General features: G+C 49.3%; 16 protein-coding genes, 1 long non-coding RNA gene and 1 pseudogene across 47 annotated transcripts; 7 read left to right on the forward strand and 11 right to left on the reverse strand.

Moving 5' to 3' along the window:
* The first annotated feature begins 3,821 nt into the window (after positions 1 to 3,821).
* On the forward strand, positions 3,822 to 6,374 carry NUDT16L1 (nudix hydrolase 16 like 1). Of its 3 annotated transcripts, none has more exons than XM_079944196.1 (4): positions 3,822 to 4,001; positions 4,082 to 4,342; positions 5,083 to 5,305; positions 6,238 to 6,374. In XM_079944196.1, exons 1-3 carry the CDS (start codon positions 3,849 to 3,851, stop codon positions 5,302 to 5,304), a joined length of 636 nt encoding a protein of 211 aa, XP_079800322.1. In that variant the 5' UTR covers positions 3,822 to 3,848; the 3' UTR covers position 5,305; positions 6,238 to 6,374. The 3 variants fall into 3 exon arrangements, with proteins under 3 accessions (XP_079800322.1, XP_079800320.1, XP_079800321.1); XM_079944194.1 differs by having other exon boundaries at positions 3,839 to 4,001; positions 6,243 to 6,344; XM_079944195.1 differs by lacking the exon at positions 6,238 to 6,374 and having other exon boundaries at positions 3,839 to 4,001; positions 4,082 to 4,413; positions 5,083 to 5,285.
* Positions 6,375 to 6,855: 481 nt separating this feature from the next.
* ANKS3 (ankyrin repeat and sterile alpha motif domain containing 3) lies at positions 6,856 to 36,824 on the reverse strand. Of its 8 annotated transcripts, XM_079944188.1 has the most exons (16): positions 31,444 to 31,615; positions 29,075 to 29,273; positions 28,759 to 28,880; positions 27,470 to 27,551; positions 18,438 to 18,573; positions 14,688 to 14,846; positions 12,809 to 12,946; positions 12,188 to 12,297; positions 11,745 to 11,912; positions 9,482 to 9,606; positions 8,877 to 9,018; positions 8,337 to 8,509; positions 7,941 to 8,026; positions 7,393 to 7,476; positions 7,197 to 7,287; positions 6,995 to 7,123 (listed from the first exon to the last, which is right to left on the reverse strand). In XM_079944188.1, the coding sequence occupies exons 1-15, from the start codon at positions 31,611 to 31,613 to the stop codon at positions 7,208 to 7,210; spliced, it is 1,974 nt and encodes a 657-aa protein (XP_079800314.1). In that variant the 5' UTR covers positions 31,614 to 31,615; the 3' UTR covers positions 6,995 to 7,123; positions 7,197 to 7,207. The 8 variants fall into 8 exon arrangements, with proteins under 8 accessions (XP_079800313.1, XP_079800309.1, XP_079800314.1 ...); XM_079944183.1 differs by having other exon boundaries at positions 6,976 to 7,103; positions 7,197 to 7,476; positions 31,444 to 31,873; XM_079944182.1 differs by having other exon boundaries at positions 7,197 to 7,476; positions 31,444 to 31,873.
* A 129-nt stretch (positions 36,825 to 36,953) lies between these two features.
* DNAAF8 (dynein axonemal assembly factor 8) lies at positions 36,954 to 47,689 on the forward strand. 3 transcript variants are annotated; one of them, XM_079946003.1, is made up of 9 exons: positions 36,954 to 37,249; positions 38,746 to 38,887; positions 39,364 to 39,492; positions 41,880 to 42,386; positions 43,962 to 44,076; positions 45,477 to 45,618; positions 45,875 to 46,003; positions 46,455 to 46,574; positions 47,385 to 47,689. In XM_079946003.1, exons 2-9 carry the CDS (start codon positions 38,780 to 38,782, stop codon positions 47,665 to 47,667), a joined length of 1,533 nt encoding a protein of 510 aa, XP_079802129.1. In that variant the 5' UTR covers positions 36,954 to 37,249; positions 38,746 to 38,779; the 3' UTR covers positions 47,668 to 47,689. The 3 variants fall into 3 exon arrangements, with proteins under 3 accessions (XP_079802129.1, XP_079802131.1, XP_079802130.1); XM_079946005.1 differs by having other exon boundaries at positions 37,106 to 37,145; XM_079946004.1 differs by lacking the exon at positions 36,954 to 37,249 and adding an exon at positions 37,496 to 37,571.
* A 1,274-nt stretch (positions 47,690 to 48,963) lies between these two features.
* On the reverse strand, positions 48,964 to 58,915 carry ZNF500 (zinc finger protein 500). 4 transcript variants are annotated; one of them, XM_079944782.1, is made up of 7 exons: positions 58,728 to 58,915; positions 57,558 to 58,055; positions 55,768 to 55,885; positions 55,493 to 55,560; positions 54,389 to 54,500; positions 52,384 to 52,500; positions 48,964 to 51,361 (listed from the first exon to the last, which is right to left on the reverse strand). In XM_079944782.1, the coding sequence occupies exons 2-7, from the start codon at positions 57,957 to 57,959 to the stop codon at positions 50,736 to 50,738; spliced, it is 1,443 nt and encodes a 480-aa protein (XP_079800908.1). In that variant the 5' UTR covers positions 57,960 to 58,055; positions 58,728 to 58,915; the 3' UTR covers positions 48,964 to 50,735. The 4 variants fall into 4 exon arrangements, with proteins under 4 accessions (XP_079800908.1, XP_079800906.1, XP_079800907.1 ...); XM_079944780.1 differs by having other exon boundaries at positions 54,389 to 54,497; positions 55,768 to 55,951; XM_079944781.1 differs by having other exon boundaries at positions 52,384 to 52,497; positions 55,768 to 55,951.
* A 3,500-nt stretch (positions 58,916 to 62,415) lies between these two features.
* Positions 62,416 to 67,503, reverse strand: LOC307198488 (dynein light chain Tctex-type 1-like; the record flags this gene model as incomplete). The annotated part of the gene is made up of 3 exons (XM_079945459.1): positions 62,416 to 62,756; positions 62,834 to 63,019; positions 67,384 to 67,503. 3 exons carry the CDS (start codon positions 67,501 to 67,503, stop codon positions 62,685 to 62,687), a joined length of 378 nt encoding a protein of 125 aa, XP_079801585.1. The 3' UTR covers positions 62,416 to 62,684.
* A 3,968-nt stretch (positions 67,504 to 71,471) lies between these two features.
* Positions 71,472 to 81,820, reverse strand: SEPTIN12 (septin 12). 2 transcript variants are annotated; one of them, XM_079946006.1, is made up of 9 exons: positions 81,599 to 81,820; positions 79,044 to 79,169; positions 78,884 to 78,965; positions 77,131 to 77,268; positions 76,877 to 76,994; positions 76,685 to 76,780; positions 72,615 to 72,711; positions 71,926 to 71,977; positions 71,472 to 71,842 (listed from the first exon to the last, which is right to left on the reverse strand). In XM_079946006.1, exons 1-9 carry the CDS (start codon positions 81,759 to 81,761, stop codon positions 71,623 to 71,625), a joined length of 1,092 nt encoding a protein of 363 aa, XP_079802132.1. In that variant the 5' UTR covers positions 81,762 to 81,820; the 3' UTR covers positions 71,472 to 71,622. The 2 variants fall into 2 exon arrangements, with proteins under 2 accessions (XP_079802132.1, XP_079802133.1); XM_079946007.1 differs by lacking the exon at positions 77,131 to 77,268.
* Positions 81,821 to 87,854: 6,034 nt separating this feature from the next.
* SMIM22 (small integral membrane protein 22) lies at positions 87,855 to 88,885 on the forward strand. The gene is made up of 3 exons (XM_079945187.1): positions 87,855 to 87,866; positions 88,076 to 88,237; positions 88,315 to 88,885. The coding sequence occupies exons 2-3, from the start codon at positions 88,102 to 88,104 to the stop codon at positions 88,551 to 88,553; spliced, it is 375 nt and encodes a 124-aa protein (XP_079801313.1). The 5' UTR covers positions 87,855 to 87,866; positions 88,076 to 88,101; the 3' UTR covers positions 88,554 to 88,885.
* A 26-nt stretch (positions 88,886 to 88,911) lies between these two features.
* On the reverse strand, positions 88,912 to 95,162 carry ROGDI (rogdi atypical leucine zipper). 4 transcript variants are annotated; one of them, XM_079945184.1, is made up of 11 exons: positions 94,894 to 95,065; positions 94,751 to 94,822; positions 93,988 to 94,070; positions 93,709 to 93,763; positions 92,905 to 92,985; positions 92,031 to 92,126; positions 90,691 to 90,789; positions 90,201 to 90,314; positions 90,076 to 90,125; positions 89,837 to 89,963; positions 88,912 to 89,527 (listed from the first exon to the last, which is right to left on the reverse strand). In XM_079945184.1, exons 1-11 carry the CDS (start codon positions 94,936 to 94,938, stop codon positions 89,486 to 89,488), a joined length of 864 nt encoding a protein of 287 aa, XP_079801310.1. In that variant the 5' UTR covers positions 94,939 to 95,065; the 3' UTR covers positions 88,912 to 89,485. The 4 variants fall into 4 exon arrangements, with proteins under 4 accessions (XP_079801310.1, XP_079801309.1, XP_079801308.1 ...); XM_079945183.1 differs by lacking the exon at positions 94,894 to 95,065 and adding an exon at positions 95,129 to 95,162 and having other exon boundaries at positions 88,912 to 89,963; XM_079945182.1 differs by having other exon boundaries at positions 88,912 to 89,963; positions 94,894 to 95,067.
* A 325-nt stretch (positions 95,163 to 95,487) lies between these two features.
* Positions 95,488 to 131,904, reverse strand: GLYR1 (glyoxylate reductase 1 homolog). Of its 4 annotated transcripts, none has more exons than XM_079899123.1 (16): positions 131,807 to 131,904; positions 130,731 to 130,767; positions 129,492 to 129,571; positions 119,114 to 119,252; positions 118,326 to 118,568; positions 114,613 to 114,699; positions 113,639 to 113,695; positions 112,641 to 112,691; positions 112,478 to 112,551; positions 109,344 to 109,443; positions 104,221 to 104,333; positions 103,427 to 103,523; positions 102,552 to 102,714; positions 102,054 to 102,233; positions 101,613 to 101,737; positions 95,488 to 97,685 (listed from the first exon to the last, which is right to left on the reverse strand). In XM_079899123.1, exons 1-16 carry the CDS (start codon positions 131,842 to 131,844, stop codon positions 97,611 to 97,613), a joined length of 1,659 nt encoding a protein of 552 aa, XP_079755249.1. In that variant the 5' UTR covers positions 131,845 to 131,904; the 3' UTR covers positions 95,488 to 97,610. The 4 variants fall into 4 exon arrangements, with proteins under 4 accessions (XP_079755249.1, XP_079755251.1, XP_079755250.1 ...); XM_079899125.1 differs by having other exon boundaries at positions 104,221 to 104,315; positions 131,807 to 131,903; XM_079899124.1 differs by having other exon boundaries at positions 103,427 to 103,528; positions 104,223 to 104,315; positions 131,807 to 131,902.
* A 90-nt stretch (positions 131,905 to 131,994) lies between these two features.
* UBN1 (ubinuclein 1) lies at positions 131,995 to 169,186 on the forward strand (the record flags this gene model as incomplete). 2 transcript variants are annotated; one of them, XM_079899121.1, is made up of 18 exons in its annotated part: positions 131,999 to 132,725; positions 136,989 to 137,276; positions 140,785 to 140,871; positions 141,430 to 141,525; positions 141,888 to 142,022; positions 142,744 to 142,847; positions 143,557 to 143,995; positions 150,266 to 150,336; positions 151,720 to 151,849; positions 152,021 to 152,139; positions 152,278 to 152,406; positions 152,591 to 152,734; positions 160,744 to 160,794; positions 160,893 to 160,935; positions 162,052 to 163,275; positions 164,333 to 164,576; positions 164,853 to 164,942; positions 166,900 to 169,186. In XM_079899121.1, exons 2-18 carry the CDS (start codon positions 137,028 to 137,030, stop codon positions 166,947 to 166,949), a joined length of 3,405 nt encoding a protein of 1,134 aa, XP_079755247.1. In that variant the 5' UTR covers positions 131,999 to 132,725; positions 136,989 to 137,027. The 2 variants fall into 2 exon arrangements, with proteins under 2 accessions (XP_079755246.1, XP_079755247.1); XM_079899120.1 differs by lacking the exon at positions 166,900 to 169,186 and having other exon boundaries at positions 131,995 to 132,725; positions 164,853 to 165,028.
* Positions 169,180 to 212,454, reverse strand: PPL (periplakin; the record flags this gene model as incomplete). Of its 2 annotated transcripts, none has more annotated exons than XM_079899119.1 (22): positions 169,180 to 172,704; positions 173,465 to 173,557; positions 174,057 to 174,173; positions 174,871 to 174,954; positions 175,709 to 175,859; positions 177,158 to 177,351; positions 178,104 to 178,242; positions 178,323 to 178,501; positions 179,432 to 179,589; positions 179,757 to 179,854; positions 181,123 to 181,274; positions 181,909 to 182,055; positions 182,150 to 182,272; positions 183,547 to 183,642; positions 184,575 to 184,682; positions 184,779 to 184,940; positions 186,356 to 186,397; positions 186,489 to 186,614; positions 187,227 to 187,347; positions 188,015 to 188,169; positions 192,638 to 192,737; positions 212,387 to 212,454. In XM_079899119.1, 22 exons carry the CDS (start codon positions 212,446 to 212,448, stop codon positions 170,047 to 170,049), a joined length of 5,265 nt encoding a protein of 1,754 aa, XP_079755245.1. In that variant the 3' UTR covers positions 169,180 to 170,046. The 2 variants fall into 2 exon arrangements, with proteins under 2 accessions (XP_079755245.1, XP_079755244.1); XM_079899118.1 differs by having other exon boundaries at positions 169,180 to 172,701; positions 212,387 to 212,448.
* A 15,197-nt stretch (positions 212,455 to 227,651) lies between these two features.
* On the forward strand, positions 227,652 to 266,345 carry SEC14L5 (SEC14 like lipid binding 5). Of its 2 annotated transcripts, none has more exons than XM_079945135.1 (15): positions 227,652 to 228,144; positions 242,679 to 242,828; positions 243,247 to 243,378; positions 245,736 to 245,864; positions 246,440 to 246,632; positions 250,237 to 250,349; positions 252,726 to 252,915; positions 254,479 to 254,567; positions 254,661 to 254,731; positions 256,329 to 256,500; positions 260,117 to 260,251; positions 261,240 to 261,374; positions 261,849 to 262,076; positions 263,675 to 263,853; positions 266,140 to 266,345. In XM_079945135.1, exons 1-15 carry the CDS (start codon positions 227,920 to 227,922, stop codon positions 266,243 to 266,245), a joined length of 2,247 nt encoding a protein of 748 aa, XP_079801261.1. In that variant the 5' UTR covers positions 227,652 to 227,919; the 3' UTR covers positions 266,246 to 266,345. The 2 variants fall into 2 exon arrangements, with proteins under 2 accessions (XP_079801261.1, XP_079801262.1); XM_079945136.1 differs by having other exon boundaries at positions 246,485 to 246,632.
* An 8,470-nt stretch (positions 266,346 to 274,815) lies between these two features.
* NAGPA (N-acetylglucosamine-1-phosphodiester alpha-N-acetylglucosaminidase) lies at positions 274,816 to 284,165 on the reverse strand. Of its 3 annotated transcripts, none has more exons than XM_079945605.1 (11): positions 283,446 to 284,165; positions 282,899 to 283,354; positions 281,760 to 281,899; positions 280,671 to 280,779; positions 279,459 to 279,587; positions 278,771 to 278,976; positions 278,619 to 278,666; positions 277,447 to 277,575; positions 277,155 to 277,286; positions 277,006 to 277,069; positions 274,816 to 275,598 (listed from the first exon to the last, which is right to left on the reverse strand). In XM_079945605.1, the coding sequence occupies exons 1-11, from the start codon at positions 283,529 to 283,531 to the stop codon at positions 275,388 to 275,390; spliced, it is 1,710 nt and encodes a 569-aa protein (XP_079801731.1). In that variant the 5' UTR covers positions 283,532 to 284,165; the 3' UTR covers positions 274,816 to 275,387. The 3 variants fall into 3 exon arrangements, with proteins under 3 accessions (XP_079801731.1, XP_079801730.1, XP_079801732.1); XM_079945604.1 differs by having other exon boundaries at positions 282,899 to 283,357; XM_079945606.1 differs by lacking the exon at positions 278,619 to 278,666 and having other exon boundaries at positions 282,899 to 283,357.
* Positions 284,166 to 284,594: 429 nt separating this feature from the next.
* Positions 284,595 to 292,867, reverse strand: LOC307198490 (UPF0764 protein C16orf89 homolog; the record flags this gene model as incomplete). Its single annotated transcript, XM_079945460.1, is given in 9 exon segments — positions 284,595 to 284,696; positions 284,698 to 284,819; positions 285,807 to 285,893; positions 287,361 to 287,465; positions 288,138 to 288,273; positions 289,635 to 289,752; positions 291,047 to 291,173; positions 291,176 to 291,196; positions 292,780 to 292,867. Coding segments are annotated over 9 exon segments (906 nt in total).
* Positions 292,868 to 297,343: 4,476 nt separating this feature from the next.
* ALG1 (ALG1 chitobiosyldiphosphodolichol beta-mannosyltransferase) lies at positions 297,344 to 309,067 on the forward strand. Its single transcript, XM_079944053.1, has 13 exons — positions 297,344 to 297,803; positions 298,740 to 298,817; positions 298,955 to 299,058; positions 301,111 to 301,259; positions 302,737 to 302,826; positions 303,164 to 303,274; positions 304,024 to 304,145; positions 304,328 to 304,366; positions 304,688 to 304,747; positions 305,492 to 305,602; positions 306,729 to 306,843; positions 307,742 to 307,817; positions 308,929 to 309,067. Exons 1-13 carry the CDS (start codon positions 297,602 to 297,604, stop codon positions 309,058 to 309,060), a joined length of 1,389 nt encoding a protein of 462 aa, XP_079800179.1. The 5' UTR covers positions 297,344 to 297,601; the 3' UTR covers positions 309,061 to 309,067.
* An 806-nt stretch (positions 309,068 to 309,873) lies between these two features.
* Positions 309,874 to 323,065, reverse strand: EEF2KMT (eukaryotic elongation factor 2 lysine methyltransferase). 4 transcript variants are annotated; one of them, XM_079944066.1, is made up of 8 exons: positions 322,926 to 323,065; positions 321,013 to 321,075; positions 319,037 to 319,117; positions 318,107 to 318,208; positions 313,558 to 313,691; positions 313,179 to 313,474; positions 311,722 to 311,871; positions 309,874 to 310,001 (listed from the first exon to the last, which is right to left on the reverse strand). In XM_079944066.1, the coding sequence occupies exons 1-8, from the start codon at positions 323,019 to 323,021 to the stop codon at positions 309,901 to 309,903; spliced, it is 1,023 nt and encodes a 340-aa protein (XP_079800192.1). In that variant the 5' UTR covers positions 323,022 to 323,065; the 3' UTR covers positions 309,874 to 309,900. The 4 variants fall into 4 exon arrangements, with proteins under 4 accessions (XP_079800192.1, XP_079800193.1, XP_079800194.1 ...); XM_079944067.1 differs by lacking the exon at positions 318,107 to 318,208; XM_079944068.1 differs by lacking the exons at positions 321,013 to 321,075; positions 322,926 to 323,065 and adding an exon at positions 319,633 to 320,272.
* Positions 323,066 to 327,760: 4,695 nt separating this feature from the next.
* On the reverse strand, positions 327,761 to 357,876 carry LOC307197759 (ectonucleotide pyrophosphatase/phosphodiesterase family member 7-like; annotated as a pseudogene). The gene is made up of 5 exons: positions 357,540 to 357,876; positions 340,521 to 340,666; positions 331,763 to 332,393; positions 329,081 to 329,313; positions 327,761 to 327,933 (listed from the first exon to the last, which is right to left on the reverse strand). The product of its transcript is annotated as an ectonucleotide pyrophosphatase/phosphodiesterase family member 7-like (transcript).
* Positions 332,453 to 422,780, forward strand: LOC307197761. Its single transcript, XR_013831498.1, has 4 exons — positions 332,453 to 332,743; positions 357,865 to 358,038; positions 358,400 to 358,457; positions 422,519 to 422,780. It is a non-coding gene; the product is annotated as an uncharacterized lncRNA (long non-coding RNA).
* The last annotated feature ends 8,347 nt before the right edge of the window (positions 422,781 to 431,127 follow it).

Below are 431,127 nucleotides of genomic sequence, written 5' to 3' on the forward strand. Positions count from 1 at the left end.
AACAGAGTGCAGTCTTCACAGGAAACGTCACGGGGGCCTTGTGGGAGGAAAGGAAGTGGGGTCCGAGTGTCAGTCAATGAAGGAAACAGTGCCTGTCCCCTCCCCATGTGCGTGTACCCTTCCCCCCTACGCAGCCCTGTGGGACCACCTCCCACAGTTTGCCCCCCGCCCCCCCTCCCCGGGCGGCTAGGCAGTCAGGCCAGGTCTGGGTCTGGCCATTAACAGCGGTTGTGTCCAGGGGCCCTTCTCTGAGCCCCACACCTTCTCGGAGGCAGCCTAGCCCATGTCATCAGACCCTCCGGGTGGGGGGCTCCACTTGGCCGGTGGCGCTGCTGCCCACCCGCCCCGGGAGGGCCTGAGTGGCTTCTCCGCTCCCTCTTCACCATGTAGATGCCACTTAGCGTTTCTCTTTGATTTGTTCTGTCTGGGACTCCTGTGGTGGAACCTGCCAGGGGATGAGGGTCCCATCTGAGGTGACCTCGTCTTTTTTTAAAGATAAACTTTCTGGGTAACAGAAAGGCAGAGGGGACGCTTGGCCTTGGTGCCCCCGGGTGAGAGCTTCCCCAGCAGGATCTTGAGTCCAGTGGGTGGGTCTGCAGCTCCCGGGTGCAGACACTTACTTTCCTTGCAAGCGGGAGAGCGTCCCGCTTCCTGAGGAGCTGCCCTGGGAAGGACGGTTCTGGGGCGGCCGGCTGCACAGCCTGAGGCTCTGTTGAGTGGGGCAGTCGGGTGTGGATGACTCCTTTTCCCTCCGGTTGAGCCTGTGAACAGAGGCCACGCTTGGGGCAGCCTGCCCTGGCCCCTTGGCTCCCTGCCTCCCCTCCCCTCCTACCCACCATGTGTTCATGGGTGCACGCATGCCGATGCACACACACACACACGCACACACACACAGGCAGGGCGGCCGTGTCCCTCTCCTCAGCCCTCTCCTCTCACGGCCAGCACCCCGGCCTCTCGCCATCGATATTGTGCCAGTAACTCTGAAGGACAGGGTGCAGACTGGCCTGTCTTGTACTTGCGTGTGCTACCATTTGATGTACTCTGATTGGCTGGTTTTTGTTCGTTTTTACTGTCTATTTATAGTAATAAAATCATGCAGCAATATCCCACCCGCTCCTTCCTCCGTGCACAGCACCTTAGGACTGAGGCTGTTTCTTGGGAGGCAGGACAGCTGAGTAGCTGGTGGCAGCTCTGACGCCCTCACAGCAGTGCAGGTGCCAACTTGTGGCTGCAGCCTCTGTTCCCTCATGTATAAGATGTCCGCGAACTACAACTTCCAGGAGGGCGTGAGGACTGCTGTTATTACTCTTTTGGTCATATCGTGCTGATTGTTGGGTTGGAGCAAAGGAGGGACCCTTGGGACTTGGCTCTGCCTCCTGAGCAGGTGGCAGAGCCCAAAGCCTCCAAGTGTGCAGGTTGCTTCAGCGAGTTGATTCATCCCACCGCCGTGAACTGAGTGCCTGCTCTGCCAGAAGTCAAAATGGGCAAGGCCCCTGGAGCCTGTGTTCTAGTCAGTGAGACACCACGCAAGTAATCCAAGTTTTCCCAGGTCTGGTTACTGTTAGGAAGAGAGTCAGCGGGTCACGAGATGGAGTTGATTTAACCTGTGGCTGGGGAGGGCTTCTCTGAGGAGATATTTCAGCTGAGCCTTGAATGCTGCCAAGGAGCTCTCCGCAGAAGCGCACCCCAGGCAGGCGGCCCAGCAAGTGCAAAGGCCCAGAGGCAGGAGTGGACCAAGTGTGTCCAGCAAGTGGCTGAAGCATCAGAGTTGGGGGTGTGGGGTGCAGACACCTTGTGGGGTAGTTTTAGCCAGAGGCTTCTAAGCAAGGGAGCAACTTTCTCCAGCTGTCATGTGGGGAATGGATTGGAGGGGCAGGTTTGGCTGCCAGGATGCTGGAGCCCAGCCAGGGCCCTCTGCTTGGTCTGCGCTCCCCTGCCCAGCGAGCAGCCTCCCCGTAGGGAAAGGCTGGGGCTCCAGAACACCCACTGCAGCACTGCCTGAACCACCACCCACCAGCAGGGCCCTGGCTCCTCTGTGGACACAGTTCCAAGTAGCCTCCTCTGGTCCCCTCTGACTCAGGCAGCCTGTCCCTGCCCCAAGGAAGGCTTGCCACCCTCAGTTGTGCCTGGGTCTGGCATGGTCCCAGTGTGGTAGAAGGGCGCTCAGTGTCACATGGGTTCTTGCATGGGCTGCACTGGATCTCCCTCCACACTGCCCCCAAACCAACCCACCTCCTTTCTTAATGTCTGCGGCCTGGAGGTGGGGTCCTCCCTGAATTGGCCCTTCCCCTTGATAATCTCTCCCCTTCAGACACGGTTACCTGCCCTGGAATCTGGCTTCCCCTTGCCAGCTGTGGCTGCCCCACCTGAGCCCTGACCCCTGGCAGAGGGCCATGGTAGGGGAGAGCCTCTCTCTTTGGGTCCTTACTCCCCACGTCTGACAGAACACCACCGAGGACCCAACGTGAATGAGTTTCTGGCGAATCCTGCCAACCCTCGCCTGCCCTCTGCCCCTCTCCTTCTCAGCCCCGGTCAGGGCACAGAACTTGCCCTCGGCTGCATGGCTTTCCTGAGGCTGTGCCATGGCACCCATCCTGTGAGCACAGGCTGTGGTGCCTTCCCTCAGCAAATCCATGTCCACGGTGGGAGAAAAATGGAGCTTGGGCCAGCTGGTGGAGCGAGTGGCACCATAGGATCCAGGGGAGCCCCGCTACTGTCCTTCTGATGGCTGTTTCTGACGCTTCCGAGCCCTAGCAACTTCCTTCTCCAGTACAGACAGCTGGTAAGTAACTCGGGCCCCCTTCTGCTGAAGCTTCACGGTTTTCTGTTGTGTACACTGGGTAGGAGGCAGTGGGAATCTTGGGTGGGATCCTGGCTCTCACAAACTGCTGGGTGCCCTCAGGCAAGTCCCATTCATCTAAGCCCCAGGTTCCTCCTCGGAATAAAGTGGGGGAGACCTTATTTCCTCCAACAGTACCTGGCTATGGTGTCTGACAGGCAGGGTACTTGGTGCGCTGGGCTGGGAAGCTCCCTGCCCCGGGATTTAAATCACTTCTGCCCCAGCAGGCTGGGCTTAGGGAGCCCCAGAACTCCTCACCATGCACCCAGTTCAGTGCTGGGTGTGGACTTGTACTGTGAGGGCAGTTGGAGCTTTGCCAGACTCTGCTTTCCTGCTCTTCTAGTCAGGCAGACCAGCAGTGACCTTGGATTCCAGTGCTTAGCCGGCTGCAGAACGATGGGGCTGGCGTGCGTGCAGGGGAGGGTTGTGTCCTCTGATCCCAGGGCTCAGCTGAGCCCCTTGGGGGAAGCAGGAGGCGCCCTCGCGTCCAGAAGCTGGAGCCGGCCAGACCTGGAGCTGGCGGTGGGAAGCCCGCGGGGCGGTGCTCCCAGGCAGGCGCTGGGGGAGGGCCGAGGGCAAAGAGATCGCTGGGGCTTCTCCTGCCCTCTTCGGGGCGGGTAGTCTGAACCCTGACTCCGCAAGCACCGCCCCCACCCCGCAAGCGCCGCGCGCCCGAGGACCCGAAGTCCACGCCCCACTCCTGCGAGCTCGGCTGTCGCGTTGCATCCTGGGCTCTGTGGTTTTCGAGGGTCGTGGGCGGGGCCCGCTCGGGGTGCGCGGCTATTGGGTGACGGCTGGGGCGCCCGCAGCCATTCCCTTTGTGCCCGCCCCTTCCGCCCCGCAACGGAGCGTCGGAGAGCCGTGACGGGCTCTGCCCTGGTGCGCGTCAGCGATTGGCGGAGGGGCGGGGCCCAGGGGCGCGGCTGTCCGCGGATTGCTCGGGCGCGGCGGGGGCGGGCCCGCGCATGCACGTAAGGGCGGTGCACGGGTCGCGGTGGGTAGTGCCAAGATGTCGGCGGCGGCGGTTCCGGAGCTGAAGCAGATCAGCCGGGTGGAGGCGATGCGTCTGGGGCCGGGCTGGAGCCACTCGTGCCACGCCATGCTGTACGCCGCAAACCCCGGGCAACTCTTCGGCCGCATCCCCATGCGCTTCTCGGTGCTGGTGAGGACGCGGGAGGACGCGGGCGGGCGGGTACGGGACGCCACTCGGACCTGCGCCCGTGACCCGGCGCTCCCTTGCAGATGCAGATGCGCTTCGACGGACTGCTGGGCTTCCCCGGGGGCTTCGTGGACCGGCGCTTCTGGTCGCTGGAGGACGGACTGAATCGGGTGCTGGGCCTGGGCCTGGGCTGCCTGCGCCTCACGGAGGCCGACTACTTGAGCTCGCACCTGACCGAGGGCCCGCACCGCGTCGTGGCGCACCTGTACGCGCGGCAGCTGACGCTGGAGCAGCTGCATGCTGTGGAGATCAGCGCGGTGCACTCGCGGGATCACGGCCTGGAGGTGGGGGCCGCTGCTCGGGCCCCGCCCCCCGCCCCGGGGTTTGGCTCTGGCCCCGCGGAAGGCACCGATGGGTAACACGTCCCCCTGAGGGTCCCCTGGACAGTTTGGGAGGGTGTCGCTGTCTCCAGCTTCGGGGTGGGGAGAGGGACCAGGGGTCGGGTAGGGTGGGAGGGGGGCCGGGGCTGGGGCTCCCTCGGGGCTGTGTTCCATCTGCCTTGCTGCCTGCCATTGCCAATCCTGGGAGTGGGGAGTGGGATCGGTGGGAGGATGGGAAGGGGCGGTGCCTGCTCCGGGAGGTGTGAAACTGCAGAGTAAAAAGGGGATCTTGTAGGTCTGGGTTCATGGGCCGGAATCTCATGGTGTGAGGGATGAAGGCTCTACTTCTGGGTTTTATAGTCTGGAAGACTGGGAGTGGCACTTGGGGTGTTTGGGATGCACCAGGTGAAAGAGGGAGCATGGGGGTGTGGACTGTGGGGCTTCCTGCTAGTGGTTGAGGGCTGGGACTTGAGAGTGGGATGTGCATGGGGATGGCCTTGAAACTTGCTTGGGGAAGAGAGGGGCTGCACCGCACCAAGGGAGCTGGCTGGCTTCTACCTCACCCAACCCTACCTGGGTCTCCCATTATGTCCTTGGCAACCTGGCTGTCCTTCCCGTGGCCTAGCTGCTCACAAGCCCCTCCTGCCAAGGCCATGCCATCCGTGTGGGGGCCTGGTCCCAATCCTGGTCTCCTCTCCATGCAGGTGCTGGGGCTCGTGCGCGTCCCACTGTACACCCAGAAGGACCGAGTCGGTGGCTTTCCCAACTTCCTGAGCAACGCTTTCATCAGCACAGCCAAGTACCAGCTCCTCTTTGCTCTCAAGGTGCTCAACATGATGCCCGAGGAAAAGCTGGCTGAAGCTTTGGCTGCGGCCACAGAAAAGCAGAAGAAGGCCCTAGAGAAGCTGCTCCCATCTTCCTCCTGAGGTTGCTCCTGTGCCTTGTGTCTGTCGCCCTCCCCCTGGCGCTCTGTACCCGTGGGCTGAGGCTGGGTCCTCCAGCCTCATTGTGGGAGTGTGTCTTCTAGCATGTTCTGTGCTTGACCCATTCCGACTGAGTTGGGGAGTGGGCACCTCCTCTTCTCCACTGCCCAGAGCAGTTACTGGGTGGTGGCCTGGGTGCACCCACTCTAAAACGAGCTCTCTGCGTGCGTGTCGTGGGCTGGTGGAGCCCCAGGTGTTTCCTGATGGCTTCAGTGGATAAGTGCACATGCACTTGGACCCTGGAGAAGTTGCTTTGTTCTCGTGGCAGTTTTGTTCTTGTGGAGGCCAACTTTGGGTTGACTCCATCCTGCGTCCTGCCCCGAGCCAGCCCCAGGGTCTGGAGAAACGCCAGCCCAGGATAGGAGATTATGTTGTTAATTTTGGTTGTTAGCTTTATTTGTGGTGAGTTTTCAAAGCAGCTATACCTGCTCTGTCTTGGGCCCTGTCCCTGCGAACAGTCAGGGCTGTGGGGCCCAGGTGTACAGGGAGCTGCTGGAGAAAGGACAGTAAAGTTGTGCCTCTGCTGTTCTGTGTGTTCTTCAGTCCTGGCTACAGGCCTAGGGGTGGATGCACGAGGGTGTCCCCTTCCCCGCCACCCAGGGACCTGAGGGCAGGGGCCGGGCATAAGAGCGGGGCTCTGGGTACCATTCAGGTGGAGCTGATGCAGGCCTCCCCTCCCAGGTGGGGGTGCCAGCCACCTCCCCGTGTTGACTGTGGCACTGCCAGCCATGGACTCTTCTGGGCCATGGGCCTGGTCTGGTGGTTTCTTCACTGAGACTGACAGTGTGATGCCTCTCCCTGATCCTGGTGGCTCTGGTGGCACCTGGGCTGAGCCCACTGCTGCTTCCTTTGAGAGCCTCCCCTCTCTGTTCCCAGCACAGCCTGCAGGCACCTCCAGGAAGCAGTCTGGCAGCACTGGCCAAGCGTGCACAATGACAACAGGAGAGCCACCACAGGACAGGAAGGTCACCACTGGCGGTCTCCTATGGCCCTACGTCTGGAAAGACTCCTCAGTGAAGCTCACAGTTTCCACAGCGCTGGCTTGGTAAGGAAAGCAATGCTCCCGGCCCAGCCTGGGTGTCCCATCTTAGAGCCTCGACGAAGTGGCTGGCACATGTGGGCAAGGACACTCTGCTCTGTAAATAAAACACCTGTACTTGCTCCTCTCTTATTTCTGGGGCCTGCTTCGCTCTCCAGGTAGCTTTGTAGAATCATGGGGGTTCTGATGCAAAGGTGGCCCTAGCTACAGGCAACAGAGGGATGGGGCAGCAGGGATCACCCAGTTGGTCCTGCCCTGAGCATGGTGCTCTGGGCAAGGGCCCTGGCACAGCTTTCCTCTTACTGTGGTTTATCAGCCAGTACCTCAGGCCGTGGGACCAGAACTGAACCCCTCACCAGCCAATCTTAAATTTTATTTTCCAGCAAATGACATATGCTGCCCAGGCACCCCGCCCCAGTCCTCACCTGTCTGGGCGAACCTCAGTGTGGCGCCTGTGGTGTGTGGGGACACGCTCTCCCCAAGGCCCTGCCTGCTCTGGGCCCCACTCCCGGTCTGGATAACAGACCCTCGTCTTGCCTCAGTGCGGGCCTTGCTGCCCTCGCACCGGCCACAGCCCCGTCCTGTCTGCCAGCTGCTCCTGGGGCCCGATCCTCTGGCCCTGGCCACTGCAGCTGCCCGCTCGCTGGCCTCCTGTCCTCTGGGCACACAGCTTCAGGGTGGATCAGTCACCCCACGTCAGATTCTGAGAAGGGAAAGGGAAGACTGAGGGGGGCGCTCGCTCGGCTGCACAGCTGCCCTGCTCTTGGGGCCGAGGTCCTGGACGGACAACACTCACCGTCCCCCTGGCTAAGGCTCCCGCCAGTTCTCCTTCCCGTTCAGCACTTGCAGCTTCTCCAGGCTCTGGGTCACTAAGCACAGCACTCGCCCTGAGAATGGGGGCAGACAGTTACTGCTTCGCAGTCTGGAGGGCTCGAGGACACAGGAATGGATGACCTTGAGGGCTGGTGGGCTGTCCGGCCCCCTGGACTCACCCATCTCCCGGACTCGATCCTCCAGGGCTCCCGACAGCTGAGGGAGGCTCAGGGCCTGCAAGGCGGCCTGCCAGCCTTTGGAGTCTGCAGGGCAGAGAGCTGAGTAGGCCTGGGGTCTGTGCTCACGGGCCCTGCCTTTCCATCCTGAGCCACTGCGACCAAGGGACGCCCCCTCCCCCAACCTTTGGTGCCATACGTCCCCCTCATTATATCAGAGTGTTCTCCTCCCACTTGTGGAGCAAAGCGCTGACGCCGGTCAGGGCTCAGCCCCAGGAATGTGTGTGAGGGCCCCTGCCTACTGGGCTATGCCCTGGGGGGGCCCAGCCAGGGGCTGTAGAAGTCACTTGAGGTCTTGGACAGTGGAGGCAGCCATGGCCCAAAGGCCACCTGGAGGGACAGTGAGGACGTGGGCTTGGACACGTGAGAGGATCTGGGGTGGGGTGGTGTCAGTGTGATAACTGCACTGAGACAAGTGGTAAAACCCAGCCTGGGGAGGTGTCCCTGCCCTCTGTCTACCTGTTCTGGGTCCAGGACACTGCTCTCCTTACCAGCTGTGGGGAGGCCTGGGCCCAGCATGGCCTCGAGCGGGGATTCATCCTGCTGCACTCGGGCGGACAGCTCAGCTTGACAGGCTCTGCCGGACACGAGAACCAATCGCTGGTGAGGGGAGAGGCCAGGCGATCGCAGACACCCTTCTCCCAGAGTGTGAAGCGGGGCTCTGCCCTGTGCGCCCTGCCAGCCTGTGCCTGTGCAGCCCGGGCAGAGAAAAGACCCACACGGGGCCCCTCTGCTGCCTGGTCTGCCCTGCAAGGAGGGACAGCCAGATGAAACTGGGGTGGCGGTGACTCCAGGAGGCCCTGAAAACAACCCATTCTTGGAAGAATCTGGAGGAAACAGTGACTTGGCCTGGCCCTGGCCCGGGGGCAGCTCGGACACCCACTTACTGCAGCTGGTCCAGGACAAGCGCAGCGTCCCGGGCCAGGGCCCAGGTCTCCTGCAACTGTGCATGGACGTCCTTGCGGGCGCCGTCCTGTTCCAGGAGGCAGCTTTCCACCACGGCCCGCAGCTCCTGTTCCTGTGACACCAGGCCCCGCATGGCCTCCACCTCCTCACAGCGCTGCAGCGGGAGAGGCAGCAGGTGCAGCAGGCTGGTTCAGGGGTGGGGAATGACCACTCGGGCAGGGTTCCCCCACCCCAGGTTCCATCTCCGCCGTCAGACTGCCTCCTCCTCTCCTGGCCTGGGGGGACCTGTCTCCACCTTGGAGCCCCCCCGGCCTGGGCCCCTTCCTGCAAGCCCTGTGGTGTGCGCTGCTGACACCCTTTCTCCCTCCTGTGCCCACCTGTGCGCCCCACTGCATCCAAGCCATGATGCTTCCTGGCTTCGCTGTCCTGTCACCCGCCCTGGCTGTTGCTCTCCGCTGATTCTGGGCATCTGTCTCCACTCTGTGTCCTCTGCACGTCCCCTGCCCCAGCTCTCTACTTACTTTGTGCAGCTGGATGGCAAGCTCCTGCATCTCGGCTTCAAGCCGGTCGGCGTAGGCCAGCTCCAAGGCATCACTGGGGGGGCGGGCGCTGCTGTGCCAGCGGGCGATGGCAGAGGTCATCTTTCTCTTGGGCCCAAACAATCTACAGCAGGGAGTGAGAGGACACGGATCAGCACCTGCTCTATGTGGAGGTTCCGTGGGCCGTCCTTCTACCAAGACTGTCTGCTAGAAAGATCCCAGCTTTGAAGGGGGAGAGTAGCCCCCAGGATCCTGGGACAGAAGACAGAAAGCATCGTAAGGAGTCGTGACCTTCCCACCCTGCCTGGCTGCTGCTTTCACTAGACAGGGAGCTGGGGCTGCTGGGGATGCTCTCAAAGGTGGACAGTGGAAAATGTCAGGGTGCCCTGAGCACAGCAGTGTCTGCTGGGCCAGCTCGGGGCCTCGGGACCCAGGCTGCCTGCACCTGAGCTGGGAGCAGCTGCAGAAGTGGACAGCTGACAGCAGGGAGAAAGCTGGCCACTGGACAGGAAGGGTCTCCACCCAAATGCTGGGAGCTGCACCTCAGCTGGTTCCTGGGCATCGTAGCCAGAGGCCTTGGGACTCACGTGATGCCGATTTCCTTCAGGTCGCTCTCAGTGAGGGTCAAAAAGATGCGGAGGTCCACGTCCTGCTCCTCAAACACCTGCAGGTATTTGAGGCAGCCAATCTGCTCCAGCAGTGTGGCGAGGTCCTAGAGGGTGAGGAGCCAGGGCAGGTCAGAAGACAGGCAGGCCACGAAGACGTGGGGGCAGGAAAAGGCCTGTGCTGCACACAGAGCTGCCTTTCTCCTGCTGAGCACCTGGCCTGTCCTGAGCTCTGCTGACTCCCAAGTTCGGCAGAGAGCCTGGGCTGCCCCCTGTGTGTCCTCAGGCAGGGCAGGCAGGGCGTCTCTGGACCAGTGTCTTCACTGCAGCAGCAAGCACACCCTGTGGCAGGTCTGCGGTAGCAGCTCCTCTCGGTCTCTGCTGACCCGGGACTCTTCATTTTTCCTTCACTCTGGGGGACAGTCTTTGCTGGACGCTGCACTGTTGGTTAACATGTCGTCCATGTCTTCTGGTCCCTGTGGTTTCTGATGAGAAATACGCTGTTAATTGTCTGGAGATCCCGTTGTACGTGCTGAGTCACTTGTCTCTTGCTCCCAGATTCTTTGTTTAGTGACACTCTGATTGTGATGTGTCCAGGTGTGGCTCTGAATTTAACAAACTTAGAGCTCATTCAGCTTCTTGGATGTGCAGATTCATTTTTTGATCAAATCTGAGAAGATTTGGCTTTTTTTTTTTTTTCACTGAAAACTTTTTTTTTGGCCTTTTGGATAGAAATGGGAATTTATTTGCCAGGAAGGATGATCCCATGGGACCAGTGCCGGGCCTCCTCTTCGCTAATTCTGTGTTTGGTCACAATGCAGCCTGCCCTGCACTTCTTGCCTGCGATGCTGAAACCTGGCCTCCCCAGCACCACGTAGAGGTCCAGGCTGTAGGTACCAATGCCTGGTAGTTTGATCCCCAGATCGACGTGTTCTTGGATCCCCAAATCAAAATTTCCAGTATCTGAGAGATTATTTTTTCTTAACTTGCATTCTCGCACCTTTAGATGTTTCTCCAGGATTTCTTCTGCCTTGGCCCCACAGACTGTGCAGTGGACAGCAGTCTTTTCATTTCCCCTGATAAGATTTGGCTATTTTAAAACATTTTTTCTACTTTTCCCTCCCTCCTCCCCAGGAACACCATTACGTGCACGCTGTTACACTTGCTGGTGTCTCACAGGTTTCTGTTCATTTTTCCTCATTCTTCTTTATCGGATTGGATAACCTCAAGTGATCTATGTTAAGTCTTCTGGTTCTCTCTTCTGTGTGCTCAAACCTGCTGTTGAGCCCCTCTAGTAAAATTTTCATCTCAGTTATTGTACTTTCAGTTCCAGAATTTCTATTTGGTTCATTTTTATTTCTATCACTTTATTGATATTCTGTATTTAGACATGGTTTCCTTTAGCTCTTGGAACATATTTTATTCTTTCTTTGTTTCTGTTTTACAAACCCTGTGTCAAGGGCTGACTTTCAGGAGATGGCAGTGACGGAGCTGCTCTGCTACGTAGGAAACCCCGACCCAGAAGCAGGTAGCTTCGCCCCACCGGCTCCTCTGCCAAGCACATACACCAAATCTTGGAACATATTTAAAGAAGCTGATTTAAAGGCTCCAATCGGCATGTGTTTAAGGTATGGAGAGGTCAGCTGCTCACCGAGCCTGGGAACACAGGCGCTGGAGAAAGCTCGCCAGAGGGGCTGCGAGGAGAAACCAGCAAAATCACAGGCTTTTAGTGAAGAGCAGAGCTGTGACTTTAATAAATGGCAAATGCTGACCTCTCTTCCACCTCTGTACCACTTATGCCCGCAGAGGGTGGGAGAACACACTAGGCAGTGGCGCTGCTGTTGTACCTGTAATCCTGGACAAACTGCCCAATCAGAGCAGCCACGATGAGAAAGGCAGCAATTCTCATTAAGTCCCGACTAAGTGCCACTTTGCCTCTGCTTCCCATGCAGCTTGTCACTGTCACCTGAAAGCAGTTCTGTGATGCTGGTCCTGTGTTTCTCCTCCCCAGGCTCAGGGAGGCTGAGCTGAGCATGGAAACCAGGGGGAGAGACGGATCCCTCCATGGAAAGGAATGAACAGAAGCCCGGCAACTGGCTCCTCTCACCATTAGGAATCCTCTCAGCCCGAGTAGCTTTCTAGGTCGTGTGGAGAAAACCACCCCACTCTTTTCTCTCAACAGTGCCAGCCCCATGGGAAGTACAAATAACTGCCTCACAAATCACAAGAAGCCCCACGGTCTTACCTGGGGTCCTGAGTAGGGGGACCTGTCAGTCTGGGGGATCAATCTTGGGGCACAGGAAGTCCCGGTGCCAGGAGGCCACTGGCTGTCGCTGCTGCTGTAACGATTCTTGGTCTTCACGTAGCTTTTAGTTTGTTTGCGAACCGAGCTTTTCCGCGCATGATCCGAATCCTGTGGTGAGAGGTGTGTGTTTAAAGCAACTGCGGGGGCTGGCAGCTGACATGCTGCATCCAAGCTCTGCTCCCTGCCCCACCGCCAGTGTATGCGGCTTCCTCTGCACGCTCCCCTCACGGTGGGGAAGGTCTGAAACTTCCCGTAACTCCCCCGCCTGCCAGAGGCCTCCCCGGTGGCGGCCCCCGTGGCACTGCATGGACACGCTCACCTCAAGTGAACTGCTAGGCAGCCCCCACGACGCCGGGGGAGGGGGAGGAGGGGGGGAGGGTCACCTCGTTGCTCTCCAGGGAGGCCTCGCTGCTGAGTTCCGGGGCCCGGGCCAGGCCCTCACTGCTGCTGCTGCTCCGCGCGGCCCCGAGGTGGGCACAGAAGGCGTGCTCTTCTGACAATGGCGAAGACGAGGACGCCTGACCACAGGCCTCGCCCATGGCGACTCCCCAGAGCCCTGTCCCCGAGCGGCTTCAGCCACAGCGCTCCCCGGCCCCTCCAATCGTTCACTGTTTGCTTCTGCTTCACGCCGACTGCCAGGCCAGGCCCTTCCTCTCTAGGCTCGGCAGGGTTTGTCTGCTCTGTTCACCGATAAATGCAAGCATCTAGCCAGTGCTTGGCACACAGGACACTCGGTAAACAGCTGTGGAATGGACGATGCACATAACATACGAAGACATTTCCTAAGGACTTACCAGTCAAGAGACTAAGCCTGTCTGTCTGGACTGACTCCCAGATCCTGCTCAGAGACCCTGGGTGAGAAGTCTCCTCACCTGTCCCCACGCCAGATTATGACTCTCCTCACAACAGCCAGAACCTTCTCTAACCTTCACCCTCTCCTCTGCCGGATGGACCCATCACAGGGCCACGGCCCAGCTGGACTGGTGGCGGGGGGGTGTGCGTACCCCGGCTGCTGCTGCTGCTGCTCTCCACATCCCGCTCATTGATGGGGGAGGTGACGTCCCTGTAGCAGAGGCCCCCCTCTTCCAGGGGGTTCTCATCGCTGCTGTTGAAGGTGACGTAGCCCCGTGGAGGCACCTGTTCTGTGGACAGAATAGGGCATGTAAATCCACACACATGCATAAGGAAGGACGAGTTCTTCCTTCCACACACAACCACCACCTCAGAGGGATCTCGGCGAGGGGAGCCCCAGGACAGCATTCTCTACTCGCCACGGTAACCTGGACAGAGCTGTGCCGTCCGCAAATGAGGAAACAGGCTCCAAGGGGTTAGTGACCGGCTTGTGCCCAGCAGCGGGTGCACGTGGAGCCAGGCCTGGCAGTGGCGGCCTCTCTATCACGCCACGCTGTTGCTTTGCCAAGAGGACAAAGTAGGAGACAGTAAGCTGTATTTACAAATTCCTGAGCCAAAGGAAAACTATACTACAAGGTGTTCCCGCAGCTGGAAACATCTACTCTCATACACACACCGGCCTGCATGGCCCCTGCGACTTTCCAGCACAGGGGCCAGTCAACCCCAGTCAAGAAGATCCAGCTGAACAGGAAGGTAAGAGGCCCTGGCTAAACATTAACGGCAGCGACAGTGAATTATATAACCTCTGAATGTCTGCCTGCGAGAAAACAAGAAGAGGCGGAACACAAACCAGTGTTTAATTCCGCCTTTGCCCCTGCCTCTGCCCCACAGAAAGTACGTGTATTTGCATGAAAGAGCCTGGCTGGTGGGACCACAGGTAACTTATTTTCTTCTTTATACCTTTCTGAAGTTAGAGATTTTTTACATCAGCACATGCTATTTATCATTCAAAAATGTTTTTTAACTTTTGGCAAAGAGCATATATGCACTTACAGAAAATTAAACTTTCACACAGTGTAAGAAGAAAAACAGAATCTCCTGAAAGGCCGGAGCTGAGAGGCTGGTGAACACTCCTTCCTATGCCCCGGCCACAGCTCAGGCAGGACAGGTGGCCTGGGCTTCTCCAAAGGAACAGACTCTGCTACTCATCCCAGAGCCCCGAGCTCCCAGCTGCCAGACCGGACGCCCGTGTCCTCACCTTCAGCACCAGCTCACCAGTCAGCCCCCTGGATGCTGGGAGGAGGCAGGCCTGGTTACCAACCAGTGCCAGGACCCCTTCCAAGGGTCTGAGAAGGGAATCAAGTCCTCACATGGTCTCCTGGCTGGGAGGGGGTTCTGAGGGCTGCTCGCTAGACCAGCGGCCTGGCCACTGATGGGTGAGACCCACACTGGAGTCTGGTCACTCAGGCCAGCACGAGAGACAGCGTCAAGCCCAACTCGCCCCAAGCACTCAGCGCCTGTGCTCCCCAAAAGCACTGCACTCAACACTCAGGAGCTGATGGTCTGACAAAAACTCAGGCCATCTGGAAACTCAGGGTCTAGGGTTCTGGCCTACCAGGTGTCTGGTGGGCAGTTCTCAAATCCACACCCTGAGAAAAGAGTGCGAGGGCAGAGTCCTCCCCAGGGGATGCGGCAGAGACAGGAAGGGGACTCAACGGTCACGTTCTCCCTGCTGGGCTGACCCACCCACGTGAGGAATGGATCCAAGCTCAGTTATCTCTCTCCTACAGGAGAGAATGTTCTATTTGTAGTTTTAACCAACAGAAAGGAAACTCAAAGGACGAACCAAAACCCAAGAGCGAGACACTGACTAATGTGTCTCCATCCCTGTGATGGATTCTGAGTCCTTGAGCTGCTGCTCCCACCCGGCAGCCCAGGCGGCCCCCACGTCAGGAGCCTGAGAGTTGCTCGTTCTCTCAGACAGAATCCTAGACTATGGTGTCAAAGCCACCGGGATCATGGGGCACTAACCATAGCAAGGCTGCTGTATCCTGCCTCCGAGTCCAATAGCTGTGAGCCTGGCCAAGGCTCGCGGCCCCTCGTGGATGCTGAGGCCCTTCTTCCGACAGGGCCTCTGTCTCTGAGGGACAGGGCAGGATTCATCTGAAGAGCTCAGATCTTCGTATTTTTCTGTGGGTCAAACACCAAAATTTAGACAGTATGTTCAGTGATGGACTAATTTACTAATCCTTATAATGAACTGAAATAAAAATCATCGTAATTGCTTTTTTCCTTTTCCTAAATTAAGAAAAGTGTTCCCAGGATGTCACCTGTAAGAAATGCCACAATGGGCGGGTCCACTGCTCAGATGGGCCACAGGGACATGGGGCAGGGGGCGGGGGGGGGGAGGAGTAAAGCTGCTAAGTATGGTGAGCAGATCCAACTCATCCCTCTCGCTGAGTTTCCAGAATTTTTTACAACATGAAAGTATGTTAACAGAAATACATTCTGTTCTAAGCTGAGGTGACAAGTAAGATCCATCTCTTCATAAACATATGGCAGCGGCAGTCACAACTTCTTAAGCCATTTTATATTCTCAACCTGAACAATCTCTTAGGAAACAAGTGCCACATGACAGCTCTGTGTGCTGTTTTACGACCCATCTGAGCTGAAGAGCTCAGTGTGCCCACAGCTGTCAGCATTTTATAGCTTTTCATTGTTTTCCATATTTCATTACACCTAGAAGACAAAATTCAGGGGTTTATTTGTAGAAGGCACCCATTGGGTAAGATCTCACTTTGGAGTTGGTGAACTGGGGTGGAGACATGCAGAGAAGCCCCTCATTACCACTGTATCCCCTGTGTGATGGTGTCTGTTACAAAGCAGTCCTGAGGCCAAGAAGGGAGAGGCTCACTCAGACATGAACTGAAGGCCCAGCCCAGCCACTGCCCAAAAGCAAGAGTCACTGGCCCAGTTTCCAAGCCCAGGCCAGTGACGCCAAGTGGACCCCTCCCTCACACTCCAGGATCCATGCCGCCAGGAGGAGACTGGGGTCTATCCAACCAGAAGCTGAAGGAGTCATAAAAAATAACTGTTCAGGCAGGGGAACCAAGGAAAAGGTGGCTCCACAAATCTGAACCTCCTGACGTGGCCCCTTGATCCCGTACAGTTGGCAGAACAGACAGAACCACACGAACCCCACACCCCAACATGGCCCAGGTGGCAGGGAGCCCCACAGACGCCAGCATCCCTGATGCCCGGGAGGAGGCGAGCACCCGCTCCAGCAGAGACTCAGAACTCACCCCAAGAATCTGCACAGAGACTAGTGGGTCTAGGAAACACACCACACAGAAGAGAGACGTGGGTAAAGACCAGGCGCAGATGGTTTCACAGGGAATCCTTCAAAGACCACATGGGGGGCTTCCCTGGTGGTCCAGTGGTAAAGAATCCGCCTTCCAATGCAGGGGATGCGGGTTCGATCCCTGGTCAGGGAACTAAGATCCCATGTGCTGCTGGGCAGCTAAGCCCATGCGCCTCAACTACTGAACCCGCACTTGCGTGCTGCAAACTACAGAGCCTATACGCCCTGGAGCCCACGCACCCCAACTAGAGAGAAGCCCGTGTGTTGCAATGACAGATCCCACGTGACGCAACTAAGGCCCGACGCACCCCCACCAAAAAAAAAAAAAAAAAAAGACCACATGGGACCAATGCTACATAAATTGTTCTAGAGCACAGAAAAGAAGGGAAACTTTCCAGTTCTTTTTATGAAGTATAATATTGAGACCTATAACTGATAAAGATAGACAAAAGAAAATCACAGACCAACATCACTTATGAATATCCATACAAAATTAATCAACATTAGCAAACAGAATCTAGAACCACATTAAGAAAAGAGTACACCAAGTGGGATTTATGCCAAGAATGTAAAGTTGGTTCATTATTAAGAAATTCATTAACATAATATACTGTGTTAATAGATCTAAGGAGAAAATTCACAATCATCTCCATAGATGTTGAAAACACCTTTGACAAAATTCAGCACTTATCCTATAAAAACATTCAAGAATACAGGAAATGATACTTTCTTAACATGATAACATATATGCAGACTTTACTCTGCAAGCCAGCATCTTACTTTTTTAAAACAAAACATTTATTTTTTATTCTTTATTTTCATTTATATTTTTTATTTTTTGGCCGCACCACATAGCACGCGGATTCTTAGTTCCCCAAACAGGAATCGAACCCGCGCCCCCTGCAGTAGAAGTGTGGAGTCTTAACCACTGGACTGCCAGGGAAGTCCCAAGCCAGCATCATACTTAACGTGGCATTTCTGCTAAGATCAGGGCCAAAGTGAATGCCCATTACCTCACCTCATTCAACAGGGAACTAGAGGGATTAGTGAGTGCGATGAAAGCAAAGAAATCTGAGGTACAAAAATCAGGAAAAAAGTAGTAAATCTGTCTCTATTTGCAGGTTTTATGGCAGTGTACCTGGAAAACCCTAGAGAACAGATAAATAAAACGAATTCAGACAATGAAAGAATTCAATAAGGCAGGAGGCGGTAGAACTGTGGACAGACAGCAGTCGCCTTCCTCTGCACAGACAACAAGCCGTCCAAGGCTATGATGGCAGCATTAAGAGGGATAATGCGTTTACAACAGCAATGACAAAAATCAGACCCTCAGGAATAAACTTCAGGTATATGCAAAATGTATTTGAGGAAAAATTTAAAACCCTCTTGCAAGACACGGAAGTACACTTGAACAAAAGGACGTCCCTTGGTCCTAGGGCGACTCAACAACACAGCAGTTCATTTGTACATTTGCCACAGTCACAAAAATATCAGCACGCTGTTTTTAAGGAGCTAGACAAGTTGATGCTCAAGTTCACACAGAAAAGCAAGTGCCAGGAAACACTGGAGAAGGAAAGCCACGAGGAGGGCCGGCCCCACCAGGTGGCAAAACATGTCAGAGAAAGCCTCTGTCATTTACACAGTGTGGGTCTGTGTGTGCAGAGTCCAGTGGAACAGAACAGGCAGTCCAGAAACAGACCTGAATGCAAACAGAAATTCAGAATATACGGTAAAGATCACTAGGTCAAAAATAGACTTCTAAACACATGATGCTAGGACAACGGGGCAGCTGTTTGGAAAAAACCATCCGTGAAAATACATTGTGAATGGATCAGAGATCTACATGGAGAAATGAAACCATACACATACTAGAGGAAAACATGGGCAATCTGTTGTACAACCAGGGCATAGGGCAAGATTTTCTGTGACTTAGAACCCAGAGGCAATAAACGGATGAATTTGACTACATAAAATTTAAACATCTGGGGCTTCCCTGGTGGTGCAGTGGTTGAGAGTCTGCCTGCCGATGCAGGGGACACGGGTTCGTGCCCCAGTCCGGGAAGATCTCACATGCCGCGGAGCGGCTGGGCCTGTGAGCCATGGTCACTAAGCCTGCGCATCTGGAGCCTGTGCTCCGCAACGGGAGAGGCCACAACAGTGAGAGGCCCGCGTACCGCAAAAAAAAAAAAAAGAATTAAAACATCTGCATGGCAACAAACAGCACAAGCAAAGTCAAGAAACAAAAACCAGAGCGATCCCCTCTGTGAGCTGCCCTCCTCCTCCCTGTCCTTCCCATCCTCAGCCTGGCAGTCCCACCCTACATTCTACACCCTCTCCCCTCAGCCCGGGTCCTGGCCAGGCTCCAGGAGCCAAAGGGGAGGAGGGGACGCCAGCAGAGGCCTGGCCGCAGACGCAGGTACCTGGGCTCCGGTAGAGGCTCTTAGGCAGAGAAGGTGAGTGAGCATCTATCAGCCCCACAATCTTCATGTGTCCATACTGCTTGGCCAGCATCCGGGCTGTGGCTCCACTGTGGTCTCTTGTGTCCAGTTTGACTCCCTGTGAAAGTTTGTGAAAGAAGAGTTAGGAACCTCGCCCACAAAGCAGCCTCGCTTCGGGGCTGCAGACCCTGGAGGAGAGGGAGGGCGCCGGCATCTTCCTGACAAGCCTTCCTGCGAGAAAGTGGGGAAGGCTATCTATCTATCTATCTATCTATCTATGGCTGCGTTGGGTCATCGTTGCTGCACAGGCTTTCTTTTTAGTTGCAGCGAGTGGGGGCTACTCTTTGTTGCGGTGCGCAGGCCTCTCATTAAGGTGGCTTCTCTTGCTGTGGAGCATGGGCCCTAGGTGCACAGGCTTCAGTAGTTGTGGCACATGGGCTCAGTAGTTGTGGCTCATGGGCTCTAGAGCGCCGGCTCAGTAGTTGTGGTGCACGGGGTTAGTTGCTCCGCAGCATGTGGGATCTTCCCAGACCCGGGCTCGAACCCATCTCCCCTGCATTGGTAGGCAGATTCTTAACCACTGCGCCACCAGGGCAGCCCCAGGAAGGCGCTTCTTAGTGACAAGAGTCGGAGGCACCTGGCTGGCTCTGACGCTGCAGACACACACTGAATGGGGAGCATGTGTCCCACTCACTGCACCTCTCTTCACACAGAGAAAACTGGAGACAACAGATTCACTGGAGGGCCAGCCTTTAAAAACCATAATCAGATTGGGAGCACCACCCTTCTGAAACAGAATTCGGTAACTTTTACCCAAAGCCCTAAAAAGTACTTATCGTCTTCAACACAACAGTTCCACTTCCACACCACATATCTGCAATAACAAAAACCCAGAGACAACTTAAGTGCTCAGGGGGGTGGAGAGTCAGCTATGTTACTGCCATAAGTGCTGGTATTTACAAATAACAAAATTATAACCAAGATTTAAAAAGGACCACGATACAAAACTGTATATATACATTACAACTGCGACAAAACAAAAAAGTATACAGAAAGTAATACTGGAAGGAGATATGCCCAAACTGTTAGTATTATTTTTAAGCAGTAAGATAATGGGGATTTTTCACATCTTCCTAATCTTCTATATTTTCTAAATTTACTACTATGAGCACGTTTACTTTTTTTTTTTTTTTTGCGGTAGGCGGGCCTCTCACTGTTGGGGCCTCTCCCGTTGTGGAGCACAGGCTCCGGACATGCAGGCTCAGCGGCCATGGCTCACGGGCCTAGCCGCTCCGTGGCATGTGGGATCTTCCCAGACCGGGGCACGAACCCGTGTCCCCTGCATCGGCAGGCGGACTCTCAACCACTGCGCCACCAGAGAAGCCCAGCACGTTTACTTTTGAAAACTGGAAAAGCCCAATAAGCTTTCCATTTTGAAAGCTTCAACCATGCAGCCTCGTAGTTGATGGTGGGACTAGAAGCCCGTGCTCTGGAGGGCAAATCAGCAAGAGATAGTTGAAACCTGAAAAGTGTGCATGCCCTATGACCCAGAAATTCCACTTCTGGGAATTTAACCTCAGGAAATAATGAAGGATATACACTCACATTTAGGATCTTCCCTGAAGCATTTAGCATAGTGAGAACTGAAAAGAACTAGTTCACTAGGGGATTAGTGAAATAAGTGAGAACACATAAAATGGAACACCACCCACCCACTTACGTGACGGGGCCAAGTGTACGTACAAACCCAGGCAGGTGTGCACAAGACATCGTTAAGAAAAAAAAGCATATTACAAAACATTCTGTATAATGGAATTCCACTTTGACTTAAAATATTTATCCATAAAAAACTAGGATACTTGAGAATTCCCTCGCAGTCCAGTGATTAAGACTTGGGCTTTCAGTGCCGTGGACCTGGGTTCGATCCCTGGTTGAGGAACTAAGATCCCATAAGCTGCACGGTGCGGAAAAAAAAAAACAAAAAAAAAACTAAGACACTCAACAATATGTTAATGTGTGCTATCTCTGGGTGATGGTATTATGAGTGATTTTTGCTTTCGGTTTGCTTAAATATACTTTCTAATTCTTTTATAGCAAGTATATATCGCTTGTATAGTAAATATTTACATATGTACTTTTTTTACCCTATTTTAGAAAACTATGATCAACTGACAGTCTTGATTGAGCCCAGTACAGAAGGTGATTATCACACTTCCCTCTCGTAGGAAAAAAACCACATTTGTACAAGAGCCTAATTGAGCTTTACTTTCTATAATCCCCAACTTTCCAGAGCTCTGGTTAGAAATCAGCAATGAAACCTTCAGCCTTAAAAGATCATTTCAGGGGAGTGGCAGGAGGGAAAATTGGATGAAGGTGGCCAAAAGGCACAACATCCTGGGGGGAGGGGCAAAATAGGGGTAGGGGATTAAGAGGTACAAACTATTACGTAAAAATAAATAAGCTACAAGGATATATTGTACAAACAGGGAATATAACCAATATTTTATAACTATAAATGGATATAACTTTTTAGTTTTTTTTGGCTACACATCGCAGCTTGCGGGATATTAGTTCTCTGACCAGGGATTGAAGCGGGGTCCCCGGCAGTGGAAGGACGGAGTCCTAACTACTGGACTGCCAGGGAAGTCCCTAAATGCAGTATAACCTTAAAAAATTGTGAATCACTATGTTGTATACCTGTAACATATAATATTGTACACCAACTACATCTCAATGAAAAATTTTAAAAAGGCACAAACTTCCAGTTGTAAGTAGAAACTAGGGATGTAATGTACAACATTATGACCACGGTTAACACTGCTATGTGTTATATAGGAAAGTTGTTAAGAGAGTAAATCCAAAGAGTTATCATCACAAGGAGACATATGTATATAGATATTTGTATCTATATGAGATCATGGATATAAACTAAACTTATTGTGGTAAGCATTTCATGATATACAGAGATCAAATAATTATGCTGTACACCTTAAACAGTGATGTATATCAATTATATCTCAATAAAGCTGAAAAAAAGATAATTTCTAGTTTCAGTTTGATAGAAGGACCCAAAGGTTTCAACCAGAAAAACAATACCATCTTTACTGAAGGATTTTTTCTTTTTTGTGGCTACGCCATGGGGCTTGTAGGGTCTTCTTAGTTCCTCGACCAGGGATCGAACCCGCACCCCCTGCATTGGAAGCATGGAGTCTTAACCACTAGACTGCCAGGGAAGTCCCTGAAGGATTTTAACTAATATCTTTTTTTTTTTTTTTTGCAGTACGCGGGCCTCTCACTGTTGTGGCCTCTCCCGTTGCGGAGCACAGGCTCCAGATGCGCAGGCTTAGCGACCATGGCTCACAGGCCCAGCCGCTCCGCGGCATGTGAGATCTTCCCGGACTGGGGCACGAACCCGTGTCCCCTGCATCAGCAGGCGGACTCTCTACCACTGCGCCACCAGGGAAGCCCCACTAATATCTATTTTTAAGCCTGGAAGACTTCAACTTCAGATTATACTAAAGGGAAAAAAGAGTAGTAACACTATTCCTTAGTGAGGAAGAAAACAGAACTGACAACAAGAAGGCTCCAAAGGAGAGGGAAGAAAATATTAGAATTTCCATCAATTTATTTATCCTTTAATTTTTTTTGTTCTTCTATTTTATAATGTACATAATATGTAACTAGAGAAGAACATGATGGAAGTTCATTTTAACTGACAGGAAGGTGGGATCACAAAGGTGAGAGGCCGTGAACCAGTGTGATGGCGGGGGGGCACTCCCCATGTGGAGGCCATGGCACCCTCAGCTCCCTCCTAGGAGAGGCCCAGCCCACCCTACATGGTCCTACCGGAAGGAGGGACATAGGGTACAAGGGAAGTGGCTGCAGCCCCTTCCTCCCCTGGCAAAGAGCATGGGGTGCCCAGCCTCCAAGTGTGGAGCCTGGCTAAGGTCAGGGGACTAGGTGGGCTCACCCATGACTGAGCAGGAGGAAATTTGCAGGGAATGAGGAGCATCCACACAGGGCCAGCCAGACGGCCACCCTAGCAAAGGAATGACCTGGCCCATCAGCCAAAAAGCAACCACCAGAACTGACCAGCCCCTTCCACTCCTGATTAGTGCACTGGGGGAGGCTCACTGTTGACTTCCTGAGTTTGATAACTGTATGTGATAATGAAAGAGAAAATTCTTGTTTTAGGAAAAACATACTAAAGTATTTAGGAGGGGGACTTCCCTGGTGGCAAAGTGGTTAAGAATCCACCTGCCCATGCAGGGGACATGGGTTAGATCCCTGGTCCCAGGAAGATCCCACATGCCGTGGAGCAGCTAAGCCCGTGTGCCACAACTACTGAGTCTGTGCTCTAGAGCATGCGAGCCACAACTACTGAGCCCATGTGCCACAACTACTGAAGCCTGGGCGCCTAGAGCCCATGCTCCGCAACAAGAGACGCCACCACAATGAGAAGCCCCACTTGCCACAACTAGAGAAAATCCGTGTGCAGCAACAAAGACCCAATGCAGCCAAAAAATAAAGAAAAAGAAAAAAAAGAAAATGGTTTAAAAAAAAAAAAAGTATTTAGGAGGAAAAGGGCATTATGTCAGCAACTTACTTTCAAATGGTTCCAAAAAAGATAATAGGTATATAGACTGATAAAGAAAATGAAGTGAAATGCTAACATTTGGGGAATTCAGTGAAGGTACGCAAATTCTCTGTACTATTTTATAACATTTCTTTAAGTCTGAAATTGTTTCAAAGTTTAAAATTTAGAAAATTTTCCAAAATAAATCCAATACAATTTGTTTTCCCTACATACGAGTCGCCGACATACAATCTCAGACCCAGCCGGAGAGTAAAGGCACCAAGTGAGGGTGTAATCTGCACAGCACATAAATGATCAAAAGTCTGATTCTCTAACACGTTTTCCTTTTAAAAAATTATAACAGTAACTGTCCCTTATGGTCTCCACTTCTACCTTATTTAAGATCAGGCTCTAAGCTCAGAGGCAGAAGTTATGCTTTTCACAGCCAGGGCTCCCTGCCCGCATCAATGCCTGTCCCTTTGCTACATCTTAAGGCGGCCTAGTTCGTGGGAGTGGAACTACCTTCAAAGAATAATTATGTTCAGAAAAGGAAGCGCAGATGGCAAATAGATATATGAAAAGATGCTCAACCTCACGAGAAATCAGGGAAAGGCAAAAATCAACAGGAGACCACTCAGCTGATAGCAGGTACCAAGGGTTTTGAGGGGACAGGAGACACAAGCTATGAAACGCTGTCAGAGGTGTGCAAACTGGGACACCTACGGGGGGAAGCAAGGTACACTCTCTAGTGAAGATGCACCCAGCCTACACACCCAAAATTCTGCTTTGAAGAACATATCCTGATCTCCTAAAGAAATCCCTTCACATGTGCGCAAGAGGACAGGTAGAAAATGCTAACTGCAGCACTGATAGGAATAGCAAGGTGGACATGACTTAGGGGTCCACTGACAAGGGAATGGAAAATATACTGTATTCATACATTCAATAAATACAGAGCTGATAAAACGAGTGAACCCCGTCTACATGTACCACACTGTGTTAAATGACACAGTCATTATATAAATATATAACATATAAATAAATATATTATTTATATAAATCTTTAAAATATATAAAATAAGTCTACATGCTGCTTAAGGACACACAGCATGTGATGAGAGTATAAAGTCAGGGACAGGAAAGGTACAGACCAACATCTGGATAGTGGTTACCTCTGGATTCATGTGGATTAGTTGTATTAATATTATCTCTGTACTACTTTGAATGTTTAAACTACTTCATAATTTTTTTTATAAATTTATTATTTTTATTTATTTATTTTTGGTTGTGTTGGTCTTCGTTGCTGCACGTGGGCTTTCTCTAGTTGCGGCGATCAGGGGCTACTCTTCATTGCAGTGCGCGGGCTTCTCATTGCAGTGGCTTCTCTCGTTGTGGAGCAGGGGTTCTAGGCACGTGGGCTTCAGTAGTTGCAGCACGTGGGCTCAGTAGTTGTAGCTCATGGGCTCTAGAGCACAGGCTCAGTAGTTGTGGCGCACGGGCTTAGTTGCTCCGTGGCATGTGGGATCTTCCCGGACCAGGGATTGAACCCTTGTCCGCTGCATTGGCAGGCAGATTCTCAAACACTGCGCCACCAGGGAAACCCCAACTTCATAATTTAAGAGTCATAATGCTTATTGCTGTAGACACCGTTCAAGTTGGTACAACTTGCTCTTTGGATAGCTATTTGGCAACATCCACGTTATGGCTGTACTTAGGCTACATCCAAAACTTCTACCTTTAGTACCGAACTGTAGAGATGTGGTCGCACAAGTGTGTGGAGAAGTATGTGTGCAGATATCCCGCACAGCACTGTGCATGATGGCAAATACAACTTGATTCTATCTGCAGACCACTGTTAGAGAAACTGATTCATCCCTACAAGGGAGTGCTATGCTGCCATACAAGAGAGAAAAGAGCTTTATATCTACTGATATAGAACAATCCAGGATAGACAAGTTTAAAAAAAAAAACCACAGGATTTCCCTGATGGCACAGTGGTTAAGAATCCACCTGCCAATGCAGGGGACGCAGGTTCACTCCCTGGTCAGGGAACTAAGATCCCACATGCCACGGGGCAACTAAGCCCACGTGCCGCAACTACTAGCCTGTGAGCCACAACTACTGAGCCTGTGTGCCACAACTAGAGAGCCCTCACACCACAGCTACTGAGCCCATGAACTCTGGAGCCCATGCGCCACAACTAGAGAGAAGCCCACGTGCCACAACTAAGACCCAACACAGCCATAAATAAATAAATAAATATGACAATTCATAAAAGAAATACAAATGGTCAATAAATATGTTTTAAAATGTTCACTCTCACTAATAAGTACAAACCAAAACAAGATGCCACTTTTCTCCTACCAAACTGGCAAAACTTTACGATGGTAACATCTAGGGCTGGTGAGGATGTGAGAAAATGGGCATCGTCATGTATTACTGGTGGGAAGGACAAGAGAGACATCTGTTTAGTGGGAATTTGTTAGAACTTACTAAATATTTCCCCCGTTGAACTTTTTAAACAACTTTATTAAGATATAATTCTTCTACCACGCAATTCATCCACTTACAGTTTACACTTCAATAGTGGACAACCACCACCACAATTTCAGAACATTTTCATCACCCTGAAAAGAAATCCTGTACCTCCTCCCAGCCCTAGGCAACCACTAATCTACTGGTCTCCACAGATACGCTTATTCTGAACATTTCATACAAAAGGAATAATACAATATTCAGCCTTTGTATCTGGCTTCTCTCACCTAGCATATTTTCAAAGTCTATTCAGGTTGTAGCACGGGGAAGTACTTCACTCCTTCTTATGGCCAATTAATATTCCATTGTATGCATGTAACAATTTTATTTATCCACTTATGGACATTTGGGTTCTTTTCACCATTTGACTATTACAAACAATACTGTTATGGACATTTATGTACAGGATTTTGCCTGGACCTGTTTTCAGTTCTCTTGGGTATATACCTAGGAGTGGTATATATCCAAGTGCTGGGTCATATGGTAACTCTATGCTTAACTGTTTGAGGAACTACCAGAATGTTTTCCAAAGAGGCTGCATCATTTTTCATTTACAGCAGTGTATGAGGGTTCCAATTTCTCCACGTCATTACCATCTCTTGTTATTGTCTTTTTTTTATTATATTATTATTTTCCTGGTTGTTTTGATTTGCCATTTTCCCTGATGACTAATGGTGTCAAGCATTTTTCCATGTGCTTATTGGCCATTTGTGTATCTTCTTTAGAGATGTATCTTTTCAGGTCCTTTGTCCATCTTTTTATTGTCTTTTAATTTAACTGCCCTGTTTTTTTTCTTAAATTAATTAATTTATTTATTTTTGGCTGCTTTGGGTCTTCATTGCCACGTATCGGCTTTCTCTAGTTGCAAAGAGTGGGGGCTACTCTTCGTTGCGGTGCACATGCTTCTCACCGCGGTGGCTTCTCTTGTTGCGGAGCACGGGCTCTAGGCACGTGGGTTTCAGTAGTTGTGGCACGTGCACTCAGTAATTGTGGCTCGCAGGCTCTAGAGCGCAGGCTCAGTAGTTGTGGTGCACGGGTTTAGTTGCTCCATGGCATGTGGGACCTTCCCAGACCAGGGCTCAAACCAGTGTCCCCTGCGTTGGCAGGCAGATTCTTATTAACCACTGCACCATCAGGGAAGCCCTAATTGCCTTTTTATTAGGACCTATTAAGTTCAAAATGTGAGCACCAGCAATCCCTCTTGTAGAAATACAGCATACAGAAATAACTGCATGCGTGCTAAAGCTGTGTGTGCCAAGATATTCCCTGGAGCACTGCTTACAATTGCAAAATGTTAGAAACCTAAATTTCTACTAATAAGGAACTGACTGAACTAACTATGGCATGGATACTGCATGGAATACCATACAAAGGTAAGATGTCTATGGCATATTATTTTTTAGAAGCTGCAGATCAAATACACAGTAGAATCCCACTTTGTTCAAAACAAAAAGCCATGTGTTCGCAGGTGTCTACAGACATACTTTCTCAGCAGAGGAAAATCCTGGGTCTCTTTAACAACCAACTGGGCATCTTGTGGGGGAACAGGGGGCGGGTGGAAAAGGTAGGAAGATCTTTGCCTCCTTATTCTATATAAATTTTTTAAGTGATGGGATGATGAGTGCTATTTACTGTTTTAAAATTTTTTCCATACTTTTCAAATAATACTATTTTTAAAATTATTACAGGAATAGGTGTCTATAGTTGCTTACCACTGTACCCCTAATGCCTAAGCACCACTCAGCACTTGGCATCAACAGATACTCAATGAAAATGTGTTGAATAAACAGATGAAGAGCAGTTATTTCTGTGTAGGAGAAAGTTCTGTTACAGTTTATTCCTCAGTCATACGATGCCTCACTTGCTGTGACTAAATTATAAGCTAATAAACAGGGTCACTTACATGATTCAGAAAATACTGCACGATTATTTCATGGCCAGCAGCAGCCGCTTCCATCAAAGGAGTGAATCCATATACGGGCTCCCTGCAAGATCGAGACTGCAGTCAGATGATGAGCAGAGGAAGCTCTGGGGGGCAGAAGCTTGCCTGCTGCAGACAAAACCTCAGTGACGCAAAGTCACCCATCCCTAAGCCTAGAGGGCTCCCTGAACGGGGAGAGATGAGAAAGTGAGTATCAACACATCAGTCCCGTGGTTTCTACCCCAGGTCTAGTCTTTTGTTCCTAAGACAATCTGTTTCCCATCTTCACTCCTTCTTAGCTGTTTCCCCCCCTGCTATGGCCTGAATCTCTACTTAATCACAGCAAAAAGTAGCTGTCGCCCTTCACTGCTCACAGACAGCTAGCACCTCCTCTCCACCTATCCAGATATCCTACATTTTGAGATCAACATCCTCTAGGAACCCTTCCAGGAGCTCCAGGACTAACCATCTCCTGCCCTCACTACACCTAATGCTTGCTTACGGCTAACTCAGTGCCCTCTTCAGAGTGCCACCCCCACCAAGCCCTCACTGGTTTCACCTGCGCTAGAAGACAGGAAGCAAGCTAACTACTGGTTTTCATCCGTTCGAAGACACACACTTTGCACATTTTAGCATCGCTGAAGTCAGAATGTCAGTAAATGAAATGCATTTTAATTAGGAGCATTTTTTTTCTTTCTTAATGGCCTGTAAACCTACAGTGTGTTACAACGGCTGACACCAGCCAGGGTGTGCAGTGTCAGGTGAATGTTGGGTTGAAAGAGGATTATCATGGTGACATGCTTTAGACAACAACCCTACTTCCAGCTTATATTTAAAACTCATGACTGTTTTCAAAGTATTACCTCACCTGATACATACAGAAGGCAAGAAAGCTAAAGGGATTTAGCATTTAATGCATGTCAATTCAGTGCCACACACTATGTTAGGCACCTGTTATATGACAGAACATGTAATTCTTCTAACAGTTCTATGACATGGGCATTGCCATCCTGTTTTCAGATAAAGGAAATAAGGCACAGAGAACTTAAAATGTTGCACACAATGCCACCTGACAGATGCATGAGAAAGCTAGGACGATCCCCATGCCTCCACGCCTTGGCAGGACTGTTCCCTCCGTCCCTTTGTCTTGAGCCTGTCAAACCAAGGCAGGGGCTCCCTGCACCCCAGCCTCTAGCTGCCTCGCCAGTTGCCCTACTCAGAGTCAGACATGACCACCTCCCTCCTGCGGCCACTTAAGACCTCGTAATCACCTCACATTGGCGTTCGCTCCACTGTCCAAAAGGAACTTGACCATCTGCTGGTGCCCAGCACTGGTGCAATGGAAGAGGGCAGTCCAGCCTTGAATGTCCTTCATTTCTAGCTCAGCACCTTGCTTCAAGAAAACACAGAATGCTCATTAAGGCCGCGTCTCCTCTGCGCAGGGTGGGCGCCCTCCAAGCCATCACGCTGAAAGAATCGAAGTGATTACCCGAGCACACGCACGCTACAGGGGCCTGCAGTGGTTCACGTCTCTGCAGAGCGGCCGGGGGCCCCTCAGGTTTCTGGCCTGAGGCCCTCGTAGCTCACCTGGAGGAGGAAATAGGCGATGCTCTCGTTGCCACAGCTGGAAGCCAGCATCAGCGGAGTCTGCCCTTCCGGGGTCGGCACATTCACACTCACCCCCGCCTCGAGCAGCAGGTGCACGATGGTATCGTGTCCAATGTAGGAGGCATACATCAGCGGGGTCCAGCCACCACCGTTCTTCTTATTCAAATCTAACTCTCTCCTAAACAAACGCAAGACATGCTAGACACGCCAGCCATCTCATAGGTGGGGTTTACCAAAGCCGGTGGCCAGGCCAGGCCAAGAGAAAGAGCAGGAAGTGCTGACAGGAAGCAGAGTCATATGCCACCCTGGACATCACTGGCGGGGAGGGGGGGGAGTGACTACACTTGCCGGACAACTGCCTTTGCAAACTCCCTCAAGTTTGCCTCCCTCCTCTGATTTTTCATTCTCATCTGCACCCTCCTCCTACCCTAAGGCCAGCAATTCTCTTTTTTGCTACCACCAGCTACATAGATGGTTCTCAACCACGGGAGATTTTGCCCCCAGGGGACAGTTGCCAAAGTCTGGAGACATTTTTGGTTGTCACAACTGGAGAGGGAAAAGCTACTGGCATCCAGTGGCCAGGGATGCTGCTCAACATCTTACAGTGCACAGGACGCCCCTCACAACAAAGAATGAGCTGGCCCAGGTTGTCAGTAGTGCCGAGGCCGAGAAACGCTGACCTGGAGCCTTGACTACCTCCCGCCAACAGACCAGTCTGCTAGTCCAGAACTGAGGGGAGAGGAAAGAGGAGGGGACTCAGACAGTGGACAATTTCTCCTTTGTCGTCCCACCCTACAGAAACATTCCTGGAAAAATCTGTGACCAAAGAATCCTGTCTTTCTCACTGATTTTCATTACAATTCTGGAAAAGCGTTTCCCACAGGAAAAACAATGCAGGCTTCCCAACCCAGAGTTTGGGGTCGGGGGATGGAAGTAAGACCCACTTCCAGGAGCATCCTGCCTGTTTCACGCCCCAGTCTTTCCTCCTCCACAATCCTTGCCACCAGTGGAGGTACCAAGTGACAGTCGACCCACGCAGTTCGTGCCTCTCCTAGATACACACACTAAGCTACACCAGACAATTAGTTTCCATTCACCAGCACGTTTTACTGACCCTGGCTTTGGACCCAGGCAGCCATTTCCCAGGTCCTGATCCCAGGAATGCAGGGGTAGCCACTAGCCAGGAGAGCCACCTGGAGACCAGCCCATTCTCACCACACGCCGTCCCACATGGACAGGGAGGCGCCCCCACCACCACCCCTTAGCAGAGCGGCCCTGGGGCTCTGGCAACCCCCTTCAGCCGAATCCTCCCTTCTGACCCCTCCAAATCCCCCTCGGGTCCCCAGTGTGTTTACTGTGCACCAGCCTCCATCTCAGCAGGTGTCACAACCCCAATCAGAACACAAACACTTCCTAGAGCTGTTCTGGACTGTTCATTTTAACAGCACACCCGAAGGCTTAAAGGCTGTGAATGTTAAAGGAGCAGAACTACAGGTGGGGTCGTGGTGACCCTGTCGGGGGATGTGCTGCCTGCACACCTGCCCGGTACAGAAGTACCAACTGGCCAGATGCTCATAAGTGATGGCTACGACCTGGGAGCCAGAAACGGGGCTTCCACGAGGCTCTGCTGTAACTCCCCAAGCTGGAACTGGAAAAGGCCCAGGTAGGTATGGACATAGGTTGTTTCTCTAAGTTATCAATGAGATGATAACAGTGAGCACAAAGTATGGCGGACAAAGTGGGAAGAGATGAGAAGATGGATCCCTTTCTAAAAATTACACTGAGTATCAAACCGTACTTCAAACAAGAAGGCGCTAATAAGCAGTGCTGTTTAGGGGGACCTAATATGCACATAAGATCAGTGAAAACGGCATGTGGGCAGTGAGTAAGGTGCAATCCTCCAGGTGGGGATAACCCCACCTCCTCCTCTATGGCAGAAGCTAAAGGGGAGAGGGCGGCAGGAGGGATTAAAATGAAGCTTCTGGGGAAAGAAGGCCATAGGGCATTGCTTTCAATCTTTATTTTTGTTTTGTTTGAGCATTTCTGCAATTAGTGAAAACCATAAAATTACTCTGGTTAAAGTAAGCCTGAAATGAACAATTTCTAAGCCTATGAAAAAAGTTTAAGCTGCCTTTTTCTTTCTCAGAATCAAAACTGCCTTCCTTATTGGCGTCCAGCATAAATCATCCCTGACAACAGCCCAAGAGAAGCAGCAGTTGATCCACCAAAGGATTAAATGTCTACAGCTGTGGGCAAGGCCCCCGCTAGCTCCCTGATGGCTCCACCTGAGAGCTGAACCATGGAGCTCAAAAATCCAAGAGGAAGGAGCATTTTCCAAGATCTCTTACCGCTGCACACATTCCTTCACCACTTCATACTGGCCAATGGAAGCAGCTGTGTGAAGATCCAAGGGGACGGCTAGCTCCTCCCGGCTGACCTGCGCACCCAGCCCATGCCACATGGACAAGCTGCGGTTCAGCAGCTCCGGCTCACTGGCTTCATCGCTGAGCTCCGACATCGCTATGGAGGGAGGCACTGAGGTCGTTAGGTCCTTCCTTCCTGGTAGCGACACAGAGTGAAACGGCATGGTCACACTCCTGCCCACAGCAGGCGGCTAAGTCACTGCCCTGACAGACTGCTGCCCAATGTACCCAACTCCAGGGACTGACCAAACAACTTCCTTTCAATAAATATCGTATGCGGGAATTCCCTGGTGGTCCAGTGGTTAAGTTTCCACGCTCCCAATGCAGGGGGCCTGGGTTTGATCCCTGGTCAGAGATCTAAGATCCCACAAGCCCTGCAGTGCAGCCAAAAAGAAAAAAAAATTGTATGGTTCGGGCAGCTCCATCATGCTAGTACTGGTGAGCCTGTTACTAGACAGAAAAAGAGGAGCACATATTGTGTCATAAACTGTGGCATATATTTTCCTTTATGACCCCCAGGCCCCACATTCTAGAAAGGGAACTCAAGGAGCCTGACAACCTCTTGGATGGGAAGCAGAGAAATGGTAATTAGGTCAGTGGACCAAATCAACTCTCAGATGTGGTGAAAAAGAACTCTGGGGCTTCCCGGGTGGCGCAGTGGTTGAGAGTCCACCTGCCAATGTGGGGGACACAGGCTCGATCCCTGGTCTGGGAGAATCCCGCATGCCGCGGAGCAACTGAGCCCGTGAACCTGCGCTCTGGAGCCCGTGGGGCACAACTGCTGGGCCTGTGTGCCACAGCTGCTGAGGCCCATGTGCCTGGAGCCCGTGCTCCGCAGCAGGAAGGGGGGGCTCCGCCACGGTGGGAGACCCGTACACTGCGGCAGGGAGTGGGCCCCGCTCACCGCAGCTAGGAGGGGCCCGCATGCAGCGGGGAAGACCCAACGCAGCCAAAAATAAATACATAAAATTAAAAAAAATAAAGAGCCCTGGACTTGGAATTAGATCAAAATTTAGCTCTGCTACTTAGCATCTCCAACTCCTAGTTCCTTACTGTTTAATGGGGACATGATATTTCCAAGGACTGCGGTTAAAAACACATGGCAGAATGGACAAACAGTGGCACGTCCACACAGTGGAACACTACTCAGCCATAAGCAGAAGAAATAAACAGGTGATACACACAACACATGAACGAATCTCAAACGCATTATGCCAAGTGTGAGCCAGACTCAAAACGCTGCCTACTGTATGATTCCATTTACAGGACTTTCTAGAAAAGATAAAACTAAAGGGGGGACTTCCCTGGCGGTCCAGTGGTTAGGACTCCATGCTTCCAATGCAGGGGGCGCAGGTTCGATCCCTGGTAGGGGAACTAAGATCCCACATGCTATGAGGCGTGGTCAAAATAAGTAAATAAATAAACAATACAAGTGCATGAGTTAAAAAAAAATTTTTTAATAAAAAAAGGATAAAACTAAAGGAGGATAGATCAGTGGTAATAAGGGTTAGGAGTGGGGGTCCCACAAAGGGACTGCAAGAGGGAATTTGGGGACGACAGACTTGTTCTGTTTTTTGGGTTTTTTTTTTTTTTTGCAGTACGCGGGCCTCTCACTGTCGTGGCCTCTCCCGTTGTGGAGCACAGGCTCTGGACGCGCAGGCCCAGCGGCCATGGCCCATGGGCCCAGCCGCTCCGCGGCACGTGGGATCTTCCCGGACCGGGGCACGAACCCGTGTCCCCTGCATCGGCAGGCGGACTCTCAACCACTGCGCCACCAGGGAAGCCCCTGTTCTGTATCTTGATTGATGGACATATGACTCTATACATTTATCAAAACTCATAAACCTGAACACCAAAATGAGTAAATTTACTGTATATAAATTTTAAAAACAAATTTTGAAACAAACGGAAAGAAAGCCCCAACACAGAAACCAGGATGTGACCAGTGCTAACTGACTAGGAATCTACCTATGCATCCCTTGAATGTGGGAGAGACTAGGGGGAATGGGATAGACTGGTTAATTTGTTGGGTGACACTTTCCCCAAGATGGGACAACAGCAGGATGAAGAGCCCTTCATTCTAGGAATCCTAACCCATCAAGCCCAAGTCATCAGCTTCCTAGCAGAACCCTTAGTTCTGGAGTGACAATTGTCTCCTGTTCTACTCTGGGGGGAAAGAACAAAGACCAAGGTGTAGAAAAGCAAGAGAAGGAGAAAACAAAGAAAACCACTTCATGTTCAGATGGCCTAAAGGTACCACAGCGGTTCACAGATGCCATTAGCACATCCACCTCTACTAACAAATGCTTCCAAGCATGAGATACAGCCAAGATGGCCAAACAACAAACAAGCCACCAACCTGGGGGACAAAGAATCTGTCGGCCCCTGGCCAGAGTAAGTGTAACAAAGTTCAGGGCAAAGCCCTGCTTCCTGGAACCACCTGTCCACACTGGCAGGGCCTGAGAACAATCAGCTCTCTCAATTTTCAGGTGGGAACCCCCAAGCTGAACAGTCCAGGCCACAGAGCCTGGATAAGAATTCAAATAAGCTGACTGTCAGTTCAGCACTCCTTTCAATACACCCCTCAAGCCTTCTTTGGGTGTGTTTCTTCTACTCCAAATGCCTCTTCCAGGGTGGGACCCATGTTCTCTCTCCTTTTATTGGAGGCTCACCTGTCTGACACCTTCCAGAACGCTGAGCGGCAATCAGAATCAGACCCCCACTCCAGAAGCCCATGGAGGGAGAACTCGGATGCCAAGAGACCATAAAGCTATTGGGTTGGCCAAAATGTTCGTTTGGTTTTTTTCCATAAGATGGCTCTAGTAGCACTTAGTTGTCTTTAACTTCATTTGAAACAATTTTGTTAGACTGTATTGTGACAGCTGCCATATCAGCGTGCATTTAAAAAAAACTTTATCAGGCTTCCCTGGTGGTGCAGTGGTTGAGAGCCCGCCTGCCGATGCAGGGGACACGGGTTCGTGCCCTGGTGCGGGAGGATCCCACATGCCACGGAGCGGCTGGGCCCGTGAGCCATGGCCGCTGAGCCTGTGCGTCCAGAGCCTGTGCTCCGCAATGGAAGAGGCCACAGCAGTGAGAGGCCCGCGTACCGCAAAAAAAAAAAAACACAAAACTTATCAAAATAGGTGAATTTTTGTGTAGCCATTTTAACAATGAAGATGGAAGACAAAAAAGCAACATTTTCAGCATGCTTTATTATTTCAAGAAAGGTAAAAACACAACTGAAACGTTGCAGTGTATGGAAAAGGTGCTGTGACTGATCGAACATGTCAAAAATGGTTTGAGAAGTTCCGTGCTGGAGATTTCTCACTGGATGATGCTCCAAGGTCAGGTAGACCAGTTGAAGTTGATGGTGATCAAATCGAGACATTAACTGAGAATCATCAACATTATACCACGTGGGAGATAGCCGACATACTCAAAATATCCAAATCAAGCACTGAAAATCATTTGCACCAGCTTGGTTATGTTAATTGCTTTGATGTTCCACGTAAGTTAAGCGAATAAAACCTTCTTGACTGTATTTCCACACGTGATTCTCTACTTAAACATAACTAAAACGTTCCATTTTTAAAACAAATTGTGGGGACTTCCCTGGTGGTCCAGTGGTTGAGAATCTGCCTTCCAATGCAGGAGATGCAGGTTCCATCCCTGATCGGGGAACTAAGATCCCACATGCCGCACAGGGCAACGAAGCCCGTGCACCACAACTGAAGAGCCCACATGATGCAACTACAGAGCCCACGTGCCACAGTGAAAGATCCCACACGCCGCAACTAAGACCTGATGCAGCCAAAAATAAATAAACATTTTTACAAAATAAAAAAAATAAAATAAAACAAATTGTGACAGGCGATGAAAACTGGACACTGTACAATAATGTGGAATGGAAGAGATCGTGGGGCAAGCGAAATGAACCACCACCAACCACACCAAAGGCCGATATTCATCCAAAGAAGGTGATGTTGTGTATATGGTGGGATTGGAAGGGAGTCCTCTATTTGAGCTCCTTCTGGAAAACCAAACGATTAATTCCTACAAGCTCTGCTCCCAATTAGACCAACTAAAAGCAGCACTCTATGAAAAGCGTCTAGAATCAGTCAACAGAAAACGCATAATCTTCTATCAGGATACCACATGACCATGTGTTTCTTTGATGACCAGGCAAAAACTGTTACAGCTTGGCTAGGAAGTTCTGATTCATCCACCATATTCACCAGACATCCCATCTTCAGATCTCTATTTATTTCAGTCTTTACAAAATTCTCATACTGGGAAAAAAATTTCAATTCCCTGTAAGACTAAAAGGCATCTGGAACAGTTCTTTGCTCAAAAGATTAAAAGTTTTGGGAAGATGGAATTATGAAGCTACCTGAAAAATGGCAGAAAGTAGTAGAACGAAACACTGAATACGTTGTTTAATAAAGTTCTTGGTGAAAATGAAAAATGTGTCTTTTACTTTTACTTAAAACCCGAAAGAACGTTTTGGCCAACCCAATACTATTACTTCCTTTATCACCCTGCCGCATGCCAGATGCTCTACGATGATGGGGTACTCCTTACGAACAAAATTGTATTCACACATACATCACGTATACTTGTAGAAAATCTTCTGCATATCGCTTCCAGGATTTATTTCCAGGAAGTAGCACTAGGAACGCAACCCTTTGATTTTCCTTTTACCTTTGTGTTCTGTCCATTCTGTAAAATGCTAAGTATTCGTTACTTTTAAAGCAAAACAAAAAACAAACAAAAAAATTAACAACAATAACAAAAAAATGACGTTGCTGCTGACCGTGGCGTCCACAGGGAGGAGGTCTTGTGAAAGCCGGAGGGCACCGCGTCCCGCACCGGGTCGTGGGCCTTCCGCTGGCCCCGGGTATCCCAACCTCATTCTCAGGCCCTTGGGAGGGTAACCTAGGGAACTACCCAAGCACTGACACCTCCTCCCAGTAACCCTACACCGCACGTGGCTTTATCGTCCCCGTTCCCCAGCGGCAAAGCGGATGCTCGGAGTCATAAACTCAAGCGGCGAGCCAGCGGCACTGATCTGACGCCCCGAGAGTGCGCAGCAGGTGAGGACACCAGGCGGGGCAGGGCCGCCGCGGAGCCTACCTGCGCTGGACCTCGGGCCGCGGGCAGCCCTGGGGCTGCCGCTGCCGCTGCCGCCGCCGCCGCCGCCGCCGCAGCCGTCTACCCCTGCCCACTTTCCGCCGCGCTCCCTCAGCTGCGCCCGTCCGGGGTCCCTCCACGCCGGCCGCCGCCACAGCGCGCGGACCCAGCGGCCCCGCTCCCGCCCCGGAAGTGGTTGCGAGAGGCGCGGAGCACGCCGGGACGCTCGCGGGTCCCCCGGGCGCTGTGGAATTCGTCCGTCCCGCACCCGGACCTCCCGGTCAGCCCGCCCAGCTCGCTGTGTGACGTCGGCGGCATCCAATGAGCAGGGGGATTTCGCCCTACCGCGCCCCTCCGCTGGCCAGGGAAACCAATCGAGTTTCAGGAGAGACAGGACGCTCCAAGTCCCGAAAGAAGAGCGGGGGGTGGGAAGGAGTTGGCAGTGCCGTAGTATAATACTCTGCTGAGCGGGGATTCCGAAGACAGCGACAGCCTCAGTAATTACGCCGCGGCCCAAAGGGGAGAACAGGACCGGAGGGACGCGCTGGAGCCTGTTTATATCCCTGTCTGGACCGCGCCAGGCGGGGAGGCTGAGGCCGAGGTGAACGGCCTCGGGCTTGCCGCAGCTGCGGAGATAAATGTGGGGAGTTGGACGGGGTGGGGGCTAGGGAAACGAGTTGGGGATCGGTGGGAGGACGCACGATGGGTTTCCTGTTTCCGACCTTTAGAATTTAAAAGCCTGACCCAGGAGGACTTTGGCGTCTAGTTGTCATAACAACCGGCTGACCGGCGGCAGGAAGGGGTGGGGGTCGGAGCTTTGGGCGGGGCTAACGGGCTGCAGCCAAGAAACGGACGTGGAGGCAGTCAGGATTCGGAGGGAGCTGCTGTTTCGTGCAGCGTTTAGCGTAAACCTCGTCTGCTGGGTGAGCCAAGCTCCTCAACTTGGCGTTCAGGACACTTCACGGTCTTGTCCGTTTGCACCGTATATTCCAGCAACTGAAAACTTCTTCCCACACATGTTGGGCACTTTTCACTCTGAGCTCTTACGTGCTCTTCCCGCAGCCTGTAATGCCTTTTCCTCCCCTATTGCCTTGTCCTCCTGGAGAACTTAGAGTCTCTGGTAGTCCCCTTCACCTGGGTGATTCTGTTGCCCTCTGACCTGACCTGCAGCCGGAGAACATCCCGTGACGTATATACCAGATATGTCCCCACTCTGCTGTTCCCAGGTCAGGTGCACCAAGCTCCTGCCCCACTCCTGTGAGCACAGAAGAAGTAAGAAGCCCCCACTCACCTGCTGCTTTCCTGATGGGAACCAGGGCTGGGGCAGGAGTGTTCTTTTCCCATTTTATGGTTACAGAGGGCTCTCAGGCTGCAAGTACTCTCCAGACACTGGCTCTGAAGTACCATCACCCCACATTTCTAAGCCCCCTTGACCCCTGAGGGACTGGGCCTTCTGTTAGACTCTGGGACGTGTTGCCTAAGTGCCTGGGTATAAGGGGTTAATTTGAGTGTCAACTCCAAAAAAAGTGTCCGCGGGACTCCAAAATGTCTCTAGTCTGTTCCTTTGTAAGGGGGCAGTAAAGAGTAGTGGGGCTTAAAATCCCCTCTGACTTTGATACAAATTCTGTCTTTGTCTTTACTAATGATATAATCTCAGCCTATAAAATGTAGATAATAATAGTGTCTGTTGTATGGGATATACATAGTTTACAAATATCTGTATGTCATATACATGTATCATTCCGTATATCATCCATATACCTACACATCAAGTACATATATCATTATATATCAATACATATATCTATATATTATCATAAAATATCACTATGTACATACATCTGCAGGCTCCATACTGCACTACACACACATACACACTTGCACCCACACACACACACACACACACACAATGCAGGGCACAGTGCCTGGCCCTCAGTAACAGGAACCTGCAGACTAGAAGGAAGAAGGGGTGGGTGGTCTCCCAATCTGTTTTCATCCCCCAAGGCAAGGGATGGTATATGCTTTGAAAAGGCAGCCCCCTGAGCTCTTGACCCTTTGCTCCTGGACCCTCTCACCTCACTCCATGTCCTCCGCAAGGTTCCTTGGATGAGGGCACACCGAGAAGCATCCCATGGCATCCCATGACAAAGATGTGGGGCCCTTACTGCCCAATCCCTGGGACGCCATCCTTGAGGCCGTCAAGGAGCAGCTCCCATCTCTGGACTCAGATTCCTCCTCGGTAAGCAAGCACCTTCTTCCTACATCTTCCTAGGCCCCCAATGCCCTTTCTTCCCGTGACAAACATCATGCCGACCAAGGACCGCTTTGGAGCTTATCAGCTCAATGTCATGTAAGTGAAGCACCAAGGTTCCCTGTTGCAGGGTACGGGGAGGCCCAGACTCTGCTCTTTCAGCTGTCACCTCACTGCTCTGTTCATTTAGTGCCAGGCACTAAGTGAGCAGCTGCTGTACGCAGAGTCTTAGGGGTGGCAGGTACGTGCAGAACTGGGAGCCCTGGATCTCACCTTCACCAGGTGGTGCTGCCAAGCCCATTTCCAAGTCAGCGGCAGGAACCAGCCATGGCGAGTCCCTTCGGAAGAGAACTGGTCTGCCCAGACAGCTGGAGAGCAGCAGGGCAGGGAGGGTGGGTGGAAGCTGAGGTGCACCTGGCCCTGCCTGCTGCCATATAATCCAGAGAACTCTCATTTGTCCACAGTCAAACTGCGAGGAAGAGGAGCTGTTCATCTTCCAGCGAAATCAAACCGCCCTGATTCCAGACTTGTCAGAAGAACTGGCCGAAGACCCTGACGGGGCCTGGGTCACTTCCTCTGGGTCTCCTCCTGAGGTCTGTGGAATGCAGGATCCAGGGATCCATGAAGCCAGGACCCTTTAAGCACAATAGGGTGTGGGTGTGTGTCTGGGTGTCCATGGCCCTCGCTGGACTCTAACAGCAATGTGGGTCTAAAGAGGTTAAAGCCCCTGGTATAGCATCTCTGCACACCCAAGCCTTTCTCCAGGTATAACCCAAGGAGTTCAGACACCAAATATCTAATGGCCTTGTGCACATCATGCTCCCAGGAGCCCAGAACACTTAGAGCTGGGGGTGGGGATGAGATTTTCTATCTGATTTTGCTCCCTGCTCTTCCCTTTGACCCCTCAACACACACACACACACACACATGCACGTGTGCACACATGCACACACACACCTCCCAGCTGTCCTATTTCCACCTGAGCTCTCTGACCATTGTCACAATTTGTTGTCATAAATGCCTCCTTTAACCCAGCTGGCTTCAGCACTATCTGGCTTCTCACAAAATCCTGCCCTCCCTAAACATTTGTTGATTGAATAAGGGCAACAGTGGGGATTCAGAGGTAAGAGGTGCCCCTCGCTGGGAAGGTAAGATGAATACAGAAAACAATTAGCAAATGCCACAGAATGCTCAGAATTAAGTATTGTAGTTGCAGTCATTGCCAAATGTCAGAGGGAATTTTCCATCCTCTTGTCTCCCCATTTCCCAGGGTCCCAGGTAAGACCAAGAACTCTTAAATCTAAAGTTAATGGCTTGATGCTTAGTTAAAGCAGTGGAAGGAGATTTTATTCGGTAACTACTGACAGCAGGGGAAAGAGCTGAGCTCCGTCTGATTTGTGCAGAGGTGACGGGTATTTCAAAGGAAGACTGAGGGAGGGGGTGACGAGGGCTCAGTGGAGTCAGAAAAGTGAAAAGTCACAAAGAGCCAGTCAGTGAAGCTGCAATTAGGCCAGGTGTGTCTGCTGCCTGGCAGGTGTGGGAGGCAGGAGCCTATCCTCCCACAGAGAAGGGAGGCAGAGGCCCTGTCCTTCCTGATGAGTATATTTCAAGGGAACGGCTCTCAGGTCAGTGACAGATGCTTCTGGGTTGTAAGAGACACATATTCACAATTATAAGACCTTTTTAGTAAGTGCTCTAAGAAAGGGAGGTCAGGGGCCTATCATCAGGTGTTGGCTAGAACAAATAATAAATTCTCCTGGCAGCATGGAGCTTTCTCAGGCAGGCATTTTAATGGGGCGCTGGGGTAATCCTAGGGGCACAGGCTTACGCTACCAGAAGCTATGCTGGAGTTTGGTATTTGGACGGAGTGGGTACATGCCAAGACTCTGCAGTTCTGAGTGCAAGCACTGACACAGGGTCATCTTACAGAGCCAGGGCGTGTCCCCTCCCAGCACCATGACAGAAATCACCCACACCCTCAGCCATGCCTAGAAATGTATCTGAAATAACCTCAAACAGGAGAATTGCCAGGGCTGCCAAGTCCCCTGATTAGTTCAATTGGAACCATGTCCATGTCACTTTATTTTGTGTTTTCTTCATTTCTACAATTACCTCGGCAACTCTTCTGGACAATTATTTTTTAACCTGGGATGGGAAAGTCTGTACCAACTCACAGGGGTTGAGGCCGTGGACTCACTCTGGAGACAAAGGGCCTGGGTCTCATCTTGTCCACCTCTAACTGCTGTGTGCCTGTTCGCAATGGCCAAAAGGGGGGAACAACCTGAGTATCCATCAACAGACAGAATGGTTAAACACAATGAGGACCATCCATACAACAGAATATTATTCATCCATGAAAAGGAATGCAGTTCTAACACATGCCGCAACATGGGTGAACCTTGGAAACACTAAGCTAAATGGAAGGACACAAGAGACAAATATTGTGTGATTCCACGCCTATGAAATATCTTGAACAGGCAAACCCATAGAGACAAGAAGTAGATGAGCATTTACCAGGGGCTGGGGGAGGGGAGGTACAAAGTTTCTGTTCAGGGTGATGAAAAAGCTTTGTAAATAGACAGTGGTGATGGCTGCACCACATTATGAATATACTCAATGCCACTGAACTGTACATTTAAAAATGGTTCACATGGGGCTTCCGTGGTGGCGCAGTGGTTGAGAGTCCGCCTACCGATGCAGGGGACACGGGTTCGTGCCCCGGTCCGGGAGGATCCCACATGCCGCGGAGCGTGAGCCATGGCCGCTGAGCCTGCGCGTCCAGGGCCTGTGCTCCGCAACGGGAGAGGCCACGACAGTGAGAGGCCCGCGTACCGCAAAACAAACAAACAAAAAAAACAAAAAAAAAACAAAAAATGGTTCACATGGCAGATTTTATGTTCTATACACATCTTACCGCACACAAAAACTCCCCGAGGTATGTTTTGAGGCTGCTAACCGAGGACGCTTGTTTCCCCTGTAGCCAGCTGTAGTGCCTGTGGAATCCGCCGGGGAACCCAGGGGAGAGTGGAACGCTGGGCCCCAGGCCCAGGAGTCAGTCTCTCTGGAAGGAAGGGCCCCTGGCAGGCCTTTGCAGAGCGGTGATGAGAGCAGCTCTCTTCTCAGGATACCTGTGGAGACCCCCACCTGGCAGGATGACGATGGGGACACAGCCTTCAACACCAGTACATCACAGAGTCCTTGCCAGGGGCCACAGGGAGAGGCCACTCTCTCCTCTCAGGAAGCAGGCCTGCAGACAGAGCCCCCAGGCGCTGCCTCATGGGCCCAGGAGGGCTCAGACTCTGCAAACCGCAGAGGCCTCCGGAGGGAGAGAAGGAAGATGATCGAGAAAGACATACTTCACAAAGCCACCTGGGATGCCCAGGACCCAGCCTGCCAAGACCTGAGTGGAGTGAAGGAGATGCCCTGTGATGCTGCGGAAACGCTGCCAGAGGGGCCCCAGCGGGGACCGCCCTTGCTCTCCCTCCAGGTAGGCGTCCCCCTAGCCCAGCCTTCCCCAGGGCGATGGTCCTCCCCAGGCCAACTCGAGGGCTGGCCCACTATGCCTGTGTTAGTCTCTTTGGGCCGCAGTAACAAAAATCCCATAGACTGGGGGTCTTAAACAACAGAAATTCATTTTTCACAGTCTGGAGGCTGGAAGTCCAAGGTCAAGGCTCCATCACATTTGGTGTCTGGTGAGAGCATGCTTCCTGGTTCATTTGTAAGGGGTGAGGGAGCTCTCTGGGGTCTCCTTTTTAAGGGCACTAATCCCATTCATGAGAGTTCCACCTTCATGACCTAATCACCTCCAAATACCATCACATTGGGGTTAGGATTTCAACACATGAATTTGGAGGGACAAAGAGATTCAGTCTATAGCAACAACCTTAGGCCCATGGCACCAGGCCCATCATCAGGCAGGCAGTCCTACCTATCTGACAGACCATCCTCAGAGTTAAAGTGAACAAGGAAGAGCAAGGAGACGCCAGCCTTCTTTAAACAAAGAGAAAAGAATACTAATCCCAAGCATGATCATGAAGATATATGAGATAGGTAACAGATTTGACAACGTGTAATCTCACATCAGGCCTTTGTTCTCATACAAATGGTGAGCCCCTGTATTTAGCTCATTAACAAGGGAACCAGCAGGATGACAAAGCCGGTTCAAAGAAATTATGAGAAACTGGGATTTTGTACATGGTGGGGTGGGGAGGGGGGAGGGAACGCAGAGATTAAATTGCTACATTAAGTACAATAGGTCAGCACTTACAGGGCAACAGAACTGGTACCTTTGGGGTTAGCTGCTCCAATGGACGGAAAAGAAAACCGTCACACTTCTCAGTTTTACGAAGTTGTCAAACAGGTGAGCCCTGGTCAACTGTGCACACCAGCCCTCCCCTAGAAAGATGGGCTCCTTAGAAGATGCTCCCGCATGACACTAAAACATCACAAAACTCTTTTTTGCCTTATTTGACAAATTTTCTTAACAACTTAGAGAAAACTGGCATCAAGGTGAACATGGAGGTCACTTTCACCAATTCTATCCTATCAATTCCATTCTTTCCTTGAACCCCTTTATCTTCATTCCCCTATGGGGCTACAAGGAGCTGCAAGGCCATACACAAGACACAATAATTCCTGATTAACGTCCTCCCCCCTCATCACACCACCGCCTCCACACCCCTCTTCCAAGCCCTCCAGTCCTAGCACCTGCCTGGAACAATCTGTTTCTTAAAAGAGCAAAACGTTTTAACCTCCCAACATTCTAAACCTGCATGAACCTAAAAAGTTTTAATACGACACTGAGTTTCCTCCAAGTCAGACAACGTCTTTGTGCCAGAAATAAAACTATTGCGTAGGAAGGTAGGTGGCCTCACCAGCCTTCACGGAGGAAGTTCATTCTGCAACCCACACGGGGTGGGTGAGCGAGCTGCCTCATCTCAGCCCTGGTTTCTGCCCAAGACATCCCAGAACTGCCTGTGTGGGTCACGGCAGCTGTGAAATCTGGCGCTCCTGTCCCTGGGACCCCACAGCAGCCTCATAATCACCACTTTACTTATTTCAGCAACTTGAAGAGTGGGATTTGGATCAAGTCCTTCAGAGTCTGACAGGGCGAGAAGAACTGGGAGATGGCGCTTCTGGAGCCGCGTGGTGGGCAGCAGACCGCCTCCAGGGCCAAGGTCTGACCTTGAACGCCGGGGCCCAAGTGCATACCCACAAGTGGCTCCTTCCAGGGCCTCCCAATAAAATAGGGCAATGGGCTGGGCACAGTCAGCCCAGCAGCTCGCCACATCTGCTGCGCCTCTCTGCTGCTCAGCCCTCGCCGTCCTGCACACCCAGGATGCAAGACTTTATCCACCCATCCATTCACTCACTGACACTCATTCATTCATCCATTACATATGTGACTGCCTGCTATGTTCCTGGGGTGGACCAAGCCTTGGGGATACGAGAGGAAGCCCTTCAGACAGGGTCCCTGCCTTTTCTTCCCCCCCACCTCCTCAGGCCTGCGTCTCTTTCTTTCTGGGAGCAAAGTAATCCTGCATTTGGTACCCCTTCAGCCCGCTTCTAAACAGAATCCTGTTTCCACCGCCTCCACGTTTACCAAACAAAGCCAGGGATGATTCCTTCATTGCACTTGTGGCCTCACTCTGGGCAGTTTCGTAAAAAAGTTCCCTGTCCCCTCCTGGCCACTCTGGCCCACAAAGGTGAGTGGAGGCAGGTCTGAGGCAAAGGTGCTGCGGGGGTTCTGGCCTCCCGTTCCAGAGCAAAGGCTCCTTTGTGGCCAAGAGCCCCTGGTGCTATTTTAAAAAGGGCTTTGTTTGGAATTTAACCCCTTAGAGCAGGATATGGAGAAACTCACTCTCCTACAAGTTGGGGCAGGGCTGGGGGGCTGTAGTTGGTGCCCCCTTTTGGCGGGCAATGTGGCAGAATCTGTTCTCCATTTAAAGGCACATAAGCCTTTGATTAAGCTATTCACTCCACTTCTAAAGGCTGTCCTAAACACACCCTCACAGATGTTCATTGCAACATTGTTCATACTTGTGAAAAACTGGAAGCAAACCACATTCAACATTCAGTAGGAGTCTAGCTAATCAGTCAACCAGAGAATTCTCTGCAGCTCAACAAATGGAATCTATCTATCTATCTATCTATCTATTCATTTCTCTCAACACAGAAAAATGTAAAATATATTCAGTTAAAAAAAAATCTATAGAGGATGATCCCATTGCTTCTTAAAAAAAAAAGAAAAGCAAATACGCAGAACTGTTATTGATGGTTCCCTCTGACAAGTGGGACCGGAGTGAGAACGTGGACTACACTGTTAACAGGACGTCACCCCTGCTTCCCGGGCTCACACACAGCTCCCTGCTCAAGAAGGCAGCGCCCCTCGCCCTGCTGAGCTGGAGGGGGCGACACAAAAGCTGTGAGTGGCAGAGGGTGGGCTGGGCCTCCGCCGGCCCCCAGCACTTCTCCGAGCACAAGCCCAGGCATGTCCACACGAGGGGTCCTGAGGCTCAGGCTGCTGTGAGCCAAAGGGGGCTGCATCCCCACTAAGCTGCCTCCCCCCTCCCCACAGACCATGCCAAGCCAAGCACCCAGGACAGGCTCATGGAACAACTCACCCTCCTATGTGCCATGCAGTCCAGAGCCTTTTCCTCTGCCTGGAGGGTGCCTTCTGACATGCCCCAGGACATCAAGCCGCAGGAGGCCGGAAGCAGGTGGGACCACGCATGGCCCCTGTCCTCTCTAGAACTGGCTTCTCTCAGCATTTATTGGGCCTTGATTTATGGGTGGGGCACTTGATGTGTATTTCTCTTTTATCTCAAGAATATGATCAGGTAGGTGCTACCATTACCCCCACTTTACAAACAGGGAAACTGAGGCTCAGAGAGGTTGCCTTGCCCAGGACATAAGTGGCAGAGCACACAGTGGTCACCGGGAAGTGACTCAGCTGCCCGGCTCCTCTCACCCCAGATGCGCTTCCAGGGAGCTGGGCTTCCAGGCGCTGGCCATGGACACGCAGCTAAGGAGCCCAGCAGGGCCTCCCACCGTCTTCATTGACCTGCGGCCGACAAAGCCATCAGACCATGGGCCCTCGGAAAGGTACAGGGAGCAGTGACAGCCCTGCCGCAAACCTGCTCCTTCAGGTTGCCATGTTGGCCTCAGGAGGAAGGGGGACTTGGACAGGCGGGTCCTGGGGGCACTGCTCACTTGAGAAGTGCTTTTGGCCAAGAACTGAGCCTGGCCCACAGTCCCACTGGGTCCCAGCAGCAGGCTCTCCCCGCAGGTTGGGAGGAAGCTGGGGCCAAGGGTTATCTTTTCCTGGCAGAGTCCTAAGCAGACTTAGCCTAGGCTGGGGTACCTGGCCCTGGCTGCTTCCTCCACCACTTGCAGTGGCCCTTTGGTTTCGGCTGGCTGGGCTTTGGCCAGCCTGCCCATCCTCCTGCCCTGGGTCACCAGGGAGACGCGGGTGCTCCAAGTCCCTGGTGGGAACCATGCCTGGCTGGAGTGGTCTGGTTATGTCCAGAGGAACCCACCTTTCCTCTCCCCGCAGCTGCAGCTCCAGCTCCAGCTCCAGCTCCCACTCCAGCTGCAGCTCCAGCTCCTCTGACAGCGAGGAGGGGGAAGAGGAGACAGCAGCTCAGCGAGACCAGCAGGGCCCAGCCAGGCTACGGTAACCACAGGGGGGCTCCCACCGCCTGAGATGCTCACCTTGGCCTCAGCAGCAAGCCCCCGCCCGCATGTTAACATCGGTGCTTTCAGCTGTCTGGCACCCACAGGGCTAGCACAGGAGGGTGTGAGCGGGTCTGGGGGGCGGGTCTGGGAGGCGGGCAGGGTAGCCCAGCAATGTCTGGCCTGGCCTGTTCTCCAGACATCCCCAAGGATGCTTAGCTTGGTCTTGAGAAGGGATTATGTTTTCTTTCTGAAAAATTGCCCCCCCCAACTTGATTTGCTCCCTACTAGTGATGGCAATAAAAGTGAAGAGAAAGTGAAGGGATGGAATAAAGTGATGGCTGTCAGCCAGAAATGAAAGGCTTGAGTCAATTAAGTGAAATGTCAAATTCAGGGAAGGTTCATGTCTCTGACATGTGGAGGCCACCCCCTGGTTGTGGGGTGAATTTGCATTATATGCTCTGGCAGTCTCCATCGTTTTTAGAATTACAGAGCCTGAAGATCCTATCCTTTGGGAACGTCAGAGTCTAACACAGCTTTTCCCCAATGTGGCGTGTAGCTAGGCATTATAGGATTAAAGAGGGAAAACAAACTTGGGTTGAGAAGTGTCCCACAGGTTTCCTCCCAGAAGCCTTTAACATGCTGACACGGCGAGGGCTGGAAGGCCGCAATCCTGACTTTTTAGTGTCTTGAGAACCAGGCACACGCCCCGGAAGCACTCCGGTTTTCCTCTGTATCCTGTTTCGGTGGCAAAGTATTGGGAGGTTAGCTGCACTGGGTGCTGATGGCGGCTGCTTCTCTTGTGTCACAGGGACTGCACGGGGAAGAGTCGGCTCCTCCAACAGCTCCGGGCATTTCGGAAGGCATCGGCTCAGCCCAAGCTGCCAGCTGGCGAGGGTCCCAGAAGCCAGAAGGCTCAGGCCCCTGGAGATACGGCTGGATCCAGCCCCGGGGGGAAGCAACATGTAACACTCTGGGATGAGAGACAGAGTGCCCAGGCCAGACCCCCAGGAGGAAGTCCCAGGGTCCTGGGGGACCCCCTTGGGCCAGGGACAGCCAGGGAGGCCCTGGTGCCTCCTCTGGGCCAATTGTAGATGCCTCCAGTAACGGATCTGAAAAGGTGAATAATCTGAGGTGAATAAATGGATAATCTGACTTTCCATCAACACCCGAGGCCCTGGTGGTCCCTTCGCTCTCCCGTCTCCATCAGAATGTGCCTTTGCAGCACAGGGACCCTCCAACTGAGGATCTGCTGCCAGCCCTCTGCTAGAATTCAGTCAGAACATCTTCATGCACTGAGAGCAAAGATGCCAGTGCAAACTTGTAGGCGTAGCATGACAAATCAAATGGCCCCAAATCCTCTGAAAATGGACCAGAAGGAAACACCGTGAAGACAACGGTTTTGTTCTGATAGTGGGACCACGAGGCTTTTTCACCTTTTTCCATTTCTGCGTTTTTTTCTCTTTAATGTGCATCTATTATTATTTCTTTTTAACTCCAAAACTTAAAACTCCTTTGGAGAATTTCAGGATTGAAAAGGTCTTGAAAAATTTAGCTTCATTTTCTGAGTCCTGGATGTTTGCTCTTTTGTGTTCCTAAATTCACAAACCACCACACACACACGGACCAAATGAACTTTTTGATCCAGAGGGGCAGATTGAAATTTGCTTTTTTTTTCTTCAACCAAGACACAAAGGCATAGTACGTATATGTTTTAGGGTGCTTCCAAAGTAAAGGTGGATGGACTTTTAAATACAGATAGAATGTGAATGTTCTAACACCTGAAACTGTCTCCGTGGACAACCAGCAAGAGCTGTGGGCCGCAGGCGGCTCTGCCGTCTACTTTCCTAATAGTATCCCCCCGACCTCCCAACCCCGGCCCTGATTTTCAGAGTCCTTCCATAACTTGTTCTCAGCCCAGCTGCTCCCAACAGGCTGAAGCCCTGATCTGCAGCACCTCTGTTCTCTCTCCAACTTGTGTCCAAGGTCTCAGAGTCTCAGCGCCCCTCTGCTCTGTCTGCCAATGGGAAGAACAAAGCAATCACCTCAGGTTCCCCAGGCCATGGGATCAGGCAGCCCAGCAGGGTCCTTGGCATTTGGGAACATGTTCCAGCATTTAGCTGGGGTCACCGCCGGCTGCTATGCCCTGAGGATGGGCACGGGCCTCTTCCCATCCAACCCCGCACCAGGTAAGACAGGCCCTGCCCAGCCTCAGCCAGCCACATGCAGCCAGGATCAGGGCCACAGACTACTTGATCTGGCCACAGGGGCCTTACCAGCAGCCCCCATTCCCCACAACAGACATTTGCATTACAGACCAGATGTGAGGCAGTCACGGGAGGCCCAGGGGAGGCCTCTCTCCAGCAGGGACTGTGGCCAGACTACCATCACCTGGGGCCCCCGGATCCTCTCCCCCCGCGCAGGCCGCCCACCCTCCACTCTAGGGTGCACACAGCATGGTCAGGACTCAGCCGCTGGGCAGGCAGTCTGAACATGGCACACAGCCTCCACTGCAGCCACTAGCCCTCAAGAACAAAGGCTATTTTAAAAATTCCATTTCCCCCACTCTCTACCCCTTTTAATGGCAGTAAGTTCACTCAGAATGTTTCCCCAACAGTGACAGAAAATAAACTTAGTTCCAAGTTCAACTCTGCGAATTACTGTCTATCAAGGAAAGCCAGGAGGATGAGGCGTTGGGAGCTCGGACCTGGGTTGAAAGCTGGTCCTGCCACCTGGACAAGGTGCTTCAAGCTCTCGGGTCTCAGTTTCCATCTAGAGCAGTAGAATCATGAAGACCTGTTACAGGACTGTGAGAGAATGTCAGGGAACAGGCATTGGATGGGCCCAGCTCGCAGGTGGCAGAAGGCAGCCACCTCCAGCACCAGCCTGGATGTGAGAAGTGAGCCTGTAAGGGGCAGGCGGGTGGTTGGTGACACTGGCCTGGCTGGATAGTACGTGTCCCACAAGGTTAAAAACCATCCCTAAACTGGGCGGCCCCATTCTCCAGAGAATACACAGGACAGAGCACAGGGGCCAGACGGACTGACGTCGTTTATTAAGGGAACAAAGAGCAGGTCACACACCCCGGAACCTGGGTTGTGTGGAAAGGTAAAAATACGTCTAGCAATTGAATGGAACATTCTGGAACCCAGTGGTTTCAGAGCTGCCCCACAACTTTACTAATGACTAAAGCAAACAAGGCCTCTTACTGCTCCCCTCAGCCACTATGAGACCATGGATGTGAACAGAGAGGCACATCCACCTCAGAAATTCAAAGTGGGGTAACCAAGGCCGGCCTGCATCCTGGGACACGGCCACTTGGGCCGGAACAAAGGCAACCCTGGCACTCTACCCTGGGGACTTCCTGATGGGCTGGGGGAGGCTGAAAGATGGGATCTCGGGGAAGCGTTCCCGCACCAGCCATCCATCCTACAGAACAGCCGTGGCTCTGCGAAGGTGACCCACCACCACTGTGATACTGGAAACCACCCCCCACCCCCCCCCCCGCAACAGGCTACATTTTGAAAGTGCAGCAAGGTTCGGGGGAAAGGCAGGAGACCAAGCCCAGATAAGGCTGGGGTACGTAAAGCTGCAAGAGACCATAGCCATTGAGGCTTCCCCCAAAGTGGGCAGCAAAGTGTCCCCCCAAATTCATATCCAGAATCTCAAAAGGTGACCTTACTTGGAAACAAGGTCTCTGCAGATGTAATCAGTTAAATCCAATGACTGCGTCCTTACAAGAGAAGACAACATATGGAGACACACACAGAAGAGGCTGTGGGGAGGTGGAGGCAGAGTGATGTGGCCCACGTGCGCCAAGGACAGCTGGCAGCACCAGGAGCCAGGAGCGCCCTGGGACAGATCCTCCATCAGAGCTGCAGGAAGGAGGCAGCCCTGCAGACACCTTGATTTTAGACTCTGGCCTTCTGAACTGTGAGAGAATTCCTGCTGCTGTAAGCGGCCCAGCTGTGGTCCTCAGTGTGGCTGCCCCAGACCCTAATACACCGGCAGGGCCCAGCTTCTTCCCTCAGCCTGGGCCCCCCAAATGTCCCACCATGTGTCCTCGTGCTGGGGCCTACAGGAGCAAACGGAGTCTGAAGATGCCTGAAGACCAGAGTTTCTGGCTCAGGGACAGAAACGACTCTGGCAGCTTCCTGAATCATCAGGCTCGGGCCCCTGGGGCGTCCTGGAGCCTCTGGGGTCTGTGAAGTGGCTGCTCCCCGCCATGTGTGCGCTGGTGCTTGCGGAGGTCGGTTCCCCGGCGGAAGCCCCTGCCACAGGCCGGGCAGGTGTGGGGCTTCTCGCCTGTGTGCGTCCTGCGGTGCGCGCTGAAGTGTGAGCTGTTGTTGAAGCGCTTCCCGCACTCGGTGCAGGCGTAGGGCCGCTCCCCGGTGTGTGTCCTGCGGTGGATGACCAGGCTGGAGCTCTGGCTGAAGCACTTCCCGCACTGGGTGCAGGCGTAGGGCTTCTCGCCTGTGTGCACCCGCTGGTGCGTGCTGCAGTTGGAGCGGTCGCCGAAGCGCTTCCCGCATACCTGGCACTGGTAGGGTCGCTCCCCAGTGTGCGTGCGCTGGTGCTTGGTCAAGTGGGACGTCTTACTAAAGGCCTTGCCGCACTCGGGGCACGTGTGCGGCTTCCGGACCCCAAGGGGCCGCCCTCTGTCTGGAGGCCGCTGGGGTCTGGTCAGGCCAGGCCCCTGACCCAGACCCGGGAGCGCTTGGCCCCACCGTGTTCTCACCGACGCGTCCGCCCTGGCATACTCTCCATCCTCAAACTGCCTCCCAAGCTCTGAGACAGAGAAAGCACAGTCGCTGAGGGCTCCACGGGGAGGGGGAGAGGAAGAAGGGGAGGCAGGGTGGGGCGGCCCTTGACGCAGGAAGTGCCTTCAAATTCCTCTTCCACACCCTCCGCAGGATGCCTCATTCAGAGCCTGATTCTGGGAACTAGAAACATGGCCAGACCCACAAGGCCGTGAGGTGGTACTGTGACAGTCCCATTTACACATGAGGACGCTGAGGCCCACTGACCTGACGGGGGAAGGACAGGCCCTCCCAGTGCTGGGAACTGTCCCTGCCGAGATGCTGTCCACCCCACACCCCCATGCAGCCCCCTCCTGCCTCCACACTGGCTTGTCCAGGAAGCCAAGCATGGGCTCGAGATCACATCCACCTCATCTGTACAACTGAGACAGGATGGAACCACCTCCCTGGCCTTCGCCAGGAGTTTTTACAAAGGAATTGATTCTGGCAGTTCCTCCAACGGTCACACAGAGTGACCACGTGACTGAGCAATTCCACCCCAGGTGTAGGCCCAAGAGAGAGTGCCGCTGGCTAGTGACACTCAGGGCGTCCTGAGGACCCCGTGCCCAGCCCCTCGTGTGGCCCTCAGGACCAGCTTCCCTATGGTGTCTGCGTGCAGTGCCATGTCCCAGCTCAAGGTGGTAGGACTCTCTTGCTGCTCGAGCCCCAAACCTTTCTTAAAGCCACCTGTCTCCCCTTGCCTTTCCTTCAGGGTGGGTGAACCTGCCTTTGTAAATGAAGTTTCATGGCCACGCCCATGTCTTTTCATACTGTCTGTGGCTGCTTTTGTGGCTGCTTTTGTGCCAGGAGAGAAGAGCTGAGGCATCACCAGGGAGACCATACAGCCCATAAAACCTGAACTATTTACTATCTGGCCCTTTTCAGAAAAAATCTACCAACCCTTGCTCTAAGCCCTTGAGCTTGAACTCCACAAACACAGTCGCCGAGGTCTAAGCCCAGGAGAGGGGAGAATCTCATCTGGGACATCCGTCTCCTCCCAGACCCCCTCACCTGAGCCAGCACTGCCAGAGACTTCCCTCAGCCCCGAGGCTGCACAAGCTGGGTCCCGCAGGCCTTGCCCTGGCCCATCCTGGGCAGTCAGACAGGGCCCAGGAGCGGGGAGTCCTGCTGATGGGGAAAGAGCAGAGAGGATGTGAGTGTGGCCAGGACAGAACACAAGACTGCAACCTCCTCCTCCTCGTGAGAGCAAAGGGCATCAGGAGAACCTGTGGGAAAAACTCCATGCCTCAACAGAGGTGGGAGGCGCTCTACTTCTGTGCAGACTGCTTCCTCAGAGAGAGAGGAAGTGAGGAAAAACAGGGCCCAAGGCTCTCCCCAGCTCTGGGAGGGAAACCAGATGCCCCGAGGAGTCAGAATTTCATCACAACAGAGATTAAGTAGCCAAGAGTTACAACACACAGCAGGACAGAGCACAGAGCAGTGGGACAGCAACAGTGCACACAGCAAGCCAGTATTCGTGGCAATAGAAAGATTTCATCTTCATTTGTTCTACAGACACTTAGTTTGGAATAAATGAAGATGTAAAAGAAAGTATGTGATCATTAATTTTCTGTGCCAACCTGGTCAGGCTACAGTGTTGTTGTTTAGTTAAATACCAGTCTTTTTTTTTTTTTTTGGCTGCACTGGGTCTTCGTCGCTGTGAGCGGGCTTTCTCTAGTTGCGGAGAGCAGGGGCTACTCTTCGTTGTGGTGCATGGGCTTCTCACTGCGGTGACTTCTCTTGTTGCAGAGCACGGGCTCTAGAACGCAGGCTCAGTAGTTGTGGCACACGGGCTTAACTGCTCCGCGGCATGTGGGATCTTCCCAGACCAGGGCTCAAACCTGTGTCTCCTGCATTGGCAGGCAGGTTCTTAACCACTGCACCACCAGGGAAGCCCTCAATCAATTTTTTACCTTTATTTTTTGACCATGCTGCACGGCTTGTGGGATCTTAGATTCCTGACCAGTGATTGAACCCACACCCTCAGCAGTGAAAGCATACAGTCCTAACCATGGGACCACCAGGAAATTAATTCCCTAAATACCAGTCTAGATGTTGCTGTGGAGGTTATTTTGTAGATGTAATTAACATCTACAATCAGGTGACTGTAAGGAGAGCAGATTACCCTCCACACTGGGGGGTGGACCCCACCAAATCAGTTGAAGGCCTTAAGAGAAAACTTGAGGTTTCCTGAAGAAGGAATTCTGCCTCGAGAAGGCAGCCTAGAAATCCTGCCTGGTTTCCAGCCAACTGGCTTGCTGTATAGATTTCAGACTTGCTAGCCCCCACAATCATGAGAGCCAATTCCTTAAAATAAATATCTCTGTACACACACATCCTAAGGGTTCTTTTCCTCTGGAGAACCCCAACTGATACAAAGCAGGATCTCAACTCCTTTAAAAAACATTTCAGGGAGTGACCACGTGTCAAAAGTGGTAGGACGAGCTGAGAAGGGCCAGTGTGGGGTGGTGAGGAGAGGCATAGATAGGCAGGGCCCTGCCAAAAGCAGCTCTGTCCATGGGGGCCAAGACGGCACAAAGGCTGCACTGACACTGGACAACCGTGTGGGTAAAGGAGCGAAAGAAGGAACTCAGGACAGCTCTGGGCATCTGCCTGGGGCGTGGGCAAGCAGCCACACTGCCCCCGCTGCAGATGGGCCACTGATGGGACACTAGCAACCTTGGCAGTACAGGTCTGCCCAGCACTAGGACTCACCAGGGAATGCCCCCAGCACACTAAAGCAACCCTTGGGCACAAGGCCCACAAGTTCCTATTTTTAATATGTTGCCCGGTGATTCCTCTGGCCACTAAAGTTTGAGACCTGCTGGAGTGGCTCCTGTAGGCGGGGGGAGCCAGGGAAGGTGCTGAGCAGGGAGATGGCCTGGGCCTCGGGTCCTGGAGGCCAGCACATACCACAGCCAGCCTGAGGGAAGCAGCCACCCTCCCTGACACTCACCCACGTCAGAGACACAACCCGGTGTCTGACAGACAACGGCCAGGGTCTCCCTGCACATACCCTCATCCTCCTGCAGCCTGCCGCAGCTGTGGTCCTGCTGAGCCAGGTCCAAGCACCCCCACTCCTCCTGGGACAGGTACACGGCCACGTCCTCCAAGGTCACCGGCACCTGCTGGAACACAGCTCACTCAGAGCCTGGTGGGCTCACCCGTCCCCTCCACTTGTGGGATGAAGGCAGGTCCTGCTTACCTCCCCTACTTCCTCCCCTCCCCAACCTTTCCCTTTCCGTATGTTGTTATCCACTCCTTCCTTCCAAGCTTGGCTCAGACACAGCTGGATCCTGCTCTTTGGGAGGACACCGTCACCACCAAGCTCTGCCCCAACTGCTGCAGGGCCAGAGACTGTGTGGACAGATGTGCTGTGTGGAACAGCTGGATCTGAGATCTCAGCCACTGGGGCCCACGTTCCTTGAGGACATGAGTTAGCATGCCCTGCCTCAGCTCAAGCCAGCCCCAGGAGCCAAATGGGGTGACCTGGAGACTTCAGGATGCCTCTAGGCCAGTGGTTCCCAAATCTAGCACCAGACTGACCTGGGAGCACGATTAACAGCCAAGAAAACAATATCCAGAAAAGGCAAATCCAGAGAGACAGAAAGACTGGTGACTGCCAGGGGGGCTGAGGGAGGAGGAGGGGGGAGTGACTGCTAATGGGTGTGGGGTATTTTGGGGAGGTGATGAAAACGTTCTAAAATTGATTTGATTATGGTGATGACTGCACAACTCTGTAAATATATTAAACACTGTATACTTTAAATGGGAGAATTGTATGGTAAGTGCATTATACCTTAATAAAGCTGCAATTGAAACAAACAAGCAAAGGAGACTCTGCTTCCAGGCCAGGGCTGGGGGAAAAATCTATTTTTACCCAGATGCCAGAAGATTTTAACACACAGCTGGCTTTGAAGTGACTGCCCTAACTCACCATTGAGACTCCAGGATCCTCCAGGACACACCTAATACTCAGGTGGCATCTGAGAACAGGCAGGACTTCCCAGGAGGTGAAGATCCGCCTTGGAAACCCACAGACCTGACCTCACAAGAGAAGTGTCCCCGTAACAAGGGCACGGGACACACGGGGATGCTGCAGATCAGGAATGCCACTCACCTGGGACCAGGCTGAAAGGAAGGATGTGGCCAGTGCCGCCGTCTCCTGACACTGGGAGGCCGCTGGGCCTGGGGAAAGAGCAGAGAGTCACCCACCCGTGCACATGGCAGCGAAGGCTGGACAGGTCCAGCTGCTCCCCATCAACACTCACCCGGCCGGGAGCCTGCCCACCCCACAGGCAAACAGGCCTGACCCCTGCCACACTCCTTTCCTTTCCCTTCCCTTCCCTTCCCCAGTGCAGGGCGTCTCTTTCCTCAAGAGGGACAGCTACTCACCCGTCTTTGGCCAAAGCTGGGGGCCTCTTTTTGGTCTGTGGCTCAGCTGGGCTGGGGGCTGCTGGCTGGAGTGCTGAGGCCCTTCCTCCAGAGACAGCTCTCCTGGCTGGGCCTCCACCTGGCATTTTAAGAACCACTCCCCTGTCCCGTGGGCCAGTGCGTCATCAGGGACTACCTCCGGATCCTGCATACAGATGGAGATCTGCCCACTAGCTCCCAGAAGGTCGGGAGGAAACCCACAGGGTTCCCCATGCCTCCTGTCTCGGGCACCCCGGCCACACTGTTCCCAGGCTCTGTCTTACCACCGGGCCACCTCGTCGTGTCTGATGGCCTCTGCGACCCTCCAAGCACCCACCTCCAGCCAGACCCCAGGGAAAAGGCACGTGACCCAGGAAGAGGTCAGGCTCCCAACCTGGGGAAAGGGAGGCCTGCTCCACTCTTGAGACTCTATGGTCTCTCCCCATCACACTGTGTTGCTGTCACCGTCACACTGTCACCCTTCCTTCCTTAGTGCTCCTGAAAAACCTGGGCCAGAAGGGCCCCAAATCAGGTCTCATTTCGGAAGCCTGAGTTACTGCACTTGCTACATTTTTTGAAATCATCTACAGACCCTCTGGAATTATCTATTTCCTAATTCCAGTGAAGGTGAATCAGATAAACTTAGTCTCAGAGTTTACTGACATCTGTAACAGTACTAAGGACAAGATACATCTCCAGGGAACTGAAACCAGCACCAGGGACCCTGTCTCAGGCTCAAAATTCCACACCTCTGAGAGGAGACAGTCCCTGGAGGTTACAGGGTGCCCAGTGACAGAGCAAAGCCATGACGGGAACCCCAAACGCCAAGGCTGGCAGGGCTGAGAAGGGCTCCTGGGTTCTTGTTGGCCACCACGAAGGCAGGATGTGCTTAATGCACTCAACTCACCTTATGGTCAAGTTTTTTGGGTTTTTGAGATTTTTTTTTTGGGCGGGGGGAGTTGGGGGGGTCTATCCTGCCGGATGCAAAAGAACAGCACTGTGTGGCCAATGACACTGCCACAGGGAGAAAGGTGACCTGCAGAATTTGCCAAATATCTAATCAGGAGGAATTAATCTGACCCAAGCAGGAGAAATCTGTAAGAGGCTTCGCACTCCCCAGATCTGGTTAGAAGGAATTGAGTTGGTCTAGGGTGGCACTCTCTGTAGAATGAATGAAGTGTCCCATATCTGCACTGTCCTTGTCCAGGGAGTAGCCACTGGCCATGTGTGATGACTGAGCCTTTGGAATGTGGTCAGTGTGACTTAAGAACTACATTTTAAATTTTATTTAATTTTAATTAAAACGAACACACATGGCTAGTAGCTACTGTATTGAATGGCGAGCCCCAGAGAGTTTGAGAAACACCTGGGGGCTCTAACCAGGGCACCCACCAGCACCTGGTCTTTCTTCCCAGTGTTCCTCCTTCTTTGGGGATCTCTTCAACTCCCAAGGCCCTGCCTTTGAAGGTCTCCAGCCTCTCTCCCATTAAAACCTGTGTCTGGCCTACGTTGGGATGGCGTTAACAAACCAATCCACATAGCTTAGAAAGGGCTGGTGGGGCTATAATGGTTAATCAAGGGGTAGACACACGTCGGCCAACGTTGAGAAACACTCTGCAGTTGCCTTCTTCAATTCAGTGTCTGGCCAGCACCAGGTACTCCCAATGACCAAGGCTGGCCACGGCTCCAGAGCCCAAGGAAATCTACAAACACAGACCTCAGCAGCAGGGCCCCGTTTTCTCACCTCAGGGCTAAAATGCCCCCCACCTCACCCGCTGCCTTTGTCTCCTGGGCTCCCGCTGCAGCCCTTCCACGAGGACTACGGCCTCCTCACCGCTCTCTGGCTGCTGCTCCCGCACCCGGGCCTGGATCTCCCCTGGAAGCACCGTCAGGAACTGCTCCAGCACCAGCAGCTCCAGGATCTGCTCCTTGGTGCGCAGCTCAGGGCGCAGCCAGCGGCAGCAGAGCTCCCAGAGGCGGCTCAGGGCCTCCCGAGGTCCGGCCACCTCCTGGTAGCAGAAAAGACGGAAGAGCTGGCGGAAGGTCTCAGGGCTAGGGTCTTCAATCTCCAGGGAGGGCTCCTCTTCCCAGCAGCAGTCCTCTTCCACCTTCACGATCAGGATCTCATCCTGCTCCAGGGGTGGCGGGTGCTGGAAGCCGGGAGAGGTCGCCATTGCTCCTGGTGAGCCTTCTTCCTTCTCTGGCCTGGAGCTCACACCTGTCTCTCTCTATACCTCTGGCCAGACACTGGGGAAGATGTTTTCAGGGCTCTGTGGAGAGACAATAAAGTCATGTAGGGTGCAGCACTGGGGCTGGATAAGCGTCTGCAACCCATAAGCCCCTGCCCTGGCCCCAAGGCCAACTTGCCCTCACTGGCAGAAAGAAACGGTTAAAGTAAATCAAACTGTCTTTGCTACTAACTCTCTAATTCCCAGGAGAAGTACTTAATCTCTGGGCCTCAGTTCCTCATGTGAAAGAAAAAATGGTGATACCATCTACACTCAGGTTGCTGAGAGGACAAAACAGGACGTTTGAAAATAGTTTATTTTAGCACAGAGCCTGGAACGCGGTCACAGTTCTACAAACGCTGAGTTTTCAATATTACAGTTGGCCATTTTTGGATGAGGTCCGTTTGGAAATATGATGAGAACCAGAGCCCCCTCTGCCCAGGAGGAGGCAGATTCTGTCCCAATCTGACCCCTGATTTCGGGCTTCGGGAGCCTGAAGCCCATCCGCAGGCCCCACCGAATGGATGGTCACCAAGGCCTCTCCAACTCCAGGGTCTTGGGAGGGTCAGGATTCCCCGGCTGGGCTGCTTTCCCGTCTCGTCCGCTCAGCTGGAGGGAGAGCGGTGACCGAGGCCGGGCACAAACCAGGCTCCGGCGGGCGAGGGCCGCGGACAGAAGCTCGAGCTGGGACCCTGCGCCCGCGCCCGCACTTACCGGCAGCGCTGAGACCCGTGGGGGGGCTCGAGGCAGGCCCGGAGCAGCGGGCTGGGACGGGAGCGGGAGAGCGGGCGTGGAAGGCTCGGCGGGCCAGAAGCGAGGACCAAAACCCTTATCAGGCAGACCCGGGACAGTTGGCGACGACCACTGGCTGAGCCGGCGTCGAGCTGGAGGACGAGGCCTTGTGGGCGTCCAACGGGAAGCATTGTGGGTAATGTAGTCCTCGCACCTTTGGCCGACTATGGAGAGTGAGAATGGGTCTGGGTGGGCGGGTCCACGGGAGCCATTGTGGGTAACTACTCACATTGTGGGTCCTCTTACCACTGGTTGAACCGACTGTCAGGCATAGAAACGAGATACGTAGCGAGTCCGCGAGATGCACTGTGGGTAACGTAGTCATCCCCTGGCTGAGCCGCGGCCTCGGGTAGATGGGTCCTGGGAGGCGTTGCGGGAGGGTGTTCCTCCAACTTCAGTGCGCATGCGCGAGGCTCCGCAGTTTCTGGGCCATTCTCCCTGCTTCTCTTCCATCCACCCTGCCAGGCCTGAGGAGCTCCACAGTGGAGGGGACCCTGGAAATTTACTTTTTTACATACATAGTACTGTGTATATGCCAGGCTCTGTTCTAAGCGATTTGCAATTATTAAATCAGTTCATCTTTGAAACAAAGAAGTACTATTATCCCTATTTTATAGGTGAGGGAACCGAGGTGCAGAGAGGTTCAGTGACCTGCCCAAGGTCACAAACACTCAGTAAGTGCAGAACTGGGGTGAGGTTGGAACCCAGATGTCTGTCTTGGTTCAGCTCCTTAATTTTAGAGACTGGAAAATGAAGACTCACAAAGTTCTTGTTGGGTACATCTTCGTTATCAATTGCTTATTTCTTCATTTGTTAATTTGATCAACAAATATGTATTTATTGGGCTCTGCTTTGTGCCAAGCAGGCACGATGAGCAGGAGGTGAACTGGACAGTCAGTCCTTGGTGTCCCTGTGGAGCCTGGGGGAGGGAGGTGTAGGCAGGTAGGGAGGTCTGAGCAGGAAGAGGATCATGGTGAGAGCTGTGTGCCTAGCAGTGAGAGCTCCATAAACATCATCACTGACTAACAACCAGACAACCCTTGAGTTTTTCAGCTTTGGCATCCTCAGGTCTAGCACCTCAATCAACCCTCCCACCGGCTTCTTTCTTTCCTTCCATTTCTGCTCTCCATTCTCTCTCGCGTTCCACTTTTCCCCCTATATCCAATATCCAGTTTTTCTTGTGAGCACATAGGCAGAACAAGAAACTGGGCTGCTCACCACTGATTTCTGGAGACACACACACACACACACACACACACACACACACACACACACACAGCCCGGTGGAAGGCAGGACCTTTTAAAGGGAAGATGCCAGATTTCAGGACAGCCTTGTGGTGGGGCTTGAGGAAAGGCAGGACCACATATGCCTCATTTTCGCCTTATAATCTTGGGCTGCTGTGCAATGCTGTGAAATCTCTCCTTGGAACCTGTGTTTTGGGTCCATTATTAAATTTTAGACAGACAAGAGGATACATCAGTTAACGGGTCAGGAGAGCCGGGATCTTAGAGGGAACAAAGGTGCAGAGCCATTCAGAGCACTGGCACTCAAGCCAAACACAAGAAGCCTGCCATTCCATCAGCCTCAGGAGGAGGGCGTGGAAAGGGGTAATTTGAAGAAGTCACAGATGGGTGTGTAGTGGGGGAGGAAGAAGACAGATAGACAAAAGTGGAAGAGGGAAAAGGAGGAAAACAGAAGAGACACTCTTGGCTCCGTCTGGAGGGGCAGCATTTTCAAAGCTGCCGCACAACTTCCTGTTTCTGTCTGCCTCCTGGTTAGCGGTGGGGCCCTGGCCTTGCATCTCTTATCATCTCCTCGGGGCCAGATATACACAAGTTAGCAAGTCCATGAAGTGACCTGACTAACCTAGGCCTGACTAACGTAGTCCTGGCCCTCTCCTCTCTGGGCAGTTTTCAGTGAGTAGAGCCAACAGAGATTTAAAGGTTAAACTTCTACTTTGCCCAGGATTTCTTTCTTAATCCTATCTTGAGGGGGACACGCATTCAGTCCATAACCAGCATACACCAGGATGAATTTGGGCCTACCCTGGTGTACACCCAAACCAGTGCTTCAGATCCACCACTTACTAACTGGGTAAGCCTTACCTTTGCCTCGTCTGTAAAATGGGGATTGTCATAGCTCCAACTTCTGAGAGCTGACAGACAGGCTTCGATGACGTTATGTTTGTAAAGGACCTATGATGATGTCTAGCACGCAACAGATGCTCCATAAACATCAGCTCATGACCTGTAACCACACTGGGATGAAGTCTGCAGGCCTCAAGATTTGTGGATCTTGGATGCCTGGGCCCGTGGAGTTCCTGTAAGAGGTCCACAACTCATTCAGGCGCCAAGCATTGTTTACAGTATGAATTAAAAGTATTTACAGTTATATATATATATATATATATATATATAATCACATGCCACTGTTTATTCTTATAAACGTAGCTTGTTTTCATAGCGTTTATGGAGTTTACAAAAGTTTGAGTTAAAATGGCAGCCTTACACTCACAGAAGCTGGCAAACAACTGAGAGGCACACATAGATCCTCCTCTGAAGACAGAGGGGAAGATGATCTCCAGGCTGATGGTACATAATCCATAATCACTACTGGGTGTTGGTTCAGCTCACAGTTACTCTTCTACTTAATTATGGCTGGGAGGAGATGGTCTACCATCAAGCACTTTACAAGTGTGGGTCATCGTTGGTAGCAATTTCCCAAAGTCCAAATGACTGAGAACCAACAATTCAGTACAAGTCAAACAGTTTAGCTAATTCGACTAAATTATCTAGAAGAGTCATCAGTGAGCTACAGTTTTCAAAACCTGATATGTAATGGGTGTTTTTCACACTTTTTCTAAGGCATTTGCGAGCTAACAATAAAAGCTAATGTTTTTTAAGTACTTCCTAAGTCCACGGTGCTTGTGTTTTTACTGTGCTACTTAAATCCTCACAATGACTATTGTGTAGATATCATTATTATGCATGTTTTAGATGAATAAACTGAGGCTCACAGAGGGGCAGAGCCCTGCCCAAGGCCACACACTTAGGAAAGTAGAAGAGCCAAGACAGACTTGGGCAAGTACGCCCCAGAGCCTGCTGCTCAGACCACTCCCCTAAAGGCAAACTTGAATGCCTGCCAGGTAATCAGAGCTCTGTCTTGGAGTAAATATCCAAACTGTATCTCAGAAGACTCTGGTCCTGTCCCAAGATTCTCCTTTGAGGTGACCAACCAGGGCCCCTCTGGTTTTCTCGGCACAATAGGCAGATCTGCTTGGCATATAGTAGATGCTCAGTAAATATTTGCTGAACGACTGAATAAATAGTGGGGTGTAATTTGTTCTTCAGACACTGAACTCTGCTGCTCAACCTTATCACAAACTTGATTCCGACAATAATATAAATGGGGTTTAATAGTACCTATTTCCCAGAGGATACTTACTACAATTAAATGACACAGCACATTAAAATACTTTGCTCTAGGGTGAAACATAGGAGCACTCAGTAAACAGTAGTCGTTTTGTTTTGTTTTGTTTTTTATGGAAAATTAGTGTATTTGAATCATCTCAGAAGAGTAGAGAAAGTTTCACACTAGCAGATTTCGGCTTTTAGCACCTTTGAAAAGAAACATTCAAAGTTAAGACAAGTGGCAGGATAGGCTCCTGACTACCTTCAGTGATGATTCCTCTGACTTAGGGTGTGCAGGTCATAGAACAGTGTGTGGTTATTTGTTTTTTTTCTCTACATTTTGAGAGCGTCACAAAAACACACTTAGAGAGAATGAGACAGGTGATCACTGACTAGATGGCTGGTGGTTAGAAGATGGAAGAGAAATGTTGGGACAAAAGGAGAAAGATCACAGGCTGGACGAGGCGGTCAAATAGAAAGCCCGAAGGTGCTGACAATACAGTACATGGTCTTGTTCTCCCATCGCACAGTGCAGCTCCCATCAGTAGAGCTCTCCAGAAGCAGGAACTTGCCGTGTGCAATCCTGCTCCGTTCTTCTGCATGATTACACAGGTCACAATGTATTTAAATGGTTTCCCCAGCTTGGTGAGTTGGCTTAAGCTTTGCTCCACTACATTTGTGGTCCACTGATTCACTTTGCTATGCTGATAGGCGTTGCCACCAATGGCATTTTCTATGAAGTGAGCAACATTTCCTTTTACAATGTTGCTCACTTCAACAACAAAAGCAGTCTCCTCAGTAGCCTGTTAGTCTTCCATCTTTCCTTCGGCGCCTCGCCTCTGCCTCCCTCTGTTATCATTTTCATCAACAGAAAGGATGAAGGGTAAGAGGGCTTGCTGTGCAATGCTGTGAAATCTCTCCTTGTAGTCTGCCTGTATTTTGGTTCCATTATTAAATTTTAGACAAGAGGATACATCAATTAACAGAGAGGCAGGAGATAGCCATTGTTTACACCTCGAACCACCCAGCATTTGAAACTTTATCTGTCTTTTCCCTGCAGCCAGCAAGTTAAATGAGAAGTAGATGGGTAGGACTTCCCTGGTGGCACAGTGGTTAAGAATCCGCCTGCCAATGCAGGGGACACAGGTTCAATTCCCTGGTCCTGGAAGATCCCATATGTCTCAGAGCAACTAAGCCCTTGTGCCACAACTACTGAGCCCACGTGCTGCAACTACTGAAGCCCATGCACCTAGAGCCCATGCTCCACAACAAGAGAAGCCACCACAATGAGAAGCCTGCTCACCGCAATGAAGAGTAGCCCCTGCTTGCCACAACTAGAGAAAGCCCACGTGCAGCAACGAAGACCCAACGCAGCCAAAAAATAAATCTTTAAAAAAAAAAAAGAAGCAGCTGGGTAAGAACAGGTGTGCCAAACATGATGATTCCTTTGAGGGAGAGTTGCCTGTAGGATGAAGGCATCACAGAGAAAGCCTGGAGTGTGGAGGAAGAAGGGGAATCAAGGCCCACCAGGCATGCTCAGAAATCCTTACCCGTGGGGATGACGTATGCTAAACTCCCCTGCTCGCGGTCGGCCCAGATGTGGCTCAGAATAGGGTGAAGATTCACACCCTTTTCTTGGAAAAAGCACATAGTGTCATAGTCTGCTCAGGCTGCTGTAAAAGAACATCACAAACTGGGCACTTATCCAACAGACATTTATTTCTCATGCTTCTGGAGGCAGGAAGTCCAAGATCAAGGTGCCAGCAGATTCGGTTCCTGGTGAAGACTGTCTTCCTGGCTCATAAATGGTGCCTTCTCTGTCCTCACTTGGTGGAAAGAGACAGTGATGCCTTTCTTCCTTTAATCTTAGTTACCTCCTATAGACCCTGTCTCCAGATATAGTCACGTTGGGGGTTAGGGCTTCAACATGAGTTCTGCGGGGACACAGTTCAGTCCATAGCACACAGCCAGACCCACAAACACCACCAGTCCCTGGAACGGCAAAAGATTCCCCTCAGACCACCACCCACACCTGCTCAAACACCCACAAGGGCCGGGAGGGAAGGCAAAACTGGGCTTTTGACACAGATGTGCATTTGTGCACCAAACATTCTGGAATATTCTTGTTTTCCGCAAAGACATGGGCTCTCTCCCATTTTTCTTAAAACACATGTCCCTCTTGCTCTTTCTTCTCTATTACCATGTGTGAGAGTGATGTAAATGTGGGGAATTTCTCTCTACAAGAGACACAACAGTGCCATCGTGACAGGTGGAGCAGGTGCAAGGCCTCAGTGTCAAGGCCATGGGAAGCAGTGGGGTATGCAGGCCCCACAGTGCCTGCCAATCTGATCACTCCCCAGAAGCCAGATATCTGGATGTTTAAGTGAAAATTCCCAGTTTTGAATGTAGACTCAAACTGGGTTTAAATCTTGTGTGACATAAACCAAACCCACCGACACGTTTCTGGGCTGTGTCTGGCACAAACAAGGATGTACAGGCAGACCTTGTTTTATTGCACTTCACTTTATTGAGCTTTGCAGATATTGCATTTTTTACACATGGAAGGTTTGTGGCCACCCTGCATTGTCAGGTGATAGCATATTTTAGCAATAAAGTTTTTGTTTTTGTTTTTGTTTTGCGGTACACGGGCCCCTCACTGCTGTGGCCTCTCCCGTTGCGGAGCACAGGCTCCGGACGCGCAGGCTCAGCGGCCGTGGCTCACGGGCCCAGCCGCTCCGCGGCATGTGGGATTTTCCCGGACCGGGGCACGAACCCGTGTCCCCTGCATCGGCAGGCGGACTCTCAACCACTGCGCCACCAGGGAAGCCCCAAAGGCTTTCTTAAAAGGGGAGGATGCCAGAGCTAAGAGAAGAGAAATAGAGGTAAAATGTCCAGCTTCCTCCAAGAAATCTGCTGTGGGCTGAAGCCAACCACACAGAGGAGAGCCAGCCTGTGAGAGACAGAGACAGACACACAGAGAGAGGCACAGCTGAGGAATGGGCTTCTTTCACCACTTTTAAAGAAAAAAATTATTCATGGCACTTGTTAGGGACCACTGAGGTTACTGAGTCCAAGTTTGTACTGCTTGTTGAACAACAGGCCAATAAATCAAGAGACGAGTTGTTGGGGCAAGGAACAGCGACTTTATTCAGAAAGCTGGCAGACTGAGAAGATGGTGGACTCGGGTCCCAAAGAACCATCTTGCCTGAGTTAGAATTCAGACTTCTTTTTATATTAAAAGGAGAGGGAGTAAAGTCAAAATTTCCTGGTTCTGGCTAGCCTCCGGAGAGGATGTGTTAATTTCTTTCAGTCATTCACAGGTGGGTCTGGTGAGGAATGTTTCCTGTGAGCTAAACAAAGGTATTTTAGCTTAATGCTAATTACCTGGGAGGCAGGATTCCTAGAGATGGGCCATTATGGATAATTTAAGCTTATAGGCATCATCCCTTTAGTGATTAACCTGTAATAGAATATAAAGGTTCTTGCCTGTTATACTGCAGTGGGATTTTGCAGTGAAGACAGATCAGGTTCAACTCTGAATACAACAAGGAAAGATGGGAACTTATAGCCAAGGTGCAGGGTTCAGGGGAGGCATTGGAAAATTAACAAAAGGAAGCATCAGGGTAAGAGGGGTTTCTTGCTTTAGGAAGGCCAGGGTGATCAGACATCAATCACCTGGGGAATGCGGGAGGATGAGGAACCCAATTGGGGTGGGGGCAGGTGGTTCTGGCTAAACTGGCTACAAGTGAACAATGCAGAGATGAACATGGAAGCCCAAAAGTCAGGGCCTAGTTGAGAAGAGAGTTCAAAGGAGCCTGAATAGAGTCTGGTCGAGAAAAGAATCTTTGCCACCACTTCCAGGGTAAGCCGGCTCCCTATCCCTGACAGAGAAGAGTGCTCTAGAGAAGCAGGAAGTGCCCTTTGGGGGTTCCAAAGGCAGAAGTTGTCCACAATAAGACTGCAAAAGAGAGGCCAAGTGCCTTTGCCTACCCTCTGCCTGGGAGATAAAGGCCTCCCATGTCAAGGCCTAGTCCTCCCTCCTCAAAACCCCGACAACTTCTAACCCCAGTTCCTTGTCCTGCCTTCTTCTTCCTGATCAATAATGGCCATCAATTTCTGATCACCAGACAATACGCATGCGCACTCCGTTTGTTCTTAATTTAGTAAGGCCAGAGGTACTGTATCTTTACAGGCTAAAAAAAAAAAACCCTGAATCTCTGAGAGTTTTAGGTATTGAACCCACGGGGGGTCATATGGCTAGGAAGTGACAGCAATGGGATTGGAACACAATTTTAAAAAAAATAAATTTATTTATTTATTTTTGGCTGCTTTGGGTCTTTGCTGCTGCGCGCGGGCTTTCTCTAGTTACGGCGAGCAGGGGCTACTCTTCGGTGCAGTGCGTGGGCTTCTCATTGCAGTGGCTTCTCTTACTGCGGAGCTCGGGCTCCAGGCACTCGGGCTTCAGTAGTTGTAGCTCGCGGGCTCTAGAGCGCAGGCTCAGTAGTTGTGCCGCACGGGCTTAATCGCTCCGCGGCATGTGCGATCTTCCCGGACCAGGGATCAAACCCGTGTCCCCTGCAATGGCTGGCGGATCCTTAACCACTGCGCCATCAGAGAAGTCCCTGGAACACAAATTCTTGATTCCAGAACTACAGCTCCTTAGTCCCGGGTTAATCCACTCTGGCCAGTAATAATATCGCACACATCCTAAGGCCTTGATTCAGTCGGCTACACTTGACTCCCTCCCTGTCCTTTTGGTTGAACTCGCTCTGTAGTGCGCCGGGTGACGCCACAGCGAAAACACGCCGGGAAGGGGAGGCAGCCCATATTCGAGTCCCGCCTCTGCCCCAAAGACTGCGGCCGCACGCAAGTCACCTCCCTTCCCGGAGTTTCAACCTCCGCGCCCGGGAAGGAGCCCCAGCGCACTGAAATCAGCGCACAACCAAGGACAGCGTCCGCCGCGCAGCGACCGAGACCAAGCACGGACCGACCGCCGCGATCTCGCAAGTCTTTCCCAAAGCCTCACGCGAGGACTGTGCCCGCCGGAAGCGGAAGTCGCGGGCGCCAGAATCGGGGAGCGGCCGGACTACTTTTCCAGCGTGTTGCGCGCCGCGCCTGACTGGCAGATACCCAGGGGACCCCTTGGGGCGGGGCGGGGTCACGTTACCTGAGGGTCTCTCCTGGAGGTGGCCTTCCGAGGGGCTGAGGAGAAGCCTCTGGCCGCGACTTTGTCGTTGCCGAGGCCACGGGCCAGTCCCTTGCGTGCTCTTAGCCTCAGTTTCCACATGTGTGAATGGGGGACGTTAAGTCGTTCAAAATCCTTTCATCCGTTCATACATATATTTTTTAAAGCCACATATGAGCGATCACATCTGCCAGCTCTGCTAGGTGCTGGGGTTTCGGCGGCGGTGGTGAACAAGTGCATTCTTTCATGGAACTTACATTCTGCAAAGAGAGGCATACAAATAATTGCACAAATAATTGTTTAGTCACCTCTTTGGTGAATGCTGCCAAACGGATAGAGAAGAGAGGACCTGTCTCTCTTAGGATGGATGTGACAATTGAGCAGAGGAAGGAAGGTATCTTAGAGTTAGCCTGAGGAATGGGGGAAGAGGGGTCCACACAGAAGGGACCGCAGGTATGAAGGTCCTGAGGCCCAAGAGATCAGGGTGCATTTGCGGGACAGAAAGGAGACCATTGTGGCCCCGGTGCAGGGGGCCAAGCTTGGGAGATGAGGCTGGAGAGGTGAGACCAAGCAGGAGGGCCTGGGCGGCTCCTGTGAGGATTGAGGGTTATATCCTAAGAGCAAGGGGAAACCAATAGAGTTTGGAGTTTTAAGCAGGATAGTGTCCTGACAGGAGAGGAAGCTTTGTGGAGTACAGATCTAGAGAGGAGCAGTGAGAGCAGCTGGAAGCTCCTGGGGCCCGAAGTTGAGGTAATACTAGTGATGGTGGTAGTCATAGAAGCAGGGATCTGACCCAGATTCCTAAAGCAGAAGCCACAGGGCCCTGGGGCTGATTCGGTTGGGGTGAAGGAGGGAGAAGGTAAGAATAACAGTTTAGTAAAATGAGGATAGTAACACCTGGGATAGGCGCTGTTGTGATTTAAATAGGCAATAGAATGCCTGACACATAATAAAGGCTTAATATATGCTAATTTTGTAAATAATAAAGACTTCCTCTCTGTTCAGAGCAGTGTTCTTTGTAATGATAAAACCTAAAAACAATTTCAATGTCGATCAACAGAATGATGGAGGGATAAATCTCACAGAGATTGTTTTTTAATATTTATTTATTTGTGTGTGGTGGGTCTCAGTTGCGGCACACGGGATCCTTGTTGCCGCATGCAAGATCTTCGTTGCAGCATGCGGGATCTTTAGTGTAGGCATGCGGGCTTTTAGTTGCGGCATGCGGGATCTAGTTCCCTGACCAGGGATTGAACCTGGGTCCCCTGAATTGGGAGCATAGAGTCTTAACCACTGGACTATCAGTGAAGTCCCTTAATGTGCTTTTCCCCCCCCTATTTATTTATTTACTTTTGGCTGCATTAAGTCTTCGTTGCTGCGTGCGGGCTTTCTCTAGTTGCGACGACTGGGGGCTACTCTTCGTTGAGGTGCGCGGGCTTCTCATTGTGGTGGCTTCTCTTGCTGTGGAGCATGGGCTCTAGGCGCACGGGCTTCAGTAGTTGTGGCACACGGGCTTAGTTGCTCCGCGGCATGTGGGATCTTCCCGGACCAGGGCTGGAACCCATGTCCCCTGCACTGGCAGGTGGATTCTTCAGCACTGCGCCACCAGGGAAGCCCCTAATGTGCATTTTTAACAGCAGCAGCAACAACAACAAAATAGCCATTATTGGGAATTTGCATTCTTGAAATATTGAAACCTAGCAAATATTCTCATAAATAATTTTAAATAACTGCAGTACTGATTTTTAAGCAGGCATTATTAGTTGTATACTGTTCCTATTTTAATTTTTTAAAATTTCTCTTCACCATCTAAGATTTTTATACTTGCAGTATAACATGGCTACGGTAACGTGCACAAATCTGAAGGGTATGGCTCAAAGAATCTTACAAAGCTGTACACCTGTGTAACCTCGCCCAGATCAAAATATAGGTCATTTTCAATTCTTTGAAGGCTCTCTCATGCCCCTCCCCAGCGGCACTTCCAGCCCTTGCCCCAAAGCACAAATCTTATTTCCATCACCTTTAATTGATTTTTCCTGTTCTTGAACTCTGTAAAAGGGCATCCACAGGGTGCATTCTCTTTGCTTGCTGGCTTCTTTCACTCTCCATTAGGTCTGTGAAACTCACCCATGCTGTTGTGTTTATCAGTAGTAGGTTCATTTTTATTGCCCAGGAGTGGTCCATTGTGTGACTCTGCTATAGCTTATCCACTCTCCTGCCTGTAAGGCCAACTGGCCCGAGGCAGGGGAACACAATCAGATTCACAGGTTGCATCAGAATGAAATTCTCCAGACCACCCAGTTCCAGAAACTGCCCTGGCGACATTCCGGACCACCCAGTTCCAGAAACTGACCTGGGGACTTTGAACCCAGCCCAGCCTTCCCGCCTTTCGAGGGGCGGGACCAACCGTCCCCCAGGATACCCGAAAAGACCACCAAATAAGGAATACCCTGCGCCCTCCCAGATTCACCACACCCCTTTCCCGTCTTCCCCTATAAAATCTTGCCCAACCCTCGCCCGGGTGCGACTTCTCTGGCCCCTTTCTCTCGGGCCAGTGAACCTCGCCCGGGAGCGCTCCCTAATAAAGCTCACTTGAAGCTTTCCTCTGTTTCGCGGTGCCGTTTGTTAAGATCCGACCTTACATTGCCACCCAACATTTGCAGTTTCCGGTTATAGGCTATCATAAATTAAGCTGCTATGAACATTCTCGTCCGTGAAATAGGGGGAATATTTTATTATACCAGGTACATGGGAATTCATTTTGTGATTCCCCATTTAAAAAAATGCCCACTATTGTTAATACGATGACTGTATCATTATGACATGAACCTGATTAGTGCACCACATAAAAGAAACCACCGCCCCTCGCCGTGCCTACAAAACGGAACAAAACAATCAGTAAAATGGCTCCTTATGGGACCTGGGCATCTGTGAACAGGCTTGTCTTCACACACCCTGAAGTAGGAGGTTGGTGATGCTGTCTCTGTTTTCCAAAGGAGGAAGTGGATTCTGGGATGTCAGGTGACTTGTCTAAAGTCCTGCAGTTAAAAAGCGGCAGAGCTGGAGTTGTAATCCGTGCTTGCTGGGCCTGGGGAATCCCAAGACGTGTCAGCTGAGGCCTTCACCCTCACCCAGCTGACCCAGGTCAGGAAATGCAGAAGAAATCTGTGCACGGCCGTTACTGGGTACACAACTGAGTCTGTGCCAAGCATGGGCTGCAGCATCACTGTGGGCATGAAAAGAGCTTCCAAAACTGGAGGTAAAGTCATCAGCAGAGAGCAGGACCAATACCCACCCCCCGAGAAAAAGATTGCCCCAGTGACCAGGAGCGTGCAGGCCAGCAGCTGGGATACCACTGCTGCTCCCCATGGTCACTTACTGAATGCTCACTGCCTGCCTGCGCCCTAGGGGAGCTTGGGTGTACCGTGTGGGCTTCCATGAAGTCCATTTCCTTTCGAGGGTTCCAGAGAGTCCTGGGAAGTGCTCACACCCTGTGGGCACAGCCTCTGCCCTGTACCCGTGGTCTCTGCTGTTCCTGTCATCTCTGAGTGCTGTTTCTCCAGGGGTGGCAGGCACATTCCATGAATCACTCCGTTTTGTCCACACAACAACACTGTGGGACCGATAGTATCAGCCCAGTTTTACAGATGAGGACACTGAGGCCCACAAGAGTAAGTGACTCGCCCAAGGTCACATCGCACAAGGTCAATGGCAGGGCGGGGATTTTCATATCAGCTTCGCCAGACTCCAAAGTTGGAATTGTTTTCTCACCATTCTGGTCTGCCAGGGTGGGGCAAAAGGGAAGGCAGGAGTGAGGGGCACAGGGTTTGGGGAAGATGGCAAAGATGAGTTTTTAAGTGTTTACGACGCCCCGTGCAGGAGGGAGGCTTTGGGACAGACGTCAGAGCCTGATACGGACAGCAGAGCATGATTTGGAACTTGACTCTGGTTCTGGGGCAGAAGGGGCTGGTCATCCAAGGCAGGCCCTCCCAGGTCTTCAAGACTCCTGAGGACCTGAGAGTCTCACACTATTTTAGAAAGAACAATACTTTTATTTGAGGATAGCTCAAAGAAGTCATTTACAAAACACCTTTTGTTTTCAAAGCACAGCTTTTCATAAAAAGCAATGTCCACCCTTTAATACATGCTCTAGTACACAGGTGTGTGTCAGGGGGCTGCCCAGGACTTGGGGAGCCCCGCGGGCCCGGGATGTGCCGGTGCTCAGCATTCCTCATCTGAGTTGTCCTTGGCCCACCCGCCGACCTTTGAGGGGCCGGGGTTGGCCTGGGGGCCAGCGGGGGCAGGGACAGAGGCCGGGGCTGGGGCCAGGTTCACCCAGCCGGGCCCTCGGGGCAGCACGTGGCTTTCATTCAGTCTGAAGATGCGGTAGTTCTCATAGTGGACATTGTGTGTGATGTCCTTCAGGTCTTGGAGGTGGGAGCTGGGAGATAGGTGGTAGGTCAGCAGGACTTCCAGGGCATCCTCCAGGGCCCCCGCAGCCCCTCGGGCTCCCCACATACTCACCGGATGAGCAGGTCTCTCAGGAGGGGGAACTCACAGTGAGCCATGTTCTCCACTACAAGATACGGCACCAAACCCCTGAGTGCAGGCTCTGTTCCACGCCCCGCCCTCGGCCAGCACTGAGTAAGCACCTGCTGTATGCTGCACACCCCCTGCCACTGCCAGCCCTTCCCCACGTCTCCCTGTGTTAGCCCACCTCCCGTTTGTTAGTTCATTCATTCATTCACGGCTGTGTCCCAGCCCCTGGTACAGGTGGCTCCTATAAACAGCTGTTGAATCAGCAGGGCCTTCCTCTGCTCCCTCAGGTACCCCCTCCCATCCCACATTTCCTTCACTGTGCTTTTCCCACCTGTCCTTGTCTGGTCAGCTCTGTGGCACATAGTAGGCCCACAATCAATTCTAGTGAATGAATAGGGTGCCTCCTGGGTGCCAGGTATCACGCAAAGCAGAGGTTCTGCCCCCTCCAACCACCCTATGAGGTTGATGTTACAATGATACCCATTTGACTGTGAGGAAACTGAGGCCCAGGGTGTCGGGAAACTTGCCCAGGGCTTCTGAGCTGCACAAAGGAACTTGATCCCAGGTCTCTCTGTTTCCTGTGCTGGGCTCTGTGGTGGGTGTAAGGATGCCAAAGGCAACAGGGCTTTTCAACATGTTCTCCCCTGAGCCCTCGCCAGGGCCCCTGCACTGACCTTCAATGATGCCCCACTTCGTCTTCCGGCCCAGGACACACCTCCCATTCACAATGTGCTCTTGGTCAGCCCCGACCACAGCGAAGGGGATCCGTTCCTGCAGGGAAGGGACAAGATCGGAGGGTTGGCCCCACCCGGGAAGTGGAGAGAGAAGACACAGAGATAGGAACCTGCAGGATGCTGTCCTTTGTGGGGAGAGAAAGTGATAGAAGGAGCACAGATATCTGAAGTCAGAAGACACAAAGTCTAATCAGTGTGCCTCAGTTTCCTCATCTGTAAAATGGGAGTCATGACAATACTGATGCAGGGCTCTGTGAATGTTTGGGAAGGATAATCTTGGGCTTAGCATAATGAAGGGGTTAGCAGAACAAGTCTTGGAAACCAAGTGTTACTCAGAGCTACATTAGTGATATAATACTGCTCATGCCCAATTTCTTACCACCTTCAACCATTAACATGAGGGTTAAGAGATAATTTTGTACTATAATTTGAAAAGATACATGCACTTCTTAGTTCATAGCAGCACTATTTACAATAGCCAAGACATGGAAATAACCTAAATGTCCATTGACAGCTGAATGGATAAAGAAGATATGGCATATATATATATATATATATATATATATATATATATATATATATACACACACACATACACACAATGGAATATTACACAGCCATAAAAAAGAATGAAATAATGCCTCTTGCAGCAACATGGATGGACCTAGAGATTATCATACTAGTTGAAGTAAATCAGAAAGAGAAAGACAGGGACTTCCCTGGTGGCGCAGTGGTTAAGAATCCGCCTGCCAATGCAGAGGACATGGGTTCAAGCCCTGGTCCAGGAAGAACCCACATGCCACAGAGCAACTAAGCCTGTGCGCCACAACTACTGAGCCTGTGCTCTTAGCCCGTGAGCCACAACTACTGAGCCTGTGTGCCTAGAGCCCGTGCTCCCCAACAAGAGAAGCCACCGCAATGAGAAGCACGTGCACCGCAACCAAGAGTAGCCCCCGCTCGCGGCAAGTAGAGAAAGCCCGCACACAGCAATGGAGACCCAAAGCAGCCAAAAATAAATAAAGTTATTAAAAAATGAAAGAGAAAGACAAATACTATATGATATCACTTATATGTGGGAATCTAAAATATGATACAAATGAACCTATCTACAAAACAGAAACAGATTCACAGACACAGAGAACAGATTTGTGGTTGCCAAGGGGGTGAGGTGGGGGAGGGATGGACTGGGAGTTTGGGATTAGCAGATACAAACTACTATATAGAGATTGGATAAAAAACAAGGTCCTACTGTATAGCACAGGGAGCTGTATTCAAAATCCTGTAATAAACCATAATGGAAAAGAATATGAAAAGGAATACATATATATATTTATAAACATGTATATATAAATATATATATACATATACATTATATATATAAAACTGAATCACTTTGCTGTATACCAGAAACTAAGACAACATTGTAAATCAACTATACTTCAATAAAAGAAATTTAAAGAGAGAGAGAGGACTTCCCTGGCTGTCCAGTGGTTAAGACTCCGCCCTTCCACTACAGGGGACATGGGTTCGATCCCTGGTCGGGGAAGATCCCACAGGCCGCGGGGCGCGGCCAAAAAATTAAAAAGAAAAAAAAAAGAAAGAGAGAATTTTGTAAACCAGGGGCTGGCAACCTATGGTTCCTGGGCCAAACCAGGCAAGTTCGTTGGCATACCGCCCCTGCCATTCATTTACTCTTGTCTATGTTGCTTTCATTCTACTACAGCAGAGTTGAGTAATTGCAACAAAGTCTAAAATACTTACCATAGTCTGGCCCTTCACAAAAAAAGTTTGCTGAGCCCTGTTGTAAATTCTGGTTGTTTACTTATTCGTGGCAGGAAGTGGAGATTAAACAGGCAAGTGCTGCATGTAGGTTTGTTTTTCTAAGAATTAGATTGTGATGGGGAATAAATTGATGCTAATAATAACTGTCTCTTGCACACTTATTATGCATCAGCCCATATTTGACCCTCAATAGATGTTATATATCTGGATGATTTATTGAGAGGTTAATTTGAATACATTCTCCTTTATTTCCCCCAGCACTGTTCCAGCTGTGAGCAGGCTGCTGTCTTTGCTGGCCTCAGGACAGAAAGCAGAAGGTCAAGGCTCTTTGAACCTTTCACAGGAAATACTGTTCATTGCTCCAATGGGGAGCGGAAAGAGGGAATGTGTGGAGAAACTGGATGCCAGACAAGAAGCAGGGCTTCCATGTACAGATGTGCAGTTTGTGCACTGCACAAAGGTAACTTACCATGAGGCTGTGTAGGGCTGAAATCCCATGCAGGCTCCCTTCTGTGAAGGAAGCTACTACCTTTTTCTTTTTCTTTTTTTTTTTTTTTTTTTGCGGTACGCGGGCCTCTCACTGTTGTGGCCTCTCCCATTGCAGAGCACAGGCTCCGGACGCGCAGGCTTAGCAGCCATGGCTCACGGGCCCAGCCGCTTCACGGCATGTGGGATCTTCCCGGACCGGGGCACAAACCCGTGTCCCCTGCATCAGCAGGGGGACTCTCAACCACTGTGCCACCAGGGAAGCCCCTACTGCCTTTTTCTAATTCAAGCTAAAGTGCTGTGTAGGTTAGCAGGGTCCCTGGGGGAGGGAGTGGAGGCCAGGTGTCTATGGATGAAGAATCCCAGGCCTCACCCAGGTGCTTTGCAGGATCCAGACAGACTGACATTGAATGTACCACAAGGACAGGAAGATGGGGGCTTGGAGGTGAAATTCAGTTGATTCAGAGAAAATGAAGATGTGAGCTATTTCCTTTCTTTCTCCCCCTCCCCCTTTCTTTCTTTTTTTCTTTCTCCCTTCCTCCCTCCCTCCCTCCCTCCCTCCCTCCCTTCCTTCCTTCCTCTCTCTCTCTTTCTTCAACTTTACTGAGTATAATTTACATACCACAAAATTTGCCCTTTTAGAGGTACAGTTCAGTAGTTTCCAGTATTCTCACAAGTTGTGCAACCATCACCAAAATCTAACTCCAGAGCACTTTCATCATCCCCAAATGAAAGCCCGTACCCTTTAGCAGTCACTCCCCATTTTCCCCTAAACCTCCCGGCCCCTGGCAACCACAAGTCTATTTTCTATCTCCATAGATTTGCCTATTCTGGACATTTCATGTAATGGAATCATATAATATTTGGCCTTTTGTGTCTGGCTCCTTTCACTTAGCATCACATTTTCAAGGTTTATCCACATTGGGTTAGGGTTAGGGTAGGATCTATCAGAACTTTATTCCTTTTATGGCTAAGTAATATTCCCTTGTATGGATAGACCACATTTGTTTATCCATTCACAAGTTAATGGACATTTGGAATGTTTCCACTTTTTGGCTATTACAAATAATTCTACTATGAACATTTGTGTATGAGTTTTTATGTCAACATAGGTTTTCATTTCTTTGGGGAGTGGAATTGTTGGGTCATATAGTAACAGTGTTCAACCTTGAAGAATTGCCAGACTGTTTTCCAAAATTGCTACACCATTTGATACTTCCACAAGAAGTGTGTGAAAGTTCCAATTTCTCCACATCCTTACTAACACTTGTCATTGTGTGTCATTTTGATACTAACTACCCTAGTGGGTGTGAGGTGGTATCTTATTGTGGTTTTGATTTGCATTTCCCTCATGACTGATGATGTTGAACAATTTCTCATATGCTTAGTGGCCATTGGTATAAATTCTTTGGGGAAATGTCTATTCAAATCCTTTGCCCATTTTTAACTTGGGGTACTTGTCTTTTATTGTTGATTTGTAAGAGTTCTTTATATATTCAGGATACAAGTCCCTTATCAGATATATCATTTGCAAACATTTTCTCCCATTCTGGGGGTTGTTGATATGACCTATTTCTTGCTCACCTTGAGTTTGTGGATGAATGGAGATTCATACCTGCTAGAAATATATGAACTTTCCCCAAGTTGCAGAGAGAGACGAATCTTCAGATGGAAAGGATGAGTGGGAAGCACATCACCCAGCCTTGGTCCCACCAGCCTCCCCACCTCCCATGGCCTCCTACCCGGATCTTGCTATTGAGGATCTTGTCATTGATGTCCTCATCGAAGCACTGCTGTGGATACACCTCTATGCCGTGAGTCTTCAGGTTTTCCTGGATCTGGGGACCACACACAGATGACCTCAGCCCACCTGTGCATTCTCCCCCACTCCACACCCCCACTGACCCCAGACTTGTCCCAGGTGCCCAGATTACCCTGTGCCTGAAGGCCTCTCGCTCCTCAATGGTCAGGCTGTCGGCCCGGGCGATCACAGGCACCACGTTCACAGTCCGGCAGAGCCGCCGCAGGAACTCAATGTCCAGGGGCCGCAGCCTGCTCAGGTGGGGCAGCGATGGCCGTGAGCATACGATGAGTGGGTGCCAGCCCGCAGCCCACCCCGGGGGTTCCTCCTCCTCTTCTTCTCCTCCCCACGCAGGTGGCCCTCTGCCCACCGGCTCAGCCACCTCACCAGTGCCCGGTGGGCGGCACGAAGTACACGCAGCAGTGCACTCGGGTGTCGGGGATGTGTCGCTGCCGGGTAATGAGGATCTCCTCCTGCAGGTAGTGCTCGTACTGCTCATTGATGTAGCCCAGGATGGGGTCCCAGCTGGGGTGGGAGATGGCTCAGCCTCAGAACCTCGCCAGGAGCCCCCCTCAACCTAGGTCCTCTGAGTGCTCTCCCCTTAGGATGACCAATCGCCCCGTTTGCCTGGGACACAGGAATTTCAGTCCCACACAACCTGAGGCCCTTGATCACCCAAGTACCAACCCCCCATACCCCTGCATCTTCAGAGAGACCCCTGCTTCCTCTTCCTCAACTTCCTCTTCCGTAAAATGGGGACAGTAAGAGAGCACCTACTTTGTAGGGGAGGAGTGAGCATGAAAGGAGAGAAATTGCTGCAGCCTGGTTCAAACCACCAGGGACTCTCTCCCAGTTGTTGCCAGGGTCCCTTCCCCCCACAGGGCTATTGTCAACACAGCGGCCAAAAATATCCTTTTTCTGCTCAGCCTCCAGTGATCAAAGAAAAGCCAAAGTCCTTATGTTGCCCTACAAGTCCCTACCCCATCCCACTGCTGAGCTCTGCCTCCCCTCCCACGCCACCCCCACTTCAAGGCTTTTGCACCTGCCGCCCTCTGCCTTGATCACTCTGCTTAAAACTGCACTCCCCCAGCAACTACAGCTCCATCCCCCTTTCACTCCCAGAAAGTGTCCTGTGTCGGTGATAAAGAGTTCAGGTTCATCCTCCACAAAACTGATTAATTTTGTTCACTGTTTGCCTCCCCACACCCATGACAATATACATTTCATGCAGACAAAGATGTTCATCAGTTCTGTTCATTGCTGTATCCCTGTGTCTAGAACAGAGCTTGCACATACTAAGTGCTCGGTGAGGTGCTGTGTGCAGGGCTGGCTTCATGGGAGTGTGGATAGAGCCGGCACCCAGGGCTCTGAACCAAGAAGGGCCCACGCAGGGCTGAATGCTCTGCGGGTGTGGTCTTACAATTCTCAGTAATTTTTTTTTTTTTTTTGCGGTACGCGGGCCTCCCACTGTTGTGGCCTCTCCCATTGCGGAGTACAGGCTCCGGACGCGCAGGCTCAGCAGCCATGGCTCACGGGCCTAGCCGCTCCGCGGCATGTGGGATCTTCCTGGACCAGGGCGCGAACCCGTGTTCCCTGCATTGGCAGGCGGACTCTCAACCACTGCGCCACCAGGGAAGCCCCTTAGTAATTTTTGAATAAAGGCCCCCACAGGTTGTGCAGCCAGTCCCGATTGTGTGTGTGTGTGTGTGTGTGTGTGTGTGTGTGTGTGTTTGTGTTTCATCTCCTTGAGAGCCTAGAACAACTCTGCAAAGGGGATGTCGTCACCCCCAAGTTACGAAGAAGGAAGAGGAGGCTCAGAGAGCTTGCGTGGCCAGGCCCAGGTTATACAGCTGGGAAGTGGTCAAACCCAGGGGTCCTGACTCTGGAGTGTGGGCTTCTATCCCCCTGCCATACCATAGCCTCTATCGAGTGCTTCCAGGCAGCAAGCTAAGACCTTTACATACTTGACTCCTTTGATCTTGGGGGGAGAGTTGCCCACACCTACTGTACAGACAAATAAACTGAGCCTCAAAGATGCCACAGCCAGGTGGCTCCAGGCCTGGATGTTTCCCAGAGACCGGAGGGGCAGGGGCAGGGGCAGCCAGGGCTCTGCCCTTCCCACCTCCCCGCCAGGACCTACCACTTGTCGTTGTTGATCTGGTCCCCGAAGCCGGGTGTGTCAGTCACTGTCAGCTTAAGCTTCACGCCGCTCTCCTCGATGACTGTAGGGGAAGAGCAGAGGGGCTGGGAGTGGGCCTGGGTGGGTGGGGTGGGGGTGGGGTGAAGGGGTGCTCACTCACCGTGGGTCACAGACTGCAGCTGCAGCGTCTGGGGTGTGGGCACCCCCAGGCCCGGCATGGTGGACTTCCACATCTTGGACTTGAAGAGTGTGTTCACCATGGTGGACTTGCCCAGCCCGCTCTGTCCTGTGAGTAATCACACGGCAGCAACAACTGTGGATGCGTTAGGCATGTTTCTGAAATTCTTAAATAAATGGTTTTGGAAAGTAAACTGTTTTCTAAGTATAACAAATACAGAAAAGCACGTATTATCATAAGTCTCCAGTTCAATGCCTTCCCCCATTTTTTACTGAGGCAAAATTCATATAATAAAAAATTAACATTAACCATTGAAAGTGTACAACTCAGTGGCATTGGGTACATGCAGTGTTGTGCAACCACTACCCCTATCTAGCTCCAAAACATTTTCATCACCCCAGCAAGAAACCCTATATCCCTTAGGCACTCAGTCCCCATTCCCCCTCCCCCCAACCCCTGGCAACCACTAATCTGCTTTCTATCTATGGATTTGCCTATTCTGGACATTTCTTTTTTCTTTTTGGCAGCGGCACTTGGCTTATGGGATCTTAGCTCCCCAGCCAGGGAGGGAACCCGGGCCCTAGGCAGTGAAAGTGCCAAGTCCTAACTACTGGACCTCTGGGGAATTCCCTGGACATTTCATATAAATGGAATCTTGCAATAACTGTCCTTTTGTATCTGGCTGCTCCCACTCAGCATAATGCTTTCAAGGGTCAGCCACACTGTTGCATGTGCTAGAACTTCATACTTTTTCATGGCTAAATAATATTCCATCAGATGGATAGACCACACTGTGTTTATCCATTCATCTGTTGATGAGCAGGTCAATGCATTTTTACAAATTAAACCACCCATGTATGCAGCACCAGATAAAGAGACAGAACACACAGCTCCGCCCAAGACCACTCCTGCCTCCTCGCAGTAACTGTTAACACAGCTCCAGGGACAGCCACTCTCCTGACATCATCGGTAGGGAGCAGCGCTGCCCGCCCTCTACTTGGGGAATCACACAGCACGTGCTCTTTCATGTCTGGCTTCTTTTAGTGAGATTCCCCTATGCTGCCTGAGCTTGTAGATGGTCCATTCTCCCTGCTGTGCAGGCTTCTCAAACTCCGCCGACCACGCCCTGCAGTAGTAAACATCCTACATCACAGGGCAGGACACACTTTTGGGTCTAAAACTGAAACTGGGACTTCCCTGGTGGTGCAGTGGTTAAGAATCCGCCTGCCAATGCAGGCAATACGGTTTCGAGCCCTGATCTGGGAAGATCCCACCTGCTGCAGAGCAACTAAGCCAGTGCGCCATAACTACTGAGCCTGCGCTCTAGAGCCCGCGAGCCACAACAACTGAAGCCCATGTGCCTAGAGTCCATGCTCCACAACAAAGAGAAGCCACCGCAATGAGAAGCCTGCGCACCTTAGTGAAGAGTAGCCCCTGCTCACCGCAACCAGAAAGAAAGCCCACATGCAGCAATGAGGACCCAATGTGGCCAAAAATAAATAAATTTTAAAAAATTAAAAAAGAACTGAAATTGTCCTTTGGGCTCTGCTATCCAATATGGGAGCCACACCTGGCTATTGCCACTGGCAGTATGGCCATACACCAATCTGAACTGAGATGTGCTGTTGGTGTAAAAGAATAAACCATATTTTGCAGACTTGTTATGACAAAAACAACGTAAATGATCGCATGAATAATGTTTTATATGGATTACATGTCGAGATGATAGTATTTTTGGAATGTATTGGTTTAAGTAAAAAAGACGATTAAAAGTAAGTTGTCCTGTTTCTCTTTACTTTTCTAAAGGAAGCTACTAGGGAATTTAAAATTATGTATGTGGCTCCTATGACATTTCTTTTCTTTTTTTTTTTGGCCACGCTACGTGGCATGTGGGATCCTAGTTCCCTGACCAGGGATTGAACTCGGGCCTCTAGAAGTGGAAGTGCAGCGTCTTAACCACTGGACTGCCAGGGAAGTCCCCTTCTATGACATTTCTGTTGGGTACCCCCACCTTAGAATAATGCCCTTAGTTGGTGCTACACACTCTGACATTTTATGTTCCATTATATCCAGTTTATTTTGTGAGAAGCGTAGTTTTTGACCTACAACATTAATTTTGCATATATAAAAATGCAATTCCAGATAAAACTGACCCACGGGGAACTTCCTAGACGCCAGGCACTGTGCTAAGCCAGATGAGGAAACTGAGGCAGCGAGGGGTCAAAGGCCCTGTCCCAGGTCACACACTGGGGGTTGTTAAGGCCCGGGACCAGGATGAGTCTGGTGTTCCCTACTTCCTGCCACACATGGCCTTCCTTTTTATTGCTTTGTTTGCGTTTGGTTGGGGCTTCACGGTGATTTTTGTCTTTTCACAATTCAGTGTTTCCCAGATTTCCACCTACAACACTCTTGTGAGGTACGACTATCAGGCCCACTTTACAGATGGGGAGGCTGAGGCTCCGAGAGGCGATAGGTCCAGGCCCACAGGGTGGCGTCCATTGGTCTGTCCTCCTGTGAGCCCGAGGCCCCTCACTCACCAACGACCATGATGTTGAACTCAAACCCCATCTTCATGGCCTTGATCTTCAGTTGGTCCAGCACGGCCTCGATGCCCACGTAACCAAGCATCTCGCTGGGTAGGGTCCTCGGGCTGGAGGCCCGTGACGAGCTGCGGGAGGGGGACTGCCTCAGGGGGTCCATGGGGCTGAGGAACAACGATGCCTGTCATCCGGGTGGGGTGGGGAGAAGGGAGTCGCTGGGGCTCCAGAGGGGGACCACCCGAGTTCTCATTTCTGAACCCTGACTCTTGAGATCTGCTCCCAGGCACTCCCATATTTCATGCCCCCTCACCTATGCATCCCCCAAGTCCCCACTGCCCACAGGGTTTGTCGAGGGGTGCCTGGGGGAGCTGCCTCTCAGGGGAGACTGAACCCGCTTTCTGATATGCACCAGCCCCAGGGATCTGTCTCTCCCCACTCAGACTCTCCTGCAGTAGAGTGTGGCCGGCCTGGCAAAACTCAGGGGCTGGACCCATGGGGGACAGAGAGGGAGAGAAGCAGACTCATGTGGCACCTGGTGGCCTTGGATCCCTGTGGGAGCCTTGGGGGGCTGCCCTGTCCTGGCAGACCCTGGTTATGTGCTGAGGGGGAGGGGAGAGGGTGACAGTTAACTGAAGAACCTGAGCTCCACCCCCTTCTTGTGACCCTACCTGGGGGCTCCTCTGCAACAGGGGGCTGAGAACATGGACAGGTAAGCTACTCCACCAGGCCCTTTCGGGTCACTGCCCTATAACCCTCACAATGACCCCGGCCTAGATCTATAGACAGGAACCCCCTGCCCCCGCCCCGGGGAAGCACCTTTGCCCAAGGTCACTTAGCTGGTTAAGCGGCAGCTCTGGGCAGCAGCCAGTCCCTCTGCTTCCAAGTTCATGCCCCTTAACCACTCTGTTGGGGAAGCAAACCTGTGACCCATGGCCAGAAAGTACAACATCCATGTGTTTTCTTCGGTCTGTCCATTGTTGGCATCGTAGTGTTTTAAACTGCCAATATAGCCAGAGTTTTGTCGTGCAGAAGACTGTTTTAGGAGCCCTAGGATGTTAACTTGTTAATAATCATCAGAGTCCTGTGAAGTAAGTGCAGCTACTACCCCTCAGTTTACAGATCAGAGAGTCCAGTGAGTGAAAGTGGTTCAAGGTCACACAGTGAGGAAGTGGCAGGGCTGGGATCTGTGTCCACATGCTCACCCTCTGCAGCCTCTTTTCTTGTTCACACAAACCTCTAGATTTCTGGTGTATCTCAGAGATTATAAGCCTTGGCAACTCTGGGTCCAGCCTACAGCTGACACAAGCTGCCCTCTTTTCTTTTTCTTAAATTTATTTTTTGGCCACGTCACACAGCTTGCAGGATCTTAGTTTGCTGACCAGGGATTGAACCCCGGGCCCTGGCAGTGAAAGCGCCAAGTCCTAACCACTGGACCACCCGGGAACTCCCTAGCTGCCCCCTTTAGATGGGCTACGTGCTCTCCAGTTTGCCATAGCCCTCACCCCTCCCTAATGTCTCCCTAATAAGATGTTTCCTATACCAAGTTCATCTCAGTTATTTCGTTCTCACCTGTTTCCTGGCACCTGAGTTTGCAAGCCCTAAGCAATCCTCTGTTTCAGATGTTGGCAAATGTTTTCTGTAAAAGGCCAGATAGTATAGATTTTAAGTTTTGCTAATCATAAGATCTCTGTTGCAACTACTCTTCGGTTCTGCCGTTGCACTGGGAAAGCAACCAAAAGTAGATGGACGGGAGTGGCTGCGTATCAGACTATTTACAAAAGCAGGTGGTGGTTTGCCGCCCCCACTCTGCCCACCAGGACTCAGCAACTCTGCCCGATCTGCTCAGCTCAACTGTCCTGAGCCCCAGCAGCCTCTGTCCCTCCCTGCCCATGCCCTTCTGCTCCCCCACTTTCTACACATCTGAAGACAGAGGCTTAAACTTCACTTTCCAGGCTTGGAGGCCAGGAGTGGGGCTGGGCAGGACCCTGGGCAGAGACTGCCCTGAACGTGTGCCATTCCTGCTGGAGAACTCTCTCAAGCTACGCCACAGCTCTTGAGGGACATGGCAAGGCTGGCCTCCTCATCAACGCAGATGAGAACGTTCTGTGCAGATGACCAAACAGCGCTGCTGACACGGAGACCCACCTTGCACAAGAGGAGATTCCGTCTCTGGGAATGTCTCCTGAGGAAATAAGCCTCTATGCCCAGAAAACACTTTCTCCAGGAGAGGTGTCACGTGTGAGTGATGTAGGATCTGGAAACCTGGGGGGAAGATGCCCACAGGGACTGCGGACTGGAGGATCAGGTCTGCAGAAAGCAGGACCATTCAAGGCGCTCTTGGCCATGTGGACTGGGGAAAGCCAAGGGTAAAGTGAGCAGAGTGTGGATGGCAGGTGAACCCAATGTATCCAAAGAATCAAGACTGGAGGGAATCGTACCCACAGGTTGGGTGAGAGTAATACACAACCATTTAGTGCATTCATTGTGCCAAGGGAGTGTTTACATCAATTATTCCATTCAATCCTCAGCAGCCTGAGAAGGGGGAATACTCTCCATACACCCACTTTACAGATGAGGAAACTGAGGCAGAGAGGGGTCAGGGGGTGGGCCTTCGGTCACACACGGGTGGATGTTAAGGGCTGGGAGCAAGATCCAAGTCCGAGGTCTGACTGGCCTGAAATGCATCCTGCCATGGCCTCTATCCCATCATTGCTCTGCTTAGGTCCAAGGGGCTCTATGGGTGCTTTCTGTCTTTTAATGACTTGGAATATCCCAGATTTTCTTTCATGAGAATAAACAAGAAATGAGGCACCTGGGCATCTGGACAGGAAGACTGAGGGTCAGTGGGGAGAGGAGAGGACTGGCTCCTGCCCACTCGGCCAGGCCAAGGGGTGGGCAGGGGCCACAGTTGTTAAACCATCCCCCCTCCCCGCTTTTCATTTTTCAATTGAGGTAAAATTCACAGAACATGAAAATTAACTGCTAGCCATTTTAACGTGAACAGATCAGTGGCATTTAGTATTGATATATTCACAATGTTGCAAATCTGCCACTGCTACCTAGTTCCAAGACATGTTCATCACCCCTAAAGGAAATTCCATTACCACTAAGCACCCTATCCCCATCCCCCTGACCCTGGCAAACACTACTTTCTGTCTCTATCGATTTGACTATTCTGGACATTTCATATAAATGGAGTCACATACTATGTGGCCTTTTGTCCTTCTTTCACTCAGCATCATGTTTTCAAGGTTCATCCACTTTGTAGCATGTGTTAGTGCTTTGTTACTTTTCATGGCTGAATAATATTCCACCACATGGAGAGACCATAATGTGTTTATTCATTCACCAGTTTGTGGATATTTTGGGGTGTTTTCACTTTTTGGCTATTATGAAAACTGCTGCTGTGAACATTTGTGTACAAGTTTCGGCGTGGACATGATTTAATCTCTTGGGTATATGTATCTAGGATTGGAATCGTTGGGTCTTATAATAAGACTATGCGTAACTTTTCAAGGGACCGTTTTCCCCAGTGGCTGCGTCTCTACCCCCTTTTGCAATAGAAGTCATTTCAAAGTTACCCTCCCTGGGCAACAGGAATCTGAGATCTCAGAACAGGAATGGAGGGGATGGAGGGTGTAAGATGGGGATCCCAGCACAGGAGACTGTATTACATGGTGGTCAAGGGCTCTGGGATCTGACGGCTGGGTTCCAGTTCAGACTTCTCTGCTCACTAGGTGTGGTTGGAAGAATCATGGTGCCCAAAGAGTTCCCATCCGAATCCCTGGGAACCTGTGAATATGTTACCTTATGTGGTAAAAGGGACTTTGCAGATGTGATTAAGGATTCTGATGGGGAGATTATCCTGTGGGGCAGTGTAATCACTGGGGTCCTTATAAGAGGGAGGCAGGAAGAGCAGAGCCAGAGAAGGTGTGAGGATGGAAGCAGAAGTGGAAGTGAAGGGGGTGGGGCATGAACGAAGGAATGTGGGTGGGTGGCCTCTAGAAGCTGGAAAAGCGGAGGAACTGGGACTTCCCTGGTGGCACAGTGGTTAAGAATCTGCCTGCCACATACATACAATGGAATATTACTCAGCCATAAAAAGAAATGAAATTGAGTTATTTGTAGTGAGATGGACGGACGGAGAACCTGTCATACAAAATGAAGTAAGTCAGAAAGAGAAAAACAAATACTGTATGCTAACATATATATGGAATCTAAAAAAAAAAAAAGGTTCTGAAGAACCTAGGGGCAGGACAGGAGTAAAGACGCAGACATAGAGTAGACTTAAGGACATGGGGAGGGAGAAGGGTAAGCTGGGACAAAGTGAGAGAGTAGCACTGACATATATACACTACCAAATGTAAAAGAGATAGCTAGTGGGAAGCAGCCACATAGCACAGGGAGATCAGCTCAGTGCTTTGTTACCATCTAGAGGGGTGGGATAGGGAGGGTGGGAGGGAGACCCAAGAGGGAGGGGATATGGGGATGTAAGTATACGTGTGGCTGATTCACTTTGTTGCACAGCAGAGACTAGCACAACAATGTAAAGCAATTATACTCCAATAAAGATGTTAAAAAAAAAAAGAATCTGCCTGCCAATGCAGGGGACACAGGTTCGATCCCTGGTCCGGGAAGATCTCACTTACCGTGGAGCAACTAAGCCCGTGCGCCACAACTACTGAGCCCGTGCTCTAGAGCCCGCAAGCCACGACTGCTAAGCCCGAGTGCCACAACTACTGAAGCCAGCGTGCCTAGAGCCCGTGCTCCGCAACAAGAGAAGCCACCACAATGAGAAGCCCACGTACCGCAACGAAGAGTAGCCCCCGCTTGCTGCAACTGGAGAAAGCCTGCGCGCAGCAGCGAAAACCCAACGCAGCCAAAAATAAATAAATTAAATAAATTAAAAGAAAAAAAAAGAAAGCTGAGGAATTGATTCTCCCCTAGGACTTTCAGGAGGAACACAGCCCTGCCCACTCATTTTAGACTCTGACCTCCAGAACTGTAAGATAATAAACTTGAATTGTTTTAAGCCACTAAGTTTATGGTAGTATGTTATAGCAAGAACAGGAAATGAATACATGTGTGACCTGAGCTAGTTGCTGAACTTCTCAAGGCCTCAGTTTTCACATCTGTAAAATGGGAATAGCAGTAATACCCACTTTAGGATTTCCATGAGGAATACATTAGGTACACGCATCCTTCAGGGATATTGTGGGTCCAGTTCCAGACCACCACAATAAAGCGAATATTGCAAAAAAGCGAGTCACACAGCTTTCCCAGTGCATGTAAAGTTGTTTACACTATATTGTAGTCTGTGAAGTGGGCAATAGCATTGTGTCTAAAAAAGACAACGTACGTACCTTGACTAAAAATTAGTTTGCTAAAAAATGCCAAAATAATTACAATGATAACATCAAAAATCACCCCTCACAGATTGCCGTAACAGATATAATAAAAATGAAAAAGTTTCCAAATGCTGTTGGAAAATGGTACCGACAGACTTGCTCAACTCAAGGTTCCACAAAGCTTAAATTTATCAAAAATGCAACATCTGTGAAGTGCAGTAAAGTGTGCCTGTATAGCGTCAGGCACAGAGCCTAACATTAGCCAACATGTTTTCCCAGCGAGACCGTAAGCCCCACAAGGATAAGAAGGTGTGTCCACCTGATTTACAGCAGGTCCCCAGGGCCTGGGGGTAAGGGGGGAGGCGAGACAGCTCCAGGTGCCGTGTCAGGGGCCCTGGGCTCCAAGTTCTGGGGAGAGAGCTCATTTGAGCGACCATAACCATCGTCTCACAAGCATCACTGTGAGGATTAGAATAGAGAAGGACCCCAAAGGCTGCTGCTGCTGCGCTGCCAGGAACACAGCCGCTGCCCAGGCAAGGGCGGTGGAACAGAAACATCTTCTCCCTCCCCTCCTTTCTTTTTCACCTCCCTTCCTCCTTCCAACCTGCCACCATTTTTTTCTGTCTTTTCTTCATTCATGAAGGCAACAGCGGCTGAGTGTCTGCTGTGTTCCAGGTTGGCTGTCTGGTCTATTGAGAAAAATCTCTGGAATGAAGAGGCCGAGAGGCCTGTGGGCTCCTCCTTCCGTGCTGCACCTGCTGACTCACCTGAGCTCAGTCGGTGCCCCCATGGGCCCTGGGGTACTGGTGGGGGGCGGGGCTGGTTGCCAAGGCCTCAGGTGATGTGGACCCGGAAGCAGGAAGTAGTCTGTATTCCCAGGACCTAGCACCTGCTTGGCTGGGAGATCTCCAAGGCAGGTGGGGGCCCAGGGGTGGGGTTGCTGGGGGGAGTGGGCGGGGAGGAGCTTGCTCAGGCCAGGGCCAGGAGAGAAGTGGAAGAGAGACTGGGGTAGGGTCTGGAGCCAAGAGGGGTGGTGTGGGAGGGCAGGGCCAGGGCTGCAGTGCAGGGGGGCAGGGATGCGGCAGCCCCAGGATTCTGAGGTGGCCCTCTGGGGGGGCTGGAGCAGGCGGTGCCCAGGACCATCCAGCTGAGATGGCCTTGTTAACGGAGGATGTGGAGCAGGAGCTGAGCGCCACAGCCCAGCAAGTGCTGGGGAAACTGTGGAGCCACCAGCTGTTCCAGTCCGAGTGGGACACCGGTGCCTTCATTATCTTCCTCGTCTTCCTCGGTGAGTGTGGCTTGGCCTCTGGCCCCCGGCAGCCTCCCAGGCCGAGGGCCATATCTGGATACCCATCCTGCCCACAGGCGTCGTGGCGCTCCTGCTGCTGGTCGTCTGCATCCATTGCTGCTGCTGTGGCTGCTGCCAAAGCCACTCCTCCAGGTCCCAGAAGGTGAGCCCGGAGCACCAGGGCCAGGCCGAGAAGGTGGCGGTGGGGTGGGGTGGGGTGGGGCGGGCCGGGGGCCGAGGAGTGAAGCCACCAGCCCGTGTGCCTCTCTTGCAGAAACACGCCGGGGGATTTGATAACCTTGCCCTGGAGCCTTAATGCGGAGAGTTCTTGCTCCCCTGCCTTTGTCCTGCTGGGCAGCAATAACAATGCCTTGTTCAGCCAAAGTCTGAGTCTGGAGTGTATTCTGAGCCTCCTGTCACGGTGGGCAGTGTAGGCCCCCACTGCTTCATCCAGATGCCCCCTGTGTCCCTCACAACCTTCAGATGGCATGACTGTCACCAGGAGACCTCGGGTGATGTGCTGCAGCCACCGAGCGGCTGCCCATTCACCATCCCATTCGGCCCCTTGGAGGCCAGGGGTTCAGTCACTGGGTACTCGGCCCAGCTCCTGACTATCAGGGACCTCTGGTCAGGTCCCTACTCAGACAGACAGACAGACAGACAGACAGAAGGGCTCCAGGCAAAGTCGGATGATCTTTATTTCTTGAAGGCCCTGCCAGGGTTGCCAAGCGAACACAGTCAAGGGCACTACAGCTCATGGTGGGCAGCTTCTGTCCTCCTTCCCCAACTCAGAGCTTAGGGCCACCACCCACTCCTCAGGCTCCAGTGGGAGGGGGTGTGTGGCTGCCCCTTGCCATCCTGGAGGACAGGCTGCGAAGAGGGGAGGAAGGAGAGCCCTGGGCCTGGCCCCAGCCTGAGTCCAAAGGTTCCTGCCTTGGGGCGAGGGCAGGGCTTGGACTATAGGCTACCTTGAAGCTCCGCCTTCCTGACCTCCCCCATTCAAAACAAAAAGCACGCCAGTGTCACTTCCTCCCAGTGGGTCCAGTGTTCAGTCCCATCTGTGCAGATGTGACAGGCAGGGCAGGGTGAAGAGGGAAATAAATAGCCCGCAGTGCCGAGCTCTGGTCGGCACTTTGTGTGTGTGGGTGCGTGCGTGTGTGTTTATGTGTGTGTGTGTGTGGGGGGGGGGGAACAGGGACTCCCTGGGCAGGGGCCATTCCCAGGGGGACAGGCTCTTGGGCGCTCTGTTCAGAAAGGCCTGTAGCTCCAGTAGCTGGAGAACACAGAGATCTGGGGAAGGAGGGAGATGGGGGGACATGGTGAGTGGTGGTGCTAGGGGATCTGGCCCCTGCTGCACCCTCTGTGACCCAGGTGAGATTTGAAGGTCATCCAAGGGCCATGTGTCAGGAAGAGGATACTGTTGCCAAGCAACACCATGGCCCACCTGTTTGGGGTGTGCAGAGGGTACGACAGATCTTAAGATTAGGGGGCCCTTTAGAGGTGTGCCGCCCCAAAAAAGAAGGGGCTAAACAACCTGCTGTTTGGCTGGCCTAATCTGCGTGAGGCCCAGCCTGGCCCTGACCGCCCCCATGTCCCTACCTTATCCTTGAGCTGCTGGCAGAGCTGCAGGGAGACGGTGAAGAAGACGAGGGCATCGTTCAGCCATGGGATCACACACTCCACCTTGTGCACGTGGCTCACCTCCAGACGCTGTGCACCCCACTCGCTGCGGGGAGATGGGAGGGTCCCTGAGGGCAGTTCAGCCGGCCAGGACCCCATCCCCCGAGGTGCAGACGGGCGAGGGCGCTCCAGGGACCCCTCCCAGGCAGGGTACTTACAACATGGCCCCGGGGCTGTGAAGCACGGCACCTCCAGCTGGGCGGAAGTTCTAGGCAGAAGAACATCAGACTGGGTCAGGCCTGGGGCCTAGGGCGGGCAGGGATGGGGTGGGTGGGGTGCTCACCTTGGTGGAATTGGGCTGCAGGGCATGCAGCTGGTACACGGTGAGGCAGAGCTTGTTGAGGCTGATGTAGACGTTGACCAGCAGGTCGGAAGGCAGGGCGGGGGCGAACATCCGCTGTGGGGAGGGGGGCCGGGCAGGCAAGGGGGATGAGGGCTGAGCAGGCACATCTCACGCCCGCCCCTCCAACCACCCCGGGGACTCCCAGTCCCCATCCCATGGACTGGGGCTTCCAGTGTCTTCTCAGGTACCACAGATAGCTTCCTGCACCACTGGGCTTGGGACCCACTGATCCAGATCAGGGGGGTACATATCTGGGGGATGCAGAATGGAAGCCAAGGACCCCATCCCAGAAAACTGCACATAGGACTCTGTCGACAATTTGGGGCTTGCAGGACCTCCTGGCACCCCTGTGTCCCTCCCGGGCGCGAGCTGGGCCCCTCTGTGGGGACCGCCTCTCCTGGAGCAGGGGCCGGCCTGAGGCACCACTGACCGTGAGGCCGCTGGCAGCGATCTCAGGCAGAGTGAGGGTAGCTGGAGTGGTGAGCCGGTTTCGGGCTCTGGTCAGCTGCAGCATCACGGCATCCATCAGCTGGGGGAAGGGGGCTGGTCACAGCCGCTGTGAGGGCAGCGGGGCCTGGTCCTGATCCCCTCCCCCTCCCCACCCCTGTGTCAGTAGCAACAAAATTATGGTAGCTCCTAGCTCCTTCCATGGAGGTCACAGTCTCTAGGGCCTGAACCCCTGCAGCACGGGGCTTGTTAAAGATGCAGGTAATTGGGCTCCAGCTGGGGGTCGGGGGCAGGACAGAAGGTTCTACTGCATGGGATCCTGGGTATTGGTCCAATGGGGAATAGAAGATACCAGAAGTTAGTCCCAGGGGCACGAGGGCGTGGTGGATGAGGGTACAGGCAATGAAGGAGCTTAGAAGAAGGGACTCTAATTCAGCTTGGGTACAAGGGGCCACGGAGGGCTTCCTCAAGGAAGAATTGGGATGGCTAAGTTGAGGCCTTATGGTGGACACCAGCCCCATTTTCAAAGGTGAGGAAACTGAGGCTCCAAAGGGTTAAGGTCACACAGCTAGGGAACGGTGGAACCATCTGCACTCATCCCTTCCCTTTGTCAAGGAGCAAAGCTTTGGCTCGAACTCAGAGCCCCAGTTTCCACTGCTTCCAGCCATTCATCCAGCTGTTGCCATGGTGCTGGGGTCACCTGGCTCCAGGGAAAGGCACAATTACTGGGTGGAGGCATGGGGGCTGCACATTACACCCCAGAGAGTGGTCACAGTTCTGAGAAAGACTTTAGTCCATCTGGTTTCAAATTTTCATGAGGTCCAGAGAGGATAGGTGAACCACCTGAGGACACACAGCAAGTCAGGGGCAGAACTAAAGCATGAACTCAGGGCATCTGAGCTCATTTTGTCTCTCCACACCACATGAATTCACTTTGTTAATTACAAAAGTTTTTCTGTTGCTGGTACTAAAACCTGTAGCTACTGTTTACCAAGCGTTTACTAGAGACCACTTTACCTGCATCATCACGATTGGCAGTCACTACAGCTTGTCCCCCTTTTACAGGTGAGGCTACTGAGGCACAGAATAGCTAAGTGAGTGACTTGAGGTTGCACAGCTCATAGTGGGGGCCCTGGGATCAGAGCCCAGGGCTGTTTCTGGAGCCTGGGCTGTGAGCCTTTCAACTGTGGCTGGATGGACATGTATACACTGAGAGGTGAAGGGTCAACCACTGGCTACACCTGAGAATGTGGGGGCAGAGCTCTCCAGGGGCCCAGTCAGAGGTCAGGGAACCTGGCTCTCCCATCCCTACGGGCAGCTCACCTTGAGGACCTCTGCTCCTGTCCTGAACTGGTAGCTCTCCTCCCGGTTGGCAAGGAGGTAAATGGCTTGGCTCACGTGGTTCCTGGCGTCCTGGATCTAAAAACAGCACCCAATGAGCAGTTAGTGGGCTGGGCCTCGGCAGGGAGAGGAGCCAGCTTCACAGCAGCCATGTCCCTGGGGGCCCCAGCCTACGGACCCCCACCCTGAGGGCCTATCCTCCTAGGAGGGGCAGGGTGGGTGCCGCCTTCGGGCCAGGCCCTGGCTGGGTGCTGTGAGTCAGGCTTGGTCCCTGGCCTCATGTGGCTCACTTTCCAAAGGAGGACAGAGGATAATAGAGTAAAGGCACAAGGTAATAGACGGTGCAACTTGCACAAGGAAACAAACAGGGTGATGAGCGCGGTGAGGGAGAGGCTCCAGGGAAGCGACTCTTGAGCTGACACTCGTTTGATGAGAAAAGCTGAGGGAGTGGACTCCGGGCAGAGGGACAAGCCCGAGCAAAGGCCCTGAGGTGGAAACAGCTGGTGGCCAGTGAGAGGAGAGAAGGAGGGGACAGAAACCAGGCCCAATCACATAGGTGCTGTTAGGAAGCATGGACTTGGTCTCCAAAAGCCAGGGGAAGCCCCTGGAAGCTCTGGGCAGGGAGTGACTTGTTCAGGGTATCCCTGTAGTTCCCGCTGGGCTGGGGGCCTACACATAGGACAGGCTAGGAGACCAGGCACTGCCCACCACAGCTGTGCTGCTAGGAAACACCTTCCCAAGCCTGCTGTGGCTGCAGGTCCCCACAGTGGCCAGCCCAGGAGGCCTCAGCGCTGCAAGGGGCTGCCCCTGCCTGCCCTTGTGCCCCTGAGTCGTGGCTGGGGAAGGGCCCGGTTACCTGCTGCAGCTTCCACTGCTTGTCCTCCCTGAAGGCAAAGTGCAGCAGCTGGTTGTTCCTGGGCATCTTCAGGTTCACGTCCTGATGGGCAAGAGCAGGATAAGCTGGGCAGAAGGATGCCCTCCTGCTTTTGGCCACTCTGAGCCCTTGAGCCGGGGGCAGAAATGGGGTGTGTATGGTGGTTCAGGCCACAGCCACTACATGGGGCAGAGGGCCTCTCAACACCCTGGCCATTTGGGGAGTGAACAGGGAGGTCAGGAAACGAACTCAGGCCCAAGAGGAACCACGAGAAGTGAAAGGGAAAAGAGCCAAGAAAGGGGAAGGCGGCTTCGTCTGGGAGGAAGCGTGTAGTTGTGGGCAAACGGAAAACATGTGTACATGCCAAGTGACAGAACGCCCACCCAAGGAGAGGAACCTTCCTCCAGGCCTTGGCACCTGCCACAGGGTCAAGTGCAGCTGGAGCTCAGATGTTGGCTGATTGCACTTTGATCTGGGGCCAGCCTAATCCTGCCAATGCCCACGCTTCCTGGGGCCCAGAATCCAGGTAGGGCCAGGTAGCGCTGTGTGCAAAGCATTCCTCCCCCCTTCCTGCACCTGTCACTGAAGCCACACACCAATCTCATGAGCGGGTTAGGGAGGGTGTCATTTTACAAACGAGAAAACTGAGGCCCAGAGAGGTCAAGGATCCTGCCCAGAGTCACACAGCTGGCTGGCGGCAGAGCTGGGATAAGCAGGAGGCCCCCACGCTCTCCCCCACTGGGTCCTGTGGCAGCATGGGAAGGGGAGAGGGGCCGGGAGACTCACCGCCTGGCTCAGTGCATCCCCTTGCAGAGTCAGCACGCCCTTCACCTGGTCTGTGCTACAACACGTGCGAGTCAGAGCAGCGCCTGCGGCTGCCCCTCCCACCACCCCATCCTCCCAACAGGCCGTCCCTGGCTGTCACAGGATGGTCCAGCCCGTCCCACTGCATATCCTCTGGACGTTGGAGCTGAAATCAGTCTGCAGGGCAGGGCTGTGCCACCTGTCCTAGAGGGTATCCCAACCCCTCCCCAAGAACCCACCCCCAACCCAGCCCAAGCTCACCCACAGCTGCCCAGGATGAAGTTCTCCTGCTTTGTGAACCCCTCCGTGCCTGAGCCCGGCAGAGTAAAGCGGAGAGAGGCCTCCTGCAGAGGGGAGTTGGGGTAGAGCTCACCCACTCCAGCCTAGCCATGTGTCCAGGAGCCCCACTCCCAGGGCCCCTCCCCCATAGCCTGAGTTTCAGGTCCTACCTGAGCCGATACCTGCTCCTTCCACACTCCCTGGGAGCTTACTGTGTGCCCAACCCGGGGGAGAGAACCGAGAGATACCCTCCCGGCTTGGGTAAGGTTTGGAAGTGAGGAGCAAAGTCAGGGGAGACAGTAGTCATGGCAACCTACAATTTTGGCTTTACCAGGCACTGCCTGGACATTTTTTTGTGATTCTATTGGCTTTATTTTATCACAACAGCCCTGAGGCCGGTACTAGTATCTTCTTCTGGCAAAGGGGAGGCCCAGAGAGATCGAGTACTTGGCTGAGGTCAAAATGCTGGGTCCTTCAGATCTGAGGTTAAATGTCAATTCCAAAGGAGGCCTTCCCCGACCCCCGGGGCCGCGCTCACAGGGCTGCTTGTGGAATTGGGTAATTATCTGCTACTGCTTGCCTCCCGGCTAGACTCTTAAGTCCTCTGAGGGCACGGCCTGGTCTGAATACCGCGCGTTGCGTACACAGTCGGCGCTCGGGCGGCAGCCGCGGGAGGCCGGGGAAGGAGCCGCGCTGGGGAGGGTAGGGAGGGTGGGCGCCCGCACAGGCCCTCAAGGCGCGTTACCTTGAGGATGTCCTGCAGCTGCCTCAGCACGGCGTGCACCTCGTCGTGCAATAGCCAGCGAAACTCCTCCTCCTGCGGGGACAGGCCCGTAGTCAGCTGCCCGGGACCGCCGACCCCCGCCCCACCCCGCCCGCGAGCCTCACCAGCACCGCCCGCTCCGCCGCCGTAGCTGCCATCACGGTCGCCATCACCGCCGCTCGCTGCCCAGCGACCGTCACCGGCCCGCCGTCCGCTCGCCGCTCAGTCCTCCGTCGCGCCCGGGCCCACCCCCCGCCGCCGATTGGCTGCGCGGGCGCCCGCCCCGCCTCCAGCTCGCGACGCTGTGAGCGCCCCGGAACCCGCCTGCTCCGGCTCGCCCGGCACACCGCCCGCACCAACCGCGGGCGCTGAGCACTCCGGCGCCGTATCCATCGCTACTGTCGGGCCGGAGCGCCGGGGACGCTCGTCCCGCCCCTTCTCGGCCCTGATAGGGCGCCCTGCTCCGCGCACACTCTCCGATTGGCCGGCCCGATAGCTTGCTCTCGCCGCGCCCGGCGATTGGCCGACGGGGAACCTTGTTTCCGCCCGATCTCGCCTCCGGCCCACTAGTTCCGTCGGTCCGGGAGGGACTAACGCGTGGACCCTACAGTCCCGTCGCCGTGCTGAAGAGGCCGCCGCTCCGCTCCACGCCGGGCCCTACCCCTCCCACCACCGCACGGCGCTCGATGTCTGGGCGCAGACCACCGCCAAGGTCACAGTTGTGTTAACAAGAAACGTTTTTATTTTGCTTGCAGTAGCTTTTTGTTAATTGCACAAAATCATGTTTTATTTTTGCCATTTAAACATTATCACACAATCCTATTCTGAAAGACAAATGTTCATTAAAAACAAAGCAAAAATAAAAATTCACAACCTTAATTACCTAGAAGATTTGTCATTTAAAGGAGGTTTAAAGGAAAAAAAAAAGGGTGGTGGAGGAGGGGCTTTCTTACAAGCTTTTTCACAAGTGTCACATTTTTTCCTTAAAAGGGAAGGATTTCAAAACAAAGGTGAAATAGCTTAAACAAATATTCATAAAAAGGAACTTTACAGAATTGTCAACAATATTAAGACAACATTGACTAACCAGTTTCATTACAGCATCTTCCCCCACCCCCACCCCCTAGTGTCCGGCTAGGACCAGCACAGGCTTTGTGTTCAGACAGAAAAGAATTCAAAATCCCAGTGAAATTAACAACTGTGCCAAAAACCACGGGCATCTCCCCTGCCCTCCACCCATGTCTTCTGAGATCCCCTGACCTGGGTTCTGATCAGTGGAAAAGGGCCAAGGCTGTGAGGGGGAGGGGCCCCACACCAGCGTGGCCACCTCATTGTTTATCATCACATATTCACTATAATTGCTGACCTTCTGCGGGGTGACTTTGGAAAATCCAACCCATGCAGAGGGAGAAAACACTGACATCCTTTAGGTAACTTCTCCTTGTTCTTATGCCACATTCCAAGCCCCTCTGGTCCCCTATCCAAGGAGAAATGCTAGGGTCTCGAGGATGTCTTAGATCTGCCTCTGAGGGTCAGGTAGCTCTGGTTCAGTCAGGCCTAGTTCTCCTCTTCCCTCCCAACAGACCCCAGGACCCTGAAAGCACCGAAGACCAAACTGCTGGCTGAAGTGCAGACACTCATTCCTGTTTCAAGAGCTGAGCCTAAGAAATGGTCATCGTTGGTCAGGTTGGGTCTAGACCAAAGAAGGAAGAGACAGAAAGCAATACTGTCTCCATGAGAAGAAAAGGGGGAGGGGAGGAGAATGGAGAGAGGTGGGCATGCAGGGAACTTGTGCAGGGATGGGCTGGAGAAGGTGGGACTGCTGTGAGGGGATGTGGGTCAGAGTGGCTCTTCAGAACCAGGTGAAGGGTCTGTGGCGTAATGGAAATAGGAAGGAACCCCATACCCCTCCCTCTTCAATCCTCAGTGCTGGCCCTCAGGACCCCCTTCCTAAGGACTGGAATGCAAATCCAAATACTACAACAGCCTGGTGAGGAGTGAGCACCCTTACACCAAAGCAAGGAAGTCTGATCCCAGCCCAGGCTCCACAGTGACGGTGACTTCCGGGCAGGTGCTGAACAGCAGTGAGGAGAGGGCTTCTGTGAAGCTCACCTAGGGGCGGGCTGTTTGCTGCCTTCCCTGGAAAGCCAGAGCCCTGTCTTAGCTTGACCCTGCCAATCCCTTTTCAGCTCACAAAGGCATTTATGGAGAGTTGGTTGCACATTGGTAGCTTAAACATGACAATCCTCATCAGCTGGTCACCTGAGGTTGGAGGGCCCATGGGACCCTCGGTTTACAGTCTGCTGGCTCATCTTGGCCCAGAGCCTCTCTCTGCGTGGGATCCAGTGGACAGAACCACAGCCTCTTCGTTGTGAGGGAAGCAGTGGGAAAGCTTCCACTTCTCACTGCTGATTATAGTTCCTCAGCTGGAAGGGGTTTGAGATAAGACAGCTTGGAAAAAGGGAAAAAAAAAAAAGCCAGGCAGCAGTTTCTGGGCAGCTTCTATCCTGGGGCGAGAGCCAGTATGGTGGGTTGTGTGTGTGTGTGTGTGTGTGTGTGTGTGTGTGTGTGTTTGTGTGTGTGAACACACAGCCACCTAGTCCAAGGCCGGTGCCCAGCTCAAGAGCTTTCCCACAGGCCAATCCTGCTGACACCCCTCCCCTCTCCAGGACCTCTAGGGGAGGAGCAACGCTGTGTGCTGTGCTGATGGCAAGTCTCAAAGTCTGTAAAAAAGAAGATGGAGACAGGTGGACTGGTCCAGAGTTAAGTCCCAGGACCCCAACTCCATGTGAGGAAGAGGGGGTCAGAGGGAAGATGGGGGGGTGGGGGTGGGGTCAAGGGCTTAGTGTATATAGGCTCGGTACACGGCAGACATGTCATTGTCAGACTGGTCCAGTGCCTTGGCTCTTTTGTACACCTGGAAAAAAACGACATGGGCTTAGTCTGGCCACAAAGCTGACTTACAGACACAGATCTGCTTCTTCTGAGAGGCGGTTCTCGATGTGGTTAGGTAAGTAGGTTCTGGAGTCTAGGCTGTCTGGGCGTGACTCCTGGATCACCCACTGACTGGCCTAACCTTGGACAAAGTGCCTCAGTTTCTCTGTGTCTCCACCACTGCTTCTTGACTTTATGGAGAAGGTAACAGGGTTATTGTGAGGATTAATGGAGTGAGGAATATAAAGGGCTCAGAGGCAGGGCTCAGCATTGTTAGTAGTTATAATCATGTTCCTTCCTGCTCCAAGGACTTCCCATGTTATTCTCTGGGCCACTGTCCCTGTCCTTCCCTCAGCATTGGCTGGCTCCTTCCCAATCAGCTCCAAGGCCTTTCCTGACCATCCCATTTGAAGCAGCAGCTGCACCACTTTACCCAGCCACCTCCATCCCTTTACTCTGTTCCACTTTATTCATAATTCTAACCTTCTGCAATTCTTACTTGTTTAAACATTTATGTGCTTACTTTGTGCCTCCTTCCATTAAAATGTAAGCTCCATAAGGAAAAGAAGGGGCTGCACCCTGTGTCCCCAGAGCCTAGCATGGTGCTTGGCAATTAACAGCCACCCTAAAGGTACTAGACGAATATGAAAGAGTGTGAGAAAAATTAAAAAGCCATCATTTAACAAGGGCAGCACAACATCCAGTCATGTTGAAAAAATGCAGCTGGACACAGGTTCCTCCCACACAGTTGGCTGCCTGCATTTTTTTCTTTTTCTAAACATGATGTCCACTACAGCTCAGGTGTAGCTGTCAACTCAGAATGAAGACTAAATAAAGACCTTTTGAGATAAATGAGAACTAATCATTGCCAGCAAACCTGCATTCAGGAAATGCTAAAGCAAGTTCTTCCAGCTGAAAGGAAAACAATACCAGAGAGAAATGCAATTCTTCAGAAAGGAAAGGAAAGTACTGGAAATGGTAAATTAGAGAAATATGAACTTATTTTTTCTCTGAATTTCTTTAAAATACATATGACTACTTAAAGCAAGACATTCTGACAATGGTGGGTTTAAAACAAAGACAAATGTAACACATAGGACATCTGTACTCTAAAGCAGGGGTTCTCAACCCGGGATCATTTTGCTCCCCACCTGGAGTGACATTTGGTAATGTCTGGAGACACCTTCTATGAACTGAGGGGGTGCAACCGGCATCTAGTGGGTAGAGGACAGGAATGCTGCTAAACACCCTGCAGTGCACTGGAGAGCACCCACATCAAAACGTCAATAGTGCCCAGGTTGAAAAACCCTGTCTTAGAAGATGAGGGAGGGAGAGGTAAATGGATCTACATTTTATGTAAAGAGGTCTAATCTAGGATGTGAAATTAAGGAGGTGTATAGCAATCCTTAGAGCAAAGACAAAAATGATGCACTGTTAAAAAGCCAATAGATAAAATGGAATTAAAAAAATATATATTTATTTATTTGGCTGCGCTGGGTCTTAGTTGTGGCACACAGGATCTCGGGATCTTCACTGTGGCATGTGGGATCTAGTTCCCTGACCAGGGATTGAACCCGGGCCTCCTGCATTGGGAGGGCGGAGTCTTAACCACTGGACCGCAAGGGAAGTCCCAATAAAATGGAATTCTAAAATATATTCAAATATCCCAAAAAAGGGATATCCCAAAAGAAAGGAGGAACAGACAAACAAAAGCCAGAGTGGACAAATGGCAATCAAATGATAAAAGAGTAGCTCTAAATCCAACCACATATCAACAGACTTCAAGACAAAGACTAAATGTTAATGGACCAGTTAACCTCAAGATCCTGAACTCCAAACAGTGGCCAGAAAGTGCCGTGCTCCATCAAGAAATTAACCAAAATGTCTGTTTCCAAGCCAACGAATCCTGTAGTCAAGGGAGAGGCAAGTGGAAATCACCTCACAGAGAAGTGCTCCCAACACAAGCCACCATGGAACCCTTCAGAAGTAACCACAGTTACAAACTCATCAACGAAAAATTACATAACACACGAGGAATTCCACTACCAAGAGAGAACCTGAAGGTAAGAAAGGAGGAACCTGAAATTGTACTTCAAACTGGAAGAGTGAAACAAGTACTCTGAGATGTTCAGACACATGAAGGAAAGACAGAGACACAGAATTCAAGGACAGAAGATTATAAACTATGAAAAGGCAGGTCTGAAAAGAACAGTACTGTGTATTTATTTATTTATTTATTTATTTTTGGCTGCGCTGTGCGGCTTGCAGGATCTTAGTGCCCCAACCAGGGATGGAACCTGGGCCTCCAGCAGTGGAAGCAAGGAGTCCTAACCACTGGACAGCCAGGGAATTCCCCAGTACTGTGTATTTTTACTTCTTCTTTGTCTCTATAGAACAAGCTACTTGAAACCTCTATTTAACTTGAATAAAAATGCATATAGTTTATAGCACTTGGAAGACAGAGTCTCTAAAATAAATGAATCTGTGTGATTCATGTATGTACGTGTTTCACAAAATGTAGATTTTTAAAAATTTATTTTATTATTTTATGTTTTGGCTGCGTTGGGTCTTCGTTGCTGTGCGCGGGCTTTTCTCTGGCTGCGGCGAGCGGGGACAACTCTTCGTTGCGGTGCGCGGGCTTCTCATTGCGGTGGCTTCTCTTGTTGCAGAGCACAGGCTCTAGGCTTGCGGGCTTCAGTAGTTGTGGCTTGCAGGCTCTAGAGCACAGGCTCAGTAGTTGTGGCGCACGGGCTTAGAGGCTCCGCGGCATGTGGGATCTTCCCGGACCAGGGCTCGAACCTGTGTCCCCTGCATTGGCAGGCAGATTCTTAACAACTGCACCACCAGGGAAGCCCAAAATGTTGTTTTTATTGTAATTCTATAGTAAAGACAAATATTGCTCAGCTGTTTTTTTTTTTTTAAGCTTATACTTCTATCAGATTGAGATAAGAAAACTGAACTTCTAAAAAACTGTTTCCAAAAAGTGCCTATGTAGGTGCTTAATAGATGTCATTCAAAAAAAATGTTAAGGACTAAACAATCCAATTAATAGGCAGACAGTGTCAGAATGGATAAAAATGCAAGCCCCAATTATAGACTGTCTACAACAGACACAATTTTAAAACAAAGGTTGAAAGTAAATGGATGGAAAAAAATACATCACATGGAAATCGTAAGCATGAGAAGGCTACAGCAGCCATATGAAAATCAGACAACAGACTTCAAGACAAAGATCAAGGTGGACATTTCTTAATAACGAAAGAGCAAATTCATCAGGAAGACATAACAAGCATAAATGGCTAAGAGCCCAATAAAAAAGACATCAAGCAAAATGGACAGAATTAAAGGGAGAAACATGATCCCACAACCACAGCTTGAGATTTTAACATCCCTTTCTTAGCAATTGAAAGAACTAGAGAAAAAGGTCAGTAAAGATAATCTGAAAAAATACTACCAACCATCTCAACCTAATTGATATGTGCAGAACACAGCACCCAACTGCAGAACACGCAGTCTTCTTAAGTGAACATGGCACACCCACCAAGACAGATCATCTGCTGAGCCACAAAACAAGTCTGAATCAATGTAAAGAGTTAAAATCCATATGTAGTATATTTTTTTAGATCACAGAGATACATTAGAAATCAATAACCATTAGGTATCTAGGAAACCCTTCAGGGTTTTTATTTGTATTTGACAAATAATCCACAGGTCAAAGAAGAACTCCCAGGGAAGTAAGCATGGCTCGGAGGAAATATACTTAGAAAAGGAAGGTCTAAAATCAGCAACCTAAGATTCCACCTTGAGAGGTTAGACACAGAGCCAAGCCAAGCCAAAGTAAGCAGAGGGAGGAGTGCAAGGGAAACAAAGGAGGGCTGCTGGGACTAGCACCGCGGCCTCCTGCTGTTACCTCATTGGCTGCAGCTGCCATAGGAGTCGGATGGTTGACGGCATCACCCAGCGCAATGGCTAGACGGAGATCCTTCTGAATGTATTTCAGGTAGAAATCAGGCTTAAAGTTTCCTTGTAGGATATCTGAGGAGGGAAAGTCATTCATCAGAAGATCTGAAAGGATCCTAAATAAGAAACCACCTGGAGTCTTGTCAGAGGTCAATACCTAGCATTTCCTCCCCCTTGGACACCCAAGAGACAAGTTCCCAGCCTGTAGCCCCAAATCCTATCTACCATGTCTCCGGATGCTCTCTGACTGGGGGCCTGGACTGACTGGAGTGGGTGCATCATTCACACACAATGAGCCCCTGAAGAAGACACTGTTCTGTGACATCTGCCTGACCCAGTTCCCAGCTTCAACCAAAACTAAAACGCAAAAGAGAGGCCAAAGGCAACTTACTTTGGCACTTCTGGTCCAGGAAGATGCTGGCCAACTGTCCCTGATTGAGGATGTCCAAGAGTGTCTGCTGGGACTGGCCTGTCACTTGGGCCAGGGTGAGCCCCTCAGCGATGGTGGCCATGAAGCTCCCCTGGACCATGTTCACGATCAGCATCATCTTAGCTGCGTTGCCAACCTCACCTGCCCAGGGCAAAGAATCGTGGTCACATCCCAAGAATCCTGTGGGGAGGGACTTTCTGCCCACCCTCACCCCTGCTTGGACCCACCTCTACACCCAGGGGAGGCCCCATTCACCTGCCCCTGACAGAACTGGCTCTGACCCTTCTGGCTCTTCCTCCTTCCAGGCACTGACTGTGCAAGTCAAAGGAAACCTTCCCACGGGGGCCCCAGGCAGAGAGGCCGTGCGGGACTGACGGTGTCATCAGGGCGGTCTAGAGGGGATGTGGCCCACCCAGCCTCCAGGCCTGAAGTGGCCCGACAGGTGGGCAGGCATGTTACCTAGAAAGAAGGAAGTCTTCCCCATTGCCTGGAAGCAGCTGCTGCAGTCCTCATATAAGCCCCTGTCTCCGGCCGCTAAGATCACCAACATCCCATCATTAGATAGCTGCTGATTCCCTGAGACCGGGGCTTCCAGAAAGCGGCCCCCCCTGGACACAATCACCTGGAAAGGAAAGTCACAGCTTCTGGAGGCCTTGCCTCTCATGAAGGTCTTGGGCAGGAAGCAAGGAGCATACTGGGGCAGGAGCACTTGACCCTCCACGCCGAGGCCCCAAAGCTGATGCCCGTACCAAGGTGCTGGACTGACAATGGGAGGGTCAGCAGACTGTCCTCCACCAGGTGCCTGAATCACATGCAGTAGACAGAGAGAAGCTGGGGTGTCCTCATAGGCTCCCATTTACTCGGAATTTCTCACAAAGACCAAAGACTATAACCAACATGACAATGCCAATGGCGTGGTTGACCACACTTCCTAAAGACACTGTCCTACCTTGATTTTAGCCACCCGTAGAATGCACATGGGCCACAAATCACCACCCCCTCACTTGGGCCCAGTGGCTCAGCGTGGTGGAATACTCTGCTAGTATCTGTAGAAAGCTGCTTAACTCAAAAAGGCCCTGCTGGCAGCCTAGATTGGCTTCTGAGAGGCTGGCAGCTATAGGACCCAATGCCCATCCCAGCCAGGAAACAAGTCTCCTTTCACAGCCACTCAGACTAGCTGTAGATCTGAAGGCAGAGAGTGAAGACAGGCTAGTCCCAAAGTCTCTGGCTTTGGCTCTAGAGTAACTAAGTTGCCCACTCTTCGGCATGGTTAGCCTGGGTCTTGGGCTCCAACTGAAAGGATGCTGGAGGGCCAGCCCGAATGAGGCCGCTACCTGGGCCAGCTCGGTGACTGTGTCAGCATCCACCGTTGACATGTCCACGTAGCACTTCCCGGGGCGGATCCCTTGCAGCACACCACTGGGGCCCAGCACCAGCTGTGGGGACACAAGGGAGAAGCAATAGCCCAGGCTCCCAGCCAGACACCCAGGAGCCCCTTAGACCTAAGGTCAGCGTCCTGCTGATTTTTTGGCTCATTTCCCCAATAGAAGCTAAATATTAAGGCTCAAAAGGGAAGAGCATGTAAATAAGCAAGGGAAAGAGGAGAATTTATGGTATGCTCCCATTTATCTTCAAAAAGAACATGTGTGTTTCTTTTTATTAAAAACCTCCCATTGAAAAGATGGAACCTCACTATTTATTTTTTTTGGCTTCTTTGGATTTACTTGGATTAGTCCAGTCATGAGTTTAACAAGATGACTACTGCACTTGAACTTTTAAAGCATACAAATACAGCGATAGCTAAACATAGGAACTTGTCACATGGACCACAGGCACACCAAAGCTTCCAGCTCAACAGGAATACATTAGCCTGTCAGGAACCATTTCACATTTCAGCACAGACCTCAGGGACCCTCATCAGTTTCATTCTTTGTTCTGAATTAAAGGAAGTCTGTATTCAATCTATGCAAACACCCTTCACAATGGGAGATGGCCCCCAAATGGGAAATCCACCGCCCCACCCCTCCCCCAATGCAAACACTCACTCAGTGCTCAGGGGAGAAGGGGAGGAGGCCAGCCAGTTTTCCCGGCCACAACCTGAGACGCTGAGGGGAGGGAGGGGATCCTTACGTCCTTGGCTGCCTTTGGATCCGACACGCAGGCAAACGTGATGTCACAAGTTGAAACGACTTCAGCGGGGGTTCTTCCTAGGCGGGCCCCCTCCTGGATGAACAAATCACACTGCAAAAGTCACAGATCCTAATGTGAGCTGCAGGCAGTGCACAACACACACACCAGCCAGGCCAGAGATGCAGTGCTCAGTCCTCCGGAGTGGCCTTCCAAGGCAAGAGGCTGAGACTGTGAGCCAGGGACCCCAGCGGGCAGTCTGACTGCTCAGGGAAGTGGACGGAAGCCCCTTAAGCACAGTCTTGTGGTTTTTTTTTTTTGGCCACACTCATGTGAGACCTTAGTTCCCTGACCAGGGATTGAACCCACGCCCCTACAGTGGAAGCGCAGAGTCTTAACCACTGGACTGCCAGGGAAGTCCCCAGTCTTGCCTAGGAGGATGTTCCATGTTCTACTTCACAGGAGGCACAAAACAAACGTCTGCTGAAGGTTTTCTGAATGAAGAACAGGATGTGAATAGTACTTGTCTGCCGCTCTTTGTGGCTGTCGCTGTCTTGGCTGTGGTGAAATCTACCCAGTGCCCTGTGAGCTGGGGAAGCAGGGCTTGGGCTAACAGGTTGCCATTCCGTACTGAATTGTTTCTGGCGGGGGGGTCTACAAGCACTAATTTTTCTTTTCTGAAAATTAAAATCACTAGAACATCTCATCACAAAATACATCATTAACATTTTGCTGTATTTCCTTTTTCTTTCTTTTCTTTTCTTTTTTTTTGCGGTACACGGGCCTCTCACTGTTGTGGCCTCTCCCGTTGCGGAGCACAGGCTCTGGATGCACAGGCTCAGCGGCCATGGCTCACGGGCCCAGCCGCTCTGCGGCATATGAGATCCTCCCGGAGCGGGGCACGAACCCGTGTCCCCTGCGTCGGCAGGCAGACTCTCAACCACTGCGCCACCAGAGAAGCCCTGTATTTCCTTTTTCTAAAGGCATTTCAAAAAAGTATTTAGAATAATTTGGACCTATTATTTTGCATCTAATTTTTAACATTTTATATGATTACATCTATCAATATTATAGACTTTCATAATTACTGTTTATAACGCATGGCTGCAGGATACTCCACTGAGATATATACCTGAGTTTACCTAATGGATCTCCTGCAGTTCAATATCTGGCCTGATTTTAATTATAAATGAGCCCAACAAATATCCATCTCTTCTATTTTTTGAATTTAGATCTCTGTAAGTAGAATATAACAGGCTCCAAAAATGGTTTTAAAAAATGTAGACAAATGGCTTTCGAATAAGGCTGTGTCCATTTATAATGATCTCTGGCAAAGTCTCAAATCACCAACACAGAGCACATTTTTTAAAAACAACAAATAAGTACACATAAATACATTAAAAACTTGTCCTACTAGATGATTTAACAAGCCAAAAATGGCCACTTTCTGCTTGATATATTCTGATTACTCCTGATTACTGAATCTCTTTAATACCTCTGTTTATTAATTGTTTCCTCTTTGTGAGCTATTTAAAAATCTTTAAATCATTACTATACTATTTGTTTAACAAGAAATTCCACTCCTGGTTTTATACCTAAAGAAAACAAAAACACTAATTTGAAAAGATACACACACCCCAAATGTTCATAGCAGCATTACAATAGCCAAAATATGGAAGCAACCTAAGTGTCCATCAACAGATGAATGAATAAAGAAGATGTGGTACACACACAGACACACACACGGAAGAATATTACTCAGTCATAAAAAGAATGAAATTCTGCCATTTGTAACAACATGGATGGACCTAGAGGGTATTATTATGCTTAGTGAAATAAGTCAGACAGAGAAAGACAAATACGCTACACTATCACTTATATATGGAACCTAAAAAACAAACAAATAAATGAATATAAATAAAAGAAACAGACTCATAGAACAAATTAGTGGTTACCAGTGAGGAGAGGGAATCGGAGAGGGGCAAAATAGGAGTAGGGGACAGTACAAACTGCTATATATAAACTAAATAAGCTACAAGGATATATTGTGCAGCATAGAAAAATATAGCCATCATTTTATAATAACTTTAAATGAAATATAACCCATAAAAATACTGAATCACTATGCTGTACACCTGAAACTAATCTACTAATGTAAATCAACTATACTTCAAAAAAACCAAAACCAAACAAACAAAACCCCCAAAACCCCCCACAAAAACTAGGGAAAAATACATAAAAATTGTTAGGGTAGTGGGAAATTTTTAGAAATACAAAATTTTTAAATTCCAAAAAATCAAAAAAAACCGAGTTGGCATACTTTTCAATTTTTTTTCGTTTATTTTTTGTTGTGAGGAGTATTATCAAAAACTATTCATGGGGTGGCTGGGATGAATTGGGAGAATGGGACTAACATATATACACTACTATGTATAAAACAAACAGCTAATGAGAACCTACTGTATAGCACAGGGAACTATACTCAATGCTCTGTGGTGACCTAAATGGGAAAGAAATCCGAAAAGAGAGGATATATGTATAGGTACAGCTGATTCACTTTGCTGTACAGCAGAAACTAATACAACATTGTAAAACAACTATACTCCAATAAAAACTAATTAAAAAAAATATTCATCTTGGGTTTCCCTGGTGGTGCAGTGGTTAAGAATCCACCTGCCAATGTAGGAGACAGCGGTTCAAGCCCTGGTCGGGGAAGATCCCACATGCCACAGAGCAACTAAGCCTGTTCACCACAACTACTGCGCCTATGCTCTAGAGCCTGTGAGCCACAACTACTGAAGCCCGCATGCCTAAAGCCCATGCTCCGCAACAAGAGAAGCCACCGCAATGAGAAGCCCGCGCACCACAACGAAGAGTAGCCCCTGTTCGCCATAACTAGAGAAAGCCTGCATGTAGTAACAAAGACCCACCTCAGCCAAAAATAAATAAATAAATAAATAATAAAAAGAATCTGCCCGCCAATGCAGGGGACATGGGTCTGAGCCCTGGTCTGGGAAGATCCTCCATACCACGGAGCAACTAAGCCCATGCATCACAACTACTGAGCCTGAGCTCTAGAGCACGTGAGCCACAACTACTGAAGCCTGTGCACCTAGAGCCTGTGCTCCGTAACAAGAGAAGCCACTGCAAAGAGAAGTCTGCGCACTGCAATGAAGAGTAGCCCCCGCTCACTGCAACTAAAAGAAAGCCTGTGTGCAGCAATGAAAACCCAACGCAGCCAAAAATAAAAAAAAATAAATTTATTAAAAAAAAATTCACCTTTTTCCTTAAAAAGACAGACTTAAAAAGATCTATGTTAATAATTTTGTTTTCTTCTGGTTTTTCCTTTTGAAAGAAATGAGGGTAAGCAGCAGAGCTGTCTGATTCCAAGCCCAAGTTCATAATTGCTTTGCTCTACTGTCTTCCCATAAATTAATCTGGAAAGAATGGCCACGTTTATAACAATTAAGCTTTCCAATCAAGAAAACAGGATGACCCGAGGCACTTCTATCAAATGGGAACATACTTATAATGCAAACCCTTAGATTCTACCGATGTTCTGCAAGTATGCATGTCTAGATTTCCTGGTTACCCTGGCCTTGAATCAGAAATATCTGCTGAAAGGGCTTCTGAGATCTCACTCCTGACTCAGGGCCCCACAGCACCTACCCAATGCCCAGCACCTGAAGCCCACATCTCTTAGCATGGCTTTCAGTGCCCTTTCTCCCAGGCTCCCTCAACTCTCCAACCAGTTCCTTATTATTCTTGAAAAGGGCGGTTTTAACAAAGTGAACTTCTTACTTTGCCTAGAACATTTTTGTTTATTCAAATCCACCAGCTCTACTACCTCCCTTCATTCCAGCTCTCACCTTGCTACACACATGGGATGCTCACCCCATCATTTCACAAATATATGCTTAGCCACACCTTGTTCCTCAAGAGGCTGGTTCTTTCTTGGTCTCTTCGTTCCTGGCAAATACACTGCTTTAATTTTCTGGTACTTAGACTATGGTTCTTTATTTCTTTAATTTTATTTATTTATTTATTAATTATTTTATTTGGCTGTGTTGGGTCTTCATTGCTGCGCGTGGGCTTTCTCTAGTTGCGTCGAGTGGGGGCTACTCTTCGTTGTGGTGCACGGGCTTCTCATTGTGGTAGCTTCCGTTGTTGCAGAGCACGGGCTCCAGGCACACAGGCTTCGGTAGTTGTGGCTCGTGGGCTCCAGAGCACAGGCTCAGTAGTTGTGGCGCATGGGCTTAGTTGTTCCGCAGCATGTGGGATCTTCCCGGACCAGGGATTGAACCTAGGTCCCTTGTGTTGGCAGGTGGTTTCTTAACCACTGCACCACCAGGTAAGTCCTAGACTATGGTTCTTTACCTTTTCCTGGATGGGAACTTGATGGGAGCCTGGCCTCTCTCCATTACAAAAGACTTGGAATTCCATTTCAGGGCATGCACAGACCCCTTGAATCCATGGACCACCTGAGGTTAAGAACTTCTAAACCTGTCCTGTCCCATATGGTAGCCACTAGCCACAGGAGACTGTTTATTTTTAAGTGAAACAAAATTTAAAATTTTTCAGTCTACCAGCCATGAATCAACTGTTCAAGAGTCACATGTGGCCAGTGGCTACCACACAGGCCAGTGCAGATATAGGACATCTCTTTCACCACACAATGTTCTACGGCACGGTGCTGTTAATACAATCCAAACACAGAACATAGTGCAGCCATTAACAAGGACGAAGCAGATCTGTTGATACACACTCTCCATATCAATGATTACACACACACACACACACACACACACACACACACACACAAACTCTTGCATGTGCATGGAAAAACCTGACAGGTTTTTTTCCTATTACTTATTTCAGGTAATGGCAGAGAGGGAAAATTTCCACTTCATTTTATACCCCTGGGTGTTTTAAATGTTCAGTTTTTATGATAACGTCCTACACTGGTGTATCTACACCCCCACCTGCCTGAACTAAGAGCTTGGCTTCTACTCCATGGCATGCAGAACGATGAAGAGAGACAGGAGGGAGAGTCCTATCCTTAGTTACCCCAAGGGTCAAGGCTCTGTCCCACCCCATCCAACAAGCACCACTATGAATGCTTACTTTCTCTGCAGTCCGGTTCCAGACAGTCACCGTGTGACCCATTTTTAGCAAGTTGGAGACGATGCCACTTCCCATGAGGCCAAGGCCCAAAAATCCTATCCTGAAAAAGAGAGAGACTGATCAGTTCAAGGTGGGGGGTGGGGTGGGGGAGGACAGGGTGAGATCCTGAATGCCACACAGGCTCTGCTTCCTCATAAACCTGGGGAGCCTCACCTCAGACCACCAGGAACGCTGCTCTGTGGTGTGCTGACACCACCACTGCAGAGCCAGCGGTAGTGCAGGCAAAGCGTGCCTTTTCTCATCATGCCACTGTTCAAAAGTGTTCATAAGTTTAAACAGGCATTTTAAAATCCTCAACTGCCACTGTAAGAAGTATGACTCATATGGTTTATGGCAAATCTTCCAAATCATTTCCTTGTTGCTTTGATAGAAGGTCTGAGCTTACAATTCCATTACAGTGAGAAGGCAGACATTTATCTTCAGATCCTGCAACAGTTCCTGATCAGCCACCTCGAGTCATAGGTCTTGAGATGCCAATTTAAAGCACCTTGGGATCCATGACAAGTTAACAGGAGAAGTAAGTACGGAGCCAGCCACCTTCCTCAACTGCAGGAGTCAGCATCCTGGTGCTCACCTCCCCTTCCCAGCTCCACGCCCTGCACCACCTTTGCACTCTTCGTGCCGTCAGCAGGGACAGGCCTTGCCTCGCTTCTTCAAAGCCTCACCTGAGCTTTGGAACCAATCTTTCTTTCCCAGTGCATGGATTCTTCTCCTGAACCTCTTTCCTCCCGTTGCTTCTCTACCCTGGCCTGTCCTTCTCTCCACCACGCCTTCTAACTGCAGGCCCATTATGATCCTTCTGAATCTGAAGTACTCAGGTGGACAGTATGTTTGGCTTACCTTCACTTCCTACAGCTTGCTCCTTCCTACAACCCCTAGAACTTGGGAGCTACAAGCTGCTACATGCTTTTATAGATGATTTTACCTTGCCCAAATGTCTCTTCTTGGTTCTTGCACTTCTGTAACTCTCCTTGCATGAGACATGGCTAAACAATGCCTCTTTCTTCATTTAATTAATTTTTTGGCTGCGTTGGGACTTCGTTGCTGCACGTGGGCTTTCTCTAGTTGCTTTGAGCCAGGGCTACTCTTTGTTGCAGCGCGGGCTTCTCACTGCGGTGGCTTCTCTTGTGGAGCATGGGCTCTAGGTGCGTGGGCTTCAGTAGTTGCAGCACATGGGCTCAGTAGTTGCAGCACGTGGGCCCTAGAGGGCGCAGGCTTCAGTAGTTGTGGCACGTGGGCTCAGTAGTTGTGGCTCGCGGGCTCTAAGGTGCACGGGCTCAGTTGCTCCACGGCATGTAGGATCTCCCCGGACCAGGGCTTGAACCCGTGTCCCCTGCATTGGCAGGCGGATTCTTAACCACTGCGCCACCAGGGAAGTCCTCTTTCTTCATTTATTACCTCATGTTCTTGTTTTCAGCTTGTGTTTCTCTCAGCTCTAAGATCCTCTGCAGCTTCTTCACTTTGACCTGTGTTATCCTTTCAGTATTTTCAGTCTCCTGCAAGTCATATCTGCAGCCACCTTTTCAAACTGGCTCAGAGGTTCCGCTATCATTGCTGGAATATGCACTCTCATACTCTCTGTCCCAGCCTGCTCTAAGTCATTTGAACCAAATGCTGAAAATGGAACCCACCACCACCTTCCTCACCAAATGGCACCCTTGACCATTAAGTTTCAAGCCAAAGCTTAAAAACAAGGAGGTATCTTTTGTCATTCACAGCTATCTGGGTAGTACAAGTTTTCCCTATGATTCTAAATCATGACATACTAATTCTCTTTCCTTTTCTTGGTGTTTCAGGACACCTAGAAGACCTGGGGATAAAGTTTATGCATTTTAAACACAGCAACTGACAGTCCCTCATGGTGTCCCTGAGGCAAGATGGAAAATGTGGACCAGGTGGACTGGGTACGAGGCAGCTGGTCTGCTCTGTAGTTGGCTTTACACTCATGTTAAAAAAGGGTTTGACTGATGGGAGAAAACACTGGACTCTGTCCTTGGCCTAGAGCTGGATTTTTTAAAAAAGCCAACAAAATCCTCATTAATTTAATGGGCAATACCCATTCCTCTTTTTATTAGCATATAACATGCCTCTAGCTCCTTCACTCCACTAAGGAAGTTCACTAAATATAACTGACAGAACAAGTGACTTTAACAGTACAAAAAGTGATGAATAATGTAAAAGACACTGTTTTTAGTCTGAGAAAGAACCCTATAGAAGACTCAGATGGGAGATTCAGACTTAGCTACGTACTTCAAGAGAATGCTCCTTCTTCAAGAACCCTTTCCAACAATACAACTAGCTGTCAGAATTGAGGCAAAGGCAAGTGTGGATGCAAGCTAAGGCCTGGGGACCACAGTCAAGTCCCCCACCTGTCTGGGTGGGGTGGAGAGCAGCAGGCAGGTGCACAGGAAGGACAGGGAGGCGACAGCAGGGAGAGCCAGGGAAGGCAGGACAACGGGCTGCCTTCATCTTTTGCCCCCACCAGGGCCAAGGACAGTGGTTCTTAAAGCATGGTCTCCTGATGAGCACCAGCAGCTATCTGGGAATTTGTCCACCCCAGACCTACTGATCAAGAAACCCTACGGGTGGAGTCAAGCAATCGGTGCTTTACGAGAGGCCTTCCAGGTGATTCTTTTTTTTTTTTAAGTTAGCTGTTTTATTTATTTATTTTTTTGGCCACGCTGCAAGGCTTGTGGGATCTTACTTGCCCGACTAGGGATCAAACCTGGGTCCCTGACAGTGAGAGCTCGGAGTCCTAACCACTGGACCACCAGGGAATTCCCCAAGGTGATTCTGAGACACAGGAAAGTCTAAGAACCACTGATCCAAGTGTTCCCTGCTTGGAGACTCACCGGTGAGCACGAAGCCAAATCCACAGTACATTTATAGGGCAGCTTCTGTCTCCCACAAGTCAAATTACTCCTAGGCAAGTCGTAAGAATTACAACTTTCCCTTTCTCTTTCCATTTAGTCCCAGCAACGGTTGGGACACAACCCTTAACAAGCCACCTTGAGGTCACCCTCTGGCCCCAGCAGAACCAGAGGCACAGGAAGCCTCTTCATCAAAGGTCCTACTTTTTGTCTGTGGGTGTGATGCTGCCATTCACAGCCGTGCTGTCTGCTGCCTGGATGGAGGTGGACCCAGTCTCCTAGGGAAAGGAAGCACAAGTCGTCAGGTCAGCCTGCCCATGTGAGGCCCCAATGAAAATAAAAATGAGGAGGCATGGAACATACATACCTCTTCACATATTTTCAATTTCTTTGTGATTGCCTGGTAACAGACAGCTGGCTAATAAAGAAGAAATGAGAAAACCACTTATTAAACTGAACATTTAACCAGTCTTCATTACGATTTCCCTATTAAGGTTAGGCCCAAAGCGGGAAGTTAACATCAAAAACTTATTTGGTGTCCAACCTTACTGAATTCCAAACCACACATGAAAAGTTAACTTGCGTCACTTCAATCAGCTCTCACGCAGCTCTACAAGATGCTTTTGCTGATCATGACGTTGAAAATCAGAGGTGTTAGGTCATGTGCCCAGAATTACAGACCTGGTCAGTATAACTAGGCTTGGAATACAGATCTGTCCAACTCCAAGGTCACATACCATCAGCAGATCCTATCAGGGCTCAGCCTAACCGACAGCCCTGTAGACACTTGGGGAAACTACCCCCACACTCCCAGGGCTCATGGAGACTGCCTTCATCCAGCAGCACTGGCTACCTTGTGGGTGGTCGACAGCTCCTGAAGTTTCAATTCCATCCTAGACTCTGAAGGCAACTGCAAATATCTCAACCACACAGCCACTAAGTTTTAAAAGCTTTTTTGGGTTCATTTTTAATATTTTTTTTTTTGCGATACACAGGCCTCTCACTGTTGTGGCCTCTCTCGTTGCGGAGCACAGGCTCCGGACGCGCAGGCTCAGCAGCCATGGCTCACGGGCCCAGCCGCTCCGCGGCATGTGGGATCTTCCCGGACTGGGGCACGAACCCGTGTCCCCTGCATCGGCAGGCAGACTCTCAACCACTGCGCCACCAGGGAAGCCCCATTTTTAATCTTAACAGTGCCTGATTCACGAGTGGTCCTCTATGTAACTTTTAAACTTAACTAGTTGCTCTGGGCAGCAGTACAGGTACAGACTAACTTTTCAGACTAGGGTGAGGTTCCAAAGGAGCAGGACTCTCCCCTCAGGCCAGCTCCTGACCAAGGATGAAGAACCTCAAAGAACAACTTACCTTCTCGGTTTGGCTGAGCAGGAAGTGATGGAAATGAGGGTCTGCATCTTTAACAGGCTGAAACCAGAAAATGATTTAATAAAACAAGTTATCTTCCAACACAGGTCACCTCCTTCTACCTGAGAACCAGCTTCTCCTCTGGCTGAAACACCTCTGGGAGCTGGGCTCATTCTCACAACTGCCTGGAAACTCTTCTCCCACTGCTGGTCTAAGCCTTTCATAAACGATGCCCATTCTACCTGGAGGAAAACTGGTTTCAAGTGGAAAAGAATGAACGTTTCTGCCAGGTTGGTGGATAAATTATTCCCAAACACTGGAATAATATTTTAAAAGCATACTATTTTTTAAATCCAGCATTCACCAGTCACTTCGGATGACCCAGCAGACCAAACCAAATTCTCAAACTTTTCTGATCTTAGGATTTTGGCCCACTTGTGCCTGGTGCCAGACCCTTGAGTGTCTTGACTCGCTGAGGATCAGTATTAAAAGAAATGAGGAGGCAACAACTGCAGGACCGTCAAGGCTTTTCCTAAGTAGGCCCAGCAACAGCGGGACGGTGCATCCACCCCAAGGATAAGGTAGTGTGCAGCTACCAAACATCAAAGCTGTATATACAGTGAAAGGGTGTTTATAAAGTACCAAGTGGAAAAAATCTGCAGAATGATCCCACTTTTGTGAAAACCAACACTACTCCCGAAAGTAAAAACTGTAACATGGGTATGTGATTATGTAAATGATGGTTAAGTGGGTGCACCAAAGGGTTTGGAGTGAGTTACATCAAGCTTAACAGTCAGGATGCCCCAGGGTGGAGACCTGTGCTTTTTAACTCATTCACTTCTGTACTGTTTGGCAATTAGAAAAAAAAAAGTCTCATACACAAGAAAAGTGGGGGAAAGGAAGAGCACATCACACAGTCAGGCCAGGAAACCAGCTCTGAGGCCGGGCTTCTCCTGGTCCACGGGAGAGGTTATTACCTCGCTCACGGTTGGTTGCCATTTAAACGCAGCCATGGGTCCGGCCATCATCCCCTTCACAGTACTAGACTCGGGGATGGTGAGGTCCTACAGAGGGAAAGGCAGATCGTCAAAATGCCGTGGCACCTCAGGAGCAGGTGTCTTCCTGCCTAACTCTGGGAGCACCTCTTCACTGTTTTGCTCCCTTTAGTCACACTCCACCCCGAACTAGCCCTGCCAGCTCCGCGGTCTCCCCCCAGGCATGGCTCTGATGACTGTTCATCGGGAGAAACAGGTCAAGTTCCTGTCAACACAGAGGGAGCCTTTCTTCTTCTCTGTTCTAGAAGTAACAAATGTGTTCCTGTGCCAAAATTTCATAAGGATGGAGGTAACGGGAAAGCTCGATTGTGGTCTGTAGTGTGGTCAGCAGGTCACAGAGAAAATTCCTTATGGCAAATAATGAACATTAAGATAACAATACTGGCTTCAGAAGGAATCCACCATATCTCAAAAAAAACTAAGAAAGCCACATGGAGCAGTGAGGAGATCTGCCCAACTTTTTACAGCTGCTAAGTGACAAAGCCAGAATTAGAACCGGGATGTTGAGGAGCCAGGAGCCTGCTCTCTCCCCAGACAGAAGGTAGGAACCATTTGGGTGGGGGAGTCAAGAGTTCAGTGGGGCATGTTGAGATCTCCACTAGACAGCCGAGGGGAAAATGCAAGGAGGGCCACCGAGGCTGGAAGACAGCAAATGGGGAGATGGACATGAGGTCAAATCTGTGGTGGAGGGGCAAGAGCAGATCAGCTGTAGAGCTTTATCCCTTGACACCTGGCCCGCAGTGGAGACGCTCAAAAGAACAAAAAACAAAAAAAAAAAAATAAGAGGCCCAGCGCAGTACTGTCCCAGAGAAGTTTCTGTCATGATGGACATGTTCTGACTCCGCTGTATCTAGTGCAGTAGCCACAAGTCACATGTCACTATGGAGCACCTGCTAGTGTGACTAAGAAACTGGATTTTAATTTGGGTTTAATGTAAATTAATTTAAATGTAAATGGTCACCAGCCTAGTGACTTGTCTAAGGCCACAACAGAAGGGAGTAAGGCGAGAACACAGCTCTCTGTCCAGCACTGACCAAAGGCCTCAACTCCTGACTCCTTGCTCTCTGCACAAGTCTGGATTTTAGGAGAACCACGGACAGTTCTGTCCTGTCCGGATGGTTTGTGCCCGGAGTTGCAGTTCTCAGCTCAGGACTCAGAAATAAGAGCCCCCGAGAGAGGGTGAATGTGCACCCCTCACATGGCTCCCACACAGAGTCTAGACACAAACACAGCCTTTGCCTTCCCACACATAATCGACACCCCTGCCATCAAGGTCAGGCTTTTCAGTTAATCCTCATGGGACAGAGAATTATGGGCCAGAATGGCAATCATCTGGGGCTCTGCCCAGTTATCAGCTAGGCTACTGTGCTGTTTCAGAGAGGAGCTCGCCAGCCAAATAACAATTACTATAGCAACACACACTCTTTTGTGAGGAGTAAGCCTGGCAGCAGCCCCTGGGGTTGCACTAAAACAACCACACTCTCACTGCACAACAGGCTACTGCTAAAAAATAATAAATAAATAGATGTACGATGTTCATCGAATGTATAGTGTCACAGGCGCTAAGTACTTGGCTTCTGTTACTCATTTAATTCTTAAACCTAAGAGGCTTTATTATTTTCAATAAGCAGACAAGGAAACTGAGGCAAAGGCAGTTGGCCAAGGTTGCACAGCTGTAACAAGTCACGGAGTCATGATTCAAACTCTAGGTCCTCCTCCTAACCTCTCCTTTATACCTCCCTTTATCCAAAAAGAAGTTTCTCTCCAGGGCGAGCACAGGAGTTGGTGAGATCCATGGCTTAAGATACCAGACAGCATAAATTTGGAGAACAGTATAAAACCTGACAGCCCAGATTTCTGTGGGTCCCCAGGAAATCAATTTAATTGGATCAAATCAGATCATACCCCCTGAAAAGTTCATGCACTGCTCCTGGCAATTTCTAAACTTTTTCCACCTTTGGCTGGAGGTTCCCTGCACTCATGGTCACTTTGGCTGTCCCCACCGCTACAGCTGCTCTCATCTACTCTCTGTCTTAGGTCATCTAACAGCGAGAAGGACCTTCTCTAATGCAGAGATGGCACAGTGGCAGCTGACAGGCTGAATCTAGTCCAGAGAGATGTTCCTTTGGACCTAAAAGTGTTTTAAAAATTTGAGTTAGCTTCTAACATTTAAAACTGGAACATTTCACTTAAAAAAAAAAAAAATCTGTATTTCCACCTTCTCTTGAGAAAAACCAGACGATTTGGCAAAAGTTGGCTGTAACCCTGAGGGGCGGCCTTGGCCTCCCCAGACAGCAGCCACTGCCACCCCTAATGCTCTCGGCCCAACCTCCTGCTTGAGCACTCTCTCCCTTCCCTGCCTGGTCTCACTGGTGTCTGAACTTGCAAGTTTTGATCTCACGTTCAGCGTTTCATCACGGCCTCATAACCCGTCTGTCTGTGCCAGCCATCTGGCTTCTAACCCCTTGATCCTGCTCTAACAATCTTCCCCTGTGTTTTGACAGACTACCCCCTTCACCTCAAATTCTCCTCCCTTGGCTTCTAAGACTCATACAAATCTTTTTGGGAAGAAGGTGAGAGGTATATTATTTCTGCTTTACTTTACTTTGCCGGCTCTGCCCACTTCTTCCAACCCTGAGCTATGTGCATCCTCTCTGCAAAGCCAATTTCTGCCCTTCACTCTTCTCTCTCCTTGCTTCCCCCTAAGATAATCCCCATCTGGTCTCATGGATCCAATGTCCTCTCTAGATATTCGCTCCTCCACACCTACATTTCCATCCTATGTTATTGGAAGCCTCCCTGGCAGTCTAGACATCACTCCAAATGCATCACACTCAAAACAGAACTGGTCCTCTTGCCCCATAAACCAGCTCCTCTCCTTACTCCTCTGCTCAGAAAAAAGGCATCATCATTTCCCCAAGCACAGACTTGAAATCATCTCCCTTCCCTTTTTTCCATCATCCCCTATATGTAACCAGTTACCAAATCTTATGAACTCTTCCTCTGAAGTGCCTCTCACACAGTTCCTTTCAATATTTGCTATCCCACCCACCGCCCACCCCCGCCAAGGAAAGCTCCTTATGAACGCACACCTGAAGTTACCCTTCTCATTGGCTTTGAGCCTTTCTTCTCTGCCCGCCATGATCCCTAACACACAGCTGGGAGCACACTGCCACCTCCACATCCAGCTCAAACACCGTGTTCACGGCCCCCTACTGACTCCATGACAGTATAACACTGCTTAGACCTCAAGGCTCTCCACAATCGGGTGACAACCTGTCTTTACCTGTCAGGTCTCCTTCCTGTCCTCTACCAGTACTGAGACTCTGCATGCTAACATCGAGCCCACGTGGGCTGCGCCCTTCGTGTATGGAAGGCCTTCCCTTCTTTCCTGCTCAGCCCTTTCCAGTGCCAGCCCTTGCACGCTGGCTCAGGCGGACCCTTCTCCTCCCTCGACCATCTGGTCCACCCGTGCATCCAGGCCGTGACCCTCCCCTGGTCTGCAGAATTCTTTAGGGCAGCACATAGCAGAGGACTCTACGTCCATTCAGGGAGCTGAAGCATACCGTAGAGCTCAGCTCTCCGGTATACAAAAGAAAGTCACTAATCCCAGAAGCTACAGAGATAAAACAAACCTTCTCATCCTTTGGGGGCCGACCCCGCTTCCGGGGACTTTGCTCTTGGGCTCTTTTCAGAGGGGACTTGGAGCCTCTCTCTGAGGAGCCTGAAGACACCCTCTTCTTTCCTTCTCCCATGTTCTTCTTCACCTTCCCTTCAGACAGGCTAAGCTTGCGCTTCTCATCACCTGAGTTTGGCCTACTTCTCTCCTCACTGGAATTACGCCGATTCTTGTCATCAGCAGAACTGTGGGACGATGTCTGAAAGTTTAATAATAATAATGATAACCACCACAACAGCCACCACCATCACTACCATGATTTACAGGAGCCACACCCTGTGATAAGTGCTTTACGTGTTATCCACACAACAACCCTATGAAGTAGGCTCTGCTGTCAACTCCACTTATATCTGGGGAAGTGGATTGAAAAAGAAATTCAAGTCACTTGCCCACAGTCCCCAAACTGGATTTACACCCAGGGAGTGGATATAGCCCAGAGGCCGTGCTCCTAACCTCCATGCTATAAAAGGGAGAAGGCCTGTGCTATACTCAAAAGCTGAGATACTTCTCCTGGGTCCAAGAGACTTTCCTAAGAGCAACAATCTATTCCAGAAAGGTCAGCCACATGCATGGAGTTTCAAGTTGATTAGCAAAACACTGATACCTTAGATTTGAAGTAGCTCTCTCTCCACTGGCATTGCATTAAGAATAGTTTTGGGTTCGGGCGATATTTAATCTGTCAGTTACTATGCAAAAATAACCAGTCTGGAGTCAGCATAAAGTGAGAATCGTGAAGCCTCTCACCTGGTCTTTTCCCTTGGCTCTCCTGAGGAACTCTTCTACGGCATCCACAGCTTGCTGGAATCGTTTTCCCTTGTTAATCTTTATCATTTCCTCCTTATGTGCATGATACGGCTTGAGCTGTTCCACTTTGATCCAGGCACTGGCAGAAAACAGAGAGAAAGGATATGTATGATCCGCATTGCCTATGCCCAAAACTATCAAAGACCTCACCCCAGCAGAATGCAAATACCTGTTTGGTTTAACTGGATTTTGAAACAGGCCTTCCATCTTTTTCCAAAACATGCTATTGACCACCCCAAACTCTTGAGCCTAAAAGTATGTTTTCTTGAAACAAGTCAAACAACCACCACCAAAATCAGCATCCTCCAAATAAAATCACTGCACTGCAGGTTATTTCCACTCTTATTCACCAGCCTTCCACACTGAAACACACATACTCTGCCACTAGCTCAGGGCAGAGGAAACCTATAGATGCGCTCCCATTCTCACTACATAGTACAAATGGCCCCACGTGGATCCCAGGGAATCAGGGCTCTTGGAAGCGTTATCAACCATAGCAGCATCACTGTCCATCAAGAGCCTGAGTCAGAATGATGACCTGTCAATCCACTGAGAATGTGGGATGCTACGAGGGCTAAAGAAAGGCAACACCTTCAAAAATCTGCTGCTTCTACAAATGTCTGCAGCCTTGGAGCCTCTATTTGTTCATAAATGATTGTACCCAGGGCTACTAGACCACACAAAACTTGTGACACATTGGAACAAGGGCAGTAGTCACAAAAGGAGGCTTTTAAAAACAAGATTCTACTTGAGATTAGAGGAAAGGGAACATACTCTTCCGATTTTTAATTCCTACCACCAATGCAAAACACATGAAAATGAAAAAAGCCATCAACTCTGGAATAACTGGCCTACCATACTAACCTGCATAAATCTGCCCCAGCTGGCTTTTGTGGTTTCCCTAAATGACATTCAGTTTCCAGAACACCAGTAATAATGGAGAGAATTTTATAGGCTTCGCAAGGTAAGAGTTGATTTACATATTTTACCATGCAATACTCAGAGGTTTCATAGCATAACCTTCAGAAAAAGTGGGTCAAGTCAAGGATATAGAAACTAGGCTATCGCACTAACTTAGGATTCTTTCCTTTAGAGAAAGCTAGAGAATATTCACTAATAACAGTAAAAGTGCTAACCTCTGCACATAAAAATAGAGCTACCAACCCAGCAACAGCCACCTGTGCTTTGAGTGGTTGTGCTAATGGCTGTGATGATGGGTCTGCACAAACACAATCTCTGGAACATCAGTCTGCAAACTAGGACTAGGCATGTTATCTATGGGTAAACAAGACTAGAGAGAATAAAACAGTGAACGGGCACTCAGACGCTGGTCTTATTGCACAGGGCTCCAATGAGATGAAGTAAGCAGGTACCCTTCTAGTGACCAACTCATCTTGAGGTTTGAAATTGGACACAACAGACCCAATGGGTCTGATCTACAAGGAGGAAAAATGGAATTAAATTTTGACCCTACATTATTTAGCAAGTGCATTTACAGCATTTCTAAGGACAAACCACCAGCACAGTCAGAAGAAAAGCCAGACACACCCTGAAAAGCAAGTCAAACTTTCAGATTAAATAGCAGCTCTAAGGTGACACAAGTATCAGTGATGAAGCTTAAAGACCCACAGTCCTCAGGAGAAGCCTCCTCCCTCTCCGAGCTTCAGGTCAGAAGCTGAGACCTGCCCAAGTTCCTAGCATAAGAAAGACTGGGTGGTTTTCATCGAGCCCCTTGAGATGGGACAAGAGACTCTAAGAATCCCTAACTCCCTCTTCCTCAACCCCCTCACATGAACCTCTGATTCAAGTGGAAAGGTGAGAACATCTGTGGAGGAAGCACTAATAAATCCATGCCCATCTGTTAGTTGAAGCATTTTACGTGCATTACTGACTTCTGCCAGGAGAACAGTACAATCAGTATTCACTCATCCTGGGGCTTCCCTGGTGGCGCAGTGGTTGAGAGTCCGCCTGCCGATGCAGGGGATATGGGTTCAGGGATACGGGTTCGTGCCCCGATCCGGGAAGATCCCACATGCCCCGAAGTGGCTAGGCCTGTGAGCCATGGCCGCTGAGCCGTGCGTCCAGAACCTGTGCTCCGCAACGGGAGAGGCCACAACAATGAGAGGCCCGTGTACCGCATTAAAAAAACAAAACAAAACAAAAAAACACTCATCCTAAATAAAGACTGGCATTTGAGATACTAAAATTTTCCTCTGATGACCATCTTTGAAAAGTGAAAATAATTTGCTAAAAGAACTGACAGTATAAATATGACTTCAACACGATAAATGCAAGAAATGTTAACCTACTTAAGAAATCAACCTCTTGTTGGAGAAACATCCTGTCACGTCAGAAAAACAGTAAATAAAAAGCCAGCCCACTGGAGCCCTAGGAAGATTATCTCTTGAAAGCAAGATGAATTGAAATTCACTTTGGCCATCTCAATAATTTTCTCTCCGAAGGCTATATTGCAAAACTCTGTCTCCTTAAAAAGGGCAAGCTTGAATTTCAGCTGGAGCTTCAATAAGCCCCACTCTCTATCCACTGAGGTCCATCAGGCGGGGCGTGGCATGCAACTGGTGCTCAATAATCACCCAGTAAATGACAACTCCTAGGCACCTTCAGAGGGGCTGGATTGCTGACCTCTGGGTTAAATAATGTATGGTTGTGGAGGCTTTTTGTAGTTTTTGCTGTTGTTTGTATGTTTTTAAAGTGACTGTTCTGTTTCTTTGCTTGATATAAGCTGTAACTTGTGATTTCCCTCTTAACGAGCTCCCAATGCCTAGATGGAGCTGTACCTTTTCCAACCAATTTGCTGTGGGCTGGGAAGTCAAAAAAATCAGGCTTAGTCAAGTTGTGCCTAACAAACCGGCCTTGCTTCTATATACAAGGAAGTTAATTACACATTGTTTGTAGAAGTAAATGCCCGAAAACAAGCTAACTGGCAATCAGTGAGATCATTACAAAGAATGAAATGGAAGGTCCCTTAAGATACTTGGCTAAGTGGAAAACAGCAAGATACAGAACAGTGTGTGTAGTATGCAAGCACTTGTGTAAAGACGAGGAAAAAGGAGCATGTAACTTCATGATGATGTGCAGTGTCTCTGGAGGGACTCGCCATAAGAAACTAGTATAATTGGATGCCTATGGGCCAGAAACTGGGTGGCTGAGGGATGAGGATGAATGAAATTGTTTCAACGGTTTACAGCTTGATTTGCAGGGAAACCATGAATATCTATTATTCCTAAAAAACAACATATCAACGATAAAGGCCTTTGCTCTAGCACATGGGCTACCCTGACTGCCCAGAGGGTTCTCCCCCATGACTTCCTTGTGTAGGTCTGCTCAGGTGGGTAGCTACTGCCTGGCTGACTGTGTAACAGCACCTGTAACATGGCCAAGAGCAGCAAACGTACGCTGGTATTCTGATACACCTCCCACAAATGTCTTCCATTTGAGAATATAAAACTTCCACTAAGCCACCTTCCGATTATACACTCAAAATAAATTTAAAAATTTCACATTTTCAAACACTTCCATAATTCTGGCCTGCTTTCCCCTTAAATTAAAACTAAACTATGATATCATAGTAAAGAAGCCAGTCTATGAACAATCTCAAGCACCCTCGTCTATGTGTCTCAGACTTCACAGCAACAATAACCTGAGCAGGAGAGAGAGAGTACACACACGCAAGCATAGCCCACAGGTGAGAACAAGGATGAGGTCAGAGATGTGTGTTCACCTCTCCATCCGGATTTGGGGAGTACTGTAGTACTTCACAAATAATTTCTATGCTTGCCCCATACTCCCTTAAACCAATGAAAGAGGCTGAGGATTACTGAGGTGTTACAGGTCCAAGTCTAAGCTATTCAGAAATCAAGACACCCAAAAAAATGCAAATCAAAAAACAAAACAACCAAAAAAGCCATAAAACAAATAACTAACAATTTCAGTTAATTTCAAGCAACTGATTATCATACAGACATCAACAAAGACTTGCAGGGACTTCCCTGGTGGTGCAGTGGTTAAGAATCCGCCTGCCAATGCAGGGGACACGGGTTCGATCCCTGGTCCGAGAAGATCCCACATGCCACAGAGCAACTAAGCCCGTGCGCCACAACTACTGAGCCTGCGTGCTGCAACTACTGAAGCCTGTGCGCCTAGAGCCTGTGCTCTGCAACAAGAGAAGCCACAGCAATAAGCCCACTTGCCACAACTAGAGAAAGCCCACATGTAGCAATGAAGACCCAACGCAGCCAAAATAAATTTAAAAAAAGTTTTAAAAAAACCCCCAAAAAACAAAGACTAGCAGAGAAAACAGAATTAGAAGATTTTTGTTTCCAAAACTTGAAAACATTCCCAAATGCTGCATAAGGCTCTCAAGCTGCACTGCCAATACCAACATGGCCAGCCACTTCTTTTCATGCATGACACCTGTTCCTGGGGTCCACTGCCTCAGCCACGAAGGGAGGCACCTATAGGACAGGAGCTGCTGTTGGCGCTGGGAGGGGAGAACCTGCTCAGAGCTCTCTAGGATAACTACTGTCCAGCTCTGGCAGAGGGACACTGCTGGCTCACTCCAAATACTGGAGCAGTGGCTCTCACTATCTGCTTGGCTCAATTCTCCAACCACTGCATGTGTTGGATGCAGGGAAAGTGGGTCAATCAGGTGCCAGGTGAAAAGAAAAGGGGATGCTCAGATGGTTCCAATCTGCTATGCTTCTAATTATGAGCCACAAACTTTTCTAGAAATTACTTCATTTATTATTTGAAAAATTTTTTTGGCCACACCTCAAGGCTTGTGGGATTTTAGGTCCCCGACCAGGGATTGAACCCAGGCCCTCGGCAGTGAGAGCGAGGAGTCCTAACCACTGGACCGCCAGGGCATTCCCTCTAGAAGTTACTTTAGCACTCACTCAGACACCTCACAACCAGGTTGTCCCACCTTATATCTAGCTTGATGTAAAAAGTACCTCAGGCTGGGACCTTGGACATCTTATCACTTAAATCCTTGTTTCCTGACTGCTACAGAAACTCTTGTTTGGGATTTACCCATTGTTTGCCCACGGTATTCTTTGAACTGGTTTGTTTCTGGTGGTTTTTTGAGCACCTGCAAACTAAATGAACTCCCTCTATTCTGCCATTCACGGCCACTGATGAAACTTTTAAACCCTGAGCTCAGTTTCTACCCTGATGAGCAGCCACCTGTTCGAAGTGGGCCATCATGTACCTGAGACTTAATCTTTTGATGTGGTCATGTGGTGGAGTTGGCAAAATTACACTGAAGTTATTTTCCCCTCTGAATTTTTGCGAAATAGAAAAGGACTGTGGGCAATTCCCATGTAGCCACCTAGGCTCAGCTGAATCCAGCTATCTTATATTAAGTCCTTCCCCTCACAGGGGAGGCTGGTTGGGAAGGTCTATTCCTCGCTTCCTTTTTGTGAGGGGGAGCGAAGTCAGGAATGAACTATGTCGCCATCCTGGTGACATCACCCCCGGCCCTCTCTTCCTGGTTCCCTCTTCCAGTGGGAAGTCAACATAATTTGCTAGATGTTTTGGAAGAGGAAGAGAGAAAATCAAGTTTCTAAAAGATTGAAATCACCATTTATCTTAAGGAGCTGCCCTTTTTACTCTTTAATAAAAGTCCCTGCTTAATATAAAAATATCACATCTCTCTATATTTTCATTAAATAGCATGTCAGTTTTGAAACTGAACATCCCTGACTGAATCCTATGTTCCTCAGGAATACAAGAACAGCCTCACTGGGTCAGAACATGTCCACCGAGGTCAGGGCCCAGTGACCAACGGAGACCCTAGAACATGCCAGGAGCACACGCCCCTCTCCCTGGCATCAAGCATTAAATGTGAGGTAGCGTCCAGCCTCTGCTGTAGCCATTTACAGCTTTGCTCGTAAAAAGTCATTCTCATCCCTAAAAGGTCTACTTGCATTTCCTGTCTAAACCACGTCTCACATAGTTCTCCTTATATATGTCCTAAACACAGTCACACAACATTTATTCTACTCACGGTGCCCCTTGTCAAAACACCTGAGGATTTATGAACAAGTCAGTGTTTATCTCTTTAAGGCCGCTCATTATTTCACCAGTTCTGATGGTGTTCTTTTCTTGGTCTTTGCTTTTTCACATTAAAGAGTCCTCTCTTTCACCTGATTCAGTCCCCTTTCCCGATGTTAACTAGTTCCATCAGATCCCATTAGAATGATAGACTAGACAGCACATAGTACTCCTGGTGAGGCACGATACAGTTTTTACATAAAGGAGGAACGATGTAAAAATAAGAAAAAGAGTAACAAGAACAAAACAAAACCAACCAAACAGAAAAAGGTGGAACAATGTACTGTTTTGTGTTCAATGCCTTTATGGTCAAAACAACAGGCCTGGCTGACATCCTTAGGAATCTCCTACTCTCAGATGCCTTTCTTTTCAAACACAGATCCTCCCCACTCTGCCCTACCATGGGCAGGGTCTGTCTCTCTCTCTCTCACATTTTCCTTACTTAAAGCCACCTGCTTCTAATCAGCTTTTTCTTTTGTAACAGATCTATACCCCGACCTGATGTTTGTTGAACACCTGCTCTTGCCAACCAATATTATGAGTAAGTGATGCTACTTCTTCGTAACTACAAGGTAGGGGGTGTTATCCCCACATGTGGACGAGGACAAAGAGTCTTAGAAAAGTGAAGCAGCCCGAATCACAGAGCAGGCAAAAGTGGTATCTGAATATACATTAGGCTGGTAACAAGCCAGAGCTCTTTCCCCAAAGTAATTCACTGCTACCAAACAATCTGGAGATTTTGCCTTCAGTTAATACAAAGATTCTAAATAAAGTCTGCCTAACACTGATCACTAAGAACCCTTCTCCCTTTAGAGACGTACTGTAGATCCTTAACCTTTGTTTCCTTTCATGAAGGCAACCGCTTAGCCACAAAAAGTTAACATGTTCCCTGATAGCTTAATTTTTAAATGGTTTTTTACAAACACTATCAAGGAGGTTTAGAAGACTAAAGATATTATACCTAGCCACAGCTGTGTATCCACTTGCTTATGAATCTCCTCAAAGAACTTTAGTTAGAAATCACATCATTACCACCACCAACACGTTATTTTTGTTCCAGGAAACTCATCCTTTTCACTGGCTTCAAAGGTTTGCCTGGTTGAGTGCTTGAGAGCTGAGATTCCCTCAGGTCCAATTTCCTGTGTCCTATTTGTAGTATTTTGTATACATAGGGACGACAGTTTATTCTTCTAGCCTTCTAGCATTTAAAAAATTATCATAAAAACACAATAGCTTTCAGGTCTCCTGTAAGCTGATTAACTTCCCACTTTCTATGAGGTCCCATTTGTGTTTCAGACTTGCGTACTTCTTCATTTAGCTAACCAAGCTGGGCCAACCACGTTGCCCCTGTTCTCCCCAAGCACAAGTTCTTTACCTCACGCAGGAAGGCTCTCTCTGTCCACACATCCAACTTAACTCCCAGGGGTTTACAGTAGCCCCACTGCCTGGAATGCCTTTACTATTCTTGCCTGTCCAAATTCTAGACATCCTCCAGAGTTTGACCTAAATCCCATCTCTCCAGCAACCTTCTTTGACCTAGCTGTTCTCTGCTGATCTCTTCTTGTTCTAGAACCCTTTAACAATAATTCTACACATCGCTCATTCTGCACTTAATCCCATCTAAAATGTTTACGTCTTGTCACCTGAGTTTATGTCTTGTCCTGAGTCCCTGGAAGACGGGGACCACAGCATTTGCTTTTCTGGAAGTTCCCTTTGGTGTCCAGCAATGTGGAGTGTGGCTCCACTTGTCTGCATCCAGACAATCTTTGCTGTAAATTCAAGGCATTACCAGAACATTCCCTCTTCCAGATTGTCTCTTGCTCTCACAGCTCTGGGTCAGTGACTCCCTTGAAATATTGCCACCAAAAGGCTGCTGAGTTAGCTTGTGACAAGAACTGGGGCTGGGTATGTCTGTATATGTTTTTGGTGAAGGTAGACATGCCATGCAAACTCTAAACCAGGGTAAGCACTCTGACACATAAGCTTGCCAGTGAAAAATACTGTTGTAAGAGATTTTCCTATGGAATATTATATATCGCTTTCTAGAAATGTATATTTTAAATGTTGGTATTAGATATATCAGGAAAGTCACAGACATTTTTCAAACCCAAAGCTACGTTTTCCTGTAAGAATCATAAATAGAAACACTTAAATCAAACTACTTAAATCAAACCATCTAGCTAGACCCAGGCAATCAACTTGATGGAGTGATGAGAAAGCTAAACAAGTCGCTGGAAACTCAAATACACATTCTTTGCTTCACTGTGACTTCTTATATGGCCTATTGAAGAATCTCAAATTAATAGTCCTGATTTCAACTCTAAAACAGATCTGGTTAAAAAGCTTTACTGTTACAAAAGACCCCGAACAGCCAAAGCAATCCTGAGACAGAAAAATGGAGTTGGAGGAATCAGGCTCCCCGACTTCAAACTATACCACAAAGCTACACTAATCAAGACAGTATGGTACTGGCACAAAAACAGAAACATAGATCAATGGCACAGGATAGAAGGCTCAGAGATAAACCCATGCACATATGGTCACCTAATTTATGACAATGGAGGTGAGAACATACAACAGAGAAAAGACAGCCTCTTCAGTAAGTGGTGCTGGGAAAACTGGACAGCTACATGTAAAAGAATGAAATTAGAACACTACCTAACACCATACACAAAAATAAACTCCAAATGGATTAAAGACCTAAATGTAAGACCAGACACTATAAACCTCTTAAGGATTAATCTCCAAAATATACAAACAGCTCATGGAGCTCAATAACCAAAGAACAATCCAGTTAAAAAATGGGCAGAAGACCTAAATAGACATTTCACCAAGGAAGACATACAGATGGCCAAGAGGCACATGAAAAGATGCTCAACATCACTAATTATTAAAGAAATGCAAATCAAAACTACAATGAGGTATCACCTCACGCTGGTGAGAATGGCTGTTATCAAAAAATCTAGAAACAATAAATGCTGGAAAGGGTGTGGTGAAAAGGGCACCCTCCTGCACTGTTGGTGGGAATGTAAACTGATACAGCCACTATGGAGAACAGTATGGAGGTTCCTTAAAAAACTAAAAATAGCACTACCGTATGACCCAGCAATCCCACTACTGGGCATATACCCTGAGAAAGCCATACTTCAAAAAGAGACATGTACCACAAACGTTCACTGCAGCACTATTTACAATAGCCAGGACATGGAACCAACTTAAATGTCCATCAACAGATGAATGGATAAAGAAGATGTGTCACATATATACAATGGAATATTACTCAGCCATAAAAAGAAACGAAATTGAGTTATCTGTAGTGAGGTGGATGGACCTAGAGTCTGTCATGCAGAGTAAAGTAAGTCAGAAAAAGAAAAACAAATACCGTATGCTAACGCATATATATGGAACCAAAAAAAAAAAAAAAAAGGTACTGATGAACCTAGTTGCAGGGCAGGAATAAAGAGGCAGACATAGAGAATGGACTTGAGGACATGGGGTGGAAGGGGAAGCTGGGGCAAAGTGAGAGTAGCATCGACATATATACACTATTGAATGTAAAACAGTTGGCTGGTGGGAACCAGCAGCATAGCACAGGGAGATGGGCTCAGTGCTTTCCCATGACCTAGAGGGGTGTGATAGGGAGGATGAGAGGGAGGCTCAAGAGGGAGGGGATACTGGGACATATGTATGCATATGGCTGATTCACTTTGGTGTACAACAGAAACTAACACGTATTGTGAAGCAATTATACTCCAATGAAGATTAAAAAAAAAAAGGCTTTACCGTTAGAACACTAGATCAAATCATCTAGTTTTACAAGAACAAGACTAAGCAATTACTTTAAGATGAATGAAATTTTAGCTTTCACTGCATACCTCATGCCTGAGCTACGATGATAAACAGCCATTAAAAGAGAACCAAACATGGCCCTGATAAAAGGAACTGCCTGTGGGGTTGGGTAAAGAGACGTGAGAACTGATCTCAACGAGGTTATCATATTTGGAAGGTGGCACCCCACTTCCCACCTGACTGACATTGTCACTGGTCCCAGGACAGCTGCCCAGGACAATTTCTGGGAGATAAGAATAGCACCTTTTACTTAGGTATGAAGCCAGAATGATATGCCATTCTTACAGACTACAATGAGACTGAACTAGGATCCATAGAATATTCACAAAGCAGCTTCAACCCAGGGCAACTCCCAAACGTAGGGAAAGTGAAACTGTTGGTGAGCACTACTCACTGATCTTCTGTTCCAAAAAACTTTACAAAGAAGCATTTCTTCCCACGCGGTTTCTTTAAGTCCTTGGGTGGGTTAACAATCTAGGGGATGAAAGGGAAGAAAAAGGCTTTTTTCCACAGGTATAAGTTGGTAAGAAAAAAAATAAAACAAAAGAAGTACATCTTAAAAAACAAAACCAAACACAGGGCCTAGTTTCTGTCCAAATCTGTCACTTTTCTACTGAGATATGTGGAAATGTGCAAATATGCCAGGAGTTCCCTACATCTACTATGATCTACAGTCTTCAGCAGATACAATATACCTTTCACTAAAATGACCCTGTTTTTTTTGTGTGTGTGTGGGGTACGCAGGCCTCTCACTGTTGTGGCCTCTCCCATTGCGGAGCACAGGCTCCGGACGCACAGGCTCAGCGGCCATGGCTCACGGGCCCAGCCGCTCTGTGGCATGTGGGATGTTCCCGGATCGGGGCACGAACCCGTGTCCCCTACATCGGCAGGCGGACTCTCAACCACTGCGCCACCAGGGAAGCCCGGCCCTGTTTTAAAAGCAGTTAAAACTAAGGCCAACGTCATTACCCCCTGCAATGTGAGCCTGTCATCACTGAAGAAATATAGAGAATACTCTTAAAAATACTTCTGTGCAGGAAGAGTTGAGACAGGTAACAGCGACAATGAAGAACAACTGAGGCACTGAAAATGCCATATTGCAAAGAGACAGTCTAAAGACATTTCCTGGGCTCCTAGCAAGAATATAAAAACAGAACATTTGGAAAGCTATGAGGGATCGCCTCATGCAAAATGTGGAATGCCAACTTCTGCAAAGATGCACTGGAGTAGCACATATGGTAAAATGGAAAAAAGATTTAAACTTAGTTGGGACAAAAATACTTTGACTTTTCACTAACCTACATTTAGATTTTTCTTCCTGGAAAATTTATTTGCTTCTCCTTTTGTTAGATTTAACTGCAAAGCTAAATTCAAGTTAGAATGGATTTTCAGGATTAAAAGACTTTATCACAAACCACCTCTGATTCAAAAAATAATAACTTACTACAGATTAAAGGATCTGGTTTATATTATACTGCCGTTTCTAAATAAACTGATACTAAAGAGAAAAAAATTCCGAGTGTTATTTAAATAAGCCCAGTTTAACTCAATGCTAGAAACTGAGGGGGAATACATCTTACATTCTCCCCTTCCTCAAACCCAACTTTAGACGTCTTAGTAGCAAGACACTCACCTTTCCCGGCCAAGGAGGATACCGGCCAAGTTTCCCCCTAGAGAAAACAAAGAGAGTCAGCATTTGCCCTGGAAAAGCCAGTCCATCTTCAACTCACTCAACATGCAATTTATTTCCCTAAATCTCCACTTCCACCCTCAAGTGCCAGAAGAAAAGCTGGCAACCCGGAGTTCTTAACGTGACTTCCACAGCTGGGCCCAAGAGGCCCAAGTCCCTCAGAAGTGCAATGCAAAATTGTAGACTTATGTGCATAGGTATGGGCATTCTGCTGGTGAGAAGAAACACAAAAAAACAAAACCACCAAGAGTCGTTTGTCTAGAGCCTCTCCGTGACGTGACGGGGGTGGGGGGCAGTTCGCTCTGTAAACACAGACTTCCCCTTACAAAGTCTGGTTTAATTCACCAGCCCGGCTTTGACAAATGCTTATGGAAGCCCTTCCTCTGGGTCGAGAAACGAGCTACGCAGCTCGAGGGAGGCGGCGACAGTCAGTCTCGGTTCGGGCGGTTGTCTGGGACACAGAAGCAGACCACGAGAGGCACCCAAGAAGGTACTGGTCACTGCCAACCCTTCGGTTGTAAAGGAAAAGTCCCCCTTCCATTTCTTCACAGGGCAGCGCCAGCAGTCCGGTTTCGACACCCCCGGCTGAGCCGCCGGCACAGGTCAGTTTCATCGCAACGCAGGTTTCGACGGGCTTGCCCAGACGAGATGGCCCCGCGGGCTCTCCGGCTTTCCTCCTTTCCCGGGAGCCCCAGCCAGACCCCGAGGCGAGGACCGGGCGTCCCCCGGAGCCGCGCGGCGCCGGGCATTCCCCGCCGCCAGCGTCCGGGTCCGGAACGCAGCCCTACCCCGGCAGCCTTGGGGCTCAGAGCCGGGCCCGCTGCGGCCACCCTCAGGCTCAGTCCCCCGGGGCCAGGCTGCCCCTTCCGCCCGGCTTCGTTCCCAGCGCCGGCATCTGTCTCGCCCTCTCTCCACGACCTGGAGCGCATAGAAAAGCAGCCTCGAGGCGGGCCGTGCACCTCACGCCTAGGGAAGCAGCTCCCCGCGAACCTCGCTTGGCCCTGGCAGCCCGGACTCACCACACCAAATCGCCGAGCCGCAGACTCACAGCCGCCATCTTACCACCCAACCACCGCCGACGCACGGGCCGTCGGGAACATCAGGTCGCCCCGGTGCCGCCCATTGGAGTGAGCCCGGTCACATGACGGGGGCCGGCCGTAACCGGCCACGCCGCTGCCTTGACGTTACCGCGCCCGTAGGGGCTTATTGGTCGGTCTAGCAGCACGTGACCCGGGAGCAGCGGTCTCCGCGCGCCGGATCCCGGAGACTCCCGGCTCCTTCCCCCTCCCTCCGGCTTGTGACAACGAAGCGCCGCGGTCTGAGGCGGCGGCGACGGTGCGGCCGGCCAAAAGAGATAGGGAGCCGGCCCTGCGGGCGCCCCGCCCCCGGGCCCTGGCCTCCAGCCCTCTCCCCCTCGGCGCTTCCGTTACGGCCGTTACTCCCTCGCCGGCCCCCGGGCGGCCCGTGTTGCCGCGCCGGCAGCTGCCCTGACGGACTTCAACGCGGCCTGGAAGACAGCCTCCGCCCGCGTCCGGGGCCCCGCACCTGGCGGGCTCTGCGTGGTCGCCCCCGGGCGGCGGAGCGCGCTTTCTAAAGGCCGGCGTCGGGGGAGTCGCTCCCAGCCTGCGTCCGCGCCGCAAGTTCTCCAGGGGCGAAGTGCTGCCCGCCCCGAGGTTCCGAGTTGCCTGGCCGGCGTGGAGCCGGCGTCTCTCCGCTTCCTCTTGGGTCGGCGCGGCGGCACGGCCGGCGAAGCTCCCCCCGGGCGCGCGGGGACCTGACCATGGGCCGCGGCGCAGGGCGGCCGCCCGCCGGGAGGCATGGCTAGGGGGCCGGCCGCTAGCGGCGCCGCAGACCGGGCTCCCGGGCCGGCATGAGGACGGCCGCGGGGGGACGAGTGCGGCCCGTGGGGGTGTAGCCTACGTTGCGCCGGTGACAAAGGTGCGTGTGTTTGTCGGGACCGGGCTCTCACGTAAGCCTTGTTGTAGTTTGACACTTTTAGGGAAGTTGGGAGCAGGCAGTTGTGACAGCAGGAAGGCAGATGCTAGGCGTAGTTTCAGTACGTTAAAACTAAACCATGGGGAATGGGGAACTGTGAACAGCAGTTCAACACAGCGTCTGCCTGAACGTCAACATCCTAGGGAGAAAATAAAAAAAATTTAAAGGTCCCAATCCCAGTTCCAGAACCCAAACAGTTAAGTCAGGTGTTGACTTAACTTAGAACCGGACTTTTCTTGAGTCACCGCCTGCTTGAAAAGGTGGCAGGTCCACACGCCGTTTCCTATGGGCGTTTTGTTATACGGAGACTGGTTGTAAGCGGGTTTTTAGCGAACTGGCTTGTCCGCAGTCTGGTTTCTCTTTGGAGTTCGGTTTCCCTGAAGTACCGTCAGCTGTTTTCAGGAACTGTCATTTACTGTTAACTATTTTGTGTTTTTTTAAAGACGAGTTGATCATTTAAAGCGTATTTAAGTTTCCAGGATATACCTTAATAAAATTCAACACACTCTCTTAGTTTAAAAATTATTAAATTTTGAGGAAGGATACTTGAATGACCTCATAAAATACATGAATCTTAAATCAACTTCACACTGGATCTAGAGACATTTCCGTTAAGAGTCAGGAACATGGTAAAGAATATATTGTCTGATATCCTGGCAGTTCTAGCCAATGCAATAAGACATGAAACAAAAATAAAACATAATTTTTCAGAAAGGAGAAGACAAAATTCTCATTTTTGTGGATGATGGGACGGCCTGTTTTTAAAAACAAAGTTAAGGGAAAACCATTAAAATAAGTAAGAGTTCCTTGAACAGACTAATTACAAAATCAGCATAAAATTCAGTTTTTCTACATTTCACCAATAATCATTTTGAATATATGATTTAAGAGGATATGTAACAACAACAAAAAGTACTATTCCTGGGAATAATCTGAGATGGAAAAGGAGGCTAGTATTTCTTGGATAACATCAGTTGAAGGTTTTTAAGAGGGATGCTTTTGTTTGTAGAATACTGTACTTTTATTTAGAATTAATGGGGACTTCCCTGGTGGTGCAGCGGTTAAGAATCTGCCTGCCAATGCAGGGCACATGGGTTCGAGCCCTGGTCCAGGAAGATCCCACATGCCGCGGAGCAACTAAGCCCGTGTGCCACAACTACTGAGCCTGCACTCTAGAGCCTGTGAGCCACAACTACTGAAGCCTGTACACCGCAATTACTGAAGCCTGCACACCTAGTCCTGTGCTCTGCAACAAAGAGAAGCCACCGTAATGAGAAGCCCGTGCACCGCAATGAAGAGTAGCCCCCACTTGCTGCAACTAGGGAAAGCCTGCACACAGCAACGAAGACCCAACGCAGCCAACAATAAATAAATAAATATTTAGAATTAATGGTCAACTCATTAAAATCGAGTATTTAAATGCTTAGCTTTTTTAAAGCCTTTTAAGCTTTGTCGACAAATCTTTTATTTGTAAATCTAAGAATGTTTACATAAAAATAAATGTTTGATTTTTGACAAAGTTTCAATTAAGGCAACAGTTTAATAGATTAAATTCCCGTAAACAATGAGCTCTTTTTTACGAAATTAAATTCCCTTAAATGTTTTACACAGCATTTAAAGCTTTATATGCTTGTTCTCTCAAATACTTCAAAATTCTAAAACAGTGAACTTGTAAATCTAGAAGTTAAATCTTTCCAAGGACTTAACTCTTTTAAGTCTAATAAACGTGTAAATGTAAGTCAGGTCTTTTAAAAGCACACTTTCAAATTTAGTCTAATAAACGTGTAAATGTAAGTCAGATCTTTTAAAAGCACACTTTCAAATTTAGTTATATTACCTTAAGCATTTCAAATTAAAATTGTAAGTCTAACATCATTCATTAAAATGTCTGATTCTCTTAAATGTTTGAAATGACTTAGTAACAAGCAACAGCGATTATCACGATGACTGTAAAACGTAAATGAAAATCTAAGTGTTAATATGCTGTAGGTTTGATTTACTTTATTTTCTAGTCTTATTTCTGTATTTTCGCAGGCCTGCAAAGTCACTTACACAACCAAGAGATGAATTTTTACCGTCTGGGTTGATTGAAGTTACACTATCTAAAATTTGGGATGAGATAAGGTTACATTTTTAAATTACTGCCTAGTCAAGGGCAGGGACCTAGTTCCCACTTCTAAGATGACCTTTCTGCATCCCATCAGTTAACATGCAGATTCTCTTCTTACAGTGAGAGTTTGCCGGCATTTATGAGTAGGGGACCTTTATGCCTTCACATTCACCTTCACTTTGCCTGCTTTTATGAGTGGGGGGACCTTTATGAAATCCCTTTCAGCTGGGATTTATTTCCACAATTCAGAGAATCACGACTGTTGTGGGGGCCTTGAAAGTTTCTTTTAGGGGAATTTCTTTTGACATCTTAGTGCATGATGGTCTTTTGCATCACCAACCTGTTTTGCTGCCAGTTGCTTTGTTTTCTATTTCAAATTATTTTAACTCTTCATTTTTAGATATTTTACTCCCTTACCTGGTCTTATAGATCACAATTTTATGGTCATGATAGAAGAAGTGAATATTGCATGTATACAGATACACATGATGTATATGGATATGTAAGATATATATAAATTTTCCTGAACTAATTCACATTTATGATTCATTTACATTCAAAATGCAGTGAGCTTTTTGGGGAAACTTATCAAAGTGATTTTTAAATTGATCTGAAATAATTAATAGGCTAGAATAGCCAAGTATTACTTTTAAAAGAATAATAAAAATGAATCTTTAAGTTGTTGAAATATACCATCGAATTTTTCAAATCAGTGCTGTACTGGTTCAGGAATCTAGATACTAGATGGATATAACAGGATGCATTTCAGAAATAGACCTTAAGATATTAAAGACATATGATATATGCCAAATCAGCAGGGAAAAGAGGAATTATTTGGTGATTGATGCTGGGGAGAAACCAGGTTAGGGCCTCACCTCTCACCTTATAGTAAATTCAACTTGGATTAAAGAGTTCAATGTGAAAAATACATCTATAAAACAAGAATGGGTAAATTCTTCTACAAGTATTATTTGGTTGGAGGAGGACATTATAGGCATAAAAGAAATGGAAGAAGCCATAAGGGAAAAGAGCCTAGTTTTAACTGCATAAAAAGCTAAAATTTCTTTCAACATATCTCACTCTATGCAAAGTTAAACAGTAAATAGCAAAGCAGGAGAAAGTATGAGAGCTATGACAGGCATTACGTATTTATTATTTATATATCTATAACAAGTCAAAAGCCCTTACAAATCAATAAAAAAAGCTGCGATTTTTTCAACCATTCCCTTAATGCTGGATACTCAGGTTGCTTCTGTCATTTTTCATATACAAACAAGGCTACAATGAATATTCTTATTTATTGGTGTGGTAGAATGTGGGTTTTAAAAGGTAGGACACAAAATTACACATAAAGCACACACACAATATATAGTGTGATTTACATGTTTATATTCTGTAAATCCTTGGAATTCTGTAGTTCACAATATACTTTGATCATTTCCAAGCAACTTTGAAGGTCTTTGGCCTGTGATAATTTGTCACTTTGCTGAGGCCCAAGTTTGGGTGGTGAGAGGCTGGTGTTCAGAAGTGAGCCTAGCCACACTACTTCTGAGACAGTGGTCTTACTTATCCTGGGGTAGGCAGCACTTCTCTGAACTGATAAAAACTGTCATTGTGAAGAATGGCCCTACATGAAAGAAAACTGCTGGTGATGAAAATAAAGAGGTTTTAAGACAGTGGTTATTCTCAGCCAGAAGTAAAAAAAAATGTATTGGATAAATTAAATGAAAACCAGTTTTGTCTAGGATTCTTTGCAATTCTGAGGATTCTTTAAGGCTCTATCAGCATGGGTTCTCTAGTGTCAAGAATCTAGTGAATATGCATAGAAAAAAAAGACTGGAAGGAAGTATGCTAAACTGATTATCTCTGAATGATAGGATTTGGGGTGCTTTTCATATCTATATGAAATTTTTTATATTTAAAATAAATAGTATTTAAGAAGAAAAAAGCAGCAAATGGTAGTTAAGATAAATTTAACAGTCATTCTTCTTGACAGTGAAATTTTTTTTTTAAACTTAAATCTGTATAACTGAACAAGAAAAATCACCATTTTTATCATCTCGGTTTGACCTGGCTCTTCTTTTCAATGTTAACAGAAGCCATGCAGTGACACCTGTTAAGACTTGTTGGTAGCCATGTCGGAGCCCCACAGGGTCCAGTTCACCTCTCTCCCAGGTTCTTTGAATCCTGCATTTTTGAAGAAATCCCGGAAAGAGGAGGTTGGGGGAGCAGAACAGCATCAGGACTCTGAGCCCGCTGCAGCAGCTGTTCGGATCACACTTACCCTCTTTGAGCCAGATCACAAGCGCTGCCCAGAGTTCTTCTACCCAGAGCTGGTGAAGAACTTACGAGGGAAGGTGAAAGGACCTCAGCCTGCAGACAAGGTATACCCCAGTGACCCCAGCTCACTCTGCAAATCTAATGCTCTGGGCAGCGTGTGTGGATGGGGCTTCCAGAGGGTGGAAGCAGCACTAGAGAGGCTTTGGGCTCCCCCAAAGCAAGCACAAGGTCTGCTGGTTTTTCCTCTGGTAGGAACGGATAGAATTCTTTCTAGAACCATTCTCCTGATTTATGCTAGAGAAAATGTATGGCACATCCAAGGCTAATTTGAATTATGGCTAACTAATATGAATAAATAACCAGATTTTTTCATACCAAGTCTATAAATGTTACATGTAAGTGTGACCAGTCCCTGGCTTTTCCAGTGCTGGAATTTCATGCTAGACATTTCTCTTTTCCAAGGGAATCTCACTGTGCCTAATATTAGGGCAAGCAAAAGACACAGCCTGCTTATCTCTTTTGAAAAGTAATATTCTGAATAGTTTCTTTACCTGGATGGATAGAAACCTATTTTTGTGGGTTTTGTTTTTGTTGGGATTTCTTATCCCCCACTCCCCACTGGAATTGGGCAGCCTTTAGGGCTTTTGAGAATCAGTTTGATTTTTAAATAATTAATTAATTAGTTAATTTATTTATTTATTTTTGGCTGAGCTGGGGCTTTGTTGCTGCGCACGGGCTTTTGCTAGTTGCAGCGAGTGGGGGCTACTCTTCGTTGCGGTGCGCGGGCTTCTCATTGCGGTGGCTTCTTTTGTTGCGGAGCACGGGCTCTAGGCATGCGGACTTCAGTAGCTGAGGCTCTCGGGCTCTAGAGTTCAGGCTCAGTAGTTGTGGCGCACGGGCTTAGTTGCTCCGCAGCATGTGGGATCTTCTTGGACCAGGGCTTGAGCCTGTGTTCCCTGCATTGGCAGACGGATTCCCAACCACTGCGCCACCAGGGAAGTCCCAGTTTGATTTCTTAAATGTTTTTTAAACGATCTGTTTATTTTCTTGGCAGACTTGTTTTACTTTTTTAGTATGGAATGTTTCAAACATGTACAGTGTAGAGAGAATAGTATAATAACCCCCATGTACCCATTACCCAGCTTCAGTTATTACTGATACTTTGGCAATTCGTTAACATTGTAAAAATTTTTTATAAACTTTTTAACTGAATTATGTACATGAGAAAAGTGCATATATGATAAACATACAGTTTGATGGATTTTCACAAACACCCATGTAATCTGCACCTGGATTACAAAATGTAACATTTTCCAGGACACTAGAAACCCTCCTTCTGCCCTCCCAAAATATTGCCTCAGCCCTCAAGGGTAACAACTGTTCTCATTTCTAACAGCTGAGATCAGTTTTGCATGTTTTTGTATTTCATATAAATGGAATCATACAGTTTGAGTAGGAGCTAGGTCAAGAGCATTTATTTATAAGCACCTACTGTATACCTGTGTGCTAGGCTGGCCTCTGAGGGAAAGGTGAGTAGGGTCCTGCATTTGCAGCATTTGGATCTCTAGAGTGGCTCTCAGTGAAATGGGGATTAGGGTAGTACCTGGCTCACAGTGTGTCTGCGGGGTGGGGGTGGTGTGGTGTGTGTGGATGAGATCATGCAGGTGCATGATTTCTAGCAGATTGCCTCAGAGCCAGTGCTCCAGCAGTCTAATCCATGGTTGTGCTGTTTGGGGTGAGTGCCTTTGGTTAGGATTATCCACTTTTCTTTACTCAGATAAAAATGTGTTTCCTTGGTAAAGATCTGATTGGCTGAATGGAAGCCAATTCAGTCTGTGCCAGGGGTCAGCCTGTTGTATGAGGGCCAGTGGTCAGGATGAGAAAAAGTAATTTCAAATCCATTCATGAACTCTTTTCCAAAGTAGGAACAGGATTTTCTTCCTTGAGAGGAATAAAAAGTAGCAGGGATTGGTTAAGGTATTTATTTACGGGCTCAAACCAAATTAGTAGGTCAACTGAAATTAGAACTCCAGTGCTCTGATTTCACCTTTTTGGGGGTTCAGATGCCCTCCTCAATTGCAGAAAAATGCATGGGGCTTACACAGAGAACTTTGGATCCAATTTCAGGGGATTCACTCCTGGCCTTCAGATTCAGAACTCCTGAATTACAGTGTCTACTCTGCAGTGTTTAAAGCACAATGTAATCTGACACATTCATGTATTAACTCACTTAGCATGTATATCTTAGAATGTGAAGGCACTGTGCTGGATGCTGAGGACTATGTAAATGTGGGAAAGTTGCTGTCCCAGCCTCACAGGAACTTTGCGCTCTTGTAGATGTTTTAGGAGAATTACACCAGCACAGGTAGCAGAAGTCACAATGTGGTAATGGTTTAAGTCTGGTACAAATACAGGCCCCGGAGGGCTTAGACAGAGAGGAGCTTACATTCCAGATGCTGTGTTGAGACAGAGCTGGACCTTCATGCATTCAGGAAATAGTGGGTGACTGCTGTTTGCAGGGCATTAAGGAGTATGCGTTAAATCCAGCACTGCTCCAGGTGGGTAGGTTTTCTTAAAAATTATTTGAACCACTTAGGTTACATATGATCAGTGTAGAAAAATTAGAAGATACAGACAAGCGGTTTTAAAGACCACCCATTTATGATACGTACATGTTCTGTAATGTCCCATTGTACGTGTGTGTCCTAAATCGTTTAACTGATCCTTTATGGGTAAGTGGAGTTTCAGTAGGCAGAGATGGGAGGGTGAGATGGGAGAATTTTGTTTTCAAACAAGCATCTGATCTTTAGTGCTTTTGGACTCCAAAGTCTTAAGTGTATTTGGTACAGGAGTTTTTTATTAAAATTAAGATCCTTACCATGGAAGCTTAAGGTCCAACTCTGAAAAATTTTCTCAAGAAAAATGTAAGAGTAAGTTTATGGAATATAAATAAACTTTGGAAAACCGCATGAAAGTATCTGGAGGGAGTATTAAGATTGGGAGGGAAGGGAGATTATTGATCCTTCAAGATAAGCTTCCAAGGAAAGGTAATGCCATGAACTTGGGTTTGACTCTTCGTAGCTCTGAGAGAAGTGCAAGTTCATACCACTCTTCTAACCAATAAGGCTGAATAGCTGTCAAGAGCTTGTCCTATGCTCAGTGGGTTCTTAACCTTTTTGAGCCATTGACTTCTTTGGAAGTCTGGTGAAGCCTATGGACCCCTTCTTAGAATAATGTTTTTAAATGAATAAAATAATTTTTAGGATTACAAAGGAAATCAGTTATATTGGAACACAGTTCTACATGGGTTGAGCATCCCCTGACTAAAGTCCCTTTGCCATATTTGGAGCCCTACAGGACCTAGTGCTGCGTGCAATGGGCGATTGTAGGCATTTAGTCAAGTTCTCTTGAATCTCGTGAATGGAAATTTCACTTTCTTAAACAGCTAAGGTAAACACTTATGGGAAGGTAACATGTATTCTACCTTGTCTTTTCTGAAAAACAGTTGTTTTTATTATGCAGTTTATATGTGTTGAGTCAGTGCAGGCACTAGGAATAGCATTGTGGGAATTTTTTTGTGACTCCTATTTTTGTGGAATGGTCTCTTTACAGAAGAAAGATCTCTCGGATCCTTTCAATGATGAAGAAAAGGAAAGGCATAAAGTGGAGGCCCTTGCCCGGAAATTTGAAGAAAAATATGTAAGATTTCTCTATTGGACAACAAAACAACCTTGTTGGATGGGAGAGGTTTTCAGACATTTCCATATTCCTTTAGTGGTTTATCATCTAATCAACACTGATGTGGAAACAAGTGTAGACCTTGGAGAGAACAGAATGAAGTTATTAAACAAATGCATTAAGATAAGAAAACATACGGCAGGAACTCGTGTGGAGCTAAACGGATGAATAAGAAGGGGCTTTTACCCTTAGAATTTATCCTGAGAATAAACGTTTTGGTGCAAAGCATATGACGCCATTTAGTTCTTTCTTCTGTCTTAGGCCACTCTATGCATTTACAAATCTGTCCTATTTTGTAAGGTCTTCAGGGAATGAGGTTTTGGAGTGTGTGTGTATGAGACTGTTCCAGTGCTTTATAACCTTTAGTCATTAGCTGATGGGGTTCAAGGCAACAATTAATTCTGTGTATTAAAAAAAACCCTGTGACCCTAGACCTAGAAATTTGTTAAAAGGGTAGATCTCATGTTATGTGTTCTTACCACAAGTACAAAAAAGCATGTGATCAATTTTAAATTTTAGGGTGGAAAGAAACGTAGAAAAGACCGAATACAGGACTTGATTGATATGGGTTATGGTTATGATGAATCTGATTCCTTCATCGATAACTCTGAGGCGGTAAGTACTTAATGAAACCTCTGAGACTACCAGAACCACTGCACCCTAGCATCTACCGACGGCGCCTGGAGGCTGGGGGTGGAGTCAGAGTGGATGTACCCTTAGCACGAGGAAAGAGCTGCACTGAAGGGAGAGGAAGTGACACCTTGATCTGGGCCTTGGTTTCCTTTATGAAAATGGTGATCAGAGATGTCCAAAACACCTTCTAACTTGGACATTGGTGATTGACCAGAAACATTTCTTAGCATGCTGTCTGAAATGTGACAGAGAAACATAGTCACATCTGCTCTGTCAAGACGCGTTCTGCACCTTTGGACTGTAGTCCAGAACTTGGAGTTGACCGTTTGTTTTCCCCCCTTCAGTATGATGAGCTTGTTCCTGCTTCTTTGACTACAAAGTATGGAGGATTTTACATTAACTCGGGAACGCTGCAGTTTAGACAAGCATCAGAATCTGAGGATGACTTCATTAAAGAAAAGAAGAAAAAATCTCCAAAGGTTAGAACGTTGCTCGCTTTTGGATTTCAGAAGTGCTTTTTTACATGACCTTATGAGATCAGTAGGTGACTTGCCAGAATACGTGCTGGTTTAGGATGACTCAGGACATTGGCGGAAAGGCACCAGCTGTGCCGAGGTTGGCGGTTCCCTTCTCACATGTGTGCTGTGGCGAGGTGCTGTGAACCTGGAGGTCTCGGTCATTGTATCCATGCCTGTGTCCTTGCAGGCTCGGCAGGGATTCATTCGTCGAGGTGGTCCCAGGGCGGGGACGAGGGCAGTGAAGGGTGTGGAGTGAGGGGAGTTTGCACCAGCTTGCTGTGTCTCTTCTGTGGACATGTAGAGGACTTCAGTTCCCAGGGCTGTCACCCCAACGAGAACAAGTCAGCCCTATGATAAATTTATTTTGAAAGCTATCTACCATTGCCTGTGTGTTTAAAATGCAAGGTAGGCCCACACATAGCTCATTTTAAACCAGAAGCTGTTCAGGCTGCACAATGGCCTCTGTTGCCTCAGGCCCGGGTTTCCCAGAAGCCGCTGTCAGTGGGAATGCTGTCCTGACCTGCGGGTCTGTGGTCCAAGGACTGAGCGGAAAGCTTTTGTTCGTGAAGGAAGTAAGACAGCTCTCAGGATGTACCCTGGGCGGAGCAAGGCCGGTGCTGTGTAGTGCACTTGCTCCCAGAGTTAGGGAGCCGTGTAACTGTGCCTTGTCTTTAATTCTCAGAAGCGGAAGTTGAAGGAAGGTGGTGAGAAGATAAAGAAGAAGAAAAAAGATGACACTTATGACAAGGAGAAGAAATCGAAAAAGTCCAAGTTTTCCAAAGCCGGGTGAGAGGCAGCAGCTTCTTTGCTAGGATGACGTCTGAACTGTTAGGGCAGGACACCTGGGAGCTGACTCGCCCTCCTCCTCACAGCTTCAGAAGAGGCAGCAAGGCCTGGCCTTCGTTCCCCCTCATGCCTCCCACGGTGCCATGTGGGCATAGTCTGTACTCTCACATCTCTGTGTGTCAGACATCAGAGTTCTCTCTGTCCCACTGTCAGTGTTGGCAGCTATTTCTGTCACTGTATGATTGCTGATGTTTCCTGTTCTTTTGGGCACCCCTCCTCTGCCCCAGTTCTCCTGTCTGTGTTCCCCCTTTGTCTTCTCCAGTCCTGCTTCCTTTGCCTCACTTGGTCTCACCCCAGTCGCCCTTCAAGTTGCTGCTGCTCTCTGCTGCTCCTGCTTTCTTCCTTTAAATATCTTTCTTACCCCTCCCTTTTTTGCAACCTTTTATTTCAGCCTGGCAGTGGTTTTTAAAAACCCATCGGATATGTAGCATTTTGTGATACTGTTTTGCTAACCTATATTAAATCTCAAGCTTTGGTCCCAGCAAGAAGGAGCTCCATATGCCAAGAGGAGGGAGGAGGAGTAACAGGGTGGACTTGTGACTGAGGTTCCTGGAGACCATTGCGCTGGGAGCAGGGCTGAAGCCCCTCTGTGAATTTCCCTTTTGAGGTGTACTGCAGCCTTAGTAACTGACTTCCCCCTTGCTTGCAGCTTCACAGCCCTCAATGCCAGTAAGGAGAAGAAGAAAAAGAAGTATTCTGGGGCTTTGAGCGTTAAAGAGATGCTGAAGAAATTTCAGAAGGAGAAAGAGGCTCAGAGAAAGAGGGACGAAGAGCATAAGCCCGTAGCAGTCTCATCGGTGGAAGCTCAGGGCCTGCGGGAATTGGAGGGCGCCTCTGACCCTTTGCTCTCGCTCTTCGGCTCCACTTCTGACAACGACTTGCTGCAGGCAGCCACAGCCATGGACTCGCTGACTGATTTGGACTTGGAGCAGCTGCTCAGTGAGTCTCCAGAAGGAAGCCCCTTCCGCGATATGGATGATGAAAGCGATTCCCTTGGGGTGGGACTGGACCAGGAATTCAGGCAGCCCTCTTCCCTTCCCGAAGGCCTGCCTGCGCCCCTGGAGAAGCGCGTTAAGGAGCTGGCTCAGGTATGGTGACATGGAATGGCCGGGCTCTCCTGGAAGTAGTTTGGGCAGTTGATGCTGGTCCCGAACCACTCAAAGCTCGTGGCCTAGAGCAACCCTTAGTCAGTGGGCAGTCCCAGTGTCAGCTCTTCCAAGCTTTCTTCTCATCCCAAGTGAGGGAACAGTGGACTCTCTGCCTGTCAGGCATCATTTCTCAGCCTTTCATGGTTCCTTCACTCCTGGAGAATTTACTGTCTTCTGGAGAGATTTTCTCTTTTCCTACTTTATGCCTGTCAGAGTATCTTTCCTTTTGTATGATAGACACTAATGTTGGCAGCAGGCAGCTGAGGCAGAGATCCATCTTTTTAGTAATCTTCTGAAGGTTTTGAAAATTCACAGAAGTTTGCCGTCATATGTTAGACATGGGGCAATGCTTAGTTGCCACTGGGTTTAATTGCTCCCTGGACTTGCATGTCACCTGTGTTAGGTAGTGATTACAGGAATTCTAAATTGTGCTAAATAAGAAGGAGCTGAACCATAAATGCTGTCCATGCCCCATGTTAAAAACAATAACAGTCTTCAGAAAATAGCAGACACTGCTCCTGTTTTCCTCCTGGTGATTGGGAATTGATCCCTAGAGCACTAAGGACTGACAATTCGGTGATACATGAATTCTGACTATAAACCAAGCACGGGTTGTTAGTTATGATGACTTTTAGTTAAAATACCGTTTTACCGTAGACATCATGACTTGTGACACAACTCTGGTGGCACTTACATTCTATAGCTTAAGTTTTAAACCAGTGATTCAGCATCTCTGCTGTGTATAATATCCCTTGTGTTTTAGGGCAGGGTGAAATGTTAACCACTGCTACAAATGATTTTCTCACTTCCAAAAAACACTTGAACACAACATGTGAAATAATTCAAACGTCTGATTCAGAGCTCTAGTTCATCCTTGTAGAACATGCACAGTATTCTGTTGGAACATAACCATTTAAATGAATTATGCCATGTCAGGATTCAGAGTATATCTTAACAGGATGTTAAGGTGGAAATAGTTGAGTCTGAACTTGGCATGTTTGAGCATGTCCTGTGCTCTCTATCAGAATTTATGTTAAAAAACATTATTCCTTATTCTTTTCAATCCTCTGGTTTGTAATCAAATTATTTTGTAGTTTCTGAAATTCTTGTTGAGTGAGCTGAGTAAGATCTGTGTGGCAGTAGCCAGTCATTTTTTAGAGAAAAGTAAAAATGGCTCTTGGTTGTGTCCCTATTCCCACCAAAGACTGTGTTCTAGTCTGATAACTTAGACTCATTATTTCATTTTCTTGGGAAAGATAGACAAATCTAGTGGAAACAGTGGTTTAACGTGAAATGGCATTGGGTTGTGATTTGAGAAAACCTCGCTTTCTGGAGTCTCTTGGGGGGACAGTGAGCAAGTTGTCTTCCTTGGTGACTGCCAAGTCTCAGTTGTCTCTTGGGCACGGTGGAGACACAGGGTTCAGAATCCCATAGGTAGGGTAGGCTCGGGTCCTGGTGAGGAGGTGGTGACCAGGAGGCATACTGGCTTGAAAATATGTTCAGATGTGAAATTGATACTTCAGTCATCACCTGCCCCTTCTCCTATAACAGCATTAAGAAATTTGGGAAATGGAGTGGTAAATGGGTATTACCCACCATCCCGCCAATCTGAAAACTATTTTCAATTTACATATCCTTTTCTAGCCTCTGTATATATGTATTTATGCAGTTGTAATTATAGTTGTGAATAATTTCCTGGTTTTTTCACTTAATAAATATTATTTATAAAGATCTCATTACTTTTAATGGTTGCATGAAAAAGAAGGCTTAATTTAGAAAGTTACTTAATGCCACTCTAAAGGATCCCCAGCTGCTCTGTTCCCACCAGGGCCCTGCGCTTGGGGCACTTGGAGCCTCCTGCATGTGTGCACAAGTGCTCTAGACCCAGACCCTGTTGAGAGTCTTCTGGCAGAGATTCCTCCCAGGGAAAAAACGCCTATGTACACAAAAAATGCATATAATTTCAAAAGCCATGCATGGATATTTGGATCCTTAATAAGAGGCCCTGTCATTGCATTTTAAAAATTTAAATTAAACTTGATGTATATAACTATAACATTAGTAGTGTTTATGTGTTTCTCACTTTATTTTTCACTCCCCTTCTTTTTCTTTTTTACCCTCTTCTTTTATTTTTGTAATAGTTTGTTTAGATTTTAAATCTTGGCCCTAGAGGATACATGTATCAGTTTCTACCGCTGTCTAAAAATCTACCCTGCCACCCCCAAACTCGGTGGCTTCAAACAGTGACTCATTTCTCCTGACTGTGGCCAGCGGTTCGTCTTCTGGTCCTGCCTGGACTCGCTCTCGGGGCTGTGTTCATCGGGCAAGATGGTGGCTGGCGCTGGGACAGCCAGGATGGCAGGACCTCTCTCTCCTCCCTTCTTTCATCCTGGGCTTTTTCAGGGCATGACAGTCTCAGGGCAGCATTTCAGGAGGGAGCTGTAAGGTGGAAGCTGTAAGGCCCTCATGATCTAGCCTTAGAAGTGGTATGCACCACATCTCTTCTGCCACAGTGTATTGGTAAAGCAAGTCACCAACTAGGGGCCACCTCTCCGTGGGGGAATGCATGTACTAGGAGGCGAGGAATCTGTGGTCCTGTTTGCAGTCCACCACTGTACTTAAGCAGATTCTATTCTTACATGTATCAGTTTCCCTGGGAAAAGTTTTTGCTGTTGGAAGCAGAAATTAGATTTGACTTCTAACTAGATGTGATACTTAAAACTTTTAAAAAAACATTTGAAAATTTATGTATGTTAAAGAGGTACTCCAAGAGGGCGACCTTGGATACTCCAGAATTGTTACTGTTTTCTTCTCATGTTAGCTCATTTTCCACTTCTTACTTCCTTGTACTGTACATTTTTATGGGCCCCAGGGAACCCAGTGGTTTGATTTGATGTCCTTACTCCTGTCTTCTCTTAATATGTATTGGTTGTGTCTTTTGTCTTGATTGTTGAAAAGTTCAGGTATGTTGCGCCTTCAGTTTACTGTCGTGATGTGGTTTGGCAGCTACTCAGCCTGCTCCATACAGATGACCAGCTCTGTTTTGGTCCTCTTCAATCCAGCATAAAATGGAAATGATACCGATACTAAAAATAGAAAAGAAACAGAGACCCCCATGTCACCCACCATTCTACCTGCTCACTGCTTACCCTCCTATACAGTTAGAACCCTTGCATTGCAAAACCAGGGAGACGTAGATCCAAGGAGAATAAGGTAGAAAAAAAATAACAACCTGTTTGGTCTTTGTAAAAAAGAAAATCATGCCAGATTTCATTCTATTCAGCAAAAACAGGTACAGTATATAAGGTGGTGATCTCAGTGCTGAAAGGCTACAAGTGGCTCTTCTTATAATGAATAAAAGAACTCATTAAAAGGCTATTGGAACTATTGTAAATCAGCATGATCTGGCTGTTTGGTTTAACTTCATTTCCTAGTTAATCTAGGACTGACTGATTCATACAATTCCTTGGGCAAGGGTGTCTGTCTTTAGGGTTGAGGGATGTCACTTCTTTCTGGCAGACTATCAAACATATATCCAACTGCTCTTTTAATTAGATTTATTTTAAATTTTATCTCTGAGGATTTTGTTTTATACTTGACTAATTATCTTCAGTATAAAACCAAATCCTCAGAGATACTGGTCTACAGGATTCAAAAGACATCAGAAAAAAAAAAAAACACATTTCAAAAGGCATCAGGAAAAAAAAACTTTAAAAAATTTTATAGCCAGAAAGCTTCTGAAATGGCTGATATCTAAAGATAAAATTTGATTGGCGGGAATGCCCTGGAGGTCCAGTGGTTAGGACTCTTCGCTTTCACTGCCAAGGGCCTGGGTTCAATCCCTGGTCAGGGAACCAGGATCCCAAAAGCCAAACAGTGTGGCCAAAAAAAAATTGATTGGAAACCTGAGCTGTTGATGGCTCTGACAAACAGGCATTTGAAATACGTGTTAATTAGGCTGAATTAACATGAAGGTGCTTCTGCATCTTATAACTAGCAGTATATAAGCTACAGCAACAGAATGACTCAGTTTTGTTTTCTCTCAAACTGAAGTCATAATCCCAGTACATTAAAGGTGCCACAGTGGATTCCGAATCCTCTGACAGTATAAGAAATGACAAGTGAATGGGTTACAGTGACGCCCTTTCTTTCTTCCCTTTCCACCTGCTATCTCAGACCTCTGTGCTCTCCTCTAGCCATGCTTGAGTTTTGCATATCCTCTGCAAGTTTTGTTTGTTTCTAAGCTTTTCTTCCTCGAGTTTTCATTCTTTCAGTGATAATCTGTTCATTTGTTTGTTCATTCATCCACTCAGCTGACATTTACTAAGTAGCTATTATGTGATAGGCAGCTGTAGGAAATATATTGAGTTAGAGTCAGTTCTCCTTCTCCATGAGCTTGTTATACAGATGGACTGGTAGCCATGTAAACAATGGGCTATGGGACAGAGCAGGATGAAATAAGCTCTGTCATGTTTGGATGGCCAACTAGATGGTCAGGTGAACAGCCAGACTTGAGGAAGTGAAAAAGGAGCTCCTGGGGGTACATAGGAATCGGACTGGAGGCAGCAGTCTTGGCCAGCCTCATGGGAGAGAAGGCCTTACAGTAAGCCAGGGCACAGGGCTGAGGATGGGCAAGTTGTTGGATAATGAAGACTCCTGGTATGTGGTGGGAGGGGCTGGAGTGGATGGCTGGGGCCAGATCCTAAAGGACCCTAAATGCCAGGTGGAGGAGTTTGGGTTTGATTCTAGGCTTGGGAAGGGCTGCCAAAGGGTTCTAAAGAAGAGTGGAAGGATTTAAGAAGGGTGGAGTGCTGTTATTAGAAGTAGGGACACAGGAGGAGGAAGAGCAGAAACTAGTAGGTTAGGTTTTGGACAAGTCAAGTTTGTATACCACAGGGTCGTTCATTCATAGAAGTAATTTAAGATTCTGGTCCAGAGCTTAGAAAAAAGTGTATAGAGTAGGTTTAGATTTGAGAGACCTGTGTGTGTTTATGTTATTTTGAAGCTGAGGGGGAGACATTATCAGGTGAAGAGGGTTCTAGATAGAACCTGGGAGCCCATCTGCAGCTAAGGAGCTAGTGGAGGAGACAGGATGTAGTCAAGAGGTCAGGAGAGGACCCAGAGGATGCAGTGAGAGGAAGGCCAGTGGGGCCAGAGGAAGGTGGGTGTTTCAGAGGGTTGATCAGGATTGATCATTTCATTTAAGACAATCACCTTATTGTCGTTGTTTGCCATCATTGTTATATATCAAGCCGAAATTTTATTTTGCTTAAAGACTTTGGACCAGCAACTCTTGGGTTTAGATCAGTGCTTCTCGACCCTCTGCATGCTAGTCACCAGAGTTACTTTTAAAAAAGTACTGACGCTTAGGCCTCTTTTAAGGAATACATTATTCCCCAGAGATTCTGATGTGATGGGTCTAGGGTGGGGAAAGCTGCCAGGTACTTCCAGTGTGCAGCCAAACAGAGAACCACTGGTTCAGGCTTTTGCAGTTTGCTTTCCTCACTTGTGCATTTGGTGTCCTTGTTGCCCACTGTGGTTGCTTCAGGAGTCTCCAGGCTTGCCATCCAGGGCATTATTAACTGTGTACTCACGGGAAGCAAAACACTGTATAGCAACCAGCTCTATCTTGTGTTAATGGGTAGTCAAGTGTGTTAGTCATTCCAGTGGTCTGAGTAATAGAGTTCATGATATACCCTAATTAGATTATGAATTTTCAAAGAATTATAGCCCTTAAATGCTAAAGCAGCATGTTATTATTGTTGCTATTATTACTATTATTATTATTTTGTTTGCTAAAGACCTTCAAATACTGCAGGTTTGTTAAAGTTCTTGATTGTTTTGTACTGTAGATGTATGGAGATTCCAGCTCACAGTTTAGATGATAGAGTGCTGGGCACAGGAGTTAGCTTGCTGGCTGAATCAGATGCTTCATGATTCCCTTGACTCTGATTTTCTTTTATGTGCCTGTTGTTTCAAGTCCTGGGAAGAAGGGACAGTCCGTAGATGCTTCAGGAGCATGTGAAAAGAGCTGGATGTACCACTTCTGGAGCATACAGAGATCATAGGTGAACTTAATCTGGGATTAGGGCTGAGTAGGGAAGGGCATGGTGAGGATTTTATCATCAGGTGTTCTGTAGGCCTGTGGGTGAGTGTGAGGGCCTTGCAGGGAAAGTGCACTAACGGATGTTACTGTCTACTGTGAACCAGGCTGCCAGAGCTGCTGAGGGAGAGAGCAGACAGAAGTTCTTCACCCAGGATATTAATGGCATCCTTTTAGAGTGAGTATGTTGTTTCTTTGTATCTGCTGTTACCATGCGTGGGTTCAGCAGGCTGGGGGAAATTGGGAGTACAATTCAGCTATGTATGGGATAGGAAAGCACTGATGAGATTTTTAAAAATTGGTTTTTATTTATTGTTATTCTTTTAAAAAAGGTCAGGGGGGAATTCCCTGACAGTCCAGTGATTAGGGCTCTGAGCTTCTACTGCAGAGGGCATGGGTTCGATCCTTGGTTGGGGAACTAAAATCCCGCATGCCGCTAGGCAAGACCAAAAAATACATACATACATACATACATACATAAATACAAAAATAAAAAAGGTCAGGGGCGGGGGACATCAAATGTTTGTCTCTAGGAAATGGTAGACCATACTAATCTTAGGCAGCAGACATTATTAGAACATTGTAATAGTCATGGCGTGCTGGAAGAGGATTTTGTGCTAAGCGTGAGATGAGAGGAGGGAGAAGGCGTTGCTTGCCCATCTCTGGGAAAAGTAAGAGACAGCTTGGTGCAGGCAAGGACCTGACCTCCTGGGGCACTCTTCAGCATACCTGGTCATTCTCCTCTTATTCTCACTCTTGCTCCCAAGGCCATTGCTCATCATCCCGTAGCCCGTCTAACAAACACCCGAACCTCTGAGACATCACACTATATGAATTGGATTAAAAAGCAAAAAAAAAAAAAAAAACCCCCAAAAACGCCACGTGTATAAATCCAAACCAGATTCTTTGTACCTGGCCTGCCAGCTTTGCCACCTTCTCTCCTGGTTGCATCATGTAGCAGAGGAAGCTTATTGCTCAACAGCTGAGGATTTTGCACATGTAAGAACAGTTGTGAAGACTAGGAAATATTCTAGCAAAGGACCTTGCCTGGCCAGGATGGAGACTGGCCACTTGGGTCAGGGAGCACCTGAGAGTCAGCACAGATGAGGGGTTTGTCTCCTGGAGCGTGCCAGATACAGAGAACTCAAGGGATTGAAGACAGACTGTGTTCTGCTCATCTAGATGGGGACGCTGGAGGGTTGAGGATTTCCCTGACCACCCTAGTCAAGGGAAAATCTGCTGGAAAGTATTTCCTGTTGACCCCAAGTAACTCAATTACCTTCCAGTTTGAAAGCATTTATGTTTTCTTTGTTTATGAAACTCAGAAATTCAGACCTTGTTCTTTTGGGCTCTGTTTTCTTGACACCTTTGACTTGGTCTTGTCTTTGACCTGAGAGCCTTGACCCACTCTACCTAGCCAAGTTTATTGGGTCTGGTGACTGCTGGAGGTCTGTTGTGCTGGCTGCTCAGTTACACTGTGACAGGCAAGTTAAGGCTTGGCCCGCTCTTGGCTCCTGCAGACGAAAGGAGCTGTGGTGAGTAACTCTGCTCTGTTCTTCAGCATAGAGGCGCAGACCCGGGAGCTGAGCAGCCAGACCCGTTCTGGGGTATATGCCTACCTTGCTTCCTTCCTGACCTGCAGCAAAGACACCTTGGTCAAGCGCGCACGAAGACTTCACCTCTGTGAACAGGTGGGTGACTTTGCAGTGGAGCCCCTTGGCTTCGGAGCGCAGCGGAGTGGGTGATGGAGTCTTTATAGATGCCACATCTGCTGCTGCGCTGCCTCCGTGCGATTATTCCTATAGTGTGTGCTCAGTGTAAGAAGTGATGCATAAACCAGACTTATGTCCTGCTCTCTGCAGGGGGGGCGTCTGAAGGAGCCTATCCAGAAGCTTAAGGAAGCCATTGACAGGGCAATGGCAGAACAGATGGCCAAGTACCGGGATGAATGCCAGGCACACACGCAAGCCAAGGTCGCTAAGTAAGTGTGTCCCATCACTCCCTTCAGCATTCTGACCTCCTTTTCTTAGAAGTCCTGGGGGGTGGGGGGAGATGGTGGGCAGAAGGAAGCAGTTCTGCAGTGACCTTAGAGTCCCACCTAATTCTTTCTACCTCCTAGGATGCTGGAAGAGGAGAAAGACAAGGAGCAGAGAGAACGGGTTTGTTCTGATGAGGAAGAAGATGAAGAAAAGGGGGGCAGGAGGATAATGGGACCCCGGAAGAAATTCCAGTGGAATGATGAAATCAGGTGTGCCCAAACTGGGACCTTGCCTCAGTGGAGGGTTTGTGGGGCCAGTGTCTGAGCATGTTCCCGTATTTCTAATGAAGGTTAGAATCATTTACTTTAATCAGGGCTGCTGAAAGCACGTGATTGAAACCTTGAAGAAGCATTTGGGGTAGTTTAAAGGTTCTGACTTCTGCCTACTCTTCAGGGAGCTACTCTGTCAGGTGGTGAAGATCAAACTGGAGAGCTATGACCTGGAGAGGAACAAGGCCCAATCCTGGGAGGACTACGTGAAGGCGTTTCTGGATGCTGAGGTCAAACCTCTCTGGCCCAAAGGCTGGATGCAGGCCAGGTGAGGGCCCGCGAGCAGCCAGTGTGGTCAGTGGGATCATAGGGTGGAGCGTTCTTGCGATAAAGAGATGTCTGAGTGATTCTTTTGCACCAGGCTCCAGAGCCCCACCCTCAGAGAGTCACCGGCTAGTGAACTCGACTCTGATTTCACCTGAGTGACTGGGGGCTTCTCTGTCTCCCTTAGAAGAGGGACGTTATCTGTGGGGTTTTGTCTTTGTCATTCTTTATCCCACTTCAGTTCAAAGTTGGCTGTATGCTCATCCCACTTCAATCTGCCCTTTCCTGAGATAATGGCTCCTACTAGAAGAAGTTGAAAGACAGATTCGTGTTGGGAACATTTTAATGTTCTGAACAGAATTCTTATTTGCAACTGGCAGGGGTGACTACTTCTTAGAGTTAAGTGCCAGACTTTCCTCACGGGCTACTTTGTGTTATATAGCTTCCCACGAATGAACTATGTCTGCAATACACAGAGAAAGTTACCTGGAACTAGTGTTCTTTAGAAAAAAAAATTTTTTTTTTTTGGTGGTAAAATACACTTAATGTAAGTTTAGAATCTTTTTTTTTTTTTTTTGCGGTACGCGGGGCCACTATTGTGGCCTCTCCCGTTGCGGAGCACAGGCTCCAGACGCGCAAGCTCAGCGGCCATGGCTCACGGGCCCAGCTGCTCCGCGGCATGTGGGATCTTCCCGGACTGGGGCACGAACCCGTGTCCCCTGCATTTGCAGGCAGACTCTCAACCACTGCGCCACCAGGGAAGCCCAAGTTTAGCATCTTTAAGTGCACAGTTCAGTGGTATTAAATACACTCACATTGGTATGCAACCATCACCACCATCATCTCCATCACTTTTTTCATCTTGTAAAACTGAAACTGTACCCATTAAACACTAACTCCACATTTCCCTCTCCCCACAGACGCTGGCAGCCACCATTCTTCTGTTTTTATGATTTTGACTACTTTAAGTACCTCATATAAGTGGAATTATACAAAGTGTTTGTCTTTGTGTCTGGCTTACTCCACTTAGCATAATGTCCTCAGAGTTCATCCATATTACAGCATGTGTCAGAATGTTCTTCCTTTTTAAAGCTGAATAATGTTCTACTGTATGTATATGCTTTGCTTATCCATTCATCTGTTGATAGTACTTCTGTTGCTTCCACATTTAAGCTATTGTGAATAATGCTGCTATGAACATGGGCATACAAATATCTCTTCGAGACTCTGCTTTCAGTTCTTTTACATATATACCCAGAACTGGAATTACTGGATCATGTGGTGATGTTGTGTTTAATTTTTTGAGGCCTCACCATAATGTTTTTCATAGCAGCTGTTATCTTTTTACATTCCCACCACCAGTGCACAGGGTTCCAATTTCTCCACATCCTCACCAACACTTTTTTCTGTTTTTTTGGTAGTAGCCATCCTAATGGGTATGAGGTGGTGTCTTGTAGTTTTGATTTGCGCTTTGCTAATGATTAGTGATGTTGAGCATCTTTTCATGTACTTACTGGATATTTGTATATCTTCTTTGGAGAAATGTGTATTCAAGTCCTTTGCCCATTTTCTAATTGGTTTGCTTGTTTTTTTGTTGTTCAGTTTTAGGAGTTCACTATATATTCTGGATATTAATCCCTTATCAGATACATAAGTTACCAAATATTTCTCTGTTCTGTGGGTTGCATTTTTACTCTGTGGATAGTGTCTTTAAACCTAGATGAAATGGACAAGTTCCTAGAAACACAAAACTTACCAAGACTAAATCACAAAGAAATAGCAAATCTGAATAGACCTATAACTATGTTTATTGTTTATTCTCTATTTTGCTTATTTCTGCTTTAATCGTTATTATATCCTTCATTCTGCTAGCTTTAGGTTTAGTTCTTCTTTTTCCACTTCCTTAAGTTGTAAGTTAGGTTGTTGATTTGAGACCTTTCTCGTTTCTTTTTTTTTCTTTTTAAAATTAATTAATTTTTGGCTGCATTGGGTCTTCGTTGCTGCACATGGGCTTTTTCTCTAATTGTGGCGAGCAGGGCCTACTCTTCATTGCAGTGCGTGGGCTTCTCATTGCGGTGGCTTCTATTGTTGTGGAGCACAGGCTCTAGGTGTGCGGACTTCAGTAGTTGTGGCATGTGGGCTCAGTAGTTGTGGCACACAGGCTTAGTTGCTCCGTGGCATATGGGATCTTCCTGGACCAGGGCTTGAACCTGTGTCCCCTGCATTGGCAGGCGAATTCTTAACCACTGTGCCACCAGGGAAGTTCCTAAATTTCCCCTTGTCACCACTTTTCACTTTGTCCCATAGGTTTTAGTATGTTGTGTTCTCATTTTCATTTGTCTTTTAAGTATTTTCTAATTTTCCTTGTGATTTCTTTGATCCATTGATTATTTAAAAGTGTGTTCTTAAAAGTTGTTTTTGTCTAGTGTATCTGCCACTTGTTTTTTTCTCACAATTTTGTTAGTTTTCCAGTTTTCCTTTTGTTATTGATTTCTAACTTCATCCCATTGTGTACAGAGAAGATACTTTTTATGATAGCTGTCTTTTATTTATTTTTTTAGCATCTTTATTGGAGTATAATTGCTTTACAATGTTGTGTTAGTGTCTGCTGCATAACAAAGGGAATCAGCTATATGTATACACATATCCCCATGTCCTCTCCCTCTTGTGTCTCCCTCCCACCCTCCCTGTCCCACCCCTCTAGGTGGTCACAAAGCACCAAGCTGATTTCCCTGTGGATAGCTATCTTTTAAAATCTACTGAGAGTTCATTTGTGGCCTCACATATGGTTTATGCTGGGAAATGTCCCATGTGCACTTGAGAATGTGTGTGCTGTTGTTGTTGGGTAGAATGTTCTGTATCTGTTGTTGGGTAGAATGTTCTGTATCTGTATCTGTCCAGCTTTTATTGTAGAACTGTTTATTTCTCCCTTCAGTTCCGTCAGTTTTTGCTTCATATATTGTATTTTAATGGTCTGTCAGGTGCATGAATGTTTATAATTGTTATATCTTCTTGCTGTATTGAACTTTTTATTAATATATAATATTTTTCTTTATCTTTTGTAACCTTTCTTGATTTAAAGTCTACTTTGTCTGATATTAAGATAACCACCTCTGCTCTCTTGGTTATTACTTGCATGGAGTATCTTTTTCCATCCTTTTACTTTTAATCTGTTCTTGTCTTTGGATCTCAGGTCTTTGGCTCTTTTTTTTTTTTTTTTTTTTTTTGGGCTGCGTTGGGTCTTTGTTGCTGCACATAGGCTTTCTCTAGTTGTGGTGAGCAGGGGCTACTCTTGGTTGCAGTGTGCAGGTTTCTCACTGCAGTGGCTTCTCTTGTGAGGTGCGTGGGCTTCAGTAGTTGCAGCATGTGGGCTTAGTGGTTGCGGCTTGCAGGCTTATTAGTTGCGGCACAAGGGCCCTAGATTGTGTGCGCTTCAGTAGTTGTGGCGTGTGGGCTCTAGGGCGCGCAGGCTCAGTAGTTGTGGCTCGCAGGCTCTAGAGTGCAGGCTCAGTAGTTGTGGCACACAGGCTTAGTCACTCCATGGCATGTGGAATCTTCCCGGACTAGGGATCGAACCCATGTTCCCTGCATTGGCAGGTGGATTTTTAACCACTGCGCCACCAGGGAAGTCCCAGGTCTTTGGCTCTTGTAGATAGCATATAGTTAGATCATGCGTTTTATCTTTTCTGCCAGTCCCTGTCTTTTGATTGGAGTGTTGAATCATTTACATTTAAAGTAATCACTGGTAAGAAGGGACTTACTTCTGTAAGTTGATCAACATAACAAAAAACTCTGCCCCCTTAACAGCTCTGCTGCTGTCACAAAAGTACATTTTTATACATTGTGTGCCCCAAAATATAAACTAGTAGTTTTTTAAATGCCTCCTAAGTTTTGTAGAAGACAAGATGTGGAGTTACAAACCAAAGTTACAGTAATAATAGCTTTTAAACTAATTTTTTTTAAAAAATATTTTATTTATTGGCTGCATCGGGTCTTAGTTGCAGCACACTGGATCCTCGTGGCACGCGGGCTGTTTGTTGCAGCACGAGGGCATTTCTCTAGTTGTGGCGTGTGGGCTTCTCTCTAGTTGTGGCACGCAGGCTCCAGAGCACGTGGGCTTTGTAGTTTGTGGCACGTGGGCTGTCTAGTTGAGGCGCACGGGCTCAGTAGTTGCAGCATGCTGGCTTAGTTGCCCTGTGGCATGTGGGATCTTAGTTCCCCCACTAGGGATCGAACCTGTGTCCCCTCCATTGGAAGGTAGATTCTTAACCACTGTACCACCAGGGAAGTCCCTTAAATGAATTTTTTTTCTTGAAATGTATTATTCTCTTAAATGATGTAGAAAACAAAAAGTGTGGTTACAAACTATTGTTGTTATAACACTAGCTTTTCTAATGGTCATGTATTCACCTTTTTGAGATCTTTATTTGTGCATGTCGCTTTGAGGTGCTGTCTGGTGTCCTTTCATTTCACCTTTAGGACCTTTGAGCATTTCTTACAGGGTAAGTTTTTTTTTTTTTTATAAATTTATTTATTTTATTTATTTTTACTTTTGGCTGTGTTGGTCTTTGTTGCTGCACGCAGGCTTTCTCTAGTTGTGGTGAGTGGGGGCTACTCTTCCTTGCGGTGTGCGGGCTCTTGATTGTGGTCGCTTCTCTTGTTGCGGAGCACGGGCTCTAGGCACGCGGGCTTCAATAGATGTGGCACGCGGGCTCAGTAGTTGTGGCTTGCGGGCTCTAGAGCACAGGCTCAGTAGTTGTGGCGCATGGGCATAGTTGCTCCATGGCATGTGGGATCTTCCCGGACCAAGGCTTAAACCCCTGTCCCCTGCATTGGCAGGCAGATTCTTAACCACTGTGCCACCAGGGAAGCCCTACAGGGTAAGTTTTTGATCGTGAACTCCTTCAGCTTTTATCTATCTGGGAATGTCTTAATTTGTCCCCCACTTTTTTTTTAATTGAAGTATAGTTGATTTTATCTCCCCCACTCTTGAAGGTCAGTTTTGTCAGATATAGGATTCTTGGTTGACAGTATTTTTCTTTTAGTACTTTGAATATATCAGCCCACTGTCTTCTGGTCTTCAGAGTTTCTGATGAGAAATCTGCTGATAATCTTGTTGAGGATCCCTGTGTGTGATGATTCAATAATATCTGGGTGCTTTCAATATTCTCTCTTTGCCTCTGGCTTTTGAAAGTTTGATTATCATGTGTTTTGGTGTGGGTCTTTTTGAGTTCATCTTACTTGGAGTTTTTTAAGCTTCTTGGATGTTTATATTCATGTATTTACACTTACATTGTTTGTTTTCACATTTGGAAAGTTTTCAGCCATTATTTCTTCACTATTCTCTGTGCCCCTTTCTCTGTCTTCCTTCTGGGATGTCCATGCTGTGCTGGTGTGTGCTTGTCTGCTTGATGCTGTCCCACAGTTCCCTTGACTCTGTTCACTTCTCTTCAGTCTTTTATTTCTGTTTCTCAAACTCAATAATCTTCATTGTCCTGTTTCACGTTCACTGTTTCTTTTTTCTGCCTGCTCAAAACTGCCTTTGAATCCCTCTACTGAATTTTTTTTGTTAATTAATTAATTTATTTATTTTTGGCTGCGTTGGGTCTTCGTTGCTGTGTGTGGGCTTTCTCTAGTTGTGGTGAGCGGGGGCTACTCTTTTGTTGCGGTGTGCAGGCTTCTCACTGCAGTGGTTCCTTTTGTTGCGGAGCACAGGCTCTAGGCGTGTGGGCTCAGTAGTTGTGGCTCACGGGCTCTGGAGTGCAGGCTCAGTAGTTGTGGTGCATGGGCTTAGTTGCTCTGTGGCATGTGGGATCTTCCCGGACCAGGGCTCGAACCTGTGTCCCTTGCATTGGTAGGCGGATTCTTAACCACTGTGCCACCAGGGAAGCCCTGAATTTTTTTTTTAATATTTATTTGTTTTATTTATTTTATTTTTGGCTGCATTGGGTCTTAGTTGCAGCACGTGGGATGTTCTTTGAGGTACACAAGATCTTTGATGCACCATGGGCTTCTCTCTAGTTGTGGCGAGCAGGCTCAGTAGTTGCAGCACACAGGCTCTCTATTTGTGGCGCACAGGCTCCAGAGCACGTGGGCTCTGTAGTTGTGGCATGCGGGCTCTCTAGTTGCGGCTTGCATGCTCATTAGTTGTGGCACGTGGCCTTAGTTGCCCCGTGGCATGTGGGATCTTAGTTCCCCAATCAGGGATCAGACCTGCATCCCCTGCATTGGAAGGTAGATTCTTTACCACTGGACCACCAGGGAAGTACCCTCTACTGAATTTTTCACTTCAGTTACTATACTTTTCAGCTCCAGAATTTCTTTTTGGTTTCTTTTCAGGTTTCCTGTCTCTTTATGGATATTTCCATTTTGTTCACATGTTATTTTCTTGACTTTCTCCACATCTTTCTTTAGTTCTTTGAGCATCTTTAATACAGTTGTTTTTGTCTAGTGTATCTGCCATTTGGTCTTTTTTTAAAAAATTAATTTTATTTATTTATTTTTGGCTGCATTGGGTCTTCGTTGCTGTGCAAGGGCTTTCTATAGTTGTGGCGAGTGGGGCTACTCTTCATTGTGGTGTGTGGGCTTCTCGTTGCTGGGGCTTCTCTCATTGCAGAGCATGGGCTCTAAGTGCGTGGGCTTCAGTAGTTGCAGCACGCAGGCTCTGTAGTGTGGCTCACGGGCTCTAGAGCGCAGGCTCAGCAGCTGTAGCACACGGGCTTAGTTGCTCCGTGCTGCCATTTGGTCTTTTTCAGGGACAATTTCTGTTGATTTGTTTTTTCTCCTTTGAACAGGCCATATTTCCTGTTTGTTTGTATGCCTTGTGAGTTTTTGTTGAACACCAGACATTTGAATCTAATATTGTGGTAACTCTGGAAATCAGATTCTCCCACTTACATAGGGATTGCTTTTTTTTATATACTGTTTTTGCTTATTGGTGGTGGTTGTTGTTGTAGGCTGTCGCTGTGTTGAGGATCAGCCTGATGTGTGAACTTAATGTGTTACTCTTAGGTCATTTCTGAGCTTTTTGCTGGTACACGCAGTCACTTTCTAATTTTTCCCATGTAGGTAGTTTTTTTTTTTTTTTTTTTTTTAATGTCTGACACCAGAAAGGGGAAAATCAGAAAAAGAAGGAGGTTAAAAGGTGGTGCCAGCCCTTTAAATCCCCTGGCAGTCACTTCAGCCTGAGGTGCAACAACAGCTGTGTGCACCTCCCACCTCTGTGATCAGAAGCAGTGATCAGCCATCAGAGCACAGATCCCTCATCTCTGGAGACCAGGGTCCTTTTTGCCCACGCTTGTTTCCACAAGCTGTGTGCAAGCTGCTCCAGGAATACCTGCACAGGCCGCTGGGTGGGGGATGGGCAGCTGCTACTATGTTGAGACCTGAAATTAACCACAGTTTACTCATCTAAGTCTTCCCCTGGAAGTTGTAAGCTTTGAACAGCCTCTAGAGTTACCGAATAGTTCCGTCAGATGGATTCTGCCAGTGTAATGTTGTCCAGGTGGGCAGACCATTCCTGGTGCTTCCTAATCAGCCGTGTTCCCAGGACCCTCCCCTTGGAGCTAGTGAGTGTTCTTGGTTGGGCAGGCCTTTTCTTGTCTCAGTGTCCCTTTAAATAGAATTGCTCTTGTCACTTACAGATTGGACTCCTGAAGGTACATAGGGGAGGGCATAAAGAAATTTTTGTTGTTTCTCTGGGAAAAGATAATGCCATGGGTCACTTCACATTTTTACTTTTGGAGAGAGATGAGAATAGGCAGTAAGGAAAGTGCTCGTGACTTTAGGGAAAAATCACTGTGAGAGGTTTGGGGGCAGACCCATAGCTTGTTTTGGTGAATTCTAGCTCCTTGGCTTTCAGGTGGCCAGTGCAGCTACTAAGGCCCTCTCACCAGCCCACTGACATTTAATGAGTGACAGCCACTGAGTACCAGGGAGGTGACGAGGCTCTGGAAGCAGAGTCTGCTTTCAGGGGGCTTGTGCAGACTTCCCAGTGTTCTCTGTTTGTTCCAGGACTCTGTTTAAGGAGAGCAGACGAGGCCACGGGCACCTGACATCAATCCTGTGAGTGTCTCAGTGTTTTCACTTGTCAGGACTACTGGCATTTTTATCTCCTTCGTGGATCTCCTCTGAACCTTTCCTGTGTTCATTCCTTTGAACAGGGCCAAGAAGAAAGTAATGGCCTCTTCCAAAATGAAGATGAAGGTGAGTCAGCCTGCCCAGGTCACATGTCATCTTTTCTCATCTCTCTGCAGCCATGCTCCTGGCAGCTCATTGAACTTTGCTGGTCTTGTAGATAGCTCTTTGGGATTAGGTTGTACCAAGAGGCAGCCTGGCCCACAGGAGTGGCCTGGGGTCGACAGGGCAGAGACCCGAGTCGGGCCACTAGTGCCCTTCAGCCCCAGTTCTAGGAAACAGCACCCACCTGGTCAGTTCCTGGGGTCGTTGCAGGGTCATGTGAGGTCCTCCTGACAGCCCTCTGAGGAGTGATGAGCTCTTGCAAATGTGAAAGCGTCACATTGTGAATTGTCCTAACCTCTTATGGAAGAGCACCATCCTAGTGAAGAGCAGGTGAGCCTGGATCTGCACCAGGCAGGGCGGGAGGCTTTGTCCAGTTGACTAGCAGACGCGGAGGGGAGTGTGACGATTGGAAACTAGAGACTGTGAGATGACTCTGATGTGGCAGAGATCTCAATGTAGTAAAAATTGCCATTTCACCAAAATTCTTGCCAGTTCCTGAGGCTTTGTAGTGCACTTCACCATACCTGAACAGTCCGAGGGAACAAGCATGCAGATCAGTTATTCCTAAGAGTCTGTTGAGCTCCTCCAACATCCTTAAGACACACTGCACCAAGTGCTTGGGAGGCGGGAGTGACAGGACAGACGCCGTTCCTGAGCCCACGGAGGAGACAGGTGCCAGGGAAACCAAGGAGGGAAAGAAAACTAAGGCAGTTCCCCTGCCCCATGTCATTCTCTGATTGTGGCTAGGAGCATTGAGGTAGTGTGAGGGCCAATAGGGAGAACATCTCTTTGCTCGAGTCTTGTAGTTTTTCAGAAACAGAGCGAAGAGTTTCCCTGTGGAGGTGTGTGTGCATGCTTGGGTCAGCCCAGCCCCAGCCCCAGGCGTGGGCAGAGGGTGGCGGGGTTGCGGCATTTCCAAGTTCACGCATGCCTGGCACCTGCTCCTTTCTTCCCTGGCTTTGTGATCACACAGGAAAGCCCGCTGCTTTGTCTTGTATTCTCATGCGTATGTCCTGTCAGCAGGGCCAGTGTTGGCATCTTTGGACATTTGTAAACATCGGCCTTTCTGCTTTCCTTTAGGAATCATCGACTAAGCCTGATAAAAAGGTTTCCGTCCCATCAGGCCAGATTGGCAGCCCCCTTGCTTTGCCTTCAGAACACCTGGGAGGAGGCCTGAGCATTGGGGCTGCAAACAGGGAGCTCTCATCCCAGGCATCTGGCAGCCTTGCTAATCCTGCTCCTATCAACGTGGAGGACTCGTTGGATGGAGACTTGATCCGTAATTCGGCCTCCTCATTGGAGGCTGTGTCCAAGGAACTGGCTGCACTGAATAGCAGAGCCAGCGGGAGCTCTGAGTTCACACTGCCTGCACCCTCAAAAGTGCCTGCAGAGAAAGTCACAGGTGTTTTATGTACAGAAGAAAAAAGGAACTTTCCGAAGCCCAACCCTTCTTCTGCCCCACCACCCTCTAGCTCTCTGCAGTCACCCCTCAATTTTCTGGCTGAACAGGCTCTGGCACTGGGGCAGTCCTCTCAGGAGAAAAAACCGGAGAGTTCTGGCTACAAAGAACTGTCCTGTCAGGCTACCCTCAGCAAGGGCCTGCCAGAAGTGCAGCAGTCCAAAGCAAAGCACCATAGTTTGCCACGGACGTCTCACGCACCCCAGGCAGGGGCTCCTGTGTCCAGCCCCCAGGTCAAAGTCTTTCATGCAGGCACTCAACAGCAGAAGAGCTTCACCCCCCCAGCTCCGTTTGTCAGTAAGCTTCAGGGCCCAAAGCCTGCCTCCCCTCAGTGTCACCGTTCCCTCCTCCAGCTCGTCAAGACAGCTACCAAAAGCCAGAGCTTCCATCCTTCCACGCCAGTGTCTTCAGGAGGCACACCAGCCTCCAGCAGCAGCTCTCATAAGACCCCAGCCTCGTCCTCCACTGCCCTGAGCCATCCAGCAAAACAGCACTCAGCCAGCTCTTCAGGGCCATCTTACAAGAACAGTCCCTTTGCCGGCTCTATCTCCAAGCACGGGGTTTCTTCTGGCAGCTCTTCCTCTGGAGGAGCACCAGTCCAGAGCTCTGCTTCTGGGAACTTGCTCCCTGCTGTGCAGCCTCCTTCCACAGGACAGTCCGCCAGCCGACCCATCCCAGGCTCTGCAGTGAAAAAACCACCTATTTCCCAGAAGTTGACCCTGGTGGCCCCTCCAGGTGGTCCAAATGGAGATTCTAGTGGGGGGACCCAGGGAGTGGCCAAGTTACTCACCTCCTCCCTGAAGCCCAGTGCGGTGAGCAGCGTGACATCGTCTACCTCCTTGCCAGTGAGTACCTTGAAGCAGCCCTCCCCTCGTGGGCCTTGTGGGCAGGGCTGCTGGCCTTGCTGTGGTCAGAGAGTGAGATCTGACACTGAAGGTCAGGTAGGAACAGAGCCCGGAAATTGGAAGGAGGACTGGGCTTTCTGTTTCCAGGTTTCTACTTTTCTGGTGGCAGGACTCCCAGGCAGAGCCTGAAACTTCTCCTTGGGAGGACGAATGGAGGGAAAGGACTTTGTCAGCACCATGTTTGCAGGGAGGCTATGGATCTGGATGGCATAGAATGAGCTAGAAAACTTTCTTTTCATAGCCTCCTGCCTGTCCATCTCTCCAAACAAGTAAATGAAATGCATACTGTCTCTCAGATCATTAGTTATGTGGAGATATTCATGCCCTAGGAAGATCAGTACCTTCTAAGAATGATCCTTTGATTGGGTTTGGAAAGACTCTGTAGGTCAGACAAAGGCGATTTGACAGAGTCCAGTGGTTTATGAGGTTTGCCTGTAGGTGATTACAAGAAGTTTGGATGCAGGTCGGGAAAATGAGAGCGAGCTTATTTTTTTCTCCATTTTTCCAATATATAAGACAACCATGTGGTTGCAAAGGACAGAACTATAGAAAGGTGTGTTGAGCAAAGTTTCGCTGACCTGTGCCCTCCTCCTACACACCCCCTGTAACTGTTCCTTAGTTTCCAGGTTTTTCCTGTTTCTTTCTAAAAACAAAGATTAATACTTACAAATGTGTGTGTGTGTATGTTTTATGGATATAAGTATACACGTACACATATTCCTATATACTTATATTTGTGGGTATCCTTCCTTTTCTTTCTTGCACAAGGAAGGCATATTTAACACCTGCATTTTAAAATGAACTCTGTTCTGGGAACCCTTCCATGCCAGTTCACAGAGACTGTCTTCCTCCTCCCTTTGGGGCCGCAGTGGAGGGTGTTCCTTCACAAGGGGTGGCTTACGTGCATGTGTCCCCCCAGGTATGCTAACAGGTTTGGTTTGTGAGTGAGCTCTGTATGGGGCTGGAGTGCTGATCCCTTTGTGTGCTTCCTCCCCAGAAAGGAACGAGTGGGGCTGTGCTGCTGACCAGCTCCTCACCCTTAAATCTACTGTCTTCATCCTACAAGGCAGGCAGCCCAAAGCTGCCTGGGGCCTTGAACTCGAACCCCTTGGGAATTATCTCCCAGCTCCCCCTCCACGTAATCTCCTTTAGCGCTGACTCCTCCGCTAAAGCAGGGGTCTCCAAGGATGCCATCGTCACAGGCCCTGCCCCTGGGACGTTCCACCACGGCCTCGGCCACAGTAAGTGTCTCCTTCCTCCCCACACTGGAGGTAAAGAAGGTGCCCCAGTGCCTCTGTGTGACCCACAGGTTCTGTTGTTATGTGCTGGGTTCCTGTGTTTGTCTGGTGTGTAATCGTGGGCAGCCTTCCCGGGGACCCTGCTGAGCCACCCCCTTGGGGTTTCCATCCAGAACCAGTGCAGTAGGTCGCCTGGGGCTCTGGAGCACCAAGGCTGCTTTCCACTCCTGTCTTCAATGTGTGTGCTTTGTTCTTCTCTCCCTTCCTGTTTCCTCTCAGGTCTCCTGGCTGGCTTGCACTCCAGCCCGCCCCGCGGAGCACCTCTCCCACACGCTGCCGTGTCTACCCACATCCCACAGAGTCTGCCAGGTAATTTCCAGGTGATCAGAGGGCCACACGCACTGTGGGCCATTCCCCTCCCCCATCAGAGGCCTTGTCTGCTGCCAAGGACGTAAGTGTCTGCCTCTCGTTGTCATGTTGTGTGGGTTTGTCCTCTGAGGCTCGGCTCTGTGGGTACTCAGACTGAGGGACACAGGCTCTGTCTACCGCTGTGACATCTCCCGGGTCAGCCTTGCCCTCTGTGATCACAGAGGAAGTCATGATGGCCACAGGCATCATGGCTGAGGAGTTCCCCACCCATAGCTCAGCATTTTCTCTTTAATTAACAAAAACTAGAGGGGTAATGGTGCTGATTTCCCAAGGGCTAGTTGGGGCACTACCGGCCTTTAGGTTCACACTGCTACCCCTTCTAGGGGGTACCAGCTAACAGAAGACTCTAAATTTAGTTTAAGTAAAAGGGAAAGTCCAAGTAGCAGCAGCAGGTGACAGTGGCAAGGCTTCGGGAGGGACCCTTTTCCCTGATGTCAGCATGTGTCCAGGAGAGGAGCAGCTTTCTCTTCAGTCCAGGTGTCAATGCAGAGATTTGGGATCACGACGTGACTGAGGCAGCATTCCCTGGGTCTCCTCTCCATAGAGCAGTGCCTTTCAGAAAGGGACTGGCCTACGGCCCTAGGTTCATAGCTGTGAGAAGACGGCCCTGAGCCAGCACCTGCACAGTGAGTGGTCTGCCTTGCCCTGTCCTGGGACCTTGGCCCTTAGGCACACGTAATGCAGTACTGCTGGGAACCCTCACGGGATCTCTGTTTTGGCCTGCTGCTCTTCTTACTGCTCTAGACCTGTTCCAGAAACGACCTGGGGGCTACATTGCTCAAGGGAGAGCCATTCTTGAGGAAGCCGAGCCTGGGTAGCCCTGGTGGACGGGTCCTGGGTAGATGTAAGGCGGGGAGCTGCCCAGCTGGATGTGCCTGGGACCTGCCGTGCTGAGAGCTTTGGTCCCGTGTCCGCCTCCAGATGTGCCGTGGGTCCCTGGCCCTGTGTCCTGAGGCTGACACGTTCATAGTGACTGCCAGAGGCCAGCTGGGTGCAAGAATGGACTGTAAATCCCCAAGATGGAAATGTTGCTTTCTCAGAGAAAGAAACGGGGGTGCTAAGCCTGTATCAGCAGTTACTCCGTTTTCCTCTGGAGAAGCAGTCAGATGCAGGGACTCATTCCGCAAGCTGGTGGTCACAGAGCCGTCCAGGCGAGAGCTTGTGGCTGCTGAAAGATTGCACTTTCTCTGCTTTCCGGAACACTCTTTCAAACAGAAAATAATTGAAGAGCCATTGAAAACGTGACCATTGATCTGTGGTATTTTCAGCAAAAAAGGGAAAAGCGTTTTCTTGTACCATTTCCTACCTGTTTTTCCGCTGGGTGTTGAAATGCTATCTGAAAAGCATCTATGCTAAAACAGGCTATTTGAATATCTCTCTTTTAGACATTCTTTGCGTTGTAGGATTACACTGAGTGATTGTCAGTGAAAAGCTGTCTGCTTGTTCCAGCTGTGACTTGTATCTGCTTTGCTTTCTTTCCCACGTGGACTCAGAATGCTAGTGCCTTTGAGCTTGTCCTTTTAGGACCTGAGTGTCTTTGATGGTGTGGATGCTCACTGTGCTTTTCAGTCCTCACTATGGAGTCCGGCTCTGCCTGGGGATGACAGCTGTGGCTGAGAACTGGAGTGGCCCGTGTTGCACAGCAGAGCCGCGGTTCTGTGAACACGGTGCTCAGCCAGCAGCTGCCCTCCCAGTGCGCAGCACTCTGCACCGCTGCAAGGAGCAGCACACTCAGATAACCTGCCAGCGTGTCCGGCTCCTTTGAGCCTTAGAACATTCAGTGTTCAGGGGCTTTTGCTATTTAAGAAGTGATCCCCTTGAGGTTTGGTTACTGCTGCCTTAAGGGAATCAGAGATCCTGAAAATCTTAGGCTCTGTTTTTGCTTACTCTTTTTCAGATGCTTCTCAGCTTCATGGGAAAGGGCCCAGTGTGCCACGGAAATTGTGACTTTCAAGGGAAAGGCTGGAAGCTGAACGAGTAGGTCTCGGAAGTCGGATAATAACTATGCTCTTTCTGCCATTGATTTTCTTCTGGAGAAGGCGTGAGTGCTAAGTGGAGCGTCTCTTGGCATGTGTGATGTGCCTTCAGTTAGGCGAGCAGCCCCGTGCTTCTCTGGAGGCCCTGACCAGCCTGGTGCTCCAGGCCTCTCGCTCTGTTGCAGACAATCGTCGGAGGGGCAGCGCTAGGCTGGGGAGTGCGCCGGGTCGTGTTCAGAGCTCTGGTGGCGGGGCAGAGCAGGTGGCGCGGCGCACCTGTGCTTCACATCTGCCCGACCCCCTCACATTTGGTCAGAGTACCTCATGGCACCCTACTGGTCGGGGCTCCTTCTGGCCACAGTGGGCTCCCTGGATGGTCACGGTGTCCGTCCATCCTCAGGCTGTGTGCTCAACAGGACAAACCCAGGTAACATCACAGCTGGGAGATGTACCTTGTTCTTTGAAAAATACACCCAATGTGTGCTCATCGTGGGGGCCCGTCTCTCCACTGAACATGACAATGAAGCTCTTTTAGAGAAAAGACCTTTGTAGATTCAACAATTGTGGTAGGATTTTTAAAGACACTTATTTTTGGCTCAGTTTTCATCCTTACCATTAAATGCATTGGATAGAATGGGACTATTCTTCGCAAGTCATGTTGTTCCTAGGAAAACATAATTCCAGTGCCTTTATGGTGGAGCAGAATTAGACACACATCCATTCAGCCCTCTGAGTGGATCTCAGATGAAGACCTTTTTTAAAGATATGTCTGTATTTAAGACATAGTTTGAGTTTTTTATGGTTGCACATCATAATCTGTGCCGTCCTGACTTGAAGGTCATCTGGGCCCACAAATCCCAGGTCCCAGTTCAGCCAGGGCCCCCACTTTGTTTTTCCAGAGTTCATACAGGTGGACTGCAGAGCCCCAGAGCCCTTCTTCATCTCTTCGAGGGCCAAGGATATGAGGGGTTCTAAGTCGCAGGTAGACATTCCAGTTTATTTAAAAACTATTCTCAGGCAGAGCTGCAGGAACAGGCCTCTGTGAAGCATCTGCCATGTAGAAGCAGGCCTGGAGGTCCTGGCTTTCCAGGCAGCAGGGCTATGCATTGACTTCAGGGTGATATGCTGACGAGCTTGGAGAGCACGCCAGAGACAGATTGGGACAGTTACCCGGAGCTCAAGTCATCCCACTGTTCCCACTCACCCAGTGGCTGCTTCACAAAGATTTTTACGGCACTTGCCTGTCCTGTGAAGTCTGAACTGACTGCTCTAGCTAAGTGATTTCTGATACGTTGAGAGTAAACAGCCTCCTCAGAATGTACGCCTGTGTGGAGACACGGGCAGCTCTCTTGGTTCCTGACTCCCAGGTTACAATGCTTGGTAACTCACGATTCACACAGAGTTTGCTTGGTTTCCAGGGGGAGCAAGACCTCTGCCAGCTAGTCGGCCAGGCCTGTGCTCTTTTTTACATAAAAACCAACATGTGTTTCACATTGGGCTAAGTGGATTCCTTATCCCTTTATTATATCTATTTTTTGCAACTTGGGTTTCCAGTTTACAGAGTAGTCTTAGGTAGTAGCAAAAGAGCCAAAGAAGAGATTTGTATTGCTGAGCTCAGAGCCGCGCAGAGGCCGTCCGTGAACGCTGAGCAGCAGGAGAACACCCTGGTTCCCTTCCCTGCAGTGCTCCCTCCTCCCCGAGCACCACTGAGTGTGCGGCTGGAGCAGGATACCCTCATTCTTAGGAATCTAGTGATGCCTCTTGCCTCAGGGAAACGTTTCTTTGATGGGGAGTTTATGAGGTTTCTTTTCCTTGTTGATGCTTTATTTGTGGTAACGAAAGAGTGAATGACTTAAAGAGCCACGGCAAGGCAGGTCTGTTGGCGGAGCGGGCTCGTGGGCCACGGCGCTGCAGGGCTTTTCTTGCCGGCGTTTCTTGGGTGTGAAAGGGCTGTGGCTTTCATGCAGCGACTATGTTGGTGTTGGGGGTGGTGTGGAAATTGTTAATCTTGTATAAAACCACCCAATAAATTGTTTCAAGGTTTCCAAAACATCATTTCTCATTTATTTCCTTTTACCATATTTGCAAGTAATTCTTTCTCCCATAGGAGCTGGTATGTAGGGAACATTCATTTTGGCTAAAAGCCAAGAGGGTGTTGGGGACTAAGCCTCACATGCAAAAGAGGAAGAAACACACCATGATATTAGAATCAAGCCACCAGGTGTTTATTTTTGCACTATAAATAGAGTTCCCTATTACTTCCCATTTTCTTACATAATACGTGAGATACAGAGGACCCGAAATTTGTTTGGTAGAAAATCAACTGTGGAGTTTACTAATGGCAGTGAGATAATAAGCAGGACTAGGCACCGAATCTAAGGCTAACAGCAACACAGTCCACTAGGAAAGTACTTTAATTTCAAAATGTGAAACATTCCCCGATGGTGCGTTTTCTTGGGACAGTATGGCTTGACAGTTAAACTTCATTCGAGCACCAGGGTCAGATGCTGTTCTGGTTTCTTTGCGCCTTTTCTGGCATAGAGCCCAGATCCGTCTCCCCAGAAGGCCTCTGATGAAGAGTCGGCTGAGCCAGAATCCCGAGGGGTGTGAATGCAGGTTGCAGGCCTGGGGAGCTGTTGCTTTGCTGAAGCAGGGAGGCCTTTCTGCCCTAGAGTTTCCCGTGCTGGGGTGTGGAGGTCAGTGCTGCATGGAGTGGGCTTGTCCACCCCAGTTGTTGGTCGTCGTGTGCTTTCGCAGTTTTCAGTTGCTTCCAGGTATCACACCTGGAAGGAGTCTGTTTATGGGACTGTGTGGGAAAAGGAGAAAGACGAAGGGCACTGCGGGTTTGAATCATCGGGAGATGAAGCAGGTCACTCACCTGGTTGGATGACGGTTCAGCAGGTGCCTGTCCCGCTTGTGGTTGAGCTGTGCTCTGAGCAGCTGGGGGGACACACGGGGTTCTGCACGGATTAGGAGCTGCACGGGGCCAGGGAGAAAAGATACCAAGGAGAGTACTGGGCAGGAGAGAGCCAGCATCTGCTTCCAGGAAGGTGAAGGTGGGGCCGTGCCTACTTCTCCCCGGACACTAGGACGGCCAGCTCCTGGATGGACATATCCTTGTTGATGTAGCGGTCGTACTGGGCAGGGGTCAGTCTTCCGTTCTGTAGGGCCTCTTCAATGGAGAACTTCTTGCCAGACTTCCTGTCATGGATCACAGAGGACTCCCCGTTGGGACCCTTGACGGAGATTTCCTCCCAGTCGCACTCCTGGCTCCTGAGTTTCACAAACATGTTCCAGTCGATGAGGCCAGCCCGGTGGGCTTCCTCTGGGGACAGCTCGCGGCCCGAGTCGGGGTCGATGACCACGATGGAGCGCCGCAGGTGGTTCTCCCTTTGTTCCCGCTTGATGGCCACAGAGCCCAGGCGTCGCTGCAGCTCGTCGATCTCCAGGTCTTTGTCTCTAGAGAGCTGCCTGAGGTCATCCAGCTCCTGCTCCAGGGACCGGAGGCGGCAGTCGAGCTGCGCCCCAGGGTCTGCCGCCACCGGCATGCTCCTTAGGCCCTGCGTCTCCGCCACCGCCATCTCGATTTCGGACTGGAGCCTGCGGGCCTCGAGCTGCAGGCTCTGCCGCTCCAGCTGCAGTTTGTGGTTCTCTTCCCTCAAGAAATCCAGCTCCTTGGATGACTTGGAGTTACAGAACTCCAGCTCCGACAGCTTGGCCTCCAGCTGGCTCACCTCCGCGTCCAGCTCCCTCTTGCTCTGGCTCTCCGCCTCCAGGCTGCTCTTTAGCCTCTGAATCTCCTGCTCGGTGTCACCTCTCTCCACCTGGATGCTCTTGGAGAGGACCACCTTCTCCTTGACCTCCATCTTCTCTAGGTGCTCCAGCTTTTTCTTCAGGGTCTTGAGCTCATGCTCCAGGACCTGCCGCCGGTGCCGCTCTTCCTCCAGCTGCAGCGCGAGCAGGGTGTGCTCCCGGGCCTGCTGGGGGTCCTGCTGCAGCACCACCTTCTGCTTGAGGGTCACCTTTTCCCGGGCCTCCCCCTCCTCCAGCTGGGCCAGCCGCTGCTTCAGGTGCTGTACCTCCAGCTCGGCCTCCCTGCGTGTCTGCCGCTCGCGCTCCAGCTCCTCCAGCTGGCACTCCAGCTCCGCTCGCCTGCGCTGTAGCTGCTGCAGCTCCCCGCGGAGGCCATCGATCTGCTGCAGCTCCGCGTTGATGCTCTCGGTGAAGGCGTTCACCTCGGCCTGCAGGCCCGGCTCCTCCTCGTACCTGACGACCTCCTGCTGGACCATCTTCTCCTTCACCTGGGAAAGCTCCTCCTCCTTCTGTTTGATTTTTTCCTCCTGGGACGCCCTCTCTATTTCCAGATCCACTTGCTTCTTCTGCTCCTGTGACAGCTGGGCCCTCAGAGACTCCACTTCCTCTTTGGTCTGGGGGTCTTCCTGGAACTGCAGGAGCTCCTGGACCACCTCCTTGGTCTGCACCTGGGGTTTGGCCTCTTTCAGGGACTGGATCTCCTGCTTCAGCTGGTAGATCTCCAGGTCACACCTTTCGATGAGTCTGGTCTTGTCGATGATCTCCTCCCTGAGCCTCTGAAGCTCTTTCTCCATCTCGGGGTCAGTCTTGTACTTGATGATCTCCTTCGTCACTTCCTTGACCTCCACCTGGGGGCCCCGCCTCCGGAGCACCTCCAGCTCGCTCTGGTAGCTCTTCAGCTGCTCCTCGGCCCCCCGGTACTTGCACTCCTGCTCGACCAGCTCCAGGCGGAGGTTGGCCACCTCACTCTCTGCCTTGGGGTCTGGCCGGACGATCTCCCGCACTTTTTCCTGCACGACCACTTTGGCATTTTCCTCCTCCAAGGCCCAGATCTTTCGGAGCAGCCCCGTTTTCTCCCTCTTGTTGGCACGAGCCTTGGCGGCCTCGTCCTCATACTGGCGTTTGAGGTCACCCACCTCCCTCTCGGTTGCCACATCCTTTTCCACCTTGAGCACCTCCTTGATGATGATCTTGCTCTCAGCCATGGCCCGCTCCTTCTCCAGCCTCTTCAGCTTGTCCTGGAGGAAGCTCAGCTCCTCCTCCTGCTTCTCCCTGAGCTGATGCTCCCGTTGCTGGTCCTCCTGCAGCTTCCGGAACTCTGCCTCCAGCTGGGGGTCATTCTGCAGTTTCACCACATCCTTCTCGGTGACCTTCTCCCGCACCTGGTTCTTCTCCTGGGCCAGGGCTGCAATGCGCTGCTGCAGGAGGAGCACCTCTGCCTCCCGGGTGCCCTTCTGCCGCCGCAGCTCCTCCAGCTCCTCCCGCAGCCTCAGGACCTCGTTGGCCTGGGTTTGGTCCGGCTCGATGCGCAGAACCTCCTTGACCATGTACTCCTGCCCGCCATCCCTGGCCTCCTGCTCCAGGGCGCACAGCCGCAGCTGCAGCGCCTCCAGCTCCTTCTGCAGCAGCTGGTTCTTGCACTGCTCCTCCACCAGGGTCTGCTGCGTCTGCCGGAAGCTCTCCTCCAGCGTGGGGTCTGGCACCTTCTTGAGCACCTTCCTCACCACTGCTTCCTGTGGGCTCTGGTTCTGCAGGGTCCGGATCTCCTCCTGGGCGCTCCTGACCTCATTCTCCAGCTGCTGCCTCCGCTCCGCCTCCTCGTCCAGCTCCCTCTGAATCTTCCACGTCTCCTCTACTTCGGAGCCCGGCTTGCCCCTGGGCAGGGCCTCATGGCTCATGCCTGCCTCAGCCTGCTGGGAAGGAGAAGATAGCGCAGGGTTAATGCCGGACTTTGCATGGCCCGACCCCACCTGGCCACCCACCAGAGGTCAGACTGCTTGTCCTGTGGTCCCTAGGGGACCCCCTCAGTGCCGGGTTCACTAGAGTCCTAGGCCTCCTTTTGAAAATGGTAAAACAACTAGTTTAAATGCATCTGGGAAAATATTTTAAAACCACAGAAGAGTCTGAAGCAGAGGCTGTCTGTCACCGCTGGTCCTGTTCGTACAGGATACTGTCACCTTTGAGACACGTATATTTTTGCATGTGACACGTATTTATTTTTTCCACACTAACGGTGTTGCCTGTTCTGTTCCCTGCTTGTTGCACTTATGAGAGAATCTGCAGCGGCACAGAGAGTGCTACCTCGTCGTGTGACAGCTTCGTCATTTTCCATTGTGTGGACAGACCCTGGCTCAGTCGCACACCCATTGCTGGTGAATACTGAGTTGCTTCCACTTTCTTAACTATTACAATGTTGTCGTTAACGTTTTGGGCTTTTAAAAATAAGTTACCTTTTTCTGGGTACTCAGCAAATGTTTGAGGGATGGGACATGTAGGTTGGACTCACGTCCACAGGGGCACAGGCGTGGGCTGGCGTCTGCACTGGTGCCACCCAACCCTGTTCGCAGGGGGACATGCCCACTGGTTCACAGACTGTTTCTCTGAGGCACAATGAGTCTTATTTCGCAGCTCTCGGGAGAGTTTTGAGTAGAATGCCTTACTGAGATCCATTACCTGTCTCAGGAGATTCAGAGCAAACTCCAGATTCTGCAGCCTCTGTCTGTTGATGGCATTAACTTCCGTGAACTTGGCAGCAAGAGCCGTTTCCTACAGGAGAGCAGATAGGAGTCAACAGGCTAAGCGAAGGTAAGCTGGATGGTGTTTGCAAAGTCTGGCATTTGGGGAGAGAGGGAACCTTCTTGCCCCTTCCTACCTGGAGTTCTACTACAGTCTCATCTATAGGAGAGAAAACTGGATTTTGAGTCAGAAGCCTAAACCCCCAGCAAGTGACCTTGAGCAGGTCTGTCTCTGAGCCTTAACGTGTTCGTGTATGGAAGGAGCTGATAACATCGGCCCTCTGTGTGTGTGTACTTACTTAGGGGGAGCAGGGGGAGTCCGTGGCTCTGGCTCAGATAAACCCAGCAGGCTGTCTTTCTAGGCATATCCATGTCACCACCCCAGAATAAGTTATCTCCTCTTACTGAACCTGTTGGCACCCAGGAGGGCTCTTGGGCCAGTTTCCCTATTGTGTGTGCGTCTCTGAGGCCTGCATGCCGTGCTCTCTGGAGCGAGGGAACCCCGAGAAGGCCTGGCCTGCAGAGCTCACCTCTTCCCTCACTTTGGTGGCAGGGGACTGGAGCCTGGCCCTCTTGCTCATGTGGCTGCTTCTTCCATTCTCCAAGTCAAGGAGGGACCTGAGTTTCTCTGCTTCCAACTCGTAGTCCTGCGTGAGACAGACGTGGCAGAGGGCAGACAAGAGCAGGTGAGACCAAAATGTTCTTGTGCCCCTTCCAGCTGACTGCAAAGGTCTTCTGCTCAGCCACACCCTGTTCTGCCTGCCAGGAGATTTTGATAACCATAGATCCATCAGTGGTACGTACCTACGTCCCTGAATAACATGTGCGACGAGAAAAAGTAGGCCCACAATCCCCCTCCGTCCCCAGAGCATGCTCCTTCCAGGCCTTCCCTGGCCTAGAGACTACGGCATTCTGCTTTCTTCATTGAACTCTGTACCATTAGAGTTATGGCTTTTCTCATGTTGCCTCCTCCTAATTCTCCTGTGGATCAGTTTGATGACTTTAACATCCATTGTGTGGTCAGGTGATAATTTACTAGCTGTTCCTCTGCTGTTGGACATTTAGGTTATTTCTAGTTTGTCTGTTTTGCTATTGTAAATAATTCTGTTGTACAATGATTTTGTTAATCCCACATTATTATTATTTCCTTTAGGATAAATTCCCCCAGTTCCTGCTTTACAGTAGAAAATCCTTTTCTGGTATTCGATGCCCAGTACCATCTTGTTTCCCAAAGGCCTGTGCCGGTTTGCGTGGCCGCCAGCAGTGCCTGAGGACACACCGCCAGACCAGCTGGTGGGAAGAGGCCCTGCTGCTTTACACTCTGGGCAGGGTGTCACGTCTCACCTTGACAGCTTGCTGGTACTGCTGGGAGTGGGTGTAGACTTTCTGTACTTCCTCTTCCCTTCTTGCTATCTCATCTAGCAGGTTCTGTAAAACAACAGAGACTTTGAAAACCAAAAATTAAAAAAAAAAATCCAAAACCTAGATAGAGTAGCTGGATTCCTTGGAGTCTGGAATTCTTCCATAGCACAAAGTATAAGGAATGGCTTCCCTGTTTACATTTGTTTGTTACAAAAGGCAATTCTAAGGCCCTGTGAAGAAGGGCCAAGAAGATAATCATCTTTGGCAGGAAAGTTGTGTTTACTGAGTGCATCGAAATGTCAGGCACTGTTCTAGTATCTTTCTTAGATTATCTCACTGAATCTCCCAACATCCTGTGAGGTAGGCACCGTCCTCACCTCCTGTTTATGAACGGGGAAACCCAGGCACAGTGCTGCGCAGTGACTGGCCCGTGGGCACATGGCTAATGGGGATGGGAGCAGGATTTGAGACCAGGCTGTTGGGCTTCCTGTTCCTCGTCCTTCACCCCAAGGCCCTGCTGCCTTCTGGGGAGCCAGCACTCTGGGCTTTGGAAATGGGTTTTTCCCCGAGGGCTCCCCCGTGTCCCTGTAGCTATTTGCTTATTTAGCTGGCTTGCACGGAGTGTCCACTCTGGGCCAGGCCCTGTGCTGGGCACTGAGGACGGAGAGGTGAGGGAGACCCCGTCCTTGTTGTCAGAGACTCGGGTGCTGGGAGCCCGCCTGGCCAGGACCGCTGCCAGGCCCCCGTCCATGAAGGGGCTTGCTAACCTCAGACCCGCCTTGTGACCATCTTCCTGTGAACGCGGAAGTGGCCTTCTCACCTTCTGGTTGTTCAGTTTGGTCTCCATCTGGCCGAGGCCGTCTGTCTCCTGGGGCTCGTAGCTGGGGATGTGGGACAGGAACTGCAGCAGGCGGTCGCGGCCACTATAGAAGGCGTCGTGAGCAGCCCGGGTGCTCTGCAGGCTCTGGACCCTGTGGGGCAAAGCCCGTCAGGCCTTTGAGCTCTCAGGTCTCACTGAGAGCTGCCTGCCGTCCCTTTTTAAAGAGGTCATCAAAAGTAATTTAACTGGAAATAACCTAAACGTTCACCAGGAAGGGAGTAGTTAGATAAATTATGGAATATTGTGTTGGAATACTGTGAGGCCTCTGTAAAGCGCAGGAAGGCCCGCCTGTGTGGACTCACAGGGATGCCCACTGTGAATTCTAGGACCTAAATAACTCATGGATCCAAGGGGAAATCACAAGGGAGGTGAGGAAATCTTTTGAACTCACTGAAAATAAAAACATCAAAATTTGTGGGACACAACAAAAGCAGTGCTTAGTGGGAAGTATGTAGTTTTAAATGCTTAGATAAGAAAAAAAAGAAAGCTTTCAAATCAACAATCTAAGCTTCTACCTTAAGAAAGAAAAAGAAGAGCAAATTGGACTTAATGTAAGCAGCAGTAGGAAATAATAATGAGCAGATGTCAGTGAAACAGGAAACAGGAAAACAGGAGAAAGATCACTGCAACCAAAGCTGGTTCATTGAAACCATCAATAACGTGATAAACCTCAAACATAATGATTAGGGGGACAAGAAGAATAAACAGATACAACAGAAGAAAATACAACATCAAGAATGAGAGAGAGGACATTCCCTCAGATCCTGCAGATAGTCAAGGATAAGAGAATATTATGAACAATTTTATGCCAATAAACTCAACAACTTGATGAGATGGACAATGTGTCCTTGAAAGACACAAACTTCTGAAGTTGCTCAAGCATTAGATGACCCAAATGGTCCAATATCTATTAAAGAGGTTGAATTTGTAGTTAAAAAACCCTCTTACACACAAAAAAACAAACTGCAGGCCCAGATGGCTTCAGTGGTGAATTCTTCCAAGCATTTAAGGAATTAATACCCAGTCTACACAAACTCTTCCAGAAAACAGAAGAGGGGGGAACACTTACTGACTCATCAGGCTGGGAAAATATACGACAGGGAAAATAGCAAGACACACTGTATGTGGTGTGTTGTCATTCGTACATTAATTACCTACCCCAGCTCATACAGAATGTTTTTGGAAGGACACACAAGAAACTGGTAGCAGTGCTGATCTTGGGGGAAGGGTTTGGTCATTATAATCCCTTTGTGTATTTTATCTTGTATATATACTGTTTTCAGAAAGAGGAAATTATTTAGAAATCAAACAGCCTTCACTGCTGTCTGCAGAAATCCCACTTTGGTGCCTTAAGGCAGACTAAGCCAAGGGCCCCCGCGGTCCCCTCACCTGAGCTCCACCTGCTGGCAGAGGTTGTCAAAGCGCTGGCGCAGCTTGTGCACCTCAGCCTCCTGGCGCTCCAGGTCCGGGCAGTGCTCCTGGAAGCGGCTGGCCAGCGAGCCAGAGCACTGCTTGGCGGCCTGCAGATTCTGCTCCACCTCGCTGAGGAGGGCCTGCCGGGCCTGCAGCTCGGAGGCCATGGCCTGCCGGGGCAGAGGCAGATGGCAGGTGCTGTGGCCAGAGCTCTAGGGCCCGGGATGGTGCTACCCAGAGCTCTTGCGGCTGCCTGCTTTTAGCGGGTGGCAGGCCTGGACCTGGGCGGGGACCGGTGGTTTGCCTCTTGAGTTTCTCCTCAAACCCGTGGTCATTTCTGCAGTTTCCATTTTGTTACAATGACCAATACTCTGGGAAAACTAGCTTCTAAAACCCTGCGGCACACGGCACGTGCCTGTGACCCCGTGCCTGGGACTGGAGTGGCCTTCGTGAAGGCTCTGGTCTCTGAGCCTGTTTCCTGGGCTCTGAGGTGAGGCCCTCACCACAAGGGCAAGGGTTTTGTGAGGTGGTTTGTGAATAAGGGGCCTCCCACGGGCTCACAGACCCCAATGCTTAGAGCGGGCCCAGCGGCAATGGTGAAGAGGGCAGATGCTGGGCTGGGGCAGAGGCTCCTGTGCTCAGCTGATGCGCCGTGCAGGCATGTGGGTCCAGGTGACCAGATCTGCTTGTCCAGAGACACTGGGAATCTGGGGGGATTATGTGGACATTCGATTTTAAGATACCAGCACCTGATTTCCACAGGCCACAGAAACCCCGTGTGCAGCTGGGACTCCAAACCTGGAGAGAGTTGCTGCCCTGGGCCTCGGGCCCCTCGACTGTCCACAGGTGGGGTGGCAGGGGCGCCTGGAGCCCATGCCCAACTCAGAGAAAGGCTCCTGAAGCCCAGGGTCCCCAGACTCACCGCCAGCTCCTGCCTCTTGCTGTCCAGGGCATGGCCACTCTTGGGCACTGTGTCCTCCTGGGCCAGCTGGTTTTCGTATGAGGCCAGCACCTCCCGGCCCTGCTGCAGGCTCTTCTCCAGGCGGTTGGCGATGTCAACCCTGAGGACATGAGTCAGGAGTTGGGGGGCGGTGCTGGACCTTGACCCCGCCCGGCCTCCCCACTGCCCACCTGCACCCACTTCTCCTGGGCCGCGTCCAGCAGCTGCACCAGGCGCTCGTATCTGCGCTGGGTGTCCTCCACCCGCGTCCTCAGCAGGGCCGCACTGCCACTGTCCGGGAGGGCCTGCATGAATGCCTCGCCCTCGGCCGTGCTGCTCGCCTTCTCGGGCTCGATGCGCAGCAGCTCGTTGGTGATGTTCTGTGGGGACCAGAGCCCCTCACGTTGACCACAGCCGGCAGCCACCCCCACACAGGGATGTCCTCCCCGGGGGGCCTGACTGGGGATCTGGGACGCTGGCCTAGGAGTCCGTGTTTGTAATGAGCATCCCTGGGAATTCTGACACAGTGGATGGTGACTCACGAGTGATGAATATTAATAGGTTCCTGTTCCCACTACTTCACACGGCTTTACTCATCTTTGGGGACAACTCCAATGAGGTGGGTACGACTCCAAGCAGCTTAGGAGGGGACATGGTGGGGCCTAGCCCCAACCCTACCCCTGTATCAGGCGTCCTCTGGCCTTGGCTCGGCCCCAACCAGACCAGCCCTGGTGTGAGCCCCGTCACGGGCCACGGCACTTCTCTGAGCCCCGTTCCTCTCCTGTAAACCGGGAACGGTGACGCCCATCGTGGAGGGCGCCGAGGACCCGGGAAACTGTGTGTGTGTGTAAAAGAGGTGAGGAGTAGATGGTGTTCATGCGGCTCATCTTACCCCATCCTGTCGAGGCCCCCTGAGTGGGGATCAGCCCATTTTACTGAAGACACTGAGGTTTGGGCTTGAATGGTGTCTGTGGTCAAGGCGAGTGAGCTGGCCCTGTTGCCCCAGAGCCCGTGTGCTGCCGGGCACCGCGGCCTCTCACTCAGCTCAGTGCTGATCTGCTCAGATTGCAGTCCTGCTGTTGTCAGCTCTGCCACGAGCCCTTTTTCCTAGGGGTGTGTCTTGGGGGCACCAGGCCTCAGGCACCTCCTCAATCTTTGGCCTAGAGCAGCCCCCCTCCCCACGACTCACGACTTCCTGTTACACGTGGCAAGTGGTCCCTTTTGAGCGCCAAGACACCCCATGGGGATAAGACCTTGAGCAGGGGCCCCGGGGAGCCAGTGGGCCAGCCTCTGCCCCCAACCTGGGGTACCTTGAGGTCCTTGGCCCGCTCAGCACTGTCCTGCACGGCCCGGCCCTGCTCCAGCGGCGGCCGCAGGATCCCTGTGATGGCCTTCTCCTGCCGGTCCAGGTCGCTGGCCACCTTGTCCAAGCCGGCCAGCAGCTGCCGGCCCTGCAGGTCAGAGACATCTGCCGGAGGGAAATCAGAGTCGGGTGGCAGTGGGGATCGTGAGGCCCAGGGAGGGGGCGTAGGAGGGCCAGCCTCCCCACCTCCACTGTCCCATCTGCAGCACAGACCCTGGGCCCAGCCCTGCCTCCCTGTCCCCCCAGAGCCTCAGGCAGCGTCTGGTACCCACCTCCAGAGTTCTCTGCCTTCAGCACCTCATGCCGCTGCTGGAGCGCCCTTCTGCTCCCAGCTGCCTTCTGCCGCAGGCTCTGGTACTGGCTGCCCAGGCTGTGACAGCAAAAATGGGCTGGGGACCTGGGGCAGCCCACTGCCCCTACTGCCCACTGACACAGGACCCTGGACTCTGGCTGGACAGACAGCCTCGAGGAGTCGGAAAGCTCATCAAAATGCTTTGAAAAGTTAACACGACACACGTAGAAAGGATTTGCTGAAACGCTGGTCTTTCTTTGCTCTTGGGTTCAACGGACCCCTTCTTTCCCTCCTTCCTTTCTTTGTCTCTCTTATCTTGGGCTTCCCTGGTGGCACAGTGGTTAAGAATCTGCCTGCCAATGCAGGGGACACGGGTTCGATCCTTTGCCTGGGAAGATCCCACATGCTGCGGAGCAACTAAGCCCGTGCGCCACAACTACTGAGCCTGCACTCTAGAGCCCACGAGCCACAACTATTGAGCCCATGTGCCACAACTCCTGAAGCCCGCGGGTCTAAAGCCCGTGCTCTGCAACAAGAGAAGCCACGACGACAAGAAGCCCACGCACCACAACAAAGAGTAGCCCCCACTCGCCGCAACTAGAGAAAGCCTGCGCACAGCAACAAAGACCTAATACAGCCAAAAATAAAAGCAAATAAATAAATTTATAAAATAATCTTGTTTGCTCATTTGTTTTCCCCACCAAGATGTTACCCCTGAGGAAGCAGTACACAGTAGGTGCTCAATACATATTTGCTGAATGAATAAATTAAGGAATTCCTTGAATCACTCATTCAACAAAGAGTTCTTGGGTACTTGCTTTGTACCAGGTACTGAACAAGGCCCTGAAAATAGTAAGTCTCAAGGAGCCTCTGCCCAATGAGACTGACACAGACACAAAGCACCCTAATGAGAGCAGCACGAGCAGTGGGAGAAGGTGCTTGAGAAAGAGGCGGCAGCCCTTTTCCTGGAGCCAGGGTGGAGGATGAGGGGGCAATCAGGGAAGGCTTCACAGAAGAGGTGACCCCCAGGCTGGGTCTTCAAACCAAGAGGCCTGAGCCAACAGGTGGTGGGTTGGTGTGCAGGTAGAGGGAGCAGTATGTGCAAAGGCCCAGAGGCCCTTGCAGAAAAACCACTCCCTGATGTGTGCCCAGAGCCAGAGGTTCACACACAAGTCAGCTCAGCCAACAGGATCTGCTGCTGTCCCACTTGAGCCACCAAGGGGTGCAGGTGTGGGGATGTTAGTGGCATCCTGAGGTTGAGTTGGGGTGCCCAGGGCTGTGAACGTGGCCTGAGGGGCCCAGGGGGTGCGGCCAGTCCACGCTGGCTCCTTCCTTTACCCCTGTACCTGTCGGCCAGAGCCAGGGCCTCGGGGTCGGTGGGAGGGATCATGAAGCAGACAGCTGGGGCAGTCAGCTCATTCCCTGCGCTGTCCGTGAGGTCCCAGCTCTCCCCGTTGTTCCTCTGCAGGGTGTAGCTGTAGCCCCGAGAGATTAGGCCCTGGTGGGGACAGGCAAGTCAGAACACATGGAGAGACCTGCCCCCCTGGTGGCCAGGAGCCCAGTCACCATCTCAGCCCCACCCCTAACTCTGGGACCTGGGGAGTCTTAGCCTGTTTCTCAGATCCTCCCCAAGAGGTTCCATCATAGAGAGTTGAGAGGGGCCAGCACCAAGAGAACATGTGCTGGGTCTGCCGGCCTAGCACCCACCTGGATTTCCCTTTGGGGAGCCCCTGTGCAGTCCCAGCCCATGTGTTCTCGTCCCTCCATTCCCTGACTTCTGGGGGTGGACATGTGACTCAGGTCCGGCCAATGAGAGAATGGCATCCCTGGCCACAGTGATTGGTTTAGGCTGGACACATGACTCAGAGCAGGCCAATGAGAACCTTCCCTGGGACTTCTGCTGGAATGACTGGGGCCACTAAGCTGGTAGGACAGAAAAGGCCAGGGCAGCAGGTGGGGTGATGCAGGGGCATTGGCAGAGAGGACCCCATGATGGAGATAAACACAGGCTCCTGAAATATTTGAGATCCTGCATCCAGCCATGTCACTCCTAAGGCCTTTCAGTGACATAAGAGGAGGCAGATCTGGGCCCAGCTTGCCTGGGGCACCTGGAGCACCAGGCAGGGGCTCACCTGGTCACTCTCAAAGTCACAGAGTGCCTCCACGGGGATGGGCTTGAATGGTGTCTCCCGGCGGTACCTGAGGGGTACCACCTGCTGCCCTCGCTTCTGCAGGCCCCGCACCTCGTGCTCGTACTTGTCCAGAGCCTTCTCCTGGTCCTAAACATGGGGGGGAGTGCCCAGGTGAGATCACGCAGCCTTCCCTGGTCAGCAGGCAAGGAGCTGGGGAGGGGCCTGCTCAGGCATCACTCACGTCCAGCTCCCGCAGCATCAACTCAATCTGGTATTGGTCTTTGAAGTCGGGACTGTATTTCTGGTTCAGGTCTGAGTCCACCTTGCGCAGCAGCTCCTGGGCATCCTTCACGTCTTTGTGGAACTAGAGGAGACCGGGGGGCCCTGTCACGGACAGGACAGTGCTAGGACACCTGGGGCTAATCCTGGCTGTGACTTTAAGCCCATTCCCAGGTAGGGCTGGGCCTCCCACTCACCCTGAATCCATGGGCTCTGCCACCTGGGGACACCCACAACCCTCCCCAGCCCAGCTTCCTGGGGGGCTTCACAGGGAGAAACCAGGTCCCTTCCCACCAATCCATGCAATGCCACCTCTATGACATATTGTTTTCATGTGTATACACCAGTAAGCTTAGGGTTCTTCTCTATTCCACTCTTCTCTTTGTGCTAGGGACACCCTGACTTATTCTAAGTCTTAGTACATGGAAGATAAGCATCCCCACTTGGTTCTAGGAAACTTTCTTGCCCATTCTTCAGCCCATTAGCTCTGGAATCATTCATTGTCAGCTGTCCCCTGGGCTGCAGCTATGAACATGACTTTGGGATCCCTGTGAAGCTCATAGCCCAGAAGGGCTGACACTGAACCAGGAGTTAGTTACAATAGTATCATCTGAGTTCAAGTGTCCCCAAATCACCTACTCATAAGAATCACCTGCAGCTCTCTTGTTAAAAACACATTCCTGTGGAAACAATGCAGCATCCATCAACAGGTAAATGGATAAACACAACGTGGTCCATGCATACAATGGAATATTATTCAGCCACGAAAAGGAATGAAATTCTGGTTCATGCTACAACATGATGAACCTTGAAAACATTATGTTCAGTGAAAGAGCCAGATACAAAAGGCCACATATCATGTGATTCCACTTCTATGAAATATCGAAAACAGGCAAATCCAAAGAGACAGAAAGTAGATGAGAGGTTACCAGGGGTTGGAATGGGGAGTGATTGTTCATTAGGTACAGAATTCCTATTTGGGGTGATGAAAAAGTTTTGGAAAGACAGTGGCAATGGTTGCACAACATTGTGAATGTAATGAATGCACTGGATTGTACACTTAAAAATGCCTAAAATGGCAAATTTCATATTGTATATTTTTTACCAAAATTAAAACTCCACACACCTACTCCTGTGCCTACACTATCCTGGTGAGTCAGACTCTCCAGTCCCAGCCCCCAGGGAAGGCAGACAAGGGCCCAGCAAGCTTGGGGCACGCCCACGTCATCAGAAGTGTAAGTACTGGGAGGCCTGGGCAGGCAGCCCTGCAAGGCTCCTGGAGGAAGTAGCACTGAGGCCATGAGTGAGCCAAGCAGGCACTGGGTGCTCCCACCAACGGGGTCCTGGGCTGGCAGGTACCTGGTGGTAGTCTTCCATGTACTTCAGATGGCTCTCCTCACAGATGAGCAGGTTCAGGTACTCCTTCCAATCTGCATGCACAGCCTCCATGTGAGCCTGCCAGGAGAAAGGAGGCAGATTGCTGCTGGCCAAGCACCGGGGACACGAAGGGAGGGATGGCAGGATTCCAGACCAGGAAAGGATAGAGGAGGGGGTATCTGGCCTCTGCATGTGTGTGGCTCCCAGCCACCTCCCGCCCAGGGGTGGGAGGAGGAGTGAGGGGAACGTGTTGAGGCGCCAAGCAGGGCTGCTGTGTTATGGGTGCTCAGGTTGTATACTGCACAAGGGACAAGTAGGGGCTGTGTCTGCCCAAAGTGGTGCTTTTAAAAAAATCTCACAAAGGTACTCCCCAGATTCAAGTCCACCAGAGCTCAGAATGTGACTTTATTTGGAAATAGGGTCTTTGCAGATATAATTGGTTAAGGATCTCAAGATGAAATCATCCTGGATTTAAGGTGGGCCTGAAATCCAATGACTGGTGTCCTCATAAGAAGAGGAGATGACACACAGGTGAGAAGGCCATGTGACGACACAGAGGCAGATACAGGAGTGATGCAGCCCCAAACCAAGGAATGCCAAGGGTTGCCAGCAACTACCAGAAGCAAGGAGAGATGAGGAAGGATTCTCCCCTAGAGACCTGGAGGAAACAAGCCTGCCAAAACCCTGATTTCGAATTTCTGGCCTTCAAAACTATGAGAGAATAACTTTCCTTTGTTTAAAGCCACCCAGTTTGTGGTCATTTGTTACAGCAGCAATAGGAAACTAATACGGGCACCACATGGGCTTCAGAAGTCCAGGGACTGAGGGCAGGGCATTGAGATAAGGAGAGGACGCAGGGTCAGACAGAGCAAGAGGAGGCAGCAAAATGGAGAGACAGACAGATGGACACAGGACACCCACCTTGGGGCCTGCCTGAGTGTAGGTGGCCCAGAGCAGAGGCCACCCGGAGGGCAGGCTGGAGGAGGCGTCCCTTCCCGGGGCTCACGTACCTCAATGGATTTCCTTCCGGGGTGCTTGGCGGCAAGCAGCTGGTCACCCTCACTGTGCAGCTTGTTAATTCTCTCCTCTTTGGCCTCCAGGTTCCGGTTGATGAAATTCTGCAGCAGGGGCAGTGGAGGGGCTCATTGACCAGCCAGGCAGTCCCGTGCTCCTTCCCAGCCCCCTGGCCCGCACCCCCAGAGCCTAGTGCCCACCTCATACTGGCGCCGGCGGCTGGGGTAGTCGAGGTTGCAGTCGCTCCAGTCGTACTGCATACGACTCTGGGCCTGCTGGTCCAGCCAGTACAGCTCATTGGTGCAGCGCTGCATGTAGTCCTGCAGCGAGCTCAGGTGCTGCTGCCGTGCCTGAGACGCCGCCTGTGGGTGGGCAAGGACAGGGCTGTGGCCTTGCCGGCAACAGCCTCCCTCCACGCCTCCTGCTCCACTGCACTCCCTTGGATAAGTCACCTGACCGCCTCCCACCCTTCGAAACCCCTTCATTTGTTCAGCAAATGTTTTCTGAGAATCTACTAAGTGCTGGGCACGGCTCCACGCCCTGCGGATACAGCAGTGAGCAAAACAGACAAAACCCTCACAGAATTGACATATTTGTGGAACGTTAGTTTACTCGTCTGCAAAATGGGAATAACGACAGCACTGATCTCATAGGGCACCAACCCTGGCATACAGCTGGTGCTCAAAAAACATCAGCAGCTACACTTCCACTTTTTTCTTTAACATGTCATGGTGCTGGGGGATCGTAGCAAACTACCACAGGGCAAGGAGGAGGGGAAGGAGGACGGATGTCTGCGTTCCACTCTGCAAATGAGAACAGTAGTGAACACGTGTGGGGCCCACCACGTGCCAGGACTGTGCTAAGGACTTCTCCAACATCAACTCATGCAATCCTCAAAGCATCCTATGAGCCAGGGACTGGACGTGATTGTTTTACAGATGAGGAAACTGAGGCTCCCAGAGGCTCAGCAGCTTGTGCTCAAGGTTTCCCCACCAAAAGGGGTGGAGGCAGCCCAGCTCCAGAGCCTCCTACCGGCTATACTATCACCGCCTCTGCATTCTCACGTCTGAGGCGTCTGTAACGTCCATAATGAGTGTCTGTAATGTCCACAACATTTATGTATCACTTGTGCGGTTTTAAAAAGAAGACATTCTTGGGGCTTCCCTGGTGGCGCAGTGGTTGAGAGTCTGCCTGCCAATGCAGGGGACACGGGTTCGAGCCCTGGTATGGGAAGATCCCACATGCCGCGGAGCAGCTGGGCCCGTGAGCCACAACTACTGAGCCTGTGTGTCTGGAGCCTGTGCTCCGCAATGAGAGAGGCAGCGATAGTGAGAGGCCCGCGCACTGCGATGAAGAGTGGCCCCCGCTCGCTGCAAATAGAGAAGGCCCTCACACAGAAACGAAAACCCAACATAGCCAAAAATAAAAATAAATTAATAAATTAATTAAAAATTTAAAAAAGAAGACATTCTTTAAAGGTTTTGAAAAAGGAAATAGAAAAACCTCCGTTTATTAAGCAGGTGGCATTGTATCTGGCACACAGTAGGTGCTCAATAAAGAATTAAGAAGCAAGTAGTAAGATGAACTGTATCCATGGGGTCTCTTGGGGTTTTCCACGAGCACAGGGCAAACAGGGGTGCCTCTCAGGTAGGGGCTCGGGGTACTGCCTCTTCCCACTTCATCCCCCTCCGTCCTGTTTGAAGTGTTTACTGCACACACTTCTGTCCCCATGGCCCGGCTTCCCAGCCCCTCCCATCCCGTTCCCGGGGCGTCTCACCAGCAGTTTCTGGTACTTGGCCTGGAGTTCGCTGTTCTGCTCCTGAGGACGGAGCCGAGGACATGGGTTAGGGCGGGAGTGCAGGTGGGAGCCCCTCCTCCCCGGGGCCCCCCCCCCACCCCTGTGCACATACCTTGCCCCCGTCCTTGGTCAGGTGGGGCCTGATGGCCTTGACTTCATTGTGGAAGATGTTGTGCTGCTCCACCTGGTGGTCCACCAGCGGCAGGTCCGACCCGAAGCTCTGGCTGCTCAGCTTGTCCTGGCCGGGCGGGCGGAGGGACAACATGCATGAGGGTGGGCCAGGGACTCAGGACTCACAGCCCACCCAGTACTCGCAGCCCACCCAGTACCCCATACCCTGGGAGCCTCGGCTCTCCTCCTCACGGTGCCAGCCAAGGAGTGAGTGAAGTGGCCCCGGAGGGATGCAGAGAGAGGCTGTCACATCCTATCTCATTTAATCTCACAGCAAACTCAGAGGCCCTCACGGTTACTGTTTCCATTTCACAGATGGGGAAATAGAGGCTCGGCCGGGGGAGTCACTTGTTTGGGGTCACCCAGTGCCCGGGGTTCTCCATGGTGGAGATGGGCTGATGAGGGCAAAGGAAGGGCAGTGGCCGGCCAGAAATCTGGCCACTGCCCCCAGCCTGCCAGGACTCCAACGAGCCCGGGAGGGTCCCAATCTCCACCACTTCTGCTGTGTGACCCTGAGCTAGGCACTGCACCTCTCTGAGCCTTGCTCATCTCATTGACACAAACATCAGGAAACACCGGGAACACAACTCCCTCCCTGACAAGACTGTGGTGCCCATTCAACGGTAGGGGCCCCCCTGGCCCACACACAGCCCCACCCCAGCTGAACCCCGGGCCATACCAGCTTTTCCTCCACCAGCGCCTCCCAGTTGACCTGCGGGTCCACCTCCTTCACTGCCAGGTTGTAGACCTGCTTGTGTTTCCCGCGGAGGTTGGTCACACGCTCCTTCAGCTGACAGATGCTAAGCGGGGAGAGTGGCCACCCTGGTTAGCGGGGCTGGTTGGTGGGTGCACTGCCCATGCCACGAGGGGGGCGGCCTCCCACCCCAGCCCCTGGCCTCAGCTTTCTGCTCAGTGGCCTGGTAGGACAGGGTGACTGTGGCCTTGGGTCCAGGCAATCACTCCCACCCTGCTCCTGTCCACTTTCCTTCATTCTACCTTCCCCCACCAATGTTTCCTGAGAGCCCTACTGTGCACCCAGACCCACAGGAGGTTCCAGAAGAAACAGGCAGATCTGCTGCTCTCTGGAGCCCACCATCCAGCAGGGCTACAGGGTGGTGGGGGCCATGACAGTGAGAGTGCTTTGTCCACATCTAAGCTGAGGCGAGAGCCAGGCGCTCAGGAAGCCAGCTGGGCATTAGGCAGGAGAGAATGTGTTCGCAAGCTTGGAGGTCAGGGGGCTGTAGTCACACTCTGACCAGGACAGGAGAGAGACACCAGCGCTCCGAGCCTCAGTTTCCCCAACTGCAAAATGGGTTGTCGTGAGGATAACATAAAGTGTTTGGCTCGTGCTGGCATCCAGTTAACCCTCAACAAACCCCAACTCAGGTTCCTGAATGCTGAGTGGCTGCAGCCCCCCTGCCCTGGTCCCGAGCAGGTCCCTCAGGACCCGAAGCGGAGGGGACCTACTCCTCGGCGATCATGTCCGCCTGGGGGTGCTTCATGTGCTTGGCGATGGCCGCGTCCGCCTCCAGCACATACAGCAGCTTCTCTGAGTCTGAAACCTTCTGCAGGGCTGAGTCCCGGTGCTCCGGCTGCCGGCCCTCCTGCAGCCGGGCCAGGTCCTGTGAGAGTCACAAGAAAGGGGCGGGGAGAGAGAGTGGGCAGGGACTCAGTGGGCACAGCTGGGATGGGAGGGACGGGAGGAGAGGGGCGAGCGATGGCTTCCCCCAGCCCTGCCCAGCCTTTGCTCAAGTGCCTGCTGTGGCCGGCTCGGGACACAGCTGTGCACAAAGAGACATGGCCCCCGCCCAGCCCAGGGGAGAGGAAGACCCCCAGAAAGGCAAGTCATAGATAAACCTCACAAAGGTAACTGCAAGTTCCTACAAGTTGGTGTTTACCAAGGAAACACAGCAGAGGTGGAACATGGGTACCTGCTTGAGCTCTGGGGGCCAGTGAGGCCCCTCTGAGGTGGTGACACAGGCTAAGAAGGAAGGAAGAAATGGAATAGTGTTCTAGGCAGAGGGAATAGTCTGTGCAAAGGTCCTGTGGGAGGAAAGGATGGCTGTGATTGAGGCTGGAAGGAGGGACGGGGGAGGAAGTGGGAGACAGGGCCCCACCTATCCTTAAAGGCAATTCCTCCAGGGGCTCTGCAGGGAACAGGGTACAAGCTGGGAGCACAGTCGGGGGTTGTGACAGAGCCTGGGTGAGAGCTGAGGGTGGCCCACGCTGGGGTGTCACCAGTGAAATGGCGAGAATGAACAAAGTCGGTGGGCATCTGGGAGGTACAATGGATAAGTCGCTGATGAGTCCAGGGTCTCTGCTTATTTACGGAAGAACAATGAATGAGCAGCGGGTACAGCAGGTTTCTAAACACAGTCCATTAATCCACTTAGTGGACTTTCAGGGAGCATGGCTGGGCACTGTGCCAGGCCCGGGGGACCCCAGGCCCAGGGGGGATGAGTCAGAGATGGGATTGGGGGTCCAGAGACTGGACGGGGGTCACATGGGGGCACTTGAGAGGCCAGTCCCCTCCCCTCGCTGGGTCTCGGCGTCCCCATCTCTGCAATGGGAGTAAGAGAAACCCCTGCTCCAGAAGAGGTATCCAAGTGACCCAAGGACTCTCCCTTGGCAGCGAGAAGGTGGGAGCACAGATGCGGGCTCGTCAGGGACGAGCCTCAAAACTATGCAAGTGAGAGGAGCCAGACACGGAAGGCCACACTGCACGGGACCGATTTATGGGAACTGCCCTGAGTCGGCTAATTCACAGGCAGAAAGTAGATGAGTGGCTGCCAAGGGCTGGATGGGAGGGGAATCTGCAGTCAATGGACACAGGAGCTCTTATGAAGGGATGAAGAAAAGTTCTGAAACCAATCTACAGAAATGACTGCACCACTTGGTGATGTTACTAGAAACCATTGCACTGTACGTTTAAAGGGGGTGCATTTTTCTGATCTGTAAAACATGCTTCAATAAAGATGTTGAAAAAGAAAAAGGAAGAAATGGCAAAAGGAAAAAGAAGTGAACAGAAGTGATGTGGTGCCTGGTACGGTGTCAAATGACTCAACTTCCTCTCGGAGGAAGAGAAGGTATCCAGCCCGTTCTTCCAGGTCTTTCCTGGGCCGGGAGGGCTGAGCAGCACGTGGGCCCAGCGCCCTGAGGGGCTTGGGGGTGAGGTCCACGTGGCAGAAGTCCAATGGCGCTGGGCCATCACCCCACCATGGGTGGGTCTGGCGAGTTAAAAAGTTGCAACAAAATGTCATGGTTCTTGGCTTGGGTGGAATTTTATCAGCTCCACCATCAGCAGCTGATCTGAAGCTCTGCTGGGCAGTTATAGTGTCAAAGACTAATTTTGCAAAAGGAGGAAGTAAATTAATCATTTCCTATTTCACACAGGTGCAGGTGCTGTGTGGGAACGCAAGCCCTCTCCAGCCGAGACAATAAAGAACACCTAGTGGGGAGATATGCCATGTGGGTGTTCAATAGTCAACAGTTGGACAAGACTGATCAATGGGAACAGAGGTCAGCACAGTGGTTACCTCTGGGGGATACTGATTGGGAAGGTCCCTTGGGACCTTTTGGGAAATTCCTCTATCTTGACCTGAGTAATGGTTTCATGGGTACCTACTGATGCAAAAACTCACAAGGGTGAGCTCTTAAAACTTGGACACTTTCCATAGAGAAGTTTTTTAAAGTAAAAAAAAAAAAATTATAGGGACTGACATATCTTGTAAATGACACACACACTGATGGACAGATGAGGGATACAGCAAATCCAGGAGATGCGGTGAGGATATGGATGTTCTCCAATTCTTCCAACTTTTCTGGCATTTAAAAATTGGGATCGACACAAAAGGTCACATGCTGTATGATTCTGTTTATATGAAATATCCAGAATAAGTATATCCAAAGAGACAGAAAGCAGATTAGCGGTTGTCGGGGGCTGTGGGGAGGGGATGGGGAATGACTGCTGACGGGCGTGGAGTTTCCCTTTGGGGCGATGAAAGTGCCTTGGAACCAGATAGAGGCAGTGGTTGCACAACATCGTAAATGTACAAAATGCCACGGAATTGTACACTTTAAGTGGTTAATTATATCTTATGTGAATCTCACTTCCATAAAAAAATAGGAACGTTCAAGAGAACGTTTGGGTAGTAAGATTAATAATGATGTTTTCTTCCGAAAAAAGGAAGGAAGGAAGGAAGAGAAAAGACAGAAAGATTATCCCATGCAGTCTTCAAAGCGTGGTTTCTTTTCTTAAGTTTGTTCATTTGAATGAAAAGAAAATAGTTCAAAATTATCTCCCTAAAACATCCTTGTTACTTTGAGTCATCACTCTAAGCAAATACAATGAGAGGGCTGGACGCTATTCACACACACAAGCAAAGGTCACAGAGACACCAGAAGATTAACGGATGATCGTTCTCTCTGGTGGTAGAATCATACGCCATCTTAATTTGCTTCGTTATACTTGTTTATCGGTCCTGAAATGTTTGTAACGAACACATATTACTTTTATTAGGAGGAAAAAAGGACACACTCCAAAAAGCTGTTTTCATTTAGGAAAGCACACACCACCATGGCAGTCACAAGAGAGGGGACAAAAAAACTGCCAAAGGGGCTGGGTACCAGGGCAAGGCCATAGCCAGAGGGAAGGATGCTGGCAGGGCCGGCTGAGGCCAGAAAGAAAAGTGGGAGGTGGAGTCAGGAAAGGAATGAGAGAGGGGAGGGGGGACCCTGAGGGAGGGGGGGGCCCTCTTGCCTTTCCTGCCCCACTCTCCCCATGCCCCCACTTCTCACCCCCAGCTGTGCCATCCCCAGCCCACCCTTGTCCCTCAGGTCTCAGGGGGACTGGCCCTCAGGTGGGTGGATCCCTTGGCTCTCAGAGGAGTGGCAGCCACGTCTGGGCCTGGGGACAGCAGTGGGGCCGGCCGGACCTTGACATCTCTCGTGACCTGTCCACCCTCAGCCACCCACTCCTCTGGACCCTCGTCTTAGTCATGCCTGGAATGCAGATGAAATACAGACACCCAGTTAAATTCAAATTTCAGATAAACAATGGATAATTTTATAATATTATTATATCCCAAGTAGTACATGGGATATAATTATACAAAAAAAAATATTTGTGTTCTAAAATTCAAACTTAACTGGATACCCTATATTTTTATTTGCTAAATCTGGCAACCCCACCTGTGGGATGCCTCTGGGGTCAGCTCTGTCACTGACATAGTCCGTCCTGGCCCTCTCTGAACCTCAGTTTCTCCAGCTACAAAAACACATATAAACTCAACCGCACTGGGCTGTGGAGGGTTCAGAGAAGAGGGGGTCATCTTAGCAGCTCACAGGAGTGAGCACGGCTCCAGCGTGGCCCATGGTGCAGGATCCCCAGGAGAACCTTTGGGCTCAGGTCGGTTGTTATCCCCATGTTACAGGAGAGGAAACTGAGGCACAGAGAGGGAAAGTGATCTGCCCAGCCTGCATCTGAGTAGTGGCAATGGTAGGAGAAGTAAGGATGATGATGTTGATAATAATAGTGAACCCTGCACTGCAGCTGCATAATCTCATCGAATCTTTACAGCAGCCCAGCAGGTGGGGACAATCGCTCTTATCCTTTCAGAGGGAATCGCATGAACAGAGAGGTAAGGTGACTTGCTCAAGGTCACACAGTAAGTGGCAAAGCTGGGATCCTAACCAGAGCCTGGATCCTGAGTCTGTGGTTCTCCTCCAGATGGGGCCCATAAGCTGCAGCAACTTTGTACCCGGGGTGGAGGAGCTGGTACTACCAGCAATAAGGAGGTTCCTCTTCAGTGCATCTCCACCTGGGCACTTTGACATTTGCGGCTGGATCATTCCGTGTACGGGGCTGTTCTGTGCACTGTAGGGTGTATAGCAGCATCCCTGGACTCCACCACTAGATACCCGCCCACTGCATTCCCCAAGTTGTGACGGCTAAAAATGTCTCCAGATGTGACCACATGTCCCCTGGGGGCAGAATCACGCCCAGGTGAGAACCACGGGGTCAGACAAGCCCCTGGTCCTGAGCAGGGCTGGTGGCACAGGGGGCACCAGGGTGGGAGATGGGGCACTCACGCTCTGCAGCTTGGCCTCCGTGTCCACGATGTTCCTCTCCACCTGGTCGGCATTCTTCTGCAGCTGCTCAATCAGCTCTGACAGCTCCTTGTTAGAGACGCTGCAGGCGGAAGAAGGGAGGTAGGCCGAGGGCCAGAGGGCAAGGGCCGGGTCCCCACCAGCACCCAGCCTCCCAGGCTGTCCCCAGCCCCAGGCTTGGAGCAGAAGCTGTCCAGTGAGCCTCAGATGGAGCTTGGCTGTCCCCCCAGGGCAACGTCACTAAAGGCACAGAAAGGAGGCAGCACCTGGCAGGGAGTCAGCCCTCGCTCTGGCCATCGCTCTAATGCTTCTGTTTTACCATGCTGGTAGAGCACACTTACCCTTTTTTTTCCACATTTTTTACTGAGATGTAAAATTCACCCTTTTAAAGTGTATAATTCAGTGGTTTTTAGTGTATTCACAAGGTTGTATAACCATCATCACTATGTAATTCCAGAATGTTTTCATCACCCCCAAAAAGAAACCCCGCATCGTTTAGTACTCACTCCTCACCATCCCGCCCTACGGCCCCTGGCGACCACGAATCCACTTTCTGTCTCTATGGATTTGCCTACTCCGGACATTTCATAGAAGTGGAATCCTACAATACGAGCGAGGCCTTTCATGTCTAACTTCTTTCACTTAACAATATTTTTGAGGGTCATCCATGTTATAGCATGTGTCAGTGCTTCACTCCTTTTTATGGCTGCATAATACTCCACAGCTTGACTATCTCACATTTTACATATCCAGTCATCCACTGAGAGACATTTGGGTTGTTTCCACCTATTGGTCATTACGGATCAGGCTGCTATGAACATTCGGGTACAAGTTTTTGTGTAAGCAGCATTATTAAATACCTGACACTTTTAATCTACTCACTCTCTATATTTAAATAAATTTACTAAAAAAAGGAAATTGCTCTTCCCATTGCAAACATAAAACCAGAAGTCCTTGCCATCAATGGAGGTAACCACCAAAATAAATTCCACAGAAATAAAAGGATGGCATTAAGTTCTAGCCTGACACTAGGCCGCCTGCACACGTTGAAACTGAGCCTTGCCCTCACCTGCTTAAAAGCAGAGCTTGGCACATACTGCAGCCAAGTTAGAGCTGTGCTGGCACCAGGCTGAGACCTCCTGGGTGTTCTCAGAGCATGTGAGAGAGACCTGAGATCAGAACGGCTTTCTCACTTGGTGTTTCTGTGTTTCCTCCTGTCACATCTGTCTGCCTCCCCCGAAATCACACCACACACCACTCTGGCAAACACTACTGTGGGAGTGAAGACCTTGGCTTTGGACTCAGATGTGGGTTCTCGCTGTGCGACTTGGCCAAGCTGCTGTCCCTCTCTGTACCTCTGCTTCCCGCTGTCAGATGGACCTTTCCCAGTGGGGTGTTAGGGATGGGAGTGAGGTTATGCAGGCAAAGGGCTGGGCACCCAATAAATCTCACAAAGGTTCAAAGGTTCATGATTATAGTCGTTAAGGAGCCTTACTGATCCACCTCTGACTTTGTTTTCTTTAAACAAAGGAAGGAACAAAGACCAGAGAGGGAAAGCAACTTGGTTAATGTCACACAGCCAGCCAGCCAGCTGGCCAGCAACAGTCAAGATTAGTACTTAGATTAGATTAGTCCTCTAATCTCCATCAGAGACCTTTTATACTGGCTCCACAGTGCGGCCTGAGAAGCTAAGCACCCAGAAGCATCATTCTGCCCACACTCAAGCACTTACTATGTGCCAGGCCCAGTAATGCACACAGGCACAGCCACCCCCAGACTGGGAGGAAATCAGCATTTATAGAAATAGTCACGAGACTGAGGCAGGCATGACCAGGCAAGCCTCCTGACTAGCTTGGTAGGAATGGGGATGGTCAGTGAAGGCTTCCTAGAGGAGGTGGTGGTGGCTGGGTTCTGAAGGATGAAGAGGAGTTGGGGTTTGTGGGCAGAAGGCTCCGATGAAGAGAGGCCATAAAAAAGGCAGGTCCTGGGTGTGTCCCTTGGGGTGGGCCAGGGCAGGGCTCTTGACCGTCAAGCAGAGCGGGCAGCCAGCTCTTCAGAGTGGAATTCCTCAAATCAAGCCCTGGGACCCACCTATTGTGGCACGAAACATTCAGATTCCCAGGCACTAACCCAGAGCCTCTGAATCTGGATCTCCAGAGCTGGACCCAGGAAGCTATATTATTATTGCTACTGTTTTTACAGGTTCCCCAGGGGACCCTGATACCCTCCAGGGTTTGAGGTCCAACACCGCAGGTACTGCTGGCATGGGGGGAAGCTGGAGGGGGGTGGAAACAGGCATACAAACAGGAGCTGTGAGTCTGTCCAGCCACGTCCCAAACCTTGCCTGAGGGCCTGCTCTGTGCCAGGTCTGGACACACAGGAACTAGGGGGAAGAGGGGAGGGTCTTAGGGAATAAGACCCAGGCCACACTCTCTGCAAAGTCAACCGAGGAGGCAGCCTTTCCCAAAGTGGGGCCCCAGGAACCCCAGTCCTGTAAATCACTCCTGGAATGAAGGCTTTGTCAGTCTAGGCAGTTAGGAAAACCCAACTCCTCAATAAGTTCAGGAGCCAGTAAAGGCTCTGAGAAGTCCTGCAGTGGAGAAAGCTGGTATTCAGTGGAGCATCCAGGAAGGCTCAGAAGAGGGGACTGTGGGTGGAGGATCTGGGTAAGGAGGAATAACGCTGCCAGGTCATGGGCTGACCCCCACTGCCCCCCACCCTGGCTGCACTTCTGCCCTCAGCCCTACCCCAGCCACTGACCCCAGCCTGGCCTCAGCACTCAGACGTGTTGAGTCTCAACCCAATATTTAACCCATGACAGTTGGGGCCACCACTGGGAACCTGCAGTGTAGGTTAGGTGGAGGCCTCATCCCTGTCAGGTCCAACACAGCTCCACCTCCGGGCATGGGGCCAGCTCTCAACCAGCCCCTTCACTGGCTTGGGCAGGTTCGAGGAAAGTGCCTCCTGGACCCCACCCTGGCCAGCCCATTACTCCAGCTGAAGCCCAGCACTGGAAGGGGACACAGGGTGGGGGTGGGGGGGACAGCCAGCCCCAGGGACCTGGTGCTCCTGGTGGAGAACAAAGGACAGCTCAGTGGGAGCTGTGGTCAGACAGGCATGGGTTCCAAGTCCTGTTGGACCACTTACTGCTTGGACCATCCCAGGTAAGCACCTTACCCTTGAGGTGCCTCAGTCTCTCCATCTGTTGACTGGGGATGACCACAGAGTCACCATGGTAATTGGACACTTAGTGCACACGCTTCACCAGACATCAGACACGTTCACAGCATCCTCACCCTAAGCCCCTGGGGGAGGTTTGTGTGCCCCTTTACAGGTGAGGAAACCAGCAATTTTACTTGATAGATATCAAGAGAAATGAAAACATAGGTCCACACAAAAACTTGTACACAAATGTTCATAGCAGCACTATTCACAATAGGCAGAAAGTGGAAATAACACAAATGTTCAACTAATGAATAGATAAATGAAATGCAGGATATCCATACAACGGAATACAGCTCAGCCAAAAAAGGAATGAAACGCTAATACAGGCTACGGTATGGAGAAACCTGGAAACCATTAGGCTAAGTGAAAGAAGCCAGAATCAGTCACAAAAGATTCACTTATATGAAATGTCTAGAATAGCTAGATTCCTCGAAGCAGAAAGTAGAGTAGTAGTCGCGAGGGGCTGGGATGGGGAGGAAGGAGAGCAAGTGCTAAAGGGTGTGGGTTTCTTTTTAAGGTGATGAAATGCTCTAAAATTGATTATGGTGATGGTTGTATAATTCTGTGAATATACTCAGAACGGCTGAATTGTACATTTTAAATGAGTGAATTATATGATATGTGAGTTATATCTCAATAAAGCTGTTATCGAAAACATTTGTAAGTGATAGGGGCTTGTTTCTTCTTCCCTCAACACCTCGAGTGGTCCCTGCCTTTTTATCCTGTTTTCCATGGAGGCTGGGCCAGCTCCGGGTTATGCCCAGCTGCCTGGAAGATGCTAGTTAAACACTCACAGAGGGATGACCACGTGCCCGGCTGGTGCTAAGCAAATCACATATAGTTAGCTCATTAATCCTACCACCCGCTGAAGTAGCACTGTTCTGAGTGCACAGAGCCATTAGATAACTTGACCACAGTCTCACTGCCAGAAAGCAGGGTGGAGCTGGGATTCCAATCCAGGCCTCTGGAGAACAGTCTCAGCACTTTTGCCTTTTGGGTTTGGAGTCCTGAATGAGTGGCCCCAAAGGGTCCTGCATTCCTCCTGCCATCTAGCTGGCCATGGGAGCAAACGTGTGTCCTCTTGAGAGCTGCAGAGCCGCACACCAGGAGTAGAGGAATGTGGGCGGGTTGGGAACCCGCAGAGAGGGGGTGCAGATCCCAAGAGGGCTGGGAACTGGCTGGGCCGGTCCAGCTTTTCATCTGGCTAATGAGCCGCACCAGGGTGCTGTCAGCCCGCCCGACTGATGGAGGCCCAGATACAGCCCTTCCCTAGCAACCTCTTCTGGGCCTGGTCCCACCCACGGAGATGAAAATCTCCTGGCTGAGCCAGGAGAGCCGAGGTGCCCCCAGCCACCCAGAGAAGGGACGGGACCAGGGAAGCGGCTCTAAGTGACAGGCTGAGAGAGGGACATGCCCAGCCTCCCTCCACTTACTCAGAAGTTTAACATGGACACAGGGGCTGCGGGCAGTGACCATGGGCACTGGTAGTTGCATCCGAAGTCATCCAGCCCCACCTGCTCATTACATATGTGAGCAAACTGAGGCCCTCAGAAGCGAACGCACCCACCCAAGGTCACACGGTGGGCAGCCAGTGTCCTTAGTCAGACAGGGTTCAAATCCATTTGTGTAACCTTAGAGGAGGTACTTTACATTTCTGGGCCTCGGTTTTACCATCTGTCAAATGGGCAAGATACATCCTATCTAGGTAAGTGAGGTGGGCAGGGAGGGTCAGGGTCACTTCTGGAAACACCAGAATCTCAAGCTTCAAAGACCACTTTGGGGTTCAAGGACTGAGCTGGAGGTTGGGAGCAGCCTCTGGGGGCCCATAAGCAGATTAGACATCATGTAAGCTCAAGAGTGGAGTGTCACCGGTTTTACCAGCGCCTAAAACAGTGCCTGGCACACAGGAGACACTCAACAAATACTTATGCTGTACAGCAGAAACTAACAACATGGTAAATCAACTACACTCCAATAAAAAATAAGAAAACAAAACCAAATATCCATTCTAATCACCTAGCGCAGGGGCCCCATAAATGGTGACAAAGACTATTCATGAAACACCTATTCATTGCACTTTTACTCCCTGCAGGGCTTGCCATTCAAATGAGACTGAGCCCTTACATTGCTCCCTGATCTGTGCATGGGGCTCTGCCTGTGGACCCCCTTTCTCTTCTGGGAACCCCTTCTTGCCAGTGGCGCCTGGTCCTGTAAAATAGGTTCCTTCTAAAAAAACAGTAACTTGGGGGCTTCCCCGGTGGTGCAGTGGTTAAGAATCCACCTGCCAATGCAGGGGACACGGGTTCAATCCCTGGTCTGGGAAGATCCCACATGCCGCGGAGCAACTAAGCCCGTTGTGCCACAACTACTGAGCCTGCGCTCTAGAGCCCGTGTGCCACACCTACTGAAGCCCGTGCACCACAACAAAGAGTAGCCCCTGCTCGCCGCAGCTAGAGAAAGCCTGCAAGCAGCAATGAAGACCCAACACAGCCATAAATAAATAAATAAATAAAATTTTTTTAAATAAATAAAAATTTTAAAATAGAAGTAAATGTTAAAAAAATTCTTATAAAAATAAATAAAAATAAAAATCAGTAACTTCACAGCGCTGGGGACGGCAAGGTGAACAATGCCAGGGAGAAGGTGCGTCTACATGGAGGACACGGCACTCTCTCGGAATCCTCCTCAATAACGCAAAACCTCCATGTCATCGCTGGGAGCCAGCGGACAAACGCAAATTGAGGGACGGTCTACAAAACACCTGACCAGACCTCTTCAAAAGTATCAAGGTCACAAAAGACCAGACTAAGGGTTAGATGACAGACCTGACGACTAAATGCAACCTGGGGTCCTGGAACAGAAAGAGGGCATCGGGGGGAACTGGGGAGGCAGAACAAAGTTCATAGCTCAGTTTTCTACAAAAAGGTTCCTTCTAGATTTCCAGGTTTTCCAGCAAAATCCTATAGGAATGGATGCTTCTGGGTGATGGTGTGTCCAGGATGCCCACCCGGACAAGTAGGGCAGTGGGTGCTGTGGCCTGACACCCCATCTGGTAAAAGCTGACGGGGACCCAAGACTAGGCTGTCCCCAGAAACAGCCCTCTCAGCCCAGCCCAGTCTGCAGTCAGGGGATGCGAGTGGGTTTCAAAAGCCAGGTATGGTCACACCCAGCAGACTGGGTCTGTTTCTCCAGAGAACCTGCCTTTGTTTTCTTTTCCAGGGCTGAGGAAGTTGGAGTCTGGCGAGGGTCCAGGTCCCATCTAAGGCACAACAAGGGGTCCCATTTACTTGGCCTGGTCTGCGTATGAGACTCCTGGTAAGAGGAGGGAAAACGGGGTGCAGGCCACCCGGGGGGCTGCCTCAGAGCCCCGGGGTGGGTCTGAGGACACTCGGGGACAAACAGTTGCTTTCTGGGCCTGAGCCCACAGGCACCAGCCTGGAACAGACGTCTCTTTGTATCTCAGGATGTACTCTGAGTGTTGGAACTGTGGGGAGACGGCCTGGGAGCCTCAAGTGGCATCGGGTATGCTCTCTCCGTCACCGGGAGTTAGAAACTCAATAACCACAGCCCGACCTGCTTTGCAGGTGGCCACTCACAGCCCAAGAGGTCAGCTGCAGAGTGGGGAGCTGGGGCTGGAACCCAGTGCTGTGATGTCCAGGGGGCAGCCCAGGACAGCCTGTGGTCTGGTCAGCGGGCCAGCAGGGATGCCAACTAGAGAAGTGAGGACAGAGGTGGCACTCCAGGTCACCCAGACTCTGCAGATGCTCCATATGGAGCAAAAAGAAAGAGAATACAGGCGTCTCAGAGGACCCTCAGCCCCACCCACCACTAGTCACTTCTTCTTGCTATAGTTTGTGTGGGGAGCCCCTGGCCCTTTCCCACGATATAGCTGTACTGCAGTATAACCTAGTGGTTAAGCACCCAGACCAATGGCAGGCAGCCTAGATTCAGATCCTGACACAGTCCTTGTTAAACTGTCAGTTACTTAGCCTTTCTGAGCCTCAGGTTCCCCATCTGTCACTGGGGGTCATGGCAGTCCACACCCCTCAGGGCTGGGGCAGTTAATTGAGAGAGCAGATAGAGGACTTCCCTAGTGGCAGAGTGGTTAAGAATCCACCTGCCAATGCAGGGGACATGCGTTCGAGCCCTGGTCTGGGAAGATCCCACAGCAACTAAGCCTGTGCTGAGCCTGCGCTCTAGAGCCCATGAGCCACAACTACTGAGCCTGCATGCCACAACTACTGAAGCCCGTGCGCCTAGAGCCCGAGCTCTGCAACAAGAGAAGCCACTGCAATGAGAAGCCCGCGCATCGCGACAAAGAGTAGCCCCAGTTCGCCGTAACTAGAGAAAGCCTGCATGTAGCAACGAAGACCCAACACAGCCAAAAATAAATAAATACATTTATAAAAAAAAAGAGAGAGAAAGAGGGGATACAAAGTGCTGCCTTGGAGGGAGCCCGGGGTTCTCTGCTTCCACCCCGAGTCACCACCCAGGGATTTGGGCTCCTTTTAAGGAGCAGATAAAGGCCAGCAGCTAAGGCTCCATGTGAGAACCCACTGGTACGGAGAGCTAAAAAAAGACCCCGGGCCACCCACACCATCCACACCGATGCTTGTGCAAGCCCAGACGCACTCTGCTTCCACCTTGTGGATGTCACCTCGCCCGGGCGTGGAGAATTCACAAGTAACCTCAATATTTGGAAATGTCTCCTCCGACTCCTGCAGGGAGAGGCCATGCACGTATACGGGTAATGAGGCTGCAAGGAGGATGCGGCTCCCAGGCCCAACCACCTTGAGTTTGGACTAAGGATCAGGTCACTAGGTTTGGGGATTTGAGAGGTTCAGGGTGTTTCTACCATGAGTTTTGCTGCTCTGAGAACTCTCCCCTGTCTGCATCCGGGAAACCACAGGACGGAAGGGTGGGGAGGCCTCATCTACCAGGTCGTTTAAGCAGAACCCCAAGAACCACCCCAGATCCCTGCCTCTCCCTCTCCTGCTTCCACCTAGGAACAGAGCCCTGTGCTCCCATCCTCTCTCGGGCCCTAAGGTCTTCACCTTGATCAAGCGCATCACCTCTCACCTGGACCAATGCCAATAGCCACACCCAACCATCTCCTTGCACCCTGACTCTCGCTGCCCCCAGCCAGCTTCGGCACATTTATCAGAGATCTTTCAACGATGCAACCAGATCTCGCCATTGTCCGGCCTCAAACTTGCCAATGCTCCCAAACACTCTCAGAAGAGAGCTCGCTCTCCTGCCCAGGACCTGCCTCTCCCGCCCCAACCTTTGCTGCCTTTAGCTCTCCCTCTCCTGGTCACCCTGCACCAACTGGCCCATTCCTCTCCATCCTGCCTGCAGGGAGGGAAACTGAGTCAGCCTGGACCAGGGAAAGAACGTAGACTGAGTTTGGGCTCGGGCAGGTTCCTTAGTCTCTCTGTGCCCCGGTTTTCTCATCTGCAAAAGAATCAGCCCCACCCAGAGGGTTGAGACAATTCAAGGAGATGATTCTTGTAAAGCACTCTGGACCTTGGACGTGGCTGTCACACCACAAGGATTCAGGTTTGTTTCACCTGCCTACCCTTAATTTCCTCGTCCGCACAATCAGGTTATTGCATCAACTGACCGGGTAGCAAACAGAAGCGGGTGGGGTCGGCACTATGTTACTTTGCTTTCAAGGCCATCGCTGCCCAATAAAAACAGAATATGAGTATATTTGTAGTTAAGTCTTCCTAGTAGCCACATGAAAAACATAAAAAGAAACAGATGAACTTAACTTTTATACACTATTTTATTTAACCACATATAGCTAAAATGTTATTTTGACAGCTAGTGAATAGAACATTATTAGTGAGATAGTTTACATTCTTTTTTTCATAGTAAGTTCCTCAATGTCTGGCATGTGGTGTACACTTGCAGGACATCTCAGTTTGTTCTAAGCACATCTCATGTGGCTGGTGGTTAACAAATAGGACAGCACAGTTCTGGGTGGTTCTGGGGCCTCTGGACCGCTTTGCTCTAAGCCCATAGTGACTGCAGCCCATCAGTTCTGCCATAATGAAGCTGATAGATGCTCAGAGCATCTGTCCACTTCACTTAGTGCCTGGTACCTAGGGACATGTAATAAAAGGTCCTTTCCTGCCACTCTCCCACCAGACCCACACAGGCTGGCCAGACACCTGCCCAAGGCCAGGTCTCATCTATGGGTCTCTGGCTGCCTGACTTCAAAACAATCCAGGGCTCCCAGCTGTGCCCATCAGAGCATGGTGCCTGGTTGTGCAGTGCCAAGGCACACAGACCACAGCCCCACACCCTTTCCCAGGCCACTGGAGCTGTAGCATCCTTGCCCATGGCCATGGGGCAGAGCCAGGGGCACGTGACCTGCTCCAGCCATCCCTCCCTCCTGCCTGAGAGAACAGCCTCTTTCCTGACCTGCCACTCCAGGGAACAGCTCACACCCCAGACACCACGGAGAGGCCACAGCTCTGCCATAACCCCCACCCCGTCGGTCACAGCCCAACTTGCTTTCTCTTTCCAGGTGTCGAGATGGGAACTGGCAGGTTAAGAGTGTGTCTGATGGGGACGGCCCTTCCTCCCTGGCCAGGGCCACCTCACCTTCCAGGCCTGAGTCAATCCCCATGTTCTGGCCCTTGATCATGTCCATGGTTCCTCCCTTTTGGGGTTAATTCTGTCTCTGTAGGTGCCAGCGGGGAGGATCAGTCTCGGAATGCCTGGAATGCACAGGAGCCCACACCTCTCCCAGGAACCAGCCTCCCCAGCCTCGCCCCTCCTAGAGCCCAGAGAAGGGGTCTGGCCTCCTACTTGCCATGTAGGCAGGCTGCCTCCAGGGCCAGCCAGGCCCTAAGCGGCTCCCAGGCAACTTCCAAGCTCATCTTGGGGGCTAGGTGGCTCCCAGCCTCCACCTCCTTTAAACACTGCCTGGCTGAGAGAGCGAAGGCTATCACTCCAGGACACCTGCCCTGCCCCTGCCACAAAGGCACACACAGTAGGTGCAAGAAATGATCGCTGAATATGAACAACTAAACACTGAGAGGACGCACTAGATGCCCATCACCCACTCAGCCCTTTCCTGCAACATCTGCTGAAATCTCGCAGCCCTGGGAGAAGGGCACCCTTATAGTAATTGGGGCGCTTTTCTTAATTCCGTGTATTACGTTATAAACTTTTGGACGAAAAGGATTTACTCATCTCTTGGGTTGGCCCTTCTGTAGCCTTTAATTCGAGGCCTTGCACAGGCTTGGGGCTCAATAAATAGGTATTGAATTGAGCAGACATTTTATAGCACGTAAACAATTCTTATCTCTCCATTTTCCAGATGAAGATAATTGAGGCTCAAACGGGTTAAGAAAACTGCCCAAGGTCACACAGTTGAAAAGTGATAACGCCAAGATTTGAACAGGTGCCAGAGCCATCTCCTCAGAACATGGGGGATGTCAATACTATTCCACAAAGTGACAGGAGATACTGGGGAGGCGGGACAAAGCAGCAAGGCGTGCACCACCCAGGGGAGCGTGATGATTTACATCTTGTTGGCATCTTTATCAGTATAATTAAACCCAGTGGTTGAGTAACAATCAGTGGTGGTAGCTGAGGGTGAGTCATTCTCCTAAGATGTCACCACAAGGGGCTCCCAGCCTGTCCCTCTGAACGGGCCATTGCGGGGAAGGAAATGGTATGAAGAAACGACACGCAGTCCTGCTTTGATCCTAACAGCCCATCATCAAGGCTGGTACTATTATTGCTTGCAGTACAGATAAAGAAGCTGAGCCTGGGGAGGAAGGGAGAATTCCCTGGAGCCAGAAGGTCAGCGTTTATGCTGGTGACTGCTGCCACCCCCCGCCAGTTTTTCAGATCGTCAATATTTCTAGATATTCAGTAATTGCTGAATAAATTTTCACCCCCACCCCCAAATCCTTGTCCTCTCTCTGCCCCTCTTACAGGCCCTGGGGAATAAGTCCTTCTCCATTACCAAGTCATGCCACAACTACTGAAGCCTGTGCGCCTAGAGCCCATGTTCCGCAACAAGAAAAGTCACTGCAATGAGAAGCCCGCGCACCGTAACGAAGAGTAGACTCCACTCACTGCAACTAGAGAAAAGCCCGCATGTGGCAACAAAGACCCAATGCAGCCAAAAATAAATAAATAAATAAATAAATAAATAAATAAATAAATAAATAAAATGTTTGCTCAATTCAACACCTATTTATTGAGCCCCAAGCCTATGCAAGGCCTGGAATTAAGGGCTATGAAAGAGCCCCCACCAAAAGATAAGTAAGTCCTTATTGTCCAGAAGTTTATGGTCTAATAGGCAGGATTAAGAAAAGCACCCCAATAACTGTAATTCTAAAGATTCAGATTGCCTGGGTCAGGGTATTTTCATCCATTCTGCCCCATTTAGGCCTTGTATCCTAACTTGATTGTGAAAATACAGCTCAGTCCAATAAAATGCAGGGAAAGAGCAAGAAGGAAACAAAGAGAAAGCATGATAATAGGAAATACAAAATAATATGGCAGGAGTAGGTCCAAACACATCATTCATTACAATAAATGTGCATGAGTTAAATTCACCTGCTAAAAGATAAGACTCTCAGGTGAGAACGGGAAGACAAAAAAAAAAAGCCAGCTCTATGCCATTTTATAAGGCATGTACCTAAAACAAAATAACACAGGAAGGTTGAGAATAAAAGAAGAGAGTGCGACAGACTAGGCAACTGCTGCTTTAGCTCTTTTAAAGGAAGAGCAAGGTGCATATAACTCTATGGACAAGTTATATTGCTCATATACTTAAGGCAATCAGTGAAAACATGGGATTTGATGGCTGCACATCAAAAGACTGAAGTCTGGGCCCTGCTTCACTGATTCTGACTTAACTGGTCTGCAACAGGACCTGGGCATCACCTTCAAAGCTCAGATGATTCTAACGTGCAGGCAGGGCTGGGAACAAGGGAATGAACCACAGTCTTGTGTTACAGGGTTAGGGGAGCAGATTGAGGAAGAATCCCCAGGTCTCTGCAGGAAGGAAGTCTTGTAGAAAGCAATACCCAGGAAGCACCCAACAAATACCAGATTGACTGGTCAACTGACTGATAGGCTCCCTACTAGAAACTTCCATGGTAATTAGCTGGGTGTGGAGGAACTTACTGTCTATAAATCCTGGGGAAGTAGGTTCTAAAGTGAGAGGGCTGCTGGTGTAGTAACTCCGGCTCCGTTTCATGGCCCAATCTGTTTCTGCCCAGGGAAGACCTCCCCAAAAGTGTGTGCTTTGGGGCTTTCATTACAGACACACACACAGAAGTTCAAGCCACTTTGGGTAACACCAAGGCGTGTCTTGGAGATTTCTGCAAGGTTTAAATGGGGCTCAAGCCAATCTCAACACTCCCGGTTGTTACGACGTCATTCCGGGTTTGAGACCAGTGGACAAGGAGTACTGGCCTTGGTTTATGAAGCACCTACTATGTGCCTGATGCTTCACACATGTCACGTCCAGTTCTCTCCATTATCCTACACACCTCTGATTTGCAGATTCAAAACAGACCTCCCACCACTGCTTACAGAGCACCTGCTGTGTGCTAGGCATTGTTCCAGGGATGTGGCAGTGACCACACAGCCTGCAAAGCCCCTGCCTTCATGAAGCCCAGAGTGGGGCAGGAATGTGGCCAGCAGCACAGCTGACAAGAGGCACAGCTGGACCTGGAAGTCAGGTCTGCATCTCCCAAACCCAGGCTGTTTCTATTCTACCCACCAAGCCCTCCATCCCTGCCTTTAGCTTCAGCTTCCCTCTCAGTAACATGGGGGTTTTGTTGCCCAGTTTACAGTTGAGAAGAGTCAAGCTCCTTATCCGGAGCAGCAGGACTGCAGCACTCTCTGTTCTTGGTGGCATAAACTCAGAATCCTTCCTCAACCTTCAACTAGAACCAAAAAGTCTCCACGCCCAGGATGGAGAAGTGAAAACCTTAAAAGCCATGAGTCTGAAATCTGAGCCCAGGCTGCTGGCGCAGCAAAGAATTCTGCACGTGACTGTTTTACTGCAGCTGCTCAGCCTTCCAGGGTCAGCAGGCCTTGATGGGGTGGAGCTACTGGCCAGCGAGCAGCCCATTGTGCATTTATCATATAAGACCTGACAAACCCTCTGCCCAGGAAAGGATGGGCTGGCGACCAGCTGGGACACCCTACCAGCCAGCTCGCCTGCTCCCAGCTCATAGCAGCTGAGACTCTGAAACTCTGAGCCTCACCTGGAAAAGACAGATGAGGGTAATATATTCTAAGAAAGACAATACAGTCATAATTTAGGGAGGTTGTTCCAAGCTAGGACTCAACCTCAGAGGCTGTCATGTGTTCACACCTTTCCCAGTTCCCATCCTGTTGTCCCCTCCCCCACTTCTGAGACTCTCCCTTTGTGTCTCTCCATCCAGAAACCTCTGGCTTGTCCTCCATTTTTTAAAAAGATAAATAAATAAATTTATTTATTTATTTAATTTTTGGCTGTGCTGGGTCTTCACTGCTGCACGTGGGCTTTCTCTAGCTGCGGTGAGCAGGGGCCACTCTTTGTTGTGGTTTATGGGCTTCTCATTGCAGTGGCTTCTCTTGTTGCGGAGCACGGGCTCTAGGTGCACGGGCGTCAGTAGTTGTGGCACGCGGGCTCAGTAGTTGTGGCACATGGGCTCTAGAGCGCAGGCTCAGTAGTTGTGGTGCACGGGCTTAGTCGCTCCGCGGCATGTGGGATCTTCCCAGACCAGGGCTCGAACCCGTGTCCCTTGAATTGGCAGGCGGATTCTTAACCACCGTGCCAAGGAAGCCCTTGCAGCCTGTTTATGGAGCACACAGAAGATGGGGGATGGGACAGGGGACTCTCTGCTCAGGCCCTCCCATGCAGGAAAGGGAAGGGCTCCACCTGCCTGGAGGCAGGAAGGGGCACCTGGGGCCTCCCTCCCCAGGCTTAGGAGGATGGAAGACAGAAGACCCATCAAAAGCAGAGAGAACAAAGACCAAGGACCATTTCTGTCTTCGCACTCCTGAGACAGGCTGGGGCAGGCAGGCTGGGGCAGGCAGGCTGGGAGAGTGGCAGGTGGCACTGGCAACGCCCCGCACAGCCCTGCCTAGAGCAGAGAGGAGCTGGGACTCCTGGGTCCTCCTCCCTTGACAAAGAGCCTTGGAAACGCTCCCAAAGGCAGCTTCTCCCCCAGCCCCCAGGGCCCTCCAGAGGTCCCTCACCCTCCTTAGAGTGTTGCCTAAAAGGTATGAATTGAGCTCAGCCTCTCCCCACAAAACTCCCTGCTCCCAGATGAGTGCCCTGACCATGCCTGAAATGCCACCATTAGCAGCCATTGTTCTGTTCTGAATCTAATTTACTAGGTCTCGTTCCTTCTGCCAAGCGAACTGGGCAAGTGAGGGCAAAGCCAGAGAGAGGAGAGGCAGAAAGGGCTGCTGGGCGGAGTCAGGGATACAAAACCCAATGACTCCACCATCTGGCCTGCAGCAGTCCCAGAGACAGCTGCCACCAGCCCCAAGTACAGGTGGGGAGACCTAGTTTCCCTCCCCAGGGGCCCTGAGCCCCCCGCATCAGCCATTTGTGAGCTGTGAGCCCAAGGTGAGTGCCTTTACTATTGGCCTCAGTGTTACCCTCTGTGAAATGGGACACCACCACCAGCCTGGCAGGCTCGGTGTCAGAATGAGATGCTATAACGTCCATGGCCATGCTGGGAGCACAGTAGGTGTTGAGAAATGGCTGCGTGGACCACTCGGTCCTGGTCACCCACATGGTGGGAGGTGGGCTTTGCTGACAGGGCCCTCCCCCAAACTGTTCAAGCTTTCCAGCTTCACTGATCAGTGCATGAGTGTCTCTCCATGTGTCTTCTTTTTTTTTTGGCTGTGCTGCGCGGCATGTGGGAGATTAGTTCCGTGACCAGGGATTGAACCCATGCCCCCTGAATTGGAAGCCCAGAGTCTTAACCATTGGACCGCCAGGGAAGTTTCTCCATGTATCTTCTTTTTTTAAAAAATATTTTATTTATTTATTTGGTTGCATCAGGTCTTAGTTGTGACACAGGGGCTCCTTTATTACGGCTCGCTGGCTCCTTAGTTGTGGCATGCGAACTCTTAGTTGCGGCATGCATGTGGGCTCTAGTTCCCTGACCAGGGATCGAACCCGGGTACCCTGCATTGGGAGCTCAGAGTCTTAACCGCTGTGCCACCAGGGAAGTCCCCCTCCATGTGTCTTCTTAAGTGGGGGTCCATGTGAATGCTGGGGTGATTTGAATGAGAGTCAGCTGACCTCCTGCCCCACTTGGGCTGTAGCCTCCACAGCTGGAAGAAGACCAGCTGCCTGGTCACCTCTGGTCTTAGCACCATTCTCATCTTTAACAGCAGTGTGTGATTACCAGTATTGGCTGCCATGATTTACTGAGCACTCACTGTAAGCCCTGGTCTGGGGCTGGGCCCATCACATGCATTATCTTGCTTGATCCACTAGTGACCTCACCAGCTGGGTGTTCCTGCATCACTCCCATTTCACAGATGAGGAAACTGAGACTCAGAGGTGTTACCTGATCTGCCCAAGGTCACACAGCTTAGGAGAGACAGAGCTGGGGCTTCAACTCAAACCTGGATGGCATCAGACTCTATGCTTTTAACCACCGAGAGGCCCAGGGTACCCCAGCTGGCTTCCAGGAGGACACGCAGCTCTTTCACCAGTCTCCAAAGCCTTGGGCCCTGCCTCCCACATAGGGCACCCCCCCCCCATTAGGACTGGGCCATTCTTGCAGGACTGTGCCCAGGTGAGGTCAGGAAGCGAGCCGAGGCTGTTGGGTGCTTAGTGGGGCCCAGGCCTGTGTGGAGGGGCAAAATTAGCCCCATTTTACAGATAGGGAAGCTGAAGCTCACAGTGAGGCCAAATTTGTTTGCCAAAATCAAACACAGGCAGAATTCAGTCTAACTCCAGAACTGGATCTAACCACTCCATTTCTCCCAATGACAGGGCAGACACCTCCCCAGGAAGTCCTCCCTGATAGCCCAGGTCTCCCCGTAACCCTGACAGCCCTCACTTCAGACCAGTCAGGGAGCACCAGAGCCATCGGGCTGGAGACCTCGTCTGTCCATCTCTACATCCTCCCGCACCAGGCTCCCATCACCACCACGACACAGTCCTGTAACCATACTAGTAATTAAGCAAAATTCCATCAAGTGCAGAGAGACTGTCAATGTCTCTTCCACATCCACCCCCACCGCCTGGGAATGGTACCCCCTGAGTTGTGCAGTGCACTGCCTGTCCATCATGGCATCCAGCCCAATCCCAGACACATAGTAGGTGCCTATTCGAATTTATTCAATAGTTATAATCATCATAGCTGCCGTGGACTGAGGCTTCCTATAATTCTCAACCCTTCCCTGCATTATTTCATTTAATCCTCATGCCAATATCACCAGGCAGGTACTACTTTTATGCCCATTCTACAGGTGAGAAAACAGAGGCTCAGAGAGGCCAAGCAGCTCTCTCTAGGTCGCACAGCCGGGAAGCACGGGCTGGCTGGAGCTGTACTCTCAGCCACAAAGCAGGGCGGTAGGACCAGGGCCCCTGCTGAGCTGGATACTATCCTCAGTGACCTGAACCATCAGGCCTGATCCTGTCATTAGTTCAGGTGTGCACACCAGTTCCCATACCTGTCATTAGGAACCAGGGCAATGAGAGCAGCTGAGTTCACACCCAGTTTCAGCTGCTAAAAGGCTGACAAACAGGGAGGGGTGGTTTTCTCCAAGGGGGCTCTCCATTCACTAATTTCTGTTCACTTGCGCAGTCCAAAGCCCGTGACTGCTGGGTGTGAAGGTCGCAAGTCCTGGTTCCTGGATCCCCTTTGCTGGGGACAGGGATGCTGACCCTCAGGCTGGGTAATTCCTATGTGCTGGGGGCATTCTCTCCATTGTTACATGTGCTCCTCCCAGCAACTCTATGCAGAAGATATTAGCACCATCCCTGCTTTGCAGACAAGGAAACTGAGGCTCAGAGAGGTTTCTGCCCACAGCAGATGTAGCAGAGCTGGGACCAGAGGTGAGGAGCTCCTAGCCTCCTCAATGCTGAATCTCACTGGCAACCCCGCCCGCCTTCCCCCAGACAGAGGAGGAGGGCCCCAGAAAACTCAGGGTGCAAGAATAACTTGGGGGTCAGCACCCTGTGACCAGCAACCACATCTTAGAGTTACAGGTACAGGGCTATGCACTCGGTAACACTCAAGAGATTCTTGTTGACAGAATTGGGCAAGAGGCAACCCCCCACCCCACAATCTGGTCCATGAACTTGTCCCCACCAAGGGGAAGGGGCAGAGGGACATGCTGGGCTTGTACGACCATGGGCACCTGGCTCCTACCCAGGGCTGTGACTGTGTGGGGCCACGGGGGTGTGATGGAAGAGTCTCTCACCCCATCTTGGGGAGAGAATCAGAAAGGCTTCCTGGAGAAAGAGATCTCTAAGCTGAGATCAGTCATTCAGCCAGGGGCAGAGGGTGGCTGCTTTGGGCCAGGAGTATTGAGAGGGGCAGGACCTGTGTCCTTGCCACCCTGAGTCCCTGAAGCTGTAAAGGATGGGAATTCCTTCCTTCCTACCCTCTGCTGGGAAGGTCAAGACCCTCCCAGCTTGTCTGGATTCATTATAACTTTTGTTAGGTCCAAGCCCAGCCCTTGGGGAACTGGATGGATGGAGAGCTGGAGGAAGGGGGAGCTTGAGGGATGGGGGAGGCAGAGGGCAGGGCGAGGCTGGCCCATCTCCTGGTGCGTGGGTGTGTGTGTGTGTGAAGGACTGGAGGGGCCCCAGTCTTGGTGGGGGGAGAACAGAATAGTCCTCCGTGCCTGGCACGGAGCATTTGATTGTGCAACGTCTGAAAGAACATTTCAGGGACTGGACGGGACCCCAGCTGGGTTTGAGAGCCAGCTGGACTCAGCCACAGAGGAACAGCACGCAGGGCCCTGCCCATTCCCTGGGGATGTGAAAGACCAGGGAGGCTTGTGTGTACGTGTATGTGTGTGTGTGTGGGGGGGCGGGAATCTTGGGAGGGGAGGGGAAGAAATGTCTTTGAGCTTGAAACAATGCAAAGGAGAGAGGGGGCAGTGGGGTCACAGGACAGGGGAGTTTCTGAAAGGACTGGAACTCAAAGAAATGGAAGGCTCACACTCCCCATGCCAGTGCCCAGGTCGCCTGCACCTGTCAGACAGGTCTGCCCGGACTGGACCACAGGGGCAGGGTGGGAGCCCAGGCCAGAGTGTCCTCACTTTCATCTGGGGCCTGGGAGGGAGTGAGGGACAGCTTTCGGTGGAGGGGGTGTCTCAGGTGAGGGCACTTTGGCGTGGATACTCCCAGGCAGGTGGGCTATGCAATTGCTGAGTTCCCCACCTGCCTGAAGCCCCTTGTCGAGAGAAGTCTGGTAAAGGCTCCCTCCCAGCTAGGAGGCCCCGCCCCATTTTCCTTAGAGAGAGGACAAGGCAGGGTCTGATTCTGCCCCCACTCTCGATCTTAGCATCTCCAGTTATGAAGTGAATACATTAGGCTTAAAACCGACGTGGGCTGCCGTTTCAAAGCAAACACATTGAGACACGTTATTCCCTTCCCAGGCAGCCCTGAGAACCCGAGGCTTAGAGACGCCACCAGTTTCGGGGCTTTGTGATTTTTCAGGGGGCAGCCACGCCCCTAAGAAATCACGGAGGGAGAAGGCCCCATCGTCTCTCAGCCGATGCGCAGACCCCGGGGCGGGTGGTGGACAAGGGGTGCCTCAGCCCAGGTTCCCCCAACCCGACCCCACACCCACCGGTTCCCCTGCACCAGGTTCTGGAGCGCAGGATGGCAGGTGCTGGGAAGTGCTGCCGCAGGTGGCACAACCCCATCAGGCGCCCCCCCCCATCCCCGCCTGCCTGACGCCAGGAGCACCTGCGCGCTCTCCAAGAAGCACTGGTGAACGCCCGCCACTCAACGCCTCACGCTCCAGCTATATTTCACGGCCCGAGTGCGCCCCTAGACGATGCTTAGGTCCCCTGCGCACCCCACTCCCCGGCCTTGGGTGTAGCATCCTCCAGAGGACACACCACTCTCCACCCTGGCTCTCCTGCTTCCTGGCCCAGGAGGACCCCTGGCGCAAGGGCGACTCCGCAACACCGAGGTCCCCTGTACCTCCAGCTAAGTTCCTCGCCCTCTAAGCACCCAAGCCAGTGCTCTCTGGGCTCCTAGAACTCTCCGGTGCCAAATAGCGGGTTTTCCCTCGGCGCCCCCAGCCCATCCGCATCCCCACCTTGGCGGTGCTTCCCAGCTCAAGGGTGGCCCTCGGGCCCCGCGTTCCCGCGAGTCGCGCACTCCTGGCTGGGTTCCCAGCCCCCTGGGCCTCCCAGGACAGTGCTTCCTGCGCACCCCCCCATCCCCTCAGCCCTCGAGGCTCGACTGTGCCCCCCACGACCTGGGCGGTGCATCCCGGCCCAGCGCGCCGCCAAGCGCGCTGCGCATGGGCGCCTCCTCACCTGCGGGTCCGAACCGTGGGGCTGTATTTGCCTTTGTTTCTCTTCTTGAAGAGCGAGTTCATGGTGGCGCTTGGGGTGGGCGGGTGGGACGTCGGGTCGCGGCGCCGGTCTGGGCACTGGGCTGCGGAGGCCCCGGCGCGCACCAAAGGGCGGGCAGCGAGCACAGGTGAGCGAGCGGCGGCGCTGGAGCCCCGAGTGCTGCGCGGCGGCGGCGCGCGGTCACTACTCGCGGGGGGCGGGGCTCTCGCAGGCCACTGGCTCTCCCAGCCGCTCCCGAGAAGGTGGTGCTTACCTTCCCGGAGGAGGGGCACCAGGCGGGCGGGGCTTCCAGGCTCGTGCGGCGCCGGGCCAGATCGAGTGGGGCGTCCGCTCTGGACTGGGGGTGGGGACACCGGGTCTTGTCAGGACACAGCCCACCGCCCAGCACGGACATTCTAGATGCTGGGCAGGCGGGCGGGGGCTCACTGGCCACTTTCCCGAGCGTGCTCAGTATCCCCCTCACACCCGCGCTCCGGGCCTGGCTCCCCCCTGACTGAGGGCCCCATCTGGCTCTCTGCTGCCCCTCTTGGGCATCAGCTCTCCCTTCTCGTTGGCTGAACCCAGGTGGGTGCCCACCTCCCAGGTGTGGCAGACACTGGATGGGTCTCTATGCCTCGGATAGCTAGCGAATTACATTCAGGTGGTAGCAGTGTCGATGGTAATTGAGAGAAGGGAGCTCTGGAGTGCGCCCGCCTGAGTTCAAATCCTGCCGCTACAGTCAGCTGACTCCTTGGCAAGGCTTCTTGCCGTTCCCAACCTCAGTTTCCTTATTTGTCAAACAGTGATAACAACTGTCCTCCATCCCATAGGAGGTTCCTGTAGTTAATTCACACAAAGCACTTAGCACAGCGCCGGAAGTGCCAAGTTAGACTCTGTGCCAGCACGAGTCCAGGTTAGACCGTGGCCCTGTTGCGCCGTGTGCCAGTAGAGAAGGCTGCAGTTAGCAGACAGTGAACTGAGTCTGGAGGTGAGCCAGAGTGGGGCCCTGGCAGCGGGGAGGGTTCAGCACCACTCTGGAGGGCGCTGGGGGTTCTGAGCTCAGCTGGGAAGGAGGAACACACATTCCCCCGGGAGATGCCAGAAGGCATTGGAGATAAGCTATGGCCAAAGGGCTCAAATGGGGAGCAATGAGGTCTGAGAGGCAGAGAAAAAGGGGCCCCCACTGGGTATCCAGAGTCCTCAGGGCAGTCCCTTCCCCAGCTGTTTTTTATTTTAAAAATAAGGAGGTGGGGCTTCCCTGGTGGCGCAGTGTTTGAGAGTCCGCCTGCCGATGCAGGGGACACGGATTCGTGTCCCGGTCCGGGAAGATCCCACATGCAGCGGAGCGGCTGGGCCCGTGAGCCATGGCCGCTGAGCCTGCGCGTCCGGAGCCTGTGCTCCGCAACGGGAGAGGCCACAACAGTGAGAGGCCCGTGTACCGCCAAAAAAATAAATAAATAAAAAATAAAAATAAAATAAAAATAAGGAGGTTGGTGGGGAAGTTGATGCCTACAGGCTTTTCCTGTCCCAGACCCCAGAGCATCTGAGAATAATGTCCTTTAGGCCACTGGTGTCCCTGCCACCAAAGGACTTCAGTTTTGAAGCGTTACAGAGACTTTAGGAAAACCTTATTCCTAAGGGGGCATCTGCAGATGGGCTTAAGCGGGTCTGTGGATCCTCCTACAGTTGCTTTCAAAATGTGTGTGTCCAAATGTGCATTTTTGGGGGGAGGGTCTATCTCTTTCAACGGGTTCATTCATTGACTCATTCAACAGACATGAACACTCTCCCAGCCTTGGCTGCCTGGTTCTTCTGCGTTGATGAGGAAAGGGAAAAACCAAAAAAACAGCAAAGAGCCTTTCTCTTAAGGGAGGGGGAATGACACATATTAATAATAATAGTAATAATAATAATAAATTGATGACCTCAAATTGTTAACCTTTCAAAAGGAGGGGGAACGACACATATTAATAATGATAGTAATAATAATAATAAATTGATGACCTCAAATTGTTAACTTTTCAAAGGGGTCTGGGGACCTAAAAAGGATAAAGGACCCTGGGGGGTGCCGCAGCTCAGGATCTCCAGGGGAGTTTGTAAAATGCAGATTCCAGGGCCTTGACACACCCCCAGCTCCTGACTGGGGAGCACAGGAAGGGTCCCAGGAATCTGAACTTTTAGCAAGTGCCCCTGGTGGTCCCTGGCCTCTTATGAGAAGTCAGGAGTGAGGGATCCTGCCTGCAGCTCCCCACCTGCTCAGGTGGAGAAACCTGAACAGACCTTCCAGTCAAAACTAACCTTTCTTTCCCCTCTGAACTTGGCTCTGCCTGGCTGCTCTCTCAGACGCCCGTCCTAGGTAGGGAGTTCCTCACAAGGCAGCCGAGGGCTTGAGCAATTCCCTCCATCCTGAAGGGACTTCCCTTCCCAAGTCTGAGGTTAGGACAGGGCTTGGCCGGCACCTAGAGACTGCAAGTCCAGCCAGCCGACATTGGGAGCAGGTGTCAGGGAGGAGCCAAGGCTTCAGCACACAGGCTGGGCAGGCGCAGGGACCCGGGGTCTACAGAAGCCCGAACTGTGGACAAAGCTTGCTCACCCAGGACCCCTTCCTGCACCCCAGGTGAGCCAAAGGGCTCAGGAAGGAACACTGTCCATCACCCTGCTTTGTGGCACAACCCTGCGTGGAAACCCTTTTCCTTCCTTCTCCTGACTACCTTTCCCTTGGAGGCTAAACCTACCTTAGGGAACGTTCATGGCAGTAGTGTTGCCAGGGAGGAGGCCCTGGAAACAACCTGCTGGCCACTGGGATCAGGGTCAGGTGGTTAAATAACCCAGGGCATATCTACACCGGGAAGACCATGCAGCTGGAAAAGAATGAGATGTCATATATGTAGTCAGGCACCAGCAGCAAAGTGTGAGGGAGAAGCAGGGAATGTATGTGCATATACACACAGAAAACTTCTGGAAGGTTCCACAACAAACTGCTAGCCATGAGTCCCCTCAGGAGAGAAATCTGAATTTTCATTATACGCTCTTTTATAGTGTTTGGATTTTATTTTATTTTTTAAAATTTCCTTTGGATATTATTTTTATATGTACTTAGATTGCTTTTCCAATGGCTTTTTTCAGCTACTCTTTAAAAACTCATTTCAAAATGACCCAAGCCTGGCATTCCCTCTTCCCAGAGCCTTCCCTGCCGCCCTCTCCCCTGCCCCCTCCCCACTTTGTGCCCCTCTGTCAGTGCCCACTCAGTACCACACTCTATGGTACTAACCTCCTTCCTTGTAGGACATTCTGACTGGACTGAAAGATACTGGTTGATAAGGATTTTGGAAGATATAACACTTGGGCAAAATAGAACCCATGCTGAGGAAAGAAGCCTCTCTACCTTCAAGTTGCTGATAGTCTAAGGTCAGAGACAAAGATACAACAACTACAAAGCCAGACTTCCCTGGTGGTCCAGTGGTTAAGAATCCGCCTTCCAATGCAGGGGACGTGGGTTCGACCCCTGGTCAGGGAACTAAGATCCCACATGCCGTGGAGCAACTAAGTCCACGCGCCACGACTAGAGAGCCTGTGCACCGCAACGAAGGACCCTGCAGGCTGCAGAGAAGATCCCACATGCCACAACTAAGACCCGATGCAGCCAAATTAATTAATTAATCAATCAATTAATTAAAAACAAATACAAAGCCAACTGGGATGAGTCTGGGGAGAAGAGCGTTATCAGAGCTCTGAAGATGGGGAGGAGGGGGAGCAGCCTGGGGAGTCCTGGGGTGGAGTCCTCGCTCAGTCCTTTTCAGTTATGTGAACAGCTTGTGGGCAGGTCATTTTGTCTCTCTGAGCCTCAGTTTTCCTCATCTGTGGAATGGGCACAACTATAGCATCCACCTCCTAGGGTGAGATCCCATGTGTTAAGCACTTGGTATGCCCCCTGGCACTGAGTGAGGGCTCCACAAATGGGAGGGGATTACCTCTGCAGCTGGAGGCTCGTGCTCATGGGGTTGAGGGTTACAAGCAATTACAGGAACTCCTCCAAAATGTGTCAGAACTCTGGACTTCTCCAAACTTTCATATCTTCCTTCTCCACACCTCCTAGAAAAGTGAAATTTGGCTTCTGAGAGGGAACCTAAGTAGAGACCTCCAGGTTAGCAGGCTTGAAGCTCAGCTGCTGAGTGACACCTGTGACACATGATTTAATGCCATTTCTCGTTTATTGAGGACCAACTCCGTGCCAGGCAACATGGCATGTGGCCAACATGCTTCAGCTGATTGACTCTCCCCAAGGACCCATACCGGTGAAGCCTTCCCAGTCCTCCCCCGCAGGAGGAAGCTCTCTTATCTCATGTTCCAGGGAAGAGTACTGAGAGGCCCCGTGCCCAGCTGGGCTGGTTCCTGGGTTAGCCTGCTCTGGCCCCGCGCCCTCAGACCCCCACCCGCCTCCACCCTCCTGGGCTCGGGCATAGGGGCCAGGCTTCCGCTGACTAGGCTGGGCCCAGCCCAGGTGCTTCAGGGAGAATTAGCAGATTGAGGGAGGAATTTGAGTTGTGCTGCACCATCCCTCCTCCCTCCAGTCTCTAAAATCTGGTTTCTGAGCTGGTGCTGCTGTGTATGTGTGTGTATGTGTGTGCGCGCATGTGTACACGCGTGTGCACGCTGCTCTGTGGGCAGGCCGGACGGGATGGGAGCTGTGACCTGGCCCTGTGAGTTCTCCTCTGGGCAGATGGGATTTGTTTGCTTCCATGGAGCCCTCTTATGCCAAGTGACTCATCTGCTCTGCCTGTGCCGTGGGGTGGGGTCTCAGGGAGAGTGTTTGCTTTCCTGCGGTTTATGTGACGGTTAACCTCACGGAGATAGTACCCGTAGGGCCATCCTGTTCCCTGGCAACCAGGCCCCTGAACTCTGTCCCCTCCCTACAGCTGGGCCAGGCTGCCGGCTCCCAGGAGGACCACCACCTTCTGAAGGGTCACCCACACCCTCCCTATTTGCTGTCAATGTTTCCCCAGCAGCTGGAGAGGTGCTCACTCACTCCCTGGCTGGCTCGGGTGTTTCTGTGAACCAGTTTGAAACAAGAAGGGCAGCATTGCCCCAGTCCTGGAGAGAGGGGTGTGCAGGTTCCTTACCACAGAGCCTTTTCCTCCTAGGGCGGAGGCCCAGCCCATTCTTCTGCAGACAGTCATTCTCCCATCTCCAATGGTATGGCCTCACCCCAATCTGGGGAGCATTTAAAAATACAGATTCCAAGGTCCCTCTTCTGAGATTACAGGTGGGTGGGTCTTGGTACAGCCCAGGAATCTGCATGTTAACAAACACATACTCCCTGGGATGCTGAAGCGTGTGGGTTCCTGGGCCACCCTGAGAAACACAGCTGTGAACAGAAAGAGATGCAGCCCATGCTCAGGCCCTGGTCTATACCTGCCTGGGAAGAACCCACAGGCTGTAGCTTGAGGCCAACCTCTGTTTGAATCCTGGCTCTGCCATACAACCAGCTGTGTGATCTTGGGTATGTGGCTTAACCTCTCTGAACCGGGTTTCCCCATCTGTAAAATGGGGATGAGCCAGCGCTTGGTGATGTGTGCAGAGCACCTGGCATGGAGGTCCCTCTCCTCCCTGCCCTCCAAGGGGACAGGAGGGGGCTGACCCAGCTTCACCCTGAGTTTTGTAACATGTATTTACTTTTCTTGCAAAACAATGCAGGGGATGGAAAATCATGTTGGCCCTCCAGCCCACATGGGCTGACACACTCAGCCCTGGGCTGGGGGCCTAGTGAGCTCCCTACAGCCCCCCTGGGACCAGAGGGGAGGCTGGGCCCTGGCAGCAGGGACAGGAGAAGGTACATGGTGAGTCACCCACTCGGCCTGCCCCTGAGTCATCCCCCAAGAATGTGATTCAGGCCCCCACCGGCCCAGGGCCCCTAGAAGGCTGCCCCATCCTGGCCACCTATTTACTGCCTGCCAGGCAGCCCCACTCTGCTGCTCCCCAAGGGAGCCACTGCTCAGATGACCTTCCTGCTGGCCCTCTCTGGATGCAGGTGTGCACCTGTACACCTATGTCTGCTGTCAAAGTATTCAAACAGCTCCTGACCAGCGGTTGAATAGGGGCTGGAGGTCCTGGCCACCCTGGCCCTTGCCCCAGGACCCAGCCACTGAGGGGTTAACCCTCTGCTCAGCAGGGGAACTCTTGGACCTGGCCTCACCCACAGGCTGGCATCCACTCTGGCCCAGCCAGACTGCCCCATCATCGCATCTTGTAGATCCAGGCTTCATCTTGAACTCTGGGTGGCTTTCCAGCACAACCTACCCCACATCTCTGGACACCTCTTTTCAAGCCCATCCTTGGGCCTCTTAGATCAAGCTGTGAGGGCCACTCAGTGAGGAGGTCACGCTGTCAGGGCAGTGAGTGGAGCTGGGTGGGGCCATGGGGCCAGACAGGCTCTGCCAGGCCTGGGATCCTCGCAGGACAGGTTATCCAACCCAACCCCCAAACTCCCCTCCCCACGACCAAGCTTACTTCCTCCTGCCCTGCCTGCCAGGGCTCATGCTGCCCAGACCGGTGGGGCTACATTTCTGGGGCCAGTGTGTTACAGCCCCTGGGAATGGCCTAGGTCAGGAGGGCAGGACCCCATTCCCTCCTGTGCCTGGGGGCCTGAGTAATGGCCAGGCCAGGCCACAGGGGAGAGAATATGGAATCAAATCAGGTTTTAGCTTGAAGCCAACCTGGATTTGAATCCTGGCTCTGCCATGCGCCCAGCTGTGTGATCTTAGGCAGGGGGCTTAACCTCACTGAACCTCAATTTCTCCATCTGTAAAATGGGGAAGAGCCAGGGAGCTAAGATGTCAAATCCCAGCTCCTTCATTTCCTAGCCATGTGACCCTGGGGAAATGTCTTCAACTCTCCGAACTTGGGTTTCTCCATCTGCAAAATGGGGACTCTCTGGCACCTGCTCCATAGAGTCTTAAAAGGATTCAGTGAAGTAAGACACATAACAATGACACACAATAACAACATCTGTTGAGTGTTTACTATATGCCAGGCCCTGTGCTAAGTGCTTGGCTCAGAGGGTCGGCACTGTGTTTTCTAGCTTCGTTGAGGTGTGATGGGCGTACAACAGAGTGTATATATTTAAAGTGTACCATCTGATGAGTTTTGACACAAGCACACAATGGTGAAACCATCGCCACAACAAAGATGACAAACTGGCCCTCTTCCTCTCCCCATTTTTCAGATGTGGAAACTGAAGCTCCAAGGCATTCAGTGCCTGCTCAGGAAGGTCAGGAGGGGCCTCAGGATTTAAACCCTGCGGTCTGAGCCAGCACCCTTGTCTCCACCTCCACCACCATTCAGCAGGTGCCAGGCACAGAGTAGGTGCCCAGTGTCATGTTGAATGAATGAATGAGTGAGTGAATGAGAGGGTCACTGCACCATGGTCCTGGGGAAGATCCCCAGAGGAGGACCAACCAAGGGCTAGTAGGTCCTGAGTCAGGACAATGGTGGAAGAGAAGGGAGTTATTCGTCCATTCGTCCAATATTTATTGAGCACCTACTATGTAACAAGTCCTGCTCTAGGCACTCAGGATACAAGTGGAATACAATGGACACATGTTCTTGCCTTCAGGGAGTTGGCGGCAGAGGACTGGGGTGGGGACGGTGTAAGTATGAGGTCCCTGGTGGATGATGGCACCTCTCCCATGTCCCCAAGGATGGAGCACCCCAGGCACAGTCACAGACTGGGGGTCCCGGGGATACTGTGAGGAAAGTGTCCAGACCCCAGGCTGAGGCTGGTTGGAGCCTCTCACTGGAGGCAGGCAGGGACCCCAGGTTCCCTCCTCCTTCTCCTCCCTCCTGAGCATCACTGATGTTTCCATGGGAATCAGGTTTCTTTGTCCCGAGGGGAGGATCTTGACCTCTTGCCCACAAAGTGCCTCCCACATGTTCACCCATCCATTGATGGAGCACCTACTGTATACCCTGTCCTGGAGACACAGTAGCTAACAAGATACAGCCTGTATGCCCCGGTCTGGGACGAGGAAGGGATAGAAAAGCAAGCCGACAACCGCATTTAAATAAGTGAAATGACTTAAATGCCCATCCACGGGGCAGTGGCAGATGAACGATGAAAGCATCAGGCTCTGGAAAGGTGGATGGGGGTCAGGAAGGCGGGGGTCCGTAGGCCTTGCAGGAAAGGAAGTCTAGGCTGTAGCAAGTGAACCAGTAGGTGCTGTGTTTTTGCCATTTGTGATTTAAACTAGAGCTGCCCCTATGTCCGCGAGTTTGCCTGTCTACCCCAGTCTGGACCTGCCCGGGCCCTTTGTCCACTCTCTCTGCTGAGGTCAAACATTCCTGCTCTGGACCCAGAAGGCCCAGTCACCACAGGCTGCCCTCCCGGGCCATTCTCTGGTCACTGGCTCAGTCTTAATCCCTCACCCGGGCTCAGGCCTCGGAACCGATGAGTCAACACAAGCCGGCTCTGGACAAACACCCCCTCCTCCTGGCCCTGGGGTCCCTACTCCACACCCACCCAGTTCATCCTCTTCCCAAGAAAGGGTGCAACCTCTGCTGGTCCAGGGATGACTCAGAGCAGCCCTGGCCAAAGGAACTTCCTGCAATGCCGGAAATATTCTGTATTTTAAGGGAAGCACGAGCCACGTGTAGCTATTGAGCGCTTGGAATGTGGCTCGTGCAACTGGATGTTTAATTTTGTTGTTTATATTTTTTATTTACATGAACATATGACATGTTAAATAGCTGCCTTTGGGACTTCCCTGGCAGTCCAGTGGTTAGGAATCTGCACTTGCATTGCAGGGGGCGTGGGTTTGTTCCCTGGCTGGGGAGCTAAGATCCCGCATGCTGTGCAGTGTGGCCAAATAAATAAATAAATAAATAGCTGCCTGTGACTGCTGACTGTCACATCGGGTGGCCCCAGGCAGAGGGGAGAAGTGGATGGCCCGGAACCCTGGCCTCTCCTCAAAGCAGGGGCAGCTTGGGGTAGGGGCTGGTTGGGCAGCTAGGGCCTCAGGGACTGAGCTGTGGGGGTCACTTGGGGTCTGTTGAAGGGGCCAAGTTTAGCTTTCAGAGCCTGAGGCTGTCTGCCCCTAGCCCCTTGGTCTGACCCAGCTTGGTGGGCAGAATCATGACCCGAGCTGACCTCTTGATGTTGGAGTGCCATCTCCAGCACCATGGGCCAGCCTCCTTCATCCCTCCCAGACCTCTGACTCAACGCAATCGCAGCCCTACCTCTTCCTCTGCCCGTCCCTGCTCCCCGGCGCTGATCTGACTTGGATGGGGGGCTGGCGTAACATCTAATCTGCTGAAAGGCAAGAGCGACACTCCTCCTTTCAACCTAGAGGAGTCAGAGGCCACAGCGGTCCTGGCCCAGGTCCCCGTGAACACAGAGCTTGGGTGCAGGGGCTTTGCTTTTGAAAGTGACCCTTGGGCACAGGAGCAGGGACATGGGGGAGAGCACCCCAGGAGAGGCAAATCAACCCAGGGTACAGTCGCAAGCTGGGCCCTGCAGTGGGCTAATGGTGGTCCCCCAAAGACAACAAGTCCAAGTCGTAACCCCCTGCAACATGGAAATGTGAACTTATTTGGAAAAAGGGTCTTTAAAGATGTAATGAAACTAAGGATCTCAAGATGAGATCATCCTGGATTTACCGTGGGCCCTGCATCCAACGACAGGAGTCCTTATAATAGAAAGGCAGAGGGAGACTGGAGACAGAGACACATCAGCAGAGAAGGCCATGGGATGCCCGACTTAGGCAGAGATTAGAGAGATGTGGCTTGAGGAAGGAAGAAGAGGCCACAAGCCAAGGAACACAGGCTACAGAAGCAGGAAAAGGCAAGGAAACGGATTCTCCCCTCAGAGCCTCCAGAAGTACATCCCTGCCGACACCTTGATCGTAGCCCAGCGCGGCTGATTTCAGGTTCTGACCTCTAGAATTGTAAGATAATACATTTGTGTTGTTTTTTAAGCCACTAAAGAGTGTGCTGATCTGTTACAACAGCAGTGGGAAATTCATACATGGGGTCCCTTCTTCCCTTCCCCACAGGGGACTTTATCTGCCACCATCATGGTGACTCTGGGCCAAAGGAAGGTCATGGGTGGAGGTGGAAGAGTAGGGGGTCAGGGAGTGGGTGTCTCCTTCCCCTTCCATCTCAACGCCATGCTCTCAACAGAGTCTCATGGGAGATGGACCCTCTCTCCAAGCTGGCACTATTTACCACTATTTTGTTTCAGACTTTTCCAATGTGATTTTTTTTTATTATTGTGATCAAATATACATAACATAAAATTTACCATTTTAACCATTTTTAAGTGCAAGTTCAGTGGCATTAAATACACTCACACTGCTGTGCAACCATCACCACTATCCATCTCCACAATTTCCTCATCTTGCAAAACTGAAACTCTGCACCCATTAAACATTAACTCCCCACTCCCCCTCTCCGTGCCCTGGCAACCACCCTTCTACTTTCTGTCTCTGTGAACTTGACGACTCTAGGTATCACATATAAATGGGATCATATAATATTTGTCCTTTTGTGTCTGGCTTCTTTCACTGAGCATAATGTCTTCAGGGTTCATCCATGAACCTTTCCTTCCTTTTTCAAGGCTGAATAATTTCCGCATTATCCCCATGTTAAAGGAGGGGACACTGCAGCCACATACACTGCAGGGACACTGGAAGGTAACAGAGCCAGAACTCACACCCAGGCCAACCTGACTCCGGCACCCAGCACTCACCACTGTGCCGCCCAGCCCCCTCCCTAGCTCCCTGCTGACTCTCCTGGGGCATCCTACCTTCCTTTCACTTCCTCCCCTCCTCACTGAGAGCTCCTGGGGCTCAGAGGCTTTACTTGCCTTTGGACCCCAACTCCACATGTAGCGCCTGCTGGAATCCCAAAGCCTGTGTGGAAGTGACTGGACTTGGGGGTGGGCTGGGGGTTGAGGTGGGTGGGGCCTGGCTGTATGGCCCTCTGGGTGAGGCTCCCCTGGACTCAGCCTCCGCTCAGTTAAAGTGGCCCAATGACCAGGACAACCACACAGAGTTGTGCAGGCTACAACCTACATACCTGTACATGGCCACCCTGCCAATGACCCTGATGGCCCTGGAAGGTCCCCAGTCTAGGAGGTCTCTGAGCTCTGCTCTTGGGAGGAGGAAGAAGGAACAGGATTAGGAGCAGCCCAGGACAAATGAGATGCGAGGCAGAAAGCAGACTGAGGGTTGCTGGAGCTGGGGGGAGGGAGGAAGGAGGAGTGACTGCTTGATGGGTATTGGTTTTCTTTTGGGGTGATGAAAATGTTCTGGAACTAGACAGCAGTGATGGATGCAAAGCCTTGTGAATGTACTAAAAGCCACTGAATTGTACACTTGAAAATGGTTAAAATTTGTAATTTTTATGTTATGTATGTTTTATCATAATAAAAAAAATGTCCCACTCTCTCCAGCTTCAGCACCCTCCCAGGGCCTTTATGTATTCTAGGGCCCAGATCAAGGGCCGCTTGTGTCCCCACAAGGGTCTGGACTCTGGACCCTCTCACTCCCCACCAGCTCCCCCGCCCCCTCCCCGCAGTGTCACATTAAGCTTTCCGAGGACATTTCCCTGCAGGATGCCTTCTGGGGGCATCTGTGTTTGGATTGGGCCCAGTGTTTTACTCAAATAAATGCATTACTGATGGCTGAATTTCCTGTGGCAGTGGCCCGACTGTGGGAAGATATTCAAACATGCGAGGTGGTTTCTGGAGTCTTCAAAACCCACCATACCAAAAGGCAGCTGTGGCTCGGTCATTCTCACAGGGCAAGAAGGAAGCGGCAGATAGAGGCTGAACGTCCCGCCCCTGAGACTGACTTCATGCCTCCAAGTGTTCCCATCGAATCAGCCCATTCTTTTGGTACCTCCTCAGTCCCGAACCAGGATGCCTGGATATCTTTGCAGCTCAGGCTGGGAAATCACATCTTCTGGGTACTTCCGCTGCAGCCCTGGGGCAAGAAGTCCTGGGTTTGAGTTCCTTACTAGCTGTGTGACCTAGGGCAAGTTACTCAACCTCCCTGTGCCTTAGTTTCCTTGTCTTTATAACAAGGATCAACAGAGTTTTGGCCTTAAAAGGCTTTTTGCTTTGTTTGTTTTCATTTAGGTATCGTTATATAACATAAAATTAACCATTTTAATGCATACAAGTCAGTGGCAATTTAGTGCATTCGCCGTGTTGTGCAACCACCACCTCTGTGGAGCGCAAAAACATTTTCATCCCTACAGGGGTTATTTTTGAGGATTAAATGTGTGAATGTTTGTAAAGCCTTCGAACTGTGCCTGATACAGCACGTGCCAAGTAAGTGCTCAATAAACTGTAGGAGTGATTGATAGGAATAGGAAGCACGTGGCAGGTGGTGCTATTACTAATTCGCTTCTCTTGGCTGGAGGAGGAGGGAGTGAGACCCTCATTCCCTTCTAGGCCCCATTTTCCACTTTGAGCTCTCTGTACCCACGCAGCGGTCGCACCCCCCACCCCCCGCACCCCCCCCCCCCCCCCCCCCCGCAACCCAGTGGCCTCCTCACCGGTTGCGGGCAGGGGCGGCGCTGATGGTAGCCAGGAGACCTGGAGACTCCCCGCAGTCTCAGGGCCTCTCCTCTGCTCCTCGTGACTTTTCTTGCCCCCAACCCCTTTATCTCCCACGCCAGCTCCTACTCCCCCAAGCTGCCACCTTCTGTGGCCAAGAAGACACGAGTGGGGTGGCCAGGACGATTCAGCCTGGGTGGAAAAGTATAATAGGAGCGTGAGCACGCCCACAACTGGGAGGAGCTCTTGCGAGCGGACCTCCCCCACTTACGAGAGCGCACCGGCTCCCTCCCCAGGGCTGGCATTTACTCCAAGCATCCTGGGATCCCCAGGCGCTAGGAATGACCTCCAAGATCCCCCCACACTCCAAGATCCCCCCCAGGCCTGTCCGCTTAGAAGAACCACTTGGGGAGCTTGTTAAACAAGCACGTTCCCAGGCTCTTCGAGCAGTGCACGGGATTTCAACATGCACCCTGCTGAGGGAAGTCTTAGGAGTTGGAGAGTTTGGGATATATTGCTCCGCCCCACCTTTCCAGGTGTAAACATCCTAATTAGTGGTTACTTTGTGCCAACTCAATGCCTTTCGTGCTGTAACAACGGCCAACAGTGTGAATGCTCACTACGCGTCCTGCACTGACGCCCAGGAGGAGCATGAGTTTCCCTGATGAACCCCGGGTCCAGCGATACACCCCGGACTCCCATCTTCCTCGACAATTCCCCTTGGTGGCGACCCCAGGAGCCATGGACTGTCGTTTGCTGCCACCTTGTGGCAGGGAGGGGAACCGTGTGCTCCATTTCCATTCTTGATAACCTTAACCAAGAAAACGCAGAGTACTTACCCGTGTTCCATGTCCCCAGTAAGATCCTGCGGACGTGGGGCAGATGAATAAGAAGACACGGTCTCTTGCCCTTGCGGAGCTCACAGTCTCCTGGGTCAGACCTACAAATAAATAAAATGAATGAATAAATAAGGTGATTACAGAGTGTGACACACGCTAGGAAGGAAGCAAACGGGCTCTTTATCACAAGCTGCAACCATATATTTGCTAAACAGAGCGCTGTCTGTCTCCCTGTACACACTCTCCCTGCCCAGAACTGTGGGCCACGCAAGGGCAGGCAGCTTGTCTGACTCCCTCTTGCAAATGGGTGAAGTCACACAGTGCTGGCACATAGTAGGTGCTTAGTAAATGTCAAGTGAATGAATACACGGATGACAAGGCTGTCCAGAGCCAGCTTCTTGGCTCCTCCAGGACAAACAGATGGGGAGAAGGAAGGGAGGGCTGTGGGAGGAAGGCTGGGTCCCCGGGATCCTGGGAGGGCCGGGAGGGTTTACTTGTGAGCTAAAGTGAGAAGGATGGGAAATCGTCACCCTCCCGGGGAAGCCCCAGTCCACCCTGTTTTAAATTGTACCCTCACTCCGCTCGCTTCTTGAATCCCTTCCCTGGTTATTTTTTCACCTTGGTATTTCCCCCCATCTCACATAGTACTATACATTTGCCTTATTTATTTGATGTCTGTCTCCCCCACTGAAATGTAAACTCTACGAGGGCAAGGATTTTTTACCTGTTGTGTTCACTGATGACTCTCCAGCGCCTAGAAAGGCCTGACACTTAGCAGGAGCTCTGTAAAAGCAAGCATGTGAATGAAAGATGCACGTTGGCGTCTTAGGGCAGGGCCAGAAGGGCTCTGGGGCGTAGCCAGTGGAGGGAGCAGATTCAGAGCCCAGGAGGAGGGGGTTGACCCGAGTTAGGGAAGGGGCCAAACGTGAACTGTACTAGGGCCAGCGGGGCTGGGTGGGGCAAGGGTTCGCCTGGGAGCAGAGCTAGACTGGGGTTGGAGCCTTGGGGCGGGGTCTTCCTGGGGCTGAGCCACCCCTGAGGCTGCGTGCTTTAGGGGCGGGACCCTATGGAAGCGTGGCCTGCAAGAGGAGTGGCCAGTCTGGAGAAAGGGCCGGGGTGGGGGCGCGGTCAAAGAAGGATGCATAAAAATGAAGGGAGGGGCTAAGGCTGGGGTGGGGCCAGTCTGGGGCGGGGCCTGTCCAGGGGGTAAATCTGGGCGGGGCCGGGGCTGAGCGGAGAGGGAGGGCGGGGGCGGGGCCAGGCCAGGCCGGGACCTCCGCTGTCCTGGGTCCTGGAGCGCTCCCCCCTCCCGCAGGCCCCTCCCTGACCCGCCCGGACGCAGGGTGTGCTGGTCAGGACGCCCCGCGCTCGGCGATCGCCGGCCCGGACTGCAGGGTCCAGCGATCGCGGTTGCGCCCCGCCCCAGGTGCTGCGCTCTGGGCCAGGCGGCCGCGGGGGATCCGGGCGGGCTCAGCTCCGTGCTGCCGCGGGGCTGCGTCTCGGAGACTCCGAGGGCTAGGGTGAGCGGGGCTTCGGGGGACCTGTGCGTGCATGCGTGTGGGCGCATGCATCAGTGTGTGTGCGTGTGTGTGAACCTCTATGCGCATCCTAGAGGGGATGCTGTGTGCGAGCATGGAGTTGAGTAGGTGCGTGCTCCAGGGAGCTGGGCGTGTGTGCAAAGTTGAGTGCGTATGCAAGGGCGGTCTCGTGTGGGAGGGGAGTCGTGCATGTGTGCGCGTGTGTGGCAGAGACAGTGCGTGTGAAATTTGGTGAAGACTGTGTGCGTATGTTAGGGTGTCTTGGAGGAAAATGGGAGGGCAGGTGCAATGATTCTTGGGGGGACTGCAGGGTCGGGACGCCCATGGTAAGCTGTGGGGTGCAGTGGGTGAATGAATTGTGGGAGTGTAAGAATTGCGAATGTGTGTGCTTCCAGGTGGGTGGCTTTATGGGGTTTTCCGGGGGCCCTCAGCATGAGGATGGAGGAACGTTTGGGGGTACTGATTGCTCCTGAGGAGTGAGTGTGGTCTGGGGCATTGAGTAATGGACAGGGCAAGTGTTTGGGGCATGGCCCAAAGTAATTTGGGAATCACATCGGCCCCTTTGCTTTGAGGGCAGGGGAGATGTGTGGATGGGGCCAGAGGGATGGGCCTGCCCCTTGCTGGGGGAGCAGTGGGCAGGGTTCCTGCTTCCCGTGGAGGGAGCTGCTCCCTCACCAGATACCCTCACCCAGGCTCTGTGCCCATTCCTGCCTGGCTGGCTTCCGCTGGTGGTCCTGCGAGAACATGGTGCAGAAGTATCAGTCTCCTGTCTGCGTCTACAAGTACCCATTTGAGTTGGTCATGGCGGTGAGTGACCTCTGACCCTGGGGCCCCTTGTGTAACAGTTGGAGGGAAACAAGAGGTCAGCTATGATGGGAGGGAGACGGAGACCCTTGGATCCCCAGATCAGAAGGAATTAATGAGCTACTCCACTAACCTTGTGGGTCCAGCTTCTAACCAGGCCATCCCACCTTTCCCCACAACTTCTAGAACCCTTGCCCGCTGACCCAAACACAAGGTCTTTCTTTCTTTTCCTTACTGAAGCTTATCTGTTTGCATCTTGATCTCCTTTGTCAGAAAACAAGGATAGCAAGGGCTGAGTTGTTTGCTGGCTGTCGTTTTGTGTACTGATAGTAATAATAATAATAATAATAATGGTACATATTCTAATGAGGATGATGACAGCAGCCATTCACTGAGGGTTTGCTAAGTTTACATACGTTGTTTTGTTTAATTCCCAGAAGCTCTTATTATTCTCATTTTACCTCCATTAAACCAAAGCTCAGACAGGTGAAGGAATGGCCTTAAGTTCTGTGGCCAGGAAGAGGTAGAGCCGGGCTTGGACCTGCACGGGGACAAGGGGGTAATTCCAGGGCCACAACACCCCCCATGTCCTCCCTCTGCTCACACACCCCCTCCCCTCCCCTTCAAGGAAGCTGAGACCAGGGGGAGAGTGGGCACGTGTGGGCAGGAAGGGTCTGAGAGCAGTTGTCTAACTATGCAACATAGAATTGTCTCCCAGGCCCTCCTGGATCAGTGGTCTGTGCACCGTGGGGCAGGTGCTGGGGACAGGCAGACGTGGGTTTCCTTCTTGGTGCCAATCACTCTGCCTCTCAGAGCTTTCCTCCCCAGTAAAACAGAGGCAGTGCTATGGGGTTGTGGTGAGGAGTGAATGAAATAGTGCCCGGTGCCTCTGGCTCAGTGCCTGGCACACAGTAGGTGCTCACTAAATGCAGCTGTCCCTGTTATTACACCATATGGTGTTTTAAGTGATTGTACTGAAAGTGTAAGAAACACCAGAATCCACCCACATTGTCCTCATCCCACCCTTGGTTGCTTAATCCCAGCCTTCTTTCCAAGGACTTTGATATCAGTTGACAGCTCTGTGTGTGTGTCCTCCCCTAACCTATTCTATGACTCTACCTACGTATGTCACATAAAAGATGAAAAAGCATCATTGCAGTAATCCATACATGTCGTGCTGTAATGTGTAGATGGGTCCAGGTCAGGAAAGAAGCAGGAGCAGGCCTGGGCTTGTACTGACAAGCTGGGTGACCTTGGGCAAGTTACTTAACCTCTCTGAGCCTGCACTTTCCGTCTCTAAAATGAGGATTACATGGTTTCCAAATCTGGGGGTCTGTTGTGGATTAATTGAGTCAACACATGTAAAGCTCCCAGTACAAGGTCTGGCACAGACCAAATGCTATTACTGTTATTGTTACTGTTATTGTGTTGTTGTCTGTGTGACTTTCCTTCATTTGTAATGGGGCTGGGACACCCCAGAGACTTAGGGATGTGCAGTCAGAGGTGCTGCGTCCCTGCCGTTGCCTGGCTGTGCTCTGGCTGTGTGTATTTAGAAAGTCACTGAATTTCTCTGAGCCCCCATTTCTTCCTTTGTGAAATAGGCCTGGTTATATGCACCTCATAAGGTTGTAACTAGGATTGAAGGTGATTGTAGCGCATGTGTGGTGGGGGGTGGGGGAGGGGAGGTGGCCAGCACAGGGCCTGGTCTATACTTAGTGGACAATAAATGGCAGCTAAATATAAATAATCATCCTCTGTCTAAGGCTCCAGACAGCTCACATATTCTGACCCTAGGACTCATTCATTCATTCATTCATTCACTCAATAGAAGAGAGACACTGTCCCCACTTTTCTGGGATAACCTATGGCCCAGAAAGCCATGAAGCCAAGAAGCTGAGACAAACGACTATAGAATGGAAAACTAGCAAATTTTTATTATTGCATGGGCTTAATAAATGTAAATTTAATGTAGTATGTTTAGGATTCTCAAAAGAATATTTACAATCATTGCATTTTAAAATAAAAATGCCTGCTAAGACTTAAGACTTAGCACTTAAGATTGTATTAATAGGACTGTTGGAATATGTGAAGTGTATTTTGTCAGCTTTGAGTTCCATAATTGACTCAGTTTACTCCCCTAGCTGTTAACAGTCTCTAGGGGTTGATGGATAAATGCTTGTGGGTACAACAGGAAACAAAAGTTTTCAGATATTTATTATCTGTATTGTACTAATTTGTCATTTGTATTTTTCAAATACTATGTCGCCTTATCTCCATACAGTCCTTGTTGGTGAAAGGGCCCCAAACTGCCCCAACATTGTCGACAAAGCCACTTTGCCGACTGTTTACAAAACATCATTGTCCCCAGAATAGCTGCATAACTCAACATAACTTGCTCGCTGTGCGGGCACAAAAGGGTTTTTCTGCACTTAATGTCGGGCTTTGTTTCTCAGCTAAACACTTGCCCTCAGTTTGGGTCAGATGCCAGGGAAGTTTCGGATGAACTCAGCTATTTTGACCACATCCGAGTGACCAGACAAGCTGGCTTTTGGTTTTTCTGTTTAACAAAACTGACTTGAGAATCAAAGCACCCCTTCACTTCTTCAGAAATCCACCAAACCACTGAAGTTCACAAACCACTGAAACTGGGTTTGTGGAATTGGTTATAAAATAGTACTAAGGCAACCCTTCTAGATCCAGCTTAAAATTAAAAAAAAATGATTTCTCTCTTTCATTTCAAAAATGTAACTAACCCACTGAGTGGGTATCTCTCTCCTTGGGCCAAATTCCTTGACGTGAATTCTGTTTCTGAAGGATGGAATTCTAGGGACCTTTGCTTTCTCCTTTCTTGATAGTATTCTGTATTATTGGGTTCAAAACAATGAGCTTGTATTATCTTGGTAAGCAGAGGAATACAATTAAGACAGTGGAGGCAGCTGCCTATCAGGGTTGGAGAGAATCCCTTGTCCCTTTGAATGTGGGGTCCCCGAAGGTGGGGGGCCTTTGTGGAGATCCCAGTATGTAGAACACAAAGACCATGTTTTGGACTGTGGACTGTGGTTACTTGAGCCCTGAAGGCCACTCTCTGGTCAGCCTACAGCCTGTTGTGAATGATTTCCAGCTCATCTGGGCTCTTCTCCTGAATGGGTGGAGGTTACGAGCCGGATCCTCCAGGCTGGGTCCCTGCTCCAGTTTCTTACCTGTGAAATGGAGATAATAAAGGCCTCTGCTCCTCAGAGAGCTGAAGTGAGGATTAAGTGAAGGGACATGTGTACCCGGACAGAGCCTGGCATGTTGTTTAATGCTCATGAAATATCCCTAAAGTGTATTATTATCATTTATTGTTTTAACAGCTTTTATGAGCTATAACTCACCTACCATACAATTCACCCATTTAAAGCGTCCAAATCAAGCAGCCGCGTAGCACAGGGAGATCAGCTCGGTGCTTTGTGACCGCCTGGAGGGGTGGGATAGGGAGGGTGGGAGGGAGGGAGACGCGGGAGGGAGGAGATATGGGAACATATGTATATATGTGTAACTGATTCATTTTGTTGTAGGGCAGAAACTGACACACCATTGTGAAGCAATTATACTCCAATAGAGATGATTAAAAAAAAAAAGGGTCCAAATCAAGGGTCTTTAGTATATTCATAGAGTTGTGCAACCATCACCACTGTCAGTTTTAGAACATTTTCATCACCCCAGAAAGAAAGCCCATACCCTTTAATCATTATCTGCTAAACTTCCCCGTCGGGCCTGGCCCTTGACAACCACCAATCTACTCTCTGTCTATGGTTTTGCCTATTTTGGACATTTCATATAAATGAAATCATACACTATGTGGCCTTTTGTGACTGACTTCTCTCACTTAGCATAATATTTTCAAGGTTCATCCAGGTTGTAGAATCTATCAGTATTTCAACCCTTTTTGTGGCTGAATAATATTCACGTTATGTGGATAGACCACATTTGTTTATCCATTCACAAGCCTATGGACATTTAGATTGTTTCAAATTTGGGGCTATTATGAATAACGTTGCTGTGAACACGGATGCACAAGTTTTTGTGTGGGCCTATTCCTTCCAAAGAAACCCCTGCTGTGAATGGTGGTTGTTATTTAGAATATTTAGGCAGATTCTATTTTAAATTTTATTTAACAAACATGTACACAGCACCTACTAGTTTTGAGTCCATTCAAATATTAACTCATGTGCTTCTCAGAACTAACCCATGAGCTAGGTTCGTTGGGTAACCCCATTTTACAGTTGAGGAGACTGAGGCACAGAAAGGATGAATGGATTATCCAAGGCCGCACAGCGAACACATGGCAGGTGTGGACTTAACTGCAGGCAGTTTGGCTCCAGAGTTTACATCTCCAACCATGAGCTCTGCTGTTTCTCAGGGCTGAGGATCTGAAGTTATTGGGGTGGCCTCTGGGCCGAGTAAGCCGTCCCATGGGGCAGTTACCATCAGGTTTGTGTCTGGAATGTCCACACCCCATCAGAACCCTGCAAAGGAGAGCAGAGCCAAAACCTACAGTCCCTGGCTTCTTGGAGGGCAGCTGATCACAACAGTCCGGAAAGGTTTAACGAACACCCTGTGTGCCCACCCCCTCCGGCCAGCTCAGAGGCAAGTACTTTAACAGCAGCCTCAGCTGCAGCAGAAGAGGAAACTGAGGCTTAGAGCGGTTAAGGAGACTGTCCCTGTGTCAGTGTATTTGTTTGCTAAGGCCGCGTAACAAAGCATCACAACTGGGTGGCTTAGAACAACGGAAATGTATTGCCTCCCAGTCCTCGAGGCCAGAAGTCCAAGATCCAGGTGTTACCTGGGTCGTGTTCCCTCTGAAGGCACTTGGGAAGGATCTGCTCCAGGCTTCTCTCCTGGCTTCTGGAGCTCCTTGGCTTGTGGTGGCATAACTCCAACTTTCACATGGTATGTTCCCTGTGTGTGTGCACTTCTATGTTCAAATTTCTTCTTTTTTTTTGTTTTTGGCCACGCTGCGCAGCTAGTGGGAGCCTAGTTCCCCGACCAAGGACTGAACCTGGGCCCTGAGCAGTGAGAGTGCAAAGTCCTAACCTCTGGACCGCCAGGGAATTCCCTAAATTTCCCCTTTTTACAAGGACAGCAGTCATCTTGGATTTGTAAGAACATCCTAATGACCTCATTTTAACTTGATTACCTGTATAAAGACCGTATTTCTAAATGAGGCCACATTCTGATGTACCCAGGGTTAGTTATCCAACATAGCTTTTTGGGGGGACACGATTCAGCCCATAACTCTCAGTCAATGGCATCATTACTAAATGGCAGAGATTCAAATTTAGGGAATCTGGCCCCATAGCCTGAGCTCACAGCCAGACATCCTGGATTCTGTCTCTGATGTTCAGTGAACATCTATGTGCCAGTGGCTGACGTGGCTTCAGAAGTAACCCGGCTACCTCTTGTCCGCCCACTGCCCAGGGGTCCCTGTGGGGCTCAAAGCCCTGTGGTTTTGTGGTCATCTCAGATTCTGCAAACCTAAAGAAGGAAGACGGCGTGATAATTTCCTAAGCAATAGGCTGGCTGTTCATCCGGAGGAAAGGTTATAGAGGTGAGGGCTGTTGGTAGCAATTAAGTGTTAAAATATTTAAAGACCTGGACTTTGTATTGATAAACAGCTTGTAAGTTAGCAAATGGGTTATTAATAAGGAGCAGCCTCTGAAGGTAAATCCTTGCAGCCCAGACCAACGGCAGGCAGTTAAAGTTGGAATCGTTGTTATGGATGTAGTTTTAATAAAGCAGCTGGGGCCTTATTTAAATGAGTTTAAATTAGTTCCCTGGAGCCTGTCATCTGATCCCGTTGCTAACAGATTAAGGGAAGCAACATTTTCCACCCTGGATTTCTTACAGGGCCCTGACGGGCTCTGATCTGGGCTGGGAGAACGGAGGTGATCCACTGCCCAGCAAAGTAATCTGATTTCAGGGGGCCCTGAAATCAACTTTAGGCCCTCATTCATTAGTTTATGCATGCGTTAATTCTTGCACGTATGCATTCCATCAATATTTATTGAGTTTCCACTGTGTGCCAAGCACCCTGCCAGGTTGCAGGAGCTACAGACTAGGTGATTCTTAGCACTTCCTGAAATGCATCATTATTCTGTTAATTTGCTTGCCTACTTGTTTATATGGAATTTGCTTGTTTATTTGTTTATATGGGTCTTTTTCATTACATTAAGCTTCAGAAAGGAGGAGACCTGGTCTGTCTTGTTCTCGTTCTGTCTTGACCTGGTTCTGCTGACATGATCCCTTCCTGCCCTCATAGAGCTTGCAGTGTGTGTGTGTGTGTGTGTGTGTGTGTGTGTGTGTGAGAGAGAGAGAGAGAGAGAGAGAGAGAGAGAGAGAGAGAAAGACAGAGAGTGTCCAGGCAATGTCATGTAGCAGGATTTGTAATTGGGGCAGAACTTGTTTCTTTGAAGAAATGAATGTGGCTTACTTAGTTGGGCCCCTGTGATTTAGAAAGTTGTTGGTGGGGTCAGTTCATTTCTTCAAGGACTTTGGGCGCTTGGGAAGGTGTGGAAAGTGGATTGGAGGGGGCATTTCCATCCCAGAGGTAGGGAGAGCTTGGGGAAGCAGAGTTGACCAAGGCTGGGTGCATTTCGGAGACACTTAGAAAACCTAAAATAGCATTTTGGGACTTCCCTCGTGGCGCAGTGGTTAAGAATCTGCCTGCCAATGCAGGGGACATGGGTTCGCGCCCTGGTCTGGGGAGATCCCACATGCCTCGGAGCAACTAAGCCCGTGTGCCACAGCTACTGAGCCTGCGAGCCACAACTACTGAGCCCACGTGCCACAACTACTGACGTCCACGCACCTAGAGCACATGCTCCTGCAATAAGAGAAGCCACCGCAATGAGAAGCCCGTGCACCGCAATGAAGAGTAGCCCCTGCTTGCCGCTTTCTAGACCCAATGCATCCATAAATAAATAAATAAATAAATAAATTTATAAAAAAATAAAAATAAAATAGCATTTCCCTCCCATCATGATCCTGACATAGCACTAAGTGTCAAAATACTCTGGGTTGGCCTCACTGCCGCCCTGCCTCTCCCTGAACCATCAGGGGTACCAGCTGATCCCGGAAGTCCGTGGGTGCAGGGCATGTTCACAGGAGAATTGTTCCCCACTCCACTCCCCACGAGTGGGTAAGAAGCCACAGTAGGCTTTTGTGCAGTGCCCTGGCCCAGCGGAGGGGCTACACATTCCCGCAGGGCCAGAGAGGCCAGACGTTCCCCTGGCATGACCTCACGAGGAGGACACCAGGTCCCAGCCAGGCAAAGGGAGGCTGGCTTCCTTCCTCTTCCTTCCTTCCCTCCTTCAGCAAATATTGGCTGGGTGTCTATGGTGTCCCAGGTGTGCTACGAGGCCGCTGGGGAATCCAGTGGGGAAGGAAACAGACCTAGAGACAGAGGCATTGACTATAAACAAATAAACACAGACATGATACCCTACTCCAAATCACAATCTGGTAGGGCTATAAACCATCCAGAAGATGGCTTACCCTCTTAAAAAACTGTGGTAAAATATACATAACACAAAATTAACCATTTTTAGGGGTACAGTTCAGTGGCATTAAGTGCATTCACATTGTTGTGCAACCGTCACCGCCATCCATCACCACAACTTTTTCATCCTCCCGTACCGAAACTCTGTCCCCATTAAACACTAACTCCCTGTTCTCTCCCTCCCCCAGTCCCTGGCAACCACCATTCTACTTTCTGTCTCGATGAATTTGACGACTCTAGGGACCTCATATAAGTGGAATCATACAGTATTTGTCCTTTTGTGTCTGGCTTCTTTCACTGAGTATTATGCTTTCGAGGTTCAGCCACGTTGTAGCGTGTGTCAGTATGTCATTCCTTTTTATGGCTGCATAATATTCCGCGACATGGCTGGACCATATTTTGTTTTTCCATTCATTTGTCAATGGATATTGGGGTGGTTTCCACTTTTTTGGCTACTGTGAATAATGCTGCTGTGAACATGGGTGTACAAATATCAATTCAAGAACCTGTTGGTTTACCCTTGTCCATTAAAAAAAAGAAATCTGTGTGGTGACTGGCACTGTGCTAAATGCCTCACACACCTTATCTCCCTTTAATCTTTTCAACACCCCTTACAGAGTCGGTATCATTGTCATCATCATCATCCTTTTCTTTCTGAGGAAACTGAGTCTCAGAGAAGCTAAGTTGAGGTCACCCCGCTGGCAGGTGGCAGAGGCAGTGTCTAAACCCCATGCGTTGCCTTGTCTCTGCCATTTCACCATATCCCAGCCTTGCCCCCTGGGTCCTTCTGACTCTTTTGTCTCCTGAGCTGCCTTTGACTAGAATAGCAGCAGGTTTCTCAGCTCCAGGGCCATCTGGGTACAGCTGTTTCTATAGATTGTATACAGCAGTCATTTCAAAATGTTCCAGTGATGTTGCCCTGGTTCACCCACGTCTGCTCGCCTTCATCAGCGGGGATGTAACTACTGCCATCGGGTGTCTGATGGCTCCTTCAGCAACTCTGAGCAACTCTGCCAAGAGCTGGGGGATCCACACAATGAAATATTATTCAGCTGTGAAAAGGAATAAAGCACTGACACGGGCTACAACACGGATGAACCTCAGAAACATAATGCTCCGTGAAAGAAGCCAGACACAAAAGGCCAACTTTTGTGTATTGTATGATTCCATTTGCATGAAACGTCCAGAAAAGGCAAATCCATAGAGACAGAAAGTGGATTAGTGGATGCCTAGGGCTGGGGTGGGGGGAAAGGGCAGTGACTGTGATGGGTGTGGGGTTTCTGTGGGGTGATGAGACGTTTTGGTATTAGAGAGTGGTGATGGTTGCAAAACTTTGTGAATGTTCTAAAATCCACTGAACTGTACATTTTTATTTTTTTTTTTTAATTAATTCATTAATTAATTTTGGCTGCGCCAGGTCTTAGTTGAGGCACGCAGGATCTTTGTTGCGGCATGCGGGATCTTTAGTTGTGGCATGCGGCCTCTTAGGTGCAGGTGCGGCGTGTGGGATCTAGTTCCCTGACCAGGATCGAACCTGGGCCCTCTGCATTGGGAGTGCAGAGTCTTACCCACTGGACCACCAAGGAAGTCCCTGAACTGTACACTTTTTAAGAGTGCATTTTATGGTATGAGAATTATATTGCAATTTAAAAAAACAGTTGGGGGAGCTGAGAGGATTGATACGTCTGTCCTGGGGTCTCCCAGGCTTGTGGGGGAAGCTGGGGGTGGACAAGAAAGTCCCCTGAGGAGTGTGACAGGGAGGGTACACTTTGTGCAATGGTCACGGTTGTCAGTGCCAAATCCAGCCTGCAGCACGGAAAGAGAAGGTGAAGTGTTGGACTAGAATATGTTGGTGTGGTTTGGATATTCTTTTCCCACTTTTGGCGGAAGGTTTGGGGTAAGCAGCATTCCAGCTTCCTTTGAATTTGCATGAGGAAGAGCAGGAAGGAAGGAGGGAGGGGAGGGGAGGAGGGAGCAGCTGTCAAGTGATTAGCAGAAATAGCTTTTCTGTACTTTATAGAATCTCACTCTTTTTTAAAATTTAAATTTATTGAACAAATGCTTATGTAGAACGAACCATGTGCCAGGCACTGTTCTCAGCACTTAACCAAAACAGGTTCCTTTATTCCCCTGATGGCTCAGTACGGGAGCTACTTTTCTTATTCTCCTTTTAACAAATGAAGGAAGGAGGGAACTGAGAGCTTGATGACTTGTTCAAGGCTACAGAGCTGGTAGTAAGCAGAGTAGAGATTCGAACCCAAGCCCCAGAGTCCACAACCTTCATGGCTAAGCTACACTGTCCTTCACTCCTTTATCATGTACTGTCTATTGAGTGTCGACTGCATGCTAGGTATTTTGCTAAGCACTAGGGATTCAGGGCTGATGACTTTTTACTTCAGCAGTTGTGACACGGGAAAGAAGGAAAGAGGCACAACTGAGCACTCATTGGGAGGTTTCATGATTACTTCCCTTTATAGAGTAATCATGTTATAGACTAATCGTGTTCTCGGGGAGAAACAGGAAGTACTGTGCTCAAGGTTACCCAGCCTGGAAATGGGCAAGTCTGGCTAGGAATCTAGGCTCCCCTTTCCACATGGTTAGTGTGTTGATGTGGATTTTTGCAGGATGGGCAGCTCGTAGGAGACCTTCAATAGAAGTTTCCACTGGCCTCTGCCTGCCCCAGCCCTGTCCCTGCCTGGGCAGGTTCTGGGCCTTGGACCAGCTCCCTTTCTGAGCTGGCATGCGTGGGTGTCCCTCTCCAATCACTTGGCGGAAGGGCTGAAACCAAATCCTTCTGCTACCCTGTGTCCCCGAGGAGGCCACAGCATGTGTTTGTCCAGCTGGGAGAAGCTCAGGCCTGATTTGTGGGGATAGCAGTCAGCATCTGAGGCTCTCAGGTAGGGATAAAACTATCTGCGTGAGCTGGTTTCCAACACAGGGAGGGTCCTGTGAACTACCTGATCCTGTAAGACCCTGTCACCTGCCAAAGGCAAAGGGCCCCTGATCTGAGGGTTTTGGGCCAGCAGGATTCAGGATTTCCAAAACACTGACATTTGTGATGTAGCCAATGTCCACTGAGAGGCAGGACTGGGAGGTTCAGGGTTGGGGGCTGGGTCAGATGGGCCTGCGATCCAACCCCACCACTTCCTGGCCCTGTGACGCCAGAGGCAAGTCACTCTGCCTTCTCGAGCCTCAACTTGCTCATCTGTAAAATGGGGAAATACTAGTTTCCATCCCAACGGGATGTCATGAGGACAAAATGGTGCAGTCAGCCCTCTGTAAATGTCACCATAACAACGGTGTCCAACACCAGCCCTCACAACCCCAGGGAATCTCTGGCTGACAGCCTCTGACCCTGGAGAATTAGCACTGGGGTAGACTCTTTATTTTGGGGCCCCCTGCCTTCCAGATGGAGCCTGGGCTCTGGGGTCCCCACAGTGCTTGGGGTGGCACCATTGTTGAAACAGCAGTGCCTTCCCTCACACAGTCAGGGAAAGCTGTGTCCAAGAGCCCGTCTGCTGCTGATCAGCTCCGCCGTTATCTGGGGGTGCCAGACGGGATTCTTCCAACAAGAGGTTTGTAACAACAGGAAGTTGGTGAAGTTTGGTTGGCTGTGTGCACTGCACTAACGGCCTGTCATTTCTCTCCCTGGACCCCTTTCTTGGGGCTTTTTTGGGCCATTGGCAAGTTTGCATTCTTTCTTTCCTTGCCCGTCGGCTTTTCCTTGTTAGCCCTAGTTAGCCCAAGAACTGAGATGGGCACATGTCTGAGTTCAGTGCCGCCAAAAAAACACGTAGCCCAGGCCTTGGGTATGCCATGTGCAAGCACGTATATGGTTAGAAGGTGCCATAAGTGCTGCCAAGAAAATGAACAGGACAGAGAACAGTACAGGAGGCAGCGTTGCAGGGATGAAGGTAGGGGAGGAGGTCCCAGGAAGGGGGGCCGGCACAGATGAGTCCCTGAAGCCAGAACATCTCTTGAGCTTTCAATCCAGGTCTCCTACCCTCTGGAAGCCCCTGTGACTCAAACCTCTCTCCCCCTTGGATGTCAGGTGGATTGATTAGTGTTCCAAGAAGAGGGAGCAGCAAGTGCAAAGGCCCTGTGGCAAGAACAAGCTTGGTGGGTATATTTGTTTCCTGTGGCTGACATAACAAAGTACCACAAACTGGGTGGCTTAAATAGCAGACATTTTTTACCTCATAGTCCTGGAGGCTGGAAGCCTGAGATCAAGGTGTCGGCAGAGCTGGTTCCTATTGAGGGCTGCGAAGGAGAAACTGTTCCATGCCTCTCCCCTAGCTTCTGGTGTGGCTGGAAATCTTTGGTGTTCCTTGGCTTCACCCCAACCTGTGCCTTCATCTTCACATGGCATTCTCTCTGTCTGTGTGTTTGTGTCCAAATTTCCCTGTTTTAAAAGGATGCCAGTCCTATTGGATTAGGGGCCTCCCCGCTACTCCAATACGACTTCATCTTAATTAATTACATCCACAACAAACCTATTTCCAAATAAGGTCACATCTTGAGGTACTGGGGGGGTGGTTAGGATTTCAACCTATGAATTTTGTTAGGGGTGGATGACACACAGTTCAACCTATGACAGCATGTTCCAAAAACAGCAAGGCTGGAGCAGAGAAAAGGAGGCTGCAGTGGGAGGTGGGATGGTGGAACAGAGTAAGGAGTGTAAGAGTAAGAGTGGGATTTGTTCCGGGCATCCAGGCCTGTTCTGAGTATGTCATTCCATCTGGGGAGCAGGAGAGAGACTGCAGAACAGAGGAATTGGAGATGCTCAGGGGCAGTGTGGCCACTGCTTGGCAGGAGTTGAAGGACCGAGGGTAGAGAAATCAAGACCACATGGCCCCGGGGGAAAATGTCTGGGCTGTTTCCAAGCTGCTGAGCAAGGGGTTCCTGAGGGAGCAGGGGCTGGGCCGGCTTGGGATTTAAATCCAGGTTCACCATATTGCACTGTGTGACATTGGGTAAGTTACTTAGTGTCTCTGGGCTCCAGTTTCCTCATTTGTCAAATGAGGGCACCATTCAGAGGATTAAATGGAAGAAGGCACACAGCTGGAGGAGCAGAGTCGAGGCCTCACTGTGTGCCAACTGCTCTGAGACGTGATCTAGTGACATCCTTACCACCAGCCCATTTTATAGATGATGAGACGGAGGCTCAGAGAGGGCAAGCGACTTGCCTAAGGTCATGCAGTGAGAAGGTAGCAGGAACTCAAACTGAGCCTGACCAGTTCTGACACATGCACCCTTTTCCCTCCATAAACTTTCAAAAAAAGGTCAGCATCCCTCTGCCCATCACGGAGGTGGGGCAGAGCCCAGCTCCTCTGGCTCTCCCTCTGCTCAGAAGGGGCTGGGAGGGTGTTGTTTGCAGTTCTGGCAAATGTGCACTGTGCCACCATTTGAGTCCTGTTGCCTGGAGAATAAAAACCCTGGGTGCCTACTATGTTCCAGGCTCTGCCTGAGATACTCAACCTGGTATATACCCATTTTCCAGATGATGAAATGGCTAAGAGAAAAGAAGGGACTTGTTTCTCCTGGAGGTGGAGCTGGGCTTCATGCCAGGCGCCTGACCCCACCCCAAGCTCTGCTTACTTTGCTATGCAGCTCCTTCCTCAGTGGAGAAATGCCTTCCTTTGAAAGAGGGCTCAAGGTGGCCTGAGATGTGTAGGGGAGACACAGTTCTCAGGGGGCCTCCCTTGCCAGCCCTGAGGCTAGACCCCCAGGAGTGCCATTGTGCATTCTCCCCTGAGGAGAGTTAGTCTAACCCTGGGGTGTTTGTACAAAGCAACCAGCCTCTACACATGGAGGCAGCCCTGTCCTCCTGACCCTGGCGGACGATGTGCTGGGCTGGCCTTGTGGGACCTTGAGTGACACCAAGAGCACCAAGCATCTCTTCCTTGTCCCTCCTGCGCCTCTGCCCTTCTGAGCTGGGTGGTCCCGCCTCCCTGCCAGGAGCCAGGAGGGAAGGGAAGGAGGTGTGTGTCCTCAGATGCCGGCACTATTTTTGGAACTCACTTTGATCCTTGATTCTGGGACACGTGGCTGTGACAGGCTCTTGGAGCAAACCCTGCTTGAATACAGTCAGCCACGGTTGCTGGTATGCCCCCCCGGCGGCTCTGACCCTGGCACTTCTGGAATTAAGCTCTCATCCTCCAATCTGGATGCTTTTTCTTTCTTTTACTTGCCTAACTGCCCTGGCTAGAACCTCCAGGACAATGTTGCATGGAAGCAGCCAGAGCAGGCATCCTTGCCTATTTCCTGATCGTAGGGGGAGAGTGTCAGTCTTTCACCATTGAGTATGATGTTAGCTGGGGTTTTTGTAGGTGCCCTTTGTCAGGCTGAGGAAGTTCCCTTCTATTCCGAGTTTGTTGAGTGTTGTTTTTTATTGTTTTAATCATGAAGGGGTGTTGGTTTTGTCGATTGCTTTTTTCTAAAAGATATCTTCTTTTAAAATGCTCCAAGCCATATTTAAAATAGATAACCAACAAGGACCTACGGTATAGCACAGGGAACTCTGCTCAATATTCTGTGATAACCTAAATGGGAAAAGAATTTGAAAAACAATAGATACGTGTATATGTATAACTGAACCACTTTGCTGTACACCTGAAACTAACACAGCTTTGTTAATCAACTATACTCCAATATAAAATAAAAAATAAAAGACAAAAATAAATAAATAAAATGCCCCAAGCTAGCCCACTCTACCTTCCCAGGGCAAAAACCCAAATGTAGAGTCAAAACGTGATTTGCCAAGTCATAGCTCAGGCACTCCTGTGTCACTGCTCTAGAACAGATGTTAAGACGGTGGTCTTGGTAATACAGGCAGTGGTCACTGCTCTTTGCACAGGCCAGGACTCTCTTCTCTTCTCTTCTCTGGGTACCCCCTCTCGGAATTGAGACAATAGCCCAGTGAGGGCTGGAGGGAGAAAGGTTGTGCTCTGGCTGCCCCCAGCCCCCTTGGCGCTCACCCCTGCCCCTCTGTCCCCAGGCCTATGAGAAGCGCTTCCCCACCTGCCCGCAGATCCCGGTCTTCCTGGGCAGCGAGGTCCTACGCGAGTCCCGCAGCGCTGATGGGGCGGTGCACTTGGTGGAGCGGAGCTGCCGGCTGCGGGTGGAAGCCCCGCGGCTGTTGCGGAAGGTGGGCGCGGAGGGGGTCCTGGAGAACCAGGGACCCCGCGGAGGAGGGGACCGGACGGGTGGTAGGGGATGGCGGGCGGGGGACCTGGGACCAGGGGGTGGGTTCAGGCGTTGGAGTGAGTGTGTATTGGTACCCGGAGGGCGTTCTGGGCTGGGGGCCTCCCATGTCCAGGAGAGACGAGGGCCGGGAGGCTGGGCTGAGACTGTAGGAGGACCAGGGACAAGAGGGAGTCCCGGGGTCCGGGAAGTCGGGAGAAGGGGCAAAAGTCGGGGATCCGGGCTCTGGCTGGTGGGCAGGTGCGGGGCAGGGGGCTGGGGGTCCCGGGGTCCGAGGGTGACAGGCGCCAACACTCTGGGTTCGCGCCCCCAGCCGCCACCTCACGTCCAGCACGCACGTCCCTGCTGCCCTGTCCCTGCAGATTGCAGGCGTCGAGCACGTGGTCTTTGTTCAAAGAAACGTCTTGAACTGGAAGGAGAGGACTCTCCTCATCGAAGCGCACAACGAGACCTTCGCCAGCCGCGTGGTGGTCAAGGAGAACTGCAGCTACACGGTGAGCAGCGGGCTGGAAGCCCCGATATATATGTGTTAGTTTAAGCAGTCTCAAAAACTGCTTGGGACATACTTACTAAAATATTATTCGTGTTTATCTGAAATTCAAGTGTGACTGGGCATCTTGTATTTTATTGGCTAAATACAAGACCCTGCCTCCCCACCCCCTTAATGAAACTGTGCCTCAGTTTCTTCACCTGTAAGATGGGGTTAATGATTGTACCTACCACATAGGTTGTGGTGAGGATTAAATGAAGTAAAATATCTGAATCCCTTAGAGCAGTGCCTGGCACATACTAAGTCCTGTATACGTGTTAACTTTTTTTTTTTTCTTTTTTTTTTTTTTTTGCGGTATGCGGGCCTCTCACTGTTGTGGCCTCTCCCGTTGCGGAGCACAGGCTCCGGACGCGCAGGCTCAGCGGCCATGGCTCATGGGCCCAGCCGCTCTGCAGCATGTGGGATCTTCCCGGACCGGGGCACAAACCCGTGTCCCCTGCATCGGCAGGCGGACTCTCAACCACTGCGCCACTAGGGAAGCCCACGTGTTTAACTTTTTATAAAATTTTTTATTGGAGTTGATTTACAATGTTGTGTTAGTTTCAGGTGTACAGCAAAGTGAATCAGTTATACATATATCCACTCTTTTTTTTTTTTAGACTCTTTCCCATATAGGCCATTACAGAGTAATGAGTAGAGTTCATGTTAACTTTTAATGTAATTAATGATAATTATTATTCTCCAGTACATACTGATTGAGCGCCTACTATATGCCAGGCAACCTGACAAGTCCTGGGCACCCAGCAGTGGACCAATCTGCCTGACCGTTGCCTTCACGGGACTTCCATTCCAGTGGGAGACACAGATGAGAAAAAAAAATCAATATATACGTACAACTTTGTCACAGTACTAAGAAGGGATCCAGAGTTACAGAAAATAAGAGGAGGTGACAGTGTCTTAGGTAACAGTGTCCCCCAGGCCTCTCTGAGGACATGCCGCTGAAGCTGAGATCGGAAGGATGAGAGGGCTGGGAAGAGGGTTCTGGAGGAGGAAACAGCACGCGTGAAGACCCTGAGGGGGATGAGGGAGGTCTGAGAATGGGGTCTGCAGGGGCCGAGTACTGCTGGCCTCGGGGCTGCAGTGAGGAGTTTGGAGGCATTTGTTGGGATGAACCCAGCTCTGCCACTTTCTTGCTGAGTGACGCTGGGCAATTGCTTCCCCTCCCCGGGCCACCCTTCCATATCTGTAAAATGGGGACAGCAGCAGAACCCGCCTCACTGGGCACTGGGAGAAGCAAATGAGGTAATGTAGGTAAAGCCCCTTAGCTGATGCTACATCCCAGATGGTTAGCTCAAGGTGGTAACTCCAGGGTAAAAAATGTGGCCCATTACAGGTTTTTTTTCTTTTTTTTAATTGGTTGTGCCGCATGGCTTGCGGGATCTTAGTTCCCTGAACAGGGATCAAACCTGCGCCCCCTGCAGTGGAAGCATGGAGTTCTAACCACTGGACGGCCAGGGAAGTCCCCTGGGTGTTTTTGATGTGTCTTTGCCCAGCCTCCTGTTTGGGAGACCTTGCCTCATTCACCTGTCTGGTCCCTAGACACTTTGTGTGGTGCCTCGTATACAGCAGGCATCCAGTAAATTCTCATCGCTTTTTCCTTCCACATTTTCAGCTCCTCTTGGAGCCTCCTGGAAACTGAGTCCAGGATGTTTACCTCTGGGGAGGTGTTGGTCGTAGTTTTTTATGTCACTTTTAGTGTAGTGTTTCTTAGAGTGAGTTCTGCCAACAGCTGGTGAGCAGTATCACCAAGGCTGCTTGTAAATACAGATTCTAAGGCCCTACCTTGGACCTGTTCAGCCCAGGCATCTGCATATTTAACAGATGCCCTGCTAATGCTTCTGCCCACGGAAGTTTGAGAGGCACTAAGGCTGGGTCTGCACAGTAGCTCTGTCCATGAAATTTGTCTTTGCTTACATATATATGCATATTTATTTATAATAAAGATATGATATATAAATACATATTTTTAAAATATAGTATTTATGTGTAATTTATTTATAATGGTATATTAAATATGTTATTTAAATATATCACTATGTATGTACAATTTTTAAGGGACGGGAACATTGGTCTCACTTTCTTTTGGTCCCTCCTGAGAGGGCTCTCTGTTCTCTAAGGCTTTAGACCTTGCATTGTTCTGGGCAGGGCCCTTTGGTACTGCTGCTGCCCTTGGGTGTTGCCAGGCTGTGACGTGCTGTCCACTGCATGCTCTAGCTGGTCCAGGTCTCCAAGAGAGCCCCCTGGGGAGGGCACGGCGTCTCCCACACTGAGACCATGTCACTGCCCCTGCCTGGCTTTCAGGTCCACCCTGAGAATGAAGACTGGACATGCTTTGAGCAGTCTGCCTCGCTCGACATCCGGTCCTTCTTTGGCTTTGAAAGTGCCTTGGAGAAGATCGCCATGAAGCAGTACACAGCCAACGTCAAGAGGGTAAGAGACGGGTTCCATAGGTCATGCAGAGGAAGGTGCACAGACCTCAGAGCCTGCGGATCCCGATCTGCCACCCCAAGACCCTTAACTTTCCTCAGCCTCAGTCTCCTCATCCGTAGAATGGGTATTCTAATCAAAGTCATATCACATGAGATAATGGATGGAAAGCACCCGGTCCATAATGGGGGCACCATAGTCATTGTCCTAAAGCTCCTAGGCTTGGGCAGTGAACTCTCTGGACAGAGGGACATTGTGCGCTGCTTGGTTTAAAGATCTCAGACCCATCACTGAGTGGAGGCCTGTTAGTGTAGTGAAACAGGTGAACTTCATTTTAATAATATATTTTATCCACGTGTTATCAATATAAAACTTATTTGTGCGCTATTTTACATTCCTCGTTTGGTACTATGTCTTGGAAATCCGGTGTGTATTTAACACTCCCAGCACATGTCCCTTTGGACTGGCTGAATTTCAGCTGCTCAGTAGCCACATGTCAGGCTGGCTGGGGCCGGAGCCAGGAGGGGGCGACTCCCAGGCTGAACTCCGAGGTACTGATGTGTCTCTCTGACCTCCAGGGGAAGGAGGTGATCGAGCATTACCTGAATGAGCTCATCTCCCAGGGCACCTCTCACATTCCCCGATGGACACCTGCCCCAGTCCCAGAGGAGGACACCCACTCCCAGGCTGGGCTGAGGGATCCTGGCTCCCTGGAGGTCTGCGGGCCTGGTAGCGCCCAGGGCCCTGCTCCCGAGATGGTCAGTACTGATGGTAGGTCTCAGCCAGCCAGCCAGTTCTGTTCTGGGGTCTGCAGCGTGTTTGCTCACTCTTGGGGGGAGGAGGTGGGGGTGGGGAGAGTTACCAAGGGTCCCCTTGGTGTTGGGACTCAGCTTCCTCCCTCTCCTGGCTGCTTTGCCTTCTCTGTGCTCCAGCCCAAGAGGCAGAACTGACTTATTTCTAGATCAGGAATTGACTGATCTGGTACCTCAGGGCTGCCGTTTCCTGTTTTATTAATATTCTATATTAAATGAGTAATGCATGATCGTGGTAGAAAAAAATTGAAACTGCTCAGAAGATGTGAAGTAGGAAGTAAGACTCCTTTCCTCTCACTGGAGGCAACCACAGTTTTTCCTGAAATTATCTAGGCATATATACGTACATAATACGCACACACACGTGTATACACTCATACACACATGTGTAACCTACACTGAACAAATGAGAGCATATATACATTCCATTCGATATTTTGCTTTTTTTTCACTTACTAATGTTGCTTGAACAGCTTTTTGTATCAGTGCATGTGTATTGGCACTTTGCAGTATTTTGTGGTGTGGTTGCACCATTATTTATTTATTAATAAAGATTGATTATTTATTATTTTAGGTTTTTTTTTAGCTAGTCTCCTATTGATGGACATGTAGATTGTTTCCATTCTTTTTAAAAATGCAAATAATGTGGTACCTCTTTTACTTAAGGTTTTAAAAAATATTTTCATGAGCACATATATATATAGCATATAATTTTGAGTTGATTTGCTGAGTCAAATGTTATATGCAACTAAAATTTTGGTAGATTTATCAATTAGGCCTGCAAAGAGGTATAGTAGTTAATGTTCCCACCAAAAATGTGTAGCTGCATCTATTCCGGACTTTATCCCAGCTACCTCGAGACTATTAGTAAATGTTTTAAACTTCTGAAGGGCAAAGAGTGACCAATGGTAGATTAGTGGCCATTTATTTCTTTATGAGTGAGGTCGTTTTATTTTTTCATGTTTGGTTTTTTCTTTTCTTTCTTTCTTTCTTTTTTTTTTCTGTGAATTCCTGTTCTTGTCCTATGTCCATTCTCCTGTTTTTCCATCAATTTCTTATTGCCTTGTAAGAGCTCTTTGCATATTAAGGCAATTAGCCCTTTGTCATATTTCAGACTCTCATCGACATGGAAAATGTTCACAATATAGTGTTAAAGGAAAAAACCTAGGACACACAATTGCACATGCCCCATGAATCCAGTTTTAACCATGTGCACTAATGCCCACAATGACTGTTTTCTCTTTGGGACCACTGAAGTGTAAGCGCTTGCCTGACACAGAGATATGCCACAAAAATACATCTGGGGCTGTGTTTAGGGAGAACAAAATTCATTTGTTCAACAAATATTTATTCTTCACCAACTGTGTGCACTAGATGGCTGCTGTTGTGCGTGTGCTTTTAAAATATTAAATTTTTTTTTTTTTTTTTTTTTACTGCACTTCTGCCCTTTTCTGTGCGCACACTCTGTGTGTCGTGCCCTGTGCCCTCCCCATTTTGCACTAGGCCTTCCCTTCCCTTTCTGTCTGTGCTGTCCACCAGCAGAGCCAGTACTCAGGATGGCTGGAGGGAGGCAGGATCATGCCCCTTCCACCCTGCTCTGTGTCACTGAGCCTTTGTGCTCAGAAGGAGAAAGGGGCCTCACATCTGCCTGGAGGCCGGAAGGAAGCTGGCGTCTACTGCCTCCCTCGTGTTTCCTCCCTCATCCCCGCCTTGCCCCCTCCCTGTCTTCAGCATCTCTGCTTCTGACCACGCTGAGGTGTTGCAGGGGCTGGGTGGTCCCTCCACAGCATTCCTCCTGACTCTGTTTACCCAGGTGGCTACTGGTACAGTTGCCATGACCACCAGCCCTGGGCTTTTTTTGTTTTGGAGGGAAACGCTGGGTCCTGCTGCTGGATGTGTAGACATTCTGTTTGTTTTCTTATTGTGCCCTCTGCACACAAAGAACAGTCTATGCCCATGAAGGCTGCTCTTTGTGGACCATCTGCACCCAGGGCTGAGATGTTAAGATGCTGAGATGCCTCACCATGCCAGCATCCGCCACCACAGCAGTTCAGAGTGGGCAACAAGACCTCAGCTCCGAGTCCCGCCTCTAAGTGCCGGCACATGCTGACCTCAAACAGCCCAATTGTGCGAGACAGGATTGAACAGCGGGCATGATCCATGCAGCTCCCAGGCTGTATTTTGGGGTCAGGGCTTTGTCTACCCAAAACCTCGAACCCCACAATGGGGCTGCGAGGTGGGAAGGCAAAAAGGACTGGTACTTATCCGCTGCCTCCTTTATGCTGGGCACACCACAGGCATTTACCTGTTTGAGTTATGGAACCTCTCTTGGCCTCAGTTTTGTCTTCTCTAAAGTGGGAACGATAGTGACACCCGTCTCGCAGGGCTGTTGGGAGCTGGCTCAGATGATGCATGTCAGTAGACATGAGCTCATGTTGTCAATAATCTTCAGAGGGTGGGGCAGCTCCAGAGGGTGGGAATTTTTTTTTAATTGGAGTATAGTTGATTTACAATGATTTTTTTTAACAACAAAAAATGATTTATTTGCAACACAGCCCAGTCCCCATCATTTCAATACAGCACAGGAGTAGGAAAGAGTCACACTGCAATCATCACACTGCCAAGCTGCTGAGGGATCCTGGCTCCCTGGCTTCAGTTATACACATATGTATTCTTTTTTTAATATTCTTTTCCATTATGGTTTATCCTAGGAGGCTGGATATATTTCCCTGTGCTGTACAGTAGGACCTTGTTGTTTATCCATTCTAAATGTAATAGTTTGCATCTACCAACCCCAAATTCCCAGTCTATCCCTCTCCCTTTCCCCCTCCCCCTGGCAACCACAAGTCTTTTCTCTATGTCTGTGAGTCTGTTTCGTAGATAGGTTCATTTGGGTCATATTTTAGATTCCACATATAAGTGATATCATATGGTATTTTTCTTTCTCTTTCTGACTCACTTCACTTAGTAAGATAATCTCTAGTTGCATCCATGCTGCTGCAAATGGCATTATTTTGTTCTTTTTTACGGCTGAGTAATATTCCATTGTATATATATACCACATCTTCTTTATCCAACCATCTATTGATGGACATTTAGGTTGTTTCCATGTCTTGGCTATTGTGAATAGTGCTGCTGTGAACATAGGGGTGCATGTATCTTTTTGAATTACAGTTTTGTCTGGGTATATGCCCAGGAGTGGGATTGCTGGATCATATGGTAACTCTATTTTTAGTTTTCTGAGGAACCTCCATACTGTTTTCCATAGTGGCTATATCAACTTACATTCCCAGAGGGTAGGAATTATCTTGATTTCTGAGGGTCAAAAGGACACATCACTCAGCACAGTGAGATCCAGGCTTGCCCCAGCATGAGTTTTTAGAATCACCTTGGAAATGGGTTGGGAACACTAGAAGATCTGAAGACCAGTGGCTAATTGGTGAAAGGGTCACCGTGCGCTTGGAACTACGTTTAGGATTCAAGGTAGCCAGTAAGGCAAGGGTTTCAGAAAGGGTAGACCATGCAGCATCTCCTGCTGTCCTGAACCCCCTTTTCTCCTCCAGGGGACAAGCTGGATGCGGACTACATTGAGAGGTGCCTGGGCCATCTCACACCCATGCAGGAGAGCTGCCTGATCCAGCTGCGGCATTGGTTGCAGGAGACCCACAAAGGCAAGGTGGGTCAGGACTGGGGCTGTAGCGACTCAGCCTCAGGCATGGGGGGAGGAAGGGCCAGGTAAGTAAGTCTGTGTAATTAGCAATGCTGGACACTTCTATTTGGCCTTCTTTTGTTATATCTTGTCTCATGCATTCTGTACGTAGCACTGATAGCATGGTTTCCCATCCTTGGCATAGTTGACATTTGAGGACGGACAGTTCTTTATGGGGGGCCGTCCTGTGCACCATAGGGCATTGGGCAGTGTCCCTGGACCCCACCCATGAGAGGTCAGGAGCTCTTCTTCCCCAGCTGTGACAACCAAAAGTGGCTCTAGACATCGCCAATGTCCCCTGGGGAGCCCAGTCATAGCACAGTCACCACACAGTCACTGTGTTCACAAAACCATGCATACTGTTCTTTTCTAAGAGATTTAATGATTTGTGAGGGTTGATTTTTGACTGCACATGGGCTTTGCCTTTAGACTCTAAGCCCCACTCATGAGTGTCCACCATGCCTGTAGGTCTCAATCACGGGCCTGACCTTCAGCTCTGTTGAATAAGAGCTTCCAGCCTAGTCGTGAGTTGCTTGCCCTTCCTCCCCTCCCCCCACCGGGGGGCAGACAAGGGAGTTACTTTAGTGTTGGGCTGGGATGTAACCTATTTGCCTGTTTCCTCATCTGTAAAATGGGTACAATGTGAGCACACCCCCTGCCCCCGGAGTGAATTACAAGGGACAATCCACTCCGTGTCTGGCTCAGCACAGCACTCAGGAAAGTGCACTTTTTATGGGGGCTGGCTTTCCCTTGACTGTTGATACTTGCCTGAGGGAAGGAAGGAGAGCGGTGGGCTTTAGCTTGTCACCTCTGCATGTAAGTTAGAGTCTGGGTTATATGTGTTAGGAATGCAGCTTGAATCAACCAGACAAAACAAGCAGGGGGAGGGGTTTAATTGGCTCATATAACAAACTGTTAAGTGGGGTGTGTTAGTTTTCTGGGGCTGCTGAAATAAAATACCACAGACTGTGTGTCTCAAAGCAACAGAAAGTTATTCTCACAGTTCTGAAGGCCAGATGTCTGAAGTCAACGTGTCAACAGGGTTGGTTCCTTCTGGAGGCTGGGTGGGTTGGGGGAATCCGTTCCATTCCTCTCTCCTGGCTTCTGATGGCTGCCAGCAGTCCTTGGTGTGTAGATACGTCACTTCCAGTCCCTGCCTTTGTCTTCACGTGGCCTTCTCCCCTCTTTACATTCTGTGTCTGTATCCAAATTTCCCTCTTATAATAAGGACAGCAGACATCAGAGTAGGGCACCCCCTAATAGAGTACAACCTCATCTTAACTAATTACTTCTACAAAGAGCCTATCTCCAAATAAAGTCACACTCCGAGGTTCTGGGTGGACATGGTCTTGGTGGGACACCATTCAGCTGACCACGCAGCCTGTCTCAGGGATGTCCCGAACCAGGACTTTTTTTTTTTTTTAATATTTATTTATGTATTTGGCTGCGCCGGGTCTTGGTTGCAGCATGCAGGATCTTGTTAGTTGTGGCACGCGGGATCCTTGGTATGTGGGATCTATTTCCCTGACTAGGGATCGAACCCGGGCCCCCTGCATTGGGAGTGCGGAGTCTTAGCCACTTGACCACCAGGGAAGTCCCATGAAACCAGGACTTACATGCTGTCGAGACCGCTGGGTTCTTGTATCCGTTTATGTCTGCTTCATCGCCCCAGACATGCTTCCTTGTTGAGTTTGGATCTGTGGCTGCTTACAGCTTTTTTTTTTTTTTTTTTTGCGGTACGCAGGCCTCTCACTGTTGTGGCCTCTCCCGTTGCGGAGCACAGGCTCCAGACGCGCAGGCTCAGCGGCCATGGCTCACGGGCCCAGCCGCTCCGCGGCATGTGGGATCTTCCCGGACCGGGGCACGAACCCGTGTCCCCTGCATCGGCAGGCGGACTCTCAACCACTGTGCCACCAGGGAAGCCCTGCTTACAGCTTTGAGTCTCCCCTTTGCCTCGGTAGAGAAAGGGATTCATGCCCCTTTCTTCAGATTTAAAATTGTCTAAATGCTCTGATTGGCCTGGCATGGATTTTGTCCACCGGAGGCCGTGGGAGTGGGGTCCTGTGATTGGCAACGCTAACTAAAACCACCGTTGGTGTTGGGAAGGGGGCAGGAAAAGCAGTTCCCCAAGGAAAAGAGATGTCACCGCCAGCACAGGAGGGGAAGTTAGGAAGCCCAAATTCAGACATTCACTGCAGTCCACCCTTGGCTGCGTCGTGGTTGAGTTTAACGTCCTTTTCCCAGCTAAGTGTTTGTCAGATAAGACAGGAGACTCATTTTCCAGTTTCACCGCCGGGCTTAGGGAATTCCGCGCTAAAGACTTTCTCCTCCTTCTCTTCTCAGATCCCCAAAGACGAGCACATCCTTAGGTTCCTGCGGGCTCGAGACTTCCACCTGGACAGGGCCCGTGAGATGCTGTGCCAGTCCTTGAGCTGGCGAAAGCAGCACCAGGTGGACCTCCTCCTTCAGACCTGGCGACCCCCTGCCCTCCTGGAGGAGTTCTACGCAGGGGGCTGGCACTACCAGGACATAGGTGCGTCTCTTTACCTACATAACATGGAGTGTACACTTGGGTCACTGTCGAATGCACGTTGAATGCCCCTTTTCATCTTAGCATCTTATTATTTTTCCTTTTGGCTCTTCTGGGCATCTGGAGATGCCTTTGAGGTGATAACCCAGCCGCGAAGGCAGAGCTGGAATAGACGTTTGGGCTGGAGACAAGATGTTTCTCCCAGGGGCTGGGTCAGCCCAGCATTACTTTTTGGCTGCATGAATACTGACTGCATTAGTGTCCTGGGACTGCCTTAGCAGATTACCACAAACTGGGTGGCTTAAAGCAATAGCAGTTTATCCTCTCATTGTTCTGGAGGCTAGAAGTCCAAAATCAAAGTGTCAGCAAGACAGTGCTCCCTCCGAAGACTCTGGGGGAGATCCTTCCTGCCTCTTCCAGCTTCTGGTGGCCTCAGGTGTTCCTTGGCTTGTGGCCACGTCACCCCAATCTCTGCGTCTGTCTTCACACAGCCTCCCCTCTCGGTATCTCTCTGTGTCCTCTCCTCATCTTTTAAAGACCCTGGGTCACTGGATTTAGGGCCCACACTGATCCAGCATGATTTCATCTTGAGATCCTTAAGTAATCACATCAGCAAAGACCGTATTTCCAAATAAGGTCACATTCTGAGGTTCTGGATGGACATGAACTTTGGGGAGGACACTGTTCAACCCACTACAAATATCATCTCTGGATTTTTTATTAATCTGCCATTGACGCCAGCGCCTGTTATGCTTTTCAATGTCCTTTAGTTAAAAATTCATATGTATTGATTAGGGCACGTGCTTGAGTCTCCTGAAGAACCGGTTGACACGCTTGCTTTCAATATACAGTCGGTCTGTGTTATTCATGGATTCTGTATTTGTGAATTTGCCTACTCACTAAAATTTATTTGTAACTCCCAAATCAATACTCAGGGAGCTTTCACTGTCCTTCACGGACAGAGTGACGAAAAATCTGAGTCACCCGACGTGCACATCCATCCCCAGCTGAGGTTGAACAAGTGTCCTTCTGCCTCCTTGTTTCGGCTCCTACTGTAAATGAGTATCCTTTCTGCAGCCTATCTAGTGCCATTTCTTTTTTCTTGCATTTTGTGCTTTTTTGTGTTGATTTCGCATCGTGCAGAAGCACTGTGTTCCTAAGTGCAAGAAGGCTGTGATGCACCTTCTGGAGAAAATTCATGTGAGATAAACTCCATTCAGGCACGAGTTACAGTGCTGTTGGCCACGCGTTCAACGTTAATGAATCAACAATGTAAATTAAACAAGGTGTCCTCAAATAGAAACACACGCAGAACAAAGTTACATACTGATCGATCGACTGACAAAAATGTCACGACCAGAGGCTGGCAGAAACTTAACCTCCTATTCCCCCCTTAGAAGCAGTGGTTCTGAGTTCCTTGATTCAGTGTTCGAGGTGACTTTATAGAAATTAACTACCGCAAATAACAAGAATTGATTGTACATATATAATATATATGAAGGATTATGTAAAAGTATGTAATTCTGTTTCCCTTTTGTCCTCCACTTGCTCGGCCCCGCCCCAAAGATGGCCGCCCCCTGTACATCTTGCGTCTGGGCCACATGGACACCAAGGGCTTGATGAAGGCCGTGGGGGAGGAGGTGCTGCTGCAGCATGTGAGTTGGGGTCCCCGCTCCTGGGAGCCCTCGGGGTTTCCTGCGGCTGGAGCAGCCAAGTGAACATTCGCCAGCACCTTCTCTGCTTTCCAGGTTCTTTGCGTCAATGAGGAAGGACAGAAGCGGTGTGAAGGGAACACAAAACAGTTTGGCCGTCCCATCAGGCAAGAACCCAGGCAAACTCCCCCAAACAATAAAAACAGCCAAAGTTCACTGGGCATGGATGCTGTGCCAGGCAGCCTGCTAGATGCTTTACGGAAATGTCCTCACCCAATTCTTACAGTTACCCTACGAGGCAGGGGCTCTCAGCATCCCTGTTCTTTATGGAGGGGAAACTGAGGCTCAGAGTGCTGAGGTCTTCCAAGGCTGCTGAGCGGGGAAGGGGCAGAGCTGGAGTTTGAACCTGGTCCTATCTGGCTCAGGCTCACGGACTTTCTCCCTGTGCCATGCAGCCTCCTGGACTTGGCTTTTCGAGACCAGCGCTCCCACCCCAAGAGCCACCCTGCCAGTGTCCCAGGCAGGCGGACCTCGCAGGTGTCATGGCACATCCAGTGACCCACCGCCTCCTCGGGCTGCCCCAAACTCCTATTCCTGAGCGGAGTTTCCCACACCAGTCCTTACAGTGGCATTGCCCCCAAAGGCACTTAACCTTTCTGAGCTGTGGCTTCCTCTTCTGTAAACCCTTCCTAGGGTTTCTTTATGGCTTATCAAAGCAATGACTTAATGGGAATTCCCTGGAAGTCTAGTGTTTAGCACTCGGCGCTTTCACTGCTGGGGCCTGGGTTCAATCCCTGGTCAGGGAACTAAGATCCTGTAAGCCATGACTTTAAGAGGTGATGCAAACACCACATAGCACTTCCTGTGTAGCAGGGACTCTTCCAAGCTCCTTGAGTCATGTCACCCTATCACAGCCTATAAGGGAGGGACAGGCAGGACCTGCTACTGAAGTTTTTATCCTGAAATATCCTGATCTTTGTGCACATTAAGCTCCTTTGCCATTTAGAGCTTTCCTAAAGGGGCATCCATTGGGGTTGGAGTGGGGAATCGATCAATCATCATCCTGGCCAGAAGCAGAATGCCCCCCAAGATGGCTCAGATGACAGGGTGTCATGAAGGCACTCCTAGGAGTGGGTGGGCAAGGTGAAGGGAATGAAGCTGGATGGACAGGCTCCCGGGGACCACTTGCTGCAGCCAAACAGTCATTTTCCTAATGAATTGGTTCTAATGAAATGGAGGCACAAAGAGGTTAAGTAACTTAGCCAAAGCCACACAGCACATGCCAGAGCTGGGATTTGAACCCAGGCCATCTGGCTCTGGAGTGTGTGCTCTATTTATCAGTCAGCATCTTTTCAGCAATTAGTAGTAAAAACTGGCTTTTAATGAGCATGTGCTATGTGCCTGTCCTTGCAGAGAGCTTTACATAGACCATCTCATTTAATCCTAACAATGGATGAGCTGGGGACTGTTACTGTGATTGCCGCTGTCCTGATGAGGAAGTGCCTGTGTCACACAGCTCTCAGGCACTTGAATTTGGGTGCTTAGCCTCAGTGTGCACACTCAGAACCTCCATGCTACGTGGCCTCCCCACGGTGGCAGGGTCCACAAGAGTGCCCTGTGGTCCCTGCCCCTTCTGCTCCCAGCGCTGCCTTACTGAGCCTCTCCCTCCATCCCTGTCTGTGGGCTCCCAGGTCCCTGAGGATGGTGTTGGGGGCCCTGGGAGGTGGCCGAGCGAGGTAGAGTGAGGGGGCATCTTTGCCGCAGCTCCTGGACCTGCCTGGTGGACCTGGAGGGTCTCAGCCTGCGGCACCTGTGGCGGCCAGGGATAAAGGCCTTGCTGCGCATGATCGAGGTGGTGGAGGACAATTATCCTGAGACCCTGGGCCGGCTGCTCATCGTGCGAGCCCCCCGCATCTTCCCTGTGCTCTGGACGCTGGTAAGAAAGAGCAGGAGCCTGAGATGGGAGGGGCCCTCTGCGAGCTGCTCCGCCCGATTATCCTGCATTGTTTCCTCTAATTACCAGCTTTATCGAGATATACTTCATTTCCCATAAAGTTCACCCTTTTGGGAGTTCCCTGGTGGACTAGTGGTTAGGATTCCGGGCTTTCACTGCCATGACCCGGGTTCAGTCCCTGGTCGGGTAACTGAGATTCTGTAAGCCGCGTGGCACAGCCATAAAAACCCCAAAAACAAACAAAAAGTTCACCCTTTTAAAGTATAGAATTCAGTGGTTTTTAGTGTACTCACAGAGTTGTGCAACCATCACCACCAGCTAGTTCTAGAACATTTTCATCACCCCAAAAAGGAAGCCCCGTCCCCATTAGCAGTTCCTCCCCATTCCTCCCCCCAGCCCCCTGCAACCACTCATCTACTTTCTGTCTCTGTGGATTTGCCTGTCCTAGCTATTTCATGTGAGTGGAATCATACAATGTGAGGCTTTTTGTGTCTGATTTCTCTCACTGAGCATAATGATTTCAGGTTCATCCATGTTGTAGCAAGAATCATTTCTTCATTCCTTTTTATGTCTGGATAATATTCCATTGTATGGGTGGACCACATTTTACATGTCCACTGTCCTGCTTCATGGACGGGAGAGCCACACTTAGAATTGTACAACGTTCCTGGGACTCCTGTGAGCTGATTCCGAAGAACGTTGGGATCCTGTGCTATTGGGATTTTAAAACTTTTTGCCCACAACCCACTTTATGTTGCCACCTGGTCTCCTCGTGTGGCTCGTGCCTACACACACACACACACACACACACACACACACCCCCAAAACAACAGATTCTCAAGTGGTGGTTATCGTAACTACTTACAACATGCTCTTTGCTATTCTTTTCTAGTCTGCTCCACTCAAAATAGGCTAGTCACAGAGCTAAGTTGATATCACAACCACTACCGGATTATCACTTGCAGTTGAAAACCACTGCCCTGAGGCCTTGCTCCCGAAGTGTGGTCTGCAGGCCAGAGCAATGTCAGGTCCCTCTCCATCCTACAGACTCGGGGTCACATCTTACCGAATGCCCTCGGGATTCGGTGCCTGGGAAAGCCTGAGAATCTCTGCTCTCCCTAGAGGTTCAATCAGGGTAGATTTGTGAGTTGAAAGTTAAATGGATTCAGTGTTTTACTAAGTGCCTGCTGTGTGCCAGGCACCTCTCCAGGCCCTGGGGATGCAGAGTGTGTACCCTTGCGTCACGGGGTGTGGGGGGGAGAGAAATCCAATAGCCCCACGTGAGTAACTGCTTCATGATGCCCTGTGACATGGGCTTGGGGACGTTCAGGGTTCTTGGGGAGACTAAGTCAGGGGGCGAAGGGGTGTATAATTTAGGTTGGGGAGCTGAAGACGCTTCCACTGAGAAGGTGACATGGGTTGAGACATGAGGAAGGAGTGGGAGTCAAGTGGGAGAAGGGCGGGAGGAAGGGTGTGGTGGGTAACCTGCACAGCGCGTACAAAGGCCTGGAGGCAGGGCCCGGCTGGGTGCTTCCGAGGGACTGAAAAATCAGTGGCCAGAGGAGGCTGGGAAGATGCTCAGGGCCCAGTGCCTGCAGAGTCCAGGCTGTGGCGAAGATGGGACCTTGTCCTGGGGCAGTGGGGAGCCATGGCAGGACTGTTGGAGGAGAGGACATGAGCAGACTTCTGGGGCAGAAAGTTCCCTAGCTTCTGGGGCTACTTTACAGCTCCGTTGGGGATGGGCTGGGGAACAGGAGCTGTGGGAGGGACAGGCAGGATCTGCTACTGTAGCATTTTATCTTGAAATGTCCTGATCTTTGTGAAAATTAAGTTTCTTTACTGTTTGGAGATTTCCTAAGAAGATGCACGTCGGGTGGGGGTGGGAGCCAGTCAGTCGGGGTCCTGGACAGAAGCAGATTCACCCAGGTGACTCCAGTGGGGGTGTGACACAGCAGAACTCCTCAGGGGTGTGGGCAGAATGGGGAGGCCCCAGGGGCTGGCCGCTGCCGTAAGCCCTGACGACCCCAGGGCTGGAGGGACACGAGGAGGGAATGTCCTTGTTACTGGAGCCCTGAGAGAGCTTCGGCAGGTGAGGGTGGCAGCTGTCAGGGGCACTGGAGCAGGGAGGGAGCAGGGAAGACGTACCCACCTCCCATCTCCTGCTGCCCCCGCCCCCCTTCCCCCACTGGCCACACCAGATGAAAGCCAGTGCACAGAACCAGGTTGCTGAGGCCCACGGGGACCACCTCCCGGGATGGGGGCTGAAGGAGTGTGACCCACACAGGTAGGATTTCTAGTTCCCAAATGATTTTTTAAAAATATTTATTTATTTAGGCTGCACCGGGTCTCAGCTGCAGCACACGGGGTCTTCGTTGCAGCATGTTTAGTTGTGGCATGCAGACTTCTCAGTTGCAGCATGCATGTGGAATCTAGTTCCTCGACCAGGGATTGAGCCAAGGCCCCCTGCATTGGGAACATGGAGTCTTACCCACTGGACCACCAGGGAAGTCCCCCAAATGATCTTTTGCCTGTGGCATTCCTTGCTGAATTGGCTTGTGCTCTACTGTGCTAAGTGCCTCCCTCCCTCCCCCCCCGCTCCCTCCCTCCCTCCCTCCCTTCCCCAACTATTTCCTGAGTCAGGCACCACCCCAGCATTGGGATGCCGTGAAAAACCAGACTGACATGCAGCTTAGAGACTGGTGTTGAAATACTTTCCATCCGGGATAAATGAAACATGGTCATCCACACAATGGAATATTATTCAGCCATGAAAAGGGAGTTCTTTTGTTTTCTTTTTTATGTTTTTAATTAATTTTTATCAGAGTGTAGTTGATTTACAGTGTTGTGTTAGTTTCTGCTGTACAGCAAAGTGAATCAGTTGTACATATACATACATCCACTCTTTTTTAGTTTCTTTTCCCATATAGGTCGTTACAGAGTATTGAGTAGAGTTCCCTGTGCTATACACTAGGTTCTTATTAGTTATCTATTTTATATTTAGTAGTGTGTATATGTCAATCCCAATCTCCCAATTTATCCCTCCCCCCCATTTCCCCCTTGGTAACAATAAGTTTGTTTTCTACATCTGTGACTCTGTTTCTGTTTTGTAAATAAGTTCATTTGTACCACATTTTAGATTCCACATACAAGTGATATATTTGTCTTTCCCTCTGACTGACTTCACTCAGTATGGCAATCTCTAGGTGAAAAGGGAGTTGTGACTCATGCTACAACGTGGTTGAACCTTGAAAACGTGACGCTCAGTGAAAGAAGCCAGTCACAAAAGGCCACATGTTGTGTCATCCCATTTCTATGAAATTTCCAGAATAGGCAAAAAAAAAAAAAAAAAAAAAAAAAAAAGCATATTGGTGGTTTCCAGGGGCTGAGGGGAAAGGAAAGGGGAGTGACTGCTAACAGGTCTGAGGTTTCCTTTTGGGGGGAAGAAAATGTCTTGGAATTCGAGGTGATGGTTGCCCAACATAGTGAATGAACTAAAAGCCATCAAATTGTTCACTTTAAAATGGTTAACTATGTTCTGTGAATTACACTTCAATTAAAAAAAAACAACGTTCCGTCTTGCCCCATCTCCCCCTCTCAGATCAGCCCCTTCATCAATGAGAACACCAGGCAGAAGTTCCTCATCTACAGTGGCAGCAATTATCAGGGTCCCGGAGGCCTTGTCGACTACCTGGACAAAGAAGTGATCCCCGACTTCCTCGGGGGAGAGTGCCTGGTGAGGCCCCAGCCGGCCCTGCGTTTACGGGGAGGGTCTGTGGCCTCCGAGAGGCAGGGCTGCGGATGGGAGGTGGGAGGTGGGAGGAGGGCAGGCCCTTTGTGTGTGCTCTGACGTGGGGAGGGCCTTGCTGGCTCTTTGGGGCAGAGCTTGTCCTCTCTGAAGGAGGGGCCTGACCTTGGTTCTTTCAAACATAGTGAGCGAAACAGAAGTTTCCCGAAAGCTCAGAGACCAGGCCAGGCAAAGGCTTCCCCCTCTGTATTCCCATCCAGGACGCTGCTAGGCAGCAGTTAGAGTTTAGCTGCTGGCTTTGCACACTCTGCTGCAAGGGGAGGGGACTCAAATGTCCCAGCGGCCTGAACCCCGAAGCTGGTGTACCCAGAGGGACTTATCCCCAACCCACAGCCTCATGGCAGGGGATGATCAGGAAACTGTTTCCAGGGGAGGTGGCCCCAGACCCCCTTTTTCCCCCTTTTATTGCCTGCCCTGGAGGGTGAGATGATAGGCAGGGGTGACCCTATCTCATAACTGTGGGAGGGCAGGCCTTTTCCTTTCTCCAACAGAAATCTCAAAGAGCAAGCTTTCACGATTTCAGGGTAAAGAATGACGTATCCTGGGCTTCCCTGGTGGTGCAGTGGTTGAGAGTCCGCCTGCCAATGCAGGGTACATGGGTTAGTGCCCCGGTCCGGGAAGATCTCACATGCCGTGGAGCGGCTGGGCCCGTGAGCCATGGCTGCTGAGCCTGCGCGTCCGGAGCCTGTGCTCTGCAACAGGAGAGACCACAACAGTGAGAGGCCCGTGTACCGCAAAAAAACAAAAAACAAAAAACGACATTTCCTAGGAATTTTGCCAAGCTTACCCAGGTCTCCCCAGTTGTCAGGATATATATGCATGTTATAAGTGTGGTTTCAGGGGTCACAGAGCACCTTTCTGTGGGTCAGCCAGGCCTGGCTGGGCCCTGACTGTCTCTGCTGTCTTTGTCCCCCAGTGTAACGTCCCTGAAGGAGGGCTGGTCCCCAAGTCCCTCTACCTGACGGAAGAGGACCAGGAGCACAAAGACCAGCTGCAGCAGTGGAGAGAGACCTACCAGTCGGCCAGCGTGCTCCGCGGGGCCCCCCATGAGGTGCCGGGGTCCCGGCCTGGGCGGGCCTGCTGGGCTGGGTGTCGTTGTAGGTCAGGGACCCCGAAGTGGAGTCTGAGTTGAGGGTTCTTGTGCCAGTGATGTGTAGAGGATGAGGGCTCAGGGGAAACCTGTAAGGAGGGCGGGGCAGAAGCTAAGCCAAGAGCCGGTTTTAGCCACGGTCTAGTCCAGCCTGATCCATGAGGAGAGCATGGCAGGGGGCCAGCCTCTTGTACCCTCATATCATCCGGTCACTGGCTGTGGGTCACCCTGTGGTCACCCTGCTTCAGGGTGGATCCTCCCAGGCATTTTTCAGACAGAGGTGGTTCTGTTTGTCCAGAGCAATTCTTGGACTTGGGGTCGGGGCTGAGGGAATGGAGACCGGGGTGGGCACCCACACCCCTGCAGCCGACTTCCCCACCCCGGCTCCCGCCAGGCTGGACGTTCAGACCTCACCTGTCACCTGTCCCCACGTAGGTCGCAGTGGAGATTCTGGAGAGGGAGTCAGTCATCACCTGGGACTTTGACATCCTGCAAGGGGACGTGATGTTCAGTCTGTACCACACCAGGCAGGCTCCCAAGCCGGGCCCCCGGGAGCCTGGTGCCAGGGCTGGCGGGCAGCTGACAGACAAAGGCTGGGCCCTGGGTGCAGATTACAGCCGTGTGGAGGCCCCCCTCATCTGCCGGGAAGGGGAGAGCATCCAGGTTCTGTTTCTTTCTTTTTTTTTTTTTTTTAATTTATTTATGTATTTATTTTTTTGCCCATGTTGGGTCTTTGTTGCTGTGCGTGGCTTGTCTCTAGTTGCGGTGAGCTGGGGCTACTCCTTCGTTGCGGTGCGCGGGCTTCTCATTGCCGTGGCTTCTCTTGCTGCGGAGCACAGGCCCTAGAGTGCATGGGCTTCAGTAGTTGCAGTGTGCAGGCTCTAGGGCGCATGGGCTTCATTAGCTGTGGCTCGCAGGCTCTAGAGCACAGGCTCAGTAGTTGTGGCGCACGGGCTTAGTTCCTCCGAGGCATGTGGGATCTTCCCGGACCAGGGATCGAACCCGTGTCCCCTGCATTGGCAGGTGGATTCTTAACCACTGCACCACCAGGGAAGTTCCTAGGTTCTGTTTCTTCGTTCATTTATTCATTCATCACTCAGGACTGAGTGTCCACTGTGTGCTGGGTTCTGGGGATACAGCAATGGACAAACTGGACCTGGTCTCTGGCCTCAGAGACCCTGCGGGACAGTTGGGGAGAAAGATTCTGGCAGGGCCCCATCCTCAGAATTCCGAGACTCTTGTCAAAGATGCAGGTTGCTGGGGCCCACGGCAGGAGGGCCGGCTCAGAACCTCTGGGCGTGGGGCCTGGTGTCTGTATCCCTCACCTCTCACTGTGATTCCTTATGCACAGTCAAGTTTTCAGAACCCAGGCAACAGAGAAACTGTAGGTCTGGGAACAGCACTCGGACGTGTCACCAGAACGTGAGCCACCCCTGCTGACCCCCACATTCTCCATGAGGCCAGTGCTTGCAGGTCAAACATCACCGGCCTCAAACACACACGCACCCACACACGCACTGGCGAGCAGTGCAGATCTTACTGGAGGTCTCCTAAGGGAATTGAGCAGACAGCTGTCACATCATACACCAGCACCCCCGCCCCAGGGTCCCACCGAACATCCCAGCCCTTTTTCAAATTTGCTCTTCTTATAAGAACTAACACCCTCCTGGGCTTCCCTGGTGGCGCAGTGGTTGAGAGTCCGCCTGCCAATGCAGGGGACACAGGTTCGTGCCCCGGTCTGGGAAGATCCCACATGCCGCGGAGCGGCTGGGCCTGTGAGCCATGGCCGCTGGGCCTGCGCGTCCGGAGGCTGTGCTCTGCAATGGGAGAGGCCACAGCAGTGAGAGGCCCACGTACCGCAAAAAAACCCAAAAAACAAAAAAAAACAAAAAAAAACTAACACCCTCCTTTCTTGCTGTCCCTCTGCCCTCAACAAACTCTAAGCACATTTAAGCTCCCTTTCCAGGTCTCCTCAATTTGCAAATCCCACTCGGCAGGACAACAGCCCAACAAAATCCAGGTGTTTAACCAAACCACACCTCTGTTGTCCTATAGCCGCACCCCCTAGGCCTTGACCCCCACCCCCCATCTCGATTAAGAGGAAGGCTCTCAGCTGCCAGGGATATGGGGTAACAGCAGAGGGGAAGCAAAGGTGGCTTTGGGACACCCCAAAAGGAAGGATTTGCTGGTGGACTGGTTTAGAAAGGGTCTCCTGTTCCCTGGTGGACCAGGGCCTCAGGCGTGTGGCTGCTGTGTTTCAGGGCTCCCACGTGACCCAGTGGCCTGGTGTCTACCTGCTCCAGTGGCAAATGCACAGTGCCCCTGGCCACATGGCCTGCAGCCTCCCGGGCGTGGAGGATGTCCTGATGGCCCTGCACAGCCCTGGCCCCAGGTGCAAACTCCTCTACTACTACGAGGTGCTGGCGTCTGAGGACTTCAGGTACGAGGGGCCCCCGACTCCCCTCCAGACCAGGCCCACAGCATGCCTGAGGCCACTTCCTTCTGGGCTAGGGACACTGGATTCACCTCCTCTGCTTGCCCTCAAGCTTCTCCAGGGGTGGGGCCCTGGCATGGGTGTTGTTAAACTTGCCCGGGGCTCAGCGCCCTTTCATGAGCGATCAGATCGCTGTGCTGCTTCAGCCTCAGCTGCAGAAGCTTGCCTTCAAATGAAGCCATGCACAGAAGCCTAACATACCAGATCGATTGGTGGGGGGAGAAGGGGAGCCTGAGCCCTCCTATTTGTACCTTCCCTCACTCCTAGAATTCCATAAAACTGGGTTTGGACTGCTCTAGAACATTCTAGAATAATGCCTCACAGACGACTCTCCCCAAGTGTTGCTGTCAGAGAGACAGGGATGTGTAGTGGTTAAGACCTCCAGCACTTCCTGGTTGCTCTGTGCCCTCAGGCAAGTCACTTTAGTTCTCTGAGCCCCAACTGTTAACTAGGAGCCCCTACGTCATGGGGTTGTCCTGAGGATGAGATGGTTGGGGGAAGCCTGCCCTTCACCTGAGCATACAGTAAGCACTCAATAGTGCTTTCTTCCATACCTTGTGTTTTATCTTTTAAAAACAAGTGTGATTTTGCATCCTGCTTCATGATATATCTGTGTAGTTTCCTTCTAAAAATGATGCTTTAAATTGTTTACCGATGAGTAAATTTGAGGCTCCAAGAGGGTACTGAGTCTGGACCCATATCCAAGGCAGAGCTCCAGGGATCCTAGGGGCACATGCAGCTGGCACAGGAAATGCTGGGCCTGGGGATTCCCTGGCGGTCCAGTGGTTAGGACTCCACGCTTTCACTGCCGAGGACGTGGGTTCAATCCTTGGTTGGGGAACTAAGATCCCACAAGCCGTAAGCACACCCCCCAAAAAAGAAAAGAAATGCTGGGCCAGCATCTTTACTCCAAAGGGAGACCCCACAGGGCGTCAGAGGGTGGTGATTCCCTTTGGGAAGCAGCCTGTTTTGGCCATTTGGGGCTCAATGTGGGAGAGAGAGACTGAGGTCCAGAGGCACTCAGACACACAGACACCTGCATCTGGGGGCTGCTGCCGTCGGAAGGGCAGGTGGAGGCTGAGGGGTGGGCCGGATGCTGCTTGCCAGCCTGTCTTGTGTGGTCAGTGTGGGGGAACCTTGCTGCCCTGACCTTCAACAGTGTCAGGAGAGAACCAGTTCAAGGCTGCTCTCAGTGGGCAACCGGTGGCCCTGGGGAGGCCAGACAGATAGGGTCTGCCATCATGGAGCAGGAGACCACGTATCCACACCCGAGCACCGATAGATGCCATGAAGTTATTTCAGCCTGGGGTCCTTGCTCAAGGTCACACTCCAGGAGGTGCTAGAGGCCTTAACATAGGGCGCTGTCAGAGCCCAGGACCAGGCCTGGCACAGGGTGGGCAGGGGTGCGGGGGTGTGGGGGAGGTGTCTGGGAAGTGACATTGGAGTTGAGGTCTAGGCAGTGTGCACATGATCACCTGGAGGGCTCGTCAAAATGCAGACTCTGATTGTGCAGCTCTGGGGCGGGCCGGAGAGTCTGCAGCTCTAACAAGCTCCAGGAGATGCTGGTGCTGCTGGTCCCCAGACCACACTTTGAGTAGCTGGGCCCTAAGGCTGCACTCTCCAACCCGGTAGCTCCTAGCCAAAGGTAACAATTTAAACATAGCGATTAGAACTAAATAAAATGAAAAGTTCGGTTCCTGGTCACACTAGCCACATCTAGAATGCCCAGCAGCCCCATGTGGCCAATGGCAGCCGTGTTGGATGGCGCAGATATGGGACATCTGTTATTTGTCATAGCAGAAAGGTCTCCTGGACACTGCTGCTCCGTAGTCTGGAGTGGGATTTGACTGGGCAAATTGGGCAGGAGAAAAAGGCTTCTGGCAGCAGGTGTAGACACACAAGGTCCCACGATGGGAGGCAGGTGTCAGAGGAGCTGAAAGGAGGCGGAGAGGGGAGGCTGGAGATAACAGGGTCCCCTCTGCGCCATGCTAGGCCCCTGGGTCAGGGAAGCCCCTGAATGGTAGGTGGAAGGCTGGGCTCTTCTTGCGGGGAAGTGGGTGCAAGGAAATGGGCTGGGCTTCGTTTCTCATCACAGCTTCACTTGCTTTTCCCTCTGCACTTGCCCTCTGTGCCTGGGGCGGTTACCAGCCTTGTGGAAAGGGCCCTGGGGCCTCATTTGCACCCAGGGCTGTGTCACCACCAGAAGGCAACGTGCGTGTGCTTCCTCCCCAGGGGCTCCATGTCCAGCCTGGAATCCTGCACCAGCCGCTTCTCCCAGCTCAGCGCCACCACCTCCTCCTCCGGCCAGTCCCACAGCAGCTCCCTGGTCTCCAGATAGTCAGGACCGAGCCCTGCGGGGCAGCCTGCTCGCCTCCCACATCCACAAGTATCCACGAGGCCTGGGACCATGTGGGCTGCAGCCCTGGATCTGGACATAGCCAAAGTCGGGCTGGCTGGAGCCCTGTGGGCTCTTGAAGTGGTGAGAACAGAATCATCTCCGATGGGGCTTTGCGTACGAAAAGCCAAGGGGTGGGCTAACCACGTTCAGGTCTGGGGGCTCAGGGATGTCATCAGGCTCAGTGCCCCCCTGCACCCTGCCACCTCTGGCTCTGCTTCCCTGGGGTGGCCTCCTTCTCAGGGGCCTCCTAAGACTATTGGGGTTCCCCCCATAAGAAGCAGGAATATTGGGTGTTCGCCATAGCGTCTAAACCCGTAGCGATGCCCTGGGTCCCAGGATATGCTGGTGAGCAGTTATTTGAGTTAGAGGCCCCACTTTGTGGGGGAGCCGCCTACCCTGGACTTGAAGTTCATTTTCCCAGCACATGACTGGGCAGGCCTAACCCTGACCACCCCTGACTTGAAGAGGGTGGGAAGGCCCAGGTTTTCTGCTGAGTTCCAGGCAGTGATAAAGCGGCTCTGGCTATCTTTATACTCTCTGGTGGTCCCTTTCTCTCCTGGGAATCTGTTTAATTGAAACTTTTTTTGTTGTAAGTCACCTCCCAGTGGCTTAAACAAAAAAGGGTGACCAATCATGGGTGCATGTAACTGGCCAGTGTAGGAGGACTTGCTTCAGGTAAGGCTGGATCCAGGCTCTCAATGTGTCATCAGGACTCCCCTGTGGAGTGGGGGCTATGACTTTGTTGCAGCTGCCCTGGGGCAAATCTGACCCCCAGAACCAGCTCCAATATTGAAAGACTTTCCCCGAGTTCCTGCATGGGAGGGGTGTGGGTCTCCTTGGGGTCTGAGGACATTTCTCCTTTCATTTCCTGGGCCTGCAAAAAGGCAACAGGTCAGAGGTCACCACTGGCAGCCTGCAGTCTGATCTGGCCTGCTTTTAATTTTTTTTTTTTTTTTTTTTTGCGGTACGCGGGCCTCTCACCGTTGTGGCCTCTCCCGTTGCGGAGCACAGGCTCCGGACGTGCAGGCTCAGCAGCCATGGCTCACGGGCCCAGCCGTTCCACGGCATGTGGGATCTTCCCGGACCGGGGCACGAACCTGAGTCCTCTGCATTGGCAGGCAGACTCTCAACCACTAGCGCCACCAGGGAAGCCCCCGGCCAGCTTTTAGTGTTTTTGTTTTTTGCCTAAACAAAAGGTTTAAAAATTGGGGCATTTCACACAGAAATCAGGATTTACAGCTTCACTTAAGCATATAGGAGTGTTGGCCAAACAGAGCCACTATTGCTGTGTAAAGACAACACAGCTGCGCCCCTGGATGGGGCCACCCCAGTCCCCGCCCCTCTCTATCAACCCACCCCTAGCCCACATCACTCACTTGCATTATCTGCCTGGGAGGGACTTCACTGAAGTAACTCCACAGTCTGGGGTGAGAGACTCAGCGTTACTCTCATCTCACAGCTTTGCTTACAGTTGGGGTTGTCTCTGGCTGACACCCAGAGTCGCTGGGCCTTGCCCAAGGGGTGAGTTCACAACCAAGGGGATGCCACCTCCATGCAAGCTCGACATGACGGGGCAAGGACCTACTTCCATGCCACCCTCAACCCCATACCTGGAGTAGAGGGAAGGAGCCGTCCTCAGAGACCCCCTTCTCCCTGCAGAGAGGGAGCCTTGCCCACCTTTAAGGTTTTCAGTTCACTTCTCAGATATAGGAACAAAATCCCAAACTCTGTATCCTGCATTAAGGTGTATGTGTACATGCATGAGGGAGAGAGAGAGGGAGGAAGATTGGAGACATTCTTAAAACGAATTGCTCCCGTGTCACCAGGCGTTTATCGCTGGGAGCAATCTGCAATATTTTCAACTATCTTTAGGTGAATTTCTAGCTTGTCTCTACAAACTAGAAGCATTTTGGGGTAAGCTGCCCTGGCACTCCCCGCACACTTAGTGTCTAGGACTAGCCCCCAGTGAAGGATGGAGAAGCCCTTCCTTCACTTGAGTTTATAAGTAGCTTTTGACAAGTGGAACCTGGATCTGCTGATTCCAGAGAGGAAGGTCGGCTATCAGCTGTGCAGACTTAGCAGCAGCAGCGATAAGGAGCCTCAGCCCTCTCTTTTTGAGAGCTTGCTCTCCTCCCCACCTCAGGAAAGCCCCAGCTCAAACAGGTTTAAGCAACAAAGGGAATTCCCTGGCTCCTGTAACTGGGATGGCCGAGGGTGGTGCTTGCTTGCTTCCGGTACGACTGCACGCAGGAGCCCAGTGTCCTCAGGCTCATGTGCTGATCCTTAGCCTCACCCAGGCCTCTTGTTTCTGCATCACTTTGCATGCTGGCCTGTCCTCTTGTCCACCTTCAGGGGAAGGTGGCTGCCAGCAGCCCCTAGCCTACAACCACAGGGCTCTCAATCTCTAAGCCAGAAAGAGACTCTTTCCATCTCAAATCCCAGAGAAGGCTCTGACTGGCCTTGGGCAAGTCACGTACTCACTCTTGTGGACATACTGGCCAAGAGGCTGGGGGTCCTGTGATCGACATTCCCTCCAGAAGCAAGAGTGGAGTAGGGGAGGGCCAGTCACCCAATGGACGAAGGGAGCTGGGCCACAGGAGCAGCAGGTGGCCACAGTGGCATCTGCTATTGTTCTTCTGTGCTGGAGGTCCCTGGGGCCCATGTTGGAGCATCATCAGTCAGTAGCCATTCTTCTTACCTTTGGGAGGCTTGGGGTTAAAAATCCCAGGAAGTGCTGCCGAGCTCTTGGCTTCTGAATTTCCCCAGACCCCAGGGCTGGAAGCTCCTTGCCTTGGTTTTTCCCTCCATCTTGTTCATTAGCCTATTGTGGCCAGGACAGAAATGGCCCATGGACACGGAGTAAGGTGTCACAGGCGTCGTGGAATTCCCTTTTTTTTTTTTTTTTTTTTGCGGTACGCGGGCCTCTCACTGTTGTGGCCTCTCCCTTTGCAGAGCACAGGCTCCGGACGCGCAGGCCCAGCGGCCATGGCTCACGGGCCCAGCCGCTCCGCGGCATGTGGGATCTTCCCGGACCGGGGCACGAACCCGTGTCCCCTGCATCGGCAGGCGGACTCTCAACCACTGTGCCACCAGGAAGCCCGGAATTCCCTTTTTTTTTTGGCCGCAGCCGTGCAGCTTGCAGGATCTTAGCTCCCCGACCAGGGATTGAACCCGGGCCCCCGGCAGTGAAAGCGCTGAGTCCTAACCACTGGAGGGTCCCTTGCTTTGGAGCAGGAGGCCAAGGGCTGTCGGGGGAGCAGAGGAGGTGCGGTTCCTGTGGCTGCGTTCGGCGCCCCCCCATCCCCCCCGCCCCCACCCGCCCGGAGAGGTAGCAATCAGCTGCTGCTTTTCCACTGGTTGCCCAGGAGCTGTTGGGCAGGGGCTCTCACAACAGCCAGCTGCCATGGGTGTGGCTAAGAGCTCCCTGTGGCAGGCGAGCTGGGGTCAGGTCTGAGCTGGGGTCAGGTTCCACTGCTGACGTCTGGGAGGCCCCTTGGGTTTTCGGTCCAGAGAGGGCAGAACACAACACACCCAGCCTCCCTGTGCCCAAAGGCTTCCTCTGGGACCAATTCTCCCTCCGAGGCCAGGGGCCTCTGCAGAGGAGGCGGGTCTCAGGGTGCAAGTAGCTCTTGTGGGAGTTTGGGCAGAGCCTGGAAGGAGCTGGAGAGAGCCGGGAGGAAAGGTGCTGGGTGGCTCTCAAACTTCCCCCCAGCCCATTTCCCCTCCCCTCCCTTCAGCACCCACCAAGGCACTGCTGAGAAATGCGGGTCCCCAAAAGGCACAATTTGAAACCCCTGACCTAAGAGTCCTGGAGCCAGGACACAGATCCTTCGAGAATCCCATGAAAGCTGTGGTGTCACACTTGAATCCCGTTTCCATTTCAGGGCCCCTGAGCCCACCCGTTGACCCCAGGATTGGAATCTTTTTCTGGGGTCTTTCCAGATACTAAAACTAAATAAGGAGCAGCCCAGCAGCTGAGACACATGTCACCATGGCAACTGCCCAACACACAGAACTCTTGGGGTTCCAAGTCAGGCCCCCAGGACTTCTAGTACACATTCTGTGCCCGGGAGTCTTCCATCCCTCCCATGGGGTGGGGAGGGAACACTTGCACAGCCATAAGTAGCCCATGTTAACCCCGACCAGCAGTACCGATGACTTAGGCTCCTGTATATTCGTGTCACAGGTGTTCCCCCAACACCACAGGTAGGTACTGGAATCTCAGACACTATCTTGCCTCCTGCTCCATGTCCCATCTAAGCTCTGCAAATTCCCAACTCCAAAATGTCATGAGTTTCAGATTCTTGGGGTTCCAAGAGACCCCAAAATCCAACACAAACTCTCTCAAGCAAAATGGGGATTTACTGGTCCATGTAATTGGGAAGTCCAAGAATGCTTCAGGTATAGCTGGATCCAGGGGATCAAATATCCCCCTTTCTTGGTTGGGTTCTTCTCCATATTGGCATCACTCTCCTCCATGTGGCTCACACCCTGGATGCTGGACAATCCTGGCAGAGTTTCTCACCCCCACTTCCAGCAGAAGTTCCAGGGTGGGCTCTGATTGGCCGATTGGGACAGATGCCTATCTCTGAACCATCCACTGAGACCACCTGGGACTTGGAGGGAGGTGACAGTGCCAGCCAAACCACAAGGATGGAGACTGGGGGAGAGGTATTACCTAAAGGCAACATGAGGGAGGCTCTCGGCTGTGGCTCTCAATGCCCTGCCCACCTTCCCTGGGCAGAGGACATCTGGATATATGAACCTGCAACTCTCTCTGATGGCTACCTCTTGTGCCTGGAGCATCACCCCGTCCCTGAGAAGGGCAGACTGGCAGTGCCAGGGAGTTAACCCCCAGGAGAGTTCTCAACCTGATGAATGAACGTAGGCTGATAAACACCCTCAGCTCCCTGTGAGCAAGTGGCCAACTCCGAGGTGTTCTCTCCACCCCCCCGAGGTCCCAGGGGTTGAGCCTGGCCGCCCACAGTGGGAGCTGCTCACTCAGGCACCGTGTACGGGCTGCCTTCCCTTCCCAGACTCACTTTTCTGTCCCCCAGCAGGGCTTCCTGGGGTCGCCTCCCAAATAAACTACTTGCCCTCACATCCTAGTGTCAGGTTCTGCTGCCAGGGGACCCAGCCTAAGAAGGGAAGTTACTGAAAGAAGAGAGACTGGATGCTGGGCAGAGATAGATACCAGTGGGTCTTCCCCGGTGGTCCAGTGGTTAGGACTCAGCACTTTCACTGCTGTGGCCTGGGTTCAATCCCTGGTCGGGGAACTAAGATCCTGCAAGCTGCACAGCCTGGCCCCCAAAAAACAAAAAAAATTAAAATAAGTAAAATAAAAAAAGATAGATACCTGCTTGTGACAAATTTTTTAAAAATCCATGGGCCACAGGGAGGGCGAATGTGGGCAGGACTCCCATGGCTCAGAGTGTCCTAGGGACCCTCAGGCACGCCACGATGGACCCTCCCCAGGTACTGCTGTGCTCCCTCTGGCCTGGAGTCCACTAGGCCTGTGCCCAGCACTGTAACTCTCCAGCCAGCTGCCAGCACAGTTGAGAACAAAGATGCCCTCAGTGGACGTCAGACCCTTCAAGACCAGGGTTTCCACAGCTTGTTGCCTCAGGATCCCCGGGGGTGCTCCCTGTAGATTCCTTGACCCCCCCCAACTCCCGCCCCTGAGATTCTGATTCAGTGGGTCATTCTGGGGGAATACATTCAGACCCGCAGCCAGGCTTGGGAGCTGTCTTAAGAATATGCCAAATTGGGCTTCCCTGGTGGCGCAGTGGTTGAGAGTCCGCCTGCCGATGCAGGGGACACGGGTTCGTGCCCCGGTCCGGGAAGATCCCATATGCCACGGAGCGGCTGGGCCCGTGAGCCATGGCCGCTGAGCCTGCGCGTCCGGAGCCTGTGCTCTGCAACGGGAGAGGCCACAACAGTGAGAGGCCCGCGTACCGCAAAAAAAACAAAAAACAAAACAAAACAAACAAAAATATGCCAAATCGATTCTAAGGTGCCTGGGAACTTGTCCGAGCTCTTGAAACTATTTCCTACCCTTGAACGCTGGCGGCAAAACATCAAAGCAGCCCAGGGGTTCATTAAAAGAAAGCAAAATATGGGACTTCTGTGGCAGCCCAGTGGTTAGGAGTCTGCGCTGCCACTGCAGTGGGCATAAGTTCAACCCCTGGTCAGGGAACTAAGATCCTGCATGCCACACGGCGTGGCCAAAAAATAAGTAAATAAAAGCAAAATACAAAACTAAACTTCCAGGTGGAGATGAAACACAAGGTCCCTGGAGGAACACGTGAACTTGGTTGTTTATATTTCTGGAAGGAGGAATAAAAACCTGCTCCTGGATCTTTGGACAAGTGGTGGTCAAGTTCCTGGACATGCTGTGAAAACCACTCCCCTCTTTCCTCCAACCTGGTCACAAACTCAGGATGGGGGCTGAGTGAGAAGGGAGAACTCTTGGTGGCTTGGTGGTGGGTATTGTGGGCTGTGGGCTGATGGGTCCACTAGGTGCTTGATGAGATGTGCCCCAGGACACCGACAGACCCTGGCCTGTGGCACCTACTGTAGGACCCAAACATCCTGTTCCCTGTAGGGAATGTCGCAGGCTGGCACGGCAGCTCTCCACACCCTGTCTCCAGGAGAGACAAAGACATACAGACCCACAGATGCATCCCTGCAGGAACTTGGAGGCTGGGAGCTGGCCTGTGATATTTCACTTCTCTGAACCGAATACTTCCTTTCTAAAGTGAAATTAGACCCGTGTTACAGTAGCTCAGCTGCAGTGATGGGTTCAGTCAGCCTCCTGCATTCATGTTCCTTTGCAGCTCTTCATCAAGGGGTGAAGCTTCAAGAGGCTTCGCATCTCTCCCTGGATCCCCATCTCCACATTCATCCCAAGCCTGAGCCAGCCCCCTGGAGGATGACACCACGCGGACCAGAGCTATGTCCTCAGCTGTGGCCACCCCAGACCAGGCCCCAGCTGGCCCATTAGCTGATGGCAGGCACATAAGTGAGCCCAGCTGGACTCACTGATCCTAGCCCAGATCAACAGAATCACCCAGCTGACCTTAGAAGCACAAGAAACAATTACTTTTCATGAGAAGCAATGACTGGTTGTTTAAAGCCACCAGTTTTGGGCTTGTTTTCTGCACAGCACTAGGTAACCGCTACAGTTACAGTCCAAGATCTAGGTGTTGGCAGATTCCATTCTTGGTGAGGGTCTGCTTCCTGGCTTGTAGACGGCCATCCTCTCACCGTGTTCTCACAGCCTTGTCCTTTTGTGTGCACGTGGAGATGGTGCTCTCCTGTCCCCTCCACTTCTTATAAGGGCACCACCTTCATGACCTCATCTAAGCCTAATTTAATTAAACCAAAGGCCCCACCTCCAAATACCATCACATTGGGAGTTAGGGCTTCAACATACAAACCTTGGGGGGACGCAAACATTCAGTCCATCACATGCCTGGATCTATTTGAGGACCTGCTGGAAACAGCAGCACCTCCCCCACCTCCCCTCCCCCAAAAGCTGCTAAGCACACAGTGTGATATTATATTCACGGGGCAGGGTGTCGCCAGGCACTTCCTAAAGACCCTTCGAGGCCACAAGTTACAAACTCTAATACTCGCCGGGATGCAGGTCACAGGTGAGGGAAGCCAGCTGCTGGGGCTGTTATGAGCTGGAGAGGACAGATCCAGACGGCACCAGCCAATCTCAGCTCGGACAAGTCACTGCCTCCTTGCTGCAGCAGGAGAGCATCAGCTGGGGCTTCGAGTTCTTTCTTTTAAAGAGAAACCAGAGGACTTCCCTCGTGGTGCAGGGGTTAAGAATCCGCCTGCCAATGCAGGCGACATGGGTTTGAGCCCTGGTCTGGGCAGATCCCACATGCCGCAGAGCAAATAAGCCCATGCACCGTAACTACTGAGCCTGCGCTCTAGAGCCCGCGAGCCACAACTACTGAAGCCCATGTGCCTAGAGCCCGTGCTCCGCAACAAGAGAAGCCACTGCAGTGAGAAGCCCGTGCACCACAACAAAGCGTAGCCCCCGCTCGCCACAACAAGAGAAAGCCTGTGCGCAGCAACGAAGACCCAATGCTGCCAAAAATAAATAAATTTATATATATATAAAAAAAGACAGAAACCAGAAAACTGGAGTTAACCTCTTGACTTTTAAGCGTTGGCAACTAATTTAAATTCTACTAAAACGTGGTGCGGACTAAACTTTCCTCTTTCAAAGTGTGGTCCAGACACCTGCAGCTATCACCTGGGAGCTCAGTGAGACCTGCAGACTCCGAGGCTCCAGCCCAGGCCAGAATCTGCATTTTTAGCAAGCTCTTCCAGGTAATTCGAGTACACTTTAAAGTGAGAACCCCTGGATGAAACAAAATAGATAAGGGAGCTGGACATGCCCCTGACTCAGGTTAAGCAGCCCCACCTGTCAAAATCTAGGGGTCCCTCAATTCCACGATTCCGCATTCAGATGCCGCTCCAGGGGTCCTTTTATTATATCAATTTATTCAAGTGGTAGAAAAACCCTTCTGGCGGCAGGACAAAATAGAGAGCCTGTAAACATGATTTCACCCCTCTTCCCTTTAAGGAGCTTCCCATGACGGGAAATAGAACTCTAGTTGGCAAGTTCGGTGATGAGGTCTGTAAAAAAGGGTCCCTCGATGTGGCCATAGTCTCTTCACCCCATCCGAGGGGGCTGGCTGGACCCTGCCACTTGGCCACAGTTCGGTCATCATGAGTTCCACTGGCAGCGCCCCTGCCCCAGGAGGCCGGAGGCTCTTTGGCAGCAGCGGGGCAGGCCCATCGGGGACAGGCCTCGTGAGCGGCAGGCACAGGCAGGCGGGGAAGGAGGCAGCGTCTCTCCAGGGCGCGCTGTATCGCTAGGGTTGCACGTGCCACGGCAGGCGGCCAGGTGAGGGGCTGAGGCACAGGTGCTGTCAGAAGCCTGGCTTGGCACGTGGGTCGAGGCCACCCAGATGGTCAGTGGCCTTGGAATTTCCCCTGCAGAAGCCAGAGCTCATGGCAACGAGCCTCCAGAACAGGTCATGACGGGCAGCTGGAGGCTTCAGTCCTTGAAGGGGTTACAGGTGTCACCCGGTTGCTCCTTCTCAGCAGCCAGGAGCTCCCCGTTCATCTCCTGCAGTGGGTGGTAGACGTAGGCCCCATCCAGGTGCCGGCTCCTCGCTGCCCTTGACCCGAGGAACAAGGACACGTTTGCCACCGTGCTGATCAGCAGAAGGAAAACCAGGGCCAAGGTGATGGCCAGCCAGGTGGTCCTGGGGGCAGGAGAGAAACCCCGAACGGGGACACTGTTGGGCACTTTGGGCTGGGGGTGTGCTGGAGGGGCTCCCTCCCTCCCCTCACTTGGCTCCTCCTCCCAGAACAGGGGCACAGGGTCGGGGGCCTCCAGGGACCGCACACTGTCGAGGAACAAATGGGCCTGGTGGGGTGGAGGGCTCACTCCACGCATGTTCGGGAGCAGCGGGGACAGTTGTTATGTGGGACTAAGGCTGGTGCGGCCACATCTCCTGATATTTCAAGAGCAGCCGTGGAAAAAAAAAAGATTTTTACATGAACGTTACTGAGTTTCAGATGTTGCTAATAAGTGTAAATTTCAATGGGTACAGGCCACATGTAATACAGCTGGGGACCTAATCTGCCCCAGGAAGCAGCAGTTTGCATTCTGTGCTTCCGGGGATGTTGACAACAGAGGCTGGGTTCTCTCCAGGGTCCTCAAAGCACACAGAGCAGGGAGGACCCACACCCCATCCTCCCAGGCAGGGAGCTGGCAGGGATGGGTGGGGTCCTTCAATGATCTTTTTTCCTTCACGTGAGTCTTTGTCTGAAGCCCTCAATGCAAAAGCAGACTGCTCCGGCGGCAGGGCCTGCAGCTGTGCCCCTCAGCACCCCATGGCACCCCTTCCCTCACTGCAGGTCTCACACCTGAGGAGGCTGAGCTTGGGGTGCAGGGCTCCCGGGAACCACTGTCCCTGCTCCGCTGCAATTCCCAGCACACTTCCAGGATTTTCCTCCAGGCCCCACCCGACTCAGGGTCAGGACCTCCAGGAGGGATCTGGGATCTGCGTTTGTGATGAGCTCCCAGGTGCTGCCTCCAGGACAAGGCCAAGGGGCTTTTCGTTCACACCTACACCTGCTTCCCACTTTGAGGGGACGGGGCTGGGCCGGGCATCCAGGGGGGGCTATGGGACATGAGAACCATGAGAAGAGAGGTTCTCCAAGTGGGGCTCCCAGACCGACAGCATTGGTTCTTGAACCCAGCTCTCTCTTTCAACACACTCCCCTGGAGGTCAAGTTGAAGACCTCCTGCACTAGAAAATAAAGACCCAACACAAGGGGTGAACACCCCCAGGTGTCAGATAAATGACGTGAACTGCTCAGGGCTTCATGCTTCTTGCACCGGAAGCTGAGAAAAAAAGCCCACACCCTGGCCCCTAGATTCCACTGGGGTGGTGGCCAGGGTCCTTCTCAGCATCTCCCTGGACAGCACAGGTGGCTGCGAGCATCACCTAGGACTCTCCCTGTGCTTATGTCAGAGAATTGTCATCTGGTGCCCAGCTGCCACTTCCTAGCCCTGCCCAGACCCTGAGCGGAGGCCACGCCTCAAAGGCAGAGGGAGGGGGGATTCCTCCCACCCCTGCCCCAGCTCCCAGCAAAGTACCTACCTGGTGAAAAGGGAGAGTTCTCCTGCCCGCAGGGTGTCCTCGGGTAGCGGGAGACACTGCTTCACTGCAAGATGCCAGGGAGAGGCTGAAGGTTGGGAGAGGAGGGGTCTGCCCTCTGCTGTCCCCCGGGAGCCTGGGAGGGGCCGTACCTCGGGAGAGGATGCTATTCAAGGTGCGTGACCAGGTGAGGCTGCAGTTGCCGGTCTGGGGGTCGCAGGGACACTGGTGCTCACACTTGCAAGGGCTCTGGCAGTCTGGCCCGTACCAGCCGAGGGGACACTCTGCAGGGAGGAGCCAGGAGGACAGAGGTGGAGGCATCAGTGGCAGGGCCTCTCTCTGCACTGCCGGGATGGGCCCAGTGGTGTGCTGAGCTGAGCGGATGCAGAAGCATCCCCTGGGCGGGGCTCCCTCGTGGCTGAGTCAGGGGCCCTTCCAGCTTACCCTGCATACAGATGTCTCCAGTGAAGCCAGGGGGACAGGCGCAGGTCCCCCGAACTGGGTCACAGGTGGCTCCATTATGACACTGACACTTCTTGGCACAGTCCTCCCCAAAGGAGCCGCTGGTGCACGCTGGGATGAGGGAAGCAGGGCCTTTGCAAAATCTGGTCCTGCCCCGCGACCCCACCCCAGGCTGGGGCCAACAGGATTGCAAACGCAACTCTCTCGCCCCAAGTGGCCCTGTAGGTTCACATGTTCTCCCAACAGATAGTTCTGGAGAAGTTGGTACGCGGCAGGCCCCGAGGCTGTGATCTCATTGAGGGCAGGCAGCCAGCAAGCCAGAAAGCAGGTGTCAAAGGACAAGGGAGGACACAGGCTGGAGGGACGGGACCGATTGTGGCAGCAGCAAGGCACTGAGGAGGTGGGGTGGGAGGCCTCTGAGGACCTGACATTGAGGCTTGGAGAGCAGGGCGTGGCTGGAGCCCCCAGGGCCTGGCAGGTCATGCTGAGGAGTTCAAGTTTTTCACTCAGAGCCAAAGAAAGCCACTAAGGATTTAAGCTATGGAGGGTTATGAGTGCGTTGAGCTGTGTCCTCCCAAAGATATGTTCTAATCCCCAGAACCTGTGAATGTGAACTTATTTGGAAATAGGGTCTTTGCAGATGCAATTAAGTTAAGGATCTTGAAATGAAAACATCCTGCACTTAAGGTGGACCCAAGTCCAGTGGCCTGGGGTCCTTGTAAGAGGACAGAGCGGGAGACTGGAGACAGACAGGGGAGAAGGCTGTGCCTGTGAAGTCAGAGGCAGAGATGGGGTGATGCAGCCACCAGCCCAGGAATGCATGGGACCCCCAGAAGCTGGAAGAGGCAGGAAGGACCCTCCCCCAGACCTTTCAGAGCCAGTGCAGCCCTACTGACCCCTTGATTATGGAGTTCTAGCCTCCAGAACTGTGAGAGAATAAAGTAATGTTTTAAGCCTGAGTTGGTGGAATCTGTTGCAGCAGCCCCAGGACACTAATACAGTGATTTACACGTGAGGCAAAAGCATGAGACAAGAGGCAAGCGACTTGCAGACCAGGAGGCAGGGATAAAGGCAGCTGAGGCTCGCAGCTGCCAGGCTCACCCTCTCCCGTGTGCCCAGGGGGCTGGGGAGGAGGCTGGCCTGGTGGCTTTTACCTTCACTGCAGTTGGACCCTGTCCATCCAGCTTCGCAGCGGCAGCCGGCTGCCAAGACAAGACCGAGAAGGTCAGGTGAGGGCCCAGGCAGGGCTGGGGCAGTGAGAGCGGGGAGCCCGGGATGGAGCTGCCTCCCAAAGAGTCCCACTCACTCTCCGTGCAGAGCCCATGCTGGCTGCAGTTGGCGGGGCCACAGTCCAGCTCGCTGCAGGCGGCGCCCCGCCAGAAGCGTCCCGTACACTGGCAGCGCCCCTCCACGCAAGTCCCGTGGCCGTTGCAGTCAGACGGCTGGCAGCGGGGCTCGTGCACACACACCACAGTGGACACGTGGCGAGGACAGCGCCACATGTTGTCCTGGCTGCAGAAGAAACAGTAGTGTGAAGAGAGGCTGAAGTGCTGGCCACCCCAGCAAACCCTCAAACCCCCCCACTGCAGCCCCTGAGGGCTGCCTTTCCCTGCCTCTCTTCATTGTCCCTTCTCCAGCCTTTTACAGGTTCTTCCCACCCGCAACAATCCCTTCCACCCCAGGGCCTTTGCACATGCTCTTCTATGCCCAGAAGGCTCTCCCATGCCCACCCAGCCCCTCATCCTCCAGATCTCAGCTCATGCTTCACTATCCTCAGGTCTTTCCTGACCAATCACCCCCTTCCATCGGCCTGGGCGGTGCTGGTACGCTACATATACTTCCTGTAAGCAGCGAGAAGCAGGGGTCTTGGCTCCTCCTGCTCTCTGCTGAATCCCCAGAGCCGGGCACAGAGTAGGTACTCAATATTTGTTGAATGAGACAGTCGGGGACAAGCTTGGCCTTGGACCTCAACAAGGGGGCTCTGGTATGCTTACCAGTGATCGGATGGGTAACTGGCCAAGGTCCCGTTGAGCACGAAGGTGGCAGAGCCCCCTCCGTCCAGGTTGATGGCATTTACCACATTCTGTTTCAGCAGGAACTCCGCCATCTCCCACAGGTTAATGCTGTGGCACAAGACCAGTGCTGCTGACCTTGCCACAGCCGTTTCTGGGTTAATGCATCTTACTTTCCACAGTGGACAGTATCACACACCCACTATGGCAGGCAAATTTCTAAGTGCCCCCCAAAAGGTGTCCTTCCCAATCCCGGGAAGCTATGACTATAACAAGAGATCGCTCTCCTGATCATGTTATGATACATGGCACAGCTGTCTGCAAATGGGCACACTGTCCTGGATTATCTGGGTGGCCCCGATGGAATCACAGGAGCCCTTAAAAGCAGAGAGCTTTCTATGGCTGACGCAGAAGAGGAAGTGAGAGAGATTGGAAATACAAGGGGATTAGATGGATTTGACACACCTTTGCAGCTTGAAGATCTACAAGAGGAGGGTATATACATAAGGGGGAACGTGGGCAGCCTCATGAGTGGAGAGGCCCCCAGCCAGCAATGACACAAAGACCTCAGTCCTACAACTCCAAGGAACTGTATTCTGCCAACAACCTGTAAGAAGCTGGGAAGAGGATTCTTCCCCAGAAGCTCCAGATAAGCACCCCGCCTGGCCAACAGCTGGGTTTTGTCTGTGGGACATCCTGAACAGAGAACTCAGTTGGGCCCCCCCACCCACTGACTCCTGACCTACAGAGCTTTGATCTAACAAATCAGTGCTGCCTGTGCTAATTTGTTACACAGCAACAGCAGACTGGCACACTCACTTTACAGAGGAGGAAACAGCAGCTCAGAGAGGTCAAATGACTTGTCTATGGCCACAGAGCCAGCAGATGGCCAAGCTAGGATTGGAACCGAGGTCTACTCCCAGCTAACTTTATGATAATTTCCTTTCACCCCAATCAGCGCTCAGGAGAGATGAGGCCCTAAGTTGGCGAGACTGAGAGCAAGTGTGTGGAAGATGATGAGTTCTTGGAAGTGGGACAGATCTAGGGACCCTCTGCCTGTGGGAAGACAGGGAACAGATGGCTGTGAACATCCCCAGGGAATAGCTGGAGGTCAGAAGGGCAGCTGTTGGTGGGCTGGAGTTCCTCAGAGCAGGACTCAGCCCAGGCCTAGAGGCCCTGGCTCATGGCACTCACCCCCGCTGCTCCGTCTGCCCGTCCACGTGGAAGAGCACCAGCTGCCCCTCCCGGTCGTGGCCCACGGCTGTCCTGGCTGACATCACGTTCACAAATTTGCTGAAGGAACCTGAAGGAGAGGCAGCCTGGCTGATCACCTGGCCCTTCGGGAGGCCTACTAAGCTCTGCCTGCCACTTCCTGCCAGTCACTCTCCACAGAGACATCACTCTCCACCTCCAGGTCTATGCATGCAACATCTCTCTTCCCGTGCCCCGCCCCAGTTAGTCTCCACAGAGTAGCCAAAGGGCTGTTCTTCAGTGTAAATCAAGATCAAACTCCAGGTGAAAATGCTCCAACGGCCTCCACTGTCCTTAGAACAAAATCCAAATGCCTTACCAAGGCCTGGCATGACCTCCTTAGCCTGCTTCTTCTACCTCATCTCCTGGGGGCCCACGCCTCTGAACACCCTGCAGCCACTTTCTACTTCTGGCTGGACTGCACTTCTCCCCAGCTCTTCCCATGGCTTGCGCCTTCTGATCTAAGTCACCTCCTCCATGAGGCCTTCCCTGACTGCACAGTCTAAAACAGCCCATTTCCACATCAGGGCCATGGGGAACCTTCCCTGTCCCAGTATTCCATATCCCAGTGGTTCTCAAAATTGAATGTCAATCAGAATCACAGAGGGGGCTCCTTAGAACACACACTCTTGGGCCTCAGCCCCAGGGATTCTGATTCTGTAGCACTGAGGCACAGGGGTAGGGGCTGAAGTTCTGCATTTATAACAGGCTCCTCGGTGATGCTGATGCTGCCGGTCCACAAACATTTTAGGAACACTTCTCTATTCTCTTGTCCATAGCTCCTTTTCCCCAACTTTTTCTTTCTTAGCACTTACCACTTCTTTCCAGTATACTTAATATCTATTTCATTTCTTATATAGTCCACAATGCAGGGATCTTATCTGCTTTAATCCCCACTGATCCCCAATACCTAGAATAGTACTTGTTGAAAGACTTCCCCCACCACCCCACTGGTCCTGGTTTTCAAGAGGCTTGTTGCCAACACCCCCACTCATCACCCACATCTCATCATACTCATTGCCCTTCCCCCACCTGTCTCCTGTGTCTCATCGCACTCAGCAGCCTGACTCTCGTTTATGTAGATGCTTCCGTTGCGAATCAGCCACACGACCCCACTCAGCAGCTGCACAAACGGATTCTCAGTGTCCAGCACCTCCTCTTCAGACAGGTACCTGGACACAGGGAAGCCATGAGATTCAGTCAACAGCAGTGGCAGCTGCAGGTAGTGCCCTCCCCCCCACACACACTACCCCCGCCCGCCCCACCACCTGGCTACTTGATTCCTCCTCATGCCCAGGAACCTGCCTGGTCCTGGAAGCAATCTTTGCAAACAGTCTAGGCATCCCAATCTACACTTCATTTAACAGAAACAACCATCCCCAACAGATCACAAGTCCACCTATGGCCCTTAATCTCTCAGGCCGTCACCCCAGCCAAACTACCATCTGATGCCTGCAACAGCCTCTTAATTGGCCTCCTTGCTCCTACTACGGCCCAACCAGCCTACTATCCAGCAGGGTCAGAGCAAGCTTTAAAATGAGCAAAGTCAAAATAAATAAATAAATGACCAAAGTCGGTCCTATCCTCCTCTGATATTTTGCTCCTTCCTTCAGTCCCTCACACACACCAAGCCCCTCTGCACCTCTGAGTCTTAGTGCTTGCTGTTCCTTCTGACTGCAATGCTCTTCCTCCAGTTCTGACTCTGGCTGACTTGTGATTAATTTTCATGTCTCAACTCAAAGGTCACCTCCTCAGACAAGTCTTTCCTTATCACCTTCCCGAAACTCAACACTCTATTTACAATCTGTTCAACGTTTCACTGCACATATACAATTTGAATTAACTTAATTATCTCCCTGGGTTTTGTTTATTTTTCCTAGTAATGGGGTTGGGGGGGGTAGTGTCCTTTTTTGAAGGCAAAGGCTGTGCTTGTTCACAGCTATATCCTCAGTACGCAGCACATTTACCGACCCAAAGCAAGCGCTACACGATACTGGAAAATGAATAAACTCTACAAGGAAGGCATTACTTTCCCCATCCTGAAGATGAGAAAACGGAGGCTCAGTTTGGTTAGGGGACTTGAACACGGCGGCACGGCTACACCTCAACTCTCAGGCCCTCTGCTCTAGAATCTAGGGCCTAGACAGTCACGGGATTCCCTGCCTCCTCACCCGGTGACCAGGGTCCCGTCGCGGCGGATCCCGAACTGCGCGTTCTGCAGCCCCCCGGCGCTGCTCACCCGCCGCCCGTCGCTCACAACGTTCCCCAGGCACTCGCCCGTATCCATGCGGAAGAAGCCGCCATTCTGGGCGACGCTGCAGCCGGCCGCCCGCGCCGTCTCCTCCACGGTGGCGCGGCGCCTTGAAGCGCAGCCGCCGGGCCCGGCGGGCTCCAGCACCGAGAAGGTGCGCAGGGGCTCGGCGGCCCGCGTCAGGTGGCCGGCCACCGCGCGGTCTGCGAAGTGCGAGACGAAGATGCGTACGTTGGGGCCGCGGACACCGGGGTTTGAGGGGGACGGCGGCCACCTCTCGTGCTCGCGGCTGCCGGCGCGCACCCTTGTGCAGTCCCGGGCAGAGCGCGCCCGCGTGCGGGAGTAAGGCAGCAGCAAGTCATCGTCGCGGGAGGCCCTGCTGGGATGGGGCAGACCTGAGCTCGGAGTGCTGTGCCCGGGTCTGGGGGACCCCCCCAACGAGGCTTGACCCAGGCAACTGTACTCACCCCGAGCCGAGGTCGCCGGACGCCTCACCGAGGAAGCCGCGCAGTGAAATGAAGAAGAGAAGGCAGCGACCCATGGAGGCCGCCATGTTGGACTCGGACCTCCGGTCACGTGGGCCCACCCCACATGACTCAGGACTTCTGGTGGCAGCTTTTAGCTCTGAATTGCTTATACTTTTCTGGATATCCCAAAATCTCTTCCTGTAATTTACTGTGTTATTTTAGAAGGGGCGGGCGCTGGGGCGGCGGGAAGTTTTCACGTTGATGTAATTTGAAGTCTATATGGAAAGTTAAAAAAAGGTAGTATAAAGAATTCTCTTACACTTTTTACTTATCTTTACCAATTGTTAACGTTTGCGCTTTATTCATAGACTTTTTTTTTTTTTTTTTTTTTGGTACGTGGGCCTCTCACTGTTGTGGCCTCTCGTTGTGGAGCACAGGCTTCGGACGCGCAGGCTTAGCGGCCATGGCTCACGGGCCCAGCCGCTCCGCGGCATGGGGGATCTTCCCGGACTGGGGCACGAACCCGTGTCTCCTGCATCGGCAGGCGGACGCTCAACCACTGCGCCACCAGGGAATCCCCCTAGCTTTTTTTTTTTTTAATGCCCATGTGCACGTAGCCTGAAATCAGCACCACAGACACACCTGGACCTATAATAAGTTTCCAGGTCTTTTCCCAGACATGAGATTAGTGTCGGGGCTCCACCTGACACATTTAGTTATGCTCACACTGAAGCAGAACAGGAGGGAAGAGAAGCAAGCTGGGAATGAGAGAAACGTTGATGAGCCAGACCCCCACCCCCACCGCACCCCCCGGCCCCGCCAACTGCCTCGGGACAAGCTCCCACGGAATGCGACATCCTCACTGTGCAGGAGCAGGTAACATTTACCTGGCACCTACTACATTACAGGTACTGTTCTCAGTACTCTACAGACATAACTGTCACAGCTGTGGAGGTAATATAGGGATAGGTGCTATAATTATCCCAAGTGAAGTTGTCTGAAAGGCTGAGGAACAAGACTCAACTCCCCACTCAACTGCACTCTAAATTTATTCATCTGCTCCGAGCCTGGGTCCATCCCAGCCCCACATCCCCAGCCCTGCTCCCTGAGGGGATGACACTGGATTGCTTTGCTTGGGCTGCCTCCTTCTCAGGGTGTGACCCAGGCCCCAGGACTAAGGAAGGAAGGACGAAAGGCGTGCGTTTCACCTTCCTGGCAGGTGGCAGGCATGGAACCATCCTTGTCAGTGGCTGCTGGGTGGTGTCGGTGTGGGCGGCCGCAGCTCTCCGTCTGCTGGCGTGAGTTCCGCCAGGACGTAGATGAAGCCGCCCAGGGCCGCGACAGCCATGGCCGTGTTGTGGGAAGAGCAGCCATCTGGGGAGGCACAGGCCCTGCTGTGAGTGCTGGGGGGTGGCCACTGTTCCATTGGGAGCACTTTTCAGATGTTCCCTCGGCCAGCCTGGGGACGTGCGGCCACCAGAACTGTGTTCATCACTTGTCCCCTGGCTCAAAGATCCCCTCTCTGCCCTTCTTTGCTCCAAACCCCAGTGCACCAACCCCTCCAAACTACATTTCCCAGACTGCCCTGCCCACCACAGGCAGGCACAGGTGGGATGAGGGGAGAAGCCAGGGTATTTCTCCCCTTGCCCCTCTCTGTCTCCTCTGCGTCCAGCCTCTGCAGGCTCCGCTCACCCCATCTCCTCTCACCGTCCCTCCAGCTCTGCCTCCAGGGAGGACGGGGGCTTCCTGCAGTGGTTAATGTCTGTGTTTTCTCACCTTTTCTGTTTTCAGCTCTTGCAGCACCTCTGAGTTCCCTATATTCAATTCCCCCTGCTGAAGTTCCTGATGCAGGTTCTGTTTTCCTGACTAGACTTTGACCGAGAGCGGTTATCTCTGTGACTTTCAGTGTGTAATACACTGAAACTTCTCTCTTTTTTTTTTTTTTTTTTTGCGGTACGCGGGCCTCTCACTGTTGTGGCCCTCCCGTTGCGGAGCACAGGCTCCGGACGCGCAGGCTCAGCAGCCATGGCGCACGGGCCCAGCCGCTCCGCGGCATGTGGGATCTTCCCAGACCGGGGCACAAACCCGTGACCCCTGCATCGGCAGGTGGAGTCTCAACCACTGCGCCACCAGGGAAGCCCCGAAACTTCTCTTTTATGTTCCCTTCACTGGAGACAGCATCTCTGGACTCCCCACTTTCAAAGAGGAGGGCATCAGAGACTCCTACCCTTCCCTCTAGCTCCCAAACACAAAGGCCCCCCACCCTGGCTCCTGGGTGATGCTGGGAGCCTGTTTTCCTTGAATGCAAGCCGTATGTATCCTTTCTAGGTTTTGGTTTCATGTCTTGGGTATTTTCATTACCTGTAAATTGTTTTTCTTGCCTCTTCACTCTTCTCAAAAGATGCTGTTGGTACTGAATGGCTTTGGGTAATTCTTCATTTTCAGCAGCTGAGAGAAGAATGAAAGGTGAACTTCTCAAGATGGATTTTTAAATATTACTGGCTAAGCCCCCTACTCTTCACAACACCTCAAGCAACTCAAGTCTTCTCTTGAATCTGGAGGCACTTCTGGAAGTTTCCTCGTGCCCCTGGGTAGAGATACTTCCACACCACCTCAATATGCATCTACTGATGTTTCCCAAATTGTGGTCCCCCAATCACCCATATCAGAATGGCCAGAGGAGCTCATTGAAAATGGGGGTCCGCAGCCCCTCCACCTGCTGAATCTATAGGTCTGGAGGCCTGAGAATCTTCATTTTATAAACGCCTCTGTCTTAAAACAGACTATCTTATTTCAAAAGCTTTGGTCTTTGAGCATCCTAAGCTTCTCATTTGGGAAGCCAGCATTTACTGGGAGCCTTGTCTGTACCTGGCAAAAGCTAGGTGGTTTCATATGTATTATGTCTACTCCTCATAGCTCAGGAAGGTGGAGATTATTTTGCTCATTTATTTATAGACAGGAAAATTGCGGCTCAGAGAGGTGAAGTGATATACTCCAAAGAGGACCAGCTGTCTGGTGTCACATGGCTGGAAAGGGGCTGCATCCTCTGCCTTTCCACCTTCTGCTTCTTCTTCTTCTTTTTCCCTATTTCTTCTTTTTATTCTTTATTTTTTTAAAATTTTGGCCATGACTCGCGGCATGTGGGAATCTTAGTTTCCCGACCAGGGATCAAACCCTGAACCCACGCCCCCTGCAGTGGAAGCATGCAGTCTTAACCACTGGACCGGTGGGGAAGTCCCAGCTTCTTCTTTTTAAAAAAATTTTGTTGAAGTACAGTTTACAATGTTGTGTTTAATTTCTGCTGTACAGCAAAGTGACTCAGTTATACATATACATATTCTTTTTCATATTCTTTTCCGTTATGGTTTATCATAGGATATTGAATATAGTTCCCTCCACCCCTGCTTCTGTGTCACCACCTCTCAGACATCTCCCCTGACTACTCTGCCTAAAGAAGCTTCTCCAATGTTCTCTTCTTTCTCAGCCTGATGTATCCTTCACAATCATTATCAGAACTCGCATTTCACTTACTGGTTTGTGTAGGTGGTTTCTGTCTCTTTTCCTCATTTCTCTTTTCCCTGCCTAGTTTCTCCAGAGCCTAGAACTGTGTCCGGCATATAGTAGGTGCTCAGGGAATACTTGATGAAGAAATGAATTTGTTAACACAGGTGCAGGGGTCCGATATCTTCCAACAAGACCGCCCCTCATCCTGCAAAGTTTTGGCTTCCAAAACTCTGAGCCTATTTCCACATGTGTGTGTGTGTGTGTGTGTATGTGTGTGTGTGCATGGACATGCATGTTGCACACCTCTCTCTGCACCCCCCCAACACCAGTACATCCTTTCCCCAACTGGCATAGAAGCCCAGCGCCCCCACCCCCACCCCTGCTCCCAGCCAGGGAGGAAGTACAGCTCACCTGGCTTCCCAAAGCATCCTTTCTGTGGCTTCTGCCAGCTGAGAATGGCCTCCAGCCACCGGAGTTTATAGAATTTGGAGAAGCCACTGATTCCACAGAACATGACTGGAAGCAAAGACAGGGGACCCTCTTCAGGCCTATCCCCCAGGCCCACCTCTTCCCCCTCCCCAAGGCCACCATGGTGCCACCTGCTAGAGAGAGGCGGCACCAGCAGGTGAGCACTCAGCACAGTGGCTGCAAGGAGGCAGCCCTGAGGGTCTGCCTTAGTAAGCAGGGGCCCCCAAACCTGGGTCCTGCCTTGTTCAGTCTGTCCAGAGCTCCGTCACTGGGTCAGATTTTGGGAGCAGGAAGCAGTCAAAACAGTGGCAGATAAAATACAGGATGCCCACTTAAATTTATTTCCAATAAATGATGAATAAAAAATTGTTAAGTAGGACTTCCCTGGTGGTCCAGTGGTTAAGACTAAGTGCTTCCACTCTTCCACTGCAGGGGACGCAGTTTTGATCCCTGATTGGGGAACTAAGATCCAGCATGCCACACGGTGTGGCAAAAAAATTTAAAAAAAGAAAAAAATTGTTAAGTATAGCCCATGCAATGTTTGGGGTACACTTATACTAAAAATGTATTCGTTGTTTACCTGAAGTTCAAATTTGCCTGGGCCTCTTATATTTTCATTTGCTAAACCTGGCAGCCCTAGTGTACGTGTGTGTTTGTGTGTGTGGCCGGAATCAGGGACACCCTGCTGCTTTGTTCCTAGAGCAGAATGCGGGGGCCCATTGTTTTCCATGAAGAGGTCCCGGGTGGGGTAGGCGTATCCGATGGCCTCAGCTCTCCGGTTCAGGTCCATCATGTTGGCACAGAAGAGGTTCATGTAGCGCTGGCTCTGGCGGAACAGCCCCTTCGTGCATTCCGTCTGGGGGAACAAACACCAAGAGACAAGGAAGTTGGTGGTCTGAGCGATTCATGCACGCTGTTACAGGAAAAGACCTGCTGTTCTGAAAAGGTTTTTTAAGTGGTTGCCTTTGGGGCAAGTCCTTTCCCTTTTCCCAAAATTTCTTCCCTATCCACACTCCCAGCCTGGTGGGGCTTAGTCACTGGGGGACAGAGAGAGCTGAGTTCGAGCCCCGGCTCTGCAGCTTAGGAGCTGTGCGACTTCCACCCCCTAAATTAACCTTTGTGAGCCTCAAGAGTTTTCATGGGGAAAGGGCGATGCCGAGGGGAGCTGCACCCGAGGGGCGCTTGTGTGTGTGTGTGTGTGGGGGGGCCGGTACCATAACCTGGAAGTGCCTGACATGACGCCCGACACTAGGGGGCGCTCTAAAGCGCTCTGTCACCGCATTCTGATTTCAGCCTAACCCCGCAAGCAGGCAGCTACAGTGCAGCTCAAAGCCTGGGCCGCGGAGCGGTTGCACGGAGACAAGGACAGGGGATGAGAACAGGCTTTGGAAACCTCTATAGCAATATGTCAGAGCAACTTTCTATCTGCTGAATCTAGTAATCACAATAACTTTCCTTGTAACTTGGCTTTTATTGTATTTACAAAAACACTGGGCTGTGACAGCTTACAAATAATAATAAAAAATCTATTAAACAAAATCAGCAAGTCCTTTCTTGGCTAAGAATTTATGGACATTGAGTAACATTTTTGAATAGAGATAGCAAGCCCTACTTTGTATATAAATAAATATATGTTTAAAATGAGTATTTAGCGGGAGTTCCCTGATGGTCTAGTGGTTAGGATTCGGTGCTTTCACTGCCATGGCCCGGGTTCATTCCCTGGTCGGAGAACTGAGATCCCACAAGCCCCACGGTGAGGCCAAAATAAAATAAAATAAAATGTGTATCTAGCAAATCTTGTGCTTGGAAGTGTTTGGGCACAGGAGAAGTGATGGTGGGGCTGTTTTGGTCTTGGTTTGGTTTTCTGGAAGCAGCTAGCTACTGACTTTGTTCTAAGACCTTTTTCCATCTGTTGTTTACTGAGTTCTTTCTGCTGCTTCACTCTCTCTTCTTCTAATACCCTGTGATCCAGTTCAGCATGCAAAGTGCAACAGAATCTCATCCCCACCCCCACCCCCCGCCCCACCACACCACTGTGGTTGGATTTCATGGCTGAACAATGACAGGCTACTCACTTCCGCCTCCTGAGGTCTGAAGCAGGGGTTTAAAACCTGCTTATTTTCCAGGTATGAACATACGAAACCACACTGTAACGAGCCCCTTTCAGTCATTCTTCCTCTTCCTTGGGCTGTGGTTGAGCCCACGCCAGGCACTCACCATTCTGGCCGAGAGGAAGAAGAGCAGCTGGTGAGACAGACAGTAGCCAGAGCAGCCGGGCCTGGTCATGAGGGTCTTGCAGAAATCGGAGAGCCTGCAGGGCTGGCTGCTGTTTGTCCTGTGGGAGAAGTGGTTCCAAGCTGTTAAAAGTGTCCTGAATGAAGCCCGAGGGCACGGAGCCTTTCCTGGTCCTGATGCCCCCTCTAGTTATTAGACCCCCCAGTAGGGTCCAGGCACACAGCCATGCCAGATAAACACAGGTGTCCTGTGTCTGGATTGGCTAAATTGTTCCCCCCGGCCCAGGGGAGGCGATGCTGGAGCTATCCTGAGTTAGGGGAGCCACCAGGGGCTGCGACTTCCCATTTCTCCGTGGGACCCCCAAGTACCATGTTTCCCAGAATTGCCCTAAACAGCAGATCCCTGGACCCAGAACAGCAGATCCCCGGGCCTGGCATGCCCACCCCCCTGTGCCAAGCCTGCCCCATGGAAGGGACAGGGCAGGTCCCTCACTGGAGCATAGCCCGTCTGCAAGCCCAACTGTGTCCTGGCCCAAACACCTCTCTGAAGGATGCTGAGAAGGTGGGAGCTCGGGCACCTGCTGCCCCTTCTGCTCATGGGTTTCATGGGTCCCTGCACCTAGGGCTGCCCCTTGGGGGTTTGCTCCAAGCCCACTGCACAGCAGGTGAGCTAAACTAGGCTGGGTCCTTCTTTCTGGGGCCTACAGCCCTGTCCTGCCTTCTGGGACTGGTTCTCCTTGCCAGATGCAGTTCACATTTGTTCTACAGAACCATAAAACAAATGTGAACTGCATCTGGCTAAGAGAACCGGTCCACAATGGGAGGTCAGCCCCCTGCGGTGGGGTCAGGGAAGGTTCTGGAGGGAGGAGGCTGGAGCTGGCCCTGAAGTGTGAGCAGAGTTACTTAGGCACATGGCCTGGGGCGGGGCAGGGTGGGAGGAGGCCCCACAGAGGCGACTGCCAGGCACAGGCAAAGGCTTAAAGTGGGAGGGAGCCAGTGCCTTTGAGAGTCTGAAAAGAGGCCCCAGGGCTTGGACCGGAGTGGCCCGGGGACCTGGAAGGGCAGAGGAGTTGGGGCTTTTCCTGAGAACAAGGAAGCTTCGCACTGGGGTGGGGTGTTCAGATGTGCTTTTTGGAAGGATCCCTCTGGTGTGGGGAGCCAGCAAGTTGGGGAGTGCAGGGCGTGGAGGTAGGTGTTTGGAGAGGGCTGGAAGCCTCGGGTGGAGAGAGGGGGGCTGACTCACAGTGATGGGTGGGAGAAGGAACAGCTCTCAGGGGAGCTTGCGCCTGGTTTTGCCCAAACCCCTGGGAATTTGGAGAGTGAGTGGGATGGGAGGACTGGCGGAGGGCAAGCACTTTGGGATTTTCAGGAAGCGGGGCCCATCCAGGGGGCCACCCGGTTCCCAGCAGCTGCACCAGGCACAGGTCACTGTGCTCCTCTGAGAAGGAGTCCTGCTGCTCAAACGTGGAGTAGACCATGGAGGCCTTGGTGCGGGTCCAGATGTGCGGGAGCTTCCAAAAGCAGGCTCAACGGCTGGCTGGAACTCTGGCAGAGAGGAGAGGGTTGCAGGGAGACCCAGGAGCAGTGGGCCATGCTGAGCTTAACCGCCCCGCAGGTTCCTGTGGTTTTGAGCCCACGAACTGGCTGTCCCTCCCCTGGCAGCCCTGAGCACACTCGGGTGCCTTCAGGGCTCCAAGCCTTGCCTGAGGGTTGGACACTGCATTTGAAACACAAAGGAAGCTCTTTCTCTAAAAAATTTTTTAAAAATCACTAGGAACAGTGTTGGGATGGGCTCTGACTAAATCTATCACATCCCATGGAAGCTTGAGACATATAAGTAGGGTTAGTTGACACCTTTTGTTCCATTAGAATGTGGAGCTCTTATGGAACAGACTTCACGATGACACGGGCTAGGATGGTCTTAAGGACCAGGCCTGGGAGAGGGTGGGGGACGCCGACTGCAGAGGGACAGGCCGAAGCTTGGGAGGGCTGGGGTCTGGTCATGATGTCTGGCCAGTTATCTCCCCACTCACCCCCACGGACCTGGGAGCTGGGAGCCTGGGAGGCAGGGCTGGACCATACAAGGAGCTGGTTTATTTATATATTTATTTATGGCTGTGTTGGGTCTTCGTTTCTGTGCGAGGGCTTTCTCTAGTTGTGGCAAGCGGGGGCCACTCTTCATCGCAGTGCGCGGGCCTCTCACTATCGCGGCCTCTCTTGTTGCGGAGCACAGGCTCCAGACACGCAGGCTCAGTAGTTGTGGCTCACGGGCCTAGATGCTCCGCGGCATGTGGGATCCTCCCAGACCAGGGCTCGAACCCGTGTCCCCTGCATTAGCAGGCAGATTCTCAACCACTGTGCCACCAGGGAAGCCCCTGTTTTTTTTCTTTTAATTTTATTTATTTTTTTTGGTTGCATCGGGTCTTAGTTGCAGCATGTGGGATCTTTTGATGCGGGATGCGGACTCTTCATTGTGGCACTTGGGCTTCTCTCTAGTTGTGGCGTGAGGGTTTTCTCTCTCTAGTTGAGGCGCGCGAGCTCAGTAGTTGTGGCACGCAGGCTTAGTTGCCCCGCGGCATGTGGGATCTTAGTCCTTGAACAGGGATCGAACCTGCATCCCCTGCATTGCAAGGCAGATTCTTTACCACTGGACCACCAGGGAAGTCCCTTTTTAAAAAATAAGTTTGGAATAAGATCGTTTGAGGGCACACCTGCCCCCTGAACTGAACAGAGGATTTCTTAGAGTGGAGCCTGTCCAGTAGGGACAGAATATGAGCTGCAAAGGGCGAGCTTCGTGGGTGCTTCAAAATCGTCTAGTGGCCACATTAAAAAAAAACAAAGAGAAGCAGGTGAAATGAATTTTAACAATCTATTTTATTTGAACAAATAGATACCAATATCCAAAATATTATCTTTTCAACTTGCTGTCAACATGAAAAATCAATAAAAATTAATTATTTGCATTCTTTTTTTAATATCATTTTTCTACAACAAAGTTTGAAATCTGGGGAGTATTACACTCGTGGCACATTTCAGCTCAGGCTGGGTACATTTCAAGAGCCCCACAGCCACGTGTGCTTCTCGTATTGGAACAGTGAGGACTTAGCGCCCTCATGCAGCTCACTCACTGTGAAAGTACATCTGTTTCCCTGCTTTGTCACTGTTGGAGTACTGGGTGCTGTCCCGAACTTCACTGGGACTACTACGTGTATGCATGCCATATGCCCTTTCTAAAAAATTCTGAATTCAGAAACATATCTGGTCCCCAGGGTTTCAGTTAAGAGATTATAGATCTGTAAGAATAATAAAAATACCACCACCAAAATGGGCATCTGATGTTCCTTGTGGGCAGGCTCCAGGTCAGGGTTTCTCAATCTATTTTTCATTCTTGCCCTTCTCCAGCCTTTTAAGACATTTCCCCGTGAACATTTAAAAATAATAGCTTTTTTCAGATATAATTTGTTACCGAGTCCAAGCTCGCTCTGCTCGCTGCACGACAGGCCAATGAGTGGGGAGACGAAGTGTTGAGGGAAGGAATACGACTTTATTCGGAAAGCTGGCAGACCGAGAAGATGGCAGACTAGTGTCTCTGGTAAACCATCTTATGGAGTTTGGATGCCAGTTTCTTTTATAGTACAGAGAAGGGGAGGAGATGAGGAAGTAAAGTAAAAAGGCCATAATTGCGAAAATCCCCTGGTGAGGGGATGTGTTAATTTCTTCTTTCTTGAAGCCATCCACAGGTGGGGGGGGGTGTTCAGATTATCTCCCTGTGAGCTGAACAGAGGCACTTTAGTTTAACTTTCAGGCAAAGGGGCAGGGTTCCCTGAGGCAGGCCATTATGTATGATTATAATAACAAAAGCAACGAAAAGCAAAGGTTAAAGTCAAAGAAACAGATTGAACATGGAGTCCAATTTAGCTCTTCCCTGTTACAAATTCACATGCCCTTTTAAAGTATACACTTTGGCAGTGTCTCTTAAAAGTATATTCACAAAGTTGTGCAAACACCACCACTGTCTAATTCTGAAATATTTTCATCCCCCAAAAAAGAAACCCCACATCCATCAGCAATCACTCCCCATCCCCCCAACCTCAGCCCCTGGCAACCACTACTCTGTTTTCTGGTTCCATGGATTTGCCTACTCTTGACATTTCACACAAATACTCATTCAATATATGACCTTTTGTGTCTGACTTCTTTCACTGAGCATAACGTTTTCAAAGTTCATGTATCTTGTAGCATGAATCAGTGCTTCATTCCTTTTTTATGCCTGAAAAATATTCCATTGTATGGATAGATCACGTTATCCATTCATCAGTTGATGGGCACTTGAGTTGTTTCCATCTTTCTGCTACTGTAAATGATGGTGATATAAACATTCATTAACGGGTTTTTGTTTGAAAACCTGTCTTCAGTTCTCTAGGGTATACGCCTAGGAGTGCAATTGCTGGGTAACTGTACGCTTACGTTTAACTTACTGAAGAACTGCCAGACTACCTTCCACAGCAGCTGCACCATTTTCCACAGCCACCAGTGATGTGGGAGGGTTCCTCCTGCACAAGTTTTTGTTCAGAACTCCTGTGAAATTTTTGTTTGGCTACACTGTGCAGCATGTGGGATCTTAGTTCCCCAACCAGGGACTGAACCCATGACTCCTGCATTGGGAGCACAGAGTCTTAACCACTGGACCACCAGGGAAGTCCGTGTTGAAAAATTTTTTTTAAGATTTATTTATTTAATTTATTTTTGGCTGCATCAGGTCTTAGTTGCTGCATGCGGGCTCTTCGTGGTGGTGCTTAGGCTTCTCTCTAGTTGTGGTGTGCAGGTTTTCTCTTCTCCAGTTGTGGTGTGCAGGCTCCAGGGCATGTGGGCTCTGTAGTTTGCGGCATGCAGGCTCTAGTTGAGGCGCGTGAGCTCAGTCGTTGTGGCACGAGGGCCTAGTGGATCTTAGTTCCCTGACCAGGGATTGAACCCGCATCCCCTGCACTGTAAGGTGGATTCTTTACCACTGGACCACCAGGGAAATCCCCAGGTGAAATTTTATTTTATTTTATTTTATTTTTTTTTTTTAGAGATTAAAATCAATTAGTTTATTTATTTTTGGCTGTGTTGGGTCTTCGTTGCTGCACTCCGGCTTTCTTTAATTGCGGTGAGTGGGGGCTACTCTTCATTGCTGTGCATGGGCTTCTCATTGCAGTGGCTTCTCTTGTTGCGGAGCACGGGCTCTAGGCACGCAGGCTTCAATAGTTGTGGCATGCGGGCTCAATAGTTGTGGCTCACGGGCTCTAGAGCGCAGGCTCAGTAGTTGTGGCACACAGGCTTAGTTGCTCCGTGGCATGTGGGATCTTCCCAGACCAGGGCTCGAACACGTGTCCCCTGCATTGGCAGGCGGATTCTTAACCACTGTGCCACCAGGGAAGTCCCCCCAGGTGAAATTTTAATACTGCAGATATATTGCATATTTATTTGTGTGCCGTATCTATATCTGCACTTTATACATAAAAAGAGTATGTTTTTCTTTACTCCTCAAGAACCGTTTTTTTCTGGCTTGGGTGTGTCACTGAGAACGACTGTTCCAGGTGAAGCCTGTCACCATCATCACTTGTTAACCCCTACAACAACCCCTCAAGTGGGTACTATTCTTATCCCCTTTTGTACCTTAAAATCTGAGGTTCTGGGGGGAAAGTGACTTATTTTGACCCCCTGTCTCACAGCTAGGATGAGGTGGTTCAGGGATTCCAACACCTGAGTCCACATCCTTTTTTTTTCTTCTTTTTAAATTTTTATTTATTATTATTATTTTAAAATTTATTTTTGGCTGCGTTGGGTCTTCGTTGCTGTGCGCAGGGCTTTCTCTAGTTGCGGCGAGTGGGGGCTACTCTTCGTTGCCCTGTGCGGGCTTCTCATTGCGGTGGCTTCTCTTGTTGTGGAGCACAGGCTCTAGGCACGTGGACTTCAGTAGTTGTGGCTCACAGGCTCAGTGGTTGTGGCATGCAGGCTCAGTAGTTGTGGCACGCGGGCTCTAGAGCACAGGCTCAGTAGTTATGGTGCACGGGCTTAGGTGCTACGTGGCATGTGGGATCTTCCCAGACCAGGTCTCAAACCTGTGTCCCCTGCATTGGCAGGTGGATTCTTAACCACTGCGCCACCAGGGAAGTCCCCCGAGCCCACTTCTTAATCGTGGAAATTCTGCCAAGGTTCAGCCTCCTGTCTCTGGAAAGGGAAACAGTACCCTCTTGACCTCTGGGAGGGCTGAATTTCATGTGTGATGTTGGCCAAGTGGGCAAGCAGTACAAGCAGGACTGGCTTGTGATGCATCCTGCTTCTCTATCTCCCTAGAGAAACGATCCCAACGCCTTCCTCAATCAGGCTTTCATATTCCAGGACGAGGCGTTTACCTCTGGTTTGTCACAACCATGGTACCTGGTCCTTATCCTCTTAGATCATGAGAACAAGAGGGGCTCTCTGAGATGTGAAGTCCCCATCCCTTAATTTACAGGTCAGGAAAGCCAACTGATAGAGAGTGACTTGCTCAAGTTCAAGGCACCCTGAGGCCAAGGTCTCTGGATCCCAGCCCCGTCCCACCTCAGAGGGTGCCCGGAGTGGGCAGGGCATGCGTTCCAGCTTCACACCCTTGGCAATGTAACGGAAGGCAGTGGCCTCCCTGGGAACTGGGGCATTAACGAGGCTGCCCATGGTGTCTGTCTGCCCATCCCTCCATCCGTATGTATGTACTTGTCCTTCCTTACCCTCTTCTACCCTCAGGTTTCAAGCCCTGCCTCTGCCACACACTCACTAATGTTGTGACCTTCAATGACCTCACCTGTAAGAAGGGGAGTCACAGGGCTATTGGGAGAAGCAAAGGAGATACATGTCAAGTCCTGAGCTGGGTTCTAGGGTCCCTGGTGTTGCCCCATCCAGGCTCTCATCAAGGGAGGAGGCGCTGTGTCATTTGTCTAATATGTGGGTGGGTGAGGTGGGGCTGAGGGCAGGTGGTCGCTGTGCCTGACGTGCAGGTTCTGGGGTAGCTCCCAAGGCAAGGGCAGAGGGGGTGGCTTCAAGGGGACCCATTTCAAAGTCAAAGCGCTGTCACATAGATCCACACAGAACTCTTTAGTGTGGTTACTTTGGGAGGTGAGACAGGAGGGTCAGTGGGGAAATTTTCCTTTCTTACTATGAATACTTAAAATCGTTCTGGTTTTTAGTTCCTTCATTGTCCTTCTCTCTCTCTGTCTCTATTTTTTCCTTTCTTTTTTTTTTTTTTTTTTTTTGGCTGTGCCACGCTGCTTGTGGGATCTTCATTCCCCTGCCAAGGATTGAACTCCGGCTCTCGGCAGTGAAAGTGCAGAGTCCTAACCACTGGACTTCCAGGGAACTCCCTCTTTCTCTTTATATTTTAAATGTTTTATTCAAGTACAACATACATCCTGAAAAATGAATAAGTTTGCTTTTTGATGAATTTTCCCAAATGGACCACACCCACCTTACCAGCACCCAGATCAAGAAACAGACCATGACACCCCCACCAGCTCTCCACTGCCCCCTCCCACTCACTCCCCGACCCTCCAAGGCAGGTCACCCCTCTAACTTCTAACAGTAAAGAGTAGTTTTGATTTACATAATGGAATCAGCCAGTATGCACTCTGGCTGGTCTCTTTTCTCAACATTATGCTTATGCGTTTCATCCAAATTGTTATCTCACTATATTTTAAATTATTTTAGAACTTTGAAGAAAAAAATGTTCCTAGATCCCTACATAGTAACAGCTTTACCTTAATACCACTAAACCTCCGCTCCCAGGTTGGAGGTTCGCGGGCCCCGGCTTAGGGAACAGGGAACCACGTCCCCGCCTCCCTTCTCTCCACCCACCTAGGAGGCTCGGTCTGCGGCTGCGGACAGCCGGCACAGCCGGCGGGAGCGCGGTCACGTGACGGTTGCCGGCCCGCCAAGATGGCGGCTTCCTGCGTGGTCCTGCTGGCGCTGGCCCTGACGCTGCTGCTGCTGGTGGCGTGGAAGCGCTGGCGGTGGGGGCGCGCGGCCCGCCACGTGATTGTCGTGGTGCTGGGCGACGTGGGCCGCAGTCCCCGCATGCAGTATCACGCACTGTCGTTGGCCAAGTGCGGCTTCTCCGTGACCTTCTTGGGGTTCTGCAGTGAGTGCCCCGGGGGCCTGGGAGGGAGGCTGCTCTCTCAGCCTTTGACCCTCGGCTTTGACCGCCCCACGGGGGCCGAGGCGCGGACGCCCCTTTACCCTCTCCTCCGTCGGGCAGCTCTCCGAGGTTGGACGAGCCGGGTTGTGGCCTGGACAGCGGTTGCCACGTTTCTGCCCAGCCTCTGCTGGGTGGGTCCCTGGGAACAGTCAGCATTAATCGAGCTCCTGCCATATGCCAGGACTGTGCTAAGCTAAATGAACTCAGTGCATAGTCTCACTTATTCCTAGTAAGTAGAAAGATGGACTGGAACCCGGGTGGATGTGATCCCAGGGCAAGTGCTGGTAAGCACATCTCTGAGGCTTCTTTTGTCAGGCAGTGTCTGAGAAGACAGGCAACTTGTCTCCTCTCGGTTCCTCACCCTCAGCGCAGAACTCTGCAGGCAGGAGGTATTTCGTTTTCGCAGGATGTCCAGCGTTTTTCTCTCAGTGTGCAGGGGCAGGGGTGTCTGCTCCTCCATCTTCCCCCACTGTGACATCTTTAGAAGGTAGCTCTATCCCATATCAGGGGAAAAAAGGAATAGCACTGGTTGCCTCTGGTCCCTGTTTAGAGTCTGCTACCCCAGGGTGAGGGGCTGGAGTGAGACTTCCTAGGGGTCTCCCTATGGTGTGATAATTCCACCATCCAGGGAATCTAGGTCAGCTTGAGTGCCTACTATGTGCCAGGCATTGTGCTAAGTAAAAATGGATAAGATTCCAGCCCTCCCTCTGTGGGTGGTCTAGTGGAATCTGGACAAGAACTGGCCTCATTCTCTGTTCTGGCTACTGAGGAACAGAGAGGTTCCAAAACACTCTCCCCTATTCACCCTGTGGGGCGGGGATCATCTGACTTTAAATTAGATCATCTTCTCCAGCACATTAAAAGGGACATTCTTTTCAGCCTCCAAACCCCACGATGAGCTCTTGCAGAGCGACAGAATTCAGATTGTGAGTCTGACAGAACTTCAGAGACTTGCAGGTAGGAAGCAGTCAACTCCCGATATCTCTGAATCTGTGTGTGTGTGGGGGGAGGGGAAGGCGGGGAGCGTGGGGTGGGGGGGATCTGCAAATTGCCAAGAACTCCTTTACTAGTGATGGCTGTATTCTGACTTGCAGTTGGGCCCCATATTCTCCAGTATGGAGTCAAAGTTGTGTTTCAGGCAGTGCACTTGCTGTGGAAGTTGATGTGCAGGAAGCCAGCAGCTTACATCTTTCTCCAGGTACGTGTCAGCTCCACCTCCCGCTGTGAGAACCACTGTTTTAACAGTTTTCTTTACTTTCCAGTTTTAAAAAATGTACAGATTGGTAAATGCATATTCACATGTGTGTGTATAAACTTTTAAAAACATGAGTAGGAGCCTATGGTATGTGTCCATTCTATTTATGGTACTCATCCCTTCTGTTTTTCAGTGTTTTACAGATAGTCTTATTTTGTACTTGTTACATATCTAAGTGTTTTACATGCATTATCTCATTTAATTCTTCACAACAATCCTGAGAAGTAGGTTCTTGTGTTACCTACACTTAGAGATGAGGGAACCTAGACCCAGAGAGGCTCTGTAAGTAACCCATTGTCACACAGCTAGGAAGTGCTGGAGTCAGGATTTGAACCAGGTTGTCACTCTGGTTCTGGAGTTCCACTCTTAACCTCTTACCTTGACTGCTTTTTAACATAGAGAAGCTCCTTCTTTTTTTTTTTTTTTTTTTTTTTCTGCGGTACGCGGGTCTCTCACTGTTGTGGCCTCTCCTGTTGCAGAGCACAGGCTCCGGACGCACAGGCTCAGCAGCCATGGCTCACGGGCCTAGCCGCTCCGCGGCATGTGGGATCTTCCCGGACCGGGGCACGAACCCGTGTCCCGTGCATCGGCAGGCAGACTCTCAACCACTGCGCCACCAGGGAAGCCCTTCTTCTTTTAATTGACTGTATTGTATCCTGATATGAGATGTATCCTAATGTATTCATTTAGTCTCATCTTAATGAGCACTCAGATTCCTCCTGATTTTTTTTTTTTTTTTGCGGTACGCGGGCCTCTCACTGTTGTGGCCTCTCCCGTTGCGGAGCACAGGCTCCGGATGCGCAGGCTCAGCGGCCATGGCTCACGGGCCCAGCCGCTCCACGGCATGTGGGATCTTCCCGGACTGGGGCATGAACCCGTGTCCCCTGCATTGGCAGGCGGACTCTCAACCACTGCGCCACCAGGGAAGCCCTTCCTGATTTTTTTTTTTTTTTTTGCCGTACGCGGGCCTCTCACTGTTGTGGCCTCTCCCATTGCGGAGCACAGGCTCCGGACGCGCAGGCTCAGCGGCCACGGCTCACGGGCCCAGCCGCTCCGCGGCATGTGGGATCTTCCTGGACCGGGGCACGAACCCACGTCCCCTGCATCGGCAGGCGGACTCTCAACAACTGCGCCACCAGGGAAGCCCCCTTCCTGATTTTTTTAACCTAAAAATTAAAAAAAAAAAAATTTATTTATATTTATTTATTTTTTTTGGCTGCATTGGGTCTTCATTGCTGCTCAGAGGCTTTCTCTAGTTGCGGTAAGCGGGGGCTACTCTTCGTTGCAGTGTGTGGGCCTCTCATCGCAGTGGCTTCTCTTGTTGTGGAGCATGGGCTCTATGGGCTCTAGAGCGCAGGCTCAGTAGTTGTGGCGCACGGGCTTAGTTGCTCCGTGGCATGTGGAATTTTCCCGGACCAGGGCTCGAACCTGTCTCCCCTGCATTGGCAGGTGGATTCTCAACCACTGCACCACCAGGGAAGCCCTTTACTTTTAAAATTGTATGGTGAAGAGTATCAGTGAACATATGTCTTTTGCATGGGTTCTGTTTCTTCCTTGGGATAAATTCCTAGGACGGGAAGTGATTGGTCAGAGTCCATGCGCTTTAAAAATGTTGTGATGTGTTACTGGATAGTCCTAGAGTAAGGTTGGGTCCATTTATCCCCCACCTAACAGGGAAGCCTCTTCCCCCCATCCTCACCACCACCAGGTATCATTAGGTGTTTTAGAGTTTCCATTCTGATAGGTGAAAAATGGTACCTCCTTGTTCCATTTTTTGTTTCCTTGAATATCAGTGATCTTGGACTTATCAGGTTGGTCAATTTTCTTTTATGACTGTTTATACCTCTTGGTGAGGAAGAGGGTCTTTCTTCTGCTTATCGATTATCAAGAGCTCTGTAAAGATAATTGACTCTTTGCCACGTACGTTATTTTTACTTGGTTTATTCTTGACCGTGGTCTGGTTTCCTTCTCTTCCTTCAAGTCTCTCTTTCCCAGAACCCTCCGGGCCTGCCCGCCATTGCCGTGTGCTGGTTTGCAGGCTGCCTTTGTGGGAGCAAGCTCGTCATTGACTGGCACAACTACGGCTACTCCATTATGGGTCTGGTGCACGGCCCCGGCCACCCCCTTGTTCTGCTGGCCAAGTGGTGAGAGTCTGGGATGAGGGTGCCGACATTGTCCCCAAACTGTGGTGGGAAGAAGGGCCGGTGCGGAGACCCGGGGAAGCTGATTCCTGTGTGCCCTGTGGGGGTGAAGGCAAGGCTGGGGAGTTGGACTGACGCTGGTGACAAGTGATAGAAACAGGCCTGAGCAAAGGAGGGCATTTGTTGGCCCATGAAACTGAAAAGTCCTGAGAAATGGCTGACTTTGAGCTCAAAAAAGGTGTCATCAGGACCCCTCTCATGTCTCTCCACACTTCCTCCCAGAGGTATTTCTCAGGCTCTGGAAGCCCCTTGCTCTCATCCCCACCCCACCAGGCTCAGTGGAGAGAGCAGGCCTGTGGTTGGCTCCTGCGCACCTGGCGTCCTCTAACCCCCTCTGAGCCTGGGGGGCTTCAGTACCCCGTTGTCTCAGGCTTGGGACAAGTGCTCCACTGGAGAGCTGGGGTCCCAGATGAACCCGTACCAGATACCCAAATTGAAACTGGGGACTGCTGCTGGCAGATGGGGACATGGGTCACAGTCTGCTGCAGCTGATGAGACAGGGAGAGGGAAGAAGGGCCTTGGGAGAAGGTTGGACCTGGAGGAGGAAGCAATGTTGTGTTCTGAGTCCGAGTTATACCATCTGCCTCGGTGTGGACTTGCAGCCTCAAGCCGTTGGCCGGCTGTGGCCTTTCCCCTGATGGGTCATTCGTGGGTGGTGGTCTCAGCAGCAGTCAGTGAGCGCTTGCTGCATGCCAGGCCTCAGGCCAAGCCTTTATCCCATTCAGACTCCAGTGCTGCCCAGCAAGGGTGTCCTTTGATCGCTGTCTTTTTACAAACCAGGAAACCGAGAGCCCTCATGTCACTTGCCACACAGCTAATACATGTGAGCTCCAAAATTCCATCCCAGGCAGTCCAGCTCCAGAGCTTTCTCTGCATCCTGAGTGAGGAACAGGCCGTGGTACCTACACACGCGAAATAACCCTGTTCATTTCCAGTTCTTTTTCAGTCCTGCCCTGTCACCAGGGCTCAAGTCTCCGTTTGGAGCTAATCTGTTGATAACGCCTTTCTAGCATTTGCTAAACTCCCTTTGTAACCCATTGGGAGTGAGCCTCAGCCCCACAGCCTTTGCAGGGAATAGTGCAGTGTGGCTGAGATTTAATAACAAGATTTTATTGTATTTCTCCTTCATTTTATGGCAAGAGAGACTGGATTTTCCATTCTGTAGTGATATATGGTTTCTCTTGAAAGTAATTGTATTTAAGCTGAAAAGCAATCTGATTTAAAGAAAGGTGTGCGGGAGGTAATAGTACAGGTGGTAGAACTCTGTGCAAACATGGGGAAGGTGCCTCGCCAGTGACCTGATTTGGGAGATCCCAGCTCTGCGGCCTCTTCTGTATCATAAGGTGTTGAGTCCCATGGGGCTGGGGTGGTGGTTCCTGGCCCAGAGAGCTCTGGGCTGACCACTGATATGTCTTTTCAGGTATGAGACGCTCTGTGGACGCCTGTCCCACCTGAACCTGTGTGTGACCAATGCGATGCGGGAAGACCTGGCAGAGAACTGGGGCATCAAGTAGGGGCCTTGGGAAACGAGGGGTCCCTCCCAGCGCCGTTGACTCCCAGCTGCTGTGTCATGTTGCAAGGCATTGGGAGCTCCCAGGGTTCCGGGAGGTGGTTACTGGTTTGGGGAGGCTGAGGGAGGAGGAAGCTAGAGTTTCTTTCCCAGCCAGCCAGATGGTCCAGGAAGTGTTCATGTTAGAAATTCTCTCTGTGCTTCTCCAAGTAATTCTAAAGCTTATTGTTGAGACTTGGATACCTAAGCACCCTTCTTCTTCTGGATACTTCTGGGTCTTATGTTCCTCAGGCCTTTCTTCGCCCCTCCCTAGAGCCCCCCAATGATCTCTTTGCAGAGCTGTGACTGTCTACGACAAGCCAGCATCTTTCTTTAAAGAGACGCCTTTGGACCTGCAACACCAGCTCTTTATGAAGCTGAGCCGCACCTACTCTGCATTCAGGGCCTGGTAAGTCTGCTGTCTTCAGCTTTCAGCTGCCTTGTTTTATGCTCGCTGCTGACCTGGAGATCTAATCCAGGGGATGGCAAACTATGGCTGCAGGCCTGCTGCCTGTTTCTGTAAATAAAGTTTTATTGGAACACAGCACGTTCATTCATTTACATGTTGTCCTTGGCTGGTTCCACACTACAAGAGCAGAGCTGGGCTTTGCAATGGACACCGCATGGCTCCCCAAAGCCTACAGTGTTTACTCTTTGGCCCTTTAAGGAAGTGTTTGCCCTGTACTAGGCTGTGGGTGTCCTTACCCTCCTGCCAGTGGTTCCTGACCGCATGGCGGGGTCTGTGCATCTATGTGTTCTCTGGGCATCTCCCAGGGGTAAGGAGAGCCCTTCTGAGCGGCTCTCCATACAGCTGGTCTTTGTTCTTCTCAGTAACGTGGGGGCAGTTGGAGGGGTCACAGCGTCCTCGTCTTAAGTCTAGGGGATGATTAGAACAGTAAGCCCTGTGAAGGCAGGGGCTGAGTCGGCCTTGTCTGCCGTTGCGACCTCAGCACCTAGCAACACATAAATACAGATAAAAGAGAAAGCAAGGTGCAGGTCTGTGCCCAAGGCCTTGGGTGGTAGGGCCACCTGGTGGCTCTGACGTGGCTGCACCCCAACAACTGGGAGCCTGCGGGCCTCACTCTGGTGGGAGAATGGCCGTTCTCGGGCCCAAGGGCCTGCTCTGTGGCAGCTCATGGGCTCTCTCTGCTCCTTCAGTTCAGAACCCTCGGACTCGGGCATGGAGAGGTCGGCCTTCACGGAGCGGGATGCCCAGAGTGGAACAGTGACCTGCCTTCCTGGGCGGCCGGCCCTTTTGGTCAGCAGCACGAGCTGGACAGGTCTCAGGACCCGCCCGGGCGCTTGGGGCTTGTATGAGCACCTGGATGAGCCTGTGTTCTCGCCGCTGCCAGGCGTGCACCCCACATGTATTTGGGGCCTCGATGAGAAAGGGGAGCACATTGAGCTGGGTGGGGAGGCATCTAGAAACTGGCCCGTGACCCTCGGTTCTCTTTTCCCGTAGAGGATGAAGACTTCTCCATCCTGTTGGCAGCATTAGAAAGTAGGTGTATGGCTGTGACCAGGAGCTGGGCCTGTCGGGGGCTGCTGAGCTGCAGGGTGCTCACCTGGCCTTGCGTGATGTCCTTGGCAGAGTGTTCCTGACCCCAGGGCCAGGGCCACTGGGTGGAGGTGGCAGGCGTGAGTCCCCTTTTGGGTCAGTGAGTGACCAGCCTAGCTCTGAATTGCCACCTCCAGGAGAAGGGATTGCATGGTTGGGAGCAGTGCTCCCTCCTCCTCTCCCTTCCCCCATCCCCTCGCATCAGCCCCTCACTCACCCGACTACATGATCTTGGTTATCATATATTTATTTTCCTAAACACAGAGTTCGAACAGCTGATCGACGATGGAGAAAGCCTCCCTCCTTTGGTCTGTGTTATAACAGGTACCCACCTGGGACCATCCCTGTTCCTGTATTAAACGGGGCAGTGGAGGCATGTCAGGCCTGTGATGTTTGTTGTCTCGTTAATTCTCACCCCAACTCTGTGATGTATGGTTTTCTACACCAGCTTGACGGGGAGGCTGAGGCTCAGAAGGGCTTCATGGCAGAGCATGGAGTCTAGATTTCAATCTCAGATAGCGTGACCTCAGAGATTCTGAGCTTTCTACTTCACAGTGGTTTCCACGTATCTTTTTTTTTTTTAAAAATGAGAGTCTGCTCTCCAATGTCAAACTGTTTCCAAAGGAGCCGGGTGAAGAGAGAGAGGCAGAGGAGATTTGGTTGGAGGAGGAGGGTCCTCAGCCAGCTGCCCCACCTTGGACACTCCTCTCCTCCAGGCCCTTGGACGGCGGCAGGAGCCCACTGCTCATGCTGTGCCACCTGGGGATCTGGGCGGGGCACAGGGGCAGTCTGTGTGAGAAGCTGTATTGGTGGGCACTCTGGTGCCTGGCCAGAGTTTATCCTGGCTGTGTTCCCAGCCCAAGGCCTGCTGGGGGAACGGCCATGGCCTCAGCAGTCGAGGTGCACACCCCTTGGGGGTCGTTTCTGGAAGGGGTCTGGATAGGGGCCTGATTGGAGCTGCTGCCTGTGGGCCTTCTGCTCACGCCCTTGCAGGGGCTTCTCAGGCCTGGGGCTGGGGGACAGGGCCAGACGTGGGCCCAGTGCAGTGACTCCGGTTTTCTCTGTAAGGCAAAGGGCCTCTGAAGGAGTATTACAGCCGCCTCATCTGCCAGAAGCATTTCCAGCACATCCAGGTCTGTACCCCATGGCTGGAGGCCGAGGACTACCCCTTGCTTCTAGGTAAGAGGCCTGCAGGGGGAGGGCTGGGGTTTATAAGGGAGTACCTGAGGGCAGGGGACAGAGTTTTTCTGAAGAGGGCCAGATAATGAATGTTTTACCAGGTTCTTTTGCATATTCTTTGTTTTTTTAACCCTTTAATGATTTCAAGCCATTGTCTGCTCAGGGGCCCTACACATGTAGGTCTCAGGCTGGGATGGGCCCTGGCTGGACTCTGGGAGAACGAGGCTGTTTCCTGGTGTGCCACCTCCCTGCCTGTTTGCCAAGGTTACGTCAGAGTGCTCTTGGCCTCCACGGCCTCCACTCACCCTGCTCTTCCCTTGGGCAGAAGGGCTGGGCGGGGCTTGGGTTGGGGTCAATTCCCAAGTCTGGGAGGTACAGAGACCATGAGGTAAACAGTGTGGACTCTCCCAGTGTGAAGGGGCAGCCCTCCCTTCTCTTGCGTTGTTGATCCCTCGGGGAGGGCTTATTGGCTGGGTGCCTATAGGTCTCAGCAGCCACTAAGCTGTCTCCGGAGTGGGAGTCGGGGAGCCTTTGTAGGCAGGCGCTCCAGCGGCACTGAGTGATGTACGGTTGCTTCCTTGGCTTTATATTCACAGCGACAGCTGGTTTTCTGTTGGGTCTGCTTTGGGTTCTTTTTCTAATTATTGTGATAAAATACACATAACAAAATTTGCCATTTTAACCATTTTTCCATTTTTAAGTGTATGCAGTTGAGTGGCATTAATTACACTCACAGTGTTTTGCAGTCACCGCCACTGTCTCTTGCCAAAACATTTTCATCACCCCAAGCAGAAACTCAGAACCCATTAAGCAATCATTGCTGCGGCTTCTTTTAAAATACAGCGTGGTTAAGGAGAAAAAGGGGGTCAGTTTAAAGAAAAACATTGGTGACGGGCAGGTCGTTTTCAGAAAGGGCCGAGAGGCCAGGAGCGGCAGGTGGGAAGCACCTCCGTGTCCCAGCCTCCTGCCAGGCTGCTCGGCCAACCCCAGGCAGTCGTACGTGGGGTTGGGGACTTTATCACCCCCTTTCCACTCCTCCCCGCAGGCCTCGGTCCACAGTCCTGCAGGATGTGTGGTCACCGGGCGCACAGCCAGAGCTGATGGCCCCCTCATCCTCGCCCTGCAGGGTCTGCGGACCTGGGCGTCTGCCTACACCGGTCCTCCAGTGGCCTGGACCTGCCCATGAAGGTGGTGGACATGTTCGGGTGCTGCCTGCCTGTGTGTGCCGTGAACTTCCAGTGGTAGGAGCGGAAACCCAGTCCTCCCAGGGTTAGGTTATCAAATCAGCAGCTTGGGGGGAACCAGCAGAATTGCCCGGGAAAGCTTCCTGGAGGGTTCCACCTCCCCATCTGTGCAGCTCTGCCACCCAGAGGGAGCAGGAGCCCTCTGGTCCCTGTGGGCGGGCTGGGCCCCACCAGACAGGGTGGCTTCCAGTTAGAGCTCGTGTTGAATAAAAATTGGAGTCTTAAGTACTCTACTTGGGGGCTTGTGCTCACAGGGTGCAATCGTGGCTGGAATTGCCCGCACAGCTCACACGGACTTATTTCTCTCTCTGTCCCTTTAGTCTGAGCTCATGTAGTTGTGTTCGAATCAGTTGAATGAGTGTATTTCTGTCTCCGCTCTTCCTGGCAAAGATGGGCAGGAGAGGGCATTTGGAGACGGTAGTGTTAGAAAAGTTTCTAGAAACAGTGGCCCCACCATGAGCTGAGGAGCCAGCTTCTGAATGGGAAATCCAGGATGTTGGAGCCCGGGTTCAGATAGTGTTGGGATCAACCCCCTGATCACCTCTGAGCCTGCCTCCAGCAGGGCTGCCTTTTACCTGGTTTCTCTGCTGTGGAATTAAGAAAAAAAAGGCAGAACTTACTAAGAACGTTCTCACTGAAGAGAGCATGTAGCACAAAAAGTCCACATACCCCTTTACTGTCCCTCCTTCCCCAAATTGGTTTGGATTTTTAATGTGTATCCTGCCAGGTCTTTTTTCTATTCAGATGCCAAATCTAAGACCAGGCTTCCTGAAACCAGACTGTTCCTGCCTCCAGCTTAGCCTGCGGGTGGGGTGGAATTGGGGGGGAGCAGGTGGGCACCTTGGGTTCTGTATCTCCTCCAGGCAGCTCTCAGACCTCCCGATTCTCTCTGCAGCTTACACGAGCTTGTGAAACACGAGGAAAATGGCTTGGTCTTCGAGGACTCAGAGGAGCTGGCAGCTCAGCTGCAGGTAGCGTGTCTGCTCCCACACTGTGGCTTGCAGGGTTTTGGAGATTCCTTGTTCCTGCAGCTGGGTGGGTGGCCCTGGGCTGTGTATAGGTGAGCGGGCAGCGGTCTCAGAGGCTGGGCCCCATTGGGCCCCAGAGGGATCAGGGCTCGCCCCATCTGCCGTCTGGGTTTATGGAGCTCACACCACACAATGATGCTAGAGCCAGGTGGACTGTGCCATTTAGGGGGTGATTGGATCTGAGAAGGGAGAGTGAGGAGCGAGGGAGCTTCCTGGACCGGCCTTATGAGATGGGTGGGCATCTTCAAAGGATACTTCTTTCTTACTACAAATTACAAAAAGTAACACGTCATCATTCTTGATCATTGAGACCAAGGGCAACAGACTTTGGAAAGGCTCAGAAAAAAACATTTTAGACTTTGCCATAGTCTCTGTCAGAACTACTCAACTCTGTTGTAACGTGAAAGCATCCACAATCTGTGGATGAAGGGGTGTGGCTATGTTCCAATAGAAGTTTATTTACAAAGACAGGCGGAGGGCTGCATGCAGCCCACAGGCTGGCGTCTGCAGACACCTTAGTTTAGCAGAGCTGGAAAGAACGCAGGCATCACCTAGTTCTCAGTACGTGAGCAGGACAGTGCTGGGTAGAAGCCAGCTCTTGGTGGAAGGAACAGCAGAGCATTGCAGAGGCAGAGGCGGGGGGCTGCCGGCAGAGCATGGGGTGGGGATGGTGAACACTGCAGCTTGGCTGTGCCGTCAAGTCGGAGCAGAGCAGGAGATAGAGCGTAGCTGGGCCATGAAGGCTCCCTTGTGCCTGGTGAGGGAGGGGGGCTTGCTGGGTCAGGGACATTGGGGTCAGAGCTGTTGAGAAGGGTTAGTTAGCCAGGCCTGGTGTGGAAGCTGGGCCAGAGCGGGAGTCCCGTTGGAGACCCCAGGACACTGGTGGTGGTTCTGGAAGTGCGGTGAAGGAGGGAGGTTTTGGCAGAATGACTGGCCTGGCAGCTGGGCTTGGGGTGCAGCAGGAGCCTGGGCTGCTGGGAAGGAGGAGGGGCAGCTTGGGGTGGAACCTGGAGTGGGGGCAGGAAGCAGTGATGAGGTAGTTCTGGTCTTCTAGATGCTTTTCTCAAAGTTTCCTGATCCTGCTGGCAAACTGAACCAGTTCTGCAAGAACCTCCGGGAGTCAGAGCAGCTTCGATGGGATGAGAGCTGGAAGCGGACAGTGCTCCCTTTGATTACGGACACGTGACCCCTCGGGCCAACGACTGAAACTCCTGAGGTGTCCTGTGCTGGACATCATAGAGAGACCCTCAAGCTGACACCCCTCCTTACCTTTCATCTTCCTCCCCAGGAGCTGGCCCACACTCCCCTCCTCACAGCGGCCACTGCTGGCCAGTCCCTGGGCACTCTGTAGATCAGCGCCTCCTGGTGGAAGGAAGCTGAAAGACTGGCAATGGGCACTGCCTGGGGAATGAAGTTACTTTTAATAATCAGGAGTTTTTGTTGACCAGGAAGCTGGCTTAGCCTGCTTTCATCTTTGGAGGCTCTGAATCCCTTCTCTCTTTTCTCCTCCTGTCTTATGAGTCTTTCTTTCCCCCAGTTTATTTCTGTTATTTGTGTCGTCTTGAACATCTCTGCATCCTTGTTTTGTCTCCTGGTGTCTGCCTTTCCCAGAATTGCTTGGTTGTGTCCCTAATATTTTGATTCCTGCCTTGAAAACAGACTTTGCAGCCCACCGCCCTGCAAGGGCAGTCAGATGTGCCACGTGTGCAGCGGGCTTGGCTCCGCGAGGGATTTGCGTCCAGGTTGGGGGGAACATACTTGGTTTGTTTTTTTATTTGCGCGAATGAAATGCTTATCTCTGAGCCAAAAATTTCATTTCTGATTTATGGTGATTTTCTTAAGGACTAAGCCAGCTGGCAGAGAGGGGTCTACACGCTTGAACAGTTTATATTTTATTCGAACAGTTTGTGGTTCCCGATTCAGAATTTAACATTCTTCAAACATTCAAGTCCAGTGCAAGTTTTATCACATTCTTTCCAGAACAGTGATTTAATTTTCACATTATTCTTCAAAACCATTTATAAATCTACAGCATTAGTTTCAGAATTGCCATCTCCGAGTGCTCTTCGTAGGGAAACAGTTTCTGGTCGTGACGAGGCACTTCTTCCCACGGGATTCCAGCCCGGCCTGGAGACAGAACATATGCATCTCAGGATGTGGGGTTTGGGGATGGGACACCACCCTATCAGTGTGGGGCTTTGGGATAGGCCTGGGGGTGGGGGGGGGTACAGACTACAGATTTCCAGGCCCCATCCAGACACCTGGAATCAGCCTCCAGGGGAGGGACCAGGAATCCCATTTGTAAGCAGCTCACAGCAGCCAGGTTTGCTGCGTCTGCCCACTGGGCCGTGTGCATCCCTGGAAAGTCATGGCCCCGTCTGGGTCCTCCATCCTGTTACCGGGCACAGCTCAGTAGGAGCTGAGGTTTGAACCCACGTCTGCCTGACAGCTCAGCCTGGTGCCTTCAGAGGCTGGACCTGTATCAGAGGGGCTCACGTCCTCTGTGTAAGCACAGATGTCTGACGAGCCCCTGGCAAGAATTGTTTTGTCATCAGTTTTTTAGGAATGAAAAATTAGTATTTATAAGAATAAAATACTAGACATACAGTGTATAAGTGTCATGATACTACCGTCCAGGTATAACATGTTAATAATAATGTTAATTGGTGTGTATGGAGTTTCCCCATATGTGTATTAACATGACAGTTATTTTTTTAAAATAAAAATGAGCTTAAAAAATGAGTTTATACTGTATATGCTGTTTAGCACTCAGCTTTCTTAAAATACAGCGTGGATATTTTTTCACATAAGCATCTGAAGGACTTCGTTATTTCTCGAGGCTGAGCACCCGCTGTCAGTGGGACACGCTGTACAGGGGTGGGCGCTGGTCCTCTCTGTCAGCAGAGGCAGCTGTGGGAGAGCTTTGTTTGGGGGGTGGGGGATTGGGGCAAGCACAGGGCTCTGCACTGCTGCCCAGTCATGTGTGGGAAACCCTGATCAGGCCTGGCTCGTGGTGAGGACTGCAGAGTGGGGGTCATGGGGTGGGGGGTGGAGAGTGGGGGCCAGCTGCCTGGCTTCAGTCCATGGGTGCCTGGGTGATTACTCAGCTGCCCTGCACCCCGGTGTTTTCATGGGTGGGACAGAGGATGGCAGCAGCCCCCCCCACAGGTGCTAGAGGGGCTGACGCAGGTCAGGTCTGAGAACAGTGCCCGCCTGCAGCAGTGGCAACTCAGGCAGACCCCACCCCCTTCTCTAAAGCATCCCTCTCTCTTCCATTTACTATGTGCTTCATCTAGTAACAGCAGCTGCCGTTTTCCCGAGCACACCCTTCGTGCCAGCCCTGTTCCACCTCTGAGGTGGATGTTTCTGCTGTACAATGAATGAAGACCTGGAGAGGGGTGGCCCAGCTCCACCTGGGACCCACCTCCAGAGCCTGCACCTGACTGCTGTGTGGCCAGAACTCATCTACCCTGACACCAGCTGGCATCCACCATCCTTTCCATTTTACAGGCAAGAAAACTGAGGCCTGAAGTCTCTGAAAACCTGCCCTAAACACACAGTAGGACTGCTGGTCTCAGACTTCTGAGATCACTGCGTCAGCCATCTCCTCCCCAGAGCACCAACTCCCTGGCCCTGGCTCCTCTGCTGACCTCCTGGGCGGAGGGTGGGGGGTCGTTGGCCCAGCACATTGTGGTCTGGGGCTTCCTGGCTTGTCTCCAGGGCCCCATTCTTTTACTTTCCTGATTTCTGCCTCCCTGGAGTCCTGTGTGTGGCCAGTGCAGTGGCCCTGCAGGCCTGGGTGGCAGCCCCTCAGAGCCAGCAGCCCAGCCAGGGGCCCGGGGCTCACCCAGCTCCGTGGTGAACAGCTGACATGTCTCCGGGTTGCGGATGGTGAAGGCAACGTAGGCGTCAGGAACCCGCTGGTCCTTCTGGCAGGCAGAGAGCTTCTGCAGGACCCCGACCAGGGAGAGGACAGTTTCTGGGCAATATAGCACATCTGCGATAAAAACCCCAGGTTACTGGAAGGAGCTCCTCCAGGACCCCAGGATAGAGGCCTCTGGGTTGTGCCGACATGGGCTGCAGTGTGAAGGCCTGGAAAGCAGCAGTTCTATTAGGTTCGTGCTGTTGGACGGTAAGAAAATTATGGGGGTAAAAAGAAAAACCCTTAGCAGAGAGAGCTGCTGAAAGACACTGCAACACATGAAAAATATCCAGGACTCACTGGTGTTCCTTTAAAAGAAAAAATCAATTCTCTGCCTATGGCCTGTTTAGAAGATGCTTAATGAAGCAAACCCTGACTGCCTCAGACTTCTTGTTTCCTTCCTGTGGGGGGCAAGCCCCCTCCCGCCCACCAGCTGGGCCTGCAGGGGTGAGCTGCTTAGCCTCTGTGCTCCAGCCGCTCTGGGCCTGGGTCTCAGGGCCATGGCCAGGCCAGAGCACAGTACCATCGGCCAGATGGGGCTGGGTGGGCGCCGTGGAGGGCAACGGTCCCGTTGGTGCCCACACCATATGCCCCTTCCCTCAAGGGTCCCATCCTTGCACCAGAGTGGGTGGTCCCTCCTTGTGGGACTCGTTTTGAGGACCTAGGACAGAGATACACAGGCAGAGCGCCTTCGGCCTCAGGGACACACAAGCGTGCACGGAGAAGGAAGCAGGTGCTGACAGAGGTGGGGGCACCCAGAGCTCCTTCCCCAACCCTCGGCCTGGCCTAGGGCATGCAGAGGAATCAGGATCATGCCGTTCTTTGTGGTCCTGAAAGGACAAGGCTGCTGTGGCCACTTCCGCCCCCATCTGAAGACAGGGGGTGTAGGTGGGGCCAGCTCGGCTCCCTTGCTTTGTGGGGCTGCTCTGGCCTATTCATTTAGGTTCTGGATGGCAACTGAGAGGCCTCCCTCAGGCTGCTGGAGAGGGACGTGAAGTCTGTCTGCTGGGTTGTGGCCTGGCTAAGACTGGTCACCCTAGTCTGGTGCCCTGGGGCCTGTTCTGTTCATCGCAGGCCTTGCTGGGAAGAGCTGGTTCCTTTATAGGATGGACCATTAGCGTGGCAGTAGGCATGGCCACTGTCTCAAATGGGAGGGCTGTGGCTTTAGGGCACCCAAGAGGCACGCTCTGTGCTTTGATGTCACCCTGGAGGCCCACACGACCCAAATCCCATCATTCCTCCCACCAGGCAGCACTCACTGGTGGGAGGTGGCTCACTGAAGGTGGCTCACTCACTGGCTGGAAGGTGGTCCCCTTCCCAGCACTGAAAGCCAGGTGGAGCTTCAGGGAGGCCACACTCCAGTGGCCTAAGCTGGGCGGTACCTGCGGCAATGACGATGTCCGGCTGGAAGGCAGCAAGCTGAGGGACCGTCACAACATCCCAGTCCACCCGGGCCACCATCACCCTGGGGCTCTCTGCATCGGCGGTGTCGTGTTCTGGGTGCTGGGCCAGGGCGGCGACATTTGGCTCCAATGAGAGGCCGTTGAGAAGGACGTTCCCTTGGAGCTGCTCGAGGACATGGCTGTGACAGTCGCTGAAGACGTATGCTCTGGGCCGGCACATCTTGCAAATGGCCAGGCCCGTGAGGCCGGCTCCACTGCCAAGCTCTAAGACAGTCCTGCATGACAGGGAGAAGCGGCTGTGTCTGTGATCCCCCTGTGGCAAACCTCCCTGGTGCCCAGCCCTGCACCCCCAGGTCACCTGTGAGCAAAGCCCGCTGGGTTCTCCATGGCCCACTCTGCCAGGTAAAGTGCGGCATTCCACGTGACCAGGCCCGTGGTGCCGTGGGAAATGATGGCCGTGCTCTCGCAGAGTGTGATAGAGTCCCCGGAGGGCTAGGCAGAAACAGGGAGAGAGAATTAATCCAGCAACCAGGGCAGGTGTGGATCACATAAGGAATTAGGATTTGAGTCTAAATGTGATGGGGAGCCACTGGCGGGTTCTGAGCAGGTGACACAACCCTCGTGAGCTCAACGTGTCAGTGGGGACAGAAGAGGGAAGCAACAGGGCACGTGGTAGACCCGAGGACAGTGACCCCAGAGCCCACCTAGGAGGGAACCTGCCTGCTCCGGTAGTGGGGGTGTGAGGGCCCCGAGGCAAGGCCTGAATGGCTACTGGAAACACTTAGAAATGTATGACAATAACAGAAAACATCATTTCAGAAATAAAGGCTACTCAAAAAAGCATGAGCATAACAACAAACCAAAACATAAAAACAGATAAACTTTAAAGAGAAACAGGAAGTGAAAAGGAGCAAAATTTTAAAAATCAAAAAGAAATTAAGAGATTGTCATGGGTTCAATCGTTTCCCCCCAACATTCATATGCTGAAGTCCTAAGCCCCAGCAACTCAAAATGTGACCTTTTTGGAGATGAGGTCTTTTTTTCCTCCTTTTTTGGCTGCACCGTGCTGCTTGCGGGATCTTAGTTCCCCCGACCAGGGATTGAACCCCTGCCTTTGGCAGTGAAAGCACGGAGTCCTAACCATTGGACCACCAGGGAATTCCTGAGGATGGGGTCTTTATAGAGGGAATCAAGTTAAAATACAGACATAAGGGGACCCTAATCCAATCTGACTGTGTCCTTATACGAATAGGACATTAGGACACACACGCGGGGAGAAGATGGCCATCTGCAGGCTGAGGAGAGGCCTGGAGCACATCATTTCCTCGCAGCCTCAGAAAGAAACAACTCTGTCGACACCTTGATTTTGTACTTATAGCTTCCAGAACTGTGAGATGATAAATTTCTGTTGTTTAAGCCACAAATTTTTAGGTACCTTTAATGAAACAAAAGCAAAGAACAAATACTAAAAATTATAATTCAAGAAAGCATTCCTGAGAAAACAAACAGATTTGAAATGAATATTGAAAGAGTATACACTGCACCTGAGGTCACTGACTCAGAACGATCACAACCTCGAGACGTAGTCTAATAGAATTACTGGACTTTAAAGAAAAAAATGCTTTGGCTATCTAAGAGAAAAGGGCATGTGACATAAAAGGGAAAGAAAATTAAATTATCATCAGGTTTTTGCACAATGATGCTTTATGCCAAAGAAAGTGGAGGAATATATTTAAGAGACTCAGGGAGAGAAGGTGTGAGTCAAGATTCAAGTAAAAATGGCTCAATCTGTTATCAACATGCAAGAAGTCCGGGAAGGTCCATCCGACGAGCCCTTCTTAAAGAACCTCCTAGAAAATGAACTTGAGACAACCAAAATGGCTACAGAGACATCAATATATGGACCAATACAGAGACTGAAAAGTAACAGACTACGGTATGTGCCTGAGGTCGGTAATGTTTCCACCCGTATCCCTGGACCCTGTGATTGTGCTGTGCTTCTTGGCAAAGGGACTCTGAAGATTCATTTAAGGTTACAGAATGTGACATGGGGAAATGATCCTGGATTATCCAAGTGGGCCCGATTTAATCATCAGGGCTGATGTTTGGGAGATGCAGAAGAAAAAGAGGCAGGAGGGATTTGAGGTGGTTGCTGGCTTTGGAATCACGGGGCCATGAGTCAGGGGGACAGGGCGGCTCCTAGAAGCTGAGAACAATCCTGGGCCAAGAGCCAGGAAGGAAATGGAATCACATTCCTGCAGCTGCAGAAAACGCAATTGTGCCAATGACCTGAAGGGCCTGGAATGGTCCTCCCCCGGGGGCCCAGTCCTACAGATACCCTGATTTTAGCTCTGTGAGACTCAAAGAAGAGTAAGCAGCTGAGCCCAGCAGACTTCTGACCTACAGAACTGGAAGATAGCACATTTATGTTGCTTTGAGCTGCTTAGTTTGTGGTAATACTATGTAACGGCTCTATGATGTCTATATAGGGAGAATGAGGGTGGCACATATAAAAATTTATGCTGTTTTCAGTAACCACAGTTGGTGTGAGGGATTAGTGCTGTTGTTCTGAGATCGCTGCATGCACGAATAATATGGGATAAGCCAAAGGCAGTTGGGGGATATCCTAACATCATCCCTATGCTCTTGAGAACCAAAATTTCCAGAGCAGAAGAAAGGAGATAGGGATCCAATGCCGAAGAGGCTGAGTGAAAACCCTTCTGATCCTGAATCAGAAACATCGATATGGACTCATGAGGTATTTTCTCTTAAAAAGTATGGATATGTATCTCCACCCATATCCTAGCTCTGTCCACGGAAAGGCCTAGACAGCAGCAATGATCATCCCTAATGCCCAGACTGTGGTCTCTAAATATCATTTCCCACTAAAAGAAACTAGGGCTTCTTGAAGACATGGCTGATTCCAGGTCTGGGGCAGGAAACATACAAGATGAGTCTGGAAAAGCTTGACATAAACTAAAGTAAGAAAACTATGAGGTGATGTCAAAGGACCCAGAAGCCTATTTGAGGGGACTTCCCTGGTGGCGCAATGGTTAAGAATCTGCCTGCCAGTGCAGGGGATACGGGGTTGAGCCATTGTCCGGGAAGATCCCACATGCCGTGGAGCAACTAAGTGCATGCACCACAACTACTGAGCCTGTGCTCTAGAGCCCGCAGGCCACAGCTACTGAGCCTGCGTGCCACAACTACTGAAGCCTGTGCACCTAGAGCCCGTGCTCCACAACAAGAGAAGCCACTGCAATGAGAAGCCTGCGCACCGCAATGAAGAGTAGCCCCCGCTCGCCACAACTACAGAAAGCCCATGCGTAGCAGTGAAGACCCAATGCAGCCAAAAATAAATAAAATAAAATTACTTAAAAAAAAAAAAAGAAGCCTATCTGAAGTGACTCAAAATAGCACATTTTGAGCTTCAGTAACGATGCGATTTGCAATGGTTTGAACCCCTACTGGGAATGACAGGAAACCAATTCACTATCTTGAAAAGGAAAGAAGTCTGTATTCTGCCTTTCCTCTACTAGCTGTACCAGTAGGTAACCAAATACGGATGAAAGGAGGCACTTCCTTATAAAATTTCTCCAGCTAATGAATGAAAACAAAATGATAGAAAAATCACTGGGACTTCCCTGGTTGTGCAGTGGTTAGGAATCTGCCTGCCAATGCAGGGGACACGGGTTCGAGCCCTGGTCCAGGAAGATCCCACATGCCATGGAGCAACTGAGACTGTGTGCCACAACTACTGAGCCCACGTGCCACAACTACTGAAGCCCGTGTGCCTAGAGCCTGTGCTCCGCAACAAGAGAAGCCACCGCAATGAGAAGACCGCGCACCACAACGAAGAGTAGCCCCTGCTCACTGCAACTAGAGAAAAGCCCGTGAGCAGCAACGAAGACCCAACACAGCCATAAATAAACAAATAAATAAATAAATAAGAAAAATCACCTTTTTGCATCCTTCAATGAATTAATGAGTCTAAGCTTTAAGCACCCACAAGTGCTACCATGAAGAGGATAAAAAAGAGATGACGTGACTTCTAGGACCCAGGCTGTTTTCTTGCCAAAGGGGTCAAACAGACAAGAGTCCGAGTGGGCCTGTGAATCCAGCTGCCAATTTTTGGGGGACAGAGGACAGAGGAACAAGCTGAACAGCACCACGTGTGTGCAACAAAAAGCCAGCTTGTGGAAAGCTGTCCAGGCCAAATTGCCAGGAAGAGCTGGGGGGACCTGCGGATGAAGGGAAATTTTGAGCCAGACCTAGTTAATGGGCAAGACTATGCCCAGAGGTGCACATGGCAGTGGTACGACCTCAGTGATTACTCTGAAAGAGCGGGAGGGCTGGGATGGGTCAAATGAGGGCTTTGTGGGCTGGCTGCCCAAGTCCTTGGCTAGATTGGCAGTTACCGTGGTGGCCGCCTTGCAACAATTCGATAATCTAATTCTTTTGCATGGTTTTCTGTGTCTTTGTTTTAAAATAAAAGGTTAAAGAAGAAAGAAAACAAAAACTGTTGTGTGTAGAATGGACTTCTGTGGGGTAAGAAGCCAGGTGACCAGTGAGAAGGCCAAGCACCAGGTCAGCCTGGTGATGGTGGCAGTGGACAGTGGGGAGAGACAGCTGTCCTGTAACATCCATCCATCAAATATTTATTGAGGTCTGAGCGCCAGATCGCTGCTGTGCAATTCATGTGTGTTACCTAATTTAACGCCAGTCACCCCGTAAGACAGGTGTTATTTGTTGAAGTCCTTGGTTTACAGGTGGGGAAACCGAGGCTCAGGAAGGTTAACTGACCTCGTCTAAGACTACAGAGCTGAGGAGTCAGGATTGAAGCCACATGAGGCTGACTGGAGCCTGAATCAACTGTGTGTGTGTGGAGGAGGGCGCATGTCTCCTACCAGCAGGTAGCTCCGGTGGCACTGGGTGGGCTCCTCGGCCGTCAGGACCTCCGCCAACGCCTCGTACAGCTCGTCCAAAGGCTCCATGTGGATAGCCTCGTGCTGGGGGCGGGCAGGGCGAGAGCTTCAGCAAAAGGATTAAGTTGACCCTCGTGAATCAAACCAAGGTTCCACCTGCTTGCTTTTTTTTTTTTTGTGGTACGCGGGCCTCTCACTGCTGTGGGCTCTCCCGTTGTGGAGCACAGGCTCTGGACGCGCAGGCTCAGCGGCCATGGCCCACGGGCCCAGCTGCTCCGCGGCATGTGGGATCTTCCCGGACCGGGGCACGAACCCATGTTCCCTGCATCGGCAGGCAGACTCTCAACCACTGCACCACCAGGGAAGCCCCCACCTGTTTACTTTTACTATGACTTGTAAAAATGGCTGGAGGATTTTCACCAAATTTGGAGGGGAGACTTGGGATGTGATTGACTTAATACAGATCACTTGGTGGGGGGACCTGGGGGACCTCAAAGAGAGGTGTAGAGAGGGTGAGGGTGAGGTGTAGTGTAGGGCAGGAGAAATGGGATATGTGAGAGCTGGCAGGACAGAAGGAGAAGGTGGCATTTCCCACATTCAGGGGTTCCTGGTAGGAGTGGGAAGGTTCCATGGGGGACCAGGACCACAGAGGAGATGCAGCCACTGCTGGAGACCCCTCAAAGCACAGAGGAAGTACCCTGGCCCCTCCTTTCCTCCCTCCCTCCATGGCTTCTCATTGGTGGAACTCAGCTGGGAGCAGTTGCCCAGGGAGCCCCCTGCTACACGGGGATCTGTAGAGCAGGCAAAGAGTATGGGATGGATCTGGGCTCCAACAGGCAAAGCCCACGTTTGGAGAGCCAGCCAAGTCCTAGATGCTGCCTGGTTACCAGATGGCCAGTGCCCATCACTGACCTTTCTGATGAGCTCTGAGAGAAAACTCCAGGCATACTTCACTGAGGGTGGATGCTTCATGCACAGAGGATGCTTCACGGTCTGTGACGAGGAACACAGTGTGGGTTGCTGGAGAGACTCCGCCTTAAGTCTCCCATGAGCTTCAAGTGAATACAGGGCAAACCCCAGTTATCCGATTCCTGGAATTCTGGCCCTGGGTGACCCTTATGCATCTGAAAGAGTTTAACATATAAGCCCTTTCCTAAAAATATTTCTCCACTACAGTGGCACAGACCATGGCAGTGTTTCTAATGCCCTTTCTGGGCAGGAACATAGGGCATACGGACTCAGGCTAACACCCTGCTGTAGACTGAATATTTGTGTCCACTCTACATTCACATGTTGACTCTAACACCCACTGAGATGATATCAGGAGGTGGGGCCTTTGGGGCGTGATTAGGTTATGAGGGTAAAGCCCCCATAAATGGGATTAGTGTCCTTATAAAAGAGACCCCAGAGAGCTCCCTTGCCCCTTCTGTCATCTGAGGACATAGCCAAGAAGACAGCGTCTTTGGACTAGGAAGTGGGACCACACAACACACTGAATCTCCTGGTACCTTGATCTTGGACTTCACAGCCTCCAGAACTGTGAGAAATAAATTCCTGTTGTTCACAAGCCACCCAGTCTGTGGGGTTCTGTTATAGCAGGACTAAGACATCCCCCTTCCCAGAGCAGCCAGCAGGAACTAGAGTTTGTAGTGAGGACAAATGTGGGACTGTCTGGCTCCATGGAAGGGGTGAGAGCTCCAAATGGTATGACAAGGCAGATTCAGCACCTGCCCTCTTGGAGATCACACCCCCGGGTGGGGTGCTGCGCTGACCAGGACAGAGGAAGGTGGGGACTCTGCCTGGGATGTAGTGGAGAGGGATGGGGGCTCTGAGGGCAACACTTCGGCTGAAGCTGAGAGAAGCAGAGAGCAGGGGAATGAGTTCCAGGCAGCTGGGTAGCTTGTGCAGGCCCCCACCTGGCATTTTGGGAGGGAGGGCAGGGGACGGGAACAGTGAGAGTAGGGCCTGTGTCACATGGGACCTGCTGGCCGGAGGGATGTGATTTTACTCAAGGGCCACAAAATGTCCACACAACTCTTCAGGGGCTTGGCGGGTGTTAGGTTTTAACCTTGGGGTGAAAAATCAGAGCAGACTGCATGACAATGGCCTCAGAGAGGTCTGAGCTCGCAGTCCTGAACTGCTGGATCTCCTGGGAATCTTCCCTAGCTTGTGCATCTTCTCGACACGGTGGTCAGATGGATACTCTTGGTTCACCCTCCAGACAGGAATTCTGACCCTGGGCTCTTTGGACAGGACCAGTGGTTGGAGGGGTGTGTATGATTCCCATGCATTTGTACACAAAATGTACTCTTCTGGAGCATTTTTTCCTTGGGGTAGTGTCCACACCTTTGGGTTTTCAGAAGGATTCATGACCCGTAAGAGGGTAGAGAGCCCGGATGCACTGTGATGTACACCTGACCCACATGGCCAGGGGCAGGCAGAGTGGGACAGGCCGGGCAGAGTGGTGGTCCCTCCTCTACCCACACCCAGATGCACCTTAGAGTCCAAACCCCACCTACAAAAAGCAGGGGCCCATCCACAACTAGAAAAGACACACTGGTGGGCAAGACTTGCCTGCTTCTTTTCCCCTTAAACGTTGAAAAAAAAAAAGTCTCTGAGCAGCTAGCAAATGCTAGAAGATGTTCCTACAGCTGTCATCTCCACTTTCTCTGTGGACGGTTTAAAAAAACATCCCCCAGGTTCCCTCCTCTCATGCAGCTTGTTGTATATTCTGATGTCTTTATCTAAGAAAACAAAAGAGCCGGAGCTGTCTGAGGTACTCACACCCAGATGCAGCGTCTTTCTTTTTAAAGGATACGTGTGCACCTGTTACGTCTTCATGGGCAAATCAGGCCACTGATGCATTCCAGTGATTCTGTGATTCTTACCTTCTGCAAAATATCCAGCAGCAGCTCAGAACCTGATGAGTCCCTTAATTTCTCTTCTAGGCTCTATTCAAAGAGAGAGGGGGAAGAGAAAGAAATCTCAAGGGCATTATCACAGGAACATTAAACATGCAATGGGACATGTTGGCAAAGTGCTAAGTGATCTCTCCCCAGGGACCTGGGGCCAAATGATGTGGAAGGCACAGGCAGCTGAAAGCCTGACCTTGAGAAGTTCCGGGTTACACCTGGATGAGTCAGAGAAAGAACATCAGAAGACAGACTCTTGGTTTGCATTAGCCCTGGCAGCTTAGCCTTGCCTGGGTCACAGACCAGCTCTGTGGCTGAACTGGAATTACAGGGGGAGCCACAGCATTAACACCTGGTGGGCAACCTGAAACCTTTCCACGGCAGGATGGCTGCTTCACTGTTCAGGTCCCGGCTCCTGTCACCTCCTTGGAAGGCCTTCCCGACTCTCCTAAATTGATGCATTTCCCTGTTTTATTGACTTTCCAGCCACCATCATCTCCCCGTGTTTTCTTGCTTATTCATTTACTTGTTTATTCTCTGGCTCTCCCATCTAATCAGGGCTTTGTCTGTATTCTGCTGATACTGGTGCCTGGCTTGTGGAAGGCATTCTGTAAACATTCGTTGACAGAATAAAAAGTACTAGCTAACACATATTCATGTAATCCTGACAACAGCCCTATGAGGTTAAGCATCATTATACCCCCATTTTACTAATAAGAATATAAAGGCACAGAGAGACGAAGTCACTTGCCCAAGGTCACACAGCTTGTGTGGGGTGGGGCAGGGCCAGAATTCAAAGCAGGTTGTCTGTCTCCCAGGTCTGAGTGCTCCAATGCTGCTGTCAACTTCTTTTCTAGTCAAACCAATGGTAAGAACAGTTCTCACCACATGGGTGCTGTGGGTGAGCCTAAGTGAGCACTTAGCATGGGACTGGTGCAGAGTAAGCACTCACTCATGAACAATTATAGTCGATATGAATTGGGCCCAATGGATGCTGTCATGAAAGTTTAAATTTGGGGTTAAAAAATGTACACATTCCTTTCTGACGGGAAATGATCTCCCAGAATGCTAAATGGTTTATGTCAATGAAACACAAATGACTAACCTCCACTCTTAAGATGGGGCAGACCTGGGGAGGAAGATATGTTCAAACTGAGTCATCCCAGTGGGTTCACCGCACTTGAATTATGGATTATAAAGGACGCAGCGTCATTAGAGCCCTGGACTTGGCAGAAAGAAGCTGCTGCCTCGGCCACGCGCCTCTGTGTGAATGGCAGGTCCCCAGGGCAGGGAAGTGAGCTTTCGTCTCTTTCCTGGACTGTTTTGTACCTCCCTGTCTCTTCCATCAGCTGCCTCTGAGAGGGCTTTGTCCAATGCTGCTGACACAGATGAGAACACCCAGGCCTGAGGGGTCTGTGACCTGGTCGCTGAGTTCAACGCAGCGTGGTCTCCCGCTGCCCTGAGGACGTGGGCTGTTTAAATGAGCAGCAGCAGCTGTTACCCAATGGCCAGGATAATAACTGGCTAAAAAAAGGCACAAACTGTCCATGACCCTAAAAACCCAGCGAAAAAAGGAGTTGGGAGGAAACCCCGCATTCCTTCAATTCGTGGGACTCGGTCTGCAGAGACAGCGGAGGGCGGGAAGGGCCCAGGGGAGGACGGAGCTGGGGGCTGAGCGCAGGGTGGGCCCAAGGGTGCTGAGGTGGACCTCCTCTCCCCGCCGCCAGCCCGCGCTGGCCCCAGCGATGCCCGGGGAACCGGACGTGATGCCGGGGCCCGCGAGGGAGCAGAGGCCGCCGCGTGGCGGGGCGAGCAGGGGTGAGCCCGGAGCCCCGCTCCACCGCGACCCCGGCGCCCCCCACCCGCCTTCCGCGCTCCCCACCGCCCACCTGCCAGGGGAAAGAGCTCAGGGCGCGCGCCGCCAAGAAGCGGCGCTCGAAACTTCGCAGCAGGGGCGCAGCCTCAGCGCTATCCTCAGGCGCCATGGCGGAGCGGGGACGGGCCCCGGCGTTGCCCGAGAGAAGCGGAGAGCGGGGCTGCGCCGGGAGGCGGCCCGAGGAAACGCGCGGAGCCGGGGTGGGGCTTGGGGCGGGGCCAGGCGCCTCTTGGGTCCTGGGAGGCGGGGCTTAGGTAGGGAGCCGGGGTTTAGCAGGCGGTGCCCCCGGAGGTGCCTGCGGAGGTGGGGTGGGGGTGGGTCGAGGCGTTGCAGGGGTCCTGGGAGGCGGGACTTGGGAAAATTGGAGGCGGGCCCTGAAGGCGGGCTCTGGGGCAGATTTGGGGCCTGGGAGGCGGGACCAGGGTCGGAAGGGGCGTGGCCAGGGTTTCGGTGGGGGCGGAGTCAGGGTTTGGCGCCAGGTTCCGCTGGGCGGGGCGGCGAGAGCTCCCAGTCAGGCCAAGGGCCAGGTAACCATTCTCCCTCTTCCAGAGCCTTCTCGAGGGTCTTTTTTGGCAGGAGCCCTCTGGGCAGACGCGTCGTCCCTTGGGCTTAATCCTAGCCCTCCCCCAACCCCTCTGGGACTGCGCCCTCAAGCTCAGCCTCGGGTGCGGGCGTCTCCTCAGGTCTGTGGGCCGGTGGGCTCAGACTTTCGCAGACTTTTCTCGCCTTGGTAAAAGGCACCGAGCCAAAGGTGTTGGTTGGCAAACTGCCGCGTACACGGGGGCAAGGAGAGACCGAAGAAAGCAGCAGGCCCCTCCAGGTTGGTAGGTGGCAGTTTTAATAAGTGAGGGAACTTACGAGGCATGTCGTGGGCACCTCAAGGAGAATAGATCGGTGGGTTGGTGGTCCTAACCAGTCTTAACCAGCTTGAACTAGAGACAGCTGATTCCAAGTTCCTGGAAAACAACTTGGGCAAACATCTTATTGTTTAGGCTACATCTTATTGTTTAGGCTACGTCTTATTGTTTGGGCTTAGAGGACTTGCCAGTCTTTTATAGCAAAAACTAAAGCGAGCTTGAGCGGTGAAGGCAGGCTACAGGTGTGATGGATTTAACAATGATTACCCTCGATTTCATTGACCTCTCAATGACGTCCTGCCTCTCCACACACTCCTGCCAGAATCTTAACAGTTTATAGCGAAGCCTTAACGGAGTCCAGTCAGTACACAGTCCAGTATCTCCACAGAACATTGCTCTCTCAAGCCTGCATTTTTTTTTTCTTTCTTTTTGGCCGAGCTGTGCGGCATGCAGGATCTTAGTTCCCCCACCAGGGATTGAACCCAGGGCCCAGCAGTGAAAGAGCCAAGCCCTAACCACTGGACTGCCAGGGAATTCCCTAGGCTGCATCCTTGAAACAGCTTCTGTTGTGGGAACAGGGGGCAGAATGTACTTCTGAGGGCGTGGTGGGGTGAGGAGACCCTGGTTGACTGGGACCGGCTCAGAGGGTCAACCGGCGGTCACCTTGTTACCCAACAGGTTCGTTTGCCAGAGGCGCAGCAAGCCAAACGCTGAGGCGCCGACGTTTGCAGCAGAGAAAGGGTTTATTCACAAGGTAGCCGCGTGAGGAGACGAGAAAACAAATCTCAAACCTGCTTCCCTGTGGGTGAGGGGCTGGCGTATTTATGGGCTACAGAAGCCGGGTAGTCTGGGACGTGGAGGGCGTGGGGTAAGGCGATTGTAAATAGGAAAAATGTGAGGTAATGGTCGTTTCACGCAGGTGCAAATGAGCTACAGGCATCTTCATGGGACGCTTGTCCAGAAAATGGTTAGCAGGTTCTGAGGGTGGGGTTTTTGGCCCTCTGACGTCAGAAGGTCAACGAACGGACACTCGCGCATGCCCAGTTGGAGGGTCGGTGGTCCTAACCAGTCTTAACCAGCTTGAACTAGAGACAGCTGATTCCAAGTTCCTGGAAAACAAGTTGGGCAAACATCTTACTGTTTAGGCTATATCTTATTGTTTAGGCTACGTCTTATTGTTTAGGCTTAGAGGACTTGCCAGTCTTTTATAGCAAAAACTAAAGCGAGCTTGAGCGATAAAGGCAGGCTACAGGTGTGATGGATTTAACAATGATTACCCTCGATTTCATTGACCTCTCAATGACGTCCTCCAACACAAGGTAGGAGCCCCTGATCCCCCAGCCCCAGACCCCAGTTAGGGTCTGTTTCTAACCCATAGAGTCTTTCGTTCACCAAATACTTATTAAGCGCCAACTATGTGCCTGGCACTATCAGGCACTGAGGATGCAACAGTGAGAAGAACCCGAGTGGTTGCTGCTCTCCAGGGGTTCAGGGTCTCGTGAGGGAAGTAGGTATTGAACTAATTATCACACAAACAAATAAAGAAGTACAATGGCAATATGTACCGCGCCGGTGAGCACATGGAACTATGAGGGCTTAGAGTAGTAGCTTTGACTTTGCAGGGAAAGGAATCCGGAAGAAGAGTAAGAGTGGTACAGAGGTGGGGATGGGAAGAAAAGAAAAAATTTTCTTTCATTTGACTTTATTATGTCTTGAGTGAAAAGCAGAACAGTGAAAGGCACTGGTGCTGCCTCTGGAGTTTGAACTCTGTTCAAAGTCTAATACATTTACCTTCACAAATCTCTCATAAAACTCCATTTGGAAGTGTCTTGGGAGCTAATTTGTTAAATGTGCTTGCACAAGGTAGATGAGAAGGACAGATGAAATCTTATTACCCCTTTCAGATGAGAAACACTTGAGCCCTGCTCAGCTATGAGAACGAGAGAGGAGAATTAATTCTAATTGAATGCATTTATTCTCTTATATCTGTTCTTCTTCCACCAGAACCACGTGAGCACAGCATCTGACACAAAAATTGTCTTATTCCGTCAACACTTGATTTATAAAGAGGACTGACTGTGGTTATTGCTGTGTTTTTACGCGGAATTAAAGGTTTCTGGGTCTGAGATATTGCATAAATCCTTTGAGTCACAGCGTCCTGGGGTAGAAACACCTGACATATGATATGGTTGCATCTTGTCCTGAAGGAACGATGTCAGAGCTTGGTCAGGCGTACTGGTTCACCTGTGCTGTTTTGATCAGCTTTCTGCCTGCAGGAGACAGTGAACACCAAGAGGAATGGGTCAGTTAAACTCATAAATACCACACTTTCTATTAACACACATAATAGCTATTAATTGCCTTTCCTCTGAGGAGCAAAAGGACATGCACAGTTAACACCAGAGTAAGTGATACTGCATGATGTTATACTAAGATATTAATAAATCTAGGCTGGTCCAGCCTTCCTGATGCCATAGATAGCTAGCAGATTGGGGAAGAACCCTGAGTGGGCCACACCACTGACCTGCACACAGAAGATACCTTTATCTTTGTGTGTGGGCTTTGGTGTGGGGACAAAGATCATAAGGTAATACATCTCAGATCTGAACTTGGAAGGATCAAGGCACTGAAGGGATTTGTAATGTCCCATGGACCTCACAGGTGTGGTGTGTTCAGGTGTAAGTGAAGATTAGGACTGCTGTTTAACATAAAAAGTGAAAATTCCAGGTGGTGTTGATGTTTCAAGAAGCATTAGGGTATATCCAATTAGTCCTGTCAGTGGCAGAGGAGACGTGTACGTGCACATGTTATAGTAAAGATTCAGCCTCTGGATTTGAGGCTTTTTTAAATGATGATGATAAAAAGCTAATGCATTTTAACTGTATGGAATGGTTGCCTTTTAGAAATTATGCTGTGGGACTGGCCATTCAATGAGTACCTTGAGGTTTTTCCTTTATCCCTCCTATGGCTAATGGTTTCTGTAGAAAAGGACCAACTGATTTCTTTCTAAAATGTTGCTTCAGGGTGTAGAGACCTTTATAGGTCATGTTTCAACTTATAGGAAAATTTTATAGTTCAAATATAAGTTATGTTAAATGTGGGCTTTGTAATGGAGTTAAGGTTAAGTAAAGTTCTGACTTTCCTTAGGCTGTTTACAGTATTCAGGAGGCCCCCTTACTGTTGAGTCAGGGGCTCTTTGAACGTAGAGAAACGGTCAGGATTGGGTGTAATAAGGGTTGCGGGAGGCTCAATCTCCTTATATAACTTTGGAAATGTAGAAAGAGGTGCAACAGGTCCACAGAATGCTTTGGTTGGTGGCAGGACCAGTGTTATGGGTTGAATTGTGTTCCCCCAAAAGGATATGTTGGAAGTCCTGACCCTGGGTACATAGGAGTGTGACCTTATTTGGAAATAAGGTCTCTGCAGGTATTATTAAGATGGGAGGAGGTCATACTGGAATACAGGGGGCCGTAAATCCCATGACTGGTGTCCTTATAAGAGGAGAGAACACCATGTGAAGACAGAGACACAGGGAGAAGTTGGCCGTGTGACGGTGGAGGCAGAGATTGTGTCTACAAGCCAAGGAATGCTGAGGATCGCTGGCAACCAGCAGAAGCTAGGAGAAGCAGGAAGGATTCTCTGCTACAGATTTCAGAGGGATCATGTGGATACCTTGATCTCAGACTTCTAGCCTCCAGTTCTGTGAAACAACAAATTTCTGTTGTTATAAGCCACCCAGTGTGTGGTATTTTGTTACAGCAGCCCTGGGAAGCGCATGCGACCGGAACATAATTTTTGGGGCCCAGTGCAAAATGAAAATGGGGCCCTTGTTAAAAAAAATCAAGATTTTTGAGATCAGACCAAGCTGGGGGCTGTTCTGAGTCCTGGGCCCTGTATGACTGTCCAGGATGCAAGCCCACAAGGATATCCCTGGTTACTGGGTTGTCAAAGTGCTGGACCCCTAGGCACTCAGGAAGTGGTTGAAATGGATTATTACTATGTGCACTGATCAACCATAGAAAACCCGCAGAGACTACTCACTTTTTTCCCAACCAAAGGCCGTGAATGTCACACCAGCAACAAAGAGAACCACAAGAACTCCTGCGACAATCCCGAGACTGATAGCTGTATTTTGGAGAGCAGATGCCCTCTGCATGTCCGCTCCTGTTAATAAAAAATCAGATGGTTTTAAATGATCTGATTAAGAGGCTGCTCCTGGGTCCCTGGGAAGTTTCCCATTGAGGTGCTAGTGAATATTAATTATGGAAACAAAATGTACATTTAACCCAAGGAAGTGCTCACTGTAGAGAAATCTCTTAGGGCAAGTCGTTGAAAGACGATTTACTAAACAACCTATTCGCCAAATGACCCATTTGCCTAGTGACCACTTTGCCAAAAGCCAATTCGCTGAAAATCAGTTGGTGGGATGTCCTGCTTATCAGTAACTGGTGGTCAAACACACCTTACCTCAGGCTCCCGGGACTATGGGACAGGCGGTAGGGGCCAAAGAGTTGTAGCAAAACTCTAAAACTTAAAAAAAAAATTCTCAATAACTTAGAGAATTGCCATCCATTCACTTAGTTTTCTGCAAAACAGCCTGCTTCCAGTAAATTCACAAGAAGATTGTGGGCAGTGGCTTGGAAGAAAGGAAAAGGGTGCAGGAAGCTGTTCTTTGTACTCCATTTCAATTAAGTGTGGTTGCTCTAAGCATCTGATAAATCATCCGGCAGTGTTCTAAGTCTCTCCCCGCAAAAGAAAAGCTGGCCAGTGTTTGTAAACAAATGAATTCCCAGAGATGCTTCCTTTCTTCCTTTATATCACCCAGATTTAGGATTTTGAAGTCTTCAGAATTCACAACCTCATTTACAGGAACCCCTGCCCCTCTTTTTAGCCATGAGTAGAGTGCTAAGGCTTCGTTCTTCCCCTGTGAGCAGCTTTCTTTCCTCCAGGCACCCGCATGCACAGAGTTGCTGAAGGAAGGCTGCTATTCAGAATCTACAAGGGGTATCTGGGCGCAGACTATGCATGCTTGCTGAGGCTCAGAAGGATTATCGCCTGACTTCCTCTATGGAGAGCCTTCCTTCTTGCCCCACAGGCACTATATAAAATGTCACCAACACAGCGAGGGATTTCCTACTTCTTCTGCTACCTGTTCAGAGCTGCTGATGATAATCTTGTGCTGGGGGCACTGAAGCTGCCAGGAAACAGGATTATTCTGCTTGACTTTTCCCGCATTCAGGAAACCCCCTTTTGAATCTTTTCTGTCTCAGGACACACTACCAATCTCTTAGTGGTGGCTTTTTTATCACACCTGGCTGCTGGTCATAAGCGTCTATAAGCATTTCCTGGGTGACTGCCAGGGAGCCATTGTGGGGCACAGGGGTAACCCCCCGGAGCTTCCACATGAGGGGGTAGTTGTGGATGCTGTCAAAAGGCTCAGCCAGGTGATTCTTCTTGAGATCTGGCCCAGAAGCTCTGAATATGATCTTCATGTCCATGTAGACATTATCAAAGCCATGATCTCCTTTGTTGAAATATAATTTGCTAAAAAATAATAACAAAAGAGCCATTTTAGATTCCAGTCCCCTGAAAGAAAACTGCCCTTTAGTTAATGTCATGCTTGTTGGATCCAGGAAGTCTTTGAAAACTTAAATGACAAGGAAGGACACTGCTGTCTGCAGTGGCAGAGAGAGGAAGGAATGGAAGATCTTTAAGGAAGAGAATAAAGAAAAACATACCCATTAGAAACAGCATTAAGATAGTAATACTGACAGTTATAATAGGCTTAAACATAGAGGGCTTACTGTGTACTGTGAATTGTTCTGAATGCTTTCTAAAGTGAGGGCACTATCATTATCATCCCCATTTTACAGCTGAGGAAACTGCCCTGAGTCATGTAGTAGCCAGTGTTGGAGCAGGTATCTGAACCCAGACTGGTTCTAGAGCCAGGTATGTTTCTTAAGGCACAGAAGTGCATCTATCTATCTATATCATTTTGGAGTCTGGGAGAGGATTAGAGAGGAGGGAGTAAGGACTGTAGGTAATTGTTTAATGAATGCTGGGTTGGTTTTTGTCTGTCCTCCTTTTCAAATGACTAGGTAACATCAGTCACAGCACAGCACTGTTTATATTTTCTTAGGACCAACATATATTCTGGCATGTAAGACATGTGATGCTCTGTATATTGAAAAGTTGGTCTCCTAGTTGGCTTGTTCAGTATAGAAAGCTCTTGTCTGTTCAGCTTAGGCTCCCTCACCTGTCTAAAGAAACTGGTCCAACGGCCTTTGAGGCCATGGAGCAGCCTGTTAAGAACTGTTGAGTGCCCCCCAGTGATGGCCTCATGTGCTTTGCAAGCTCCTCAGTCCTGAAGTGAGAAGAGTCACGCCCATCAAGGCAGGCAGGTGGGTGGGAATCTGAGAAGTGGATTCAACGAGGGCACTGAGGCCCAAAGGATTTTCTGTCTAATGGTCAGTTTTCTGGAAGATTAAACTGATCACAGCATCCTGTCTCTCAGACTATCTAGTTGGTCACTCTGGGAATATGACTGTTTGATTAAATGTCTTAACATCCCTCTCAACCTGTTACATCATGAACCAGGTTTAAAAAGAGGCCAGTGACTATGGAATCTGTTCTTGGCAAGGCCTTATTAGCTCCAGGCCACTTGAAGGATTACAAAATACCAATAAAGTGTTGCATTTTACTGTGAATGTTTCCACTAACAATAAACAATAAGCTTATGAGTTTTCCCATATGTGTTATTCTCTGGACTTGTAGCAAGCTGAGTATACAGATTGTAAACATAATGTTTGACTCCTGTTCATAGCCTTAGACAAGGATTCTTCAAGCTGTACCTGGGATGGTCTTCTGTCACGTGATGTTTTGAACACCTAAACTTTGTTCTGCCATGAATTATAGGTTAGTAGTTAAAAAAAAAAAAAAGACCTCACTTATGTCTCACAATTAGCATTGATTTTGGTACTTTCTTCTTCAGGCTTCCTTATTTTTTTCATAATGGCTTTGTTGAGATATAATTCATAAACAATGCAATATACCCATTTAAAGTATACAATTCAGTGATGTCTGGTGTATTCACAGTTGTGAAACTATCATCACAACCAATTTTAGAACACTTACATCCCCCCAAAAAGAAAGCCTGTACCCTTCAGCCATTACTCCCCATTCCCTCCAACTTCCCCCGGCCCTAGACAAACACCAGTCTATGCCCTGTGTCTATAGATTTGTGTATTCTGGACATTTCATTTAAATGGAATCATACAATATGTGGTCTTTTGCATCTGACTTCTTTCACTGAGCATAATGTTCTCAAGGTTCATTCAAATTATAACATGTATTGTACTTCGTTTCCTTTTAATCGTTACGTAATATTCCACTGTATGGATAGACCCTAATTTGTTTACACATTCATTAGTTGATGGGCATTTGGGTTGTTTCCACCTATTGTTTATTATGAATAATGCTGCTGTGGGCATCTGTGTATAAATTTTTAAGTGAACAGGATTGCGTATTTCTGGATATATGCAAATGGGAACCAGAAGGTGTTTTTTTGGGTCAATCTCTTGGTGATTTGTGCATAATGATCAAACACATAGGCTTGGGTTCAGACATCAGCCTTACAATTCTAATTCCAAATCACTTCTCTCTAGCTTTAGTTTCTTCCTCGTTAAAATGGGGAGATAAGAATACCTATCTTTAGAGTTGTTGGGAAGACAAAAATGAAATAACTCATGTTAAATTTTTAACATAGCTCTGGACACTTAACCTTGGTCAGGGATGTGTGTCATTATCATTGCATAATGGTAACGTGGGACAGGATGGGTTGTCTGGGATGTGGGGTGGGGGGTGGGGAACACTTGGAAAACAGTGGGTTGCAACTCATCATGCATGCACTTATGTTTTAATTTTTTTCAGAACGGTCCTTCCCTAGTGACTGCCTTCCAAATTCAAGATGGAATTTATTCATTTTAGAATCTACTCACCCCATTGATGTTATAACCAGAGTCAGCATACATCACGATTGGCAAGACCCACTCGTGTTTGGCAAAATGGAAGCGTTCTGGAAATTCCTCCCTCTTGTAGACATTGAGGTGAAGGTGTGCATTTTTCAGCGCTTGGTAAACGGCTTCCTCTTGCCCTGGTTTGGGCAGGAGCATCCCAAAGCTGCCATAGTCCACAATATCAAACTTGACCAAGTCCCTGAAGCTGATGTAGTTGGTCAGGAGGATCTCAGTGACTTTGGGCTTCTTTTTCACAGTGGTCATGCCGTGGTCAGATGTGATGATGACGTTGAGGTGCTCAGTCAAGCTGTGCCTCTCAATGGCTTCCAACAGGTACCCGATGGTTCTGTCGATTTGCTGAGTCATCACCCTCCTGTTCTCTGTCTCGGGCCCAAAGCGGTGTCCCACATTATCCGGCTCTCCGTAGTACAGAGTCACGAAGTCAAAGTCTTCCTTACTGAACCAGTTCATGACGGTATCCGTGTTCTCCCTCCACTCCGTCTCATTGCTGTCTGGGTCGGTGTACGGCTCCACCAGGGACCGCTGGACGGCCTCCCCTTTGTACTTGGCGCCTCCCCCGGGATAGTGGAATGACGCTGTTTTCCTCCCCTGCAAGTGCAAGAAGAAAAGTCTATCAGGGACATTTCTCCTATCTTTCTCATAATGTGCAAAGTCCAACGTGTCAGCATCCCTGCCCCAGTCCAAAGGTATGGAAAACATGTGGCTTCAGAGTCGGACAGGATTGGGCTTCGTTCCTGGCATCACCAGGATCTCGTGGAATCTAAAACACCGTTAACTGTGAGAACTGCCGTTATGTTATGTGCTCCTATGAAGAAAAATGCTGCCTATGAAACCACGACACTCCAGTGACTGGCATATGCGTTCCAATTTGGGACTGCAAAATGAAAAAAACAGTTCCTTAGAATGGAAGAAAAATGGCACTTTCTAAGTTGGTAATGGTGAGTGAGTTTAATCTCTTAGTGCTTCAGTGTTCCTACGTGTAAAATGCCAAAAAATTGATGGGATTTTTGTGAGGGTTAATCCAGGTAACTTTAAGATAAAGTATTGGGCACTGTGTTTTGGCCATAGTAGGCACTCTTTTCTTTGCCTCTAGACCTAAGAAGCCACCACAAGCCTTCCCCGGTGTGTGCAGTGGACAGCTATTATGATTGCTTGCCCAGCACCCCCTCCCCTGTCTGCTGGTTTGGAGCATCTGACATCCCCTGGTAGCTCTCCTCCCTACTCTTGCTCCACGCAAGATGTGTTGGGTCCACATCAGGCTCCAGAGGTGGGATGTGGCTCTGGCCTGGCCAGTCAGAGGACGCTGCATCCCCTGGCCATAGCAATTGGTTCAGCCTTGGGCCCAGGTCCCAGTCAGAGCCAATGAGATAAGATCTGTGGATTTCCTCTGGGGCTGTTGGAGAGGGGAGAATCTGCCTAACTGGTTCCCATGTATAATGTTTATAAAATTTGGGGGTGTTTGTGTGAAGGGGAGACTGTCATCTTGTTCCCTGTGCAGATGTCTGTTCAGCCACTGGGCTTGACGCCCAACCCAGAGGCAGACAATAGGGCAGTTAAAGGTGTGCTCGATGCTGGATTGCCTGGGTTTATCTTTTCTCTCCCACTTGGATGCATGTCACTCAGATGCTCTCCACCTCTGTTTCCTCATCTGTAAAGCGGGGATGTTAATGCTACCTCGTATGGTGGTTGTGAGGACTAAATGCATGTGGAGCATGTTAGTTAGTGTTCAATGAGCTCAGCTTTTAGTTTCCTGGAGAGGAACAAAGAGCAATGGGCCAGACCGCATGGTCAGATGAAGAGGGGGCAATGATTATCTCCTCCAGTTTCTGTCTCCTGAGGGGTCCTGAAGGTGGATCTGAAATGTGCCTGTAGACCCCAAGGTTGGAATCTGCAGAAGGAAGATGAGATTGGAGCCTCCAGTCGCGGCAGAAATGGCTGCAGCATGGGGCATGGGATTCCTTACGTCAGAGGAATGGGGTGGGTCAGCCATGAAGTGCAGCTGAGTCTTATAAGGCCTGGGCAGGTCCTGGGGTTGCTGCTTGACCCTGAAGCCCTTGTCACTGGGGCCCAGTGACCTTCACCTTCTATGTCGGGCCATGGGCAACTACACAGGGCAGTAGATTATAGCCAACAGGAAAAGGGCCCTGGCCTACCACCAAGCCATCATGGGAGGAGCTGCCATCTCTTCCCTCTCCTTGTCACCAGTGGGTAAACCAGGGAAAGAGGTGTGGGGGGCCTGAGAGGAGTAGACCATACTCCTTCCACCCCAGGCTGCTGGGGCCACCAGAGGGTTTACGGTGAGGGTAGGGAGCATGCGGGGGAGCAGAGCTTTGACTTGGTTACAAGGTGAAGGATTTACTCTGAGCCAAACTGAGTCTTCAGGCCAAAAATGAGGCTGTGTTAACAACACAAGTGATTTCAAAGTCATGAAAATATTAAATGATTTGCTCCCCAGCAGAAAGCTAGATTTTGACAAAGCTTGGTAAAATTGTTAGGAAAATAATTTTATGTATACTCACCAATGAGTTAACAATAAGATGGACCCATCTCACTAAATAGTTTCTGTTGTAAAGCAGCTCCTCAACCAGGACTGGGCACATAGTATAAGCTGGATAGATTTCTGGTTCCATGAAAGACTGACCTGCTTATCTGGGGAGCAAGTATTTTCCTTCATCTTGGCTATTAACTTGAGGGCTGTTCTGGGACACTTCTGGGACACCCAAGATTTGGATGTTATGAAAAACACTGTAAAGTTCATTGGCTTTAAAAGAACGAAGAGAGGGTGCTGGTGTGACGGTGTCAATTTGGTATGGAGAACAAATTACAGGGAAGAATTGTGGGATAGTGGCACCTGGGTTGTGGCTATCTGGTCTACAAATGGGCAGAAAAGTATAACTAAGCATAATGCCAAAACTTCCCATGTACCATTTGAGAGAGAGAAGCAGGAAACAAATTTGGAAGTTGTAGGGGATGCTGTTGGTACCCCACCAAGATCCCCTTACTGGGCCTGCACCCACACACATTTCTGTGAGGGTGGCTACTAATGTTTCTCAGTTCCCCCATGTTCTGGAAAATTCCCTTGCCAAGTGGCCAAGTCCTGCCTCACCTGGGCAGGTATCCTATACTGCTCCTCTATCCCCAGCAGCTCATGGCCAGTGATTGACTTCAGGACATAAAGCCAGCTCCCTGGCTTCAGGGTGGGATGACTTGGGGGTGCAATTCTTGTTCCAGTGCTCCCCGTGAGATCAGGCTGAAGCTGGTCTCCAGCTGAGGCCACGTCTCACTTAGGTCCTCCTCCTGCCCTGTCAGTTTTCCTCACTCCCATCTCCTGAGAACTCTCCCTCAATACATTATGAGCACCACATCCCTGCCTCAGGCTCTGCTTTTAGGAAGCTTGACTTAAGACAGAAGTCTTAATACTAAGTACTTTGCGAGGTTCCAGAAACTCTGCTATCCATAGCTGTAGGTGAAATATTGTCCCCTCTGCCCTCCAGCATTCATTTCCTATTTTGAGATCCAGTTTTATTTTCTCTAAAGCACTTTCCTCAACCTGAAATTACCTTAATTTGCTTACTTTTTTACTATCTAGTTCTCTCCTCTAGAATGTGAGCTCTGGGAAATCAGGGGCTGTGCTGATCTTGTTGAACGTACTTTTCCTGGGACCTAGAACAGGCCTGGCTCAGAGTAAGTGCTGACTGCTGATTAAATGTGGGTTGAATGAATGCATGAATCATGTCTCCTTTTAGGGGTGGAAAACCCATCCTATTCTCACTCTTGATTAACTTATGGAAATAGTTACAGAAATGCTTTTGCTTTTGGGTTCTAGCATCTTATTTGTAACCTCTACAGGTAACACATTTTCCTTTCTGATAGTAGAATTTCTATGGTTGCTTTAACTTGCAAATCCTCTAATATTTATTGCATTTCTGATTGGCATTAGACATAATTCTCAGTTTTTAGCGACGGTACTTTAACATCTGTGGAAACTGACTTTGCTGTCAAGTATGGAATTGGCTGGAAGGATGAAGCTTCTAACGTTTTGTAGAACATAGTTTGACTATTTTATTATTTAGAATAAGCTGACATTGACATTGTGAGGGTCTTAGACAGCCCTGCATATCCAGCATGTTAAATCTCAGATGTTCCCAACTTGAAATTGTTTTCTTGTGCTGTGTTCTCAACACATATTGTTTCTTTCTTCCTTTTTTTTTTTTTTTTGTGGTATGCAGGCCTCTCACTGTTGTGGCCTCTCCCGTTGTGGAGCACAGGCTCCGGACGCGCAGGCTCAGCGGCCATGGCTCACGAGCCCAGCTGCTCCGTGGCATGTGGGATCTTCCCTGACCGGGGCACGAACCCGTGTACCCTGCATCGGCAGGCAGACTCTCAACCACTTGCGCCACCAGGGAAGCCTTCTTTTTTAATTTATTTATTTGGCTGCATTGGGTCTCCGCTGCTGCATGTGGGCTTTCTCTAGTTGCAGCGAGCGGGGGCTACTCTTCGCTGAGGTGTGCGGGCTTCTCATTGTGGTGGCTTCTCTTGTTGCGGGGCATCGGCTCTAGGCACGTGGGCTTCAGTAGTTGTGGCACGTGCGCTCAGTAGTTGTGGCTCGCGGGCTGTAGAGCACAGGCTCAGTAGTTGTGGCGCACGGACCCAGTTGTTCCGTGGCGTGTGGGATCCTCCTGGACCAGGGACTGAACCAGTGTGCCCTGCATTGGCAGGTGGATTCTTAACCACTGCGCCACCAGGGAAGTCCCTCAAAACATACTCTTTCTTTAAAGGTATCCCAAGCTGTAGTCTTAGGAAACTGTGATTTTTCTCACTTGGTCCCATAGGAATTTGAGGATTTATGCTGCTCTGTGAAATGAGCTTCAGAGAGAAATGTGTGTGTGAGCATGTGTACACACAGACACAGACACACATACACACACAATTGACTCTGTTTATTTGGGACCTATGATAAGCAAAAGTGCTATTTTCTACAGATTGTTTCTACTTCTGAGAAACAATCTCAGCACTTAATTGGATGCAAAAGAGTGGGTATTTACTATTCTACCCTTTAATTAGCATAATCAGTGTTTCCAGTAGCAATAGCAGTTGGAAAATCGCTAGTTTTACTGGGTGCATTATCCTTCCTTAGTGTAGTGTTGCATCAGTGTGGCTATTACTCTTAAGTTGCTTCTTTAAAACAGAGTTGGTACTTCTTATGGCAAAGCCTGACTGTTGGGTTTTGTACAGAATCTACCAAAACTCTTCAGAACCAATCGTTAAGGAAAGAGTTTTAGTTTGTTTTTTTCTGTCTTGTTTCCTTTTTTAGGGGACTGAATTAATGTCAAAAAGCGCACGGGTTTTAGGAAGGCCTGTGAAGTGTTCATCACAGTTGTGCTTTGGTGGAGAGTATATTTAGTGGTTTAGGGAAAGGAGTTAGTTACTTGTTCTAGGGAATGGCTGAGAGGAAAGAGATGGACTCCATGTTTTTGAAATTCAGAAGTTGAGGTTGGTTCTGAGTGTTTTCATTGCTTTTCTGTGTTCTGGAGGCGTCACTGAACAGAAGGAAGCTAGATGGCCAAGATTCTGTGTTTTCTCCCCCTCCCACACATTTTCGGAGGTCGGATTATTATTCTCAGAATCTTTATGATGTGTGATAGACACGGATTGAGCCAATACTGGGATGCATTATGTTTCTATTAATACTTTTCTAAGCAGAAGCTGACGGCACCCTCTTTCTCACACCTCTTCCAAGTTTGGAAGCTATTGTCTGGAGACCTGGCTGACACCGAGAACCGTAGCTGCCCTCCCCACCCTCTCTCCAAATCCCCTCCTGGTGGTAGCCTACCATGGTCCGGTCTTGGAAGACATGAGAATCTCACCCATATCATCCCTCTGCCATTTCACATCTTAATATGATCTGTGGCTCTTCCATAGAGAGGAGAAACATGCTCCTAGGTTTTTATGGTTTTCCTGGGTCTCACAGTCATGGCTGTCTGCCTTTCTCTGAGAATTAGGGCTTACTGAACTTGGTGAAACACCTCAGCCATTGATCAGGTTCAGTTATCCCAGGAGCTCATTTAAAATCCCAGCCTGCTCTCATTGGAGCTTCTCTGTTCATAGCCTGACCATTGGGGAAGTCCTGATGGAGTGGATACACTCGTGGACCATGGATGGTGGAGACAAAAGTGGTTGGGAATCCCATCTCCTAGGCATCATCTGCCAAGGGACACCGATTCTCATGAATCATGATGGACTCTGGCAGTATTAATGTCACTGACGGAAAACATTTTAGTCCTATTAAAGGTTAACGCATCAGTCTCCACAAAGCCTGCCTGGAAGAGACTCAGAAGAAGGAAGGAATTTTCCAATGATGGGTACAGGGCAGGCCACCCTCCTGCAGCCCTGCCCGACAATGCAGATGTGTCCCCGAATGGCATTTGGCATTTGTGCCCCTGTTTCTGGGGTGGGAGGGGTTGACCTGGGGCCGCAGGTTTGTTCTGATTACAGGAGCTTTTGCACCACCTCCTCAGGGAGCTGGCTGATGGCCCTGTCCTGGGCAGGAGCTGCTAACGGCAGAACGCGATGAACCAACTTGACATTCGCTTGCCAAACAAGTGGTGTGTTGTCAGTCGCCTGGCCCTGCACCAGACCCTCTTTTTGCACAACTGCTTATGAATTCAGCAAAGAAGAAAAGCACTCTGATTATGAATTGAGCAGGAGGAAACAAAGCCCTGCAAATAAATGACAAGGAGACAAGAACCATGTATAAGAAAACACCAGGAAGGGAGAATGCCACCAGAAGCCTCATGCCAGTGAACAAATTCCTTAGCAAGAGAGGCCCTGGGTTTTGAATAGTGAATTAAGGAAGACTATCCAGACCTTCTTAGCAGCTAGGCAGATACAAGATTCACTCCGAAATCCATGACTAAATGCTTTGGCCACTGAAGAAATATTATGTCATGGTTAAGAGTTAAGAGTTGCTGAACCCAGAGTGAGTTCAAATCCTAGCTCTGCCTCTCACTAACTTTGTGACTGTGAGAAGTTGTGGTATCACCTGGTGCCTCAGTTTACTCATTTGTTAAAGGGGCATAACCTTAGCACCCACCTCAGGGTTGTGATAAATTAATATATGTAAAGCACTTAAATCAGGGCCTGGTGCATAGTGAGTGTTATGGTTGTTATTTTTCTTGTATGGACAGTTTATTTGCATGGTCTATGCCTCAAAGTTTAAAAATGTTGGGGCTTCCCTGGTGGCGCAGTGGTTGAGAGTCCGCCTGCCGATGCAGGGGACACGGGTTCGTGCCCTGGTCTGGGAGGACCCCACATGCCGCAGAGCGGCTGGGCCCGTGAGCCATGGCCACTGAGCCTGCGCATCCGGAACCTGTGCTCCGCAACGGGAGAGGCCACAACAGTGAGAAGCCTGTGTACCGCAAAAAAAAAAAAAAAAAAAAAAAAAATGTGACAGAAGAGGAAGGACTCTAGAGCCCAACACTTAATGAACCTGAGGTAGAGTAGGGTCATTGACAGCCCCCTGTGATTCTTCTAGAGCTGTGTTGTCCAATATGGTAGCCCCTCGCCTGTGTAGTATTTAGATTTAAATTGAAATTAATTAAAATGAAATACAATTAAACATTCAGTTTCTCAGTCTTACCAGTCACATTTCAAGGGCTCAATTACCACCTGTGGCTTGTGGATTCCACATTGGACCATGCAGAATAGAACATGTCCATTATCACAGAATGTTCCATTGGATAGTTCTGGCCTACAGCTGTAGTGACCTGTAGCTGAAGTCCTGCTAAAATGGTTCAGCTTCCATTCATAAGAATGATCATTTCAAGCAGTTAGTGCCAAACAACTTACATGCGTTATCACAGTTAATCCTTCCAACAAGCCTATGAAGCAGGGATTCTGGCCATCCTCATTCTATGGGTGGGGCAAATCAAGCACAGAGTGGAGGTCATTGCTGAAGGTCACAGAGCTGGAGAAGGGTGGAGCTGGTTGGACCCTGCTCTGGGAGTGTAAGTCCACAGACGGTTCTGAGCTGCTGCAATTATACCCCCTTGCAATGTAATGTGCACGGCATGGGCTGGGAGCACAGAGATGAAGTGTCAGGACCCGAGGAAGCTTTGGAGCCAAGGCTGGTGTCTTGGGGGAAGAGGAGGAGGATCTGTTCTGAAGTGATGACTCTGGAAGCTCATTGAGAAAATGCAAAAGCTGGTAACAGGTTTGGGGCTGGGAGTTCAACGCACTAATTTCATTTCTGCCTTTTCAAAGCAATAATGAGTGGCTGCTGGGATACTTTCAAGCAAATGTTCTCATCAGAGCTTTTCATGCCTTGAGTGGTCAACTTTGTTCCTAAGGGATTTTATGCCTAAGTCAGAGGCAAGTGTATGAAGAGATATTTATTAAAGAGCTGCTGGGTCCAGACCCTATGATGAGCCCTGGAGGTACAATCATGATTAAGCCAACTCTGCCCTCATGGAGCCTCATCCATCCATAAGAGCTAAAACTTACTGAGATATGCCTTAAGTGCACATCTTATTTAATCCTTACATGAACTCTATTAAATAAGAGCATCATCATGATCCCTATACCACATTTAGGGAAACAGATGCTTAGAGAGATTAAGTCATTTGCCCAAGGCCACACAACGTCTAACCCGCCACCCACATGCCTAGGAATGAGAGACGATGTCCCAGGAAGTCAGCCCAGGGTTTCTGGTGGTACCTGTCTCTGGGCTGTGATCCAGAGGGGGAGAATGCCATTGTCCTACCACTCAGTCTTGTTCTGTGTGGTCTTGATGGAATACTTCCAGAGTGTCTCTGTGTTAAACATCATGTTGTGAATGACTCTGTGATCTTCGATCCAGCAACCTTGGGAATAAAGGAGAGAAGGTACTGTTAAGTTCTATGAACGGATGCTGCCAGGGGTGTCCATGTGTTCTTAAGACCACCTCCCCCAGCATCCTTCTGGTTGGCCTACTTAATCCTGGGGCTGTCCCTCTGGGCTTCAGACTTGTTTCTCTGGGATGCAAACATTGGCAGCCACAAAGGAAGGGTCATCACATCTCACACCTGTCAGATTGGATCTGCTCCCTGGAACAGACCTCACAGCCCTGGGAGAAGTTGGTGGAAGCTGATGAGGGAGCGGGGAAGGCAGGGGGTGGGGAGGCCAAGTTCCTCGGGTTATTCTGTGTCCAGAAGCTGAGAACCTGGGATTTGGACACTTCCTGTGGGATGAGTTTCCTCATTTGCTTGTGACGATATGATTCTGTATGGAACATCCAGTGGGCCTGATTCTCGGCAAACATCCCAGGGTTTCTCCTAGGATTCCCATGGGCTGCACTGTTTGAAGCAACCAAGGGAATCAGGAGGGATTTCATTCTTTCTTTCTTTCTTTCTTTCTTTTTTTTTTGCCATGTGGCATGTGGGATCCTCATTCCCTGACAAGGGATCAAACCGGCCCCCCCCAGCCCCCGCCTCACATTGGAAGTGTGGAGTCTTAACCACTGGACCACCAGGGAAGTCCCAGGAAGGATTTCTAGACGTAGATGGGTGCAGACTTATTTCTTTCTGCTTAGGGAAAGAAGACAGATACTGGGGGAATGTAAGCTAGATTGTTCTTGAGAACATAGCAATTGAACCAGATATGGAAAAAACCCCTGTGATCTTACATTGCACCTGTGAAAAGGGGACTGCACGTGGAGGCCAGTCTAAAGAGGGAGTTGAAAGATCCAAGGAGAGAGCTGAGTGTCCATTCCCTCGCCTCCTGGGAGATGGAGCCTCTGGGTGACCCTACTGACTGTAATAAGATAGTGATGATGTCTCCAATGTCCATGGTAAGAGGGACATTCTGTGACTAGAACTTGATGGTCATGGGCACAGAGAAGGGAAAAGCTCTCCACTTGGTCAGAGTCGCTGCCAGACTGCTGGTGGGTAAAGTCCCCCTAGGGTGGCCAAAGCTTTCAATGGGGAAGAAGCAAACACAGTTGTGTTTTTATTGTTTCTGCCTTGCTGGCAGGCCTGACAACCAACCACGAGTGGGGTCACCAGAAAGAAGTTGTGCTGCTGCCAGGGATTGGGACCTCGAGGTGTCAAGATTTGGTCAGGGATCAAGTCAGACTGTTGACAGGGGAAGAGCATGGACTTAGAGTCCATGAGAGCTGGGTGCCAACCCTGACCTGGCTTCTGAACTTGTTGTGTGAACTTGAACAAGCCTTGGTTTGCATGTGTAATGGGGGGTAGGTCTGTGTGATGGAATCATGGCACACATTTACCATCATGCCATACGCCAACGCCTTTTTCTGAGTTACTTCGGGAACATTAACTCATCTAAAGCTCCCAATAGCCCTGTAAGGTGGGAACTATTATAGCCCCCTTAGAGCTTTCCCTCTTTGCAGGAAACAGAGGCACAGAGTTTACTCAAGGTCATAAGGCAGAGTTTGGTGTGGAACCTGGGAAATTTGATTACAGCCCCTGCTCCTCCCTACCCCAGGTAAAATTAACATAAAATTAACCATTACCTTTTTTTTTTGGGCTGCACAGCGCGGCATGTGGGATCTTAGTCCCCAACCAGGGATTGAACCTGCACCCCCTACAGTGGAAGTAAGGAGTCTTAACCACTGGGCCTCCAGGGAAGTCCCAACCATTAACATTTTATTTTTAAAAATTTTTATTTATTTAGTTTTTGGGCTGCGTTGGGTCTTTGTTGCTGCGCGTGGGCTTTTCTCTGGTTGCGTCAAGTGGGAGCTACTCTTCGTTGCGCTGTGCGGGCTTCTCATTGCGGTGGCTTCTCTTGTTGCAGAGCATGGACTCTAGGTGTGCGGGCTTCAGTAGTTGTGGCACGTGGTCTCAGTAGTTGTGGCTCGTGGGCTCTTGAGCGCAGACTCAGTAGTTGTGGTGCACAAACTTAGTTGCTTCGCAGCACGTGGGATCTTCCCAGACTAGGGCTCGAACCCTTGTCCCCTGCATTGGCAGGTGGATTCTTAACCACTGTGCCACCAGGGAAGCCCCATTAACATTTTAAAGTGAACAATTCTGTGACATTTAGTACATTCACAATGTTGTGCAACCTCTTTCTAGTTCTAGTACATTTTCATCACCCCCAAAAGAGACTCTACCTGCTAGCAGTCACTCCACAGCCTTCCGTTCCCACGGCCTCTGGCGGCCTCTAATCTGCTTTCTGTCTCTATGGATTTACTTATTCTGGACATTTCATAGAAATGGACTCATACAATATGTGGCCTTTTGTGTCTGGCTTCTTTCACTGAGAATCATGTTTCCCAGCTTCATCCCCATCATAGCATGAATCTATACTTCATTCCTTTTTATGGCTGCATAACATTCCATTGTCTGGATAGACCAGAATTTGTTTATCCATCCATCAATTGATAGACATTTGGGTTGTTTCCATTTCTTGGCTGCTATGGATAATGCTGCTATGAACATTCATGTGCAAGTAACTGTTTCAGTCCCTGCTTTCAATTCTCTTAGGTCTAAACCTAGGAGTAGAATTCCTGGGTAATATGGTAACTCTATGTTTAACTTTTTGTGGAACTACCAAACTATTTTCCACAGTGGCTGCATCGTTTTACATTCCCACTACCAATGTTCAAGGGTTCCAGTTTCCCCACATCCTTGCCAGCACTTGCTATTTTCCTTTTTTTGATTATGGGCAACTTAGCAGGTATCAGTATCTCATTGTGGTTTTTAGTTGCATTTCCCGAATGCCTGATGATGTTGAGCATTGCACCCTGTGAATACCATGAGTGAGAGTACTCTGTTAGGGGTAGGTAGAAGCCAAATGGGCAGGAATCTTTGGAGCCTCACAAATGAATAATGGAAGGCTCTTGAAATCTACAAGAAACCCTCCTGTTGTTACAGCTTCCTGATGGCTGAGCCATGCCATCGCAGCAGACAACATGGAAGCACAGAGGTAATTCACCCAGGGAGTGCTCCTTTGCCTTTTTTTTTTTTTTTTTTTAAATCTGTAGTATCCTGAATCCCGGTCTATGTGACTCTCCACCGAGTAAAGAGAAAAAAAAATCCCTCCGGAATTATGAACACCTGCCATTTCACCTGTTCTAGTGTTTCTCCATGGTATTTTCTACCATCAACATTAGAATCAATTGAGTAGCTTGTTAAAAACACACATTCCCAGGTCCCCACTGTAGCCCTTGCTGAATTTACAGTCATGGGGTGGGGTCCAGGAGTCTGCATTTTAACAACCTCTCCAGGTGGTTTTAGTGCCTGCTGACATGTCAGAACCACTGGTTCAGGGGCTGTTTGTCATTCACACTTGCATGTGGATTAGTTCCAGCAGACTGCCCCTTGCTCCAAAATCTGGGTTGACAGTAGCCCACTGCCCCCTTCCTTAAGGGACCAGCGGGAGGGCAGGCAGCCATCAGAACCTGGATCACTGTGGTATCTGGGGAAATATGGGGGTCCAGAGCCACTGGGAGGATGTGGCAGGAGGGATTGGAGGAAGCCACGGGCAAAGAAACTTCCTCTTCCCTCAACCTATGGATTCTGGCTTCCATGCCCTGGGACCCAGAGGTCAATTATAGCATCAGTTAAGTAGGCTAGCCTGGAAACCAATCATAGCATCCATTTCCCCCTCAAAGCGATATTACACAAGTTTCAAACAACTAACCTAAAATGAGCTCAGGGAGCATGACCCTTCCATTCTGTGGCATGGCTCGACCCAGTAGTTGTACAAAGGGAATTGTCTCCGTGGTGTTTGGGTTATTTCCACCCTTGACACTTAAAGGCATGTTCTAAATCCAGCCGGTGACTGGGGACCACTCATGAGACCCAGCAGTTTCCACTGCCATGTTGGTTCCTCCTTCCTGCTTCTCAGGCCTCTTTATCCCGGTCAAGGGCCAGTTATGGAACGTGGGCAAAACAAGACAGAGGAGAGGGGAAGCTAAGAAACAAGCAGCTGCAGGGAGCAGCTATCATGGTTTTACTTGAATTGCATTTTCTATTCTGGAGACCATGGGGGAGACCTGGCTGGAAAAACTACGTGAAGGCGATAGTGTTGGCTGTGCCTGGAGTTCCAGAGACTGCAAAGGAGCTGGTTTTACTTGGGTCACGTGATGCTGCACAAGTGAGGCTGGGCTTGGAGGCAGGACACCTGGCCTTGGCTCTTGTAAGCCCTTGCTCTCTCTCTGGGCCTCAGTTTCCCTGTATATAGAATGAGTGTGGTTAATGGTTTCCAAGGGCCTTTCTGGCTGTATCATTCTGAGAGTCTGTCATTACTGTCATTTCAGTGTCTGGTGACGTGGGTAATTGTGCAAGTGAAACAGGAAGTAGGATGAGCTCTCCTAGTGAATGGGATTCCTGCTGCTTGCTAATTATGCTTTAATCAGGGTACAATGCATACTCCCACACTGTATCAGTTATGGCAAGGTACAGGTATTTCACCCAGCCGAACATTTCAGGTCTGGGAAAGAACCAAGCTAGATTCAACTCCTTCTCCTGGTTCTCAGGGACTGATGTTTATTTATTTCCAAATACTTGCACAGTGAATTTAGGAAACCAGGAAGTCTAGAGTTTGATCCAACCCCTTACTTTCTCCCTTTCTCAAATATTTTGAGCCAAGTACTGTCTTAAACTGTCTCATGGTATTTACACTCTAGGGGGCGGGAGAGAGTTAAAAAATAGAGTGTGTTGGTGCCTGCAGTCCTCACAGGTATTTTCTCTTGGAATTCCCCTACTCATAGGCCCTGCTGAAAGGCAGGTTTAGGCACCGTATTTGTACCAAGTCTCTTCCCTGTGTTCAGTTGGTTGGCCGGAAACCCAATTCTGTCTTTCTCAATACTTGAACCAAGAGACACAGTAACTAACCAGCTGGTGGTGGGCTCTGCTGTCTCCCATGAGGAACCAGTAGCGAAAAGAGAAAGGTGGTCACGAGTGAGGGAAGCAGACAAGAAAGCCCATGGGGCTGATAAGAAAGACCACAGGGCTTCTGAGAGCCAGAGGAGGAAGTTTGGTTTCTATAATTGCAGTTTCTATTCCCTGATTCCCTCTAATTTGGTTCCCATGCTCATGAGTTTGCCTGATAGAGCCTTGCCTTCTGTTTCTTACAACTGTTGCTCCCTGACGTGGCTGAGAGTAGGGCTGTGCCTTATTTATTTTGGTGTTTCCCTGGCACAAAGCAGAGACCTGTGCCCTTAGTAGGCATTCAACAAATGTTTGTTGGATTTAATTGAACAAATTCCATCCCATCCTCTGCCCCATATGTAGGTGGCCAGGTACAAACTGAAGAAATAGGAAGCAGACCTTGATTTAGTCCAAAGTCAACTTGGGAAAAAAATACTGTAGTGGGATGAAAATAAACCTATACCTAATAGTTAAATCATTAAATAAACCTATAAATTAAACCTTTAGTGGAATTAAAATAAAATGCATAACCTAATATACTCAATAAGAGCATCTCCCTTCCCCCCCGCAAACATTTGCTCAATTCCTACGTACTAATTTTCAGGTGGAACAGTAACTATTTGCCAATAGACCATTTGGGCATAGACACACTTTATCATGCATTCAGTTGTTTAACAATATTTTAAGGACCTACTTGTTTCATTCAGTAGTTCCTTTGAACCAACCTACCATATTAAGCTGTAAACATGTCTTCATTTTCCTCCTGATTTGTGGGGTCCAGTGCTTCATTAAGTTCACATTCCCCAAACCAAAGAAGAAAGGTGTTATTAACCAGCTAGTATGAAATCAATGAGGAAGAATAGCTGCTAAATCAAGTCAACCAACCACCTTAAATCAACCCAGTGCTCCAATCTCAAGCAGACAAGCTCATTCAGACCTACAGCCAAGACACTGGTGGAAAAACAGCCCCCACTGGAGCTCAAAACCACACTTACCCAAGTCTACACATTCAGAGTCCCACCCACTGATGATTCACTAGACCTGTAATAAAAGTGCTGGGGATGAGAACAGGTGGCTCAGTGCACCAGTTGAAATTTAAAACCTTACCAACTCCTGCTGCAGACATGAGGCTTGACCCCAACAGGACACCCCACGATGGGAGCCCTCTTCTGGACGGGGAAATAAGACCCTAGTGCCCATTTTACCAAACCGCTCTTGCTCATGTGTAAGTGCAGATGTAAAGTGCTGACTGCTTCTTTTTTGGCATTGCTTTTTAATTATGGCCATCAATAAATCATTCTGTCCTTGAACAAGACTTGAGAATGGCCCTAAGGCAGAGGCACGATTCCTCAGGAACTAGGCCAACAGAGAATGGGTTGCTCACTCCTCACCTCTTCCTTTAATCTGCTGTCAGAAACAGAAACGTTCTCTCTTCAAGAAGCCTTGGAAGCAGACGGAAGCAGACGACTGCACTTGCGTTCCATCTGGGAAGTCTGTTAATACACAGTTCTACCCTTGGCCTGCCTTACCAGCCACTGTCACAGAAACGGGATCTCCCCTCTCTTCTGCATTTTTTTCTGACTTCATTTCCCCCTCTTACTGGTGTAGTGGGCTGAATGGTGCCCCCCACGCCTCCTCAAGGATATGTCCATATTCTTATTCTCAGAACCTGTGAGTGTTGCCTTATTTGGAAACAGGGTCTTTGCAGTTGTAATTCAGTTAAGGATTTTGAGATGAGGAGATTATCCTAGATTATCTGTGTGGGCTCTAAGTGCAAAGATAAGTGTCCTTACAAGAGGCAGAAGAGGAGAAGGCACAGACAGAGAAGGCAATGTGACCACAGAAGCAGAGATTGGAGTTATGTGGCCACAAGCCCAGGAATGCTGGCAGCCATCAGAATTGGAAGAGGCAAGGAAGGCTTCTTCCCTGGAGCCTTCAGAGGGAACACAGCCCACTGACACCTTGATTTTGGACTACTGGCCTCCAGACTTTCTGTTGCTTTAAGCCACCCAGTTTATGGTACTTTGTTACAGCAGCCACAAGAAACGAATACACCTGAGCCCTCAGTCTCCGGTGGTTCCAGTTTCTCCTCTCATTCAAGGCCTTGGAATCCTGAGCAGTCATGATTTTTTGCTCCACTGCTCTGGTGTTTTGGGCCAACCCTTCCTCTGTGTGACGCATGGACCTGCAGCACTGGTATCACCTGGGAGCTTGTTGGAAATGCAGACTCTCAGGCCCCACCCCAGACCCACTGAACCGGAGTCTGCATTTTAACCAGATCTCCAGGTGATTCATATACATGTTCAAAATTGAGAAGCACTGGTAGGAGAAACTCTAAGGTGTCAATCAGATCTTTTCTCCAAGTATCCTAGTTTCTTCATGTCATATCTGTTAAATATGACATGGAGGTTTTGTAAAAACAGACCAAACTCTTAGGTTAGAACTGCATGCTGATGTGTCATGCATAATATGACATGATGTCTGAAATTGCTATAAAAGATTCAAGGAAGGAAAGAAGGAAGGAAGGAAGGAAGGAAAGGAAGGAGGAAAGACAGGGCCTTGGGTGAGGACAGTGGAACAAGACTGGCAAAATGTGGACACATTTTTGCAGCTCAGTGCTAGGTACACGGGGCTTCATTGTGCAATTTTCTCTGCTTTTTTCTGCAAGGTGGAAATTTCCCTAGTGAAAAGTTAGGGAATATCCTAGTTTCCCAGCCTTCCTTATTTTCAGTTTTTTTCCATGAATCCATTTTTATCCCTTCATGGAAATGGCTGGTGTTGGAGGGACATCTTTTCTATCTCAGTCTGTGGTTTTCTTTGCTCTGTTTGTTCATGTTTGTGGTTTTGCTGGCTTTCAGGACTTCTTTCAGCAGAAAATTGTTTCTGGGGGAGCAGGATGGGAGCTGATTAAGGTTTATGGCATCTTCTAACTGGGTTTCCAACAACATCTGCTGGGCTTGTGTTGTTACCGGCAGCAGGAATTCAATTTCCTTTCTCTTTCCCTACCTCTCTTACTTCTTTCAGATTTTTTGTTCACTGGCTAGACTATCATGTATGTGACCTTTGGCTCTCTGATTTACATGTGATTTGCATATTACACATCTAGTCCAGAGGTTCTCAATTAGGGGGTGATTTTTACCTCCCAAGGAACATGGGGCAGTGTCTGGAGACATTTTTGATAGGCACAACTAGGAGAGGGATGCTGCTGGAATCTAGTGAGTAGAGGCCAGGGATGCTGCTAAACACTCCACAACACACAGGACAGTCCCCCCAAGGCAAAGAAGGATCTGGCCCCAAATATCAATAGCGGGACGTTGAGAAACCCTGATCTAGTCTTAAAGATCATCCAAGCGCATTTCGCCACACTTTTTTTGCTCTGTCCCATGAAGGAGAGGTGGACTCATGACTGATTACAACATCTCTGAGGAATTTTTACTTCTTATAAGTTGATTTTGAGATAGAATATAAGTGACTGCTCATTTGTGCAAGTTGTGCCCTGCACACCTTCAGGGGACACCATCCACATAGTATTCATGAAAACAACCCTTTCAGAATTGTGAAGCACATGGTCTACACAGCTATAAGTGGTTGCTCCAATTTTGGGGTTGCCCTGGGGGTTCTGGAACTGGGAGAGACTTTATTTCTGGTCACCATGAGCCCTGAGCACGCCAGAGAGTGTCCTTTCAAGAAAAGAGGAAATGTGGAACTTTGAGGACCTCACTTGCATTATTCTAGACCATTGTCTCGTTGTGGAACATCTCCTTTTCACCCCTGGGCCATATCCATTTGACTAGATCTAAAATTGTCAGATTATAATATCATGGCTTTTGTTTGAAACATGGTGGTGATGGCTTCTTATTTTCAGTCAGTTCCTTGGGGGAGGAAATACAAGCTGCTGCCATAAGACTTCCTATCCACCCACTATTTGCTTGGCAGGATTGCCATAGTTTCAGCAGCATAACTTATTCTTGCTGGTCTTCAATCACTTTGCAATAAAAACTGTGATTGCAAAAATGTTCATTGTCATTACCAGTGATGGAGCAGTAAGTACAGGCTTCTGGAGAGGGAGAGGGAATTGCATGACTTAAACTAGCAGAATGAGTTGCTCACCCCCAGAGAATGGCTTTTCATTTTGGCAAGGTCTGAGGGAAATTATGACAGAGTTCAGTGACACAGAGGGACAGTGCTGGGAGGTGTGGTCACTGAATCCACTGGGAGCCTGTGCCCTGTGGGCAGCCCCATGGATGGAGTTGGGGTTTCTTGGGACTCAATAGTACTCTGGGTCATCGACTGCAACTCGCCCCATCCCCACGCTGTTGGGCTCAGGCTGGGTGGTAGATCACTGAGCTTTCTGCCAGTCCTTCTTCCATTGTTCCTCCCTCTGATAACAGTCCCTGACTTTCCACTTGGGACCCACTACCATCCCCCCACAATGGGTGATGTGGTTTGTGTGGGACTTGCCATTCCCCACCCTGACCTGGGGGTGGGCATGTGGTCCCAGCTTGGGTGGTCAGCATCATTCCATCTCCCCACAGAGATTGGTTCTGAGAAGCAAATTGGTCCAATGAGAGTCAATCTTGGGAATTTTGTGGTCACTCTTAGGAAAGAGAAATAGAGAGGAGGAGAGGGAGAAGTAAAGAGAGAGCTTGATCGTTCTGATGATATAATTTGAGGATCTGGATGTAGCCATGCCTGTAACTATCAATTAATTATGTGTTATGGTTTGAACTGTGCTCCTAAAAAAAGATATGTTGGAGTCCTAAACCCCAGAGCCTCAGAATGTGACCTTATTTCGAAACAGGGTCATTGTAGAGGTGAGGTCCTACTAGAGTAGGGTGGGCCCCTAATCTGAGTGACTGGTGTTCTTATAATAATATGGTCATGTGAAGACGGAGACACAGGAAGAACTCCATGGTTTGGATGGAGGGTTGGAGGGATGCATCTACAAGCCAAGGAATGCCAAAGATCACCAGCGAACCACAAGAAGCTAGGAAGAGACAAAGGATTCCCTACAGCTTTCAGAGGGAGTATTGCTCTATCAACACCTTGACTTCAAACTTCTGGCCTCTAGACTGTGAGACAATAAATTTCTGTTGTTTTAAGCCACATAGTTTGTGGTGCTTTGTTATGGCAGCCCTAGGAGATTAGTATAAGTACTTTCAAATTAATAATCTTCCTCTTCCTCCTCCTTCTTCAAAATCATCATCATTATCATCGCCTTTGTCTAAGCAATAGAGAGGGTCTCCTATGGATGTGGAGACTGTGATGTGGGGTGTCCAGCCTCCATGGTCAGTCAGTGCCCCTCTTGCATCAGCCCCTAGGCCTCCAGGGTTAGACCATAATTCTGGGGCTTTCTGGAGCTCCATGCTGGGGCATCATCCTGTTACCTGTTGCCTTTACACAAAGACTGATGCTCACCCCCTGGTTGTCTGGGCCCCATCCAAGACCTATTCATGGTAGGCAAAATTAAGACGGCCCCAAGATTCCTGCCTCGGTTATATACACCTTGTATAATTCCCTCCCCTTGCACATGGGTGGACCTGTGGCTGGCTTCTAACCAGTGGACATGAAAAGTTGAAGGGATTTTGCAGATGTAACTAAGGGCCCTAACCAGTTCACTGTGAGTTAATCCAAAGGGAGATTATCCCAGGTGGGCCTGACCTCCTCAGGTGTGCTCTTAGCAGAGGGTCTGGACCCAAGCTGCCATGGGTTCTACAGCTGCAAGGAAATGAAGTCTTCCAACAATTGCGTAAGCTTGGGAGAGGACCCCGAGCCTCAGATGAGACACCACCTCAGCCGGCACCTTGATTGCAGCCTTGTAAGACCCTGAGCAGAGGACTAAATTCAGCTATGCTCGGACTCCTGACGACAGAGAGATAATAAATGGGTGTTGTTCTAAGTTGCAAAGTTTGTGGTTAATTTTTATGCAGCCATAGAAAATGAATATGGCATTCCATTTTAAGGAACTACCAGGTGCTGTGGCCAAGACCCCTGTGTGTATGTGTTTCTCTGTGTGTGTGTGTGTGTGTGTGTGTGTGTGTGTACATGGAGGTGGGGGATGATGAAGGGTGGGAGATGGAGCCAGGTGGGAAGGAGAAAACTACCTTGGAGGAAGTAATTGCCCTTCTTATGAGAGAGAAGAGCAGTTTGAGCAACATGCAGACCTGCCCAGTGCCCAGCCCTGGGAGCTGGAGGGAGAACATCGCCCCCAGTGTCAGGTCTTGGGAGCCTCCACCCTAGACAGAGGCCCCACTTCCACTGTCTTGCAGGTGGTGCTGGGGGCCAAATACTTGGAGGAAAAACATACCCTTTATAAAGATGCAAAGATTTTCTCACGTGAAGAGATGATGAGGTAGGATATTTTGAATTAATAGTCAGCTTTATTTTTAAAATCCTCTCTCCTGTATTCTTTCCTTCATTCAAACAGTCAGGATTTTTGTTTTTCATGCTCCGAGGAAAGGATGCCATGGGAGAAAGTGAAGAAAGCAGAGACTCCTTCTGGCTTTGGGGTGTCACACGCTCAGCCCATTGTGGGAGCCATGGAGGAGTTCGGGTGTAGAGGAAGGTTTGGGGGGGACCCAGGGGAGTAAGAGCAAATCTCTCCTGTCTGATTCCCTGAGAGAGGAAGGAAAGAGGTGGAAGGATCCCCAAGAAAGGGGCTGTTTGTCCTTTACTCTGGTGGAACTCCAGAGAGAAGGAAACACCCCCCACAAAAGATCTGTGGGATTTGGGAGCAGAAAGGGTGGGAGCCCGAGCTGTGCGTCAAGCCCTAGAAAGACGGCCAGACCCTGGAGACATGTAAGTGTGTAGCTGGCCACCGTCTACACTGCTTGGCCCAACAAGAGATGCTCAAACAGTATTCGTCAACTGAAAGGATGAATACATTGTAAGCCCTCTACAAATTCTCCGGGAAGACTTTCTTCACCAGCATCAGGAAAGCCGATGAGGGTCCATGTGATTCTAGCTCTGGGGTGAGGGCTCAGCTATTCACCACACCTGACAGCCCCCAGGCATGGAGAGGCCCTGCTGCCCAGATGTGGACCCAGGGGGCCCAGAGTTCTGACCCAACGAGCCAAGTCAGCTAAGCCTTATGCCCAGGGCATGGCCTCTCCCTGCTGTGCTCCCTGCCTGGGACCACCTGGTCCCTAGCCCCTTGGACTCTGTCTAGGACGCTTGGAGGGGTGGTTACGTGGCTTCTCAGACCTGAGCCCTTATGGGAGCTGCCTCCTTGTGCAGCTGAGCTGAGAATCAGGGAAGCAGCATCATTTCCTCACCTCTCCTCTGAGTTAACTTGCCCCAAGGTGTTCGTAAGAACTCCATTTAATTAGTCGTTGGGCCCAGAGAGCCCCTTTTATCATACTTTGTGTCAGGCCTACCCCTGGAACCTGAAGAGGTCTTTGGGTGCTGGCAGCACCAATTTTTACCCATTATTTTTTCTGTTACGGATGATGCTTTTCCAGTGGACTGGAGTCAAACAGAGGTCGGCTTGAGCCCAGCTCATGAAGACAAGTGCTGGTGCTTTGGCTGGTTCTAGGGTGGCATCTGTGTCATTAATACAGCATATTCAGGATGTCTACCCACTGCCTGGGAGCTCTGAGGATGTGCAACATTTAAAGGTATTTGGAATACCTTTGGACTACTTAATTAGAAGGAAGGACACCAGAGGGCTGTAGGCCTGCTAGAGGCAAGGATTGAGGACCAGTGTCTGGAACCGTCCAGGGCTGAGTTCAAATCCTGCTTCTGCCCCTCAGCTGCTGTGGGACCTCAGGAGAGATCTGTACATTCATGGACCTTGGATATCTCAGTTGTTCTGACTTCTTATCACTGTTACAAGAATCGAAGGATATGATGATCGTGGTACTTGCTGAGCATTTTTGTAAGCCAAGTAGTGGTTCAACCACTCAAGACAGGGTTTTTCAGGACTTCCCTGATGGTGCAGTGGTTAAGAATCTGCCTGCCAATGCAGGAGACACAGGTTCAAGCCCTGGTCTGGGAAGATCCCACATGCTGCAGAGCAACTAAGCTTGTGCACAACAACTACTGAGTCTGTGCTCAAGAGCCCACGAGCCACAACTACTGAGCCCTCGTGCTACAACTACTGAAGCCCACGCTCCTAGAGCCCGTGCTCCGCAACAAGAGAAGCCACTGCAATGAGAAGCACGCTCATTGCAATGAAGAGTAACCCCTGCTTGCCTCAACTAGAGAAAGCCTGAGCACAGCAACGAAGACCCAATGCAGCCAATAAATAAATAAATAAAATAAATTTATATATATATTAACAAAAGATGGGTTTTCAGCTGGGGGCCAATTTGTCTCCCAGGCAGCTTTGGGCAGTGTCTGGGGACATTCTTGGGAGGAGGGGGCACTCCTGGCACCTAGAGGATAGAGACCAGGGATGCTGTCCAACATCCCACAGTGCACAGGATGGCCCCCACCACAGAGAACCATCTGGTCCCAAATGTCAGTAGTGCTGAGGCTGCAAAACCCGTTTTAAAGCAGTGACTCTCCACCAACTCAATAAATGGCAGGTCGGTTATAAATAAGGGGGACAGAGGAACATGTTTTTTCTATAAGGGGTGAATTAAAAAGAGTACCTTATATTTATAAATTTTGTTATTTATAGGCAATACATCCACATGGTCCAAGATCTAAAAGGTACACAGGATGTACAATCCAAAGTCTCCCTTCTACCTCGTCCTCTTCTTGGAGGAATCAGTGTTACCAATTTCTTCTTTTTAGAGGTCCTCTGTGCATCTATAAGCAATTGTATGCACATATATACACACATGTTATACACACACACATATGCATGCTACACATATTCTTTGCATCTTGCTTTTGTCACTTAATCCATCTTGGAGATAACTTCTTACTGGACACAAAAAGCTTCCTCAGTTTTTCTTTTAAAGGTGACAGAGTATGCCATTCTATGCATGTCCAGTATTTTACTTAACCACTCCCCTCTGGATGGATAGTCACGTTGTTTCTATTTTCTTTTGCTCTTACAAACACTAATGTAATGAATATCTTTGTATGTACATCATTTTCCACCAAGCAAGTATGTAATGGTAGGATAGAGTCCTACAAGTGGAATTGCCAAATAAGAAAGTTTTGTGCATTTGTAATTGTATGGGATGTTGTCAAATTACGCTCCACTGAAGCTGTACCTGTTTCCATTCCCTGCTGGCAGTGAATGTAGGAGAGGTGTTGGGGGGATTTTGTAATTTAAAAAATTTGCTCTCACTGTTTGTATCTTCTCATCAGAAGCCTTCTGGGAATAAATAAAAGGTGAGTGTGCCTTACCTTACAATATTTTGTGCCCATTGTATTTTCAGCATTCAGGGACCCAGAGTCTGCCCATGGGAGATCTTTTAAGTGTTATGAAGTTAATGCCCCTGGAAAGTGGCGTTCGCTTTCTCCAGAAACGGGCTCTTTAGTTCCTGCTTCCTGGTGCTAATAGTTCCCGAATGACTTGCCTCTCAAAGAGTTTACATGTAGGAAAATCTCTCTCAGCAATCTCTCTCTGAGTGGTTGCTCAGCTTTATTTTTTGAGTTTTTGATTCAAACGCACCTTTGAGAGTCAGGTGGAAGTGATGAAAACCTCTTCCAGCAAAAAGACACCGGCAGTTTGCCCATCATGTCAGAGGTTCCTAGAGCTGCCCTCGGACCCCAGTGAGTGGCTCTCTGGGTGGGGGTAAGGTTCATGCTACCAGCACCCCTCCTTGCCCTGCGAGAGGGGTCTGCAGAGTCCCAGCTCAGAACTGGGCAGAACCAGTTTTGTGTGGCCAGGGACACCCTTGTTCCTAGACTGGCTTCTCCTTTCCCACTTTCTGACCGAGTGACTGGTCAGTTACTCAGCTTTGCTGAGTCATCGTTTTCTCACCTGTGGCCGGGGACAGTGCTTGCTTTGCAGTATCATACTGGTGATAATGGAGGCAAAGCACCTGGCACAGAGCCCTGCATCAGGCTCACATTTGAGAAATGGAAGCTAATGTTAGTCTTATTGTAGTGGAATCCTTTGCATCCTGACTGCCTCCTTTTCTTATTTTTTTTCCTTTTCTTCCCCCATCCTCAAAGATTTTTATTTAATTGTTATGTGGTAGGGCCAAGTATTTTTATTTTTTAAAAAATTAATTAATTTTTTGGCTGCGTTGGGTCTCTTTTGCTGTGCACAGGCTTTCTCTAGTTGCAACGAGCCGTGGCTACCCTTCCTTGCAGTGCGTGGTCTTCTCATTGTGGTGGCTTCTCTTGTTGCAGAGCATGGGGTCCAGGTGCGCAGGCTCAGCGGTTGTGGCTTGAGGGCTCTAGAGCACGGGCTCAGTAGTTGTGGCACACGGGCTTAGTTGCTCTGAGGTATGCTGGATCTTCCCGGACCAGGGCTCGAACCCGTCTCCCCTGCATTGGCAGGCGGATTCTTAATCACTGCACCACCAGGGAAGTCCCTATTCTCAAATTTTTATTGGAGTGTAGTTGATTTGCAATGTTGTGTTAGTTTCAGCTGTACAGCAAAGTGAATCAATTATACATATACATATATCCACTCTTTTTTTTTTGCGGTACGCGGGCCTCTCCCTGTTGTGGCCTCTCCCTTTGCGGAGCACAGGCTCCAGATGCGCAGGCTCAGCGGCCATGGCTCACGGACCCAGCCGCTCCGCAGCACGTGGGATCTTCCTGGACCGGGGCACGAACCCGTGTCCCCTGCATTGGCAGGTGGACTCTCAACCACTGCGCCACCAGGAAAGCCCTTTTTCTTTTTTTTTTTTTTCAGATTCTTTTCCCATATAGGCCATTACAGAGTATTGAGTAGAGTTCACTGTGCTATACAGCAGGTTCTTATTAGTTATCTGTCTTATGTATAGTAATGTGTAAATGTCTTTCTGTCTCTCTTTTAGATTGGAATCTCTTTATTTGCTTAGTGGCAACTGAGATTCTGGAACAATCACGTTCCTTTCTGTCACAAAGACCTTGTACATGCTGTTCCCTCTGCCTGGAATGCTTTTCCTTCCTCTGGACTCCTGAGGTCTCTTTCACTCGCAACTCAACTGCCCCTTCCTCACAGAACCCTTCCCTGCCTCTCTGAGTTCAAGTCAATTTGCCCTTGCTGTCTTCTCCTGGAGAAGCTCTTCTCTTTCTTCTTGGTGGCTCTCTGACTTGTAATGACATCTGTTGGTGTGTTTACTTGTCTAATGTCTGTCTGTCTACCCCGTTGGATAACATGCTTCAGGTGAGCTGGAGGTGAGCTTAGGCAAAGGCCCTGAGGCCGGTGGGAGCTGGTTGGAGGCCCAGGCAGGGGACCTTTGTGATCTGGAGGGAAGCTTGTGAGGGGAAGAGAGATGAGAGAGGTCAGGAGAGAGCAGGTCGGGGGCCAGGCCATGGGGACCTTCTGGATCACTGAAAGACAAAATTTGAATTCTCTTCAAAGATCATACGTGTCCCTCCAATGCACCAGTATTAAGCAGGGGAGTAACCTGATCTAACTGATTACTTTAAACTTTAATGTTTTATTATTTTTATAAAATTCTTTTAATGATTTACTTTTTAAAAAGATCACGGGCCACGATGTGAAAGGCGGGGTGGAGGGTAGGGAGGAGGGTAGGGTGGAGGGTAGGCTGGGCCCGGGCTTTGGGGAGATCCCTTAGGAGGCTGCAGCCGTGGTCCCCATTCTGCCTGCAGGCCATGGGTTCTAGAAACAGCCCTGTGCATCCCTTAGTATTCTAAGCTAGTGCTTCTTCCAGGGGGTGACCCCAAGTGGCATTGGCTGCCTCGGTCTCCCCAGAGATGACTGAGAATCAGCTCTGTTTCAGGGAACTACGGATGCGGGGTTTCCGCCCACATCATGGCCTGGCTGCAGGGCGGAGCTTACCTGAGGTGGTGGTGAAGTGAGACGGGGAGGTCATTGTCATGAAGGGCGGTGTGAGGTACTTGGCCTTCACGCCCTCCCGGCCAGGTGGTCCATGTTGGGGGTGTCCACGTCCTGGTCGTAGTCCTAGCGGAACCCATGAAAGGAGATCAGCAGCAGCTTGTGGAAGCTCTTCCTCCTGGGATGGGGTGGCAGCCGGCCCAGCCCAACAGGACGGGCAGCAGCAATGCTAAGGCCCTGGGCCCCGTCATGTCCCCAGTGCCTCACATGCTCACATCGCTAAGTTCACGGCCTGCTCCCACTTTCTCCCTTTTTTTTTAATCTGCAGTTGATCAAAGTCCACATTGATAATTCTGCTCCAGCTCTGCTGTGGATTAGAACACCTGGAGCGTAATGAGTTGGCACGTTCGACGTGATGGAAAAGTTCTGGAGGTGGATGGTGGTGGCGGCTGCACAGCACTGTGAATGCACTTAATGCCGCTGCACTGTGCACTTTAAAAAGGTAGAAAATGCTAAATATTATGTGTATTTTACCACGATAAAAAAAGACAAACAATGTGAAATATTTTGGACTCTTACACGAATTCCACTATTGTGAACATTTGGAGAACAAATTAGATTGGAGCTTTCCTTTACTCAATATAGCCTGTTTTTATAGGGAGAACAAATTACTGTTCATTATGACTATGGAAACAGCCACTGTGGATTGAGTGCCCAGAGGGCTGGGAACTGTATATACATCATCTATTCTATCCCATTTAATTTTTTTGAAACCCTAGAAAGATTATTAGTTGAAAATTCCCTATAAGAATTACAAAAAATCATTGTGGTCCAATAACAATAAAATTTACCATTTTTTATAGGTCAGAAACTTGGTTCTGTATAAAGAAAGGAAGAACATCAAAGAAGGAATAAGTAAAGGTAAATGTAAAATTAAAACTTTTGTTTTCCTTCTGTTTAGTTGATCTAACAGGTAATAGTTTGTTCACACTAGTAATAACAAGGTATTTAATTATGTATATATCATATGTATGTGTATATATGTAAGTAGAGAAATACTTAACGTAAATCTAACAAAATATGTATGAGATCTATATGAGGAAAACTAGAAAACTCTGTTGAATGAAATCAAAGAACTAAGTAAATGGAGAGATGTTTCATGTTCATGGATGGGTAGGCTTAGTATCATCAGAATGTCAGTTCTTCCCAACTTAATCTATAGATTCAATGCAGTCCCAATCAAAATTGCAACATTATTTCATGGCTATTAACAAACTGATTCTAAAGTTTATATGGGGAGGCAAAAGACCATTCTACTCTTGTTTGTATGAGTTCAACTTGCCATTTCTTTTTTCAGGTTCCACATATAACTGGTATCATGCAGTATTTGTCTGTCTCTGGTTTATTTCATTTAGCATAATGCCCTCCATGTTCATTTATGTTGTTGCAAGTGACAAGATTTCCTTCTTTTTTAAGGCTGAATCATATTTCAGTGGTCTGTGTGTGTGTGTGTGTGTGTGTGTGTGTGTATGTGTGTGTGTGAGAGAGAGAGAGAGAGAGAGAGAAAGAGAGAGTATCACATTTTCTTTATCTGTTCATCCATTGACAGGCCCTTAGGTTGTTTCCATACCTTAGCTGTTGTGAATAATGCTGCAATAAACATGGGAGTTCAGATCTCTCTTTGAGATTAAAAAAAAACATTTTAATCATTTGCAAGTGGACAAATTTAGTGACATTTAGTACATTCACAGTGCTGTGCAGCCATTACCACTATCTAGTTTCAGACTATTTTCATCACCCAAAAGGAAACTTCATACCCATTAACAGTCACTCCTCATTCCTCCCTCCCCCAGCCCCTAGCAACCACTTATCTCCTTTCTGTCTGTTTGGATTTACCTATTCTGGACATTTCATATAAATGGAATAACATAATATTTGGCCTTTTGTGTCTGGCTTCTTATAATGAGCACCATGTTTTCAAGGTTCATTCATGTTGTAGCATGTGTCAGCACTTCATTCCATTTCATGGCTGAATAGTATTTTTATATATCCATTCACCGGCTGATGGACATTTGGGTTGTTTCCACCTTTTGGCTATTGTGAATCTGGCTGTGAACATTTGTGTATGAGCTTTTGTTTCAATACTCTCTGCTTTCCACTTACGTTTTTCAACATATTTATGAGATGGTTTTTACTTTGTAGCTGAATAAATAGCTCAGAGAGGCTGTAGAACCTCTTCAAGGCCACACAGCAGAAGTGAGGCTGGGACTGTAATTTTAATACTTGGCTACACATTTGCTGCACACAGGGGTTTAAATTCCCCAAGGGAACAGGCTTAAGCATCCACCCATCCACCCCACATTTATTGAGCACATACTATGTGTCAGGTGCCAGAGGCACAGAAGTATAGATGTCAAGGTTGCCTGTGGGTGGCTCAGAGTCCAGGGGACAGGCAGACAAATAAGGGGGTCCTGCCAGAGGTGTGAATGGGAGGTGACACAGGAGAACAGGGAGAGGGTCCTAACTTGGAGAAGCCAGGAGGAGGAGGGCTCCCTGGAGGAGGTGGTGCTAGAATTGAGTTTTGCAGGCTGGGAAGAATTAGCCTATTGGAAGCATCTTCACTCAGCCGCTCATCCAGATATGACAGCAGTCTCCTAACAGATATGCCTGTGGCTGCTTTCTACAGGTACATGGATGACATTTACCTTTGCAGCTTTGGAGAGATCTATGAATTGTATAAAGATGTCACCAGTGGGTTTTCTAGTGACAGGAGGTGACAGTCTGCCTAGGTTTTCAGGTGAAGTTTTCAGAAGGTTTTTATCTTGATGTGGGTGGACTGTGGGCTGGATATCAGACTCAGAGGAGATGACCCATTTCCCTCTTCCTGAAATTGTCTGATAATTCTGTTCCAAGTATTCGCTTAGGTTGAATTTTTGGGGTGAGGACGTGGTGTGTCAGGGGTGCTCCATTTTGTATTTGCATAACTTGGCCTCTCTTATTAATTAGCATGGTGTTTTGCTATAAAAGGGAATTTTGTAGAATTTTGTGATGAGTATGCAGCGAAGCAGTTGAGGGTATTTTGCAGCTTGCAGGTCTGGGCTCACATCTCTTCTCTGGGCTTACATTTTACACTTGGGGCAAATCTCATAACCTCTCTGTGCCTCTGTTTCTTTCTCTGTAAAAAGGAATAATGATATATTTCCTGAGGTTGTGAGGTCCAATGAGATGATGCATGTTGACAGGAATGCTTACTGCTCATGGGATATCCACATGCACCCCCTCACTTCCCAGTCCCCTTGTAATCGTGGGCCATGTGTTTTGAGTGGAAGCCACATCTATGACTTCCAGCCTGAAGCTTTCAAGGGCTGGTGCATAACCATCTCACCCTCTCATCCCCTGCCACAGTAAGTGTGGAAGGCTTGCATTGAGATGGTAGAGTCTCCATCATCCTGGGTCTCTGAGTGACCAAATAGAGCATAGTCCCCAGCTAACCCGTGGTGGACATGGAATGTGAGAAGTCAGCCTCTGTTGCCAAGCCACTGAGATTTTGGGGTTAATTTGTTGTTGTGGCATAACCTAGTCTATCCTGGCTAATGCAGCAGGTAAGCACTTACATGGGTCCTTAGTACTGGTAAGTGCTCAACAAATGTTAGTTACTTTCAGTACAATAATAAATTGCTACTGATAGTTTCTTTATCTGATCTAATGATGCCAATATGCTATTTTGTGCTTGGACAAATTGGACTTGGCACTCCTTCCGACACGTGGAAAAGACAGATGATTGAGGGCCAATAAAACATCATTATCTTTAGTTTGCATCCCTGGATACCCTTGGTGGCAAAGAACAACGTATGCTACTCTGGGGAAGCCAGGCCTGGAAGGGAGCTGTTGTTACCAGGATCAGGACTGTCCGAGGCCAGGCGTTCTTTGGTCAGGAGAGAACTCTGATTCCCTGGTATGTAGATTCTCCAAGGGAATGTGAATACTGGTACTAAGTAGTTTGGCTCTTTGGGAATTGTATATTAATCACTTAGGCCCTTTTAGGGACAACACATATATATCTCAATATTCTGGAAAAACACATAAAATACATAAAAAACAGCCAGCAGTCATGCAGCAATCCACCATGGCCACTGAAACTTCCCCAAAGTGCAACATTTTGTGTAATCAACAGAGCTTAGTGGAGGTGGCTGGCTAGAGAGAATTCTAATTGTAGTCACTATAATGCTTATGGTCACAGCATTGCAGTGTATCTTGGTTTCTCTTTGGTGAGCTCTGGTTTGGAAGGTATAAATCCATCATCTGTTTTAGCAAATATTTATTGAGCACTTTGGATGGGGTGGAAGATGAAATATGGAGGAGAGAGTAAGTCTCTTCCTGGCCATTATGTTTTCAAGCTGTCCTAGTACTCAGCAGTGGGTCATGCAGGCTTGAGGGTACCACAGTTCCAGAAGCATCTCCCACCCATGCCATTCTGGACTAGATTCTTCTTTGCCAGCCCAGTAGAGCCGTCTCTGACTCTTACTTTCTTTTGCATGGCAGTTATATCAGTTACTGGGAATTGTTACAGAAGTGCAGTGCATTTTGTGAAACTTACGGTTGATCAAGAATCCCATTAAACTTTGTTAAGAACTCTACATGTTTATGACATAGTTACTAGAGTGGAGATGGAGAAATTTCCAAACACATTATAGGAATCATCCCAACAGAAGGTAATAGTCAGAACTCTTGGTTGCAAGTGACAGAAACCCACGTCTTACTAGTGTAGGTAAGAAAAGGGACTATGCTTTAGTCTGGTTTGCCCTCAAAGACCTGAGGGACTTCCCTGGTGGCACAGTGGTTAAGAATCCACCTGCCAATGCAGGGAACACAGGTTCGATGCCTGGTCTGGGAAGATCCCACATGCCATGGAGCAACTAAGCCCTTGCGCCACAACTACTGAGCCTGTACTCTAGAGCCCGCGAGCCACAACTACTGAAGCCTGCATGCCTAGAGCCCGTGCTCTGCAACAAGAGAAGCCACTGCAATGAGAAGCCCGCACACTGCAACGAAGAGTAGTCCCTGCTCACCACAGCTAGAGAGAGCCCGCGTGCAGCAATGATGATCCAACACAGCCAAAAATAAATAAATAAAACAAATAAATTTATATATATTAAAAAAGCAGACCCTGAAACAAGGATGGGAGTGCAAGTGGTTTATTTGAGAGGTTACTCCAGGGAGCACCCATAAGGGAGTGGGGAAGTGATTCAAGGAAGGGAGGAAGGCCAACATGGCGAGTTTTAGTCTGGGGTGAATGCAGTACCAGAATGGTGAGTACCAATGGGCTATGGGCATGGCATCTGCAAGAGGCCTTTTGAGGCATGATTTCCCATGTCACTGAAGTCATTCTGCAGAAAGACAGGGATGCAGCTGGGCTGTAGGAACCAGGGACTCACACATTACCAGATCTCTCTCTCCATCTCTGTGTCTGCCTTTGTCTGCATATCACCTCAATTTTCTCTCAGTGGGGACTGGCTTTCTCCATAAGGTGAGGAGTGTGGCCACAAATGCTCCTCTTTGTCTCACTCCAGAGTTCCTGTCATCACAGAGCATGTCTATATTTTCCCAGTTCCAGCTAGGAAAAACAAACCTGAGGGAAGAACTCTGATTGGCCTGTTTGGGTTAGATGCCCGTCCCTGAACCAATCAACTGTGGACAGGGGGGCGGAGTCGTGTAAGAACATGGCAGCCCCCACCAGAGCCATGTGACTGGGGTAGGAAAAGGTGCAAGTCTCAACAGAAGGGAGGGGCCCGTAGGCTAAAAAAAAAAAAAGAGATGTCTGTGATGAAAGGAAAGGATTAGGAGATGCATCCTGTTAAACCTGTTACTGATTGGGACTTTGAACATTTTTTTGAATATAAAGTTTCACTGTGGTTCTTTCAGCATGATTTAGCAGAAAGGTAAAATCCTAGCATGAGCTGAACATTTCCTATGGGCAGGCTGTTGCTGTGGATTCAAATACTTATTGATTGATCCAAAGATCAATTACAATGCTTCTCAAGGGATGTAAACTCTGATAGGGTCTGCTTATGATGGGGCTGATATCAAGCAAGAGGAGAACTGGCATGTAGGACACTCTAATTTCTTTCTTCCATTGAGTACTGTCAAGTTTAGGTTCTGGCTGGCAGTGGATGCACCTGGAGGGATGGTTGCATATAAAGGATTGTGTGTGTGTTTATGTGTATGTTTGTTAGGTATTTTCCAAAGATGAGAGCAGCATCCCACAAATGCCCTTTTGCAGTGTGATTGCAAACTCTTCATTAAGAGGTGGAGTTTATTTCCCTCCTCTTGAACCTGGGCTGGCCTATGACTTGCTTGGACCAATAGAATGCGGCTGAAGTGAGGGTGTCTGATGTTTGGTCCTAGGCCTTTAGAGCCCTTGTAGCTTCTTATTTTTGCTCTCTTGGAAGCCAGCACCAAGTAAGCCCTGGATCTTCTGCTGAAGGGGCCATGTGGAGAAGGGCTCTGGAGGATGAGAGGGCACATGAAGAAAAACCAAGCTCCCAGCCACCAGCAGCACCATCTGCCAAGCATGTGTGTGAGGCCATGTTGACCTTCCAGCCCAGCTGAGGCTCCAGCTGCATGTAGACACACAAGTGAGCCCACGTGAGACCAGCAGAGGAAATGCCCAGCCATCGCACAGAATCATGAGAAATAACAAATTATTGTGGTTCAAAGCTACTAAGTTTTTTTTTTTTGCGGTATGCGGGCCTCTCGCTGTTGTGGCCTCTCCCGTTGCGGAGCACAGGCTCTGGACACGCCGGCTCAGTGGCCACGGCTCACGGGCCCAGCTGCTCCGCCGGCATGTGGGATCCTCCCAGACTGGGGCACGAACCCGTGTCCCCTGCATCGGCAGGCGGACTCTCAACCAATGCGCCACCAGGGAAGCCCGCTACTAAGTTTTGAGTGTAATAGAAATAGCCCACGAGGGTGTGAGCATGTGGGGTACACAATTCCCATCTGCTGAAGATCCATGAGTTCCTAGGATCCAACCCAGAGCCAACTTATGTCCTCAATGTCCTTCTTGTTTGAAACTTTTATGAAAATTTTCTTTAAAGACAATATTTTTAGAGCAGTTTTAGGTTCACAGCAAAATCAAAAGAATTTACAGAGATTTCCCATATATCCTCTGCCCTGCACATGCACAGCCTCCCCCATTATCAACATCCTCACCAGAGTGGGACATTTGTTACAATTGATGGACCTAACACTGGCACATCATAGTCACCCGAAGTCCATAGTTTTACAGCTCACTCTTAGTGTTGTACATTGTATGGGTTTGGAGAATTCCTATGAAATTTTCACAGATTTGGACCATCCTCAGGGAAATCCCAAAGCTCAGAAATTATTTTGCCTCCTGGAATCTTCCACATGTGGTTGAGCCTTAGCAATTCTTAAGAAGGATCTGAAATGAATGAAAAATTTAAAAAATGTATTCCTGTGGCTTCACTTTGGCAAGGTTCATGTTGAGTGTTCAGCTAAGTGCTCGTGTTAATAAGCCAGATAATGTTTTCCAAAACTGCTATGGCCTCAGGGTTGGCAGGATTAGAATGGCCTCCCGGCATCTCTGACATACCTATAAGGGTTGGATTCAGCTGGAATGGACCCAGGTCTCTTTGGGCTAATATGCTGTTTCCTTAAGGCAAATGCCACGTCACATCCCCTCCTAGAAATCTCCACAAATACAACCCCAGAAACATTGACAGAATATTGCTTTAACTGAAGATTTCAGGAGAACATAGAAGAGGTAATGTCACACATCACATGGTTAAACCTCCATCTTTTGTAAAGTTCCTCACTATATGGCCACGTCGTTCTGTCCTTCCTCCCCATAATCTCTCCTCTCTGCTCTCTTTAGCCACAGCCCTTTCTCCAACCACACCATGCCTTTCAAAACCTCTTCAACTTGCATGCTTCCTTTGGCAAAATCTTTAGCAAACCTGCATGTCTCTGGGGGACCTTAGTCCACTTGACACATATGGACATCCAACGACATCATCTTCACTGCTCCAGGCAGCCCTTCTGGTGCGGATTCCATGCCTGCTGGAGAGCTCATCCTATCTTCAGCTGAACTCTTGTCTTGTAACTTCAAATCTGTTCTCCTTGTTTGATATCTTGGGCCATGCTAAACAAATCGAATTCCTCTTTCTTACAATAGATCTTTGGAATACAGCCATATTTCCTCTCTTCCCCTCTTTCCCTCCCTTCCTCCCTCCCTCATTCCCTTTTCTTTCCAGAGCGGGGGTTGGCAGACCTTTTCTCTGATGAGCCAGATAGACCTTGTGTCCCTGACTGTCTCTGTCACAACTACTCAGCTCTGCCACTGTAGCATGATAAGCAGCCATAGACAATATGTAAACAAATGGACTTGGCTGAGTTCCAATAAAACTTTATTTGCAAAAACACACTGCAGGTCTCGTTTTTCCTGACCCCTTGCACTGGCATATTCTCTCTAGACTGAATATCTCTAGCTCTTTTGACCATTGCTTATTTGTGTGGCTTTGATTTTCTTCTCCATTGTGGCAACCATTTTCTGAATGCCTGTTAGTTTGTCTATCTCCCTTAAATGTGGCCCTGAGAACAAGATGCATACTCTGCAAATGTGATGATGTAACACTTTCTCCTGCTGCATTTTGAGCAGGAAAAAGAGAGCAGGAGTGACTATCACTATCACACTTGGAAACTCCAACTTCGTGAAAATTTGGTGGGACATCTCTGTGAAGGATGTAAACCTATTCATCCACAGGCTGGCAGGAAAGAAACCAGAAGCATGATCTGTCGAGCGTGAATTTAATATTTGATGTACAGAGATCTCTGGCTTTCTGACTGAGATTAGAAGGGGAGGTCTTGTCCACAGAAAATAATTTCTATCCCCAGGTGAGGAACCAGCAGATAATCGTGTGAGCAGAACTTCCTGAGAACAAAGATGAGGGGAAACAGTGGTGTTAGAAGAGTGAAAAGGTCAATAATTAAGGCTACGACTGTGCTGGGAGAGGAGAAAGAAGAAATTAGACTGCCAGGTGTGAATAACAAGAAATCTGATTTAATTAGCAGTGCAGGACAGACACTGAAGGCTTCTTTATTCCTCTCATAATCAAAAGTTTTTGTTTAGACTGGGTGGGGGAGGAAAAGGCACATATGTTGAGAATCCTGTTTCAGTAAGTATGGAAGGAGGATTTTGGAAAAGGTCTCAGAAGAAGGAGAGACACGTGGGAGCTCATTGGAAATCCCCAGAGGCTGAGCCCCCTCTTGGCATGATGCAGGGTTGGGAGGGAGTGGGATGGCATTCAGTCAGGTCTTTACTTGTCCAACACAATCACCTCTTAAACGTTGGCTGTTCTCACAGCCTAGTCCAGACACTGTCCTCTGCTCTCTCTGGACTTGCTCCTAGGTTGGCCCTTCCATTTCCATAGCTTTAGCTGCTGCTCCTTGGCTGATGACCCTCAAAGGTCCATCTCTGTCTCCTTTGAATACCAGCTTACACATCCAGTGTTTTTCTTTCTTTCTTCCACTTGTCAGCAAAGTCAACATCTCATGCTTAACACGTCCAAAGCCAGCAAAGGCAAACTCTTTCTTTTCGTCCTCCTCCCTCTCTGTGCCCCAGCCATGCCTTCCCCATTCCTTAAATAGCGCACTGGCTACCCAGCTGTTCAAGGCAGTAAACCAGGCATTGTCCTCTTTTCCCCTCTTCCATCAGCAAGTCCTGTGATTCTGAACTTTATCTCAACTTGTCTGTTTTCTCTGTCTTTGCTGCCAGGACAGGACATCATATCTCAGCCGGGCTACGGCAGTGGTCTCCTAACTGGTTTTCCTGCTTCTGCTCTCAACCCTTAGCAACCCATTTCCCGCCTGGAAGCTAAAGGGATCTTAAGGTCCCTGCTTTGGCTTCCCACTGCATAGAGAAAAAAAAAGCCAGACCTTGGGTCTCCTTCAGGCTCCTGCCCACCTCTCCACCTCCTTCCTGCTTCCTCTTCTTTGCCTACTCTGCTTCAGTCACCCTGGCCTCCTTTTGGGTCTTTGGACTCAGCAATCTTTTTCCTACCCCAGAACCTGTTATTCTAGCCTGGAATGATTTTCCTCTGCTCCTCCCCAAACTAGCCTCTGCTCATCCTTTAAGTGTTAGCTTAAATGTCCACTCCATAGAGAGGTCTTTCCTGACCCCTTTTATGAAGAGGACTCTTTGTTATTCTCCACTTCAGCCTCTTGCTACTCTCATCATAGACTTTATTATTTTTTCTTTTTCTCCCCCAATAGGAATAAGCTCCTCAAGGGCCAAGGCACACCTACCTTGTTCATTGTTGTGTCACCAGCACCCAGCCCAGTGCCTGACACATTTCTGGATAAATAAGTCCAGAGTGAAGGGGTAAAAAAATGGAGAGTTACTTCTCTGAACTATAGATGATGAGGTTAAACACCTTGTGTTTTCCTTAGTCAGAAATTATGTGCAATTAGGCATACAGTAAATGATGATGACGACAACATCTGTGTCTTGCCTAATGTTCATCACCAATCGCTAAATTAGTCAGTTGTGCCTCTTTTGACAGTTCTGCTTTCAATATAATGATTTGTTTCTTTTTTTTTTTTTTTTTGTGGTACACGGGCCTCTCACTGCTGTGGCCTCTGCTGTCGTGGAGCACAGGCTCCGGACGCGCAGGCTCAGCGGCCATGGCTCACAGGCCCAGCCGCTCCGCGGCATGTGGGATCTTCCCGGACCGGGGCACGAACCCATGTCCCCTGCATCGGCAGGCGGACTCCCAACCACTGCGCCACCAGGGAAGCCCTGATTTGTTTCTTTTAACTTATGTCTGTTGGCTTTGTTTGGGCTCGTTAGCCTAACAAAGTGGCAGATTGTGTTGGTATTTGCTCTATTATTTACAATGTCATTAACTTTAAAAATGCCTTTGCTTTGGGTAAGAAGCCCTAGTTAGGACAGTGTATTAGTCAGGATGGTTTGGGTTATGCTGTTGTAACAACAATCCCCAAATCATAGTGGCTCAATACAGCAAGGTTTATTCTTGGTCATGTTATGTGTCTAGTGTATATCTGGGCATTTTGGGGGTAGTGTGTCCATTGTTAGTCACTCAGGAGTCCAGGCTTTTGAAAGTTCCATCTGCATGTGTCTCCTTGATAACCAGCACAGGGGAATCCTACAGTCTCTTAAGTGTTCTACCTGGAAATGACATGAGTTACCTCTGCTCATGTTTCATTGGACAAAATAGATCACATGGTCATGCCTAACTTCCGTGTGCCTGGAAGGAGAGCCAAAATATTTGTGAACAGCCTCATTGGCTGCTCCCATCAGTTACACAGAAGAACTCACTTAAATACAGTTACTTATTTGTGATTCCTCCCAAGTTCTGAAGTGAATTCTAATCCGTTAGCCTTCAGAAGATATGTTCATTTCCAAGCTCTTATTGGGCACTGTTTTGTTTCAGAATGTCAGACTTAAGACTGTTCTTGGAGGACAGTATGGTGTAATGGTTAAAAGCAGGGCTCTGATGTTAGTTTGCTTGGGTTCAAGTGCAATTTCTACTGCTTGTTGGTTGTGTGATCTTTACCTTTTTATGCTTCATCAGTAAAATGGAGATAACAACAACAACAATAATATTATCATCTATCCCTATGGGGATATCCCAGTGATTGAAACATATGGGCTCAAAGTACTATTTATTATTATTATTGGTTTGGGGGGTTAGTTACTAAATTTTGTCAAAATTAGGAGTTCAGCAACTTTGAACGTTTGGTTGGGATTTATCAAAGGAACAGGTTGCTGAAGAGTAAGGATTAGGGAGAGGGGCAAAACTTAGTTGGTGTTTTAAAGATTGTGGATTTTATTTGTACAGACTTGGGGCTGAGTTCTATCTCAAGTGCCAGATAGTGAGGCAGCCTTTGCTAAATTCTATTGCTTTCCTGGGCTTCAGCCTCATCTATAACAAATGGAGTTAAGAGCATCCATTTTTCAGAGTGGAAATAAAGATGATTAAGTCAGAGGGAATGGAAGTAACTTCCATCGATGATCAAAAGTGTTAGTTTACTTCCATATTAAATTTCTATTACTGGGTAACAAATTACCACAAACTTAGCTGCTTAAAATAGCACCCGTTTATTATCTCACTGTTTCCATGGGTCAAGAGTCTGGGCAGAGCTTAGCTGGGTCTCACAGGCTGTAATCAAGGTGTCAGTCAGGGCTGGGGTCTCATATGAGGCTTGGGGTATTCCTCCAAGCTTATTCAGTTTGTTGGCCAAATTCAGTTTCTGTGGTTGTGGGGCTGAGACTCTCAACTCCTAGAGGCTGCCCCTCTCCACAGGCAGCTCACAGCATCACCCTCTGTTTCTCCTTGGAGGCCAAGGGGTGAATCTCTCTGAAACTTCACTTTCTTTAAAGGACTCCCCTGATTAGGTCAGGTCCACCCCAGGTGATCTGTCCTTTAACTCCTGGTAGACTGATTAGGGACTTTAATTACATCAGAAAATCCCTTCCCCTTTGCCACGTAACCTAATCACAGATTCTGACCACACTCAAGGAGAGATTATGCAGGACATGGACAACAGAGGGTGGGAATCTTGGGGGCCATCTTAGGATTCTGCCTACTGAAACTTCCTTCCTTCCAGATGAGCAGATGTTGGTGGGGGAGGAGGGGTTTTCACAGATGAGCACGTCCCAGAGGCTGAGAGAGCCTGGTGTTGGCCTAGGATGGAGGAGGCTGAGAGGTAAGTGTGAAAAACTTTGTCCAATTTGTGCTTTGTTGGGGCCGTGCTTTCCTAACCAGCCACAACCAAGGTAAGACCCGGTTGTTTAGATTCCTTTTCTCTCTTCTTCCCGAGGCAGTGTCTGCAGTCCCCTAGCCCTCCCCCTCCCAACCTAAGACCCACGAGCCATGAGCTGGAATCATGAGGTGCCATGATCAGAGATGCAGGTGAGCAACAGGTGGGACCACAGGAACAGAGCAACACCCTTGATGCTTCTTCCCAATGGTTCCGCAGACTGCCAGCAAAGGAAAACAAGTCTCGGATGAAATAAAATCCAGAGAGAAGACGAATTTTAAGTGGTGATTTTTTTTGGAATCTACCAGATGTCAGAGGCTCTTTGAAACAACACAAATGCTGTCTCAGTTCCGCGGAAGGAGGCCCAGAGAAGCGGTGTGAGTTTCTGAGAACCAAATTACCAACCACCTGTGCAGAAAAACAGTCTCTTCGTGCTCACGGGGCCGTAGGGTACACTTGATAACAAGTGATATAGTAGTCAAGGTCGGCTAGACATAAAAAGCCACTAACCCTGAGGTCTCTAGGTTCTTCTCAGCCAAAGCTTGAGTGTAACGAGGTCATTGCCAGGGAGCAAGCTGAGAGGGTCACTTCGAGACCGCTTTGGGCTGGCCTGTGACAGATGCCCACAGCTCTCCTAATGGAACTGCAGGGAAGGAAATACCTGGTGACGTCTTGATCAGCCCCAGAGCCCCCTTCCCTCACTCTGCAAATGCAGCTCCTTCTGGGCTTTGAAACACACTCAGTACTTGTCAATAGCTGCCCCACGGAAGGGACGAAAATTACTTGCTTGTACATCACTGCCAGGCAGGATGGGGAAGGACCCTCCTCTCTCAACAAAAAGGGTGGCATGATAGAGTAAGGTGGAAGGTCAGTTTGGATTATGAAGTATTCTTAGAATTGATGCAGCTCCAAAGGAGGAGGGAGGGCCCCAGCCGGCCTGGGTTGGGAATGACATTGATAAATCCGGTGTCACCCATGGGATACAGATTAGAAGAAGCCTTTGTTCTCACCCGATGCTAAATGGGCTGCCTGTGTGATGAACTAATATTCAGAGTGGGGAAACAATTGCAAAAGCCCACGTATCATCGAGCTTGTTGATAAATGTTAATGAGACAGGAGCAAGTACTGAGATGGGGCAGTATTGATTAAGAAAAGAAATAAAAAGTGCCGAGCAGTTCCTGACATTTTGTTTAAAGTGTCCCTTGCCACAGCATACAATCCTTGTAAACCTTTGCTGTGATACATGTTATTGTCTCCCCCTCTTCTTCCCTGCTCTCTGCCTTCCATTCATTCTGTTGCTCATTCATTTAACAAATATCTGAGTTCCTACATACATATCCACATATACACATAGTGCTACATACTAGAGTTAAAATAGTGGACAAACTCCCTCTGGGAGTTTATGGACAGTGGTAGGAGAGATACTCTAAAAGGCAACTTCACGGCATGGCATATAGCTTGGGAAAAGACAAGGACCCCTTAATGGGGGACTTGGGGTGAGAAGGCTTCCCAGGGGAAGTGATGGCTGGGCTGAGACTGAGATGGGGGCCTGGAGGAGGAATGCTGAAAAGCATCCCTGCAAAGGGTCAGGGGACAGCTTCCCAAGGTTTTGGTGGGCATCTGGGATGGGCAGGGAGAAGGGTAAGAAATGAGGCAGAGGGAAGTGTGGTTAGTGGTGTACACAGTGGGTTAAATTGTGTCCCCTGAAAAGATATGTCCGAGTCCTAACACCCGGCACCCCTGAATGTGACCTTATTTGGAAATGGGGTCTTTGCACATGCAATCAAGTTAAGGTGAGATCATACTGGATTGGGAGCAGGGAGTTCTAATCCAATGACTAGAGTCTTCACAAGACAAAGAAGAGGGAGATGTAGATCTAGAGACACGAAGATACAGGGAGAAGGGAATGTGCGATAAAGGCGGAGACTGGAGTGATGCAGCTACAAGCCAAGGATGTCAAGGCTCGCCAGGAGCCACCAGCAGCTGGAAGAGGGAGGAAGGAGTCTTTCCTAGAGTCTTCAGAGGGAGCACAGCCCTGTTGGCACCTTGATTTTGGACTTCTGCATCCAGAACTGTGATAGAATTAATTTCTGTTGTCTTAAGCCAACTTGTTTTCTATAGCAGCCACGGGAAACCAACAGAGGGGTGGAACGTGTGTGGGGAACATACCTGTTCCTCCAGTTTCTACGAGGAGGAAAGCCGTGTAAACACCAGAAATGTGATATCGGGAGTTGCTGACACCATTGCCCACAGGGCTGGATGGGGCTGGGGGCAAACAGAGGCCCCACCAGGAGGTACAGCCACCCCTCTGCTTCGGTTGACTGTGCCGTATGGTATGATTTTTTAGTAGAAGTTAGAAATCAGATTTTTAAAAATACGTGGAAATCCTCATTTAAAAATATTGGCAGCTAATTAACAAAAATGTAAAAACTGTGCAGGCAAAACCAAACAGGTGTGCAGCTCTGATTTGGACTGTGGTCTAACCATCTGAGACCTCATGAGAGAAGTTTAATAAGTGAAATTATCTATGTAAGTTGCCAAACACAATTCTGTTTGTTTCGGGACAGTATAAAATTGACCAATTTCCCATTAATATGGAAAAAAACATATACTGGAGAAGATCTGGGTGCTATCTCCAGGGAGACCTGAAATGAGCCTCACAGAGACAGCAGAGGTCTATTATCCCCCCACCCCCAAACTTTCTGAGGCAGCGTCCCTCCATATGAAGAGAATTTCAGGCCCTATTCTGAGGACAGTGGGACCTCAGACTTTAATGTGTACATACAAATCGCATAAGGATCTTACTAAAATGCAGATTCCAATACAGTGGGTCTGCGAGGATGGGGGAGGGGGCTGAGGTTCTGCATTTCTGACGAGATCCTGAGTAGGTGCTGATGACGATGCTGCTGGCCAGAGGACCTCGCTTTGAGCAATAAAGTTTTCAAGGCACTGTGCACATCAGAGGAGAAATTCCTCAGCTCTGGCATGCATTGAATGTAGCCTGTCTGCCTACTGTCTGGAGACAGATGGGGGGATAAGCAGAAAAGGTGGGAACTACCTTCACTTTCAGATGCAGGGGGTAGGGAGAGTCACTCAAGGTGACAGAAAGGTTTGGGAGAGGTTCTTGCTGCCTTTGGCTCAGGAGATGGAGCGGGAAAAGAGTGAGTCTGATAGAGAGGAAGCAAAGGCATCTGGGGAACCAGCTGCCCTCGCTGGACCAAATTTTGAGTTCATCCTGGTGGAACACTGCTGTCTCTCTCACCCAGGCCTGTGGCGTCTGGCCTCTCTTCTCGTGCAAACATTTTTCTTTGCATTCCTGGAAAAATTAGACCCACAGACTGAATCCACCTTGGGGCAGTTTAACTTGCGTGACCAGCACTTACTCAGCAGATAATCACCAGCCTCATTAACCTTGGCTCGTTCTCAAGAGGGTTTTTTTTTTTATCGGGGGGAGAGTTGGTGGTAGTTGTGGTGGTGGTGGAACTTATGAATTATTCTTTGATAATTTCTGGAGTATGTCGGGAGCAGGGTCATTAATTTTGTTGAGTCAACACAGCTGGTGTTCCAAGACCTGTTTGTTGGTGTTGTTGATGTGTGCATGTATGTGTATCATGTGAGGTCATATGTACACATTTGTTTTAAAAGCTGACTAGTGACCTCTCCCTGGAGGCGTCTCTTACCCACCTGGTGTTGCCAGGAGATATGAAAACTAATGCCTTGGGTTCTATTAGCATTGTGTTTCTCAAAACAGGGTCCTTTGTCCACCTGCATCAAATCACCTGGAGAGTGTGCTAAGGTGCAGATTCCTGGGCACCACGAGGGACCTGCTGTATTAGAATTTCTGGTGCTGGAACCCAGGAATCTGCATTTTCCAACACTCCCTGGTGACTCTGATGTACAGAATCTGGAGAATCACTGCTATAGGTGAGACTCACAGGGTTCTTTCTGCATGTCTGCTGGGCCATCCCACCTACCTTTGGGTGGTTGTCTTGATTATACTTGTGTTGTATATTACAAAGCACTTGTGTTTCTCCCGGATCACTGGGTTGACGTTATAAATGAACACTGTGGCCCAGTGGAGTGACCTTTGCTGCTCACATTCATGTCCTCATGTTCTGTCGACAGCCCTGGTTATCAGCTGGGTACTCCCTCAAGACCCCACAGCTTGTAGGTGGTGGAGTCAGGATTCCACCCCCGGCAGCCTGGCTTCGAAGTCTGCTCTCTTGTCCACTATAGCATGTGGCTGTTGCAGACACTCCTTTGTACACAGAGCTTCTTCTTGCACCCATGACCACCTGCTTGCTTAGCTGTACGGGGGGTAGACCAGATGTACCAGGAAGTTACCACACCGGAAACATCCTCAGCCAACCACAGGCAGCTTCCTTCCAGAACCCATCTTCCTTCCACTTCAGGAGACAAGGTTCTGAGACTCGCTCCAGGTCGTTTCCCTGAGTTTCCCAGTGTGACTGAGCCCCAGTTGCCCATAGTAGGGACCTGCTCATCACACCTCCTGTATTGGCTGCCTCACTGTCTCACATCCCTACTCCCTAGTCGTGCTTCTTGGGATCACCTCCCAGATCAACTACTTGTACCCAAACCCTTATCTCAAGGGGTCTGCTTCTGGGACATCAACTGCTTAAACTGCCTTAAGCATATCATCTCATTTAATCTTCACATCAACCTTGCCCAGTAGGAACCATCATGCCCCACTTTATAGATGAAGAAATGGGGGCTTAGTGAATTGAAGCCACTTGGCCAAGCCAGGACTGGAACCCAGGTCTGTTGGCACCAGTGCCCAAACTCTCAGCCTGTACTTTGTACGGTGTTTTTAGGTAAGTGGTGGGTGGTATGTGGCGTGTGTTGGGTTGGGCGAGTTCTGATCTTCTCTTGCCGCACCCGCCCCCCTCCGAGCCGAGAGGGCATTCATGGTGCACCTCTTTAAATTTACAGTGTGGGTAGAGAAGGCAAGAATCCTGACATCAGGCACCACGCCCCGTGTTGAGCCAGTGTGCCTACCTTGGGCCTGGCTTACTTGTGTCCAAGCCTTTTGATAACTATGTGGACTGAACTTGGCAGAGCGAACCCCAGGCAAGATAGACTCTTTCTGGTGGAGCCCCCCGCTCCCCACTGCCCTTGGCCTAACCACTGCTGCCAACCCCCAACCCCTGTGAGCAGACCTTTGGGTCCCAGCGAAATCCTTCTGTCAAAACCGACTTTTCCTGGTTGGAAGGCTTGCAGGGTTTTTGTGTTGATCGATTTCAAGTCTGTGATCTTGTTTGTGGCTGCCTGGGTGGTTCCCAAGATCTGCCTTCATGTTATAATATTGCACTTGAGCCCACAGGCTATTCTGCCAAGAGCAGAATTTCTATTTTAAAAGAAGTAAATAATAAACCTCTCTGGAATGGTAATAAACTTCCAGAGTCTCCTGGGGTCCAGTCTCTCACTTGCTCATTTGGTGAATTCAGCAAGTTCTCGGGAACCAGAGGTATGAGGCAGTGAAGTCATACAATCACTGGGCAAATATCTATGGAGTATTAATATTTGCGGGCCTGTGAATGTATAATCACATTGGCGAGAAGTGCTATTGTGGAAAAATGGTGATTAGAGAGAGAATAAGAGTAGGCCAAATTTTATCACCGTTACTGGATTTGTTGTATAGATTATTACAGAATTTATAGATTTCATAATTAAATCATTATAGATCTTGTAATTATTATGCATAATAATAAGTATAGATGATTCTCCATGCTTAGTAATATAAAGCACACATACAAATAAGTGGGATTATACTGTATATATTATTCTTCAATTTGCTGCTTCTTTTAATGTAGAATATATCATGAACATCTTTCCAAGACAGTGCAGAAAGACTGCCTCATTAAAAAAAACTTGTGACAGAAACTTTCAAACATAAACAAAAGTAGAATAGTAAGATGAATCCCCCTTTACCCAACTCAACAATGATCAACTCTTGACCAAACATGTTTCATCTAGATGCCCCCTCCATCTGTTTCCCCACTTCCCATATTATTTTAAAGAAAATCCCAAACGTTGTATCACTGAATTTATAAATATCTCAGTATACCTTATTCCTTTTTAACTATTATTTAATATTCACTGATAAACATACCATAACTTATTTATCCTGTCTCCTATCGATGGGCATTTCATCTGTGTTTAATCTAGATAAAGACACATTTTCTAGTTGCAAAGTGAATTAAATGAAAGTATTTTTTTCTCCTCTGAAGGGGACCTTACATCGAGGATGCAGACTGTCTAGACTTGTAAAACGACAGTTCACTTCGTTGTTGCATCTTGCTATTCCAGGCCCAGTGTAGAGGAAGGAACAGGTCTCTGAGCCAGGAAGGAAGGGAGGAGGTGTGCTGGCCATGGTGTTGGGGTGAGGTGGTCATCCCCACAGCCTGGTCAGGGAAGCACAGCAGTTTCACCAGTGGGTCCCAGCAAGTGTTAGGGCCATGGAATAGACTTGAGTGTTGTAGATTCCTGGGGCTGCTGCAACAAATCACCATAACTGGGTGGCTTAAAACAACAGAAATCTATTCTCTCACAGTTCTGAAGTTCAGAAGTATGGAATTAAGGTGTTGGCATGGTCATGCTCCCGTGGAAGTCTCTGGGGGGAATCCTTTCTTGCCTCTTCCAGATTCTGATGGCTGCTGGCAATCCGTGGCTTGTGGTTGCATCACCTCAATTCCTGCCTCTGTCTTCATATGGCCTTCTTCCCTACATATCTCTATGTCCTTTTCTTTTAAGGACACTGTCATTGGACTTAGGGCCCACCCTAATAATCTCATCTCAATTCTTACCTTAATTATATCTGCAAAGACCCTATTTCCAAATAAGGTCATATTCTGAGATTGGGGGTAAATGTGATTATTTTGGGGGGATACTCTTCAACCTACTACAGGAATTGTCCTGGTATTTCCAAGTGCCCAGGCAAAAGGCCAAGACTTTTCTGAGGCTGAATGGGTGCTACAGGCAAGGCCACAGAGCAGTTAGGGCGCATTCACCTGCAAGCAACCAAGAACCCACCTCTTGGCATGTGATTGGGAAGATCCACAAGAAGCCTAGAGGTTGGTGTTTCTGGGGATGGTTCAGAAACTTCATGATATCAGGGCTCTGGGATGGGGATTCTGCCACTATCTTGGCTTTTCCCCCATGTTTATAAGATGGCTGCTGTGGCTCAAGCAGGAAATCTTTATAGAGCTCCATGCAAAGGTCTGGAGAGAGAGGGAGGGAGGGAGGAAGGGAGGGAAGGAGGAGGAGGAGGGGAAAGAGGAGGAGGAGGGGAAGGAGGAGAGAAGAAGAAGAAATGAGATTAGTCTTTCTATGAAGGAGTAGACATCTTCCCAGGAGACATCCCTTTGCATCCCATTGGTCAAGACTGGGTCACGTGGCTGCCCCTAGCTGCAAGGGAGGCTGGGAAAGCAAGCATCTCTTTTGTTCAACCTCTGTAGATGGAGCTAAGAGAGAAAGAAAGAGCAGAGGAGGGACCTCTACCCATGGATGGACAACCCCCCCCAACTCTTCCAAATAAATTTCCAACTGATGCATTGTGCTCTTCTATTTCACTACATTCAGTCTCCTCACTGCAAGAAAGTCCTATCATCTTGTTATCTCTCAAGATCTATGTTCATGAAATCAATCGCTGTGATACACCATATTAACAAATTGAAGGATAAAAAACATATGATAATCTCAATAAATGAAGAAAAAGCTTTTGACAAAATTCAACACCCATTTATGATAAAAACTCTCCAGAAAGTGGGCATAGAGGGAACCTATCTCAACATATTAAAAACCATATATGACAAACCCACAGCCAACGTCATTCCCAATGGTGAAAAACTGAAAGCATTTCCTCTAAGATCAAGAGCAAGACAAGGGTGTCCACTCTCACCACTATTATTCAACATAGTTTTGGAAGTTTTAGCCACAGCAATCAGAGAAGAAAAATAAATAAAAGGAATCCAAATCGGAAAAGAAGAAGTAAAATTTTCACTGTTTGCATATGACATGATACTATATATAGAAAATCCTAAAGATGCCACCAGAAAACTACTAGAGCTAATCAATGAATTTGGTAGAGTAGCAGGATACAAAATTAATGCACAGAAATCTCTTGCATTCCAATACACTAATGATGAAAAATCTGAAAGAGAAATTAAGGAAACATTCCCAATTACCACTGCAACAAAAAGAATAAAATATGTAGGAATAAACCTACCTAAGGAGACAAAAGACCTGTATGCAGAAAACTATAAGACACTGATGAAAGAAATCGAAGATGATACAAACAGATGGAAAGATATACTATGTTCTTGGATTGGAAGAATCAACTTTGTGAAAATGACTCTACTACCCAAAGCAATCTACAGATTCAGTTCAACCCCTATCAAATTACCAATGGCATTTTTTCACAGAACTAGAACAGAAAATTTCACAGTTTTTGTGGAAACACAAAAGACCCTGAATAGCCAAAGCAATCTTGAGAACGAAAAATGGAGCTGGAGGAATCAGGTTCCCTGACTTCAGATTATACTACAAAGCTACAGTAATCAAGACAGTATGGTACTGGCACAAAAACAGAAATATAGATCAATGGAACAGGATAGAAAGCCCAGAGATAAACCCATGCGCACATGGTCACCTTATCTTCGACAAAGGAGGCAGGAATATACAATGGAGAAAAGACAGCCTCTTCAATAAGCTGTGCTGGGAAAACTGGACAGCTCCATGTAAAAGAATGAAATTAGAATACTTCCTAACACCATACACAAAAATAAACTCAAAATGGATTAAAGACCTAAATGTAAGGCGAGACACTAGCAAACTCTTGGAGGAAAACATAGGCAGAACACTCTATGACATAAATCACAGCAAGTTCTTTTTTGACCCACCTCCTAGAGAAATGGAAATAAAAACAAAAATAAACAAATGAAACAACGAAAACTAATGAAACTTAAAAGTTTCGCACAGCAAAAGAAACCATAAGCAGAATGAAAAGACAACCCTCAGAATGGGAGAAAATATTTGCAAATGAAGCAACTGACAAAGGATTAATCTCCAAAATATACAAGTAGTTCATGCAGCTCAATATCAAAAAAAAAAAAAAAAAACCCAACAACCCAATCCAAAAAAGGGCAGAAGACCTAAATAGACATTTCTCCAAAGTAAACATACAGATTGCAGCAAACACATGAAAAGTTGCTCAACGTCACTAATCATTAGAGAAATGCAAATCAAAACACAATGAGGTATCACCTCACACCGTTCAGGATGGCCATCATCAAATAATCTACAAACAATAAATGCTGGAGAGGGTGCGGAGAAAAGGGAACCCTCCTGCACTGTTGGTGGGAGTGTAAATTGATACAGCCACTATGGGGAACAGTATGGCAGTTCCTTAAAAAGCTAAAAATTGAGCTACCATACGACCCAGCAATCCCACTACTGGGCATATACCCTGAGAAAACCATAATTCAAAAAGAGTCATGTACCACAATGTTCATTGCTGCACTCTTTACAATAGCCAGGAGATGGAAGCAACCTAAATGTCCATCGACAGATGAATGGATAAAGAAGATGTGGTATATATACACAATGGAATATTACTCAGCCATAAAAAGGAACGAAATTGAGTTATTTGTAATGAGGTGGATGGACCTAGAGACTGTCATACCGAGTGAAGTAAGTCAGAAAGATAAAAACAAATGCTGTTTGCTAATGCACATATATGGAATCTAAAAAAAAGGTTCTGATGAACCTAGTGGCAGGGCAGGAATAAAGATGCAGACGTAGAGAACAGACTTGAGGACACAGAGTAGGAAGGGGAAGCTGGGACAAAGTGAGAGAGTTGCCTTGACATATATACACTACCAAAAGTAAAATGGATGGCTAGTGGGAAGCTGCTGCATAGCACAGGGAGATCAACTCGATGCTTTGTGATGACCTAGAGGGGTGGGATACGGAGAGTGGAGGGAGGCTCAAGAGGTAGGGGATATGGGGATATATGTATACATATAGCTGATTCACTTTGTTGTACAGCAGAAACTAATTCAACATTGTAAAGCTATTATACTGCAATAAAGATATTAAAAAATAAAAGATCTACATGCATCAACACATGTCAGGGATTGTCTCATTACGAGGCAGCTTCTGTTTGGAGGGCTCCTGCCCCAAGACGGGGACTTTCAGGAGAAACCCTATTATATCAGTAGCTTTAGTTTCTTTCCCCCCACAATTCAGACTGTGCTGAAATGAACATCCTTGTCCATAAATATTTGTACATTCATGATTGTATTTTGGTGGGTTGCATTTCCGGATGTGGGATTACTATGTTGGAATACATACGTTGTGCATTCTTTTTTTAAAAAAATAAATTTATTTATTTATTTTTGGCTGCGTTGGGTCTTCCTTGCTGTGTACGGGCTTTCTCTAGTTGCGGTGAGTGGGGGCTACTCTTTGTTGTGGTGTGCGGGCTTCTCATTATGGTGGCTTCTCTTTGCTGTGGAACACAGGCTCTAGGCACACGGGCTGCAGTAGTTGTGGCATGCGGGCTTAGTAGTTGTGGCTTGTGGGCTGTAGAATGCAGGCTCAGTAGTTGTGACACACAGGCTTAGTTGCTCCGCGGCATGTGGGATCTTCCTGGACCAGGGCTCGAACGCCTGTCCCCTGCATTGGCAGGCGGATTCTTTTTTTTTTTTTACATCTTTATTGGAGTATAATTGCTTTACAATGGTGTGTTAGTTTCTGCTTTATAACAAAGTGAATCAGTTATACATATACATATGTTCCCATATCTCCTCCCTCTTGCGTCTCCCTCCCTCCCACCCTCCCTATCCCATCCATCCAAGTGGTCACAAAACACCGAGCTTATCTCCCTGTGCTATGCGGCTGCTTCCCACTAGCTATCTGTTTTACGTTTGGTAGTGTATATATGTCCATGCCACTCTCTCACTTTGTAACAGCTTACCCTTCCCCCTCCCCATATCCTCAAGTCCATTCTCTAATAGGTTTGTGTCTTTATTCCCGTCTTACCCCTAGGTTCTTCATGACATTTTTTTTTTTAAGATTCCATATATATGTGTTAGCATACGGTATTTGTCTTTCTCTTTCTGACTTATTTCGCTCTGTATGACAGACTCTAGGTCCATCCACCTCACTACAAATAACTCAATTTCGTTTCTTTTTATGGCTGAGTAATATTCCATTGTATATATGTGCCACATCTTCTTTATCTGTTCATCCGATGATGTACACTTTGGTTGTTTCCATCTCCTGGCTATTGTAAATAGAGTGCCAATGAACATTTTGGTACATGACTCTTTTTGAATTATGATTTTCTCAGGGTATATGCCCAGTAGTGGAATTGCTGGCTCATATGGTAGTTTTATTTGTAGTTTTTTTTTTTTTTTTTGCCGTACGCGGGCCTCTCACTGTTGTGGCCTCTGCCGTTGCGGAGCACAGGCTCCGCACGCGCAGGCCCAGCAGCCATGGCTCACGGGCCTAGCCGCACCGCAGCATGTGGGATCTTCCTGGACTGGGTCATGAACCCATATCCCCTGCATCGGCAGGCGGACTCTCAACCACTGCGCCATCAGGGAAGCCCTATTTGTAGTTTTTAAGGAACCTCCATACTGTTCTCCATAGTGGCTGAACCAATTCACATTCCCACCAGCAGTGCAAGAGTGTTCCCTTTTCTCCGCACCCTCTCCAGCATTTATGGTTTGTAGATGTTTTGGTGATGGCCATTCTGACTGGTGTGAGATGATATCTCATTGTAGTTTTGATTTGCATTTCTCTAATGATTAGTGATATTGAGCATCCTTTTACGAATTTGTTGACAACCTGTATATCTTCTTTGGAGAAATGTCTGTTTAGGTCTTCTTCCCATTTTAGGATTGGGTTGTTTTTTTTTTTGATATTAAGCTGCATGAGCTACTTGTATATTCTGGAGATTAATCCTTTGTCAGTTGCTTCAGTGGCAAATATTTTCTCCCATTCTGAGGGTTGTCTTTTGGTCTTGTTTATGGTTTCCTTTGCTGTGCAAAAGCTTTGAAGTTTCATTAGGTACTGTTTGTTCATTTTTGCCCCCACTTCCATTTCTCTAGGAGGTGGGTCAAAAAGGATCTTGCTGTGATTTATGTCATAGAGTGTTCTGCCTATGTTTTTCTCTAAGAGTTTGATAGTTTCTGGCCTTACATTTAGGCTTTTAATCCATTTTGAGCTTATTTTTGTGTATGGTGTTAGGGAGTGTTCTAATCTCATAGTTTTACATGTACCTGTCTATAGTTTTCCCAGCACCACTTATTGAAGAGGCTGTCCTTTCTCCACTGTACATTCCTGCCTCCGTTATCAAAGATAAGGTGACCATATGTGCGTGGGTTTATCTCTGGGCTTTCTATCCTGTTCCATTGATCTATATTTCTGTTTTTGTGCCAGTACCATACTGTCTTGATTACTGTAGCTTTTTAGTATAGTCTGAAGTCAGGGAGCCTGATTCCTCCAGCTCCGTTTTTCCATCTCAAGATTGCTTTGGCTATTCAGGGTCTTTTATGTTTCCATACAAATTGTGAAATTTTTTGTTCTAGTTCTGTGAAAAATGCCAGTGGTAGTTTGATAGGGATTGCGTTGAATCTGTAGATTGCTTTGGGTAGTAGAGTCATTTTCACAATGTTGATTCTTCCAATCCAAGAACATGGTATATCTCTCCATCTATTTGTATTGTCTTTGATTTCTTTCATCAGTGTCTTATAATTTTCTGAATACAGGTCTTTTGTCTCCTTAGGTAGGTTTATTCCTAGACATTTTATTCTTTTTGTTGCAGTGGTAAGTGGGAGTGTTTTCTTGATTTCACTTTCAGATTTTTCATCATTAGTGTATAGGATTACCAGAGATTTCTGTGCATTAATTTTGTTTCCTGCTACTTTACCAAATTCATGGATTAGCTCTAGTAGTTTTCTGGTAGCATCTTTAGGATTCTCTGTGTAAAGTATCGTATCATCTGCAAACAGTGACAGCTTTACTTCTTCTTTTCTGATTTGGATTCCTTTTATTTCTTTTTCTTCTCTGATTGCTGTGGCTAAAACTTCCAAAACTATGTTGATTAATAGTGGTGAGAGTGGGCAACCTTGTCTTGTTCCTGATCTTAGTGGAAATGGTTTCAGTTTTTCACCATTGAGGACGATGTTGGCTGTGGGTTTGTCATATATGGCCTTTATCATGTTCAGGAAAGTTCCCTCTATGCCTACTTTTTGCAGTGTTTTTATCATAAATGGGTGTTGAATTTTGTCGAAAGCTTTCTCTTCATTTATTAAGATGATAATATGGTTTTTCTCCTTCAGTTTGTTAATATGGTGTATCACGTTGATTGATTTGCGTATATTGCAGAATCCTTGCATTCCTGGAATAAACCCCACCTGATCATGGTGTATGATCCTTTTAATGTGCTGTTTGATTCTGTTTACTAGTATTTTGTTGAGGACTTTTGCATCTATGTTCATCAGTGATATTGGCCTGTAGTTTTCTTTCTTTGTGACATCCTTGTCTGGTTTTGGTATCAGGGTGATGGTGGCCTCGTACAATGAGTTTGGGAGTGTTCCTCCCTCTGCTATACTTTGGAGGAGTTTGAGAAGGATGTGTTAGCTCTTCTCTAAATGTTTGATAGAATTCGCCTGTGAAGCCATCTGGTCCTGGGCTGTTGTTTGTTGGAAGAGTTTTAATCACAGTTTCAATTTCAGTGCTTGTGATTGGTCTGTTCATGTTTTCTATTTCTTCGTGATTCAGTCTTGGCAGGTTGTGCATTTCTAAGAATTTGTCCATTTCTTCCAGGTTGTCCATTTTATTGGCATAGAGTTGCTTGTAGTAATCTCTCATGATCTTTTGTATTTCTGCTTTGTCAGTTGTTACTTCTCCTTTTTCATTTTTAATTCTATTGATTTGTGTCTTCTCCCTTTTTTTCTTGATGAGTCTGGCTAATGGTTTATCTATTTTGTTTATCTTCTCAAGGAACCAGCTTTTAGTTTTATTGATCTTTGCTATCGTTTCCTTCATTTCTTTTTCATTTATTTCTTATCTGATTTTTATGATTTCTTTCCTTCTGCTAACTTTGGGGGTTTTTTGTTCTTCTTTCTCTAATTGGTTTAGGTGCAAGGTTAGGTTGTTTATTCGAGATGTTTTCTGTTTATTAAGTTGGGCTTGTATTGCTATAAACTTCCCTTTTAGAACTGCTTTTGTTGCATCCCATAGGTTTTGGGTCGTCGTGTCTCCATTGTCATTTGTTTCTAGGTATTTTTTAATTTCCTCTTTGATTTCTTCAGTGATCACTTGGTTATTAAGTAGTGTATTGTTTAGCCTCCATGTGTTTGTATTTTTTACAGATCTTTTCCTGTAATTGATATCTAGTCTCATAGCGTTGTGGTCGGAAAAGATACTTGATACAATTTCAATTTTCTTAAATTTACCAAGGCTTGATTTGTGACCTAAGATATGATCTATCCTGGAGAATGTTCCATGAGCACTTGAGGAAAATGTGTATTCTGTTGTTTTTGGATGGAGTGTCCTATAAATATCAATTAAGTCCATCTTGTTTAATGTATCATTTAAAGCTTGTGTTTCCTTATTTATTTTCATTTTGGATCTGTTCTTTGGTGAAAGTGAGGTGTTAAAGTCCCCTACTATGAATGTGTTACTGTCGATTTCCCCTTTTGTGGCTGTTAGTATTTGCCTTATGTATTGAGGTGCTCCTATTTTGGGTGCATAAATATTTACAATTGTTTTATCTTCTTCTTGGATTGATCCCTTGATCATTGTGTAGTGTCCTTCTTTGTCTCATAGTCTTTATTTTAAAGTCTATTTTTCTGATATGAGAATTGCTACTCCAGCTTTCTTTCGGTTTCCATTTGCATGGAATATCTTTTTCCATCCCCTCACTTTCAGTCTGTATGTGTCTCTAGGTCTGAAGTGGATCTCTTGTAGATAGCATATATATGGGTCTTGTTTTTGTATCCATTCAGCCAGTCTATGTCTTTTGGTGGGAGCATTTAATCCATTTACATTTAAGGTAATTATCGATATGTATGTTCCTATTCCCATTTTGTTAATTGTTTTGGGTTCGTTATTATAGGTCTTTTCCTTCTCTTGTGTTTTCTGCCTAGAGAAGTTCCTTTAGCATTTGTTGTAAAGCTGGTTTGGTGGTGCTGAACTCTCTCAGCTTTTGCTTGTCTGTAAAGGTTTTAATTTCTCCATCAAATCTGAATGAGATCCTTGCTGGGTAGAGTAATCTGGGTTGTAGATGTTTCTCCTTCATCACTTTAAATATGTCTTGCCTGTCCCTTCTGGCTTGCAGAGTTTCTGCTGAAAGATCAGCTGTTAACCTTATGGGGATTCCCTTATGTGTTATTTGTTGTTTTTCCCTTGCTGCTTTTAATATGTTTTCTTTGCATTTAATTTTTGACAGTTTGATTAATATGTGTCTTGGCGTGTTTCTCCTTGGATTTATCCTGTATGGGACTCTCTGTGCTTCCTGGACTTGATTAACTATTTCCTTTCCCATATTAGGGAAGTTTTCAACTATAATCTCTTCAAATATTTTCTCCGTCACTTTCTTTTTCTCTTCTTCTTCTGGAAACCCTATAATTCGAATGTTTGTGTGTTTAATGTTGTCCCAGAGGTCTCTGAGACTGTCCTCAGTTCTTTTCATTCTTTTTTCTTTATTCTGCTTTGCAGTAGTTATTTCCACTATTTTATGTTCCAGGTCACTTATCCGTTCTTCTGCCTCAGTTATTCTGCTATTGATCCCATCTAGAGTATTTTTAATTTCATTTATTGTGTTGTTCATCGTTGCTTGTTTCTTCTTTAGTTTTTGTAGGTCCTTGTTAAATGTTTCTTGCATTTTCAGTATTCTATTTCCAAGATTTTGGATCATCTTTACTATCATTATTCTGAATTCTTTTTCAGGTAGACTGCGTATTTCCTCTGCATTTGTTAGGTCTGGTGGGTTTTTATCTTGCTCCTTCATCTGCTGTGTGTTTTTCTGTCTTCTCATTTAGCTTATCTTACTGTGTTTGGGGTCTCCTTTTTGCAGGCTGCAGGTTCGTAGTTCCCGTTGTTTTTGGTGTCTGTCCCCAGTGGCTAAAGTTGGTTCAGTGGGTTGTGTAGGCTTCCTGGTGGAGGGGACTGGTGCCTGTGTTCTGGTGGATGGGGCTGGATCTTGTCTTTCTGGTGGGCAGGTCCACGTCTGGTGGTGTGTTTTGGGGTGTCTGTGGACTTATTATGATTTTAGGCAGCCTCTCTGCTAATGGGTGGGGTTGTGTTCCTGTTTTGCTAGTTGTTTGGCATAGTGTGTCCAGCACTGTAGCTTGCTGGTCGTTGAGTGAAGCTGGGTGCTGGTGTTGAGATGGAGATCTGTGGGAGATTTTCGCCGTTTGATATTATGTGGAGCTGGGAGGTCTCTTGTGGACCAGTGTCCTGAAGTTGGCTCTCCCACCTCAGAGGCACAGCACTGATACCTGGCTGCAGCACCAAGAGCCTTTCATCCACACGGCTCAGAATAAAAGGGAGAAAAAGAAAGAAAGGAAGAAAGAAAGAAAGAAAGGATAAAATAAAATATAGTAAAGTAAGATGGGCTTCCCTGGTGGCGCAGTGGTTGAGAGGCCGCCTGCTGATGCAGGGGATGCGGGTTAGTGCCCCGGTCTGGGAAGATCCCACATGCCGCTGAGCGGCTAGGCCCGTGAGCCATGGCCGCTGAGCTTGCACGTCCGGAGCCTGTGCTCTGCAACGGGAGAGACCACAATAGTGAGAGGCCCGCGTACCGCAAATAAAAAAGTAAGATAAAATAAAATAACGTTATTAAAATAAAAAATTATTATTAAGAAGAAATTTTTTTAAAAAAGGAAAAAAAACAACAGACAGATAGAACCTTAGGACAAATGGTGAAAGCAAAGCTGTACAGACAAAATATCACACAGAAGCATACACATAGTCACAAAAAGAGGAAAAGGGGAAAAAATAATAAATCTTGCTCTCAAAGTCCACCTCCTCAATTTGGGATGATTCGTTGTCTATTCATGTATTCCACAGATGCAGGGTGCATCAAGTTGATTGTGGAGCTTTAAACCGCTGCTTCTGAGGCTGCTGGGAGAGATTTCCCTTTCTCTTCTTTGTTTGCACAGCTCCCAGGGCTCAGCTTTGGGTTTGGCCCCTCCTCTGTGTGTCGGTTAGCGGAGGGCGTCTGTTCTTCGCTCAGACAGGACGGGGTTAAAGCAGCAGCTGACTCGGGGGCTCTGGCTCACTCAGGCCGGGGGGAGGGAGGGGTGCGGATGCGGGGCGAGCCTGCGGCGGCAAAGGCCGGCATGACGTTGCACCAGCCTGAGGTGCGCCGTGTGTTCTCCCGGGGAAGTTGTCCCTGGATCCCGGGACCTGGCAGTGGCGGGCTGCACAGGTTCCCTGGAAGGGAGGTGTGGATAGTGACCTGTGCTCACACACAAGCTTCTTGGTGGCGGCAGCAGCAGCCCTAGCGTCCCATGCCTGTCTCTGGGGTCCGCGCTGTTAGCCGCGGCTCGCGCCCGTCTCTGGAGCTCCTTTAAGCAGCGCTCTTAAATCCCCTCTTCTCTGCCCGGGGAGAAATTCCAGCTGCAGGTATGGGTGACACATCGTCTTCTTTAGCAGGTGGCAGCCTGGCAACTCCTCTCCATTCTTTGATCAAAATAGAAATTTTCCTTTGCTTCTGAACCAAACTCAGTCTCGATCTATTGACTCCAGTGACACTGGGCAGGGGGACCATTGTTGGGGCCCACTCTCGTTTTTCATTTCCTGGTGCTTGGGTTCGCCATTCCAGCCACTTTGCTAACAATCTCCCCACTTGGAGAGTCAGCGCCTTTAACCTCCTGTTTCGCACAGTTTGCAATTTGTGCGGAGGATCCAGGCTGATTCTTAACCACTGCGTCACCAGGGAAGTCTCATACCCTGTGCATTCTTTTTTTTTTTTTTTTTTTCGGTACGCGGGCCTCTCACTGTTGTGGCCTCTTCCGCCACGGAGCACAGGCTCTGGACCCGTAGGCCCAGTGGCCATGGCTCACGGGCTCAGCCGCTCTGCGGCACGTGGGATCCTCCCGGACCGGGGCACGAACCTGCGCCCCCTGCATCAGCAGGCGGACTCCCAACCACTGCGCCACCAGGGAAGCCCCCCCTGTGCATTCTTGATGGGAGCTTTCTCTAGGGCCGGATGCAGATCCCACTTGCTCATCTTCAAGCTGACAGTAGCCCACGGTTTTCAGGGAAAGCTGATCAGGAATATGCATGTCCCTTGCTTCCCTCTCAAATCCATTATCTCTGCCCGCCGTGCCTTCCCTGTTTTGGCAGCTAGGTTCTCTGATGACTCTGGAGCTGTTGTATACATTATTCATACATCTTTTTATATCACCTACTGTGGCACCAGCTGGGGACAGCAAATACTACAAACATGGCACCAATAAAAAAGAATGTGTAATCAGTCTTTAAAAATTCCTTCTTGTCTGCCAAGGGCAGCACATAGGGTGGAAAGTGAACAGCTGGCTGGTCCTTGCTAATTTTGAGGCGGCTTCACTCCGAAAATGATTTCTGCTTCACCATCATTCTCTCCCTGACCTCTGGAAGAGGCAGATCCCAGAAACCCAGCAGAATTTATGGGGAGAACGTACATGTCTGATCCCATGAGGGGAAAAATAATTTTTAAAAACACATTATACCTTCACCATAAGTACGGGGTATTATTACTGGCTCTGTCTCTCAGATGCTGACAGAGAAGTGGGGCTTTTTGGTTATTGCTTATTTATTTTTTTCCTTCCATTTTGTTTTATCGAGACATAATATTTACACAGTAAAGTGCACTCATCTTAAATGTGCAATTTGATGATTGTTTTTTACACATGTGTGCACCATTGTTGTGGGTTGAATTGTGTCCCCACAAAAGCTATGTTGAAATCCTAACCCACAGGACCTCAGCATGTGACCTGATTTGGTAGCAGGGTTGTTGCAGATATAATTAGTTAGGGTGAGGTCATAGTGGATTGGGGTGGGCCCTTAGTCCAATATGACTGGTGTCCCTGTAAGAAGAGAGAAATTTGGGCACACACAGACACACAGACACACAGACACACAGACACACAGACACACACACACACACACACACACACACAAGGGAGAAGGCTATGTGAAGATGAAAGCACAGATTGAGATGATGCCTCTATGAACTAAGAAGTCAAGATTGCTGGCAACCACCAGAAGCTTGAAGGGAGGCATGGAAAGATTTCTCCCCTAGGGCCGCTGGAGAGAGAGCACGGCCCTGCTGACATCTTTATCTCAGACTTCTGGCCTCCAGAACTCTGAGACCACAAATATCTGTTGTCTTTAGCTGCCCGCTTTGGGGTACTTTGTTGTGGTAGCTTAGCAAACTGATATCCCTTGTAACCACCAGGGAGATGCAGATACAGTATCTTTTCAGCACCGAAACATTTCTCTTGGGCTCCTGCCCAGATCATCACCTCCTACTCCACTGAGGTAACCATCTATTCTGATTTCTATGGTCATTGATCTGTTTTGCCTATTCTTAAACTTTGTATAACTGAAATCATCCAGTAGTAACTCTTCTGTGTCTGGCTTCTTTCACTCAACGTCATGTCTGAGAGATTGCTCGTCCTGCTGTATGTGGAGATTACTGCTGATTCTTTCCATAAACATTTACTAATCACCTACAATGTGCTGGGTGCTGTGTTGGGCCCTGAGGATAGGTGGACCATAGGGCTTCCTTGTCCAGTTTGGAAGAGAGAATTAGAATTGTAAACCACTTACCATGACATGGTATGGATGCTCGCTGATTGGGGGTACAGGCTAGGAGAGCCTGCAGAGCACAGGGAAGCCAGGCAAGTATCCACAAGAGAGGTAGGATGCTCATGCTGGACATTCTGGGATTGTGGACTGGCTGGAATGGAGGCATGGAGTAGGGGTGCAGCATTGTGGGCAGGGAGCTGTGAGGAGTCCGGTGTGGCTCAGGAATAAAGTGTTGTAGGAGAATGAGAGAGATTTATCGACTGGCAAACTACAGTCCAAACAGGCTGACAACTTGCTTTTGTAAATATAGTTTTATTGGAACACAGTCACATCCATTCCTTTACATATGGTATTTGGTTGCTTTTGTGCTACAAGTGCAGCCTTGAGTAATTGTGATAGGTTGTGTGGCCCACAAAACGTAAAATATTTACTATTTGGTCCTTTACAAAAAAAAAAATACATGAGCTCTGGCCTAGTGTATGTCAGGAGCCATACAGTTTCGCTTCAATTATATCCCTGTTTAATAACCACAGCAGCTCTGCAAGGGAGCCATTGTTGCTCCCTCATCTTAAAGACGAGGATCCTTTGGCTCAGAGAGGTAAAGTGATTTTTAAAAAAATGTTTTCATTGAAGTATAGTTGATTTACAATGTTGTGTTAATTTCTGCTGTACAGCAAAGTGATTCAGTTATACATATATATATATCCACTCTTTTTAAGATTCTTTTCCCATATAGGTCATTAGAGAGTATTGAGTAGAGCTCCCTATGCTATACAGTAGGTCCTTATTGGTTATCTATTTTATATATAGTAGTGTGTATATGTCAATCCCAATCTCCCAATTTATCCCTCCCCTCCCTTTTCCCCCCGGTAACCATGAGTTTGTTTTCTACATAACATCTGTGACTCTATTTCTGTTTTGTAAGTAAATTCTTTTGTATAATTTTTTTAAGATTCCACATATAAGTGATATCGTATGGTATTTGTCTTTCTCTGTCTGACTTCACTTAGTATGATAATCTCTAGGTCCATCCATGTTGCTGCAAATGGCATTATTTCATTCCTTTTTATGGCTGAGTAATATTTCATTGTATATAAGTACCACATCTTCTTTAGGTAAAGTGATTTTTTTAAGGTCACAAATGAGCAATAGGAGGAACCTGAGTTCAAAGGAGCTTTTCCAGAGTAACTGGAATCTCTCCAACATTCAGCGATCATTGGAGGAGGTAGGTGGAGGCCAGATTGTGGAGAGTCAGGCATGCATTTTTTATCTTTGGAGAATGGGGAGACACTGAAGGTTCTTAAGAAAGGGAATGGTGTGATCAGACAGTCTGAGACTGTCACATCCAAGCCCTTTGCTGGGTGTGGGGTCCAGGACTCATCAGGCAGGGTTTGCACTCATCCATGAAAGTCTTCTCAGGAGGGTCATTCATTTGGGAAAGGAGAGAACGTGCTGACCAATATCCTGCATTTCTGAGTTAGGCCTTGGAGCTGGGGGTCTCTCTTGACACAGCCTTGATGATGGCGGGTAGAGAGGAGAGGTGTTTATCAGCCCAGTGCCTGGATTTAGATCTCAGCATATGTTGTATGCTATTCACTACACAGTGTGTTACTACACACCATCTCATCTCATTCTCATCACAGACCAATAGGCGGGTGCTGTTACCAACCCTTCTGTGCAGATGGAGAGGAAGAGAGTCTGGTCCCTCAGAATCTAGATTAGTGGCTTCAGGGCGTGCAGGGAGAGGGGCATGGGGAGTGACTGCTAATAGGTATGGGGTTTCTTTTGAGGTGAAGAAAATGTTCTGGAATTAGATAGGGGCGACGGTTGCATAACTTTCTGAATATACTAAAAACTACTGAAGTGTACACTTTAAGAGGGTGAATTTTCACTACTATATTTAAAATAGATAACTAACAAGGACCTACTGTATAGCACAGGGAACTCAGCTCAATATTCTGTAATTGCCTAAATGGGAAAAGAATTTGAAAAAGAATGGATACTTGCATGGGCACAACTGAATCACTTTGCTGTAACTAACACATCATTGTTAATCAACTACACTCCAGTGTCAACTATACTCCAATGTAAAATAAAAATTAAGAAAAAGAAAACTACTTATAAAAAACGAGGATGATTATTACAGTAAAAGTCATATCTTAATTTTAATAATAATAAGAACAACAACACTGATAAAAGACTCTCAACCATGATGACACAAGGAGTATTGTCAGGGCTAAGGTTGAACTCAGGCTGTTTTCAGGGTCCTATACCGTCCTTTCCAGATCCTTGTCCACCCATGTCATACTTAAGAAACCCCAAACTACTAGTTTTATATGCTTCAGAGGGGAAACATACATGGATCCAGGAGATGGTGGGGCAGAGTGGTTGAATCGCTGGATGGAAGCCCAGCTCTGCCATGCATCAGCAGTGCCTCGGTTTCCCCATTTGGCAGAGTGGTTGGTAGTAACAATACCGATTTCATAGGGTTGCTGAGAGGAGTAAATGAGTTAATACAAGTGATATATTCTGAAGTGTGTCTGGCTGGTAGCAAGTGCTGAGTAAATGTTCTCCTGTCTCTTTCTGGGTTGTCAGGAATCTCAGTCTGGACCTGGCTCATAGTCTTTGAGCCTGGGCGTGCCTGCAGCTGCCTCCTCTCGGTTGTCCAAGAGATCAGGCTGATGCTGTGGTCCAGGTACAAAGGTGAGGGGAGAGAAACGCCCCCCAACCCCGGGACTGATAACACTAGACCAACCTTTGTTCTTGGGTCAGTTCTCCACCACCCTGATTTTGAGCATGATAGAAGTAAGGCTTAGCAAATCTGATGATACGAGTGTGTGTGTGTGTGTGTGTGTGTGTGTGTGTGTGTGTGTGTGTGACATAATAATTGTAGTGAGTTTTAATATTCAAATTAGAATTTGAGTGAACTTGGATAATCAAAAACTTTTGAATTCCTCTCGACTCCCCATTCTCTTCTAGGTCTTTGCAAGGCTGAATAGCTTTGAAATGGCCATACATTTGCATAATAGCTCCCATAAAGCTAATCATTTTAGGTCTGGAAGCATTTTTGCCTGGAGCTATTACAGTCTGCCACTGGTTCCCTAGGTGATATATAAAATCAGGGGAATTGAGGATTTTTTTAGGTGGAGCAAGGGGTGTGAAGGGCCTAGCTGTGGCCCATGTGGAGCATGGAAGGACAGACCAGGCTCCAGGAAAGGTGGCATTGGCTGTGTTCCTTTTGCCATTTTGGGGTGTGTTCAGGGAGGGAGAAGAACCCAGCGGAGACTGGAGAAGGTCTATAGTATCGGCTTATTTATTATTTGGGAGAAACTTCCCAAGTCAGTCCTGAAAGGGCCCACTGCCCAACTCCCTCTGAGTTGATGAGTGCCATGTAGGCAATGAAATCTGGTAAGATTTTCCTCCCATTTTTGTCTCTGCTTCCCAGATACCCAGGAGCCCCAGCCACTGGGTAGTGATCACTCTGTTTCCGTGCTTTTGAGTTTACACGTTTAAAATAATCTGAACCTTGAAAATCTGTACATCATGGTAATGGAGGGAGGTTTATTTTAATTGAAATTTTATTGTTTTTTCTAGACAAACTATTCAAATGGTACAAAACTCAAAAGGTACAAAAGCCTCCTACAGACTGAATGTCTGTGTCCCCCACCCCCCAACCACGACACCATCAAATTCATAATTCATAAGAAATCCTACCCCCCAATGTGATGGTATTAGGAGGTAGGGCCTTTGAGAGGTGTTTAGGTCATGGGTGTGGAGCCCTCATGAATGGGATTAGTGCTGTTATGAAAGAGACCCCAGAGAGCTCCCTCACCCCTTATGCCATGTGAGGACACAGCAAGAAGATACCAGGAGACAGCAAATCTGCTGACACCTTGATCATGGACTTTCTAGCCTCCAGAACTATGAGGAAGAAATTTCTGTTGTTTGTAAGCCACCCAGTCTATGATATTCTTTTAGCAGCCCGAATGGACTAAGACAGGGATACACATTGAAAAGTCACCCTTCCATCCCTTTCCTCTGCCTCCAGTTCTCCCCACAGGCAATCAGTGTTATCAGTTTCTTGTCTCCTTCCAGAAAGTATACTTATATCTATAACTATATCTATACCTATACCTACCCATCTCCTATAAATGATAGCTTATTATAAACACTATTTTACATCTTATTTTTTCCATTTAAATGATATATTGGTTCCCTATTTGCTGCTATAACAAATTACCACAAACTTAGTATTTAAAACATCACTAATTGATTTTTGTACAATCTGGAGGTCAGAAATCCCAAATGGGTCTCTCTGGGCTAAAACCAAGTTTGCTACCTTGCCTTGTCTAGCGTCTAAGAGCTGCCTGTAGTCCTTGGCTCATGGCCCCTTCCTCCCTCCATCTTCAAAGCCAGCAGCGTAACATCTTCAAATCCCTCTCTGACTCTGACCCTCCTTCCTCCCTATTATAATTATTGTGATTGCACTGGACTCACCTGGATAATCCAGAATAATCTCCTGATTGCAAAATCCTTAACTTAATCCTACCTGTAAAGTCCCTTTTGCCATGTGAGGAGACATATTCTCAGGTTTCAGGGATAAAACATAGACTCTTTTGGGGTCATTATTCTGCCCATTATATTTTATCTTAGAGTTTGTTCCATGTTAGGGCATAGAGCGTTCTTTTCCTTTTATCGGCTGCACAGATCTATTCCATTGTTTGATGTGCTATAATTTATTTAACCAATCCCCTCTTGATGAACACTTACTTAGCTTGTTTCCAGCCTCTTGCTCTTAGAACCGGTACTGCAAGGAATAACACTTTATTTGGCACTTTTGCTAGTATATCTGAAGAATTTCAAGAGGTGGAATTGCTGTGTGAAAGGGAATGTAATTTTATTAGATATTGCCAAATTGCTCTAAGGTGGTTAAAAATTTATTACAGAAAATTTCAAATATATTAAAAGTAGAGAGAGTAGTTTAATGCATGCTGTGTACCCATGATGCCATTCAACAATTCCCAGCTCATGGCCAATCTTCTACACCCCTCATACACTCTCCACCCCCGCCCCCAACGCCTCTGTACTAAAGAAGCAAAATCCAGACATTGCATATTCCAAAGGAGAGACTTTAACGTTTTAAACACAGTAGCATCTGTTAATGAGATTCTTGTGGTGGGACTGAACAGAGAGGAGAATCCTTCACAGATGTTACATTTGGAACACCTGTGTTCCTAGGACAGTGACCACCCCACCCCCAACCTGGGAAAGGCTGGGCATCTGCCATCTGCTATCATTGCTGCTTGTTGTGGAGACAGTGGCCCATCCCGCCCAACCTCCCCAGAGGATGATCTCAGAAATCAGCTTTGCACTGCAGATTTGCAGAGATGATGTTCTGGAAGGTTGAGTGGCTGGGAACGAGCTCACTCAGCCCGCTGCTTTGGAACTCTGATACTGAGCGGCCCCAGAGCAATAAAAAAGTACTTCTGACTTGCCGTGTCTGCACGTCATCAGCAAGTGAGAGCCCTCTCTGTCACACACCAGAACTTTGATATCTTGCCTAATCAAATTTTTGCACCATTTTTCTGAGAGTAATAAAAGAGGATCTCAGTGGGGATGGGCTTTTGGGGAGACTGGCTCTCTGTGTGTGGGGTGTGCTTTTCTCCACCACTCCTATCTTGACGGAGGATGGACTCTAGCTTGGCGAGTTCGAGGGTGTTACATTTATGACAGCACAACCGGGAAGGTAAGTTATCCTCCCATCAGTGTCATGAGTGTTGGTTCCTTTCTGAGTCACCGAATCTAACGAAACATCCCAGGGAAGCAGGCAAGGTGACGTTATGCCCAATTTCAAGATGGAGAAAAAGAAGGCACAGAAATGTGAAAGGACATAGAAATAAAATCACTTCCGAGATTTGCATCCCCCTCCCATTCCAGCAGTGATTCCCAGCAGCGATTCCCAAGGGCTTCTCCCTGCCTCTGCCTCCATAGCTGCCTCCCTGCTCCAGGCCCACTGCATCTCTCCTCTTGGTCATTAAAGTGCCTCTGACTGGCTCTTCGGCTCCTGTCCTTCCTCCTGCAGCAGCCAGAATATGTCACCCCCATGCTCACATCTCCTCCTGCAGCTCCATCTCACTGGGCAAAGCCAAGCCCCCCACCTCCTGCTGCTCTACGCATGCCCTCCTCACCTGCTCTGGGTGATCCTGCAACCAACCAAGTTGTAGGTCACTCATTCTTGCTGTGCTCTCCACCTGGAATGCTCTTCTCATAAGAGAGCTGCAGGACTTGACCCTGGCCTTCAGGGTCATTTTCCCTGGCCACTCAGCTGAGGCTGCAACCCACGCCCCGCACTTATTCCCTTTCTTGCTTTACTTTACCCTTTAGCACTTAGAACTCAGTCACTCGCTTTCTAACTGCACCTATATATGTATATGTAATGTGCATGTATTATACATGTAATGTCTTAATATATAGTTATATATACATATATTATTACATTACTACATATTAATTAGCTATAATGCTATATTAATACATTCCATACATGATATATTAATAACACATTTTAAAAAATTATTTATTTTATGTATTTATTTTTGGCTCTGTTGGGTCTTCGTTGCTGTGCACGGGCTTTCTCTAGTTGCGGCGAGCGGGGGCTACTCTTCGTTGCAGTGCGCAGGTTTCTCATCGCGGTGGCTTCTCTCGTTGTGGAGCACAGGCTCTAGGCGCGTGGGCTTCAGTAGTTGCGGCACGCGGGCTCGGTAGTTCTGGCTCACGGGCTCCAGAGCACAGGCTCAGTAGTTGTGGTGCATGGGCTTAGTTGCTCTGCGGCATGTGAGATCTTCCTGGACCAGGGCTCGAATCCCCTGCATTGTCAGGCGGATTCTCAACCACTGCGCCACCAGGGAAGCCCCAATAACACATGTTAATATATAAATATTTTTTATTGTCTGTCTCCCTCACCTAGACTGTCGGCCCCATGAGATCCATGATTTTTGTCCATCTTGCTCACTGCTGTACTCTCAGTGTCTGAAGCAGTGCCTGGCACACAGTAGGTGCTCAATAACCATTTTTTGAGTGATGACTGGATCCAGGGCTGATCAGGGAGCTCTGATTACAGCAACCCTGTCTTGGAGTGGGCAGGCTGTCCATTATCTAGAGAGCAGTGATTTAGTTTTTTTTTTTTTTTTTTTTTTTTTTTTTAGGTGTACAGTAGTACAGTAGTATTGTAGAGTTCAGAAGGATTTTTGTTTCCTTGATTGACAAGATTTTCCTGGTTGTTGCATCTGGGGCCTCAGCCTTAAACTTTTTGTTTCTTCTCGCACCCCCTGAGCCCTGGGCAGTATAGGGAGGGTTGGGCTGCCCTGCTGCTGGGCCCGAACTAGGCACCACCATCGTAAGGAAACTTCATCAGAAATTCAACTGGTACCTAAAAGACGAAAACAAACAAACAAATAAACAAAGTGTAAGTGAATGACTGTTTTTAGGATAGAATTTAATTATAAAACCTGCAGAGAAACATTCCAATTTAGGCTGAAATTTGTGATGAACTTTGGTGTTTCAGATGTGGGAGGGGAAAGCGCTTAACAATTTGGGGTCTGCTGGTGCCCAAGATGGATCTGAAAATGTTCCAGGATCATTCCCAGAGCCTTGAAGAGTTGATACAAGATGGGGCTAAAGGCACCCTTCCCCCAAATCAGGGCGGAGAATGAGTGGGTGTAGGGGGTGCAAGGGGGCCTCCATTCGAGGGCACGTGGGTGTGCTGCTGCGGCATCCCTCAGTGGGGGAAGTGGGGCTGCTGTCCTGCTCCTTCCAGGACCACGTTTTATATCCCATCTGCTGTTACATCTGTGATTATAACATCAACTTTGGAGTTCACAAAGGCACATCAAGCCAGACACTCAGGAATCAAACTCCATTCTAGTATTTAGCTCTTGGCTAGATGTAGGACTCATAGGCGCTGGGTGAACCTGCAGTGGGACAGGTGGGGCCGCATAAGATGTCTCCTTGGGAGGCCCTCCTTTGAGGCTTTCTCAGACTAATTCTCAGTCACTTTTCCAGCTAGGTCTGCTTTTAGCTTTTCGGCAACTTCAAGTCAGTTGGGATGTTGCCTCAAAGGAGGTTTAGGTGTTTCTCTAAGTTCTTTTTTCTTGTAATTTATTATTTTCTTTTAAATTGTGCAACATTTCCAACATGCAGAAAAAAACAGACAACAAGGAAATAATACCCCCATTAACAACATAACTTTTCAATATAGGCTTTGGACCTTTTTTGGTTTCTTAAGAAACAACATGACAGATACAGCCAAGCCACCCCACAGAATCCCATATCCCTCCTTCCCAGAGGTAAGCACCATCTGAAGCTCCTTCCTACACGATTCCCCGAGTGCACACTTGCCCCACACGCTAACCTGCACTGTGGCTCCTGGAAAGGGCCTCATGTGTCTGGGGCACTACCCCAGGAAAAAGTTTGTAGGTGGCCACCTAGTATATGATGAGACAAACGGCCTGAAGAGGTAAAGAGAGATAAATATACAATTGATTTCATCATTTTCTTTTACACATGTGTGTACATTATTTTACATTTTTGTCACTTTTCTTTCTCTCAATTGCAACCTGCTGCCAAAGTTAAAATGAGTGTTGAGATGGCTCAGTGATTGGCTTTTAGTTGATGTCTAGATGCTCAACATGGCAGAAGAGGGATGCCCAGGGGATTATTTGTGTCTGTCACTGCACAGGTTTGCAAGTGTGCGCATGCTCACCGTCCCTTGCCCCCACTGTCTGCCCCACCAGTAACACATAGTTGCTCCTACCATGGTTGTGTTGCTGCACAATTCAGCTCAGTGTTTAGCTCTCTAGAAGAAAGAAGTATGTTCTTATCAACTACAGGTCTCCATAAAAGTAGGTAGGGGGTGGAATAAGCAACCACTGCCTCCTAGAATAACATGATGAAAGTGAAAGCCAAGTAGCTGAATGAATCCATGTGAAAAAAGGCATAAAATATACAGTTTTGTTGTCGTTCAGTTGTAAATATTTAGTAATTTCTATTGTGATTTCTCCTTTAACTCATGGATTGTTCAGAAGGATATTTTTAATTTTCCAAATGTATGCTTGTGTTTAGCTGTCTTTTTACTGTCAATTTCTAATTTTGCTGCATTATAGTGAGAAAATGTCATTTGTATAACGACAATTATGTGGATTTTGTTGAGATTTTCCTTATGGCCTATGTATGTGGTCAATATTTTGCATTTGTGCCATGTATGCTTAAAAGGAATGTGGATGATCTGCTTTGTAGGATGATCTGTTTAATTTTTAAATATATAATCAAAATTAGCAGTGTAATTGAAGTCTAACTTCTTTCTCTGTCTGCTAGATCTCTCAGAACCTTATATGTTAATCAGGGTAACTCTAGACAGTGTTGTTGTGACAAAGAAACCCTGGAATCTCAGAGGTTTCACACAATAACCATTTACTTATCACCCACATAACAGTCCAGTGCAAGTCAGGAGCTCTCTTGGTGGCCCTCCTCCAACAGTGTTTCAGAGGTCTTGGAGGTTTCCATCTTGTAATTCTGCCATCTCCTATAGCCATGCGGATGGGAAAGAGAGGAAGCATGGAGAACCCACACTTGCTTTTAATTACCTTGGACCAGAAGGGACATGTGATTTCTTACATTCCTTTTGGTGGAAATGCAGTCGCATGGTAACCACAAGAGAGGCTGGAAAATGTAGTCTTCCTACATGTTCAGGATATGCTCATGGAATGGTAGTACTTTGAGGGGGCCTTGAAGACCCTTCTACTCCTCCATTTCACAGACAAGAACAACTGAGTTCTAGAGCGGGAAGTCATTGGTCCCACCAATTAGTGGCAAGATTGAGATCAACACTGCAATATCTTTGCCTCTCCGCCATCATGTTCTTCCTCTATCTCCACTCTACTGATTTCTTCACTTTCTCTCTACAAACCTCTCAGTGCTGAGTACGTAAAAGATAGTGATTAATCTGAGCTTCTCAAGAAAGTGCTTTCCTGGTTGGCATTGGGAACAAGAAATCTCAGTGGATTAAAAACATCAAGTAGTAGCACTTCTGTGAATGGCTCCCAAATTAGTCCCTTTACTGTTTTTCCCCCACGAAGTGCAGTTGCAGGAAACACACGTAACCTGAGATGAAGCACATATTAGAGCAAGGTTCTCTCCATAGCATTATCTATTACTCTAATGAGCACGAAAAAGGGGAGAGAGGATGCTCTCTCTCTAGCTATTATTACCTCCACTATAGAGTTGACATACACAAGCTCATAATTGCATTATGTTTTATTCAACAAAATAACTTTAATGTTGTAGCTTAAATTGAATTCGCTAAAACATCTTCATCTCCAGCATAATGTGCCTCAAGTGTCTTCTTGGTGCCTGCGTTTTCTCCAGAATTATAGTGCTGAAGCTATGGAAATGGAGAGATTATATGCAATCTGCAAAACAATGTGGCTATAACGTGGTAATTGGCCTTCCACATAATTAAAGGAACATTTCCTCATCAGAGCTGTACCATTAGAGCTATACCATCAGAGATCCAAAGGCTATCGTTGTAAAAATCATCCACTTAGGAAACCTTTATTCCCAGTAGCCTATAAAAATCTGGTTATGCAAACAGATTTCTTACTCCATAACATTAATGGCTACTCACAGTTAAAAAATAAGCAAGGTGATTGACCTATAATCTGCCTCCCTGACCGACTGTCATTTTTATTTTGATGGTCGGGAGCTTTTTGACTCTGTGAAAATTATTCACAGGTGGCATCAAGACCCAGGGAAGGAATCTCAAAAACCAACAATCTGTGTATTCCCAGTCTGTTAATCAATAGAAAATCACTTCAACTGGATTAGGGTCTTGTACCTGGCAGAAGGCTCTTATAGACAATGGAATTGGATTCTTACACTTGATGTGACACTCTCTTGAGTCAGATCAGATTTTTGTTTGATAGACACTTGCTGGAAAATTGCTTTAGGGTCTGTGTAATAACGGAAGTCCTGTTTTTTAGACTTAATCTTTAAAAAGCAATATTAAATGTTTTGAGTTATTTTGAATATGATCTTTAAATATGGTCCTGAATAACGCATACTGAAGAAACCACCAATCAGTGTTTTTTGGGAAGATGTCTGAGGGTTGGAAGATCTCTTCCCTTCATCTGTCCCCCGGGTTCTATTCTTATTCCTCTGAACCTTCTTTTGGGGGATTGCCTACTCCCAGGATCCTTCTGTTGCAGGAAGGGGGACCCCTTCCAAGTCCTGAGAGTGGGCTCTTGTCTAACACTCGGAAATGAATTGTCTGAGGAGACACACCTACTGACAAAGCAAAATACTTTATTGGGAAGGGGTACCCGGGCAGAGAGCAGCAGGGTAAGCAAACCCAGGAGAACTGCTCTGCGACGTATCTTGCAGTCTCAGGTTTTATGGTAATGGGGTTAGTTTCTGGGTTGTCTCTGGCCAGTTATCTTGCTTGGCCCATATTTGGTCTGACTCAGGGTCCTTCCTGGTGGCACGCGCATCTCTCAGCCAAAATGGATTCCAGTGAGTAGGATTCTGGGAAGTTGGTAGGACATATGTACCGGCATCTCCTCCCTCCTTTTGTCCCTTCTCGAATTCTCCTGGTTAGTTTTTACGGCAGCACCACGTTCCTTGTCTCTGGCAAGACAACTCATGTAAGTGGTTATCATCGTGCCTGGCCAAGGTGGGTGGTTTCAGTCAATGGTTCCCTAACACTTCAATCTTTATTTACATTCCAAAACTCTCTGCATGACTCCACTCTGGCGTATCAAACTGTACACGGGTCACTTCCACTTGTATGTCCCTCTTGCACTGACCTCAGCTTACCCTTCCTTTCCTGACTTCTTCTTCTGCTTGGGTTCATCAGGTCCAACTCACCCCACCATCCATCATGCTTCCAAAAAACTTAGATGCCATCCTGCATTCTCCCCCCGCCCCCACCTCAAGCAAGTTAGTCCATCTTCTCCCCTCCATCCACATGGCCACAACCTTGGTTCAGACAACTATCTTGTCTCACTTGGCTTATAGCAGCCTCCCACCTGGTATCCTGCCCCCCGATCCATCCTCCAGAGACAGATTTCTGTTTTTATAGCACAAAGAGGATTGTTACTCCTCTGGCTCCCTTTGTCCACATGATAAACATGGCTGATGAAAAACTTTATGGTTTGGCTCCAACTTACTTCTGCATTCCTCACCCCTTACTCTAATGATTAAATGAACTTCTTTCAGCTCCATGAACACACTTTCTTTTTCTTTTTTCGTAAAGGATGAGAGGACTTTCTAAATCCACTCATTTTATTTTATTTTAATTATTTTTTAAATTAAATTTTTATTTTTGGCTGTGTTGGGTCTTTGTTGCTGGGTGCGGGCTTTCTCTAGTTGCAGCGAGCAGGGGCTACTCTTCGTTGTGGTGTGTGGGCTTCTCATTGCTGTGACTTCTCTTGTTGTGGGGAGCACGGGCTCCAGGCACATGGGCTTCAGTAGTTGTGGCACGTGGGCTCAGTAGTTGTGGCTCGCGGGCTCTAGAGTACAGGCTCTGTAGTTGTGGCGCACAGGCTTAGTTGCTCCGTGGCATGTGGGATCTTCACGAACCAGGTCTCGAATCCGTGTCCCCTGCATTGGCAGGCAGATTCTTAACCACTGCGCCACCAGGGAAGTCCCTCGAAAACTCTTTCATCTATCATTTTTTGCGTATGCTGGTCCTCTGCTTGGAACAATCTTCTACCATCTTCCTTATTTACCTAGATAACTCTTATCACCTTCTAGTCTTCAACTTAAGGGTTGTCTGATGGGGAAGTATTTCTGACCATCTGACACTTGATTAGGTGCCCTTTCCACTGCCCATGCAGACCCTTATCCTAGCACTTTCCAACAACCAAAGCAGATTATAAACAACGTTTGGCCCAGACCTTGGGAAAAAAAATTTCCTCCTACACCGAGATTCTTTCTGTTTTCTTTTAACATTTTTATTGGAATATAATTGCTTTACAATGCTGTGTTAGTTTCTGCTGTATAACAAAGTGAATCAGCTATACGTATACATATATCCCCATATCCCCTCCCTCTTGCGCCTCCCTCCCACCTTCCCTATCCCACCCCTCTAGGTCGTCACAAAGCACGGAGCTCCCTGTGCTATGCGGTTGCTTCCCACTAGCTGTCTATTTTACATTTGGTAGTGTATATATATGTCCACGCCACTCTCTCACTTCGTCCCAGCTTACCCTTTCCCCTCCCCACTCCTCAAGTCCATTCTCTACATCTGCGTCTTTATTCCTGTCCTGCCCCTAGGTTCTTCAGAACCTTTTTTTTTTTTTTAAGATTCCATATATGTGTGTTAGCATACGGTATTTGTTTTTCTCTTTCTGACTTAGTTCACTCTGTATGACAGTCTCTAGGTCCATCCACCTCACTACAAATAACTCAATTTCATTTCTTTTTATGGCTGAGTAATATTCCATTGTATATATGTGCCACATCTTCTTTATCCATTCATCTGTCGATGGACATTTAGGTTGCTTCCATCTCTTGCCTATTGTAAATAGTGCTGCAGTGAACATTGTGGTACATGACTCTTTTTGAATTATGGTTTTCTCAGGGTATATGCCCAGTAGTGGGATTGCTGGGTCATATGGTAGTTCTATTTGTAGTTTTTTAAGGAACCTCCATACTGTTCTCCATAGTGGCTGTATCAATTTACATTCTCACCAACAGTGCAAGAGGGTTCCCTTTTCTCCACACCCTCTCCAGCATTTATTGTTTGTAAATTTTTTGATGATGGCTATTCTGACCAGTATGAGGTGATATCTCATTGTAGTTTTGATTTGCATTTCTCTAATGATTAGTGATGTTGAGCATCCTTTCATGTGTTTGTTGCCATCTGTATATCTTCTTTGGAGAAATATCTATTTAGGTCTTCTGCCCATTTTTGGATTGGGTTGTTTGTTTTTTTGATATTAAGCTGCATGAGCTACTTGTATATTCTGGAGATTAATCCTTTGTCAGTTGCTTCATTTGCAAATATTTTCTCCCATTCTGAGGGTTGTCTTTTCGTCTTATTTATGGTATCCTTTGCTGTGCAAAAGCTTTTAAGTTTCACTAGGTCCTATTTGTTTATTTTTGTTTTTATTTCCATTTCTCTAGGAGGTGGGTCAAAAAAGATCTTGCTGTGATTTATGTCATAGAGTGTTCTGCCTATGTTTTCCTCTAAGAGTTTTATAGTGTCAGCCCTTACATTTAGGTCTTTAATCCATTTTGAGTTTATTTTTGTGTATGGTGTTAGGTAGTGTTCTAATTTCATTCTTTTACATGTAGCTGTCCAGTTTTCCCAGCACCACTTATTGAAGAGGCTGTCTTTTCTCCATTGTATATTCTTGCCTACTTTATCAAAGATAAGGTGACCATATATGCGTGGGTTTATCTCTGGGTTTTCTATCCTGTTCCATTGATCTATATTTCTGTTTTTGTGCCAGTACCATGTTGTCTTGATTACTGTAGCTTTGTAATACAGTCTGAAGTCAGGGAGCCTGTTTCCTCCAGCTCCATTTTTCTTTCTCAAGATTGCTTTGGCTATTTGGGGTCTTCTGTGTTTCCATACAAATTGTGAAATTTTTTGTTCTAGTTCTGTGAAAAATGCCAGTGGTAGTTTGATAGGGATTGCATTGAATCTGTAGATTGCTTTGGGTAGTAGAGTCATTTTTACAATGTTGATTCTTCCAATCCAAGAACATGGTATATCTCTCCATCTGTTTGTATCATCTTTAATTTCTTTCATCAGTGTCTTATAGTTTTCTGCATACAGGTCTTTTGTCTCCTTAGGTAGGTTTATTCCTAGGTATTTTATTCTTTTTGTTGCAATGGTAAATGGAAGTGTTTCCTTAATTTCTCTTTCAGATTTTTCATCATTAGTGTATAAGAATGCAAGAGATTTCTGTGCATTAATTTTGTATCCTGCTACTCTACCAGATTCATGGGTTAGCTCTAGTAGTTTTCTGGTAGCATCTTTAAGATTCTCCATGTATAGTATCATGTCAACTGCAAACAATGACAGCTCTACTTCTTCTTTTCCGATTTGGATTCCTTTTATTTCTTTTTCTTCTCTGATTTCTGTGGCTACAACTTCCAAAACTATGTTGAATAATAGTGGTGAGAGTGGCCACCCTTGTCTTGTTCTTGATCTTAGTGGAAATGGTTTCTTTTTTTTTTACCCTTGAGAACAACGCTGGCTGTGGGTTTGTCATAGTTGGCCTTTGTTGAGGTAAGTTCCCTCTATGCCTACTTTCTGGAGAGTTTTTATCATAAATGGGTGTTGAATTCTGTCGAAAGCTTTTTCTGCATCTATTGAGATGATCATATGGTTTTTCTCCTTCAATTTGTTAATATGCACAACGAGATTCTAAGATGCTGAACTGGAATTCCCCTGAAACCTCCTGCTTTCGCACCTAAGTTCAGTGTCATCTGGGGGCTTGCAGGGCAGGGCTGGTGACCATTTAGGGAGGAGCAGTGCTTTGAAAAGTCAACTGGAGAACAGTGTCATTGACAAATGGCACCTCAGAGTGCAAGTTAACTCTGAGAGAGAAACTCACCCCATGGAGAAAATTTGCCCAGCCTAACAGCCATACCAGAATAAAGGGCTTTTTCTGTGGGCTCTCATAGGTGCAAACAGCTGGAAGGTTTTGATTTCACCTGGAACCATGTTCCTCTGTGGCACATACCACTCAGCAGCAAACGTTCACTCCTGTTTCATTGATTCAAAGTGCTTACAGAAGAGGTTTAAGGGGAGTGGTGATGGTGTGTGTTATGGCTCTGCCAGCGGCCAGTGGAGCTGGCCACTCTGCACAGCTGTGCAAGGGTATTTTGAAAAGTGGCTTGGCCCAACAGGAGCAACTGATCCTGCAGCCTGATTGGGGCTATTTTTGCAGAGCCCCAAACCAGGGCACTCGTTCAGATGCATAAAAAAGCTTACCTCTCTACCTCCTCTGCTGAACTCCATTTGCTCTTTACGGCACATCTCTATCCATAAATGCTTTTTACCAATAGTTACCTGTAGCCCTCCTCCAGTCTCCCCTTGTCACTGCCTCTCAGCACGGGGCAGGAGGAAATCCTTGATGAATCTGCTTGGACGGTTTGGAGGACTCTGGCAAGACCCTTAGGTGTTTGCATTTTTAAATTGGTTACTAGTTATCTCAAATGAGTTTCTAATCAGTAAAGCTTCAGGCATTGTAGGGAAGTGAAGTGAAAATATGTAAATATTGTGGGGGAAGGTTCCCTTCTCTACGTCTGCCCCACGAGTGAATTTTACTTTCCCTAGTTTCTTTTCTTTGAGTCCATTCGTTTTCTAAACTCTTAGTTGGGGTCCTTGGGGGTGGGTGATTGGGGTGGTTATTTTAAAGTCAGGTTTGTAAGTTAGGACAGTCTGGTGAAGTCATGCATTATCCTGTTTGCTGTGGCTGATCGTAATGTCAATACTATCTCCCATCCTATGGATTCTTTTTTTTTTGTATAAATTTATTTATTTATTTTTGGCTGCACTGGGTCTTCATTGCTGGGCTCGTGCTTTCTCTAGTTGCAGCAAGTGGGGGCTACTCTTCGTTGTGGTGAGCAGGCTTCTCATTGCGGTGGCTTCTCTTGTTGCGGAGCACAGGCTCTAGGTGTGTGGGCTTCAGTAGTTGTGCGTGGGCTCAGTAGTTGTGGCTCGCGGGCTCTAGAGCACAGGCTCAGTAGTTGTGGCGCACTGGCTTAGTTGCTCCGCGGCATGTGGGATCTTCCTGGTCCAGGGATCGAACCCGTGTCCCCTGCATTGGCAGGCGGATCTTAACCACTGAGCCACCAGGGAAGTCCCATCCTATGGATTCTTTTAGAAACCTGTCACATCCCTATGGAGAGCCAGACTATGATTTCGCTCCCTTTGAATCTGACTGTTTCCACAGATAGGATGCAGCGGCAGTAACTCTTCTGTGACTTTGGAGGCTAAGTTCTCTTTGCAAACTTATTCTTTGAATCTGCCACCATGCTGTGAGGAAGCCCAAGCAGCCCATGGCAAGGCCCAAGTGGAGGAACTGAGGCCTCTGGCTCACAGCCCTGGCTGGGATCTCAGCTGACTCTGACATCAACTCTCTAGCCACGGAATAGGCTGTCTTGAGAATGGTCCCTCCAGCTCCCACTGAAGTCACCCCAGCTGATACTGCGAAGAGCAGAAATAAGCCTTTCCTGTGGAGCCCTGAACAAATTATGTACTTTTTTAGCCACTAACTTTTGGAGCAGTTTGTTATACGGCAAAAGGTAATCAGAACATCTACTTTGCATAAAGCTCTGTGGGGATAATTAAGAGGACACTGGAGTTAGAATGCCTGGGTTCAAATCCCCTCACCACCCTACATCATCTAGGTGACTTATAGCAAATTCCTTAACCTCCTTGTTTCTCAGATTCCTCACCTGTAACAGGGATGATAATAACATCTACCTCATGGATGTCATGAAGGTTTAATAATAACAATAATAATAATAATTTGGATGGGTGATTCTATCCCATGAATGTGAATTCCTTCACACATATTTTTGGAATGCCTATTAGATGCCACACTTTGCTACGCACTGGGGAGAGAGTGATGAGAAAAATAGCCTTGGTCTCTCCCTCCTGGAGCTTACAGTCTAGTGGGGCACATGGACCCTAAACAGATAAACAACAACGCAACATATTGTGGCCAATTATGATAGCTTTTCTGAGGAAGTGACATTTAGACTGAGGCTTGGATGAGGTGTGGGTGTTAGAAGATGGGAATCCCAGGGAAGAGCATATACAAAGGCCCTGAGGCTCTAAAGGAAGGACCTCCCCCAATTTGGGCCTCATTCAGTACATCACAGTCATGCACATTTCCTCAAGCATCTGTAGGTGCTTCTTCCTGACAAGTGTCTAAGTAGTTTCTGGCTCCTTTTTATAGAATTGCACCAATGCCCATGATTTGAAATATCCTCAAGGCTGCTGGCTCCAAAACCCAAACCCAATGAACACAGTGAAGTGTGCATCAGTCAGGATTCTTGGCTGCAAACACCAGCAACTAACCTGGTCTATGAAGCAAGAAGAGAGTTTACTGTAAGGTTCTTGGGGGCTCGCAGAATCCACAGGTAGCTTCAGAACCAGGCTTGGGGAATGGGCAGGAATGCTGTGTGTGTGTGTGTGTGTGTGTGTGTGTGTGTGTGTGTGTGTGTGTGTGTGTGTGTGTGTGTGTGTGTGTATCTATGTATGTGTGTGTGTGTGGCGGTTGGAGCCAGCCAGGTGGAGCTACCTATTGGGATAGAACTGACCCCTGTCTTTGCAATCCTTTATCAAGAGTCAAAGTCCTGGTAGGAAGCATCATGTGTGTTTGGGAAGGGGGTTGGCAGTGGGAAATGGGCTTTGGGATTTACCTCTTGCCAAGGCTGTACACAGTGAGGACTTCTCCCCAAAGACAGATCAGGATGCTAATGGGGGTGTCGGCAGAGACCGACAAAAGTCCACTCACATCTTTCTTGGAATGCTTTTCATGGAGAAGGAGACGATGGCTGTGTTCCCTGGCCACCCTGGCTTCCTTGAGAGAAGTAGTGACTCCAGAATTCATTTTGGATTCATTTCTGCCTTTTCCTCACCTTCTCCTGATGGGAGGCACCATCGGGGTCTGAGAACTTGTCTGACCAGGAGGTGAGCGCCAGCTTCATTGCAAGGCAGCAGTGCTACATAAAGATGTTCTCACATGACATCACTGCTTTGGACTCCTTCCTAATTCACTTGTGGCTTTTATAGCCTTGGCTTCCTGACATGAGTGTACAGCATTTGTCATTATGGGACTCGGTGCAGCTTTAGGGCTGGTCTTCCTCATTTCTCCTCTTCCCTGTACTTTCATTTCATTGGAAATTATCCAAAGCATTCTCTCCTTTGTGCCCAGTGCACAGACCTTGGCTCTGACATTGAGAGGGAAAATTATGACCCTTTGTCAATACATGGGTGGATTTGACCATGAGGCATTCTGGGCCGCCCTGGGTTGGGTTGATGGGGAAGGGCAGGGAGACTGAGCAGAGTGGGGCTGGAGGAACCGAGTCAGCTTTAATGAGGGGATGGTGAACCCCGGCATTCTCATTACTATGTAAAGAAGGGGTGGAGAATGTAGGCAGGCTTTGGTGGGGGTTTATGCTATCCAAGGTGGTCCAGCCATGGGTGTAGAGCCAGCAACTGCAATTCTGAACCAGTGCTGACCCTTGATCCAATTTTGGTGGCCTGAGAATTGGAGAAAAGGTGCTACCCAGTGCCTGAAGGTATGGATGTCAGTGATAGAGTCCAGTATCTTGGAGGAGAACTGGGAGGGTCTAGGCAGAAGTGCACCCTGGCATTGTGGCTTTGGAGTCAGAAAGAGCTCATTTGGAATCCTGGCTGTGCCATTGACTTGGTGAAACTGACTTAATTTCTCTGAATTATAAGACTATAAATTCTCCTCATCTGTAATATGGAGAAAAAAATGGAATCCATGCCTCATAGGGTTATTTCAAGAAATAATTGATATGATGCCTGGTAAACTCTTACCATAATTCCTGGCACCTAGAAAGTGCTCAAAACATGTTAACTATTGTTAATAAAGACTAGGGAGGCTGTGGCTTGCTGGGTATGCCCCCGACTTATCCCAGGACCACTACAAATAACTCCACAGCTGCAAGGTGGCTTCCAGAAACCACTGCTGCTGACCTGAGCTAGGTTGTCCAAACTGGGTTGACACCTTTAATGCCCATTTCTGAGGCTGCAGGCTTCCTCTAAAATGGCTACAGCCACTAACTATCTCACCTCCATAGACAGTCCCCTCCTACTCTCCCATTTCTCTTTGATACTCCCCTCCCCTGGGATCCCCAGATCCCATCCTTCTGCCTAGACTCTTTGGATACCCAATTTGCTTCCTTGTCTCCCAGGATTCCACTTCTCTTTAGGTAGCTCAGTGGCTAATGGTGCCCACCAAGTGCCAAGTTCATGTTCTTGAAAATCCAACCCCAGACAGTCCAAGAGGAGGGTCATGTGCCCCTGATTGCTGGGTTCCTGCGTAGGGGTTGGTTTATAAAAAGGAGGAATAGCGTCTTTCCCAGTTCCTGCAACTGAGGAGGATGGAAGGGCAGGAACCAACAGCCTTTGCTCTTGGCTGGTGAGATTCTTGGTCTTTTGGGTTTGTCAGCTAAGTTGGATATTGAGGATCAGTTAAAATATGTAAACATTGACTTCAGTAAAGGTCAGAGGATGGGTGTCTTGTCTTTATCTCTTCATGGGGTATTTTTCCAGGCTTCAGCATCTATCCCACTGAAGCAGAAAAGGGAATGTGTTGGTTGACATAACCAGACCATGGAACAGCTTTCTCTTGCCCATTTCCTCTCCACCTCTCACTTCTATATCTTAGTTTCTTTCCTCCTACAGTAGATGGAATTTTTGTGTATGGTGGAGATCTTGGCAAATGTGTCTTGACCATTCATCCTTATGGCTTTGCCACCAGGAAAAAAATTGATTTCCCTTTCCTAGCTCCAGTATGAAAACTCCCAGAAAAGTGTTGTGATGGGCCCTCCTGGGCCACTTGTCCACCTGTAGACCAGGGGTTTGAGATACTATGATTGGCTCAACCTGAGTCCAGGGCTAGGGTTGGATGCATCTGTTACCAGAAGGAGGCTGCTGGTGATGGGGACACAGACAAGACCATCAGGAGAAATCACTTGTTAAATCAATGTGTGACTTGAGTCTACCGCAATGGGTGATTCTGGCAAAGCTATTTCCACTGCACTGTTTTCTTAGCCACTTCAATCCCCCTTTGGAATAAGGCAGGGCACCAGTATATTCATCAAAAAAATATATGATTCTGGGACTTCCCTGGTGGTCTAGTGGTTAAGACTCCACACTTTCACTACAGGGGATGCAGTTTCGATCCCTGGTCAGGGAACTAAGATCCCGCATGCCGGGAGGTGTGGCCAAAAAATATATATATAATTTAAAAAATATGTATGATTTTGTTATGGAAGAAAGGAGTGTGAAGTTAAAAACAAAGAAACCCACAAAGAGTTACCAGTAACCAGGAAATGACAAATAAATCAGTTCTTCCTTATTGTTCTTGATTATTTGTAGCTTTGAAGGTGTGGGTGAATATGAAATCAGGGTGAGGGTGAGTTCTTAGGCTCTCAGCCTGGAGACAATTTGAAAATGGAAAGCCAGTGCTTCAGATTACCATGGGAGCATCTTTACAAACCTTGACTATGCAGAGGATACAGGCTGCATGGCCATATGAGAAAATGATTCCAAGACTTAGGAAGCTCTGCAGACCACCCGAGGCAGCTTCTATGGGATGCCTCAAATTATAAGTACAGCCAAAAGATTACATTTGAGGCCCCTGTGTAGAAATATTTTGGAAATATGTTTATTTTCTTGTATGTACAATTCTACATTGCCCTAGAGGGTGGCCTGCATGGCTTTTAGCTTCATAATATACAAGGTGGGTAGTGTTTGCTGAGGGATGAGGTAACTTAACTACAGAAGCAGTGCCACATTTTTAATTAACTATTGATTTGTAGGATTTGTGTATTGAGGTTAATCAGGTACAATAAGAACAGATAACTTTACTTGGCTTCCTTTAAACTCAAGTATATAAATCTGATGTGGGGTGACTGTATATTAGAAACAGAACTCTTTTTTTTTCTAGAAGTAATCAATGCAGCCTCGAAGCTGAGAATAACAAACACAATTCAACCTTCTCCTATTTGTGAGAATCTGTGTTTTATTTTCTTCTCGGGTTATGGAGCAAAGGGGACATATTTCTTTCTTGGGTTTGGAAAAACCTCACCACGTATGGTGAGCAACAGCCCTTCCTATGGAAGGGACAAATGCAGTATTTTCCCAACGAAGAGTCACCTTGCATTCCTGGAGATCGCTGGAGCTGAAGGGCAAAGATTTGTCAGGAAAGAAATAATGCTGAGCTTCCTACTAACTCAGGAGTATCTTCAGGTTAACTTTGAAGTTCTAGTGACAAGGCTGAGAAAAATACACCAAGTAAGATTTCAAACTTGCTGAAAGACTACTGTCTCTTGATGCCAGCCATATAGAACCATGATTGCATTTGTCGTGAGTGTGGGCTCCAAGAGTGAATTTTAACCACATTGTTCTTTAACTGGCAGCCTCCCAAGAGATCCTGGAGCTCACATCTTTCTTTATTGAATCAAAACCAACCAACAAACAAGCAGCTCACCCAGTTGTCCTTTTGGAATTTGGGAACAGCTGTGGTTTGGGGATCCTAGAGCATTACTTGATACTGTCTTAGAGCCCTTTGTGATTTCCTCACTTCTTCAGATCATGCTTGTTGACCACTGGGTACAAAGGACAGGTCAGCACCTCTACCTGAGGTGGACCACTCTCTCCCACTTTCAGAATAATCTTGTTCAGTTCCTGTGGTTCAGGGTAGTCATGTGACTCAAGCTCATCCAACTGGAAGGCTTGATTCCAACGGCTATTGATTGGTTCAGGAATGTCATATTATAAGAATGGGGCCCATCATGGTTTTCCACAAATGTTTTCTTAGAGGTTTCGGGAAAGATGGTTCTTCATAAATTGGCATTGAGAGCTGTGTCTAGGACGTAGTCTTGAGGCTCTGAATTACCATCTTGTGTCCACCTGGATCAAGCTTGTCTGATAATAAAGCAGAGCTGAGATGAGGGATAAAAAGAGAGAGAGAGATACAGAGAGCCCTGATGACCCTATTTGAACCTGGATCCAGCTGAGCTTGAAGCTAGGACCATTCGTTCAAGCTTCCTGGGTATATAAGTCAACAGCATTTTAATACAAACTAGTTTGAATTGTTTTTCTGCTGTTTGCAAGTCAAAGAGTCTTAATGAACGTATTGGTTGAGTCTGGAATGTTGCAAACATATTATTCCATCCAGAGAGAGGTGGTGTCAACAAATAAGGCAAAAATATGGGACTTCCCTGGTGGTGCAGTGGTTAAGACCCTGTGCTCCCAATGTGGGGCCTGGGTTTGATCCCTGGTCAGGGAACTAAATCCCACATGCATGCTGCAACTAAGAGTTCACATGCCACAACTAAGGAGCCCGTGTGCCCCAACTAAGGCTATTTCATAAAAGACAATACAGCTTCCTCGTTCCTCCTGTCTACTGGGACACTTGATCACGGAACCTAGCCACCATGTCATGAGGAAGCCCAAGCAGCCCACTGAGAGGACCACATGGAGAGGAACTGAGGCCCAAAGCTCACAGCTTTCACTGAGCTCCCAGCCAACAGCAAGCACCTATTTGCCGTCTTGAAGGTAAACGGTTCCATTAACCAGGGTGAGCCTGCATGGAACAGAGGTGAGCTGCCCAGCTGAGCCCTGCCAAGACTGCAGATTTGTGAGCAGAATAAATGGTTGTTGTTGTTTTAAGCCACTGAGTTTTGGGGTCGTTTGTTGTGCAGTGATAGACAACTGATACAGGCCCTAAAGGAAAAGTGGGGGTGACCTCACTAAGAGAAAGGGGAATGTATGCTTGGTGGGCGGTAACATCAGATGTCCATCACAATGCTGCCACTTGGCTGCTGGCTTGGCTATTTACTCCAGACCTCATGTGCATTCTGTTATATCAGTTTGCTCACAAACACTAAATCCTGGATTGAAAGAACTTAATGAGGGACTTCCCTGGTGGTCCAGTGGTAAAGAATCCGCCTTGCAATGCAGGGGGTGGGTTTGATCCCTGGTCAGGGAACTAAGATCCCACATGCTGTGGGGCAACGAAGCCTGCGTGCCACAACTACTGAGCTTGCACACCTCAACGAGGGAGCCCGGGTGCCACAAACTACAGAGCCCACGTGCCCTGGAGCCTGCATGCTACGACTAGAGAGAGAAAAAAAACCCTGCACGCCACAACTAGAGAGAAGCCCGTGCGCCACAAGGAAGAGCCCATGCTGCAAGGAAAGATCCCGCACGCCTCAACAAAGACCCCGTGTGCCACAACTAAGACCCGATGCAGCCAACAAATAAATAAATAAATAAATAAAATAACTTAATGAAAGTCCTTGTGGTTTAAAAGGAAAGAGACAAGAGCATTCAAAAGGAAGTACTATTTTACCCAGTGGGTGATAAACTAAAATAGAACCTTGTTGGTCTAAGAGGTAATGTTGACTGAAACTAATAAACAGGGGTGTGGTGGGCACTGGAGTTGGACTGCCCAATGGCCTTTATACCTCATCAGGCCAGTTAATCCAGGGGCCAGTAAACTCTTTCTGTAAAGGGCCAGATAGTAACGATTTTAGGCTTTGTAGGTTATGTGGTCTGTTGCAACTATTCAGCTGTGCCACTGTAGAGAGAAAGTAGTCATGGGCAATATATGAATGAATGGGCATAGCTGTGTTCCAATAAAACTTCATTTACAAAACCAAATGGTGGGCCAGGTTTGACCTGCAGATTGTAGTTTGCTGACCCCCTGAGTTAGCCTAATTAGTGTATGTCATTACCCTTGTGACTATTTTTTATTTTCTTCATTATAGTCAGGCTATAGTTTATTACAGCAAAGGGATAAAAAGCAGGATCAATAAAGGAAAAAAGTACATCAAGCAGAAGCTGGAGGATACCAGGTATAAGCTTCCAAGAGTCCTCTCCCAGGGGAGTCACACAGAACATACTAAATCCCCCAGCAATGAACTGCAGAAACACATGCAAAATGTTTTCTGCCAGGGAAGTTTGCTTGCGCCTAAAAGTCCAGGGTTTTTATTGGGGTAACTGCAGTGCTGATTGCAGTTACTGAAACTTCAGACTCCCCAGAAGGAAAGCAGGTGCTCACCATAAATCCCATTTTTTTTTTTTTTTTTTTTTTGCGGTACGCAGGCCTCTCACTGTTGTGGCCTCTCCCGTTGTGGAGCACAGGCTCCGGACGCACAGGCTCAGTGGCCATGGCTCACGGGCCCAGCCGCTCCACGGCATGTGGGATCTTCCCGGACCGGGGCACGAACCCATGTCCCCTGCATCGGCAGGCGGACTCTCAACCACTGCACCACCAGGGAAGCCCTATAAATCATATTTTTTGCACAAACTATCCACACAAGCTGGTATAGTGTGGTTCAAGACCTCAAGCATGCACAGTGCCCTAATCAGTTAGTAGCATAGGGAACATTCTAAGACCTCAGTTCCTAGGAGCCAGCCAAAAGCTAGTCATACAAGTAGGCCCCTCTGAGAATGTACAAGATTTGAGTAACTCAAGGCTGCTGGGTTAATTCTTTACTTCACAGATAGTTATCAAATTATCGTGAATTTAATGTACTATATATACATATATGATAAAGCAGTACGTTATAAAATACATACATCAAATTATTAAATTATAATTAAATGTAAATAAATATATAATAAATGTTATATGACATATATATGATAAGCAGTACTTTAAATGCAAGGTATTATTATTATTAAAAATGAGTAATGAGGGCTAGAGCTGTCCTAGGGTGTGACTGAGCAGAGTAATAATGGACATTTGCAAGGGAACTCCTCAGAGCAGTGAATGGGAGGCTGTGAAAAAATCCCACTGAAGAGTTTTTCTCTCTGATAGAGATAATTTTGTCACTAGAGCCATTTTGTCCTTCTCCAGTTTGACACCGTATATTCTTATCATTAGCTACATATTTCTTGTTGTCTGGTCAATGTGTCCTCAAGTTGACCTAGTTTTGCTGAAGGGAACTTGCATTTCCTGAGTGACAGAGAGAGTTTCCCTGCATCGTCCTGGACATGAAAGTAGAGCATGAAGCCCCAAATACCATCCCACCCATCCTGTGACCAGGAGGGGAACCAGCCTCAGGATGGAGTGCAGATTGAGGTTGGCAGAGGAGAGAAATGGAAAGAGCCAAGGTCTTGATGGAATTATCCAGATGCATAAGGCACCTGGACCCTGCCCTCCCTCTGGCCTGCCACTTGTATGAGAAAATACATTTCTCTACTGGGTGAGCCAGCTTGAGTCCAGATTTTTTGTTACTTGACTCCAAGAGCATCCTAACCAATACAAACTTCAAGTAGATTTGGATGAGTCTGTGCATCACCAGTCATTGAGTGAACCTGAGTGGTTTGAGGACTTGGCCTTAAACTTCTGAGAACAATGTCATGAGGGGAAGCCACACATCCTTCAAACCACACAAAACCAGGACCAATTACCAGGGTGGAAATTCCTGTTAGGTGGAAAATGTGCTCAGAGCAGGAGAGTGTGAATTTGGGACCCCTGAATGTTGTCATGGAGCCACCGTCTGGTCTTCTGACTAAATTTGAAAGTAATTTATAATTGTTATGGATCTATTGATTTAGGGTGAGATATTTTCTCAAAGAAAATCAAAACAAAGGGTTTCAACCAACTGCTTTAGGTTGAAGGCAGGGGGTAGGGCAGAGGCACCTGGGGTGAGGGGTGGGTGGTACTCACAGCTGAGCCACTGTCACCAACCCTGATCCCATTCATCTCCCTCAGGTTTTTTCTACATGGATTTCCATGGATTTTCTATGTGGTTTAGGAGAATAGCGTATTTTTAAAAACTTTTCTATTTTTTTGGTGGTAAAGTAGATGTAACATAAAATTTACCATTTTAACCAATTTTAAGTGTACAGTTGAGTGGCATTAAGTACATTCACGTTGTTGTATAGCCCCCACCACCAACCATCTCCAGAACTTTTTCATTTTCCCAAACTGAAACTCCTTACCCATTAAACACTCATTCCCACTCTCCCCTCCCCCCACCACCATTCTACTTTTTGTCTCTACAAATTTGACTGCTCTAAGAACCTCATATAAGTGTATTCATGGAACATTTGTCCTCTTGTGTCTGACTTATGTCACTGCACAATGTCCTCAAGTTTCATCCATGTTGTAGCATGTGTCAATTCTATTTTCTTTTTAAGACTGAATAATATTCCATGTGTGCATATACTACATTTTGTTTATTTTTTATTTTTACCTTTTTATTGTATTTATTTATTTTTTGGAGGATGGCACGTTTTTAGAAAGTGTTATCCTAAATGCTGAAGTCCGAAAGAGAGAGACAAAACAAGACATTGGAACTAGTGGAGAAAAAAGAGCCAGTTCATACTCCCAGGCTCTGCTCAGTGTCAGCACTTTTGGCTGTTTAGCTTCTCTTTATCTGTTACCAGGATGGCTCCTTGGAGCTGTGCTCTGATCTCCACTGTGTCTCCCTGTGCTGAGATCCCGTCACAAGGCAGAGTGGGTAAGAGTGTAGGTTGTCATTTTCTAGCTGTGGGATCTTAGGGTTCTGAGCCTCAGTTTCTTCATCTTTAAAATGTCTATAATGACTGTGGTGTGTGTGTGTGTGTGTGTGTGTGTGTGTGCGCGCGCGCGCCTGTGTATTTAGAGGCACAAATGAAGTCATGATCTCTACAACATTCTGCAACTTTTTTTTCATAAACCTTATATCTTAGAGATCTTTCCATGTCAATGCATAAAACTTTGCTCCATTTTTAGTAGCAACATACATCCTGCTTTAGGCTACACCATAAATTCATTTAGCCAATCTTCCATGCATGGACATGTAGATTGTTTCTGGCTGTTTGCTTTCTCAAATGATGCTGCAGTGAATTTCCTTTTACGCCACCTTGGTTCACTCATGTGAGCGTATCTCTAAAATCAATCCCTAGAAGTGAGATTTCTGGGGCAGAGAGTATGAGCATTTAACATTTCGAAAGATATTGCCAAATTAGACAGTTTAATTTGCAAGTGTGTCTTATTAGTAGAAAATCTGTTAGATTAAGTCCAGCCTGTAAATGTTATATTTGTTCATTTATTAAATTGATTTGTGTTCTGCTCTTCCCCAAAAGGGCTCAAGGAAGCTTATAGCAAGAGGCAAATCAAATAAAGCCTGAAAATAATAAACATACAGAGAAAAGCCAGTACGGTAACGGTGACAGCTAACACTTATTTTCAGCACTTGCTGTGTGCCAGACACTGTTCCAAGTGCTTTGCATGTATGAATTCATCTACACCTCGCAGTCTCACTAGGAAGGGACTATTAACACCCTCGTTTCATAGATGGGGAAGCTGAGGCACAGAGGGGCTAGATTACTTGTTTAGTGTCACAGGGTTAGTAAATGGTAGAGCTGGGATTTGAACCCTAGCAGTTTCACAGTATGCCCTCTTAGCCATTATGAGTCTCTACCTCCCCAAATCAGGAGTTAGAGAGAGGAGGGAGGAAGCTGGACAAACAAGGGCTATCGTTGTTGCTGCGATTCACTGATTTATTCAATCATCAGTTTATTTACTCACTCATTCAACAAATATGTGGTCCGTACCTCTACTTGATTTTGAAGATCAATCCGCTTTGTGGGCGTGCTCCCCTGTTCGACGTGTTCATTTGAGATTGAGGACCCTCTGAGCCCTGGGTCCTCAGTCCCTGTATCGTGGCCTCTGCCCACCTCTTGTACCATCAGGCAGAGCCCTGGGCCTGATCTTTGCAGCTGATCAGGATCCCCTGGGAGGGGCAGGTGGGGCAAGATTGTGGCAGCCCTGTAAACCTATTCCCTGGGCCTGGAACTGAGCTATGACTTCCTTTTTGCTGAAGGTGTGGTGGTCTCAGGTCCCAGAGGGAGAGGGGCAGCCCCAGGTTTCTGCTTCCTGCCCTCTGGTGGGAAATGTGCTGGCCACACAGCTTTTGCCTTGCTTGGACACCTGATTGGACAGGCTTGGATAAATCGAGGTTTTCAGCCTTAGTTTTCCATTTGTAAAATAGTAAAAATCAGTGCCATTTCTCTTTGTCTCTCTAAAGCCTGTGTGAGGTGAACATAAAACAAACAAACAAAACTTCCATTCACTTGACAAGTATTTCTTTAGTATCCAGGTGTGCCGGGTCCTGAACTCGGCCGTGGGGCTCTTATGAGAAACAGGATGACCAAGCTCTGTGCTCTTGGAGCACACAGGCAGGTGGGGGGACAGACATACATCAAACAGTCACAACACAAGTAGCAGCAAACATTGATGGAGTAGTTACCTCTTGCCAGGCGCATTTCTAAACACCTTACAGATGTCAGCTCAGTTAATCTTTACAGCCACTCCAAGAAGGGTGCACTTTTATAACCCCTACTTTACAGGTGAGGAAACTGAGGCTGAGAGTGATCAAGTCACTTTCTCCAAGTCAGCATCTAATAAGAGGAGAAGTGAGGAATCTTTCTCAGGTCCCTGGCTCCCAAACCTGCATCCTTAGACAAGATGGTGTTTTGCTTCTATGCTATAAAGTGATATGGGGAAAAAGAGTAGGATGGTCCATGAGAGAATATCATTTGTACCAGTGTGTTTTGGGAACACCCCTAGGATGAGGTGGCATTGGGGAAAAGAGATGAAGGAAGAGAAAGGGCCAGCCTTGCAGGGCTGGGTGTGTGTGGGAATTGGAGAGAGGCAGAGGGACTGCACATGCAAAGGTCCTGAGGTAGGCAAGACCTTGGGGGCATTTGCAGAACAGAAAGAAAGCCCTCGTCACTGGGATCGTTGAACTAGAGGTGCCTTTGAGATTTGATGCAGTGCCTGGCCTGTTGGCAGGACTCAGTGGAGGTTAGCTCTTGCTGTGTCCTTTATGAGAGAAATCAGAAGGACCAGGAAAACAGGAGATTTCGGGAAGGCTTGCTTGCTCAAGCCTCTGACTGAGTACAGCAGGTATCATATATCAAGGTATTAGCATCAGGAGCAGATAAACCCCATTTAGTTACCTCTGACCTCCTTTTCCAGGTGTGAGTCCTGCAGGGGACCCCCTTGCTAGGGAATCCTGGGAGGGTTTTGGGTCCCCACTTTTTGAGGAATCCTCCTTTGTCAAATTTAATGTGTGTGCTTCCTTTTTTCCCATCAGCCCTGGAATGGGAAGAAGAAAGCTCCAACAGGCTTTCAAAGCTGAGCAAATAAAGCTTTTTTACAATTGTTTCCATTGTAGAGAGAGCATTAGACTGATTTATTCAAATTAATTCTGGGTAAAAGCCATAAAAGAGAGCTTAAGAATGAGTTCTGTTTCCCCAGGAAACCTAGCTGATGGATTAGCACCTGAAGGGGGGTGGGTATGTGACTGGCTTCAGAGGGGACTGGGAGGCAGCTGGCACTCCAGGCAGACTCAGCAAACATTTTTCTGGGGGACTGAAGTCAGATGTAGCCCCCACTGGTGGCCGGATGCCCTGCTCCTTAATCCTTAATCTCCTCGGTGGGGAGAGAGTGTCCAGTGCTGCTGGGTTTTTTTTTTCCTGCTCTTGAAAAGAAGGAGGCCTTGTCATGAAGCATCTTTTGGGAACATAAGCACTACTGTAGCTGGAAGGATCAGATAACCTGGTTGGAGCCCCTCCTTTTTGATAGCTGGAGGGTGGGTGGAGTGGAGGGAGGCTAAGACCCAGAGGACTGAGCAAACTATCAGAATAGCCAGAATTCAAATTCAAGCCTCCCAGTTCTCTTGCCCAGTGTTGTTTGCATCACAGCATTAATGTCCTGGCTTAAAAAAAATTACACCCTGACAGTAAGGTCTATCATTTATCCAACTAAAAACAATTATGCTTTGATTTGTCACTTTTCTTTTCTTTGGTATCCCACACACATGGAGAAGAACTCATCAGCACTGTCTTTATAAAAATTCTTTGTTGAGATTGGAAGACAGGGGAAAAGATAATCTCCAAGCTTGTGAAACCCTAATTCACTGAACTTTTCTGCGTAGGACTAGTTTCTGCCCTTTAAACCAGATTGCTCTTGCCTTTTTTATGCTCATGCTTATGTCTGTCTGTCACTTACTAGCTGTGTGACTCTGATCAAGTTACTCAACCTCTCCGAGCCTTAGTGTTCTCATCTGTATAATGGGAATAGTGCCTACCTCATAGAGTTGTCATGATTGGATGGCATGATTCATATAAAGCAGTTATCAGTGCCTAGCTGTGTCAATTGCTAAAAAATGTTAGCTATTTTAAGATTATTTGCACAGGGTAATGAACCTCTCCCCAGGTAGTGAACATCTGTTTTTGTTTTTTTTTTTCTGTTCTCGGATTGATCTGGACTGCATCCCATCCTATTACTAAGGCTGTTCATGGACACTTCCCTCTCTCCCTAATCCTCCCTGCCTACCCCACAGCATATATGTACATACAGAGCCAATTACACACACACTTGGTTATACATAACACACACTGTCCTTTCTTAGGTGCAGGTAGGAGAGGGTAGCAAGTGTGGGCAGTGAGGAAGAACCTGAGTGCTCACTTCTTAGCCCATTTATTCCTCAATATTTTCCCTGCTCTGGACTGGGATGAAAATGTCATGTTTGGACTGAGTGCATCCTAGGACTGGTAAATGCAGTGTGGTTCTCAGTATTTACCCTTTTGACCCCTAGTCCCTTCTACAGGGGCTCAGTGCCCAAATGATTCAGACGTCAGAGCCAAGTCATGGTATCTCTAGGTGGTGCTTGTGCCTGGGAAACTGTGTTTTCTTGGCCAGCTGGATTGTGTCTCTGTATGTCATAGCAACTTCTCTCCTTGGGCAAAACTTTGACATCACCGCAACAGCATTACGTAGAGGGGAAGAGCAGTAGAGCGTAGGAGGAAGGATGAGAGGGGGAGGGAGGGGGTAGAGAGAAGGAGAGCAAGAGGGAGTGAGAGGGATGGATGGGGACAGAGAGTGAGTCAGAAATTTAGTCATCCACTGCCCTGAAGGAAAGGGGGAAATTTGCTCTGGCCATGGTGCTGAAGTACAGGTCCAACTTCGAGGAATTGGAAAGCAGGGAGCCAGCCAGCAAGAAAAGGGGTATGTGACTAGGGTTATCAGGGTTTCTGTACTGATAAAGCCAAGGAGGAAGAGAGATAATAGTTAGGAGAGAGAGAGAGAGAGAGAGAGAGAGAGAGATATTAATCCTACCTAGGTGTAGATGAGGGGTAAGATGCCACAGGTCCACGGTAGGGAGATAACACATATCTTTTTTGCAAGTGTTCACTCCCTCAGGATCATTAAATTTTGTCTGTGTATGTATGAATATGTGTGCTTGTGCGTGCATGTGTGTAAGAACAGTGGTAATTATTAATGTATGAATTCTACTCAGCATTGGAAGCATTGCTTGGAAACTGATTTTACTCATGCTCATAAAATAGTACAGTGGCATAGCTGGGATGCAAACACAGGTAGCCTTACCCACTGGGACTCTTGCTGAGTGTTGTCAGCAATGTGGGAGGAAAGATGAAAGCCACTTCTGATATGTCTTAGGAGACTCTTTTCTCAGCCCAAGGGGTGGGGAATTTCCTCCTCTATCTGGTTAATCAAGGGTGTCTTCCAACCTACATGGTTGGTATTTGGTCTTCTCAGGTATAATCTTCTGGAGGTGACCAGGGGTTTGCCGTCTACCTTCTGTGCCTCACGTGGACCTTCCAGGGACCTCACTGCCTTCCATCAAGCCAGGGCTTTCCATGCAGGAAGGTAAGATGTTGGGCAGGTGACTGCATTGTGGCTAAGAGCTCAGGCTCACAAGACAAACATACTTGGCTTCAAACCTTATTTCCATCACTCACTGTGGTCTTGGGTGAGCTTCCTTCACCTCTTGTTTTTTTACTGGCATGGATGTGCAGGCTTCTGGGTGTCAAGTGGTGTTTGAACTAAGGATGAGACTGGCTAATGTTAAACCTGGAATGATTACAGAACACATTGTGGTCTTCGCTGGTTCTAAACAGTCAAGTCAGCCTGATCTTACAGTGATCACCAGAAAGTTCTGGGAGGTGGTGTCACTGAAAGGTTAAGAGCATGGGCTCAAGGCAGATAATGGAGATGCACGTTTCAGCTCTCTCCTTCAGCTTCCTCGTCTATGAAATGGTGATAGTAATAGTAATAACAATAATAATAATCACCTCAGTGGGCTGTAGTGAGGATTTAATTAGTTAACATACATAAAGTGTTTAGAACAGTGCCTGAGACATAGTAAGGTCTCAGGAACATCAGCAATTATTATCTTGCTGATATTATCAACATAGCTCTTATCAACTGGATGGCATGTGGAAGTAATTTGTACTCTCTGTCCTCAGTCTCCTTATCTAAAAAATGGGGCTGTTGTTAATAAGTACTTCATAGAGTTAATGTGAAAAAGAAATGAGATGGTTCACATTAGTGCCTCGTGTAGTGGAGGCATCCAGACAATGACATTTCCCCTTTTCTCCCTTCGTTGGTCATATTTAAGATCAAGGTATATTAAATATTGAAGTGAATGCAGAGTTTGGTTGTTCTTGCCTTGGGGGTCATGGAACCCTTTGTGATTTTGAATTCAGAATCTTTCTCTGGGAAAAAGGGAAACACACACATATAATCTCAGTGGGTTCAATAGTTCATGAGCTATTATGGGTTTTTATCCCATGGCCCATAGAAACTCATTTTAATCTCCCCTTCACACAATGCATTACATAGAATTTTCTGGAAAAAAAAGTGACACACAGAAATGAGCCCTTGAACATCAAGATGGTGATGGTGAGATGCTGAGAGTCCTAGGGCCACAGAGGGCTTGGCTTTGGTTCTGTCCAGAAGCTCTGAGCTCAGGGCCTCTGCCTGCCCCAGGACTCACTGTGCTCACTCTCACTGCTGTCCCATGACCCTGTCTGGGCTGCTCATGGCTCAAGATGAGGGTGCTGGGGATGGGGCTGCTTCCCTCCTCTCCCAGGGCTGTCTCTTGCAAGCACAGGCCGTGTGGGTGCTGCCTTTGACGCTCTCTTCTCTAAACTCTGCAATTTATGGTACAGTCGTTCCAGAGAAAAGGCAGGAATTCGTCTTTGTTCTAAGTGTTGTATGTGTATTAAAAGGCTCTTGCAGCAATCAGCACCTCATGGCAGAAAACAATGGGACACAGTGCGTACCCAGTTAGTAAGAACAAGAGGAGGGGAGATTTGGATAATCAAGACAAATATCCATGTGCCCAGGACGCCTGTAGGAAGGGCTGGCAGGAATGTTTTATATAAATGCTGATGTCTGGTGTTTGCATTCTCATCCTGGCAGATGCCTGCTCACCAGTTTGGTTCAGAGCTGAGGAGGGAAAAATTTGGGTGCTGGGGGCTTAGACGAGACCCTCAGAAACGCTGTGTGTGAACTGCTCAAGTAGATAAAGAGTTGGATTGTGATGATCCTTGGGAGGAGGGGAAGAAAAACACGGGATTCCAGTCACATCCCAGAATTAAAGGTGAGATGTGACAAAGGCAAAAAGTGACATTTTTGAACCTGGAATCTGGTGACTTGTTGGACTGTCATTTGCACCTTGATAATATAAAACATTTAACAAAAAAATTAAAGTTAAGAATAAACCACCAGCAAGATTATGCCCTCATAGTTGGGCTGATGGAAAGCTCATTGATGTCCCTGGTAGGAACTATGAGTCCTTGTGTAATTATAGGTGCAGGACACACAGGTACATGTGCATTCCAAATGAAGTAGAAGCTGAGAGACTCTGAGCAAAGATGCACCGTGACCTGGGATACAGTGTGGAGGAGAAAATTACCTAACCCCAGTGACTGCTGATGGAAGTTAGATGGGATTTATGGGATTCTCAGGAATGATGCAGAACAGCACAAATCCTGACTTTTGAGTACATTGGGGGTCCTGGCTGACATTGGGGGTCATGGCTAGCATTTGGGGGTCCATTGGGGGTCCATACAGGCAATGGACATGCTGTGGGTGATGTGTAGTTGGCACCAGGAGATACATGGCTTGTGGGTCAGTTGCCTGAAGAAGTTATGGGTTTGGAGGGGTCAATACCCCTGTTGGGATTTCTCACTGGAGAGGAAACAGCAATTCCTTGGGATCAGGGGTCTGTCCTTATGGGAGGATCAGTGCCCAGACAACCTGGATGGATGGGAGCTTGGGGAGAGTGTTTGTCTCACCTTGATGGAGCCCTGTCCCTCAGCTAACAACCTAAGGCAGGTGTTAGTGGGAAGAGGGTGGTCCCAACCCACTGGATTCCTCCCTACATCTCCCCGATAGCTAGATATTTGCAAGAAGGATTTCAGCAGGGAAGCAATGGGGTTTATGTTCCTCATGCTCCAATTTATGACCAGCTTGAGATGTCAGACGCACAGCTTCTCGTGGCTGACCTGGCTCCAGTGTGGGATGCTGCTGTCCCCCCCGGCCCTTGCTCTGACTTCCTGACTTTGGCTGTCAGTCTCATCCTTATTCAATCTCCCTCCTTCTCTCCACCACTGCATCTGGAAGCCTCAGGGCCTGCCAACTTCAGGGCCAGACTTACCTTCCTTACAAGAAAAGCATATGAGTTAACGATTTTATTAAATACACTTAAAAAAAATGTTCTCCCCTCTACTTATTTATTTTCTTTTCTTGGCCATGCTGTGCAGCTTGTGGGATCTTAGTTCCCCGACCAGGGATTGAACCCTGGCCCCAGCAGTGAAAGCGCCGAGACCTAACCACTGGACCGCCAGGGAATTCCCAATAAATACACTTTCTTTTTGAGCCCTTATTATATGTTAGGCTAAGAGCTTTATATGCAGAATTATGTTCACTTCTTACAATAATCCACAAGGTACTATTACACTCATTTTACAGGTGAGAAAACTGAAGCTCCTAAAGGTCCGTTTTCCTGCCTGAGGTTGTGTGGTTAAGAGTAAAACCAGAACCCCACTGAGCTCTGCCCCCACAGCCCCAGCTGAACTAACTTGCTCTCTAAGCCCCACCGTGGACAGGTGAGAATTCAGGTACCTTTGGGACCTGCCAAAGGATGGGGTTCGGCTTTGCAGCAGATGTTGTTGGTGCCCTTACCCCCATCGCTTGCCTTCACCACTTCTGCACATGCTGACTTGCTTTGCCTGAGGCACTCTATGGCCACTAATACCCACTTTGCCAGAATCATACGGGAATTAGGACCCTCCAGGGAGTAGCTGTCAGTCAAGACTGAGTGAATACCCAGCTCCCGCACCCCTAGTTGGGTTAACTCTGAGGTGCACCATCTACACTTTCTCCCAGTTGGATAAGCTCTAGGTCCACAGTGGTAACTTGGCTGCCAACAAACCCCTTATAAGCTGCCTTCCCTGCTCCGTCCCATGTCCTCAATTTATCATGAGTTTCCTGGAATCACCTCCAAAATAAACTACTTTTATTTAAATCCTTGTGTTGGAATCTGCTTTTCCAGGCTCTCTTTGGGATCAGGTGCATCTTTTTTGTGGGTGTGTGGGTTAGGATGGCAATCCAAAGACCTCACCAATGCAGAGGGTGTATATCTTCTTTCAAACAGTCCATAAGCTCTTTCACAGTTTCCATCACTGTCGCTTGTTGTTTTATTACTTGTTTATTCTATATCTGAGAGGCCTCCCAAACAATTTACAGGCCTTTTCCCAGGTGAGAGTAAAAGGGCTTACCTTTGTTCTGGGCATTCCCCCACCTTGACCATCAGATCTAGTCAAACTGCCGTGAAGGTGAGGAATGGTCCTGGGGGATCTAGCCCCGCTGGCTTAGTTAACTCATGTCCTTTCTTTTGATGTCAGGCCCTATGACTTTTTGATTGTCTCTAATTTTCCTGCCTAGTTTCAAGAAAATAGGGTTGACGCCATGACCTTGGGCTGGGCTTGGGGCATGGGGACCGAAACCCTGAATTATACTTTCTTCCTAGAGATGTCAGACTGTTTTGTGGTTAAGAGCACAGCCTGGACATCCTGGGTTTGAATCCCAGCTCTGCCACTGTGTTAATAACCACTGGATGGGTTTGGGGACCCACTGGGCCCACTGTGAGATGGTGGAGCTAAAACTCCACTGATGATCTGACCCACCTAAGCCCTACTCTGACTGGTGGACCCCAATGATGTTTTGGGTCTCCTGGAATTAGTGTCAGTTCAGAGCCTGTGTTCAGTGATCCTGGAAATGTCTGATTTTCCCCCTTTTTCCCAATGCAGTCACTCTGATAAAAGGCATAGGTCCCTTTGGGGAAAGGTGGGAGAAAGATTAAGAGCATACGTTTTCGGCTGTGAATCAAGGTCCTTCCTCAAGGGGACCCAGCCTTCCTGGGTCTGTAAACTGGTCAAGTCTGGGAATTGATTGAGGGGTCCTGACCATCTGTTTTTTTTTTACATCTTTATCAGCGTATAATTGCTTTACAATGGTGAGTTAGTTTCTGCTGTATAACAAAGTGAATCAGCTGTACATATATCCCCATATCCTCTCCCTCTTGCGCCTCCCTCCCATCCTCCCTATCCCACCCCTCTAGATGGTCACAAAGCACGGAGCTAACTTCCCTGTGCTATGTGGCTGCTTCCCACTAGCTATCTGTTTTACATTTGGTAATGTATATATATGTCCATGCCACTCTCTCACTTCATCCCAGCTTACCCTTCCCCCAACCCCATGTCCTCAAGTCCATTCTCTACGTCTGCGCCTTTATTCCTGTACTGCCGGTAAGTTCTTCAGATCCATTTTTTTTCTAGATTCCATATATATGTGTTAGCATACGGTATTTGTTTTTCTCTTTCTGACTTACTTCACTCTGTATGACCGACTCTAGGTCCATCCACCCCACTACAAATAACTCAATTTCATTTCTTTTTATGGCTGAGTAATATTCCATTGTATATATGTGCCACATCATCATTTTCCATTCATCTGTTGATGGACACTTAGGTTGCTTCCATGTACTGGCTATTGTAAATAGTGCTGCAATGACCATTGTGGTACATGTCTCTTTTTGAATTATGGTTTTCTCAGGGTATATGCCAGTAGTGGGATTGCTGGGTCATACGGTAGTTCTATTTTTAGTTTTTTAAGGAACCTCCATACTGTTCTCTATAGTGGCTTTATCAGTTTACATTCCCACCAACAGTTCAAGAGGGTTCCCTTTTCTCCACACCCTCTCCAGCATTTATTGTTTGTAGATTTTTTGATGATGGCCATTCTGACCGGTGTGAGGTGATACCTCAATGTGGTTTTGATTTGCATTTCTCTAATGATTAGTGATGTTGAGCAACTTTTAATGTGTTTGCTGGCAATCTGTATGTCTACTTAGGAGAAATGTCTATTTAGGTCTTCTGCCCATTTTTGGATTGGGTTGTTTGTTCTTTTGATATTGAGCTGCATGAACTACTTGTAAATTTTGGAGATTAATCCTTTGTCAGTTGCTTCATTTGCAAATATTTTCTCCCATTCTGGGGGTTGTCTTTTGGTCTTGTTTATGGTTTCCTTTGCTGTGCAAAAGCTTTTAAGCTTCATTAGGTCCCATTTGTTTATTTTTGTTTTTATTTCCATTTCTCTAGGAGGTGGGTCAAAAAGGATCTTGCTGTGATTTATGTCATAGACTGTTCTGCCTATGTTTTCAACTCTAAGAGTTTGATAGTGTCTGGCCTTACATTTATGGCTTTAATCCATTTGAGTTTATTTTTGTGTATGGTGTTAGGGAGTGTTCTAATCTCATTCTTTTACACGTAACTGTCCAGTTTTCCCAGCACCACTTATTGAAGAGGCTGTCTTTTCTCCATTGTATATTCTTGCCTCCTTTATCAAATATAAGGTGACTGTATGTGCGTGGGCTTATCTCTGGGCTTTCTATCCTGTTCCATTGATCTATATTTCTGTTTTTGTGCCAGTACCATACTGTCTTGATTACTGTAGCTTTGTAGTATAGTCTGAAGTCAGGGAGCCTGATTCCTCCAGCTCCATTTTCGTTCTCAAGATTGCTTTGGCTATTTGGAGTCTTTTGTGTTTCCATACAAATTGTGAAATCTTTTGTTCTAGTTCTGTGAAAAGTGCCATTGGTAGTTTGATAGGGATTGCATTGAATCTGTAGATTGCTTTGGGTAGTATAGTCATTTACACAATGTTGATTCTTCCAATCCAAGAACATGGTATATCTATCTGTTTGTATCATCTTTAATTTCTTTCATCAGTGTCTTACAGTTTTCTGCTTACAGGTCTTTCTCTCCTTAAGTAGATTTATTCCTAGGTATTTTATTCTTTTTGTTGCAATGGAAAATGGGAGTGTTTTCTTAATTTCTCTTTCAGATTTTTTATCATTAGTGTGTAGGAATGCAAGATATTTCTGTGCATTAATTTTGTATCCTGCTACTTTACCAAATTCATTGATTAGCTCTAGTAGTTTTCTGGTAGTGTCTTTAGGATTCTCTATGTATAGTAACATGTTATCTGCAAACAGTGACAGCTTTACTTCTTCTTTTCTGACTTGGATTGCTTTTATTTCTTTTTCTTCTCTGACTGCTGTGTCTAAAGCTTCCAAAACTATGTTGAATAATAGTGGTGAGAGTGGACAACCTTGTTCCTGATCTTAGAGGAAATGGTTTCAGTTTTTCACCATTGAGAACGATACTGGCTGTGGGTTTGTCATATATGGCCTTTATTATGTTGAGGTAAGTTGCCTCTATGCATGCTTTCTGGAGGGTTTTTATCCTAAATGGATGTTGAATTTTGTTGAAAGTTTTTTTTCTGCATCTATTGAGATGATCATATGGTTTTTCTCCTTCAATTTGTTAATATGGTTTATCGCATTGAATGATTTGCATACATTGGAGAATCCTTGCATTCTTGGGATAAACCCCACTTGATCATGGTGTATGATCCTTTTAATGTGCTGTTGCATTCTGTTTGCTAGTATTTTGTTGAGGATTTTTGCACCTATGTTCATCAGTGATATTGGCCTGTAGTTTTCTCTTTTTATGACATCTTTTTCTCGTTTTGGTATCAGGGTTGGTGGCCTCGTAGAATGAGTTTGGGAGTGTTTCTCCCTCTGCTATATTTTGGAAGAGTTTGAGAAGGATAAGTGTTACCTCATCTCTAAATGTTTGATAGAATTTGCCTGTGAAGCCATCTGGTCCTGGGCTTTTGTTTGCTGGAAGATTTTTAATCAGAGTTTCAATTTCAGTGCTTGTGATTGGTCTGTTTATATTTTCTATTTCTGCTTGGTTCAGTCTCAGAAGTTTGTGCTTTTCTAAGAATTTGTCCATTTCTTCCAGATTGTCCATTTTATTGGCATATAGTTGCTTGTAGTATTCTCTCATTATCCTTTCTATTTCTGCAAGTTCAGCTGTTACTTCTCCTTTTTCATTTCTAATTCTATTGATTTGAGTCTTCTCCCTATTTTTCTTGATGAGTCTGACTAATGGTTTATCAATTTTGTTTATCTTTTCAAAGAACCAGCTTTTAGTTTTATTGATCTTTGCTATCATTTCCTTCATTTCTTTTTCATTTATTTCTGATCTGATCTTTATGATTTCTTTCCTTCTGCTACCTTTGGAGTTTTTTTGTTCTTCTTTCTCTAATTGCTTTAGGTGTAGCATTAAGTTGTTTATTTGAGATGTTTCCTGTTTCTTGAGGTAGGGTTGTATTGCTATAAACTTCCCTCTTAGAAGTGCTTTAGCTGCATCCCATCGGTTTTGGGTCATCGTGTTTTCATTGTCATTTCTTTCTAGGTAATTTTTGCTTTCCTCTTTGATTTCTTTAGAGAGCTCTTGGTTATTTAGTAGTGTATTGTTTAGCCTCCATGTGTTTGTACTTTTTACAGATTTTTTTCCTGTAATTGATATCTAGTCTCATAGCATTGTGGTCGGAAAAGATACTTGATACAATATCAGTTTTCTTAAATTTACCAAGGCTTGATTTGTGACCCAAGATATGATCTATCCTGGAGAATGTTCCATGAGCACTTGAGAAGAAAGTGTATTCTGTTGTTTTGGGATGGTTGTCCTATAAATATCAATTAAGTCCATCTTGTTTAATGTATCATTTAAAGCTTGTGTTTCGTTATTTGTATTCATTTTTGGCGATATGTCCATAGGTGAAAGTGGGGTGTTAAAGTCCCCTACTATGATTGTGTTACTGTCAATTTCCCCTTTTATGGCCGTTAGCATTTGCCTTATGTATTGAGTTGCTTCTATGTTGGGTGCATAAATATTTACAATTGTTATATCTTCTTCTTGGATTGATCCCTTGATCATTATGTA

This window comes from Stenella coeruleoalba (assembly GCF_951394435.1).
Source record: "Stenella coeruleoalba genome assembly, chromosome: 15".
Taxonomy (NCBI): domain Eukaryota; kingdom Metazoa; phylum Chordata; class Mammalia; order Artiodactyla; family Delphinidae; genus Stenella; species Stenella coeruleoalba.

What these genes read in the sequence shown, in the direction of transcription:
- NUDT16L1 (XM_079944196.1), top strand. Translation starts at nt 3,849, where the DNA reads ATGTCGGCGGCGGCGGTTCCGGAGCTGAAGCAGATCAGCCGGGTGGAG. An exon ending in CCATGCGCTTCTCGGTGCTG is followed by an intron (nt 4,002 to 4,081) that starts GTGAGGACGCGG and finishes GCTCCCTTGCAG; the next exon opens with ATGCAGATGCGCTTCGACGG. An exon ending in CGCGGGATCACGGCCTGGAG is followed by an intron (nt 4,343 to 5,082) that starts GTGGGGGCCGCT and finishes CTCTCCATGCAG; the next exon opens with GTGCTGGGGCTCGTGCGCGT.
- ANKS3 (XM_079944183.1), bottom strand. Translation starts at nt 31,682, where the DNA reads ATGCCGTTTCACTCTGTGTCGCTACCAGGAAGGAAGGACCTAACGACC. An exon ending in CAGCAGCAGCAGCAGCCGGG is followed by an intron (nt 12,298 to 12,808) that starts GTACGCACACCC and finishes CGCCATTGTCAG; the next exon opens with AAGAGCACGCCTTCTGTGCC. An exon ending in CTGAAGGAAATCGGCATCAC is followed by an intron (nt 9,019 to 9,481) that starts GTGAGTCCCAAG and finishes TCCCTGCTGTAG; the next exon opens with ATTGTTTGGGCCCAAGAGAA.
- DNAAF8 (XM_079946003.1), top strand. Translation starts at nt 38,780, where the DNA reads ATGGCATCCCATGACAAAGATGTGGGGCCCTTACTGCCCAATCCCTGG. An exon ending in CCTCTGGGTCTCCTCCTGAG is followed by an intron (nt 39,493 to 41,879) that starts GTCTGTGGAATG and finishes TTTCCCCTGTAG; the next exon opens with CCAGCTGTAGTGCCTGTGGA. An exon ending in GACCATGGGCCCTCGGAAAG is followed by an intron (nt 46,004 to 46,454) that starts GTACAGGGAGCA and finishes CTCTCCCCGCAG; the next exon opens with CTGCAGCTCCAGCTCCAGCT.
- ZNF500 (XM_079944779.1), bottom strand. Translation starts at nt 57,959, where the DNA reads ATGGCGACCTCTCCCGGCTTCCAGCACCCGCCACCCCTGGAGCAGGAT. An exon ending in CCAGGAGACAAAGGCAGCGG is followed by an intron (nt 55,952 to 57,557) that starts GTGAGGTGGGGG and finishes ATCTGTATGCAG; the next exon opens with GATCCGGAGGTAGTCCCTGA. An exon ending in CAGGCTGCAGGAGGATGAGG is followed by an intron (nt 52,501 to 54,388) that starts GTATGTGCAGGG and finishes TTTCCCCATCAG; the next exon opens with CAGGACTCCCCGCTCCTGGG.
- SEPTIN12 (XM_079946006.1), bottom strand. Translation starts at nt 81,761, where the DNA reads ATGGACCCCCTGAGGCAGTCCCCCTCCCGCAGCTCGTCACGGGCCTCC. An exon ending in CAGATCAACAACGACAAGTG is followed by an intron (nt 77,269 to 78,883) that starts GTAGGTCCTGGC and finishes CTCCCACCCCAG; the next exon opens with CTGGGACCCCATCCTGGGCT. An exon ending in GTGCCGCCCACCGGGCACTG is followed by an intron (nt 76,995 to 77,130) that starts GTGAGGTGGCTG and finishes CCACCTGAGCAG; the next exon opens with GCTGCGGCCCCTGGACATTG.
- SMIM22 (XM_079945187.1), top strand. Translation starts at nt 88,102, where the DNA reads ATGGCCTTGTTAACGGAGGATGTGGAGCAGGAGCTGAGCGCCACAGCC. An exon ending in TATCTTCCTCGTCTTCCTCG is followed by an intron (nt 88,238 to 88,314) that starts GTGAGTGTGGCT and finishes TCCTGCCCACAG; the next exon opens with GCGTCGTGGCGCTCCTGCTG.
- ROGDI (XM_079945182.1), bottom strand. Translation starts at nt 94,938, where the DNA reads ATGGCGACCGTGATGGCAGCTACGGCGGCGGAGCGGGCGGTGCTG. An exon ending in CGGCGGAGCGGGCGGTGCTG is followed by an intron (nt 94,823 to 94,893) that starts GTGAGGCTCGCG and finishes CTGTCCCCGCAG; the next exon opens with GAGGAGGAGTTTCGCTGGCT. An exon ending in CAGGAGCAGAGGTCCTCAAG is followed by an intron (nt 90,790 to 92,030) that starts GTGAGCTGCCCG and finishes CCCTTCCCCCAG; the next exon opens with CTGATGGATGCCGTGATGCT.
- GLYR1 (XM_079899122.1), bottom strand. Translation starts at nt 131,844, where the DNA reads ATGGCGGCTGTGAGTCTGCGGCTCGGCGATTTGGTGTG. An exon ending in ATCCAAAGGCAGCCAAGGAC is followed by an intron (nt 103,529 to 104,222) that starts GTAAGGATCCCC and finishes GTGTCCCCACAG; the next exon opens with CTGGTGCTGGGCCCCAGTGG. An exon ending in CAGTCACCGAGCTGGCCCAG is followed by an intron (nt 102,715 to 103,426) that starts GTAGCGGCCTCA and finishes TTTCCTTTCCAG; the next exon opens with GTGATTGTGTCCAGGGGGGG.
- SEC14L5 (XM_079945135.1), top strand. Translation starts at nt 227,920, where the DNA reads ATGTGTGGATGGGGCCAGAGGGATGGGCCTGCCCCTTGCTGGGGGAGC. An exon ending in CATTTGAGTTGGTCATGGCG is followed by an intron (nt 228,145 to 242,678) that starts GTGAGTGACCTC and finishes CTCTGTCCCCAG; the next exon opens with GCCTATGAGAAGCGCTTCCC. An exon ending in TCCTCGGGGGAGAGTGCCTG is followed by an intron (nt 260,252 to 261,239) that starts GTGAGGCCCCAG and finishes TTTGTCCCCCAG; the next exon opens with TGTAACGTCCCTGAAGGAGG.
- NAGPA (XM_079945604.1), bottom strand. Translation starts at nt 283,531, where the DNA reads ATGGCGGCCTCCATGGGTCGCTGCCTTCTCTTCTTCATTTCACTGCGC. An exon ending in GCATGGGCTCTGCACGGAGA is followed by an intron (nt 278,667 to 278,770) that starts GTGAGTGGGACT and finishes TTGTCTTGGCAG; the next exon opens with CCGGCTGCCGCTGCGAAGCT. An exon ending in AGGGTCCAACTGCAGTGAAG is followed by an intron (nt 277,576 to 278,618) that starts GTAAAAGCCACC and finishes CCCTCATCCCAG; the next exon opens with CGTGCACCAGCGGCTCCTTT.
- ALG1 (XM_079944053.1), top strand. Translation starts at nt 297,602, where the DNA reads ATGGCGGCTTCCTGCGTGGTCCTGCTGGCGCTGGCCCTGACGCTGCTG. An exon ending in TTTGGTCTGTGTTATAACAG is followed by an intron (nt 304,748 to 305,491) that starts GTACCCACCTGG and finishes TTTCTCTGTAAG; the next exon opens with GCAAAGGGCCTCTGAAGGAG. An exon ending in GGACTACCCCTTGCTTCTAG is followed by an intron (nt 305,603 to 306,728) that starts GTAAGAGGCCTG and finishes CTCGCCCTGCAG; the next exon opens with GGTCTGCGGACCTGGGCGTC.
- EEF2KMT (XM_079944066.1), bottom strand. Translation starts at nt 323,021, where the DNA reads ATGGCGCCTGAGGATAGCGCTGAGGCTGCGCCCCTGCTGCGAAGTTTC. An exon ending in TGAGCTCTTTCCCCTGGCAG is followed by an intron (nt 321,076 to 322,925) that starts GTGGGCGGTGGG and finishes CTCTTTGAATAG; the next exon opens with AGCCTAGAAGAGAAATTAAG. An exon ending in TGCTGGATATTTTGCAGAAG is followed by an intron (nt 319,118 to 321,012) that starts GTAAGAATCACA and finishes TCCTCGTCACAG; the next exon opens with ACCGTGAAGCATCCTCTGTG.